Below are 475,289 nucleotides of genomic sequence, written 5' to 3' on the forward strand. Positions count from 1 at the left end.
ACCTGAAAGGGGGTTCCAAAGAGGATGGATCTAGACTGTTCTCAGTGGTAGCAGATGACAGAACGAGGAGTAATGGTCTCAAGTTGCAGTGGGGGAGGTTTAGGTTGGATATTAGGAACAACTTTTTCACTAGGAGGGTGGTGAAATGCTGGAATGCGTTACCTAGGGAGGTGGTGAAATCTTCTTCCTTAGAAGTTTTTAAGGTCAGGCTTGACAAAGCCCTGCCTGGGATGATTTAATTGGGGATTGGTCCTGCTTTGAGCAGGGGGTTGGACTAGATGACCTCCTGAGGTCCCTTCCAACCCTGATATTCTATGATTCTATGATTCTCTTTGCTAAGCTAAATAGACTGAGCTCTTTGTGTCTGTCACTATAAGACATTTTAAATTACTTAATCATTCTCATGGCTCTTCTCTGAACTCTCTCCAATTAATCAACATCCTTTTTGAATTATGGACACCAGAACTGGACACAGTATTCCAGCAGTGATTGCACTAGTGCCAAATACAGAGGTAAAATAACCTCTCTATTCCTACTCAAGATTCCCCTGTTTCTACATCCCACAATTGCATAAGTCCTATTTGGCCACACTGTTGCACTGAGAGCTTGTGTTTAGCTGATTATCCACCATGACCTCCAAATCTTTTTCAGAGTCATGACTTCCCAGGATAGACCCACATCCTGTAAGTTTTTGGCTTACATTCTTTGTTCCTAGGTATATACACTTACATTTTAGCCATATTGAAATGCATATTATTTGATTGTTCCCCATTTCCCAAACAATCCAGATAGCACTGTATCAATGACATGTCCTCTTCATTATTTACCACATACCCCCAATTTTTGTGCCATCTGCAAATTTTATCACTGATTTTATGTTTTCTTCCAGGTCTTTTGATAAATATGTTAAATATGGTAGGGCCAAGAACCAATCCCTAGGGGACCCTACTTAGAAACACACCTCTTAGATGATGATTTCCTGAGTACAATTATATTTTGAGACCTATCAGTTAACCATCTTTTAATCCATTTAATGTGTACCATGTTAATTTCATATCTTTCTAGATTAAAGTGCCATGCAGTACCAAGTCAAATCTCTTAGGAAGTCTAAGTATATTACATCAACACTATTACCTTTATCAACTAAAATTTGTAATAGGTTAGTTTTACAGGTTCTATTTTCCATAAGCCCCTGTTGATTTGCATTAATTATATTACCTTCCTTTATTTCTTAATCAAATCCTGTATAGGTGGCTCCAGTATCTTGCCCAGGATTAATGTCAGATTGACAGGCCTATAATTACCCAAGTCATCCCATTTACCTTTATAAATATTGGCATTACATTAGCTTTCTTCCACTCTTCTGCAACTTCCCTAGCATTCTAAGTCTTATTGAAAATCAACATTAACGGTCCAAAGCAAGCTCGTGATTCAACTCTTTTAAAACTCTTGTATGCACATTATCCAGACCTGCTGATTTTAAAATGTCTAACTTTAGTAATTGCTGTTTAACACCCTTCTGATGTACTAGTGGAATGGAAAGAGTGTTATCATATGATATGACTACACATCTGTTTTTTTCCCTAAATAGAAAACACAAATGTGTATTGAATACTTCTGTCTTTTCTGCATTATTATTGGTAATTCTACCATTTTCATCTAGTGCTGGACCAATACTATCTTTAGGAGCAGGATTGCTCTAAGTTACATCACCATTATCCAGCCTCCTGCCCTGGAGTGACCTATTCACGCCCACTTTATCAAGGCTCTGCACCATGCAAGGATTTGCATGCAACAAGGGGAAACCTTGGTTCCCCTTTAAGGCCACTTTCCAGCTGCTTTGTGCTGTAGCAGGCTAGAACACAACCTGCTAGAATGGAGCTAAAGGTGTTAACTATATATATATATATATATATATATATATATATATATATATATATATATATATATATATATATATTTTCTTCTAGTATAGCTATATATATATATATATATATAGCTATACTAGAAGAAAAGTTTAATTAATTTATGTCACGCTATAAAACACCTTGTTGTAGCCATGATGCTCTCCCTGTGATTCTCCCACTAAAAATAATCTATTAAAAAGTTTGTGGATCCTCTGTGTCCAAAGCAAGCTCTGAAAAAAATCATTTCAAGCCAGTTTATGATAATGTCACTGTGTATTGGATTGATCCTTTTGATGAAAAAGATAAACACATCATAATTAGTGGGTAGCTAGGGATCTGCGATCCTTTGGGATTAGTCAGCTATTAGTGTCTGGTCCAGCATGATGGGTAGAAACCTTTTAAATACAGTCAAGCCCTGGAGTAGCAGCTGTTCTCCAAGATTCGAATGCTGCATCATTTCATGTGCAGAATGTCCACTGACACCCATGAGAGTTTCATGAACAGACCAAGGATACTGATTTTTATTAGGGTCTTGGGATAACATCAAAACCCTGCATAAAATTTGGAATCTGTAGAAATAAGGTTCTGTTGCAGTTGTGTCCTAGGACCTGTTCCTATGGCCCTTATGTGTGTGAAATCTGTGTGCATTGGAAAGAGCTGCTTTATAATTCATATGGAAAGTCCTTGCCATGTGCCAAGTAGAAATTATTACTCACATTCTTTAAGGGCTGTGCAGGACATCATGCAAACTATATTCATTATTTCTCAGGAAATGTCAGCTTATTAAAGAAAGGAATGCAGCTGGGTTGCAAGAATTAAATCATCTACATTTGTTCCGTTCTGCCTGCCTTTGTTACATGTCAAAATGGAAAAGAGGCACATGATTTGTTGCCCTGTTCAATGTGTGAATAGACAAGCTGGTCAAATGGTGACAATCCTCCGTTCTTTGTGCGCTTTAAAAGGGCTGAAACATGAATCCAGGACCATTCCCACCCAAATGGGCACATCATGAGGCTCGTTATGTTGTTGCACAAGGCTCATGATCAAAGAAACAGGGCATAATCTGCACTGGATTGAATGGGCATACGTAAGGGCAGACTTGGCTCAGAGCATTTTCATTGTGCTGGGGGCCAGTCCATGGACTCCACACACTTCTGCTCGCCCCAAATGCCATTTCCATCATACATGCTCTCCGCATGGGACTGCAGAACAAGCCCAAATGGGCAACCTGTGTACAACTGGGGTGTAGCAAAGGTGTCCATACCTGCTATGAATTAATCTGTGGGGGAATGGGAACAGGCCACATTATCTACTTCCTCCTTCTGTAGACAGCTATAGCTAGCCACAGGCTATATATTGGTGTATATATAGGTGACCATTGTAGGGTGACCAGACAGCAAGTATGAAAAATTGGGACAGGGGGTGGGGGAGTAATAGGTGCCTATATAACACTAAACCCCAAATATCAGGACTGTCCCTATAAAATTGGGACATCTGGTCACCCTAATACATTGGTACCTTGGTTCTTTAATATGTATTGGAGCTGGAGATTTCTCCCTTCACCCCTAGTGTGCTGCAGCACAGTGTCAAGCAAGCAAAGCTTTTTTATTCAGGATCCACTTGTTGGTTCAGGATTGGGCTCAAAGTGACCGAGGGCTATTTTTAGCACAGTGCATGAAGAACCCAGCCTAGCAACTCCAATCTCCACTGATTTTAACCATCCGTCGTTAGGAAAGCATGCAGGCTATATGTTTCTGGGCTAGACACGCGCACTGCTAGCCTGTCACTCAAATCACACACACAAAGGTCACAGAATCAGTTATAGGAAATGAACCAGAATAAGCAGCCTCTTTATCAGGCATTTATTCCCTAACAGACTCAGTCACAGGATGCTTTAGCTTCAGTCGCGGAGGGAAGTTGTCTGGAACGAGGGAGTTGGCTGGTTTTGGCTCAGATGATTCCCAAGCTCAGTCTCCTCGCTCACATCTGCTTCCCTTCCCACTAGTGGTTGGCACCTTCACCTTCTAGTTGGTCTGAAAGGGCCAGACAGCTGTTCTCTAGCTGCAGTTGCCTGTTCCTACAGTCTGCAGTCTTCTCACCTCTCATTCCTCCCAGCTCTTCCCTCAAGATATTGGGGAAGTGTCTGGCTCAGGCAGCTCGCACTTTAACGGGCCAACGAAACGCATGCCCAAGACACGGTGCTTCATGTTGTCCAATGGATCTCAGCTGATTTGCTTAGCCAGAACTGGGCCTTCTTAAGCTATGCTCTGTTTGAGAGGTTGGTAATTGTAATGCTTTCTCTATCTCCCCCTTCTCACCCCCTCCCAAAAAAGGCAAGTCGTATTATCCACCTTTTGTCAGCTTATCTAAAGGGTAGAGAGAAAAATAAGCCAGGATTTTACCTCCTCCCGCGTACTGGACCAATGACCCCTTCACAAGTCCTCATGATTTTATCTAAACAAAACAGTGAGGTCTTTTGGGTTTATGTATCACTGCCCTCCGCTTATCCTTCAGTTCACATGTCTAGAACCTGGCTGGGACTGTCTTACATGTTCCAACGAGTGAGATGACGTTCTTGACATCTCACATCACAGAGTGGTCTCCTGAGAGTCTTTTCCAGCCTTAGTAACTAACAACCATAACTCTCGGTGTTCTGAGCCACCACCGTGCTTTATTGTATCCCTTCAGCCTGCCAGAGCCTGCAGTGTTATTTACATACTATTTACAATCAGTGGCCAGCGTCTCCCACTTGCTTCTGGGGAAAGGTACAGTATTAGCATCCTGCCTCCCTTTAGGCTCCCCGCTGTCCTTCCTAGCACTTCCTTCCTATCTACATATTTAGTCCCAGCCGCTGAGGGTTAATTCCATCCAATTAGCCCCTCTGCTGAGTAATTGACACCCTCTGCCAAGTGCCTGTCTTTTGGTCAGGTCCCAATTCATGTGTACTGGTGGGGATGTCAGAGACTGGGTGTTGAGTCAGCACCTCCTGCAGCACACCCCATTATAGGGCTGTTGAGTATAAGTGTGCACATGCCCTCGTGGATGTATACCTACACAAGGAGCTTGGAGTAACACTGGCACTTCCCTAGAGGAAGCTCACCTGTTCTCCTGCCCCAAAGAAACACATAGCAGTTGCAGGTCTCTGAAAAGAAATGGGCATTTAGAGAGGGTAACACAATGGATATCATCGGGACCCTCTGCAAGTGTGATCCTCCAACCCTTGCAAGAGGTGGCAAAAATATGTAATAGGTAAACAGAGCCAAGTTCTGATGGTTTTAAGCTATTCATGACATCAGGTTGCATCAAATCACACACTGAATGTTTGTCTCTTACAGCTTTCTGCTTTAGTTTCATAGGTCTTAAGAATAACCACTGTGCCTGACGGTCTGTTGGGTAAACATCCTTGTGTGCTTTTCTGCTGGAGCCATTAGACAAGAATTGCCATTGCCATCATGCTCAGTACAGTAGTATCATTCATGCCTGTATACATAATTACAGTAACTCTGGGCATTATCCTTCCCCCTGATCCACACACAGATGGGAGTCTGCTCTAATCTCTTCTCCCGTAAAGGGCTGGCCCAACGTCCGTCGCAGCATCCCACTTTTCTGGGACTCTGCAGAGGGGAACAGTAGTTGAGATCAGTAGTTGGGGACCTTTTCTAACAAGCCCTAGGTTTAACTTCCTGGGAGCGGCTGGTAGGGCGTTCTCAGCAGTACACCCTCAGCTTTGGAATTCACTTCATTTCCCCATTCTTTGACAGAGCCTTCAGGGGATGATGTAAGTTTCTTCTATTTATTCAGATTTTTGTCTTTACTGTGATTGTGGGGAATGTATTCAGATTGATTTCAGGAGAGTCTGTCTATGAGATCTGTATTTTGGTGTTTTTAAGCTGCATATGCATGCCTGAGAGATTGTCTAACAGGCACATCTTATAAACCTCAACATTAATGTGAAGCTCAGTCAAGACCTACTATAAACAGAGCATTCCCCAGACTGGGTGATGGCTTAGGAGCCATCACTGACCCCTAGCTGGGCTGCACTAGTTGAAATAGTTGGGTCAAATGGGGGATGGATTGAGTCAATGTATCCCCATAGCAGCCTCTGTTGTTGGGTCTCCTGGGGTGCCCCAACTACAAACTAAACTTTCTCTGGGAGAGAACCAGAGTATAGTGTTACGTTGGTCTGCCCTCCTGAGGCTGGTGTACCTTATACCTCCCAGCAGCAGCAATAGTGAATCCCAACCTCCACTGACCACCTTCTTTTCCCCTCTGACCATTTGCATTTGGACCAGGTTAAATATTATGCAAGTAAAGAGACAAGGTGGGTGAGGTAACATCTTTTATTAGAGCAATTTCTGTTGGTGAGAGCGACAAGCTTTTGAGTTTACACAGAGCTCTTCTTCTGGTAAGTAAACAGTCATGGAACTCAGGGAGCCAAGAAAACTGGCTGGTGCAATACAAGGAGTGGCCAGTAGAGAGCAATAGAATGCTAAATGAGAGAAATGGTTTACAAAGTATCTTTCATTCCACAGGTTTATTCCTTAATAAGCTATTGAATTCAGTGGCAATATTTCTGCACACAAAATCATATAGTAGAAAACAGACTTGCAAATTGGACTTTTTCAAAAGTTTGGAGCTTAGTTCCTCTCCCGCTCTATTCCAATTTGGCATAAACTGTTTAAACATCATTAACAACAACTTTGTATTTAATAACATTTAAGTCTTAGCCAAAGGTGCACTAAACTAGTCAAATCACAGTGAAAAAACATAGCACAAATACCTCAGGAGAGTTACTTGGTATGAAAGGGACATCCCTGTTGTGACAGGGTATTTCTGGACTAAGGCCTTGACTCAGGAAAGCATCCCTATTCAGCAAAGCACTTAAGCACTCAGTTGAATAGGTTTGATTTATGCATGCACTTCAGTGCCTTCCTGAGTTGGGGCTTTAGAGAATATCCTTGCTTTCGTCAGTTTGGGCCAGAACCTTGTAATTATTTTTAAAGGTGTTTTGATGTGAATATTGATGCTTCTGTTACTGTTTCTAAAGGTGTTTGCTGCTAGGACAGAAGTATGGTCTTCTGGATCAAGCAATGGGAGCCAGGAGACACAGGTTCTAATCTCTCAGCTCTGCCTTTCATTGCACAACCTTGGGCAAGTCATTTAATTGCACTCTGGCTATGTCTACACTTAAACAACTACAGTGGAACAGCTGCAGGGCTTCAGTGTAGCCCAGGGGTTGGCAACCTGTGGCATGCGTGCCGATTTTTACTGGCACGCTGCTGCTAGCCAGGGTCCTGGCTGCTGCCCCTGCTCAGCCCACTGCCGGCCTGGGTGAACGGAACCCCCGGCCGGCAGCAGGCTGAGCGGAGCCGGCGGCCGGGACCCCGGCTGGCAGGAGCCAGTGGATGGAACCCCAGACCGGCGGTGGGCTGAGCTGCTCAGCCTGCCACCAATCTGGGGTTCTGTCTGCTGGTGTAGTGTATTAAATTTTTCCCCATAGGAATGTGCTACTTATGGAGCACCAGGACTGGCAGCCGTAAGTAGTACACCATAAGTAGCGCATTCCTATGGGGAGAAATTTTAATACACTACACCAGGGTAGGGAAGGCTGTGCCTCCCCAAACAGCCAGTCCACTTCCTGCCCCCCTCATAACTCCTGACCCATCCAACCCTCCCCCGCTTCTTGTCCCCTGATCACCCCCTCCCAGGACCCCCTGTCCCCTGATCACCCCCTCCCAGGACCCTCCGCCCATCCAATCCCCCCCCCCGGCTCCTTGTCTTCTGACCGCCCCCTACCAGGACCCCCACCCCTATCCGCCCCCCCCGGATCCCACCATCCTATCCAAGCCCCCCTGCTCCCTGTCCCCAACTGCCCCAACCCCTACCCGCAACCCCCAACAGGCTCCCCGGGACTCCGACACCTATCCAACCACCCCTGTTCCCCATCCCCTTACCATGCCGCTCAGAGCATCAGACTGGCAGCCCTAAGTAGTATACCATAAGTAGCATATTCCTATGGGGAGCAATTTAATACACTACACCTGGCCGCACTCAGCCTGCTGATGGTCTGGAGTTCTCAAAATATCTTCTCTCACTCCTTATCAAAAATTACACTACAATTAGCTTAAAAACTTGAAAACTTAAAAACTTTGTATATTACAGTAATGGTTAAAAAAATGTACAATGTTAATGAAACAAAGTAGTTGTACTTATGTGCCTGTTCTTAATTTGTGTTTTCGATGATTTACCTTCTAAAAAAAATCTCACATGTCTCGCACCCCCAGAAAGGGCATCTCGCACCCTCAGGGGGTGCGTGCACCCCAGGTTAAGAACCACTGCACTGAACTGATAAGATCTGCATTTTAATTTAATTTTAAATGAAGCTTCTTAAACATTTTAAAAACCTTGTTTACTTTACATACAACAGTAGTTTAGTTACATAATATAGACATAGAGAGACCTTCTAAAAACATTAAAATGTATTACTGGCACGCGAAACCTTAAATTAGAGTGAATAAATGAAGACTCGGTACTCCACTTCTGAAAGGTTGCCAACCCCTGGTGTAGCCACTCATTTACAGTGACAGGAAAGATTCTCTCATTGCTGAAGTTAATCCACTTCCCTGAGAGACGAAAGCTTGATCAACAGAATTGTTCTATCGACCCAGTGCTGTCTAAACCAGGGACAGTTCAGTTTACCTACATCATTCGGGGGTGTGTGTGTGTGTGTGTGTGTGTGTGTGTGTGTGTGTGTGTGAATTTTTCACATCTCTGAGCAACATATATGGATTAATTTAACATATTAGTGTAGACCTGGCTTATGATTCAGTTTTACCATCTGTGAAATGGGGATAACACAACCTACCTCATAGGGGGGTCAGGAGGCTTAATAGTGAAGGGCCAGATTCTGCTACTTTTAGGGCTGGTCTACACTGGAAATTTACATCAGAATAGCTACATCTCTTAGGGGTGTGAAAAATCCACACCCCTGAGAGTTGTAGCTATGCCAACCTAACTCCTGGGGTAGACAACACTAGGGTGACAGAAGAATTCTAGCTACCGCCTTTCAAGGAGGTGGATTACCTACGCTGATGTAGGTGGAGTCTGCACTGAAGCGTTACAATGGCAGTGCTGTAGTGGTTTAAGTGTAGATATGCCATCATTCACATTGAGTAATATCTTACTCAGTGAGAAGTCCCATGGATTTCAGTGAGGCTAGTCAACAAATGTGCTACTCGTTGTACATAAGTGTAGCAGAATCTGGCTCTAAATGACTGTAAAGCACATTGAGATCTTTGGGTGAAAGTTGTGACAGAAACGCAAATGACTAATTACAGTATTATTATTTTATTATTCCCCACTGTAATGAATAGGATTCTGTAGCATTCTCACAGAAATCAATGGGATGCAGTAACTAATGCATTTGTAATGATTTCTCTGAGGAACCAACAGATACTGAATGAGAAGGTGAATCTCATAAAATGTTATTAAAAAGTAGTTACCACTCATGTACAGTAACAAGTTCTGAAATATTAATGCATTGGCTTCAGTGTAAGACATACTTGGCTAAATCTTGCTGACTCTGTTCACGTATTGGGACCATTTTCAGGAGTACATCAAGCACCATTTGGCCTATTATGTCTAGATTACCCAGGGCAATAAAAGGGATTTTATAAAAAGAACCCAAAGTATCCGGGAAATCTGGTGTCTTAAACATCAGTTGTTTTTTTTCTCTCTAGATGAACAAAAAAGCTTCATAAACTATTATTTTTTGCTTACAGCCACTCTTCAAATGGCTTAATTGCGCTTGTGTTGTACCTCTGTGTGAACTGCTATTTGTTTTCTCATCAAGCTGCAATGTGCATTATTCCCATCTGTATTCTCTCTCCCTCCGTGTCTCTCTTGGAAAAATCTGCAGTTTTAAAGAACATAACAGTCTGCACAGATTTTGTTTTGACATTTTATTTATTAATATGCTCTGGATACAGATTAACATTTTGGTTATGCATCGAAGATGGTTCTAGTATTGAATATTTATTCATGTTTCATCCGCTTTGGAATAGGAACGGCAAGTTCTCTGATAAATAGAAGGAAATGCCGTCCGTAAATGCCTGTGTACACTCTGCCCCTGATCCTGTTCTATAGTTTATTGTAAAAGATCCCTCTATAGCTCAACTAACAATTTAGGATAACCCTGTAACAAGATCAAAAATCATGAGACAGACCCCAACAATCATGAGATTGGCCAAAAACAATTTTTTTTTTAAACAAAGCTATATTGTGGGTTTTTTTTTTCTTTCTTTGGTCTGTCTTTTGATTCTTGAACTCCCTGTGCCCATCTCCAGTGTGTGTAACTTCTATCAGAACAGAATGCACACGGGACTATTTTTCTTCCTTCTCTGGAAGTGGAAGAAAACCATCATGAATACTTTGAAAAACCAAAGCAATGGTGCTTTCTATTCTATAACTAATGGGCATATGTTCTAAGTAGACAGAGCTCAGTCCTGCAGTGAGTTGGAGTCCTCTGCCAATATGGCTTTCAATGGGACATTGCTGATGTGCTGCCCTCGTGATTACTGTTGCAGAGGTGGGATCCAAAATGACTCTTTTTTATATTTATTTTCCTTTTAGCTTTCTTCCCCTTTTTAAAATTTTATAAACCAAATTTCAGCCTTAGAGGCAGAGTTTTAAAATAATGAAATTACAAATGCCTGAAAAGCAACACTGACAGAACCTTAACTGTAGCAGCCTGAATGACATGTTGTAATGAATAAACAGCACATATAATAGAAAATCAGTGAAAAATGTGCCTGAATACAAATGGGCAACAAACTCTATAAGACTGAGTTCAAATCTCAAACAGTCTAGAAGAGCTCTACAATTTAAATGTCAAACCACAACTTGAGCAAATGAAATAGATCTGGAGTGCTGGGGACAGTATGCAATTTCTTGGTTGGGAAGAATAGCCACAGTCAAAATGAACATTTTGCCAAGGATACCTTTCTTGTTTCAAAATCTTTCCATGATCATTCCAGATAACACACTAGCAGGAATACAGAGAATGTGGTTAGAATTTAGATGGAATGAGAAAAGATCGAGTGCAGATACTTTGTACAAACCCATTGAACAGGGTGCACTAGCTGGTACAAATATTCTATGGTACTATCAAGCCAGCCTGCTCCAAGCAGTAGGGGTCTCGGGGCGCTCTAACCCAGCCAAACACTGGGTCTTTATTGAACAAGAAAATTGTGGCAGTGTAAACATCGCTAGAATACAATGGATTAATAGAAAAAAATCACACCCTCCAGATACTGATATGCCTCCTTTAGCAAAGGCTACTGCATGGGTTTGAGTTAATACTGGAGATAAGATCTTTTCCCTCACCAATAATACCCATTGCAAATAATTCAGATCTTAACCCAAATCAGGAACCACAGAGTTTTAAAGATAGGGTGAGTCATGGAACACACACGGTTGGCCAGCTATTAGGTAAAGAAACTTTTTTAATTTATATAGACATCAAAGCTAACTTTAATTGGCCCGCTCTCTCACGGTACAATTACTTTCAAGTTAGGCATGATGATTCTTAACTTCCAAAAAAAACCCCTGTTTTATACAGAACTCTAACTTTAATAGACACGATGGTGTCTGATCAATTAGAAACAAAATAATTATAACTAATTTATATCAATCTTTGCAGAAAACGTTCCTAGCAAAAAACTGTCCACTTGGGTGTGACTCTCAAAGAAGTACTAAGTGTACCAATTCACGTGTATGTTAGAATAGTTCAAAGTAATGTATGTAATGGTATTGTTCTGCCTGTTTCCTGTGACTGCTATCTTTGTACTTAGTTAGCCTTAGATAAAAAGCATGGATTAGTGCTAAAATGAGGTGTTTGATGTGTAAACTGCATGAAAATTAATGAAGGATTGTTTCTGGCTATCACATTATCCATGAAAACTAATGAACAATTGTCTGGATGGCTGTAACTAAATGCAATATGTATAATTCCCCATCAAATGCAATCGGAGCCTTGGAACTGTAAATGAGGGACCATATTAACTTCAAAGCATTGGTCGTGTTCAACAATGGAAAATCCACACAGTTTGTCTGCATCTAGTCAACAAAGGGAGGGCTTATGCTGTGACTGGAACACTTGTCAGATTTCCTTCCGGGCAAAACAGCTATAGGAGTCAGAGTAGCAGCTATGTTAGTCTCTATCTGCAAAAAGAACAGGAGTACTTGTGGCACCTTAGAGACTAACAAATTTATTTGAGCATAAGCTTTCATGAGCTACGGTTCACTTCATCGGATGAATGCAGTGGAAAATACATTGGGGAGATTTTATATACACAGAGAACATGAATCAATGGGTGTTACCATACACACTGTAACGAGAGTGATCAGGTAAGGTGAGCTATTACCAGCAGGAGAGGGAAAAAAACCTTTCGTAGTGATAACCAGGATGGCCTATTTCCGGCAGTTGACAAGAACGTCTGAGGAACGAGGTGCGGGGGGGAATAAACATGGTGAAATAGTTTTACTTTGTGTAATGACACATCCATTCCCAGTCTTTATTCAAGCCTAAGTTAATTGTATCCAGTTTGCAAATTAATTCCAATTCAGCAGTCTCTCGTTGGAGTCTGTTTTTGAAGTTTTTTTGTTGAAGAATTGCCACTTTTAGGTCTGTAATCGAGTGACCAGAGAGACTGAAGTGTTCTCCAAATGGTTTTTGAATGTTATAATTCTTGACCTCTGATTTTGTGTCCATTTATTCTTTTACGTAGAGACTGTCCAGTTTGGCCAATGTACATGGCAGAGGGGCATTGCTAGCACATGATGGCATATATCACATTGGTAGATGTGCAGGTGAACTAGCCTCTGATAGTGTGGCTGATGTGTTTAGGCCCTATGATGGTGACCCCTGAATAGATATGTGGACACAGTTGGCAACGGGCTTTGTTGCAAGGATAGGTTCCTGGGTTAGTGTTTTTGTTGTGTGGTTGCTGGTATTTGCTTCAGTTGGGGGGCTGTCTGTAAGCAAGGACTGGCCTGTGTCCCAAGATCTGTGAGAGTGATGGGTCGTCCTTCAGGATAGGTTGTAGATCCTTGATGATGCGTTGGAGAGGTTTTAGTTGGAGGCTGAAGGTGATGGCTAGTGGCATTCTGTTGTTTTCTTTGTTGGGCCTGTCCTGTAGTAGGTAACTTCTCGGTACTCTTCTGGAAGCGATCTGGTACCTCTGGACTGATGGATTCTGACAGAGAGAATCCTGAGCAACTGGATGCAAAGCCATTGTGGGTGACCCTGAGAGACTTATGGAAAACCAGCAGATTACTACACCTCTGCTAATCATTTGGACTTACAAACTCTGATTCACCTGTAATGTATTTTACCTGCTTTAACCTCTTAATAACTCTCATTTCTTTTTCTTAGCTAATAAATCTCTAGTTAGTTTACTAGAGAAATTGGCTACAGCGTTGTCTTTGGTGTGAGATCCAGAGTATCCATTGACCTGGGATAAGTGAATGGCCCTTTGGGGCTGGGAGTAAACTAGTGTGAGGTGATTTTTGGTTTTAATAATCTTTCAACTTAGTCCAGTTTGTCTCATGGCAAGATGCGTGGAGAGCCTAAGGAGGACTGTTTGTGACTGCATGGTAAAACTAATATAGTAATCCAGGTGCGTGCAATTGTTACTGGCTTGGTTAAATCTAATTATAGAATATGCCACCGGTCTGAGGTGTCTTCCCTGTTTTCTGACAGTCTGACCTGAGATTGGCACTCTCAGTTGGGAGCTACTTCAGACATCTTGACAATGTGATTGGGATTTGTTCCTTTCTAATTGCTGGGAGAAATCCAACTGATGTCAGTAAGCCTGATCACATAAGTTAGCAGAGCAGGATACGGCCATAAATATATACATATGGGTGAGTGTACATGTGCACACGTGTGTATATTGTTGTTGGCGTGCAGAACTGTTTTGGTACTGTAGGGGCACCGAGAGGGTTATACTGGCATCCTTTTTTGTTTTGTCACACATACACCCGCTGTTTTTTAATCGAGGCCTCCTCATGCTACAGAAAGAATGATGAGTAATTATAAGATGCTGCTGGGGACACCCAGAGCTGTGAGCCACTGTTACCTCTCTGCCTCAGAAACAGTGAGTTTTCCTTGCAATTAGACTGGTCAGATCCCTGCCACACCAGTCTGTCTTCCTCGCCAGCAAACTCCACATGGCTCTCCCAGCCCAAAGCTCACCTAGCAGGGAACAATCAGTGAACTCCAGCCCCTGAACTCCTCTGAGATGTTTCTGTGCATAGCCCTTACCACTGTGCATTCACAGACACTATTAAGTTCACTGCTCTGTTAAAGAGTCAGTATATCACATCTTATTAAATTAAATGTGTAAATACATCTTTCCATTCAAACACAGCACTGAACTGGTTTACAGTAAAAGTAAAACAAGTATATTAACAGAAGAGCATGGATTAAATGATATCAAGTAAAAGAGATAAAGGCAGAGGTGCTTACAAACAAATAAAAGTGAAAATATACATCTGAAGTCTAAAATGTAATCTAACAAGATACAGTCTTTGCTGAAGATGGTTTCTCTCAGCCCCAAACTCCCTTTCAGCTTTTTACAGGCCTGCCTGGCCAAGACCTATCATGGAGATCAAATCATTTGGTTTCGTTGTCTCCTTGAGGTGAAGAATAAAGATGGAGTCTCTCTGTGTTCCTTATATCCCCAAAGGAATGTTTTTGTCTTACCATTCAGGAAGATTTTCTGTGTCTCTCTGGGGTGTAGGAGCCATGTTAATTCTTTGTCTTTTGAGTTCAAGAACAAGATAACCCACACTTGTTTAGCTCAATAGCTTTGATAACAGCTAATGTATATATTGAAGTAAACCCACACTCTTTTGTCTAGAACAGACCTGTTCATCATTTTACTGAGGCTAGGCTTCTGGTCTTAAACCTGTTCTAGTAACAACATACAGAGGGAATTCATAACTTCACATATAATATTATCACATGAATTTTACACTGGTATCAATAACCATTAGCTTTCATATGATACCTCACAGGGTATACTTTGTACAAATATTATTGCAGTAGTGTGTAAAGCATGAACACAGGGGTGTCTAGGGTCCGAGTAACATAACCAATGTATTCAGTGTTATGGCTAATTAATACAAAATAGTTAATTGTCCCAACAATACAATTAATTAAAGTCATCAGGGAAAGAACAACCTTTAGAACCTTTGTTCGGGGAAAGAACAACCTTGCAAACCTTACTCACACAAGCAGTCCCACTGAAGTCAATGGGACTACTCATGTGCCTAAGGGCTGAAGGATCTGGTGCTTTATAATCAATAGTAATGTTGTAGCTATGATTGTTAGGATAAAGGTAGGCAAAACTCATGCTTCAGGGAGTAAGATGATCTCTAAAGGGGTCAGGAAGGAAATTTTCCCTTGGAATCTTTAAAGCACTGCTCAATGTGATAGGGACATGTGACATAATGGATGAGGCCCAGAGGCCTCCTTCTTAGCCCTCAGGGTCCTGCCAATCTTGTTCCAGGAAGGGAGCAGTGGAGAGGTGCTCCAAGCAGGCTCGAATGGCTGAAGAGGAGGCAGTCAATCAGCGAGCCTGCAGGGAGCAGCCAATCAGGGCCCAGGAGTGCTCTATAAAAAAGAGCTACAGTGCCAGAATCAGGCAGTTCTGTGCTGGAGCTAGAGGAGTGCAGATGATGTTCTTGGCTGGTGAAAGGGAACTGCAGCATAACAGACAGCTCAGTGCTAGTAGGGCCTGGGAGAGCAAGGAAGAGCTCCTGGCCGGGCCTGAAATTAGAAGGGCCCTGAGCTAAGGGTAAGACATCGGTGAAGGCTGGGGTCCTGGGGAAGTGGACCAGGGAACTGAAGGCAGTTTTGCTCAAGGAACATGGTGGCATGTGGCTGTTATTCTTAGGGTCCCTGGGCTGGGACCCTGAGTAGTGACCAGGTCTGGGTCCCACCCGATAGGCCATTGTGGGGGCTACAATTGGACAGTGGTAAACCCCCAAAAGGGAACTGTCAGGAGGCCCAGCTGGAGAGCTAGGGTGGCCAGAACAGACTAAGAGGGTGAAACCACTGTCCCCAGGGAAGAAGCCCTGCAGGGTGCAGCCCCATACCAGGGCTGGGACTGGTTTAAAGACTGCAGACACAGCTGGCCAGAAGGGGGTGCTCGTGAGAGGTAGGTGTCATGCTGTTGCAGCGCATTATGCAGGTTTTCACCCTCCTCTGAAGCAGCAGGTGTTGGCTGGTGCCAAGGGAGAGGATATCAGATGGAGCAATGATCTAATGTAGTATGGCAATTCTATGTCTCTTCGCATAATGTTTAAAACAAAACATCTTTTCTGAGGCCTAGCTACCGCAGGGGTGGGCAATAATTTTCACGGGGAGGGGGGACTCCACAAATTTTGGCAAATTGTCACGGGCCGCACATTTCTACTATATTAATGGAGGGGGTCTGGGAAGGAGTTTGGGTGCAAGAGGGAGCTCCAAGCTGGTGCAGAGTGTTGGGGTGCAGGTGAGGGGTGTGGGCTCTGGGAGGGAGTTTGGTGCAGGAGGAGGCTCTGGGCTGGGGCAGGGGATTGGGGTGCAGAAGGGGGTTCAGGGTCTAGGAGGAAGTTTGGGTGCAGGAAGGGATTCTGACCTGGGGCAGCGGGTTGGAGTGTAGGAGAGGGTATGAGGTGCAGGCTCTGGCCAGGAGGTGCTTACCACACCGCTCCCAGAAGCAGCTAGCTGCTGCTGGCACGTCTGTGCGTGCCCCTTGGGCAGAGGAGGGCACCAGGTCTCCATGTGCTGCTTGCGCCTGCAAGCACCGCCCCTGCAGCTCCCATTGGACAGTTCCCGACCAGTGGGAGCTGTGAGGATGGTGTTCGGGATGGGGGCAGTAGGCGGAGCCATTTCTCTCCCCCCCCCGCATCCCCACCAGGGGCGCACAGAGACATACCAGCAGCAGCTGCCCTCTTCTGGGAGCAGCTTGGGGCCACAGCATGTAGGCAGCCTGCCTGAGCGCCCCGCTGCACTGCTGGAGTCATGGTGGACCGGACAGAAATGTTAGATGGGCTGGATCTGGCCTGCGGGCTGTATTTTACCCACCCCTTAGCTACAGTATGCTATTTTGGTAATATGAGCGCAAGATGACATGTACTTAGCACTGAGTTGTCTAACAAGACAAGAAGAAGGCTAAATTTGACTGCTGTCTTGCTTCTGAATCTTTCAGTGCAAAACATGACCAATATTAAACATGATCAGTCTTGTTTTTGTGCTTTTCCATATAGTTAAGTTTCTCCAGCGCCAGAGTGTCCCAGATCCTCCCAAACCACCATGGTAATCATTAGTGGTATACAGTATATGGATTTGGACAAGCGTCTGCAGTAGTAACTTGGGCTGCATTTAATAAGAAGACAGGGAGTGGAGTCATTTTATTTCTAAGGTCTTTTTGTTCCCACCAGTAAATCTTAGGAACACAAGCTGTGTTACTGTTCAACTCTCAGCAAGCAGTGCCTGGTTCTCAGATACTAAAGTAATACTAGAAATACTGCAGAAAATACTGCAGACAGATATATAACCTTCTAAGCATATATGTACACCAGTGTCTTGCACCCCAAACCGTGTACAATGGTGCGCTCCTACCACCTGTGCTTGAAATGAAACCTGCTATTTTATTATATTTTCTAGACCAGAAATCATTCTGATCTCCTCAGGGTCAAACAGGGAACCAATGGAGAATATGACATTGATTACTCAAGTGAGATCTAGAAATGGACTTTTTAGAAGTGAGTTTCTTTCTGGTCCACTTTCCAGAATAATTTCAGGTAAGTAATGGGAAAAACCTTTACTTTATGGTGTTGATACACTATGTGCATCTGAATGTGTTTTCCTCATCAAGCTAAAATGAGAATAGGAAGGAAATACAACCTTGCAGGATTGGGCATTGTCTACACATACACCAGTTTCACATTACGCTTAGTCTGAGAACGAGACACATTTGCAACACTCCCTTTAACGAAGTCCTTTTTCCAGTCCCAGAACAACTTTGCTGGAAAATAGAGGTTTGCTAGAACCAGAATTACAATCTCCTGACTGTGATACATGAGAAATAATTTGACTTTCACTTCCACAATAAAATAGCATTTCACTCCAGGACAAATCCTGCTGGGTGCTCTGCAGCCAGAGAGGGGCATCAATGCAACTGTTTTGTTATGCAGGAGCAGGATCTGAGGAGCCTACACAAGTGACGTTCCTCTCCTGACTACCTACTGTGGGAGCTGTTCTGAGTAGGCTTCCTGCTTACTAGTGGCCAGATAGGGATGTAGAGACAAGACAGGAGCTGGGGATCCATGTTCTCTGGACCAGTGGTTTTCAACCTCTTCATTTGCAGGCCCCTAAAAAAATTTCAAACAGAGGCGCGCACCCCTTTGGAAATCTTAAACATACCCTATGGACTCCCAAGGGTCCACAGACCACAGGCTGAAAACTACTGCTCTGTACCCATCACCATTCACCCCTGTGTGGGCATCCAGTGACAATGAGGGTATTTCAAGCTGTGAGACTTCAGTAATGACAGAAGAGCAGCTTATAGAGAGGATTCTACCTTCCTCGTATCTGAAATAATCCCTCAGTGAACATCCCTGAGGTTAAGTGTGTGCACTTGAGCTAGGAGTTTGGCCTGTCCTTGGGTCTGTTTGGTTTTTTTTCTCTGAGTAAATTAAGGCCTTTGGCTTGATGCCCACATAGAGTAAATTCCTCATAACTTCCATTCAGGACAAGCCTTCTGCTTGATGGCCATAAACCTATTGTTCTAACAGGATTATTATTATGCTAGTTGTTCAGTGAAAGACATCAGGAAAACAAGAGTTGACCAGGAACGATATGTTGTGCTGGAACAAATATAAAAGAAGCACTGACATCAGGTTATGCAACTAGTGCTCTGTCATATCCTGTGCCCTCGTCCAAGCGGTTTTTAAAAAAATCCCAGCGCCCTCAACTCAGTAATGGTAGAGCTTGGATCAACAATATAAGAATGCTGAGATGAACTCTGCCATCCCTTAAAACAGCTCAAATCCAGAAAAACTCCATTTTACTCAGTGGAGTGACTCCGGATATACGTTAGTGTAAATAAGAGTAGCATTCAGCCCATTGTGTTTAGTTCTGTTCCTGTTTATTACACTTTAAGAGCCTGATTCTGTTGTCATTTAGGCCCAATCCATATAGCACAAAAACAGGGATTTTATAACAGGCTATGTACCTTTAAAGTATCTCATGTCGGGCACCTAAAATAGCTCACAGATTTTTGAAAATGTAGGCCTCCAAATCCCATTACCAATCTTCTGGGCCCTGCTCTTGTTAGAATATCAACTAGCAAAACAGGCAGTAGGGGGACATTCTGGTCCCAGTGAAGTAATGGCAAAACTCCCACTGCCTTCAACAGAGCCACGATTTCAGCTTGGGCGTTTTACAGGCTTCATAGCATGTTCCTTGGGGAGAAAGAAATTGGCTTCAAGCGTACGTGTGTGTTTTCTGAAACTTCATACAATTATGACTTTGAAGAGCGCTTCATCTGTGAAGGCTCTAGAAGTAGAAATCCAGGCTATTTGAGGTGGGGAAAAAAAAGAAAAGCTTCTCTTTCCAAGCAAATCTTAGCATTCCATGGCTTGCATAAGATCTGACTGGAGACTCTCTCATGTGTGATGTGTATTTATCTAAAGGGCGCTTAGGGGAATCCTTTCCACTATTTAATATGCAGTTATGTTTCCAGGGACTGTGAATCCAGTCATCCTAATTGAATGAATGTTTTCCCCTTCACCCTCCATCCTTGAGCTTCGGCAAATTAATTACTCATTGTTTTCAACTGCACCCATCTGTAACAATCCTCATGATTAGGAGCTGGATTCAATTAAGATATCATTTGAATTTTATACAGAATGAAGCAACAGGTTAGGGAAAGGCTCACCTTTACTGTGTTTTCTGTTTTATTTTAATTCTACGAGAGGTATCTTTAAAAAGTCTGCAGGAAAGAGTGTGAATCCTTTCACAGTTTGCTGTAAATCACATTGTGCTAACCAATTGTGACTTCCCTGGCAGCATAAATTCAGCCCACTCACTCCTTTTGTCCTCAGTGGCCTTCTTATACTATATAACATCATCTGTTCCAGCTCCTAGTTATCCTCTTTTCATGTTCTCTTCTTCCCTCCTCTTTCCAGACGTTTAAGACCCTGTTCGCTAACACTCTATTTCCTTAAGGAATTTTCAGTGCTCTACATTGTTCTTTCCACCTTGCAGGAGAATACCGATTTAAATGTAAAGCCTCAAAATGAATTTGTTCTGAATGGCTATCACTCTGTAAAAATATACAAAAATGCTCCTGAGAATGAATTTGAGAGAGAAAATTGGCAGGTGTAGAACAGATGCAGCAGTGCGGGTATCATTAAGATAGCAGCTTCTGGAAAAAGCACTGTGCGCCATTTAAAAAACTGTGGCAAAACTGAGATTTTTTTTTTTGGCTGCATATTGTGCATTAGGTCACAGGAGATCTCTGAAATTCTTTCACCCTGAGAAAGGAACAGGAGGTTGTTCAGTCAATAGTCTTGATTTGGAATAACGAAACAGATTCTCTGATCATGTGAAAATACATTTGTTTTGTTTCCCTTTCCTTGTATGCATGTATGATTGATATAGACTATCAAGTATTTTTAAGGATAGCACCAAGAGTTATCAAGGGCCAGACGCTGGTGTAAATCGATATAGACTTAAATGGACTTGTGCTGATTTATATCACCTGAGAATCTGGCCTCCTATTTTTGAGATGGAGGCCATTACTGCAAATACTATTGTAATCCTTTCCTGATCAGTTTTTAAATGTACTCTTTGTATAGAACGGTGGACGATCTTCATCCTCAGAAATTAATGAGAAACCACTTCACCATCACATTTTTATTAAGTAATGGCTATTCCTTTTTCCAATCTCACAGTTGGTTTAAAAAATCCCAAGAGTTTCAATTTGTAAATAGTTTAGAGGGGTGCAAATAAATCTCTCTCTTTCTCCCAAATATAAAGATGTTGAGAGAGACTGAAGGCTCTCTTTCTTTATTAAGGTCGCTTTGAAATGGTTAGAAAACCTGTAACAAAGCAGCCTAATAATGGGACTTTACAAAAGAACAAAAGTCCTCCAGTAACTGTTAGCCTATTCCATCTCTGGGGGACAAAAGCAACAATTTCCAAGAACAAGCAACCACATTCTCTGTGCCAAGCACTCTATGTTAATTACAACACAGCTGGCATTCAGGTTCACAAGCAATCTGCAGTATGCATTGCATCAAACCACTTAATAGGAACCATTATAAACATTTTCCTCCTACCTTCCTTGAAATGCTAGTGTCTTAATATGCAGCACACGCTCCTAGTTATTTTTTTGTTTTAAACATTATAGCAGAAAAGCCTACACCATAAAAATGTTTTTCAAGCTACTATTTTCCAAGCCTAATTTGAAATGTACTGTAGTGACCAAAAGGACCGTTTTGAATGCATTTAATTCATTGTTGAACTTCTTAATTTCTGTTGGTGCTGGGGAACAAAGACACAAATCTCTCTGGTGAGATTAAGCACAAAAGAGATCCTGGGGAAAAATGGGGTTGAAATATAAAGTCTCTGCCATTTGATTTCTGTGGATTTATTTCCGCTTTCTCCCCTGCATGTGTCTGGACTCTAATTCTGAATCACAGGTGGAGTGGATGCCCAAGAGCTACTAATGCTTCCTGGAACCAAACTGATTTTTTATTTCCTGTTAAGAATTTTGAGTGTGTGATTTCAAAGATGTTCCAGGGCAAGCTTCCTTTTTTTATTGGATCAGAGGATTCTTATAGAGAAGCATCATGGGCAAGATGTCAAGCTGTGGCACTGAGGAGTTTCCATTCCAACAGCAATTCTAGCAAATTGTTGAAACATAAGAATAATGGGTTGGTGGTGGAGTGTAATAGGCTGAATCCTTCACTGTAGCCAGTAAGTGTTGATTGTAGTTCCCTTGCTCAGCTACTAAGAAGCCATTTGAAGATCATCAATCCTGGGGCTAGTTCTGCATCATCCTCTTGGGACTGTTATGCTGGCTGGGGAGTGCTGGAGGGCAGTGTGCTCCAGCCATGACCACAGCACGCTGCCTACATGTAGGAAGCCAAGATGGGGTGGCACAGAGCTGGCTGTATGCCAGCCAAGGATTCATCACACTTAGGGCAGTTTTAAATCATCTTTGCATTCCTGGAACAGCACAATGGAGACTTAGTATGGGCTAGGATCTGACCCTGTTACGTGCACAATTTAGAGCTCCCACTCTCTACCCCCACTGGGCCCGGGGTGCCAATGACCCTCTATGGGTTAGTGGGGCCTTTGCCCAGTGGAAGAGCCTTCACATAATGAATATCTTTAAACATGTAGTTGTATTTATTAGCAATAAACAATTAATCAGTAGAAAACACATGCCAAGTGTCTAATTCTCACCACTTCCAATAAAGAAACAGATGTCTCCCACTGGCCAGTCAAGAGCAGATCTTGGCCAGGGCTCTGGCTTCTGCAGAGTAGGGCTATGCAGAGGTTTAAAAATTCTAGCAGCTTTGGTTTTGAGCTGTATCTGAAAGTTAAGTTCCAACAAGCTTGTCTTTTGACCCTCATTATGTAGTTAAGAGGATTTCTCTTATATATGCCATAACCAATTATTTTACTTAAATTGTAGCTATGCAAAAACAGTAACCATTCTTGGACATCATATCACTATAGAGGAGTTCACATACCTAAGACTACCGTGCCTTCTCATTAGCTTTTGTGTTTTTCAAAGTTAGTAAAAACGTCTCAAGGTCTACTTATCTTTATGCTTTGTTAGTGGAATATACTGTCAGGATAACATTGCTTAATCAGCGGTAGTCTGTGACTCTTTGCCTCTTTAAAATACAATAACTATTTAAAATAACTCCTAATTGGCTACAACAATATTTCTAGCAAGAGCAGATGCTTTTTATTATCAGAAAGAAACTTAAGATGAGCTTTTCTATTCTCTCCCCATTCTCATGACTTTGTGAATAAATTCACAATCTCCTGTTAGTTGGGCTGCAGCTGGTACTTTTCTATCTGTCTGCCTACACCAAGGCCAAATTCTACTGACACTCTAGTTTTGTGTCCAGCTTATGGTGTTTGAGCCTACAAGATGGCTGTGGGTTATGCTAAGTCTATACACAAGATAGCTGTGAGTCATGTCAAGTCCAGGTCTCTAATTACAACCCAGTGGTTCTCGTTCTCCTCTCATACCAGCAAAACCAGGAGTAACTCCACTTGAGGCACTGGTGTATGAGAAAGCAGAATTAGACCCAATATGTAAAGCAGTGAAGTACTTTTCAGGTTGCCTGATTGGTGTCTGTAGGATTTCAGTACTGTCTGTCTGTGTAAGGTGGTGCTCAGCTGCTTTCAGAAAGGCATTACCAAGAGAACTCTGAATGGATACACCAGCCCCACAGAGAATCCAGGCTGTCCCAGCTGACCAGTAGAGATTTACATTTTTCATAAGAGAGTCCAGAGAAGCAGTGCTGAATGAGGTAACTGTAGTATATGCTCATCCATTCAAGCATTGTCCAGATAATCAGATAACCAAGCAGCTGCTAGAGGGATTGGCTGAAATCCCATCCTGAAAAATCCAAATGGCAACAGAGGGTGATGCTCCTACCCATGCGGAGGATGAGCACAAAGATGCATATTTTTAATGAGCAGTTGTAGAAAGGACTCAGTTGGATCTCATGTTGTGATGCTTCCTTCTCGCTGTTTACTGGTGAGTGTAAGTATCAGAATCTGAAGCTGATGTAATGGGATGAAAACAACTCATGGGAATTGGGGGTTTAGGAGGATAGAAGCAACAATGATGGGAAATTAAATCACCTGGTTCTTGTCAAAGCAGCTGACTATGAGATAAGGGACCAAAGATTCCAAGAGGAGAATGTGCGCCACAGAGCTGCTGCCTTTAGGAAACAATAATTACCTTTTAGTCCCACCAAAAAGCTTGAGGGTTCATACAAATATGCTTATCAGATGAGAGCAAGGGTGATGGCTGATAAAGCACCAAGGTAAACAGTCCAGATAAACCTGGGCAGGAAAACTTTGAGGGGAAAACTATATTTAGAGGCACTCCCTGGAGAATCTAGCATAATTATAAGGGGACTGATTTCACCCTCATGTACGCTGGTGTTAATTAGGATTGACTCCACTGAAGTGAGGGTAGTTAGCCTAATGAAAGAGAAAATGAGGCCCAGTGTGTATTTCCTATGTTACATCCATTTTTGGGACTCCCCCAGGAGGTTCCGGTTTCTATTATTTAGAAGGATGTGATACTCCTATTGCACAGTTCTCTCCTCATTTTGCTTGTAGTCAGAAGCACAAAGCTACTTTATAGCAGAGAAAATAGGTATGAAATGAAAAGCTAATGAACGTGAATGAAGAAAAGGATCAGTAGGCCATTTGGAAACTAGGCAGAGAAACCTAAGAGCTGTACACAATGGGCCTGATTCATCCCTGGGTTAGTGTAGTTTTACACAGCTTTAATCTATTGAAGTTACACTAGCAAAAAAAAAAAAAAAGGGAATAGAGCAGTGGTGATTCAGGGCCAATATGTATGTACAACATGAAGTCAGCTAACAAGATAGTGGGTGGAAGATGACATGGATGGTAAAAGCTACCTTGTGAAGAATAAGAGAGCCTGGGGAAAGAAGCTTGTAAGAGGGCTGAAGTCCATTTAAAAACCACAAGTGAATTGCGTTTTCTTTGCGAACGTCAGTGATTTTCAAACAAACAACTGACCGACCTCCCAGTAGGAGCAGCTGTGAAGTGACAGGGAGAGGAAGGATGCTCAAGTAGTAGCAATATCCCTTGATGGGGGGGAAAAATATTTTTCCCCAGCCCAAAGTAAGAAGCATAGGGTCTGCAGTATGGCCAGATATTAAGGTGAGGGGATCAACTGCTCTATATAACCTTTTTTACAGTGGCACAGTAACAAATATGTTGCTGGCACAGCATCAAGGAGCTACTGATCAGGAAGGTGGCCATTAGCCCCACCATCATCAGGGAGAAAAGGGGAAGCCAGCAAGCATCAGCTCCAGGCAGAGAAGAATGTGGGAAACAGCAGCTTCCAGCTGGTATCTCTTGCTATCTCTGCTTACAATGCTTCCTACCCTTTTTCCTGACAGATCCAATATCCCAAGCATTTCTTCAGGCACTGCTTCTGTTTAAGCGAACCAATCAAAAAACAGAATTCATAGAATGAGACTTAAGTATACATCTAGGAATACAAAATGTAGGCCATACTTACAGGATGAGGGACTCCATTCTGGGAAGCCGTGACCCGGAAAAAGATTTGGGGGTCGTGGTGGATAATCAGCTGAACATGAGCTCCCAATGTGAGGCTGTGGCTAAAAAGCCTAACGTGATCTTGGGAGGCATAAACGGGGATTTCAAGGAGGAGCAGAGAGGTTATTTCATCTCCATATTTGGCACTGGTGTGACCACTGTTGGAATACTGTGTCTAGTTCTGGTGCTAACAATTCAAGCAGGACGTTGATAAATCAGAGAGGATTCAGAGAAGAGCCATAGAATGATTAAAGGATTCGGAATCATGCCATGTAGCGATAGACTCAAGAATGTCAATCTATTTAGCTTAACAAAGAGAAGGTTAAGGGGTGACTTGATTTACCTATATGGGGGACAAATATTTAACAGTGGGTTTGTCAATCTAGAAGAGAAAGGTATAGCACAATCCAGTGGCTGGAAGTTGAAGCTAGACAAATTCAGACTGGAAATAAGGTGTACATTTTTAACAATGAGAGTAATTAACCATTGAACAATTTACCAAGAGTTGTGGTTGATTTTTTATCACTGACCATTCTAAAACCAAGATTGGATGTTTTCTAAAAGATCTGCCCAAAGAATTATTTTGGGGAAGTTCAGTGGCCTATTCCTCCTCCTGGATTTTTGAATGGGGTTTGATCCATTAGGCATGCTCTGAGCATGCCAACCAAATTTGGCCCTGGAGGGAAAATAGGCGGACAAACACCCCTCTTCCCCCAGTTCGTGGATTGTGCTGGGGCTTCGGCTGGAGATGGGTGTGTGGATTTCTAAAGCGAGGCAGCAGTGTGCATGCCCAGAGGTAGAAACTTAGATGCCTAGGGAACTTTTGCAGTCGAAACATAAGTACTGACTGAGTTTAGGCACCCACAGGGTTAGACAGCAGCTGAACAGGAGTTTTGTGGATCACAGTGGAACCTAAAACGGGAACTTAGGCACCTAAGTATCGTTGTGTATCTGGGCTCCTATGTCAGAACCTGTCCAGACCATTGGCGTTCTCTTTGCCAAGCCTTGTGCACAACTAAACTATGACCCTCTTCAGAGACGACAGGCCTGGAATTTATGACAACTGCAAACAGAAGATGTGATGTATTGAACAGATTATGTGGGAAAATTGGGATTCAGATGGCGACAGAATGTTATCAATAAAAAAAATATGAAGGAGTAGCTTTTTGAGGACAATCATTTAGAAGCACAAAGGTACTTTGAGGTTTGTGAGGCAACTTTCAGATTCATTTCAGACATGGCACATGGAAAGAAATGGAGGGCATGGGCAAAAGGTAGCTAAAGGGATGGTAGTGGGGTAAGAGGAACACATTAGGTGCCAAACAGGATAATAAGGAAACAGTGAGTCACCTCATTCATGTCAAAACATAGGAAGATGTAATCTAAATTATACATGTCTCAACCTTGAACTTTACCCTCTAGTGACAAACAGTTCAGCAAAAGATGTCAACACATAGCATTTATTGTTTAAAGTCCTTCTAATAGCAACACTGCAGGGTCATTTATCTTGAAGTGTAGCATTTAAATAAAGCATTAGACTCTTTGCTGCCTAACCAGTTTTTTTGTTCTGTGTCAGTGTTGTAGCTTAATGTGTGTGTCAGGGTTAAGACATTCTGGATACTCCTTACATGATAACTAACTCTGTAGCCTTGAAAATTTCTCTGGCATGGACAGTAGTTTTCAGTCATGAATGTTATCTCCTTTAAGAAATGTATAAAATAAAATGTGGCAGCAGGGCAAAATATTTTACAGGCAAAGGGGCATTTCATAATAATAGAATAATAACTGCAAAAGGGAGAATGGATAAGTAAAAATGCAGAAATGCATTTGCAAAAAAATACATAATGATTCTGCCACTGTTACTCATGTTGAGTAGCACTTACTCATGTGAATTAATTCCACTAACCATTAACTTCAATCAACTAATTATTAGAGCAGCAAGAATACAACTTCTGGCAGGTAGCTTATCCTCCTCATGGTATGTTGCCACCAGCAATTACTGCTTATCAACTAAAATTATGAAAAGAGCAGAATGGGTGGTAGAAAGAAATGTATGCTTCAGCAGCAAGGAAATCATGAATCTGTCAAAAGAGCTGTAAGACTTCTATGGGACTACTAGTGGAGAAAAGTACTACTCACTTTAAGTGAGGGTGGCAAAACTGGGCCTTGGTAGGTGATTACTGTTACTGATTAGCTGCATATAGTTATGCAAAAACCTCCCTATTATTGCTGTTACTCCATCCTCTTTCTCCATGCCTCTTTGTTTGTTTCACAAATCTGTTAGACTGGAAGCCCTTTGAGGCAATGTTTGTAATTTACCATATATTTGTCCAGGGCCTCCCACAAGCAGGCCCATACTGAGCTGGGGACTCCAAGCTCTACTACAATATAAATAAGAAATACTACTACTAAAGACAGAAGCAGTGTTAAATATTGTGACGATCCCCAGTAATATTTGATTACATAGTGCTTCAAATCTCAACTACATCCATCATACGGTATACAGATTTGATAAAAATGTCAAGCATTTGTCAAATCCTAAACTACATGCAACACGAGTGACTGAAAAATTGGAGCGCTTTTAAGAAGGTTTTCGATCTGGGAAAGAAGTAGGAAATGCACATCAGTCTTATCAAAATAACTAACCAGAAATTAAAAACTAATTACAAACTGGGCTAACGAGTAGAAATATCTGTCAAAATAAAATCTGTTTCTTCACAAGGTAGGATTATTATTAGTTTGTGTTACAGTAGCAGCTAGGGACCCTGTACAAACACATACTGATAGACAATCCTTGTTTCAGACAGCTTTCAATCTAAATGGCCATAACTAACAAAAGGTGGAAGGACCAGAGGCACAGGAAAGTGAAGTGACTGGCACAAGATAGCACAACAAGTTAGTGACAAAGGCAGGATTAAAACTCGGGTCTCCTGACTCTCAGAACCTATATCCTATTTACTAGACGGCATTCCCTCAAAACAACACACTATAAGCTTCCAATTATCCTTCCACCAGATATGACAAAAGAAAAAATGAAGTAAAAATGCACCGATGCTCAAATGTGGCTAAGAACAAGAAGTGAGCTTTATCTTGAAGTTTTACTACATGGCAAATGGATGAAATGCTGTGGCTTGATGGAGACCTAACAAAGCAAATCAAGCAAATAACTTCATTCACTTTGAGAGGGTGATTTGAAGAGTTTTTGTCTCTCCTCAGTCCTCTTCTCTTGCTGCTCTTTTCCAAGCCCCCACATTCATAGCTGTTGAAGGATTACATTTCTTTTGTCCTCCATAGTACACATTTCAAAATATTAGGTGATAAACAGTAATGACTGATGGCAACATAGCATGAAGAAGATAAGCTAAGCTACTTGCCAGCTGTTCTGTATATGCAGTGAAGAATTGTTAACAGATATTAGAGATGATAAAATCCCTACATTGTTTTGTATCTGTTGGACAACTGCCATGTTAGATATATCGTATAGGAATAATCATTGTTGCTCTCATCGGTAGGTGCAATGGAAAGTTGCCAGCCTGATAACCATCTGTAATCTAAAATCAGTAATCACCTGCCTCCCTCCAGCCCAACTACTCACTTGGGCTCTGAATCAATGACAGTGGAGTCAATAGATGACTCTCTTTGACTTCAGTGGGCACTGGATTGAGCCCTTGGAATGGAAAAGAAAACAAACCAACCCCAACACATTATCTATGAACTATCCCTCATTTTCCATCTGTGGTATAGATGCTGCTACTAGGATAAATGCTAAACTCAGTTATACCTGTGCAGACCCATGTTGTTTGGCCAAATCAAAAGGTGAAGATAGTGAAGGCTGGGTCAGTAATGTGTCTTTGAATTGGCATTAGAGAGTCTAAGGGGTCTAAATTGGTGTGATTCATAGATTTTTAAGACCAAAACGATCATCTACTCTGACTTCCTGCATATCACAGGCCACGGGACTTTCCTGAATTACTTCTTCAAATCCAATAGCTTTTGCTGAATTAGAGCCTGCGTTTTAGAAAAACATCCAGTCTTGATGGGGGTGGAGGCGGGGGACGGGGTTCCAGTGCTGGAGAATCCACCAGAATCTTTAGTAAGTTGTTACAGTGGTTAACTGACCTCACTTAACCTCTCCTTATTTGTAGTCTGCTTCAACCTCCAGCCATTGGATTTTGTTAAACCTTTGTCTGCTAGATTGAAGAGCCCGCTGCTATTAAATTTCAGTTTTCCATGTAAGTATTTATAGATGTGATCAAGTCACTTCTTGACCTCCTCTTTGGTAAGCAAAATAGACCGAAGCTCCTTGAGTCTTTCACTTGCCTGGAAGACATGGAAGCAGGTACAAGAGAAGACTGGGTGGGACCTACTTAACTTATAACTTCCCGACAGCTGCATTGTCACTTAATGAATACGTAAGAGTAAAAGCAGTTCATAGAGTTGTCTTTCTACTTGATAGGAGTAATGTATGTTTATGATGCGGGCACTGTAAAAGTTATGATTTAACTATTTGTTTCCTTGTGTTTATGTGCTTGGATTTGGTAAATGTGATGGGTATGAATACAGTTGTCACCTAGCAATGTTGTTGTTTTTAAGCAATTATCTTTTGCTTTTGGAATTTTACTGTATTCTATGCCTAGATAGTATGGGAACAACACTATAAAATAACTGAGGTAAATGGAGACTGGGCTTTTCTTTGTTTTAGTTTAAAAAAATCTATTATGTGTTTAAAAAGTGGCTGCTCTGCACATCCCATAACTTGTTCCCTAATACTTATTATGCATAAGCATATCTCTGTCAACACTGTGGCAGAGTTAAAATGGGAGTACATATAATTTTGAAATTGATTTACTCAGAATAGGCTTCAGAGTATATTGATTGATTTAAAAAGTCCTTAATTTAACATGCATTTGTATAACTGAACCAACAACATTCATTTAGGGACGTTTCAGCATGTATGGAGATTTGTAAGCAAACAACGACGTAGGAACTGAGGTTCAAGTTCCATAAGCAGCTTTTTTGGAATTATTGCCATCACGGTCAAGAAATTTAGGCCCTAAAATTTTGTCTATCTTAAAATCTGTTAAGCTGTGTGCAAAAATATTTTTCTTAGACAAACCAACAAGCATGGTCAAAGCACTAAAAGATAATCATTTATTTGTGATTTTTAAAAAAAGAGTAATAAAATGATACCATTTTACATAGCAGCTTGCACCCCAACGTGCATTAAAAATTGTGGTTGTAATCCTGCAAATCCTTACTTTATGCAGACAATGAAATTTCTCATGTGAATAAGGACTATTCATGGGAGTAAGAATTTACAGGACAATATCCATATACATACAGAACCACTGAAATTCATCCATCTCTGGAACTGAAAGGCAGCAAGCTGGATGTTGGATCACAGTGATTACAAGTAAAACTGTATGGGTTTTGTGACCACCCCTATCTTTATACAAATTGTGATGAGATCTTTAAAATTGATACAGACATTCAAGGACTAGGGCAGGAGTGGGAAAACTACTGTCTGGGGGCAACATCCGGCCCTTCAGACGTTTTAATCTGGCCCTTGAGCTTCCGCTGAGGAGCGGGGTCCAGGGCTTGCCCTGCTCCACGCGGCTCCAGAAAGCAGCAGCATGTCCTCTCTCTGGCTCCTAAGCATGGGGCAGCCAAGGGGCTCTGCACACTTCCCCCACCCCAACCACCACCCCCGCAGCTCCCATTGGCTGGGAACCACAGCCAATGGGAGCTGCAGGGGAGGCACCTGCAGACAGGGCAACATGTAGAGCTGCCTGGCTGCACAGGAGCCAGAAGGGGGACAGGCTGTTGCTTCCGGGAGCTGCTTGAGGTAAAGTCTGCACCCCTGACTCCCTCCCCTAGCCCTGATCCCCCTCCTGCCCTCTGAGCCCCTCAGTCCCAGCCCAGAGCACCCTCCTGCACCCCCAACCCCTCATCCACAGAACCCTTACCCCCTTCCACACCCCAACCCCCAATTTCGTGATCATTCATGGCCCGCCATACAATTTCCATACCCAGATGTGGCCCTCAGGCCAAAAAGTTTGCCCACCCCTGAGCTAGGGCACTGATTTTCAAAAGTAACTATAGATTTTTGGATTCCTCAGTATTCAGGAGACCATCTTGAGATGGTTTTCAGAAACTGCTTAGAACCTGCCCTCTGTCCCTCTACGGTGTCTGAAGCTGGGCACCAAATATCATAAGTCACTTGAAAATCTTTGCCTTTATTTTTAGGATTGTAGCAGAAATATCCACATAAAATAAAATGCACAGTATTCAAAATCCTGTGCTCCCTTTCTCCCTCTTCTGGTTCTTCAGAAATATTTAACAAACATATAAAGTCCCATCCTTAGGAGCTGATTCAAAGCCCACTGAAGTCAACGGGAGTCACTTTACAGTACAAAAGCCACTATCACCACTAGTGCTGATATGAACTTTTGGTGGCAGACACAGCAAAGAGACCAGCGATTAAATAAGCATTGGAAGGGAAGCTCTCCTGCCCCTCAAAAGCATTCCTTCCAAGTCAGAGTTGAGGTATACTTGCTGACCTTTAGGAAAACTATATTATATAAATAACAGTATAAATGGTGATGAGTACATAGCATTTTATTAAAAAATAATTTTTTTAATAGTCTAAAAGTGAGTAGTGAAATTAAGTGTGTATATATATATATATATTTGCAGGATCTGGGCCTGAATTGATACTTGTAAAATAGGTAAACAAACATGTTTGTTTACAAAATATTTTGTAAATTTACACCACCCTGTATATTTATTTAAAACTAGAAAGCCCTCCTTCCTACAAAAAATAAAAAACACAATTAAACACCCTCCCTCCCACAAATGCCGGTATAACAAAACATCTTTCAACTGCAACAGTGAATTCCTGTTTAGCTAGCGTTGACTGTTCTCTCTTCTTGGATAAACTTGAGAGCAGCAGTAAGAGGCTCTTGGGGTGGTTTTATAATTCCCTTTTCTCTTCTCTACATCCCTTCCACCATCTCTTTTCTTTCTGGTTATGTCATTACATGACTTAAATATGAATCGAACATATACGTCTGGGGCTTTATATTTGCATTTTTCACATCTGGTTTGTATCTTTATAGTTTTAAAACATTATCCTAATTTAATAAAAAAATAATAAAACCTTAAAACTAAAGTTAATCTAAAATTTGTACTAAACAGCTATCATCACACTCAGGTTACAAACATCAGGCCAGAGCACCCAACACCCCCCATCCACAGTAACAAACCATGGGAGAGGCCAAGAGGAAAGAAGTCTGTGAGGATACTGAAGTATCATGGCTTTACTGGTGTCAAGTATCAGGGAGTAGCCATGTTAGCCTGTAGCCACAAAAACAACAAGGAGTCCAGTGGCACCTTAAAGACTAACAGATTTATTTGGGTTTTTAGCTTTCATGCATCTGAAGAAGTGGTTTTTTTACCAATGAAAGCTTATGCCCAAATAAATCTTTAAGGTGCCTCCGGACTCCTTGCTGTTTTTATGGCTTTACTGGGACTCTCTTTGGCTGTGGGGTATTCCCACCATGCAGGCAGGGGGAAAGACAATATAGCCACAGGCTTTCCTGCCCCTCCTAATGCTGTGCTCTCCATTCCCTGCTCTCAGCTTGCTCAACATGATCATCTCAAACCCCACAGATCCCAACCTTGCAAAACACTTTCTTTCTATGGGGTCTTGACTTGGGGAAAGGATGGACAATGCTGTGGAAGCAGATGAGTCATTCCCTTCCACATAGGAAGGGTGGGGTTCACATGTGGAGGGGAACTTCCATGTGCTGATCTTGGAGGCATGGTCTGGCCAGTGATATCACTGTCATTCACAATACAGTTTATGGCCCTAGACCTGCAATTTAGCATTTTAAGGTGGTTAGTAATTTTTACTCAATACCATGAACTAAGTCACCCTGAATTATTTAATCCGCTCGAGCACACCATTATCACTAGAGCCCTACCAAATTCATGGCCATGAAAAATTCATAACGGACTGTGAAATCTGGTCTCCCCACGTGAAATCAGGTCTTTTGTGTGCTTTTACCATATACTGTACTGATTTCACAGTGAGACCAGCATTTCTCAAATTGGGTATTCTGACCCAAAAGGGTGTTGCGGGGGGATGTTGCAAGGTTATTTTAGGTGGTCATGGTATTGCCACCCTTACTTCTCTGCTGCCTTGAGAGCCGGGCAGCTGGAGAGTGGTGGCTTTTGGCCAGGCACTCAGCTCTGAAGGCAGTGCCCCACCAGCAACAGTGCAGAAGTAAGCGTGGCAATACCACACCATGCCACCCTTACTTCTGTGCTGCTGTCTTCAGAACTAGGTGGCCGGAAAGTGGCGGTGGCTGACCGAGGGCCCAGCTTTGCAGACAACAGTGCAGAAGTAAGGGTAGCAGTACAGCAACCCTCCCTACAATAACCTTGCGACTCCCCCCTCACAATTCCTTTTTGAGTCAGGACCCCTACAATTACAACACTGTGACACTTCAGCTGAAATCATGACATTTACAAATTTAAAAATCCTATGACTGTGAAATTGACCAAAATGAACTGTGAATTTGGTAGGGCCCTAATTATCACCAAGAACTTCATAGTAACTGAGCGTAAAACTTCCTACTCCAAAGGACAGGCTGCCATCTTCTCTACCTGATGTAGAGGGCCTAAAATGCTAAGTAGCAGGATGATCTGAATCCTGCTTATCCTTTTTTGAGTGGAAATTGTGTTCCACATAGAGACATGAGAGGTTTCTAGGTGGTCATGGATCAACTTTTATGCTCACTGTTACTATGAAGTTCTGAGCAGGGCCATGCCTAGAGGGTTGCAGGGCCTGGGACATAGGCATTGAGTTTCTATCTGCAGCCCAGGCCCCAGCCCCACTCCACCCCTTCCCCCAAGGCCCTGCCCCACCTCTTCCCCTCCCAGTTCCGCCCTACCCCTGAGCATGCTGTGCCCTTGCTACTTCCCCCTCCCCCCAGCGCCTTCAGACACTGTGAAACAGCTGATTGGCAATAGGTGGTGGTGCTCATCCACAGGTAGGAGGCACTGGGGGGAGGGGGAGGTTCGTAGGGGGGCTCCTCCTCGCCTCCCCTCACCTCCCTGTCTGCCTTCTCATGAAGTGCTGGGCTCCCCAAAGCGCAGGGCCCCGGGGCAGTTGTCCCGATTTGCCATACCCTAGAAATGGCTCTGGTTCTGAGTTACAATTAGGGCTCTACCAAATTCACAGTCCATTTTGGTCAATTTCACTGTCATAGGATTTTGAAATTTTGTAAATTTCATCTATTTAAATCTGAAGTGTTACAGTATTGTAATTGTAGGGGTCCTGACCCAAAAAGGAATCATGAAGGGGGGGGGGGAGGGGTCGCAAGATTATTGTAGGTTTCAGAGTAGCAGCTGTGTTAGTCTGTATCTGCAAAAAGGAAAGGAGTACTTGTGGCACCTTAGAGACTAACAAATTTATTTGAGCATAAACTTTTGTGAGCTACAGCTCACTTCACTGGATGCATACCTCTGATGAAGTGAGCTGTAGCTCATGAAAGCGTATGCTCAAATAAATTTGTTAGTCTCTAAGGTGCCACAAGTACTCCTTTCCTTTTAAAGGTTATTGTAGGGAGGGTTGCAGTATTGCTACCCTTACTGCTGCCTGCAGAGCATGGATCTGTTGCAAAATCATTCATCACAGACAGAGACAATGAAAAGCTTCTTAAAAATTACGCTAGAGGAAAAGTACTGAGTTTCTCTCTTTTATTCTGTATGTTTTTAGTGATTTTTTTTTAAATACACAAAATGGAGATAGTAGGAAGAGACATATAATCATAGCGTGGGAAAATGTAGACTGTAAAACCCAAAGGATTAAATGAATAAAGTAAAAGAATTGCTTGTCCCCTATTTCGCAGGTGCTGGTAAATACTCACCATTCCTTCAGCGATACTTTGCAGATTATCTTGGGGCTTCTTGCAGATGCAAATTGGGTGTGTGGCCAGCAGGAGGAAGGAAGAGGAAGTGAGAGCTGCAGCAGCAGAATGTGTGTTTCAGTCTGATGATGGGATAGAGTCAGAAACACCAAAACAGCAGCGGTAAAAAGCCCAACTTCAATGGTGGGAGAGGCGCGGGCCGGGGAAAGGAAACGGCGGAGCTGCCAGGCGCTCGCTGCCGCAGGGCAGCAAACTTCACCCCGGCTCCACTCTGCACTTGGCTGCTGGGGGTGAAGGTGGTGCCTGGGTTTTTAAGGTACTTTCGTTTCCGTTTGGGCAGGTCTGCGGGGGGATGCAGGGTGGGCTGAGAAGGCTCTCGGGGAGAGGGGTGCGGGGTGGGGGGAGGCGCCGCGGTAGGGGGTGCCCCTGGCAGTGCAATGGGGGGAGAGGGGAGCACGTTGCTGTGGACGCTGGAGGGGCCGGGGGGGGGGCCGCCGTGGGAGGAGGAGGAGGAGGGGGGTAGGATGCTGGCTGTGGGGGGGTGGCAGGCGGCTGCAGGAGGAGAGCCCGCACCTGGCTGAGGCTGCGGGGGAGGGCTGGTGGGAGACGTGCCCGCCTGGGGGGTGGGGGGGAGCGTGGCCCCGGCTGTGCTGGGGAAGGGGGAAGCGGCTGACATCGCGCTGAGGAAGAGGAAACGCAGCCGCCCTCCCTCGTGCTTGTCAGCGCGCCCGCCCGCCCCGTGTCGCGGCCGGGGCAGCCTGGGGGGCAGGCGGGGCGGGGGCGCAGCCTCCCTGCCCTTTGCGGCGCGCTGCTTTGCCTCCACGGCCCCGGGCGCTGGGAGCAGCGCTTCGCTCCTTGCCCTCAGCCGCTAGCCCGGCCCCCTTTTCCCAAACTGCTCTTCCACTCGCGCCCCCCCGCTCCCGTGACACTACCTGCCCCCGCGCGTCCCCCCCTTCTGCCCCCCGCCTCTCATCCCTGCCCTGTCCTCCTCAGACCCAGTCACTCTCCAGAAACAGGAGGTTTTGGTGCGTGTGTGCTGTTTTTGTCTTTTTTTTTTTTTGCGGGGGGGGGAGGGGGTTGTTGGTTGATGTGTCCCCAGCCACCCGCAGATCCCTCTCTGCTGGTCCTGTTGTTGCAAAGTGCTGGGCCGTGGCAACTTGGTCTTACAGACAGTTGACCTCATAAAGTGGGTTGGGAACATCTGTGTTAGCAATTGCGTGTACTCTGCAAATGCACTCAGGCAAACACAAGGCTGTCTGCAGAGCAGTCACTTGTGTATGTAGGTCTAATGCATAGAGGGGATCATTCTGAAGGTTTGATGTGCTCTTTAATATGTTGGTGGAAGAGGATGGTTGAGCTAAGATTCTTTTCTTGCTCTGCTTTTTCCCCCCACCCCATCATATATTTGAAGCTTGAAGATTAAGGGTTCCCAGCACACAATCTTGTACTGGTTTAGTAAAGCTGATGCAAGAATGGATGCTCTTTTTTCTTCTTCTGTTTAAGAATGGCTTATTTTGGTTTAGTTTATATCCGTTCCCAATCTGTACAAGATAAAATAAAATAAACTTGGTTTAAACCGAACCAAGAGTTGCTGGTGCCAAATGAGTTTAAAAAGAAACCTTAAGTTTAAGCAGTGCAACTCTGCATGTAGTCCAGCCCTTAGTTCATTGTTGTTAATTAGTCACCTTCTTCTGAGTTCATGCCTCTTCCCTTTGCCAAGAACTTTTACTCAGTATTCAAGAGCTCTCAGTAGGGGTTGCCTTTTCTAAGATCTGTCCGCATAGCAATAAATATGATCTGACTGAGGATGCATTTCATATAAAATTATTGTACTGGAATGTGGCTGGGAATTATGCATAGCCATGGCATACAACCGCTTAAACCAAGTGGGTATGAAATCCAAGAAGTGGATTGTTCAGTTTTTTGGCTTCAAGTCCATACAAAGTTTATTTTTGAATATATTTCCCTTGCAGAACTAACACAACTATCCAGCTCTCCCCTGAGAATGTATAAGAAATTTCAAAGTTCCTGAAAAATAACTGAGTGCATTTTGCAAAAAGAAAAGGAGTACTTGTGGCACCTTAGAGACTAACCAGTTTATTTGAGCATAAGCTTTCGTGAGCTACAGCTCACTTCAATGAGCTGTAGTTCACGAAAGCTTATGCTCAAATAAATTGGCTAGTCTCTAAGGTGCCACAAGTACTCCTTTTCTTTTTGCGAATACAGACTAACACGGCTGTTACTCTGAAACCTGTCATTATGCAAGAATACATTTCAGAAGAACCATATTTTATTATTACTTTTATAAGCCTGTCTTTTAACCTGCCAAGGGTGAAATGTGGGACAAACACCCTGAAGAGAGAGCCAAAGATGATAATAGTGCCAGAAGTGTGTAATGTGTTAACTTTAGTGCAGACAATATTGTCTATAATCTGAGCTTCATGATATAGCATTTTGATGTAAATACATATACTCGAAATATGTTCATAAATATCTCATTTTTCTTTAGATTTTGAGCCTAGGTTGTCGGAGTGTCCCTTATTAAGATCCTTATCAAGGGAAAAGTTGAGAAAGAACTAGAACTAAATCCTTTATTATTCACAACTGGGATGTGGGGTAGACAATTGGATTATCTATCTCATCAATGGGTACCAAACCATGCTCTTTCTAGATGTTAGAAATCATTCAGTGTTCATGCAAATTGGCTTCTTTGCAGTTACATACCTACTAGATCACTCAACCCATGTTGAATATTTCTCAATGCAGAAAAATACCTGCTTTTTTCATAAGACTCATTTCACTCTGTCTTGAGTTCAGAAGATCAGAAGTGTTGTGTTTTCCAAGCCACCCAGTTCCATGGTGGAAAATCTGTTTAATTCTAGTGGTATACCTAACAGCTGTAATCTGGCTGTGTAATAGTAATTAGGTAGGGAGGAGAAAGAGAACTAGTGGTAATTTACTGGTAAACCTCCCTGTGGTATAGCATTAAGGAAGCATGTGTGACAACACACATTTTAGGGAGTGATTAAATCATCTTGCAGCAACTTTTAAAATTCACTTGGGTTAGTTGGGTAATAAAGGTTAGTATCATGTTGCTGCATTAACTGTATTAAACAGGTACTGTTGGCAGATACTGCAGTTAGTGTAACCCTTTGATCATTTCATCTGATGTAGTAAACTAGAGATATACCTAATTATCAGTTTCTCCAGGCAGTGAAGCTGTGCATTTAAATGGGTTAATAATTTTTTGTAATCCTATTGAGAATCACAGTGCAGCATCATACAATTTGTGTCTTCTCTGTAGGTTGCAGTTTAGGTAAGAGTGTGGCTGTCTGAGTTTCCTTTGTGAGCAGCAGAAAAGAAATTGAGGATTTCTACCCTTTTGATCTTGAATTTTCCAGAAGTTGTTGAATTATGTTAGGAAAAATATGATAGAATTAAAGCTGAATGGATTTTGATGGCTGACTAGGTGGACTATTTTACTGATTAATGCTAGAACAATTGTATTTTTATCAATGAAAGTACCTACGGTTTAACAATATATTTTATAGATTATATATGTAGAATATTTTTAGAAATGCAGTAGATTAATGCAAAACAATACTTCAACAATGATCTACTCCGTTCCATCTCTCAGCATTTAAGTGGATTGCATTGTGTTCATTGTACTGACAGAGGTGATTTGATTTTTTTTCCTTATTGTTAACTTGTCACATGCTCTCTACCGGTGTATAACCGAAAAAGTAAGTACTACCGGAGGTTTAACTGTTACTGAAATACTGCTGCATGTATGACACTTCCTTATAGCAATGCCCTTCTGTGGCAAATTGCAGATCTACAGTGCTGATGCTCCACCCTTCCTTCCGCTCTTTGTTTACTCTCCTAATAGAAATCTCTTTGATTATAAGGTTTGAGTTCACATATTTTCTTTGCCATGAAGTTCAGACTTTTGAAAGGTGTTTGGGTGTGATCTCATGTTTTCCATGCTGACACAGGCAATGCCTGGACATTTAAATATTGTTTCTTTCGTTAAATTTAGTAGATGTATTTAGTGCATGTGAAAGTGAGAGACTTGATATCCTTGGGTATAACTGACTAGTGCAAGCTTTCCCAAACAGCTCTTCCAGTCCACCTCCACACTGAGATGCAGTATGTACCTCCTGTTACTCCAGAATTGGGTCTCACCTCTGTTGAGTAGATTGTCAATCATAGCACTAAAGTCTTTTGTGGTTCTGTGACTTTGATAAGGATCTATTTGAGATAATCATGAGGCCATCAAACACAATTTCCTTCCCAAGTTGTGACCCTTTTATCACTTGAATTCAGGTCTCCAGAAGTAAGTGATGCATTTTGCTGTTGATAAATAGGATAGGGTTTAGAGAAGAGCCACAAATATGATTAAGGATTGGAAAATATGGTTTATAGACTCAATCTGTTTAGTTTGTCAAAGAGAAGGTTAAGGGGTGACTTGATCACGGTCTATAAGTACCTATATGCGGAACAGATATTTGACAATAATCAAATTTGATAATAGAGGGCATTTCACTCTAGCAGACCAAGGTACAGTAAGATCCTGAAGTTAGACAAAGTCAGACTAGAAATAGGGCACATTTTTTTTTAACCAATGAGGGCAATTAAACATTGGAACTATGGTGATGGTAGATTCACCATCACTGGCCGTTTTAAAATCAAGATTGGATGTTTTTAAAAGATATGCTCTAGTTCAGACAGAAATTAATTCAGGGAAGTTCTATGGCTTGTATTATACAGGAGGTTGGACCTGATAATCACAATTGTCTCTTTGGGCCTTATAAATCTCTGAATTATAGTCAATGAATCTTTTTGTCTGGCTTAGGTTCATGTGTGCTATATGTCCTTATCAAAGTATTTTAAAAAATACTCTCGTAAAATGGATTTTAAGAATCCTGGAGACTGAAGTCTGCCATTCATCCACAGAAAAGGCAGTGGCAATGCAAACTTCTCCACATTGCCTTGCCAATGTACATCAGCACTGTTCTGAAGGGACCACTTGTAGGGGGGAGAGAGTAGTTCAAGTCTCCATGCCTGTGTCAAGCTATTGCATGGGTCTTTGCTGTACGTGATCTTTTTATCACAAGTTTTGCAAGACACAAGTGGGTGATTTATGGATAGGTTGGCAGCCCTAATATTAAATTTCCTTGTTGTTATCCAGTTGCTGTTAGAACAGAATCGGAAACCGAACGCTACAAGGAATTGGTAATGTGTTTTACCTCTCTCGCTCATTCAGGTCTAGTACTAAGGCATTGATTTCTGAAACTGTGGTCTGTATATCACCGTTAGTTTGTGGAACACTTGCTGATGGGCCAAGGAGAAGTGGTGGTTACATGCCGTTTGCTCCTTCTCCTTGCTTCTGTCTGCCAAACAGCATTAAAAGTCAGCTAAAAATTTATTAAATATTTTCTGGTATCAATTTTCCATGTAAACAACTGCTGTAGTGGCAATAGGGATGTTATTGATGGACAGTGGAAAGAAAATAGATCTGTGGAATTAATTGTGAATGAGAGTGGAGGGGTCCCTTTCTGCTAAGATATAGCCCATACTGTGAAGAAGTTTGGGAGCCTCTGCTCTTAGCCATTACCTTAGAATGGTCATTTGGCCTATGTACAGTGAGTTAGTTTCAGTCCAGTTCTAGTGGACAAGATAAACTGTGGTGGTGTGAGTTTTCCTTTGGAGTTGTCTAGTTGGCAATGGAGAATATTTGGTGTGTGTTACACATACTAGTGTACACTCCTTGTCAGTATAGATGCAGCCTAAGGGTACATCTACACAGCCCATGGCAGTAAGCCTCCCAGCCTGGGTCAACAAGACTCAGACTTGTGGGGTTCCCATTAGTGCTCTAAAAATAGCTATGTAGACAGCATCTTGAAGTTGCAGCTCGAGCTGGAGTGTGGGCTTTGAAGCCCACCTCCTCTCCCTTAGTGTGGTATGAGATGGGAGAAGGTAAAGCAGGAAAGAGCATATGCGGAGATCCATATTGCTCTAACAAGGACACTGGGGACTCCTTTCTAATCCAGGGGAAAAGTGTGTGTGTGTACCTTTTGTACAGCGTCTGGTACACAGTGGTTAAAAAGCTTCTGATCTTGCCAAATTATTTTTGTATTTGGTGTGACACAAAAAGTGTGTGTGAAATCACTACCTTACCTCTCACTCCAAACTCACAATCATTTCTTACCACTCTTTTCCAACCCTGCAGTGCGAATAGGAAAAAGGTATTAGGGTACAGACATTGTATCAAGTTTCATGCTTGTGTGCATTAAAATAGGCTGACTATAAATTCCTGGAAAACATTTTTTTTTTAAAAATCACATATTAAATCTGAATTGTAATTAAGGGGGTATTCAATTTACTAAATTTTGGTAAACATTGCTTTTTCGTCCTCATTTCCCTACCCGTCCCTTTATTATTTATGTTACCATAGTGCTTAGGAGCCCCAGTCATGGATCAGGAGGATCCCATTGTGCTAAGTGCTGTACAAACACAAACCAAAGAGAGAGCGAGCCCCTGTTCCAAATCTAAGGAGTGGTCTACACTAGAAAATTAGATCGACCCAGCTACATTGCTCAGGGGTGTGAAAAATCCATACCCCAGAATGACATAGTTAAGATGACCTAAATTCCCATGTAGACAGTGCAAGATCAATGGATCTTCCGTCAACCTAACTATTGCCTCTTCGGAAGGTGGATTAACTACCTTGATGGGAGAACTCCTCCCGTTGCTGTCTAAGTGTCTACACTGAAACGCTACAGTGGTGCAATTACAACGCTGCAGCTGTGTTGCTGTAGCTTTTTAAGTGTAGACATAAAGTAAGTATAAGACCAGAGACGACAGATGGATACAGACAGATGGGGGAATACAGCAAAGCAATGAGACAGTACAGGTCAGTATGATAGGCAGTGGTATCAGCACACCAGTGGCCTAGCTGCTGTCAAGTTTATTGTAGGCATCACAGGAAAGGAGTGTTTTGAAGGAGGAGATGTGAAAAAATGAAAGCAAAAGCAAGCCCGTATCTCCCTATATCATTTTCTCCCCCACCATGCCTGCATCACTGGATACAGACTTTTGTGTTACCTTCTACAATGAAGATGTTCATTTATCCAGTATTTTGTTTGTGTTTCCCCCTCCACACACGCATAATAAAACAATCTATGATCCTCGCCCGTGGATTTTCAGCAAGGGTGGTTCAAAAATGGTTTCCAAATCCTGTCAGATTCTTCTAATTTATTTTATATAGTTTACCTGTTCACATGCAGCTGTTTCTACCAGATTGACAATCTGCTCCATTTTGGATATCCTTGATATATCTTTCAAAATTGCATTTTTGCCATCATTTAAATTTTATTGGAATTAATCCACTTGCATTTTTCTAGAAGATATTTTTGTTTTGAGTAGTTCCCCAATTAGGTAATTTTATTAAGTATTTGCCAGAGATTCTCTCATATGGTTCTTGCATTCTCTGCAGACTCCTCACAAATAAGTTGCCTATGTACTTTCAGGATCTACAGCTCAAATTATTATTACACAGACATTAGGAGTACAGAACAGTCTGTGAAATGATACATCATCCCATTTTTAGCTGTCACTTTAATACAGACATGTTAAACCATATTTTTTCTTCTCATGCTTGTTTTAATTAAAAGTGAGACACGGTCAGTGTTTAAGAGGAAACTTTAGATTCCTCAAGCATGATGGTTTCTAGCCCCCCCCCTTTTTTTTTAAAAACCCCACATATCAATGGGTGCCTGTTTTGGGCAGATGATCTCATTTCCTAGAGTCTTTTGCATATATTGTTGAAGTTGCAAATATTGACAAAAAAAAATTCTCTCTAGAGCTATTTTTAAATCTCTGAAATTTACAAAATGTCCTTTTTATGAAATAAATCTAACATTTTAAAGTTAGATAAAAACAAAACAATGCAAAAGATGCCAACAGGCCAATAAAGCAACGCTGTCCACATGAAAATCTCATGCCAGCCTTAATTTTTTTAGTTAGTTTTGCAAGTAATGCCCAAGATTACCATAACTGAAAGTGTTGAGGTGTTTTTTTTAATTGTACATTTGACAGTGCTTGGTCTGTTTCACTCTTCCCAGGTATAATCAGTTAGACCCTGATTCTGCCATCACTTACAAACATGCTTAATGTTAAGCATGTGAGTAGTTCCATTCATCTTATTCACATGCTGAAAGTTAAATGCATATGTAAAATGTTTGCTGGTTTGGGGCCATAAGTCAGTTTCCCTGATGTTGCCTTGAGCTTTCACACAAACATTTTGAAATAAGCAAACCTAACTGTAAAAACCTCCACGAAAATTGGTAGGGAGATATTGTGTGTGTGTGTACGTATGTATAAAGGGGTGGGGAGAGAAGAGATGTGTTTACCAGAAAGGATGACTGAATTTGTTTTAAGAAACTGATTAGATTTCAAGTTGGCAGTGTCCCTTTACCTATTGTTGGACACTGCTTTGATGATGAAGATTCCAGTCTAGATATTTTGGTATTGATTTTGTATCTAATGTGAAAAATGTTATTCCCTCTCCAATTATTCTTCATTTATAATTCACACAAGCAAAAATGTGCAGGGTTTGTGGGGTTCTGGATTCCTCTTAGGATCATAAAAATAACCCAAGTAGGTCCTACGAGTGTTGTTATAATGCCCATATTGAGGATAATTCTTTAAAATAATATTCCATGTGTTGAGGTATACATAAATATGTTGCTCTTAAATGCCATAGAAATAAGGAATTCATAAATACTAAAATCATCTGTCTTATGGTTAGGCAGTGCTGTATTAAGGTGGTGGGTTGCCGTGTATGTGTCTTCACTTACAGAAAGAAAGAGACATGGTTATGATACAGGCTAATATATTGCCATTTTTACTCCTAGCACTGTTGCATATATTTGTTACATTCCAATGGCATCTTTTCCATCACTTTATTTTTTGGAATATAGTCACACATTAGTTTTCATAGCAACAATCGTAGCTTCAGCTGGAAATTGAAACCTGATAAGTATTGGCTCATAACTACAAAAGCAGTTTATCCAAAATGTCCAAGCACTGAGCCAAACCAAGGTTTCTTTAAAACCTCTCTTTACCCCGAAATATAAGTATTAGTCTCTTCATTCTGGAAATGAAATTCAATATGTCATTCGGCTAGTAGGCATTCAAAATGCTGGACTCTCCCCCCTCCCCCCTCAGTTTTCTATTTTTGCTTTTCCCTTCGCCAAGTGCCAGGTCGCACAACTATTGTCTAACTCTACCCCCTGTGATACAAGTGCACCTTCCCCCCTAGGAATAGCCAGACACAGGTCCCTCCTTACTTCCTAGGCTCACAAAATTCAGGATCTAGATGTGGGGTCTAGGTTTGATCTGTGCCATTTATCTGAATCTTCTTTGGTAATCCCCTCTTGCATGTACACCTCTCTCGTTGCTGTAAATCTCCCCTCCCTGGAAAGTATGAAGATTGAAACAGACTGCTTCTTATTAGTCAGCAAAGGGCAGAGTGGCCATTACTAACAACAGTAGTTACAGCATAGCAGAAGTTTGTGGAAAAATTACAAAACCCTCAAAATCTTTCCCCACTTTCCTTCAAATTCGCAAAAATGACCTATGCTTGTGGCAAAACCTGCAAAATCCTGTGGTTCTTCTCTTTTGTGTGTGTGTGTGTGTGTGTGTGTGTGTGTGTGTGTGTAAAGAGCCAAGTAAAAAGATTTCTGAGTGAATTGGGCCCCTTTTCACTGAAAGATTGTTCTAGTTTAGAGCAAAGAGGTCAAATTTCTTTTAAGAAGTACAGGAAATTTAGAATTTTACTTGTTTTTATGTGAAAATCATCATTTTTGTGGGAATTTCACTAGAAACTAAAATTTGAGTCACAAAATAATGAAACTTAACGTGTGAAACTTTGAAAGAACAAAATGTATCATTTTCACATAGCTGTGGTGCAGAATAGTATAAACAGTATAAGAACATAAGAATGGCTGTACTGGATCAGATCAGTGGTCAGTTTAGCCCAGTATCCTGTCTAGGGTGACCAGATGTCCCGATTTTAGAGGGACTGTCCCGATTTTTGTGTCTTTTTCTTGGCTCCTATTACTCCCCACTCCTTGTCCCGATTTTTCACACTTGTTCTCTGGTCACCCTAATCCTGTCTTCTGAAAGCGGCTGGTACCAGATGCTTCAGAGGGAATGAACAGAGCAGGACAATTATTGAGTGATCCTTCCCTGTTGTACACGCCCAGCTTCTGACAGTCGGAGGTTTAGGGATACCCAGAACATAGGGTTGTGTGTCGGACCATCTTGGCTAATAGCCATTGATAGACCTGTCCTCCATGAACTTATCTAATTATGTTTTGAACCCAGTTATACTTTTTGCCTTTACAATTTCCCTGGGCAACAAGTCGCACAGGTTGATTGTACTTTGTATGAAGAAGTACTTCCTTTCGTTTGTGTTAAACCTGCTGCCTATTAATTTAATTGGGTGACCCCCTGGTTCTTGTATGCTGTGAAGGACTCAATAACACTTCGATATTTGATTTCTCCAAACCATTTATGATTTTATAAACAACTATAATATCCCCCGTTAGTTGTCTCTTTTCTAAGATGAAAAGTTCCAGTCTTTTTAATCTCTCCTTGTATGGAAGTTTTTCCATAACCATAGTCATTTCTGTTGTGCCTCTCTGTACTTTTACCAATTCTAATATATCTTTTTTGAGATGGGGTGACCAGAACTGCATGCAGTATTCCACATGTTGGTGTACCATGGATTTATATTGTAGCATTATATTATCCGTCTTATTATCTATCCCTTTCCTAATGGTTCCTAATATTGCTTTTTTGACTGCTGCTGCACATTGAACAGATATTTTCAGAGAACTGGCCACAATGACTCCATGATATTTAAGTCGTAACAGCTAATTTAGACCCCATCATTTTTTATGTATAGTGGGGATTATGTTTTCCAATATGCCTTATTTTTGCACTTATCAACATTAAATTTCATCTGGTATTTTGTTACTCAGTCACCTAGTTTTGTCAGATCCCTTCGTAACTCTTTGCAGTCAACTTTGGATTTAACTATTTTGAGTAATTTTGTATCATCTGCAAAGTTTGCCATCTCACTGTTCACCTCTTTTACAGATCATTTATGAACAAGTTGAACAATACTTGTTCCAGTACAGATCCTTGGGGGACCCTGCCATTTGCCTCTCTCCAGTGTGAAAATTGACCATTTATTCCTACCCTTTGTTTCCTGTCTTTTAACCAGTTGTTAATCCATGAGAGGACCTTCAGTCTTATCCCATGACTGCATGGTTTGCTTAAGACCTGCGGTGAGGGACTTCATCAAAGGCTTTCTAAAAATCCAAGTACACTATATATCCACTGGATCACCCTTGTCCACATGCCTGAGAGTTCTAATAGATTGGTGAAGCATGATTTCCCTTTAAAAAAGCCATGTTGATTCTTCCCCAACACATCATGTTCATCTATGTGTCTGATAATTCTGGGTTTGTTTTTTTTTACTAGAGTTTCAACCAGTTTACCTGGTACTGAAGTTAGGCTTACCAGCCATTAATTGCAAGGATCGCCCCTGGAGACTTTTTTTTTAAATTGGCATTATTTTAGCTATCCTTCAGTCATTTGGTACAGAGCCTGATTTAAGTGATAGGTTACATACCCAAGTTAAAAGAAATGGAGTACTTGTGGCACCTTAGAGACTAACCAATTTATTTGAGCATGAGCTAGTGATTTCATGGTTGAGTCCCTTCAGAACTCTTGGGTGAATACCGTCTGGTCTTGGTGACTTATTACTTTTTAATTTATCCCAAAACCTCCTTTACTGACACCTCAGTTGTGGACAGGTCCTCAGATTTGTTACCTAAAAAGGAAGATTCAGGTGTGGGAATCTCCCTCACATCCTTTGCAGTGAAGATAATGAGAATTATTTATTTAGCTTCTCCATAACGGCTTGTCTTCCTTGAGTGCTCCTTTAGCATCTCAATCATCCAGTGGGCCCACTGATTGTTTGTCAGGCTTCCTGCTTCTGATGTAGTTTAAAACATTTTTGCTGTTAGTTTTTGTGTCTTCTGTTAATTACTCTTCAAATTCTGTTTTGACCTGACTAATTATATTTTTACACTGGACTTGCCAGAGTTTGTGCTCCTTTCTATTTTCCTCTGTAGGTTTGACTTTCAATATTTAAAGGATGACCAACTCTTTTACTCTGTTTAGGCAGGGTGGCTTTTTTTGTTTTTGTTTTTTAATTTGCGGTATGCATTTAGTTTGAGCCTCTATTATAGTGTTGTTGGTGTTCCCCTGAGACCTCTTCCACTAGATTCCCCAAGAACTCAGTTTGACTCCAGTCTCGTAACTCAGGTTCCTTTATTTGGCATGCAGCAAAGCTGCACTGAGTTGATCAGACTCAAGTGTAGGGGATGGTACAGGACGTGCCATACATCCAAAGTTACACAGCAAACCTCTTCCTTCATATACGTTTACACATTACATTGCATCACACGTTTGGGAATGACTCATTCACTTTGAAGCAATCTACGTACAGCATGCACTGTCAGTGCATGACTTATTCTTTCCTTCATCTTACATTTCAGGCTTATATCGTCCATTGTAAATGGTTCTTTGGGTGTTACTTATCTTAGCTAGTTACAGACAGTCTGTTTCCAGACTGTGCACCCATTTACCTCCTCCCTAATCCTGTCTCCCAAGAAATGAGGTCTCAGCCACATCCAATTATTCATGTCAAGCCAGGCCTATATTCTACGGCTCTTGTTTTTCTTTTTTATATTTGCGATATTTTTATTTTCATTATATTCCAGTCTTTTTGTGCTTTTTTAAAGTTTATTTTAATTGTTATTTATACAATTTTATGATACAACTTATTTTTATTTTTTGGTAATATTTATTTTACATTATAGTTAAATAGAACACTTGTATACAATTTTAATGGTTGGATGTTTTATTATGTTTTTGGGTGTTATTGCACTATTTAAAGTAGCTTTATTAATGATGATTAATCAGTTCTGGGTCCGGTTCTGTTCAATATCTTCATCAGTGATTTAGATAATAGCATAGAGAGTACACTTATAAAGTTTGAGGATGATATCAAGCTTGGAGGAGTTGCAAGTGCTTTGGAGGATAGGATTATAATTCAAAATGATCTGGACAAACTGGAGAAATGGTCTGGAGTAAAAAGGATGAAATTCAATAAGGACAAATGCAAAGTACTCCACTTAGGAAGGAACAATCAGTTGCACACATACAAAATGGGAAATGACTGCTGAGGAAGGAATACCGCAGAAAAGGGATCTGGGGGTCATAGTGGACCACAAGCTAACTATGAGTCAACAGTGTAACGCTGTTGCAAAAAAAGCGAACATCATTCCGGGCTCTATTAGCAGGAGTGTTGTAAGCAAGACACGAGAAGTACTGGTAATTCTTCTGCTCTACTCTGCGCTGATTAGGCCTCAACTGGAGTATTGTGTCCAGTTCTGGGTGTCACATTTCAGGAAGGATGTGGACAAATTGGAGAGAGTCCAGAGAAGAGCAACAAAAATGATAAAAGGTCTGGAAAACATGACCTATGAGGGAAGATTGAAAACACTGGGTTTGTTTAGTCTGGAAAATAGAAGATTGAGGGAGGACATAACAGTTTTCAAGTACCTAAAAGGTTGTTACAAGGAGGAGGGAGAAAAATTGTTTTTCTTAACCTCTGAGGACAGGACAAGAAGCAATGGGCTTAAATTGCAGCAAGGGAGGTTTAGGTTGGACATTAGGAAAACATTCCTAACTGTCAGGGTGGTTAAGCACTGGAATAAATTCCCTAGGGAGGTTGTGGAATCCCCATCATTGGAGATTTTTAAGAGCAGATTAGACAAACACCTGTTAGGAATGGTCTGATAATACTTAGTCCTGCAATGAGTGTGGGGGACTGAACTAGATGACTTCTCAAGGTCCCTTCCAGTCCTATGTTTAAAAGAAAATAGAATCTGGATGGCACTTTTGAATAGGAGTTTAGTAGTTGGGCTTTATTTTTTTTATATTTACTGATTTGTATGTGTGCATATGCTAGGTTGGTTTTTGCTTTTAAAGCACACAGCTCTTATGGCCTTTTTTGAGCTTTTAAAGGATTTAAATTTAGTATTATATGTTTTAATTTTTATTTACTTTAAAAAAGATATATATAATTTTTATTGTTTTAGTTGCTTTATTATTGACAAAGGGATTTAGGTTTTTTATTATTTGGTTTTGTCTTTGTTTTTACTTATTTTATGTTTAATATTTATCGTTTAATTTAAAAAAAGGTTAAACGTTGTGAAAGCATCAAGACACTTGAAGGGTTAACTAACAAAATTAAGGCTGCTGAATAAAGAGTGTCTGTCAGCTTTGCAAGCTTGAATAAACGATTTGGATGAATTTTGTGTGGAATTTTTTAAAAGCTAATTTATTTTAAATATATATTTTACATTTTTTTAAATAAGCGTTTTTTGAAATTGTTGTCCCTTTCTCTGTTATAAGCAGTTTATTATGAGAGACTAAATAAATATTTTAAACTTGCGTGGCTTACCATTTGCTAGCTGAAGTTTTGAACTTTTTTGGGTTTTTTTTAAAGATGGTTTTACACTTTCAAAGGTTTTTTTTTTTTTTTTTTGGTGTAAGTTGCAAGTTATGAAGGGATGACTCATTTTAAGTTGCTTACAACTTAAACTGCAATTTTTATGTTTATATCTAAGCTTTGAACAATTTTTTTTTTTTACAGCTGAGAACTTTTTTGGCCTGGGCTTTGATCATTGCTGCATTTTAGCAACGTTTAGTTTTATTGCTGTTTTCAGTTCTGTCTTTTCCTTCTGTGTCTCAGCTATCTGATTTTAGGTAAATTGCTTATAGTTAAACAATTTAAATCAGATTGTTTTATCTGAAGCAGCCAGCACAATTCATTATATATAGACGCATTTGTTAGGAAGGCCCATCTCCTTCAGAGTGACTTGAAGGGCTTCTAGGTTATGTATGTGGGGATGAATGACATAGTGCAGGGGTAGTCAATAGGCAGACTGCGGGCCAAATCTGCACTCCTGGACACTTCTGAATTGACCCTGAAATGTTTTTTATTTTAGTTATTGTAATAATTATTTTTATTATTTTCTCTGAAGTCTGGACCTTGACTATACCTTGACCAAGAAATTTAAACCTTGACCAAAAAATTGATTATGCCTGACATAGTGGTGGTAGTTGTAACCACCTAACCTCCCCTTTGCATAATTTGTTGATTACTAATGATGTTACCAGGTATGACTCCACTGAGTTATACTACTTGTAACTGGGTATTAAACCAAGCATTTTTTTAACATTTCAATGTCTTTTTAAAACAGTTCATTATTTTCACTATCCTTGACTATTTATTTAGTCCCCTCTGAGCTCTTCAGTGTTAATTTGGGCAAAAGCTACTTCTATCTGCACATACTTTTTTCTTAAATCACGTCCTTCAGTTTTTTATTGTTTGCTTAATAAGAGCCTTCCTAAGACCCCATTAAATTCTGGGGCTATAACTTTTCTATTTTATTTCCCAGAGTAACACGTTTCTCAGCCAACTTTTTTCTCAGCAGCTCTAAGCTTATCTTTTATGTATTTTGCACTTATTTCTTAACTTCGTGCACTTTGCCTGCGAAGTACTCGCTAAATACAGTCCTTGAAGGAAGGCTACTTTTTACTTTGGATTTATGCAAATAGGTAACAGACATTGTGTTCTCCATTCAGGAATCTTTTCCGTTTAGTTTGTTTTCTCCTCTACAGCCTTGATTTCCTCTTTGTATTCATTCCTTAAGGTGGAAATTTTCTTTGTAAAATTGTAGTCAGCAGAAATCATCCTTGTGAAAGTGCTGCCTTGGTTGGGGCTTTTTCCTCCCTTCGGATTTAAAAAAAAGCCTCCCAAAACTCACCCTGGATGCTATTTTTTAATGACTGCCAATGGGCCCTATTTTTTTTGGAACATAAGAATGGCCATAGTGGATCAAACCAATGGTTCAGTTAGCTCAGTATCCTGTCTTCAAGCAGTGGCCAGAGAAAATTTTAGTGGCATTCAATAGACCTTTGCTGTGTTCTGCCATTGATTGATTGCATTTAATGAACCTCTGCTGTGCTCTGCCAAGCAATTTTTTTTCATCTAATACCACTCTCTGGAGCTCCTTTTTTTCCTCAGTCTCCCCCTAATACTTCTCTGGGGACTCTATATGGTCCGTCCTTTGATATAACCCACTCCTCCAGCGTGGTACTGACTTCCTCATATTTAAACCCTTCCAGTGCCTTTGCTAAATGGCTGGGTTGTAATCCTAGACAGTGAAGCTACACCTATAATAAACTATATGTTACCTGCTCCAGATAAATGGAATCTGAGTCACAGCACGCTGTGTTGGTGTTCCCCTGAAAATTCTTCCACTCTGTTCCCCAAGAACTCAGTTTGACTCCAGTCTCATCAGTCATGTTCTTTTATCTGACATACAGCAAAACTACGCTGAGTTGATCAGACCCAAAGGTATAGGATGTACAACATATCCAGAGTTACGAAGCAAACATCTTTTTTTAATATACATTTACACATTACATTACATTTACTATACATTGCATCACGTTTTAGGATTGGATTGGCCACTTTGTAGGAACCAATCCCTGTATAGTATACACTGTCCATGCGCAACTTACTCTTTACCTCATCTTAAGTTCCAGACTTATTTTCTCCATTGTTATCATGTCCATTGTAAATGGTTTCTTGGGTGTTGCCTCTTATCTTAGCTGGTACAGACATTCTGTTTCCAGCCTGCTGATCAATGTCAGTCTTTTTTTCTTTTTGTGTCTTCAGATGTATTGTGCATGGTTCCTCTCATAAACATTTCTGATTTGTGACTTCTTATGTTATTAGTGTCCAGCTTGCTAAAACCAACTTTTTCTTCAGCTTCGTTAGGAGTTTAGCTTGTTGGGAAACTATTTTGTAGCATCAAGAATAGCTCAATTGGTTATATGGTGGTAAGGCACCTGGAAAGTAGAGGTTTCAATGACTCCATCCATCCTGCAGTCTAGAATGAGCCAGAAAACACATGTATGGAAAGGGGGGAAGTATTAAAAAAAAACAAACCTATATTCAGAGGGAGAGGGGAAAAAACACAGCTCTGGATAATTTTAAATCCAAGTGTGCTATAGTTGGAACTTCAAGTTCTATTATTTAAAAATAAATATATAAATAAAATGATCCTGGGTTATTTTATGGTAGAATCCTACAAAATTTTAAAAAGAAAAGGAGTACTTGTGGCACCTTAGAGACTAACCAATTTATTTGAGCATAAGCTTTCGTGAGCTACAGCTCACGGCTGTTACTCTGAAACCTGACAAAATTTTAAGTTGATTTCCTGGACCATATGCCATAGGGATCAAAACAGCAGCATCCCACATTTCTCTTTCTGCATCATTTGAATTACAAATTCTGACAAGGTAAAATTTTCAATTAAAATATATTTTTATGGTGAGTAAAGAAATTTCAAGAAGGGAAAAAATAGAGCTTCATGATAAAAGATTTATCTGTATTATGCGTCCTCAGTTTTCATGCTCTCAAATTAAGGCAAAATGTTAATGAAACAAATACTTCCTGAGACCCATTGTGATTTTTCAGTTTGTTTCAGTTTGTAGTATATCTTCGTCACTTTAGAGATAGCATGGTTTGCTAGCTTGTTAGTTTATTTCAGTGCACAGTTAATATACAGGAAAAGTTTTTGTTTGTTCTGGCCTCTAGGCACCTTAGTAATTAAAAATACAGTGGCATAAAGGATAAAACCAGCAGCTCTGTCTCGCCTCAAACCCAGAAAATAAGGAACTAACTAACATACCAGAGATGAATGTCAAGTCTGAACAGTACCCATCATCCTTCATTGACCTTATCATGTACCTCCATCCTCAAAAGCTTAGCTTAAGAGATGGGCTTTACAGCGATGCCCTGAAGGTCGCCGTACTTGGGCTATTGCCAGCTATGGTCTGTGAAAGAGGGTGAAATCCAAAGTCGAGGGCCTCTTAGGGAGAATGCTTTTTCAGTAGCTGCCTCTCTTTTATATCAAAGGGGCTCCAGCCATGGCAGGATAGCATAAAGAGAGAGTCTGTTTATGAGACAGGCAGGTCTCAAGCTATCTAGTGCTTCATAGATCAAAACCAGCACCTTTAACTTTCCCTGGAAACTGGATAATAGCCAGTGCAGACTGCAGAGTACTGGCTTCATGTGCTCCAGGTTTAAGTTCTGGTTAATTTAAAGTGTAACCTGCACTGCAGTAGTGTAATCTTTGTGACAAAGACATGGATTATTAGTAGAAAGGTCAACATCTGAAAGACCGTTGCAGTCTCTGGGATGGATAGAGATGGAGCAGGGAAAAGAATCATCCTCCCCAGTGCTACTGTATAATGCTTCAACATTAGTGGGCTGGGGAAAAGGGAGAGGAATCCAGCAGTTTCCCAGATTAGGAATTCTAGTAACGAATGGTAGGCACAAATCCTCAATTAAAGGGGTATATATAATCATTGCTGCATTTTCCAGTTGCTTCCCCCTATCTGCTATAGTTCTGATTGCTTCCACTAGTCTTATTTGGAGGGAACCACTAATCCTGATTTATGTATGAATATCTATCCAGCACTGGGTAAAGGCATTAAACGGCACTGACCAAATCTGATGAGAGAGAAATAGAGCTGTCTCATTAGCACATTGAAAACACTGTAGCCCATGTCTCCTACCTGAGCATCTCAGCAACTCCAAATACACTCTGGACAAGAGTGGAGACAACATTTAGAGAATGCTCCTCAACCCCACATGAGAGAGATCTTGGAACTAAAGAGTTCTCTGGTAGGTCCCAGGCTACACAGAGATAAGATAAGATCAGAAAGATAAGAACAAAGCCACTGAAGGTCTGTCTGTCGAGTTCAAGATCACCAGTGAGTCAACACCTCATGAACCATGGGAGTGAAAGCAGCTGATAGACTTAACCGTATCAGCATGGACGCTTGATCTTGATCTGTTGTCTGGAGAAGATCTTCAAAATGACCCAAGGCAGCCAGAAACTTAGACTTACCACATCCTCCTAAATAATCTTAAACCAGAAATGGAAGATTAAATATTAGCAGTTAGTTGGCCAGATTGCAAACATTGAGTGATATTTTTGCAAGCAATTGTACAGCAGCTTTCTTAAGAGAAGCTCCCTAAGGCAATCTGCCCTCCCTAATGCACCAACAGTGGATCCAGATCTTCTCTGCCGAAAGGGAGAAGGGACATGGGTCCAAAGTACATGTTGTAGCTTGAAGTTCCCCTAATACCTACAGCGCTTCATGAGCAAAACTGGCCTAATCTCAAGCAGATTCTGACCTATATCCACAAAAGCAGATGGCTGAGTCTGAAGCTGCTTGACTTTATGTACAAAAGAATATGAAATTTCCTCACAATGGAATGGACTCTCATGTACTGCTGAATGATGGCTTAGATCAACCTGGTGGTTCAGTACTCAGAATAAACAAATCCCTTGATTGTGAGTTGGGGAAAACCATGGTGGAGGCCTCCAGCAGAACTACAGTGTAAGATTTCAAAAATTATTTTGACACAATCTATTATGTTCAGCACGTGATATCTGACACCAAAGCGTCTAACAATCTTCCCTTCTCCTTCAGTTATCACAGATCGTACAAGCTACAGTGATGTACAGTGGTGAAAGCAGGTAAGAGGAGGACAGCTCAGAGACCTTTCATCAATAGCTGAAAGCGAAAGGTCATTATAAAGTTTTCACTGACCCGTTGATGGAATGGCCTATCAGAGGAATTATATTTAGCCCCAGCACCCGTTGGAAACACTCAGATTCCATTAACTTCCAAGGGCAGGCATCAAAATTTGTCTGTCACACTGACAGGAAAGGTTCTAAAACAATAAGTTGACAATCCATTATACAAACTAATAACTTTGTATCTAACTCTGCTGTATCTTAGACTATAGCATTTCATTTTATAACCAAAGGTTGTATTTAGTTGAATATGAAACAGCAACATGATATAATCCATGAACATTAGTGCTTCAGGTTCTCCATGCTTTTGGTAGTCTATAAAACTTAATATTTGAGGGCAAACAGCTGTACCCTGAGCTCAAAAAGGTGGCCTCATTTTTTAAAAATGAGACAGTGTTCATCTCTGATCTTTTTCCTGTTGTGTTTATAGTTCATTTTGTTTCATGACATATATTGGATGTGTGTTTATATTGATTTCTACAATGGAAGTCTATAATATTTTTATATGGTGCTTTTTGCCCCAAAGGATTCCAAAATATTTCACACACTAAATATTGTGTGTTATACTGTCAAGAGTGGCTCATGATCATGACCGCCAACTTCAGGACAGATTGGTAAGAAACAGGACACCAACACCAAACTGGTTGTGTGTTCTATTCTTAGATTTCATCAACCAAATATCAAATGCTATCTCCTCAAATACTACAGCAGCCTTAACATGGAGTCACAGATAGTCCCCATGGATACTGTGGTCTAGGCAAGTCGGCCTTTGTGACAGATGGTCCCTTACATGAAAAATCACAACAATATTCAGGTTTCAGAGTAGCAGCCGTGTAAGTCTGTATTCGCAAAATGAAGTGAGCTGTAGCTCACGAAAGCTTATGCTCAAATAAATTGGATAGTCTCTAAGGTGCCACAAGTACTCCTTTTCTTTTAACAATATTCAGGTTAGTCCCAGTCACTTACCCCAGGTCAGCTGTATGTTAGATCTCTCAATAAAGACAACATTTGTAGCCAATTCTATTATACTAACGAAAGATTTACTAACAAAGAAAAAGAATGCATTATTTACAGGGTTAAAGCAAGTAAGCATACCAACACACACATGAGTTAGTCTTAGTTTTCAAAAAGTGATAGTATTTGCTATATTTGTATGCCCTATATGTCCTTTAGGGCTACCCCAAACCAAGCAGCTTGGGGATCCCTTGCATATGCTTAGAAATACTGCCTCCTTCAAATTCTAAGTAGCATAGCGATACAGTTTCTTCTCATCAGACATTTTTATTCCCTTCCGCCAGAGTTCAAACTAATGGAACAAGTATCTGCGCCTGTCTCCTCTTCCAGTGTGTGGGAAGTCAACAAAGTCTCTGTCCTTTGATGTTTCACAATGGCTCATTTGATTTCAGTGGGCTGTCTTGTGTGCAGGATGAGCACTTTATGGTAATTAATGCTTCTTTCCTGTTTGGTGGGTTACATAATTACAGTGGTTTACAACGCAAACCCAATATAACTTTATACCATGCGCTACAGATGTTATACGTGAGATCAATACATGCAGCAACCTACAAACATTTCATCAAGTCTAAACACTAAATGCATTCTTATCAACTTAACATCTTTTTTAACAATGCTAACAGGTGAGCCAGACTGGCTTCCAGCTATGCATTTTTCAGTGTTCAGGAAGGCCTAGGGGCTTTGGCAGGAGCTGGCACGTGGTCTGCCAGCATCACAGTGTGATCACTATTAAACAAAACAAATGTTAATCCTGAGTTACAATAGAGTGGGATCTGGGACATCATAGTCTTTTCTTACTCTTAGGACCAAATTCTCTATTCAGTCCAATGGAGTTACATCAGTAGGAAGTAACCGGATTCTCAGATACATTGCGCAGTAAATGTTTTTTTAATTGGTGTCACACCTGTAGTGGTCACTAAGCGGAATACAGACTCCTGTTTAGGCAGAGAAGTAAGGCTAGGTGATTGTATTGTGCTTAAGAGTGTTGACTGGGAAAATTATGATGCAAGACATGAGAGTAAACCCCAAAATCTTGTGAAAAGTGTCCTGGGTTCTTTAATAACCGCAGAGAAAAGAGGTACCGTAGTCTTATGGAAGAATACAAGCAATCAATGAAAGCTGAGGAGACATACATGGGAGGAGACCTACATGGGACAGAACTTTTACTATGTGCAGAACAATATAGATACCATAAGGAAACAAGCTATCTGCTTGAACATCGTTAACATGCCTCTAAAATGGAATAATTTTGTTCATTAAGGGGCGTTGAGTGTCTTTTTGATTCTTTGCTTTTAGCATAACTGTGTATTCATTTTCAGAAAGGCAGTTTCCTTATAATTATCATTGTGCCCAATGAGCTTGGTTGCTGAAATGTTTGCAGAAAGACTTCTTCTATTATGCAGTCATTTTTACTTCACAAAAATATTCATTATCTTTTTGCAACTGACAATGGCATTTGTTGTACTGCTGTCAAAAGGAGAGCAAGATTACGTTGGGATGAATTACCACAAGAGATCACAAGCATTTGCCCCCAGGCATTTGTTTCTGCAGGAATAAGGTAGAGTTGCTGGAGGATTATTTGAGATCTGTAGGTTCCACAACATCATAATTCGCCCCTTTCTTCTCTGCAGTGCACTTCTAGGTATGTAGGAGGAGCAGGTGCTCATTGCTGGCTGATTGCCACTCAGTCTGTTACCTGCTTTTTTGTAGGGGGATTTCTCTTCATTTCAAAAGGGCTGATGCCAAGTTTTTTGTCTATCCCCTTCATAAAACTGTCCTCTTGGCCTTCCTACCTCCTCAGACAACAAAGGGGATCATTGAAATGCTGCTTTTGAAAGGGCTGATTGGTTTATGGTGGATGTGGGGTATGCAGCCAAGGACAAATTGGCAGGATAATGGAGGATTTGGAAAACTGTAAATGCTTTTTAAAACCACAACAGAGGTGAAGGGGGTTGAGGGAGGAGGGAAAACAGAAAGAAGAGTGAAAGGGGAGAGAGGAGAATTAGTACGTTTAGTATAGGTCCACTCTGCAGAGCATGCCTGGAAGAATGAAATCATGGGGTTTTATGTTTTTACTTAAGGACTTTCACATTGTATTTGTTCCGTGGACAAGTAAAAAGATGTTTTCCCTAACAGCCAGTTGTGCAATCTGAGGCCAGCACCTGAAAGTCAAGATAGAGCCCTTCTGGCTCAAATAGCCTATCTAATAACTGACCTAATTGAGCTGTATGATACATGACGTAAACAGTTATACTCCTCAAGGTAAAGATTCTTTACATATATGGGTTGTCCCATTGGGTGCAGCACAGAACTTGTAGCTGGGGGCGCTAAGGGTGTTTTGAGACACCTTTGCACCCTCCCGATCTCAGGCTGTTTTGGAAGGTGGAGAGGCCTCTGGTGTAACTTAATGCCAGGAGCATGCGTAAGTGTAAGGTAGGCTGACCTGCCAGCTACAGCACTTCCCAGAATCTCCACAATGGAGGGTACTGTCACTGTAACTCCATCCCTGATATTCCCTTGCTGCCTCCTAATCCAGGGTTTGGACTGAGAGGGTCCTCAAAAGACAGCATTATGCCTGTCCTTTATGGTGCCTGGATTGGGGGAATCTTCCACAGTCAGCTTCTGAGCTTTTAGAGCCCCTTTTACGTCACTCTGGACCTTTTGCCCATTGTGGCTGAAGTGAGGGGTGAGGATTTTGCCCATTGGATTAAAGTTAAGCATACACTTGAGTCTTGGCAGGAATAGAGTTTTTGTTAGTAATTCTGTTGATGTTGTGCAAGCCAACACCCCCCCCCCCCCCCCTTCCCGGAAAAAAAACAAAACCAAAAACCTATGTTCATTGCAGTACAAACTGTTTGCTCTTTGCAGCAAGAATAAATAGTGCAGAAAACTATATGCCTTGAATACATACAGGGATTAGATCTGCTAAGTGTGAAGGTGCCATTTTACAGTTACTGATCATAAATACTCTTTTTGGTATGTGGGAGACTGAACATGTCTCAATTGTAATTTGGCTAAAATCAGTGGGTCTGTTCTTGTTTTTCTTTTTATAGTTGTAATGCAAGGGGTGACCGTTCAATTTGAGCTTGAAACGGAGCATCTTCAACAACTGTGGGAGTTGAGTTGTAGGTACTCATTACACCTGTAGACCAGGTTCTTTAGCATGAGGTTCTGAAGACTTCAGGACTGAGGATTTTAATCCAAGCATTTGAGAAAATAAAGGTAACTTATCTTCTCACCGGACATTGTAGGTATCTAATAACATGTGGGTTACTACAAGGTTGTGTTGGATTACCACCTATTTATTTAAACAATTTACTGGACTACTATGCCATAGTAGTAGTAAACTCCCAAAGGGGCATGCATTATATGGCAATAATTGTGTGTCTCAGGTGTGTTTTGAGGCATGTAACCAAAGTCTGACTACTCACAAATGCTAAGGGGTGTGCTGGATGGTGTCCCCAAGCTAGAGAGAAAGGACTGCTGGGGGAGGTCTGAAGGCAGGAGGAGCAGCAGCAAAGGTAGATGGCAGCTGGCTCTCAGCTAGAGCCAAGGACCACAGAGGGCTGAAGGAAGTGGTAGCGGTGGAGGTGCTTATCCACTGATGTCTCCTTGCTGGAGAGCTGAATCCCCAAAAACAGCGAGAGGGCCAGAGGTAGAGAAGGATGCTCCCCTGGCAGGGATGGTCCCACCAGAGAGACTTGTAGGGGTTCCCACTGGGAAGTGTGAGGTTGCCCTTCACAAGAAAGGGCTGGGATGGCTATCCTGGCAGAGGGACAGAAGAGGATGGACAAGGAACCTAGCTGTGATGGAAGACACTGGGGTATGGTAAGAACAAGAGCTACATGCCTTGGGTGGATATAGACTGTTTTGGGATTTTTGTAATGGACTGTTTGGAGTATGTTGTTCTAATACAATACCCCTCCTGGGGGCCAGTTTTTAAGTAAGAGCCTGAAGTGGAGTCCTTTGGGTTAGCCCAGGGGGAAACTGAGGCGAGGGGTCACTTGTGGGGTTGCCCTGAGGGGCCACCCAGAGGAAGCCACCTCTTTACAGTGTGAATGTATATGGAGAAAAGGGGAGTCAGAGCAGTGAGGTAGAAAGCAAGGGAAGTTAGAGAAGTATAAGAAAATAGTCATAAGAACTGTGTCATCTAGAGCAGTGCTACTCAAAGTGGTGGTCCGCGGACCGGTGCCGGTCCGCAAGCCATCCGCTGCCGGTCTGCACACACATTGGAAAAATTAATTGCCGGTCCCCCACATCAGATAGCTTGAGAAGCACTGATCTAGAGGAAACTTTCAGTGCTGGTTCTCTGTCTTCTTTTTCAGTGTTTGCTAGTTTAACAGGAAAGTTCCTTCTGGCCTGAGTCCATTTCAGTGTTGCTCATTAGATCAGATGGTAGGAACTGAAACAGTGTAATATAAAACACACAAACTCCTGGAACCCTCTTACATAGAACTACGCCAGTGCTATTCCAAGAGCCAAGTGTTGCACATTCACCACTACAATGTCTGCCAGCTGGTCAGTTTGATTTATTGTTCTCTTTTAATATAACACATCTGTAATTATGAAAAGAAAGATTACAAGGACAGAGTGAAATTAACTATGATGAACACACACTACCATGAGAACAGCCACAGCTGTAAAGTTATTTAGATTTAGTTATTTAGATATTTATCTGAAGAATCTGGTATATAAATATTGACCAAAAATGCTGTTTTACTCTCACTGAATGGAAACATTTTGGCAACAAAACTGTGAAATATAGTTGATACCAAGTAAAAAAGAGAACCACAGGTATATATTTTCCTGTTCCTTGATGTTTAAAGTGCTAGTCTGCCAGAGCTTTAAAAAGAGCATCAGTTAGCAACATGCTAAATTGGGGAGAGGAAAGGAGAGCGATAAACACTTCGAATTTGAATCTTCCCCATGTTTTTTGACTGACACACACACGCTCACGCTCCTGCAAGTGTATGAGAGAGGGAGATTTCCAGTATTCTCCAAAGAAAAATGAAGTGGGAGGTCTGGCAGCTGGGGAGGAGTTTGTGCTAAAAACGGGTGCCATATCCTTCCACATACCTCTGCACTGCCAGAATGGTATAAAGGGGCCGTGGTGTAAATGAGAAATTGGGGCCCATAATTTTCTCCTGCTCAGCTTTATAAAAAAGTGTTTTTGGCATTTGCTTGTTAAAAGCGCTGGAACCAAAACTGTTAAACATATTTTACTGATCCGTAGGTATTCCTTTGGTACTCATACTGAAATGGTGAATTTAAATACTTAATCTGTACCCACTTGTGTTCAGTCTGGCATAACTGAATATAATGTAGGTACATGATAAAAGAAGAAAGTCCTGGGTAATCTGGAATAATATCACTGACGCTTTTAATGTGGGAGATTTAAGAAAGTCGTGGAAGGACCTTGCTGTGCGTCCGGTGGGGGTTCTAAAATGAGGCTTGTAGAAACATTAGAAAGATTCAAATAACCCTTTATTGGGGGGAAGCTTCACCAAAGAGATTTTAGAAGTAAAGCTGGAATCTGTCATATTCATTTAATAAAGTAGTTTTAATTAGTGTTTTTCATTGGTATTTAAAAAAATAAATAAAACAAAGCTAACTGGCGTGCGTGCGCGCTCTCTTTCTGGTTTTAAAGCTCCTCTTACCCTCCCTCCTTCCGAAAAAAAAAAAAAAAAGAATTGGGCCATGGTTTAATGAGACTTCCCTGAGAGCTATTGTTAAAGAAAATCAGATATTAAAGATCTCAGATGGCAATGATTTATTCCTGTCTGTAAGAACTGACACCATAGACGTCCATGTGCTCAGGGCTTGAAACATTTACCAGATGCTACTAGCCAGAGGGAGATATGAAAGCTGACTTTATTGGGGGAACCACCTACCTCTTACGGCAACATGCTAATGAGACATCCAGCTCTCTCTCTGTCCTTGCTATCCCGGGCTTTTGAGAATGGGGGATAGTTTGATGGGATTTATTCTGAGGTGCTGCCCCTGGGCTGTACTTTGAGGTTCCATCTTTCATATGAGCCCCTGGCTAGCAGGCGTCTGATAAATTTGGAGTGTTATTCCCTTCAGCTGCTGGATAAGAAAAGGAGATTTTTGAGCTTTCTCCCACATCATTATTATTTTATTTTGTATTCTAGTACTGCCCACAATGTGCTAGGCACTCCTCGCACACACAGGAAGACAACAATCTCTTCTCTGAAATATTTACAATCTAAACTAGAGCTTTCTGCCCAGTACAATGGGGAGTTTCTCTTTCTGGAGCCTTCTGGCTGCTGGAGAGAGTGAGAGGAGAGGTCTCTGCTACTTTCACTGGGAGAGAGGGGAAATGAGTGGATGGGAGGGGTAGGGTAGACTTTTCACTTTCCCCAGCCTCAGTTGGGTGGTGGTGGTTTGTTTTTAGAATTTTCCTCACCTATGAATAACTGTAGTACCTGACTGTGCTGCTTCAGCATTCAGGAAAAGAACATGTACTGTAGTTCAGACTTCTCCTTTTGTGGGGTTCCCTCCTCTTTCCAAGCTTTCACATTAATTCTCTCTTCAGTCTGGCATATGTGTTTTCATTCTGGCTGTCTCCATGAATACCTTTTATTGATGTTGCTTCACAGCAACCAAGGTATGATTGCTGTAAGTGTTTGTGGGACTGTCACCAAAGTTTAGCAGTGACTTGTTTAGATAGCAAATCCACTAACTAAATTCTGCATGGTAACTTGAGGCATCACTAATAAAACAAAAGTAACAAACCAAAGCTACAGTAGATTGCCCAGTGTGGTTTTTTCCATTCCAAACATGGAATTATAGGCTGTACACACCTGTTACTGCTAAAACTTCTTGAAGTTTTGGTCTTCATTGTCCTCAGTATTAAATTCACACACACTTGTTTAATTTGATTTCAAGGATTGTAATCCGGTTTTTAAATCTGTTAGAGAGAGAGTTTGTATATATATGATTTTTTTTCAAATTAATTTGTAATGTTAGTCCTGTAGGTATACTGACTGTTAAGTGATGTGGTTCCTATCTACTGATATCTGTAAATAGCCCATGAATTTGTTTCTCTCCAAGGGAAAAGTATTTGAGGTGATCTCTCTTCCTCTTTCAAGTGATGCTGTACACTTATATTAAACCGCCGTCTTGTATAGCAGGATTATTTATCTTTCATAGACAATAATTCTGAATTACTACTTCTGTGGCTGTCTGAATATTATACCCCTTTTCTGGGTTTGTGGGTTAGCATTCATTTAATGCAGTTATTTTAGGCTGCTGTCTTTCCCATTTAAACCCTGTCCTTTGCTACTCCCAGCTAATGAAACACAGCAATATTTGTGGTCTGTCCTGGAGCTCTTACTAGAAGGTAGTGGGCTGACTGAAGTAGACTTTCCACTGCCAGCAGTATGCAGCACCTCTGCATGGAAAGATTTGAATGATTGTTTTTCATTCTCCTGAATTTTCTTTTTAATATCCCTTTGTCTCTCCTTTTGATTTTAACTTTGCTGTCCCCAGTATGCCGTTCTGTCATGCACTGCTCATACACAGAGAAGTGAAATTTAGCAGAATTTAGAAGCTCAGATAGACATGGAGAGAGAGGCGTTTTATCTGTAATCGCTTTGTTGGGGTGACAGGGAGAACAAAACTCATTGGGAATCTGCGATATCGCAGTTTACTCTGTCTGCTATGGTGGCTGTGTCCTTTGTGTCCTTAGTGTCCCTAAGGTCTTGTGATACCTGGATCTTGGGTTAGTGGAAGCTGTTCCAGTGCTTTAATATGTGTCACTCTGATTCTTTCAGAATACTGAATTATTAGAGCATGTTTAAAGAAGGCAGACGTGGCAAAAGAACATTCATACAAAATGCAGTTTACTTTGTTGAAAACTTTAATCTCCCTTTCTGTTTTTTTTTGACAGCTCTCATTTAAATACAAATATTTCTCACTACTACAGCAGTCACTGAGTTGTCAGTCTGATCGCAGTACCCTTGAATTCAATGGCAAAACACCCATTGACTTCAGAGCGTGCAGGATAGGGCCTAAAGTCAGCACAGTGACTTCACTGCAGCACCTCGTAGGAGGAAAGGATTCACTGCAAGGGAGACAACATATGTTTAAACCTAAATATTGGATAATTAGTAAAATTGGCAAGGGAAACTGTGAAAAACATGATCTTGGTGTGTGTGTGTGTGTATATATATATATTTATTTAAGCCTGTTGAATGGGTAGGGTGACAATCCCTATTTAACTACTATGCTTTTAAAAAACATTTCTAAACTATTAGTATATTGAACATTTTCTGTGTAGATGTTGATGCAAAACACTCATAAAGTAGAGATTGTGATCTTCTACTCTTCCAGGTTAGTGTATTTAAAGATTATTAACTAATTAAACCTTGTTAATATTTCTCACTATTTAGATGAACGTTTTTGTTTATATTATGGTCGAACCTAGAGGCTCCAAGCAAGATTGAGGCCCTGTTGTGCTAGGGGCTGCACAAACACCTAGTGAAAGACAGGTTTCAGAGTAACAGCCGTGTTAGTCTGTATTCGCAAAAAGAAAAGGAGTACTTGTGGCACCTTAGAGACTAACCAATTTATTTGAGCATGGGCTTTCGTGAGCTACAGCTCACTTCATCGGATGCATACCGTGGAAACTGCAGCAGACTTTATATACACACAGAGATCATGAAACAATACCTCCTCCCACCCCACTGTCCTGCTGGTAATAGCTTATCTAAAGTGATCATCAAGTTGGGCCATTTCCAGCACAAATCCAGGCTTTCTCACCCTCCACCCCCCCCACACACAAACTCACTCTCCTGCTGGTAATAGCCCATCCAAAGTGACAACTCTCTACACAATGTGCATGATAATCAAGGTGGGCCATTTCCTGCACAAATCCAGGTTCTCTCACCCCCCTCCAAAAGACACACACACACAAACTCACTATCCTGCTGGTAATAGCTCATCCAAAGTGACCACTCTCCCTACAATAAATTGGTTAGTCTCTAAGGTGCCACAAGTACTCCTTTTCTTTCTAGTGAAAGACAGTGCCCCAAAGAGTTTACACACTCTCTCTAAATACACAAGACATACAAAGGGGCTGGAGGGGAAGCAGAGTGGTGAAGTGAGTTGGCCACGGTGTCACAGCAGGCCAGTGGCTGAGTGAGGATGAGAACCCAGGTCTCTGGGGTCCTAGTCCATTTTCCTGTTCACCAGACAATGCCATCTTCTTTTTATTTTTCTCTTAGCATCCCTATCGCTCTCCAGAGCCAGCCCAGTGAGCGTATTGTATCCACTGCTTGATGGGAGAGAAGGGAGAAAGAACAATACATTTATTAACTGATCTTTGTATAGGGTATTACTCCTCCAGTTGACTTAATCTGGATTTGACCTCTTTCCATTGGTTTTGTAAATCATGGGAATTTGTGTGCTCTTGCTTGTGGAACTAGCAATAGTTACTAATGTTGAGGGAGTGCGAGGTCACAAACCGAAAACCCTCTTGCACAGAGAGTGGGCTTTTACTGTATATTGACTAGGGTTGCTTCTGTTGCCTGATTTAAGAAACCTCTGGTGCATTACTGTTTTGAACAGGACCAGCTGTCAGATCCCTCTGTCTGTGGAACAAACTGTGCTTCTGTAGTGTGTGTTGTCAACTTTCTGTGCTGCAGACTCCAGACGTGCCAGGAAAATTAACTTCCAGAATTTGTGGCGATAGCATTGCAAATTGACCACTTCATTTTTATTTTCATTTCCAGGCATTTCTCTCTTTTAAAAAAAAAAATCAATATTCAACTTTAAAAATTTTTAAATTGTCCCACTTGGGTGGCTTTGATTAAAACCATCTGATGACCATACTTTTTCCTTCTCTAAAATATTGCTGGGGAAATTCTGTCATATTGTTTTCATATACCATACTGGAGTTTTATGCTTACTGGTAAATAGGATTATTTCATGGCTAGAACAGATTTGAATAACACTTTCATATTAAAGAGCCACAAAAGGGCTTGGCAATTTAATGAGGATAGTGAGGTGACTGCTTAGTAGCTATTATGGTCTCAATAATAGCACACTCACAACCTTGGACACTTGAACCTCTTATATTGCAAAGAGAAGTGCTGGCCATGATACTGGGGTTAACTTCTCTTTTCTAAATTGCCATGAGCCTTTACTTTTACATAGACAGAAAGGACTTTTAATTTAACGTCTCATGAGAATGATGACCTCTTTAATTGTCTGGCACCTCTCCATTACTTCTCTGCAGTAACAATATTGAGTATAGATCATGTTCTTACATAGGTCTAACATTCTTGATTAATAAACTTCTCTGTCATATGTAGCAAGAAGAAAATGCACTGCTTCTGAGGATACTCACAAAAAGCTGGCATGATAAACTGTGTTGTGGAAAACTGTTTTGTTGCCAGTAGTATGTTTTAATATCTTTTCTTATTTGGAGTACCACCAACTAAGAGGAAAAACTAGTGTCTTAACAGACCAAACAAATGTTTTTGTTATTTATTTAAACTTTTAATTCAAGGTCTAAGATATGGTGAGGATGCTGGAAAACAATGGTCATTTTTTTTTAAGTCCATCTGTAACAGCATTGTTTTAATATTGCCAATGTGGCACATGGCTGAGATATGTATAAACTGCATAAAGAACTGCAACATGTTAAACTCTTGCTGGGGAGGGCAGTTGAATAATTTTAGAAACCAATCTTGCCTTTTTTTTTTAAACTACATAAAATTTCAACTCCTTTTCTCAGTCTTAACTAAAAGTTTGCCCATTTGTTACTTTCCATCATTACTTTGGCCTCGTGCATACCTACATTGCCTGCCCTTGAACTTCTACACTGTCATAAATATAAAGGGAAGGGTAACCACCTTTCTTTATACAGTGCTATAAAATCCTTCCTGACCTGAGGCAAAGCCCTTTCACCTGTAAAGAGTTAAGAAGCTCGGGTAACCTGGCTGGCACCTGACCCAAAATGACCAATGAGGGGATGAGATACTTTCAAATCTGGATAGGGGGGAAAGGCTTTTTTCTGTCTGTGTGATACCTTTGCCGGGAACAGATCAAGGATGCAAGCCCTCCAACTCCTGTAAAGTAATCTAGCTAGAAAATGCATTAGGTTTTCTTTGTTTTGGCTTGTGAAATTTGCTGTGCTGGAGGAAATGTGTATTCCTGTTTTTGTGTCTTTTTGTAATTTAAGGTTCTGTGTAGAGGGATTCTCTATGTTTTGAATCTGACTGCCTGTAAGATTATCTTCCATTCTGATCTTACAGAGTTGTTCTCTTATCTTTTTTTTGTTCTTCTAATAAAGTTCTGTTTTTTAAGAATCTGATTGGGTTTTTTGGGTCTTAAAAATCCAAGGCTGGTCTGTGCTCATCTTGTTTGTTCTCAAGCCTCTCCAGGAAAGGGGGTGTAAGGCGTGGGGGGATATTTTGGGGAAATAGGAACTCCAAGTGGTCCTTTCCCTGATTGATTGATTGTTAAATCACTTGGTGGTGACAGTGTTTACCTAATCCAAGGGCAAAGACTTTGTGCCTTGGGGAAGTTTTAACCTAAGGTGGTAGAAATAAGATTAGGGGGTCTTTCATGTGGGTCCCCACATCTGTACCCGAGAGTTCAGAGTGGGGAAGGAACCCTGACATATACAATATGGCTTTTAAGATTATTTTTCTCCCTTGATGTCAGCCTCTATCTTCTTATTCCTAGTTTTAAGTTTCAGCTCCCTGCCCTTACCTTAGAAGCTTTTTAGAGGTGTGGTCCAATCTGCCTCTCTGATCACATTGCTTATTTACATACCTTCCTGCTCTGCCAGTAATACCAACGTAGAAGTCCAATTTGTCTTCTCTGGCTCCTGGCTTTGTGTCTCTTTTTTTTGTGTGTGCTGCTCCTAAGCCTGGAATGTTCAACCAGTACTGATCTACCATGCTACCTTAATGCCCCCCTGTTAAAGTTCTTAAGAGTCACTTGTTCCAGGATGCCCATGAGCGCCAGTTACTCAGAGCTGGGGATATCTTTCTTTGTGTCTTGTAGAGTGCCTTGCACATTGTGTTGGCACTTAAATAACATAGTAATATGAGACAAAAATTGGTTGATTTTATACCATTCATGTACACTAGTATTTCTTATACTGTATCATCATCATCTACATCTATCACCCACATAGAAAAGTAAAGTTTACACAGTTTTGTCTTGCTACAAGTCTGGTGCCTAAATACTAGTCGCTGGATTATAAACCAAGGACATTCACGAGTTTTCCCACAATCCTGTGATATTTTGACATAGCAGTTTGCTTAGGCTGGTCATTTTACTGAGCTGTAATATATAACATTATTGATCCATCATTGTAGGGTTGGCAATATTCCTTTCAGCTATTAAAGGCCACCATCTGTCCTATGTGGATAAATTCACTACAGGCCTGTTGCTACAAGGGGAATTTGGGGGCACTCTTTCTGCATTCTTCCTTGCTGCTCTGTCTACACACACTGATAGTGCTAGGGCTTCTGCTTTGACTGACTGGTTATCTCCAACTCCGCTTATTGGAGCTGTTTAATCTCAGGTACAGAGGTCTGAGAATGCTAGTTTGGAGCCTATTTTGTGTGTGTGTGTGGGGCGGGGAGCGCGGGGGAACATAAATAGGCACTGGATTGGCAGCCTACCACAGTAAGATGTGCTGATGCTGATTCTACTCCAAAAGAGTAGTATTATCAGGCAGCAGGTGACTGGGATTAGGGGCCTGGTGAAAGACGCTCCCTTGTTCATTCCTACCTCTCTCTTACATGGAGGGGAGCGGAGAAATCTCTCATTTCACTCTGGCCTTTGTGGTGAATGAAGTTCCTTACTCTGCTTCCCTACCTCTCTGCCTCACAGGGACAGGAACTATTCAGCCCATGTGAATGGTAAAGAGGAATGACAGAACTGATTTTTCCTGGTCATGGAGACTGACAGGGACGGATGATGATCTGTGAGCAGAAAAGAAGAGACGCAGCTCCATTGTGACCTGTATTCTGTTAGTCGGTGGACGGAGTAAGCATGGAAATTGGCTTGAGAGGGAAAGGAAGAGGGAATGAGATACTCGAGGTGGAAGGAATGATGGTGAGGTAGCAAAGGAAATAGAAAAGGGAGGAAACTGACTCTGTGGATATGGAGAAAGCGGTGGACGTGATATATCTTGACTTTAGCAACGCTTTTGATGTAGTCTTCCATGGTATTCTTGCCAGCAAGTTAAAAAAAACATGGATTGGATGAAGGAACTATAAGTGATAGAAAGCTGGCTAGATTGTCAGGCTCAACGGGTAGTGATCAACGGCTCGATGTCCAGTTGGCAGCCAGTATCAAGCGGAGTGCCCAGGGGTCTGTCCTGGGGCTGGTTTTGTTCAACATCTTCATTAATGATCTGGATGATGGGCTGGATTGCAGCCTCGGTAAGTTTGCAGATGACACTAAGCTGTGGGAAGAGGTAGATATGCTGGAGGGTAGGGATAGGGTCCAGAGTGACCTAGACAAATTGGAGGATTGGGCCAAAAGAAACCTGATTAGGTTCAACAAGGACAAGTGCAGTGTCCTGCACTTAGGACGGAAGAATCGCGTGCACTGCTACAGGCTGGGGACCAACTGGTTTAGCGGCAGTTCTGCAGAAAAGGCCCTGGGGATTACAATGAACAATAAGCTGGATACGAGTCAACAGTGTGTCCTTGTTGCCAAGAAGGCTAACGGTGTATTGGGCTGCATTAATAGGAGCATTGCCAGCAGATTGAGGAAGTGATTATTCCCCTCTATTTGCCACTGGTGAGGCCACATCTGGAGTACTGTGTCCAGTTTTGAGGCCCTCCCTTCCCCCCCCCCCCCCGAAAGGATGTGGAAAAATTGGAAAGAGTCCAGCAGAGGGCAACAAAAATGGTTGGGGGCTGGGGCACATGCCTTATGAGGAGAGTCTGAGAGAACTGGGCTTATTTAGTCTTCAGAAGAGAAGAGTGAGGGGGGATTTCAACTACCTGAAGTGGGGTTCCAAAGAGGATGGAGCTAGGCTGTTCTCAGTGGTGGCAGATGACCGAACAAGAAGCAATGGTCTCAAGTTGCAGCGGGGGAGGTCTAGGTTGGATATTAGGAGAAAAACTATTTCACTAGGAGGGTGGTGAAGCATTGGAATGGATTACCTAGGGAGGTGGTGGAATCTCCATCCTTAGAGGATTTTAAGGCCTGGCTTGACAAAGCCCTGGCTGGGATGATTTAGTTGGTGTTGGTCCTGCTTTGAGTAGGCGGTTGGACTAGATGACCTCCCGAGGTCCCTTCCAACCCTGATATTCTATGATTCTATGGAAGCTGGGAAAGGATAGATGTGGAAGGAGGAAAAGAAGGAACGTGGAAAGTTTGATTAAAAATATTATAGTAAAATACTTAAAACTGAGCAAATATTAGAGCTGGTGGGAGAATCTCTGCATCAAAACTAAATTTCAGTGTATAGCAGAATAAAATTGATATCTACACCCTCACCTCCATTTTCCAACTGTACAAAGCCTAGACATACGTTACAATCCTACCTCTGTCTTGTGGACATTTGCACATGTACTTTATGCACACAAGTAGCCCCACAGAATTCAATGAGGCTAGTCACAGACTTAAAGTTAAGCACCCTGTTTGAGCCCTAAGTGCGGGAAATCCATCTCTGTGCAAAGAGCTAGTAGAAAGGCTCGAGAGGTGCATAGGCCTTGTGCTGGTCATCTGCACATTGGGACAACTTGTGAAATTTTGCTTCCCCAACAAACTCCAATGCCCCTATCGTGTTGGTTTGGTTTATAGGCTTGCATGTGTTCTAGGCTCATTTCATAGTATGATGACAGCAGATACGGTTTTGATGTTGGCTGTATTGAAGCTTTTAATGTTACATGCAGTATTTTAAGGTTCCACGGTCAGTCCCATACCTGATTTGGGGGGTGAAGGGAGGAAGTGCCTAGCAATATTTTGATATTTTTGCATATGGAGCAATTCTGGGAGTGTCTAGTGCTAGTACCTTATAGTTTGCAGTGGAGTGATATAAACGCTGCATACACATTTCGAATGTATGCATCAGATTCTGATCTGTTACACCAGTGTATGTTGAGCTACTCAACTAACTTCAGGAAAGTTGTTCCCGTGTAAGTGTGGAGTAACTGAGGTCAGGCTCTGTCCTTTTAAATTGACACCTATGAATGCCAAGCATATCTTCTGATAATTTACATATATTTATCTGATTTACAACTTCATTTTCAGCCTCAGGTCTGCTTCCCCTTATATTCAATCGTCAGCGGGTGTCTGCTCTTTACAAAATATACTTGCATATATTTTGGAAATTCTACCTTTCCAGCTTCTCTCTGAACCAGAATTATGCCCAGAATGATCAAGGTGGGACTGTTGGGAAGTCAGTATGGCCTCTGTGTGATTGATCCTAGCTGTAGACAGTGGAAGATCTGATTCATATCTGTATGCTTTCTCTGAAGCTGAGGAAATTTATATAGACTTTTCCATTCAAATACTGATCATGCATATTGTTTCCTACGTTCACAGCTTTTCATACACTTGGGAAGCCTTCTGGTGTTTTACGATGACCTACTGTACTTGGTTTTATTAGTGATTTAATAGCAAATACTTCCTAGTACTTAACATAAGAATGGCCATAATGGGTCAGGCCAAAGATCCATCTAGCCCAGTATCCTGTCTTCTGACAGTGGCCAATGCCAGGTACCGCGGAGGTGCCCCTAGCGCACAGGGATATTGTGATGATAAATATTGTGAGGCACTTAGTACTGTGTGGTAAATGGGGGGCAATACAAGTGTGCAAGAAAGTTTTACTCGCATATAGTTAATGATGGATGTTTCAACTTTGATTCGGAGGCAGCAGAGCATACTTTGACGTGGCTGCAACTAAAAAGCCAGTGTAGAGCTGCATGTATTTTTCAATATTTGCAATGGTAAATATCTAAGAATGAAGAATATATGAGGTATCTGTGATTACCATTTGGTGTTTAGAGTCAGTATACTAATGTTTGGGAGATGTATTGTGAATGAGCAAGTTAACAAAAGAGCAGTGATGGTGCATTACAAAATGAATTTTGTTTGGTTATTTGACAAGCAGATTTTTGTTTTAATTATGGTGATGATTCTAAAAACTTAGTAAACATTCTTTTACAATATACTACATTAATAAAATTTTAATAAGAGACCTCATTTAGATCTCTCTGTGATTAAATCTTTGCTGGGAAGAGGAAGGACATTGCTGGTTGTCTTGGCTTCGCTATAATGGGAAAAAAAGGGTATGTTCTTAACTGTCATTAAAATCCTAGTGGAGACAAGGCACTAAGGGAAGTCTAGGGTTTACTTTTATTTCTAACTCAAATGTCTTGATTTCGCTATTGTATGCAGTGTTATTGAAGCCATGTTGGTCCCAGAATATTGGAGAAACTTCTGTTCTCCAGTAAAAGATATTACCTCCTCAACCTTGTTTCTCTGATTTCACTAAGATTTTAACTCAAGTTATTTAACTCAAGTTAAGAACACACCTTTTTTTTCCTGCAGTAAATACAGGGTGTCAGGGTTCCCTCCCCACTCTGAACTCTAGAGTACAGATGTGGGGACCCGCATGAAAGACCCCCTAAGCTTATTTCTACCAGCTTAGGTTAAAAGCTCCCCAAGGCACAAATTCTCCCTTGTGCCTTGGATTAGGTAACGCTGCCACCACCAAGTGATTTAGACAAACTCAGGGAAAGGACCACTTGGAGTTCCTACTTCCCCCTAATATCTCTCCAAGCCCCCACACCCCCTTTCCTGGGGAGGCTTGAGAATAAACAAGCTGAGCACAGACCAAGCTTGGGTTTTTTTTAGGACACTAAAAAAAATCCCAATCAGATTCTAAAAGAAACAGAACTTTATAGAAAGAAAAAAGGTAAAAGAAGCCCCTCTGTAAAATTAGAATGGAAGATAATCTTACAGGGCAATCAGATTCAAAACCACAGAGGATTTCCCTCTGGGCCAAACTTTAAAGTTACAAAAAGAAAACAAGGAATACACCTTCCTCTCAGCACAGAGAAAATCACAAGCCAAAACAAAAATAAGCTAACACATTCCCTTGCTAGTACTTACTAATTCTAATGGAGTTCGATTGCTTGCTTCCTGGATCTGTGTCCAGCAAGACAGACCAAAACCTTTCTTCCCCCCCTCCCCACCCCGCAGATTTGAAAGTATCTTGTCCCCTTATGGGTCCTTTTGGTCAATTGCCAGCCAGGTTACCTGAGCTTCTTAACCTTTTACAGGTAAAAGGATTTTGTGCCTCTGGCCAGGAGGGATTTTATAGTACTGTATACCGGAAGGTGGTTACTCTTCCCTTTATATTTATGACACAGGGCCTTTAGAGGCATGGCTACACAGCCTACAGCAGCGAGCCTTCCAGGCTGGGCCAACAGACTTGGGCTAGCAGGGCTCACATTGCAACTTCAAAGTGCTGTCTGTACAGCTATTTTTAGAGGGCTAGCACAAGCCCTGTTAGCCCAAGTGTATCACGCTGGGCTGGGAGGCATACCCTAAGAGTAGGCTCTTCTATAGTAGGCCTATGTACACCCAGTGTGCATGTTATGGGGTTTGAAGTTAAGAAAGAGCTAAATTAGCATGGTTCTACCCTATGTATGTTGTCTTGTTACTACCTCTCCAAACCCCCAAGAAAGACAGCACCTGAGCATCTGCTTGAGTTGGGGGGATGCCACAGGAAGATTTGGAGAATTCAGCTTCTCCACTATGATTCTGTGGTTGGCTAATTTAATTTGAAAACAGACAAAAAGACAAACTAAAACTGGCTTTTACGCAGGGAACTATCAGTGTAGGCAATGGCAGATAAATAAGAGTAAAGCCTTACACGGAATCCTTCCACTGGTTTTCCGAGATGAAAATGGGGAAACTGAGCCTCAAAGAAATCAAATTGTGAAATTGAATGTAAAAATCACAATTTTTGTTACTAGCACAAAGTGAAGATGCTCTGTGGTCGAAAGGACTGGTACTTACGAGACCTGTGTTCTATTCCTGGCTCCACTGCTGGCCTGCTGGGTGACCTTGGGCAAGTGGCTTTACTGCTCTATGCCTTGGGAAATGATGGGTATTTTCTTTGTAAGGTGCTTTGAGATCTACTTATGAAAGCACTATGTAACAGCTGGGTATAGATTATTATTTATTTGTAACCAAAATTAGAGGTCGAAAATCTTCTTAGACTTTGTCTTAACTACTATAAAGGTATTTTTTATGGTGAGATAACTAACGTGTGATAGTTCTCCTAGTGAAGACAAGGGACCTGTAGATTTTACCACAAAAGGTAGCTAGGCAAGGACGTCATTATACCACTTTCCCATGGTTGATTTCATGGTAAAACCACCCTGCAATAAGAACAGATTTAACTGTGAAGACAAGGCCTTAGGGAGCTTGTATTGACTAAACCAACCAATGTTCCCTCTAATTTTTGACAGGCGATGTGTGCAAAAAATTTCTTCTGTGCAAATTGTTGTGCTTCTGTGCAAATTTTTGTGCGCATGGTGTTTCGCCGTGTGTGTGCGGGGTTTAGGATCTGTGTGTGTGCGCACATGTGCACAGTTTAGAGGGAACAGCGAACCTAACCTTTTAATATGGTAAGAGTTGCAGGGACTCTGACCCTTTGGTATAAACTGAGTGTAGTGCCTGATATAAATTCAGTAAAACTGTTGCGCTACTTGGGAATAGTAAACGTTATGTATGAATGATTTGAAAGCATTCCAAAAGAAATTATGCCTTTAATTTCCAGAGTGTGAGGCATTCAGAGCCATTAACATTGCTAGATGAGTAGACAGACAATGTCTGTAAGTGTTCCTTTTGAATATGGAGAATGGTGATTTCTGGTACATCTTTCCTTGTAGGTGATAGAACAGTAGTGGGCAGATTTGCCATATAAGGATGTGAATGGTGGAATTATGCCTTTATAAATAAATCCATAATAAACCAATCCCATACCTCTCACCCACATCCAGCTGAAACATACCAAGTTGCACAAAGTATGTCAAGCATGCATTTTAAATGCCTTGCCTTTCTGACCAGTTTGATTTTATGTGAGTTACATGTGACTTCAAACAGTTTCTAATTATCAGTTTTGGACAATGTGCTATTCTGTTTCATGTCTTAAACTGAACAAATATATTATTTTAATGCTAAGTAAAACATTTTAAGTTAGAGAATTGTTTTCATACATTAAAAAAGAAATTGGGGTATACATGTAGTTTCCTTTTCCTTTTGGGTTTACAGGGGAATGAAAAAGATAAGTAAAATCCCTCAAGGCTGGGACTGAATACATAAAAGATAGTAAATTCTGTGGTGAATTTAGCCCTTAAAACAACTGTTTTCTTAAATACCCAGTGCACGTAATTATTGTTAATGCATAGAAAATAAACTTTAAAAAGAACTTTTTTTTATTAAATTTTTAATTTTGAGTCAAAAAAAATCTGGGATTAGCAGCTATAGAGACTGAAGTGTTTTTTGTTTACTTTTTTTAAACCATATAATTGGAAGAGTGGCATTGATGTTCACAGACAAATCTGCCAGTGTGTACAGGGTGAATGAGATCATGATCTTGCTTAACAAAATATTTATTTCCATGAAGGTAGAGGGAGTTTGTGTGTGTCTATAAATGTGTGTAGATACAAACATACATACACCATATATGTGTACTTTGCAGAAATATATGCATTTAACCTATCATATTGCCATGTTATATGTTAAAAATGAAAATACTTGCTCGCAGCATCTTTTCTGTGGCAAACATTTTCTATTTTATGTATGTCCAAGGGCTACATTTTTGAGATACCAGCTCTTAAATTTTGAATCACTAGAAGCTTACTTAACTTTGGTTTTCTGCTCTCTCTCTGAGTTGGCCTATGCTAGGAAAATTACCTATTGCTGATAATGAACATCTGCAGGAGGTGTAGGTGAATCGGTGCTGAACATAGCTTAACTACAAATACAGCCAAGTGTACTTAGCACCATTTCAGAAAACCATGTTAAAATATGCTCTGAGCAGATTTCCAATTGATGTCAATTGAAGTTGAGATCTGTCAGGCATCTTTGAGAGGAGAATTTTGCCCTGAAGTTGTTTAAATTATCTTTCCTTTTCCCTATTTTTTTAATATAGAATTTAAGGATAACAAGCTGGCCAATATTCCTTTGGTCATGCTGTAATGTGAACAATGAGGTGAAAATCTAGCAAAATGTAAATACTAGGATTATTGGACACAATGTATGATTTCACCACAACCCATAGTTAGTCTGTTTAGAAGAGCCTTCCATACTGAATGCTCTTTGAGATGTTTTAGTGGGGGCTGATTTTATGAATAAAATTCTTAGTCATTTTCAGAATCTGTTATATCTTAAACAGAAAATCAGGAGTGCAAACACTTTCATTGGTGTATGTGTGTTTTACCCTTTTCTCTCCCACACTCTTTTTGCACTATTTGTAAGTAGCAGGGTCTTATGGCCCTAGCAAAAGTCTGGGGCTCAGGGGATATGAAATTCTCATCCCACGGAAGCCAAAATCAAAAGTCTCATTGACTTCAGTGTGGCTAGGAGTTCATCCATGGTTTGTATTCCAGGCTCTGCCAACAACTTGCTGTGTGATTTTTAGGATATGTCCTCAGTGCATAGTTAGTTTGAGTGATTCGCACTCAGGTCTAAGTAAGCACCCAGTTTAGCCTAGCCTGAGCGTGAGCAGGCACACTTCAAACCCATACCCAAGTTACTGTATCCTCACTAAAAGAAAAGGAGGACTTGTGGCACCTTAGAGACTAGCCAATTTATTTGAGCATGAGCTTTCATGAGCTACAGCTCACTTCATCGGATGCATTCAGTGGAAAATGTATCCTCACTGGTACTGCAATCACTCATATGTGTCATTAGGACTTCTGGGGCCATTTCCCTGATTTTTTTTTGTGCTGCAGTGAGTAAAGCTGCATTGTGATTCTTTTTTCCAGTGAATTGTGGAAGAACTTGTTTGTCTCTAGGCACACAAAGGTATTGGGGAAGGTTAGTAGAGAACTGTCATCATTCAAGTGATTTAGCTTTCAGCCTTTCTGCAAAGCGTAGGTGGGTTACCCACGCAAGTTAAAGCGGCACCCTTGTGTTTCTCAATGACTGGTCCGTGGACTGGTGTCGGTCCCTGAGATTTCCCTGAGACAGTTTAGGAAGGCAGGAAGCCGGTCCTTGGTATCAAAAAGGTTGAGAAACATGATTTAGCCTATACCCCCAACCAAGCCATCTAGCCTGGGTTTAAAGCAGCACCAAACTCAGGTTAGAAGTTTTTGTATGAAGACAAGAGGTGGTTTGGGGCAACATCCTGATAAGAGACTGAATTAACTCTGCAGTGAACACATATCCTTGGTCAAGTCATGGAACTGCTCTCTGAATTGGCTTACCTGTCTGTAAAAGGGAATAATACAGTATTTACCTACATAGCTCAGGAGGTTGTTGCACATTTTTAAAAAGGACTTTGAGGTTTCTGAATGGAAGCAGAGTTGCCAACTCTTATGACTTTATTGCAAACATCACCATATTTGGTATTTTTCTTAAAGGCCCAGCTCCTGGAGAAAGTGACTTGATCAGAATCTCAGCTTTCATTTTTCAAAAAGGAAGCTTCTAGGCCTCATGTTTGCAGATAAATTCTTGAAAATGTGACCTGAGGGTTCCTTAGAGACTCAGAAACCACGAGACAAATAAAAAGAACACAGTTTGGCTTAAAAATCCTGACTCAAGATTTTTTGAATGTTTGTGGATGGCAATACTGTGCAAGGTACTGCCAATATTAGGGTTTTTTTTCAGTAGAAAGTTATGTGCCTCTTATATCTGTGAATCTTACCACAGAGAAGGGAAAGTTTTGAGCATCTGTGGCTGGGAAGAATACATTTTGTCACAGCAGAATCAAGCAGGAAAAATGTTGAAATTATCTGAGACAGGGTATACCTGCCCCACGCTGGACAGGAAGGGGTTAACGCCATACTGGGGGCTGAGGAAGCCATGCCCCCTCACCCCGGCTGGGCATTCCCAACTGGAATCTCAGTATAAAAGGGAGCAGCCAAGCTTAGTCTGCTCTGATCGCAGTAGAGAGGATGTTTGTTGTAGGCTCTTGGCCAGGAGCGATCGGAGCCGCAGACCATGGAAGCCTGTCGCACCGAGACCCAGGCAAATACCCGGCTGGCTGTGGAAGCCCATGAGGAGAAGTTGTCATCAGGAGCTTTGCCTGCTGACGACCCTGAAGACCCAAAGGGCCTGCAGACTACAGAGGAGGAAGGTAGGGTAGGAAGTAGCTTAGGGGAACCAGACATAAATCCAGTTGTGAAGCCGGGAACCAAGTCAGCATGTTTTGGATGGATGCCCACTGATCCAGTGGCAGAGACATGTGCCGCTGAAAGGGCCGCATCACCCTGCATATAAGGGCTGCCCTGAAGCCAAGGGCAGTCCCACTGACTCTGGCCACCGGGCCATACTGTCCTGCATTCAGGGATGGTCCTACTGATTCTAGCCGTTGGGCCATAATGCCCTGGAACTAAGAGAAGTCCTATTAACTCTGACCATTAAGTCATACTGCCCTGGGGAAAAGGGCAGTTATCTGAACTCAGCTGCAGGGCTATAACTTCCCCCCTCCAACACATCTGAAGTGATGATGGGATATACCTGCCTCGTGACATTATCCTGGGGCCCAATCCTTCAAACTGCTACTCATCTGAGTAGCCCTGTCTGATAGTCCCAATGAAATCAGTGGAACCGTTCATGTGAGTAAGGACTCAGTGTTTGCAGGATTGATCTCTCAAAAATGACTAATTTCATATCCACGTTATTGGCCTGAATCATGATCTAGTGGTTTATTTTAAAGAGCATATTCACTTCTTATAGTTAAGACAAAGCATTTTGAGTCATAATAACTTTCAGGAAAGTGACCTCCTTTTAGAATTTTTTTCCATGGAAAGAAGGATTACCAATTAGCCTAATATAACAGATAAAAAGGGCCCTCTGAGACTGAAACTAGCTTTTCAAAAGTGACTTTGGGACAACAGGACATGAAATAGTTGAAACAGAACTGAACACTGGTTACTGGTAAAAACACAAAGCAATTTAATTTCTCAGCTATCATATTTGGGAAGGAGGAGGCATCAGGTTTATGAATAAAACAAGATTCTGGAACAGCTACCTCAGTAAGCTAATTGAATAGCATACACTTCGTACAGAAAGAATTTAACAATGAAGGTTAGCTTGGTGACCTATTTAAGCGTGCCTCAACAATTTTGTGATATTAGAGTTGTTGTTTTATGTGTTTTTTTTTTTTTTTTTTTTGAGAAAGGCACCATACCAAATATTTAGCAAAACACAAAATAATTGCTCTGTATTTTTTGTTAAATAATGAGAGCATTGGGCAGTCCTCTTTAATGGAAAAAGACTGCCTGCCAATTCAGAAGGCAGTTCTGACTCATAGTTTAAAATGCTAAAGGGTTGTTACTAGCTATCTGACTTTCTAATTTTTTTATATGTCTCAATATAACTAGCAGGATAGAGATGGTGTAGAAAGCACTCTCCTGAATACCAACCATTACAGAGGCACAAAGTCTTAATCTGAAATGGGACTCTGGAAAATTTGCAAGAGTAAACCCAAACTGTTTTGCAGATTGCTGAATAACTGAAGTGCTCACTCTTTATCTTTCCAGCTGTGATTTGGCTTAGTTTGTCAATTGAGGTTGAAGCAAGATTCTGACTGGTCTATATCCACCAAATCTAGGGTTTTGCCCCAAGCCCTCATCAGCCACTGATGTGTGCTATGTGAGTCAGTCTTGATGCCTCCTTTCTTTACCTAGGTCACATTGTGACATGACTTGGAGATGAGAGGGTAATCATTTCTCCTCCCTGGGTCCCCTGCCAATAGCAGTCAGCTGGTTGGCCACAATCAGCATTTTCCCATGAGAGCAGCTGCTCAAAAGCAAGATGTTGCATTCAAGCCCCTCCCTGTTTTAGGCTCCAGATTGCAAGGACCCTCCTCACTTATTCTGCTTCTTGCATCCCCCTCTTACCCATGCGTATGTTGTTGTTTTATCATCCATCTAAACAGAACTTTTTCTTTAGAAGAGTAAAGTTTTTCAGAAAACTATATGCCAGCATGTTAAGCTTATTGTTAAGGGAAAATCTAAGTGGTTTTACAAATATGCTACATGTGAAACTTAAGTTCAACTAATGCAATCTCTGAATACTCCCAAGGAAAGAGAATAAAGCTGAAGGGCTGGCAAAATGTAAAGAATAAAAGTACAAATAAAGCTGGAGATAGTTTTATTGTGTTTTTTTTTCTTTTGCATCAGAAACTATTTATTTAGAAAGTCCAAAATGGTGTTCACTATGAAGTGATGTGAAGTTTTTGTTTGTGTTACAGCTAGAGGCGCTATTTCTGCGGCAGAATGGTTTGCTTGGTGGGTGAAGTTGTAAAAGGAGCTGTCTTTTCCTTGTGAGTGTAAGAGTCTTTTATTCTTAACAAGAAAAGAAAATACTTCAAAAGGAGGGGAAATGTTTTAACTTCAAAACATTCAGGTCCTCTATTCAGGAAAGGATTTAAGCATGTGCTTACATCCCATTGTCTTCAATGGGAGGCAAGCAGCAGCAATCCATGAAAACTCTTGATTGACCTCAGTGGGGCTGTTCCTGGTCGTAAAATTATACACTTGGTTAAGTATCCAACTGAATCGGGGCCTTTATCAATATAAAAGAACAGATTTATGGGACAATATTTCTTCAATGTGATTATCTTTAAAACTTTAATAATCTTTAAATTCTCTCTCTCTCTCTCTCTCTCTAATGAATTATTTCTGGGTTTTGCCTTGTGATGCAAATTAAAAAAAATCATCTGTAGTAGTTTTAAATCTGTTTAAATATGACTTGAGAAGTAACTATATTTGGATAAATGAAAACAAATAGTACAATAAAGAGTCAGTATGTTTTCCCATGTGGTTAATATAACGTAATTTTTTTTTTTGCTAATGTAACATTATGGTTGAGGTGTCTAGAACATAAAATAGCCAATTTATTTAAAAATCTTATTTATATAAATCTAAATGCATGAATAAAAATAAAATACTCTCTGGCGTGAACTTCTACCCTTAATGTGGAAAAGTCAGAAAATTCAAAGCTGTGATTCCCACAGCAACCATAATGGCCCCATGTGTGTATGTAGTATTTTGCATTCTTTATAAGCCCTTTAGAATTCATTCATTGGGTCTCTAGGAAAGAATGTAAAATACTACGTACCCCCATGGGACCATTATGGTTGCTGTGGGAATCATAGCTTTGAATTTTCTGACTTGCACATTAAGGATTGATATTCACCCCAGAGACTGTTTGTTTTTTATTTTTATTCATGGATTTCGATTTATAACATACACAACTTAGTTCTCTTTGAGAATTAAGGGCCTGGTCCTGCAACCCATACTCTCACATGTAGACCTATTGGCCTCAATCGAACTACTTGTATAAATAAGGACTGCTATTATTATTTATATTATTGTAGTGCCTAGGAGTTCCAGTCATGGACCAGGACCCCTTGTGCTAGGTGGGGTAGAAACACAGACAAAAATAAAGACAGTCCTCCCCCAATGAACTTAGTTCAATTATACACCTATGAGTAAGGATTTGCATGATCCTTAAGTGCTTAATAAGTCTGTAGTGTTAAAATAAAGCTGTTTTGAGTATATTAAGCACAAGTTGCCTGAAAGATATCCAAAAACTTAGTTTTTTACACTTAGGCGATCTCTACACTAGAGAGCTGACAGCGAGCAGGACAGCCATACTGATGCAGCTGCGCCACTGTAAGATCTCTCATATAGCCGCTGTATGCTGATGGGAGAACTGTGCATACTACCATTTATGCTGGCGAACTTTTTTTTTCATACCCCTGAGTGACATAAGTGGTAGTGTAGACATGGCCTTAGATATCTCAACAGTGGCCAACCTGAATTTTACTAAAATGTCCAAAAAGTTTCACTTTTTCACTGAGATCCTCAAACTTCAGCCCAAAGGCAACTAGTTTGAAAATGATAAAATCTTTAAACCTTTAAACAAAGGAAACAAATAAATCCAATATAAAATCCGTCTCTGAATATTTTACCATGGTGAGGCTTGATTCAATGTCTACTGAAGTCTTTCCATTGCCTTCAGTAGGTGTTTGATTGAGCCCATGTGATGCTGCAATATTTAAAAACAACTGGACTCATTGATTACTTGAATGGCAGCCGTAAATCTCATTTGCCATGTTTTGGTTGTAGCTCAGGGCAAACCTGTAACATAATTTTAACATACATACATTTTAAAAATTTCATTACACTTTTGGCTCATTCTATCATTAAAATCCAAAGTCCTAAAACCAATGTGGTATGGATCTGTGATATAGGTCCTGATTTCACAAACATATGTGTGAGTAACTTTACATGTGGGGAATATACCTATTGAGTTTTAGATTACTCATATGTATAAAAAATGTTCATATATACAATCATATTCACATGTTTGTGAGATCAAAGCCACCTTAATATCCATTTATTATAAACAGTTAGGATGTCTCTATCTGTACCTATCTTTGGAATGCAACTCTTATGTAGGAAACAACAGGTGCTGCAGCTAAGAAATAAATTGTAGGTAATGGAATCTTGCATAACTCCTGACTACATCATTGCTGTCTTTGTTCACTGCAAATACTACAGTCCCTTGCTTTCATGAAAACCCAAATGGACTCTTGACTAGTGCTGGGTGAAAGTTTTTAGGTTAAACATTTTTTTCACCAAAAAATGCAGATTCGGGTTGACCAAAACTATTGGTGAATTTGCGTCTATTTCAGCTAATTGTTTTGGTTGAAACAAAAATAGAAAAATATTCGGCAATGTTGAAACAAACGATTTCAATGCTATAAAAATGAAACATTTCAATTTTCAGGATAGATTGACAAGGAGATTTAGGAACCATGTGAGCAGGTGGCGGGGGTACCCCTGTTAGACCCAATATTCCAGTGGTTAGGGCACTCACTTGGAATGTGAGAGATCCACATTTGAATCTCCCCTCTAAAGCAGGGACTTTAATCTAGGTCTCTCCTGTACTAGATAAGTGCCCTATCAACAAGGCTATAGGCTGTTCTGGGGTGGATCTCTGTGCATCTCCTGTCTGAAGCAGTTCTACTTTGTTATAAACACTTACTTATTCATTGGAGCAGGGACTGGAACATCCCTCACCCCCACCCCAGGTGAGTGCCCTAACCATCAGGCTGTAAACCAATGAAGTGAGCTGTAGCTCACGAAAGCTTATGCTCAAATAAATTTGTTAGTCTCTAAGGTGCCACAAGTCCTCCTTTTTTTTTTGCCAATACAGACTAACACGGCTGCTACTCTGAAACCTGTCATCAGGCTATAGAGTCTATCTCACTCCCTCTCGCCCAGTCAGTAGTGGGGTATTGTGAATTAAGTGACATTTTTCAGTTCACTAAATTAACCTCAAATTTTCAGTTTAGATTCAGCCCAAACTGAAAGTTTTTTTTTTCCCGAGCTGCTCCCAAACTGACATATCAGTTATTTGCCGAGCTCTATTCTGGACTCAAAAATAAAAATAAAAATGAAAAAAATAAAGGGGGCAAAAATATTGTTTACCTGTCTGTCAATTGCCAGTTTCAGGAATTTATTCCTTATTCCAACTTTTTTTTTTTTTTAAAGCGTTTGTAGGTAATTTCAGTAGGTATGTTGCAAACTATTGACTAATGGCTTGAAAAATCGGAATGCGGGGAAGGGAAGAAACACAAAGCTATTTTTCTGGCACAAAGGAGTTTAAATGTGTGTTAAAATCAATAAATTAGTTTTTGTTTGCTTTGCACTAATTTAAGGCCTTATCCTGCAAAACCTTTGCACATAGGTCATCCCACTGAATTGATGGGATTACTTCTCTAAACAGAGCTTCATGGGCTTAGAATCCATTTTCAAACTTGATTTTTGTAATCACTCCTGTGATCAGCTTTGCTGCTTTTTTTGAGTTTTCTGTGAAGATTTTAAAATGTCCTTCTCTTTATGTTTTTGTTTTTGTTTTTTTTAAAGTAAAATAAAAGGTTGGGTGCAGCTGGCTTTGTTTTACTTTGCAGTGTTGTGGGGATTTTTAAAATGGTACAGCCTGGCAGAGGCAAATTAATTGCTGTTGTGGTTTACAGGCATGTAACAATTTAAAGAATTATGGCGTTTGTGTTCTGAATTAAAGTGACACAGTACAGATAACAGGGCACAGCTGTGGCCATGAGTTAGGCCTCTTTAATTTACTGCTCTAAAAGTATTGCTTGGTAGTGCACTATAATTGCTCTTCCAGGATTAAGATGTGGAAAGCCTGATGTACAAAAACAGATCTAAAATATAAAACTCAAAGTTCCTAAAAATGTAGTCTGCTGTAAATGTTTATTGGGGGAAAATACTTTTGAATACCGTTACTTTTTTAATGGTTGGATATATTTTTATATGATTAAATATTGCCATGCATTTAAGTTTATACCCTTGAAGTTTCCTTTTCAACCTCATTGGAACTTGGGAGCATTGTTCATGGTGGTTGTCAGGCCTGCAGCCTGTGTGTATGTCAAGTCTCATATGCTTACTTTAGTGACGCAACTTAAGTCGCTTTTTCCATGTGTGCCGTGGAACCAACATGGCTACTGTTATGGGAGAGTGAGATGGATTCTGTTCTTGCTCCCATATCAGTAACAGAGTACATGGCTAAGATACAGATGCTGAATTTTTACCTTGAGTTGTACACTTCGGTTGCACCTTAAGTCATGTCTACACTGAAGCTCTTTACAAAGCGCTGGTATAGTTTTGCTGGCATAGGAGCATCTTAACTAAGAGTGCTTTTTCTGGTATACTATACCGGCATTCCTTTACCAGTAAAGTACTGCTAGTATAGACATGGCCTCAGTTACACCTGTGATATTCTAGAATCAGAGGACTGGAAGGGACCTCGAGAGGTCATCTAGTCCAGTCCCCTGCACTCATGGCAGGACTAAGTATTATCTAGACCAGTGCTACTCACGGTGCCGGTCCGTGAGCTATTGGCTGCTGGTCTGCGTGCACATTGGGGAAAAAAAAATTGCCGGTCCCCCACATCAGATAGCTTGAGAAGCACTGATCTAGACCATGCCTGACAGGTGTTTGTCTAACCTGCTCTTCAAAACCTCTTTAGGCAATTTATTCCTGTGCTTAACCACCCTGACAGTTAAGAAGTTTTTCCTAATGTCCAATCTAAACCTCCCTTGCTGCAATTTAAGTTGCTTCTTGTCCTAGCGTCAGCAGTTAAGCAGAACATTTTTTCTACCTCTTCCTTGTAACAACCTTTTATGTACTTGAAAACTGTTATCATGTCCCCAATCATGTCTTTCAATCTTCCCTCACAGGTCATGTTTTGTAGACCTTTCATCATTTTTGTTGCTCTTCTCTGGACTTTCTCCAATCTGTCCACTTCCTTCCTGAAACGTGGCACCCAGAACTGGACACAGTAATCCCGTTGAGGCCTGATCAGTGTGGAGTAGAGCCGAAGAATTACTTCTAGTGTCTTGCTTACAACAATCCTGCTAATGCATCCTGGAATGATGTTCGCTTTTTTTGCAACAGCGTTACATTGTTGACTCAAATTTAACTTGTGGTCCACTATGACCCCAGATCCCTTTCTGCAGTACTCCTTCCTAGGCAGTCATTTTTCATTTTGTGTGTGTGCAACTGATTGTTCCTTACGAAGCGGAGTACTTTGCATTTGTCCTTATTGAATTTGGTCCAATTTACTTCAGACCATTTCTTCAGTTTGTCCAAATCATTTTGAATTATAATCCTATCCTCCAAAGCACTTGCAACCCCTCCCAACTTGGTATCATCCACAAACTTTATAAGTGTTCTCTCTATGCCATTATCTAAATCATTAATGAAAATGTTGAACAGAATTGGACCCAGAACTAATCTCTGTGGGATGCAGCTTATTATGCCCTTCCAGCATGACTGTGAACCATTGATAACTACTCTCTGGGAATGGTTTTCCAACTAGTTATGCATCCACCTATAGTAGCTCCACCTAGTTTGCATTTCCCTAGTTTGTTTATGAGAAGGTCATGCAAGACAGTATCAGAAGCTTTACTAAAGTCAAGATATACCACATCTACCACTTTCCTCCTATCCATAAGGCTTTTTACCCTGTCAAAGAAAGCTATCAGGTTGTTTGACATGATTTGTTCTTGACAAATCCATGCTGACTGTTACTTATCCCTTATTATCTTCTAGATGTTTGCAAATTGATTGCTTCATTATTTGCTCCATTATCTTTCCGGGTATAGAAGTTAAGCTGACAGGTCTGTAATTCCCTGGGTTGTCCTTATTTCCCTTTTTATAGATTGGCACTATATTTGCCCTTTTCCAGTCTTCTGGAATCTCTCCCGTCTTCCATGACTTTTCGAAGATAATCACTAATGGCTCAGATATCTCCTCAATTAGCTCCTTGAGTATTCTAGGATGCATTTAATCAGGCCCTGGTGTCTTGAAGACATCTAACTTGTCTAAGTAATTTTTAACTTGTTCTTTCCCTATTTTAGCCTCTGATCCTACCTCATTTTCATGGGCATTCACTATGTTTGACATCCAATCGCCACCAACCTTCTTGGTGAAAACCGAAAGAAAGAAGTCATTAAGTACCTCTGCTATTTCCAGGTTTTCTGTTATTGTTCCCCCCTCCCCCCATTGAGTAATGAACTTACCCTGTCCTTGGTCTTCCTCTTGCTTCCTCTAACATTTCTAGAATGTTTTCTTGTTACCCTTTATGTCTCTAGACAGTTTGATCTCGTTTTGTGCTTTGGCCTTTCTAATTTTGTCCCTACATACTTTTGTTATTTGTTTATTTTTATCCTTTGTAATTTGACCGAGTTTCCACTTTTTGTAGGACTCTCTCTTTTAATTTTTAGATCATTTAAGATCTCTTGGTTAAGCCAGGGTGGTTTCTTGCCATACTTCCTATCTTTCCTACTCAGTGGGAGGCAGATATACCTCATTTGGGTCAAGATGATGGTGATAATAATACATATCTGAAAAGAATATAAGCTTGATTTTCTACCTCCTCGTGAACTGTTAGCAAAATAATCTTTTTGCTTTAAAACTGAACAAGTTGTAAAGCCACTGTTGAGAGATTATGGGCCAGATCGTGAGCTGGTGTAAATGGGTAGGTGTGACCCTGTTTAAGTTAATGGAGCCATGCCAATTGACAACAGTGGAGGATCAGGCCCCTTATCTTTGGAAACCAAAAATGCTATTTTTAGAGCAACCGTTGAAAGTGTAAGGGGAGTACATGTGGCACCTTAGAGATGAACAAATTTATTTGAGCATAGGCTTTCATGGGCTAAAACCCACTTTATTGGATGCATGCAGTGGAAAATATGGTAGGTAGATAGACAGAGAACATGAAAAAATGGGTGTTGCCATACGCACTATGACAAGAGTGATCAATTAAGGTGAGCTATTATCAGCAGGAGAAAAAAACCTTTTGTAGTGATAATCAGAATGGCCCATTTCCAACAGTTGACACGAAGGTGTGAGTAACAGTAGGGGGAAAAATAAGCATGGGGCAATAGTTTGACTTTGTGTAATGGCACATCCACTCCCAGGCTTTATTCAAGCCTCATTTAATGTGTCCAGTTTGCAAATTAATTCCAGTTCTGCAGTTTCTCGTTGGAGTCTGTTTTTGAAGTTTTTTTGTTGTTGTATTGCGATTTTTAGGTCTGTAATCGAGTGACCAGGGAGATTGAAGTGTTCTCCGACTGGTTTTTGAATGTTATAATTCTTGACGTCTGATTTGTGTCCATTTATTCTTTTACATAGAGACTGTTCGGTTTGGCCAATGTACATGGCAGAGGGGCATTGCTGGCACATGGTGGCATATATCACATTTGTAGATGTGCAGGTGAACGAGCCTCTGATAGTGTGGCTGATGTGATTAGGCCCTATGACGGTGTCCCCTGAATAGATATGTGGACACAGTTGGCAACGGGCTTTGTGGCAAGGATAGGTTCCTGGGTTAGTGCTTTTGTTGTGTTGTGTGTGGTTGCTGGTGAGTATTTGCTTCAGGTTGGGGGGCTGTCTGTAAGCAAGGACTGGCCTGTCTCCCAAGATCTGTGAGAGTGATGGGTCGTCCTTCAGGATAGGTTGTAGATCCTTGATGATGCGTTGGAGAGGTTTTAGTTGGGGGCTGAAGGTGATGGCTAGTGGCGTTCTGTTATTTTCTTTGTTGGGCCTGTCCTGTAGTAGGTGACTTCTGGTACTCTTCTGGCTCTGTCAATCTGTTTCATCACTTCAGCAGGTGGGTATTGTAGTTGTAAGAACGCTTGATAGAGATCTTGTAGGTGTTTGTCTCTGTCTGAGGGGTTGGAGCAAATGCGGTTGTATCGTAGAGCTTGGCTGTAGACTATGGATCATGTGGTGTGTTCTGGATGAAAGCTGGAGGCATGTAAGTAAGTATAGTGGTCAGTAGGTTTCTGGTATAGGGTGGTGTTTATGTGACCATCGCTTATTAGTACTGTAGTGTCCAGGAAGTGGATCTCTTGTGTGGACTGGTCCAGGCTGAGGTTGATGGTGGGATGGAAATTGTTGAAATCATGGTGGAATTCCTCAAGGGTTTCTTTTCCTCAACACTACAACAATTTCTATCCCACCATCCACATGCGGCTCTTCAGAAGTTAATATGTGGCTCCTTATATAGGCACCGACTCCGGGGCTGGAGCTATAGGTGCCAACTTTCCACTGTGCCGGGGGGTGCTCACTGCTCAACCCCCTGGCTCTGCCACAGGCCCTACCCCCACTCCACCCCTTCCTGCACCCTACCTTGAGCCTGCCATAGAATCATAGAATATCAGGGTTGGAAGGGACCTCAGGAGGTCATCTAGTCCAACCCCCTACTCAAAGCAGGACCAATCCCCAACTAAATCATCCCAGCCAGGGCTTTGTCAAGCCTGACCTTGAAAACCTCAAAGGAGATTCCACCACCTCCCGAGGTAACCCATTCCACCACCCTCCTAGTGAAAAAGATTTTCCTAACATCTAACCTAAACCTCCCCCACTGCAACTTGAGACCATTACTCCTTGTTCTGTCATCTACTGCCACTGAGAACAGTCTAGATTCATCCTCTTTGGAACCCTCTTTCGGGTAGTTGAAAGCAGCTATCAAATCCCCCCTCATTCTTCTCTTCCGCAGACTAAACAATCCCAGTTCCCTCAGCCTCTCCTCATAAGTCATGTGCTCCAGCCCTCCAGTCATTTTTGTTGCCCTCCGCTGGACGCTTTCCAATTTTTCCACATCCTCCTTGTAGTGTAGGGCCCAAAACTGGACACAGTACTCCAGATGAGGCCTCACCAATGTTGAATAGAGGGGAATGATCATGTCCCTCGATCTGCTGGCAATACTCCTACTTATACAGCCCAAAATGCTGTTAACCTTCTTGGCAACAAGGACACACTGTTGACTCATATCCAGCTTCTCGTCCACTGTAACCCCTAGGTCCTTTTCTGCAGAATTGCTGCATACACATTCAGTCCCTAGTCTGTAGCGGTGCATGGGATTCTTCCGTCTTAAGTGCAGGACTCTGCACTTGTTCTTGTTGAACCTCATCAGATTTCTTTTGATCCAATCCTCTAATTTGTCTAGGTCCCTCTGTATCCTATCCCTACCCTCCAGCATATCTACCTCTCCTCCCAGTTTAGTGTCACCTGCAAACTTGCTGAGAGTGCAATCCACACCATCCTCCAGATCATTTATGAAGATATTGAACAAAACCAGCCCCAGGACAGACCCCTGGTGCACTCCGCTTGATACCGGCTGCCAGCTAGACACGGAGCCATTGATCACTACCCTTTGAGCCTGACAATCTAGCCAGCTTTCTTTCTACCTTATAGTCCATTCATCCAGCCCATACTTCTTTAACTTGCTGGCAAGAATAGGTTTGTCAGGCATGACTTGCCCTTGGTGAATCCATGCTGACTGTTCCTGATCACTTTCCTCTCCTCTAAGTGCTTCAAAATTGATTCCTTGAGGACCTGTTCCATGATCTTTCCAGGGACTGAGGTGAGGCTGACTGGCCTGTAGTTCCCAGGATCCTCTTCCTTCCCTTTTTTTTAAAGTTGGGCACTACATTAGCCTTTTTCCAGTCTTCCAGGACCTTCCATGATCGCCAGGAGTTTTCAAAGATAATGGTCAATGATTCTGCAATCACATCTGCCAACTTCTTTAGCACCCTTGGATGCAGCGCATCTGGTCCCATGGACTTGTGCTCGTCCAGCTTTTCTAAATCATCCCAAACCACTACTTTCTCCACAGAGAAAGAAGTGCCCTCGCTCCGCCCCCTCTCCCCCACACCTGAGCCTCCTCCACACCATGAAACAGCTGATTGGGAGGTGTGGGGAGGGAGGGGGAGGCGCTGATCGGCAGGTCCGCCACTGGGCGGCAGGTGCTGGGAGCGGGGTGTGGGAGCTGCTGACATATTACTGTGGCTCTTTGGCAATGTACATTGGTAAATTCTGGCTCCTTCTCAGGCTCAGGTTGGCCACCCCTGCTCTAATATCTTGGGACCAAGAGAGCTACAACAGTGCGGCAATCTTAATTCGTTGGACAGGTAGTGTTGTCCTTTTATAATGCAGCTGCCCCTCCAGAGTTAACAGTAACTTTTTATGTCATTTTTGTATTTGATGCAAAGAAAGTTGGACGAGGTTGAAACTTTGTTGCTTCCATCCTCTCACCCCTCCGCCCCGCAAATACTGATTCACTGACACAAAACAAGCTCCTTGGCACTTCAAAAGATGCACATTTGGTTACTAAAAATGATATTTTTTCCCAAATTTAAGCTGTTTCAGAAAAGCTACTTTGAGATATGTGACTGGGGGGGGGGGGAGTGTTAATTATATTTTTGAAAATTCTCTTAGCCTTCCCCCCATCTTTATTTTGCCAAGTTATCTGATGAATAACTCATCAGAGAAACTTCAAATGAAATTTATTTGAAAGTTCTTGATGAAGTTTAGTCCACAGGGGCAATTTGGTGATGGGCTGCTTTTCCTATGGCAAATTAGGATGTTGGAAAGGTCTGTGGACTCCAGAAGTCATTTAATTGGTGCCCGAAGATTGCTGGTGTCCTAATATTTTACTTTACTATTTTAAGCACATATGATTTTACTTTAACTCTCTAAATCTGTTCCTTGCAGAGAGCTTTTTAAATATAAATCAGACACTAGGAAGGTGTGTCACAGAGAATGTAAATTAAAATCTCAATCCCTCTCCTTTTTACCCTCACGAGCTGTTCTATTGCCCACCTTAAGCACCCCAGCAGAACTAGGCAAATATTACAAAACATTTTTCTACCTGTGTTCAGTCAGATTTGTAAATGAATTTACTTTGGTAATGCTCCCACCCTTTTTGGTTTCCCTGTCTGTTCAAATGATTGAGTTTTACTGGCACAAGTGTTCAGAGGAACAGCCTGCTCTGGGTGTTGGGGGAGGTCTGGAGGAGATGGCGGGTGGGTGTTGGGGGGTCCGAAACCCTCCCTCACCTCTGGTCCAAACTCCTTTGAGTACTCCCCTTTCTCTTCATTTAAACAACTAACCTTCCCTTGTTGCAGCCCTCAGTCCTCCCTTGCTCATGTTGACCGGCAGATTGATCATTGCCATGTGGACAAGTAGGAAGTAGGCAGTGCACTAAGCAAGCACATGTACCGTGAACTAGTCCAGGCCTTGGGTATAGCTGCCTGCCAATTGCCATGGTCCTGTGACCTTGTCTGAGACAGTTCTCACACAGGTTTCATAAAATCTGGAACAGTCCCAGCCAAGCAAGGTCCATTGGCAGTTGCTGTATGTCAATTTTAAGAATTGTGAAAGGGCTATAAGCAATAGAGAGCATGGGCTAGATCCAGGACTCTATTGCATAGCTAGGATTGGCAGAATTCAAATGTTTAAAAAACATATTTGATAGATAATATCAAGGTTTATTTTTAAGCTTCTTTTCCATTTTTATTGATTTAAATTTTCACAGTTTTGGGAAATTATGGAGGGGCCGACAGTTGTTTTTTTTGTTATTTTTTTAAGGACAGTAAATGTTGAAATTCAAAAAGTTAGAGCTTTATAACCATTAACACAAGTTGTCAACATCACATGTTAACTGTGCCTATCTGTAAATTTTGATTGTTGAGGGAAGTATTTTTTTGTTGGTCTGCGGGTGTCTGGTGATGTTTACGGATTAAAAATCCAATACTTCCAAGCCTATCTACAGTGAAGGGAGAAGGTGTGCAGACAACTCCCCTAACACATCCTTTCCGAGCTCTTGTTAATGCATTTCAATTTGGACCTGAAATATTCCCCCTCACCCACCCCCAGGCCCCTCGCTGCCACCCTTCCTCCTATTGTTCAAGTGCTAGGAGTTTCCTGAGCAGAGAATGGAAATTGTGACAAATTTTGTTATGTAGAACAAATGTTTGCAGGGATGGAATTCAACTGAGAAGATAAGACTCCATTCTAGTTGTGACCTTAATCCAGACTGAATTGTGTTAAAGGCTCAGGCGTAGGGAAACAATTTATAACGTAAGAGATCACACTTTAAAGTTCATGGTTGTTCCTCGGCTTTAGTCCTGTGTGTATAGACCCTTAAGAATTGCTAATCTCTGACCTTTTAAGAGAAAATGTTCCTGTTTGTTTGTTTGTTATATCTTTCAGACAATTGGAATTTTGGTAGATTGACATGTCAGGTGTCAATCAATCTGTATAGTAGCAGCGATTGTGCTTCACATTTTGGAGGTTGTATTTTATTTTCTACCGCGGCATAATTTTGCTTTCAACCTTCAAAATATAATTCCTGTTGATCCTCCAAAAATATAGTTATATTTTGTGGACAGAGAGGGTGATGGATATTTTAATATGTGGAACATAGGACTTGGATGATAAATTGTCCTCTAAAGCCTTCTGTTCCACATTACTTTTGTAATCTTGAAAAACAAAAACATTAATAAAGCAAAGAGGGTTAGAGATCAGGCATGTGGTTTTATTTTAATAAGGGATAAAGCCTAAATCTTACTGAGCATGCATTGTTCACCACTTTTTCTCTGGGGTGTATGAATCAGTCCCTTTATTGCTGGTACTTAAGCATTTCCATTTGGGGTTATATTTTCATTGAAAAGCTCGTGCACGATAATACTGTGGTGTGTGTAATGTAAATCTCAATTTGTAGCCATTTAAAAAAGTGAAGTTTTGCTCTGGCAGCCTGCATATTATTCTGCTCACCTGCAGCAGGTCTGGGTATAGGAAAGGGGTTTGGCAGGAGGGGGCCGTTCTCTGTATGCAGTCTGGGGAGGTAAATGTAGTGTTTTTTCTAAGAACCCAGAGTAAGGGCATAGAAGTTTGCCTGTGGGACAGTCCCACTGTGTGTGTGTGGGGGGGAGGGGGTGGCAGAGGGAGGGGAAGGGAGGGAATCGTGAATGCTGCTTGATTGTTCTTCGTTGCAAGCAGCAATAACATAAAATTGCCTGCTCAGAGGAGAACACCAGGAAACACCCTGGTGTGATCCTGCAAGGAAAGGAAGTTGCAAACAAAAATTAAAAATAAAACAATTAAGACCTTTTGCCTTCCTTTTATCACAATTGCTGAAAGAAGCTGTTGGATTAAGAAATCAGCTTCCCTTTTGAACTCTTCACCTTTTTGGAATCCGTCTAAGAGATAACATGTTCAACTTCTGCAATGTCCCAACTGCTTATGAATTTTCAGTTGCTGATGCCAGTTTCACTAGTGTTTGTTAGGATCTGAGAATCACATAGTGAACTGCTGATTTCTTCAATCACATTCTGCTTCTCACACAGGGCCAGGCTCTGACTCGGGTGGGCAAGGATAGGGGTTTTAGGAGAAAAGGAAGAGGGAGAGTTATTTTGTAAAGTGGGACAATGGAAAAATTATGGAGATGGAGAAAGATTGCTGGGAGACTGGGTGTTGACAAGGAGCACAAAACAGTAGGAGAGAAAAATGGTGGAGGAGAGATGAATAAAAATCAGAGGACAGAATCGTATTACTTGGATTTAAGGTCAATATTTTATTAGGATTTATTTTTCTGGATTGTTAGCTAAAAGGAACTCCAGTAAAAAAAAAAAATCTGACTGTTCCCTCCTCAACTCCCTGCCCATTGTTTGAAAGCAGGAGGGAAGGAAGAAAAGTAATAAAATTCAATGAAACTCTCTACAGTTGCTGATCTTTCTAAGGATTTGGTCATATAAAACCTTTATGTTAAATACAAAAAGCAATGAAAGCACATTAAGGACTAATCCCTTCTCAAAGCCATAGTCATTTTAAAGGTATACTAGCAGAAAAAAATAGCATCTTAAGCACAAGTGACGAACTTCCCCCCCCACCACACCATTTTTCTTTAAATGTACACATTGCAGGTTAAATACTTAAAATAAATAAATCAATCAATCTGGGTCAAATCAAGTTTTATATAAGATTTAATTTAAAAAGTTTGAAAGCAGCTTTTATTAGTATCGTTACTGGCTTTTATATTTCATTTTTGCAGCTTAAAATGAAAATGTAGAGTTACCCAACCTGATAGCAGAGCCTTGTGATTTTCTCTCCCTCCCCAACCCGCGCCATTTAAGTTAATAGCCATGCTGCATGCATCATCACACAGTCATTCAAAGAGACAACGTGCTCATCAAGGGTTTATGGTTTTCTGCTGAGAGCTGGAAGTAACCTCCAATCTTCGGCATGGTGGGTTTTCATTTTAATAGATAGTACAAAGATTTAAAACCATTGACTAAGCCTGTGGTATGAACAGTGGCTGGCTTGGCTAGAGGTGTGTGTTTCTTTTTAAACAACTTAAAATAGGTTAGCTATTGAACCAAGGAAATTATCGGCATCTTTTAACGAAAGGAGTAATCTAGCAGGAATGATTGTGATTTTATTGAGTACAGTTCACTTCAGTTTGTCATGAACAGATGCGTCCTCTTGCAAGAAGCATGGATCAGTTTTCTCCCTAACCTTATATAAGAAAATGTTGCTGTCATTTTTTTTTTGCTGTTCCATCTTGGTCTTTGCTGTCATATTTCTATTTTCAAAGCAGCAGACAACGTTTTCTGTCTGTTCCAATGTCTGTGTTTCCACTACAGTGTGTTTAAAAAAACTGAAAGCAAGAGGTTGGGGATAGGCAGTAGCATTCACTAATTTCAGTCTAGAATTAAGAGATCACTTAGTGAGGGAAAGAGGTACCGTCACAAAATAATGGTCTGCTGTTAAATATGCTGTGCTGAAGATGAGATAGTTGCCAATGATGACCGCCGAGTTGAAGAGCCAGGTTTTGGGAGACATTCAGCCTATGACAATGTTCAGTAACCAAGACATAAATTGTAAGGCCAGCCATACCAAATGATTAAAGCCTAAATTAAAGTAGATCAAAGAACATGGCTAATAGGCAAGTGACAGTTGCTTGCCTGGGCCATGACAGAATATTTGCATTTTAATTGGCTCAGATTCATCTTCCTGTGCTTCAGATACCCTGAAGGTGGGGGAGAAACAGCTTATTTCAAGAACCATTGAAATCAGAGAGTCTAGACTTGTTCCCTGCAGTGCATTCTCAGTGCTCTTTCAGTCTAGTCTTAAACAACTCCACTGATGGGGCTTCCTCCACTTTGCTTGGGAGATTAGTCCCTTTATTTGTTATGATTTCGAGTTTAAAAAATCACCTAGACATGTTTCTCAGGTGTCCTGATGCCAATTAAACTTCCAGCCCAGAGGAACATCACTCAACGTGGTAATAATACAATTGGAAATATTAAAATATCCATAAATTCAGCAACAAAATACTGTTATAGCTGCTCCTCACTCCACCCAAAATCCTGCTTCCTGATCACGCCTCAGAAGCCTCCCTAATACATGACTAGTGTGGCATAGTCTTCTGGTCAAAAAATGCAGACTATTTTGATTAGCTAGAGAGCTCCTCATGAAGAAAACTCTAGTTGCTACCCTGGCTTTCTTTTAATGATATGTATCAAACTTGAGCATTTGTTCATCTCACTCATGATAGTGAGATGTAGGGAGACAGGCACTTTCTCAGCTGGGCAGGCCATTTAGGGTACATCTACACAGGAAGACCCCCTCCCCCCCCACAATGTGAGATTCAGAGCCTGGGTCAACTGACTCGGGCTTCTGCTGTGTAGACATACCCTTAGGGCTTTATAGAGCAAAATTAATACACTAAGCTCTATCCAGAAACCAGAAGGCAGCCAGTGTGGCATCCCATAGTGCCAATGTCGTGTGTTCCTAGCAAGGTGCACCACTGAATATGTGGGCTGCCATCTCGTGAATAATCTAATTTAGGTTCTTATTTGGCCCCCATGATCGTTGTATCTGAGCACCACACAATCTTTAATGTGTTTACCCTCACAACACGCCTGTGAGGTTGGCCGGTGCTGCTATTCCCATTTTACAGATGGGGATTGAGGCACAGAGAGGCTATGTGATTTGTCCCGGGTCATGCAAGAAGCCTGTGGCAGGTTAGGAAATAGAATGCAAAACTCCCCAGATCCCAGGCTAAAGTTCTAAGCACTGGCCCAATGTCCTATCCATTTAGATAGAGTCCAGCCATGTATAATTACTGAGGATGCTTTGTATTTGTTCTCGGTATCGGTGTTGTGGAGGAAAGGAAGCTTGGAGGCTTATGGGCATAACGTCTGTTTTCAGTTGGTTTTCGCCTTATCACTTTGTGAGCAAACGTTGTTGTCTGTTCTTAGCAATCTGCTGGTAAGGTGATGAATAACTATATGAGACACGTGAAAATAAGAAACCACATAAGGTCCGATAGAAGGAATACACCGATGACTTTGTTACAGTGAGGAAAGTGATTGATCTATCACTTACCAACATGTAACTTGTCACTGTTCCTCAGTTTATCCTACACTTGGCATTAAATGCATTTGCATGATTGTATTTGTTCAGAGTAAGTGAAATTGTACAGGCAATGCGCTATTTATGTGCTTCAAGATGTTCATATGTTTTACAAATACAGTATTGCACACTTTAAAAATTTGTTTTTAAAATGTAGGACCAGATTCTGTCCTACATTGCCCCAGTTCTGGTGTTGCACAGGGCCCACAAACACAGTGGGAGCTGCCTGGGCAGAAATCGCCGGTCATAGGGTGGATTTTGTGGCTGGCATAGAGTTCATGTAATAACCCTCTGGTGGGCTTCCTCACAGCGCCTCCTCCCCCACCCAGTAATGGGCAGGACCAGCATGGAAGGAAGTCTGCCTGCCGTATGTTGCACTCTGGTTGCTCTTTACCAGCTGTGGACTGACTTAGAGCAGCCTAGAGGTTCACTGCCCAGTCCAGAATTTGGGAGATGCAAAGGTGGCTTGAAACTACCTTTTTATACCCCTTACTTTACCACCACCCGTTTCCTATGCCCAGTGCAGGAAAGAGCAATGGAAAATCTGGCCTGTAGGGTGACTATCATGAAAAATGTCTTAAGTGAGCACTATTGGACTGGAATAGTCTTCCAAGCAATCATTTAAAACTAGACTAGACAAAGCACTGGAGAATATACGGTGACGAATAATTTTACACTAGCAGGAAGATGCACTAAGGCCCTAATTTTCAGAGGTGCTAAGTCTAGTGACTTGGATGGGAGTTGTGGGTATTTGGCACCCAAAAATACTGTTGATATCTCATTTCCATGGTTCTATGAGCATGGCATGTGATTTGCCTTTAAGGTCAATGTGATGCTGAAAAAGAAAGTGGAGTATTGTTCTAGTAGAGATGTCCACTGCAGCTTTGTGAAAACTCTTGTGCATCCCATTTGCAAACTGAATAGTATTTAAGTGTTTTGGGTATTTAAAAAAAAAAAAATTAAAGGAGACTGAAGCTTGTGTGCTACCATTTTGCTGCAAGGTGATTTCATTTATCTTAAAGGGAGCCCACTAAGTATTCCTTTTCTTTTTGCGATTACAGACTAACACGGCTGCTACTCTGAAACCTGTCACTACTGGAGGTTGCAAAGAGTTTTCTATCCTGCTCCAAATAAGTTCTTTAATAGCTAAACAATATATTTATTGTTTGACCAGTAGAGATCTTCTGATGTTAAACCAGTACTGAAATCAGAGGGAGACTGGTTCACAATTTGTCATATTGCACCTTTCATCCATTTTCACACAATTACACCATTTTTCAACAAGCTGCTACTATCCCCTATGAAACTCAGAAATTCCCACTTCAGCTGAAAACTTCATTTTGAAACTCAGTTGCTCACTGTGTGGACCTTCTGAGAGTGGTGTTGAGCAAACAGTGATTTTCTTTACATGCAATAGCAAGACTTAAATGGGGAAAGCTAAACTCAGAAAACAAGAATTATAAACAGTGGTTTCACTCCCAAGTGACTTCACAAAATGATGTTACCTTTCTCAAAATACTAACCCCAGCAATCATCAGAGCATTAAAAATATCCAAAGATTTTGTCCAAATACTCTTGTCTTTACTGCTGGATCTAATTATAAGTAAAGCACTGAATTAATTAAATATATTATAATAAGCTGGTGAGAGGACGTGGGTGCATGTGCACCATTTCCCTCATCTGAATGGAATCCACAAAGCGCAATGTATCATAAACCCTACTACAACTTATGGAGATTCTCCTGTAGATAAAATGGCCGAGTCCTGTGCTGTTGGAGCAGAAGGGTTTCGGTTTGGTAGACCGCATTGTGCAAAGGGTGAAATTCTAGGCAGTCATGTATGTTAAAATATTGTTAACATTCAATGATCATGGGGCTAGATTTTTACTATTTTTATAATAATTTCAAAACACATACTTACCATTGTAAATCAAGGGCACTGCCACTCTTATCCGCTCTTGTAGAGGGCTTCGTGTCCTGTACAGTGCGTTTTTAGGTTCTAAACAGGTAAAATATTTGCTCGTAACGCTACTTGAAATCAAGAGAATAATAGACTAAATCACTGACACATTGTTTGTTTGTTTTTTTATTATATGCAAAGGTATCATAAGGAGAGCTGGTTTGTATTAATTTATTCTTTTGATCCACATTGAATTGTACTAGCAATCAATGATTAATGTTCTGGCTTCTGAGCTGGAAATTGCCACAAGTAACTCTGCAGAATAATGTGCTGGCACAGTCTAGTCCTCAATGTTCTGACTGTACTTTTGAGTGGTGGAGGAGGGGTTCCTTGATCAGCCAGTTTGGAAACTTTGAGTGTTTTGTGCACTCTTGGCAAAACTAATCATATTTCCTGAGACACTACAGCAGAAACCTCAGCCAGTTTTGGAGACAGGGAAGCATAGCTATGCCCTCATCAGTTGCTCTCTATTAGGTATCGTGGTTGTTGGGGCATGGGGGACGTTTGTAATTATAACTTTTAAAAAGGCAGATACTAGATAGCCTGCCAAACAGAAATTGTTTGCTAACAACTTCTGTTCTTTCATTAAAAAATAGTCATTGAGGAAACAGAAGTTATCATAATAATACCTAGCTATCATATCATGCTTTTCATCCATAGATCTTAAAATGCTTCACCAAGGAGGTCAGGATCATTATCTCCATTGTGTGGAGGGGGAAACTGAGGCACAAAGTGGTGAAGTGACTCTATCAGTTTTCCCCTATAGCCAATCAAGATTTGTAATATTGAGGTTAGTTTAAAAGAAAAATGAGGAGACCACGCAGTGAACTATTGACCTACTATCTTGGCTTGTGTGATCATACAGAATTTTATCACAGAAGAGAAGGGTTTGATTCTAACCTCTGAAGTCTCACAGTCTGAGCTGTTGTTAAAGGCGGCAGCATTCTTGAGTGGATACTCCTTGATGTCACTCGGGAAGGGTATAGGCTATGTTGTTCTTGAGCTGCCTCCAGCAGCCACATTACTGTTTTGGAGAGGGCTGTTCGCTTTGCTGTACAGCTTCTCACCCGTAGAGGTTTGTGGGTTTGGAAAGGAATAGTATTCTACAATTTAAGACTTTGGGACCTGACTTTGTTTAGAGTCATTGCCTCAGGATAAGGAGGTTCTCTCATTTGGGATGTGGTCAAGGGAGAGTCCCACACTAAAATGCTTGGATCTGCTGCTACAAAAAGATGTAGCCTTAATCCATGTTAACTTTTTACTTAGTATTGACTGTGTCAGGTTGTTTTCTGTGCTGTGGTTGCTATGCTTCCCACTGATAGTTCCTTTTTTTGTTTTGTAGAAGCTCTTTCACTCAGGACCTCCAAAGTCGCCAAGTGCTAGGAGTAGGTTGTCCTATCTGAACACAGCAGCATTATTGCATGGTTATTGACATTGTCCTGCATTAGTATAGCAGCCAAGCTTTTTACTAAGTGATTAGGAAGGCTACGTATATGTCACAGAGGTCATGGAATCCATGACTCCTAGAGACCTCCGTGACATTCTCTGCTTCAGCCCCAGGGGCTGCGGGACTCAGGAGCTGGCAGCCAGCTGGCCCCTGGCAGAGTTCCAGCAACAGGTGACAGCAGCGATAGGGGGCCCCCTGCAGGGTTCCAGTGACTGGTGACAGGCTCCTGAGGGGGCCTTCCTCAGGGTTCCAGCAACGGGTGACAGCCTTGCACATGGGTGGAGGGGAAGAGAACGGGACACCTCGGGCGAGCGGCTGGGGTGTCCCGTTTTCTCTTTGGGAAATATGGTCACCTTGCAGCTTCTAGCTGCTTTGGGTAGAGGGGGAACCCCACAGCTCCCAGCCATGGTGGTGGGGAAACCATGGAGCTGCAGCAGCAAAAGTCACAGCAAAATATCTTCTCACGGCTTCTGTGAATTTTTGTTTATTGCCCGTGACCTGTCTGTGACTTTTACTGAAAATAACTATGACAAAATCTTAGCCTTAGTGATTAGGATCAGAAATTATGTCGTTTGCTCTACTAGCTGCAAAGGCGTACATTCCACTGCAGCTGGGGATGTGCCTCCTGGTCTGGCTAGGCAGGTTTAAGCTAGCAGGGTTTGAGCTAGCATGCTAAAAATAGCTGTGTGGACATTGCGGCTTGGGCTGGAGCTCAAGCTTCAAGCCACAATGTCCACACAGCTATTTTTAACACTGTAGCTCAAGCCCCGCTAGCATAAGTCTGTCTAGCCGGCCTGGGAGTTGCACTCTCAACTGCCCTGAAGACATACCCAAAATGACCAAGCTCATCTCAGAGGAGTCAGGAACACACATCTAGGTATACTTGGTCCTGCCTCAGCATAGGGGACTGGGCTAGATGACCTCTTGAGATCCCTTTGAGCCCTATATTTCTATGATCCTATGGTTTTGTGAGTGTTGGCTGCTGTTTTGGTGAACTGATTTCAATAGCCATAAGAGAGAAATGGATATTAACCTACAGGGCAGGCAAGTACACCTCCAGAAACATAACCTTCCTGATGTCAGGAGTCAGCTATTTTGCAATACTGCGAGATAGCTGTTGACATTATCATACGGTAGGTCACAGAAACCTTTTTTTTCCTCTTGGCACTTGATTCCAGAGTGACTTTTAATACGTATGATCAATCTCTCTCCTCCTTGAGTGCCTGAAGCAAGAGGGTGGTGTCTCCTAGTAAGGATTCTAACTTTAACCAATTTCTCTTTTCTTTTGTTTCTGGTGAGCAATGTGGATCTGCCCCTCCTATCATTCATTATAGAGTGCCTCTGCTTCTGTACTTCTCTCTCTCTCTCCTCCCTATAACCTTTTCCCTGCAGGCAGGTGATTGCTTTTTTCCAGCCTTAGACATTATGTCCCTGTCATGCTGTCTCCTAACTCTGATACCTTCTTCGACCCCCACACTCTGTGATCTCTGTTTCCCATCTATCTCTCTGTTCTGATGGGCAGCTCCTGCCTCCATTATAACTTCTATTGAATGCTTCAGAGACTTCACCAGGGTAAAGAACCCTCTTTGTACTACATCTCTGACATCACTCCTTAACTTTGCTTCTGGCAAGAAATTTTGGAATCGTAGCTGACCTTTATCTTATTCTTTTCCATCTCAAGTGTCTTATCATTTCTGGAATGCAGCCAAAATTCATCCTTAACTGCCTCTGCCAGAGTGAACTAATTCAGTTTAAACAGTTAGCATCTTGACTGTAATAGCTTCTCCTTTTTATATACTCTTCCTAAATCCCTAGTTGCTCGAAACTTCAGGGAGTCCCATGTGCTACAGCTAGACACATTTGTGTCAGAAAGTGGGACTGTATATAAATACTCCCACCCTTTTATTGTTTCCACTGACTTCTGACTCATGTTTGAATCCCATTCAAAATTGCCTTCCTGATTTGCAAAGCTCCCTATGGACTTGCTCCACCCTACCTCTCTGATATAGTATACAGTGTATGCCCCAACCTACTTACTCTGTGCAGTTGGCTTGATTCTTTGTTATACTAAAGCTTCTTTTGTCTGCCTGAATAGTGTAAAGAAGCTCTTAGTGTAAGTGAGAATCAGGCCTGTACCATGATCAAGTCACCCCTTAACCTTCTCTTTAAAATAAACAGATCAAGCTTTTTGAGTTGATCACTGTGAAACGTATTTTCTAATTCTTTAATCATTCTCGTGGCATCTCTCTGACCCTTCTCCAGTTTCCTGACATCCTTGTTGAATTGTGAACACTAGAACTAGACACCGTACTCCAGTAATGGTTGCACTGGTGCCGGATACAGAGGTAATGTAGCCTTTTTACCCCTATTTGAGATTTGGTAGTTTATGCATAGTCGTGCTGGAAACACTGGGTAGAAAGGACATGAATTTCAATGTTTAAAAAAAAAAAAAAGTGGGGGTGGGGTGTTAACATTTTTTTCTTTCAAGTCCTCAGTCTGTCAGGCCTTCTTTATACATAACATCTAAACAAAAACAGCATCCCCCACCCCCAAAAGTATATGCCCATCTGTTATCTCGTCATCTTTAAATCACAGGTCATCTTTAATTCACACTTTGAAACCTTCCTTTGTCTCTAGTTTAGGACTGAATGTCTTTTAAAGGCATGCCTGTAAAACATATTGATGATTGTAATGGCTCTCTCATGGCTGGGGATCAGCTCTTGTCTGGCATAGCGCCGCCTCCCATTGCTCACTCACTCCATAGCCTCTCTTACTCTCCAGGACTCTGGGTACTCTTTCTTTGTGACACAGCCTTCTGGCTAGGTCAGTATATAGTCCATCCTTCCAGGGTATCAACATCCCTCCAGATCTGCTAGTTGGTTGACCTTTCGAACAATTTTGTGCCACTTCCCAGTAGGTGGTACTGGAATTCAGGCTTGTCCGCTACTCCAGGTTGCAACCCAGGGACCCTACAATCAGCAGCCAAGGTCTGACCATCTCTAATCTTGCTGCTGTTTCCCTGGGTATACTTTTTACTTTGCCTCCTATAGGCTTTCTTCTCCACTTTTCCGGGTAAACCCTTTCCTCAGGGCCAGGATCCCAGGACTTCTTTCTCCCTGGGTTTCCTCTCTTTACTTTTCCAAGCCCAGAGGGTGGCTGCTGGTTTCCTCCTCTGCCCTCACTGCTTGACCACATACCAGCCCCTCTTGCTCAGCGGGGCTCTATCCTCGATCAGGGATTGCTTATAAAGCCTAATCCTCCCTTAGGTGTGGCCTATCAGGTTATTTTGCCCCTTCTGTGCCTCATTAACCCTTTCCAGGCTAGTGTGGTGTGAACACCCCATCACATCCATATATCCTCCACGGAATGGATCTATGTAGTAGTGTTGGAAAGTCAGAGTGCTGTGGGTATGTGTGTGGGAACAAGGAATACAACTATCTGGACAGCAGCCCAGTGATATCGAACTCCTCATCCTCAATCTCTCCAAAACAGTCTCATTGACTACCGAAAGTCTCCCCCCTGCCATTGTACTTAAGTCACCTTCCTTTCATGCAAGTCCCTCCTGAAACACAGATTATGGAAGAAGTGGTGTTTTTAAACACACAGAGGACTGCAGGTTCCTCTTGTTATGATTAATAGTATGCTTCTAGGCTGTGGATTATTGATATGGATCTGTCAGTGTGATGTCAAAGAAATGGCTATTCTGGAAATCACAGGTCTGATCCAACTCCCTTTGAAGACGATGGGAATCTTTTCACTGAAGTCAGTGGAAGCTGGATCCGACCTTATGAGATGGTATGTTAGAATGCCAGTGGTCAGGGTGAAGGCAGAGAAGGGTTAAAAGGCTCCTGAACGGGCATTCCCACAGAGGTAAATTTCCTGCCCCCTCAGCTGCTACAACCCTGATCCTCAACTGGTTTTGTCTTGCACTGTGTCAAAGCATCTGTGAGTGTTATGGACTTGGGTCTCTTGGGACTGTGTGTGTTGTCAGGTTCAGAGGTGAATAGCACTGAGAGTATAACCAAAGCAAAGGGAACAACAGGAAAGCATCTCTATGTATATAAAGTTTACATCCAATGCTCTGGCTTCAGTGCACTATTTTGCCTTCTGTCAGAGGCAGCAGAGAATATTACACTCCTCACAGTTGGCTGTTCAGACTTGCAGTTTAAATCCAGAAATAACTCTCTTGGGGGTATTCATCTTGTGTTGGATTATCTTTCTAAAATTGTTAATCAGACTTGGTCTCTGGGGGGACCTTTCAGCGAAACTTGCCACTTAGTTTTTGTTTGCCTGGGCCTCTTGAGGTCAGCTGACGAAACTGATTAGATTTGACAAGATGTGGTTATGTAAGATCCCAAGAGCAGGTCATGCTTCCTTTTTATAAATGGCAGATTTGTATACAGTTTTTGGTGTGAGTCCACTTTGCGCTATCTTACCCCTTATTGGAGAGAGATGTGAAGAGTCATATTTTCTTATTCACATTTCTTCAGCTGGTTGCATCAGGGCATTCTCTGAGCAAGGCCGAGGAAAAACTTTTTCTGGGATTGATTCCAAAGTGGTCACCTGGCCCAGCTCCATGTGATTCTTGAATATTTTATACATCAAAAATATAGAAGGCAGTTTGACTTTGTCTACGCTAGAATTTACTTCGTTTTAATTTATGTCGCTCAGGGGAATGAATAATCCACGCCTTGGAGAGACGTAAATGATACTAACTCAAGCGCTGGTGTAGACAGCGCTATGCTGGTGCGAAAGCTTCTCCCGCTGACATAGGTACCGCCTCTCATGGGAGGTGGAGTAATTATGCTGAAGGGAGAGCTCTCTCCTGTCAGCTTAGAGCATCTTCACCAGAAGCGCTACCCTGGAGCAACTGCTGCTGTCGCGCTTCTAGTGCAGATGTAGTCTTTGTGACACAGAGGAGGCCAGTTGGTCCCAGCTGATGAAGGGTTCCCTACTCTGTGTCAGCAACTTCTCTCAGGCCTGACAAACTTGCTACACCTGGCACATTGTTGTCATAGTATCTGTAAAGTGTGTCATGTGGAATCTTCAGTGGGAGGCTGGGATCACGCTAGTCACGGATGTATGTACTGATGATATTTTTAAAATTTTTAAGTCTGTGTGCTTAAAATGTGTTCTTATAATTTGTATCTAGTGTGACAGGGTCAGGCCAGATGGCTACAAGAGAGTGGTCGAAGGTAGATACATTAGTTCCAGGTTAAGCAAGTCCCTTTTCCCTGGGTAAGAGAACAGGGACTATTCCAGAACACTCAGGAACTTTCTAGAGCTAATTAAGGCAGGCAGGCTAATTAGGACACCTGTAGCCAATTGGGAAGCTACTAGAATTAATTAAGGCTAATCAGGACACCTGGTTTAAAGACTCTCATTCCAGTTAGTGAGGTGTGTGTGTAAGGAGCGAGAGGATGTGCTGCTGGAGGACAGAGGAGTACAAGCGTTAACAGACATCAGGAGGAAGGTCCTGTGGTGAGGACAAAGAAGGTGTTGGGAGGAGGCCAAGGGGAAGTAGCTCAGGGAATTGTAGCTGTTGCACAGCTGTTCCAGAAGGCAGTCTAGACAGCTGCAGTTCACAGGGCCCTGGGCTGGAGGTAGAGGGCGGGCCCGGGTTCCCCCTAAACCTCCCAGCTCCTGACACAACACAGGAGCTTCCACCAGAGGTGAAGGTCTCTGAGCTGGTCCCCGACCCACATGGTGGATCAGCAGAAACTGCGGGGATTGTTCTTACTCTTTTTTCCCCATGCTGGCCAGTGATGAGGTTATCTGAGTGAATGGCAGATTTGAGCCACGAAAGTGGCCAAACTGAGGGCTACTGTGAATCTCTGAGGCGAGCAAAATCCACCAATAAGCGCAGGACCCATCAAGGTAGAGGAGGAACTTTGTCACACAAGGTGTTACTCCCCAGCAGAGCTGAGAAGCGGGTTTCCTCCCAGACCAGAGATATTTATTCATCCATCTGTTGAAATGTAAATTGAACATTGTCTCATTCACAAGCACCAGTGTGGCTAAATGCAGATTTAACAGGAAGAGGAGAACAAGCAGGGGGGAAAGAGTCTTGTTTGGGAGTGCATTGTAGATGTATATTTGGACTATAACTGGGGGACAGGAACAGCACAGTGCGATTATATTCATGAAAATGGAATCCCAGCCTGTCCTGGGTGAGAAACTGCTTTAGACATGGATTTTAGCCTGTTAAGTGTAGACTCCAAGAAGCGTGCTATACTTGTTTTTTATACATGATCATTTCTGTTTCCATTATCCTTTCTCGGTATCTTAAATCTTTGAAAATAAATTTGATTCTTTCACTATAACTATATCTCTGTGGTGTGATAAAGGACCTGATCCTGAGTTGTGCCAGTGAAACTGTGTGTATGCTGTTCCCTTGAGAACAGCAAACCTGGGAGTTACTACACACATACTTGATCTTCGCCATAAGGTCGAGTTATTGGGAGTGTCCAGTGACTGGGGCTGGACGCTCCATGGTGACACATCAGAGGAGCTCGGATTCTGGGGTACACCAACTGTTAACTTGCAAGGCGAAGTAAGGGCTACCAGAGCTCAGAGGAGATTGAGTGTCTAACAGATTGGGGGTGTAAGGGAGCTGACACCCAGTTTAGCACCAGCAAATCAATCAATCAATCTCTCTCTCTCTCTCACACTCACACACACTGGAGTGTGGAGGAGGGGGGAACATGGTGCCTCACAGTTCTGGACATCCTTAGAAAGCGTCAAACACTTTATTAAACTCTCAAATGCAAGTTGGTTTTGAATCCTTAACTCCTTTAATTTTCTTGCTGATGAAATGAGCCTGCACTAATATTTTACAGCTAGTTTTCTCATGTGAAAGACAGGAAATGTGTGTGTGTGGGGGGGGGGGGGGAGTGTGTGTGTGTGTGTGTGTGTGTGTGTGTGTGGGGATGTGGATGAAACCCAGGACTGGGAGTCAGGAGACTAGAGTTCTGTCCTCAGCCATTTGTAGACTTTGTGTAGGTATTAAGTCACATAACCTCTTGGAGTCTCTTTTTCCCCATTTGCAACATAAGGATAATACTTCCTACTAGTGTGATAATTATAAATATTTAAAGTGTATTGGGATTTTTTGCATAGAAGGCACAATAGAAGTGCAAAATATTATTTATTTTACATTCTCCCATGGCACTCGTCTCTTAGAAATTCAAAATCCTGTGTTTCATGTGCAATCTGCTTATGTGTGGTTTAAAATAAATAAGTAAGGACAATTCATAAGTCAACTGGCACAGTCATGGAGTTTATGCTGTACTGGCTCACATATTGAGTTAATATCTCAGAGCCAGGTAGGTAAACTGGGCTTATGTGTCTGATCTAATGCATTTTTCAGCACTACATTACATGAGGGATATTCCGATTTCCAGCTTCAGAGTTCATTGCTATAACATAGCAGACTATCCAAAGGACAACATACATTGCTTGAAATGCACCACACTTTCTTCAAGGAATATACAGTGTACGGTATAGCTTTAACTTTTAGAATTTGCCCTTTAATGAGCTAATTTGTCTTTTGTTTTTCAAACATTAGTTTACACCAGCTGAAGATCTTCCCCTTTGTCTTTATGAACTGATTTGAGTCCAACATTTGGGTTGTGCAAGGGATTGTTTTATACCAACTTTTATTAGGAATCAGTCAAGATAAGGTGTTTTCTAAAAATCACTTTTCTTTTATACCATAAATGGGACACAGGGCCTTGTTTTTTTCCTAAGCTAAATTTGGTTTAAGAAAGAACTGCTTCAGGGAAAACTGTTGCTAAGGTGAACTATGAGTTTTACTTTCACACCTCGGCAGGATTGTTTAAGATGGACCAGGATTCAGTAAAGTAAAATCAGGGGTTAATTTCCCTATTTGTACATAAGTGGATGTTATCTGTAGATTTACAGCTGGATGGTGATGTTTTGCTTAGAAGTAACCATGAATCAAAAATCCCCCAACTTTCATGGCTGGCCTTACAATTAGCTGACCCCCAAGGCGATTATCAGACTGTGCGTTGCCTTCCCTTTAAATCCTATAGGCAGAGAGGAGGAGATTGTACCATGAGTTGCTCCCACATCTCATCCTGTTACAAAGTGTGTGCATGTGTAAGTATGGTGTGGGGAGTGTGCTTTGTATGCCAACGCTGCCTTCTCCTTGTAGGTTTGTTTCTTTAAATCTGTAACAGGAAGTCAGGGAGAAGAGGGAGGCTGGGGAAAGTCTTAGGCAGAAGTTTGACAGTGAAGTAGGGAGCAGGAGAAAAGGGTTCAGTATATAACTGTTGTCTGTACTCTTCTAATTCCTTGTGTGGTGTTAGAAGAAAGTGGATCTTTCTGTCTCTTGTTACCATTGTTGCATGGCAGGATTGCTTGTGCTTAATCCTCGTCCCCCTAAACTCCCCAGCGGGTTTCGGTATGTTCCTAGATAGAAATACCACCAAACTTCTCCATTTTTTTCCCCAAGAAGCCTCATGATTTCCCACCCCACCCCACCCATTGTCTCTTTTGCCTTGCTTTAGGTTCTGTTTTTGCCATGGTGCTTGTCCCTGCCAATGCAGTGATAGTTACACTGTTGATATTGATGTTGTTGTCACTGGCAACAACGAAATGTTAACCCTCATGAAATGTTCCATTAGTACCTTTTAGGGTATGTAATAGAATGTCCAGGATTTGAAAAACTTACCAGACACTAGCCTGAGGACTAAACCTTCTCAAGAAAGACAAGTGAAAAAGAGTGGGGGCAGGGCAGGTGTACAGCACCCCCAAAGAGGTGTGGAGCAGTGCTCTGGTGAGAAGCTTGTCCACCCATTCACAGCAGATCGGTATGGGGTGCAGGAGTTCTTCCTGGGGTGTTCAGGGACTCCATTTTTGTACTTGCTTGTTACTATGAGGTGTCTAAAATTCTCCCAACTTCCACCGTCTTCTTGCTGCTGGAAGAAGAAATATATTTTCTTCTCAACCCTCATGGCTACTGCACGGTGTGTGGGTGTCTATATATGTATGCACCTCTCCTTTCTATTGTAAAGGAGGGTGGGACAGTGCTGTCCTTCCAGAGGACCGCACTCCATTTTTGGGTCCTTTTTGGCAAGTGTATTGTTTATAATGTATCTTAGAGCAGCAACAAGAGTGTAAGGCTCTTCACTGAGTACATATAAAAGGCTTGGAGATTACAATCTGAATGATATACTTGACAGACAAGTGTGAATGTCACATACAATGGGACGGGGTGAAAGGATGCAGGTTATGGAAAAAAGATTACTTGGTTACTGCTGGTCCCTGATCTGCGACCACTAAGTTGTGGTAGAGGCATTGACGCTTGTCTTCAGCAAACTCAAATTGCTTAGTCTCTAAGGTGCCACAAGTCCTCCTTTTCATTTTGCGAATTCTGTATCAGTTCACTTTCTTGAAGATGATCTTTGCTACTACATACATCTAAGGAAAAAATTAAAACATAAATAAAGCGTAGAGTCTATATCAACTGATAGCTGAGTTCTCCTCCCCTCAAAACTCACGTCTCATGCCATTAGCTGTGAAGCCCTATTGATATTAATTCTTTTGCACAGCGGCAACACCATATGTAACTGTGTGATTACATGTGCTATCAATGTATGCTATATATATATATATATTCATACATGCTAGCAAATTCAAGCTCTGAGTCTGTATTGTAGAAAGGAGTTTCTGTGCACATATTTGTGTGTGTGTGTAAAACGCTGTGCATTCTGCCTTCCTCCTGACATCCTGGTTGCTATAGTGCAGTGATCTATTTGTGAACACGTAGAAGATCATTGCTATAGTTAAGAGAAACAGTGTTTCCTGGCCATAACTTCCTGGGCAATCTCTCTTTCTGGAGAGCTGAGTACAAGCTCTAACAGAAATTTAATCAGGCTCCTTGAGTCTCCAGAAGTGAAATGTAATGTTCAGCCTTTTGTAGTTTGTAGCTTTTCACTAACCGTATTTAATAACATTTAAAAATAGTTTCTCTATTTAAAACTGTCCAATGCATGACTATTATTCACAGTACATTCCAGTGCTTCAGCCATCTTTCTAATAGGCTGGCTAGCTGTACAGTGTGCAGTGGCATTGTTCTATGTTTATGCTTTTGGTATATGTATATTCACACTCTCTCTCACACAGACACATTTTTCATTCACCTGCAATACATAGCAAATGAAAGCAGCGTTAGAATTCTGGCTGAACTGTGCTGTATTTTTCTTTCCCTCCCTGCAGGTGTGAATGAAAGAGACTCTCTGCAATATTTAGTGTCCAGTTTTACTGGCTTTGAAGAACAGCGGCATCTACAATGCCGCCTCCTGCTGATATAGTGAAGGTGGCTATAGAATGGCCAGGTGCCTTCCCCAAGTTGATGGAAATTGATCAAGTAAGTGCCTATTTCTGTGTACTAATATATATCTATATGTTTGTTTACTTAGATGCATCTGTATGTTTAACAGCATGGATTCATGTAAATAGTGCGTATAGAATGTGTGTAACCTTCTCACTGTATTGCTCGGTTTGGTGTTTTGATACATTTGGCTGTTGGTTTTTTACCAGGTGTTTGAAAGAGGCATTCTTTCTCATTGTGTGACCCATTTCACTTCTCTGTGCCTCAGTTTTTCTATCTGTAAAATTATAATAATGATGCTTAAATCCTGATGCAAAATGCTTTGAGATCTACAGATGGAAAACATGAGGAAAATGCAAAATATTTCCATCATAAATAGCTGCAGTGAGCTTTGAGGTCTGGATACCTGAATGGTAATATACTGTGCAAACAGAAGAATTTTGTGGTTCTACGCAGATGCCACATAGGCAGTGTCATGTTCAACCAGGGGGCTTTCTGAGTAAATATCTCAAATACATATCATACTGGCAGGAAAATACTTCATACATTTGGCGGTGACTTATTTAGAGAGAGACTTATTAAACTTAACGTTGGGAAACCTTTTGTGGAAATCTATGTGGAACAAAACTTAAGTAACTTTTATGTAAATGTTACACAAGTGGCATTGTTTATGGATTGGACTTACCTGAGGTCATATATTGGCATATATATTAGTAATATTAAAAGTGGCTTTTTTCATAATATTTTAGATGTAGGCCATAATAGATGAATCATACAGGTTGTTATCTGTATAGAATATCACAAGGTGAAAAGCAGATACTATTTACTGAAATAATAATAATAATTTCATACAAAAGAAAACCCTTGAAAGTTTTCCTCAGTGCACCTAGGTCCTGATTAGAGTGACCAGATGTCCTGATTTTATAGGGACAATCCCAATTTTTCACATTTCCAGTCTACTCCTGATGCGTCCAAACACTTCAGTATCTTCTTTGTTGTTCTGAAATGAAGGAAATGTGAGTACATGCTGAAAATATTCTGCTGAACAGGGGTCCTAACTTCTGCCCTCCCTGTGATCTGTTTCACACTATTTTTAGTCCCATTGTAGTATAGGGCTAGCAAGCAAGTGTCTGTTGGCATTTGCAACAAACAAGGTACCAGGGAATTGGTCAAACCAATAGCAGCCTGATTTTTAGAGGTTCTGTGCACCCACAGTTCTCATTAAATCAGTGGGAGTTGCTGATGCTCAGTACTTTGTCATGTCTGTAAATCAGACCATAAGCTTTTTAATCTTTATTTCCTGGAAAACATGAGTTTTTTTTTAAAAAGAAGAGCTAGAAGAAGAGTAAACCAAAAGCCCTTGCCATGCCCTCTGAAATGAAGAGACCTCCTTCTTTCTTTCATTAGGCATTGTGCATATCGTTTGTAATGTGGTTTCCAGAGAAACATAGGTGGTGAATTCCAGGGTGAGTTCCAGTGTGTGTGTGTGTGTGTGTGAGTGTGTGAGAGAGTGAAAGGTAGGGGTGTGTCAGGATGGTGCAGGTATGCCGACAGGAACTGTCAGGCCAAAATTTGACAAACTTACCACCCTTGAAATAATCAATCAAACAAAAAAAGTCCTGATTCCAAATAAAGTTTAAAGTGACACCATCAACTGAAAATTGCATCCTAAAATCTTTACCTCCAGCCATGGTGCTTTTCTGTAATGATTATTGTATTCTAGTAATGTTTAGCGGCCCAAAGTGAGATCAGGGCTGCAGTGCGCTCAGTGCTGTGTAGAATGCTTCCTGCCCCAAAGTGCTTGCAACGTAAATAGATAAGACAGACAAAGGGTGGGAAAGGAAAGAAGCACAGAGAAGTGAAATGACTTGCCTAAGGTAACACAGTGACCAAGACAGGAATAGAAATTAGTTCTCCTGAATTACCATCCATTTTCTGATCCACTTGACCACACTGCCTCCGAAAGCCTAAAAACTCCACCTGCCTGACAGGGTGAGTTCCAGTGAATAACCCTGAGGGTTCTATAAACAAAACAAGAAGAAAAATCCCAGCAAACACACTTCTTTCTTGCAAGACAAGGTAGTATTTTAAAAGTACAAGATTGTCTTGTTGCCAGGAATGCAGCTGACTTGATCTTAAACTATTTGTTGCAGGGACTGTGCTGCCTTCTGTGTTTAGAAAACACCTAGCAAATTTTGAGTGCGATTGATATCAATCAATCAATGACTGACAAAGATTAGAGAAAAAATTCTCTGTAGTTTTTTTCAGATTTGTGCACTTGACCATTTTTGGTGTCTGTTAAATTTATACTTTCCTTGGAAGAGTTAGATGACCCTTCCATGAAAGCATCCCACAATGCACAATCAAATGTAGGGCTGATCCTGCAAGTCCTCTACATACAAAACTCCCACTGAAATCAGTGGGAGTTTCTGGCCAGTTAGGGTTTGCGAATTTGGACTCTCAAGTTTTCAAGCCCTGTTGGGTTTTACTGGGTTTTAACTTGCTTCACTCTTCTCTAAAACATAGGAACAGGAAATATCTGATTTCTCACATTTTTGGTATGAGTGAGTCTTAAACTAAGCAATTGTGGGCAGCACCGGGAATGTGCACAGGTGATGGGTACAATGTGTGAAATAGCATTTTGATAATATAATTTGTATTACACTCAAATAAAAGAGGGAATGTGTATCACTGGCTAGATTCATCAAAGCGGATCTGCAACGCCACTGAACACATCAGAATATGGCCCAAAATATGGAAAAAAGGACAGAAAATTGTTTAAATGCATTTGCTTAGCAGATGTTTCCTCTCTCTCATTGTCATGTGTGAAGGTTTTTTTTTTTTTAAATACTTCACTGTAGAAGATAAGTGAAATCTTCCTTCCTAACTTGGTAAACCACTGGCATTACAAAACTCTCCAAAACTGTCATTGACAAGCTACCAGTGTGTGTTTGTATTATTACTAAGCAGATTGATAAATAGATTATTTTGTTTTAAATAGTGAGACAAATTCAGCTCTTGGTTACACTGGTATAAATTTGGAGAATCCTTTTCTTCTACTTGAAGTTAATCCAGATATAAAATATTTTACATCTGTAATCACATGAGTAGGAAACCTGAGTAAAAATATTTAGTTTCACGTATTTCAAAAATTGGCAAAAGTGACAAGAACACTGTCAAGTGCGGTTTTCTTACTGACACAATGTAATGAAGCACATTACAGGAACCATATGTATTGCTTTATATTAATGCCTTCTCTAAACCTTGACTTCCTAGTCAATGAACTAAATTTTTCACAGTGGTTTCCTGAGTTTTGGGAGTGTGCTACTTCTTTATTTTTTGGCTAGCATTACTGATAAATGTGGTAGAATATAACTTCAATAGATTTTCTTTCTTTCTGAGATGTCTGGAGTTGCTGTATTGTACTTCTTCACAATCAAAGTACAACTGAGATATTTTTCTAAGGGGACTCTCAAGTAATTTTAGGCCACCAATTTAGGGTCAAATCCTTAGTCGGTATAAATTGGCACAGGTCCATTAAAACCAATTCACTGAAGCCATTGGCACTATTTCAATTTACACCATCCCAAGTCTGGCCCTTAGATATTAAACACAGAGTATAAGTGTTTTTAATGATTTTAGTGATTATTTTTTTCAATTCAGTGAAGTTTTTTTTTATTTTATACAACAGAAAATGAAACTGATGATAAAATGGAAACTGACCAATGTAGTTTCATTGTCCAACCTTGATGAAATGCAATAAACAGCATATATACGGAAAATAAACACTTGTAAAATCTTGTAGTTTAAATATGAGAAGGGATTGTTAGTGGCACTCATAAGGAAATTATATATCTTTCACTTAATGCAACAATTATTTTCGTAAGTAAGAATAATGGAAAGCCTTTTTCTTTTTTCTTTTCTTTTTTTCTGGAACACAGCCATGGTACAACAAAACTTTTTGGAAAGGGTGGTCCAGATATAATTCAGTGTATTAATGTACAGTATAGTTAACATCAGGAATCAATCAATGTTCAATTACAATAAGTGATGAAAAATATTATTTCCTTTCTTCTAGTGGGGCTGTAGTGGTCAGAGCGAGAAGAGTTGTGGTGGCAGAGAGCCATTCTTGATAAGAGTAGCGTTACAGACAAGTATTAAATTTTATTAGGGTCTGGCTGCAGATTTTCCAACCACATTCTGATTGGCTGTGAACTAACTTCCAGTGGTGCATGGCTGGAACCTCTTCACTGACAAATAAAAATAATCCCCTTTTGTTTACTATGTTAAATGGGGGTGGGGTGGGGGACGGCAGAAGTTAATGGAGTAGGGGGCAACAGTAATAGAGGTGGGCTGCAGTAAGACAGCATGGCATTTAAAATTAATGAGCTATAATCAAACACTGTAATCATTAACTTAGCAGGATGTGCAGTAATAGGATACTTCTGCTATTAAATAGTACTTAACAGTGTACTTGGTGCAGTGCTGAAGGCTCTTGTCCTTCAGCCTTATATCCTAGAAAGAACCATATGTATGCAAACCTTGTTGTGCTATTACAATAGTGGGCCTGGGAGGGGGCCCTCTCTCGTAAAAGTGTCCCTTTCTGTCCCTGTTAGAGCATTGCTTCCATCCTAAAGCCCTTCCTTCACAATCAGCAGCATAGACAATACCCAGTGGTGCTTTCTAAGGCCATGTATACCCTAGCACTTATGTTGGCAAAATTTTTGTCGCTCGGGGTGTGAAAAAACACACACACGTGCGTGCGCACAATATAAGTTTTGCCAGCATAAGCACTTGTGTGCACAGTGCCATCTCATGCCAACGTAGCTACTGCCGCTTGTTGAGCTGGTTTTATTATGTTGATGGGAGAGCTTTCTCCCGTCGGCATAATGCTGCTACACAAGCAATCTTACAGTGGCAGTGATTAATTTTTCAGAAGAATGAAGGCAGAATGATGGCCGTGAGTTTGTTGGCACCACAATTTCCACTGAAAACTTGCGGCATGACCCTTGCATTTGCAACATATCAGGTGATGACACTGCATTTTAAGATAAGGGATGGACATAACTAAAAGCTGCTGGACACAGATACACTGGAACGGTTCTCTTTTAGAAGCAGCAGGAGCCGCCTTTAAAAGTTAAGCATCTACTATATTTAAGAGAAGTGTTTTTTGCAGAGTGATGAGATTCCTGGGGATATATGTGTGGCTGAATTAACTACAAGGTGTCTCATTCACATTCTGGTCAGCTGGAACATTCACCTGCACATTATAATTCAATTACAACCACCCTCCTCCTCTCATGGACTTCTGGAATCATATTACTAAAGAGAATAACAATTGTTTTTTTAAAATTAGTGTATTTAATCCCTTACACTGTCATACATAGACCTTTTCCCATTGTAAGTTACCATAATTTCAGCCGCACAGTCCTCAGTCGCATATGGCATCTTTGTTTCATACAATTTTCAGAGGCATGTTGCCCTGTAGAGTGGAGATGTGAAGAGCTGAATTTTTCCTCACCACTTTGAAATTATTAAAGCAGGATTTGTCACTACAGTATAATTCTGTAGTGCATACTTATGTAATAGGGAGATTAGTGCTATAACTCACTCAGCTATGCCTTACTTGGATTTTATAAATGTTCTTTTCCCTGTGATCCCTTATGTACTTGGGAGTTCATGGCAGCAAGGTGCTGGAGGAGCCAGTGAGGGCATTTTCTGGCCTGATAGGAGATCAAGATTTGGAACAAGGAGTTCATCCTTCTGTGTTTGAATGTTTTGTTTTGATAATATGTTTGGCTTCTGGAGAGAGGGATGAGATTTGGTTTCTTCATCACCGTGATGCAGATGATCTGGGGGTGATGCTTCATTTCTAATGAAGCAGAAATAAAGAAGTAGAGTGTGCATTTTTCAGCGGGGTATCGGAAGCTGGCTGAATTGCAGCTCAGAATGAAAGGCAAGAGCAGTGGTTCTCAAACTTTTGTACTGGTGATCCCTTTCACATAGCAAGTCTCTGAGTGCGACACCCTCCCCCCCCCATAAATTAAAAACACTTTTAAATATTTAGTTGGGGATTGGTCCTGCTTTGAGCAGGGGGTTGGACTAGATGACCTCCTGAGGTCCCTTCCAACCCTGATAGTCTATGATTCTATATGTAGCACCATTATAAATGCTGGAGGCAAAGTGGAGTTTGAGGTGGATGCTGACTGCTCATGACCCGCCATGAAATAACCTCGTGAACCCCTCAGGGTTCCCGACCCACAGTTTGAGAACCCCTGGGCAAGAGGAAATGTACTCTGTTCCTTCAAATATCTGTCTGTGGTACGCATATTGCCTCCATTACCGTAGTATCTGAGTGCCTCCCCTAATGTGAGACCCCTGTGAGGTAGCAATGTACTTCTTGTCTCCATTTTATGTATGGGGCGCTGAAGTACAGACTTGCTCAGTGTCTCGTAGGAAGTTTGTAGCAAAGCAGAGGATTGAAGACCCAGGTCCCCTGAGTCCCAGTCACTAAAGTACTATAGCTCTATATCTATAGTCCCAGTTATGTGACAGAGATGTGTGAAGCTTGTATTAATGGGAATGAGGGAGAATAAACCTTTTCTGCATTACAGTAATCAAAAATATCTTAAGCACCAAAAGATTTGTTAGCAGTAGCAGTGTTCATAATTAACAGAATGCTGTATTCACCATCTTAGAGATTTTATTTTCTGACAGATGTACAGATCAACAGTGAACTATGTTTTCGTGATGTCTTCTCTTAACCAGATGTGTGGCATCTGCTGTTTCCCTGGGATAGGCTTCAATATTACTTAACGGGAGAGTGGTGTTTAGGCTTTCCTTTGCTTTCTGTGCTGAATGGTGTCAGCCAGGGAAACCGAAGGCCCTAATCTATCCCAAGAACAAAGACAACAAGGGCAAAAGTGATACAAACGAGCTCATGCTGAACTGTAGAAGAGAGATGTACTTCAACGTTGGCCTGAGGGTAAACCCATTTGTGGATGCTTTATCTATCCAATCAAAGGGTATGTCTTCACTGCATAATTAACCCAGGCTCTTATCTGGGTTTGAACCTTTAACCCCCCTACTGTCCAAACAGAAAAACCTCTGAGCCATGTTTTGGAGTTGCTTTAAGCCCTGCAGGGAGTGTGGGTTAGAGCCTAGAGTTTGTTTTAACTGTGGCTGGAACCTGCCCTCTTTGTAATGAGGTGCAGGCGAAATCATTCAAGAGCTGATAGTCCTTACATGCCTTCTCACACTTCCTCCTGAAGGACAGACAGGTTCTCCTGCAATTGACCAAATTGACTGAGAGAGAATCTTAGAGCTTCTCAATTACAAAGGACCATGGGATATCTGCCCCTCCCCCTCCCCATGCATGAGCAAGTGCAGAAACAGTGAGGGCACAGTGTGGGTTTTTCTGTAGGAATGCCCATACCTTGGTTTGGCAAACTCGGGTGCTCAGACACAGGTAGCAATCACCTGGGGCAACTGTGCATTGAAGACAAAGCCTTAGATTCCATGCTGAGAGTGTGCAAAAAATGGCAGTTATGGTGGTGGTTTTGTTTGGTGTTTCTTTAGTGACTAGATTCTGGTCTAATAATACATAGATCACCAAACAGCCATTAGAGACTAACTTCCAATCACTGCCATGTATTGGATTTGAACCAGCAATGTAGGCTGTGTGGATGTTTAAAAGACATCTTTTTCCTAACATGTCAACCAAGGTGTTAAAATTATAGCATATACAAAACAGTTGCAGTTTTCATATGTGAGCTGGTTGTTATAGACTCTTGGGGAGGGGGAATGAAAGTTGACCGTGACAAGTTAAAACATGTTAAAACTACAACTTGCCTTGTTTATATTAGGTTTGTTAGATGTGTGAGGTCTATAAAACATGTCTAAAGACACCAGTGAAGACAAGGTCAGAGAGGCCAAAAGCTAAAATGAACCAAACAGTGATACAAAATGTTGCTCCTGCTACAGAAAAGTCAGATTTTGGGCAATGTCCTTGTAAGCAGTGGTTAAACCCGCCCCCATTCCCGCAATGGGTTTGGTTTTCAGAACCGTAAGTCCAATAAAAGTTATATTTGAATGCAGTAAAACTGATACTGGAATTGGGTTGGGATAAAAATAATCGGGGGAAAGAACCCAATGATCCCCTTCTTGACACCAGGCAAATATTTGCAGCTGGACTAGCAAACTGTTACACTAGAAAAGCTTGGGGAATAGATTGATTCTGGAGAGAGGAGAAGAGCCTTTTATCTCCTCTTTCATGGTTAAAAATAAATAAATAAATAAATAAAAGATAGCTTCTACTTGTTGTCTATCCCAAAGTACTCTACATACATTAAATAATACTGTCCTGTAAATGTTGGTCTAAGCATAGAGATTCTTCATACAGTACTTAATAGCAAGGCGCCAGAGGAATCTTGACGTTAAGGGATTCTTGGGAGAGAACAGTGAAGTTAATCTCTAACCCATCTGTCATTTCAAAGAAAATAACTCTTTTGTTGGTAGAGGAATGTCTTCTGTGCAGTGTGCGTTGTAGTATTTGCATGACACTTTTGATGTGTTGTCTGCCAAAGTCTTCTCTGCAGCCATGAATTATGTAACTCTACTGAAGCGATTTCACAGAGGGAGTTGTGGCAGCCATCACATGTTTTTAAACAACCTATTGCTTACAGCTGTGAACATTTGCACTGGTCACTGTGTATAGTATGAAACGGGGAAAGGAATTTTCTCCACAGAGTTATTCAAACGGAAGGCACCTCAGGGGAAGGATGTAAGGATAATTAGGGTCTCAATAGTTTTTATTGTAAAGATGTTAATTTGTAAAGCCCCTTTTACTAGTATCAAATTACTGTATATGCTAGATAGTGGCTAAAGCATAAGATTAAATATGTGTCCCTGAAGGGTCCCATTTATTGATTCATTACGGTTAACTAAGTTCCACTGAGTGATTTCAGTGCTATAGTAATGCTCCTTCCCCCGCATGGCAGAAGCCTGAAAGGCAGTTTGTGTCACTTTCTTTTTTTAATTTTAGACTTTTGTGCCTTCCTTTTTAATAGTTACTTAAAGTTCTTGTTACCCCTTTATTTTCTTAAGTTTTGAGTTTCAAGTATCCAACTATTTCATACAACCAAGTGACCATGGCACAATATAGAAAAATTAATAGATATTCTAGATTATATTATAGAAATTATAGATTAATAAAACTGGGACTTTTCAGCTTGGAAAAGAGAAGACTAAGGGGGGATATGATTGAGGTCTATAAAATCATGACTGGTGTGGAGAAAGTAAATAAGGAAGTGCTATTTTCTCCTTCTCATAATACAAGAATTAGGGATCACCAAATGAAATTAATAGGCAACAGGTTTAAAACAAACAAAAGGAAGTATTTCTTCAGACAATGCACAGTCAACCTGTGGAACTCTTTGCCAGAGGATGTTGTGAGGGTCAAGACTATAACAGGGTTCAAAAAAGAACTAGATAAATTAATGAGCGTAGGTATCGCATATGTAAAGTCCTGTGCCCTTAGTTGACTGTTTGAGATGGTGGGAAGGGCAGGTGAAACCTGGTATGGTAAAACTTTTTCAAAGGCAAAAGCCCCATTTTCAAAAGTGACTTTGGCCTGGTCCACAGATGTTATGTGTACTGGTATAACTATTTCATTTATAGGTCTTTAAAAAAAACAAAACTGAAATAGCTATCTGACTGCAGCTCCTAGTGTGAACGCAGCTGTACTGATATAAAGGAACCTTAGGCTGGTGTAGCTTATTTCTCTTCCCAGACAGGCAAAACTATGGGCATGACTACAGAGACTATTCCAACATAGCTACGAAGGCATAACCCTGTGTTGTAGACACAGCCTATGCCAACAAAAAGGGTTTTTCTGTTGGTGTGGGAACACCACCTCTCTGAGTGACAGTAGTGAGGCAGATGGAAGCATTTTTCCATTGACCTAGCTCCGTCAGCATAGCTGCGGTACTCAAGGGTGTGGATTTTTCACACCCCTGATTGACCGAGCTATGTCGACCTAAATGTTAAGGTTGACATTATACCAATATATAACCACACTATGGGGCTGTACTGCTTCAACTATACTGATACAACTTTTGGGTGTAGACAAGCTTTTAGACGTATAGGTGTTGGATCATATTAAAGAAGTTCTGTATTAAAATCACAAATGAGTTTGATCCCCCATAGTTTAAATTCCAGGATATTACTAATTAAGAGGTCTCTTGGGTTTTGGTACTGTTTCTCTCCCTCTATGTGTGAAACTTGCAAGCTGCTAATTGCGTTAGTACATTGTAAGACAGAGTCTGTTCTCAAAGCAATTCACACAGAGAGAGACTCAAAGCAATACTCTGTAGCAACAGAAACAGCACCCAGAGACTCCCCGCCCTTTTGTTGTATTAACAATTGTGATTAAAATAGAGATAGAGGATGTATGTGGATGGATGCTTGGTGTGGATAATAACTGAATGATCAGAGAGGTGCCAGCCTAAGAATCCAGTGTCCATCGGCTGAAGAAGGAGTCAAGTGGAAATAACCAGAAGACCCCCGGAGGGCAGACTGGAATCCACGCAACAGCCTCAAGAATGGGAGAACCAAAGAACAAGATAACATCTGGCAGCACGGAGCCGTCAGGAATGTGACAACTGCTGATTGATTCAGCAACAGCATGATGAATCAATTCCCATAGACTGGCATAGGAAGAAATTCCTATAAAAATGGACTCTGGAAAGTGAGAACTTTGGGGTCTGATTCTGCAAACCAACTTCCAGGAGCATCAGATGTGCATCTGACGAGGCCCTGCTCCCTCCTCATGTCCAGGCCACTTGGCCAGTGGCTTGGCATGGGCAACTCTAAGGTTGGTAACTATGATAACAACCTTGCAGAACCTGTGTGCGTGTGTGTATGAATAAATGAATGTATGAATAAATATGAGATTGAATGGAATGTTATAGCTATAACTAACTGCTTACTATGATTCTCTCTGTATTCACAATAAATGTGGTATTTTGCCTTTTCGTCTTTAATAAGATCCTTCTGGTTTTTATTTTATTGGTATAACATAGGAGCCTAAGGCCTGGTCTGCACTACAAAATTAGGTTTCAGAGTAGCAGCCATGTTCGTCTGTATTCACAAAAAGAAAAGGAGTACTTGTGGCACCTTAGAGACTAACAAATTTATTTGAGCATAAGCTTTCGTGAGCTACAGCTCACTTCATCGGATGCATGAAGTGTGTAAATTTATTTCCCGTTGCAGTGATGTTTGATTGCATGCCAAACTTAACAGGTCACATATGGATGCATCCGATGAAGTGAGCTGTAGCTCACGAAAGCTTATGCTCAACTTAATTTGTTAGTCTCTAAGGTGCCTCAAGTACTCCTTTTCTTTTTGCAACTACAAATTTAGTTCGACATAAACCACCTTGTGTCAACTTAGTTGAGCATGTGTCTACACTTTAAATTTGTCTCCCACTGATATCAAGTCTGCATTACGCTGAGGTACTAACACCAGCTCCTCAAGTGGTGTTGAGCCATGGTCAATGAATTGAGGTCAACATAGTGTGGATGTGGACACTGCGGTACCGATGTCAACCCTAACACTCCTAGAGAAACTGTCCCCCAGTGCCCAACAGTGACCTCTCTGGTCACACCTGTGAACTCCACTGCCCAGGGGTCATGGAGCCTGGAAGCTTCCCTTCCTGCCCCGCCATTTAAAACCATACGAATTTTTGAAATGACTTTTCCTGATTATCTAGCTTGGTGAGCACACCTAGCTGGTCTCCATTGTTGTGTGCAACTGCCCAGCTGACCATGTCAACTTCAGACGTGCTCCAGCCTGGAATAGACAGGAGATATTGGATCTCCTGGGCCTGTGAGGAGAAGAGGCTGTACAAGCACAGCAGTGGACCAGTCATAGAAATGTGGAAATCTGCGAGCAGATTGCACAGGGGACGCAGGAGAAGGGGTACAACAGGGGATGCAGGAGAAGGACCAGCAGCATGCCACATGAAAATGAAGGCCAGGAAGGTGAACAGTTGCTCCAGTGTCGAGCCACAGAGCTGCCTCTTGTACAAAGAGCTGCATGCCATACTTGGCGGAGAACCTATCACCATGCCACTGCATCTATCACTCTGGATACCTCTGAGGAGCCCAAGTCACAGGCCCCTGGCTTAAACAGTGAGGAGAAAGAAGAGGAGTAGGATAGAGGACGTGTGACCAGGGTGTCCAGCTATGCCGCAAGCCAGGACCTGTTTGAGATTCCACCACAGTCCAGTCAGTCCCAGCATTCAGGCATGGATGAGCCTGGTGCAGGGGAAGGAACCTTGGGTAAGTGTGTAAATGTATTTCCCGTTGCAGTGATGTTTGATTGCATGCCAAACTTAATGGGACACATCTAGCGACTTTTCATTCATTTACTTGTACTAGAAGAGGTAGTGGTACAACAAAGAAAGGTAGAGTTACTTGCTTTTCATTCCCTGAAGAGTTAGGTAGGAGGGCCATGTGGAGAAGATTGTTTACATACACAGGGACGTCCCTTGAGTCTTCCTGAGAGATATTGATGCAACTTTTATGGAGGTGCTCTGCAATCATCTCCCGAAGGATCCTAGGGACAGCAGCCTTATTTCTTCCTCTGCGGCAGGACACTTTCCCATGCCAATCAGTGATAACTTCAGCTAGCAACATTGCAATAAATAGGCTAATGGCACATGGGTCCCGGTTGCTTTGGGACACCAGCAGCAGTTGTGCTTTCTGCACCTTTCTTACCCTCAGGAGTGAGATACCAACTAAAATCACCATTGCTTGTGGAAGATGGTGCCGGTATTCAGTGCCATTGCCCTATACTCATGCAATTGACCAACTCCCTCCTCATTTCCCCCAACCCTGGCAGGCCATACTCACCATGGCTGGTGCTGTGAGTGGTGCTATGCAGAAGCAGTCTGAAGCAGAAGTGTCAATAAGCATGTTTTGTTGAAAACTTTAGGGGAGCAAGGGAAGGGAGTTCTGAATCTTAACTTTCCCTTTCCATTGGGATTATACTGACAGTGTTAGCTCTGTGTGCTTTATCTGTAGCTATTGCCATTGTGGCCTTGAGAGGTTTCCCCTCCACACCCGTAGAACGCCTGAGCTGGATAAGGAGGAGAAAAAAGAGGGCTTGAGATGACATGCTCAATGAGATCCTGCCAGTCAGTGCTGCATCAGACCATGAACATAGGGCCTGGAGAGTGAATATTGAAGAATGTATGGAGAAAGGCCCAGGAGTCCCAGCAAGAAGAGGAGAGGAAGATGCACCAAGACATAATGGGGGCTTCTCCAGCAGCAGATACGGATGCTGCAGACTCTTGTGAACCTAGAGGCTCAACCGTCACAGGCTTGCCTCCCTTTGCAGTTCATGGAGAACTACAGTATAGCATCTCCTTACAACCCCACCCCAACCTGCAACTTTGTACATAGCATCCACCGCTACATTCCTACCTCTACCACTGCACGCTGGCGAACATTAAAGACAACCACATCTTCACATACATTGACTGGGGGAGCCACATATGATGTATGTGTAGTTAAAAATGGACATGAATGTTCCTTCCCCTTCTTTAAGCTCTGTTCTATAAATTTATTAAGATTTTAATGTATTTGCTTCTAACTTGTGTAACCCACACACCTTCTGGGTGTGGTGTTCTGTCCCATCTAGTGGCACCGAGACCACTTAGACAGACAAATAAAATAAGTCTGCTCTACAACCTTAGCTAATAGCCAGCTGGCTTTTAGTTCATGCGGTAGAGGCTCATGCACTAAGCTCCAGAGGTCCCAGGTTTGATCCAGCCCGCCGACGATCAGGGTCTGTTGGTGTTACACTTGTACAGAATTTTTTTAAATGTTTTTGTTACTCAATAAAACTGTTGCTTGGAAAATAATTCATCTTTATTAGTTTACAACATATGCTGCTGAATGACTGGCAGTAGTGAAAGCATCGCTGACTTGTTACTGTACAATGTGCAAGCACCACCGAATTAATAGATGCGTTCCCAGTGTTCTATTCATAGATGTACACCAAGCACCACACAATTCCTAAGAGCCCCCCATGCTGCAGGTGGAGCACAATACTCCACATTATTGTGGCTCGCTGTTAAAGTGCTCTTTCAAAGCCTCCCTGAGCTGTACTGCTCCATGTTGAGCTTTTCTGATAGCCCTTGTGTGTGGCTGCTAAAAGTCAGCAGAGAGCTGCTCCACCTCTGCCCTCCACCCCAGCGGCAAAGGTTCCCCTTTCGCTTCACAGATACTATGCAGGACGCAAAAGGCAGCTATAACCACTGGGATATTTTCCTAACTGAGATCCAATCTTGTGAGTAAACAATGCCAACATCCCTTCAGTCTACCAACAGCACATTCAACTGTCATTCTGCACCTTCTGAGCCAGTAGATGAATCTTTCGTTGGTGCTATCGAGGTGGCTGGTGCACAGCTTCGTGAACTAGGGGAGTAAGGGGTAGGCTGGGTCCCCTGTGATCACTATTGGCATTTTAACATTGCCAATGGTAACCCACTGGTTTGGACAGAAAGTCCCTGCTTGCAGCTTTCTGAACAGTCCTGTATTCTTAAATGTGAGGGGATCATGCACCTTCCCTGACCAGCCAATGTTTTTGATAGTGAAGCATACCCAGTTATCCACCAACGTTTGCATAACCATAGAAAAATAGCCCTTTCTGTTGATGTACTCTGTGGCTAGGTGGCCTGGTGCCAAAATAGGGATATGCATGACATCTATTCCTCCACTGCAGTTCAGGAGTCCCATAGCTGCAGATCCATCCACTATGTCCTGCATGTTGCTGAGAGTCACAATCCTTTGTAGCAGGAGACGGTTAATGGTCCTGTATACTTGCATGACAACGGCCTCCACCATGGATTTTCCAATTCCAAAGCCGGAAGTCAGTGGGAAATCATTTTGGAAGTTTCCACGGTGCAATCACCACTCGCTTCTCTGCTATCAGGGCAGCTCTCATTCTCACTCAGATTCAGGAATGTTGCCTTGCACATCCAAATGTTCTGCAAACATGCTCGTCATCTCAAACCGGCATTATGATGCAATTCCACCAGTCAGTGCTCGTTTCTCGGGCCTAGAAGCAGCAGTCCACCATTTGCAACTGCTCTGTGAATGTCACCAACCACTTTGAATTGTCCTCCATCAATCTGCCCTTCAGGAAATGGTCACATTCCTCGCGGCTCTTCTTGTGGCTCTGCAAGTACTGGAGAACTGTGCGTCCTGTGCTCGCAATATTCAGAACAATAGTGCAGGCTCCATGATTCTATTAAAGATGATGGAAAGTGACAAGTTCCACGTGGGTTTGAGGGATTTTCAAATTAAGTATGAAAATTCTGGGATAAAGATGGCATTATGGGATGGAGAAAGTGGTATGTTGGTAACTGGGCCCTGCAGTCTCAGTCACCCCTGCACAACTCATTTCTTCCCAGTGAGTTGCACTGCACTGTCCGTCAACACAAGCGCTCCTGGTGAGCGTGTGCAGTGCTGGTGCAGGGAGTGAAGTATGCTTGCGCACAAGCAATATATGAACTGCAGTGGCTTTATGCTGGTGTAAGTTGTGTCGGAAAATAATTGGTATTGCAGACGTACGTTAAGTCACTGAAAGTAAGTGGGACTTACGCTGCTAAGTCTCTTGGGTGCTTTTGAAAATTTTACCCAGCCTTTTTATCAGAAGCAGCAGCTGATGCTGTACTCTATGCACCAACCAGTAATGAGGAGCTGAGGAATGGTAGTGTTCTAGAAGTGAGTTGTGTCCCCTTTCTCCAAGTGACAGACTTACTTTCTTTCAGATAATGCTGTTTCCTCTAGGGACACACATGTGCTATGTTTATAACAGTGTTCAGGGGGTTGCAACATCTCCATACTAGACAGTGTTCCTTCTATTTTGGGATTTGAAGGAACAATACCCACTGTAATCAACTATGTGGCAACACGCAGAATGGTTGTGTTGCATATTTACGACAAAGCAGAGTTCACACAACTGGAATCTTACTGCTTTTCAGTGGATGTTTATTGGAGGAAAGCAATGTGTATTTAGGAGGGAGCATTGCAGAATACATTATGTTCTGTTCTCTGAATTTCCTAATCAAAATGTAGTTTTGTGATCACACATGGCTGATCTCTGGAAGCAACAAACGCAGCTTAAAAATATCAAACTGTTTACTGCTTGCTTCATGTGTCATTCCTGAAAAATGCTCATGCTGAAATCTGAACTTTCTGCTTTTGCTGGGCCATGAGATGCAGTGTCCATAGAAGACCTCTTCATTTTCCCCAGGCCCCCACAAGCCTGGCTGGTGATGTAGGAGTAAAGGTGGCAAAAATGAATCTTGACAGCTAATGCTAAACAGTCATGACAAAAAGATCATCATGCTAATGTGTGTAGCAATAATGTTTTTGTGAATTTGCTGCCCAGAACACCCAAAAAATTCTTAATGTTATCAAGCTAAATATTAAAAAGTAAGCAAAACTGAGTACTACTAATTTGCATTATTGAACTGAACCAGTGAAATAATTAAAATGTTTATTTAATTGCTGTGATATGGTGTTCTAACAGTGAATTTTTCTTCTTTTTTAATCAGAAAAAACCATTGTCTGCAATAATAAAAGAAGTTTGCGATGGGTAAGTTCTGATACTATACTTCCTTTTGATTCTTAAAAATAAATAACAGAGAGAAATGGTGAGTGAGGTAATGTCTTTTAGTGAACCAACTTCTGCTGGTGAGAGACCAAGCTTTGGGAACCTTGGTTTCCAGACCTGAAGAAGAGCTCTGTGTAAACTCAGAAGCTTGTCTCTCTCACCAATAGAAGTTGGTCCAATAAAACATCACCACTTTGTGTCTCTAATATCCTGGGATCGACACAGCTACAACACTGCATAAAATAAATAACAGACACGCAGATTTTCTGCAAGATAAATAAAATATCCCTAGTGATGACCTTCCTAAATTCTGAAGTTGATTTTCAAAAAGGTTTTATCTTCAGGTTTAGAATTTGCAAAATCTACTGGCTGGCTGAATTCAATTTGAAAACTGTGTACTGGGAAAATTAAAAAGTGCTTTTACTTGGCCCTCTGTTTTTATTAAGGGGTAAAACTCATTTCCGTGCAGAAGGCTATCACAAACCCTACACATCCCTTATATGTGGGTTTTAGAGATGAATTTTAATTGTAGAGTGCAACCACTTTACCGAGCACATATCTCAGTTCACAAGTCAAGAAACATAAACTGTGAATTGTATTTCTAAGCCTGATGGACACCAAATCCATGGAACAAGCAGCATGGACGTGAAATGTGAAACATAACCTGGTATGATAATTGCTTAACAATCAGAAGAAACTCTGTCGTATTGTAATATTTAAACAGCATATTTAATGTTTTCAAAAAAATGCTCTTTTAATGAATTTTAACTAGTGATACAGAAGGACAGAAACTAGTTCACAGTTCATTAAACTACAGCTAAAATATAGTAAAAGGCATGTAGATTTTTGTATTACTGTTTTTTTAAATTTGTTAAGGACCATCTGTGTGCCTAGTGCTGTAGGAGTCACCAAGACAAGCTCCCTGCCCAGAGAGTTTTCCAGCATAATGGTCTGATGTTATAGGCACACATCTGTTGTAATGAGTTCAGTGCATCCTACTCGTTATAGTGAAAACTACACTTAGTAGTGTTGACAGGATGGGGCTGTTCTGGAATGTTTGTTTGTTTGTTTTTTTGAATAAGATGTAACTACCATTTAGGATTTATCTGTAATGAAGAAATTTTGTTTTAATAAAATGCTTTATATTGAATGTTAATGTAATGGAAGGTGATCAAATTATTGATTTTTGTGTTTTAAACCTTGGCATTTGAAGGGAATATATTATTGCATTGTTTCTATCACTCAGTGGTCAAGCTGAGGGCTCTCCATTTCAAATTGTCAGGGGTGGGAGGAGGAGAGGAGAAAGGGAACAATATTCCATTAGATGAGTTGTGGGGTTTTTTGTACTCTTCTCTCTTCTCCTTGGATGTATGATTGTTTTTTCTCATTGTTGAGTGGACGTGTTGAAATCTATAGATAGGACAGTATGTGAGACAGATGGACACTTGATTGTTGATAATGTTAAACACCAATAACGAGGCTTCTTTTTTTCTTTTTCACTTTCTTATTTATATATTTTCATATTTTTAAGGTGGTCTCTTGTGAACCATGAATGTTATGCACTGCAACATGCTGATAGTTCCAATTTCTATATCACAGAAAAGGTAGGTAAACCACTTGACATGATTTTTTTTGCATATTCTATTTCAAATGTTATTGCACTAACAAGCTGGTTTTCAAGCTAATTTAAAGGAAAATTTTAATTTTAAATTTTAATTTTAGAGTACTTGGATCAACCAGGTTGTAATGGATCAGGCTTGCATCATCTAAACTCTTTCTGGAAACACTGTCATAACATAATTTTACATACAAGAGTGTAATTGAAATATGTGAGTGCTTTTTTTAGTGAAGCTTCCCATTAGGCAAGGATGGTCAATGTACTGAACTGATTTCTTGTTAATTAAATAATATTTCTGAGAATGATTAAATGCAGCAAATTCTGTTCAAATTTAGAGCTACTTCACTGCCACTAAAATCAGTGAAAAATAAAGATTATAGCGCATCAAATTTAGAGGCAAAGTACAGCCATGTTATTTACCATCAGTGGTGCAGTTGAATCAATGGTAGCATCAGTGGCATTTTTACCATTGTGCCATCTAACCCTGGTTAGACTTGAGCAGATGATTACACATTGTTACCTCTTTTTGACTTGAGTGATTAGCTAAAATTCAGGGTCCTGCGTGGTGGTTCCATTAGGAGGTGAAATTGATGATAGCCAGTTCTATCTTTGATATAATCCTCCTTGTTTATGTACAAAATCCTATCTGCTAGGACACAGGAGAATTCAAACAGAAGACAGTTTCTTTTTGACTGCCCACAGTTGCTACATTCTTTCAGGATTTTAGTTTTTTTCAGGTGCTTTCATGTCTGGTGCTTCCTTGCTGTCTGCCTTCTCCTTTGGTCTTTTTCCTGCTTTTCTCAGCACAGAGCACACCCTTCTGCTAAAACAATACTCAGTGAAGCCCCGCTGCCCGCATAGTTGAAATTCCTGAGCAGCCTCACCAGTGCCTTTGTTTTGGGTGATGACATATGCCAGTGTTTTGGTTGGAGGTCCCTTTTGTTTCTGCTATCTGATTCCATAAAGGAGCTTAATGGCTTCTTATAACTGTCCTAAATGAGGGACTTTGTTTTCGAGAGCAGTTTCAATGAGGTGTAGGCCAACCCATGACAATATAAAATCAGTGGAGACAAAAAAAAATTGCTGCACAATATGACTCACCTTTTTTTTTTCTTTTTTTTTTTTGGCAAGGAATTCACAGTTCAGGTGGAAATTATCATAAACTAAGTATTATAATACATGTGGTGCACAGCCTCACACACTGATCTTACATATTTGTGTTTTCTGGAGCCAGTTCAATTGAGGATACAGTTAGTCTTATCTCTGAATTTTGTTGTCTTATATTGGTTTGTGTGCAAACCTTTCAATTATTTAAACACTTTTCACTGTGGGGTGTTTTTGGGGGGGACGGGGGGAGAGAGAAAGAGAAGAGACGGGCAGGGTGAATTGGCTGGGGCTAGAGGTGCTGTCATATCTTGAACCTGAAAGTATACTGCATGACTACATGGAAGATTCCAAGTTTCAAAGGGAGAGCAAGGGTGCAAAATATAAATGTTAACTGACTGCATAAGCTAACTATCAACATAAGTTAGGGAGAAACTAGCATTAAAATTTGTTTCCTTGTTTTCAGAATTACAGTGGTAAATGGTTTTAAAATGTAAAATAAGAGTTCTGATGGTGCCCACAGTCTTAATGTTTATGAAGCTCATTTAATCTTCAGACATTCAGTCCCTCTGCTGCTGATGTTTGTGCATGTACACATTTACTGGGAAGCAGCATAGAGGAAATTAAAACATGTAAGATATACAGTATTTGTTGAATGCTAAAGAAAGCTTCAGTACACCACTTCCCTTTTTTCTAAGTGGCTGATTTGATCTAGTAGAAATTAGCTGCAAGGACTGTGTAACACTTGCCAGCTCCCTGTTACATGCTGAACTTCTACTCCAGCTTTGTATGTGTGATGTTGGTTTAAGTCGTTTTGGGGCCCAGATGCCATGGCAATGGGCAGTTCACAAAAACATGTAATTGCATGAGCTTCGATCGTAATTAATTGTAACTATAATAAAAATGGGAAACTTACTAATTAAGCGGGATATACTCATTTAAACAATTCAAAGGTTTGCATTCCTGTCTAGTGTAATTCTGCTGAGCTCACTGAAATGACAACAGAGATGAATTTGGCCAAAAGAATGCAGTTGGTATGTTGCTACAAAGGCAGTACTCTTGACCTGTGCAGTAAGGGCCTGATCCAAAATTTAATGAAATCAGTGGGAAGACTCCATTTAATTTCACTGGGCTTTGGAATGGGCCCTAACTGGGCTGCACACAGGAAAATAATATAACTAAATTCCCAAGTGATAAATATCTCTTGATACCATCTTAATCAATGTCAGTGGTAAACTGATCATTATAAAGAATGAATTTTTATTTAGTGAAAATGGTTTGGCTGCGTTTTATGTATGGCAGTTAAAATTTTCTGTCAATATTGTTTTTGTAAAATATTGTGGTTTTGACCAAATGAAAGCATCTGCTTTCCACAGAAAATTTCAATTTTTCATTGAAAAATGGAATACTTGAGAATCAGAAAAGTTTCTGGAATATTTTGATTCAGATATGTGACATGGTGGCTTGTGTCCCCTCTCTCTTCTATGGGCTGGGCTTACTGGCTGGACTACATCTCCCATGATGCACTTCCTATTCCCTAGGAAGACTACGGTGCATCATGGAAGAAGTAGTCTAACCAGGGAACCTGGCCGATAGAGGAGAATGGAAGCACGAGGCACCTGAATGACGACTTGCATGAGGCAGCACAGTGGCATTTCCAAATCAAAATATTTTTGGTTTTGGCTGACATATTGAGGTTTTGGGTTTTTTTCTGAAAAGTAAAAATTTTCTGGGTGAGTAGGTAGAACCTATTTTCTGACCAGTTCTAATTTTATGCCAGGTTTATAAACAAAAAGATGTCTGACTGGGATATAGACATACTGCAAGAGATTTATGTGGATATTTTTGAAATTTGATTTTCCACTGTGTACATGCTGACTGACTCTCTTGGTGTTAGTGTTTGTTTTAATTTGAAACACCATTCTCTGTGTCTGTGTCCTGGCAATGACGATGGCCAAACTGAAGGTGTTAACATAAGCACAAAGGATTTTCCTCATAGTCAGTAATTGTGGGGGCAGAGTTTAGTAGCATGTGCATTTACTTATGAGGCTATCCATGCTAGTGAGCAGTGTTTGTGAGATCAAGTGTACCAGGCATTGTGCAGTGTACAAAGCGATTTGGTTTTATGTTGGGAAGACACTTTTTTACTGTTGTCATAGAGCTGTTTCGTGTATTTCCAGTTGGGACTTAAGCTTATTTTTCTTGTTTAATACCCTACCCTTTCCCTCCCTGCAAAAAACTGAAAAAATGGAAGGGGACTTTGATGACACAGTAAAGTGTTTAGAAAGACTAAATTTAGCAATTCTCAAGGGACTGCTCATAATTTTAAAATAAATATATATATATATATATACACAGACCATATATACGGTTTTTCATTTAACTGTTTAAGTCATACCAGATAACCTTCAGTGCATGCCTTAGTTCATTTCAGGACCTTCCTCTTGTTTCTTTTTCTTTTTAAAATTCAAATGGATAGACACTTCAAAGGATTCCAGGGGGGAAACTATTGAATGAACTAATTTAGGAAATAGCTGATATTTTTCCTCCCCTCCTGAATTATATAATGGGAATACTTTGCCCATCACATTTAATTGTGACACATGTTTTTGCAGAGAATGAGGCATGACTGAGTTTGACTGTTTACACATAAGTACTGTATGTGCAGAGAAGGTTTCTAAGAAGCAAAGTTTGAGAAATACACAGGCTGTTTGAAGAAAAGAATCGGGGTACATTTCCACAGGCCACTCAGCTCTAACCTCTATCCTTGGTGGGTTTCATGTTTCTGTTTTGGAAAAGATTTGCTCTGGGTTTTTTCTGTTTGGTTCAGAAGAAAGTTTGCTAGCTTTTCGTTGTTTTTAATTCATGGTTTGGGTGGGAAGAGACTGTCATTTAGAACGTTTTGGGATGTGCTATAAGGAAGATTTTGATGAGTTTGTTTATTCCATGCTGAAAAAATGTGTGTCTGACTCTGAGTCATGTAAATAAGTGAGAAGAGCATTAAATGCCACCAGTATTACTCACACGTCTGTGACTTTTATTAATGTTGTTCACTGTTTACCACTGCTGGCTGGATGCATGCTATAAAGAGATGATTATACAGGCCACTTCTACATGGTCTCCCCATCTTTTGCTTAATAAGATGCTGCTTCCAAAGTGAATGCAGGGGAAACGCCACAGCTCATGATAACCTTGTGTTCTTCAGTGAAGCTAGTACACTAATGAATAGATGGATAACAGCAGTGAGCAGTTTAACTCCGCCATGCTGGGTGACCCACAGACCTCTTATGAGGGGCCGTCCCTAAAGCACAAGTTCAATGTTTTGCACTGTTGGCAAAGATTAACTGTCCCTGTATAGATATTCAAAAGTCTATGTGCAGGTCATATCTTTTGATGAGCTGGTCACTTGTTAATTTATGGCCTTTCAGTTAGATGCCGGTTACAAACCTTATGATGTCTAAAGTTTTATTTGTAAGAAATAAATGAAACCAAATGAAAATAATTTTGGTTGGTAGGAAATTTTGATGTGAAAAAGTTATGAACATGGAACTGTTAACTCATGGCTCTCAATTGTATTTTCATTTTCATGTGGTGAACAGCACATCTGTGTCTTGGTTGTCCCATGGGGAGCTCCTAGCTTTGAAACTGTTCTTTATTTCCTCATGTCACCTTAAAACCACACACATGCCAACCAGCTCTTTGTTCGCATGGTTTTTCTAACTTAATAACAAAATGAAATAGTCGCTGGAGAAATAAGTGTAAAAGATTAACAATAACCTTCTCAATCAGTGTAAGGGCAAAGTTTTAGCAGGTCAGCCAGGGTTTCTGCTAGAGATGGGTCAAATGAAGAAAGAGAGGCTTTGGATCCAGACTACCCTATATCCAGAAGTGTTTGGGTCCCAGGTTTTGGTGTGGCCTATAATATATCTGTGCCACAAAAAAGCATAATAGCTTCCTTTTCTTTCCCTCCCTGCTCATTCCTTTTTGTTTATTTGTTGCTTTCTTTTCTATTATTTTTTGGGAAAAAATTAAATAAAATGAAAATGTTTATATAAAAACAAACAAACATGTTATAGCAGTTTTTATTAAAATGTAGGAAGTTATCAAAGACAGTAAGAAGAAAGTAAGTTACCTATACATAGTGCCAGAATTTAACCACAAACCTAACCAGTATTTTAAGGTACCTCTTCATTGGTTTTATTCAGCTATTTGCTATTCTTTTATCCCAGGATAGTAACTGGGAGGTACTTAAAATAGTTCAGACTTATTATTTATTTGTATTATAGTACTGACTAAGAGCCCTACTCATGCATCATGATCCTATAGTACTGGGCGTTGTACAAACAACAACAAAAAAAGGCCCCTATAAACTGTGGGAGAGCAAGGGGGGAGGGGTGGTGGTGGTGGTGGTGGCTGTAATTCTTATTAGGGTGGATTGATTGAAATCAAAGTAATTAAAATGATCAGTTTTAATCATGATTTAACTGAGCATGCCGGAAACTTTGATTTAAATCATAGATATTAATCAAGTTTTGTATTTCTAATTTTTTAATTATGTTCCTAAAGAAAGGTTGATTGTCATTGTTTGGTAGCCATTAAAACGGATGATTTGCAATTAAATGTAGCCTTTACGCTAAATATGGTGCTTCTTTTTGCTAACCAGGAGGACACACTATAGCCATACACATTTATTTAAGCAATCATATAGCTTTTATTCAGATTACTAATTTTTACATTTTTTGATCGTCAGAAAATGATGAATGATGCATTAGTTGTATACTACATGATTAATTTTTACTTGAATTTTTGTCAATCTCTCATTTGGACAGTAATTCAAAATCAATCAGTTAAAAATGTATAAAACCAGAATTTTAATTTTTTATCAGTTAAATACAATTACCTTAAATGTGCTGGATACATAAGAGAAAAAGTTTATCACATGCTTTTGTTTTTAATTTTAAACTAATTTATTAAACAAAGGAAGTATTCTCTGTAGTTAGTGAATTGAACTCCTGGTTTCTGGTGAGGGTTGCCAGGCATCCAGTTTTTGACCAGAAAGCCCGATCGAAAAGGGACCCTGGAGTATCCGGTCAGCACCGCTGACTGTGCTGTTAAAAAAGTCTAGTCAGTGGTGCGGCAGGGCTAAGGCAGGCTACCGGAAGTGGACGGCATGTCCCTGTGGCCCCGAGGCACAGGGGCGGCCACGAAAGCTCTGTGTGCTACCCCCCCACACACCTCGAGTGCTGGCTCCACAGCTCCCATTGGCTGGGAACCACAGCCAATGAGAGCTGTGGAGGCAGCACCTGCAGGCGAGGGCAGTGCACAGAGTTGCCTGGCCGTGCCTCCGCCTAGGGGCTGGAGGGACATACTGGCCATTTCCAGGAGCCGCCTGACATAAGCGCCACTCAGAGCCCAAACCCCTTCCCCAGCCCAGAGACCTCTCCCGCACCCAAACTCCCTCTCAGAGCCTGCATCCCCTCCATGCTCCCCAGGGCCGGCTCCAGGCACCAGCGTTCCAAGCAGGTGCTTGGGGCAGCAGTTAGAAAGGGGTGGCAGAGTTTCCGCGGTGGCGGCAATTCGGCAGCAGCTTCTCTCTCTCTCCTGCCGTCCGCAGCGGCAATTCGGCGGTGTCAGGTTTTTTTCACTGCTTGGGGCGGCAAAAATGGTAGAGCTGGCCCTGATGCTCCAACCCCCTGCCCAGCTCTGAGCCCCCTCCCGCACCCAAACTCCCTCCTGGAGCCCGCACCCTGAACCCCCTCCATGCTCCAACCCCCCCCCCCCCCACCCCAGCCCTGAGCCCCCTCCTCCACTCCAAACCCCTCCTCCCTGGCCCCATACCCCCACCTCACCTCCCCTGCACCCCAATCACCTGTCCCAGCCTGGAGCTCCCTCCCACACCCTGAACCCCTCATTGCTTGCCCCACCCTGGAGCCCACACTGCAAGTTGGAGCCCTCATCCCCTCCAACACTCTGCCCCAGCCCAGAGCTCCCTCCTACACTCTGAACCCCTCGGCCCCATCTTGGAGCCCCCTCCTGCACCCCAAACTCCTCATCCCCAGCTCAGACCCCACACCCCCTACCGGAGCTCTCACCCCCTCCCACGCCCCAATCCCCGCCACACCCCAGTGAAAGTGAGCAAGGGTGGGGGAGAGTGAGCGATGGAGGGAGAGGGGAATGGAGTTAATGTGGTGGGGGGCTTGGATAAGGAGTGGGGCAGGGGTGGGGCCTGGGGCAGGGCAAGGGTGTTTGATTTTCTAAAATCAAAAAGTTGGCATCCCTATTTCTGGTCCCCATGACCTTCAAGATTTTAGAACCTATAGATTTTAGAACCTATAGAACCTTTCTCAACTAGTTTTTATTCATATGTTGGAGGAGGAAAACAAGCTTTCCTGCTTTTCCAGCTCCCAGTTGGTTTTTAACTTTGAATGAACTAGTCATTGAACTGAACTAGTTGCATAAACTGAAATAAAAAATATTCTTTCTGCACCTGCAGAGGAGGCTATTGTTGTCAAAAGCTTGTTTAGCACTTCAACAACTGATCTTCCAGGTGCTAGCCATTGACTTCAAATGTTTAACTTCCTTTAAAACTTGGCAGCAAATGTGTACTGATTAACATTATTTTTGGTATTTAAGTCATTTGATTTTAATAGATTATATGTAGTTTAGGTCTTAACATAGCTCTCAATTTCAAATTTAATTTTAAATAGGTTTATTTTGAAAGAAAATCAGTTAAAGTTAAATTTAATTGAAATTTAAAAGCATGTGATTTAAATTAAAAAAAAAAAAAACATAGGTGTTTATCCACCCTGGTTCTTAGAAGTGCAATTTACATAGTGATACAAGGCTAGGTTGGAACTTTACCATCTGCCCTGCGTAAGGAATAGAGAGGGTTAAAACAGTGGATCTGTTGTTGAAGATCATTGAGGATCAGTCACAAATTTCTCCTGCTCCTTTATCCTGGTGCAGCTTACTCCTTGCAGTCTGCCCCGGTCAGATACTCTGGCTGGCAAGTGGTGAAGGGCCAGAGAGGGTGAAAGCTCTTTTCACTTTCTGCCCCCTCACCACGCACTTACTTAAAATAGGGAATGTTAGTCAAGTAGCCGCTTTGTCTTCCTTTCCTTCCCCTGTGGCCAGAGTTACAATCTTGAGCAGGAGAGTAAGGCGGGGGGTGGATATACTATAGAGGGATGCTATATTCTGCTTTACTACTCTACATGTCAGAGCAAGAGCTGTGACAATCAAGCCAATAACGATGCGTCATTTGTATTATATAATTCCTGCATATGATGGTATTGAGGTATAGGGCCTGATTCTGCTTGCGTCCTTGTGGGCCAGACCCATGTTCACTTGGTGTTTAGCAGTTGTGATGTTCCACAATAAAGCATCAGAACCTAGTGGAGCACCTTAGGACACCAAGGCTTGTCTACACACGCAATGTTGAACCAGTTTCATTTAAAGAGGAGCTTTGAAATTGATTTAGGGTATGTCTTCTCTGCAGTTAGCCTGGGCTCTTAGCCAGATATTGCTCCTAACCCTCCTCTGATCCACACACAGACCTCTCAGCTGAGTTTGGTGGTGCTTTAACCCAGCCTTGTTGGATGGCTGGGGGTGTGGGTTAGGGCTGGGGTCCTCTTTTGTTTGGGCTGGTAACCTGCCCGCTTTGCAGAAAGGATGCAGGCTGAATCACTCACATTCTTATAGTCCTCCAGTGCCTTCCCACAGTTCCCCCTCTGTGCTCAGGACAAACAAGTTTTCCCACAATTCACTGGGAATGAATCCTAGAGTACATCTACACTGCAGCTGTGAGCATACCTCCTAGCCTGGGTAGACACATGTGCTAGCCCTGCTCGAACTAGCATGCTAAAAATAATAGTGTGGACATTGCAACATGGGCAGCAGCAAGGGCTAGCCCACTGTGTATGGACCTAAGGGGTCAGGCAGGTTTATACTCAGGTAGCTAGCCCATTCCACCTGCCGTACCACAGTGTTCACCAGGCTACTGTACTGGGACTTGTGTTGTTCAGTGTGTTATTGATTAATGATCTGCAAAAGGGAGTGAACAGTGAAGTGGCAAAGTTTGCAGATGATAAAAAATTAATCAAGATAATTCAGTCCAAAGCTGACTGCGAAGATTTACAGGGGAATGTCACAAAACAGGGTGACTGCGCAACAAAATGGGAGATGAAATTCAACATTGATAAGGGCAAAGTAAAGCACGTTGGAAAAAAAAAAGTCCCACTTACTGATATGTAATGATGGATTCTAAATTAGCTGTTACCACACAAGAAAGATGTTGGGGGTCAGCGTGGATAGTTCTCTGAAAACTTCAGCTCAATGCGCATTAGTAGTCAAAAAGGCAAACAGAATGATAGTTTCTATCCCTTTCCTAATCTATTCTAAGTCACAAAATTTTGTAATACCATTGTATAAATTCATGGTACACCCCATTTTGAATACAGTGTCCAGTTCTGGTCATCCCATCTCCAAAAGGATATTCGTGGAACTGGAAAAGGTTCAGAGAAGGGCGACAAAGATGATCCAGGGTATGGAAGAGCATCAGTATGAGGAGAGATTAAAAAGATGAGGGCTGTTCAATATAGAAAGGAGATGACTAAGGGGGGGATATGATAGAGGTTAATAAAATCATGACTGGTGTGGAGAAAGTGAACAGAGATGTGTTGTTTACCCTTTCCCACAATAATCATAGAATAACAGGGTTGGAAGGGACCTCAGGAGATCATCTAGTCCAACCCCCTGGTCAAAGCAGGACCAATCCCCTAAATGGCCCCCTCAGGGATTGAACTCCCAACCCTGGGTTTAGCAGGCCAATGCTCAAACTACTGAGCTATGCTTCCCCCCTGCCATGGGTCACCTGATGATGAAATTTAAACAGGTTAAATACAAACAAGAGGTAGGACTTCTGTTTTTGCACAACTCACAGTTAACCTGTGGAACTTATTGCCATGGAATTTTCTGAAGGCCAAAATTATAACTGGTTTAAAAAAATACAAACCTGGATAAGTTTCTGGAGGATAGGTCCATCAATGGCTACTAGCCAAGATGGTCAAGAACATAACTCTGTGCTCAGGTGACCCTAAACCTCTGACTGCCAGAAACCAGGAAGGGAAGATGAGGATGGATCACTCCAACTGCCCTGTTCTGTATGCTTCCCTGAAGCTCTGGTACCTGGCCACTGGACTAGATGGACCATTGGTCTGACCCAGCATGGTACTTTTGTTCTTTATTTTTAGCTTGGTAGGTTGAGCAGAGCTAGTGCATTTGTCTGCCCGGGCCTGGTGGCATGCTCCCAGTTGCAGGGCCAACATACCCATAGAGTGGTCCAGCTTAATGCAGCACAAAAAACCACGGGATATGCTCCCAAAGTCCTAGCAACATACACAGCTGAGTACAGCATCAATGAGAACACAATGAGTTGAGTTGGGCTTTGCATTGTGGCTGCTCACATCTGGACTAGGTTATCTTGGGTGTTCAGACCTGGTTACCTATTCTCTGGGCTAACGATGCACTGAAGATATACCTTTAGTTAAACTTGTGCAATAAGGCTGTGAAAATACATTCTGAGTTTGATGATTTTATTCTGGTTTAGCTTAAATTGATTTGGTTTAGTTTATACCTGCTACTAAACAGGTCATTCTTCAAATGACTTTTTTTATGATTGTCTACACACAAGTTTGCACCAGTGTAACTCAATTGGTGCAAACTTGTGTGTGTAGACAATCATAAAAGTGGAGGGAAAAGTGGTTAATCTGCAGTCATTAATGTGCTGCATGCCCTTTTGGCCAGTGACTACAACTCAGCGCTTACTGATGAAGCTGATGTAACTTTCATATTGTCTTTAAATGCAGGGAACTTTCATTCATTCATGTTGAGTACAGTCAATTCTTATTCAGTCATATTTTCATTGCTTTTAAACTTTTATATCTGACACTTGTGAAGACGTCCCACTTTTTTTTTTTTCCTTTCATGCCTCCTACAGTTTCATGTTCATTTGAAAATGGAGCAGGCATTGCTTCTCACCATTTATTTTGAGAACATTTTACTTCTGTATTGTTTTGCAAATGGTGCAGTCCTCACCTGGCTTTTCATCCTCCCCCACCCAGCCCCTTGCTCCATTTACAGATGGAATCTTCTTGTTGTTTGCGAACCAGAGTATAGTTAAGTAACTAGTATTCGGTCTGTCTGAAAGGTGCCTTTGCTCCTGACCTATTTTTCTCTGAATAGGACCTGTAATTGTATATTCTGGTGAAATTCCACCATACCATTGTAAGCGCTGTGTGTGGGAGGTTATGTAAAAGATAGAACAAGAAACGAACCTTTTGTAGCTTTTAGTCTTTCATTTCAGTATTAACCTCTTTCTTCTGGGTTGTAAGCAAACATGCTGAATAGCAGGGGTTTCTGATTTAGTGCTTAGCTTGGCACTTCCTTAGCATCTGTAGATAATATGAAAGTGGGAGACAGCATGGAACTTAGAGATGGAAGTAACTTGGTAGGTTATCTAGTTGTTTCCCCTGCCATTTCAGCATTATTCCCTGTAATATACTCCCTGGCGTATACTGTCTAGTGCTTTGTCCGGTCTATGACTCAAGCAGTGGGGTTTCCACTACTTCCTTTGCCAGACTATTCTGCAGTCTGAGAGATCGCTTCTTAGGGCTTGGCTACACTTGCAAGTCAGAGCATGTTAAATCAGCCCTGGGTGCCCTAACTCCTGAGGTGTCCACACTGGCAAGGCACTTAGAGTGCCTGGACTCTGCAGCTGGAGCGCTTCTGGTAATCCACCTCCATGAGAAGCATAAAGCTTGCTGCGCCCCGGCTGAAATGCCCAGGTGTCAGTGTGGACGACGTGTTGCATTACTGTGCTGTGATTGGCCTCCGGAAACGTCCCATAATCCCCTGAAGTCAAGTGGCCACTCTTGTCATTGTTTTGAACTTAGCTGCAGGTATGCAGATATCCCCTTTCAAAGCTCCGTTTCTGACAGACGGCATGCTTATCTGCTCCGGGACAAAGCAAACCATTGCTATGGAATGCTGCTATTGTGAGTGGGTGTGTGTGAGAGAGAGAGAGGCGGGGGGGGGGGTCTGCTGCTGTCTGGACTTATAAGACAGCATGCTGACACACTCTCTGCCCCCCAAAACACACGGTCTCCGTCCCATGCACACAACACACTCCCTGTCACACTCCCCCCGCCCCCATTTGAAAAGCACGCTGCAGCCACTTGTACACTGGGATAGCTACCACAATGCACTGCTCTGTGTGGCATTGCAAGAGCTGCTGCTGGGGCCACAGCACTGCACTTGCAGCTGACAGTGTAAACACACAGCAGTGTCTTCCCTGCTGCGGTCTCTGAAGGCTGGTTTAACTCACATGCCACGAAACAGCTGATTGGGAGGTGTGGGGAAGGCTGCCGGTGAGTGGGAGGTGCTGGGAGCGGGGGTGGGGTGGGGCGCGAGGTGATGGGGGGGCTGCTGATGTATTACTGTGGCTCTTTGGCAATGTACATTGGTAAATTCTGGCTCCTTCTCAGGCTCAGGTTGGCCACCCCTCGTGTAAGTGCTTCTCTGAAGAGTCTGGGAGAGTGGATTCTTCTTGATGGGCCATCAACTCTCCTCTGACCCATGTTAGTTGCTCATTTGTTACCACTGAAAGACTAGCACAGTTGCCAACTTTCACGTGGTAAATAAGCACCCCGACTTTCACAATAAGACAAAAATCAAGCTAATCCCATTTTAAAACAAGCCAATCCCTAAGAATCCAACACTCAGTGCGACTAGATCCCCCTGGCATGCAGTCTGGGACTGTAGTGGGCCCTCTGTGAACCTCTGACTCCCCCTCCCCCCCCGGCCATAAATATAAAGGGGAGGGTAAACACCTTTAAAATCCCTCCAGGCCGGAGGAAAAACCATTTCACCTGTAAAGGGTTAAGAAGCTAGGATAACTTCGCTGGCACCTGACCAAAATGACCAATGAGGAGACAAGATACTTTCAAAGCTGGAGTGGGCGAGAAACAAAGGATCTCTCTGTCTGTGTGATGCTTTTGCCAGGAACAAAAAAGGAATGGAGTCTTAGAACTTAGTAAGTAATCTAGCTAGATATGCGTTAGATTCTGTTGTGTTTAAATGGCTGATAAAATAAGCTGTGCTGAATGGAATGTATATTCCTGTTTTTGTGTCTTTTTGTAACTTAAGGTTTTGGCTAGAGGGATTCTTTATGTTTTGAATCTGATTACCCTGGAAGGTATTTGCCATCCTGATTTTACAGAGGTGATTCTTTTAGTTTTTTTCTTCAATTAAAATTCTTCTTTTAAGAACCTGATTGCTTTTTCATTGTTCTTAAGATCCAAGGGTTTGGGTCTGTGTTCATCTATGCAAATTGGTGAAGATTTTTATCAAGCCTTCCCCAGGAAAGGGAGTGTAGTGTTTGGGGAGGATTTTGGGGGGAAAGACATTTCCAAGCGGGCTCTTTCCCTGTTATATATTTGTTAGATGCTTGGTGGTGGCAGCAATAAAGTCCAAGGACAAAAGGTAAAATAGTTTGTACCTTGGGGAAGTTTTAACCTAAGCTGGTAAAAATAAGCTTAGGGGGTTTTCATGCAGGTCCCCACATCTGTACCCTAGAGTTCAGAGTGGGGAAGGAACCTTGACACCCCACCTTACCCCTGGTTGCTGGGAGCCAATCAAAAAGTGAAGCTACAAGCAAAACAAGCCAAAAACTAGCCAACAAGCAACTTACAAGCCAATTAAGCCAAAAACAAGCCCAATTTCTGCGTTTTTTTTTCCATGGGTTTGGCATGTCTGAAGGCTAGTTGTGGGTTCTCTCAACCCCACAACATATTTCAGTGACATGCACATAGCAAAACTTCATAACTTCAGATACAATGGTAGCACACACAATTCAACAAGATAGTAATGTTCAACAGATCATGACTTCTCAAATGATACCTCAGAAGGCATACTTTGTACCGAACATATCATCATCATATCACAATGGTGAATACGGGGGTTCCAGGGTTCTACTTGAGGTACAGAGTCAACTTCTTTAATTTTTTTAATTCTTCCTCATAAGTCATTCTCTGCAGCTGCTTGATCGTTTTTGCCTCTCTGAATTTGTGTACATTTTTCTGTTACTTTCTGGGCCAATACTGAATGCAGGTATAGTCTGGCCAGAGTCATTTAGAGACTGGCTCAGTTCAAGTGATCCGTAGGGATTTCAATATATTGGCCAAAGCATTAAATGTAATACTCTAAATTTAAATGTCTGTAAATTCAGTCTGCTAGAATGATTTTCCCCCTAGACACCCTAGTCCTGTAGCGTTTTAGGAGAGTCTTGTCTAGGCTGATGTGGAACTAAGTTATTGGCAAATCCTGCGTTCTCACAAATGGAACATTGTATCATATGTGTGTGTAATACCTCAATGACCTATCTTGGGAGAATAAGTGGACACTGTATATGACCTGAACTCTATGGAGCTTACCTGAATCAAATCTCTGAATTAACAAGACTGTAGAGGAGACAATGTTTTTAAATGATAAAAATTCTTTTCCAATAATAGAATAGACTATTACTTCTATATCTACTAAAGAAATTCTAAATATAACAATTTTGCTGTACATAGCACACCCGCGCTCTTATTAGAGATCTGTCAGAAATAACTGCTTTTGGTATCTTTAAAAATACGTGTTTAAAAATGTACTTCTATTACTATTAATATTGTCACCTCTCTGCTGAGCGAGCAATATCAAATGTCAGGGACTTCCTATTGGAGGATAAATCAATGATGGAAAGTTTTGATATTTTCTTACTCTGTGTATATACACCAGCCTTTGAACAGAGGTGGTTAAACAGGACACAGACAATCCCCTCTTTTAGGAATCCAGTATTGCCAACCCCAAACGTTCAAAAATCACGAGTCAGGCTCACCAAAAATCATGAGATTATGTAAAAACAATAGATTTGGTGTTCTTTTTATTTGCCTTCTGTGTTATGAACCTTTAGGGTGCCCTGGGGCCACATTTTGAAGCTTTCTCCACAGCCACGAGTGCTGAGACTTACTTTTTCTTTAAGAATGAAGGGTGAAATCATCACATATCCACATGATTCCAGGAGCTGTGGTTTTAACGAAAACAATAATTATTGTGAGACTCATGACAAAATCATGAATTAGCAACACTGGAATCTCAGCCAAACTGTTAATGCCTGGTTTCCAGGGGGCAACAAAAATTTCTCTCTGGTTAGATTAATACAGAGAGCAAATTCTCCTATTGCTTACAACAGCTCTCCCTCCACCACACCCAAAAAGAAACTTAATTACAAAATTAACAGAACCATGCAAGTGTTGTTTCAAAGACTGAACAGTGGTCAGATGCCAAGAAAAAGAACCTTTGAAACTATGTATAGCTTCACCACCTGGTGACTCCTGTCAAACAATATCCTAGGTTATTAAAAATGAATTTAAAAAAATTAAATCGAACATTTTTGAATGTATACATTTGTTTACTACTTGCAATGCTCTCAGATTGGACAAAGAAAATGTTACAGAGATGGAACTAAAGTATATCGCATAAATCCTAAAAATGAAAACTCTTTTGTGGCATTTAAGGAGAGAAGAAGTTTAGTAAATTTTTAAAAAACTGCAAAAATGAAGAAGCAATAATTATTTTGGATGTAAATGTGTGATTAAAGTACTTTTGGATTGCTTAACTATTGTTTAAGAAAGAGCCCTCTTAGACAGACCCATGTCTAATTTGTACAAATCTAAAAATTAATGAAATATTGAGCCCAAGAACCAAAGCTCCCAGACCTTCCCAAAATGTTTTTTGGTTTTGTTTTTTAAAAATGAACCACCACCGCCAGCACATTCCGTTCCAACCAATTGCAGCAAGCCAAGTCACGATGCATTTCAGTGGATATAATCATTATAAAAGTGAGAGGACCCACTACATGACTCATTTAACTTTTGACTTGCTTGGTAGGTTTTCTCAAGTGCTCTTCCCGCAAGCTTCTGCTTACTTGGCTGACTTGGCTGTTTTGATGGCATCTTGGAATTGAAATGAATATATCTTCATCCCTATCCATGGTTAGGGGACTCTTTTAATGACCCTGGGCCCACTTTTTAAATGCTATTACTTCATTAGAAGTCTGATGTGCCCATGATGCCTGTGATTTGGGCAGAGTAGGAAGAAGAAAAATAAACCACTTTTAGAATTGCTACTGTTAGGTCTGTTATTGACTGATCGGGGAGACTGAAGTGTTCTCCTACTGGTTTTTGAATGTTATGATTCCTGATGTCAGATTTGTGTCCGTTTATTCTTTTGCTTAAAGACTGTCCGGTTTGGCCAATGTACATGGCAGAGGAGCATTGCTGGCACATGATGGTATATATCACATTGGTAGATGTGCAGGTGAACGAGCCCATGATGGTGTGACTGATGTGGTTAGGTCCTATGATGGTGTCCCTTGAATAGATATGTGAACAGAGTTGGCACCAGGGTTTGGTTCCTGGGTTGGTGTTTTTGTTGTATGGTGTGTAGTTGCTGTTGAGTATTTGCTTCAGGTTGGGGGGCTGTCTGTAAGCGAGGACTGGCCTGTCCCCCAAGGTCTGTGAGAGTGAGGGATCGTCCTTAAGGATCGGTTGTAGATCCTTGATGATGCGCTGGAGAGGTTTTATTTGGGGGCTGTAGGTGACGGCTAGTGGCATTCAACAAAAAAATTTCAAAAACAGACTCCAGCGTGAAACTGCAGAACTGGAATTACTTTGCAAACTGGATACCATCAGATTAGGCCTGAATAAAGACTGGGAGTGGCTGGGTCATTATAAAACCTAAACCTAATTTTCCCAATACTAATTTCCCCCTACTGTTACTCACACCTTGTCAAATGTCTGAAATGGGCCACTCTCATTACCACTTAAAAAGTTATTTTTCCTCCTTTGGTATCCTGCTGTCAATTGAATTGTCTCGTTAGACTAACCTCACACTTGGTAAGCCAATTCACATCTTTTCATGTATTTATACCTGCTCCTGTATTTTCCACTCCATGCATCTGATGAAGTGGGTTCTAGCCCACGAAAGCTTATGCCCAAATAAATTTGTTAGTCTCTAAGGTGCCACAAGGACTCCTCGTTGTTTTTGCTGATACAGACTAACACAGCTACCACTCTGAAACCTGTCATCTTGATGATGTTGTTTATGAATCTGCTGTGTCTGTGTGAAACAGAGATTGGTAGGAGGTTTCTCCAAATACCTTGGAAAACAAATGCACTTTTTACATCCTAGATAATAATGGCATATCCTACCCTAAATAACACTGACCCTTGTGTTCTGAACATGAATGCCAGAATCCAAGATGTTGTGTTTAAATGACATTCAGGTATCCTGAGTAAGAACTCCAGATACAGTCTCTCTACCACTAAGCAGATTAGATGTGTATAAACGTTGTTGTTGAAATTTAACTGGCATACTGAATACTGCACCATGCAGTTAATGTAAAAAATCCTCTTGGTCTAATTGTGTGCTTACAGATTGTTTCCTTGCAGGCTCTTAAGTCATTATTTAGAATGGATAAACGAAATTGGATTTTTGATTGGGGAGAAGCTAACCCCTTTTTAAGTGTCGCTAGCCTACTGTGTTAGAAAACTGATGCTTTGGATGCATTCAGATAAAAGGGAATATATTTTTTTCCTTAAACCTTTGTCTACAGTAGGTTTTATAGACTGCTAATTCTCAATGAGAGCTGCTCACAGTGATAGCACTGATGGAAGTTGTAGTGTAGGAAAGTGTTACTGTACTCTACTCTGAGCGAGGTGTGATGGCTTGGTGATTTAAAAAAAAAATGTCTGAGCCTTGTCTACGTTACAACTTCCACCGCCCATTGAGAATTTGGGGTCTGAAAATCTTGGTATAGACCCAGCCAGAGAAATGAACATGGCAGGAAGGTCAAAACAAAATCTCTCCCAGCACTACTTACGCACTGTGGTTCATTTTTTCTGTACAACTCTATATAATGTGGGCTGGCATTTATTTAGGCAAATATTTACCTACTCTGTCTATTTAGAATCATAGAATATCAGGGTTGGCAGGGACCTCAGGAGGTCATCTAGTCCAACCCCCTGGTCAAAGCAGGACCAATCCCCAATTTTTGCCCCAGATCCCTAAATGGCCCCCTCAAGGATTGAACTCACAACCCTGGGTTTAGCAGGCCAATGCTCAAACCACTGAGCTATCCGTCCCCCCCATGTAGCCCCCAATGCCAGAATATCTGAGTAGTTTTCAAGTACCTAGCCTGGAATTAGAAATAACATGAATTCCCTCTCCCCCCCCCCCCCATTCCAAGACTGCTGAAGAAACAGAGATCTTTATTTACTTGTGGGCGGGGGTGGGGTGGGGTGGGGTGATGACAGAGAGAAAGAAAATATTATTGTGGGGAAAGCAAAATTGAAGAAATTAGTTTTGCATTTATGTTGTGGATGGAGACGTGATCTCTCTGAAGTAGCTAGAGCCAGTCTCATGAATTGCTCTGAATACCAGGAGAGAGACCATGTACTGGACCTTATTTAGTGACCCGTTTAATCACCTTGGTTTCAAGCAGGATACATCTTATTTATATTATTTTGTTGTTGAGCTGCATAGGGTTAAGGAGAGTTGGGGAAAATCGCTTTTAAAAAAAAAAAAAAAAAAAGTCCCCCCTCCCCAAACATCAACCTATGGAACACTCTACGCTGCAGTCATTTGAAATGTTTTTGCTCTCTTCTACATTTTGGTGCTCTGTATTCTCATAAAAGAAATAGATAAAACGATAATATAATTATCTTCAATCAAACTGTTGCATTTTGCAGTTATAGGAACTCAGGATCACTGTTTTACCTCTTACCTCAGATTGGTTAATCACACGTTGCTGGATTTTTTTTTTTAAACTAATATAACATTTTAAAAAGTTAAAACAGTGTCTCAAAGTAAGAGATTAACAGATTCTGAAGTCAGAAGTGACCGTTGTGATTATTTAGGCCATAGAATTTACCAAAAAAAATTTCCGGTTTGAACTAGAGCATATCTTTTAGAAAAACATAAATGTGTCAACAGAATTTGGGTTTGCACTAGAGGCATCCCCAAGCTTGTTACAAAATACCAGGGTAAATACTGGTAGTACTGAGACTTTGGGACTCATCCAAAGGCCACTGAAGCTCAGTGGGAGTTTGACATCAATTTAGCTTTTGGTGAGGTGCAACATAGGCAAATGTGCTATTATATGTTTGGTAGTACTTCACAGGCTGTCTTGGGCTATAGAATCTCTCTTAGAATCTCTTTTTTTTTTTAAAGAGGCTTATTGGACAGAAGATTGGCTTATCCCATACTCTTTCAAAAACTGTTACGAGATTCTTAGCTTCCTGCAGGCACCTTAGTTTAATTTAACATTTTATATGAGCTTAGCCAAAAGAAAATATCTTATCCCGTCTCTTTCTGCCAACTATGTGAGAAATGACTTGTGGTATAAATGAATTTGCAGACATCAGTGATGTAGTTTGACTTATTAACCCTTCAGCATCTTTGTTGGAGGGTGGGTGCAAAACAGTGGTGGCAGAGCTCAGTGGCTGGTTCCAGTGGTTTGTCAGCATGTTCTTGTTCTAGAAAATGAAGAGCCTGTGGGATAACATTTAAATGCTGCAGATGTTTAATGATAGGTTTCAGCAATCTTACAAACTCCTCAGCTATGCAGCACAAGATTAGAGCCAGACATTACTGGCAGTTATTTATGTCTATTATGGTATATTTCAAAGAAATATTTAGAAATTGTCAATGGTAGCTAAATTCTGCAATACATGAAGTCATTCTTAAAATGGTTTAAGTCTGTTTAAAACTTCATATGAAGAACATATATATTTCTATTTCTTGCTTTAACAATGGGTAGCTTGCATAATAAGGGGGAAATTGTGTATCTTAGCGTACATATGCACTGGGGAGGCATTCACACACTTACACAGACAAAGCATTGTTGCTGGTTTAATGTTGTATTCTATCCCGTGCATGTTGCACCTTTTGTATGAGCTGATTGTAATTAGAGGGAATAAAACCTTTTGGATTTTCTCTTTCAGAATCGCAATGAAATTAAAAATGGAGCGATCCTTCGATTAACAACATCTCCAGTAAGTTACCATTCTGTTCGTTCTCCTTAAACTTTTTCAGTCTCCCATAATGATGGTTTGGTTGAGGTGATTACTATGAATTTTTTTCTTGTACTGAATTCAGAAGCTCATGGAAGGGACTGAGAATTAGTGGTTCTCTATGTTTTTGGGGTCTGTGATGCTCAAAATGGTGTAAAATGTTGCCCCAATGATCTACTGTATCCCACAGTCCAACTGCAATGGATTGTGGGATTTAGAGGGTTTTCACTCAGCTGGAAGAGGGACAGTATTGCTGGGTGTGGGGCTTGTGGATTAGGGTTGGTGCTGCTGGGTACTTCTGTCTAACCTCTCTTCCCACCCCATTTGCACAGCACTCATCTCCAAGGTGGCACAGCTTCCAGTCTGTGAAGATGGCACCAACGCCTCCATCGGAGAAACTGTGTCTGCTGCAGAGTTCAGAGTGGGGAGGGAGGATGGAGGACAGGATGGGGAGAGGTCTACTATGTTTGGGTTAAAGGCACGTAGTAGGGTCGGGATGACAGAAGGGGGAGAGAGAGGATGACTGAGTGAACTGCTCTTCCTTATCTCCTCCTCAGGTTCCTAGTGACGGTGAGATTTTGCATTTTTTATGCCACTCCCTCTCAGCTGGTGGGTGGGACTCACCAGATTCCTATCATGGCCCATTTCTGGGCTCTCAGCTATACTGCCACATATTGAAAGCCTCTGTTTATCCGCAGCATGGGTGTCAGCAATACAGCTCTCTCCATCTTCCCTCACCAATGCACTATCTTGCTAAAACAGCTTACCTGAGTTTGTCTGGTCATGGTAGCCACGGCAGATTCAATGCAGTGTTCTGAAAATTTCAGTCCCCAAGCAAAGCAACTCCTTTAAACAATCTCAACTCTATTCTGGCGGGATCAAATCTAGGGATGAAAAAGGTCCTGCCCATTCAATCCTTGGCTTCAGATGAGGCTGCCAAAAGGGGTGCCAGTTACAAAGGAAGCTTTGTGATGTGAAGACCTGTCTATTAGGACTTGGACTGAGACCATTAATTCATTTCACATAGGCCATTGAACCGCTTAGCAACTTTCAGGTAAGGGAAATCTAGTCTGGATTCTAACCTGTAGTAAAGAAATGAAAAACTCTGTATCTTACTGATAATTCACCAAGTCATGCAGACCTCTCTGTTCACACCCACCCCACCCAACTTGATGTTTGCAGTCACCAGACACTGGGCATGCAAATAGCAAAGTTGAAGATATGTTGGAGTAGAAATAGGGAATGGAAGGGCACAGTAAGGACACAGTTAGACATCTGGAATTTTTGGGCAAGCGAATGGAACTTTATTCATTCCATGAGAGCATAACCTCTCATAAGGTGACCTGTCCAGCAGCAGTAAAAAGAGAGAAGGCAATAGGTGGTACTCTCTGTCACATGCCTTCTTTTTTTCATGCTCAATTCCAGAGTACCACATTCCCAAAGCTTAACAGCAGTTTAAGAGCAAGGCCCTCTCAGAACCTGGCTTACTTCCAAGCTGTATCATGGCCTGCAACCCAGGACAACCTAATACCTAGGAAGCTACCTGGCCTCATAGGATGGCTCAGGCTTCCTGTGAATCTAACCCCCTTTCCTGGGATGCCTCAGGAAGAGGTGAGGTGGGGACTTATAGACTCATAGACTTTAAGGTCAGAAGGGACCATTATGATCATCTAGTCTGACCTCCTGCACAACGCAGGCCATGGAATCTCACCCACCAAGACTTCCTCAGTACCTCCCAATCTCTGTGGTTTTCAGGGAATCAAGCACCAATCCATATCTATCCCACTGAAAAGGGGGACCTGACATCCCTGTTGCCTAAAATTGTAATCCTATAAAACCAAGCAAAATCTGTGTTGATGTGTCAGCAAAGAGTACCACACAAACCCTCTGCATAATTCCACAAAAAGTACCCGTGCCATCTACTCCATGTTGGAGCCATGGTACCTTCTAATTTTCAGCATTGATTTATTTATTTTTTACCTAATTCCAGTGTTTTATTCTCAAATGTTTACATTTTTTTAAAACTGTGGCTGTGGTTTGGGGGACCTTTTCAAAGGGTTGGGTGTTGCTAGTAAATGGCATTTTTGTGCTCTTTAAAATTTACAGATTAATGGTGCTTTCCATGTACGTATGCTAGAAGAAAATCTTTGTTCTCTAGGTACTACAATAATGGGCACTATATAAGTACCTAAGGTAGATAGAGCAGGAGTTTTCAATCTGTGGGCTTGGGACCTACACTGAGCCCCCGTTGTTTGCCCTGGGAAGCTGGATGGCCACATGTCTGTCCTTCCTCCTTGTTTCCAGCCGAGAACAACAGAACATGTGGAGGAGACACTGAAAAGCAAATATAAACTGTGTAATTCTGCAGAATGGACAAAACCCTTATGCTACATACAGCTAAAAATACACTAATGCTTTCAGAAACTTGCTTTAACATAACAGAATTATTAGCTGTCACCAGGATGGTGTGCTATTGTAAATGGAAAGAGTAGTCAGTCATTTAATAGAGGATGGGAAGGGTGAGATGCAAGTCCACAAGACTCAATTAGGATGTGGACATTCCATGAAAACATTTAAGAAGCCCCTATTTTAGAGAACATTCATCAAATATGTTTGACCTTGGGGCAAGTGAACTGGCCAAGAAGCTGTTACTCAGCTAAATGGAAGCATTTCTCCACTTGTGTTCATCAACACAATTTGTCTCTGAACTCCATTGGAATCCCTGATATCTTAGAGTATCTAGTTACCTGTAAGTCTTTGGATCTTGCGTTCAGTTCCCTGCAGGTTCATTTAGCAGCAATTAACACTTTCCATCCTCCAGTGGATAACTGTATGATTTGACACACCCTGTCACAACTATATTTTTGAAGGGGATTCTCAGAACCTTTCCACCAGTGGTGAAGTTTGTATCTCAGTGGGATCTCAGTTTTGTTCTGTCATCTTTCACTAAGACTCCCTTTGAGTCTCAGACTACATGCTCTATGACCTGTCTGTGCATGGAGGTGGCCTTTCTGATAGCTATAACATCGGCAACAAGAGTCAGTGAACTGGGAGTACTTATGGTTGGCCCACCTTCTATAAAGAAAAGGTATCGCTACACCTCCACACCAGAGCCATACCCAGGGTAGTTTTTATATTTCATGAGAGTCAAGTCATCCAATTACTTGTATTTTTTTCCTAAACCACATGCCTTGGAAGAAGAGAGAAGACTGCATTCTCTGGACTTCCAGAGGGCTTTGGCCTTTTATCTGCAAAGAACAAAGAAGATTAGAAGACACCTAAACTATTTGTTTCCACAGCAGAATGATCAAGAGGTCAATATATATTCACACAGAGATTTTCTAAATGGATCTTGGGTTGGATCACCTTTTGTTACCAACTAGTTGGCATCTTCCCAACCATCCCCAAAGGGATAAAGGCTCATTCCACTGAGGGGTCAAGCTACTTCAGCTGCATCTCTGAGAGACATACTCAGACTAGAATATGTAGGGCAGCTACTTGGTGCTCTTTGCATACTTTCATAAAACATTATACCATGGTACAGTCTCAACTGTGGATACAGCTGTGGGGACAGCAGTGCCACATTCAGCTATCACTTCTGTTTCCCTGCACCCACCCCCAGTTTGTCTACTCCTTGTTAATTTCTCACATCCAGAATACACATTACAACCATCACTCAAAGAAGAAATGGAGGTTACTTAACTGTAAGTGGAAGTTCTTTGAGATGTGTGGTCCCTATCTATATTCCACTACCCTCCCTCTGTCCCCTCTGCTGTGGATTGGGTATGCTGCAGTAAGAATGGGAAACTGGAGAGATGTTGGCCAGCACCAGCCTTTATGCCCTCAGTTTGGAGCATGAGGAGAGCTACGACATGTTGTACATACCAATGGATATTGCTTGAAAGAAATTCTGGACTCAGGCACGTGGTGCTCATGCGTATCCATGTGTGGAATACTGATACGGACCACACATCTTGAAGAACCTCCAGTTACAGGTAAGTAATCTCCATTTCCATGGGCAAATGCCCACCCTTACACAATGCTTTCACTTCCAGGTGTGAGTTTCTGGTTTTTATCCCCTACAGCCAGAAAGACTTGAAAGTGAGACAGTGAGGGTTCTTCCACCCGCCCCCCCCCCCCAATTAAATCTGAAACCCTAAGTATAAGTACAGTGTTTTTTCTTTTAATTATCACCAATTTAGATTACTTGTTCTTTTTTAGACTTTGGCTTCTTTTTGCTAAATCATTATAGCATCACTTTTGTAATGCAGTAATTACTGGCACATTGCTAAATCCATTATATACCGTCTCCTTTAGAGATTTATGACTTGCCTATTTGAAATTTCACTGAGTTGGAACTTTGAATGTGAATTGTCAGACCTGTTGGGAATTTGACCTGTCTCTTTGTTTCTTCAGATCTGTTTGCAAAGTTCATGTTTCATGTGATTCTCTGAGGACTGTTTTTTCCCTAAACAATGCTTCCCCTTGCCGCCTCTTTAAAAGACTCGCACACTCTGTCTCCTAGGTTACTTGAGTATAGATTGAATTTCTCTCAGATTATCTTGGCTCTCATCTTTCTTTCTTTCCTATTTATCTTTACTCTCATATTATCTTCCTCAATATCTCGGTATGCACTGTATAGTATTTTTGCCATTTTCCATGACACATTTTCCCCCTGTGCCCAGTTATGTTTCTGTGGAATTATCTTATGTATCTTATCCAGCATTTATCTTTTTATATGGATTTATATGAGAGTGAAACATCAGTTTGTCTGGGATTGCCCATTCTGGGATTTTTCTGTTCTAGTGATGGGTGTGTAGATGGATAAGGGAGTTGTTATTATTGTACAGTGTGAAAGTGTTCATAAAGCACAGTTGTCTGTCCTCCAATGCAGTAAGCAGAATGGCATCTGCTACTGTTTGTGAACATTCATGCGTATATTTTATACACCAGATCCTGTAAACCCTTATTCTAGTGACTGTTCTTTACTAGAGGTAGGTAAAATATTAGCAGCAGACAAATTAAGTGGCTTGTCCCTGCATCAGTTAGTTAATTATTCACAAACAGCATTGGACGTCTGTGTATAATCTTGTTCAAAATGATTCAACTAATGGCTTATACAAACGTATGGGTTGTTTGTGAACTGTACCATAATTATTGATTCGTGTATTAGCTTTAATAATATGCCAGTATTAGCCACCTTTGTCACATGAGGTTTTTTTTTGTGGCTCTCTGACTGGATGACTCCTGAACCCGCAAATAGCTTTCAGGATGCCTACATTAAGATTTCCAGCATGAATACTCATGCAAATACACTTTTTCACAAGTATCATTGTGCAAATACATGTGCCCACAAGTACTTACAATAATTATCAAAAAAAGAAAAGGAGTACTTGTGGCACCTTAGAGACTAACAAATTTATTTGAGCATAAGCTTTCGTGAGCTACAGCTCAGTTATCCTTTTCTGTGAACATTTCAGCAAATGCAAACACCATTTTTTCATGAATGTCCTTGAAAATCATGTTGTCATGTTTTGGGGATCACCCAGATGATCACCTGCCCTGTAACTTTGGGTGCCTTAATGCTATGCAACTATGGCTCAGAGCTCTCATATGGGTAGCCAACCTACAGACATAAAGGTCTCCCCATGGCTTCCACCCACTTAGTTACTCCTTTCAAGATGACCTCAATAGCCCTTCTGGTCCTGAGTCTTCCCAGATCTTTCCCTTAAATTCTTAACTACCAGTCACTCTGACTTTTCCCTTCTGGTTCATCACCTAAAGGAGTAAAACTTGCCCCCAGTTATCAGTCCACTTGGGGCTTCACACTCCACCAAGACTGCACAACAGAGACCTGTTTGGAGTAAAAATAAACAAAAAGTTTATGTAATAGAAAGATCACAGATTCAAAGATGAAATAGTAAGAAAAAGCAGGTTTCAGAGTAGCAGCCGTGTTAGTCCGTATTCGCTAAAAGAAAAGGAGTACTTGTGGCACCTTAGAGACTAACCAATTTATTTGAGCATGAGCTTTCGTGAGCTACAGCTCACTTCATCGGATGCAACTGTACTTTCCACTTTATGCATCTGATGAAGTGAGTTGTAGCTCATGAAAGCTTATGCTCAAATAAATTGGTTAGTCTCTAAGGTGCCACAAGTACTCCTTTTCTTTTTAAGAAAAAGCAAACACTTACAAGTTACACAGACTGTAACCATAAAGACGCAATCTCAGTCTTCACACTTCTATATAAGCTAAATTCCCTTCTCTAATACAAGTTACCCATTGCCTCTTAATAGTTTTCCGGTGTGCCCTCTGTCGTAGTGGTATCCAGTGTTTCATGGACAGTACCCCACTTAGATGCTGGCCCTCTGTTTCTGGGTAACCTTCTCACGTAATAAACCCCTTCTCTTTTAACAGGATTTGCAATTTTTTTTTTTCTTTCTCTGGGACTGTGGTTACACAGAGAGGGGGAAACTGCCTCTTTCCTTAGTTTTCCAAGACTGGGTTTTTCTTTTCAGTTTCTATGTCTTTCCATTAACGTTAATGGTCCATCATTGCCTTTCCCTTAGTTGTACAATGCTATGTGCTTGGAGTTATTTTCATGTAAACAGTTAGCCTGGCAGGTGCCCTTCCCTGCCTGATTGCTTCCCCAGGCTGGTGTGAGGTGGAGCTGTAGTTGCACCATGATTACAATTACAGTTTTCTACACATATGTACATGCATATGTTTATAAGCATAAACCATATACCCATCTCCTGGTGACCATCAAGGTCAGAACATCACAAGTTTTCATGAAAGACCTTACTTGATATATGTTTATACACAATAACATGGTATACAACCAGTTGACCCAGACGCACATTCTTTGGGGTTCAGACCCCCTGTTTTCCCCTCGGGGTGTCTGGACCATGATTATCATACACACAAAAAGGAGATTGGCAATCGGTTTTTGACCATCTCTTGTCCTTGCTTATGCATATAGGCCCAATGTTTTCAATGATTAAAGGGCTGGGGATCAGACCCTGAGGCCCTGATCTTGCAACCACTAAACTTAACTTTACTGGGACTACTCATTAGGGCGCAAGTTTGTAATCATTGGTATCTTTTAATTATGAATTAAATATTAAAAAAAAAAAACAACCTAATCAGCAGTCCTGTATAACCCTGTAATAGTAAATAATGAGCCACTTTGATGTGTCTTTCTGCATGCGATGAAGGGAGAAGCTATTTTTAGGGTAAGAGTAAAACTTCAATTTTTCAAGTTTCCAAGGTGATGTTATAAATAGTAAGTACAACCAAAACACCCAAAACCAAACCCTTGGATTGTGTGCTTTTCTAAATTTTTAATAGGTAGCTACTGAATGTGCACAAACGTCTTTTAAAATATTTTTTTCCATGCCTACGCGCTACATCTATAATACTTTTACCACTGACTCACTTTGTAGCCCTGGACCAGTATCTTCTCTTGTCATGGGTTTGTTATCTTTAAATGACTATCACTGATCCTAACATACTTCACAGAGCTCTTTTGTGGATTGTTTGTGCAGGGCTTAAGTTTTAATTGCTAAGTATTATTATAAAAATTGTAACCAGTTGCCCATGCAGCCTTCAATTGAATTTCGTTGCTTAGTTGGAGTAAAATGCCAATTGGTCTTAAGTGGTTTGTTGGATTTAGTTTGCATATAATGCAGATTATATAGCATGTCCAATCATCCACTGTTTTCTGGAGTATGATTGTGGATGAAATTGCAGCCTAAACACAGAATTTCCTTGCTTTGATTGGTTTAAATACTCTAGATTAACCCTTAATGGTCTGTACCCATTGTTATTCTAGGGGGATTAGACATTCTGATTTTGTTTACACCAGTGGGAATGATGTGATTAATTTTTCTGCATAGCAAGCTGAAATGTGTACACTATCTTGTATTTTATGATATGTTTCTTAAATTATGTTGTAAAGGACAAAGAGTAAAATCCTGTCCCTATTGAAGTCAATTGGTGTTTTGCCATTATTATTTGTATTACTTTAGTGCTTAGGAGTCCCAGTCATGGACCAGGATCCCATTGTACTAGGCACTGTACAGAACAAAGAGTCCCTGCCCTGAAGAACTTAATCATTGAGAGTTTTGCTGTTGAAGCCGGTAGGGTCAGGATTTCACCCAGAGTGCATCAATGTTTGAGAATGTCTGGATTCAGAATTTCCGCAACCTCCTTCCCAGGCTGACGCTCTTCCTCTTCCCTAAGTTTGTGTGTTAATTGTTTGCAAAGTTTAAAGATACGAGGGCTGAAGTATTCTCCTATGCCAGGAGTACTTAGGCAGTGTACAGTGATGGGTTTATCTATAGCAGTCAGTGGAACCCTTCCTAGGAGTTCCTAACCTTCAAAGGGTTGAGGAGTTTTCTATGCAAATTCCTACCTTGGACTTAGATCATTTCTTTTTTATTGTAAAGCTGACAGTCCTGTCAAGCTGTCTCTACTTCAGACAGTGCAGCCTATCCTGGCTGTCCTTTCAACAAGACTAGACAGATATTTTAGGTTTCTTGGAGGCCTTTTGAAATACTCCAGCTTTGACAGAGTGCATTTCACAAGCTTCCTGTTCTCCTCCTCTGCCTCTTCCTCTTCTAAGCTGGAGAGCTTTTAATACAACCCTTACTTTATTGGAACAGCAGTGTTCTGGCTAATTCCCCTCATCATATTTCTCAAAAGGGGTTTATTTTTTATTCCTACCTGGATCATATTTTAATAAGAACAGACATGTGGCAGCCAGCTCTACTGTTCTTTAATGAGCGATGCTCTCTACTGTCCATCCACTGATGAATTATAAATCATTAAAAGAGCACCCTGGTAACCACTCAGCATGCATCATCTGGGTGTCATTTTAATACGTTGTTCAGCAAGACTGTACATGCTGTAAGAGCACATATGAGCACTATGGCAACAAGAATTGGAGATTTTTGAGGGCTTCGTGTTGTTCAGTGCAACAATATTTTCATCCATGTGGCACATAATGCCAATAGCCAACATTACATATTTGGCCAGGTGCCACATGAGACAATTACCAATATTTCTGTTAAGAAAAATATTTCTTTACTCTCTAAACAAGATCTGATCTGCCAATACCAGTTCTTCTCTCTTCTGATGGCAGAAAGAATGCAGGTTTCTGGATGCACAGACCTGCAGGGGGTTGCTTTACATACCATAGGCGCCACTGCCTAGAAACTTTGACCTTTGGCCTGTTAAGCTTTGTCCACATTCATTGTTCAGGAAATCTTTTGCTGTTGCACTACAGTTAGTGTAGCGTTAACATTGGTGTAGGCAAATGTAGTTGAGGATATGACTAAGTTCCCATCTACACAGCCAAAAGTGAGTTTAACTACTATTATATCATAGCTAGGTTACATCATGGTTTGGCTAGCCTGTGTAGAATGGACCAAACTATATTGCAACCATGTTATAGAACTGTTACAGCCATGGGTGAAATCTTTACCCCACTGTAGTCAGTGGCAAAACTTGGCCTTTACAAGGCTGCAGCAAATTTCTGTAACTGTTTTAGGTCCTATCCACACAGGCAAGATCAAACTGCCATAAAAAAACATGGTCAGGACATTATCAAGTTACCATGTGATCCCCCAACACAGCAGTTTTGCAGTGTAGATGGACTATTAGCCTAGATCTCCACTCTTACTAAAGCATAGTTACGACAACATCTAGCCCCATTCACGCAACCAACCATCCTGTTTTGTAACTGTCTTTAATGATCATTGTCAAATTTGTTGGTTATATCTCTGTAGATGGGACCCTAACATTCTAGTTTGTGACTTTTCTTCGCGCAGCAGTAGTGAAGGTCTTCTAAATAGATTTTGAGTGTGGTTTGTTTCAGTAACATGTTTAATGATGTCTTTGAAACCATTTTCAAAGTGAGTTCAGCTGAGCTGATGTAGTACTTTTGAAGACCCTCCAAAATGTCCAGTCTAGAGTGGGTAACAACTCATAGAAGTTAAATTTGTTCTGAGAAATAATATTTTACAAAATCTCCATGCCGGCAGCTAGCCATCCTTCCCAGATGTAACAGTCATGGAGACTGAGGGCTTACCTACATTATGGGAGTTACTGTGGTATAGCTCGACACAGCGTGGTGTAGATATCATAATAAGTCAATCTAAGCTACGTTGACTCCAGCTACATTATTCACGTAGCTGGAGTTACGTAACTTAGGTCGAGTTAAACCCATAGTGTAGACCTGCCCTAAGTTGACGTAAGTTTTAGGTGTAGACCTGGCCTGGGGAGAGAGGGAAAATCTCAATGAAAGATTGTTTGGGGAGGTAGGAGATGACTGTTGAATTTTTGTTTGAAATAATAATGGCTTTTCAATAGATGCTGTAGGATAATGTGTCCTCCCTTTAGAAAGAAAATTGTGCTCCTATTGGCAAAACTTATTTTCTTTTGTAGAGGCCTTACGAGTGTGTGTGGGTGTGTGTGTGTGTGAGAAAAACATTGTTGTGACTAATGTGGAAGTTGGGAGAGCTGGGGTCTGTACTTGTCTCTGTCATAGGCTTCATGCATGGCTTTCAGCAAATCACTTAACCTCTGTATGCCTTAATTTATTCATCTGTAAAATGGAGGAAAATGATCCTTTCTTACCTCCTGGGAGGGTGGGAAGGGGATGTTGGGAGGCTTAATTTATTAATGTTTATCAAGCATTCTGAAATCGATAAATAGAGGGTTATATATAAAGTACATATTGGTTTTCATTATTTCCGATCTCTCCTGTTCAAAAATATTCACTTATACATTCAATTCTGGATATTCACAGCACCTACTGAAAAGCCATTGTCCTTGCAGGTGTAGAATAATTATTATATAGCAAAGAAATTGTCATCCAGAACAAATTCAGCTTTCCCTAGTGCAAATATAATATCAGAGTGTGACTGTGCCAGGCCTTACCATTAATTCAGTTTCCTAATGGTCTGCTGCTTCAGATTCACACTTAATTCAATGCACATAAGAGTGTTGTAGGAACTGAATTTTACAAGCATCTGAGTACAGCAGGAAAGGCTGTATCAATAACAGAAAGATTGGTTAGCTGTTAGCTGAAGATTTTGGACATTGTATCCTGGTAATTGTTATTCTGGGAGCATTGACTGAAAATGTGAAATTAATGTATTTTAAAGTATTTGCTTAACTATGCAAAACAGATTTACATGGCTTCTGGACAATTTAATTTAAAAAAATCCCTTTAGCTCTTTACTTTTTCTGTTCCTGTCAGATTTCACATTATTTCTCATCAGAGAGCTAAACATTGATGGGTAGGATATTTTTAATATGTGATTCAGTTGAGTGAATAAGATGATGTATGTGTGATAACATCATATAGTTTAGGAGGAAATCATTCCCATGTTCTTTGGAAATACAAATACTATGGATATAAAACTGAGAAAAAGAAAAAGAAAAAAGGGTAGGGAAAGGAGCGGAAGAAACAGAAATCAGTACCATGTGCGCTCTGCATAGGATCTGGAGTAAGATAATATATTTTTGTTTAAGGGTGATGGAATAGTGCGTTGAATGGAATAAATGTAGATTTGAAAAATACTGTCATTGTCCTAATTATAAAGAAACTACATTTATGTACTTGGCTTTTGGGGGTAGTTTTATTGTTTGGGTCACGCTTCATATTAAGGGTACATAAGCTTTTTGGGCCATGGACTGTCTTTTTTTATTTTGTTTTGTGGTGGTTTTTTTTTTTTTACAGTGCCCAGTATAAAGGGATACCGGTCCAGGACTGGGCTCTTGGGTGCTACCGCGATACAAATAATAATCCTTTCCGTTCAGAGAAATTTGGGGCCCCAGTACATCATTTGCACATTTCATTTATAACTAAGGGTTTGAGGAGGTTTTTTTAATGTGTTTTTTTTTTTTCTCTTTTGTCTCTGGTGAGGCTCAAAATGCACAGCAGCTTCATGAGAGGATCCAGTCTTCTAGTATGGACGCCAAGTTAGAAGCACTGAAAGACTTAGCCAGTTACTCACGGGATGTTACGTTTGCCCAGGAATTTATAAATCTAGATGGTATCTCTCTCCTAACGCAGATGGTTGAAAGTGGCACAGAGTAAGTATTTTACTTGAACTGTAACATTTGTTTTCACCACTTTTGTGTGTGTCTCTCTCTCTCTCGTACACACTATTTTAGCTTGAAATATTGGTAAACACTTCTCACTTTCTAAAACTAAATGAACATAAGAAAATGAAAAGCAGTATCTGAACAGTCCTCTGCTACTAAAACAATATCTGTGCAATCACATGAAACCTTGTAAAAATATGTTGTTTTCCCAGAGGGAAAAAGAAATCTTAGGAAGTCACAAGTCACTTCTGTGCCACAAAGCCCAGGAATCAACATGGTCTTCATTGCCCCGAAATAACAAGCTTCATTTGTTAAACTTTTGATCCCAAGGTTCCTGTTAAATAGTGACAACTAATAACTGTTTTTTTAAATTTATACTTTTTGATACAATGTAAAAAAAATCCACTTCCTTTTGTTTTCTTTAATTTTATGTTTTTAATTTTAGTTTCATTTTTGATGGGATTTTCAAAGATTTTTACAAGTCAATAGGATTTAGGTACCTGACGCCCTTTCACTCTTTTTGAAAATGTCAGCCATTTTTACCAGTGTGAAGTGGCCTTATCCTGTTCCATTAAAGTAACCGAGAGTTCTGTTGTTCACTTCAATGGGCATAGGATTGAGGCAGTTATTGGAAGTTTGTGCAAAATAGACCCCTCCCCCACCAGTTGGTGAATCACACTATTAAGTAGTACTTTAATAGTTTCTGTTTGCAACGGCTTTTGAGATCCTTGGATGAAAGGTGCTGTTTACAGATAGTGATTTGCTATCACTCTATCAGATACCATGAAGGGCACCTATGTGGATATTTTAGATTACTGCTTGCAATCCAGCTAGTGATACAAAGGGTTTGATTCTGCACTCCCTCACAACACTTTTACACTGGCATAAGAACTTGTCTATATTAGAGATTTAGGCACTGATGCACATGCAGTAGAACAAAACCAAGGCTGATCTAGACACACAAGTTGTACTGGCTTAATTAAAATAACTTTTCAATAATTTTTTGTTAAATTGGCTAATATTGCTTCAGCATTTGTTGGTTAAAGACCAAATTAAGGTAAATCAATATAAGCCAGGTTTAAATTAATTTGTGTCCTCACATACTCCTAGTTAAATAAGTTCAAGTGTGTGTATATGCAGCCTCTAAGGTGCCACAAGTACTCCTGTTCTATATGCAGGCTGTATGCAATGTTGTTGCAGCTGTGCTGGTCCCAGGATATTAGAGAGAAAAGGTGGGTGAGGTAATATCTTTTATTGGACCAAGTTCTGTTGGTGAGAGAGTCAAGCTTTCAAGCTTACACAGAGCTCTGTGTAATCTTGAAAGCTTGTCTCTCTCACCAGCAGAAGTTGGCCCAGTTAAAGATATTACCTCATCCACCTTGCCTCTGTATGTAGGCTGGGCATTTGTGTAGATCTACTACACCGATATAAAAAGTGTCTTCCATTGACAGGGCTTTCAAACAGGGATAAGCTGCGCTAGTACAAGCTGCTCTTTTGCTGGTGCATCATGTCTGCACTAGAGGTTTGCAACAGGGTAGCTATATCAGGGCATGTACACTGGTGCAAAAATATCCAGTGTAGGCAAACCCTAAAACTGGTGTGCCAGAGCAGAGCATCAGGACCAAAGACTTTCCAATGGATTCACATGTTGATGGCTTATAACTGCTCACTATATTCTTCCTCCTTGTTTAGCTCATCAGAGCCTCTGCAATTTGCAGTGGTGACTGGAGTGATTGCAGTCTGATTTTGTTTTTAAAGTTTGGTTAGGTGAGAGTAATTATGGAGCAAGGACATCTGCACTGCACAGTGCATCTTGTTCAAGTTTTATACTGTGTCCTTTTATTCAGTAAATCCTCGGTAAGCTCATGCCTAATAGCCAGAAGGATAGAAAACTTAATTTAGAGTTTTGGTGAAAATGGAAAGGGCAAATTCTGAACCTAACACACACACGCACTCTTTCTCCTGGGCTCTCTTACGCTCTGCTGTTCTGCTTTAATCTTGACTGTCTTGATCTTCATTGTGAGTCTGATGATCGGTCTTCACTGCAGAGTTAACTTGAGTTACATGTTCCTGAGTCAGCCTAGCTTGAGTGAGAGCAGCCTCAAGTCAAAATCACACTTCAGGTGCCATGTCCATGCTAGTGCAGCACTCACTTGCGTGTGGCGCTAAGGCTTCTCGGAATACGCTCCCAGTGAATTGTGGGAGACCTTGTTTGGGGGAAGTATGGGAAGGCATTGGAGGACTGGGGTTGCTCAAGTAAAGCTCGTTTGCGTCCACACTAGAGCATGGTTGTGCTAGCAGCTGATGAGTTATGCTAACTTGAGCTTTAGACTATATCCCCTGGTGTATCAGCCAGCTCTAGTTTAAAGCACCACCATATTAGAGTTAGTGTTTTGTGTGTGGATGAGACTCAAGTTAGAGGCAACGCTCAAGTTATACCTCTAGGTAGCTTTGGGCTAGTCTACACTGGCAACGTTAAAGCGCTGCAGCGCTTTAACGTGGCTTGTGTGGTCACGGCAGAGAGAAGAGCAGAGCTCTCCCAGTGCTCTAAAAACCCCCACCTCCAGAAGTGATGTAGCGGCTCCTACCGCTGGTGCGCTGTCTACACTGGCACTTTACAGCGCTGAAACTTGCTGCGCTCAGGGGGGTGTTTTTTCACACCCCTAAGCGAGAAAGTTGCAGCGCTGTAAATTGCCAGTATAGACAAGCCCATCTGTGGTGAAGAAAAAGCCCTTGTTAACCTTCAGCGGACAGGCACAGTGAAGCTCTGAAGTTTATGCCACATTTGCCAGTGAGGAATCCAGCTCCATATTTACAGCTGGCTTGTTTGTCCCTCATTCCATTCCTTCAGTGGTAGTTATGATTCCCCGTTTTACACTAGGACAGTGTTTCCCAAACTTTTCTGGCCACGGAACACCTGGTATATATTTATGGAACACTTATTATTTTGTAGTTGTTTGGTTTTCAATAAAAAATGTGCCGTTTATACTCAAATATATTTTATTTTATAAAACAAAGCAAAAATACAAATTTTAAAATAACTTGAACTAACAATTTCTAACTGGAAAGCGCATATAAAGTAGTAGAAAAATCAAGGGCAAACCCCCTTTTTTTTAATTACGATTCTTTCACGGAACACCTATTCACATCATGCGGAACATTAGTGTTCCACGGAACACAGTTTGGAAAACGCTGGACTAGGATATCCCTGGATTTTCCAGGTAGCTGTACGTGTCTTGCTACTAATCTGGTGTAATTAAAATAAAAATCATTGACAGGAGTTATAAGTGTCTCCCACTTACATCCCAGCTTGTTATTTACACTGCATGTATACAGTGCATTGGTTCAAGAAAATTAAAATGACCATTTTGCTACATACTCTCTAGTGAATGGAGACTGGATAGTAAACATTCAGGAGAGTTTTGTAAATTCCTGGTTTTTTTTTTTTTTTTTTTTTTTAATTTCATACTGTATAGTTACGTATTTCTGCCAAGATCTCCTACCTGACCACTACACCATTTGGAATAAAAGGGCCATAGGAACTGTGTGCGCTGAGATTAAAATATTGTAGCTAGCAGCGGTCTGATCATAGTGTGGACAGGGCCCTAATGAAGCTGCAAGTGTGTCTGGTCAATACCAATATTTTTCTTAGTAGCTGTGGAGTGGTAGCAAGTCTAGAAACTGCTTGCGTCCATCTCACTCAGGTTGATTGATGCAGCTGGCACAATGCTTATGCTCCAGTAAGAATGCTCAGCTTGCTTCTCTTCAGGCTTTCTGAGTATGCTGTATGTTTATTTTTACTAACCAAAATCAAGAAATTGGAAAGCGTTCTTGTATTTGCTTTGAGATGCAGATGGACTATAAAAGTGGGTACTTCAGAGCCCCCAAAACAAGTAAATGCTGATTACCAACACTAGGCATCCTGGTGTCGAGTCATCTCTGGGACTTCGGGTCTTTATACACAAAAAGGACTGCACACATGCATGCACAAGAAGTGACTTCAGACTCTTCATACGCTAGAGAAAGTTATTGGGGTTTTTTAAAATGAGCTGTTTCCATCTAGTACATAGCATTTCTTGATAGGTTTATTACTATATTATCTTGCACAAGAAACCCAGGTTGTGCTTGGCCACAGAGGTATGTGCAGGTAGTTTTCCTGATCCTGATGCACAGGAATTGCCATACAGGGTCAAGAGACTACTTGTTACTGTTCGCCCTCAGGGAAAAGAACACTGAAAAGAGGGAAGGGAGGAAGCAAGACGTTCAACAATTTCCTGCCCCCGCCCGGCTCTGAGCTGCCCTAATGGCTGGTGCAAAATGTGCACCCCTATACTTGGGAAACAGAAGCAGAATTGTCTGAAAGAGATTGTGCCTTAGTCAGGCACAGTCTTCTTGCTGTGCCTCCTGGGGTGTGGTCTCCTCACCACAACCTCCCCCGCCCCGGGCTATTATAGCCCATAATCTAGCCCAGAATCAGTATTTTAGCAAATAACATTGGTGTTGCCAGTTCTCCTGCTCTATAATAAGTCTCATGATATTTAGTGTTTTTTTTCTTAAAGCCCCAGCTCCTGGAATCAGCTTTCCTATTTTAAAAAAAAGTTTTTAGCTCTTATAGATGCTGAGAAAAACTTTGAAAACATGAAGCCTAAAGGCTGAAAAGTCACAAGGCAAATAAAAAGAACACTGCTTTTAATATGGCTTTTAAATACTGAGATTTTAAAATAAATCTCATGATTTTGGGGGCCAGATGTATGATTTTTGAATGCTCGCTGTTGGCAGTCCTGCCTTTGTGCTAGAAACAACTGTGTTAACAGCATAGTTCTAAAGCATTTTCCATTGCTATTGAGAACAGGGAGTGTTTCTGAATTGTACATAATAAAAATGACTATGCCAGGGAACATGCTCACAACATAGCTGTGTGGTAGGATAAGGGTGACAGCAACTAAGTTCAATTTATTGTTGCATCTAGGACCAGGTCTACTCTAGCAGCGCTTTGCTAATGTAGTTTACTAGCATATTATACTGGCAAAGAGCTCCTAGTGTGGATGTGGCTTGCTTGTGCTTTTGCCACTATAGCTTATTCCAGCCAGCAACCCCGCCCCCACCCCCTGCAAGTGAAATAAGCTCTATCAGCAAAAACTTTTATCATGATATCATTGCATCTGCACTAGGGGCTCTTGCCAGCACAGCTATGCTGGTCAAAGATCACACCCCTGACTGACATAGCTATGCCAGCAATACTTTGTCATGTAGACCTGGCCTGCATGAATAGGGATGTAACTGGTTTGTGGGAAGGAAGAGGAGGAAAGTTGCTTCAATTTCTGTATTAAAGGAATTATGCCTTTTTGCTGTTGGAAATCACAAATGCAGCCAGAGCAGATTAATCTGAATTGATTTCTAAATTGTTATTCATGTTGTTGTTGTTGTTTTTTTTTTTTTTAAGAGAGAGAAATCTTCCAATGAGCAAGTCAGACATACTCTTCATGCAGCTACAGCACTGGCAGCTATGTCACAAGCATGCATGCATTAAGCACAAATTAAACAGATCATGTTGTTCAAGACCTGATTTAGGGGAAGACCGTGCTAAATTCTACCTCTTAGCTCACTTTTCACATGGTATTCTGTACAAGGCCAATGGAAAACTATAAAAATTATCAGTATGGAATTTTTCATGTTCTTATCCTCGTTGGTGAATGATCATCCAGAATGTGCCACAAAAGACACCTGAGCCAAAGCAGCAAGTAAAAGTCTTACATTCTTTATAGAATCTGTCAGGTGACACACTTACAACATAGGAATCTCCAAACACGGTTAAAACACGTCTTGCAGTATAAATGGGACCAAATCTTGTTTTAATCCTTAAAGCCCTCCAAAGACCAAGTGAGAGCATGATTTGGTAACACATGGTTCAATCCCATCTAAACTGCCAGACGGAATCATGATTTGATTATGTTGTTTGACAACACTGGGAAAAAAAGTGCTTTCTACACTGCTGGTCCATTATGCTCACAAAGGAAACCACAGCATCCCCCCCGCCCCCGATGATAGGGATGTAGTAGTGGAAGAAAAGAAAATTAAAAAGAGCCAGGTGCCCATTTTCCATTTACAATTGCTACAAATCAGGAAAGTGTGTTTGTCTGGATTGTTTTTTTTTTCTTCCCAGGTGCTTCATGCTTGGAATTTTTCCTTTTTATTTCCTGGTGTCTTTCCAACCTAGGCATTGTATGCAACAGGAAAAGCCCACTTTAAAGAATGAGTCAGCAAAGAGCACGTCCTTAAAAATGGGGCGGAAGGAAGAGCACTGAAGATCGTGTTTTTCGATTCAATGCCTTGACTTCAGTGTAATTGTGTGCAGTGTAGTTGTAGCCATGTGGATCCCAAGATAGACTTCAGTGTTGTTTTTCTTACCTTGCCCATACTTAAAAACATTAGCATTTAAATAGCCCTAGCTAAGTGTTGATATTCACACCTCGCTGAGGTGAACTGGAGGGGGAAGGTAGACGCTTTGTACTTTTGCATAATGACAGGTTTCAGAGTAACAGCCGTGTTAGTCTGTATTCGCAAAAAGAAAAGGAGTCCTTGTGGCACCTTAGAGACTAACCAATTTATTTGAGCATGAGCTTTCGTGAGCTACAGCTCACTTCATCAGATGCATACCGTGGAAACTGCAGCAGACTTTATATATACACAGAGAATATGAAACAATACCTCCTCCCACCCCACTGTCCTGCTGGTAATAGCTTATCTAAAGTGAGCATCAGGTTAGGCCATTTCCAGCACAAATCCAGGTTTTCTCACCCTCCACCCCCCCACACAAATTCACTCTCCTGCTGGTGATAGCCCATCCAAAGTGACAACTCTTTACACAATGTGCATGATAATGAAGTTAGGCCATTTCCTGCACAAATCCAGGTTCTCTCACTCCCTCACCCCGCTCCAAAAACCCACCCCCATACACACACAGACTCACTCTCCTGCTGGTAATAGCTCATCCAAACTGACCACTCTCCAAGTTTAAAACCAAGTTAAACCAGAACATCTGGGGGGGGGGGGTAGGAAAAAACAAGAGGAAATAGGCTACCTTGCATAATGACTTAGCCACTCCCAGTCTCTATTTAAGCCTAAATTAATAGTATCCAATTTGCAAATGAATTCCAATTCAGCAGTTTCTCGCTGGAGTCTGGATTTGAAGTTTCTTTGTTTTAAGATAGCGACCTTCATGTCTGTGATTGCGTGACCAGAGAGATTGAAGTGTTCTCCGACTGGTTTATGAATGTTATAATTCTTGACATCTGATTTAGATCCTTAATAATGCGTTGGAGGGGTGAAGCCGTCACCTTCAGCCCCCAACTAAAACCCCTCCAACGCATTATTAAGGATCTACAACCTATCCTGAAGGATGACCCAACGCTCTCACAAATCTTGAGAGACAGGCCAGTCCTTTCCTACAGACAGCCCCCCAACCTGAAGCAAATACTCACCAGCAACCACATACCACACAACAGAACCACTAACCCAGGAACCTATCCTTGCAACAAAGCCTGTTGCCAAGTGTGCCCACATATCTATTCAGGGGACACCATCACAGGGCCTAATAACATCAGCCACACTATCAGAGGCTCGTTCACCTGCACATCCACCAATGTGATTTATGCCATCATGTGCCAGCAATGCCCCTCTGCCATGTACATTGGTCAAACTGGACAGTCTCTACGTAAAAGAATAAATGGACACAAATCAGATGTCAAGAATTATAACATTCATAAACCAGTCGGAGAACACTTCAATCTCTCTGGTCACGCAATCACAGACAAGAAGGTCGCTATCTTAAAACAAAGAAACTTCAAATCCAGACTCCAGCGAGAAACTGCTGAATTGGAATTCATTTGCAAATTGGATACTATTAATTTAGGCTTAAATAGAGACTGGGAGTGGCTAAGTCATTATGCAAGGTAGCCTATTTCCTCTTGTTTTTTCCTACCCCCCCCCCCCAGATGTTCTGGTTTAACTTGGTTTTAAACTTGGAGAGTGGTCAGTTTGGATGAGCTATTACCAGCAGGAGAGTGAGTCTGTGTGTGTATGGGGGTGGGTTTTTGGAGGGGGGTGAGGGAGTGAGAGAACCTGGATTTGTGCAGGAAATGGCCTAACTTCATTATCATGCACATTGTGTAAAGAGTTGTCACTTTGGATGGGCTATCACCAGCAGGAGAGTGAATTTGTGTGGGGGGGTGGAGGGTGAGAAAACCTGGATTTGTGCTGGAAATGGCCTAACCTGATGCTCACTTTAGATAAGCTATTACCAGCAGGACAGTGGGGTGGGAGGAGGTATTGTTTCATATTCTCTGTGTATATATAAAGTCTGCTGCAGTTTCCACGGTATGCATCTGATGAAGTGAGCTGTAGCTCACGAAAGCTCATGCTCAAATAAATTGGTTAGTCTCTAAGGTGCCACAAGGACTCCTTTTCTTTTTGTACTTTTGCTTTTTTTTTTTTTTTTTTTTTTTTTGGCAAGAGAGAGATTTCTGTAAAACGGGGTGAAAAGGGAAACAGTGCAGTGGCTTTAAATTTCTGAACACTCCTCACAATGAAAATAGAAAAATAGGCTGTTTCTTAGCATGAAAACTTAAAATTTGAGGAAAACGATGAGACCAGTTTAAAATCACAGGATTTGCAGTTTTCCAGAGGCGTGGCTGGTTGGCGTCTGTCTTTCTTTCTGTGATGCATGAAGACATTTGGCTTCTATGAGTGGAAGTGCTGCTGCTATAGTAGTAAATTTTTATTTTTTTTTTTGCAAACATCAAATTATTACTTAGTTTGACCCCTGATCAGAGTGTAATCAAATTGTGAGTACGATATTAAACAGGAATTGGTACAAACAAACCCCCCTACTTACTTAAATATTTTTCATTGGTTCTGGGGCTGCTAGGCAACAGTATTTCATGTTGCATAGGTTTCTTGAGTATCATTTGTTTTGTATGTGGTTGAAGCTTTTTCCGGGAGCTGGGATGTTGTGGCCACTAAAAAAATCCTACCATATGTTTAAAAAAATGGTAAGAGTTAGCCGAGCGAGAAACATTTCTGAAATGCAGTTAATTATCCCCTTGATTTTAAATGGTGTGTGATGTCCAAAATGCAGATATCGTAATGTTATGCCTGAAAATCCAGCTAGAGACTAAATATGGTTTAGCAGATCCTTCATCTGTCCAGTAGCTGAACTTGCTGTATTGCCTACATGAGGGAACATTTGTGAAAAATTTCCATTTTCCCTAACATTGTCTTTCCACAAAGTTGGAGCCATACTGTAGATGAAGCTCCTAGACTTGTGTCCCCTGCCTGGTGTGATTAACACAGTGTTGTTTAAACCTACTCTGAGGCGAGTATGCTTAGATACATGGTGTTTAAAAACACTTAGGGCTAGTGTATACTAGAAGCAGCTGTGCTGCTGTAGCATGTCTGGTGAAGATGCTCTATGCCGACGGGAGAGGTCCCCCGTTGGCACAATAAAACCACCTCTGCGAGAAGTGGTGGCAATGTTAGCAGCAGAAGCTCTCCTGCCGACATGGCACTGTCCACACTAGTGCTTAGGTTGGTGTAACTTACGTCGCACAGAGGTGTGGCTCATTCACATCCCTAAGCAACATAAATTGTACTGACACAAATGGTAGTGTGTGCAAGCCCTGTCAGCCATGGGCGACGTGTCTGTTTTAGCCCTCTTGATATTGCTAACACCAATAGAGTTGCAGTGGCATTACCCATGGTGTGAAATTTTCACAAAAACACCTTAGCGTAGATAAAGTATGTGTGTGTCTTGTAGATTACCTTGGCTGAGGCCTGATCTACACTAAAGAGTTAGGTCGACCCAGCTGTGCTGTTCAGGGGTGTGAATTCACACCCCCTGAGCGACATAGTTAAACTCCCCTAACCCCTGTGTAGACAGAGCCGACAGGAGAACCTCTCCCGTTGGTGTAGGTAGTGTCTACACTGAAGTTCTACAGCAGCAGAGCTGCAGTGTTTCAAGTGTAGAAAAGCACCCAGACTAGGACTCTCTTTTGATTCATAGGCAACAATCTTACCACATGAGCCAAAAGGCAGTTGACCCAGTAGGAGCTGTGCTAAGTTTGTCTCAGCTGGAAGCTGCTCTTGGCATATATTACAATGCACTTTCAGCAAGAATTAAATTTGTGTGGGTTGAGGAATTCCAAATGGAACTGCTGTTTTTTTGGGATTCAGCCAGAAAATTATCACAAAGTTCCTTCGAGGCCAAACACTGAACATATTGTGGTAGCAGAATGTCTAAACCAGTAACCTTTCATTATTCGCTCTTTTACATTATGTTAGCATTCACTTTGAATTTTTTTTTCCTTTATGGAAACTGGTATGGTAGATAGATTTATCTGCTCATCAGTATACTATGAGTCCTTCACAAATTAATTAATTTACCCTCACAACTTTCCGGTGAGGTATGAAGACAGTATTATTCCCATCCATTCCAGTGCAAGCAGCAAACAGTACATTCCCAGAAAAGGCAAATATCAGGACCTCATCCCCTTCCTGATCAATAAGATCTTTGCCATATGTGACCTTATCAGTGATGACTCATTTGACCTGGTCTGCATTACAGAAACCTGGCTGACTGACAGTGTTGGCTCACCTCAATTCTCCAGGATCCTCTGTACACCACAGGGCCATATCTAGGGAGGACAAACTTCTGAGTGCAGTAGACATTCTCTTCCCTTCCTGGCTGAAAAGCAGGAAGATTTCCCTCAAACAGGAATCCTACACTATGATGCTGTAGGTATGTCATAGTAGTGCCATAGTGTAGATGCTTCCTACACCAACAGAAGGGTTTTCCAACACCACAGGAATGCCGCTTGCCCCGGCAATGGTAGCTAGGTCAATGGAAGCATTCTTTCTCAGTGTACCCACAGATTGTTAGGAAGTCCAAATTCAGAATTCTCTACAAACACTGAAAAATGAAAGCCTTCCCAGAGGAATTGATAGAGATGCTGTCTGACATGGTGATGAAGTTCACAAAACTAATTATTATGGTAGACTTCCAACATCCACATGGATGACACCTTCGATACAATAATCCAGAATCTTCTTTCTGACTCCTCCACATTAGGCCAACCCACTCTCCACAACCATGAGTTGCCACCAGAGATGCATTCCATTAGAATGATGAAATTGGCGAGCAGTAGGTGGAATCGTGTTGGGGAGAGAACTTTAATAGGAACAGCTTCTCAATGATGGCACTCACTCACTCAACAGATGAGAATGACCCCTCACCACTTTCAGAATTAAATGCAAAACACATTTGTCTTAAAATCCATCCCCCCAAACACACAAACAAAACCCCTATATTTCAAGAAGGACCAGAAGGAAGAAAATCAAGAGACACACTTGTTGTTTTTAAACAGTTGGAAGGTGCTCAGACACTGATGAGTCATATGAGTACCTAGAGAGATCTTATAAATGGAGAAGTGATACTCTGGGACGTTTATGTCCCTTGCCCCAAGTCACAGAGGAAGTCTGTAAAGTTCGTATCGGAATCTAAATGCACTGCCTTAGCCACAAGACCATGCTTCCTCTAGAACAGCAATTCCCAAACCTTTTACTAAGGTGACACACCAACTGCATTTTGTCTTTTTTGGGGACTGATTGTTGCCCCTGATTCCCTCTCTCCCTTCCCCACCCCTCGCTTCCACCTCCCCAGCCCCCTCCTGCGGCCCCAGCCAGCCACTCTCTCCCTGCAGCCAGGCCATAATCCCGGTTGACCTCCGTTTGCTGGCTCCAGCTGCTTCCTCCAGGTTGCTGCTGCCCAAGGGAAATGAGAGTGGGATCTGGAGGCACTTCCTTTGTGCTGCTGCTGCCTGGATCCCACTCCCTATGTGACTGCCCAGGGGAAGTAAGAGTGCAGGTGGAGGGGAGTGCTGCTGGGACACATGACCTACCTAGACCCTTCCCGTGGCCAACCAGTGGAGCAGGACCAACTGTGTGGGAAACACTGCTCTAGGATGTAACTCTTTAATAAGAGTGTCTCAAAGTATTTCTCCGCAGTGCCCTGCTTTGGGCAGAGCGTGTGCTATCTCAAGAAGGCACTCAATTTTCACTCTTCTCCCAAGGCCCCTTTCCTGAGTGACTGAAATGGGGAAACCGCATAGAAGAAAAGTTGTACATGAATGTTATGTAAATATCATGTTTTATATGTTGGACTTGTGAGATATACCGTATATACTCGTTCATAAGCCTAATATTTTTGGTAAAAAAGTGACGCATCAAAGAGTAGGGGTCAGCTTGTAAACGGGTCCACACCAAAATCTGATGATTTTAAACTCTATGAAATCATTGAATTAAATATCTAATACATTGGTTTTGTTTACCTGGAGCATCTGCAGGCATGGAGCTCCTCAGTTCCATGTGGCCGCAGTTCGCCATTCCCAGCCAATGGGAGCTGTGGAAAGTGTAGCGCCACTTCCCGCAGTGCCCATTGGCTGGGAATGGCAAACTGCGGCCACAGGGAGCTGAGGGGCTATGTGCCTGAGAACGCTCCAGGTAAACAAAAAGTCCCGACCCCCCAGCGGCTTACTCTGACGGGCCGAGAGCCAAAGTTTGCCAACCCCTGAAATATAGGGTCGGCTTATGAAAGAGTCATACAGTTTTTACTATTTTTACCTATCCATCTTGGGGGGTCGGCTTATAAACAAACACGCTAATGAATGAGTATATACGGTAATATAAAAATTGAATATGACAATCAACACACTGATGCACTATGTGTAGAACATATAGCATACTGTTTATGTAGAGGAAGCATTCACTTCCAAATTAGGATGTAGAAGGAGAGGTACTCCTGCATTATTGCTGCGTATATCATCAAAGCTCCCCTTACTGAAGTTCCAAATATTGCGGCAGACACGGAACTGGATAGTGTTTGGTTGAAGCAGTTAGGATGTTAGCATTCATCAGAAGAAGTGGCAAAGTAGCAGATGACCGTGGTCCCAATCCTGACCCAACTAACACCCCTTGCAACATAAATTTGACTTCACTGTATTTTTCTTTTTAATCAATAGTCTACAGAGTGTTAGTTTGGCACCATGTGAATAACTACTCCATTTCATCATAGAAAATTGCCTTCCTTATCCTAAAGGATGACTAGAATAAGTTGTGAATGCACTGTAAGGACAACAGAACTGCGTGACCAAGTACCTTGGACTAATTCAGACCTTGTGATATGGTATATCCCTATACAAATGCTGGAGAACATTCTTATATCAACTCAAAGTTGCCCCCAAAGAAAGGGTAGAAAGGATTAAAAAGGCAGGGTAGTGAGAACTGCAAAAATCAAGAGTTTTCTATAACAATTGGCATACAGGATTTGGGAATATAGCTGGGGTGAAGAAGGCGAATTTGCTCTTTGGATTCAGTGAGGATTTTTTTTTTTTTTTTTTTTTTTTTTGGAATGCCAATCTCACCATTCATAGCTTCTTTACGTTAGCTTGCTTAGTGGCATAATCAGCACTTCTGGAGCTGGTTATTACTGGGATGATGATTTGCAAATCATGATTAGTGGACCGTGACTTTGAAATGTTCCTTATTATCTTTTCCCTCTTCCCTCCACTTAATATTCAGCTTTCAGTTTCCTAAATATAGTAATATGATGCCATAATTTCTGGTTCACTAACGCTGCACAGCATTGCACGTCTCCGAAAAAACAGGAAATGTCTAAACAAAACCCTCTTGGCTGTGGTACATAAAGCACCCTCCACAAATAGGCACCAAGTGTTTTGGAAGTTGTTGCAGGGATGGTGTTATCATGAAGGTTAGAAACCCCCTGATTCCAGACTTTTGGAATCTGAACCCATATGTACATGTTTCGCAGCTATGGCCCCCTTTCCTCAAATGGGTTAGTCCAGCACCCAGGATCTGGATACCCATAAATTTAGGTGTGTGAAATTTGAACCTACATTTGAAGCACAGACCCACTTTTAGTCTCTGCCTGCATACTACAGCTATAACTCAGGGAAGCTGATTCTCATGTGACTTAAAGCTGTTGTATAGACATGACCTCACCATGTCCTTGTAGCCATGTTTAAAAGCCTGGGATGAAATCCTTGCCCCATTGACGTCACTGGTAGTTTTGCTAATTACTTCAGCAGGGCCAGGATTTTGTCCTGGGCTGTTCAGGATGACAGCCCATCTACACCAAAATTTTTAGCCATGTCTTCTCCTCAGATTGAGTTTTTTTTTAATGTAGACAGGGAGTAAAAAAATGAGTTTTCTGAGAACTAACTTCATGTTATAGCAACCTTAGGGGATGTTTAAGTGTACACTTTTATTTTCATGAACTCTTTTTGAATCAAAGAAACAGTAATTTAGGCTGCCCAGGCACTCCTAATGAAAAGATAAATAGGATCAAAAGGATCTATGCTCAACTTATCCAAGGGAAGCAGTGGGGGTAAAAGACCTATCTGGCTTTAAGATTAAACTCGATAAGTTTATGGAGGAGATGGTAGGATGGGATAATATGATTTTGGCAATTAATTGATCTTTAAATATTCATGGTAAATAGGCCCAATGGCCTGTGATGGGATGTTAGATGGGGTGGGATCTGAGTTACTACAGAGAATTCTTTCCTAGGTATCTGGCTGGTGAATCTTGCCCATATGCTCAAGGTTCAGCTGATTGCCATATTTGGGGTCGGGAAGGAATTTTCCTCCAGGGCAGATTGGAAGAGGCCCTGGAGGTTTTTCACCTTCCTCTGTAGCATGGGGCACGGGTCACTTGCTGGAGGATTCTCTGCTCCTTGAAGTCTTTAAACCATGGTTTGAGGACTTCAGTAGCTTAGACATAGGTGAGGCGTTTATCGCAGGAGTGGGTGGGTGGGATTCTGTGGCTTGTATTGTGCAGGGGGTCAGATTAGATGATCATAATGGTCCCTTCTGACCTTAATATCTATGAATCTATGAAAAACTTATTTTTTCATTGGAAACTTTTCTGTCTTTCTTTCTGTTTTTCAACAAGTATTCAGGCCAGATAGTTAAAAGATATTCTGAATTAACCAAAGCCCTTTCCATCACCAAATATTGAACTATTTCCTTTCTGAATAAGTGCCAGTAATTTATTGCCCTTTATACTATGTGTCAATCCCTGAATGTTATTAAACTTGTACTTTTTTTGTATTAAAATGTGTCTCCTCACGTGGAAGTTTTTAAATTTTACAGACGCTATCAGAAATTGCAGAAGATAATGAAGCCCTGGTAAGAACCTGATCGGATCATCATCTTGCACACTTCCTCTTCTTTTTGCATGATTGATTCCAGGCCTTCCTGCTAATTTTATATTTAAATACATCTGCATTTATTGATTCAACAGCTCTTCAACCTCTATTTTCTGCTCTTTGATGTTACCTGTCAAAGATTCTTATGGTGTGTTTTTGCTTTGCTTGTGCAATGGATGCTTCTTTTCTATAACTACTAAATCTGTGGCGAGGGGGCTCTCACAGTTTCCTACAGCAAGACTGGTTTAATTTGAGCAAGCAACTTCCTTTTTGTTCTTTTTAAGTCTGTGGCTTGTGTGATTATTAATAGTCAGTGAGTGCTTTTGCTTTTTCATGTCGGTGGAAATTAAGATTGATAATCATACCAATTTGAATTTCTGGTCGTCTCAAGTCTTGATAAAACCAGTGGGATTTTGATAACAGCTTAAAGGAAAACTGTAACATAATATAGGCTCTGGTTAAATGCTTATCGTAATCACATGTGTTGTCCCAGTACTTCAAATGGGACTGTTTGTTTTTAAAGTAGGGCTGTCAATTAATCGCAGTTAACTCACGCAATTAACTCAAAAAAAATTAATCATGATTAAAAAAATTAATCGTGATTAATCGCACTGTTAAACAATAGAATGCCAATTGAAAACTATCAAATATTTTGGATGTTTTTTCTGCATTTTCAAATATATTGATTTTTATTACAACACAGAATACAAAAGTGTACAGTGCTCACTTTATATTATTATTTTGATTACAAATATTTGCACTGTAAAAAACAAAAGAAATAGTATTTTTCAATTCACCTCATATAAGTACTGTAGTGCAATCTCTTTATCATGAAAGTGTAACTTACAAATGTAGATTTTTTTTTGTTACATAACTGCACTCAAAAACAAAACAATGTAAAACTTTAGCGCCTACAAGTCCACTCTGTCCTACTTCTTGTTCAGCCAATTGCTAAGAGAAACAAGTTTGTTTAAATTCACAGGAAATAATGCTGCCTGCTTCTTATTTACAATGTCACCAGAAAGTGAGAACAGGCATTTGTATGGCACTTTTGTAGCCAGTGTTGCAAGGTATTTACGTGCCAGATATGCTAAACATTCGTATGCCCCTTCATGCTTCAGCCACCATTCCGGAGGACATGCTTCCATGCTGATGATGCTCATTGAAAAAATAACGTGTTGGATTTGTGCTGGAAATGGCCCAACTTGATTATCATACACATTGTAAGGAGAGTGATCACTTTAGATAAGCTATTACCAGCAGGAGAGTGGGGTGGGAGGAGGTGTTGTTTCATGGTCTCTGTGTATATAATGTCTTCTGCAGTTTCCACAGTATGCATCCGATGAAGTGAGCTGTAGCTCACGAAAGCTTATGCTCAAATAAATTAGTTAGTCTCTAAGGTGCCACAAGTACTCCTTTTCTTTTTGCGAATACAGACTAACACGGCTGTTACTCTGAAACCTTAATTAAATTTGTGACTCAACTCCTTGGGGGAGAATTGTATGTTCCCTGCTCTGTTTTACCCACATTCTGCCATATATTTCATGTTATAGCAGTCTCGGATGACGAGCCAGCACGTTTGTTTTAAGAACAGTTTCACTGCAGATTTGACAAAACACAAAGAAGGTACCAATGTGAGATTTCTAAAAAATAGCTACAGCACTCCACCCAAGGTTTAAGAATCTGAAGTGCCTTCCAAAATCTGAGAGAGACGAGGTGTGGAGCATGCTTTCAGAAGTCTTAAAAGAGCAACACTCCGATACGGAAACTACAGAACCCAAACCACCAAAAAAGAAAATCAACCTTCTGCTGGTGGCATCTGACTCAGATGTTGAAAATGAACATGCATTGGTCTGCACTGCTTTGAATCGTTATCAAGTAGAACCCGTCATCCTCATGGACACACGTCCTCTGGAATGGTGGTGAAGCATGAAGGGACATACGATTCTTTAGTGCATCTGGCATGTAAACATCTTGCGACGCCAGCTACAACAATGCCATGCAAACGCCTTTTCTCACTTTCAGGTGACATTGTAAACAAAAGCAGGCAGCATTATCTCCTGCAAATTGTAACCAAACTTGTTTGTCCTGAGTGATTGGCTGAACAAGAAGTAGGACTGAATGGACTTGTAGGCTCTAAAGTTTTACATTATTTTATTTTTGAATGCAGTTATTTTTTGTACATAATTCAACATTTGTATTTTCAACTTTTATGATAAAGAGATTGCACTACAGTACTTGTATTAGGTGAATTGAAAAATACTATTTCTTTTGTTTTTTACATTGCAAATATTTGTAATCAAAAATAAATATTAAGTGAGCACTTTAGACTTTGTATTCTGTATTGTAGTTGAAATCAATATATTTGAAAATGTAGAAAACATCAAAAAATATTTAAATAAATGGTTTAACAGCTTGATTAATCGTGATTAATTTTTTTAAATCGCACAATTAGTAGCAATCACTTTTTAAATCACTTGACAGCTCTAGTTTAAAGTTAAGCACGTGCTTACATACTTTGCTGAATCGTGGCCATAAAATGTATTGTAATCATTATATTGGGCTACAAAATTAAAAATGTTAAATATAGTTAAACAACCAAACAAAAGTCTAATCAATCACTTAGTCATGGATGTGCCACCTTGACAGTTTGGTGTAGTTTATCAGACAGGAAATGCAGCTTACCATTGGAATGATGGTAAATCATGGCGTCAAAGCTGCTGTAAAGAAACTTCTAATACATCCATGGGTGAATCATTGCTAATTAAAACATTTTAAAGAACATAAACCATGTAACAATGTAAAGATCTTATGTCTCATTCTAGTACAAAATGCCTTGATTCTTAACATGAAAACTAGATTCTAGAATGAAGCAGATGAAATGTGAGAAGGCCTTAAAATTCCATGAGCCACAACCATACTGAGGCATGATGTGTCTCATGCAGGGGGATGTTTTGTGGCTCTCACTTGTATGAGAGTAAATGCTGCTGCTGCATTCATAAAGGAGTAGTTCCACTCCCTGTGCCTCATTCTATTTCCCAGCAGGTCGTCTATTTTGATGAAAAAAGAAAAGGAGTACTTGTGGCACCTTAGAGACTAACCAAATTTATTTGAGCATGAGCTTTCGTGAGCATCTGATGAAGCTCACAAAAGCTCATGCTCAAATAAATTGGTTAGTCTCTAAGGTGCCACAAGTACTCCTTTTCTTTTTGCAAAGACAGACTAACACGGCTGTTACTCTGAAACCTTATTTTGATGAAGTATTGGTAAAGGTCTAAATTTTGTTCACCACTGGGCTTCTCTGCATTAGCTTATGTGATTGTCCCAGCTTCTAAACATGTCCCTCTAGCAGGGCTAAAGCACTGCCCTGGACTTTTAACTATATTGCAACCTGGTCTGCTGACTCGTTATATCTGTAATGTAGATGAGCTTTACTCATCTAGTAGTCCCATTAATGCGTGGAAGGAAAGTCTTGGCTACACTGGAGAAATTCATACAGGTGTAACTGCATTGAGTTTGACATCAGTGCAAATCTCTAATGTAGATATGCTGCACCAGTGCAAAGAGGGGCCTACGCCAGTGTGGCTTACTCAGATAATTTACATATTTAAGTCACACCAGCATAAGCCCCACCTTATATCAGCACAGTGTATCTACATGAGCTTGCATCGGTGTAAAATACGTTGATACAGTTATCCTAGGGAACATTTTTCTAATTCCAATAAAGAACAGGATTTGTCTCTGTATGTCAGCTCTTAAGCACCAGAACCATTCACTATAAGAGGGATAGATATTTCTGGGACTTGTTTTCCTATTTCATTTTTAATGTACAATATATATATAATCTTAATGAGTAAATATTTGTGTAGTTGTCTGAAGTATTCCTTGCTGCAGTTTTCATTTAGGTGGCAGACTGATATGGAAAGATCCAATGGATCATGAGTTAAAAATCCTAGAGCCCAAAGTTTTGAAAAGAATGAGTCTCCTTGTGTCACACGCAGCCTCCCCTTCCTGTTTCTGTGACTAGTTACTTCAGAGAAGCAAAAACTAATATTAAAAAAGGGTGAGTCATTTTTGCTGAACAAGTTGAGTTGCTATTTCAGAAAGTGCTGCTACCTCATTTTGTTGCCGACAGTCACTTGTACACGCCATTGTAGGAAAGGTGACACTATTAAACCTTGATCTGTTGCCCTGTGAGGTTTGTATAACAATTTTATGCTCTGAAGGAGAATCTATGTCCCTTTTGTCCTATTGACTGCCTTTATTTTATTTTCAAAACCTGTTTACCAATGCTTTTGAGTAAAATATTGGATTGCACTCAAATTGCTGGCCCTAGAGCAATGGGGTGAGGGCTTGTCTACCCATGAAGTTATTCCTGTTCCTGAATAGCTCCTGAATCGCATCCACAAAGCAGATTATGCTAAACCAGAACAAGGAACTCTTAGCCCTGGTCTACACTGGGGAGGGGAATCGATCTATGTTACGCAACTTCAGCTACGTGGATAATGTAGCTGAAGTTGCCATACTTAGATCGACTTACTGTGGTGCCTTCACTGTGGTGAGTCGACTGCTGCCTGCGCCTCTCGCAGTGGTGGAGTACAGGAGTCAACAGGAGAGCACTCGGGGATTGATTTATCGCGTCTAGACTAGACGCGATAAATCAACCCCCCAGCTGGATCAATTGCTGCCTGCCGATCCAGAAGGTAGTGTAGACATACCTTTAGGCTAGATCTACATGACAAAGTTTTGTTGTCCTGTGTTGCTATGTTGGTCAGGGTTGTCACCTAAGTGATAGCTACGCTGACAAAACCTCCAGCAGAGATCCAGCTGTGCCGACAGAGGAGGGCTTCTGTCGGCATAACTGAATATCACTTGTACAAGTGGTTTAGCTATGCTGGTAGTACAACTCCTTCGCTTGGTGTAAGCTGTGTCTACGGCTATGGCTACACTTGCAGATGTAGAGCTCCAGGAGTTAAACCAGCCCTCGGAGACAGCAGAAGGGAAAGTGCTGCCATGTGTTCACACAGTGGCATGGCCACATTAATAGCTCTTGCAACGCCACAGAGAGCAGTGCATTGTGGTAGCTATCCCAGTGTGCAAGTGGCTGCAGCGTGCTTTTCGAATATGGGGGAGGGGGGTGGAGTGTGACAGGGAGTGTGTTTGTGTGTAGGTGTTGGGAGAAACCGTGTGTTTTGGGGGGCAGAGAGTGTGTCAGCATGCTGTCTTGTAAGTTCTGACAATGGCAGGGGGTAGGGGGAAACCCTGACATCAGCCCCTGCCCCTTGTGCATATGCGCACACACATACACACCCACACATACACACGCCTGCCTTTGCAGCAGGAGCATTCCACAGTAAAGGTTTGCTTTGTGTCCCGGAGCAGATAAGCCTGCCGCCTGTCAGAAATGGAGCTTTGAAAGGGAATATCCGCATGCCTGCAGCTGAGTTCAAAACAATGACCAGAGTGGGCACTTGACTTCAAGGGATTATGGGATGTTTCTGGAGGCCAATCACAGCACAGTAATGTAACACGTTGTCCACACTGACACATTTCAGCCAGGGCGCAGCAAGCTCTATGCTTCTCATGGAGGTGGATTACCAGGAGCGCTCCAGCTGCAGAGTCTAGGCGCTCTACGTGCCCTGCCAGTGTGGACACCTCAGGAGTTAGGGTGCCCAGGGCTGATTTAATGCACTCTGACTTGCAAGTGTAGCCATGCCCTACATTAGGAGGCTCCACTGGTATAGCTATCGCAGCAATGCATTGGTAGTCTAGACAATGTCTTATTCCAGAATGACAGGTTTCAGAGTAACAGCCGTGTTAGTCTGTATTCGCAAAAAGAAAAGGAGTACTTGTGGCACCTTAGAGACTAACCAATTTATTTGAGCATGAGCTTTCGTGAGCTACAGCTCACTTCATCGGATGCATACCATGGAAACTGCAGAAGACAGTATATACACACAGAGACCATGAAACAATACCTCCTCCCACCCCACTGTCCTGCTGGTAATAGCTTATCTAAAGTGATCATCAAGTTGGGCCATTTCCAGCACAAATCCAGGTTTTCTAACCCTCCGCCCCCCCCCCCCCCCACAAACTTGGAAATGGCCCAACTTGATGATCACTTTAGATAAGCTATTACCAGCAGGACAGTGGGGTGGGAGGAGGTATTGTTTCATGGTCTCTGTGTGTATATACTGTCTTCTGCAGTTTCCACGGTATGCATCCGATGAAGTGAGCTGTAGCTCACGAAAGCTCATGCTCAAATAAATTGGTTAGTCTCTAAGGTGCCACAAGTACTCCTTTTCTTTTATTCCAGAATGAGTGTCTACACATTGAGTTGTTCAGGAATAGCTATTGTGCTTTACATTCACTCTTCCTTAATCTACATTAACTTCCAAGTATAGACAAGCCCTCAGGCTATAATGGAGAGGTAAGACGCAAGCCTAGCTGAGTTAACAAGTAATACTTTTTTCGAAGATGCAGGTGGGTTAACGTTGGTAGAATAATGGCTAATCCTTTGTACTGAAAGCTTGAGAAGTTGGACCCAAAGTACTGTTACACTGGTACTTGGTGGCACAAAAATATGATTTGTGATAACTGCAGCATTGTTATTACACAATTAGATATACTGTTATATTACACGAGTGGCCAAACTTACCGAACCTCCAAGCCGTATACAGTAATCTTCAGAAGTTTGATTCCCGTGACATGCACAACCTGCCCCGCGGAAGGGGCCTGCCAGAGTGCGGGGCTTCTGCCCCAATGCCCATCCACAGGGCTAAAGCCATTAAGCCCCTAGTCCCACCACTCCACCGCAGGTCAGAAGCTCTGAGCCTCAGTTTTGTAGGCAGAGAATGGGGTGTGTATGGGTGGCTCCAGGAGCTGCATTTTAACTGTAAAAGATCTGCATGCAGCTCATGAGCCACAGTTTGGCAACGCCTGTTATATTACCTAGAAAACGCGTGGCAACTGCCTCACACCTTGTTTAGTAGTTCTCACCTGCGCAATGTGGCAGTGCAAAAGGCTATCAGTCTCATTTGGTAGCAGTTTATGTTCACTTTGAGAATGATTTACACAAGGTGCAAGGCAGCACAGAATCAGGCTCATGATCTGTGCAGATAAGACTGACACTTCCTGAGCTGCTCAGTACTCCACTGTAAGCACAAGTACTTTATACAGGGCTTGAAATTAGCACCTTTCTTCCCTTGGCTTTTGAGTCATGGATTTGCTTCCCTCCCCTGGCCTCCTCTTGAGTTACAGCAATTATTGTCCCTGCAGCCTTCCATCCTTCCCAGGTGCCTTTGTGCTTCTATCCACCCCTTCTAGAATTGAAGTGAATTTCCCCCAGCCACTAAATTTGGCGAGTTGATATACTAGCCACTAGTGACAATTAACAGTTATTGTCCAATCCTGTCCATGTATCTTTTACTCTTACCACATATCATATGACTCTTGATACATCCCCACCCGGGAATTATAATCCTATCTTTGTGTCCACATGATAGCAAAAACACTTTGAGTCACAAGGCCTGGTCTATGCTAAACAGTTAGGTTGACTCATCTACATCGCTCGGGGCTGTGAAAAAATTCACACCCGAGTGATGTAGTTAAGCCAACCTAACCCCCAATGTAGACAGCGCTATGGTGACTGAACAATTCTTCTGTCAATTTAGCTACCACCTCCCAGGGAGGTGGATTACTTACACCATTGGCAGAATCCCTCCCATTGACGTAGGTGGCTGCAGCTGTGATGCTGTAGTGTTTGAAGTATAGGCAAGTCCTTAGTTTAAAGAGTCATCAAAAGATCTCAGTAGCTTTCCATCACAGCATTATCATGCCTGGTGGGAATATGTTGTTCCAGTGTGTATGTATGTGAATGTAGAGCTGCTTGGGGGTGGGGGTTGGGGTGAAGGGGGTTAGATGTCCAATTCCCATTAATTTTAATTTATTTTAATTGGAAATCCAAATTCCTTAGACAGCTTTAAGAATCTCAGGCACATCATGTATACATGTGTGAAGAGTGATACATTGTAACTAATGTTTTTGCCCAGAGTTGTTTCTCTAATGTAGACATAATAGTAACATGAGCGTGTGGAGAAAAACGAGGAAAACATTCCTTTCATTTTCTTGCAGGAAAAACCAAGTACCTCCTATTGTTTCGTCAGTTTCATAAGCATGAGAATGCAGTAAATTTTCAGGAAAGTGAAGTGATTCACAGATTTTGGTCTGATATGCACACAAAAAAAGTCTCAAATAATATAGTTTTGAAGAGATGAGTGACTGACTTTTCAGTAAGGGACCTATAGGTGCATCACATGCTGGGACTTAGGTGGCGAAGATCAAAGTTCAGAATGGATATAGAATAAATACAAAATAAATCAGCAGAGTGGTTTAATTTTGTTGATCTCAGTCTTCATTAAAATCTCAGTGTTAGCAGGATAGGAGATTACATTTACCTTTGTCTTTGATCGTTAAACAAAATGTGTGTCATCCTTATTGTGGTGGTATACGCTAACAGCATCTTCATCAGGAATTAACACCAGATTTTTAAATCATTTTGCAAAGGCTGAAAGGGTCTGGTGTTTATGGGTTGGTTGTGCCTGATGAGATGTAAAATGAAAGATCTTGGTACAAATGTGTATAGAAAAAGATCCTTCTTCCTACTGATTCAATATGAATGAAACACTGGTGGGATGAGATTTTGTATTAGATGGCATATGCTATTTATTTTCTTGGATTACTGATATGGACAAACCTGGATTTCCATGAAGTTTCTTGCAGCCATTATACTATCTGCCTCTCTTAATGGTATGAGTGTGTATGTCTATGTGAAAGTATTAGTATAAAGTAACAAAACTACGTTTATATTTTGCTTGGGAGTTTGTTAATTCCACCTACAAAGGTTAACCATTTTTTGTAAATGAAAAAAAAAATAAAGTGAATCTTGATCCAGGCTTTAATACACTGCTCAAATCTTAACTTGCCAATTAATTATTCTTGGGATGGCTTTCATTGCTTGGCTGTGCTATTTCTGATGTTCCTCTGTTAAGCTTACCAGTGGCTGTTCGATATTTCAATAATATTATGCTCCTACTGATGTATGTTTATGTGGACATGGATTTTATTTTTAATTTCTGCTTGCTTAGTCCCAACATTATAGCTCATTTTGCTCTCTCTACTAATTATTTGAAGTGCTATAGTGACACCTGGTGGGTCAAGATGAGAATTTTGTAGTTAACAAGTGTTAGCTTTAACTTACAAAGTATCAGAGGAATGCAGACTCATTACATGAAGCACTGTTTGTTTTTCATTTTGGAGGCCAAATCTTGTCCCTTCCACCGCTCACGCAGGTGCAGCTGGCATTGGATTCGGCAGAACTAGTATGGTTTTGTGATCATGCAGGATTCTTAGAGCCTATGTTGGAAGAATGCTCCCTCTATTTGTGCCACACAGCAGTGGTTTCTCTCTCTTCTGTGGGTCCTTGCAATCCAGCAGACAGGTTTTTTGGAGGTAGGGGCTGGTAGATTCCACCTACCACTGGGGATATTGCAACTGTAAGGCTGAATTCTTTCCTTTAACCCCGGCAGGGTCTCTCCTGTACACACAACTTGGCTACTCAAGCTAGAGGGTTTCCCTCTTAGGGTATGTGAGTACTACAGCTGGGAGGCGTGCTTCCCAGCTCAGGTAGACAGACTTGCACAAGCTCAGCTTGAGCTAGCATGCTAAAAATAGCAATGTAGATGTTGCAGTACAGGCGGTGGCTTGGGGTAACCACCTGAGCTTGGACTCAGGAAAGCTAACCCAAATTAACTAAAGGTGTGAATTTAAAGTGGATTAGTTAAATTATATTAAACCCCTGTGCAAACACTCATTCAGAATTAGGGTGTCATTAAATTGGTTTAGTTTTAAGCTAAATGAAGCTATTATGCTTAATATGAACTTTGCTTGCTTTTTTTAACTCAGAAATGTCAAATCTGATCTGTGATTTAGTGGAGGACTTGGAGCTCTTGGAGATGTGTATTACAAGAGCTCACACCTTAATTGGAGAGGCAGGTGTAGTGAATCTTTAACAACGGTATCTTTCTCCCAAGTACCATTTAGGCATTGGCATTGAGTAAGTGTTACCAAAAGCAAGCAAGCAAACAAACAAACCAAAACCAAACCAAACCCCAAAGACTTTAAACAGAGTGACCTAAAAATCCCTTCTCAATTGTTCATCTTCCACTTTTTTGTGATGTTTAAATTTCACTAGCTCTCCAACTGCTATAGAGTCTCCCAGGGTAGGTAAGATGTGGATTTCTGCAATAAAAAGGAATCAGAAAATTGCCTATATGTTTTTCTGTGTCAAAAATCTATCAGAATTTATTTATACAACAAAAAGAAGCAACAGAAGGATACAATCTTCTTTTATGTTTTCTTATGGCAAAGGCCTTTACATTTAATGTAGCCTAGATTTACTAATCACTTATAGTAGATTGCTGTAGCTATGCCAGCATAACCTTCTAGTCTAAACACAGCCTATACTGATGGAAGGGGTTTTCCATCAGTGTAAGAACACCACCTACCCCGAGCAGCAGTAGCTAGGTTGATGGAAGAATGTGTCTACGCTGCGTGTTAAGTCAGCATAATTACATTGGGCACTGCTGACTGACTCAGCTATGTCAACCTAAATTTTAAGTGTAGACCAGGCCTTGGGAATGTAAGGGATTCCAAAATACTTCCCTTCACAGATGATTACCTGAACTCTGCATTGGTTTCCACCTTTAAATAGTATTTACAATATTGCTTGTTCACAAAACTAAGAAGTTGTAAGATATTTCTTTAATTTTACAATGTCACTGCAATAGGATGGAGCCATTTATGTTTAGACCAATGGAGCTATGCTCTTCCTCTAATTGTGTAGGTGAAGTCCCCCAGCTCTGAAAAAGCACTTAATATTTAACAGGACAAAAAGTTGTCCAAAGCAAGCGCATCTAAGAGATGCAAGATGGACCTAAAAACTAGTATCCTTCAAATATTTCAACCAAAGGCTGTAATAAAGATAGAAGTTTTATATTTTTGGATAAGTTAAAATACCACTTAATGCTAGATTAACAAGGAAGTCCCCAATTTTTCCCGTAAACAATGAGTGCAAGTTGCAACAGTGATCCTTCCTATAGACTTTGTCTCATTCCTCTGTATCGAGTTAATCCTCCCTTTTGAGCAGATGTTAACCAATTTGTCTTTGTTGGTGCAGGATTTGTAAAACAAAACAAATATACCAGTAAGGATTATGAATCAAAGTTTCCTTAACTGCCACCAGGACACTGGGCTCATTTCTGAATGGTGCTGACCATGTTGGCCTGATCCAGCAAAGTACTTAGGTATGTGCTTAACTTTTAGGGCTTGAGAAGTCGCACTGAAGTCAATGGGAATGCTCTTGTGCTTTAAGTTAATCACATGCTTCAGTATGTTGCTGGATCAGTGGCAGAGTGCTCAGTACCTTGAAGGATCATGTCACCTCCTGTAGGACCTAGTTCTGTCACTACCACTCATGCTGAGTAGTCCCTTACTCTCTGAATGGCCCCTCTCAAACCAGTAGGGCTGCTGATGCACCAAGGCCTTGACTGCACACAAGTTAACTGGCTTAACTTATATTATTTAAATTGAAAGTTAAATGGGACAAAATTCTGTGTAGATACTCTTATTTTAGTCTGAGTCTGGTATTTGGGTTAAGTTTAACCCTGTTCCTAATTGACTTACACTGAATTGATATAAATTAGATTGATATTAATGCAGTTTACAAATGTCCACATAGCCTTTTGCTCTGGTTTCATTAAACCTGTTTTAAATTGCATCTTCAGTTAAATTGGTGCAACTTTTCAGTGGACAACTCTTGAGGTGCTACTCAGCAGGAGTAAGGGTGGTAGAATTTTGCCTATAAGCAACTTAAATAGTGACTTCCTTCTGTAAACAGATTTTAAACATTAATTATTGGAAAAGTTGTTGCACAACACAGGTAGTCTCTCTCTAAATACTTCCTCTATTTATCTCTTGTGAAGAGAAGGAATTAACAATTCACTAACTTTCTGTGAACACACCTGACACATTGGGAAAAAAAGCAAGATGACATTCAAATCGGAGTGTCCACTTCATTTGCTAAAGGAGGACTCAGCTTGATTTCCTCCCTCAGCTCTAAAAATGTGAACTAAAAGAGAGGTTTAATCTGCACTGGGTGATTTTCTTGGGCTTTGCATGAAGTTTTCTCACAAATGCGAGTTGGTCTCTTCCAGGAGATAGTCTTTGATGCCAATGCTAACGTGTTTTGGAGTATCTTTGTTGCACGGCCTCTCTTGCTCTGCTTTTGCCTCTTAACAGGTCTCTGGCTTTGTTGTCTTGCCTTTCTAAGAGCTTCCTGCCACTATTCCCTTTATCATTGCCCTGCTGTATTACTGGTAACTGTTGTTATGACTCCTGTCTCTTCCAGCTTTGGAGATATGTTGTCCTTTACACTGACTGCGTTTGTTGAACTGATGGATCATGGGATTGTATCATGGGATACATTCTCTGTGGCATTCATTAAAAAGGTAAATTTCTACTCTGCAGTATATGTTCTTAATGTCAGTTTGTGTGTCTAGGTTTTAAGCATTTGGAGAGAAATGTTCTTATTCAGGTAGGTAGTAATTAACTCAGCAAAATATGTATCTGAAAGTGTGTGTGTGGGGGGGGCGGTGGATGAGGGCTGTTTCAGACTAATTTTTTTGTTGTTGTGAAGTCTGAATCTACTTCTACTGAAATCTCACTGTTGTTGACTTCAGTGGAACAGGATCAAGTCTGTGGTGCATTTCTTAAGCACATGACAAAATTCTATTGGTTTAGAAACTGATTTTAGTTAAATTTGTCCCTTATGTGGACACTCACTCTGGCTTAATTGTACCTTATGTCAACTTAGTGTAAGCTAAAATTTAAACTTAAGCCAGGGCCTTGCTTTGGCTTGAACCAAGAGCAATGACAGAATGTTTCCTTTTTTGTTTGGTTGTATTGTACACTGAAATGAAGGGACTCTGAAGAACGCTTTGTAACTGGAAAGCTTGGCTTTTTCTCCAACAGCATTTATACAATAAAAGATATTACCTCATCCACCTTATCTCTCTAAAGTGAGTTAAAAGTAGTTTTGGGACCTACACCTGCTCTTGTGTCACCCTGCTAATTTCTCTTGTTTTCTAATCAAATTTTCTTGTTTTAAATGGTTTTTCTCTCCCCACACAAACCGGAAAACCTGCTGATATAATAGAAACAGTGACACTGATTATACAAAAGTACTGCTAAATGCACAAATTAAACAAACTGAAAAAAGAGTGTTTTTCCCCTCTAATCTTTTTCATTTATAGTAATTGTATGTGTTACTTAAAATAGTAACACCTTAAAAAAACCAGAGAATAGAGCTGTTTTTATTAAGATGACATTGTCTCATGAAAAAGACACTACTGGGACAAACTTGATGCAAAATAATCTTATAAGAAGTCTAAAAATGAATAGTAATATTTTCACAAAATAATAACTGTAGCAATAATATTAAAATATCTCATGGAAACTTTTCTTTCTTTCTTAAAGACATTTTCCTGCAGTGTCTGCTATCTAAATTTGGTTAGAAAATGACTATTGCTGAAGTGAAACTGACCAATTTAGTTTCACTGTCCAAGCTGAAAGAATCAAAAATAGGAAATAAGCAGAACAGTGAAAAGAGAGCTAGATTTTAAAAAATCAATTTTCATAATCAAAGCTGTTGTTTGTGAGCAGTCAAGACATTTGATTTTTAAAAATATGGGCTCCAGCGTCTGCTCTTTTGCACTCATGTAACTTCATTAAAGTCAGTTGGCTTACATGGTTAACCCAAAACAGAATTACTGTCACTCATCACCTGATAGTGTCACTTCTGAGCAGGGGTGGAGTGTCCTATTTAAGTGTCTGGGATGTAGATATTTACAGACAGATTTCCAAACTGATCAGAACAGTTATTGAATATGTCTTACTACATATCTTTTTCGTTTTTAAAAATATCTTACAGGTTTGGTAGTTTTATTTTACATTTTTCTACTATGGAGAATAGAATGCAACTGTTTTGTAACAGACTTCTATAAGACATGATCAAGTACAGCACGGCTGTGTGTTCAGAAGAGCCCACTAACAAATGAGTACAAAGCCCACAAATGCTTCCTTGTCAACCAAATAAAATTAATATCTTATCCAACCTCTTCCTTTGCCCTGCAGGATGCAAAGTAATTGCAGGAAAAGCTAGCAAGTGCACTGCCTGATATTGGTATGTCTGCCGTGTGTTCTGGGCCTAACATTCCTAATCGGTAAATGCCCTTGGGCAACCTATTAAAAATGAGTTCCTTCCTAGTGAGGCACCTAACTCAGCCATCCTGGGAAGGAGAAGGAAGAAAAGAGTGAACAGAGAAGGGATCAATAGAAAGAATAAGAAAGAATGGCAGAAGGGAGAAAATAGAAAAGAAGGAGAAAGGCAGAGATGCAGGAAAGGTGCATAGTTATGCCCCAACCGTGCAATGTATTATATGCATATGGACCTCTGCACTCACGTGGAGCCCCGTGACCTTCAGTGCATGCCAGGGATCAGGGCTAGGGCCTTCCTTCTCTGTCATGGGCATCCGTTGCTCCGTTACCCCCAGCCAGACCCTTTGAAGTTGCTGGTGGGCTTGTGTGACCACTGACAGTGCGGATATGGGGGTTGAAGAGCTACTGCTAAACTAGGGGGCATGTCCGCCCTGCCCCTGTGAAGGGCTTTTCTCTACTAGATGGAGGCAAAGCTGGAAGGGGAAAATTAAAGTGAAAAAACATCTAACTGCAAAGGCAGAAGCCTCAAGAGAACTTAGAGGAACCTCTGCATTGTCTTAGTCGTGTCTAATGAACAACAAGCGGCATGATGCTAAATGCAGCGCAAGTTCCAACATCCGAATGCATACGGTTGCATTGAAATAGATGTCATTCAAACTGGTATTAAAACAAAAATTCAAATCTTCTGAAAAATGTTTTCAAAGAAATGAATTTCAGTGGGAGGGGAAAATGTCTTTCTCTTATATTTCTGATGTGTAAATTTTTATACCAAGATAAAAAATAGCCTATGTAATATAATTTTTCACCCATCTTTTATACTTTGCATATGGCTTTCTTCCAGTACTGGGTGTCAGCAACAGTCGTTTCCCTCCTGCCTGCTATCTTCTCTCACACTACTGACACTGCAGTTCTTTTAGGCTGAGGTTTTCAAAGCCACCTAAAGGATTTGGATGTACAGTTCTCATGATGACCAATGGTATTTGTGTGTCAAAATCCTCTTGACATCTTGGAAAAAATCTCAGCCTACTCAAGACATTTTAAGCAACTTTTAAGCTACAAGTATCATGCCTGTTTCATAACTCTTTGTAATGTGGATGCCCTTGATTCCGTTGAATTGTTTACTCTCCTTTTTCTAAAATGTGCTGCATGGGAAGGGGACGGCACCAGGAAAAATAGCTGTCTTTTTTACGACATACAGTTTGTTGTTCGTTAGTCAAATGCAATAATAATAGTCCTTTATTTGAAAATAAGATAATCACTTGAAAAACTTATTCTGCAGGAGGACTGGCATGTGAACCACACCATATCAGCTCCTTCACCACCTATACTGACATCAAAACGTTCCAGGCAGTAACTAATGAGCAGATTGCTGTTTAAAGGACCTGATGCTTTTTGCCTTCGGTCACAGTTCTGTGGCAAAGTTGCAATTAGTTTTTCCCCCCTCTATTTGGTGATGGGACGAAAGCACAGATTTCCTGTGTCCCCTTAAGCAAGACATTTAGGACCTGATTCAGCAAGGCACTTCAATACCCCAGTGGGGCTACTCAAATGCTTAAAGTTATGCATGTTTTTAAATGCTTTGATTAAGTGGGACTTCAGTCTCCATGCCTCAGTTTCCCTTAATTCACCCATGAGCTAGGCAGAGCTGCGAAACCTTTATGGAAAATGTAAAACCAGTTGAATTGTGTGTGTGTGCGCGCGTGCGTGTGTCTGGAGTTTCCATGAACATTCACTGCTTTGTACAAAATGTTTCATTTCAGCAAAATTTTTGATGACTGCAGTATATTACTGGTCTGTAAGGGTATGTGGTATGTGGGAGCAGTTGCAGTGTGCTTCTTACACTGCACCCTTCTTTGGGCGGCATGTAGTACACCTACGCGCTTAGTGCACCAAGCATGGGTATAAATAGCAGTGTAGATGGTGAAGCATGGCTTAAGCAAGTTGAGTAAAGATACGCGTGAAGGGTGTGCGTATGTGCTCGAGTACATACCCACACAGTTCTCTGTTCCCCCAAGCAGAGCCTTCCCATGTACGCTGCTAATTTTAGTGTCCTGCTACTAGAACCCTTCCTCTGCCCCAGGGAAAAACTCCAGCAACCTTTCCCAGCTGTCTCTCCCCTGGCAGAGCTTTTCCTCACTGCAGTGAAAGGCTCTGGGAGTTGGGAGCTACTGAAGCCTTTCTCTGCTGCTAGAGCCTTTCGCTGACACCTGTAGCTGTACATCACAGTGTACTTTTCACTGCCAGTGGTGTGTAATGTAGATGCAGTCTCTGTGTGCAAGCCATTTTGTTATACTCTGGCTGCACATTTGCAACAATGAAAAAAGGTTCTGGCTGGGGAGCAGATGAGTAGATTTGGTTAAGGCATTGTCTACAATGGGATTTCAGCCACCAGTGTAGCTGCACCAGTGAAAAGCCCTAATATAGATGTGATTTACACCAGTGAAGCACGATTTCCATTGGCACATTTTATCCAGTTTGAAACCGTGCATGGCAAGCTGGACCTGTGAAAATCGTAATATACCAGTGTAAATCATATCTACACTAGGGGTTTGCACTGATGCAGCTGCACTGATGGCTGAAATCTCAGTATAGACAAAGGCTAGCTCTTCTGTTGCTCGATTATACTTTCCACAACTTACTTCTGTGTTCCCTTCCCTGCAATGTTGATCTTTGTGTCCTGGCTGCCTGACTTAAAATCCATCATGCACACCCCTTGTTCCTTTTGCTTTAAGGCAGAGCAGGTAAAAATACGGGCATTCTGCTTCCTGCCTTTCAATAAGAGAACTGTGTGGATATTTAACTTGACAACAGACATTTGGACCAGTGGTCACCCCACTGACTACCAATTGAGGAACGCCCACTGTATCATCTGTAGGAGCAAAAACTCATGCAGAGTGCGGAATGGGGTAGAGGGTGGAGGTGGGAGACTGTAGCGGAAGGAGCAGCAGTATCATAATAGATTTTGTTTCTTCTTTGTTTCGATGCCTACAATACACACAATAAACATCTACAAACATAGCTGCTTTTCCCCCTTCTGCTTCCACTCAGAATTTCACAAGCGCAGAACTTAAAGCTGTGTCAGCACTATAGCTTTTAACCATGATTTTGTAACTGGTTAGAGACACAGTCACTGAAACCAGTTACTAGTTGTAAGGTTCAGTTTGTCCCCATGGAGCAGCTTTTTGGCCATCGAAACAACTTTTGTGCATCTTCACGTATCATTCTGCTTAATCATGCTTATGTCCATGCATTCTGGGAAAATCTGGGCTGTTCTCCCATAGGTCCTCAGCAGAAGGCAGAGTTCCTAGAGGACATGTACACAGAGTGGCATCAGCAGCATGCAGGACGATGCAGTCTAACACCTTCTGCTGCACAGCCAAACTGGTTACATAGGTATGGGGAGGGGTGTGTTAGCTGCTCTGCAAAAACAGTGTGCTGAGCTGGTTACAAGAAGACAACTGTGTGTTGACCTACCCCTGCAGTAGGGATGAAATGCTTATTAGCTGGCCGTAGTTACTAGGAGTTTTTACCATCATGCGTGTAGAAGCAAACCACATTTAGAGCCAGCTGTGCCGGCTCAATTAAAAATTGTAAGATGGAGATAGGTTTTGAGTGAGGTTGATTTTCTTTCACACTGGAAGTTATGTGGTGATAGAGGGAAAACACATGTAGATTATGCTAGAAGAAGGCAGCTTTCACTGGGAAGGTTGCTGCTGCTTTAGTCACTTCTGCCCGACTGTTTTACCACTGAGCCAAAGGAGAGCTCTGTGTAAGCTCGAAAGCTTGTCTCTCTCACCAACAGAAAGTGGTCCAATAAAAGATATTACCAGGTTGTTTTTAACAGTGACAGTTTGAGAAAAATGCCCAAGCTGGATTATTACATTACGGAGGATAAAATATTCCTCCCCCGCTCTTTCCAAAACATCCTCTGGCAAAAAAAAAGGCTTACAATTTTTCAGTGGTGATTTCATACAGTGTGTGATGTTTGAACATTGGCCAGATACTTAGCTGGGGTAAATTGGTATAGCTCCATTGATTTAAACAAATCTATACCAGTTCCCACCAGCTGAGAATCTGTCTCATTATTTGCTTCAATGTATTCTGATTTTAATAAACACAACTGGTTAATACTTTCCTAGTATTCATTTATGCACATCTAACAACTAGCATCTACATAAATTGCCCTTCTGCTTTTGAATCCTGCCTTTCCCCCCTTCCCTTTTCCTGTGCATGTAAGCAAGATATGAATTATTCAAATGTTTAAATTTGTAGATAGCAAGTTATGTGAACAAATTTGCTGCCGACATCTCTATCTTGCAACGGTCATTAGCAATCCTGGAGTCTATGGTGCTCAATAGCCATGAGCTGTACCAGAAGGTAGCCCAGGAGATCACAATTGGCCAGTTAATCCCACATCTTCAGGGGTGAGTATCCTAGATAATGACTTTTGAACAAGCAATGTGTTTAAAATCAGAGTTGTAAAGAGAACAGCTATTACATATAGTCTCTGAGAGAGATTAAATGCAGCCTCAGTTGACAATGGCTGAACAATTTGTAATGAACGTTGTAGTACTGTCCATTGTCTATCACCAGTTCTGGCTAAACTGGTTGTGTAGTGGCTTCTTTCGGGCTGAATGGAAGGGGGGAAATGGAGCTGAGACACCATTAATTGTGAGATGGTGAGTAATGTTAGGGTGCAGATGGATCCATTTGTGTACCATTGTCTGGAAAGCTAGTAGGGTAGAACAGCATCCCTTGCTGAGGGTGAGGTTGGGAAGGAAAGATATCTTAAACTGAATGTGTTTTGGATAAATAATGGTCAGATGGCTAGGTAAACACTGTCTACAGTAATACTGGGTGTTAGATAAACTGCAGTTTTTCTTGCATCGTATTTCAGGAGCTTTCTATGCAATTAAAGTGTGCAATTTTAATTTCTGTGCAATTAAAATTAAATAAAAATACTTTAATCCTTGATTAGCAGGCATATTTACAGAATATTTTGTGTCTTCAGCTTAATTTTCTGTTCTCAGATAACACAATAAGAAAAAATAATTTCTAAAGCTCGTCTCCATATACCATCTGCCATAATTATTACAATCATGTTCCACACAGGACAGATCAAGAAATCCAAACGTACACCATTGCAGTAATAAATGCACTTTTCCTTAAAGCACCTGATGACAAGAGGCAGGTGAGTTGTTGGTTTTTGTTGTTTGTCTGCAGACCTATAGGAGAGTCTGATTACTTCTGGCAGCTTATCTACATCTCTGCTATGGTCTCCCTTCACCCTTTTGTTACCATTGACTAGAGCTGATATGGGTCCTGCTTATTGTATGCTGGTGTACCTCCATACAGTTTAGTGGAGTCACTTCTGCCTTGCACTGGTGTAAGTGAGAGGTGAATCAGGACTGTTGAGTTTTTCTGATCTAATATAGCTTCAGATAAACTGTATTGATTGTGTTAGGAAACTGCATTCTTTGCTGTCTGCATTTACTGCTATGGTTATTTAGTGCACTGAAATTTTTGCCAACGCACTCTGTAACATCATACTCTTTTTTTTTTTTGGTAAACTGTTTTTTTCAGATTGTTGTTTAAAAGGGAGATTCCTTTTTTATGTCATAACTCGAAAACAAAATGTCTATGTGTGAGTTGCCTAACTGTAATAATGTTCCACTTAGCTAACTCAGTGCTAAAATTCACAAGCCTCCAATGGAAATATTTTAAGACGGCTGCTCCATGTAAAACGAGGCTGGAGTATAAAGTCTGGTATGTGGGAGCAGTTGCAGTGTGTTTATTAAGATATTAGCCTGCGAGATACTTTGCTTAGAATTTCCCCACAGTGGTAGCAATGGCGGGAACTCTAGTGGAGACACATCACTGGTATCTGATGGGAAGGTGCTGCTTGTTCAACACTGTTGAAACTCAGGCCGATTATTTAAGTGCCAAAATACCAGAAAGAGTCAAAAAAATATTTATTTTTTTTTATAAGAAGTGGATTTTTTGATGTAACTTTCATGGAAAGTTTTTTGTTTCCTTCATTTTTTAACTTAATTTAATGTTTCCGTTAAGTCAAAAGAAAAGTTGCTGTGTGCTTCTGAAATCAGCTCTCCCATAGGTGAAGGGCACTGAGTATCTCAAAGTGCTTTGCAGATGCTAATTACAACGCTCCTTTGAGGGTGGTAAGGGATACCTACAAATCATTTCACCCACCATAATTGCTGCCACCCTTTGTAGTGGATCCTTGCTCTCTTTAATATTACATAATGGAGAGAGAAGAACACCACTGCAACCTAATGAAACTGCAGAGGGTAGGTAGGTAGGTAGATTCTGGTAGGTAGAATATAATACCTGACTAGGCATTTGGCCAGGAGTCTGGGGTTAACACCCCCACTTGGAGAAAATTTCCTGGGGTCTTTAAAGGGTTTAAGTGGTCAGAACCTTGACTCTTTATATGTTATGGTTAAATATTAGTCCATATATCCAAGAAAGGGAAAGTTTCTATGAACTGTAACATAGGTTTAAAGGCTAACCTTGATTGCATTCTCCATCTCTGAGGCAAAATAACGAGGTGATGCAATCATAGTTCATTTAATTGTTTTGCTGCTTGGACTTGGATTTTCAGGTCCAGTTGCCATTGCTGATAGTTGCTGTATGTGAAGTAGTGAACTGAAAAATCATATTGTCAGAACCAGACCACACTGGGCATAATACTACAAGGAATTTCACTAACAATTGTGAAGATTGTGGCTTGAAATTTACACCTGTGTTCACGTGTGATGCTATATTTCTTTATATCAATAACACAACAGGTGTAGTGCTGTGAACTGGAAAGTGTGGAAAACTTATGATTGCTTGAATTTGCACTGCAAACTCCTCAAAGGGACCATACAGTTTTATATAAAAATCCTGCACAATGCCCGAGGCTTTGGCAAACTCCCATAAACTGCAGTATGAGGATCCAACTCTGTTTAACTACACTGTAATAAAAAATATAGCTAACTTTCTAGTAGTGACTTGTGACTATCCTTTTTTTCTCTTTTGTCTGGCTCTGTAATGTAAAGAAACAAAGTTTTTGAAAGGAAAACTCCTTGCTACCTTACTCATATCAAGGATAATGCTGGACCATAGTTATTTAAAAAAAACAAACAACTTTGTCGCAATAGCAGAAGAAGACCAAAAGTGCTTGAGGCACAAAATGACACATTAAAAAAAACTCTTTTGAAAGATATAGTTTTATTGTTTGTTAGTTGCATTTTATTAAGAAGTGATGCTGAAAATTACTAAATGGAGAGCTTTGTCTGAGCTTGTATTAATGAAAGACCTCAAGAATTTATTTCTAAAATGTAGGCTACTCTGTTGGTGTAGATCTGTGCAGCTCCGCTGGATTCAGAGAGTGATTGTCTTCAGTAACAATCATAATCCATTGTAGGAGGGACAGGCAATGACCCTAAAGGAGGTCCCAATAAGAGTAATGCCTCAGTTGTGTCACATCAGGAAACTAAAAGATTCCAAGGGCAAAGTGGACATGCTGCTATCCCACTTTTTTAAACCATTCCATGATTTTTCCTTTGGATGGAGAAGGGATTCTTCCATGTATTCCTCATGGAAAGAGTAATTGTTTAGTCTTCTTAATTATAATAGATATTTATTTTTAAGCAAACTGCTTTTCTTTCCTGTTCATTCCCCACACTGTGAAGCATATTGTGTCTGTAGCACTCCCCCTGCTGTACTGTTCTGAATTTTCCAAGGGGATAATAGCATTGTTATAATTCATACCCTTACTCTATTAACAGTCTACAGCTGCTCTATCCCCTGAGGCTTGAAAATAAAAATAAAGCTCTAACAAAGATTCTCTGGTCTTCAATCACTTTTTTTTCCCCTTCTCACCTCTGCACTCTGACCCAATACCATTAGCTTGATGTAGCGAACACTGTTAACATCCTTGATTGTCCTTTGACTGTAAGTCAACACTTTCTTTCTGTGTTAGAGCAAGTAGAGTCTCTTCTAATATTGCCAGAGCCAGCCTTTGTTTATGCTGCTTCTGCCTTGCTTACGTATCCTTTCTGCAGTTATCCATTTCTGCTCATGTTTTATTTCAGTCATAGTTTTCCTGTTTTCTGTGTTCTTGCATAGATTTTTAATATAAATATACAACTTGGTTAGCTTTTATTAATATTTATTCTTGCAAACCCATTTGCAAAAACTTTTTTTTAGGTTTCTGAATATGAGCAGTATTTTCACTCCGTTATAACGGCACAGAATCACAATGGATTATGATTAAGATAGTTTCTTTGAACTATAAAACATTAGAACTGATGTGACGTTGTGCTATATTGTGTAAGACAGTGTCGGATGAGCTAATGATAGCAAAAGACACAATTTACAGCAGTGGCCCAAAATGTCCAAATGCTAATACCAGTGCGTAGGTAGCTATGCACAAGATTTTACTCAGGTAATTTAATAGTATATTTTTGAACGAAATTTTAGTGTGTGTGTGTGTGTGTGTGCGCGCGTGTGTGTGCAAAGATCAAACGGATGCAAATGTATATAATCTACAGCAAACAAGAATAAAGGGAAAATAAAAGTTTTACAGTTCTGTTGTCTAGATACTTCTGCAATGGCAACTTTATAAATACTGAGACCATTGCAACACATACAAGGTCTGACAGTATGATACGAAGCTAGATAGCTGAGATTGGGTGCTTAAGATGGATGTTGAATCAAAGGTGTGCGTTTGGTGGTTACTGAATGGTTAAAGAGAAAAATAGAAGTTAAATTAAAACATAAAGTAGAAGGATGAGAGTATAGATTTTAATGGAGGACCCCGTCTAAGAACCCAACCAACTCTGAACAGTTTTTAGTGGGGAGAAGTTTGATTTGCAGTGATGATACAGTAACTCAGGCTAATTGTTGATTTTAAGGTAAAGCGTTAGTTTTCAACTGTTTTAAAGTCTAATACACATATTCACATCTTGATTCACTACAACTTATTTTCAAAGTCCCAGTTGGCAGGTAGAAACATATGCGACTTCCTCCTGTCTTTCTCTGCTAGAATACTTGTATGTTAAATACTTTCCTCATATTCTATATATTGGGTCTCAATTACTGTTCCATCCTTTCATGGCTGTTTTTGGATAGCCCAAATGTTCTGCTCCCTGGTATAAACTGTATGGCCTCCAGTCCCTTCATTTTCTTTGTCCCTCTTTGTCATTGTTAGAGTGGTCTGAATTTAAACAAAAATAAAAGATCAGCTGAGGCAGTCACTGTGAGGCCTCTCATTTCATTTCTTGATGAGAAATACTGCTGATATTCAGTACTAAAACACACCCAGGAATGACTGTAGAGTTCTTCTCACTGCTGCACTGAAATACATGCTTTTAGCTAAATCTTTGTGTTTTACCAAAACAGGAAATGGCAAACATTTTGTCACAAAAACAGCTTCGGGCGATCATCTTAACAGTAAGTATTAGTATAAAGTTCCCAAGGATTTTATTTACTAGCACAGGGAAACAAAACATGTTGCCATTTTGGTGGGTGTATGTTGTATATTATTCATGTTTATGCTCTTTTAGTTGTTTTTGTATTTCCATATGTTTTTTGGCTTGCTAGATAAGGTAGTTCTGCTGCTGAATGAGCTCAGAATTGACCGTCCAAAAGGGAAAGGAGGTTATTTTGCCAATGCATAAATTGTCATTTCTCTACCAAGATATAATAATGAATACATGCAGTATTTGGGGCGCCTTTCCTTTGGCGTTTCCATTAGCTTGCCGACTAGGCGGGATTTGAAAAATCTGCATTGGCCTTGATTAGTAATGCATCCCAGACTTTAGGGTTTGAACTGTCTGTCAAACAATGTACACAGTGCTGCATGACTCAAAATCAGCCCCTGTGCTTGTTTGTCCATCATGTGTGCAGATGATTTTACAATATGAAAACTCTTGTGTTTGCACATATCTTGAGATCTTAAATGGGACACAGTTTGCCAGAGTTAGATTATTTGCTGGTAATAAATAATTGCCCAGAAGATGCACAAGACACGTTTCAAAGTGTACTTAATAAACATAATAAATAGCCTTCTCCTTCTCCCATTGAGGACCAGGGGAATTTTTTCACTGACCATAGTTAGAGCCAGATCAGGGCTCTTCTAAACTGTACTAGTCATCTATGTCATCTGACATGACATAGATATGGGCATTAGGCAGATTTGGCAGAAGAGGCAGTCTAGAGACCCCGTCCTCTTCTCCCCCCTCTTTTTCTTTAGATGATCAGTGTGAAAAAAACAGACAGTTTCAGTTTCAAAGGCTATATTTTCCTTCCTAAGTGGCTGTAGTAGTAGGCTAGATTTTGACCTCTGCTATGAAATTTACATGAGTAGCACTCCCAGGTGCTCATTCTCTGGCATAAATGTTCCAATGCCATATAGCAGAGGGCAGCAAACATCCTATTTAGAGCTGCCACTGAGTAGCACTGTCTTGGTGGTCATGCCCATTTCTCTCCTTACACAGTACTGGGCTAGTGACCTCTGGTTACACCCTTTACAGAAACCCTTGGGATGAAGATTGTATCAATCTAGTTAGCTTCCCCTAACGTTTTTGTGTACCTTAGTGGCTTTAAAATTATCCATGATTTTGGCATCTGCATTGTAACTTTGGTGACTTCGCTATTGCTTATGGGCATTTCATTCTAATTTTCATTAATTTTAAACCATTTTCCTCATATAGAATGAGATCATCTGGTAGAGGTAGGAGTGTGGTTCATTTGTAATTGATTCCCTTGCAGCAATTGGCTTACTATGATAGCTGTATCAGCAGCATGAATACTCTTATGCTTAGAAATGTTGTTCTCTTCACTTTTTGTTTAAATGCACTCTTTGCATGTGCCCTTCTGAAGAGGGTGCTTTTCAAAAGGATGACCTGGCTGCTAATTTCTGTTCTCTGTATGCACATGCTCTAGCTAGAGGGTAGGAGGAGAGGACTCTGTGCACTGCTTTCAGGAACCTTACTAAGGGATAGGATTTAATATCACAGCCCATGGAACACCTGTGTACCTAGCCACCTTACTAGTATCGGGCTTGCCTTTTCCCCTTCAACAGTATGCATACACCACTGCTCGTCAAACACGTACAGGAATGGAAACACCTGAGCCCACCTCATGGGAATCAGCGGTAGGAAAAGAGTAGGTGACATTCACTTGAATATCTTCCTTTCACAGCATGTTATCAGGGCACAGAGGGCCATCAATAACGAAATGGCGCACCAGCTTTATGTTCTGCAAGTGCTCACCTTTAACCTTCTGGAGGACAGAATGATGACCAAAATGGATCCACAGGACCAGGTAAGCATCTCTCACAACCCAGTCCAAACAGTAAGGGGACAGATGTAGTGCCAAGCTTAGCCGTTAGAGCCAGGAAAGGCAGATTAATGAAAGTGGCACTTCCTAGCAGTCATGGATATTCCATGTGTTTTTATAAAAACCCATTTTCCAGGGAGTCTGAAATTAAGGCCAGATTTTTTGTTTGAAAAACAAACTGGTTTCTGTTATGCAAAAATGAGACAACAAACTGTCACGTTTACCACATTTCAGACCTCGACTACCTCTTGAGCTTGAGGTTCATCAATTGAATTTGGCATCATCCTGAGCTAAATCTGTACAGCATCCAGATCAGTGTCAGTCTATTTTTTTTCTTATAAAGTTTATCAGAACCACCTGAAATGTGTAGTCATCCTGGTTGGCTTTATTCGTGTAGAACTAGAGCAAAAGTTCAAATTAAAAGTATCTGATGCAGACGGAATATGGTTAAATAACCCTGTAACTCTAGTTCATTTTTTATTTGGGTTGTTGTGGCTAAACAATAATTGTTTTTAATATTACTTAGCTCCAACAGTGTGTTTGGTGCTGTGCAGTAAACAAAAATAGATGGTCCCTGCCCCAAACCGCTTTCAGTTTAAAAAAAGAGACTTGAAGTCAGGATGCCATGGGAAAGATTTTCAGGTCTTGTTTCTTTAATTTTAAAGGAGCTTCATGCAGGCTATATAAAGGAAGTGGATTCTTAAGAGGCACTTGAATGAAGATAGCATGGTGATTTGGGAAATTGGGATAGGTAGGGTTTTTCACAGATAAGAGACAGCATTATACATGGTTACATCAGAGCAATCGTGCACTCTCTTTTCTTCCAAATTATAGCAGCAGGATAGTTTCTGCAACTCTTCACTCAGAAGGGAAAAGGATACACACAATTACCTGGTACACATCACCTCATCAACCAAAGTAGCACTCTAGCTGTAAATGGCAAAACAGTTATTACTGCCACAAGATATTCGTGATGAGCTGCAGATGTGCAGTGTTGATAACGATTTGAAACTACTGCAATTTGTTAGTCTCTAAGGTGCCACAAGTCCTCCTTTTCTTTTTACTGCAACACCGTCATCCACTTAGTAACAAATATCTGCTGTTACTGAGAGGGATGCTTAGGGCTCAGTCCTTCAAGGTGCTGAGTACGCTCTGACCTGGATCCAGCAAAATACTGAGTACAAACTTAAACTTGAAGCACGTGAGTTATCCCATTGACTTCAGTGGTGTCATACACACATGGTTAAAGTGAGGTGCGGGCTGGAGTGCTCATCACCTTGCAAGATTGAGTCATTAAGTGTCTGTCAGGACACTAGTACTTCATGTGAGTCTTCTGAGGAATGAAATCCCTAAACTGTGAGGACTTGGGGAAATAGGGAGACACAAAGTCACTCCATATGTACGTCTGTCTAATTGCTTAAAATTATATTCTGATAAAGAAAGACTGGGGGTTGGAGAGCATGCAGCTTTTTGAGACATTCTTTTGTAGTTCCTTGCTGTGACTCCAAACAGGAGACATTTCTCTGGTTTTTTTAAAACTGACCTTTCTCTTTTTTGAACACCCTCAGGCTCAGAGGGATATTATATTTGAACTCCGAAGAATTGCTTTTGATGCGGAGTCTGAACCCAACAACAGTGGCAGTATTGAGAAACGCAAATCTATGTATACCCGAGACTATAAAAAACTTGGATTTATTGTGAGTATTTTTGCTGAAACCCAGGTGTTGTTCTAACCTGTTGAATCCTGATTGTACCATAACAGAGATACAGTCTGAAATCAGGGACCTCCAGCATAGCCTGACATTCCTGCTACTTCCTTCCCTTTAGTTTAAATGGAAAGCTAGTCAACACAACATGCTTTAATTACTGTTTGTTCCCTGCAAATTCTATTATCATATGAGCCATATTATTGCTTTAGCAGATGTGAATCCAGTGTGAATTAGTGAATGTAAAAATTATAGCAAGACAAAACGTACTGTTGACTATTAATTCCAAAATCTATATTATGATGATCTTACTCTTAATGGTATTTTAAATAAATAGACACTATCAAAGGGGTCAATGGCATGCTTTAGTATCCATATATTCAGTTGCTAGTTATGTCAAATGATGAACACAGTAAATGGGGCAGAATGTTTTATTTAAATATAGGCTCCTGTGTTTTGGTTCTTAAAGCGTTTTGGACATTTTCTTTTATGCAGCAAAAGGGTATAGAGTATCTGACCCATTCAAATCAACAGGAGTTTTGCTGTTGACCTCAAGGGGACCAGGATTAGGTCCAGATTACAGTTTGATTAAACTGCTGTATAAATGTATATGTATGTATAAGGCCTTTCCTCATTCCAGAAACAGAGGACTGCCATGTAATGTAGTTAGTATTTTAATTTGCTAGTCACTGCAGGTATTTGGGTTATTACTCCTCTCTTTGTATAAAGACAAAGCAAAATACTACACTTTAGGAAGGAAAAATCAAACGCACAAATAAAAAACTGGGTATAGCTGGCAAGGCAGTAAAACTGCTAGAAGGGATTGGGGTGATAGTGGATCACAAATTGAATATGCATCTGCAGTGTGAGAAAGGTTAAGTTTTGTGATATTTAGCATTTTTCTTAGTCATAAAATCTGAAGTCAAGTGAATTCACCATAATCTTAGTTTTTTTTATTTATTGTTTTAAATTGTGTCAAGGCCTCATGGTTGTGGGAAAACATGAACCCTAAATATTCAAAAGCCAGAATGCAAATAAAAAGAACTTCAAGTGTTGGGGTTTTTTTAATCTCAGGATTTTAAAGAAAATCCCATGATTTTGGGGGTCTAACTCATTAATTCTGAACACTCAAGGTTGGTAATTGGCTGAGCGAAGTCAGGTCTAATACTCAACTTGATGACATTTGTTTGTCTAGCTTTTGAACACCATATCTGATCAATTCCAAAATTTCAGGAAATATTCTAGGCATCAGTGGAAACATCTGTACTGGTTTTGGTGCAAATCAGAGCACTCAAAAAGCCTGATTCAGAGGAAATTCAGGGCCCCCAGACTGCCTGGTGCCGCAAGCTGAGCAATTTATATGCTGCCCTCTGCTGCTACGTACCGTTATCAAAGGCCGCTGCATGGGGAAATTGTAGTTGTGTATGATCCTCATGGGAGTATAGGCCAGCTAGGGATTGCTGGAGTGCATAGTGGTCGGGCTTCTTTCACTTTATCTCACCCCCACTGCCAAGCCACCCTCTCTGTTTTCTGAAGCACTAGGGGAGGGAGATGCAGTAGGAAAATCCATCAGCTCTGTGCCTACAGGGGAGTTGTGGGAGGTTTCTGCTCCCTGTACACTGCCTGTCTGGCACAAAGGGAGCAGATTGTTGGCAGAGATTCTACCTCAGGATTCTTTGCCCCTGCCCCCTGGTGTAGGTCCTGGGAGCATTCATCTGTATACCAAGGAAGGTCTGGCTTCTTCTGTTTCAAAAACTGACCAAACTGTCTTTTAGATGGGGAGAGCAAAAGCTTGTCTCATCACTGACTGGGTGTCTCCTGTACAGCTTGTTCTCTTTCTGTATTTAGAGTGCAGACATTCTATCGTTTCGTGTCTCTGCCATGTCAAAAAGCTTTACCACATTATTGTGAAGGCACTGCAAATAGAAGGTACAGCATAGACATGGCTTCAGAGGTTTACTATAACATTTGTAAAACTGTATAGTTAGAAACCCACATTCCAGATGTTCATGTTGGTCTGAAGGGAGGCTTGTTATTAGTAAAGGTAGGTTTAAAATAATATAAGCTTGATTAAGTTTAACAGAACAGTGAACAGTAAAACAAAAGAACGTGATCCAATCAGAAGATATAAGATGCAGTACATCCTAGAGATTTGTTCTGTTAGCCTACTGCATTAAGTACTCAGCAATGGTCTGAATTCTATTTCTGTCCTTCCTTATCTGTTTTTGGCAGTAAAATTGCAAACAAGATTTACTTCTGGCAGCAAAATATTTGATAGCAATAATTATTTTTCCACAGTTTCAAAATAATAATGCAAAATAAAAAGATGGGAAAAATACTGTTAAATGTCAGATATTTATAAAAGCCCAAGTCACATATATGGGTAATGATAAAATAGGTCCTAATTTCACAAGCCATTGACATGATTCCTCAAACTTGAAGAAGTTATTATATATTGACATCCAACACCCGCATTTCCACCCTCATGCATATGAGTCCGTTTAATCCCTGTAATCCAGACTGGGCAATAAATACTGCTAAAAAAGCTGGTATCTTTCAAACTCATTCATACTCTCTCTCTGTCTTTTTAAAGCATGCCCAATCTCAGGTCCATCCACGAGAGATTGTAATACATTTGTTTGCTTAAAGAGGTGGATCTGGCTAGTTTCCAAGCCATTTAAATTGGCCACGATTCTTAAGGATACTACCAGCTTCTGATTTAGGGTCAGATTTTCAGAAGTGTTCATCATGCAGCAGCTGCCATTGTCTTTATATATGCCATTGATTATATATAATGTGTGCACCCATATACCCATATATAAAATATTATGCACAAAAAACCTATGTGGATGGTGCTGACTTAATGAGTCTTCATTGTTCAATGTGTGGCCCAATCTGTTATTTACTGCACACTATTCAAACCCTGCTCTGAAGATGCAATTACTAATTTCCTCACTGGCTCCTAGTTCCAATCTCCTTGTCAAACCAATTTCCCCCTTATTCCCCTTCATCTGATCTCACTGGGTATGTCTACACTGTCATAAAACACCCACCCGCTGGCCTGTGTCAGCTGACTTAGGCTCTCGGGGCTCAGGATGCAGGGCTATAAAATTGAGGTGTAGCTACTCAGGCTGGCGCCCAGAGTCTGGCACCCTCCAACCTAGCAGGGGCTCAGAGCCCAGGCTCCAGCCTGAGCCTGAACAACTACACTGCAGCTTTATAGCCCCACAGCCTGAGCCCCGTGAGCCTGAGTCAGCTGATATGGGCTAGCCGCAAGTGTTTTCTTGCAGTGTAGACATACCTAGTGTTCCTAATTCCATTCTCTGTATACCCTTCTTCTCCCTTGGATCCCAGGCCCAGCCTGCCCACCCCACCAGTCCCTGCTCCAAAGCATGGGAGTGCTAGAACTAGTAAAGAAAAGGTTGCCAGAATTTTTTAACATGGGGAGAAGCAACTTATTTCCCCCCAGCCTTGCTCTCAGAAATGGTTAACTGCTTTGGCTGAAATTTTCCAGAAACATCCAACCTGAGGCAGACCCCCAGAATGGAAAGTTTCAGTGCAAATGATTAAAGTTTGGCCAAGTTAAAAGCACTGAAAACAAGATCTTATAATAGGAAATGTTAGACAACGTTAATAATGGGCAGCTCTACTAGCCCCACCTGTAAAACACCATCACTTTGCTAAATGTTTTCTTTTTCTGTATATAACATAAATGAATGAGGATTAAACAACTGTTTTATTGAACTTGAATTCTTCAACTAGAGTTATATATATTCATTTCTCTTACTTCTACAGTGTTGTTACCTGTAGGTTGCCATTTCGGACTGAGAAATAGCTATGTATGCTTTGTTTCAGAGTAACAGCGTGTTAGTCTGTATTCGCAAAAAGAAAAGGAGGACTTGTGGCACCTTAGAGATTAACCAATTTATTTGAGCATAAGCTTTCGTGAGCTACAGTTATGCATCCGATGAAGTGAGCTGTAGCTCACGAAAGCTTATGCTCAAATAAATTGGTTAGTCTCTAAGGTGCCACAAGTACTCCTTTTCTTTTTATGTATGCTTTATCAGTTTAAACAGCTCCTAAGATAATACTATTTATTTGCTGCAACCTAAAATTAATGGAAATAAATATGGTCACAAATTCAGTGTTGCACATTATTTGTTGTACAATAAAATTCTTCTTTGATATCTTCTGATTAAAAATGTAGTGTTGCTCTAGTTGAACAATTCAGGATCCCTACATCATAGTTGTTGGCCTTTGCTAATTCATTTAATGTGAAGAAAGAAAAAAAAAACTCAAGGAAAACATTTAGTTAAAGGACAGTGCAGAAAACTGGACAATTTGTGTGGAGCAGATTAACTGCAGTCAATTAAGCAGTAAATTGGGGAAGGGCTCAAGAGAGGAAAAATTTTGAGCAAGACTTTGGGGGCAGATGCCATGCCTTGTGGGAGTATTTAACATTAAGCTGAATTCCCGATCCTACAGCTGTCTCAAGTTAATAATGTCAATCAGATAGCATCACCCTTACTGGGTATTTGGAGTAGCTAATGGCAGCTGTTATTAAACAAAATGCTGTGCTTTTCTGGCCAACGGGAGTAAGAAAACAGCAGGGGCAAGGAGAGAGAACTTGGTGGGGGTTTAGTAGTAGTTATTGCTGGGTAGTGGAAGATGACCATTCATTTTCTTGCCAAACATGTGAGGGTTGGCATTTGAGGTATCAGTCTTTTATGGGCTATAGTACTGGGGAAGCTGAGAACAGGAGTTCGGGGATTTGTGGTTTGGGGAGTGAAATCTGGAGCTGGTGTAAAATCAAATTTATGGAGGTGAGACTAGATGGTTTCAGTGGTCTTTTCTGGCTGTCTTGTTTATGGTTCTGTGACATTTCCTTCTGGCAATAACATCCTGCCATGCTGGGGAGTGCTACATTATTTATCCCCTGGGAATACTTACAAATCTCATATTATAATAGAAAAGATGCCTTATTTAAATCCCTTTCTTGGGTTAGGCAATGGGAGAGAAATGGGTGAATGACATCACATTAGACTCAGTCTTACTCTCAGTGAAGTCCATAAGAATTCAGTGGCAGGAAAATAAGGAACACACTGTCTGATGATTAATGTACACTCTCCACTGCTGATTTGTTTGTTTGTTTCCAGTCTTAATTATAGCTGTTATTTGAATACTTCTACTATTGCAGGGAAAAAACCTAGCCAAACTCTTACATATTCGTAAGAGAGAGGTTCATTTGTTCTAAACCTGGGCAAAGAGTATCTAAACCAGGTAGATATTACATGTTCTTGTTGGTGTTTTTCAATTTAAAAATACTTCAACTACATTTTTGACACTGAATTGTGTGTCTGAGCTGAACTTTTCTGTACTCTGCTTCGTTCCAATGTGATTTGAAATATTCAAACTTGAGAACTGGGCTTTGTAAATAGATGCATAGGGAAAAGTAAAGATATAATCTATAAAACATAGAAGGCCATACTTTTTGGATCTTATTTTGGGTCTTGAGACCTGCAGAATTTGAGGGAGTCCTGGTTAAAAAGCCCATGCTTTTTCTTTAAGACCTGTTTATGCCCGTAGGCCTCAATTCCCTAAAATACATAAGCACGTGCTTGCGTGTTTTGCTGAACAGGAGCCTTAGTCCCTTACTCTCCCTTCTATTCTCTGGGAGGCTGTTTCCAAATTGGGTGACAACTCTGTCAGGCTTTCTCAGGAGTGGTTCAAGTTGGGATCCAGTCTTTTCTGTGGGATGCAATTTGAAGCCACATCACTTTATGGAATTAAAAGGCCTTTTCACCTTCCCTGTTGGGATTCAAGAGTCCTCCTTTTGCTTTATCTTTCAGGGCTGCTTTATAATCAACTTCCGCCTTTGAATAATTCATCTTCCTCTTTAGCTATCACTTGTTCTTTAAGTAGCTCATTCCAATTCTTTCTTCAACCCAGTCTTTTCAGGGACTAAGCTAAGGCCTTCTCTACAATAGGAAATAAAGTCCTCACTGACAGCTGTTGTCAGGAGCACTTGGTAACTGACCTAGTTTAATAATGAGTGTAGGTGAAAACAAGCCATTTGAGCTAACTCTGAGAGCGGAAGAGACTTGCATTTCCAAGGACTTACATGAAAATGCTGAACAGTCAGTAATCTGTAAAACTTGCCATCATCACACTTTCTATATTTTTTTTCTGTTAACTACAGTTTGACAGGGAATGAGTTTTCCACAAAGAGTTTTATATATCTTAACTAGCAGTATTCCCCGCAACCCTTGCCCCCACCCCCCAAAACCTTATGAGTGAATTTTGCTCTTATGTGCCATGAAAGGCTTATTGCTGCTATATTTCCCCTTCCAGCCGCCCCCACCAAGAAACCCAATAAACATCCAGAATCACAGGCTCTCACCAGCACAAAACATTGGTGTGCCAGAACTGGCTCTGACGTGTAGCATCATTGTGCTTGGTGGTTAGAAGCTCTTCCAAGTAGACATTTTCTAGGCACGTATATTATAGATGTAGGTTGTCTGATTTTGACCTTGGTAAATCAATGCATTTTACTCTGGATTTACACTGGGGTAACTGAGATTAGGGTCTGGTCTGGAGCCTGCTGACTGGGAGTTTGTCAGTGGCATAGGATAAACTGCCAAAAAACTTTGTTTTATGTTATCACTGGCAATCAGTGAGGTTTCTGTTTACACTGGTCTGTGTAAGGAGCTGTTTGCTCATGTTATGCAATCAAGCAGGGAAAGCAGTGCATTTCTGGAAGATTAGATCATGAGTTGGGTGCTTTGTGAGGCCTAATGCCAAAGACCAAGCGGTTTCAGCCACTCTGGAGAGAAGTGTGTTAATCCCCAGAATTGCCCTGGCTACAGTATTACTATTATCAAAAGCAAACTGAGAAGTAGAAAGAAAAAGTCAGCATCTAACCAAGCCTATTCTGGAGCTAATAACCACAGCAGTTCTGATTTACTTTCCCACTTTTCCTACTAGTAAGCGAGGTCAAATATCCCATTGTGACTTTAATTATAGAGCCTTCATGTTGCGTGGCTAGAGCTAGACAGGGATGCAGTGTCATCAGTTCAGCCTTTCAAATCTCTTGCAGCCAGGAATTTAAAAAGTTAGTCACAAAGCAGCTGGAAGGATTTTCTTTTACCACATCCACAACTTGCTGGTCCTGGGTTGCATAAACAGCAGCCAAAGGCTCAGCTCTGGACTTCATTGGAAACAGACCAGGAAAAAACAGCTGCTCATAGCAGAAATGGGTGACCAAAAAATACTACTTGTTCTTTTTTAATGTTTCAGACAAACGTTTAGTTGCAAAGAGTAATGCCCGGTCAGTCTCAGTGCTGCCTGGGTGTACGGTTACAGGCCTGCTCTTTTTTGCATAGGCTTTTCTGCTTGGAGAAACAGCATTTGTCACTGTCACAGAACATGGCTGCTCCCCATTTGTCATGCCGATCTCCTACTGCCTGACCTCGGCTGTTCCCTTCATTTTTCTTACTTGGATAGCTTTAACACACAGCATTTCCCTACCTGCTTTCTTATTCCGGATGAAAAGAAATAGGGGAAAGAAACACTTACTGGTAGGGTTTAACACACTGAAGGATTGAAAGCTTTCTTTAATTATCTTTTGTTGTGTTTATCCTGTCTCATTCTTTCCTAGGTGGCGTTGTGCTTTTTTGTTGTTGTCGTTTTTGGACTGGGTTGGGGGACAGTTCCTCCTCTCCCTCCCATGCCTCTGCACACAGTCAGCCATTTGTTACTACATGATGGGCCTGGTGTGTACTTACTGCTACTCTTTTTATTTAAAAAAATCATTGTGTTGCCCTTTTACATATCATTAATACTTTCCACTTCCATGGTGCCATCTGGGGATGTCAGAGCACTTCACAAGACCCTGGTGAAATAGATTAAATTAACCCCATCTTATTGGTGGGGTAAATGAAGTGCAGAGAGATCAAGTGACAGATCTGGGACTCGATCCCAGGCCTCATGACTCCCAGTTCTCTGTGCTAACCGTTGTATCATACTTTAATTGGCTCAAAAGCTGAGTATTTACAATACAACCATTTAGCTCAATGTGTTTTAACTGAATTAGTTTTAGAAGACCCCCCCCATTCCTTGACCTATCTAGATATGTAATGGGTGAATTCTAGTCCAGGATGCTCTGTCACAAGGTGAACATGTGTCAACCCCTCATTCAGTTTCCTAATTTTGTCATTACCTGTATTTATAAATGGCTTTTTGCTTTCTGGGCACAGTTACAAAATATGTGCAGTTAGGCAGAAATACAAGCTGTTTACCAGACAGGCTGAGGTAGTTTCAGTATCCCAAATGCACGGATCCCTTCTGCCTATCCCATCAAACAGCATACTATCGGGGAGCTTCCATGGAAAATGGGTGCTTTATCTATATATATCAACACACTGGACTGCTAATAAAACAATAAAAAGACTGAAGTAAGGAAATCAACATAAACTGTACTGATTTGCCCACCTTATATAAATGTAACTTTAACCCACTTGTGGCCAAGATGGAGTCTGCTCTGCAGACAGCTCTGGCCAAGAGAAGGCACGTGCATGAATGCAGCAGGGAAAGTCCCTTCCACCCCTGGGGCACCTGTTCCAAATCCCACAGAATGAACACACACACACCGGAAGAGTACAATGAATATAGGAAAGGGAAATATTTATTTACAGAGGGATGAAAGGAGAAAAACAACAGGGGGAAATATAGGGGGAGCAGTAAAGCAGGGTTGCATTCAACACAAGACCTCACAGGCCCAGTGGTAGCACAGTCTGAAAGGGCAGACACTGAGCAATATGTCTGCATACACAGTCCAGGAGTCCTGGGCAAAGTTCCAGTCCAGTGCTGAGTCTTGGGTGCTCCTGGTCGTCTTTGGCACCATGAACTTTCGCCAACAAACCCCTCTGGGGCCTTCTTCTGCCACTCTCTGCAAAGCCACCCATAGCGACAACCTCCCCACTTAACTAGCTAACAGCCTCTTTCCTTATCCCAGTGCAAAGTCACAAGCCCCAGTGCTCATGGCCCCATGCAGCTCTGGGCAGCAGTAATACTAGGTCCGGCTCTGGTTTGTCCTTCTCAGGCGATTCCTCCCTGGCACAGTGCTCCTCCTGACTCCAGTCCTGGGGTGTCCCCGATCAGCTGCTCTGTCCCTCCTAGGCTTCAGGCAGGTTCTCGGCTGCTTCACTTTCTGAGGGCCTGCTTGTTCCAGCCCTTCTGTCTGGCGCTATGGACACATGCACCCGGGCCTCTCCCTCTGCTCCCTTCCCCCTAACAGCAGTTCCTTCTTCTGGAGCAATCAGTGCTTCCCACACAGGAAAAAGATTTAAAGGGGTCATGGTCTCTAAATCCCAAGGGGGTTACATAAAGAAAAAAGTTGAACGGTTTGGTTGCCTGAGGCAGATTACTCAGCAAAACTTAACGTCTTTTGAAACAGAAGACAAACACATACCATGTTTACAGCACAAAGTTGTAAGAAAAGTAGGCTTTGTCTTCTCTAAGATCAGCATATCTTTAAAATTATTTATTAATCACTAATAATGTGCTGGGCATTGTACAATATAGAGGAAGTCACAGAGACTGCCCAAAGTGACTTTGTTTTAAAGGTTTCAGAATAATAGCCGTGTTAGTCTGTATTCGCAAAAAGAGAAGGAGGACTTGTGGCACCTTAGAGACTAACCAATTTATTTGAGCATAAGCTTTCGTGAGCTACAGCTCACTTCGTCGGATGCATACTGTGGAAAGTTTAGAAGATCTTATTATATAACACAAAGCATGGGAGGAGGTATTTTTTCATGCTTTGTGTGTATATAATAATATCTTCTAAACTTTCCACAGTATGCATCCGACGAAGTGAGCTGTAGCTCACGAAAGCTTATGCTCAAATAAATTGGGTAGTCTCTAAGGTGCCACAAGTACTCCTTTTCTTTTTGTTTTAAAGGACTTTCATCTCATGCCTCTTTATAGCAAGTGGCTTGCAGATATAAGTGTTCCTTATTTTACATAGGCTTTATTTTGCAAATAATATGATGTCTGGCCAGAAAAAACAGACCACCTTCTTCTCTCCTGTCACTGAAGTTCCCTTTAACAGCCAGTATTGCTCTTATCTTATTCAGCGCAACGGAACTAAGATAGGACTAAAAAAGTGCTCATAGTTTGGTTTCTACCTTTCTGACCACTAGAGGTTGCTCCTCTAAACGCTATATGGCAAGTTTTAAATTTGCATATGTACAGTGGTATGTCTTAAACTTGTATCCATTTTGTTAGATAACTAATTAACTGTACCTCAAGATTTTGCACTATTCTAGGTATTCCTTGTAGTAAATTTAGGAAATTCAGCAAAGACTGAGATTAAAGTTGCTTTATTTAAGGAAACTGACAGTATTTTTAAGGTGACCATTGTTTTCAGTATATTATATCCTTTATAAACGAATACACAGAGTTTTGGGTGCACAGTATTGTGTTTTGCTTTCTTGTGCATGTTTAGATGATGAATAAAAATTAGGGGCTCAATTCTGCAATTCGTAGGCACACCAAGTAACATATCTCACTGATTGATTTAAGTGACAAGACTCATGTGAGCAAGTGCTACTCAACATGAGTAAAGATTGAAGTGTAGAGCCCTGAGTAGTTCTGACTGAGACATCGAATACTATGAGATAATGTCTTACGCCTTTCAAAAGGCACAGCCTCTATCATTAACATATGTTACATTTTAATAAACAAACCCTGCATTAAAAACATTTTGTTTGCAAAGTCAAGTATTCAAACATTAGGAAATGCCAGGATTAAGGCTGCCTGCCAGTGCAACCTTAATTCACCTCCCTTGTGCATATGCATTATGATGTATATTTTAATTACATGATCACAGTATTTTTTTACCTGTCCCTCTGTGTTCTTTGCCCCCTCACCCTGGCTCCTGTCCATCTCCTGCTATCCAACCTTCCTATTCCTCTGTTCTTAGTCCCCCTCTGCTCCTATCTGTCTGTGGGGATGGTGCATACACATTCTGGTCCACACTAGGAGCTGGGAGAAGCTGGAGTATGCTCAGTGCAGAGAGAAGCTCTGGAGAATTTAGCTGCCAAACTCTAACAAGTCTCTACAGTCCCTGCAGCCCGCTGCTTCCTGCAGCTCCCATTGGCCGGGAGCAGAGAACCACTGGGAGCTGCAGGGAGCCATGCCTGTGGAGGGTGAACGTCAGCAAAATGTATCGCGGCCCGCAATCAGATTATCCCGATGGGCCGCATGCAGGCCATGGTTGCCCACCACCGCTCTACAGAGTAAGTATAAACTGAAAAATTATCCAAACACTTACAACTTGGCCAAATTTGATTAAGTTTTCATGGGAACACCCAAAGGCATCCGTGACCTCTGATGACCCCTTGCCAAGTCCCTACTCCCAAGTATGTGGGCAATGGAGCTTCTTAATAAAACAGTTGTAAAAATTCTTTAAATATGAGCAAAATAACATTTTTCTGTAATCTTCCTCTCTGAAATGGCTGAACAGTTTTAGCTGAAACAGTCCTCAAAATTTGGCTATGGAAGACCCCTGAACAGTGTCTTACAATGGAAGGTGCCAGTGACCTTTACTTTTGGCAGCGCTCCCAGTTCCATCCATAATTTTATACATTTTCTCCTGGTTTTCATTTGCTTTCAGTAGCTAGTTCACATCTCTGCATGAAGTGATGAAACATGCTAATTTTGTGCTGTTCATTTGGTGTTGTGGGAGGGTAAAGAGCTTTTTGTTTTCACAAATTAAGTGTTTCCCACTTAGCATTCCTTTTCCACACATTCTAAAAGACCCCTCCAGCAGGTAACTTCCCCCAGAGCCCAGCTTATTTGGAGAATATTAAGGAGAATTGGTGGTGATGCTGCCTTAGGTCAAGCTGGTGACTGCTTCCCTTCTCCTATCCCTGTCTCTGTGTCACTCTCTACTCTGTACTCAGACCCAGTGGCAACAGAAATAAACTTCTGCAGCAGGAAGAAGGGACTTGGGGTGCATTTGTAAAGCCCTCGCAAGTTTCAGCCAAATCATGCATGTGTTACACTATGATTACATTAGACTATCCGACTGCTGAATAAGGTTGGCAAAGGGCACACGTTTATTCAATACAAACTGGTGCTCTCTCTCGGGTGTAGAGAAGGTATTGAGTAGGGTGCTGTCCATTGTTTTACCCCATTTACTGCAGTAACATATTTTTGGAGATAGTTTACTCAATGGCCAAGGTTTCAAAAGTAGCCAGTGTTTTTGGGTGCCACATTTTTTGGGTGTCCAATCTGAGTCACTTTAAAGGGGTCTAATTTTCTGAAATTGTTAAGCCACCTGCCTTCAGGCTATTTGGGCTTTTTATTGCATCTCCAATTGGGCAACCAGAATCAATGGTGACAAAATCAAAAACAAGTGAGAAAATGAAAGTTGGAATGGCGGGGAGGTGGGGAAGAAAAGAATATATAGATTAGATGATACCCAGAATGATGTCACTCATTCAGATTCATTTCAGGGCAACTGAACTGTGCCCTGACCAGATGCATGAAGGTGCATGATCTATACCTGATTTGATAACCTCAGTACTGGATTCTGTAATCTCACATTCTAGATCCATATTGCAACTAGACCTTAAAGGGCTTTTTGTTTCCTAATTAAAAATGTGTGTCCATTTTATAATCTACAAAAAAAGATGAGTATTTTAGCATCACTGAGCTATTTTTTTTCCAGATGAGAAATATGGTGTACAATGCCATCCCATTGTGTGTCACATTCCCTTCATCACGGTGTAATGGGAAGTTGAATGCTACTGATTTTACTGCTGATATTATTCCATTACAGGAGGTAATAGTGTAGAGAATATTTTGGGATTGTTTTCCATTCGTGCCTTAGAATTTCAGCTTCAATATAGCTTCTAATATAAATAATGGATATCGCTGTATTTGTATTGCACACATTACTAGCAAATTTGCAGAATCCCATTTTAAAAGCAAGTATTAAACTTATTCTTTGGTAGCTAGCACTAGAGGGCAGTAACTCCATAATAGATTCATGTTCTGCATGGACATCGTTGAACAATTCACTTACCATTTGTTATACAGAATCATTTCAAGCATAGTAGGAATAAGAACCACTGTTGTTTGCTGTAAATTGCCACTTCTCAGTTGAACACTAACAGGGATCATGTTGCCAGTTGTCTCATCAAAATGATATGTTTTTAAAAATAAAGGTGAACGATAGCAAAATTCTCCTGTTTGCTAAGTACGGCTTGTTAGACAGTAAAGTAGCCTGGTACAATTTATTTTAGTCCTATCAATGAATTTTTTTCTTGTGAAACACTGAATGTGAAGCACTTTTGCATCTCTCTCATGTAGGTGCAAGTTCCTTCTACAGCAAATTGACTTTTCTCTAGCTGCTGCATAGCATTAAGGGAACTGTAATATTATTTTGGTTAGTCAGGGGGATCCTTGTACAGAATTGGGGCCTTTGCAGTTGAAGAATCAGCCGAGCACAGAGGATACTTAAATGTGTGTTTTCCCATGAAAGCAAAACCTGTACACTTTTTTTTTTTTAAAGGTTTCTCAACAGTGAATCCAAGATGGCAGATGCAATTTAGTATATGTGATTTGTTAGATCCTGAAATTTAGGATCCTAAATGTTCACCATGTTTTATAGTGATCATATTTAAATAAGGGGAAGCTTTTGGATCAGTGGGAGCTGCAATCATGGCTATTAGTAAATGATCTCCAGAATCTGCTTGTTGTGATGCCTTTTAAAAGAATTGTGTTGTGGGTTTTGGATTTAGCTTTGCATTGATGTTGGGTTTCTGTTTTATTTTTTAATTGTTTTGATTTCATAGAATCATAGAATATCAGAGTTGGAAGGGACCTCGGGAGGTCATCTAGTCCAACCCTCTGCTCAAAGCAGGGCCAATCCCCAATTTTTGCCCCAGATCCCTAAATGGTCCCCTCAAGGATTGAACTCACAACCCTGGGTTTAGTAGGCCAATGCTTTTTGTCTGTCTGATTTAACAACATAATGTAGACATATAAAACACCAAATATTGTGAGACTTGTGATAAAATCATTAGTGGACTAGTAAATCCATACAAACAATGTGCCTTCCTGTGAACACAGACCTAACCAGCGGTAAAGGAACACATGGGAACTGGTGCTCTTTGTAAGTTGAAAGAAAGTCTCTTAGAAAAAAATTCACAAACAGGAAATCTGACACAGTCTTCTGGTAGATGATGCCTGTCTTCTGAATGACTCTCCAACAATAGAGCTTTGTGGTGGTGTTTTTGAGCCAATAATTATTTAACAAGAGCATTATGGCTCTGATAATATTATCACTATGACCAGTAATCATGGTCAGCAAATTCATATGTTAAAACCATTGTTCTTGTTTACCATACAGCTGCATCCGATGAAGTGAACTGTAGCTCACGAAAGCTTATGCTCAAATAAATTGGTTAGTCTCTAAGGTGCCACAAGTCCTCCTTTTCCAAATACAGACTAACATGGCTGCTACTCTGAAACACAGCTGTGTGCAATTTACCAGATTTGTCTGTCAGATGGAAATGAACAACTAACAATTTGTAATGTAAATTGTTAATATGAATCAACCAGTCTTTCATCAAATGTTGATGAATCCTTGGTAGATGAGCCTTCTATAGAGGGATGGACTATTTCATTTTAGCATCAGTTTAATGTCCCTTCAGTTGAGAAGAAACACAAAAGAGAATTGACAGTATGAAACTTGGATGTGCTGCCAATCTTCTGTGACCTTCTTATTGTTATTTGAAAGATGAAGTTTAAAATAATCAGAATGAAGTATTTCTGGTTGTGTCATTATGAGAATGAACTGGATCTGATTAAGCCATTTTTTTAGCTCTTTGAATTCTTTTAAATCCTTTATTTGATCATTTTAGGGCTGTTTATGAAAATTAGGGGAAAAAAGTATGTAAAATTAAGTCAAAATTATTGTGTGTTTTTTAATGGAAGGGAAAAACCATCTCTTGATCGGGGTTAAAAATACCATTATTTTTTATGAATCTTTCATTTCTTTTCCCATCATGGATTATGAGAAAAACATTAAAAACTTTAAAATCCCCTTTGATGTAAACAAATATTTGGTAACAAAAATAAATAAATACATATAAAATTAGAGCTATTAGGATATTTCTTTTGCTACATATGAGCCATGTACCTTTTTATGCAATTTCAAATGCATCTCTTTTTTGTTTGTTTACCACACAGTTCTTATCTACATTGCAGTTACAATCTCACTGGGGAAGACAGGGTTTTATTACCTTGGTCATAGCATAGTTTAGTGTAGTACAGATGAGAGACTGAAGGCTACTTAGTTTTCCAATGCATCAATAATAGACATGTTAGTTGTTGTGCTGCAGCAGAGGACCTCCGTAAGCACCTAATAACATGCTACCGTCTAGAATTAGGCCTGTATCTTGGGAAATCTTTCCAGATATGATATACTGCCTCCTCCAGAAATGGCAGAAGGAACAGCTAAGAGGATGAAACTGGTCCCAAAAAGCCAGTTGCACCTAATTTCATCTCTTTTGTTTTCATTGGAGTGTCAACCTGGTTTGTCTTGCAAGACTTACTTTTCATAACCGTTTCCATACTAAACTCTAATGCAGCTTAATAGTTTCTAAATATTTGATTCCTGTAATGAATGTAAATTTAACCTATATTGAAATATTGCAACAATCCAAATCTTCTCTAGGCCTATGTAATTCCCTGTGTGTGTGTGCGTGCGTGCACTTGTGGTTTAATGCACACACCTGAAAATTAGAGGAATGTGAAGAACTCAACCATGTATAGTTTGGACAATGTTTACTTTTGAAGAGTTCCAATCAGGAGGAGATGGTGCCCCCCACCCGAATCTGTTCCACAAACTTTCCACACTTTATGGCTTGTACAATAGTTAATAGAATGGGAAGAGTGAGAGGTGCATTAAGTGCTGAAACAGCCTTTCCCAAAGAGAAGAATGACATCAGGGCCAGTTTCTGAATGCTGTAGTTTTAAAATGTGCTTAGTTAAATATCTTCCAGGTCAGATGATGAAAATCTACTCCTCTGAAAGGTGTTTCACCCACTATCTGTTAGCATCCTAAATTTAAGAACAAATCTTGCCCTCTTTGTGTCTGGAGAGGGCTGCGTGTATAGGAGAAATGGTGTGGTTCCCATTTCCCAAAGTGGGAAGTCCACATACAGAGGGCACACTCACCTGTGGAGTGCCCTCTTGCATCCGTGTGCAATGTTGCTGGTGTCCATGGCTCCAGTACTTCCTGCAGGCCATCTGCCTTTCACTGAGTCTCCTGGGGCTCAGCCCGTCAGCCAAGTCATGGAAAGTTCAGTCTCTTTTTGGGTTAAGCAGAAGGTCCAGATGAAAATCGAAACACATCTGGATAATTCTTCTGCCTCCCTGACACTACTGAAGTCTTCTCCTTCCAATTACAAACCCTGTCTCAAGCCACCCTCCAGAAGAGCTTGCTCTGCTCCCTGTGGGTCTCTTCCACCTGTTGTAGACCCTAACTCCGCCTCCTGTGGGTTTCTCTCCAAGGAGAGTCCTGCCTCCTCTGCAGTCTCTCCCTGGGTCTTGTCTCCTTTCCATTGCCTACCACAAGGGTCAGTTCTGTCCCTGTGGCCTTTCTCAGTGTGTCTACCCCAGACCCCTCCCAGAATGAGGGGCAGCTCCCTAACTCCTTTCTCCCAGGTCGTCTCCCCTCAGCTGAGCTCCACTCTGTTTAAGTTGTCCCCTGAAGGTGAGGTCACTCACTCTAACTCCATTACAATGAGCTGGGATCAATTATTGCCTCTACAGTCTAAATCAAGGGGCAGGACTGATGGGTATCTGCTAGGCCGTGGGCTAGGCTGAGCCTATCTTGCCTTAAAGGGCCAGCTAGTCTGTGACTCCATGCAAAAGGTTTATTGCAGAGCCAAGCTCTGCGTGGGGGGCTTTCTGCATTCTTGTATAGTAGGCCAGGAGAGAACTGGAGGTAAGGCTAATTGAATCCAGTAATAAATGGATCCACCAGCCTTTACCCCCTGACTATGTATGTGCACTGCGGGGTGGGCATAGGCTATTGCCACCTCAGGACTATAGTAGTGGCTGCTCCTAGACTTTGTGAGTAGGGACTGTATTCTTTCCTCCAACCCCCATGCAACCCCTTGCTGTGCTGAGCTTGGCTGCTTGTACTTAGGTAGGAGACAAGGATTTGATTGTAGAACTATTAACTTCATATAGTGACTTAAGACCACAGATAGGATATCAGAGTTGTTTACAGTTACTTTGCTGTGGAATAGTTTTCGGTCTGTCTGTCTTGGTTAGTGGAAGCTTGACCTGGTCACAGATAATAAAACAAATGGCTCTGTGTAAATCGCAGTTCTGTGGTGCCAGTACAGCCTTGTTAGCCTTGGGATCTTGGGTCTATATGTCTAGCCAAGGATAATATTTTAACTTCTCGGCTGGTGCCGAGTTTTGACAGCTACTATGTGTGTCTCCTAGGCACCTGGTAAATTCACGTGGCCAATCCATTTTGAAATGGAGTATTTGCACGCACGATGCTGACACATCTCTGAACTTTCGTTTGAATGAAATACAATGTGACCCATTCCTTTTGCACACAGCTGCAGTGTCAGCTTGCTGACAAAGAAAAGCCAAATTAAAATCTATCATTTATTTTGAAGAGGTCTCTGAAGGGAGCTGGGAATAAGATTTCTGCCAATTTTTTAATTAACTGGTTTTTGGATGTGTTTCTCAAATCTCATTGTTCTCTAGTAGCTTAGAACATCTGCATCAAGCACCCCCACCTTTCTACCCACTCTCATCACAATCATCAGAGTCCATTCAGTTCTATGAAAAGAATAACTCTCTACATTAATGGCTACTGTCTTTTTTTTATGTTCTGTTTCTACAGTGCCTAGTACAGTAGGGCCCTAGTCCATCACTTGGGCTCCTTGGTGCTACCACAATACAAATGGAGGGGGAGAGAGAGAGGATTAATCCATTCAAAATTGTATCCAGAATCGTCTGAGTGATGAAGTGCAGCAATATCCTGTATATTTCCCTTGTGAGTTCCTGATAGAATCATACCCACAGGCAAATTCTAATTATTATTATTTTATGTTCATTTTGTTGCAGTAGTTTCTCATACATTCATTTAATGATTTTCTTCCTCCTCTTTAAAGGAAAACACCAGTGTTATCATAAAAGGTACTCTAATCATTGCATTTTAATTACAAAGATGAACACTGAGGTCCCTTCTGGATTTCACCTGAATCAGACCGTTCATCTGCCCATCTCCTAACCAAAGCCTCACAATAATAGAGAGGATGGGAGGCTCCACTCCCTAGAGCAGGGGTGGGCAAACTTTTTGGGCCGAAGGCCACATATGGGTGGGGAAATTGTATGCAGGGCCAGGGCAGGGGGTTGGGGTACAGGAGGGACTGCGGGTTGTGGTGTGCAGGAACAGGCTCAGGACAAAGGAATGGGGCAGAGGAGGGGTGCGGGATGTATGAGGGGGCTTAGGGAAGGGGGTTGGAGTGCAGGAGGGGTGAGCTCAAGGCAGGGGTTTGGGGTGCAGGAGGGGTTTGGGCTCCGGCCTGGCACCGCTTACCTAAAGTGGCTCCAGGGTGGCAGCGGCGCACATCGGGGCCAGGGCAGGCTCTGAGGTGGCCCCACGCTGCTCCGGAAAGCAGCCAGCACCACAACCCTGCGCGGCCCCTGGGGGTGGGGGGTGGGGGCAGAGGGCTCCGTGCGCTGCCCTTGCCATGCCTCCAGGTACCTCCCCCGAAGCTCCCATTGGCCGCAGTTCCCTGTTCCTGGCCAATGGAAGCTGCAGGGGGTGGTGCCTGGAGGCAAGGGCAATGCACGGAGCCCTCTGTGCCCCCCTTCTCCCCCCCTCCCCGGTCAGGCCGCATGGACGTGGTGCTGGCCGATTATGAGAGCCGCGCAGGGCCTGTGGCACCATGGGGGGCAATCCCGCGGGCCGGATCCAAAGCCCTGAGGGGCCGGATCCAGCCCGCGGGCCGTAGTTTGCCCACTCCTGCCCTAGAGTATGCAGGAGTCTAACCTTTTATCTGTACAAGACAAAGCCTTTTTGAACGTCTCCAAAATTATTCGTCACCATCACTGAAAGAATGAAAGGGGAAACAATCTCTTCCCAAAGACTGTTTACTTGGCTTTCCACCTGTACATGCTGTTATGAATTTATGGGACCACCTTCTCCACAGTCTGTCAGCTAGAGCTCCGGTTGCTTAGGTAGCTTCCTTGCAAGGAATTCCAGCTATGGGATGGGGTTCCATTCAGACATTAACTAGGCATTGTCCCTCATTCAGGCTTCTGCCAAGGATGCGTCCTTTGGTTCAGCCATCCTACAATACATAGTTCAGAGCACTTCCTTGCACCCTTCTCCTCAATGAGCATTACTTGGGAATCCGCCACAATGAATACTTATAGGGACCAGCACTCGAAGAAGGAAGGAGGGTTACTTACTTTATCGTAACCCGAGTTCTTGGAGATGTATGGTCCCTATGGGTATTCACCATCCACCCCCTTCCCTTTTGCTCAGATCCTCTCTTGATTTGTGGAAGAGCAGGAAATGGAGAGACCCTCCCCTCCATCCCACCTTTTAGACCCTTGATTCGAAGCACAAGGAAGTGAAGGGAGCTGGCACAGACCGATGTATGCTGCTATTGAAGAGTTTCTGGTGTCAGGCGCATGGAATGTGTGCTCATCTCACAGTAAATACCATTAGGGACCATGCATCTCCAAGAGCTCGTTACCATAAGTTAAGTAACCTTCCTTTTTTTGGTTGTGCCCAGGTTTAGTTCTTGTTCATTATGATCACTTAAATATTGCAAATATAGTTTAAAACAAAATAATTTTGCCTCATTTCTTTCCTTTCTGTTTCCTCTGCTACTGCTGATGGTGGATACTCTCACCTGCAGTGAGTGCAGCTATTTACTATTGCACGTTTTTGATAGCATCAGCTGTAGTAAGTGAAACAGAATGCCAGATTGGGACCAGAGCAAAGAATCTTTCAATGTGCCTTTAAGATAGGGAGGCCAAATACATTTTATTATTCAAAATATTTGTATATGTTTTCCGTCCTTGGTTCAGCTCAGATTATGCATAGTAGCTGATGTGATTTTGGTGGTCGTTTGAGTTATGCTTATGAGCTGAAGCTCTGTAGCATAAATTTTCTTGGATGGGAGCATGAGGAATGATTTATCATTTGGATTGTTTTGTTTATATTTTTAAAGTGCACTAATCAATAATCTCTTACGGCACATTCAAAATTCAGAATACTGAAACACAACATTTTACAAATTGCTTTTGATGTCCACGAAAAACTCTTGCCCAGCCCATCCATTCCAACCTCTACTTGACCCCATTCTCTTCTCTTGGAAAAGCTTGCAAAAACAGATAGGCCTTGCATTATACACAAATAGTGCTAGGGGCCAAAGTAAATTCCAGAGCTGAGGACTCCTGCCAAACAGCCATTTAAACGAGGTGGGTGGTGTTAGGAACTACATTGTAATGCATCACAATGCATAACTACAACTTTACTGAACCACATATGCTGACATATCTCTTTTGTAGAGGGCTTGTGTTATACTTGTATAAGCTGTATACTTGAAGAACTTGCCTCAGACATGCACCGGGAGAGAGGCAGTCTCTAAGGTAGGCAGGGCTCAAGTTGCATAGAATTCCGCTCAGTTGCAATCTTTCTGGATAGCTGTGTGACGCCCTGTATATTATTGTTGTTTTCCTTATACCCTATTGGCTTCAAGTTTGTGGGATCACAATCAAAGCTTAGAGGAAACCCTGAGTGTTTTTGTACAGATGGGAAGAATAGGGAATCCATTTCCCTGTGTCGGAGTTCATCCCCCACACTCCCAATCCCTCCTGTAAACAGGCACAATTCTCTTTGTCATTGGCTTATAAACATATCTCTGAGGAACAAATTTTTCTCAGGGATGTGCCAGATTAAAGCAAATAGAATGTAGTTTAAGACACACATGGAGGATAATCCCCCTGGGTCCAACTAATTTATGCCCCCTTCCCCACCCTCCTCTGCTAATTATTCGGTTCAAACAGTAGAGGGATTGATATGTTAAGCCTTGTCTGCACACAAAAGCTGTACTACTTTATATCAGTATAGTTGAAGCAGTACAACCTCCTAGTGTGGACACAGCTATATTGGTCAAAATGGGCTTATATCAGTATAGCTATTCCCATATAGGAAGGGGAATAAACTATTCTGGTATAAAGTGCCTTTATACTGGAATAAATGCATCCACATGAGGGGGTTGTATTAGTGTCACCACATGCCTAACCAAAGTAGTTACATGTACACAATAACTGTGTGTAGGCCAGGTCTTAGCTACTCTGCTGAGTTTGGTGGAGTCTGAGATGTTTAGTGATGCTTCTTGAAGCCAAAGAGAGGACAAGTAATTGTAATGGAGATGAACCCTTGATTTGTTTGAAACATCATGAAACTACATGAGCTGTATCCACTTCTTAAATGTTAATCTCACTTGTTTTGAAACCTGTTCTGTTTTAAATATCAAAAAGCCACCTGTTCAGATGGAGTGCTTAGTGCCTGTCAGATTTTAAAAGTCAGTCAGCTGCTTTCTAAAAGAAAGCCAAAGGGGCGATTAGGAGTTATATCATATATCGTGAGACGACATGGCAGTGCAATGGCACAAAGTCCATTTTCTGTTCCTTTTCTTTTAAAAAGTTCTGTTACAGCCAGTAGGCTTAGAAATCAAGACCCAGTGTAACGAGGTCCCTGGGGTGCAATCTGGGTTGTTGGTCTGCTGAGCCCTCCTTATCCACCAGCCTGTGCTACCTATCACACTGTGATGCTGATGTCAAGCTACAAGCCTCTGACAGGCACTGCATGCAGACAGCCATCCATAGGTAGGGGGACACTCAACTGAGTTGCATAAATCATCTCCCAGCCACTCATGAACCATCGGTAGGGAGGCTCCAGCCAATACCACCTAGTTCCCAGTCTTGCATCCAAGAACTGTACCGTCTTGCACTGGTCAGAAGCCTGGCCAGTGTAAGTTTATTATCTAGTTTGCCACTTCATCAAAAGAAAGTGGATATGCACCAGCCTTTGTAACCTGAGCAGACTTCCCAAGCACTTTAGACAAACTCACTGGTAAGGATAAAATATTAAAATAAGTTTATTAACTACAGAAAGATAGATTTAAGGTGATTATAAGTGGTATGCATACTGGTCAGAAATTTATCATCTTAAGAAAATTAAAAAGTAAACATGCCTTCATAATCCTAAACTTTTAGACTAAGCAAGAGCTGAATCTAACAGCTTTTCTTACCCCAGCAGATGGTACAGGCAGCTTACAGTTCTTCAGTACACGGACTGGACCCTTTTCCAGCCTGAGACTAAATTCCGTCAGTTCAAAGTCCTTTTCTTCCAGACATTCCTCCAGGTGTTGAGGTGGGGTAGCGGGAGGGGAGGGGATGTGGAAGAGGCCAAGTGATGATGTCACTGTCTCTCTTTTTATACCTTTTTTCAGCTCTTAGAAAGATCCTGGCTGTGACATGGGGGTGTCAGTTCGTCCCCATTGGTCAAGCAGTTTCCATTGCATAAGTCCCTTCTCCAAGAAGTCTCTGGGAAAGTACATTGGGTGTTGATGAGCCTTTAACAACTCCTTTATTGTAACTGAAAGGCTGGTTGTGGGTGTTCCCATCTCACAACATATTTCAATAATGTATCTATATCTATCTATATCTCAATACCTCATAACTTCACATACAATGATAGTACATACAATCCAACAGGATATTTTTGTTCAGCAAATCAATACTTAAAAATGATATCTCACAAGGCATATTTTGTAATCATACTATGTCATAATCCTCTGACAGTGTTGAATATGGTGGTTCCAGGGTGCTACTTTTAGGTACAGAGTGTCACATCCAGAGAGCTAACTCAGTGGAACAGTAAAACTATTGTATAAATTGTATGTACAGCTGAACTGGAGCCACATGGGAGTTTTAAAACATGCTGATAAAATGTAATTAGCTAAACTCAGAAACCCATGCAATACTGCACGTTGCATTGCACTGGTATGCTTAATCTGATGCCTTTATGTAGGTCACGTAAGCTTAACCTTCACATTTTTGAAATGTTGATCATAAACTTGTCTCTTTTCTTAAAAAAATAACATAAAGGGACAGATTCTCCACAGATGTCAGTGGAGCTATGCTGATTTGTATCAGCTGAGAATCTGACCCAATGATTTTGGAGTCTATCGGGGTCAGATTTCAAACAATACTTTTTGTTTTGTTTTGGGTGTGGAGGGGGGTTGTTTTGTTTTGAGAGGGAGATGCTGAGGGGAGGTCATAATTTCTTTGCAGATTGACAGGTCTGTTGAGTTGATGAGTCCAAAATCTGTCAAGAAAGACAGTTACATGCATTAGATCTATTCAAGTAAGTTTTATTTTTAGACAATAGCATACGCATGTTATTAATAAGCCTTACAAATCCATCATAAAAATTTACCAGCCCAGGTACACCCTTTGCCTGCATGATGATACTGAAAAAACGAACAATGTTTTACATGCTAGCAAACCACTGCCAGCCCTCTATCTCCCCTGAAAACCTGGTGCAAGTGGGCAAACAATTTTGCAAGTCTATGTTAAAATTTTAGCTAATAGAAACATAGGGGAGTTCATTAGATTGTTTGTGTATCACATAATGACTCATGCTAAAAGTATTTTAACTATTATAAATATATACAATTTTCATTGGTAAACGATCCTCTTGAATTTTGAGTTTAGAGACATCTGACTCAAGATATGCTGTCTTTTTATTCAACAGTCCTCCAGGTAAATGTTCCCTTTGTCTACAATGTCACTGTGGGAGAATGAAAAAATCAGAGAAAGCTTGGTAATATCAAAATACACATTTTGAGAGATATCAAGGAGAATATTCTCTTTATTATTTCTCAGTTTCTTTTTTCTAGAATGTCGGCTGTTAAAAACCCTGATACCACTGTCCCATCTCATTAAATTGTATTGTGAAACTTGTGCCTAACCTTTTACGATACGGTACAGTTAAATTAAAAGTCTCGGTTGCTCCTCCTTAAGAACTTTAATCTAATACCTCCTCACAAATGTATTTTCTGTGTAGTACTTTCTGTGTACACACATTTGTTGGTTAAAATAATTACTCTGTTAAAGTGAAGATGTGGAAATGCTTTGTTCTGAAGAGGTGGGAAGTAATTAGGAAAAGGCTCAGGTATGGGGTTTGGTATTCACTGATGTTTTTAGAATGAGTCAGTCACTGTGAAATGTTCCCTACTCAATTATGTCAATGTACCATATACCTAATTTGCAACATTCATGCCATCTCTGTTCAGAATTCTTCCTGAGCAAAGGTCAAGTACCGGCCATGTATATGCCAATCTAATTTTCACATTTGACCTAAGGAAGATTTTAATTTAGGTGCACCAGCAATTCAGAGCTAATTGATTATCCTGTTTTTTCTTTCTATGCCTTGAGAATTGGTTTGGGTACAACAGAAAAAGGGAACATATAGTGGAAGCTGTTCAGGGTTGGGGGAGATGACCAGTTCTTTCTCACAAAAATAACACCAAGTGCTAGCCAGAAAATGGGTATTTTTCACCAACATTTTTGAGAAAATACTGTTCTTTTCTCCGTGGAAAACTTTCAGCCACTTCCAGTCATAACTAATAACATTCAACTTTAAAAGTTTAGTGGTTTCATTCAGGTAAGCACTCACCAGATTGGACTCTTATATAAAAGCTATACAAACTTTGTGAGACTGACTATATAATGACTTTCCCAAGAGGTTCCAGCTTCTTTCCTGGGCACAACCCTATTGCTGGTCTTTAAGGGGAAGACTCAAGGTCCTCCGTCTCTCCCTGTGTTCCCACCAAATAACTTCTCTTCTTTGAGCTGCAGAAAACTCAAGTATGGTCTTCATGTGGAGAATAGTGGTAATGGGGTCCAGCACCTCTCACAGCCAATTTGCAAGGCTCCACCACCCCCCGCCCCGGATTCAAATTTAACATTGCTTATACACTACAGAGTGAAGAAATGTAAGATAATGTGGTTAGGAGTAAAATAAGGAAATAGTGGTTGCCATTCAAAAGTCAACAATTTCCAATAGACAGTACACCATTGTTACGCTGTACCATAGACACTATTATGCCATGTATGAGGATACTTCTGACACTGAAATATATCCACCCCTTGGGTGGAAGGTGGATGCTTTTAAAAAGCAACCAGTAGCACAATACAACAGTTTAGGATGGAAAACAAATAATGTTTTATCCAACTGTCATTCTAGTTGGATAAAACATTATTTGTTTTCCATCCTAAACTGTTGTACTGTGCTACTGGTTGCTTTTTAAAAGCATCCACCTTCCACCCAAGGGGTGGACATATTTCAGTGTCAGGAGTATCCTCATACATGGCATAATAGTGTCTATGGTACAGTGTAATAATGGTGTACTGTCTATTGGAAATTGGTTGGTTGAATGTAATTACTCAAATTGGAGTTTATCCAGAATAACTCTAATCTTGTGAAACATGCTGTGGGGTTTTTAATGGCCACAAGAAGCCAGAAGAAGATCTTCCCCCAAGCGACTTGCCTGAGGTCATTCAGGGAGCCTGAGATAGAGGAGGAAACAGACCCCACATCTCCTGAATCCAAGGCCAGTACCCCAGGCCCCTCCTCCTTGAATCCTAAGAGTTTGGTGACCACCACAGGAAAAAGTAGAAATTAGGCATTTCATATACACGAGCAGGCTTCATCTCTCCCATCGTCTCCTTTGTCTTTTTAGAATAATAGGAATTAATGTGGAAATTTCCCATTAGTTCATCTAGGCTACATTGCCCCCACCCACTGCAGGATTGTTTGCTATGGTATATTCTTGAGCCGTTTTAGTGAAAGGAATGCCATTGCTATCTTATGGTGTGAGAGGCCACGAAAATGTCAACTGTTGAGCTTTGCCCATGACTTCTATACAGGAAAAAGAGCCATATGTCCACACCATGGCTGATTCAAAACAGCCTTGAGAAGCTGGAGAATAGGTCTGAAATCAACAAGATGAAATTCAGTAAAGATAACTGCAAAGTACTTAACTTAGACAGGAAAAATCAAATGCACAAGTACAAAATGGAGAATAACTAGCTAGGTGGTAGTACTGCTGGAAAGGATTGAGGGGTTATAGTGGCTCACAAATTGAATATTAGTCAACAAAGCGATGCAGTTGCAAAAAAAAGGCTAATATCATTCTATGGTATATTAACAGGAGTGTTGCATGTAAGATAGGGGAGGTAATTGTCCTGCTTTACTTAGCACTGGTGAGGCCTCAGCTGGAGTATTGTCTCCAATTCTGGCTGCCACACTTGAGGAAAGATGTGGACAAATTGTGAGACAATCCAGAGGAATGAAACAAAAATTATAAAATGTTTAGAAAAACTAGACCTATGAGGAAAGGTTAAAAAACCTGGGCATCTTTAATCTTAAAAAAAGAAGATGGCGGGGGTACCTGATAAGTCTTCAAATATGTTAAGGGCTGTTATCAAGAGAATGGGGATCAGTTGTTCTCCATGTCCACTGAAGGTAGGAATAGAAGTAATTGTCTTAATATGCAGAAAGGGAGATTTAGTTTAGATATTAGGAAAAACTTTCTAATAAGGGCAGTTAAGTTCTGGAATAGACTTCCGAGAAAGGTTATAGAATCCTTGTCACAAAAGTTTTTTAAGAACCAGTTAGACAAACACCTGTCAGGGATGGTCTAGGAATACTTGGTCCTGCCTCAGTGCTGGCAGCTAGACTAGATGACCCCCCCCAAGGTCTTTTCCAGCCCCACATTTCTATTTTGGATTTACATCCCCTCCAAAAGGTAGCATATCCAGAGAGCATTGTGCCCAAATCTGTCGCTGTGTAGCAAATTCTCAATGATTCTGACTTTTTAGCATATATAGTACAGTAACTGTAGTTGGCACACACTGGTGAGATACTGAAAGATATGTAACTGTTCTTCAGTCTGTTACAAAAAAGTTACAAATGAACTAAACTTCTTTAGGCTACAAAGCAAATCGGTTCCCTATGCATTTCCCATTCTTGATTCTCTACAATGAGTGAAATTCACCAGACTTTTTTAAACAGATGCAGTTCATTTTCCCTTGGGCATCGTGTCTCATGTTTTTATTAAATTATGTCCTAGATTGAGGGCTTGCATACTTTTTAAATTATTCACAACAATATTTTAGATAGTTTAGTTTGGTATCTTTGTCTTAAACCCTCTTTATTTTCAACCATAAACACTCAACACATGTTCAGAGAAGGAGATCATTATGTTTTAATAAAATGTCAGTTATTTTGTTTCCTGATTTGCTGAAGAATTGAAAATAAAATGTATTGTTTCATACACGTCATACATTCCATCAGCTGTTGTCAGTTGGTATTGCTCCACTGATCTGTGATTTACAGCAGCTGAGGATCCTAGTGTCATAGCAGGAAATAACTTAAAAATTAGGATCCACAGTTTAGGTAGGCAGATGGGCTTGACTCAAACAAAAGAGAAATGATGAGTGATGGAGGTCTGGCTTTCTGACTGAACAAGCAGTGCCAAGAGACACTGTCTGGAGAAATGAGCCGTGGTGAGATTTCTCTTGCTTATAATTTCTTTGCTGTGGTCTCCGTGTCACTTAAGATCACAGAACCAGGCTAGAAATTTGATATATATAAGCTATTTGTATTTAACTTATGTTTATTTGACTGTCTTATTAGTTGGTTTTAACATTGTATATACCAACAAAAGAAATGCTAAGAGCTAAAGAAATTGGACTGGATCTAGTGTTGATACTGTATGCTTACCAAGAAAGGGTATTTTATCCACATACATTTTGTCTACCCTAGAGCTGAAGACAAAGAGAAGAGAATTGTGTGTAGCATTTAACCTAAAATGCAGTTATACTCCAAAAAGTGATTGTCAGAATGGCATTGTGCAGTTCCCTTTCCTATTAAATGTGCTTAGTTTATCAGTGCAAAGATGTCCCCTTCCCCCAACTATCAGTTTTGCAAACTCAGCCAGGGATCTGAAGGTCAAATTGTGTTCCCTATGGCATGCACATCAGTCTGCTCCACTTGTAGAATGTTGTAAGTGTAGAGAAGGTGCCGCTGAGATGTACGCTGTTATATTTTTGTCCCTTAAACTTAGTTATTGTGCAGGGTACATAGGTGTTTCCTGTGTGTCTGCCCAACCCAGCCTTGCAAGGGACATACCTTCCAGGAGAGGACTCCCTAATGCACGTCCCAGGCAGGGTAGGCTCCAGACGCTCTGTTTTCATTACTTCTTCTCACAGGCGGAAGGCTGTTTTGCCTTCCCATTGCAGTCTGTGTGAAATTGCCAAACAGCAGGGCAGGTCTATATGCAGTTCTTGTACCAGTTTTAATTCTGTTGATTTACACACTGATATAGTTAAAGTGGCACAATCCCTCTTCAGTTATACCTGCATAAAGGAGCTTATGTCAATATAGCTTAATTCCATAAATGTACCAAAATAAGCTATTGTGCTATAAGCTCCTTTATACTGGTATTACTGTGCCCATTGGAGGGGAGTTGTGCTACTTTAACTAATTGGTTAAAAAAAGAGTGTGTAAATGAACCCTGAGATTCAAGAGGTCTGAATCAAAACAAAATGTATTAAAAAAAAAACAGAGACAGATCAGATTTAAACATAGGAATCAGTCTACAGAACACATCTCGGGTATGTCTACACTGCAGTAAAACACCCAGGGCTGGCCTGTGTCCACTGACTTGAGCTCAGGCTGTGGGACTATAAATCTGCAGTGTAGATATCTGGGCTCAGGCTGGACATCTATACTGCAGTTTTAAAGCCCCACAGTTTAAGCCCAAGTCAGCTGATATGAGCCAGCCGCGGGTGTTTTATTGTAATCTAGGCATACCGCTATTCTGGAATTCTGCAGAGCCCATCTAGATATGTTCCCTTTAGATTTAGCCAATATCACTATCTGGGCAATGAGTGTTACACATCCCTGTCTTTCCCCTATCTGGCCCTTTCAACCACCCTAAGTCATGTTGCCTGGTTTTCTCTCCCCTGTCCTCAGCTTCCGCGGTCCTTCATAGTATGTGACTATTTTTGACGTTAAGGGTGAGACAGAATTCGCTACCATAGCAGGAATGCTAGTTGAGATTATTTATACCAGCATTTCAACAATATAATATTTGTTCAGATGTATCACTTGAGGGAAAGTGTAATAGTTGGAGCTGGTGAAAAGCAGGACTTAATTGTCCTGAGAATTTTGTCCCAATTTTTAATCAAATTCTAAAATTCTAATTTTTTCAACAAATTTTTCTTTGAATTTTGAAAAATTTCAGACACCTCTTGTAATAGCCTGAGTTCTCCATACAAAGGCTATTGTCCCTTTTATCTTGTAACCTTTCCTCCTTCACATCTAGTTCCAGAGGAATTTCCCAGATACCTCTTTAAAATCTAGCATTTCAAATGTCCCCTTGATCAACTGCCCCTTACTCAACATAAAATAATGAAATGTTTGAATCTAGGTTTGTATGTCAATTGTCCCTGGCTAGAGGTGTGAGCCTGACTCAAGTTCAATCTGTCTCTTAAAGCAACAGGATAACTATTTTTGTGTAGTTTCCTCTTGATAGCGTTTCTACTCACATATCAAATATGAATTATTGACAGATCACAGCCAACTTGTCACATACATCTACAAGTAAGGGGTTTTCCAGATGGAAATGGGTTAACAATTCTGTTGATGTGAGAAAAGGAGTAGAGTCCCATCTCAATCTCTTATAGCTTTATTGGATGTTCTGGCCAACAGAAGTAAAGTTAGTGAAGTGAGTGGATGAGACTGAATAAACACAGAGAGTTGATTGATGGACTAGGAATGCTGTGTCATTGTTAGTCACTTTTGTGATCATAAATGCACTTTTAAAACCTCTTTCGGTTGGGTCGTGTAAAATGGAAATGCTGTTTCTGAGTGTCTGGGGACATTTCTGTATGTTAGAATGTTGGAAATGAAGGCCTGGTCTGCACCAGGAAATTAGGTTGGCATAACTATGTTACGCAGGATGTGAAAAATCTACAACCCTGAGTGATGCAGTTAAACCAACTTAACCCCTGGCGTAGACTCAGGCCACTGATCAGATCGGAGGGTAGTGATCGATCTATCAGGGATCAATTTATCGCGTCTCGGGTAGATGTGATAAATGGATCCCTGATCACTCTGTTGTCCACTCCGTAACTCCACCACGGTGAGAGGCGGAAGCGGAGTCGACGGGGGAGTGGTGGCTGTCGATCCCGCGCTGTGTGGACGCGAAGTAAGTGATTCTAAGTTGATCTAAGATACGTCGACTTCAGCTATGCTATTCTCGTAGCTGAAGTTGCATATCTTAGATTGATCCCCCACCCCAGTGTAGACCAGGCCTCAGGGATTTGGAGAACCTACGCCAACAGGAGAACCGCACTAGTGAAGGTAACATCTTCACTTAAGTGCTACAGCAGCACAGATGCATTGTTTTAAGCGCAGACAAGCCCAAAGACACTGAAAAGGAGGTCCTGATGAGACTCTGTAATGAAAAATAAGAATTTCAGATGGTTTTATACCCTTGGGTCTTCTCCGTTGTGAGAAGCTTCTAAAAGTTACTTTTAAGAGCTGTGAAGTACTGTTGTCTAGAACTCTGCAAAAGTTCACATTTACATAAGCCTTGTATTCCATGGAACTTATTTAAAACATACATTTCATATCTCCTTAATCAAAAGATTCACTAGCAAACCTGCATAGATATGTGGTTTTGCTTCCAAAGCATGTGAAATTAAAGGTTTTTGCAGCTTGGTCTGGAAGTTGCCAAGTTTGACCTGGTTTCGACTGTGTTTTGCTGCGAGTTTTTGGATTCATTCAACCTCTAAGCACAGATTTGAAATTCAGATGTGCAGAAATTCAGAAACCTGAGAGAATGCTTACAAGAACCCCTGCAAAGTGAGGCTGCTAAAATTTGCACAGCTCTCCTCATGACCCTTTATGTGCAGGTCATGAGAGCCAACTCAGTCTATTTTAAGCATTACCTACTGAACTAAGTAACTTTCACTCATCTTCATTACATCTTTGATATGGTCCCATAGGTCAGTGGTTCTCAACCAGGGGTCCGAGGCCCCTTGGGGGGCCACGAGCAGGTTTCGGGGAGGCTGCCAAGCAGGGCTAGCATTAGACTCGCTGGGGCCCAAGGCAGAAAGCCTGCCGCATGAGGTTGGAGCCTGAGCCCCACCTCCTGAGGCTGAAAGTAAAGCCTGAGCAATGTAGCTCTACGGGGTCTCCTGTGGCATGAGGCCCCCTGGGAAATTGGCCTGCTTGCTACCCCTAACACCGGCCCTGGGCCTTTATATGCAGAAAACCCATTATTGTGACGCAGGAGGGCTGTGGAGTTTTTATAGCATGTTGGATGGGCCTCAGAAGGGAAAAGGTTGAGAACCCCTGCCATAGGTACTGTATTGTTGGACATACAGGTATATGTCAGTTTATACCCATATGTATTTATCCACATATGTTTATTAAATGTAAGAAATAATGCTGTGGGTGGGATTTTCAGAACCACCTGAATGACTTAGGAACACAAGTCCCATTGACTTTCTGTGGGATTTGTGCTCCTAAGTCATTTCTGCGTTTGAAAAGTCAACCTTGTATAATTATAGAACTACGAGATTAACATGCCAGTGTGATAATAACTGTCTTTAGACTGTGAGCTCTTTAGGCCATGGACCATCTCCTTGGTCTGTATTTATGCAGTGCTCAGTACAGTGGGGTGCTGGTCCATGATTGGGGCTTCTAGGCAGTATGGTAATGCGAATGAATAATAATAATGAGGTTGATGGCTTTTGTGTAGATATTTATAGTGTAAACTCTTTATCTTTTTCACAGAATCATGTAAACCCAGCAATGGATTTTACACAAACTCCTCCAGGAATGCTAGCCCTTGACAACATGCTGTACTTTGCCAAACACCACCAGGATGCATATATCCGGGTAAGGGTTCTTTCCCACTTCACACATTTTAGTTTCACAGCTCTCACAGATTATTTCATATTTTTAAATCATAATCCCAGGAAAACAGATGGGATCCTGACATCACAAAGAGTAATTAACAACTGAACAGAAAGCCACAGGGCACAGAACACCACCGCTTTCTGTGAAAGCTTTACGTGAATGCGCCACTATTGTATGTCTGATTCAACTAGTATTAATGGCCTTTGTTTTGTAGAGTGACCTGCAAAGGAAGGGGGAAAATAAGTTTATGCCTTGTGTTATGTATGAAGTAAAATCTGAAAGATTCTGTAAAAAATATGCAGATTTTCTTTGTTTTTTTTCCTCAAGAAGCAGAATTCTCTGTCCTGCTCCAGACAATTAACCCTGCCAAAAACTGACCTTAGCTCCCCAGGTAAAGATTCCTCTAGTGTCTGTCTAATACGCCTTGTCAACTGACCTTATCAACAGTGTCCTAGGGATTAAGGCACTCCTGCTAGGAAGCTATTGGAAATGATATATTTCATCTGGACACAGGGAGAGCCGAAGCATGATTCACTCTGCACGCTCCGCTCCCGCCCCCCCAGTTCCTGCCCACTCCTACTCTTAATTAGTTATTCTAAAGACAGTTTGATAGCAATGAGTTATATGTTGTTTCCTTATATATAGAGGCGTTGAACAGACAATAATCTCAGCATGTGGACGTTCTGCTCTTTATATTCCTGAAACTGAATATTTTCCCCTCTATAAGCCTACCTACTATAAGTGAGTGGAGGATGAGAAAATCAATACAGCGGAAGTCCAGAAAGTCATTAAGTATTCCTGAGATAGTTGGCACAGCTAAATGGCATAATTGCAGAGAAGAAGAGACCTATTTAAAGAGGACTAAATACAAGAAGAAAAATAGGCATATATATCATTGTTAGTTTAAAAAAAATTCTAAGAGGAATATGAAATATGTTACGTGGAAAGCTCCATTTAAAAGTGAATTTTAAAGTGTATTCATTAACCTACAGCTTTGCATAAAAGAGAATAATACCAAAGCCTTGAGAGGTTTGCAAAGGGCATGCTGACATCTAGTCCAATGATGACCCATAAGCAGAATGTCACCATAATAGGAGACAATAAGAGCTGCCCTTTAAAGACCTCTCTCTATCACCCTACATCTAATGTGGCCATTAAAGAATGCAGCAGTAACATGGAGTGCAATGAATATTAAACTCAGTACAAAAAAAAAACTGAAACATTATTACATATTAGAAAGTCAGTTTTGAAAGAAACAGAACTAAGACTATATGTTGAAATCTATTTTATTTTTTAAAGAGAATTAGGCAACCGACTCCCATTGAAATTCATATACCCCTTTGAAAATCTGAGCCCTAGAGTAGAATACTCTTTACTGGGGCACTCCAATGGACAGCCTATGATCCCAATTAAGAGAGTATGCCATAATTTTTAAGCAACCTAAATAGAGTTTAAAATTGGGGAGAAATTTTCTACTTAATAAATATAGTCACAACATTTCATTTATTTTTCTTATATTCATCTTTATTTTGCAAGTACTATATTAAGAATGGGATTTAGCATTTCACGCATAATTAACCTCTGTTTAAATACGCTACTCTTAGGGTATTTCTACAATGCAATTAAAAACCTGGGCAGGCTTGGGCTGCAGGGCCGTTTAATTGCAGTGTAGATGTCTGGGCTTGTGCTGGAGCCCAGGCTCTAGGACCCTGCGAGGTGGGAGGGTCCCAGAGCTTGGGCTGCATCCCGAGCCGGAACAGCTACCCCACAATTAAACACCCCTGCAGCCTGAGCCCCATCAGGTGGCAGGAGCCAGCTGTGGGTGTCTAGCTGCAGTGCAGACACACCCTTCGTTGTGACAAACTGCATGAGAGCTATGGACAAAGACACCATGGGTAAGGGAGGCAGGGCTGCTCTGATAAGAACATGTGACTGCTGAAGCTATTGATGCACACATCTTGAGGGTGAGTCTGGATTTCTTTTTCCCATTACTGTCCTTCTGTCTTTCTTCATACCCTTAAGGCAGCTTATGTTGACCTAACTATGTAAGCAATCTACACTTCAATTTCACTCCCGGCAACGTAACTGCCCTGCTACATCTACTTAATAACTCCACCTCCACGAGCGGTGTAGAGTCAAAGTCAGTGTAGTTTGGTTGACAATGCACGTAGACACTGCATTGCTTATGTCGACTGTTTCTGGCTTTTTAGGAACTATCCCACCATGCCCCACACTGACAGTACAATCAATAGAAGCGCTCCTGGTGAGGATGTGCACCGCTGACACAAGGAGCAAAGTGTAGACACGCACAAGTGATGTAATTACTGTGTCAGCGGTATCCTGATGTAAATTAGATCGACTTAATTTTGTAGTGTAGACATGGCCTAAGAGGGAACAATTAAGATTTGTAGGTATTGCAGAAGGTTTTGGTGTAGATACTTGAAGGAGATAAAAGGGTGGAGGCCTAGTGAGCTTAATAAAAAATGGCCTTCAAAGTTTAGGGGATTACGTGGCAAAAGACCTGGTGACAAGGCTGTTAGAAGGAGATTGCGGGGGTGGTTAACTCTGTATCTTAAAAGAAGAAAGAAAACAGTGTTGTGGAAATTCTGAAATAGAAATAATTAAAAACAAATAAAGCTGAACAACCTTCCCCTCCTGCCTTTTGATTCCTTTCCTCCTTCTTCTCTTTTTCTGCTGGCTACAGTTCAGCAAGACACTTTTCTCTATAATAGAATGTGTTCTTTTGTTTATACAACTCTGTTCCTCCTCTACCCCAGTCAGTTTTTCAACTAGTTGTGGGTTTTTCATTTGGACATTTACGTTAATGTCATTGAATTTCACTGCCTGTTTACCATTTAATGTGATTGGGGGGCCTCTTTAGAAAAATGTTGTTTAGTATAAAGAAAGCACAGTTGTCTCTAATTATATGGTTTCCTTGCTACCTTCTGTATGTTTAAAAAAAAAAAAGTTTGTTACGGAATTAGCATTTCTCCTTTTTTTTTTTTTTTTTCTTTTGGTTAACTAATGGCTTTGGTGATATCAGTGACTTCAGTAAAGTACACAGCAGTTTTTCATGTTCCACTTACAAAATCCATTGCAATTCTTAGAGGCTCTGCTTTTAAAAGGTGCAGTCATGTAATATATGGTATTCACTGATGGAAGTAATATTGAATCTTTGAAAGAAATTAAAGAACTTTTTACATTCAAAAGGAAAAATTGGCAGTTTCCCAAGTTGCATAATTACAGGACAGTTCATAGTGTGTAATTAAAGTTAACAGTGAAGCAAGTGATTGGAATAAAGCTTTGTGACAGATAATCTTTTTTTCCTGTTCTTATGGAGCAGACAAGTTCCTCCCCACCCAACCCAAAACACCTCAGCAGCAATTTCTAATAATTTTTTACAATAAAATTAAGTTACCATTTAAATGTATACTATGCAGTACAGGGATTTTCCATTAGAATGACATTTTCCTGTAACTAACTTGCAGTACTATGGAGCTGAAACTTTCCTTACTGTAAAAAGTGGCCCCCGAAAAAGCCTTTTTTTTTGTGGTTATAATCTCTTGTACTTCCTCATTGCTTTGTCTGGGATCTGTTGAAACAGATCTTTAATGGCCCACAGCTAGGCAGATACTACCAGTACCAGTGAGAGACTCGGGTACAGTATGCTTAATGCACAGTAATTTATTTGACAAAGAATCACACAAGCAGTTAAGATTACATAGCAAACATCTTCCCCCCAGTAAGCCTCAGCGCCTACAAGCATAAACCCTCAGTAACTATGTTGGCCTTACACAGTATCCTGACTGGCAAACAAAGCAGGTAGGTATATCTACCAATTCTAGATGGAGACTTTTTCTCTTCTCTTCTGTCCCCTTTCAGGTACTTGATCTGTCAAGGGTCCCCCGAAGCATGTATTGGTTACCCTGACGACCTCTGGTTCTGAAGTCCCACAAATGTCCCTCGAGGTGGGGTCTCGGTTACCCCAATGACTTCTGTCCCACAGTCTCAAACCTCTTCAGATGTTAATTGGGGAACACTAACTTAGCTAATTTACTGTGCTTAGCATATATACCCTTTTGTTCTCAAAGGAGTCTCATGCTCCAAAAATATGCTGTGTGGGCGTTTATTACTGGTATATTCTAATTAATATTTTGGAAGGAGGGGCTGCAGAACAGACCCAAACCAAAGCTCAATCAACACTTACCCTCTCATCAATCATTCACTTAGGCTCTTAGCATGATGTCATCCAGAAAGGGTCATTTTGACCCACGTCAGCTCGCACCAAGCCCACTGATCGCATGATTTTATGTCTTCTTTACTTTGTGAGCTGGTCCCCCTTGGCTGATATTCCAAAGTTCAGTGTTGAAACATACACGCAGCTTGAGCCGTTATTAACCTTTCAAATGCAGTTTCAGCAATTCCAGTAATTTTTCACATCGCTCATCTAATGCTAAGAGAATTCGGCTCTCAGAATCCTCTAGCAAGTTCAGATGTACCAAGTCATACCAAACTCATGTTTACCACATTCATTCACATCAGTTACAGAAATTCATAATAATTTGGCCCAACAGGATCTATAGCGCAAGGCTTTTTTATTTGAAATCCATGATTTTTTTTTTTTTTTTACAAGATACAATTAGGAGTGAACTATATAGCTTTGTATCTGACTTACTTTGTTTTTGTGTATGTGCATGCTTGGATACTTATATTGATGTAACAAATGGAGTGTCCATTTCACTTGTCTATCCCTGGAGATTAATGGAACCAGAATGGTTCTAGATGTTTATAGGCGATTCTAGTCTCCTGTATTTGTGAGCTAGTAGAATATGAAGGTTGTTGTTGTTCATCACTGATACGTTGGTTTCTAAATGACTCATTCCCATAGATCACCTTCACAGATCACCTTGGTATACTGATGACCTGCAACAGATGCAAACGTGGGGGGAGCATAGAGTGTTGCTGCTGGTCTTTGTTCTCCCAAGCCAAGTTAAATGAAACATGTTGTGGCTGTTATGCAGGCAAAGAAGGGTTCTCATCTCTATGATTCTCATCTAGTGCTTCTGTTCTGGGCGATGTATAACTCAATGAATTCTTTGTATTTTTTCTTGGCTGTGCTCAGTCAGATTCTGATGGGTCTTGCTGTTTTCCTGGGGTCAGATTGTGTCTGGTGGAGACAAATATATCTCCATTGACCTTGAGTTTCAACTAGTTTTTGCTAGTGGTGGGACCTTAGTGGTGCTATTTGTGAGTTGGAACCATGTTTCTCCTGTTTAGTAAAATCAAATGAGGAGGTATTGAGTCCATTATTGTTTGAAATCATGAATGTGTTCTTGAGTAAAGGCAAAATACCAGGTAACTCTGGCATCACTGAATTTCCCAGATTCTTATCAATCAGATTTTTAGCCTATGTATCATATAAATACTGCACTGGTCAAATTAGCTGATGATCTCCAATTTGGGATGGACAAAGGAAAGCTGTCCACACTGATTCATTTAGGTCTCTTGCCATCCTTTGATGCCATTGACCACAAGGTGGTATTGATTTGACTAGCAGATCTGGCTGGAGAGACTCTCAGTAGACTGAGATCACAGTGGATTTCATTTCCTATCTTTTAGATAGTCTGTGATGTTATTCTGTCTTGTTTTCAATAATATATGTCTTGTTCTCAGACTCTCATGATGGCTTATGTCTGAAAGTAAAATAAATATTGTAAATATCATATTGGCAACTTTTTCAAATTTGTCACGTGGATCCATTTATAGATGAAGGATGAGATTGTCAGCTGTTGTAAATGGCTAAGCTGCCATTGAGGTCACTGGACCTGAGCCAATTCACAGCAGCTGAGAGTTTGATCACATGTGTATAATCAAAATGCTGCTGGGTGCACTTTCCTCCCCTGAGACTATTTGGTGATTATTATTACTTACTTTAGTTGTGACTTCTTTACTGCTCTGCCAAGAGTGAAAAACAACAGAAGAGCAAGGGAACATGCCTCATGTGTGGAATAGTTCAAATACTCCAAATTCTCCAGGTATTTTTTTCAGCTATCCCTCTGCATTAGAATTAACCTCAATAAGTTTTCTATATGAGGGGTTCTCAGCCTTTCCTTTCCTGAGCCCCCCATAACGTGCTATAAAAATTCCATGGCCCACCTGTGCCACAAAACTGTTTTTCTGCATATAAAAGCTGGGTCCAGTATCAGGGGATAGCAAGCAGGGCAATTGCCTGGGGCCCCACTATGGTTGCTAACTTTCTAATCACACAAAACAGAACATCCTTGCCCTGCTCCTGCTCTTCCCCTTCTTTGAGGCTCTGCCCATGCCCCGCCCCTTTTCCAATCTCCGTCCCCGCTCCATTTCCCCTCCCTCTGTTGCTCACTCTTCCACACCCTCACTCACTTTCACCGGCCTGGGGCAGAGGGTTGGGGTGTGGAAGGGGGTATGAGCTCTGGGCTGGGGGTGCAGACTCTGTGGTGGGGCTGGGGATGAGGGGTTTGAGATGCAGGAGAGGGTTCTGGGCTGGGGAAGGGTTGTGGTGGTGGGGGGATGAGGGCTCTGGCTGGAGGTGGAGCCAGGGATGAGGGGGTTGCAGTGTAGGAGTGGGCTTTGGGCTGGGCCAGGGGTTTGGGGTGGGGATGGGGTGCAGGGTCCTGGCGGCATTTACCACGGCTCCGAGGAAGCATCTGCCAGGTCCCTCCAACCTCTAGGCACATTGGTGACCAGGCGTTCCGGTGGAAAACTGGATGCCTGGCAACTCTAGGTCCCATACCACATGGGGCGCCATGAAGCTAAGGTTCTCTGACTTGAGCTTGAGGCCCAGGTGATGGGGCTTGGGGCGATGGGGCTTTGGCTTTCTGCCCTGAGCCCCAGTGAGTCTAATGCCAGCCCTGCTTGGTGGATCCCCTGAAACCTGCTCGCAGCCCCGCAGAGGGCCTCAGACCCCTGGTTGAGAACTGCTGTTCTATATGTTAGTTCACAGGGCCAATCTGACCATGTCTCTGAGAATTGCTAGCCAGTCACCATTGGTAGTTTAAGAACTACTGACCATGTGGGAAAGCAATAGTGCAAACCATTTTTAGTCCCTGTGACTGTTAGTCAGTAGGATTATGTCCGGTAATCCAAAGGCGTAATATACTGCTATACACTTACATATGTATACAGGTATAAACTTTACTGGCAGGCAGTTTCTTCAGCTACTACCTTTCTTTTTTCCTCTTTGAGCCTTCAAAAATTTTGGAGGAGGAGGAGGTGTCGTTTCTGAGCCACAAGATGCAGATGAACATTGCTGGCATTCTGTGAAGATCATTCATAACTCTAATGGGTTGAGTCACAGTCAGACTGTGTATTTTATAACCCATACATTTGTTGTATAGGAGGCTTCCTACACACCCTTCCACCAATTCACAAAAGCCTCCTTGTGCCTACTCATTCTATCCTGATCAGAACGAGTTGTCCACCATATAGTTTGAGCATTTTTGAAATAAAATTTAGTTTGATTCCTGTAATCCTATTTCCCCCCCCCCCAAAAAATGATTGGAAAAGGATATAATTTATTTCCATTTTGTTAAAGCTGGTAAGAAAAGTGAGCTTTGTTGCATTTGTTTTTCTAATATGTACAGCCTATTATCCAGGTCATTGGTTCCCAACCATTTTTATTTTATTGTTGCCTTCTCTCATTATTTTATTTCTCCATTTTCTTTTGCCTGTTCTCCCTCTCCCCCACCCCTTGTCTTTATTTTATTTTCTGTTCCTTTTTATTTCTTACTCTTTTTTCTGTTCTTTCACATATCTTACTCTTTTCACATCTTACACTCCTCCCCCTCAGTAGCTCTGTTACCCCTCCTTGTTCCCTCACTTACCAGAAGGCTGCATATTTCTGAGGGTTGGGAACAGCCATTTGTGTCTGCAAGATTGAGTTGAGTTCTGTGGGAGCTGAGAACAGCTTGGGCTGCTGATTAAACTTGTGGCCCAGTACATGGGAGCTGCCAGCTAAATTAAGTCCTGGTCCACAGCTTGCTGAAGTTGATGGGAGTCTTTGGATCAGGTCCTTCGGGTGCCATAATGGGAGCATGGAAAGAAGATAGGTGGCTTTTTTGGAGCCACCTACTACTGTTTCTGCAGAGGTTTGTGGTGTGTATGTGTAGGATATGGGGTCGTGTAGCTTTTATCACTCACTCTGACCCTCTCCTCTGCCCTGTGCACCATCTTATCCTCTGACCTAGTCTGGTGCTATATTGCAGCCCACCCCACAGGTGTGAAACACTGATTTAGGCCAGCAGTTCTCAAACTTCATTGCACCATGACCTCCTTCTGACAACAAAAATTATGACATGACCCTGGGTGGGGGGAGAGGGTGTGTGGAGCCAGAGTTGCAGCCCTGTTGCCCCAGGCAGATGGGGGCAGGGGCATGGCAGAGCCTGAGCCCTGCTGCCCTTGACAGAAATCCTTGGGCTTCGGCCTGGGCAGCAGGGCTCAGGCTTTGGCTTCAGCCCTGGGGCCCAGTGAGTCTAATGCTGGTTCTGGCAACCCCATTAAAATGGTGTCATGACCCACTTTGGGGTCCTTACCCACAGTTTGAGAAGCGCTGATTTAGACATTTCTAATGTCCGTATCACAGTGTTGGGGTGCAGAGGCTTGGAGTGTGGGAGGGGGCGGGGTGCAGACTTTGGGAGGGAGTTTGGGTGCTGGGAGGGGGCTCTGGGCTGGGGCAGGGAGTTGGGGTGCAGGAGTGAGTGCAGGCTCTGGGCGGCACTTACCTCAGGCAGCCTTTGGGAAGCTGCTGGCACGTCCGGCTTCTAGGTGGAGGGGCAGCCAGGGGGCTCTGCATGGTGCCAAGTCTGCAGGTGTCATCCTCACAGCTCCCATTGGCCACGGTTCCTGGCCAATGGGAACTGCAGAGCCAGTGCTCAGTGTGAGGGTGGCATGCGGAGCCCCCTTGGCTTCCCCTACACCTAGGAGCTGAACATGCCAGCAGCTTCCAAGGAGCCGCGCAGAGCCAGGTAGGGAGCCTGCCTGTGCCACCAACTGGACTTTTAGCTGCCCAGTCAGTGGTGCTGACCAGAGCCGCCAGAGTCCCTTTTCAACTGGGCATTCTGGTCAAAAAACAGACACCTGGCAACCCTATCTTCAGTACTGGGAGAAGGAGGAATCTCTGGCTCCAGCTATTGCTTCAGTGGCTCCGGGGGGAAGAGGAGACACTGCATGGTGTTGCAAAGGCCCTCCTCCAACCACCATTACCCTCAGCACCTGCAGGAAGCAAAGAGAGGCTCTGATCCTATTTCCCAAGGTGAAGTGGTGGATGGACCTACTGTTTATTGTGAAACTTTCATTAGAGTGATTTGGTTTGGTTGGAAGAGGTCAAAGGGAGGCGCAAAAGCAGGGCCACCACACCAGATGGGCAGCAGGGGCAGGAGTCGAACTTGCAATCTCCTGATCCGTAGTCAGTCGCGTTATCCATTGTGCTTCACTACAAAAGGAATTTACTGTTCATGTACATTTGGCAGGAATAATGTCAAGGCAGCATCAAAGGCTCTGAAATTGGACTGCATGCCATGCTGTTGGCACTACAGTCCGACAAGCAGAAAGGTTCTTTCAGTCTGGAATTATTCATTGTGCAGCACTGTCCATGAGGAACAATTGCAGGTACATCCCAGAGTAGCATCTAATATTGCAGTATTTGATTTTATTATACTGCGTATCCATTGCTCAGTACAAAACAATACGAAGAACTTCATAATTTTCAGGTGCCAAACTAAACATTCCATACAAAACACAAGTATGGGGAAAACCCCCACTAAGTTACTAAGGTTGCAAGGTCAAACACTCAAAAGGAAGGAAATACCAGATTTAAGGTATTCAGATATGTTCAACTTTAATTTTGACCCCTGGTGCACATGCATTATGGTACAGTCCTCAGTTATATGATCACATATTTTATTTTTTCCACAGGACTGCTTCACATTGTTTCATGGCTGGCTAACCATATTGGTGGTCCATGCCTCCTGTTTGACAGCTCTTCCTGTGAGCAGCAGACTACAGGACACCCCTCACGCCTCAGTTGGATATTCTGCATCCAACTTCCCTATGTGGTGATCCATCACAGACTTATCACCCATGGCCCTTAACTTGATCCAGTAGTTAAACCTTAGCTTCCTTTCAGTAAAGGCAAGGTTTTTCAGCTGAGTTCCTTATATCAGAGAGATTATTTCCCTTAGGGCTGATCAGCCTTTCTCTGATACTGCCATTTGAATAAGATGTCCAAACTCCTCTGGCCTACCACTCCAAGCTCCTCCTTCCCTGGATGATAGGCAGTGATCCAAATCCCTTTGCCTGGGAGTAGTAATTTTTTTGTTTTGTCCTGCAAAGCTGTAGTTGTTCCACATGAATACACAGTAGAAGGCTGGAGAAGAAAGATGGGGGGCTGAGGAACGGGGAGGCAAAAGGAGCAACATGGGAAGATGGAAGGAAAACAAATAGATAACAGAGGTAGGAGGAGAGGTTACAGAGACAACACAAGAGGAAGATGGTTAGAAGGACAGTGGGATGTATGTAAAGGAAAATGACGATAAAAGCTTTGGGAGCAAAGGCAGAGTGGAGAAAGGGAAAGACAGAAATCCTATCTTCCCATAATAGGGCCTCTTATCCAGCACAAGCAGGAAAAGCTACTTCCAGACAAGGCAATTAAGGCATCTGGACATGGCAGGAATGATAGAGAAGTTCATTGTACATAACCAATGGTAAGAAAATGCAAAGGAGAAGAAAAGATAGAACATCATGTTTCTTTTAGCATTCAAATACTTCCAGATTGCTTCTATGGGATCTGGTGAGGGTTATTATCTTAGCCAACATCTCCTTTTGATGTTTGCCTGTCACACACTGCAAGAAAAGTAGGGCTTGGCTATATTATTGTACAACAAGTGTAGAGAAATACTGATAGTTAATAGTGCCATGATGCCTGTCAAAGCATCTGTGTTGGGATTTATTGTATTACTGTAGCTGTAGTGAATCTTTTAGTCCTTCACTCTGTATCTCATTCCCAGTCATAATGAATCTCTGTGGTATTAGCAAACCTATAGCTCAGTGCAGGAATCTAAGAAATACCACCAACAATTTGCTTTGGAGCAATATTCTTTGAGCCAGTGTCATCCTTAATGTGTGAACTAGGGGACTGGCTAAATTTATTTCTTAACATTGAAGGAAAATATTTGGCTGCCAGTTTCTTCCTTCTATATTTTGATGGTGGAAATCATGAAGGCAATACCCATCTTTATAACTTTGTTCTCAGTTATTAATAAAAAGTCAATTGAAAACATATAAGCTGCTTGCCTTGTCTAGGTCAACGTTATGTTATGATCAGATATGAAAAATATGTCTCTGCCCAATATTGAGGGACCGCATCATGCTCCAATGGCGTGATAGTCAATGAAGGATCACCAAGGAATGATGTAAAGTTTCCAGCAACAGTTAAGTAAATCTTCTGTTTCCTGTTTGTTGCTGGAAACTTTACATTGTATCTCTGTGATTCTGGCATGAGACTTGAGATTTTGCTATGCTATCCTCTGTAGTTTTGGACTTTTTTCCTGCAGTTACCAGTTTATTGTAAGAGTTTTGGGTGATGGTTCCTATTGATTATAACCAACATACTGTAAAGTATATAGAGTAGTCGGTATAAAAAAAGTCACATGTACCAAGAAAGAAATTTCCTCCTCTATATCTTTCTTGATGCCTAGTTGGGTTCGTGGCTGTTGGATGTCTAGCATTCTTGTTTACTGGAGAAGGTGCCTGACTCCCTCCAGGACAACTGCTGGATAAATGTCTATCATTTCCAGCTTTGATGCTGTAGAAAGAAGCATCATTTAAACAATCAGTTTAGTTGACCCTTTGCTGTCTAAGGTTTAGCTGTAGGTGTAGACAAGGTCAAACCATGGTCAGCACCAGGTTAGCTATATCAATTGCTGACAATCAATGACTGAAATGGTACCATTTCCAAATGTAAACAAAGGCCTTCGTTTCTCTCTCTGACCCACCTTGATTTTGTTTAGTAAGTATTTGGAAACTTTCCCCTCCACTCCACAGTAAAGATTGAAATTTAGGGGGCGAAAGCAGTATTTGCTGTGGAACAAATTAAATAATTTGGAAAAATACATTATAAAACAGTAAGACAACATTTGCAGCAACAATATTCTCCAATTCCTGCCCCTTAATTAGCTATAGAATATTACTGGTGGGAATGGTAAAAAAAAAAAAAAAAAAAAGGGGGGGGGGGGGAAATAACATTTACTTTCTTAAAAATTGTCTCCTCTTGCCCTTTCACATTTCTTTAACCCATTCTTATTTTCTTATTTTTCAGTAACATCTTCAACTTGTTCCTCTTAGGATTTATTTTGTCTTCCTTTTTAGCTTTACTCTCTTCTGTATTGTACACATATTCTGTATTCTAGCTATACTTTCCCCCTTTATTTATTGTTTTATTTATTTATTTATTTATTATTTTATTTATTGTATTCTAGCTATACTTTCCCCCTTTATTTGTTGTTTCTTCGTTCTCTTTTCTTTCCTTTGAGCTCTCCCTAGCCTCTTCTCTCGTATTGTTTCTTCTGCTTGCTCTCCCCTGTAGTTTTTCTTCCTTTTCCTTGGTCTCTTTCCCTTTATATCTTTTTACCTTTTTCTCCATCCTGGATCCTTTTTAAATTGTGAGCACGGCACATAGCAGTTGTCTTAACTTTCCTCACAGTGCCTCAGTGTAGGGGTAGTGGTCTCTGAACAAGAACTGAGCTTATTTCCCAGTTATGGTTTAAATACTTAAAACGGTTGTGGGTTAGGTTTGGAGTTCCAGCCTGTGCTCTAAATTTCATAACTTGTGTTTAGTTAAACCAGATAATGTTGTACACAATAGCTTTGTGGTAATTATGAGGCTGTAAACAAATTCTGTCAGTTGGAGCAGTTAAAAGACTTTTCAGAAAACTACCGAGGTCCAGTGAAAAATTTTCAGAACTTTACTCAAATGGTCATATCCAAGAAAAGATTAAGCCATTATGTGTATACCATACAGTGTTATCAGAATGGTACAATTTCCCCAAATTGTACCATTCTGATAACACTGTATGGTATACGCATAATGTATGTATGGGGGAGGGAATCACAGTTGCACACCTGTCAGTTTCTTTGTTGGATCATTGAGAGGGCTGGCAATAGAAGGAAATGAAGGAGAGAACTGGATGAGCAGCATGCAGCACTCCCACAATTTGGAGTAAGGATTGTCTTTTCTTTAAATGTGTATACAGCACTTAGAATCGTGGAGGACCAAATCCCTGACTGGGGCCTCTAGATGCTACCACGTGCAAATAATAAACATCTGAAAACACTGAGGGAGGTAGTACCGTACCAGGAAAGGAGAGAGCGGCCAGGTAATTCAAGGCTGAGATGAGGTCAAGAGGAGTTGCATCTTAACTGTGGATTTCCATTTGAATAAGGATTATGTGGGTTTAGTGATACCTTGGCTGTTAATTTTTCTTAGAGGAATAAATAAACAGATAGAATCATGCATCAAGCTAAGTTATAAAATCTAATACAAAAGTGCATGAGTATTTTTGGTCTAGATCCGTATATTACTTCATAGATATATTTCTTTCCCTGCTAGTGTTTTTGAGCAATTTGCTAAAGAAACCTGTTTGCCCGCTGACTATTTCTGTCCCCTTCACAACCAGAGAGCTCAGGGAAACAAAGATAAAACAAAGATACTGCCTTTGTCAGCAGTATTTTATTAATATTTTATTTTGCATCAGGATATGGTATTCCTAAATTATGAAAAAAGTGTATTACAGATAAACTAATGAATGTTTTAAATCTATTGCCAAGATTAGGAATTATTTCTTCTGGGCTGTTTATAAGAGCTGTTTTTTACAGTAATTGTGGCTTATTAAAGATCAGTATCTGTAACTGTAGAATTTACATCCACATATTTAACGGCAGCTATGCCTTTTCCATCTTCCTTGCTTGAAAATTCTTTACTATGTGTCATGTCTTCTTTGTTCTACACAGAAAATGTGAAAAGATGGATGCTTGAATGGAAGGAGAAAGGAGCATTCTGCAGTTGCTTTACATATTGATTACTCAAATTGCCATTTAATTTGGTGTTTAGTAGTACACAGTGCCTCAACTATTTCTCAGCCATTCTTATTGATTGCAGTAATTCTGCTTTAACATTATATGAAGATACAGTTTTACCATTAAATATTTATGCACTCATGAAATGTTAACACGTTGGGTTAATGTGAAATTCAACAAAATGCATTTGCCAGGAGCAGTGATATTGCTAAGACTGGTGCCTTTTTTCCCTCCGCTTTCATTTTCTCTCCGCATTGATTTTATTACTCACTTTCCTTAGCTGTCTCTAAATCTGTGTCAAAACAGCCCCTCGGTCCAGTATGCAGATTTTATTTTTTATTATGAGAGAGAAAAATAAAACAAGTGATTTCAATAACGTGAGATGAAGCATTGCATTTTGCTTGTATCATTCTATCCTATCTCCAGCACTTGGGTCTGGGAGCAGATCACTTTTTCCTATGAGAAGGACTCTAAAACAGAATGACTAATCCAGAATGCATAGTGGAGAGATGTTCACTTGTTTCTGAAGGGTGGCTGCAGGAATGTAAAACAAAAATTGCAGAGGTGTTTCTTTGTTTTGGTACAGCTGTTATCCAGGTACTGCGCTGAATAATTAGGCATAGTTTAATCCTAAACTTCTAGCAGAAAAAAGAACTCCTCTAGCAGAGCATTGAACTACTCAGAGGCCAAGAGACTGACTGCCTTTCTCCTCCTGTACCACTGATGCTGTTCGAGATCAGTTGGGGCACATCCGCTAAGAGACTAAATATCTGGAGGCAGGTGGCAGGACATACTCACTGGTGATTCTTTAACCCATCTATTAAATACCACCTTTGTGGAAGAATCCTATAGGATTTAATAAAGATAAAACAATTAGGATTCTACAGGAATTATTGTAAGAACCTATAGAATGAAATCTTTTCTGTAGGGTGTGGGTTGATTGGTTTTAAGCGATGTGACAGGGTCGGGCAAGATGGCTACAGGAGAGTGACAGAAGGCAGATATATTAGCCCCAGATTAAACAGATCCCTTTTCCCTGGGTAAGGTAACACAGGCAGATCCAAAACAATCAGGGACTTGCTGGAATCAATTAAGGCAGGCAGGCTAATTAGGACATCTGGAGTCAATTAAGAAGCTGCTAGAATCAATTAAGACAGGCAGGCTAATCAGGACATCTGGTTTAAAAAGGACCTCACTTCAGTCAGTGAGGGGTGTGCAAAGAGCTGAGAGTGAGAGGGTGTGCTGCTGGAGGACTGAGGAGTACAAATGCTGTCTGGCATCAAGAGGAAGGTCCTGTGGTGAGGATAGAGAAGGTGTTGGGAGGAGGCCATGGGGAAGTAGCCCAGGGAGTTGTAGCTGTCACACAGGTGTTACATGAAACACTGTAGACAGCTGTGATCCACAGGGCCCTGGGCTGGAACCCGGAGCAGAGGGCAGGCCCAGGTTCTCCACATCTTCCTATTGGGTACAGGAGGAGTTGACCTGGCCAGTGATGATGTTACCTGAGTGAAGGGCAGGTTTGAGCCACTAGCAAAAAGTGGCCAAACTGAGGGCTGCCATGAATCTTTGAGACGAGCAAATCCGCCAATAAACGCAGGACCCACCAAGGCAGTGGAGGAACTTTGTCACAGCGATCATATAGATTTCTATGGCAGGGGCTGTTATTCTCTATTAAATTCTACAGCATTTGGGTGTTTTTATTTTGTTTTTAACTCATCATCATATAAAACATTTGTTACATTCTATAAGACTTTCCAGTAAGGGCAAGGTGATAGGTGCTTCAGAAATGCCTAAGATAGCAAGGTGAAATCCTGGTTCCATTCAGGTCAATGGGACTTTTACCATTAACTTTAATGGGGCCAAGATTTCATCCCTTGAGAGCTGAATGTGTTTCCCTCCACTTATCTGACAAAGCCTGAGTCTGTTGATCTTTGGAGGACAGTTCAGAACCCATTTTCCCCTCTCTTCTTGTGGGAAGGTTTCTGAGGTGAAGGGATTGCTTTTGTATTTAATTCTTTGTGGAATGTCTTTTCCTGGTTAATATACATTGACTGATTTGCTGATTAGGCACATCTTATTGCAGAGGCTCTTTGCAATTAAGGTTGCAGTCTGAAATGTCCTTAAAATGGAGCATAACTTTTTTCCTCCTGTGTATATAGGTAGACTTTTGTTCTTCTTTGGATGGTCCCTACTGTATTCCACTGTGGGTTTACGCACATACGCCATGCATCCAGAGCCAGAGAATTTGAAAGTAGTAGCGTCTGTTGATCTGTGCATGCACCCTTGCTTCACCTCATGGTTTTGTCCAAGGTGATAAAGGGCAGGGCAGTCCAACTGCGTCTCCTGTTCCTTCTCACCGCTGTATGGTGTTCAAGGAGGTAGTGTGGAGAAAGCGTTTTTGAAAGCTTGGCATAATACCCTGTACATTACATCTGATGGTGACATGTGAGGGATGAATTAAGGTTGTGGTCTATGGTGTATGTTTTTTGTGATAGTGGTAAGGTATGTGTCTATAGATAGATGTTGTGTTCTGTGCGGTGGTTTAACTTTTCATTTCTTGCTTTTGTGATTGTTATGTGTCTGGCAACCTTAACTGCTTCACAGTGATTTTTTTTTTAAATGTACGAATTAATATTGTATCTAAGATTTATTTCTTAATTAGCTGTTTTAACAGGGCTCAGTGCAGCCCCCAATCTTGGTCCTCCACCTCAAAATCCCCAGTTGTTCCATGTCTGAAAAATAAGATTGTGTTAGGCTTGTTATTTTGTCCTAAGCTTCCGTCTTTAAGGCTTTTTAAAAATATGGATTTGGTTTGCCTCACAGTGATGGGATTAAGCCATTTTGAATTCTCCTATGCCAGGGGTGGCCAACCTGTGGCTCCGGAGCCACATGCGGCTCTTCAGAAGTTAACGTGCGGCTCCTGGTACAGGCACCGACTCCGGGGCTGGAGCTGCAGGCGCCAGCTTTCCAATGTGCCGGAGGCGGGGCTCACTGCTCAACCCCTGGCTCTGCCCCAGGCCCTGCCCCGACTCCACCCCCTCCCCAAGCCTGCTATGTCCTCATTCCTCCCCCTCCAAGCCTCCTGCACACCGCGAAACAGCTGATCGGGAGGTGCGGGGAGGAAGGGGGAGGTGCTGATCAGCGAGGCTTCTGGTGGGTGGGAGGTGCTGGGAGCGGGGGGCAGCTGATGGGGGGGTTGCTGACTTATTACTGTAGCTCTTTGGCAATGTACATTGGTAAATTTTGGCTCCTTCTCAGGCTCAGGTTGGCCACCCCTGTTCTATGCCATGTTAAAAAAAAGTTTTTCCAGGCAAGGGTATGGTTGGGAAGCAAGCTGAGAGAAAGAAATCACACCAAGTAGAGAGTAGTGTCTGAACACCTTCTTTCTCAAGTAAATTGAGAGAGCATCTGAGGTACTATGGTACTTAGGAAACATCTGCTTTGGTGTATATTTTTCCTCTGGCCAGGCAGTAGCTGTTTAGGACACTTGCGTTGTTTCTTTTCTAAAAGCTGGTATGAGAGTTTATCACAAGCCCAGTTTTTAGTAGAAACCTATTTTGAATTAATTTTTGTTTTCAGGCCCTATTTGTCCTGCTTTTCTTGCGTTCAAAATGAGAAATGAGTCGCTCCCAGTTTATGCAAAATCTGTAGTATTCTCATAAACAATATTCTCTCCTCTCTATAATGATATTTTAGACCATCTGTAATGGTTGGGATGGCTCTGTCCAAAATAAGAGTTACATCACTTCATAAAGTGCAGAATTTTTTTTTTCTTTTTAAATCTGTGTTCCACTGCGTTTGCACTGTCATGTAGCAGATGGCCAAAAGACTTGTAGAGCCTGGCTGTGCTACATTGGTAGCCTTTATAGTGAACTGTTCCTGAATAATTTACTAAAATCTTTTCCATGCACAAACCTGCATTAGAGATGCAATAAGCACAACTTCATACCTTATTATTATTTTCATATGGCTTAAATAGGCTTTATTAGTATAGGCCTTTATGGACCCAGAACCAAAGTTGTTATTATTATTATTAAGATTATTCTTGTACTTATTATTCTTTTTAATAGTTCTATTTATTTTTTAAAAAAATCTAATTTTCTTTCATGGCACACACAAAATTAAATGTAAAAATGATCAGCTCCTTTGCCGCTGGTTTCCATTCCGATTTTTGCATGCAGAGTTGGAACCAGAGCAGCAATGTTCTATTAGAATGACAGTGCTTCAGAAATGGGCATATTTGAACATGGGGGACCATTGGCTGTGTTTAGCTCAGCAGCAGTAAAATGGATCGGAACATATCTTCCTTTCTTTCCACAGATTCCTCAAAAATAATCTTGATATTTATTTTTCTAATATCTAGGATGAAAATCCTGAGTTTATGAGAACAAGGTTACTTTGTGATTTAAATTACTAAGGCAATCAGACGTTCACTGTATATGCTGAGCATAGGGGACATTTCTTCAACACACATGTTGTTCAAATAAATCAACTTCCATTTTGATTTCCACTTCAGATTGTCTTGGAAAACAGCAGCCGAGAAGACAAACATGAATGTCCCTTTGGCCGCAGTAGCATCGAGCTGACAAAGATGCTGTGTGAAATCCTGAAAGTCGGAGAACTACGTAAGTCTAACATGTTTATTTAATCAAACATTTCAGTTTAAGATGAAGATCTGTGTGATTCTTTTCATTGTTGTCACAAAACTATTATTCTGGTGGTGATGCATGGGTCCCAAGTAGTCTGAGTGGATTGAATGCTACATAAATTCGATTCAATAGAAGCGTTTGCTATTTTTGTACAAAACAGTGTGATCCTGTTTTGTATATGCTTATACATGGGTATTGTACCAGTTGCAACTTGCTGTATTAATTCCCGTGTTTTCTGGCAAAGTGTGCATTACCAAGTGTGGGTGTAATACGGGAAACGGGCATCCTGACTGTAAATCCTTTCAGACACTTAACAAGGCTGTTGTTAGTACATTAGGGTTATTATACTAGCTATCTATTGGTGTTATGATTCAGTAGGTGGCATACTTCCCTCAAAGTCCAGACTGAACTGGTGTCCCAGCAAGATACTTCCAGAACACTGTTCCAGTACTTCCACTGGAGGGTACTGTCTTTTGGTTGAGAGATAATAACAAGGTCCCGGCTACTTGTGGTCACTGAAAGATCCTCTGACTTTTGCATGATTATGATGGTAACTCCAGTGTTCTAGGGCAATTCTAACTTGGGTAATTACAGTCTTCCTATTTACATTTTCTTGTCAGTTGAATAAAATATTATATTCTTGATGTGCTGTTGTAAATTGTGCAGGATTGCTATGTCCTGCTGGACTGTTGTCAGCTTTTATCCAGAGATAAGTACATTTTGGGGGTGATGTTCAGGTTCCCCACATAAAAGATTCAATACTGCAGCCCTTACTTAGGTTGCTGAATGCTTTCTCATGTAAGCAGTCCCATTGATTTAATGAGGCTACACATGTACATTTGCACAAGTAAGCAGGGCCAGATTTCCAATTAGGCACAGTAGGCATGTGCCTAGGGGTGCCGGCATTCTAGGGGCAACTAAAAGTTAAAAGTGGGTTAAAAGTTTCATTTTTTTATGGAAAACACGAAGGGCAGCTGTGGGCGGGGGGGGATGTGCACGTGCGCGCTGAAGATGCTGTGCCTCAGGGCTCGTAAGGTGTAAATCCGACCCTGCAAGTAAACCCATAGTTTGTAAATACATTACAGTATTTAAAGCTCTGCATAAATGTCAGCTATTACATATATGATTTACTATAATAGTGAACTGTAGAACAACAAAATTACAATACAAAATTAATGATATAATTTCAAGAAGTTTACAATTAGTTGTGAGTACTATACATATATAGTTTTTCTCTGTGTATAGGTTTATCATTTTCATTTCTTAATTAGCATAGTGTAGCAATGTATGACTCAGTGTATTATGTATCATTTTGGTTACAGATCAGTATTATTATCGTTCCTGTCTTTGCCAACAGACATTGCCACAAGTTTCATTTCCATACAGCCCATGTTGGCAGCACAACTTTGCCATTTAATTTCTACCGCACGCATTTTTTCTACATTCTCTATGCTAATGAAGTCTTTCCTTTCCTCTTGCCCCCAAGCCCACTACAGCCATGTGCAACAAAACTGAGGAAGTCAGAAAAGCGAGAGCTAATGGCTGAAAGTGTTACTTTGGCAGTTATTCCCACAGGCTCGGCAACATAAATCAGAAGTTCAATTTAGAAAGTATGACTTGGCTGATACTTCATCTAATGCTTTTAAGTGCAGCATGCCAAGAGAACAGTACACCAAAGGCGAAATTCTTCCCTGTGCAGAGAATAGCCTTGTGCTGGCCCATCACTTAAAGCCTTCAAAATAGCTGCTCAGACTGTGATGCATCCAAGATAATAACATAATATCAGCTTTTAATTCCAGCATAAAAAAACCTCACTGAACAGTATAAACGGATCAGTAAATGAATAGTTCAGACTACTGACTGTTACAGAACTACTGAAATAGGACTGAAGAGAATGAGAATTGTAGTTGGATATGCTGTCATGGGTGTCTCCCCCTGAATAATCGTACTGCCACTGGCTAAGATATAAGACTGAAGAGTTTCATATGTGCAACAGTTGACTTGTATGAAGTCTCTGCTGGTAAATTTTTTTGGGGGGAAATAATACGTTTTGCTGATTTTCCATGATTTATAGCCTGGTTTCTCCCCACTCCGTGGTTTGCCAGTGCACAATAACGTCAGTAATCATTAGTACTAGAATAGCTCCTTCAAATGGTGATGCCACCATTCCATGTCAATCTTTTTAGTACCCTGTTTGAAGAGGTGCATTACAACAGAAAGATTGTGAGGTTGGTTGGTTTGTTTCCATTCACTTAAAAGTATTTAATAAAAATGAATAAAGAATTGTGTGTTAATTCTGTGGGGTTTTTAAAAAACCCTAACACATATCTGATAGAGAGTTTTGGAGGAAGGATTCAAGGAAGGCAGGAAAAGAGAGCAGTAAGAGATTGTAATAGAGTCGGACTCACCCCGCGACACCTCCTGCTGGTTGTCCTTGGAATTTAGCTAGTCAGCCTCCGGAGCGCCCTCTGCCGTCTGGTGATCCGCCTGTCACTGGCCCCCGTGTCCCTCCCAGACCCGGTACCCTTTTGTCTGGGTTGCTGCTGCAGTCTCCCCACCCAGGGGAACCCCCCACCCACTATCACCACTTCACCTCAGTCTTGGCTACTGCCAATCCTCACTTAGCCCCGCTCCCTGGGCAGACTGCAGTGTATCAGCCACTCATCACAGGCGAAGGGGTTTGGACCTGCTGTTTCTGTCTATCCGTGGGCTGCCCCCTTGCAACCTCAGAACCTAATAGGCCCTAATCTGGGCCTCGCAGTCTGGGGGTTTCCAGGCCGGAGCTCCCCTGACCTTTCCCCCTCAGCCCTGCTCCACTGTAGGTACTCCCTCAGGTCCCTGCAGCCAGGCCCCTTCCCTCTCTGAACACAGACAGAGACTGGCTAAGCTTCAGCCTAGCAGCCCCTTTACAGGCCCATCTGCGGCCTGATTGGGGCATGGTCCAGCTGCGGGCATTTCCGCAATCAGCCTAGCTTTTCTTGCCCTTAGCTCTGGCTCTCTCCCAGGGCTGGCTTTTAAGCCGCACTGGGCAGGAGCGGGTAACCATCCCGCTACAGAGATCCAAAGCTGGGAAAAGTGGGCAATAAGAGGTATCGGGGATAGAATGTTTGGTGCAGAGAAGTAAAGGTTAAGAGAGACAGGGTGGGCAGCAGGGAGTTGGTTTCTAATGAGAATGGCCATCATCTTGTATGGTACTGTTCATTTCAGGAACTTGTAACTTCCGGAGGCTTTCACCTTTTGGGTTTTTTCAATGTCTGGTCTTTGCGGGGTGAGGTTGAATTAAGCTCTTGTGTTTTTCTTTGTTTTTTTTTTAAGTTTATTGTCAGTCCTGTTTGAGCATAGAGATAAAGCAGGGGAAAATATATTTTTGGCATCTTAAAAAAAATCCTATCACCTTTGTGGAGGAGTTGAACCATTAGAGACAGAAAGTTAATGTTTACCTAGGGTTGGGGGTTGGGGTCAGGCTATTGGGCAAGGGGAGAGGGGAGGGGGAAAAGGATGGCCAGGTGATGGGGGAGGGGGAAATCTATGGCCCCTTACATTAAATGGCACTCTGCAGTGCCTGCTTATCTATCTGTCTATCCTGTTGGTCACATGAGCATATCTAGTACCTCCCAGTAATAACAATTAAACAGGAAATCCTATCCCCTTTTTTGAGGAGCGGTACAGCTTAAGTGTGTGTTTATCTAGAAATAGCTCTTGCTGACGGGGTAGTGAAATTTGGTTTTGCTTTGATCAAGTTACAACTTGTTGAAACTATATTCTGCACGTGCAGAGTGTATTTTGCATGGGGTTCTTCTGTAAGTGTGTACAGTATGTAGCCAAGGTTCAGTATTAAAAAGCATTGGGCCGGTTCTTCAGTTGGTATGTATTGCTTCAATGAAGCTACACTCATTCACACCAGCTGTGGATCTGGCCCATTGTGTGGTTAAATACTGCCTCGTAATGCATGCACCCGGGTAAGGATGAACATGCTGTGACAGTTCATGACTCGTGAGTATCTAACTGTGCAGTCTTAGTGTTTTTAATATAGTTGTTTCCGTGGAATTACAATTATACGGTCATTTACGAAGCCATAATGAAATATAGTGTCTTATAGCATTTACTAAAATTAAAAAAAAACAAAAAACCCTCCTCTAAAACAACATATGCAGTTGTATATGGCAGATCCTCTGTGGTTAGCAGCCAAGTACCACTTTTAGTTTATTATGTTGAGAAGTACAAACTAGAACTGACATTTAGGTGACCATGTACAGAAAATTTCCTTTTCAATTGAAAATAAAGGCTGTGTTGCTGATCTGCAGTCTTAAAATCAGCAGTTACCATCTAGGGCAAGGGTTATCTCACAGTTAACGTTTTGTGTTTCAAAATGTCCATTCAGGCTGCAACTCTTTCTTCTTTAGAAATTCATAGCTACCCATTATTGTACTGGAACGTAGGATATTTTTTTTACAGTTTCTAAAGTGTATAATTTAAAAGCCACAAAGAATTACTTTCTGCTCCTGAAATATTAAATGGTAGAAACTTTCTTTAAAGTGCAAAGTTGATAAATCGTTCTTCATAAATAATGGACAGTCTAGCATCTTTTGACTCTGATTGTTTTCTGTTTGCTCCACTGTATTAAATACCATAAGATAATAAAAAGATAAACCCTGCATATCCCATGGACTTTTTTAAAGCACCCCACTCTTCCAAGCAAAGTTTTGAGGAGAAGGATAAGTGCATACATTGTGTCTGGCTTTTGCAGTTCTCCAAATTCATGGATCTGAATTTTCATTTGGTCTCATTCTCAAAGTGACTGACAATTTGGAGAATTAGATTCCAATTCAGCAAAGCTTTTAAGCATATGCTTAAATCAAAATCCCAAATCAATGAAGCATAAGAACATGCTTTAAGTTCTGCGTATGCTAAGTGCCTTGCTAAATCAGGTCCTCCAAAACAGGGCAGCTGAAACATTAAGAGAACGAGATTGGTGTCGCTGTCCCTCTCATCCATTGGCCTCAATGGGTTCTGAATAGGGATTGGGGCTGTGATAGGGGAGGATATTTCATGTTAGTTGTTAGTCTTATATTACAGCTGTTTTGGGAAAGTTTAGGTTAAGAGAGAGGTTTTGCAGTTGGAGTTGCACCTGATAAGGCCTGCAGTAACTTTGATTTCCTCAGTATGGGAGTTTCGCACTTTGGGATAGCTCTGTCTCATGGTACGATGTGTGTTCTACCAACTTACCCTGGAAAGAGAGAAATGAGGTGGGCAAATCAATTGAAGATCTTATCTAACCAAGATTGGTTCTTCCCCCCTCCCCCAATTCTGTGCATTGTGGGGTGCCATCATACAGTAGCACCCCTAAATCTGCTGTGATAATCCTGCTCACATTCCATGAGTCACTAATGACACATCCACAGTAGTACATTGAAGTCTCAGTGAAGTCTGTTGGGGTGGTGCATGCCGACATTGTTGTGGTGCATGCATCATCCCAATAGACTTCACTGAGAAGGCAGGAAGGACACACAGAACACTGCAATTCCCACTTCCTCCCCACAGGCCGTGGGGTCTTGCGGCACCCTCTCTCACCCCCTTTCCTTCCATCTTAGATACCAGTAACATGGGACCAAATGTGAATTGAACCTGAAATGTCTTTTGCTGCATTCTGATTCCCCATGCCATAGCATAGGCCAGTAACCCTGCAAGCCCTGTCCTGCTTTGTGTTTGTTCAGCACCTTGCACAATGGGTTCCAATCCTGAGTAAGCCTTTTGGGTACTACTACAATACATAGTATAACATGGAAGGCCCAGAAGTGTTGCAGGGCACATCATAGACTTTAAGGCCAGAAGGGACCATCGTGACAATGTAGTCACATTCTGCACATTGCAGGCCACAGAACTTCACCTGCCCATTCCTGTAATAGACCCCCTAACTTCTGGATGAGTTACTGAAGTCCTGAAATCATGATTTAAAGACTTTAAATTACAGAGAATCCACCACTTATTCTAGTGACCCAGGCCCCATGCTGCAGAGGAAAACGAACCCTCCCTCCTCCCCCCTGCCCCCCGGGACTCTGCCAATTTGACCTGGGGGAAGCATGCTTACAAATTACCGTGATAACGCAAGCACAAGTGTCATTGCCATCTCACTAATCTTGCATGGATTCTTGTGGTAGAGATCCTGTGATTTTAGTTACTTGCTTCTTCTATTGAAGGACCCAACCTCTGAGATATAAACTGCATATAGTTAAAACCCTGTTTTATGAAGGCTTTGGGGGATCCTACAAAAATGTGTAAAACTGAGGTTGAGATAAGTGGGAGTCCTGAAGAAAGCTTAACTTTCAGTAATGAAGCTTCATGGGGGAGACTGTTGGGCACTTCATATAGAAAAACAGATCTGGATGTAGTGAAATTTGTTAGAGATAAGGGGTTTGCAAAATTCTGTAACAAGAATGTTATGTTAAGCATTTTGTACAACATGTCTCTGCTTTGATCCGCTTTACAAACATTTGATAAGTTTTTCATCACCAAACCCAATTTTAGCAGGTAGTTGGTAGTATCCCCAACTTTATTGGGGCAGTCAGGTTAAATGTCTTGCTTATTGCCATGGAGGAAATTGATGTCAGAGTTGGGATGAAAACTGAGCAATTCTTTGTTTGCTATCCTGTGCTCAGACCACGGCCCCTTCTCTTGCATCATTAATTATTACTAGTATTTATTTTTTACACAAACTTGTTTCACAGTTTTCAATGGTTGTTGCTGGTTTTCCACATTGCACTGTGTTTAATACCAAGTTTCAACTGAAACTGCCATGTTGAAACTAACTAGAAGACACCAGACTTGTAGATGAGTCTTTGTACAAATGAAAACTAAAGATTGCAGTGGTCTATATTATGAAGGCAGCTTTTGTGCGACTTTTCTCATTATTGGTCCCAGATTTACACTCGAATGCCATTTATAAGCCTACATTCTATGTCTGAGTAATTCTGTAGTAAATCATGCCAGGCTTAGAGTAGTTTTTGAGTATGTTGCAATAAGAGACAGATGTTGAACTCAATGTTTCCATTTGATTGTTTTGATGGGTGGCAGTTAGGGTCTGCTGCACAGATCTGTCCTTAAATTTTACTACAAACCACCTGGGTTTATATCACTCATGCTGTATATGATCCTAGAGTTAGTGTTAAATATACAACTTTTTCATTTGTATGATTTTTGTGTGTTTTTGTTTTTTGTTTTAGTTGCAGTAAATTCCATTTAGTCGTGCATTAGTGTTAATCTTGATCATTTTACAGGATTGTTTTTTCTTGACACTTTTTAAAGTGTCAATATATTATTGTGACATTACTCAGTGTACATTCTGGACTGATGAACAGCTCTGTGCTCTGAGTTCTCCAACCTGGAGTGCTTTTTACACTGCTTTGCTTTCAGCTCACATACAGCTCCCAACATACTCCCAGTTATACTGCAACAGTGCTACAGCCAGCCACCTATGAATTACACTGCAGGAGCCACACCAGCAAATTCCCAGTCTCAGACTTTCCCCCAGAAATGTGCATCTTGTACTGCCCAGCTCTCTCCTGGATGATACAAGCTCTCATAAAGTCTGTCATTTTATTAATACAAAATGATATGCACAAATCCTGTTATCCCAAATGGAGCTTCCCAAACACTTCAATCCAGACAAACTGTCTAGATAAAAACCATAAAACATATTTGTTAACAACAAAGGTAGATTTTAAGTGATTACAAGTAATGAGGCATAAAAGTCGGAATTGGTTACAAGAAAATAAAAGTAAATTGCGACTAACGCCTAATTTAACAAGCTGGAGTGAATTCAAAGCAAAGGTCTCTCTCACTACATGTTTTTTAGCAGTCTTACTGGCTGAATCTTTCAGTCAGGATCCCTTCCCCAGTCCACAGCTGTTGTCTTTCTTCTTCAGGTGTTGTGGATGCCGTGGGTAGAGAGAGAGGAGGAATCCTGAGGGTGTCTCCTCTCTCCTCTTTACAGCTCTTTCTCTTCTTTGAGAACCATCTCAAATTGAAGTTTAGGAGACAGAAAGTCTGTGTGGACGGGAACTCCTGACTGTTTTTGTCAAGATGTAGATTTTTCACCCACATCCTCTTTCCTGCCAAAGAATGGCCACTTAACCAGGTGATGCTCTATTTGATTTTTCTAACACCTGGCTGAGGCATTGGCTAGCTTTTTGTTCCTGGGGAACTGGTTTGTGGCTGCACACCCCAGACTCAGAATATGTCTAGTAATACCATACAGAGGAATCCTACAGCTTTACTTGCAGTGTTGCCATACACATTTTACCTGGGAAATAATTATCAGCAAATTGCGTTTTCAAATGGTCCCTCACAAGGCATACTGTGTACAAAATTTATCATATCATAGTCTTATAAAAGGGGTGAACATTGGGGTACAGACTGTCACAATTTTAATACCCCTTTGATGTGGAATTGATACTGTTAGTACACAGACTTTTGGCTTTCTCCCTGTAGTTGTTATCCAATCTAACAGATTTCCATGCTGCAGAACTGAAAGATTTTAGAAATTCTTACAGATGCAGTGTAATTTTATCAAATAAAATGTGTAGGGGGTTTAGGAGGTGTAGAGTAGTCTACATGGTTGTGCCTACTGAGATGAATGTAATCAAATCTCATGCTTCAGGGAGTAAGCTGATTGCTTCAGGGGTCAGGAAGCAATTTTTTCTTTATGCACAATCAACAACATGTATTACGGTTTTATATTTTTCTTTTAAGTCTTTCTCTGATATAGAAAGTATTGGCCACTGCAGGAATCAGCATATGAGACTTGATGGGCCATTTGGTCTCACCAGATACCGCAAATGCTGTAATTTTAATGATTTTATAGCTAAATTTTAAACTTTTTTCTTGCTTGTAACTTTTTTCTTCCAAACATGAACAACATAAAGTCCCAGAAATATTGCAGAGAAACATGAAAAAAATGGAGTTGTTCTCATGTTCCCTCCCTCAGTTACATTTTCACAAGGCTATGAAACTTGTATGTGAGCCAATACAAAGTATGACAGTCAGATGGCGAATTTCTTATATAGATAAAAAGAAAAGGAGTACTTGTGGCACCTTAGAGACTAACCAATTTATTTGCTGTTTGATATGCCAGAGACTTTTATATTGATAATGAGTAAGAATTTTCCTTTTACAGCTGGGTAAAAGACAGTTGGGGCTTTCGGCAGCTGTGGAGGTCTGGGAGACAGTATGGGATTTTGGGCTAAACACATCAACGGATGTTTCTGCTAAAATGATCAGCAGTTGAATAATTAACAATACGTGGATTCTGGGGCACAGTTCTGAGGCTGAGGGATGGATTCCACAGCAAATTCTGCAGAATTCACAAGTCCTGCTCAAATAAATTGGCTAGTCTCTAAGGTGCCACAAGTACTTCTTTTCTTTTTGCGAATACAGACTAACACGGCTGTTACTCTGAAACCTTATATAGATAAGGGAAGGTGAGGGAAAATAGAGCAGGTGCCTATGTCATCTTGGATGTGTTAGTTATGTCACTCTAACCTGGTAAATTAGTTAAACCCTTCAGCATCCTACTTCTTGCTTTATGTTGCATTCATTCTGTTCATCCATCCCATAGGTCGTGGAGCCCAGGGAGGTACTTGTGCCGTGGCTTGATCACTTTTGGGCCAGATCAAACCTGAGTGGGTTGCAACCCTGTGTGCCAAGTTCCGCTCACTGAAATTTGGAGGGGGTAGGTGTAGAAGCTCATGGGCTGGTGAATGTGGGTAGGGTCAGACTTCTGGGGTGGGCACCTGAGAGGGGAAAAGGATGGTCAGGTGATGCGGGGAGGGTGGGGATCTATGTCCCCTCACTTTAACTGGCACTCTGCAGTGTCTGCTGATCCATCCATCTATCGGTCTATCCTATTGCCCCCATTACCATGATATCCAACACCTTCCACTAATAACAATTCAACAGTAATTCAGTAATTCAAACAAAATGTTTCCTGCCATTACAATGGTCAGGAGAAGGGACAAAGCATTCTAGGTCATCATGATTCTTAAGGGACTTTTGGACATTTATTACTAGCTGTTGATTATAGGGACAATAAATATGTTTATACCTTTTAAGGTAAGCTGAGAGTTGATTCAGTAAAATCTGAGCTGAATCTTGGCAAAAATTTTTTTTTCTTTTTTCTTTAAGCAAACAGCCCTCTCGTCCCGTGCATTCAGTAGAGCTGTTCAAGCTGCCATGAGGCTTTATCTGTGAGAGGCCCTTGACTTTGGAACTTGCTCCTCTCCTTGTTCTAACCTTTAGGGTACACTGCAAAGCCCTCCTGTGATGCAGTATTGTGATGCATGGCTGTATAAATTGGGCGAGGATGAATAGGGAGGTGATTTTACCTCTCTATAATGACACTGGTGAGGTGTATACGAATACTTCACATAGTTCTGGTGTCTACATTTTTTAAAAGGATGTGGAAAAATTGGAGAGGATGCAGAGAAGAGCCACATAAATGATTTGAGGGTTGGAAAAATTTGGCTTACAGTGAGGACCTTAAGGAATTCAGTCTTATTAAAGATGAAGATCAAGAGGTGACTTGTTTACAGGATACAAGTACCTTCCTGGGGAGTAAATACCAGGTGCTAAAGGGGTCTTTAATCTTGCGGTGAAAGGCACAGCAGAACCAACTGCTGGAAGTTAAAGCCAGACAAATTCAAATTAGAAGAAAGGCACACATTTTTAACCACGCAGGTGACTAACCACTGGAACAAATTACCAAAAGAAGTGGTGGATTTGCCATCTTTCGTATCTTCAAATCAAGATTAGATGCATTTCTGGGAGATATGGTTAGTCAAGCACAATTTACTGGGGTCAATGCTGGGATAACAGCCTGAAATTTAAAGGCCTGTATGATGCAAGAGATAAGACTAAATGATGGCCCCTTCTGGCCTTAAACATCTATGAATCTATTCTGCTTCGATTTTGGAGAAAGGAGAGACGTGAGGAATATTGGGATGGAAGAGTTTGTCAGTGTTTATTTTCTACCAATCCACTGGCGAAACTGATGGCATGGTAAATAGTAACAATTGTATTTTTAAATATTATCATAAGTGCCTGGAGCAGTAGTTTAGACCCCTCTTATCTTTTATTAAAAACAATAGATCAGGAGAAATAAAGAAATAAATGTCAACACAGATAGTCCAACAAATGGAAAGATTCAGCTGAAAGAAGTCTGATTATTGCCATGGATACAGGTTTGACTGGAATAAGATCCCCAAATGTCACCCATCTTGCAGACTGAACCTGTTCTGAGCATCAGGTCAATTAACTTTTTTTATTTTATCTCTTGTGCACCTCTGCGCTTCTTGGTTCCTGTGGGGATAGAAAAAAGAGATAATGCAAGTATGGCAAGAAAAGATCTTCTCACGATATTTCTGGCCTGCCGAGAACAAGGAAGCAACAAAAATCTTAAAGTAACATCTAGGCTTGTGAAGTGAGTACTGCGGTTCTGCAGATTAAAGTGATCCAGATAGCTGAGACATGCAGCCAGACTTTTTGGTGTTTAACAGAACCAATCTTTGAACATTTTAAGTTTTGCCCATTGCTCACTGCTGCCTGCCTGTAGAAAGATTAATGCTATGCAAGTTGGACTTAAAAGCAAAATTGTCTTGAAATTCATTCTGGACCTTCTTTCCTTACTTACGTGATTAATTTCTGAGTACAGCATTAATAAAAATAGTCAGGGCTCCATGTATTCTGTAGCAAGTTGAGCCTAAAATTTACAGTAAGATTCTTGGATTTGACAACACTTTTTCGTGGCAAATTGGAAGGGCTGCACCAGCTTAATTTAAAATAAATATAGCTTGTTAATGAATTAAATGTCATATTGAACAACACACTCAGTACAGTAGCCCTGTGTTGTTTTAATGATTCCATTAAATTTATTGTAATGCTGTGTTTGATATGCCAGAGACTTTTATATTGACAATGAGTAAGAATTTTCCTTTTACAGCTGGGTAAAAGACAGTTGGGGCTTTTGGCAGCTGTGGAGGTCTGGGAGACAGTATGGGATTTTAGGCTAAACACATCAACGGATGTTTCTGCTAAAATGATCAGCAGTTGAATAATTAACAATACGTGGATTCTGGGGCACAGTTCTGAGGCTGAGGGATGGATTCCACAGCAAATTCTGCAGAATTCACAAGTCCTGAAAATAATATCCTGTCCCCTGTAGGTTGATTTCCCTACCAAAAAAACCAGCAGCACAACTGGGACTAACTGGCATCCTTATTATTAGTCTCAAGGACTCACTGGACATTAAATATACATTTACCACTTACCATTAGATGCAGTCTTCACAAGGCAAGTTTCAGACACATTTGCAGGATGCTACAGGAAAGCTTGCACTTCTAATGCCTATGCAGTACCTATTCTGTGCATTAATAGAGGGATTCCCTCTCAGGGGTGGTTTGGCTGACCAGATTGCGTTAATAAGAGTCTTCAATATGATGGTATGAATTTATTCAACAAGTATCTTTGGATATTTTTTTTAAGGACACAGGATGGGTGAAGTAATATCTTTTACTGAACCAACTTCTATTGGTGAAAGAGACAACCTTTTGAGCTTACACAGAACTCTGGAAAAGGGACTCAGAGTGTCACAGCGAGATACAAGGTGGAACAGATAAGAAATTAATACATGTTGCAAGAGATCATTTAAGGTGAAGTGGGCAGTTAACACCTCTACAGTCATAGGACAGAGGAGGTTTAGTGGGTTACAGATTGTTGTAATGAACGATAAATCCAGTGTCTTTGTTAAAACCATGATTTTTGCTATCTAGCATAGTTACGTATTTAAGTTCTCAGGCTTGTTTTTTGAAGATATTGTGCAGGTTTCCTTTGAGGATGGGGAATGAGAGATCAGACATGGAGTGCTCATGGATGACGTGCTGTTTTTGTCTTTTATCATTTTTCTGTGCAAGTTCACTAGAGAGGATGGTAATTGTCTCATTTCACCCACATAAGTCTTGTTGGGGTAGTTAGTGCACTGGGTGAGGTATACCACCTTTTGTGACAAGCATGTGAAGGACCCATGGATCTTGAAAGGTATATTATGGGGTGTATTGATCACTGTAGCAGTGGAGATGTATCTGCAGGTTTGACATCTGTCGTTATGGCAAAGTCTGGTGCCTCTTTGAGTTGGTGTCTCCTGGACTTTGGGGACCTTGAGACTGAGGATGAGGCTGGGAGGTTATTTGAAGGCAAGAAGAGGTGGTTCAGAAACGATTCATTTCATGATGTGGTCCCCATCGAGAATGGGTCATAATTGTTTAATGATATCTCATATGGGTTCCAATGTGGAGTGGTGGGTGACAACTAGTGGATTTTTCCCCTATATTGAAGCAGGTTCTCTTGGGGTATTTGGGTGGCCTGTTCCATGATGTGATCTACTTCTCTGGTGGAATGTCCTTATTTCGTGAAGGTGGTTTTAAGAGTGTATCCCGGACTTTCTCCTTGGAGCATCTTCTACGGTATCTGAGTGCCTGGCTATAGATAACAGATTTCTTGGCGTGTTTGGGGTGTGTACTAGATGTGTGAAGGTTAGCATGGTGATCCAGGAGTTCCTTGTATATAGTTGTCTGTAGGGTTCTTTTGTTTAAGCTGGCCAGGGTGTCGAGGAAGTTAACATTGGTGTGGGAGTGTTCTAGAGAGAGTATGATGGATGGATGGTGGTTAGTGAAGTTGTGGTGGAAATCTATGAGGGAGATTAGGTCATCTGTCCAGAGAATGGAAAATATCATCCCTGTATCTCAGATATATCATTGGTGCATTTGTCCAAAAATTCTTCAAGGTGGCCCATGAAGAGATTGGCATAGTGGGGAGCCATCCTAGTACCTATCACTGTTCCCATGGTTTGGACAAAGTGTTTGTTGTTTAATGTAAAATTGTTATGAGTGAGGATGAAATAGATGAATTTGCCAATGTGTTCGGGTGGATATCTGAGTGTTGTCCATTGTCTTGAAGATAATTGAGGCAGGCAGCAATGACATCATTGTGAGGGATGTTGGTGTACCAGGAGGTGACATCCATGGTGGTAAGGAGCGTCTGCTGAGGGAGGTTGTTAATGTTGCACAGTTTTTGAAGGATGTTGATGGCGTCCTGGAAGAAACTGGCCCTTTGTGTGATGAGTAGTCTGAGGATGATTTCTATGAGTCCTGCTGTTCCTTCAGTAAGAATGCCATGGGCCAGATATGATGGGTTCCCGTGTTTGTATCTTGTGAAGCATGTAGGTGGTTCCTTGGGTCTGTTATGAATATTTAAAATTCACACTATTGTGCCTATTTGTGGTTGATCAAAGGAGTCACATGGTATTGTTTGTTACTTGAGCAGATGACTGAGACTGCTTTTGCATCAATATTTTTGTGTGTGTGCTTGTGTGTGTGTGTGTATGTATGTATGTATGTATGTATGTATGTATACACACACACACTTTGAGTCAATACTAATATATTCAATTCCTGCCACAGACTCCCTGTGTGACCTTGTGCAAGTCACTTGCAGCCTGGTCTAACACCCATTGACACTGATGGAAAGACTCATTGATTTCAATGGGCATTGGATTTGACTCTTAATCTCTGTGTCCCCCATCTGTACAAGGGAGATCATAATCTGTTCTTTCTTCCACTCATTGCCTGTCTTGTCTATTTAGGCTTTTGGGTGGGTGGTTGGCAGAGGCTGTCTTTTATTCTGCCTTTGTAAAGTGCCTAGAAGAATGGGACCTAGATATCCATTAGTGTCCAGGTGTTACTGTAATCCATTAAATAATAATAATGTATGCATCTTCTGAAATTTGCTTTATGTGACCACTTTTACGGGGAAAAAGTGATCACTCATTGTTCCCAGAAAGCTAATGCAATACAAGTGTCAATGTGACCAAAGTATAAGCCTCTGAAGGTTTTTAACAAAATCTTAATTTGTTCTCCTTGAATTCTCTTTTCTTTTGTGGCATCATTTGGTTCTGAAGTATCCAACTTAACTGTACAAATATTGTTATAATTCTTTGCCAATAAATCTTTTTGGTTTTGCAAGTAAAGCTCATATAGATGAGGAATCTGAAAATCTGGAGCTATACTCTGAGACTGGTACAACAATTAGGACAGATACTTAAACTCTGGGACATTGATGTTGCAGTACATTTTGAAGTATCATCTATCACTTTAATTTCTGTTCAGACATTCTTGCTAATGAAAAGCTTAAGAAAAATTAGCTTCTAACAATTAAACTTCACTTGCCCTTCTCAAGGATCAATAGATCAGCTTTAGCCATGACAAGAGAAAGCTACAGACCCTCAGGCTTTTACAGATCTTAAAGATGTTCATGTTCATCTTAAGTTTCAGCGTTGCTGGATCAGTAAAATAAAAGCAGGGCCATGTGGCTTTTTAATTTACTTTGGTTCATAGTAAACAGTATCAAAGGAGAGAGCACATTGGACATCCATAAAAAGTGGCACTTTATAGCTTTTATTGTTTGCAGTATATATGGCAGTGGTAGGCAACCTGCAGCCCATCAGGGCAATCTGATTGCAGGCCGCAAGACATTTTGCTGACGTTGACCATCAGCAGGCATGGCCCCCCGCAGCTCCCAGTGGCCGCGGTTCGCCTTTCCCAGCCAATGGGAGCTGCGGGAAGCAGGTTGCCCACCACTGATATACGGTGTTCTCTGTGCATAGGTGGGAATGATCACAAATGTTGCAGTAACTGTTTAAATGTTTAAAATGTGCATTTTTAAGGACACTCACTGTATATGTGGCAAGAAATATATCCTACTGTTGGACACTTTTATCCCCTTGCACTGAAGTTGGATCATAAACGTCTCCCATGATACTATGCACTCAAATTCAACAAATACTTTTAATGTGATCTTTTTAACAAGTAACTCCAGTATTGCTACTGAAAAAAGAAGAAATATTAATTTTACTGCCACATAACAAAAAGTCTGTTTTCTTTAAGTAGTCACATGTGCAATTAGAAAATATAAATATGACATTATATGTCAAACCTGAGATTTTAGGTGAAATCATGTTCTCGTTGAAGTTAATGGGAGTTTCGCCATTGACTTCAGTGGATTCAGGATTTCACTCCATGTTTTTGAGGATGGGAGTCAGATTACAAAACTTGTATAAAGAAAAGGAGTACTTGTGGCACCTTAGAGACTAACCAATTTATTTGAGCATAAGCTTTTGTGAGCTACAGCTCACTTCATCGGATGCGTCCGATGAAGTGAGCTGTAGCTCACGAAAGCTTATGCTCAAATAAATTGGTTAGTCTCTAAGGTGCCACAAATACTCCTTTTCTTTTTGCAAATACAGACTAACATGGCTGTTACTCTAAAACTTGTATAGTTTTCCAGTTTATTATAAACCTGTTTTTCTTTTTTTTTCGCATTCCCCATCAGTCTTTGTTTTTCACAGACTAAGATTAAGCTGCTCCAAATGCATTAATTGGTGCACACACACACTGGGGACAGGCTGTCAAACCCAGAGGAGCCATAATTCTTTCTTGCAAGCTGTTGGGCCTGAGAACAAAACACACCTGCACCCTAGATAAATATTAGATGTCTGACTCGCTATGCTGATAAGTTATTTGAGGGATATAATTATCCTCTACCTACTGCAGCAGCCTCTCACAGTAAGAAGTTGAGTAGATCAATTGATGTGCACATGCAAACACATACACACGCACTTTCTATCTGAAGATGGGCTGTGAGATGGAATTCCGGCTCCCGTGTGAGCTTTGGGATATGAGAAGAAAATAAAACTGTTATTTGGAAAGTTGTTAGAAGTGTGTTTTCAAGTTTTTGTTCCCCACAGCTTGAGGCTTTCCCTCAAGCCCTTACCTGCCACCAAGGCACAGAGCAAGAGATGGGAGAGATCTTGCATTTTTGAGATCCTTTGCCCTTCTCCTCCTCTCTCTCTTTAACCAACCTCAGCTGACAAGCTGAACCTGCTTGTTGCTTGATTAATCACCTGGTACTTACTCAATTGTCTCATTTATAAAAAAGATTAATTGACTTGTAACCATATAAGGCGCATATGTTCATCTTTTAATGCAAAAAGTATGCTCCAACTTTCATCTGTTGAGCCTTCAGCAAGCTTTCTATATCAGCTGTGGAATACACTTTGTCCTCATCCACACAAGTGGCTACACTTTGTTCAGCTGTAGTTTAGGGTGGGGAAGAAGGAACCGTGTTTGATAGCATAAATCCAACATGGCAGGATTTCTAGAGTAGGTATAACTTTTCAGTTCAGGCTGAATTAGAACTTTAAGAAAAGAGGAGGTATGCTACTAGCCTTCCCTAGAGGGGAAATTCTGCCTTCGAAAAAAAAATCTAACCAAGAGGTTGGATCATAGCATGGGAGAGTTGCTGTTAGGAGAGTCGGGGTAATGAAGGGATTTTTCACAGGCTAGATGGCAAAGTTTTTTTTAAAGGAAAAAGCCCCGTGATTTGGGGCAGTAGTAAAGACGAGAGCTGGTTGTAAAATGCGTGTCTTTCCACTGCAAATGTTGATGGTTTTTCACCTGAAAACCAAACATTTTCAGCTGAAAACTGGTTTTGTTTAAAATGTTTTGATTTTCAGGTTTTTGGTTTTCCAATAAAAAGATGAAAATTTCTGAGAAAAGTAGACACTTTCTGCCAGAATTTTTGTACGTTCAAAAACCCAATTTTCCATCAAATCAAAATTTTGATGAACATTTTTCAACCAATCCTAGTAAGGGCTTAAAAAGCGAGTTGGCTACTTATTTTTTGTTTATAAAATAGAGAAGCCGGTCATGCTTGGGTGCTCAAAGAGATGATTATCGCTAGTGTGAAAGAAAGCATGTCTGTGTGTACTCAGCTGGCCGAGCAAAGTGACTGTTCTTGTTTGTGAGGAATAATTAATATACACTTAAAGAGAGAGATTAAATTTGAAACACAATTTACCCCTATGTCTTTTGGTTTCATCTCCCTCAATCACCTTTATTCACTAAGATACATGGTATAAGCTGATTCTGTGAATACATCTACTGCAGTTGCCAGCTGAAAATGCTGATAGAATTCAGCTTCATTCATAAGTAGCAAAGAGGGTAGGCAGTGACTGGCTGTGCGTGAATTGTTGCAGTGAGGGCCCATCTGCTTGCAGGGCTGGAAACGCCATTTAATTTTTATATATGAGCCAGTGATAAGGGAAGCACGTGGTCTGGAGAGGCCAGGTGAATTGATACCTCATGGGCACATGTTGATATTTCATTTGCTGGGCTCTTATTAGCATTATTCAAAAATCTCGGAGGGTAGTCTGGGAGGAATACTTCAGAGAAGTGCTATTCAGAGATGAGTATCTGCAGCAAGTTTTCCCTGTTACAGTCAGGAATTTTAACTCTTGAAGAGTTTGTCCACCTATTTTCTTTAGCATTTTTAAAATATATATTTGTCTTCTTTTTGAAAATAGAAAATTTAATTTTTAAATACACATCCAAAAATACATGACTTGTAGTGTGGCTGCTGTAGATGCTTTCAACATTTTGCATTTCCAGACTCTCTCTCTTAACTGTGCCGTCATAATGTTGTGTTAAAGTAATTTTTTCTATGTTTAAATAGCATCTGATAGTTTTTAGGAGCACTGAAGTTGCATTTCCCATCTTTAGCCTAATATTTGCATAGTAAGAGGTAATTGAAAAACATTATGTAAATGTTACGTAGTGGTGAATATATTATCAAATCAAATGGCCTTTAGGGGTAATTATAGCAAGCTGCTATGACAACTAGGGAGCTGAACCTTGACTGTGTTTAAAATTTCACAGAGTTAAATATTAAGGGCTTGGTTTTATTTTGGCGCTTCCAACATTGCCAATGGAATGTTTTAATTTTATAGCGGTGGGAGGGAATGAGTTAATTCAATTAAGAAAGGACTTTTTTAATGTTTTGCCTTAGCATATTTTTAATTGAAGGTTTCATATTACTTCAGTCTGACAGTAATTTGTACTGTAATTGCGGCTAGGAAAGGTTTTTAAAATGTACATATTGTACTTTTCTAAAGAGCAGAACTTTCAGTCTTCTCTGACTGACTTTTAGATTGGAAACCAATAGGTTGGAGACCAGATTAGAGGCAGACAATACTGCCACACCGCAAGCATTCAAAAATTATGAGTCAAACATCCACAAATCATGAGATTATTTTTTTAAATGGGGGATTTTTGTCGTCTGGTTTTTGAATACACCTGAGTCACATTTTCCAGACGTCCCCTGCAATTCTGAGTGCCAGAAATTTACTTATTTTTTTAAGTGGAATAATTCACTTGATTCCAGGAGCAGTGGCTTTAAGAAAAACGCCAAATATTATGAAACTTGCAGTAGAAGTATAGAACCCAGCAGTGTACTGTCTTACTGTCAGAAAGGTGGGGAGAGATTTTCAAACACACCTAAGAGATTTAGAAGCACAAGACTCACAGAATGTATATTCCTTGGTCTTCCAAGAGTACTATAGTTACAGCATTGCTTTGCATTGTTCAACAGCTATCAGAAATCAACTGGTCCTCAAATAGGAACTTACAGATCATCTCAAACATACTGGAAGTTTTATTTTTATTGCTAACAATGAATAAATAACTAAGCAGCTCCATCATCAGTGTTCTCTTTCCACCTCCTTCCCACCCCCAGATTCCAGAGGTGGGTGGTGACAGCTTGAAGAGATTGGGAGTATTTTCAGCTACCAGTCACTTCGAAGATTAAAACAAAATTTGAACGGCTTCTACTTGTCAGTTCTAAATGATGGGTTTTTTAGATGCTTTGGTAAAACTGCAACCGTTACTATTGACTAAATCTGAGCAAGTACTGCAAAAAATGTTTTCCTCTTAATTATTCTCTCTAGTTTAAAAAAATAAATTGTGCTTCAGATGTGCTCATGTCCCTCCTATTTTCCCATTATGTGAACTTTTGAGTGATTGAATGTTACTTGCACCAGTACTAATGAAAAAACAAAATTTAGGTGCTTGGGCAGGCACATCGCAAGTGATCTATTTCTATAGAGGATGGGACACTGCTTGACATGGCAGTGGGATAGTGTTCCCCAAATACCTCATCAGTGTCTTGGCATAGAAGCAATTAACCAGACTAGACAAGGGTCTGACTTTACATTTAGCAACCAGGGCTGAAGTGTGTACGTACACCCACACACACAACCACCCTTGCTTTTGTGGGGGAAAATAAAAAGTAAACCTTACACTAATCTCATTTGTCTGGGCCTCAGGCAATAGCTTTGTTGCTCAGTTAATAAATTATTACAATTTATCCTCATCTGACTTATCTCTGTCTGGGAGCTGTAAAGTCCCAGAGGCTTTATCAAGATCCTCTTTCTGATAGTAAAATCTACATACTCATCCAGTCAGGCAAGAAAAACAATATCATATGACTTTCCTGACCTATCGCAACTTGCCATCACATTGTGCATGCTTGCTGCAACCTGTTTGTGCTCGTACAATAGGAAAACAAACTTGTCAAGTAAATTTGAATAACAAGCTCAAGGCAAATATGAACTGCTCATGAATACAAAGACAATAAAGTTGCTGAATAAATTTTTTTTCTGGGGTGAAGGGGGGTTTGAGTTTTATTAAGGGATAAAAAGATTAAAGAATCTAAAACTCTATCGGCTTGTCTACAAACAAATTGTACTATTTATATTTATACCAGTATAGCCCTGGGGAAGCCACATTCTGATATAGTTAAAGAGGCACGACTGCCCTAATGTGGATAATGTTATACTAGTATAAAAGTGTTTATACCTGTGTAGCTTATTTCCACAAAAGAACAGGAATAAGCTATATTGGTATAAGGCACCTTTATGCTGGTAGAACTGCATCCACAGTAAAGTTGTACTGCTATAACAATTTCAGTAAAAATTAAAATCCTAATCAACATAGTTACACCCGTATAAAATCTGTGGGACCCCAGATTTATTTTATATACCTCTTACCAAGTGCTTATTTCAAAGACCATGATTCTGTAAATCAACTCAATAGCATGGATGCATTTGCTCACACTACTTTCAAGATAATATTTCCTAACTACTCCAGAGTACTTGCTCCAAAGGGCATGCATGGCAAAAAAAAATTTTTTTTTTAATATAGATTTCCAACTCTGTCCAGTCTTGACTCCAATTACAATTTAAGTAAGAAAAAAGGAGTCCAAAAATAGAGTAATCAGCAGGGAAGAGAAAATAACAGTTAAGGTGATGTCACCGCCTTTGCATAACTTTTCTAAAGTAAGCGGCTCTCCCTCAAATGCGTCTTGCTTACATGGTAGCACTTTGAGCCTGAGAGGGAATGAAGAGTGTATTCTTTGCTATGTTCTCTGCTCCAAACAGGAAAGTAAACTTTTATTTAAAGTGATACCCTTCTGAATATGATCTTCAATATTAGGGGATTCTCACTGACGTCTACAATGAAATATTTCGAGTCTTTTAGGACGTTCATAGAAGCAGGCAGTGTTAAAGAACCTGGGTTGGTGTCATCCATTTTATTGCAGAAGAAGGTTCTCCAAAAACAATTTGGGGAAGTAAATGTTTTTCTCTCTCCCGCTCATTCATATCTGTCTGTTTGCAGAATAAGTTAAATAAAAAAAGTAATAGAGCCTTTGTTTGTTTTATGACTGGCATTTCACAGCACTGACTCTGGCTGTGGTATGAGAATTCCCAGTAGTAAGTCTGCAGCATTTTTCCCTTTACCACCTGTGCTCCTAATGTTCTATTGAATTTCATTACGGTCCCATCCGAGGTCTCATGAGCTCCATTCACTTTGAGCAGATTGATTACTGTCTGCACTCTGGATTATGTGGTCTAAAGAACATGTATTTAATGTTTTGCTGGTGCATGAACAAAAACTGTTGCGGCTTCAGATAGGGGAGAATCTATTCAGTGACAATAAATTAATGTTGATGAATAACCTACCTACCATTCTCACAGATATGGTATCTTTTAATTACTGTGTCTTTGCCTGGTCAGTTACAGAACCTTGTCCTCCTAAAGTCAGATTGAGGACATGGGCAGTTAATCTTCATTGGTATGATTGGGTTAGTCCGTGTGTATAAATCATATCCCATCTTTTGGGACCTCCTGCTAGAAAAACAGAAGTTAGATTACCCATCTCTGTCAGATGTGCAGCGGCTCTCAACCAGGAATTGGGGGCTGTGAGCAGGGCCAATGTTAGGTTTGCTGGGGCCCAGAGCAGAAAGCCGAAGCCCCACCCTGCGGGGCCAAAGACCGGGGCTCTGAGCCGTTCCACGTGGGGCTAAAGCTGAAGCCTGAGCAACTTAGCTTTGTGGGGCCACCTATGGCATGGGGCCTCGGGCAATTGCCCTGCTTGCTACCCCCTACCGCCGGCTCTGTATTTTATATGAGGAAAAAGAGAGAGAAAAAGGTTGAGAACCCCTACATTAGAGCATAATAGTTTGCTCCGAATCCAGCTCCCAGTGAAGAAAGGTTCATATCACATAAACAAATTTCTATAATCAGTTCTTTCTTTTACAGTCTCAGCAGAGAAGCCAAAGACTGAAACTGCCCTTTCACCCCACAAGCCATACTGGTAGGGCAGAATTGGGAATCTTGCACTGCTTTGTCCTATGCAGTAAATACTGTTCCCAGTGGATAAACATAGAGGGCTCCCATCTTCATCTCTGTTAGTGTGGCACCGGAATTTTCACACACAACTGAAAAAAGTAAAATAAAGCCTTTTAGGAACATGTAAAGCCAGTCCTGTCCTTCTACTTTAGTTGTTGGTTGCTGATCATCATCCAATCTTGCCGCCTCTGTGGGCGCCCCCCTTCCCCCCGCTGTGTGTCACAGTCCTTTCTTTTCCTTTGAATACATGGTTAGCATATTTACTTTTAAATGCCTTGCAAAATGACACCTAAAAGATACATCTTAGGATACCCTAGGAGCGCTCTGTGTATATAAAATTGAGTTTATAATATATATTGCTTAAGAGGATTGGGGGAAGCTCTTCATTAAGAGAATATTAAGGTTACATGGTTCAGTACTCAAAAATGCCAAAGTTTCATGTGAGACCAGGTGGGTAATATCTTTTATTGGGCCAACTTCTGTTGGTGAGAGAGACGAGCTTTTGAGCTTACACAAAGCTCTTCTCGTCTATAAAACGGTTGTTTGTGCTGAAGTTAATTGTTACACTTTATGACTTGACTTCTAAAAATGTATTAAATAGAAACGTCATATCTCTTGCTTGTGTTTAATCTTATTTTCTTTCTTGGCCTCACTGGACTTTTCTCTCCTGTAACACACCATGTTTTATCTTTTACTGCATGGTTTTCAGTGTCTGTTTCTTCTTTATCCTTCTGTTTTTTTCCTCCTCACCTTTTTCTCTTCTCTTCTCTCCTTGTATTATGTTCTCTACCTCCTCTCTCTTTTTTCTCTCTCTCCCATTCCTCCCCAATCCCTTCTCAAAATCTCTCTCAGTACTTTCTTTTTTCTAACTGTCCCAACGCTGTCAACCCCAGGTATTCAAAAATCATGAGTCAGATCAAAAAACCCAAGAGATTGGTATAAAATGATGAGATTTAAAAATTATCAGTTTTGATTTCTTTTTATCTGCCTTTAGGAGCTTGTGCCTTTAGGACTAACATTTTTTAGTTCTTCTCTGCAACTGTGAGGGCTAGAAACTGCCTTTTTATTAAGCTGAGTCACACATAATCACATAGCTCCAGGAGTTGGAGCTTTCAGAAAAAAACACGAAATATCTTGCCTACATCCTCTTCCTCACTTCCCTTCCTTTATAGGGCTTGAAAAAACTACCAAGAACCTAATAGCCAAAGGACTAAACTAAGCTGAGTCCCCACCATCCAGGAACAATGTCTATGTGAGATGCTAAGCTTCAACTCCCTGATGCTGGGGAAAGGACGGTGCTGGTCTTTGCTTAGGGGCTTCATTTTTTTCAGAGCCACTGGCTAGTAAGTATCTTTATTTGAAACTCTTACCCACACACCCTGAAAGGGAGATGAGGGAAGAGATTGCCCTAACATTCTCCTCTTCCTCCCACACCAAAGCCTTCTGGCTGATGTGAGGGAGGTTGTAGTGAGGGGTCTTTTCTATTTTACTCCTTCCAGCTTTGGTTTTTGAGTTCTTCTCTCCCCCTGAATACTCCCTGCCTCTGCTGATGCTGGTGGAAAAGGAAACAGACCAGAATCTTGTCACTTTCACTGCTATCCACAAGATCCTAGATTCACAATGGGAAGGTGACCCATGCAACCATAATGCTAGAAACTTTTTTCTAAATAAAAAATTAGAATCTGCAGACAATAATGGCTCTCACTGTGGGGCAAGTGGGTTTCCCACACGTGTATAATGCTTGTAGTGGAAACCTGCCGCAATGATATCATTCTGAGTGCCTCAATTCTGGGTACTTTGACATACCTTAAAAAGGGGTCTGATTTTCAGAAAGTGCCAAACACTCACCCTCTGAAAATCAGGCCCCGTTGAGGTGTCTCAAGATGAGCACCCACAATTTGAAGCCCTCCTCCTCCACCAAATCACTAGTCACTTTTGAAAATTTAGGTCAATATGTTTAGCAATTTTTTTTTAAACTTCTCACTCTCCTTATAATACATTTGCTTTAAGTGCAATTTTTTCATATAGGAAGAATTTAACACTGCAGCTATTAAAGATGACGGAGCCACTTCTTTTGGAGGTGAAAGACCATCATTGTACTAAATTGGAATCTTACTGCTGAGACATCACTTTCAGGGAAGATGCATGGGCCTGTCAATATCTCATTTAATCTTGACTAGTGAGAGAGTAATCTTGTCACTTCAACAAGCAGCCCTGGTATAAAATAACCCTATATATACAAACAGCAGTGCTGTGAATATATTTTGAGAGGAGGGACTGGGGAGGGACAAGGGTGCTAATCATACGATGTAATACCTATTGACGATGCATAGAACAACACAAGGAGGCTGCTTATCTGTTCAGTTTTATTTTTTCTCTCTTCCCCAACCTCCCACTTGCAAAGTGGTTCTGTTTGGAAATCTTAGTTGATCTGTTGGCTTGGGATATTGATTTCTGCAAGCTGACATAGCTTTTGTGTAGAATGAAAGTGGAATTGAGTAGATATTATACAGGTTTTTGATGGTGGGAGTAGAAATCTGATTAACCTGTGCTAGTTGGAATAGGATGCCAAGATCAGCAGGTGTGGGAGAGGCACAGCAGGACCAGTAAATAATGTAAGCATAGCCACTGAGATGGTGAAAGAGAAGAATCATTTCACGCGAAAAGGTTGTTTTCCTAATGTCAGATGCTTTCGTGTTCTAGCTGATTTATTGGACAATGTAATTTGCCAGCTTGATCTGGTGAATTCTAGCCAACTAATGAAACTTTTTAAAATGTTGCAGTGTGTGGCTTTTAAATGGTGAATTTATAGCATTTTTGGAACTGGCAGTTGATGGCAGAGGCCAGGTGTTTTCGAGGCAAGTGCTGTGAAAGAATCTCTAAATTGAACCTCAGCTGTTGGGGGCCTGCTTCTGCTCCAGTTTTCGTTGAAATGGTGCTCATAACAAAAAGGTTTTTACTCACTCACTGACCACCCCCATAGCAATCATATCACATGATTAGAGGTATGAAAAAACTTCCATATGATGACAGATTTAAAAGGATTGGGAGGGTTCAGCTGGGAAAGGGGGATATGACAGAGGTCTGTAAAATGGTGACTGGTGTGGAGAAAGTGAATGAGGACGTGTTGTTTACCCCTTCACATAAAACAAGCACCAGGGGTCCCCTGATATGAATAGGCAGCAGGTTTAAAACAAAAGAAAGTACTTCTTCATACAACGCACAGTCAGCCTGTGGCACTTGTTGCCGGAGGATGTTTTGAAGGTCAAAAGTATAACTGGGTTCATTAGATAAGTTCATGGAGGATAGGTCCATCAATGGCTATTAGCCAGGAGGGGCAGGGAAGCAACCCCATGCTCTGGGTGCCCCTAAAGCTCTCCAGAGCTCTGCCAAAAGCTGGGACTGTACAATGGGATGGATCACTCAATAATTGCCCTGTTCTGTTCATTCCCTCTGAAGCATCTGGCACCAGCCACTGTCAGAAGACAGGATACTGGGCAAGATGGACTATTGGTCTAACCCAGTATGGCCTTTGTTATCTTATGTGCTTACAGATGTAATGACTATTATAGTTAAGGTTGTGTGTTTCTTTTCTGACGCCTCTGCCACTAAGACCTTTCTAAAACTTTTAACTTTTGGTCTGAAATCTTCCAAGTGGTTCACCTGAAGATGAATTTTGTTGTGAAAGTTTGTGCTAAAACATGTCTTTTTAATGTCATGTAACCCAACTAACCCTGTCCACAGTGCTGGGCTATTCCTGAGAGGTATAACTTAGCCCATTGGCTGTAGAGGAAGGTAATATAGACTTGAAAAGTAATACTGACAGAAAAAAATATTCAATAACTTGAGCTAGAAGCAACACTCAGAAAACAGAATTCCTTGGTTCCCCAAAGGGATCTAAGCAAATACAATGAGAATGAGAATGAAGGAGCTTTGCACAAGGTTCATAAAGAACTGTATATTAGGGATCTCGCCTGAGATTATGCTTTTGGATTTTGGAGGTCCCACCAACACCGACTTTAAGAACATTAAAGGAAATGGAAAATTGAGGTGAATGAACAACTTATGTAATGATTAAATGATGATTTTACAGGCAAGCTCATAAACTGACAGTGAATCTGTTTCTAAAAACGTCGGCCTACTAAATATTCAAAAATGGAGATCTATTAATTAGAGAAGCTGGAACCCAGGAAAAATAAATTCTCTCATCCAAGCAAATCCATGAAACCAAGGAGAGCTGGTTTGGTTCCCTAGCTTGTGTAAGGTTCTGTCTACACTGTGCCACAATGCAGAGTACAGGGAGATGAACTGTAGAGCACACCAAAGTGTTGTGTGTGGAATGCCCTGTGTGAATGCTGCTGGTGCAAACTAAAAGGTACCTATTTTGTAAGACTACTATGTGAACCCGAACAAGATACCTTTTAAAAAGAAAAGGAGTACTTGTGGCACCTTAGAGACTAGCAAATTTATTAGAGCATAAGCTTTCTTGAGCTACAGCTCACTTCATGCATCTGATGAAGTGAGCTGTAGCTCATGAAAGCTTATGCTCTAATAAATTGGTTAGTCTCTAAGGTGCCACAAGTACTCCTTTTCTTTTTACGGATACAGACTAACATGGCTGCTACTCTGAAACCTGTCTAGGTACCTTTTAGTTCACACCAGCAGCATCCACATGGAGCAGTTAGATCGCAACACTCTGACGTGCTCTTCAATTTGCACCCCTGTGGTCTGTGGTGTAGACTAGCCCAAAGAAACTGATGTTTTCCTGCTTGAATTATTTTTGACTGGAGAGCCAAAAAAGCTGGGTATTGACTGTGCTCAAATCAATAAACATGTTGCTTGGATGTTTTCCTTTTGTCTCCATTGACTGAGGTAATATGTCCAGGAGTAATTTTGTCCTAGAGCAATGGGAATTACAACATTGCATGTTTCTCTTCCTTGCAGCCTCTTTAAAAGGGACTGTGGAGAAGTGTACCATAACACTTTTGGAAATGCCCACCACTGTGAGGAAACCAGTACAAGGGCCCCTATCACTAGTTGAACTCCACCAGAGGACTAATTTATATATACTGTGGATGTGAATATGTTTTGCGCGGGTATGGATTGCTAAATGCAGTAAAGGGAAATCGTATTTGTGGATTCTTCCTCCCCTAGGGTTATGAAGTTCACTGGTGAGGAAAGATGTGGAGATGGGAGTAAAATTATGGAGCAAGTGTTATGAAAATGATTCACCCACCTATGTTTTATAAACAGGTTTTGAATACCTTCTCTGACTTCTGAAATGTCCCTTGAGGAAAAAAAAGTGAATAATGGATTTCTCACTCAAATGATACTGCTCTAAATAATGCAATTGAGTCTGCAGCCATGGCAGAGACAAAACAAATACAGCATTTAATAACTATTATTGGTGCACCAGTCAGAGAAAAGGAATTTTTCAAGGTATTCAGAGAAGACCATTTAATAACAGTCATAATGAGTGGAAAGTTAACCCTGTCTCGTATAGATTGCCTTTTTAAACTCCAAGTTATTCTCATGAATGTTTCCTGAAATAACCGTATCCTTTTTGTTTACTGTTCTATACTAACTTTAAAAACCTTCCTCAGTCAATACTCCTACATTTATTACTAAAACTTGATATCACTGTGACCATGATCCTGCAAAGCCTCCTCCATTTAATCATATGAGTTGTCCCATTGATTTCAGTGGATCTACTCACACGAGAAGAGTTAAGTACATATCTGTTTGTAGGGTCAGGGTCTATGTTTTTAACTATATATGAGTTTCTATTCTGGAAAGCTGCAGGGTTTGAAAACATGTTTTTCAGTCTCTAACCAGAAAAGTGGTTCCATAAGTTCCACTAATAAGCTGCTTCTTCAGTGTTTTTAAGTAAAACTATACTGCTCAAATTTTCAGGGTTACTGGGAGATATATGATTGCACACTTCCCATTACAGTCAGTGGTTCAGAGATCAGCATTTGGTCCACTGGGTCTGATCTCTTTTTCTTTCTTTCTTGTGCCATTACACATCTCTAACAATCTCAGGTATGCAAAATTGTTCCTGTATCCATAATTAAGAGAGGGGGAAAAAAAACTTGTTAAAACCCTAATGGAACTTCAAATACACTGTATAAAACATAAAGGAAAGCGGTGACTAATGTAACTCTTGAGTTCTGATGAAATCACGAACCTCTTGAGTTTTGCCCTCATGGCTACGTATTAGAAGTCGTGTTAAGAGCAGTATATCACTACTTCAATGATAACGACTTTTTATTGGATAGAACTTATTGAACAGCAAATATAGGATGTGCTCTGTGTAGGATCCATTGATGGAATACTTTTAATATATTACTGTAAACTGAATATCATGGCATGATTGTTTATTATGTGCTACAATGTGCCCTATGAAAGACAGTACATTTTAAAAATCAGCTATTTTGTTAACATGCATTTTGCACAGGTCTGAGATGGGTGCTCAGAGTGTCACAGTGAAATACAAGGTGGAGCAGATTGTTCAGTATAAGTAGTTAAGATATGTTGCAAGAGATCATTCAAGGTGAAGTGGTCCATTAACTCCTCTGCAGTCATAGGACAAAAAAGGGGGTTCGTCGGTTACAGTTTGTTGTAATAAACAATAAATCTAGTGTCTTTATTAAGATCATGATTTTTAATGTCCAGCAAAATTATGAATTTAAGCTTTCAGGCTCATCTTTTGAAGGTGTTGTGCAGTCTTCCTTTGAGGATGAGGACTGAGAGGTCAGATATGAAGTTATCATTTTATGAAAAGTGTTTTTTCCTGGCTGTTATGTTGTTGTTGTCTTTTATCATTTTCTGGCTGACGCTGTTACAGATGGGTCTGTCTGGGTTCCCTTGCTTGTGTATCTTGGGAAACATGTAGAAGGTCTCTGGGGTGGACCTTTCAGACTGCCACCTGCCATCAGCACAATTCTTGTTTGTTAACAAACGAAACTCAAAAAGCCACAACACTATGGGCCACACCTTATCTTCCTTATTCCACTGAGTAGCACCTTACTCACAACAGTCCCTTGAAGTCAGGCAGGGCTTTCACAGAGCGCCAAATTATGTTCTAATCTAGACTATACAGTGGCAAGGAGGCATAATGGGGCTCAACACCCTCTTACATCCATCTACCGGTTACCCACATCATGAGTAGCAGCACAGGAGGGGATGCAGGCTCCACAAAGCTGATATGCCCCTTCCAAGTGCAAGAGGACAGTGAGTAGGTGGAGCCTTGACTCTATCCCCCACTATGCATCAGCCGTGCAGGTATGCGGCCATCTTAGGGAGAGTACACTGTTCCAGGCATCCACCCAGTACACCATACTCACTCCCCAGAGCAGCTAGGAGACCAGGAAAGAGTTTGGGACTACTTTAAGGAGGGTGCAGCTTGGGCTGCTTTCAGGACAGTGCAGCAACATGTTGCCTCTAACACAGAGCTCATGGCAAAGCCATGACTTAACCCAGAATAAGGTACTATTCAGTATATGGGTATCAGAATCTGGTCCTATTTAATTTATTCATATATAAATGACCTATGGTTGTCAAAACCTGATACCTTTACTGGGAAACTGATCTGTACTTATGTGCTTGGAAATGGATGTGTGTGTTGGTGACTTATTGCTACCCATTGTTTGCATGCAACAGAATAATGAAACGTTACTTTTTTGTGCACTTTGCTCTGTTCAGCCCTAGTTCATGCAAATCCCATGAGAGTTACATCAGACTAGTGCAGAGACTTGGATGCCATCTCTAAACAGTGTAGCAGAACAGGATTTGAAAATGGAGCATAGGCATGGACAGAACAGTACACTAGAGAAGCATATTAGTGCATTGAACCTCTCTCTTGGCTGCATTAAAATTGTAATTCATTGGTCTGTACTTCTAACATTAAAAGTGCATGAACATTTTTGGCAAACATTTCATTCATCACTCAATGCCAAATGTTTTAAAAGTATTTATAAAGCAATTCATATATTTTCAGGCTTGTTACAATGAGTCAGTTCAGTCCCTTTTATAACTTCTCTCAAATTAGCTTGCGGTTTGAATTGGCTGCATATGAGTTGAAATGAAAAGCAAATAAACAACTGAATTGTTTACATTTTGCAGTGGGAGGGGAATGTAAATATGGAAGGTCTGGGTTGCACATTAATAATTTATTCAGAATTCAATGAGACTTCTATGTCTTTTAATTAATTCATATTTTTCCCTTCTGGGCTGGTGGGGAGGGGTTGGCGGAGTACAAAGGGCAAACATGTGTCTAGAGGCCCATTGAGTTTCAGGGAAAAGATGGATTCATCCTATATCCCAGAGTGCAGAAAAGGGTTCATCTGAAATTTTGGAGAACTGAATGATTATAAACCAAGGCTTTTTTTTTTTCCTTTCTTTTTTTAAAGATAACCCCTCTTCATACATAGACAAGCGGCTTTTATATCCATTCAGTGATATTTGGAACACTGATTTGGATACAATAACAGTTATATTGTCCCTTGCAGTATGAAATGAAAGAAAATGCCATAGAAACTGCAGGCATCCATTGCTGACTTGTACTTTACAAGCTTGAGCAGACACTACCATGCAAAAACATTTGCTTGTTGCTAGTCTCCAAGATTTAAGGGCTATCTCTCTGTGTTACAGTTTGACTATGTTGGAAACCTGTGAATTAAACAGGAGAAGTCAGCAATGTTTAATAGTGCTAAATATATTTTTCCTGTTTGGGTTTACACATCATGTTCTCTAATTATCTCTTTTGGGATTAAAAACTGCTTGCTCTTGCATTTGCTGGATGCATCTTATTATATTTGAAGGAACAAGAGACATGCAGGGAGTCTCTTGTTGACCTATTAAAAGAGTGGTCTGGAGTTACTAAACTGGGTCAGTCTTAAAATATACAGCATTTTTTTTACCTATTCTTTAGATGGGTTTAATTCATGATTTAAGGCTTAAACCAACGTTTATATTGTAATGTTAATGGTTTTTGACTTACTCTGTGATCTACATTTTTTTAGATGGCGTTTGAAATAACAAAAATGAACTATATAGATTATTATTTTTCCAGTGGTACCTCAAGGTCTAGCCAAAACCAGGATCTCCGTTGTGCTAAACCAGGATATCTGTTGTGCTAGATGCTTTACAAAAGCATAATAAGCAACAGTCCCTGCCCTGAAATACATACAATCCATACAGATTAAGGACCTGATCCAAAGCCCATTGAGGTCAATGGAAAACTTCCAGTCACTTCTATGGGCTTTGGCTCAGGTCAGCTCAGAACTTGACATACGTTTTGCAGAATCTTGTGTGTCTTAAGAGATGTGTCCTATGGCAGACTTCCAAAACACACCCTCATCTAGAGCAGTAATTCTCAACCTTTCCAAACTACTGTACCCCTTTCAGGAGTTGATTTATCTGTGTACCCCAAGTTTCACCTCACTTAAAATCTACTTGCTTACAAAGTCAGTCAAAAAATAAAAAAGCGTGTCATCAAACCATTACTGAAAAATTGCTTACTTTCTCACTTTTATCATATAATTATAAAATAAATCGATTGAAATATAAATATTGTACTTACATTTCAATGCATACTATATAGAACAGAATAAGCAAGTTGTATGAAATTTTAGTTTGTACTGACTTCACTAGTGCTTTTTATGTAGCCTGTTGTAAAACTAGGCAAATATCTAGATGAGTTGATGTAACCCCTGGAAGACCTCAGGGGAATTCCCAGGGGTATGTATAGCCCTGGTTGAGAACCACTGATCTAGAGGATCTGGGCAAGTCAGGGATGTAACCACTTGCCAATAGGATGCAAAAGGTTCCTTGTAGCTGCTAGGGAAGGCTGCCCCAGGGAGTTTGTCAGATCAGAAGGCTTCTGTGCATTCAAGAATTGAAGGGGGAAAAGGGTGTGGGTTATTCGAAGTTTCAGCACAGAGGTAGCTGAGCCCTTCTTAGTCAATTTTTCAAGTTGGGAATTGCAGAAGACCAGTGGGCTGCTGGGAGGGGTTAAGAGCAGACAGAGTGCAGACCCAAAAAATGCAGGGCATTTTTTAATGACATGTTGGGCACATGCCTAGGATCAACTCTGGATTCATGTGTTTGGGGCAGGGAAGAGGCCTTGCTCTCCAAAAAACAATCTGGGTAAATCTGAGATTATGCTATCAGGGTGGAGGAAGCAACGGAAAGATGGGGCAAGAAATTATACCTGCCCCCATGATTGAGGATATGTGCCTACCATTTGTTTGCAATCTGGGGGTGGTGTTGGATTCCCCACCTGTTGTTAGACAATCCGTAGCAGCAGTGACCAGAACAGCATTTATTCATCATCATCTGGCCCTGAGAGTAAGACAGTTTCTCTTAAAGAAACTACTGCTCTGCTACTCCGAAAACAGTTTCTCTTAGATTCAGACCTTGCTGCTGTGATCCATTCATCTGTCATGTCGGAATTAGACTCATTCTGTGTAGTACTCCTCAAAGATTGAACCCAGAACCTGAATGTGGTGAAGTTTTTTGGGGAGAGGGGCAATGAGATAAGGGTCAGTTGTTTGTGAGGGCGTTCAGAGAATATTTGGGTTTGATTGTTATTTATGGTGCATTTTCTTTGTTTTTAGAGAGGCTGCTGGGTTTTTTGTCACTGTTCTTTTAATTATGTCAAAAGCATGCAACACTCAAGATAGGTGCAGTATTGCCAGTTTTAAGCACGCAAAAATCATGAGATTGACTTAGAAATCATGAGATTTTTAAACTAATAAATGTGTGGGGTTCTTTTTAATTTGCCTGCTGCTTTAGGGTTCTGTTTTCCAAGCCTTTCTCTGCATTCATGAGAACTAGGAGTTGTTTGTTGTTTTTTTTTTTTTTAAATGCTGAAATCCTCACATAATTACATGAATTTATCAGCTGGGGATTTAACTAAAACATCAAATATTGCAACACTCATAATAAAACCAAGGGAGTTGGCAATTTTTGCTACTTATCCATTGCAATAACTAAATCAAACAAACAAACAAAAAAGTACACTTTCATATAATGTCTTTTCAATCAAATAATGTCTCTTAGCATTTATTAACGGTTTAAATGTCTAATCTGCAAAAATATTTACTTTTGGGATAATGACAGTTTCAGCAATCTTTATATTCTTGTTGGGTCATTGCTAATTAATTGCAAGGCCACTGCCAAGCATTCCAGATATCTAGAGGGAAAACCCACTGGCTGCTCAGTCTGGATTTTTCAAATACATACTCAGTATAGTAAAGCAGGGGTGATGCACGATCACCAGCATACCTCTCCTCCTTCCAAGGAACACAATGTATGGGACATGCCCAAAATGAGGAAGATAAAATAATCATTTATGCTGAAAACTTAAAATACCCAAGGAATTCCATCCTTTAATGTAAATAATGTCCTCAGCTTCATGATTCTCCATTTCTGATAAAAAAAAAAAAAACAGTTCTCAGCAGTAAAACTGAAGGGCGATACAGCTCCGTGAGGAAAACAGTGAAGGCCATATCTGCACTACAAACACTGGTCAACACAAATTACATCTGCATAAAACTATGGTAGTTAGCATATTGTTTGCACGATGCATACTTAGCTCCTTGTGTCGGCACAGGACTTAAGCACCAGGAGCACTTGTGTTGTTGCACAGTGCAGTGTACAGTGGATAGGTAGTCCAGTGTGCAACTGTCTCCATCCCATAATTTCATCTATATCCCATAATTGTTGTGCCTTTTTAAAAAATCCCACACAGCCCTCCTCAGACAGAAAGATGGAACCTGCACAGCTCTGAACTACGATCATAAGTGTTGCAAACACAGGACACATGATCCTCTGGTACTTGCAGAGCCGTGAAAAGAACCAAATTAGCGCTGTACGGTAACAAATAAGTGGGTGCGTTCAGAACTGCTAAGCATTCTGCAGCATATATTGTGAACTAATAAAGATTAATTTTTTTCCACATAATAGAATTTTATTCAGTAGCAAAATTAGTGCAAAAGAAAATCTCTGCAAGTTAAAAGCAAATACATTAAAAACTGAATAAATTAATGGAATACAAGAAAAAAGAACATGTCCATTTTACCTACACTTACAGCAACTGTGGCTCTCAAAAGTCAGTGTATATGAAGATGTGGTTGTCATTAATATTCCTCCCCTCCCCAGTGTGGAGTGGTAGGGATAAAGGTGTGGCACCTGATGCCATGTTGAATGTTTAGGGGGGCATAGGGAGGTGCTGTATTGGAGTTTTCCATAGCTTGCAAAGGGAGGTGAGCCCATGATTGTTGAACCTGTAGGTCCACAAAAGTCTAGAGTATCTGTTTGCTGCCAGAGAAGCCCAATTATGTCCTGGTGAAACTCCCTTTCCTTTTGCTGCTGGGACTCCTGGGTCTTTTTCCTGTCTGCTCTTTCCTCTTCCAGGTTCTCTGCAATTTTCGCCCTCCAGACCCTTTGCTTGTGGTCTAGTGCACCACTTGCTTGCAAGATCTCAATGAACATGTCATCCGAGCTCTCTTCTTTCTCCTCCTTACCTGGCTTAGGCATTCTATGGGTTAGGCGGGGGAACCCCTTAAGGGCTTAGCAGCAGCAGCTGCAGATAAAACATGCAGGGCATTTTTTAATGATGTTTTGGGCACATGCCTAGGATCAACTCTGGATTCATGTGTTTGAGGCACTGTGGAACAGCTATTGGAGGGCTCTTAGGGTTGACATAAGTAATGTAGTGTCTACACTCATGCTGAATTGGCCTCCGTACGTCGACTATGGCTCAGCGCCACTCAGGGAGGTGGTGCATCGCTGTAGCAGGGCATTACATCAGTATGAGACAAACTGAAGTATAAACACATGCACAAGTAGGTCAAAGCACAAGGCTACTTACATCCACCTAACTTTGGAGTGTAGATCAGACCTAACTTTGGGGAGAGGTATGGTCAGCAGTATAAGGATTAAAAGCGAATGCCAATGATACAAAAATCCTGTCACAGGATAATGGTCTCTTGCTAATACATCAATGCTGAGACATTTATGGGTAATTAATGTCAGAGCCAGGCAGAGATGTTCGTGTTTGAAACAGGAGGTATTGATCCAGTGGTTCTGTACTAACAATGACTCTGTTTCCCTTTCATCAATTGACTGATGTACAATTAAGTGTTTTATCTGATGGATGTTGGTGCAACAGAGTGACAGTTACTCGCTGTAGCATTATTGATTTGCCTTGTCCCAATTGGTTTAGACCTATTTTGAGCTGTAGCCAATTACAGCATCATATCTACAAAGGTACAATTATTATTACAGTTTTTAAAATAATCTGGTGCAAAGGACTACACAGCTGAAGATTTAACCTTCAGAAAATGTCCATGGTTATGAAATAATTCCATTTTGGTTGTAGTTTCTGTCTAGTTGAATATAAGATGGTCGGTTTCACCCTTGCATTTGGTAGTAATCAGTAAGAAAAGAGAACGTTTTGTATTCCATTGGATCTGAAAAATGTAGAGATCCAAATTCACTTACACCCGCAGAAAGCTTACCAAGTTAGGGACAGAGTGATGCAAGCCACCTGTAATCCTGATATATCAAGAGGCTTGGTAACAGCTCCTGCAGATCCAAAAGTAGAAAGAGCCGACTCAGCAGGTGTTGAGGGTTGGTCAGCTTGAAAAAATCATCTTATCCAGGCACCTTCCAGTGGTGCCGTGTTTGGATTTTAAAGCTGCCCCCTCAGGCAGAATACCCAAGGGAGGATGACAGTTGTACTGACATCTGCCCTTTCCGGGGTGAAAGCCACATCCAGTGAAGGTTGGCCCAGGGGATGAACCTGGCCCCCGTGCGCTTTAGGGAACTGGTAGATACTAAAATCAACCAAGTAAAGACATTTTAATGCAGAAGGCATACCTTTCAGAGCCCTATTGGCTATGTGTACTCATGATGAATATGGTCTTCCTACAGCTCAAGCTGATGGCTGCATATTGACAAATTACCTCCATTAGCTTTTGTATTTTTCTCTTTCTCTCAGGACACCACAGGTAGAGCCAAGGTCAGTTGTACAGCAGTCAGAGACCTCTTCCTTCCTCTCCTGCTTTGCTAAGTGCTTCTGGTACCTTTCAGGCATTTCCTCCCATCACACAAACTTCCACTTCTGAGAGAGATTCTCTGGCACAGGCCTGTCAAAACATAAGTGAAATCTGTGGTGTTACAGTTTATAATAATTGCAAGAGTGGTGGTTTAAAATGCTTTTGCAGTCTACCTCCCTCCCCCATTTAAGACTTTTCCTTTAAAAACCACCTGTAAACAAGACTTACTATTGACTAAATCAGCAAATATGTATATTGTTTCCAAGCAATCAGTGTTACATAAGTGATTTTAAAAATAACATGGAAGCCACTGAACACTCCTCATCATAAAGAACAATCAGTTTTTCTGATGGAAAATGGGATTTTTTTTTCAAACAACTTTGTGTGCGAAATATTTTAACATTGCTGAAATTTGTTTCTCACAAATTTGTGCTTTTTAGATTTTATCGAAGACACTGGAAAAAGTATCAGTGGTTTTCATTTACTGAAGTCCTAAGTTTTCAATAAACACACAATTTTGATTGTTTGGGATAGATGGGGGGGAATCCCCCAAATTTGCCAAAAAGTCTTTAAAAATGAAAAATTTCAAACACTTTGAAAGGAAAGCAACTTCAAAAAATTGAACTGTTTCAAACGCCCCCTTCTATATTGGAGGGGAAACATAATGATTCAAGGTTTGGTTTGAGTCTTTGTGCCTGTGCTGAGAGCACTTACTGTTTCAGTAGGCTTGGCACCTGGGGAGGAAAAATCCCTGTGTTCATCTGTAGCAGCTTTCGTTTTGGAAATGGTATTGACTGACCCCCGAGGTTGAAGTCGTCCCTCCTTGGATACGGGGAATGGTCACTGTGACATAAACGTGAGGGATGCAGAAGTTTCTCTGGATGACACTGGCACTCCCTTGAGAGAAACGGGAAAAGAATACAAAAATGAAGCACAGAAAAATTCTAACGTAGACTCACAGCTGGATCTGGAAGACAGATGATAAAGATCTTTGACAGAAGAGGCTCACCTAAACCCAATCCCAAAACTAGACTCTTGCCTGATAGGACAAATTATGCCCAGGAGCATGAGTTATAAAGGGCATCCTGACAAAAAAGAAATCTGTCTCTCACACAGACACATGGTACTGCCCTCAAAATAGCAGGTACCTTATGAAAGTTGATGAAAAATATTATTTATATTATTGTAGTACCTAGAGGTTCTAACTAAGATCAGGTCCCACTTATTTTGCAATGCATTGTACAAACGCAAGAGACATTCCCTGCCCCAACAAGCTTACAGTCCAAATAAAGAAGAACAACAAAGGGTGTGAAGGGAAACAGAGACTTGCCTGAGATACAACAGACTGACCTGAGATCAGGTCAGTGGAAGAGCTGGGAATAGAATCCAGTTTTCCTGATTCCCTATCCAATGTCATATCTTATAACTAAACCACACTGTTTTCCTAGATTACATTCCCTTTCTTCTGTAAGTATTTCTACATTACTAGTATCTGCTTATTCTGGAATTTTCATAACTTTACTGGAAGTGGACAGATAAATAGATGCCTTTATACTGGTCTTAATTGTCAGTTATTTGTCGTCTTGATTCCTGGTAGCTGGAGCTGTAATACTTAGTGTAAGGATTATGTTGTGGGGGGAAATACTACCACAAACAAATTACTTTTAAATCACTCCCCTCCGCGGTCCTTCCTCTTCTCCCCTCTCCCCGCCTGCTGTTGCCATTTGGCTGGAGGCAGTTTTCTTAGCACAGTTGTTTACATTGTGATGTCTGTAACTTCGCAACATTAAAAGACCATTTTCAAAAAAATGAAAACTTAGCATGTTTAGAATATTGCAGAGAGATCATAAATTCATGGGATCCTTGTTTAAAAAAGAATCCTCACATGCTCAGTCTCAGATTGTAAGGTAGTTATTGGAGGGTTTTGCTCTGTATGGTAAAGAATCATTTTTAAATCTTCTTCATACAGTTGTGAAATTAACAGCTCTGTGCTTCTTGGGTGTGCGGGAAAAATACTTAGTGGTTTCATAACAATAGGCTATATAGAAATTAGTATAATAGTGTCATAAAGGACTCCTAAATAGAGCTGGTCATAATTTTACCATTAATTATTTTCTGATGGAAATGTCATTATTTTTAAGACAAAAATGTTTACAGAACATTTTTGTTCATTTGAAATATTTAGGTTTCCCAAAGAAAATTTGGGTTTTTTGAGGGGGGATCCATCCTCTCCTTTTCTCCCCCCCCCATTCCGTTCGCTGGTAAAAATGGAAAAAACAAAAATATTTTCTTTTCAGTTTTTTGCCAATAAACCTCAAACATTTCACAGGGAAACTTTGAAAAACCAGAAATGTTTAAAAAATAGTCAACAAAAACAACTAATATTTTTTGACCAGTTCTTCTAAGAAGATCCCCGTGGAGCATGCTTAGAAATTATTCTTTAAATTTGTTTCAGATCTTAGCTGAAAAATCTCTCCTGCCCTGTAGTGTTTTGGTTTATGGTGTATTTGAAAGATGTTCTATCTAAAAGTTTTCATCTGCCCTCTATGAGCCAGACTGCAATGTCTTTATTTACATTGATTTCAGTGAGACTGTATAAGGAATAAGGTATTACTCCAATGTGAATAAAAGGTGTCACAGTCTGGGCCTGTGTAGTTTGGCTCCTGTTGATATGATTAGCTCCTCACTTTCATGAGAGTTAAACTTAAAAGGGACTTATAGAAGTACTGCACTAAATACAGTAGCTTTTAAAATATCAGACCATGTCATGTTTGCAAGAATTCAGCATCTCCTCTAGGCTTAACAGCACACTGAATCAGAAGGAAATATGCAGATAGGAAAATTCCAGTACATAAAGCAGCACATTAATGCAACCCTTCACACACAGTTGCCAAAGGACTACTTGTCTTTTCTAATTCAGAGTTTTTATCTGAATCATCTCCCTGCCTCTTAGTATCAGCTCTTTGAATTAATTAGGAAAAGCGTCCTCTAGAAATGTTTTGCAGGATTCACTGTACCATGGTAGCAGTGACAAGTGGGGTCAGTGAAAATCTCTTACCTTCCCTTTGTCTTACCTAGTTTCTTCATTAAAATGTCTTGATTTTTCAGGTCTGTATCCACAGGTGCCCACTAATGCCATATGCTGTTTCCTTCTGCTAAATCTGTATCAGATCCTCTTCTACCTTTTGCCTTGACTAATGGTTTATTGTGTCTGCTAGAAGAGCAGTGTAATAATTTTTCGGTTTCTCAAGCACACGGGTCTGAATCATAGAAATGGCTTGTATCCAGTAAATAACCAACAGATTGCTTTATTTTCGAAAGAGGATGGATGCATTAAAAATCACACACAGCATCTAGATGTAAATGAAGGATTGAAAATTACCTGGGAAAAAATGAGGCACTTCTCACCTTTTACATATAATTGGCTGGTTTTAAGCTTACTATTAATGTATTCCAGATGCTTCATACAGCATGAATAAAGTAGAATTTAGCCTTAGCTACCATAATTAAACACAGAAGATGAAATCCTGGTGCCATTGAACTCTATGGAGTTTTGCCATTGTGTTAAGTGGGGCCAGGATTTCACCAAAAGTTCTCCATGCCACATTAATATGAAGCACACTCTCTATATTTTTTATCTCTAACCTGGATCCTTCTTTTTCCTATCCTAACATATTACTTATTTTAAACACTGGCCAGTTCCCAAGGGTTGGATGGGGGATCTGTGCCAAGAGAATGCTGGGTTTCTGACCCCCGGAAGTAATACCAGGTCAGGATCTAACCTAAACATGTGTCCACTGGCCCTAACTCCTCCCAGCTGGGAATTTATCTTCCTTTTATGAGCCTTATTGCTGGTCCTTGCAGTTTTCTCTGGCTGGTCAGGAATCAACATTGGCGAGACAGTGTGCAAAAGGATGAGCAGGACAGGGTCAAGGACTCATGCAGTGACCTAGAGTGGCTGTGTTCTCTGATTTAGGCATAGGACCGTGGGTGAAGAGTTTGGGCTTCTTACATGCTAGAAGAGCAAGGTATGCCACTCATGTTGAGGGACAGGAGAAAGAAGGAGGAAGGCAGGAGCACTGGAAGGGAAGAGATGGGAGGTGAGCTGGCTCTGCAATCATCCCGTATCACAGAATCCTAAAAATGGAATGCTTCTCCTTATTCATGATCACATGTTGTGTATATAAAGCCAATGATGTTATAAATTCTAGCATTCTCCTTTAGATAACGTCGTCGTCTTTTGCTCATCTCTTCTCCAGGCTAAACAGTGTGTAATTACAAAGGGGCAAATTTAAATAAAAGAATAAATAGCCTCCATTTGTACATGCAAATTTTGAAAGTATTGCCCAGTTCATGCCAGTAATAATTTCTAGGACATTTAATTGTGACTGTGTAATTCTGGTAAAGCACCTAGACAGAAACATTTTCCACAGATTGATTGTTAGGTTTTGGTGATGTTTATATATTAGGTTTTTATTACTAAAGACAGTTATAGCCAATTAATTATACATATCCATAGAGAAGAGCATGGGATAACAGCTTGTGTAACTACATGGGTGCACCTAACTGAAGGAAATAATGTGAACAATAGCTACAATATATACACCCATAGAGTACAAAGGTATCTTACATTCACAGTAAGAGACATTCTTCTTTGAATGCGTGCTCATGTCGATTCCATTCTAGGTGTGTGCCCACCCACATGCACCGTTGTCAGAATTTTTTCCCTTAACGGTATCCGTAGGGCTGGTTCTGGCACCCTCTGGAGCTCTGCCCTCATGCACCGGTACCTGAGGCACCACCGGCCCCATGCCCTCTTAGTTCCTTCTTGCCTCCCGTGACAGTCGGAGCGCCTTCCGCAAACAAGGGAACTCTTGGCTTCAGACTATGATAATCCTAAATCAGAGAGGCAGCTCTAGAAAGTTATCAGTAAAAGGGGGTGAGCGAGAGAAAGAAAACACTTTTTTTTTTGGTTATAATAGGGAAGTCTGAGTCAAAAATACCTGAGTCGTCGTCATCACACATAGAACCCTCAGTGGTAAGCACACTAATAGAATGTTTCTGCAGTGACTCATGCAAAACTGGGATCAGAACATATACAATCAAGTGGTTAATAGGATATTTGAAAAGAACATAGGTTTTCTTCAATGACAGTCTTTGTTATAGTGATATGCCTATCATATCCCATATACTCTTGTAGTGTGTGCATTGTGTATGGTATATAATATAAAATGGAGAGATTTCATCATATAAATGTATGGGTACATTGGGCTGTTGCTCTCAGTTCAGGAGCAAGTTAAGAATTAGTGTGTCCTCCTTATAGCTATTTGTTCTGGAAATGTTTATGTCAAGCAGATTTTCTTTTGTGTTGTCTCAAAGTGAGCTGGCTATTTGTGGTTTTATACTGCTGCTTTCCACATTAGTTAATTCCAGAACCAACTCAGACTATTAACCCTGTAAATGAAGCTGTTTTTGTTCTTCCTTATTCTCTTGAAGCCACTATAGTTAGTCTTGCTTGACAGGCAAAACACAGAGATTAGGTTTATTTGTGTAACACAGCTCTTGTAAAAGTCATGAACGGAGACAGGACAGTTTACAACTTGCAATGGCCCTCTGCAGCAGCACTGTTTAAGGGCACAAAAAAGGACAATTGTACTGCATGTCATGGAATGGCACAATATTTTGAAGCTGGCATATGCATATCTAGCTATGGAGGCTTCCATTACTATGGCAAGTGTTCCCTTTCCCTCCTTTTAGTCTAGTCTTGAGGTTTATTACCATAAATATAACACCTTGAGAATTAAGTATTTAATAGACTCAGGTATGTCTAAGTGACCAACATTAAAAGACTGGCCACCATGTACTATAGTTCTTTGAGAATGGTCTTAGTGAGCAGTCCATTTACATATAGAAGTGACCTTTTTTAGTCAACTATTTTTACCAGTGAGGGGTAAGGCTTAAGGATGTCGTTGATTTTTCTCATCTTCTTGCTGGGGCCAACTGCTCATTTGGAGCCTGCTTTTCAGATTTGCTGAGCTCTCCAACACCACTTGAAGTTGATGGGAGCTGAGGGTGCTCAGCACCTCTGAAAATCAAGGCACAATTGTTTTAACACGCCAGTAAATGAATTTGTCATTACAAATAATCTCCATGGAAGTACTGCATATTTCTAGCCAAGCACCTCAAAGCGCTCTACAAATCGTGAGCTATGCCTTGCAAGACTTCAGCGAAATAGGGAGGGAAAACCCGTACTGTACTGTTGGGGAAATGGATGTGCTCAGAGCCTGTGACGAGCACAAGATCATCCAGAAAATCTGAGAGTGAGCCAAGCATAGAATCCAGCTGTCCTGAGCCCCAGTTCTGTGCATCAGCTACAGGCCCTCATTCTCATGTGATGAACAAGAAATGCTCCGTTCTATCAGTTCCTACATTAGTTGCACTGGAGAGTGATAGCGGGTTTGTTGCAATACTGATTAATTTTTACATTCATTTAATTAATTAATATTATGCACCTTGCATGAGCATAGTTCTCATTTGCTGGGAAGAGTATATTATGATCATAGACACCGACTCCATGAGTGTTCTGGGGCTGGAGCACCCACCAGCAGCCCCCCTCATCAGCTCCTCCCCGTTCCCCTCAGTGCCTCCCGCCCACTGGCAGCCCCACCAATCATCACCTCCCTTTCCCTCCCAGCATCTCCTGCCTGCTGCGAATCAGCTGTTCTGCATGCAGAACATGCAGGAGGCACTGGGGGAGGGGGGCGGGAGAGGGATGCTTGGGGGAGGGGGCAGAAGAGATGGGGGTGGGAAGGGGTGGAGTGGGGGCGGAGCTTGGGGCAGAACCAGGGGGTCAAGTACCCCCTGACACATTAGAAAGTCAGTGTCTCTGATTATGTTCACTATATACATATGTTTAATAACTCCCTACCCCTACTTGATCTTTCTGACCAGTGATGCAGCATCCTGAGCAGTGCTTGTTGTTGTTTTAAGTAGCAGAAATGTCAGGTTATAATTAACAAGGGTTGCTGGGGTGCACTGAATGAGGAGCTCCTCTTATCTGAAAGATAACATTACCTACATCTGCCCGCCCACCAGCATTACCAATAAAATTAGTCTGAAATAAATGAGTGGAGCATGTCCACAACAGCAATCACCAACGGCTAGCTAGCGAAAGTTTAATATTGTCCTGCATGTTTATCTTATTATGGAGCTTGAAATCTTTCTTCCTTAATTAGAGAATACACCATTGTTCTACTGCTGAAAAAAGGCCTCTTGCAATTGCTAGCCTGTCCCTCTCCCTTTTGATGATATGTGTTGTAAATTTCTCTGATAGATAAGAAGCAGCAGAAAGGAGGTCATCTCAGTGGCACTGAGGTAAACGAGATGAGGCGCTAGGTGGCAACTCAGTTCTGAAACCCACACTCTGTCTTCTGCTGCTCAAGGCATCAGGAGTTGAGAAGGTTATGGAGATGTGGTGATGCAAAGGGAGTAGTTTGAGCACCATTTAACTCCACAGTGACTCTTGATGGCAAAGCAGGAGCCATGCTAGCTGGGCTCTGTGAAAGGGAGACGCATTCATGCTCCTGTGGGAGGATAATTGCTCCAATATGAGACCTGTGTGCAGATGTGGGAGAAGTTATATAAGGGTGAAAATAAGGTGTAACATTTTCATATGCGGGTGCCTAAAATAAACCACTTAAATCCCCGTTCAAGTGCCTAAATAAAAGTGACCTGATTCTCAAAGTAGCTGAGCACTTGCAGCTCCTATTGAAATCAATAACAGACTGCTGTTGTGATGCATATTTGGGGACATACTTGTGAATCCATATGGAAATTCAAACATTTTGACCTAAAGTCTTTCTCCAAATGTAAATTAATTGTGGCCCCTTTACTATGGACACCATGAGATGGGGTGCTGCATAGTCACTGAGGTCAGCCACTAGATGGTGTTAGGAACTTATGCACTAGGCCAATGTGTTACAAAGACATATGTTCAGCTAGACCGTTTTATGTTCCAGATTGGATAGCTGGGCTAATATTTCTGAGAGATCATGGAAATCTGGCATCAGCTCAAATCACAGCGCTACTTATTTTGAATATGTGTTGGGACAAAGGACAGGAGTGAGTTTGAGCTGTACTCTCACTTGGGCTACAGATAAAAGCTTTCTGTCAGAAACTTTTGTTAGTTTGAACTTGTGGGCCACCAACGCTATGTGTAGCTACATGTGTCAGTGAAAGGCTCTGGCAGGGGAAGGCAGTGGGATACTCCACTACTAAAAATAGCAGTGTAGTCGGGGGAAGCAATGCTTGGGTGTGTAGAGAGCCATGTAGACTATATACCCTAAGGGTTCAGCCATGCTTTACTCGCCTAAGCAGTGCCTCACCACCTCCACTGCTATTTGTACCCATGGAAGGGGTGTGTGCCGTGTGTGTACTCTACGTGTCGCTGTAAGGAGTGCGCAGTGTAGCGGTACCCTTAGGAACCTGGGCTTAGAGCCAGGTTTAGTTTAAAAAAACCTTCTCTCGTATCTTCCAGGCATGAGAAAAAAAATAGTAGTATATTGGGTTAACTTTTTGATTAAATCCACTGAAGATGCCTTAATGCTGTGTTAATGGGAACTTGACTTCTCTGGCAAAATCGTGGCTTAAGTCTGCTAGTAGAGGAGTCTCCGCTATGTTTTTTTCAACTCTAGAGGTATCGTTGCTGGAACTAGGGGTGCTGGAAGTGCTGCTGCTCCCTCTGGCTTGAAGAGATTTCCATCCAGGGCTGGCTCCAGGCACCAGCCTTCCAAGCAGGTGCTTGGGGCGGCAGTCTGTGTCCCGCGGCAGCAATTCGTCGGCAGCTCCACGGCTCTTCCAGGCGCAGCGGCAATTCGGCGGCAGCTCTGGCACTGTTGCGGCGGTGGCAATTCGGCGGTGGCTGCTTGGGGCAGCAAAATTGGTAGAGCCTCCCCTGTATCCATCATATACAAGGGTTACAGTTTGGTTCAATGGCTCCCAGCACCCCTGCCATACAGATTGTTCCAGCATCCCTGTCTGGAGGGGAATTGAACCTTATTTTTTTTGTTATGGGGTTGATCTAACCAGGGCTTTCTTCTCCCAGACATGACACATTGGCCATTTTGAAACCATCTTTTCTAACTTCTCCATCTAGTGATGAAGGATATTGCAGTTCTTCTCAATGAGGCATTTAACACCTATTTTATTTTGTTTTGAAATATTGTCGTTTTAAGTTGTCACAGCAGTCTCGGAGGCAGGTTTTTCTTTCTTCTAAATCTTTTTTTTTTTTTAAAGGTTTTGGTAGTTGCAAATTGCATATACAGGTTACTCATACAGCTGATTAGTTTCAGTCAAGAGAGCTTTGAAGAACTCCTTGCAGACGGAATAGTGATTTTCTCCTTTTTCCAGGATGTGATTAAATGTGGTAAACTAGCACTTTAGATTTTTAAAAAAAACAACCACGAATAACCCAGGGCTAATATACAATAACTTCCTTACAACATTTCTTTCAAGGCATGTCTGGGATAACACTTTTTACATACACAAGATATCCTGTGCTGAATTTTGAGAACTAATTTGAATTGAAATCCAGGGGCAATGAAAACTCTGGTCTGAGATGAGTTTGATTTTCCATGTTTGAGATTGCCAAATGTCTGCTCAGCAAGGGGAGAGAATTTCTAAGCAGCTTAACTCTCATTTCAAATAAAGCTAAAATCTGATAAAAAGAATTTTCAACTGAAGGCTCCTGACTTGTATTTCATTTAGGTTTTGAGGACACCTTATTTTTTCTCCTCTGTTTGCCATTATTTTGTGATTCTCATAAATGCAGTTGTTTTGCTGGAGTGAGTGATAAAAAGTTTGGAAAATAAGACCCACAAGGAAAAATTAAGAAAACTTGGCATAACCAGGGTGGAGCAAAGAACATAACATAAGAACGGCCATACTAGGTCAGACCAAAGGTCCATCTAGCCCAGTATCCTGTCTTCCAACATTGGCCAATGTCAGGTGCCCCACAGGGAATGAACAGAACAGGCAATCATGAAGTGATCCATCTCCTCTCCCCCATTCCCAACTTCTGGCAAACAGAAGCTAGGAACACCATCCCTGCCCATCCTGGCTAATACCCATTGATGGACCTAGCCTTCATCAATGTATCTAGTTCTTTTTTGAACCCTATTCTAGTCTTAGTCTTCACAATATTCTCTGGCAAAGAGCTGCATGGGTTGACTGCGCGTTGTGTGAAGAAATACTTCCTTTTGTTTGTTTTAAACCTGCTGCCTATTAATTTCATTTGGTGACCCCTAGTTCTTGTGTTATGAGAAGTAAATAATTTACTTTCTCCACACCAGTCATGATTTTATAGACCTCTATCATATCCCCCCTTAGTCATCTCTTTTCTAAGCTGGAAAGTCCCAATTTTATTAATCTTTCCTCATACACAAGCTATTCTATACGCCTGATCATTTTTGTTGCCCTTTTCTGAATCTTTTCCAATTCTAATATATCTTTTTTGAGATGGGGGACCATGTCTGCATGCAGTATTCAAGGAGTGGGCATACCATGGATTTATATAGTGGCACTATATTTTCTGTCTTGTTATCTATCCCTTTCTTAATGATTCCCAACATTCTGTTCGGTTTTTTTTTTTTTTTACTGCTTCTGCACATTGAGTGCATGTTTTCAGAGAACTATCCACATTTACTTCAAGATCTCTTTCTTGAATGGTAACAGCTAATTTAGACCCCATCACTTTATATGTATAGTTGGGATTATGACAGGTTTCAGAGTAGCAGCCATGTTAGTCTGTATCCACAAAAAGAACAGAAGTACTTGTGGCACCTTAGAGACTAACAAATTTATTAGAGCATAAGCTTTCATGGGCTAAGTTTTCGTGGGCTACAGCCCACTTCATAGGATGAAGCCTATAGCCCACGAAAGGTTATGCTCTAATAAATTTGTTAGTTTCTAAAGTGCCACAAGTACTCCTGTTCTTTTAGTTGGGATTATGTTTTCCAATGTGCATTACTTTGCATTTATCAACACTGAATTTCATCTGCCATTTTGTTGCCCAGTTACCCAGTTTTTTGAGATCCTTTTGTAGCTCTTCGCAGTCTGTTTTGGACTTAACTATCTTGAGTAGTTTTGTATCATCTGCAAATTTTGCGACCTCGCTGTTGACCCCTTTTTCCAGATCATTTATGAATATGTTGAATAGTACTGGTCCCGTATAGACGTAAGTGTCTACAGACCCATAAAGGAATGATATAACAATGACTGGGAACAGTTAGTTCTTCTAGTCAACAAAGACAAAACAAATAATGCACTTAAGGTGCAACAGAGAAAGTATAAGTCAGATGTCAGAAGAAAACTTTGAGACTAGTTAAACAATGGAACAAGCTGATGGGATATTGTAGAAATGCCATAACTGTAGTTATTGTAGGATAGACTAGTCACCTGTATGTTAGGAATGACTTTAGAATAATGAAATTGATCCTGCTGCGTTGCAAAGACATGAACCAGATCTGTGGTTCTCCAGTTCTTTCATTCTCTGGAATTCTCTTTTCACTCTCCTCTCCCAACTTCCCAAACATTCACTGGATTGTTCTCCAAGATGTTTAATTCTTCTCACCACTAGGAGAGAGACCTGTGCTCCAGAGACTGTGAACAATGGAACTAGATGATTCACTCAGCTTCCATACAAGCAAAATGCTTCTGCAATTGTAATGAATTACATACGCTAATATTCACCAGTATATGAAACAGGACTCATTTAGAAATGCTTGCGCTCTCTCTAAAATGCTTCTGAAGCAATAGATATATATTTCTCAGATTAAAATATAATTTTTGTTTAAATTGTTGCAGTAAAATGATTGAAATGTTGCTTTAATGTTGTAACCTATAAAGGGGAATACAATGAAGTAGAGGAATATTGCAGCCTAATTAAACGTTTCTATAGTATCAACTTTGACTACAGTAGCTTTACCGATCCCACACATCCACAGGCAGCAAGGTATCAAGAGGCTGAGTTTGCTCTAATGAATGAAGTTAAAGACACTGGCAAAGGAGTTTGTGAACTAAATATGCCTTTTGGAAATATTATGCAGGAGGTTTGATCTCTACTCCATCACCATTCTCCTGCTTTGTGAGTAGACATTTTAAATCAGATATATGTTCACATGTCTGCTTTAGCAGTGTGTATTTTGTTCTGCCAGTCTGGCTTGTAACTAAAAATGCGATCTACAAATTAAGACAATTTGTGGCAAAATTCAGTTTAGGCTTTTATAATTTTCTAAAGTATACTGAGCAAATTATAACTGAGAGGCAGTTGTGGACTCTGGATTAGGGCTTTTCATGTCCGGGAGACATGGGTTCTAATTCTGGCAGGGTTCACAAGCAAATGTAAGGTTTGACCTTCCAGCCTAATCACTAGTTCACAAAGGTCATCATCTCATAAGTTAGCCTCGCAGTGGCCCTGGAACGTACTCCAGGGTAGACTTTTTAGTCTGTTGACAGCCGAATGGGGAATCTTACAAATTATCTGCCCATGTCATTCCAACATCTAATCAGTCACAAGAGGTTTTCCTTAACAAGAGTATACGGGGGGGGAATCCATTTAGAAAAAAGGCATTTTCAAGGTAACACTTCTTGTGGTGAAGGGTAAGAAGGAGGAAAAGAAAAATGAAGATGCTGCTAAATTTTGCTCTCGAGCGGAGTGTCTATTATCTGGCAATGGTACTACACACATTTTCAGAGAGGTATGGTGTAGTGAGTGGAAGCAGATTTTCTGCTTGTTGAGCAAGCACTGTTATTTAAGCACAGCTCGGAACCATATTTGACATTAGACGTTGGGAATCCACATATGCTTTAGGATGAGACTGATTGGAGATTTCCCCAAACTAAACATTATAGTTATGTTAGCACTCTAGTAATATTAATTTTCTTTTCTCTACTTCACATTCTACTATCCTGTTGATACTTTGACACTAAATGGAGGGTGATTCAATCCAATGAGGGCATCTGTGCTTGGGCAGCTTTAAACTACCCTAGGAGCCTTTCTGGTGGGAGCTACTTTAGGTTTATACTGAATCATCTCCAATATGTTCTGGCCATGTGTCCTCCCCAGCTGTTCCCATACATTTGTGGAGCTTCTCTGGCCAACTCTAAGCAGACACGTTGTTATCATCCCCAGACTGGGGGCCTTACCCCTGCTGGCCTATCACATGGCTTAATCGAGGGACATGCCAACACCAGTACTGTAGCAATATGGAGGATTTATGGCTGTGGGTTCCATGTAGTAGGAGAGTTTGTATCTAATTCACTGTAACTGTTTTAGAGAGGTGACTGAATAATTTTAGGGAAAGGATGTACCTTGTGTTCTTCTCCTTCCTGGCTTGATGGCTTGTTTCATTCCTTCTCCATCTGCTCATTTGTTTTTCCTGCTTGTGATTCTCCTGCAGTTGCTCGCTTGTAAAATGACTTTTTTGTTATCAGTTTGTTGTTTTCACTGGTTATTTTATGCAATGACCTTTTCTGTTTTTACACTGTCTTTTTTTTTAGTGTGTTCATTTTAGCTGGGACTTTGGATAGAGGGTGGAAGGTATTGGTTAACTACACTTAAACATCTCTGCAGAATTCCCATCTAATTCTGTGCAGCATTTGCGAGAGCAATTCTTGTTGGTGCTGGTATCTACAGGTTCCTTTAGGGTTCACCCACAGATGGCGTCTTAGCCAGCCTATTTACTGCAGAATTCATTACTGTCCCTGTCTCTGGGGTCAAAACATGATTTGAAATGGTAATCAGAATATCTTCATGGTGAAGTGTCTTACAGAAGAACTTTGGAGAGTCATGGTCTGTGACCTGTGGTGGAATCTAAATAATGTAATCAGAAAGAAAATCGGTAATTACACATAACTAGATAAGCTTTTCAATAAGAGTGCCTTCAAAAGGAGAAGCAGCAGGCTGGTGCTATCTAGGGTGATCAGATTTTCAAAGTGAAAAATCAGCACTCCTATCCTGGGATGAGGTGGTGTTGGGGGCACGTAGGGGACAGCTTTGGTGTCCATCAAGAAGGTTTACAAGGAAGGTGAGAAAGAAAAAGGTTACCCACTGCTTACTGTTCTTGTTCATGCAGTCCACCCACTCCCAGTCTTACAAGAGTGCTCTGTGTCTGTTTATATATAAATAGTAAATAGAAAATGCGCTAGCAGATAGCACTTAAAAATAGATAGCAGTGTTGATGGATTTTGTAGGACTTGAAAGGTGGTGATGGTTTACTGAAAATGGCTTCCTTTGTGCAACTCTTTATGAAAGCTCGTAACACCCACTTGCTTCCCTCACTTTCACAGTCATTCAGTGGATTTGTCTCTACATCTGGTAGAGGGCTTGTTCCCTTAAAGGATGTGGAAAGAGGAGAGGTTGCTAGCAAGAGGGTAGGGTATCAACATGTGATAAATCTGTTAAGGAGATTTCCTTGGTGTATGCATGATCAGTCAGCCCTTTGTCAATTCTGCCCCCTATTCTGGCAAGCAGCAATTTCAGGTGGCCAGTCCATGGGTGCAGTTTGTGGGAACTGAATAGTATCCCCTTAAATAATTTTTAAGCCCTCTATTAGCCACTAGAATCCTGCCAAGAGTAGCAGTGTTTCTGTATTAGCTAGGCCTTGCATGTTGTATGTGCTTGTTAAACATAGCTAGGTGGACCCCATGGCAATTCCTTCATATTATGTATGTTATGAAAAGAACAAAAGACACAAAAATGAGGTTCACACAAACTGTAGAAAGAAAACTATAATTTGTAAAACTGACAGTGGGACATGTCTCGAAAACAAGGAATGTTCCTGATTTGCAGGCACACAGGTGCTATCAAAATAAATACAACCCATCCCCACCTTAATCCATATTTATACTTTAACCCTAATTTGGGCATTGTTGTCATCAGTCCTTCAGTCTCCCTCTAAAATCCATTGCAAAGTAGCCTAGTGACAAAGTCACCACCAGAACTCATCCAGCCAATCTTTTTCCTGAAATGTTGGTCATCCTAACTTTTAATCTCCTTCTGCTTAAGTGTACAAAACTTGTCAAGTTACCTTGTACATTAATAGTCAGACCCTGCCCCCACCTCCCAATATCCGCATTTCTGCAGAGAGCATGGTTGGCAGGCAGTTTCCCCTGGAGGAGGCTAGCTCCCTGTCCCGTCTCTTCCACCCATGGCTCCGCCCACACTCCACTTCCACTCTGCCCCAGGCCCCGCCCCTGCTCAGCCTCCCCTCCTGCCACTCACTGTGTCCCTCCTCTCCTCCACCCCCATCCCCTGCAGGGGTTGGGGTGTGAGGAGGGATACAGTGAGTGGCAGGTGTGGGGAAGGGTCTCGGGGCAGGGGATGAGGAGAGGAGGGACATGGGCGGTGGGGATCTCGCGAAGGAGGGGGGTGGAGTAGAGGAGAGGAGGAACTCACCACGCAGAGGTGGATGGTGGGGACCTTGGGAAAGGGGCGGAGCAGGGATGGTAAGAGGCGGAGTGCAGACGGGGCTACCATAGCCCAGGCATCTGGAAACAGCCTCCCCAGCCTATTATACCTGCGGCCCATGGCAGAGAGTATGTCTGACAATAATTTTTTCATCATTGTATTCAGTGTGGAGCCATGCTAGTCCTTGGATATTAGGGACACAAGGTGAGTGAGGTAATATCTTCTATTGGACCAACTTCTGCTGGTTGGAGAGACAAGCTTTCGAGCTCACACAGAGCTCTTCACAGCCAGGGTAATTGCAAACAAGAATTGCAGTATAAAGACATGGGGCCATATTCTGAGCAGGTGTAAATCTGCATAATTATTGACTTCAGTTAAGCTGCACCAATTTACACCAGCTGAGGAACTGGCACAGGGGACTAAGTGTCACACAAACACTTTGCTCCAAGCCAGTAACTTTTTGCAAAGGGAAAAAGAGCAAATCGAACTCCTCAGGTGGTTTCTTCCACTTATTGGTTGTGGTCATTCCATGTTTTTATTCAGGGGTACTGTAAATTATGTTAGGACAGAAGTTATTTGTAGGTTTTAACGTTCTTCACGACAGACTTTCAACTTGACAGGACAAAGCAACTCCTTAGTTGTCATTCTTATTTCCAGACTCTTAAAAGTCTCTCCATTTCATGGAAGAGTGTGACTAATCTGAATGAAGTACTCCCTCATCCCTGAAAACAAAACTTGGTTTCCCACATTGGATTTTAAAACTGCATTTGTTATTTATAAGTGTTTTTCATTCCAGGAGTGCTGTGGGGATTGAGAGGGGTACTGAGTACTTTCCTGGTTGATCTCTATGGTGTATCGTGACACAATACAGAGGCACATACAGCATTATTTGTTTCCAGCACCTCTTATTTCATCACGAACAAAACTATAAATGTTTCTTCTGAAGGTAAGGGGAAGCCCTTATCAACATGACATTGGTTCTGTGTGTCATCAGTTTGATTTTTCTGATCAAATGTGAGGTTTTAGTATTCTCAGTGATCTTAATTTCTTTGCTCTTAGGATTTCTCTTTGCTGCCTGCAATTTTGAACTAGAACTTTCAGTTTTCAATTCCATTGCAAATATGATTGATTCAGCTAGTTCTCAACATTTACTGATCTCTGTAAAGTGAGTTCTTCTTACCAAGCAAGCTTAATCTTATGGATTCATCTGGTTCCTTTGATTTCTTTCAGTTCTGTTTTGGACCTGGGAAAGCAGGGAGTCTGCAGGGATTTCATCCTTTGATCTCCTAGTAACACAGATATGACAGATGTCAGTGCTAATTGTTTTAAGTCTATCAGCAGTCTTGATACTGTTGATCACAAGGTTATGTTGACTGGATTTTGACCTTTGCTGGTCCTGTCACCTTCATTTTGGTGGGGTAGATGGGCTTACTCTTGTGATGGTTTCTTTCTGAGCTATCAGAGAGGGAGATTTTGAACGATAACTCACCTGTCTTAAATCCTTCGGGGGCAGGGTTCTAGTTTGCCACCACCCATCCTCAAGGTGCATGTTAAACTGTTTGGGAAAGCTAGTGAGGTGATTTGGAATATGGTGTCATGATACAGACAACACACAGCTCAGTGTCTCACGTATGACAAAATGAGGGTGCACAGCATCTTTGTTTTCCATTGACTGGATGAAATTGAATCCTAACCCAGACAAAATGAAGGTGATGTTTACACCTGCAGAAGGGCTACATGCTGGAAGGGACATATACTGTCCCTTCATTTTCTCTGTAACTCCTCTAATCAGAAATACCATTGGTTCAAATAAATGTCTGTCTGAAATGTTTGGGGAGGAATGTGAGTTTACCATTTTGCTGCATGCTAGTTATTTTAGACCCATTCTAGTACAGTTAAACATTTTTTAGCCAACGCAAACTAGTAGTTGGACATCCATTGTACCCCAGGTTTTTCTGAGTAATTTTGGTACAGATTGTGGTGCAAATATTATGTATACTGTTGGAAAGAAGGCTCAGTTTATCGCATGGAGTGTCTTCTGTTTAACCATTTCCAAAATAGGTGTGTAGGTAACTTTGGTGCTAATAGAAATGAGTGACCACTAGCACTGTCTTAAGCCAACCGTAGTGCAAGCTGGCACAAGCTTCTGCACGCAGATCTGTGTACTAATCTCCTAGCTAATCTGGTTCTAAGCCTCTTTTGGGCAGGGACTTACAGTGATAGCCAGGAGTGCAGTGCTTTTTTGATGAGAAATGGAGACTAGAATCAATTGACTTTCATACTTTTTTGGTGTTTTTTGGGGGTCCACCCAGACTAATAAAGGGTTCTGTCACTGCCTGCCCTGTTACCCTGTGGGCCATTGTGCGGTGGAGCTTTTGTTCAGATCTCTGACACCACTTAGCCTGTCCACAAGCTCAAGGACTCACCCTGTCTCTCGCCAGCCGAGTTACTCTTTGCAGGGTGACACCAACTGCCTTTCAGTCCTGAGTCTCCCTAGACATGTCCTCCCCAAGTTGTTAATTATCAGACACCCAGGCCATTCTCCTCTAGATCATTAATCTCCGAAGGCATGAAACCAGCCCCCCAGATACCAGCTTACATGTTTTACATGGCTTGCACACAAAGACCTTCTTGGGGTGAAAATAAACAAAAAACTTATTTAATAGAAAAAACTCAGATCATAGATGAAACTGTCAGGGAAAGCAACTGTATACAAGTTACACAGAAAATAATTATGGTTAGTTACCTACTGCCTTAAAATAGTTTCCCATCATACCTCGTAGCTATGGGAGGGATCCAGCATTCATGGACAGCCTTTTGCCCCAACTCTGGGCTCTGAGTTCTGAATAAAAAAATCATCAGTTACAAGCCTGCTTTTGGGCCACCCTCTGTTGTTTACCCTTAGTCCATGGTGACTCATGGTTATTCAGAATGGGGAAATTCTCTCTTGACTTGACAGCCCAGATGTTCTTTTCCATTTCAGTTGTCTCAATGTCTTCCCAGTTGTCTGTAATGGTCCATCATCGTCTTTTCCTGGGCTGGACAATGGATAGTTATTTGAACCTGATTTTGTGTAAACACCTGGCTTGGGAGGTGCCCCCTACCCCTGCCACCTGCTTGACTGCTCACTGCCCTGCTGAGAACAGTTTTCTACATGCTGGAATATATAAATTCATAACCACGGGCTATATACATCTCTCATAATGATCATCAAATTCAGAATATTACAAGCTTTCAAAAAGGATCATACTCGATATATTTTTATAGTACAATGACATAATAGCAATAAGTTGGTTTCACTACTTGTTTGGGGTGGTGTTCTGTTCTCCCCTGGTGGTGTCTGAACCCTGATTGTTTCAAATTCTTAGATGCAAAGTGTGACAATGGGCCAGATTCATTGCTGATTTAAAACAGTGCATCTCCGCTTTCACCAATGGAATGGTATCTTCTTACATCAGCTTGTCCCCAGGTCTGCAGCGCTGGAAGCTAGTTCCTTGAGCAATCTTATCCTTTTTTGCTTTGTACCACACAGGAAAAAACCTCAGCAAATTATTTCTTGACTTGGACTTAACAAAAGCAGCTGATTTGTCTATAATATTTTATGCTCCGTGTTTTGCGGCTGAAGTGTTGTTATATTATGCTGTACGTTTCTAAGAAAAGGTTCAGTAGCTTCTGTTCTAATAGTCCTTGAGTCTTCTAAGCAGTATTGTTCCAATGGAAAGAAAATTACTCAATTGGCAGCAATGTTACAACTTCATGATTGCATTGCTCTTGTAGCCCTGTCACAATGACCTTTCCTTGTCTTAAATTACATTGTTTTCCTATCCTCTGGTAGAAATGTACCAAAAGATTTACTTCAGAATTACTGCTTGTAGACTGTGGGGAGCAGCAGTGTAGTTATCGTGACAAATGGCAATATTTCTGCAGTATTAGGCACACTTCTTCTTACATTCTGTGTCTATTGAGAGAATTTTCAATATTGTGAGTAAAAATGGTCATGGCAGTAGTTATTTTTGATATATCTCATCTTCAAGGAGAAGCAAAAGCTACAATACTCCCCCTTCTCTTGAGAGAACTAATGAGACTTAGTTGCTCTTCATGTTGTCTTTTATTATTGGAAAATATTATTTAGAAAACCATGCGGAGTGTATGTTGTATATGTTGCCCACACTACAACTCTCACCCGTGGATCTTGCAGCACTTGACAAACATCAATTAAGCCTCACAACACCCTTGTGCAGTTAAAATATTATCTCCATTTTATTAATTGGGAAACTAGGAGAAGACAGTAAGGAGTTGGCTACATTTGGAGTAATGTGCTATATGGAGTATGATTTCTAAAGCACACTAACGTGTTGCACATTAATTGATCCATGAAGACCATGCTAATGCACAGTAAAGGTTCCCTAGTGCACGTTAACATAATGCCATTTTAGACAACACTACATTAAAGTAATTTACACAGACCAATTAATGAGCAGCACATTAGTACCCTTTAGAAGTCACACCCCTCTAAAGCACATTATCTCACCATGAAGACAAGCCCTGAAAGAGGTTAAATGTCATACCCAAGATGAGGCAGTATCGTGGTAGGTACAGTTGGACTAGATTCTCTAGGTCCTCGTCATTTTCTAACCACTGTACAAATCTGTAACATGGGGATAATGATACTTATCTCCTCTATAAACATTTTGAGATCTATGGATGAAAAACACATTATAAGAGTTAAGTATTAATTGATTTGTTGAGACTTTCCTTAAACAAATTATCTAGCTCTTCAATCATTTCAATATCTTGGAGGAAAGTTCAATGTATTTTTCTGATAAACCTAATGAGTTCTTTGGAATGAGCAGAGAATGATTTGTTATAAAAGATATCTCTCTCTCCCCGTTTAAGTGAGATAACATTAATGTCAAGTGATCCTATTTATGTGGTTGAGTGAATCATTTATTTGATTAATTTAGCCTCTCTTCCTCTGCTCTTGGAATATCTGCAATCATATAGCAGTTTTATCAAATTTATTCATTACCCAGATTTACTCAATAAAATCTTCAGGTTTTATTTTGTGGACTGATTGTGCATATTGCCATCCAAGTTGAGTTTTTACATGTGATTAATCACGTTGTTTTATTTTCCATTCCTTATACAGTGACTTTATAATCCTTAACATCAAGAGAAGAGCTTGAAGAAGTTCTCTGGCTTTGAATCTTTCAGGGGGCTAGCTGTGCAGGGAGAGGTTGCAGTTAAATTGGAGTATGACATTTTTCAACCTTTTCCTTTTTGGCTCTCACATATTTTGTCTAAAGTACTGTGACATTACCGAGGGTACAGTCTGGACTGATGAACAGCTGTGTTCCCTCAGTTCTTCAGCCTGGTGTGCCTTTTACGCTACTTTGCTGTGAGAGCTACCACTCCTGGTCTGCTCTCACACAGCCTTCCAGTTATATTGTACGAATGCTGTAACCAACCACTCGTAAATTACATTGTTGAACAACACCAACAAATTCCCAGTCCCAGACTTTCCCCCAGAAATGTGCATTTTGTACTGCCCAGCTCTCTCCTTTACAAGCTCAAATAAAGTCTGTCATTGTATTAATACAAAATGATATGCACAAATCCTGTTGTCGCAAATGGAGCTTCACAAACACTTCAATCCAAACAAACTGTCTAGATAAAAACCATAAAACAAGTTTGTTAACTACAAAATGTAGATTAAGTGATGAGGCACAAAAGTCAGAATTGGTTACAAGAAAATAAAAGTAAAACACAACTAATGCCAAGTTAACAAGCTAGAGTGAATTCAAAGCTAAGTGTCTCTCATCACATGTTTCAGCAGGCTTACTGGCTGAATCTCTTTCAGTTAGGATCCCTCCTCCAGTCCAATGCTGCTTCCTTTGTTCTTTAAGTGTTGTCGATGCACTGGTTTATGGCTGCTCCCCCAGACTTGGAACATGTCTTAGTAATACCATACAGAGGAATCTTATAACTTTACATGTAATATTGCCACACTTATTTTACCAGGACAACAATAATTAGAAAATTACGAATTTTCAAATGATACCTCACAAGGCATACTTTGTACAAAATGTATCATGGTCCTGTAAAAGAGGTGAACATAGGGATACAGACTGTCACAAATTCCTAGTAAAATTAGACATGAACAATTTATTGCTTTTATGCAGAATTTATATTTAATTCTCACCCTCCCTACATTTACAATAGCAATGGGGTGTGAATGTGGTCCTAGCTGTTACGAGTGAAGTCAACTCCTTCTCTAGCTTGCTTAATTGTCTCTGTACAAGGACTTTGTAAGTGGTTTTGAGACATCTATTCCCATGCTGTGTGCTGAATGTGTAAATTTAAGATTAGTTTATGGCAAATGTTTGTGGTGAAGTAAATCTACCACTGAAATTTTCACAGAAATCAAGCACAGAAGGTGTAGGAGCACAACTGAAGTGCAATAGTGTTTAATTTTTAACAAATATTCATGGACCTTCCCCCCCACCCTGCAACTTTCACTCTACTCTACTACTTATTACACTAAAGGAATACTGTATGCTTCATGGTTATTCATTGTCTTTGGTCTTGTTGATTTTTATAGCTCCGCTAGAAGATGGACTCTCTTACTTATTTAGACTATAGTACGTACAATATGGTCAAAATTTTCATAAGTAAGTAGCAGTTTTGGGCTTTCCTACTTGAGCTGTCTCAAAGTGTGGTTGCTAAGATCTTTCAGATAATTTGGCCCCTTTTGAAAGTGCTAACAACTGCCTTCTGGAAAACAGGCCCCATAAAGATGTCCCAAATTGGGCACCCAAAATCATGAGCTGATTTTGAAAGTAATGGCCTATATGTTTCTCATTTTTAAAGCTCATTTTTCATGATGTAGTAGTAGTAATATTAATATCTAGCTTTTATATAGAATTTTTCATTTGTAGATCTCAAAAGTACTTTACAGAGGAGGTAACTATCATTATCCCCATTTTACAATGGAGAAGCTGAGGCATGGGGGTGTGGAGGGTGAGTGACTTGCCCACAGTCCATCAACAGGCCAGCAGCAGCACCAGGAATAGAACCTAAGTCTTCTGAGTGTGAATCCAGTGCCCTAGCATTAGGCTCTGCTGCTCTGTCAGTGCCAGCTTCTTTCTTTGTTTTTCTTTCTATTACTTTTCCAGTATTGCTAAAAACAATAATAATTAAAAACTTCTGGTGGTTTGTTTTTTCAAGGGGGAGGACTACTGGGAATTTTTTGAAGAGAGGGGAAGAGGTTCGGTCAGATTTTTTTTTCCCAAAACCTGTATGTTGAATTGGTAACCATATAACTTACATATATCAGTGCAATAGCATATCACCTTCTGCTCAACTAGCAGCCTTAGATTCACGCTTGTGAGTTGTGAAAAGCTGACACTCCAGCCAGTTGGACTGGCTCATTCATCCTTTACAGGAACTGTCTTGAATGGAGAACTTCTTGTAATCTGTACCCACTTTGAAATTTAAATCTGTATTGGTCTCCATGTCAGTCACTAATCAGAACATACTGTACACACTGTCGTTCCAAGTTTAAGCTGATGTGAACATGCAGAGATCAACCTGTTCTTAGTGCCATGAGGAAGAACCCTGCCATGATTTTGTTTCTTTCTCTGATGAGAAAAGGGGTTCCAGAAATAGGGAGGGGAAGGGAGGCGAGGGACAAGTTTGTTTTTTTTTCATTTTTCCTGTTATTTTCTTCCCAGAGAGGGGAAACAAAAGGTAACATAACAAATCTATTTAAAATATGAGTAATCTGGGGAGCCTAAAAGTCTCTTAGAATAGCCAACATGTACTTGGGTAAATCTCTGAAAAAAGCATGCATTAAAATATTGCCTTCCAGAAATTAGCTATGTTTTGTCAGGTGCCATTTCTGATCAGTAAATTAGCTTCACTTCCTTTCCTGAAGTCATGCTCAGAGAGGAACTAAAAGTTTGAAGGATTACTTGAATCCCATTAGGTGGCACACAAAGCTCCAGTTCAGAGAAGTAGGTATAAGAATTTTGCTAGGAAAGGAGAATTAGCAAATTCTCAGCCTGATTTATACAGACCAGATATTTCTTCTGATTTGTCTTTCAAAGGAGGTCTCAGACAAACATTATTATAAGGCATAATATTAACATTCAACAAGGATAAGTAACCATGATGATTTAAGTCCCTGAGCTGTAGCCTTATGTTTGTGTGTTTTTATTTAGTAATAAATTTGGCTAGTTCCTGCAAATGGAAATATGTTTGATAGTGCTGTGCCTAACGTCAGGAATATTACAAGTAGGCTCCATACAATGTTTCCCAAATTGGTCTGACAGTGAACCTCAGTTTTAACTTGCCACTTAGAGCTGTGCACAATATTACATAGTAATATTGACCACTCTCTAAATTTGACCACTCCTCAGAGAGAAAAGATGGCCTTGTGGTGAAAACATTCAGCCGGGGATTCAAGATATGGGTAGAGTTTCTGCTTCTGCTGCAAACACCCTGTTCTGTGACTGACCAGCTCACATAATCTCTCTGTGCCTCAGTTCTCGATCTGTGCAGTGGGGATAATAATGTTGCCTTTCTCTCATCCGTTGTCTGTCTTGTCCATTTAGGTTTAAAGCTCTTTGGAGTATGGATTCTCTTTTATTATGCACTTATACAGCATTTAGTAAAATGGGCTGTGATTTTGGTTGGAGCTTTTAGACACTACAATAATAATAATAATAATTGATTCAAGAATGTAAAATTATCAAGTTTCATGGAAGAGTCGTTTTCCAGACAAACAAAAGTGTTACTGAAGTTCAGCATGGAATTTTTTCTACCATCTGGATGTCTATGGAAATTTTGAGGTACCTCTTTATGATGCAGTTCTGAATTTTGAGTCTGGTTAGTTGGGATTAGCATGGTTTAAGACATATTGGCTCTGGTCTTCTAATTGAGTTGAGTTGCCCCATTTGGATTGAGAGGAATTATTTTTACTCTTTCTCTGAGTTGAACAGATGCAGGAAAGTTGCAGTCTGTTGACTAGTTAGAAAAGCATTGGCCTCCCCCAATTTTTATTTTTATTTTTTTTTAAACAATCAAAATAAGAATACAGCTTGGTACTTATTATGAAGAGCATGCCTGGAATTGATGATCAAGTTTCTGAGGATCCATAAATTTCACATTAATTTTGATTTATTGATGTATTTATTTTTAAACAAGAAGGAACTGTGATTAGGATTAATCTGAGAAGGATTAGAGAGGCCAGCATACCTCATAGTTACTGCCTTGTTTCATGGTCTGATTTACACAGCCACTGCACTGACTGCATTCTTCTGCCTGACATTATTTTATTTCTCCTCATCGTTATAATATTTTATGATTTAAGGACAAGCACGCTCTGAGAAACCTGTTCTTTTGTGCCACTGCCGTTATTACAGGCTGAAGGCCTGATAATTGGAAATTCTGGGCACTCATGACTCCAATTGAAATGGAGGGAAGCTGAAGGTGCTCTGAAAACCAGGCCGCTGGCATTTTATTTTTTTAAGGGAAGGAGGCCTTACTCATAAACTGAGCTGCTGCCTTGACCAATTTGCCCTTGACTACACAGCCTTGGAAGTGAATGGATTTCATTTGATTAGAATGAGACCTGAACTCCTAAATTAACTCCGTCCCTAGCTCTATAGCCAAGAAATTGATTATATTTTGATCTGACATTACAATTAAACCTCATGTGTGCGATTAAGCTTCAGAGTTTTGCCTCCATAATTGGAATGTTGTACCTCAGGAAAGATCAGAGACCCTTTTTCTTTGAGGCACTAAGTAATTCCATGCACAATGTGCTCCTATAGCAGCAGCAACTGCTATGGCAAAGGTAATTATACATACCAAACAGAAAGACAGGTTTCAAAAAGAGGCATCACTCCCATGGGGCTGTAGCAGGCGAGGAGCCAGGCTCAGGAAAAGAGGCATGTGTTCCTCATCACTGGGGATCTCTCAGTCAGGTAGTTCTGTCTGGATACCCCCAAAGAGTTTTCATGTCTAATCTGGCAAATTTAATCTGGAGGAAGAGGTTACTAAGGATAGTGAGGCATGTGTGAGAGCGCAGGTTGGGAAGCAGTTTGCCCAAAGGGTACGTGATGTTACTGTTTTAGTAATATGTCACAAAGGCTGCTTGTGACTACTCCTTTGTTCCTGACGGTAGGTGAGGTTGCTGCTATAAAAGTCTGTGAGTTGCTAATGAGGAAGATTAGGAGGCTGTTGATGTGGAGGAAAGCTAAGGTTAATTAGCTGATGTGGAGGAGAGCTAAGGTTAATTGAGATGAAGGATGGATGTATCAAGGATAGGCTCAGACTACCCGATAGTCTTTGTGATGCTGGCAAGCAGCCTGGTGATGGAAACTGCATCAATTGCAGCAGCATAGGTGGTAAAATGTCCTTTGGGGCAATTGGTCACCAGTGGCCAGATTTTCAAAAGTGCTCCACTCCCAGCAGCTGCCATTGCCCTAAGATTCTGAAAATCTGGCCATAACTCAGTAAGTCCTACAGGAGAGGACAACCTCTTTGGGCAGAATATCTTCTTCCTTTTTGTGTCTCACAGGCCTTCTCTTCTCTCTTTTTTTCTTTTGTTTTTAAATGTATGCTTGACATTAGGGTTGAAGAGAATTGCACAGAGAGAGTTTGTATTCAGTCTCTCCTTTAGAAAAAACTTTGTCGATATGTGGAACAGGACTCTGTTTAGCTGTTTGTTAACATTTATTTTAGCTGTATATATTTAAACATCTCTACACTTTCACATAGAAAATCACTTTCTCTGATACCTCTGTGGCATACCGCCACAGAAAACGGGAACTCATCAGCTACTGCTAGCAGAGCTTGTTCTTTGATCAGACGATGGTTTTGTATCCTCTTACTGCTTAGGTTCAGTGTCCGCTTCTCAGTCAGCATAGCTTTGGTGTACATACTGCTAACAGAGGGGTAGGTTCTTCTTTTGATGACTAGGCTTGGAGTTTTGTCTATGCCTTTCTTCATCCTAGCCTGGACGGTAAAGCTCTGCACAAACAACTTGCTGTCACCTCTGAGAGACCATCCAGGCAAGCATCTAGTTGCCCTTTTCTGCAAAGAGGTTCTATACTGTGTCTCATTCACTTTTACATTGCAGACCAGGGGTGGCTTTCCAAAGTGGTGTGTTTACACCTCTATCCTGGTTAGAAATACAGTTCCTAGGAATTACCGTATTTTCCAGATGTGGGTGTTTTTTTTCCAGTTTGGGTCCTGCCTGTTAATATTTTATTTTCCCCTTCTCTTACGTCTTTAGCCAGTGAGACCTGCAATGATTTCCACCCCATGTTCTTCACGCACGACAGATCATTTGAGGAGTTTTTCTGCATCTGCATCCAGCTGTTGAATAAGACGTGGAAGGAAATGAGGGCAACCTCTGAAGACTTCAACAAGGCAAGAGAGGGGAAATTAGTTGACAGTAGTTCTAAGACATGATGTGTGCTCTTAACTGAGGCCCAAGGGATTTATACATTCCTCTCCCACTTACTTCTCTCCTGGGTTTCTTCTATGTAAATTCCTTACATGTCAACATTGAGAAACCAAAGAGCAGTGGATGGGAGGGTCTGTGGAGGCTTTCTGACCTTTTAAAGTTGTGTTACACTGCAGACTCTGAAGATAAATGCAAAAAACCTGGCTTGAGGGGAAACTTTGCCTTTTTATATTGTTAATACCATTCTGAAATGCTGCAGCCTTCAAGGTTGTAAATAATGCAGGGAGAGTACAACAGTGATAATTTTGTGCATCCTTTAATTTCATTTGGATGACCTGAGTGCTGAAGTGGTAAAATATTCAAGAGTGGACATGATCCTGCTGCAACTTTAATGTTATGCATGTCAGCTGCTGGAGTTTGAAGTAACAAAGCTTGCAGTGCTAAGACTTATTAGAAGAGATTTGAACACTGATGTCTGGAATTCTATATTCCAGCCAGACTTGCCAGCAAGTACCCTCATCCTTGCTGGCCCGTTTGACAGGCTCTTGATACCCTTGCCCAAGGCTGGGAATAGAGAAGTTGATGCAGCTCCAACAGCTCCAGTGTTCAATACACAGAGTCTTATTGGCATTAGACTTGGATGCTTCATGCCTAATGCCAAACTGAAATGTAGCTGAAAGAGGGTTGGCTGCTTAAGTGAGGAAAAACAGTATTCCCTAGATGAAGTAGTGGTGGATCTTCAAGACACAGTGTGGACTGGCCATCTTTTAGATACAGATAGCTGCCAATGAGGACATACACTCTGGCAAAAGGAGGAAGGGATGCCCATAAAAAAGCACACTAGTGTTGTGTGTAGTTTACTGGCCAAGAGGTACAGTTATTTACTACCCAAAAATGCATTGGCAAGACAATTCGCTGGATAGTTTGAAAATTTAACTCACATGTATAAAGATGCCAACACCTATAAAGAGGTCATCAAAATAAGTGACTGTATTTAACAAGTGCATGAATGGATGTTGGTCACTGAAGCTATATTATCATCCCAGCCCAATAAGGATTTGGTATATAATTGCCTTCACACCGAACTGAGAATATGCAACTAGTTATCCTAGTGGATTAGTGTAATAGGGCAGGTTTCAGAGTAACAGCCGTGTTAGTCTGTATTCGCAAAAAGAAAAGGAGTACTTGTAGCACCTTAGAGACTAACCAATTTATTTGAGCATGAGCTTTCGTGAGCTACAGCTCACTTCATAGGGCAGTCCCATTTCTGACGACAGTCTCCAAAAAGATTCAGTGGAGGATGAAACTTAATAGATTTATTTTTCAGTATTATACATTGCTCTAGGGTTCTTTGGAAGGCCAAGCGCAGTTGCCTTTCTGTTCTAATGTACTATTTAAACTTTTAAAGGATAGGATCTTTTAGCCCTTTTTTTTACAGATGAGTGCCTCTTTGGAGACAGCACAAAAGATGCAGTTTGTTGTCATATATGACAAATTGCTTCTCCTCACTTTCTATCTTCATAAGTCTTAAGATCAGTTTTTAGTTAGAATAACTTTTCTCGTCCTGGTAATATCGGAAAGTACCACTTTCATACTGTTCGTTAATCACTTGAGATGTGGAATTCTTTTTCCCCGAAGCTCAGTTGGAAACTCAGTATACTGGAGTAAGGCTCTTGGAACCTAACATTTCTGCTTGAGAGCTACTCTGTGATCTTTAATCATAATGAAGAAGGGATAGCTCTATTAATTTAAATTTTGATTAATCAAAGTAAATTGGACATTCTATAGGTATTAAGAGGTTTTACAACCAGCTTGTGTGCACATTTGGAGACTTATTCTCCACCTCTCACACCATAGAAGGGTTAGATTGCTAAAAGTTGAATAGTTGGGAACTCCCCACTACTTTCCCATTGGTTCCTTAGTCTATTCTTAAGGTCTCAGTAAACCATAGATAAAGACTTTTCAGTGGTGAAATCCAGCCACTGTACTCAATGCTGGGGAGATTCCACCACTGTTCATTAATTTTAAAGCTTTTTAACAGCAGCATACTGTTTGAAGAATTCTGTTGTGTGTTTTCAAAGACACATGTAAGATCTCATGCTTTTTCTTTTAAACGCTCCCTCATTAAACTTCTTGTCAGCCCTGGCTATTACACTTGCATGCATTAGAAAGAAACTGTAATGTTCCTCATATCTTAAAGAAGAGGGATGTTGCTGTTATAACTGTAACCTTTTTTCAGAGTCTTAATATAAAGGTAGAAGTCTGTATAGAATAATTCAGTCAGGCAGCTAAACTTATATTGTACCTTTATGACATACTTTAGGGCTTACATTATTCATATCTGGTGGGTATTGTAGAAAAATTAAGATGTAGTTAGACATGCAAATGGAAACAACTCCACTTTATTTGAAACATGTCTGGTTTTGGAGTGCACAGGTGATCAAAGAGCCTTTAGCATGCTATGTCATCAGCTGTTGTTTGTAAAAGTACGATATGGTTTGTGCCTTTGTAAATATAATAATCTTTCCTAGCTGTATGTAATCATACATGTTGTATATTGGTACAAGGAAAGGTTGTGTCTCAGTTTTACTGACGGGTCTGAGATTAATGTGGGTGAACTAGGGGGCACTGAGTTAGTCCAGGGGATTGGTAATGGAATACAGAACCTTTCATCAGCAGGGTGCAGGTTTACATCTAGCTTAATAGGGACTAAATGAGAGATGGCTGTTTAGTGTCCTATGTAAAAGATGTTTGGTGATCACATAAACCTACCACACCACAACAGCTTGTGTTTATTGGCCCTTTGTTGCCCATTTCATCAGAGACTGTGTCTTCGCTGCAAAAACTAGTAACTGGAGTCCAGAGAGAGAGAGAGAGAGAGACACACTCTCTCTCTCTCCGGGGCAAGCAACCAAAGAAGGGGGTGTCAAACCAGTTGAGAGCTAATTCCCAGATAAGCCACAAGGAGGCACTCCAGCAGTGAGTAGTAAACAGGGTCACACCATCCTGGTTTTTGTAAACCCCCTGCATTCACTGGTCATCTGAAGGAGCAGTTGGCCATGTGAGCGGGTGAATATGACAGCAGAATAGGTGAGTGCATATGCACCTCATGGATCACCCCCATGTCTGTCATATGATAATGTCACCATTGCAGCCTCCATGAAGTCTCCCTGTGAGCAGCCCCTTGAGGCCAGTCCTCCTCCACACACAGAGTCACATCCATGTTGAGTATGAGATTCTAGGGACTTCTGAGAGCGGCGAGCCTAAATGTAAGTCGGTGGCTCCTGACTCAACTGTGACTAGCATGTCAAAATCTCCTGTTCAAATCTCTGTCATCCCCAATAAAACCATAGAATGTGAACTTTTCTCCCTCAGGACAAGAATCCTGGTTTTCACCCTGAAAATCTGGTGAGGCTATAAATCAACTATTTTTATTCTTAAATATAAACACTTTCTCAAAGTATTAAACTACTGTAACCATTTGCAGTGACTCAAACTCAGACTGTTCAGCATTTCAGACGGACCTGTCTGGTTGTCTTGCATGAACATTCATCCATCAGACTGCTCTACTTAAGGCTTCTTGGCAGCTTCTTGTTCAATTGGAATTGTAAATCCTGAGTCTTCCTGGACTTACTGTTGACCTCAAATGGTTCTCAATCAATAAATATACAAAAGTCTCTGTCTTGCAGAAACCACAGCACCCAGGTAGTCAAGAAAATTCATAGTACAGCTCTAAGGAGTAAATCTATTGTAGTGTATTCACATTTAAGATTTTCTAGTGGTGATGAAGGTGTAGACTGTATCATTTCAAGAAGGCTGACAGAATGACCTTCCCAAGATAAAGCCATGGACCACCAAAATCCAAAGCTTTTAAAGTCCTTACGGCTCCTGCTTTGATTGAAGCAACTGCTGCAGGAGGAAATCTAATAAATTACTAAACCTATAGCTTTTTTAAAAAAAAACTAGAGAGTTAAGATGTCTTATTGTCAAGATTTTCCCTCATTGCGGAAATATAATTCATACATTTTACCATGTAGTCATTTGAGGTCATCCTTCTCAGATACTGAAGATATATTTTTATTGCCAATTAATGCTATATGCTATAAACTTTGCAAAGTTCAATTAAAACTGTAATTTCAAATTACTGTACAAGACAGATACATCTTCCTAGCTATTTCTTGTAGGCGAACCACAATAAGGCCCTAGACCTGTGTATCCATGAGGAGTCCCAGTGACTTTATTGGAATGTCTCACTGGCAACGGCAGTCCATGGTACTAGATCCCAGTGCAGGAATGGGGCATAAATTGATAATTTATGAGATTATATTAAGAACATACATAAATTATATGAGACATATTGTAGGCATACATTTAACAAACAGTGCTCTGTGTTGGTCAGTAGTAAATTTAATAGGTAACATTCACACTGGCAGCAGATAAAAGCAATACATATCTTTTGTGAATCCTGTAATTAAATACCAAAGCAAGTGCTGAGGCATTTGATGACCACAAAAGACATTTATTGGTGATACACTCCAACACTCTGAACATTTTTCCTTGTTCTATGACAAGATAACAGAAAAGACAATGAGCATAATATAAAAAATGAAAAATATTGTTTCTCTGCTTGGTGAGGATTTGAAAGGACTATGCTGTTCTTTCTCAGATTCTCTAGTGACTTCATGTTGTAGGCATAGTTAGAATGTATAATTACTCAAGGGCAGGTTTAGAATATGACTAATTGTTCAAGAGCAGGATTTAAAACTGAATAATTATGTAAGCAATGTACTGAGGGAGGCAAGTGTTTTTTGGTCCAGCATTACTTGTGATGAATAGAGAACACTTGGGAAAAGAGTATTTTCAAATACCGTTTGAAAGTAGGGACTATGGGGGCTGTCCAGGGAGAGTGAAGTCGTCAGCCTGGAGCCACTGCAGCAAGCACTCAGTCACCTGCCTTGAGGCATCCTCTGGCAAGAAGGTGGTACAGTGTGTGGTTGGAATGATGACAAACTGTGTGGAGCTCACAGACTTTGTCTGAAATCTGGGCTTTATTTTGGACTTTTTGGTGAATTCCAGTTTCATGAGTATAACAACAAGAACTGACCACGCCTTCTAAATGCCACTTAACATTAAGTCCAAATTCACATTCACTCTGTTCCCACGGGGCAGCACAAAACACTGAAAAAAGAGGAGAAAGTGTCCTGTATCACTCTCAAGTGATTCCCTCTACTGGTAGAAATAATACTTAGCATGTTTTGTTCAGAGTTAGCTAAGTATTATCCCCATTTTATATATAGGGAACACAGGCACAAGGATATTAGTGACTTGCCCAAGAGAGACAAGATGGGTGAGGTAATATCTTTTACTGGAGCTCTTCTTTAGGTCTGAGTTGCCCAAGATCACACAGGAAGCCAATAGCAGAATGAGGTATAGATCTAGGTCTCTAGACCATCTCCTTGCTCACCCGTTGCCCAATCCACTGCATCACACTGCCGCTAGATTTATGGAGCAGCCTCAACTGGTTGCAAAAGTCTTTCATCTATTTAGCAGGACCCTCAAAGGTCCTGAATCACAGAAACTGCTTATATCCTTTGCTGAGGGAAACCAGTCGCTTAATGGACAGCCAGAAAGAGGTACCGTGATGAGGGTTGGGGAGACAGGTAAAGGAGAAAGGGAACGTTAAAGGACCTGCAGTGCCACCTGAAAGGGAAAAAATAGGTAATGGAAAAATAAAAGTGAAAAGTAAAATCCAGTGTGCAGACCATGCTTTTCTTTTTAATAGCTCTGTGCTAAGTAGCTCTTCACAGATGTTCACAAAAGTGTTAATTGTTTTCTTATGGGCACTTCAACATTTGTGAAGCAGTGAATGTAATTTCTTCTGGGTTGACTTTAGAAATGAAATGTTTGCATCTAACTAGGGAAAATGTTGGGATAGCTGAATGATTATACCCTTCTGTTAGCCTTATTAGAATTTCATTTGGTAATTTTTTGTTTATATTGGTCGGAGATATTGCAAAATGAATAATTCTCCTGTAGAATAAATGTTGTATATCTCAGTCTCCAGCAGATTGGTGCAAATTAAATTAACCACCTGAGGCTATTAGCACTCTATTCATTTTTATTGGAAACAGATAATTGCTATGAATATATTGTTATTAATTGTGCAGTGCATGAAGTTAGCGAAACACTTGGCAATTATAACTCATTTTACAAGTCTACTGTATGGCATATATAGAAAAATGAGTTTTTTAATTGAAAACTACTATTCAAGAATAGTAGAAACCTGTTGGGTGCAGTGAGGTTATCAGGTCTATTCCATTAGCACCCATTTGTTTAAAAGAGCTTTGCTGTTTTAAACTATGCACTTTGGTATGTTATGTGGTAAATCTATTCATTTAAGAAATTTCTTCTTGCATCTGGTCAATATTCTATTAAATCTGCCCTTTTAGTGCACTGGAAATTTATCCATTTAGCAAATGTATTCTTCATCAGCTATTAATTTTAAAATGGCTTTGGTATATAACTTCATCTGTGTTTATCTATATCTTTCTGATCTACATCAGTATCCCACTATATTGCCAAACCAAGACAATTACTGCAAGAGGCACCAGGAGGTTAAGTAGAGAAGATGCAGTCTTGTATCTGCAGATGGGTCAGAATGCAAAAATCAGATTAAAATTTCAACATTCTTACCTGAAAATTTGGGGTTGTTCAGATCAAAGGCACTTGTCCTGTAGATAACATTTTTCATCTCTTCAACCTAACTCCTTTAGGCCCTTTTGAAAACCCCAGCCTCAACTAATATTGTAAAGAATGCATTCCTGTTTTTAAAAAAAGTTAATTTAGTTGGGTTTTATGAGATTGTAAGCATTTAAATTGAACTTTGAAGTAGGGCTGTTGATTAATCGCAGTTAACTCACACGATTAACTCAAAAAATTAATTGTGATTAAAAAAATTAATCGCAATTAATTGCAGTTTTAATCACACTGTTAAAAATAGAATATGAATTGAAATTTATTAAATATTTTGGATGTTTTTCTACATTTTCATATATATTGTATTCTGTGTTGTAATTGAAATCAAAGTGTATATTATTTTTTATTACAAATATTTGCACTGTAAAAATGATAAAAGAAATAGTATATTTCAATTCACCTTATACAAGTACTGTAGTGAAATCTTTGTTGTGAAAGTGCAACTTACAAATGTAGATTTTTTTTTTTTGGTTACATAACTGCACTCAAAAACAAAATAATGTAAAACTTCACAGCCTACAAGTCCACTCAGTCCTACTTCTTCTTCAACCAATCGGTAAGACAAACAAGTTTGTTTGCATTTACAGGAGATAATGCTGCCCTCTTCTTATTTACGAAGTCACCAGAAAGCGAGAACAGGCATTTGCATGTCACTTTTGTAGCTGGCATTGCAAGGTATTTACATGCTAGGTAATGCTAAACATTCATATGCCCCTTCATGCTTCGGCCACCATTCCAAGGACATGCTTCCACACTGATGACGCTCTTTAAAAAAATAATGCATTAATTAAATTTGTGATTGAACTCCTTGGAGGAGAAATGTATGTCCCCTGCTCTGTTTTACCTGCATTCTGCCATATATTTCACGTTCTAGCAGTCTCCAGATGATGACCCAGCACATGTTGTCGTTCATTTTAAGAACACTTTTTCTGCAGATTTGACAAAATGCAAAGAAGGTACAAATGGGAGATTTCTAAAGATAGCTACAGCACTTGACACAAGGTTTAAGACTCTGAAGTGCCTTCCAAAATCTGAGAGGGATGAGGTGTGGAGCATGCTTTCAGAAGTCTAAAGAGCAACACTCTGATGCGAAAATTACAGAACCCGAATAACCAAAAAAGAAAATCAACCTTCTGCTGGTGGCATCTGACTCAGATAATGAAAATGAACATGCATCGGTCCGTACTGCTTTGGATTGTTAGTGAGCAGAACCCGTCATCAGCATGTCCCCTGGAATGGTGGTGAAGCATGAAGGGACATATGAATCTTTAGCGCATCTGGCAAGTAAATATCTTGCGATGCCAGCTACAACAGTGCCATGAGAACATGTGTTATCACTTTCAGGTGATATCGTAAACAAGAAGTGGACAGGATTATCTCCTGCTAATGCAAACAAACTATTTGTCTGAGTGACTGGCTGAACAAGAAGTAGGACTGAGTGGACTTGCAGGTTCTAAAATTTTACAATGTTTTATTTTTGAATGCAGTTTTTTTTGTAAGTTCAACTTTCATGATAAAGAGATTGCACTACAGTACATATTAGGTTAATTGAAAATACTATTTCTTTTGGTTTTTTTACAGTGCAAATACTTGGAATAAAAAAGTAAATATAAAGTGAGCATTGTACACTTTGTACTCTGTGTTGTAATTGAAGTTAATATATTTGAAAATGTAGAAAACATCCAAAATATTTAAATAAATGGTATTGTATTATTGTTTAACAGTGTGATTAATCGTGATTAATTTTTTTAATCACTTGACAGCCCTCCTTTGAAGCAATAAGAAAAAAAACTGCTGGCTCTTTTCTGCCCTCTATAATATGCAAAGGCAAGCTCATAACTTTTTTTTTTTTTTTTTTAAATCTAGCTTTTACACTGAAAATATCATGTTGTCGCTTCCTTGTCTTTGCCAGGTGGCTCTGTAATCTTTGGAAGACCTTCCTAAAATAGTGGTGTCACATCAGGCTATAACTGGAGCTGTGCAGTAAGTGGGATGCTGATCAATGCAGTAATCCTGTAAAATTATCATGGAGGCAGAAAGTTATGTGACCTCTGTATGGAGTTCCATTGAATTCATGGGAGCTCTGTGCAGTTGTAAGGTACAGCCATGTGAATCATTTTATCAGGGTAAGGAGCTAAGAATAAAGCTCAGGCTACAGATTTGTGTGGCCCCTCATTTTATGTAATCCAAAGGCCTTGCCAAGGTCCTCCAGTGGTAAGAGAGGGCTTTATATTTCTAATGTGATTGTAGCAGGGTGGGAGAGGATACACTGAAATAATCACGTAGGTCTTTATCAGGAAGGAATTGTTACGGGGAAAACATTTTAAGGGTGAAATCCTGCCCCATTGAAATCAATGGCAGTTTTGCTATTGACTTCAATGCGGCCAGTTTTTCACTTTTATTTTGCTTTCCAGTTCACCTTTCAATTACGTGGCAAATAGGAAGTGCAGAGAGAGAACAAGGTAATACTTGGGTTATTACATATTGTTGTTTTTTAAAAATCAAAAATTGTATTCCACCAAAAAGGTGATTTTGCATGAGGAGAAGACTGAGCTCTGGTCTACACTACAAACTTACGTTGGTATACCTTCGTCGCTCAGGGTGTGGAAGTGGATTACCTATGCTCTCCTGTCGGAGTAGATAGCGTCTTCACTAAACACTACAGCAGCACAGCTGCACCAGTGTAGCGCTGAAGTGTAGACAGGCCCTCAGGCATAGACGGCTGGTGCCTCCCCATGCTGTGGGGGGAGGCACCAGTTAAAGGGGAGGACATGTGACGTTCCCACATGTCTCCTCCTCCCACCCAGCCTGGGGCTCCCAGGCTGTTGCTGCCCCCTCCCCACCCTACGTTACCTGTGCGGGGGGAGTGGGAGTGTTCTGTCCTCCGGCTGTGCCGGCTCTCCCTCAGCACGTTTGGCTGCCCTCCCTGGCAGCCAGGCCTGGGCAGGGAGTGGGACGGACCCACTCCCGTTCTCTGCTCCATGCAGCATAGCCAGCTACCTTGGAGAGAGTCTGGTGGGGAGGGGCGGCAGTGGCTGTCCGCTTCCTGCCCGGTCTCAGCTTCCGGGGACAGGGGCTCATTGCAAGCGTGCCAGGGAGGAGGGAGGGCTCCATGTCGCTCGGCCACTGGCCCCAGAAGTCGAGCCTGTGCAGGGGGCAGCCAGGCACTCTCCCAGGCAGCTGCTGCGCTGCAGTGGGCAGCGTCCCAGTGTGGCCAGAAGAGGCTCTGGTCCTGCCCCTTCTGCTCCAGCTCTGGCCATGCCCCTTCTTCCCACCCCGGCAGCGGCTGTGGTGGAACTTGACCCGGCATCCCCCCCTCCTGCCCCCTCACCCCCCGGCTCCCGATGTATCACCTCTGCCCTCTGAGGTGGATGAATGCCCTCTAGGGAGGGAACAAAAGGGTGTGGGTCGACAAAACATTCATTACAATCAAAGCATCTAGGTAAATAAAATAAAATCTTTGCTCTTGATATGCAGTGTCTTAGGTTTATTTCATCCTGCTGCTTAGTTTCTTATTTTATTTTACAGTGGTGGTTTATTATTCATTTTCAAATAAGAATTACAGTGGTCTAGCCTTAGCTTCCCCCTTCTCTCTATCATGCAACACAGCTCAGACTAAACATAAGAGTTCTGTTGAATATTTGCAAACTTCTGATGGGTCTCCTTTTCTAAAAGCCTGGATTCCCCTGACTGAATGGATTCCGCTCTTTCATTCCCTAATTAAGACCATTTATTACTGTAGATCTCATACAGGTCTGCTTTAACACCCTGTAGGTGGCCATTTAAAAACCTGTTGGCTCTTCATGTTTTCAAAGCACTCTTCATTTTCATCACTGTGGGTGCAAATAGGGCCAATAAACCACCCTTAGCTTTCAATAGGGTGATTGTACTGTGAACTACTAACTGTGCTTTTTTGTACTCTCTGTACAAATGTTTGGCACTGGAAGAAGTTCTGTTACTTTCATGCAGGCTGTCCCAGTCAGTCAGTGAAATGATATAACCTGTCACCCAAACAAAATATGTTGTGATATTGCCCCTGTCATTCTCTGTTTAAACTGCTGATAAAAATCAAACCCTGAGAACCCCTCTCATCTTTGAATTTGTATTTCTTCTTTCTAATGTATGTTTCCATAATTTGGTTAAATCAGAGGTGCATGGCATATGGCTTTTTGCTGCATGAATTGCTACTGATGTAAATGTCAGTGAGCGTATAATTCCAGATTTTCATTTTGTAAATGACAATGCATTGTTCAGCCTGAAAGCTCCCTAGACTGTAGACCTTATTATAGGCGAATAAAAAAAGGGGGGAGGGAATGACGTCTGAGATTTTGTTTCAGTTGAAATGAGGTTATCGTGATGAATGATGTAGCTGACAATGAGATTTTTATAGCCTGTCTTAGAGTAGCAGAGGAACTCAAATTATTATTGGCTCACTTTAAGTAATTGTAATCTAAATAGCACTGTGGTTGAAGAGAGGGAGTGAAAATCATTCAGATGGCTTTTTCTTTTAAACAAAGCAAGATTTTCTTTTTGTCCTTACACAAGTGTCTTTGTTTGTCGTCTGAAATTTACATGTCGTATGTTGTCTTGATCAAATACAGCGGTTGCCATTAAAAAGCCAACCTTTACCAATTAGAAATACTGCCGTTTCCCACTGTTATTAGAACAGGAGATAACAGCCCTGTGTTTGACAAAATGTGCATCAGGTCACCAGTCAGATGATCTAGACTACTCGCTGCACCAGGGTAAGCAGAGTTGGTGAGCCTTCAAAGTGATAAAGACAAATGAGTGTAGCCTGCTGGAGGATAGAGACATGGTGAGTGAGAGATGAGTTAACCCAGTGAGAAAAATGGGAGTTGTTCACATCTCCTCACTGATTCAGTCTAATTACCTACAGTGTCAGAAAGCCAGTACTGCATGAGTTCACATTCAGAAAGCTTTTTTCACAACTAGAATGCTAGACTTTTTTTTTTTAATTAAACCTTAAATTCAGCAGAAGCTGATGGGTAAGCCCCCTATTCACTAGGGGAAGTTCCCTGCTCACCACTGATGAGAGAACAAGGGGAAGCCTGGGTATGCTGTTGCTCAGATGTGTCAGTGGTAACAGCTAGTGAATGGTGACTTTCTTAAAATGGTAATCACAGTAAGTTAAAACCAGCTTGAATGTTTTGCCAGAATCATCCTCCGCTCCGCCCCAATTCCCTCCTTCCCCCCCAAAACAGCTTCTTCTGATTGGGGGGGGGGGGCAATCAGTGTGTACTTACTGCAGGAAGCTTAATTTTTGTACTGTTGAAAACGTGAGCTAATGAACATTTTAGGGCTAGGCATTGTTAAGGGTGGCAAAGCTGATGTGCAATTGTAAAAGAGTTCAGCTCTGAAGCTTTATCACTGAAGAGAAAAACCATATATTGAGGGCTGTGGGATGTCATGTGTCCCCTTCTATCTCTCCTTTCCCACAAAACTTAAAAGCCTTCTTAAAAATGCCAACAATAGAGAGATTATCAATGGGATTTCTTTGCAGTCAAAATTCCTTGAGGTCTTCAGAGTTGCAACCATGTCCTGGCACGAAGCTGAAATAGGCCTGTCAGTGGGAAATACCTGATAAATGTAACATTGTGCAAGTCGTGACTGCAGCATTGGACAAATAATTTGAGGTCACATGAGCAAATTGCCTTGGAGTCTGAAGGCAGTACAGAAATGAATATCAATCCCATTGTTAATATCACTGGAATAGAAACCAGAATCTCTGATTAAAGAACTTTCTGCATCATTTGAGGACAGTAACAACATGACTATGAAAACTGAAATGCTCATGGTCTCTACTTGCATCAAGGATTTTAGGCTGGTAGGCTACTACTGGAAGGAACTGAAGTGTTGTGACACTTCCTAGGGTACACAGTATTGTACACCCTCCACTCCACTTGTAGCTGTCCCTAGAGTGCTTTAATCTTCAGGTCCCAACAGGACTAACTCAGCACTCCTTCCTTTGCCCTGCTGTTAACATGGGTACTTGTGGTAGGGCCTTATAAACCAGGACTATGCCTGCTCTGTATGGATATTCAAAATCCCCTGGCACGTTTTATAAGAATAAGTGTTTGTCCTGTTGTGCTTGACGAAATGTCCTAGGGAAATTGGAAAGCCAGTTTACCCTGTATGGTGTGAGCATATTAGTTACCATCTAAAACTTATTTTAGGACAGCCTACTTCATAGTTAGAAGAGTGTCTGAAAAACACCAAATGGGATTCTGGAACATCATAATTTTTGCAAACACAGAAGTATGCAATAAAGAGGGCAATTTCATAGTTGCCAACATTTTAAAATTCTTTTACAAGGATTCTTCTCCAGCTAAGCCAGCGTATGGAAGCTGCCAAAGAGCTGTGCACCCATTCTGGTGGATTTTAGGTTACTTTTCATCTGAATGCTCAGACTCATAACTCCTCCTCCCTATTGAACTCCATTTTGTAATTTTATAAAAAATACACATAAACTAGTGATTGAGGAACTTCCAAAATGGGATTCAGAACAAACACTCAGATATTCAGATGCTTTTCTGTTCCATTAGAGACTCCCTTTATCCTTTCTCTCCCCGTGACCCCTTGCCTCCAACAGACTTATCCCTGTCTGTGGCTGCCATCTTGAGGGGCTAAGAGAGGTCCTTTTGCAGCTACTGCTCTTTCAGGTGGCGGGGGCAGGGGGAGGGAGGAATGGTAGGACTTTTCTCACAACCTGTGGCTTTTTCCTCAATTTCTCTGCTGAGGAGGGCCAAGTCCCATATTCCCGCTATCCCTGCCAAACTGATTCTTTCCACCACCACCCAATAGGTACTCTCATTCTGTCTATTTGCTACTCTGCTCAATGGCCTCTTGTGATAGGAGGCAAAACTATCCCTCAGGCTGTAGCGATGGCCACAGTCCCTGGGTTCTGAACAACTGGGACTGCTGGCAGCTATGTATTTTCATTACTGAAAGGAAACTGAAGGGCATTATTTAAGTTAAAAGACATGCACAAGATCAAGCAAACATTACAATTTCCTCTTCCTAACTATGAAACGGGGCACTTGACCAAGTAAAGTGTCCTTTACATGTACGAATAAAAACAATACCTTTTAATAATGAAGAAATCACGTTTTTTTCCCACCCAAATCCACATGCACTGTACTAGCCAACTATGTTTGTTTGAGGACAAGAATTTTGCTACTGAGCGAGTGGATAAACGTCAGACGCACGCAACATGCGCGCAGTGTGAATGGGTACCAGCTAGAGAAAACCTGTTGGGAGTAGTTTACTGTGTTTTTAAAAATGAAAATCTCTGTACAAAACTTTGTTGCACTCGTATGCTTTTCTTTGCCTTGTTGCCTTTAATCTATAAAGAACAGAATGTTTTGTAGCTGCTCAATTTGCTTTAGTTATTACCATGTGAAAGAATTTGGTGATTCTAATTTCCTTCTCTACGCTTCTTGATTTTTAGTACTATAGTAACATTTCCATATCTGTTGTTGATTTTACGATAGCCAGGACTTTCTCATTAGTTTTCTGCTACGCCACCATCCTGAGGACATACAATAACCAAATTCAAATTGGGGGACTGGCAGTAGTTTAATTTAATTTTTGCTTAGTTAATTATACAATTTGCATGCTGGCTATGCTTAGAAGTGGCTTCCTCTTTTGGAGATAGACACATTTACAAGCCACATGTTTCATTGTCCAATATGAAATATACATAAATAATCACTGTTTATTTAAAACCAAGTATGAGGCAGAAAAAAATAGAATGACCCAATACCATGTAATTTGTCAAACGTTAAAGAAGATAAGAAGAGTAGAGCTGGCCAGATAACAAGAATTATAGGTTGTGAAAAGTGTCAAGGTTTCAGAATTTTTCATTCCTCATGTGATGGGGGGAGGGAAGAGAGCAAGACCCCCACTCCAGAATAGCTCGGTGGTTAGGGCACTCACATGGAAGACCCGGGTTCAAGGGCTTGCTCTGCCTGATCCAGTGTGTGCCCTTACTACTGGCCTCTTCTTCTGGGGTCTTTGTCTGGCTTTGATGAGAAATTCTATCAAGGACCTGAGAAACCTTCCTAATGAAGGTTTTGACAAAACTGATAAATGTTCACAAAAAGTTTTTCACAAATCAGCATTTTCCAACAACAAGAAAAGTTCTGTCCAAAAATTCCTGGTCAGGCTCTAGAGAAGATTCTACCTGATACAGTAGTCACCATTAGAATATCAGCATATCCAAGTTACTGTATGGTGATATCTGAGATCAGTTTTCACTTACACTTAAAACAGGAGACTTATATAGCACATTTATGGTAAAAGTTGGTGTGACATTACCCAGGGTATAATCTGGACCAATGGATAGCTGTGTGCCCTCAGTTCTCCAACAGAGGGTGCCTCTTACACTACTTTGCTGTGAGAGCTACCACGCCTGGTCTGCTCACAGTCTGCAGCAAGTAAGTTCCTCCCAATTATATTGTATGAGTGCTATAGTACTCCATGAATTACATTGCAGAGCAACACCAGCAAATTCCCAGTCTCAGACTTCCCCCCAGAAATGTACATCTTGTACTTCCCAGCTCTCTCCTGGACAATACAAGGCTCATATAAAGTCTGTCATTTTATTAATAGAAAATGACATGCTCAAATCCTATTATCCCAAATGGAATTTCCCAAACACTTCAATCGAAACACATTGGTTTAGATAAAACAATAAAACAAGTTTATTACCTACAAAAGAGAGATTTTAAGTGACTACAAGTAATGAGGCATAAAAGTCAAAATTGATTACAGGAAAATAAAAGTAAAAACACAACAAATTCCTACTTAACAAGCTAAAGTGAATTCAAAGCAAAGTGTGTCTCACCATGTTTCACCAGTCTTACTGGCTGAATTTCTTTGAGTCAGGATCCTTCCCCCAGTTCAGTTCTGCTTCCTTGTTCTTCAGGTGTTGTCGATGCTGTGGATCGAGACAAGGAGAGATAATTTGGGGCATCTGCTCTTCCTTCTTATAGTTCTTTCTCGTCTTCAAGAATCATCTCCATCTGAGGTTCAGAAGACAGAAAGTCTGGCATACATATTGGTTTTTCCCCTTTGCTTTTAAATGATAGGTAAATAATGAAGTTGAGAGATGCAGAGTCAGACGGATTTTTGTTATAAACTGGCAAAGTGATAATATGTTGGGATTTGGAGAGCAAAGAGGAGGATGAGGAGAAAGCTAAGAGATGGCAGTCATATAATCTTTCACTACATTATCCTTCATGCATAGCAGCCACAAGCAGGAAAGATTAGAGAAGTTGAGCTGTCAAATGAAAAATTAAGTTAAAATGTTTTTCTCTATTTTTAAATGACTGTGAAGATTATAGTTGTACATGACAAATCTAATATTTATGAGTATTTACACACGTGTGTAAGTGCAGTATATGCAATTCTTGCTGTTACCACCAAGACATGCTGGGGTCAGTTACACTCACAACTACCCCAATCCTGCAACTTGATCCTGCAAATGCCGTAAACAGCCCCATTGTTCTCAATGGGACTCGACGTGGGCACAAATTTTGGTTGCAGGATTGGGGCCTTGAAATCTGAGCACTTCCATCTCTTGGTGACCCGACTGTGGGTGCAAATAAGGTATTGCAAATGCAAAGGGAGACAGGGACTCGATCTAGCTGAACCTCACTTTGTTAATGCATTGTGAAGCCTGATGCCTGCAGACTGTGAACACACCTGGCCTGAGTAGGTGGGACTACTCAAGTGAGCAAGGGCTGCAGGAGCAGACCCTAGAGGCTAGCTTGGATCAGTGAGGGTGGCAGGATCAACCAGTTGTTACTATTTCAGAGAGGGGTGGTTTTGGAAGCTATACATTTTAAAAGCAAATACTGTACCTATTAAACTGACCATTAGAATAACGGGGCTGCTCAGGTGTCAGAGCAGCAGCACATAATTTTTCAAAACGGTGCAAAGTATTATCAGGGAGAAAATTAAGAGCTGCTAAAAATATATTCATGGGTTGGAGAAAGAAAAACAGGCAGAAGAAAATGTGCAGGTTCCATTAAGCTGCAGAAATTTTCTGTGGACACACCAAGGTACATTTTCAAAGCAGCATATGGGGTTTATTCTGGTGGCTCTAATTTTAACATGAATGGGAGTCACGTGGCATACTCCCTGCATATGGCTTTGAAAATATCCCCCTGAGCAGTTAAGGAAGACTGAAATCTCTTCAAAATCATTTTTCTCCCAATTCTAAAACATTTAGAAATGAAGGCACTGATGGATTTAAAGCAGCCCTACACAACATAAAGTGGAAATATAACAGATAAAAAGATATTGACCAAGTGCTGTAAATACGCTTGGGTTCTAATCTACAGGGAACTGAACCTGGAGGAAGAAAACCTGGGTCTGCTCCCACTTTGGCCACTGATTCTGTGTGGCCTTGACCTTTTTGTGTCTGTTTCACTAAGATCATCATGCCAGCCGACAGCTGCATTTTCGCAATCATACGCCAGCACAGTTCCATTATGTTGTTTTTTAGGGTAACAAAATATTCAAATTCTCTGCATTTTAGTTGCTTTCGTTGATTTGCTGCATCTGAGTTGGAAAGACTCTACTTAGAGCAAAGAATAGTTTTTTTAAAAGAGCTGAGTGTTCTCTCTCTCTCTCTCTCTCACTCTGACTTTCCTCCTCTCTATGGTTCTGGTGACTGTACAGATGATCACAGAGGGCCAGAGTAACTGTCAGGTGTCCACCTTCTCTCTCCTCTGTTATCTCTCTGAAGTACCAGAAAGAGGGTTTTGACTGACTAGGCTCAGGTCATTGAGTCATCAGACCTATGTAGCAGTGTCATTGCCTGGCTCATTTATTGCAAGCTTTTGCTTTGAACAGTCGTGCCATAAATACTTTCCACCTGATGAGAGTGAAAAGGGTATACAGTACATTTGATAGTGGTGCAGCAAATGTGTCTTGAACGTACATTTTGTGGTTATACAGTTCCCAGATAGGCTGATCGATGAAGATGTCCCAATGAAAATTCCTGGGACACTGTGACGTCATTTGGAGAACCAAGACTTTCCAGGTAAAATTGGGGTGTTTGGTCTCTTTATTGGGTCTTGAATATCTAGCACTGTTATGGAAAATCTAGAGAGTACCGTTCTTTTAAAAAAGTCAATTGAAATCAACCTTAGGAGGCCCAACAGTTTTGGTATTTTTCCTTCTGAGATGAGATATCTTTGATATAGTGTTTAGGTGAAATTTATTGGTTAACAAACCTTGATTTTACAGTGCCTCTCAAAGAGCTGTTCTGGCATGCATACGCTACTATGTACATAGGAAAGGATGAAAAAAGTTGTAACAACAAAACACCCACAGAGCGGTGAGCACAATCTTCCTAGAAAACAGATGATATTAAATTAGATCCCTGCAAGTGCTCTTCTAATTTTTGATGCCTGCGTTTGCAGTCAGGAACAGCAACTGAAGGCAGGGTGGTTGTAATGGGCTCCTTGCTGCTTTGCCAACAGAACCATTATCATCTGAATTAAAATAAAAATTCTCTCTGAGGAAGCTCATATCGGCAAATAGTCACATGACAGGCAATGCCTGGGGCTGCAAATACAGTGTGCATCTTCTAAAGAGCCACATTCTTTATGCTTTGAGGGAAAGCTTGATTTAAGAGGAGTGAATTGCAGAGTGGGGTTTGCCTCTGTGATGGCAGGCATGGTGATGCTGCAGTGTTGATGGCATGTTTAGTATGTGGATGATTAAGAGAGAAGTAAAATGCATTCGGAAGATCAATTAGAGGAAGACTCATTAACTAGAAGGAAGTTCAGAGCAGATGGGATAGCCTTGACAAAATGAGCCAGAACACACACACACAGTTGGGCTTGGTGCGTGGGCTGAATGGTGAGACATGTTTGTTGGAGAGGAGGTTCAGTGAGTGCTTTCCAACAGCTGGTCCTTCCTATTAGTCTTAAGAGAGGGAACAGTTTCGGTAGTCACTTGAAATGTTTTGAAGCAGGTGGAATACTATACCCATAAAAACTTTAGTCCTGAATAAAAATGGAGTATAGTTAGTCTGCTCAGTCAACGGTTGTATTTGCAAGGCAAAATGGAAGGTGGGAAGTTGCTTACTCTTTCCCTAAAACAAAGGGAATAGGGCATTTTTCATTTTTTTGCTAAGGGTATGTCGGGAAGGCGGGTATTATGTAGGTTGCCACTGTCAGAGCTTTAGAATCTCCTCTGGGTCTTCAGAGATTGTCATTCATTATTTTTATAATATACATTTAAATTCTGTGAAATCAAATTAGGTTGTTAAGTTTTTCCCTTCACAGGTGTCTTTGTTGTTGATTTGTTAATGAGGACAGTGCCCCTCCATTTCTCTTGGTTTCCAAAGTGGAGAGTCTGAAGCTTTTCCTCCTGATGTTCCCCCAATCCATCTAGCTTGGTTGGAACTTCCATTTAAAACACTGGATACAACAAGCAATGTAAAAAAGAAGCTACCGTGTGAGTGCAGAGAGCAACACTCATGTATATGTATGTGCAATGTGTTGCATTCATGTGTGTACACAACACATGTGTGCATATATGTGTATGTGTGCAAGCATGCACATTTACACATACATATACATGAATGTTGCTATGCTGGGGGTAGTCTGAAAAATAGAGCATATTTGCTTATTAGGTAATTAGGTATTGCCCTGTCTGACCATTTTTTATTCATATTGTCAGTGAAAAACTTTTCCCTCAATATTGTCAATTTAAGGAAGCAAGCAAGTAATAAACAGTGAATTGCATTATTTTCTTTTCAGCCTATGTTTGCGTACATTTTGTTCCCAAGGTTGGGGGAAGGCAGATAGATTTGTAGGGTAGTTTGAGCTGTTCTAGACAGCCACTGTTATTTAATGGTTGAACAAGATACTAGTCATCAAGACTTCTGGGTTCTATTCCCAGCTCTGCCAGTAAGTTTAGTCTTGGAAAAGCCCCATCACCTTTCTGTGCCTCAGTTTACCCCTCTTCTACATGTATGTTCTGATATTTATCTACCTTGTAAGGGTCTGATGAGGCTTCATTGATGGTAAATCCTCTGATGAAAGGCACTATGGAAGGATATAAATTTATTAATGAAATGTTAATAATCATACTAATATAATTTCTCCAACGCCTGCTGTACATGTGATTGTTGCTTTTAAATGCAGAGGATAGAAAATGTTCAAATTTTAACAAAAAGTAAATCAAAAGGCTATTTTTTCCAAAGCTGCTCATATAAATACATACAAGGCCTGTAGAAGTTATAAGGTGTTCAGTGGTGTTCTCTGGCCCACTGTTCTTAATGTTGTATCAGGTTAATACTTAAGACTGCGTTTTCAGGGTAATAAAAATTCTCACACTAGTAACTTTTTTCCCCTTTCAACAAAAAAAGTGAGACTTTTGAATGAACGGATTTAATGTGCCTGCACGGCAGATGCACTGACACACAAACTGCTGCAGTCTCTGGGGTGAATAATCTCCTCTTTAGATCGTTCCAAAGTACCTATTTATATAATTAACGTATTAAAAACACATACATGATTATTTACACAATGAAGCATGGCAGCTCCAGAGTCATTAGTTTAGCACAGACACTTCTGGGAGCATTTTATTAAATTATTTTCTCCTTTTGTTTTCATACCTACTCTTAAAAATATAAAAAGCAAATGACCCAAATAAATCATCCTTTTATTATTTTATGTGATCAAGTAGAGATCACATCAACATGTTCCAATAGAAGATGAGCATAACAAAATACTGAGCAGTTGATATTTCTGCTAGCATTTACCCTTATACACACTTCCTGCCAAGCATTCAGTTTTATACATGTGTGAGGGAGAGAGTGAGTAGTAGGAAGCAAAGATCTATTTTATTCCCCTGGGTTGCAACACCATCAATAGCACCCTTGTATGCTGCTCACTACTCCTCATGCTAACAGAGAACCTTAAAGGGTGCTCTTGGAGTTGGACTCTCTGCATCAGAGGTAAATTCAGTCTTTGTCATTAGCGAAGTGAGTGTTAGGGGAGCAGCTAAAGCCAGATGCCCCGTAGACCATTGTTGGCATCAGGGTACAGCAGTATAAGATTACTTCTGTGCTGGCCAAATGTGTTCAAAGCAGAGAGTGTAAAAGAAGGAAAAATTTAACTTGATTAACATATATGGAAGTCCTTCTCGACAAGGTGGTTAAGTATTTTGGCATTGGACAAAATTTATATAGTTGGTTGAATCCAAAAACCCAAGTGTAGAAGTTTGGCTTGTAACACCCAGAGAGGCGAAGTTTCAGATTTTGTAACACCGCAAATTGGTGTTACAAATTGGCATTGTAATTTTATGCTTAGAATATTACCTGTAGAAATGCTGGAGCTGATGGTCTGAATTCTTCAGCTATTTGTTATGCAATGGCTTGATGTATAATTGATCTGTAGTTCTGGAATCACCATTATATATGGTATATATTTGAGATGACTAGATTTAAAGGTTGCAGAGAGCTGCAGGGCTGGTTTGTGGGTTTTGTTTTGTTTTTTAGTGATGGATAAAAAACTGCCCTTGTGTATGGCCTTTACAAACCTAAATCACATTCTAGAGTTGCTTTTTAAGATAAACATTTGATATTTCAAGTCCTAAGGTCAAGTGTCATTATCACCAGACTATGCCCAATACTTTATATCAAAATTCACTGACCTTAAAATCTAACCACTGTGAAGAGGAATATTCACCATTTTATGGATTTTGGTTGCTCTGTTCTTTAAACCCAATGTTCTCATTTTTGTTTTCCCATGTACATATTTTGGTTCAGCTTGATAGCTGGTGTATTTATTTCTTCAAGTCTGTTCATTTCCTACTCCTGTTACATAGGAATCATCTTGCAAAAGAGATCCTAAGTAGTGAAACCACATGTTTGTAGAGGAATGTGACGTCAACAAATCATAAAAGTTGAAGGGTATATTTGCTGCTTATTGCATTGGCCAAGCATAATTGAAAACTTCCACTATTATTTTAATTGTTGTTATGCATATTAATATCTGTAGTTTATTATTTTTCATTTTTTATTTTTATTAATAGATATCTGAACTTTGCAGACATTAATAAATCCACACAAGCCCTTTTTTAGTGAGTCAAGTAGTAGTAGTCCATTTTACAGAGGTGTTGAGGTGAAGTGACTTGCCCTCAGTGTCTCAATGAGTTAGCATTGGAATTGGAACTGGAACCCCAAAGTCATGACTCTTCAGCCCACCTGCTGCCGACATCCCAGCTTTCATATAAACCATAGACATTAGAGGTGGAAAAGACTTAACAGATGATCTTGCCAGTTCCGCCAGCCACTGCATAATTGATTTCTGTGCTATGTTCTGCTGAGTTGAAGGACCTCAGTTGTCAGAGAAGATGAAAGAGCATTGCAATCCTAGCGTTACTAGACAGACCAAGTGTGTATTTCTCCAGATATTGCCCAACGTCTCAGGAGCCCAAAGGTCAAGCTTTATTTGTATAAAACTAGTGGAATCTTGTTTAATATGGAGGTGCACCACATGGAGGCTAGAAGCCCCTGCATCTCAAAGGAAGGCAGCTCTGATAAAGATGAAGTACCACATGCTGAAAAAATAGTCTCTTTGGCTCACATCTCAATATGGGGGTTAGGGCTGCATTGTAGAACTCTGTAGGCTACATTTGACCCACAGGCTGCACTTTAAGCAAGATAGAGATATATAAGATGCAACAACTGAGCAAACTGGAGGAAGGGGTGTGTAGCCCAGTGATGCAGGAGCAGTCTTACATACTCCTCAAATTATAAATACATTAATCTCCAGGAGACGTACATTTGAGCAAGAGGATACCACATAAGGGTGATTCTATCTCAATAGGGAAAGTGCTGTGTGCTCCAAACAGCAAATCATATCTCCTTACAATAGGCTTGAGTATTAAATGCTCTGTGCCTCTGCATTTCCCTCCGACTTCACTGGGCGCTATGGTTTTAGACCTGGCTAATTTGATTTACCAAGGGGTGTGTGTACACACGCGCACACACACACACAATGTGCATCTTATTTTTTTCTCAGTCCTACTACAGATCACACTGTACCTCTGTCTAGAGGCAATGTATGTGATATATAACCTAAAATACTATCCTATCTATCCATCCATCCATCCAATCTATCTATCCATCTAATTAGGGTGACCAGATAGCAACTGTGAAAAAACAGGACAGGGGTTGGGGGGGTAATAGGCGCCTATATAAGAAAGAGTCCCAAAAAACGGGACTGTCCCTTTAAAAACGGGACATCTGGTCACCCTATATCTAATCTATGTTGTGTGTGTAAAACTTCCCATATTGGCTTTTTGTGGGATAGCTCACATATTTCTATGTAAAAAACAGTATCAAAAGTGTGGAAAAAAATTTTAGTAAAAAGAAATTGGCCCATTTTCAAGAGAGAAAAATTCATTTTTTTTATGAATTTGGAGAAAAAGTCATTAAATCAAACTGAATGAAAAATCATCAGACTTGAAGGTTTTTTATATGTTTTTAAATATTTTCTGTGGCCCTAGTTATTACTGCTTGCCTGAGGGAGTAGAGACTCAAAAGAAAGATATGGGTTTGCCTCTAGAAAGAATACTTCACCCTTGCAAATAGTCTATCGGGTGGGCAAAACATTCACCCAGTATTTGCAGAGTTATCAGCTAATCGTCCCAATGAAAAGAAGGAGCTTTTGTCACCACAGAGAACCAATAGCTGCTGTGACTCTGTTGGAAGTCTGTGCAGACACCATCTCAGTAGTGTCTATCTTCTTTGTGAGGCCATATAGGCTCCAAACATCTTCTAGCACCAACTGGAGATGTAATGCCCTTGATTGTACTGACCTGCTCTTGTAACGTGGTAAGACAATACTAATGATAATTACTGCTGAGTCAACATGCAGTGACTTCCATGTGAATTTTCCCTTGGAAATCCACAATCTTGTGGGGAGAATGCCAAGAGTAGCTGTTCTCGAATTGCACTCCTTCCTACCTACAAAACATCTTTCCCAGCTTCCGTTTGCTGTGTCTGCTTGACTTGATGAATTCACCTTGATTTTTGTGTGGGCCTGTTCTGCATAGGTTCAAGGGTCTGGTCTTGCATCCCTGGAGCCCTCATAGTTCATCTGTCACCAGTGCTTATATGGCTTCCCTTTACTATAGTATCTGAGCACATCATAATCTTATGTATTTATCCTTAAAACATGCTTGTAAGGAAGGGAAGTGCTATTATCCTCATTTTACAGAGAAGGAAGCTGAGATGCCAGACAGTCAAAGTGACTTACACAAGCTCACAGAGGAAATCTGTAGCGCAGAAGGGCTTGAACATGGATCTCCTGAGTTCCAGTCTAGCACCTTAATCAGTGATGCTCTTTCTTCTCATTACCCTGAAATCAGTTGGACTGGGGAGACGACCAAGGAGTATGGAAACTAAGGCTAAAGGAGGGTTCACCCTATACTTCAAAACAATATTGATCATTATATTTGCCTGTGATGGTGGTTTGTTAAGAAAACTGAGCATGAATGAATGGTCTTGTACTCTGTATATCATACCACAGTACTGGTAAAAAGAACTATTCATCTGATTAGAAAATTCTCCAATTTAATATTGCCTTAAAAGCAAAATACTGTGCAGAGGCTCACTGGGACTGTGACAGATGATCCTTCTGTGTCCAATTGCATTTTATTTTATGTTTATTTGTTTGTTTGTTTGCTTCTATTCTGTGTAGCTATCCTAAGCTCTTAGTGGTAACAAAGCTTTAAATCCACATAGTCCATAAAGCACAACAACAAATAACAAAATAAACAATTGCAATGCTTGTGTACATTTGCTTGCATATAAATAAGATAAACCTTTCACATTATTTCCCTTGCCCTCAAACTAACCTCTTTCCAAATGCCTGGAGAAATAAAGATGGCTTTTTCAGCACACCCTGTTGGTTAGCAAATCTGGCTATAAATTAGCCCTTCCCTCCCCCAAAATGCAAATTGGCTGCCTTCTGCAATTTAATGTTTCAAAACTAAAAGAGCGACCATAAATGACAAGAGTGCTGGATAATGATTTATAAAGATATTCACTCTCAAGAAAGTGGCTGACAGCATTATTTTAAATATCTAGTAAAACAAAAGCTGGGAAAAGGTAATGAAATGTGAAAAGTTGCTCCTAATCCATAGGAAATCCCGTTTGTTGTGCATGATTAAAAAAGCATTTGTTTTCTCTAAAATGAATGCTTAGTGCCAGCATTGCAGCTTAGTGACGTGAGCACGGATGATTCTTAAACATGGCCATTTATAATACTTAATAGAGTGGTTCTGTAGAATACTTGAGTATTTTTTTTTCCAAATAACAGGCCACTTCCTTCTTGTTCTCTATTTAGTAAGTTCAAACACATTCACGTAGATATTTTGGCAGAGAGGTGTATCCCTTTCTGTGTAGCTGAGGTATTTATATGGTCCCCATTACCATAGTGTCTAGGCACTTTACAATATTTAATCCTTGCAACACCCCTCTAAGGTATAGCAGGGCTGCTATTCCCATTTCACAGACTCAGTAACTCAGCACGTAAAGGCTAAGTGTCTTGCCTAAGGTCACGCAGAAGTTAGTGGTTAGAACATTGAATCCAAGCCTCCTGAGTCTCAGGCTAGTGACCACTGGACCATTATTCCTCTTTTTTTTTCCCCATTGCATCTCCCACTTTACTTCCCCAAATCAGGCAATGCTTACTCCTTCTGCTGTCAGGGCTGGATAGGAGTGACCCACATTTCTGAATTGCAATCCACGTGGCAGATGAAGGTTTTTCCTGTTGACAGTTGAACATGAACCCTATTTAGTTGTAGTTGGTAGGTGAGTATGAACCTGCAGTCAAGACTTGGGGACTAAGGTAGGGGATGTTAAAGACCATTTGGGGAGCAGATCATTAAAAGAGGCATACAGGTACCTATAAACCACAAATAAAATAATGTTATTTCAGAAAGTTGTGCAGTAGAAATAAATTGCCCAGGATCAGGTTGTAGATCTTCTTGGTTTGGGTTTGCATGTGAGTTTCACAGTAATGTATTTCCTGGGGTCCACAGAAGAGCTGGGAAGCTAAATCTAACATTTTCATAGCCTGTACATCTATTTTTGTCCTGTGATTGATAGAATGAATAATCAAACCCAAAATACCATTAAGATCAGCAATCTGTGTATACATATTTAAGCAATACTGTCTGGCTAGAGATGTGTCTATCCCTCAGTGTATATGTACATGATGGCATGCCAGTACACATCACATACATATATGTATGTGTGCACATCCATATATGTATGTGCATGTTCTCATGGTATGTTAGTAGAAGCGAAGCAAATATATGTCTGTGTCTGTATATGCATGTATGCGTTAACATTGTGTGTATGCAAAGAGAAAGCAACTATGTGTATGTGTTTTCCCAGCATATATGTAAGGAGAAAGCAAACTCTCAATCAAATAAATAGTGAGAGTGGAAAAAAGATGAGATTGCATTTGATTATGAGTCTGGCAGCAGATGTTCTACACAAATCTAGCTCGCTGCATCCAGTCTGTTTCCATGGTGATGGAATCAGTAATTGTTAAGCTCAGGCGCTCTCCCCTCCTCTTCTCCCAGCAAGGTGGAAGCTGGATATGAGTCTGAACTCTCCCTAGATAATTGCCAGGCCCTAAAAAATAGCAGGAGGGCTGACGGAGTAGGAGATACAGAGACAGGGAGCTATTATTTTTCTCTCTATGATACTAGAAGTGAGGCGCTCTTCCTAGAAAATATAGTGTCTGAAGATGCTAAATAAATGGGCAGGAGTTTCCCTGAAATGGAGGTTTGCTGTGATTGGCTGCTGTTTCCTATGTTCTTGCCAATTGGAGCACAATTCGTTTCCAGCACTCTAAACATAAGCAAAGCTACATGCTTATTCTTTTGGACTTGACGTATACACCAGGCAAAGGTGTGCAAAGGAGGGGGTCTCCTGTCACATAGCTAAACTGAAAACGGATCTCATTAAAGAGCTTCATCGGAGACCATCTGCTATTGAAGCACGTTGTTCCTTCCATAGAAAGCATTAAGTCATTTCCTTGCTGTAGTATAGGAGGCAAATTTGTCATCGGGAACGATGGAACTACAGGATCTCTGTAAGTAAATCTCTGTGTATACTTATCCTGCTATTTCAGTCTGAGAACAGATCAATAAATAGTTTATCCGCCAAGAAAGAGGAAGGCAGATTAGCAACAACTGTAAATAGCACAAAGAGGGGCTTTTTGTGTGTTCGTTTCACATCTAGATAGATATGGTTTTATTAATGTCTCTAGACATCAGACGTACAGTAGTTACCTATTAGCTGTTTGTATTGCCTTGGGTTATCGGTTAGCGTAATTAGGATTAGTATATGGAAGGGTTTTATATTTTGCTAGGTAATTCAGACTGTTTCTCTATTTTAATAAAGAGAGTGAGTCTCTTATACCAAACTACAGAAAACTGCAGGCGCAAAAGTAGGAGCTGCACCTGTGTGGTCACCAATGTTGTATTGTCGGCAGGCACATTATTATAATAATAATTTGTAAGGCACTAGTTCAGACATCCAGCCAAAAACAACCATTAGTTGTTGATCATCCATCACTGTTCTCAACATAGTGAATCATGCCTTCACTGCCCTTTATTTCAGTTATTTTTAAAAATTAATTTCAGCAGCAAGCTCTCTTCTATTTTTAAGCTCTGAGACAGGAAGGAGCCCTTTGTTTCTTCACTAAGCAGGTGAGTGCAGGGCAAGCACAGAGAGTTCCCTCCTTTCCTCAGGAGGGGGCATACATTGGAACTTGATTCTCCTGTCTCTTGTGACTCGTCAGTTTAGCTCCTGTTAAGTAGATGCTGCACAGTTAGAGTCAGTGGGGGAAATTCATCAGTCAGTTGAAGTCAGTGGAGTTACACCAGCCATGAATTTGACCCATCCTTATTTTTATTTGATCAGGTACTTCTCATTGGACTGAGAGCTTTGCTGCTCAAAGCTCTTGGGTGTCTCTCACAGTGCGCAGTTCATTTATCTGGGTCACATTGGAGAATTTTCCTTTGTGGCTATATCTGGCCATGCTCTTTGGGAGTTATCATAACCAACCCTAATGTAAATGCAGAATGAAGTTGCTTCTAGGTCCATTTTCAGCATGGTGTGTGCACGTGGGGAGTTAAGCACACAATTTCCTTTCCCGATGCTAAGAACTAAGATCTAACGTGCTACACTGCTGCCTGAAAATTTCATCCCAAGAGTCTCCTTTTCAGACACTGCTAAACTGAACAGTTTTTCTCTCTAGATATTTCCTCACATATTGTGGCAGGCAGAGGTACTGTACAAGACTCATTCCTTCCGTGCAAGGAATAGAGCAGGAGTGACCAAACTTACTGGCCCTCTGAGACACATACGACAATCTTCAGAAGTTTGAGAGGCACAAGGCACACCTGTTGGGAGCCGGGGGTTGAAACGTCAGCCCTGCTCCTGCTGAAGCCCGAGCCCTGGCAGATGCACGACGCAGGGCTGAAGCCCCAAGACCCCCTCCTCGCTGGGCAGAAGCCCTGAGACACACCTCCCCACTGGGCAGAAGCCCCTACTGCACCATCCCACTGCAAAGCAGAGGTCCTGAGCTTCCCCTGCCCCCCACAGTCTGGTAGGTGGAGAATGAGGGGAGTGGGGGGGAATGGGGGGCTCAACGAGCCGCATTTTAATGGTAAAAGATCCACAGTTTGTCCGCTCCTGAAATAGAGCCTGGTTAGGATGTTATGGCTGGAAAAGGAATTTGTGTGTGTGATTTTTCAAGAACTCTCTGATTAAAAATGATTTTTTTTTAAATATAGAATGCAGGATTCCGTTATATTACTACAGTCAAAATGTCTCTTAATGAAAGGTGGAGTTGGCTCTTCTAATTGTTTGTGAACATTTAACACAATTCATTGCTAATTCCAGAAGACCATAGGTTAAGTTTGAATTCTTGCTGTTTGTGATCACTACAGTATTGGTCACTGCTTTCTACATTTACCAGTGATCCTTGGGGCATCTTTTATTAAAATAGTGTCCCCAGATATTCTGTGACAGTTTCACTACAAAGTCACTTTCCTGGTCTTTGCAAAGAAGAGAGATGATATGTTTGCAACCATTGTCTATTACTGGGAAATTTCCCCTCAGTGCTAAATGGCACGAAGTGATGAAAACTAAATCCTGGAAAGGAGATAATAGTGTATCTGCTATGCTACTAGGCAGCTTATTCATCACTAAAAACATCACCACAGATGACAGCCTAAGCAGAGAGAGGTGCCCACTCGCAATCTTAGAGGTGGTCCCTCTGTGTCAGGGCTGAGACACATTGGAAGCACAGTTGCCAACTTTCACGTGGTAAATAAGCACCCCGACTTTAACAATAAGCCAAAAATCAAGCTAGTCCCATTTAAAAACAAGGCCAAAACAAGCCAATCCCTAAGAACCCCAATACTCTACGTGACTAGATTCCCCTGGCATGCAGTCTGGGATGTGGTGGGCCAGCTGTGCACCCCGACTCTCTCTCCTGCTTGCTCCCCCTCCCCCCTTGCCCCGCTTGCTGGGAGTCGGTCAAAAAAAAGAATGAACAAGCTACAAGCCAAAAACTAGCCAACAAGCAACTCTCAAGCCAATTAAGCCAAAAACAAGCCCAATTTCTGCGTTTTTTTTCACAGGTTTGGCATGTCTGATTGGAAGGACAGCTGGGTGTAGTGCCCAGAGTTTACCTCTCTGTGCTGTAATTTCCAGAGCTGTCTTTCTGACCACCTTTCACAGGCACTGAAATACACACTTAAATTCCATAAAACAAAGCTTTCTACTTTCTGCTGTCTTAAGACTGATAATATTTGTGTTAGAGAGAAATATATTGTAAGGTTATTATAATGCTAAGACGTTATCTGAATTCTTGCTAATGCTTCACAAATGTAGTTCAAACAGAATATAAATGTGTCTAGTTCAGTCACTATCATTAACCAAATACTATTTGACTGACAGAATTCCTATATCTCCTATAACCTTGTTTGAAGGGATTTGTTTACTTGTCTATCCCGATACATTAGCAGATAAAAGGAAGGGGTGGGGAGAGAGAGCCTTTAATTGCTAAGCTTTGGGTAGTGGATCATAACAGTCTATCTTATGACTTCAACCCACTGTGGTGGCTGAGTTAGAAAAATCAGTGCTGCAATTTAAGACACATTTTGAAGTAGATTTTTGGCCTTATGGTATACAGAACAGTTGTTTACAGTCAGTAGAGGCATGCTGCATATTAGACTCTAAGCAAACAATGTCAGTCACAGACAATAAGGATTCCAGCAACAGAAGAGCAGGTGGACTTCACTAAGGATTGTGGCATGTTGGCAGCAATCAGGACATATAGTGCTGAAGGATGCCATCTTGGGGTAGCTTTAATTTCCTGGGTAGACTTGGAAAACACTGTTCAGTGGGCTCCCGTGTCTTTTAAAAAATGCTTTCAGTGGAGCTAGACCAGTTTCCACCAGCTGTGAATCTGGCCCACATTTTTTGCTTACATTTTTCTTGGGAGATAAGCTGTAAGACCTTATTGCAAAGACCTTTAATTGTTTCCCCTTTCCTGCAGCAAGAAGAACACAGTAAAATACATACAAAACCAAATGGAGTAGACGTACAGTAAATTGCTCCTAGCTGTTGACTTGACACAACTTGCTTTCAGATATGTGCATTTACTGTGTTAACTATTTCTCTGTGGTTCGTAGTACACTTGGAGAGCCTCATTTACATAACATTAATCTTTACTGGGCAAATACAGCGAAGGCTAGAAGGGATGCTTCCTTTAACAGAGAAACAGTAGAGCAGATGGCTGCAGGTTTTACACAGTTTCTGTATATTTTTACACAGTTAAAGATATTTAATTGGAGTATTTCATTTTTCCCTGGAACATAACCCTCATTTCACTTCAGTGGAAACACTGTAGCCATTGCCAACCCAGGTGAACTGTTCACTGCATTGATGCTAAAACCACCAGTGTCATCCTTTTGCCTACCTCATGTTTATTTTCACCCTATTAATCAAATAAATTGACACAGCTTGTTTGTAAAGCCAAATTCCATTTGCCAGGTAGTAGTGGGAAAGATAAAATCACAGATTACCTTGAATAAAACTGCCATGGATGATAACCTCAAATCAAAGCAGGTTCTATTTTTGTTTACTGTTGTGGTAAAAATTAAGTTTTTAAGGAAAAGTTAATTTAAGTTAAAAAAAAAGAGAGAGAGAGAGGACCTTAGAAGACCTGTCCAAATTCAAATACTGCCCAATAACAGAGAGATTCCTCTTCTCCTTTCTTTCCAAACACGCAAGTACACCTTGTATAGTGTTTGCACACAGGTGCAAGTGTACACACGCACACACAGAGAAGTAGTCAGCACAGAATGAAAATGGAACAGCAAGAAAACAAAAGACTGAATCACCAAAGCCCATTGATTAGCTTGACGCCCATTTTGTTCAGCATTTTGCAGCATTAATCTAGAAAACGTCTATGCTTCACAAAAGTTTTCTGAACAATAGGAACTGTCAACTCTGGCAGATTTTACAGAGCTGCCATTGTTCCTGCATTGTCTTAAAGCTCTAGGTGACATGCAAAAAGATTTTTGGCAGTTGTTCAGGAATGGTCTAGTCACGTGTTCCTTACCTCACATATGTCATTTGCAATTAGAGTGCAGCTTAGCATAGAACTTTAGAAGCACGCTTAACCATCCCAGTGTTTTAATTTTATTGTATCCACTTAATTTTTTTTCTGAAAAGATCACTTTTGACTGTTCTCAATTACAAAGATCTTAAACCCTGACGGTTTAAAAGCAAGCCTGACAATACAAACCGGAATGATTTGGAATTGTGTAGTATAAACATACATGTTCGAGTTCTAGTCGGGTCACCCACTTTCTCTCTTACAGCTAGGGCCTGATTCCCATCTGACACAGGTTTTACAGTGGTGTAAATTCATCAATTTCAGTTGAACCACTTCTCATTTATACCACCATGAGAACAGAAGTGGGTTCTTTGAGGGTTTGGGAAGGTTAGGGAGGCTGCAAAAACAATTCATCTATCTCCTCCTTGTAAGACTCATCCAGAATGACCCCAATAACCACTACCAGCTCTGTTTGATTATGCCCATATCTAGTGGACAGTCAACTTGGTACCTTCTTTTCGATCAACATAAAAATGCCTTCAGTGCTGTGTGGTGGCCTAACTGATCCATGGTCATCTTAGAAGAGTGCAGAGACTTCCCTGGGCCACCTTCCTCAATAAGCATACCATGCATCTGATCCTTTAAAAAATGTACTTACGATGGGAAGGCAAAGAATATCTCCACAGAGTCAGCCCCACTCCCTTTGGCATCCCACTAATTCACAAAGAGATTTGGCCAGTTAATCCCAGCTGCTGACACATCAAACACCAACATTTAAAAAAAATCACCCAAAAGCCCATCCCAAACCCCATTCACATGAGAGAGAGAGAGAGAGAGAGAATGTATGGAGTCAGATTCTTGGTACAAAAAGAAAAACGCTATTTTCCCCTCACCTCCTGCAATGATCCAGAAACACCAAAAACCAAACCACAGCCCCTTCTAAATAATAATAAGAATCAATAAATTAATAATATACGAAATAATAAAATAAAGCCACTGCCATCCACAAAATGCATCTTCCAACATATAACATTCTCCTCTTCCCGTCCTCACAACCAGCACTGGCATTCTTGAAGGGACTGTGATGGACAGCAGCAGGCATCACTAGCATACAGCGGAGCCTTAAATGTTAGAGCTTCCCTATCCTGTCCTGAGGTTCCCAGAGGCTACGATGGATGGCAGCAAAGAGAAGGTGTCAGTGTATAGAACAGTCTTAGTGTAATAGGTACCCCCCGTCAACTGGAAATGCTGCTCTTTGGTGGGGAGGGGACAACAGTAGTAACAGCATCAAGCAGAGTAGCCATCTTTATATTAGTTCCCCCTCTCCCGGAAGTGATGTCAGGACATTGGGTAACTGTCTGGGAGCTTCCATCTGCTTTCCTTGCTGATGTGGCAGCATGTTTGCAGTGTCTGTAGGGGAGGGGGGTGATTCTGGGGACCTACAGCTTTCCTCACCAATATCAATCCTCTTCTCTGCTCTACTTTCCACCATCTAGTGCCCTCCCTCCTTTCCCGGAGGGGCTATGCCTACAGTTGGCAAATACTGCCATAGCTGGCAAAGCAGCAGCAATCGTCCCTTTGTATGAGAGGAAATGTGATTTATCAGTGAGGACAGTAGCCTAAAATACAGGAGACCTAGGCTGAAGAACCTTTTCTAGTAATGGGGGTCATATAAGTATATAGTAAGTATAAGTATAAGTCATATAAGTACCTGAGATAGACTGATAGCATTATTTCCCTTTTTACAACACTTCCGAGTGCAGTATATACATCACTTATAATAAAGATTCAGTTATCCCCCCCAAATAATGAGGCCCATGACGTTCATTTAGAAAAGCAAAGTGGCAGATAAGCAGTAGTCCTGGGTGCCAGTAACCTGCAGAGTTTATAAGCTCAGTGGGAGAGCTTGTAAACTGTGCAAGAGAAAGCCCTTTTCCTGCAGACTTTACAGTATGAACTCTGGCAGACTCATCCATTTTATGAATTCAGTGCATAAAGTGTAATACCTATAAAAACATGCCAAAGTCAACCATACGGTGGACACAACATATGTGACTTTCAGATAATCAAGAACTTTGGTTAGCTTGGATTTGGAAAGTCAAGGCTCTACTGTACTGTGCTAATTCAATCTTGTACTGTGATAAAAAGAAGATTAATATTAGTTCAGTGTCAAATTAATGTGTCAAACAATGTACTTTGAATCTGAATTGGTGGACTGCATTTGTCAGTGCTATTGTTGTAGTGAAGAAAGTGCTCATTGTATAGCTAGGAACCACAGTCTAGTCGTCTTCATTTCTTTTTGTACTTTAGTTGCCTCATAATGTGAAACATCACGCTGAGAAAAGCTTTTACAGGTATATGTTTCAAGATCCACCTCCTAAAGCACGTTTGATGCCGCACAAAAGGTTTTTCAAGGGAGGTTTTCGAATATAAATAACCTTGCAGCCTGACCTATGGATCCACTTCCAATTTGCACTTCAGAAAAGGTTTCTACCCAGACACCATTACGACTGATAAAGAGAAAATTAGAAACCATGTCTGTAGCAGTGCCATTTTATCCTGGCACCCACGGTAATGAATGGCTAAAAGTGGGGGAGATGGTGAAAAGATTTGAATGGATTCACACTTATAAAAAGAATACATCCACGGATGCTAAGAATTAATGGAGTAGCTTCAGGGTAAGATACAGCTGACGTGACAGTGTTTCTTTCTTAGCCTCACCAAGGTAATTTTGCAGAATTGAAAAAAAAAAAAAACAATGAAAGGTTTTAGATATTCTTCGAAATTTTACTGTGATAACACTCTGATGCTATCTTTGGGCTGGATCATTGATTTGTGATCTAACCTACAGTAAAGAGAGTCACAGTCTTCCCCCCACCTCCCACCCCCACCTCCCACAGTTTCCCTGCTGCTCTGGGGAGGTAGTGACCTGTGATGGGTCTATACCAGTCACAGCGCATGCTTCCTAAAGCACCGATGTAACTAAACCACTGCACGCATTTGAGGATGGAGTCGAGGCTCCATCCGCTCCCAACCTTTCTTGCCCACCTGTGTGAGAGGGGGACAAAGCAACACTGCAGAGCTTGCTTATCCCAATGTGTAGGAAGTTAAGTTTATACTCAAGGGAGTATAAACTGGGTGACTGGTGCAACAAAATGGCAGATTAAATTCAATGCGGATAAATGCAAAGTAATGCTGTCAAGGTTCCTCCCCCACTCTGAACTCTAGGGTACAGATGTGGGGACCTGCATGAAAAACCTCCTAAGCTTATCTTTACCAGCTTAGGTCAAAACTTCCCCAAGGTACAAAATATTCCACCCGTTGTCCTTGGACTGGCCGCTACCACCACCAAACTAATACTGGTTACTGGGGAAGACCTGTTTGGACGCGTCCTTCCCCCCAAAATACTTCCCAAAACCTTGCACCCCACTTCCTGGACAAGGTTTGGTAAAAAGCCTCACCAATTTGCCTAGGTGACTACAGACCCAGACCCTTGGATCTTAAGAACAATGAACAATCCTCCCAACACAACACTTGCGCCCCCTCTTTCCTGGGAAATGTTGGATAAAAAGCCTCACCAATTTGCATAGGTGACCACAGACCCAAACCCTTGGATCTGAGAACAATGAAAAAAGCATTCAGTTTCTTACAAGAAGACTTTTAATAAAAATAGAAGTAAATAGAAATGAAGAAATCCCCCCTGTAAAATCAGGATGGTAGATATCTTACAGGGTAATTAGATTCAAAAACATAGAGAACCCCTCTAGGCAAAACCTTAAGTTACAAAAAAGATACACAGACAGAAATAGTTATTCTATTCAGCACAATTCTTTTCTCAGCCATTTAAAGAAATCATAATCTAACACATACCTAGCTAGATTACTTACTAAAAGTTCTAAGACTCCATTCCTGGTCTATCCCCGACAAAGACCAGCATATAGACAGACACAGACCCTTTGTTTCTCTCCCTCCTCCCAGCTTTTGAAAGTATCTTGTCTCCTCATTGGTCATTTTGGTCAGGTGCCAGCGAGGTTATCTTTAGCTTCTTAACCCTTTACAGGTGAGAGGAGCTTTCCCCTGGCCAGGAGGGATTTCAAAGGGGTTTACCCTTCCCTTTATATTTATGACAAATGCACATTGGAAAACATAATCCCAACTATACATATAAAATGATGGGGTCTAAATTAGCTGTTACCATTTAAGAAAGAGATCTTGGAGTCGTGGATTGTTCTCTGAAAACATCCACTCAATGTGCAGTGGCAGTCAAAAAAGCTAACAGAATGTTGGGAATCATTAAGAAAGGGATAGATAATAAGACGGAAAATATCATATTGCCTCTATATAAATCCATGGTATGTCCACATCTTGAATACTGTGTGCAGAAGTGGTTCCCCCGTCGTAAAAAAGATATCATGGAATTTGAAAAGGTACAGAAAAGGGAAACAAAAATAATTAGGGATATGTAATGGCTTCTGTATGAGGAGAGATTAATAAGACTGGGACTTTTCATCCTGGAAAAGGGATGACTAAAGGGCGGGGGGGGGGGGGAGGGATATGATAGAGGTCTATAAAATCATGAGTGGTGTGTAGAAAGTAAATAAGGAAGTGTTATTTACTCCTCTTCATAACAGAAGAACTAGGGGGTCACCAAATGAAATTAATAGGCAGTAGGTTTAAAATGCACAAAAGGAAGTGTTTCTTCACACACTGCACAGTCAACCTATGGAACTCTTTGCCAGAGGATGTTGTCAAGGCCAAGATTATAACAGGGTTCAAAAAAGAACTAGATACATTGATAAAGGATAGGTCCATCAATGACTATTTGCCAGGATGGGCAAGGATGGTGTCCCTAGCTTCTGTTTGCCAGAACCTGGAATGGGCGACAGAGGATGGATCACTTGATGGTTATCTGTTCTGTTCATTCCCTCTGAAGCACTTGGCATCGGCCACTGTTGGAAGACAGGATACTGGGCTAGAAGGACCTTTGTCTGACCCAGTATGGCCATTCTTCTGTTCTTCTATAAATGTGTGTAATATGCCCCCCTTACACCCACACCACAATCTAGCTCTTTGGTTTTGGTTTCAGTATCCTTTAGCAGGCAGTGAGATAGTATGAAGGAGGAAGCAATGTGCGCTATAGATACTGTCCCAAATATTTTCAGAGGGGAACGTACTGCAATTTTAGTCATCTAGGGCAAAATTCTCTCCCCAGCATATAGCTTGAGTTAACTTGGGGAACACAGTGGGTGAAAGAATCTTCTCCCACTGGCCACAGGGCACAAGCAAAGCTACTCCTTGGCCAGTCCTCCAATTTAATGAGTAGGGTAGCCTCTGTGGCACTCACTTTGCCCTCTGGCAGGGAAGAAAGAGATTTACTGACCTCACCTCTGGCTCTGCCCCTTTACATGAGAGTCTCCTTTCCCCTATTATCAGTGAAGTGGATTGGCTACAAAAAAGGTTCTCCACATCCACAGAGAAGAGACCAACATTTTCCCCTTAGTTTTTGCTACTTCATTGTCTGGTCAAACTGCCAGTGATGCACCCAACTAAGGTAGCCAACAGTCCTGGAGTCTCCAGGAATTAAAGATTAATTTTAAATTAAAGATTATGTCATGTGATGAAACTTCCAGGAATATGACCAAACAAACTTGGCAGCCCTACACGATGTATGTTATGCCCATAAACTCCCACCCTTCTACGCAAATGGCTGTTCTTTCACACAGATAAGGTAAGCAGACATGCACAAACACAGTTTGAGCCAGAAGTTCCAATTTGCATGCATAGGTACAGTGATTTTTGGTACAGTGAGAGGCTCTGTCATATGTAGAAGTTTGGCCCAGGATTTTTCTGTCTTTAAATGCCATAGTAAACCATTTTTAGATAGCTATTTAGTAGAACTTTGCAAAACTCTCTGGATTCCATTCATAGTAGTTGTGCAAATGTTTTCTTCTGTTTTGATTCTTATTGGCTGTCACTCTCTGAGTCTTCCTTTTGAGTTCCAGGTTTGATTTAACCTAAAAACCCAAAGGGCAACAACATGGTGTGAGATAAGTGTGTTCTTAATGTAGGTCCCCTCTACAGCTGAAACCAGTGGAATTGTGCTGGTTTCTAATTGAATAGCCTGGTCATAGGTGGAACTTAAGGTTGATGAAATAATTGATTCTCACATGTTGCACAAACGTATAAATCACCCCAAATTTGCTTGCAAGATTACCATTATTTGAGAGCCGTGGGCCTGATCTGTAGTATTACTCAGACAAAATTCTCACTGATGCTAGTAACAGTTTTGCCTGAATAAGGATCAGGCCCCGTGAATTTAATGACTATGATTTTTTAATATATTTATGCAATAAGCCAAAGACTTTTAAATAGAAATTTCTTCACTGGAGCAAATATCAGGCAGTGTAGTGGTACAAACCTGAGCACCAGCACTTTGTCACTGATTTTGTAAGACAAACAAATTGCTGGTTGTATGGCAGCTTTTAGGATTACAGAGCATGTGCTGTGAGGCCTGACCCCAGGAGGAAATATTCACTTTTTTAAATACTGTTTGGCAATATAGAGTATTGGCTAGTAGATAAGACTCATTTTTCTCAGTAGGAGAAATGTATGATGATTTGCATCCTGAAAAATATAAGAAAGCACCAGAGTTATTTATATACTTTTAAATTTAAACACTAAGGATTTGCTGCTATGTGTCCCAGAAGTTAGTCTGAGCTGTGATTTAGAAGGATTATTGAACTAAAGATTCCAGAGGTGGTTGTTCTTTGTTGTAGGGTTGAGCTGTATAATTCTTGTGATTGTAGAATTGCATACATTTCATCATGACCTTCTCTTGCATATGCAGACACCTGGAGCTGAATTCTGACCCTTTTTGATCATGTACTTGTATTCTAGCCACCACAAGTGCCTGTATAACTTCAGCGCAAATTACTTGTGTCCAAGGCACAGGTACTCTGGTAAGGGGAGAGTGTGTAGGGGATCAGGGTGTATACTGTGTCTCCTGATAGTAAAGATCCAAGTGGAACATTTCTGTGCAGCTGGTGCTGCAGCGGATCAGTGAAGGGTGAGTGCTGTAGGTTTTCTGGGAGCTAGGCCCAGATCACAACATTTGAGCTTTGCAGCACAATCTTTGTAGCAGACTTCGGTGCTTACACACATCAGAGTCGGATTATGGATTCTGGAGTTGCCTAAACAAAACAAAAATCCCAGAAAGAAATGCTGGCCCCGTTGAAGTCAATAGCAAAGCTCCCATTGACGTCAGTGGAGACTGGATTTCACCCACAATCTTTAGCGAAGGCATTTTGTCCTGTGGAGGAAAACAGACAGCTGGGTGCCGAATGTCAAACTGCACTTTCTGTTAAAGCAAAAGGAAAACTCTGAGGCGCTCACCGTGAGTCAGTGGTTAAAAAAAGCAATAATTCTGGTATATAATGAATGAGCAGAGCTCTTGCTGAAAGCCTGCACCTGAACTCCTCTGATCTCCAGCCTGTACTAGTAGAGTAGTTTGAGGTTTTTGTTCTTTGAATCAACTGGTACAAATAATGATCACTAAAGTAAAGCCTCAAAGGCCTAGGGACATTTTTTTAAAAAATCTTTCCGCCATTTTTAACACCACTCTGACTGAACCAGTGGTCGTGTAACCGCCTGATAAGTGTGTGTTCCAGGTGCCCCATCTGTGCCCACTTGTATAGCAGATCATGAGGCTGTTATGAGCCCAGTTATGGAGCACTGGCTTTTGAGCTCCAGGAACAGGCAGTTCATGCTTTTAGCTCTGGAGATCACCAGTTCTAACTGAACTCTGGTGTGTAGGCCGAGATGACAGCCATCACATTAACAACGTTAATAGCTTTTGTGTGACCATTTTTAGTCAATGGTTTCACTGTGCAGTGTTTAATGGATTAGAGAATACCACAGAAGAGACACAGATGTGTCAAAATAAAGTTAATATTGGATAAATCAGCTTTCATTTTTATCTAGGAACTGCTTACTTAGTGCCAGATTCTATGATCTCTACTTGTGCTAAGTAGTATTTACTCACACGAACAGTCTTATTGATCTCAAGGGGATTCCCCCCATGGGGAAGTGCTAGCCCAGGGGTCGGCAACCTTTCAGAAGTGGTGCGCCGAGTCTTCATTTATTCACTCTAATTTAAGATTTCGCGTTCCAGTAATACATTTTAACATTTTTAGAAGGTCTCTTTCTATAAGTCTATAATATATAACTAAATTATTGTTGTATGTAAAGTAAATAAGGTTTTTAAAATGTTTAAGAAGCTTCATTTAAAATTAAATTAAAATGCAGAGCCCCCCAGACCGGTGGCCAGGACCCGGGCAGTGTGGGTGCCACTGAAAATCAGCTCGTGTGCCGCCTTTGGCACGCGTGCCATAGGTTGCCTATCCCTGTGCTAGCCAATGTGAAAAAGGGTTGCGGAACCAAGCCTTTAAGCAAAGTAGGTAAGGTACCTTTGAAAGGAAGAGCAGCACATGGGACAGAAGCTGCTTTTACTGTAGCTTTAAAATGTCCAACTCTATTGTAGAAGTCTGTGAAAATGATCTATCATGCTTCACAAGGGGGAAGAGGGCAATCAGGGTATTTGGATTTGTAAGTCTAGATAAGGAAAAAAGGGCATTTATTAAATGCAATCTAAATTGTATAAATAATCTGTTAATACTGTACATTTTATTTTGCCCTACAAATGCATGGTTATCATTGGAAATGCAAACTTCTCCAAAATGTATATATCTCTATCTTTACAGGTTATTTTTTTATCAAACCTTGCCTTTGCAAACTTAAACAAGGCGGTCATTTTTCTAATCTACAGTATCTTTTTTTAAAAGCATCTTTTGAAAAGAACTCAGTTAAAATGAGCATAAAATACAGCCAAAAATATAAATAAAATGATAAAAAATACAGTTTCCACACAGGACCTTTTACCAGCCATTCAACTCATTTTATTTCCCTGCTAAAAATAGTACAGAGTTCTGAAGATTTTTTCTTATACAAAGTTTGTTGTACGTTTAAAAAGAAAAGAAGAAGGAACAGAACACATTTCTGCTACTTGATGTACATTTTTCAGGGTAGATAGACATGGTGAGCAAAGTGTGTTTGACTGTCTGACAACAGCACTTCAGCCCTTGTAGTAATTCAGAACACTTAACCACCGATTTACAAGCACAATAATCCAAACCCCCTGTGGTCAGTGGTGTATGTCTCATCAAGAGCCAACACTGTTCTTCATGGTCTTTAAATAGAGAGTAGTTTAACCTGGCACCTAGTAGAGTGTTGGGCTTTTGAAATGACTAGTACCTAGGCTGGTGGTAAAGCGAATGTGTAGCACCGTGTATAATAGACTGCAGTTTGGAAGTAATCATAGGGATTTGCTCTTGAAGGTTTTCCACTGACTTCCAGTAGGCACTGCATCTCAGGTTGTAGTTTTGTTTTTTGTTTTTGCTTTTTGGTGAAATAACGGTGCTTAAGAAAGAAGAGGATGGAAATATAACAGGGAAGAAGAGATCTGTCAGCATGAAAAATTGTAGACCTTTGAGGTTTCTGCACTTCCAACCTTTTTTTCCTACCTAATGGTAGTAGCTGATGTAGTAATGCATGCTGTTCATTGGTAAGCCTGAAGTACACCGTTACATTTAGAACCTGACAGCTTTATCTTTCTGGAACATGCACATTGCTTGCCAATCTACAACTGAAACAATTAGCTAGAAAACATAAAGCAGCTTCATAAAAATGTAATTATTCTCCAGCTAAAAGATACATTTATAGAATTTGTTTAAAGAGAAAAAAAGGGTGAACAAATCTCCAAGTACTTAGTTGCTTAACCAGATCTTTTGGGCTATATTTTAAGGTCTTAAAACATTGACTTATATAACATTAAACTCATTTAAGAATGTAAAATAAAAGATTAGCTCCTGCTTTGATGAACCAGACTGCTGCTGTATAGGAGAAGGAAAAGCAGAGGGAGGCTGTTACTGCAGGCACCCACTGATTCTATTAAAGACAGCTACTGAAGGGAGACATTCAAGCTAATCTAAGCTTACATAGGTCTTTGGTTATTCTTAGTTATGAGCCATTCTACTGTTCTCATATGCTCCCTTGACCCTTTTGCGGCTGTTTCTCAGGGCCAAATTCATCCCTGGTGCAACTCCAACTCCACTGAAGAGAATGAAGTTACCCCAGATAAAAATTTAGCCCTCAGAGCCTGATCCCGAGATGTGCTGAGCTTCCACAATTCCTTTTGTCTTTCCACATATGTGTCTAATAAAAATGTACTGCTTCCATAGTGTGGACCCACAATCTGCTTGTCTCAGAACAGTGGAGTTTCAGGTGCTCTGCACTTCTTAGCTTCTCCACACTGGAGCACAGGTATGTCAGAAATGGCTGCAAATGAGCACTGAGCCCCTTATTACCCCCTTTGCCTCTGCCAGTGGACAGCACATTGCTCTGGTGGATCTTGCCCGGGGATGAGAATCTCAGTTTCCTACCCATATGATCAGCTGGATTGTTTTGGCTTCTTTGAGGGTTTTTCATTGCTCATTGTTTAGTCCCTTTGAAGTTACGTTTTTTGCCAACGTTTAGACTTCGCCAGGGAGAAGAATGTTGTCTGATGTAGGGGTGGAGCTGAGGAGGCATTAAACTATGTGATTTAGAAGTCTCCCTTGTAGGAAATGTTGAAATGCCACATGCAGTTTTCTGCATTTTAGATTTCAAAGCATTCAGAACAAAAGGGCCTAGGTTCTGATACATTTACTTACACCTAGTAGTAGCACCTTTGTCCACAAGTAATGCCATTGACTTCTCGGTAGCTGTTTGTGGAATAAGGTACTATTTATTCAACATGAGTAAGGATGTCAGAATCTGGCCCAGAGTAACCCTAGTTCTCTGAAAATCTCTACTAAAATAACCTCCTTCATCAAACTTTCCATAAAACAATGCACACCCTTATTATATCTCCCTTGGATTTCTTCCTCCTCATATTACCCTTTCCTCTTCTTTCTCTTTCCTTTTCCTGCACCTCCTTTATCTGTTTGTTGGTGTAACCGTTTGATTATTCGGCCAACCTATAGTATCCATGTCTTTAAAAAGCGGTAGACTATGAAATGTGCTGTCAAAGGCTTTATTAATGTTTAATATGTTTTCCATGGATTCAGGAGAATCTTGATTTATTTAAAAAATTGTCTTTTCTTTTGTATTGGAACACTTGGCCAAGTCTGTAATCATTCAACATTCTGTTTCTGATTTAGAGGTAAACAGATGAGTAGCATATTTGGGGTGTTGAACCCTCTCTTGCCAATCTGCAGGTCTAAACCAGCTTCATTCTAGAAAAGAAAAAAAATGATCTGGGAAGTGTTTTGTTAAGTGGACTTCTCATTATTACTCATCTTATAGTAACCAAGCAAGTAATAGTAGAGGCTGCAACTGAGATCAGAGACTCATTTTGCCAGGCACTGTGCAAACACATAATTCCTGCCGCAAAGAGCTCACCATCTAAATAAGTCCAATCGATAAAGGGTGGAAGAAAGGAAGTATTATTCCCATCTGTAAAAATGGGGACCTGAGGCAAAGAAGGATTCAGTGACTTGCCACAAGTTAATCCAAGAAGAATGTGGCAGAGCCAGAATTTTGGACCCACACTCGCTAAGCCTCAATGCAGTGAATTAACCACAGGACCATCCTTCCTCCCAATTGCTTTTGGCATCTTGAGAGAGAGCCGCTCGGGCCACATCTGGAATAAGGTCCTTGCTCAGATTTTAACTCGACCCTTATTGAAACAATGAACGTTGGCCATATTGTGCCATCTGTTTTTAAGCAGGATTTTGATGGGAATTTGGTTTTCAAATGTATGGCTTGATATGGTCCTTGAGTATGAACTTTGGAACTTGGCCTCTGGTTTTGAATTAATCCAGATATTAGAGCATTAAGCCATACCTCTGTGGTGTCTCAGTCACCCCAGTACTGTAGGACGTGGTTTCAAATTGTTACCACTCTGGCCCAAATATTACTCAGCAGCATTCAGATTGTTCTAAGCCCCCATTTTAGCAGAAAAAAATAATTCACAGTATGCAAACTGAAAATGCTAGGAAAGGTTAAAATGTGCCAGGCCCACATGAGCATCTCTTGTCCCAGTAAAGTGGGTCATTTGCTACTGAACAATTTTGAGAGGAGTCCAGTAACAAAAATGTTCAAATCCTTAAGGTCTAGATTCACGCCAGATAACTTGGGCTCTAGTCCAGGACTGTCTTTTACTCACCGTCAGTGCGTAGTGTAGCTCCTCATTACCATCACTATGACTTTATCCAGGGGTGAAAGTAGGTTAGAAGACTGACCCATACGCCGTAGTCCTGAGCAGGGGGGCCTGGCCTCAACCGGAAGAGGTGTGACCTTAACCGGAAGAGGCATGGCCTTAAACCCCAGGGCTTCGGCAGCAGGGCTCTGGTGGGGATTTAAAGGCCCAGGGCAGTAGCGGGGGCTGGAGCTCTGGGGCCCTTTAAATCCCCGCCAGAGCCCCACCACCGCTACCCCAGGGCTAGGGCAGCAGGTCTCAGGCGAGCATTTAAAGGGCTTGGGGCTCTGGCAGCCGCTGCCGCCCCAGCCCTTTAAATCCCCTCCAGAGCCCCGCCGCCGCTACCCCAGGGCTTCAGCAGCAGGGCTCCAGCGGGGATTTAAAGACCCGGGGCAGTAGCAGCAGCTGGAGCTCCGGGGCCCTTTAAATCCCCGCCAGAGCCCCACCGCTGCTACCCCAGAGCTTCGGCAGCAGGGCTCAGGCGGAGATTTAAAGGGCTTGGGGCTCTGGCAGCCACACTGCCCTGGCCCTTTAAATCCCCTCTGGAGCCCTGCCGCCGCTACCCCAGGGCTTCGGCAGCAGGGCTCCGGTGGGATTTAAAGGCCCGGGGCAGTAGTGGCAACGGCGGCTGCAGTTCCGGGGCCCTTTAAATCCCTGCCGGAGCCCCGCCGCCACTACCCAGGGCTTTAAATTGCCGTCTGGGAAAGCCGGTCCTGGTACAGCGCACCGGCTCTTACCAGTATCCATACTGGGGCTACCGGCTTACTTTCACCTCTGACTTTATCTCTTCGCTTCGGGGATTGTACTTCCTGCCACCATCTCTGACATCATTAGCTGTCTTAATGTCTGTGATCCTGTTTCACCAGCAAAGTCTGCTCGGAATGGTGCTTGATTTTGTTTTCTGAGGCAGCAGGGGCAAACATCGGCTGTGCCCTCCTAGCACAGAAAGGGACCAATTCTATCCACCTGGCATGAGAGTGGAATCCACTAATAGTGAATTCAAATGCAGCAAAATTCTGTTAAGTGGTGTGAAAGTCCCAGTTCTGCTTACAGAGATCCTTCTGATTAGAAAGAAATTCTTCTGTTATTAAAAGAAAGTTTGATTGTACTCTCTAAAGAGAGTGAGTGAGTTAAGAAACCTAGGAAGGTAGAAACTGGGAAGCTATGTGGGTGAATTGAGGGCATCTTCTTTCATAAACACTCATTGGTCCACATAACGGGCTCTGCAGCAGATCTGCAGATAGTAAGAACTGATTCATCCACAGATGCCTAGAACAGGAGACTAGAGAGATGGCAGGGAGGAAAAGGGTTTCGTGTGCTCTATAATTTTTGTGCTAGAAACACCATCGTTCATAATTCGACATCTATTCTTTGTTACGAGAGGCATGTACTGACATGCCACATCCCCACTTCACACACAGATAAAAGTCATGTACACAGTTCCATTAATTTGAAAAGTGGCTTTCTTGTGAGCTCTCTAACATCTATCCTGGGGCAATTTATAGAGACCTTTTGTAAGAGCAGAAAATACTCTGTTGTGGCTTTGACGTGCTTTTTAAACAATATTCAATAGCAATCCAAAACCATTCCACAGGAGTGGGTCCCTTCTGAGGAGAAAATTATGTAGTGTGGGAGAGATGTATCCTTGTTCCACCTCGCCTTCTTTCCCTCCCCACTAAGCATTGGTCTAAGTAAAATAATTTATTATGATTAATATTAAAACAAAAACAAAGAACTCTCCTGAAAGACCTGATTGTGGTTTTCTATTGTCCCTGTTTACTGGTTACCTCCTGTCATTTACATAAATCTTACACTGCAATATTTATAATGTCCTACTTACATTAGTATTTGCTCCAGAGGTCACTGACTTGACAGTCACTTCATCTTTTATTCTTTGAACTGTTTATGGAAAAATGCTGCTTTTGCTCCTTAATGCTTCATTGATCTTAAACCCTCCCTGTCTTAATCTAGCCATAGTCTGTGAGCTCACTGTAATATGTGAAGACTGTGAACAGGTGATCCTGCAGAATGCTTACCTTCAGGCATTTGATAGCTCCTTTGAATTTGAAAGTGAAATCGTTTCTCAAAAAGAAAAGGGGGACTTGTGGCACCTTAGAGACTAACCAATTTATTTGAGCATAAGCTTTCATGAGCTACAGCTCACTTCATCGGATGCATTCAGTGGAAAATACAGTGGGGAGATTTATAGACACAGAGAACATGAAACAATGGGTGTTACCATACACGCTGTAACAAGAGTGATCACTTAAGGTGAGCTATTACCAGCAGAAGAGCGGGGGGAAGGAACCTTTTGTAGTGATAATCAAGGTGGGCCATTTCCAGTATTTGACAAGAACGTCTGAGGAATAGTGGGGAGTGAACGGGGGGAATAAACATAGGGAAATAGTTTACTTTGTGTAATGACCCATCCACTCCCCGTCTCTATTCAAGCCTAAGTTAATTGTATCCAGTTTGCAAATTAATTCAGCAGTCTCTCGTTGGAGTCTGTTTTTGAAGTTTTTTTGTTGAAGAATTGCAACTTTTAGGTCTGTAATCGAGTGACCAAAGAGATTGAAGAGTTCTCCAACTGGTTTTTGAATGTTATAATTCTTGATGTCTGATTTTTGACGTCTGATTTGTGTCCATTTATTCTTTTACGTAGAGACTGTCCTGTTTGACCAATGTACATGGCAGAGGGGCATTGCTGGCACATGTTGGCATATATCACATTGGTAGATGTGTAGGTGAACGAGCCTCTGATAGTGTGGCTGATGTGATTAGGCCCTATGATGGTCCCCTGAATAGAAACGTGGGCACAGTTGGCAACGGGCTTTGTTGCAAGGATAGGTTCCTGGGTTAGTGGTTCTGTTGTGTGGTGTGTGGTTGCTGGTGAGTATTTGCTTCAGGTTGGGGGGCTGTCTGTAAGCAAGGACTGGCCTGTCTCCCAAGATCTGTGAGAGTGATGGGTTGTCCTTCAGGATAGGTTGTAGATCCTTGATGATGCGCTGGAGAGGTTTTAGTTGGGGGCTGAAGGTAACGGCTAGTGGCGTTCTGTTATTTTCTTTGTTGGGCCTGTCCTGTAGTAGGTGACTTCTGGGTACTCTTCTGGCTCTGTCAATCTGTTTCTTCACTTCAGCAGGTGGCTATTGTAATTGTAAGAATGCTGATAGAGATCTTGTAGGTGTTTGTCTCTGTCTGAGGGGTTGAAGCAAATGCGGTTGTATCATAGAGCTTGGCTGTAGACAATGGATTGTGTGGTGTGGTCTGGATGAAAGCTGGAGGCATGTAGGTAGGAATAGCGGTCAGTAGGTTTCCAGTATAGGGTGGTGTTTGTGTGACCATAGCTTATTAGCACCATAGTGTCCACGAAGTGGTTCTCTTGTGTGGACTGGTCCAGGCTGAGGTTGATGGTGGGATGGAAATTGTTCAAATCATGGTGGAATTCCTCAAGGGCTTCTTTTCCATGGGTCCAGATGATGAAGATGTCATCAATGTAGCGCAAGTAGAGTAGGGGCATTAGGGGACGAGAGCTAAGGAAGCGTTGTTCTAAGTCAGCCATAAAAATGTTGGCATACTGTGGGGCCATGCGGGTACCCATAACAGTGCTGCTGATTTGAAGGTATACATTGTCCCCAAGTGTGAAATAGTTATGGGTGAGGATAAAGTCACAAAGTTCAGCCACCAGGTTTGCCATGACATTATCAGGGGTACCGTTCCTGACTGCTTGTAGTCCATCTTTGTGTGGAATGTTGGTGTAGAGGGCTTCTACATTCATAGTGGCCAGAATGATGTTTTCTAGAAGATCACCGGTGGATGTAGTTTACTCAGGAAGTCAGTGGTGTCTCAAAGATAGCTGGGAGTGCTGGTAGCATTGGGCCTGAGGAGGGAGTCTACATAGCCAGACAATCCTGCTGTCAGGGTGCCAATGCCTGAGATGATGGGGCGTCCAGGATTTCCAGGTTTATGGATCTTGGGTAGCAGATAGAATACCCCAGGTCGGGGTTCCAGGGGTGTGTCTGTGCGGATTTGTTCTTGTGCTTTTTCAGGGAGTTTCTTGAGCAAATGGTGTAGTTTCTTTTGGTAACCCTCAGTGGGATCAGAAGGTAATGGCTTGTAGAAAGTGGTGTTGGAGAGTTGCCTAGCAGCCTCTTGTTCATATTCCAACCTATTCATGATGACGACAGCACCTCCTTTGTCAGCCTTTTTGATGTCAGAGTTGTTTCTGAGGCTGTGGATGGCATTGTGTTCCACATGGCTGAGGTTATGGGGCAAGTGATGCTGCTTTTCCACAATTTCAGCCCGTGCACGTCAGCAGAAGCACTCTATGTAGAAGTCCAGTCTGTTTTTTCGACCTTCAGGAGGAATCCACCCAGAATCCTTCTTTTTGTAGTCTTGGTAGGAAGGTCTCTGTGGGTTAGTATGTTGTTCAGAGGTTTGTTGGAAATATACCTTGAGTCGGAGACGTCGAAAATAGGATTCTAGGTCACCACAGAACTGTATCATGTTCGTGGGGGTGGAGGGGCAGAAGGAGAGGCCCCGAGATAGGACAGATTCTTCTGCTGGGCTAAGAGTAACGTTGGATAAATTAACAATATTGCTGGGTGGGTTTAGGGAACCACTGTTGTGGCCCCTTGTGGCATGTAGTAGTTTAGATAGTTTAGTGTCCTTTTTCTTTTGTAGAGAACTGGAACTGATTTTAAAACCTTAGCTACTACAGCACTGACGACAGCATTTATGCTGTATATAAGTGGAAACATAACATAATCAAAAGTAAACTGTTGCATACTGTTTGCCATTTATAATCTTCATCTCTGATTTACAAAAAAAAGGGGAAAAAAATTAAGGGAATTCAGAGAGCACAAAAGGCTCTGGGAAATGAAGTCCTTTGGATATCCACGGAGCAGACAGTACAGGCAACATCCAAGCAAGCTTCGCTGCCCCATCAGTTTGTCTCAATCCTGACCTTAATGGGCTACTTACAGGGATGAGATATTAGTTCCTTCTCCATGTCCACCTAGTCCTAGGTCTTGTTGCTGGAGCTGCTTGCTCAGGGGACAGTTGTGTGGTTTTGTGATGTAGACCCTATATGCTAGGAACTGGACTGAGATCACCAATTCATTTCACTCCTGCAACTTAACAACTGTAGATTTTGCTTAAGGGCAAATGTGAAATAGTTTCCCAAGAAAGTTTCCCGTCTGCTTATGCAGAAGATAATGGCTGTATCCATGGCAGTAACAGTACCAGCCAGATTTTCAGCAGAGCAACCTCTCCTGGTTTTCACATAAAATCTCAGCCTGGCCTTGGCAGGGGAATGCCATGGAACTGCTGCTGCAGAAACAAGAAGACTGAATTAGACTCTTCAACTTTGACAGCTCTTTAACTTCACAGCAATGTTGGAGGATCCCAAAGGCCCCATGGAAGGCAGATGCACTCGTACTGTACAATTAATATAACCAGCCCTTATGGGGAGGGGACATATTTTAAAAATGCAACAGTATTTTCTTTAGAAAAAAGTCTACTATTGACATATAAAGCAGCAAGGTAAATGGCAAGGATGGATTGCAAAATTTGACAGTTCCGACAGGTAAATATTGGCTTTGCGCAAACAAGTTTCTATAAATAACCCGTCTGCTCCAGAAACTCCACAGATGGCAGCAGGGCTGCTGGGGGTGTTGATTTACCCAGTGTGCTCAGTGTAGAAAAGCACAGCTGTCAGCTTTGCTGTTCTTCTTGTTCTGAACGTTGCTGCAGCTCCTGCTGAGAGCTATGTGCCTGTTCACCATTTTTCTTTGGCAAGTAGCGATGGAGATTAAGAACATGAAAGATGAAATTGGAAGGGGAAAAAAAAGTCAAAAAGACTAATAATAAATGAGCATGTGCAACTCTGGTTTCTTTAGGCCAGGAGCCTGGAAGAGCCTATCTATTCTACCTAATCTATATTGGGTAATTTGAAGGAGCCTATCCCTGTGGTACACAAGAGTCCAGGCCACTGAGACATGAAGGGGGCAAGAAAAAAAGCATGAGGAAATCCAAAGGCTTTTGTAAAATAATAGGGAGAGGCTGGATTTTGGGGGTAGGGAAACTTAGTTTTCCACATAGTCCTTGCCCACACATGCAAACTCTGTCCACAATCCCACAGTAGCTGGATATGACCTAGAAAAGAACAGCAGTAAAATAGGCCTAACATTTAAACTGTCAGCATTAGGTTTAATGCAGTGTAGTTGTAGCCATGTCAATCGCAGGATATTAGAGAGACAAGGTGGGTGAGATAATATCTTCTATTGGAACAATTTCTGTAGGTGAGAGACACGAGCTCTGTGTGGCTTGAAAGCTTTATCAGAAGTTGGTCTGATAAAAGATCATTAGGATTTTGCAGGACAGTCTGAATTTCTTGTTCAGCTGTGACTTCAAGGTCAGACATTCTACCACCAGACTATCAAAGTAAGCTTTTCTTTGCAAACGTAACAATCGGAAACATTTTTTTAAAGGGACCATAAAGTTAAAAATCTCATCTCCCTGAATGTGTTTTAGTAACTGACACCCAATATTACTCTCATTGAAAGATTTGTTTGAAATCATTTTTCAAGTTTGTTTACTTTGTGCATTTCAGCAATTTGTGTATACTCAGTTTCACAATTTCTCCTGCAGTCAGTTAAGCTTCAGTACAGTAAAACACATAAGCACTAGCTAAAGTTTAAACATGTGAGTAGTTCTATTGTCTTCAGTCAGACTACTTACTGTATTTTAAATTAAGCACATGTTTAAATGCTTTGCTGGATGGAGACTTATATTAGTTTCTCCTGTTGTTTTAGTGGGTCTTTCATACACAGAGAAAAATAGTTTTAACATAGAAAAAGATAAATCAATGGTACATCCTTACTTTAAATCTTGAGTTTGCTTTTCATCCCTCTATCTGAAATAGTCCTAGTAAAAATAGAAATGGTAAAATCAGAAAGAATTAGTCATCTGGGGAATTGGAGAGAGCTTTCTATATGAGGAGAGACTGAAAAGACTGGACTATGGAAATAGCTTAGTATGCAAAGAGATTAGTAAGATATTTAAAAGTAGTTGACATTTCTATGAGTAAGGATAGCATCTGCGGTTAAACTAGTTAATCCTCCTGTGCCAAGACACAATTTCATTAAGAGATATCAAGAAGAAATTTCTATGCAATCTATGATAACAAGCTACTGGACTAAAGGACCATTGCTATTCATTTCCTGGCAGACTTTTCCTATGTTCTACTGATTTTCAGTTTTCTGTTCAGTAAATAGGTAACAGGAATTCTTACATTTATCTTTTAAGAAAAAGTTATTTTTATTTCATCCAAAGCTGCTCTTTCTCATCATGGTATGTCAGACTGCCCAACAATAAAATAACATTCATCTGTCTTTATACCCAAGCAATCCCTTCTTTCTAGCCCACTTCCTGTTGGTTTGCTCATGCTTGTTAAAACATCATGTCTTCCAAAGTTTCCTCAGCTCAGACAGCACATCTGACAGCTTCTGTGGCTAGTTAGATGCTGTGATGGCCATAAACTTTGAAATGACTCAAATATGATGAACCGAAGATAAAAATAAATATTTATTTTTAGTCTAGATGTATCATATTGTTCCTGAAAACATCTCAATTGGTTTCTTCAAATATTTCTCTCACACTGTATAAATATGTTATTTTAACGTAACCTAGATAATCACGAGCCATCCTGGAAGTCAAACTCTCCTCTCTCTCCCTCTCTAAATCTCACTTCTTCTGTAACAAGCTTCTTCAGAGGGATAAAATACCAGCCTGTGTCTCCTCAGAGACAAAAGAAAAATGCATCTTGTGAAAATATAACGCAATGTGATGCCATTAATAATGGTTTCTTTCTAACTAGGGGCTTATTGACTGAAGTTCCAGCGAACTAATATTTTCCTCCCAATCTAGTTTCAAGTAGCATTCACAGTATTTAATTTTAAAACAGGGTGGAAGATGATTTTACATAGTGACATAAGATTGAGCGAGATTTCTACCCTTGCTTGGTATTTTTACTGTATTGGTTACTCTGTTTTTGTTTTTGTTTTTGAATCTAAATTGGAGGTGGGAGGGACACATTTTCAAAGAAAGCAAGCTCAAACTCCTCACAACAATGGGTTAAATCTTCAGGCTTCTGTAAATAGTAATAGCTCCATTGTTGGATCTGTTAAGGATCTGCCTTAATGAATGTATGCATGGATAAAATGTGGGGTTGGACATCATCTTCTGTTTAGGAAATAAGAGAAAATGAGTTTGTGATACTTACTAGATATTCGTCCGCAATACAAAACCATTGCAGTTGGACACAACATGATTAGCACTCTCAGGAGAAATTTGGGATTGCAACAGTAGACCTGATACAGGCTAGTACTGAGGTGCCTTGGCAACACTGTGCAGGAAAAAATCAGAGGGTAAGATGGGAAATTGTTCTTCTGTCTCGTGAATACTTGCCTGTGGAAGCTTAAGAGAACTGTCTCCTATCCATTTCAACATGTATGTTAAACCCCCAATGTGAGATCATGAATCATCATAGACTTCAGTGCCAACAGGATACAGATTAGTCACCTTTCCTCCTTCATCTTCATGCCAAAAAACCATTACCCAGCTTTCTCAGTGCCTGAGTGAATTTAAGCACACAGATGAAGAATAGTTTGTTGAAACTTAATCCAGATAAATCAGAGGCAGTGATTGTGGGAAGAGGTAATTGTTGTGAAGAACTAGCCAAACCCTGGCATTGTTCTGAGTTGAGACCATCTATTTTACCGTCATCAAAGCAGTCCTCCTGGATTATTTGAGGATCTGGACACCCAAATGTTATCAGTAGGTAGAAGTGACTTCTGCCATCCAAAGTGTTTGGTGTAGTCCTGACCACTGTGATCTGTATGTGTGTTACTTCCAAACCTGACTACTGCAAAATATTGTGGCTGGGGATAAAAGTGAATGACACAAATAATCTCCAGATGGTACAGGATGCAGCAGCCATCTTCCAGCTAACACAGGATTGTGAGAACTCATAACCCTGTTGCTCAACTCACTGAACTGTAACTTCCTGTCTATCGCTAAATCCAGTTTATGGTCCTTGTCCTGATCTTTAAGACCATTGATGGGGCTGGGGCTCCAGCTTTCCCAGGGACTGGATGCTTTTCATGATCCTCTCCATAAACTTATCAATCTCATTCTTGAAGCTGGTCAGGTTTTTTTGTCCTCATTGTTCCCCTTGGAGGGCTGTTCCAGAATTTCAGTCATCTGATGGTTAGAAACTGTTGTCTAATTTCCAGCCTAAACTTATTGAAGGTCAGTTTATACCACTTTGTTCTTGTGTCCACATTGGCACTTAACTTAAATAACTCCTCTCCCTGCCTGGTATTTATCCCTCTGATGTATTTATAGAGAGAAATAATATCTCCCCTCAGCCTTCTTTTGGTTAGGTTAAACAAGCCAAGCTCTTTGAGTCTCTACTCATAAAGTATGTTTTCTACTCCTCTGATCATCCTAGTAGCCCTTCTCTGCACATGTTCTAGTCTGAATCCATCTTTCTTAAACACAGGGAACCAGAATTGCACACAGTATTCAAGATGAGGTCTCACCAGTGCCTTGTATAATGGTACTAACACTTCCCAGTCTATACTGGAAATACTTCACCTGATGCATCCTAGGACTGCATTACCCTTTTTCATGGGCACATCACACTGGCAGCTCATAGTCATCCTGTGATCAACCAATGCTCCCAAGTCTTTCTCCTCCCGTGACTTCCATCACTTCCATCCAACTTATAAGTCCCCATCTTATAGCAGAGATTCTTGTTGCTAGTCCCTAAGTGCACTTTTAATTTTCATCCCATTTCTATTACTCCAGTTTTCAAGGTCATCCAGATCTTCTTGTATGATATTCTGGTCCTCTTCCATATTGGCAATTCCTCCCAACTTTGTGTCATCTGCAAATTTTATTAGCACACTCCCACTTTTTGTGCCAAGGTCATAGAATCATAGAGTATCAGACCTGGAAGGGACCTCTGGAGGTCATCTAGTCCAACCCCCTGCCCAGAGCAGGACCAATCCCCAACTAAATCATCCCAGCCATGGCTTTGTCAAGCCTGACCTTAAAAACTTCAAAGGAAGGGGATTCCACCGCCTCCCTAGGTAACGCATTCCAGTCATTAATAAAAATGTTAAATAAAATAGGTCCCAAGACCAATCCCTGAGAAACTCTACTAGTAACCTCCCTCCAGCTTGACAGTTCATCTTTCGGCATGACCCACTGTAATCTTCCCTTTAACCAGGTCTTTATCTACCTTTCAGTTCTGATATTAATCCCCATCTTCTCCAATTTAACTAATAATTTCCCATGTGGAACGGTATTAAATGCCTTACTGAAATCCCGGTAGATTAGAGCTGCTGCATTTCCTTTGTCTAAAAAAATCAGTTATCTCCTCAAACCTTTTGTAAAACCATGTTGTATTTTATCCCAAACTCTACAATTAATTCACATATAGCAATAAAGTAAACTGTATACATATGACTGTGTTTCTGCAATGAAATTCTAGAAGAGATAGAAGACACTATGTTTCTTTATCCTTCTAGCCTCATTTGCATTGGACAAGTGTATGCCAAATAAAAGATATTACTTCACCCACCTTGTTTCTGAAACATAAAAAAATCATTTTCCAGCTCCAGAGAAGTGAGAGCTCATCTCCCAATTCTGCAGTTACAGTGCCCATGGCAACATATTTAATAAGTACACAGGCTGAATAGTGATTAACCTAGGAAGACATTAACTTACTGTAACACACAGCTAGTTTAGAACAAACATTTCTAATGTTAGGACAAACATTATACACTCAACTTCCCAAGGAAATAATGTGAAGAATACACAGGACAGTTGGTAGTACATACATATTTGGAACCAGCAATGCCCTGTTTCCATTGGGGTAATAAGCTACTTTCATTACCAAACAATGGCTCAAATTTGTATTTTGTAAAAATGGTGAGTTTGACATTCTTCTAAATTTATAAAAGGTAATGAGAATTAACATGCAATTATTGCACTGTTCAAATATTAAATGAATTCCTTTCTATTTTTTTTAATTCTGTTTTCACATCAGTCTGAATTCGGAGTAACTCTGATAAGTAAAATCACTGTAAATAAGGGATGAAGAAACTTTGTCTCTTGGAAAAAAGAAAAGGAGTACTTGTGGCACCTTAGAGACTAACCAATTTATTTGAGCATAAGCTTTCGTGAGCTACAGCTCACTTCATTGGATGCATACGATGAAGTGAGCTGTAGCTCATGAAAGCTTATGCTCAGATAAATTGGTTAGTCTCTAAGGTGCCACAAGTACTCCTTTTCTTTTTGCGGATACAGAGTAACATGGCCGCTACTCTGAAATTTGTCTCTTGGGGGACTGTACTTTTTATAGATTCATAGATTCCAAGGCCAAAAGGGACCATTGTGATCTTCTAGTCTGACCTCTTATATAACACAAGCCATAGAACTTCCCCATTCCTATGGCAGTAAGCCAACTTCTGAGGAAAACCCATAGCCTAAATGAATTCTGGGTGAATATCGATGTTGCGATAGGATGGTATGATGAAACTGCCTATAATGGTATGTACCTGATTTGCAACTGCTAGCAGCAAATATTTCCAGTGGTTGGTGATGGGACACTAGATGGGGAGGGCTCTGAGTTACTACAGAGAATTCTTTCCAGGTGTCTGGCTGATGCCTCTTGCCCACATGCTCATGGTTTAACTAATCACCATATTTGGGATTGAGAAGGAATTTTGCCCCGGGTCAGATTGGCAGAGATGCTGCGGGTTTTTCATCTTCCTCTGCAGCATGGAGCATGGGTCACTTGCAACTTTAAATTAGTGTCAATTGTGGATTCTCTGTAACTTGAAGTCTTTAAATCATGATTTGAGGACTTCAGTAACTCATCCAGAAATTATGGTGTAGGTGTACAGGAGTAGGTGGTTTAGGTTCTGTGCAGGAAGTCAGCCTAGATGATCATGATATGGTCCCTTCTGGCCTTAAAGTCTATGAGCCTATGAGGTTGGTGGTGATTGCGTGATAATGGACAAAGCTTTGCTTACTGGCTTTCTTAGCATTGTCTCACAAGATTGTTTCACAAAGCTTACTTTCTTATGTATAATTAAAAAATAGAATACATACCTTTTCTTTACCCCAAAGTGAGTAAAAATCATTTTGCTCCTCCCCCCCACCCCGCCACCCAATGTTTTATTCACAGATCCACCCCCAACCTTTTGAACCATTTCTAAAAGCACACTGCCTCCCAAGCACTGCATAATAAATCAAGTTGCTCTGGTTCAAATCCAGGGTTGATTTTTGCCCTTTATTTCTTTTTTTTTTAAAGAAGGAGGAAGTCATGTTAAGATTAAACTGTGCAAATGGAACATCATTGTGGTTCCTTAGCTAAGATGTTTTGTGATGAGCCTTTGACCTACATGTCTGATATGTAGCCTACTCCCTTGCCCTAAAACTGGATTATAAATGTCATGGAGACAGGATGGCCATTTTTCTGAGGTTTCTGAAACTTCTTGTATGTAAGAGAAATTTTGACTTAAGTATCTTCATTAAATCACCTTGAATTTGTAAGACCCAGATGAAAAGGGCTGAGATTTAGGCAAGTTAATTATCTATTCATCAAGTTATTTGAAAAGTATTTACATAATAATAAATAGCTTCTAGACTCTGCTGTTTACAAGCGTTTGTATGCTTTGAATGTCTACATTATGTATGCACCTGGCATGATTATAACCCATGAGAAGATCTATCCTGGAGACTGTTTCCCCTTTTGAAATGACCAAAGGTGTTTTCCATGTATCTGAACCATATTGCTGAATTGAAAAATCAACTTCAGTAGTTAACTTTGCCCAGAAACTGGACAAAGTGAATGCAGACCCAAAGCCTTTATGTTTGAGCCTTTTGTGCATTAATGTTCTGGAAAAGTTATTCACATCCAAGAAGTGCAAGCAAATCTGAGGAGCTGCATTTCTTAGTCGTGTACTTTGTCCTGTGATGAGTGTGTTATATTGATGAGTATGGAGAAGTTGACTTATGTAATTCCATTAAAGCTAATGGTTTTTATGGCTCAATAGGAGAATGGAACCCCTTAGGTCTTTATGCCATGGTTAGCCTTTCTAATATTGTTCAAAGCTACACATTTTTCCCATTTAAAATTCTCTATGGGAACAGATTTATGAGATTGGTTTTTCTTTTACTAATTTCCGCAAGTTGCTTACTTATAGTTATTAAGGGGTATGTCTAGACACCTTCGACAACAGATGCAGAAAAATCTTTTTCATTTAATTGAATGTATTTATTATTTGAGCCAGTGTGACATTTGCACTTTAATTGCCGTTATTTATTTAAATTTCAAATGATAACATAAAACTTTTTTAAATGAATGTAAATTTGATGGAGCCAATATTTGGGAGGACTAAATGATGATGTCCCTGTTTTTGGCCCCCAGCAAGCTATTTTCAAACTGCTTGTCGATGACAAGGTCTGAAGTTTAATATTTCCAAAAACACATACTGGTCGTAACCTGCTGCACAGTGGTGCCTGTATCTGTAGCAGAGAAAATGTTCACAGCTCCGGAAAATCTCTAGCAAAAAAAGGTAATTTTCTCAACAAATGAATGAACTGGCAAAAAAAGAATCTGGCTTTTCATCTGAATTTTTAATAGCATTTAAGGTTAAAAAGAGTGACTGTGCCATCACTTCTCCTTGTAATGACCAGGGACTATCCTCTCTGTCCTCACTTGGGAAGCAGACACAGCCCCAAAGGGTCCAGCCCATATTTTACACAGAGATGGCTCGTCGGAACTGTAACATAACTAGAGCTGCTCAAAAAATAAGAAATTTTCCCTAAACTTTTCATGACAATGTTGCCGCTTTTCTCATTGACAAATTTTGAAATTCAAATTTTTTCGACCAGCTCTAAATGTAAATTTACAAAGCTCATTGGTGATAAAAAGTACTATATAAATGCTAAAGATTTGCCCTATATCCTGTGATGCAGACAGGTAAACAACTTGTCAATTGTGTCTCTTTTTACCCTCCCTCTCTCCATGTATTTCTAGTGCACCATTTATCCTGGTTGTGATGGGGTCCCCTAGGCTGTGAGACTGCTGAGCCCTTCAAATGTACCAACCTGGGCTGCCTCTGACACTGTAATGCTGATGTCAAGCTACAAGCCTCTGACAGCGTTTACATAGCCATCCACAGGCAGGGACACACCCAACTGAGTTACATGAATGATTTCCCAGTCATTCATGAACCATCAATAGAGAGGCTCCAGCCCAATTCCCCCCAGCTCCCCAGTCTTGCACCACAGAACTGTACCATCTTGCACTGGTCAGAAGCCTGGCCAGTGTAAACACATTACCTAGTTCACCACTCCAACAAAAGGACAGTAGATGTGCAACAGCCCTTGTTACCCTGAGCTGAGATTTCCCAAGCACTTCAACCGAAACATACTGTTTTAGGTAAACTGTAAAACAGATTTATTAACTACAGAAAGATAGATTTTTAAGTGAATATAAGTGGTAGGCATAAAGGTCAGAGATGGTTACCTCAAGAAAATGAAAAGTAAACATGCTTTCTAAATCCTAAACTTTTAGTCTAAGCAAGAGTTGAATCAAACAGCTTTTTTCACCCTGACAGATTATACAAGCAGGTTACAGTTCTTCAGTACACAGGCTGGACTCTCTTTACAACCAGGGACCACTCTTACCCAGTTCAGTCTTTTTCTTCCAGACATTCCTCCAGGTGCTGAGATGTGGGTGCGGGGGAGAGAGGCCAAGTGATGATGTAATTTCCCCTATTTTATACTTTCTCCTAGCTGCTAGAAAGATCCTTGCTATGACATGGAAGTCAGGCAGCTCCCATTGGTCAGGCAGTCTCTATTGCCAACATGCTTTCTCTGTGAAGTCTCTGGGACGGCCATTGGGAGAGTGGATTCCCTTTTAATGGGACATCAGGACACGTCTGGCTGGTCCTTTGCTGCCACTAAAAGGTTGGCTGTGGGCATCTCCCTGCCTCACAACATATTTCCGTAATACATATTCCAATACTTCTTAACTACACATACAATGGTAGTACATACAATTCAACAGGATATTACTGTTCAACCGATCAAGACTTCTCAAATGATACCTCACAAGGCATGCATTGTACAAAACATATCATATCACAGTGATGAATATGGGGGTTTCAAGGTGCTACTTTGAGGTACAGAGTGTCACATTGGTAGCTAGATGCCAAATGCCAGAACTTTAATGTCATCCTGAAAAAAATATATTCTCTCCACACTCACTGGGGTTGATTTCTGTAAGTGGTTTTTCTTCAGGGCAGATACTTAGGAAGAGAGCTCACTGCTCAGAATAGTGCTGCCTTTATTGTGGAAAAGTTTGCTTGTTCAATCAGATGTGTCTTGCAGTGTGCTCTAAAGGAGGCAACACACATAAATGGGATAAATCCCAATTTTCTGTGGGAGAGAGTTCCATGGCTGGTTGCCCTTTATCAAAAATAGCTTTGACTCCTGCAAGTGTTCTTCTGCCTATCATCAGCTGCGTTACATCTTCTAATCATAGTATTCTTTAAATGGTGCAGAAGAAGAGATTGTCCTTTAAAGTAGTTGGGCCTCACTTGTTGAAGGCTTTGAAGTTGTGGACCAGGACTTTGGATGGATCCAGTACTGAATGGGGAGCCAGAGCAGGGTGACGTGTTCCCATCTACCTGTTCATCTTAGAAAAGAGGGTGGAAGGTTCCAATCTGGGACATACATGTTGTTAGATCCCAGGTTAGTAGAATTCTATGGCTACAGAGCTCAAATTGGGTGGACAGTACGGCTGGTGACTTTTCTTCACATTTCTCCCATTTGAAAAATACGTGTGTAATTGTCAGCCATGAAGTCAGTGGTTTTTATAACGTTCTAGTTTGAGCCTAACATGCAAGAATGACAAGGCAGCCGAGAGTTGGTTATTTATGGAGACTGGGGGAGAGCTGGATGGTGGTGACAGCATAAATTTAACTTGACAAGTTTTTGAAAGGAAATAAAACGCAGTGCTTTGCTGTTGAAATTCTATAAAGGGAAAAAACAGAACAAGAAATACCAGCAGGTGGATTTAATTGTTTTCTTTCACATACTCATCCCAAGTACTCTTCCCATTTCTAATTCACTCATTTAAATTACTCACATTCAGGACAACGGCAGTCCCATGTGTTAGCTTGTATAATGGAAACAAAAAATTGAGAGTGTTTACCTTTTTAGTATATCTCACAGCTCATTCTCTTCTGAATGGTTTTAATTATAGTGATCTGTAAGGAAGTGCATTTGATAAGTTGGGAGTGAGTAAGCATGTTGAGGCTAGGGTGGCCACTTTTGGTTGGACATATTCCTGGAGGTTTCATCACATCATAATATTAAATTAAAGATTAATCTTAAATTCCTGGAGACTCCAGGACAATTCTGGTGGGTTGGCAACCCTTCAGGCTATCAGGGCGGGTCATTTCTACTTATTGGTAGATCATTCTACATTTCTATCAGGGTGGGTCATTTCTACTTACAATGAATATGTAAGAAATACACTGTCTCTCCTCCTCTTTCTTTCTTACATATTCATTATAAAATTGTTTTTATGGCTCACTTGTAATTTTAAAGGCAATCATGTAGGATATTTTTAATGTGGATGAAAAACTGATTTTGTAGCCATGGTATTTAATTACATTTTAATATGTGTTGAGACATGTTAACAATGAAATGTCTATCATAATTTATTTTGTTAACCACACAAGCACCAAGTATCAGAAATACATATTTACATTAATGTATAATTAACTATGTCATTAAAAATTGAAAGTAATTTGCTTTGGAAAGTGTGTATGAAAATGAGATACTTAAATAATAATGGAAACCAGACAGAAGGAAAACCGTTAACAGGTAAAGAAAGAAAGAGAGAATAGGATATCAGAAGATAGATGAGGGAAGAACTGACAGCTAAGAAGATCTGGTATTTCCAAGATTTTATATATACTCATGTATACTTAAAGCTATGCAGCAGCGATCAAATTTTGAAACCTGGGAGTCTGAAGTTTAGGCTTCTACATACAAATGTAGGCACTTAAATAAAAGTGCTTTGTTTGAAGCCAAGGGACCTGACTTGTAGTCAGTTAGCTATTGGCTGTTCAGTACCTTGGAAAATTAAGCCACTTTTGTTTAGATGCCCAAGTGGATTTGGGAGCATAGGATTTTCAATACCCAGGTTTGAAAATTTTGGTTTGTTTTTATATACTCTGTAGATATAAATGCAGCAACTGATTATTATGCTTGAAAAGAAAGGAACAAATCCTGTGTTCCTTACTTGGTCAAAACTCCCATTGGTCAAAACTCCTGATTTAACTATTTCAGTTAATGTATGATTTTCTGCCACAGTAGTATAGCTTCTTACCCTTCTCTTATGGGATAGGATTTAATTTATGGGAATAAGTCATACCAGTATAAGCACTTTTATATGAGTATAACTGTATCCACCCTCTAATGGTGTGCACGCCGCGCCCCGTAGGATTCGGCCCCTTGGCCCCACTCCTTAAAGACTCAAGGACGCTCCAAGCTGGTGCAACACCTGTGCTCTTTATTTTGTGTCCTTCCTGTAAGTATTGGACATTGGAGACAGGACAGTGTACTACATGGAATTCATGGCACGTGGTCTGCTTATATGGCTATCCCTATGAGGGGAGGAAAGTTTGTTTTGAAGTACTTCCATGTTATTTATGCAATGTCACCTAGCTGTTACCAGGGCGGGTGTCTTAGAAAGGCTTATAATAACAACATTCTTATGTAGGCTCTAGATCCAGCTGCACTTAGCAGGTTGCAGCCAGAGCCTGCTGTCATTTTTGCAACTGCACAAAATAGCAAGAGTTGTCCATGTCTCCAGGCTAAATGAATCGAGGGTGGTTTTTTCCTTTTGTTGGAAGAATTCTTCCTGCTGAGGAGCAAGAGACTGTAGAAGGTATGATTAATGCGATCATTTTACATAGTTCAGCTAATGTTACTGGAAGCTACTGCATTGGAATCTAAATGTATCTCTCAAGATGTCACAGTGAGGCAGCCACTCCACCCCTCCCACTCCATACAGAGATTATAATGTGGCAAGGCTCAGAAAATAGGTCAGGAATGCTTCTTGCAGGATGAAGTATTGTCTTCTAAATTGGACTGCACCAGTGGACGGTTTATCATCCTGGTTAAGCAACTGCCCCAGTAAAGTGGAGAGGCCCTTAAAAATAAGGTTTAAAAAGACCTCAGGTGATGACAAAACTATAGCCATTTGCTGAATAAAAACCAAAATTCAAGAAATCATTGTATTATCTTTATTTTACCTTTATTTTTCCTGTACTCTGTATTTGGGAGATTCTGTTATAAAAATCCAGACTGTAGATTTTTGTGCCATTTTTATACAATTAATTGCATTGGCTGAATGCGTGCCCATTAAGTGGAATTTATGCTAAATCTGTCCCAATTAAACAATAGATGTTGCTATTGGCTGTGCTACAAAATTGGTTCCCTGGGTGTGCATCCAAAGAGGAATATAATGCATTACATTTTTTACTAAGTTTCATATTTTTTACATCTCCTATGGGGTAGAATTACATGAATTGTAAATCAGAAAGGTCTTGTTGTCCAACCCTCTGTGAGACTAGGATTGTTCTTTATAGTGCAATTGACAGCAATTTGCCAAGTCCATTTTTAAATGACCCAGGCCATGTGACCTTTTCCATGTGCCTTAGGACATGATTGCGCAGTCTAAAATTCTTTTCTTGGTATTCAGCCGTAAACATTCCTTTCTTCACTTTCATTCCATTACTCGTAGTTATTGCCCCCTTGAACCATCCTGTAACTTAAGTCTAATTCTGCCCTAGGATGTGTGCTGTTAGGCCCTGGTACAGCAAAACATTTAAGTATGTGAGGAGCTCCACTTAAACTCCCACTCAAATCATGGTTAGCTGGATGTATCTGAGCACAAAATTTGGCCCTTAGTATCTACAGACTTCAAATACTTGTTCACGGTTATCATACAATCCCTACTTCTCAAGCAACACTTACGATTAGCTCAAGGCATTGCACAGACTAGATCCAGAAGATCTTCTCAGTATAGAGACTGTCAAGGCTATATGTGTGGGAGGTAGGCAGGGGATTGTGGGGAGAGAACAAAAAGTAGCTTCAGGGCTTTGAACAAGAGAAGGTTGCTCTCCAGCATTAGGTATATTAATAGCATCTACAATGACATTTGCTCTATGTATCAGCATAGATGTGGTCAACAACTCCTTTTCCAAACTTACTTTGCCAGACATTGTACTGATTATAATGCAGACCTCTACATTTTCCAAGCACACTGCACAGTCATTTAACAATATGACTCTTATCTAAACAGAGTCTTATTTTAAGGCACTGGTGCTAGGAGTGTTGAATAGAATAGCCAAAAACCCATCTTACATGTGACCACGGAAGACAACTGTAGAAATTTCCAGGCATTTGCTTTCCAACTGCACAGTCCTTTTTCTGCCATCTAGATTGATTATATGAGCATGAGAGGGACTCCCTGATGCTTTCCCATTATGATTTATATGATGGTGGTATCTAGAGGTCCCAGCTGCTATTGGGGCTCCATTGTGCTGATCACTGTAAGAACACATAAGAGACTGTGTCCCAAAGTGCTTGCAATGTAAATAGACCAGGATGCAAGAAGACAGAGGTGAAGCACTTGCCCAATGTCACACAGCAGGTCAGTGGCAAAGCCAGGAATAGAACTATCCCTTACCTATATTGAACATTATTTTAAGACATTAGTCTCCTGAATGAAATCTTTCTGTTTCATTCTTATATCCATACTGCGTCACTGCACAGCAGGTGATTTTTGATATTTTATTTTTTCAGCAAGATTATATTTATGAATGTATTTACTTTATTACTGCTGGGTTGCCTAGTCTTATTATTGCATCTGTTTACACTGGCTCTTGGGAGATTTAGAGACTTATAGAATCAGATCACAAAGTAGATCATTATTTAAGAAAGATGTGGACAAATCTGCGAGATACCAGAGGAGAGCCACAAAAATGGTTTCGAAAACCTGACCTAGGTGTAAAGGTTTAAAAAAGCTGGGCATGTTTAGTCTTGAGAAAGGAAGAGTGAAGAGGGATCTAATAACAGTCTTCAAATATGTTAAGGGCTGTTATAAAGAGGACAGTGATCAATTTTTCTCCAGGTCCACTGAAGTTAGAACAAGAAATAATTGGCTTCATCTGCAGCAAGAGAGAAAGGTTAGTGTTGGAAAAACTTTCTAACCATATAAAGATAGTTAAGCACTGGAATAGACTTCCAAGCGAGGTTGTGGGATCCCCGTCAATGGATGGATTTAAGAACAGGTTGGACAAACACCTGTCAGGGATGGTCTAGGTTTACTTGTTCCTGCCTCAGCACCGGTGGCAGGACTAGATGACCTCTCAAGGTCCCATCCAGCCCTACATTTCTTTGATTCTGTGAAGGCACAAGCGCAGCACCATGCAGTCATGGGAAACTCCTCAGGGTAGAGACCACGTCTTCCTATGTATTTGTGCAGTGCCTAAACAATGAGGTTCTGATCCTGATTGGGCCACGAAGGGCTACTGCACATATAAGTAATGAATGATTGTAGATTAATTTTTTTGTGGATTTAGATTCGTTCAGAAATGGCTCTGGAAACTGAAATGAGTTTATTTCTGAGCTTTGGGGGAGCCTATGATAAAGCATAAGTCATGGCAGGAATTCTTGAGTATATTTTCATTTTTTCTTCTTTATGTTGTTTGTGAGAGAGGGAGGTCAGTTCATTCATGCTTCTTCCAGATGTACAGCATAGCTCAGACATACTATTACACTGCCAGACTAAAGACTGGTACTACTTTTCCACCGATAAGTTACAAAGAATCTGATATCAGTTACACTGTCCATATATCTTTGGCCAATTTCACGCCACCTCTTGTGTGTGTGTGCAGATGTGATGGGAAAAGTTGCAGCTGAGTGGGTCACAACTCTTGAGGAGCAATCTGGATTCCTCCAAACCCGCAGTGAGTTAACATTCTAAAAGTCCTCTGTGAGCAAGACTGTGGAAGGGGGAAGTTCAGGGCAGGCCAGAGGCAGACATAAGCAGCATGTTTTAGCATGAACACTCCATGTTGGATGCCCTACATTTTATGCAGATTGCTCAGAGTCCTGGTAAGACGAATTTGTTTGGGATGGAAGGCGCTACATAGGGCAGCATCTGCATCTGAATAGGTTCCCACTTTTACAGCATTCATACATGCCCATTGGTGGTTAAAATTTGAAGAGCACCTGAATTTGGCCTTCCATGTGGTATGTGTGTACATGTACCAAGTATGAACTTTTTTCTTCATAGTCATATGTATTGAAAATTATACTATGGAAAGTTATCATCACGTCTAGGTGTATACAATTCAGTCAGGCTAAAAATCTCAATGAATTTCAATAGTCTACAGTAGTGTGGCATTAGGTGTCTTCTTTCTCTTCTTAGCAATCCCTGTTATGGTTATTCTAGCCTAATAGTACTACTGCATATGTGGTACAGAAAATAATAATAATATAACTCAGGCTTTTTGCAATTACATAGCCATATAATTAGGCTCCGATCACGAAATGTGTGGGACCTTGTAGATAATCAGCTGCGTGCTTCCCAGAGGGCCTGTGAGCATCATTGTAGATTTCTTCAGCCATAATAGCTATCAGGATCAAGAAGCCTGGTCACTGATATCCTTCCAGTTACCTCGCATCCTAGCATATCATAGTCTAATTTCTCTGAGCTCTTCAAACAGATGTAGCCCAACAGGGGGACTGCAATGTTTGACCACAGTTAGCATTTGCAGTCTGGGTTTGGCAAGAGGTGTACATTTCTGCTAGGAAAATCTTCACAGATGAGACAACAACCTAAAACTGACACTGATGTTCTCTCATGGTTTCAGGGCATCTTCTTCCTGCTGTTTGCTCAGCAGAGTATTATGAATGGATTGTAAATATGGTGCAATATAATATGCTGCTTTTATCTGAATTCTGGTTGTCCAACTAGAGAATATAGTTCATGATATGCATAGACAATACATGCATTATAATTGTCTTTTATCTGTCTCATTATAATCTGTTCATTTTGTCTGACCTTGCAAAATGATTGGCCTACAGCTTTATAGGTTTGCTTTTCTTATTATATCCCATTTTAGGGTGTTTTGCTGCATAATGTAACATACTCCATAAGTTTCTAATGCAAACCTATGTCCAAAAGAATTTGTAGTGGATGCACTTTAACATCAGTGTATTGTTATCATCACTGTTGAAGGCCCTACAGGTAAGCTTGCTGTTACTGCAAGTTTCTAGGGAAGTGGTGGATTCTCCAATTCTTGATGTCTTCAGATCAAGACTGGATGCCTTTCTGGAGGAAATGCTTTAGTCACACACAAGTTACTGGGCTCAGTACTGGGGTAACTAGGCAGAATTGTACAGAAGGTCAGACTAACTGATCTAATGGTCTTCTGTGGCCTTAAAATCTAGGAATCGTGCCAAATTACTGAGAAAACTGAAGATTGTGAAGTCATGCTAATTTGGTTGATAGACCTAATAACTGTGGACACAGTACTCCCTTCTACTTCCTCAAGCAGTTAGGCAGACTATGGACTTGAGATTATACAAAGAATGTCTTTCCTATACCAAAGAGGAAGGTGATCAGGAACAGTCAACATGGATTCACCAAGGGCAAATCATGCCTGACCAACCTGATTGCCTTCTATGATGAGATAACTGGCTCTGTGGATGAGGGGAAAGCAGTGGATGTGATATATCTTGACTTTAGCAAAGGTTTTGATACGGTCTCCCACAGTATTCTTGCCAGCATGTTAAAAAAGTATGGATTGGGTGAATGGACTATAAGGTGGATAGAAAGCTGGCTAGATTGTCGGGCTCAACAGGTAGTGATCAACGGCTCAATGTCTAGTTGGCAGCCAGTATCAAGCGGAGTGCCCCAGTGGTCGGTCCTGAGGCCAGTTCTGTTCAACATCTGTATTAATGATCTGGATGGATGGATTGCACCCTCAGCAAGTTCGCAGATGACACTAAGGTGAAGGGAGAGGTAGATAGGCTGGAAGGTAGGGATAGGGTCCAGAGTGACCTAGACAAATTGGAGGATTGGGCCAAAAGAAATCTGATGAGGTTCAACAAGGACAAGTACAGAGACCTGCACTTAGGACGGAAGAATCCCATGCACTGCTACAGGCTGTGGACCGACTGGCTAAGCAGCAGTTCTGCAGAAAAGGACCTGGAGATTACAGTGGATGAGAAGCTGGATATGAGTCAGCAGTGTGCCCTTGTTGCCAGGAAGGCTAATGGCATATTGGGCTGCATTAGTAGGAGCATTGCCAACAGATTGATGGAAGTGATTATTCTCTATTCGGCACTGGTGAGGCCACATCTGGAGTATTGCGTCCAGTTTTGGGCCCCCCACTACAGAAAGGCTGCAGACAAACTGGAGAGAGTCCAGCGGAGGGCAACAAAAATGATCAGGGAGCTGGGACTCATGACTTATGAGGAGAGGCTGAGGGAACTGGGCTTGTTTAGTCTGCAGAAGAGAAGAGTGAGGGGGGATTTAATAGCAGCCTTCAACTACCTGAAGTGGGGTTCCAAAGAGGATGGAGCTCGGCTGTTCTCCGTGGCGGCAGATGACAGAACAAGGAGCAATGGTCTCAAGTTGCAGTGTGGGAGGTCTAGGTTGGATATCGGGAAACAGTATTTCACACGGGGGGTGTTGAAGCACTGGGATGGGTTACCTAGGGAGGTGGTGGAAGCTCCATCCTTATAGGTTCTTAAGGTCCAGCTTGACAAAGCCCTGGCTGGGATGATTTAGTTGATGTTGGTCCTGCTTTGAGCAGGGGGTTGGACTAGATGACCTCCTGAGGTCTCTTCCAACCCTAATCTTCTATGATTCTAAGTCTCATACCATTATTCTTTTAACGCAGCCTCACAGAAGACTGTCCAATAGCAGTAACAACAGCAAAGGGATAAAGTCAGCCTTCCCTACCTCATTCATCTCAATGAGAAGCAAACATCAAAATATAGAGGGTTCAGTGAAAACAACTTTGCTTACAACAAGCTATGCTTCATGCAACATTCAAATTCAGTGTAAAGAGGTGGGATAATTTTCTGCCCATTTTATAGAATTTCCCCGCAGTAGTTGCACAAAGTGGAACTGAGGCTTCTGACAGCAATGCAAACTATAAGATTCTCATTGCAACATTTAACTCACCCACATAAAGCAATCTGGACAAAATTCTCTGCTGGGGTAAATTAGTGTAGCTCCACTGTATTCAATGTGCTAATTTACGCCAGCAGAAAACGTAGCCTTCTTATTATAATATTCACAGTAGAAAATGCTAGAGCTAATCCAGTTCTACTCTGAAAAGTGAGTATTTAAAAATAGCACCACATTACTGAATGGGCCTACATCTCTGTATTTAGTGTCATAGCTTCTTATTTATTAATGTTATTTTCTAGTACTCCTTTTTCTATTTACTCCTCTTAGCAATACAGAGCTCATATAATTATGGGAGCATGAGACAGACTCTATTCATGCTTGCACATCATCAACAGAGTGGACAACAATATTCAGATTGCAGAACATTAGTTACTGGCTGTGAATAACTCAGAAACAGCTCAGTTTGATTTGCATATTCCAGGTGGAGTTTGCAGGACTGCAATTAAGAGAATCAATAGGAGTGAGGTACCTAACTTAAGTGCTTTTGTAAATATTGTATGCATCTTTAGGTGCCTAAATATCTTCGTAATCCTAGTCCCTAGGAACAATAAATATGGAATCCTAGGGCCTCAATGCCATTTTTGCAAAGTCACTTTTCTGAATAAGTTACAAATTCACTTCTACTTGAATAGAAATGTTTTCCTATTGCAAGTATCTCAGATGATACCAGCAGAATAAATATGCATCCACAAAACATTTGAAATAAAAAAAATATATATCTGTCATTGTTAAGATCCATAAGTGCCAATGGTTAAATGTAAGTAGTATGTTCTTAACTCAGGTTAGCTAACTCGGGTTAAAATAGCAGTGAAGACATGGCAGTTCGGGTTACTAGCTCAAGTTAAATCCCATAGGGGAGCCTGGAGCTGAATTTGAGTTGCTAGGCCAAGTTAAAAGCTGAGTTGCCATGTCTGTCTTCACTGTTATTTTAATCTGAGTTAGCTAAAGCAAGTTAGCTAACCTGAGTGAAGAACGGGCTCTTTTTTTCTGCAGTGTAGACATACCCATAGTATAGCATCCTGTGATATATGTGGAAACGTGGTTAATGCCAAATGTTTCCTGTTCTCATGACACTCCTAGTAGTTACCAAAATAATGGGGCAGTGTGAAGGAGTGTTTCACCCCTTTAAGGGACAGGCCAGAGCCTTCAGCTGGGACAGCCTGTTATGTAAACAAAGTGGCCAGTTCTGCCCTAGAGATGAGCTATATAAACAAGAGGAGGAAGCTGAGTGAGGGCTTATCTGCACAGACAGCGCTGGAGCAGCTCCGTTGCATCAGTGCAGCTGCGCCACTGCAGTGCTTAGTGAAGATGATACCTACTGCTGACTGGAGAGCTTCTCCTGTCTGCATAGGTACTCCTCCTCCTTGAGAAGCAGTAGCTATGTCAACAGGAGAAGCCCTCTCTGCCCTAGGAGTTAGATCAGTGTAACTGCGTCACTCAGGGGCATGGATTTTCCACACCTCTGAGCAATGTAGTTATCCTGACATAAGTTGGTAGTGCAGACCAAGCCTCAGAGAGAGGGGAGTAGAAACCATGTGGGCTGTGGTGGGTGGTGGTGGTGTTTTCTCCAGCTGTAGGACACCATCCTAACCAAAGGCTTTGTTTTGTGAACTTTGTTTGGGAGTTGAACCAGGGTTCTGACGTGAGGACCTTATGAACTGTTTATCGTAATTACTCCCTTTCCGCAAGCAACCATGCAGCATTATTGAAGCCTTATTAAAAAAATACATGTTACTTTGCTAATGTGTGTTGGTTTCTCCTTTCCCCTGGACTTTCCCCTGTTAGCCAGTAGTCATACTTCGTAGGTCTCTGTCATTGGAATGCATCCTACGAGTAGGGAGAGCTCGCTAATTAGGTGTTTCCTGATTAGTCTCTGCTGAAGGTTGTTTTTGTTTTGCTTATTTGGGGGTGGGAAGGAATATGTTGTACAATTAATAACCATCCACTGTACCCAAGTGGGAACTGAATTCATGAGAGGCGCCAGTATGAAGGCTGATGATGTAGTAGTACCCAGAGTGCATAAGGTAACTGTGGGAAGCTTCATATTGATGAGGTTCATTTGTTTTGTTTTGTACTAATGGAGGAAGGAGACAACATTCTGGCCAAGCCAAAGCAATATTTGTATGTGTGTGTGTGCACGCGTGCGATGGGGACAGTAGGGGGATGAAAGCTCTAAGAGAAAGTAGCAGAGGAAGCGAGAGTGAATAAAACAAGATTGATTTATCGAGTCTAAAACATTCATTTGTATTCCATTCTTCACTGTGCTGCAGAGGAGGAAAGCTGCTCTGGCACAGTGGTTGGGGAAGAGAGCAAGGGACAGAGAGGAGGGGGAGATCTATCACAGGCACCAAGAGTGTTTAATTTTCCAGAGACTATGATTAAACAAATGTTGCTGCTGCCTGGCAGCCCTTGCATCCATTTGTTGGGACAAAATTATGAGTAGGTAATTTTTCTGTAGTAACAGGCAGAATGGCCTGGCTGCATATTCTTGACAGTGCCCTTTTCCCCCAAGTTGTGTGGTAATGAATACATTTCCCAGCTTTCCTTCCGTGTCTGGAGTTGAACCTGCCCATTTTCTGAGAGCTAAGAATGAGAGATTTCCCTACTGATGCTATAATTGGGATGGATAGCGAAATCACCGTGGGGCTTCAGAAGTTGGTTTTGGAGTTTCATTAATGAAACGGAAGCTACTTACCCCTATAAAACACTGTGAAAAGGGGTTAGCATAGCTCACTTGTGATCGGGAGAGCTATTTTCTACAGAACTGAACTGTGTGCAAGGTTCTATACCATCATCTACCAGGAAATGGGTTAAGCAGTTAACCTTGATGAAAGGAGATGGATTTTTCACTGTTGTCATCCTTGCACTGATATTATTGCATCTCCTACGTGGGAGCTGATGTGATAGAAAGAAAAGTGCCAGATATATGCAAGCAATACACTACCTATAGATTCTACCACCTTGCCTGCATTCAGTAATAACCCCACTTCAGCCAGTGCTGCAGCTGCCTTAGCAATGACCCCCATGGTACATCTACACAGCAAAAAAAAAAAAAAAAAACCATGGCAGCGAGTCTTGAGAGCCCAAGTCAGTCAACCCGTGTGGGTTTGTTTTTGTTTTTGTTTTTTGCTGTGTAGACATACCCTTTAATGTAGACAAGGCCACATCAGGGGTTTGCACCAGCTGAACTAACTGAGATTTACTAAAAGAAAAGGAGTACTTGTGGCACCTTAGAGACTAACCAATTTATTTGAGCATGAGCTTTCGTGAGCTACAGCTCACTTCATCAGATGCATACCGTGGAAACTGTAGCAGACTTTATATATACACAGAGAATATGAAACAATACCTCCTCCCACCCCACTGTCCTGCTGGTAATAGCTTATCTAAAGTGATCATCAGGTTAGGCCATTTCCAGCACAAATCCAGGTTTTCTCACCCTCCACCCCCCCCACACAAATTCACTCTCCTGCTGGTGATAGCCCATCCAAAGTGACAACTTGTCACTTTGGATGGGCTATCACCAGCAGGAGAGTGAATTTGTGTGGGGGGGGTGGAGGGTGAGAAAACCTGGATTTGTGCTGGAAATGGCCTAACCTGATGATCACTTTAGATAAGCTATTACCAGCAGGACAGTGGGGTGGGAGGAGGTATTGTTTCATATTCTCTGTGTGTATATATAAAGTCTGCTACAGTTTCCACGGTATGCATCCGATGAAGTGAGCTGTAGCTCACGAAAGCTCATGCTCAAATAAATTGGTTAGTCTCTAAGGTGCCACAAGTACTCCTTTTCTTTTTGCGAATACAGACTAACACGGCTGTTACTCTGAAACCTGAGATTTACTGTTACTTGTAATCAATGTTAAACCCCACTTAGCTCAGTTGGGGCAAACTTCAGCTTCCCCTTGTGTACACTTAGCAGCCAGAAGCACCAATTGACTCCTAAGCATAGATTACACCGATTACTGGGCACCAATGGCTTAATTGGGCCTATTCCTGACTGTAGATGAGGCCAAAAACTTCTCTGCTGCACTAAATTTTCAGAAATGTTCAAGCACACTGAGAGAGTTATGAAATATGCTTGCCGTGCTCCCGAAAGTATAAAAATGGTTTTATCCACTGACTTTAGTCTTCATTATATGACACTAAGGATGTGCCCCCGGGAATGGTAAAGCCATGAATGAACAGATAAGCTTATTCCTTCTTTCTTTCTTTCTTTCTCTTTCCCTCTACCTGTGTGTTTTATATAGGGAATACTAGATGGTGTGAAATAAAAGTGTTGTCAGCGTGAGTTTGGAAGAGTCCCACTACTAGTGGCAAAGCCACAAGTGAATTACGCAGGTTGTTCCCAAGTGAGTGACTATAACAGAGCATGTATGTTAGAGAAAAACTATTTCAGGAATGAACTAGAGTTTATTGGGACTGAAAAGCTAGGATTCCTTAGTTACTTTGAATCCAATTGACCAGGGCTCAGAGGGAAAGAGAAATTAAAACAAATAAACGTAAAACAACTCCAAGAATGACCTAACATTCTGTACATGAAAAATGTTCCCATTTTAAATGTCAGCATCTCATGATGCTGCATAGTTTGAAGTGAGTACAGTGTGGGTTCTGGAGCTGGTGGGAAACTCCCTTTTCCAATGGCATTGACCTTCCTGTTTCCAGCCTTTCAGAACTGTGAGATAAGGAGCTTTAAAGCTGTGATACTTTTTATCTAGACAACCTGAGACTAGCCCAGGACTGAATTTTACCCATCTTGGGACTTGGGCATGTTTCGTAAATGTTTTTTTTTTTTAAGTTGTTATGTATGGGAGTGAAGAAGGAGTCTGCTGTATTTGAGACGAGAAGGCAGAAACATTTCTCTGTCAGCTTGACTTTATAGAAGAAAATAGAGGCTGTTGGTAGCTGTTTGTGGATTTGGGATTTTAGAATAAGCCCAAAGGGAAGTGGATTACAGGGCAAAGAGCAGGTGATACTGTCAAAGGTGAGTGGTAAATTGTGAATGTGATACATTTATCACATGGATTTCTTCTCTGTGGTGCTGTGTTTAGATATACATAGCTATATAGAAAGCTTCAGGGAGCTAGCTATCTACTCACACACAATAGATTTTTCTCCCATGTGTACATGTCCACACTTCCACTGAATTATAATCACTAAACTAACCTAATCACCAAAGTGTCTTTGGCAAGATGGAAACCTGACATCTGCACTCTTTGAGGCTTCCAGTCACTATATTTAGATTGTCTTAGAGCCACATCCTCCAGCATGCAGGTTTCCCAGCGGGCTTTTTCAGCAGGTAGCTGTCTGTCCTATCTAGTGTTCTGTTTGCTGTCCAGTGGAACCTAGACTGATTTCACTCATGCAGCACAAAGGAAATGAAAGAGAGAAGCTGCAGTGCAGTTTGCGAACTTCTTTGCTAGGAAGAGATTTTTTTGCAAGAACCTTGAATGAAATATTGTTTGCATGATAAACACAAGAAGGCCAATTTTCAAATGCAGGAACCTTAATAGAACATCCACTTTGAATATCACACATTTGAGCTCTGCAATCACCATGTAAAATGTGTATAAATGCCAATTGGTATATCCAAATACAGGATTTGAATGTCCTGTTAAGACACCCACAATCCTCATGTTTAAGGGGGAAAAAACCACACATCTGTAACCCCCATGTTTATAGTTCTATAATTCAAAATATTAATGTACATTAAAAGGGGGGGTGCAGGTCAGGAGGAGGAAGAGTTAAATGGCAACATTATTACACACGTAACTCTTCAAGGTAGGTAATGTCTTAGCAATTGGCAGTTTCCCAAATTCTGAATTGAAGCTTATTTGGACAGATAGGTTGTACCAAATAGTTTGTAAAGGAGGGGCAAACAGTATGGATCAGTTCTATTCCTGTAGCTTTAGGAGAACAGAAATAACTGTAAAGCTCAGGGGCAGCAGAAGATTGCAGTTCACTTAAATATTTCCATAATGTACTTTTTTTGACAAGAGCAGCTACAGCCGTGAGTGAGCAGAAATAGGGTAGTCCCTAGGAATTGCAATCGTAGGTGGCCTGTTTTTTCCAGTATCTTTGCTAGTACCAGATGCCTCAGTGGGAGGTGCAAGAAATCCTAAGACAGGCAGTTATGGCACAATTACTTCAGGGAAAATTCTTCCTCACAGGGGGTTGGGGGGTGAGTTTGTTAAAAAGGTCTTTGTCTTTGCTCCGCTTGATCTCTCATTAAGTTTGCTCCCCCTGCTACTTTTCACATGGAGGAGAAGGGAGAAGAGGATCAAATAAGAGGGGAGCAGCAGGGGAGGGGGTTTAGTGTCAGAGCACACTGGCAGAAAGGAACAGCAAGAGTCATTGAAAGCTTCACTCCCTCCCAAGCCATGCTGGTGCCCGAGTGGGTAAAGCAGCCACAGACTTTGAAGGCATCTCTGCAGTTGTGGTTTCACCACTTGGGAGGAAGGAGTGCCTGTGGATGCACCTGTCTGTCCTGTCCCAACTGAGAGCAGGCTGTGATGGTGTCCCTAAAAGGGGACTCTCCCACCCCAGGTCACATTCGCTTTATCCCTGGGGCCGTTCCTTATAGGAAGGTGGAGGGGGAAGTGGGGAGAGCTGCCAGGAGGGTTTAGAATATGAAGAAGGGGACATCTAGTAAGCTCTGGGGAGGTTCAAGTCATGTGCCTGCTGCAGTTTGTTAGAATGTAAGTGTGTGTGAGGTGATGGGTGAGAGGGATTGGCACTAGGGTGGAAATGAGAGGTACTGGGGGCTAGATTGACATTATAACTTGGATCAGGAGGAACTGGTTTCCAGATTGCATCTCAGACAATGAGATGCTTGTCAGAGCTTCCTTGGAGAGCAACGCTGGCATCACATCACTGCTTAGGAAGCTATCAAGAGTGTCAGATATAGCTGCAGCTTGCTGGCCACATTCTGATGTAAGTGATTTGTGGACTGATTTGCCTCGTGTATGCAATGTTACAGCTGTTATAGCAGCTAACCCTGTTACTTCATTAACTCAGCTGCCTACTGAAGTTGGAGGGGATCTGCTTTCTGAACATGCCCTAATAATAATTTCCTCCGGGATGTAAATTGTTTAGGTAAAATTTTCATAGACTGACATTAGTCTGTTCAAGTAATATCTTTCACTCACTCACCAGAGGGCTTGTTAAATCAGACACAAGGTACACTGGTGATGAAATGAAGCCATTTACAGCATTGACCCCTCTATATCCCCCACATCACACACACCCCCCAAAACAGAGAATGCTGCCTCCATTCCCCGCCCCCTGAGCACAGGGAGGGTCCTCCCAGCTGCCTATGAGTCCTCAGTGAACACCGGAGTAACTCCCCTCAGCCTCGCTGCCAAACTCATGTCTCTCTGCCTGACTGCCTCCTTTCAGCTTCTGACACCACTTCCATGGACGGAGCAGCTCTGGGCTCTATGCCATTTTGTTTTCCTCTTCCTAGCCTTAACTGATGATGTGTCCCACCTCCTCACTAGCATGTTCTCAACTTGGGGTGGAGGTGGCGGGGGTGACAACCAACAGCAAAGGGAAGCTGGTCACATAGAAGTCTGGAGGAGGAGGAGTTCCTCTCGCAGGTAGAGATGTGTGATGGAGCAAGACGTTGCACCACTTCAGGCCTGTTACCCAACGAAAAACCCCTCTGCATTTGTAACGCCGACAGACCCTGGTCGTCGTCAGGCAGGATCAAACCTGGGGCCTCTGGAGCTTAGTGCATGAGCCTCTACCGCATGAGCTAAAAGCCAACTGCCTGTTAGTTAAGGCTGTAGAGCAAACTCATTTTATCTCTCTTCTGAGGCATCAGGAATGACAATGACACTGAGGTGGCACCACGCATTTTCTGTCTCAGGTGATTGGCTGGCTGGTTCTTGCTCACATCTCAGGGTCTAAGTAATCACTATATATGGAGAGAGGAAGGAATTTTCTCCAGGTCAGATTGGCAGTGACCTTGGGGTTTTTTTCCCCTTGCTCTATAGCAAGTGTGTGGGTAACTTGCCAGGATTAACTGGGTATATCTCAATCATTTTCATGTCTCAATCCCTATTCTCTGCCCATGCACAGAGTAGTCTAGTCTGCAGTGAGCTATAATACTTTGGTCTCATTTTGGTTGTTTGGTTTAGTGTGCGGGTGCTGGGTAGTGCTGGTGCCTGTGATATACAGGAGGTCAGACAGGATGATCTGGTAGATCCTTCTGGCCTTAAACTCTGACTCTTTGTTGACAAATATATAAAAGTCAAGAGAAATAAATCTGAAATGGGGATTTTAAAAAAAAATTCTCAGCCTTCCCAGAACTGCTCCAACTGTGAGAATACAATGGCTTGATATTCTGCTGTTGTTACTCTTTTTCTCTCTAAATAACTCACAATGTTAAAATGATTGAATATTCTTGACATTTTTTTTACTAGTTATTCTTTGTTCATGTTTTGTTTTATTTTATTTTATTTTGAGGAGAAGTGGGTCTGGAGGGAAAAAAAGATTAAAATGACAAATTGACCAAAAAGGAAGAACATGACAAATAATAGGTGGGCTGAAATCTGCCAAAACCCCAGGAATAAATAAATCTTCTGCTAAAGTGTGTTGAGGAGGAGGCTGATAATTGTTCTTTATCTATGTGGGGTTTTTTAAGTGTGAAATCTTTCTTTTTAAAAAAGTGAGCTTTCTAAAAGCTATATCACTTTTACAAAGGAGCGTTTAAATAGATGTTACCAGATTGGTGTGGGCTTTTTTTGTTGTTTTTTTAAGTACTTTAAACCAGTACTTTAGTTTAAGTTAAAAAAAAAATCACACCTGGTTCACTGGTTTATGGTAGTTGTTGTTGTTTATTATTGTACTGCAGTAGCACCTCGTGATGCCAATCAGAAATCAGGGCCCCAGTGTACTATGCACTGTGTGCGCATACAACAGAAATATGGTCTCGGCCCAAAGAGCTGATAATCGAAGTACGCTAATGCAAAAGTAGCTCCGCCGGAGACATGGGCAGTTAATTCACTGCTAATCAGGGTCTGTTGATTCCATTTCAGAGAAGTGACAGAGTTCCTTTGTGACTTTTTCCCCTAAATATCAGTAAATGGAGTCAAGATAAATGTGGCCAAATATGATCAGAAATGCTGGGCATCAGTGCCACTTTCAGGGGAACGGAGGAGGGTTCTGCTGGAAAACAGGATCCACACGTGAGAGGGAGGAGTTTTGGGTTCCCTGTTTTAGAGCTCAAGTTCTATATTGATCCTGCCTTTGTATCAGACCCAACTCACACTGAATCAATGGGAGTTTTTCCCTGTCAGCCTGATTCCCTTTTCACTTACAGCAGTTTTACACTGTTGGCTTATGTGAAGTTTCCTCCTGAATTGCACTGGTACTAGTGAAATAAGATTCAGGCCTTATATTCACAACTGTGTTGGGACTGTTTATTTATAGCTTGAGAACCAGAACTATTGGTGACGAAGAGAGAGACCAGGCCCTGACATTGAATCTATGGCTACTCTGTTAGCATCCCACCCTATGCATTCCAGATTTTAAAATATTTTCCAAATGTTCAGTTTTCCTTGTCTTTGAAAGGGAGATTGTAAATGGAAATGGCTCATACAGAGGGGGTTCCGTTTTAATAACACATTGTACTCTGTGTGTGTGTGTGTGTTTGATGAACACAAACTATTTCTAAGGTAGAAGCAGCTTATTTTCCAAAACTAGTAGATTTGCTTCTGAAGAAGTTCTCTTGTTTTTGTTTTCCTGAAACATTTCACTTCCTTAACCTGCCAGTGAGAATGATGGACGATCTAGGAATGTACAGCAGAGAGAATACCAGTAATCAGCTTGAATCCCTTCTGCACAAATTGTTTGTGGGTCCTTATTACAGTGAACCAGATGTGTAGCCCAATTGACTGATCATTGTCGTTCATCTTGATCAGGATATGGAGATTCTTGAACTGTGGAGTGACTAGGATCCTGATTCAGCACAGTACCTACGCATATGCCTAACTGTAACATTGACTTCAGTGGGACTGCTCACATGCTTACAGTTAGCCATGTGCATTGCTGAGTTGGGTTCTTCCTCTTTTTCTCTCCTCAGGTTTTTTTTTTTCTTCTTCTTTTTTTTTTTGAGTGGTGGACGTTGGGAAGAAGTCTTCCTTAAATTCTGAAGATTAGATCGAGTTATTCCCCAGTGTGACTCAGTTGACTTAGTGGAATTGTGCCAGGGATGAATTTGCCCCATGGTTTTCTCTAATTATTTGGCCCTGAAAAGTGACATTGAGTTACACTAAGGCTGCTTGGCCCTTATACCAATCGGGCCCGCACTGTCAAGGAGGCCTTGATGTGGGTGTCAATGAAAACTTGAGAATTCTGCCCTTGCTGTATGTATGCTTCATGTTAATACATGTAATACAGAGAAAATGTGGACTGTGTGTAACTTAAACAGCACCAGAGCAAAGCTGCTTGCAGGCAAGTCAAGCAGTGCTGTTCCTCATTCTGTCCATGAAGGTTGTGCTCACATTGCTCTGTAAGTGAAGTCTGTTGCGATGGAGCTTTTCTTATCTCTGTTTGAGCAATATCTTAAATCTGCCCTTTTTGTTTGCAACCATCGGAAACTATTCTGCCCATAATGAAGAGTTGGCCTTATTAATGCAATAGTTTTCTTTTCATCATTCCTCTTTCTCAGCATAGCTATCTGTGACTAAGATTTAATGCTTTCAAGGGCTAGTTTCCATATGGCAGCTGGGCTGTTTAACTCATAGGAGTTGATAGGACAATGTGTTATTAAAGTCTAAGTATTCACTGGCTTGCTTTCCTTTTAGTAATCGCCTTTCAGAAGAAAGCAATATGTGTGTTTCTGAGCCAGGAAAGTTTTCCTAATTAATCATAACATTTTGCACATCCCACCGTACGTGTTAAAATATTGTACTTTAAAGAAATAATAATGGAGCTCTTTCTAAATTCCAAACTCGTGCTGCCCACTCTACCAGTGTTTGAAGATGATATTATTGGGAGGGATATAGTTATACTGTTTCCTACATTTTAAAAAGTGACTAGTTATTTTGGGTACCTGTGTTTTGGAATAGTTAACTTGAGACACGTAGAAGGAGCCAGATTTTAAGAGGGTGGGAACTTTGCACTTTCAGAAAACTAAACTCGTTTAAGAGGTGTCCAGTTGGAAACCCAAAAATGAAAGAACCCCAAATCAACGGTCACTTCTGAAAATCTGGGCCCATATCTTTTTCTAGATATGTATAGTTATACTTCTCTATTTGATTTAAACAGTCAATAGACAGATTTTAATGACCAGGCGTCTATCTTTGGGTTTTACATTGCCTCCTATTTCTTTAATGTCTGAGTTCCTTCCACATGCGATCAACAGCAATAGCGAAGTCCCTTCTGTTGTCGCTTTTATGTGGAAAGTTTCAAACTGCGAACTATCTTTGTGACCTTTGTAATTTCATAACAGGATTTCTATACCTTTAAGAAGGATACTGTGTTTCCCGTGGATTTTCATTAGCTCAGTTTGTTGATTTCCTGAAGGGCTTTTCTTTTCCTGGAGCCCAATCTGACAGCTTCTGAAATTGAAACAAAAGCAAATTTGCATATTTCAAATCTACATAGTCCTTTGCATCTGATGATCTCAAAGTGCTTTTTGAACACTGAGTGAGTCTTACAGTACTACTGTGAGTTAGACATGATAAATATTATTATACACATTCTACAGATGGGTAAAGTGTAGCAGAGAGTTGCTGCAAGTGACTTTCCCAAGGTCACAAAGTAAGGCAGGGCAGAACTATGAGTAGTAGCCATTTTGTTATTACCAGACCTCTGACTCAGAAGCTCACAATATGTTGCCTTTTTGTTAAAATTATGTCCACAATTGAGCCACATTTACCCCAGTCAACCATACCAAGTTCACTAAGGGAAAAAGTCAGTTCACTCTATGGAGCCCAGATAATTGGGCTTTATGCTGATGAATACATAGTAGCTGTAATGAAGAAATACCCCCTCAATCCTAGGACCAGAAAGCAACACAGCTTCTCTCTCAACAATTTGGGTGGAGAGTTAGGACCGTTATATTATATTGTCCTGAATCCCATGGCCCCTCACCCTAGTCCCATGATCTTCACTGTCGTATGCACAGCTGGCATGGAGATCTCCTCAGTGACTATTTATTATAGTGTATTATTTGTATTATTGTACATCTTAGAGGCTGCAATCAAGATCAAGGCCCCATTGTGCTAGTCATTGTACATACACGTAATGAAATACAGTCCCAGCCTTGAAAAGGTGACAGCCTAAATAGGCATGACAGACAAGGGTGGGAGAAAGGAAGGATGATTGTTCCCAGTATACAGATGAGGACCTAAGGCATCTGAGTTGGTGACTTAAGTTTAAGAGCCTTGCCCAGCATCGAAGAGGGAGTCTGTGGCAGAGGCAGGAATTGAACTCAGTTCTCCTGATTCCCAGTCTAGTACATTAACCTTGAGATCATACTTACTCTGAGGAGTACAGAGGATGCTGAGAGACCCCCTTGTGGGTCTGCTCTGCCCATGGCTTCCACCAGCAGTGCCCTATTACAGGATTTACATGTGGGACACCAAGATGAATTTCACCCTGGTTAAATAAAAATCCCTGTGTCTAACAAGTGCAAAAAACACTCAAGTCTTTTATTTTTCATGTAGGATCTAGAAATTGATGTCAGCTGTATTGCCTTAAACAGCAGCAGCCTTTCACCTTCCATCAAAGTAAAAATGTAATCCCGAATTCACCATCTACCCTTCTCTACATGCTGTGTTTCCGACAGCCATCATTCTTGTTTGTTTATTAGGTTATGGCAGTGAGCTGCACCACCAACCGTGCTGAGATCATGTTTAGTTTGGCAATGATTAATGATGTGCCACAGGAGAAGGAAATTTTGTTAAGCCTCCTTGCAGAACTGATAAACCAAAAGCTGTGGATTAATTTGTTTTGGGTTCTCTCTGTCTCTAAAATAATTAATCCTATTTTTATTGTCTTTCTTAAAGTACTGAAACCCATCACATCAGTCAGAGTGCACATGCATACTGAGCCCTTTTCTCCCAAAATACTTGATTCCCTGGGGAGTAGACAGTTGATAGGCAAACTAGAATCAGTCTTCAGCAGACTGGGCTCCTTGACATGGATGCTGATGGCAGGTGAAATGACATGAGGTTTTGCTCTTCCCCATAACAGCTGCTGGCAACTCTTCCTTAAAGCAGAGCAGGTGGAGCTGTGAGATCTGGTTCCCAGTGCTCTTCAGACAGCTGTGTTTCCCAGCTTCCCTTCTCTTCCGGCTTCGTATCTCACTCTTCTATGAAACAACCAATGCGGCTCTGCCTCGCCTTCTCTGCTGTGTTCTTTGGCTTTTTTCCCAGTTCACAGCTGCCACACGGTGTATTGCAATGCTCTTTTATATTTTTTCCCAGTACTATAACACCATACTTATAAAGGTTCCCTTGCCTGTCTCTTCCTTGAAATATAAAGTGATGTGTCTCCATGCATGGTTTGTGTTGTGATATTTGGTATTACCCAGTATGCTCATGGGAACACTTCATAATTCCAAAAAGAGAAAGCAGAGAAAGCCCAATATGCAATGGAAGAAACAGAAGGTGATAAAAAGTACAGTGTGTTACTTACTCACCATAAAATGACTACCATAGTAAATATGAACTGGTGTGTCCATCCATGTCCACATTCACACACGTGTGCATTGGGCTGGGGGAGGGACACTCAGATGCAAATCTGTGCCACTCCAATTTTCTGGACGGAATCAGAACTACAAATGGTTAAAAAAATCTGCGTTTTTCAATGAAGAGCAGAGATACAAAAACAGATGGAATTTGTTGTCTGCCACGATCTCAGTTTTTGGTTTGATGGTTGTGTTTTGATTAGGGCTGTTGATTAACTGCAGTTAACTCACAAAAATTAGCTGCGATTAAAAAAATTAATTTTGATTAATCGCACTGTTAAACAACAGAATACCAATTGAAATTTATTAAATATTTTGGATGTTTTTCTACATTTTCATATTTATTGATTTTTATTACAAAACAGAATACAAAGTGCACCGTGCTCACTTTATATTATTATTTTTGATTACAAATATTTGCACCGTAAAAAGGATAAACAAAAGAAATAGTATTTTTCAATTCATCTCATACAAGTACTGAAGTGCAGTCTGTTTATTGTAAAAGTGTAACTTACAAATGTAGATTTTTTTTTGTTACATAACTGCACTCAAAACCAAAACACTGTAAAACTTTAGAGCCTACAAGACCACTCAGTCCTGCTTCTTGTTCAGCCAATCGCTAAGACAAACAAGTTTGTTTACATTTACGGGAGATACTGCTGCCTGCTTCTTATTTACAATATCACCTGGAAATGAGAACAGGCGTTCGCATGGCACTTTTGTAGCTGGCGTTGCAAGATATTTACGTGCCAGATATGCTAAACGTTCACATGCCCCTTCATGCTTCAGCCACCATTCCAGAGGACATGCGTCCATGCTGATGATGCTTGTTAAAAAAATCATGCGTTAATTAAATTTGTGACTGAACTCTGTGGGGGAGAATTGTAAGTCCCCTGCTCTGTGTTTTACCCACATTCTGCCATATATTTCCTGTTATAGCAGTCTCGGATGATGACCCAGCACATGTTGTTCGTTTTAAGAACACTTTCACAGCAGATTTGACAAAACGCAAAAAAGGTACCGATCTGAGATTTCTAAGGATAGCTACAGCACTCAACCCAAGATTTAAGAATCTGAAGTGCCTTCCAAAATCTGAGAGGGACGAGGTGTGGAGCATGCTTTCGGAAGTCTTAGAAGAGCAACACTCCAATGCAGAAACTACAGAACCTGAATCACCAAAAAAGAGGATCAGCCTTCTGCTGGTGGCATCTGACTCAGATGATGAAAATGAACATGTGTCAGTTGGCACTGCTTTGGATTGTTATCGAGCAGAACCCATCATCAGCATGGACGCATGTCTTCCTCAAGTATGGAAGCTGAAGCATGAAGGGACATATGAATCTTTAGCACATCTGGCACATAAATATCTTGTGATGCCGGCTACAACAGTGCCATGCGAACGCCTGTTCTCACTTGCAGGTGACATTGTAAACAAGACATGGACAGCATTATCTCCTGCAAATTGTAACCAAACTTGTTTGTCTGAGCGATTGGCTGAAGTAGGACTGAGTGTACTTGTAGGTTCTAAAGTTTTACGTTGTTTTATTTTTGAATGCAGTTATTTTTTGTACATAGTTCTACATTTGTACGTTCAACTTGCATGATAAAGAGATTGCACTATCGTACTTGTATTAGGTGAATTGAAATATACTATTTGTTTTGTTTTTTACAGTGCAAATATTTGTAATAAAAAATATAAAGTGAGCACTTTACACTTTGTATTTTGTGTTGTACTTGAAATCAATATATTTGAAAATGTAGAAAACATCCAAAATATTTAAATAAATGGTATTCTATTATTGTTTAACAGTGATTCATTTTTTTAATCGCTTGACAGCCCTAGTTTTGATGCAGGGTGAGGTATTAAAAAACCTGGTATTCGTAAAAATGTCTGTCATCTCGCATTCTGATATATTGTGTGGTCAAATGTACAGAACACACACACTTTCTGCAGGCTCCAGCTCCAGTGCACTCCAAGCAGCATTGCTTGCCCCAATCCCATCCCATATAAATTCCCCTACCCCTTCTCCTTAACACTCAGACAGTAGAACTGCTCTGTGTAGCCCATTGGCTCCACTACATCCCATGTTCTCAATTGCACTTGGGTTTCACAGTACAGTTAAGAATCTGCAGGAAGAGGAATAGCCATTTCAGTTCATTTGACCCCACTTGCACACCGCCCCATACAGAAATACTGAACTATGTATGTGCACATGGGACATGTTCACTGTAGCACAACATGTGCTGTTTGAATCGTTGTGAACCCAAGACAGTTAATAAAAGAAAATCCTGATACACCGTACCCTCGCTAGGACACGCGAATTCGCATATAATGCAGTCTCGGCCATGGATCCCAAATTTAATTACTTTAATTGGAATTAATTTTAACGCAGTCCCCGTTATAATGCAGTCCCCGCGTTAACGCGGTATCGTGCATGGATCCCAAATCCCGCGTTCTAGCGGCAGTCCTGTGTGTATAACTTTGCTTAATTACATCTGAGGCATTAGGGGAACTTCCGAATGAGACTGATTGATTATTTTTAATTTGCTACATTTTAGAGCCTACAGAGGTTGACATTATCCTTTTAAAGGAAAACAAATGGCTTGTAATGAATTCTGAAAAGATTTTTCCTGTCCCAAGACACGCAGCAAGTAGCCACAAGTTATTGGAATGAAAGAGACTGCAGACTTATTAGGTGTCAAGATTTACAACATGGAATAGGTACAGTGATTTTGTTACAGTGATGCCATTCCTGTTATCATAGCTAAAGATCTTTCATCACTGAGATTATAAACTCCTCTGTCCAGCTGTTTAGAACTCATTGATAACTGGTTCCAGGATGTAACTGCATTTGAAGAAGTTGTCAATCCAGAATGGAATGCTGGGGATGAGAGCGGGGGTTAAATCATTTATGGAAAATGAATTCATTTGAGTCCAAATCCTGAAGTTTTTCCTCAGTAGTTCTTTGGTAAAATTCCCATTGACTTCAGCAGGAGTTTTGTGTGAGTGAGAGTTTCTAAAAAAAAAAAAAACACCTCAGGATCTGGCCTTGGATTGTAGAAGTAGGGGCTGAGGGGAAGTACCAGTTTCAGATACTTCCATTCAAGTGGAGTGTAAGCCAGTGAGGGGGCTTGCCAGGGGGAGGCAGGGACCAGATGAAAAATTATTGCTGCTTCTTGGCCTTTTGGTCAAAATTGCTTGTAACGTCAGATTTATTATCTGATATGCTCTCTTCTGGGGTAAATGTATCCATCCTTGAAGGCAGTAGACTTAGTGATCTAACAGATCTGTTCCATCCCTAACTGTTATGACAGATTATTTTGGCAGTCAAACTAGAGCACTTGCATTCCCTTGAGTATTGATGCCAGGCAATTACACCAGCATTAACTGTATGATAAATCAATGGTACTTACTACTGGGGGTACTTAATTCTCCTATGCCATCTGGGCTTCAAGGGACTTCTCTTTGATCTGAGAAAAGTCCCCCACCTCTTCCCAACAATCAAAAATTCACAGGTCTCACAGCTTAAACCATGAAAGTTCATGCAGTTTTTGTAGCAGAGTATGGCAACTTTGTTACCATATTTCTCCTTGTAAGAATAGCCTGACGGGCTTTGCTTTCTGTATTCCTGTTGTGACGGGGCAAGGCCAGATGGCTATGGAAAAGCAGTGGGAGATAGATATATTAGCTCCAGGCTAAACAAATCCCTGGTACCAGGATAAGTGAAATGGCAGCTGCTCCTGGTCAATTAAGACACCTGGGGCCAATTAAGAACTTTCCAGAAGGGAGGGAGAAGGCTAGGTTGATTGGGACACCTGAAGCCAATCAGGAGCTGGCTGAAACTAGTTAAAAGCCTCCCAGTCAGTCAGGTGGGTGTGCATGTCAGGAGCTGTGGGAGGAAGTTGCGCTGTTGGAGAGGCTGAGTAGTACACACCATATCAGGCACAAGGAAGGAGGCCCTGAGGTAAGGGTGAAGTGGAGCTTGAGGAAGTGAGGGCTGCTGCTGGGGAAGTAGCCCAGGGAATTGTACATGTTATGTTTCTAAAAGGTCAGCTACCATAGCTGATACTATTAGGGTCCCTGGGCTGGAGCCCGGAGTAGAGGGTGGGCCCAGGCTCCCCCCCCACCTTTGCCTCCTGATTAATCACTGAGACTGGGAGACAACAGAGACTCTGCAAGGAAGGATAACTTCTCCTCACCTCCCTCGCTGGCTTATGATGAAAATGGCTCAGTAGACTGTGACCCTTGTCTCTAGAGAGAGAAGGGTTACGTGGAGGGTCACAGTGAACCTCTGAGGCTAGCAAAGTCCGCCAGGAAACACGGGACCCATGGAGGCAAGGACAGAGATTTGTCACACTGTTTAAGTTCTTTAATACAAAGGGGCAAATTAATTAATGTGCATTGTTGTCATTTATTATTTGTGTTACACAATAGTGCTTGAACACTCCAGTTGTGGGACAGGAACCTCATTGTGCTAGACACTGTACAGATACAAATTAAAAAAAGATGGTCCCTACCCCAGAGAGAATTGTTATCATTATTTGTTAGAATTTTTTCTTAATTAAAATAATTTCCTAAAGATTTTTAGCATATAGGCTTATTTGCACATGTGCAACAACTGAAATCAGAGTTTGGGCTCTACCAGCCTTGAAGACACTTATTATGATGTGCCAGGTCAGTAATTTATGAACTCGGAAGGATTTATACAATACATAATAATAACTTTTTCTATACAGAGTTAAGATCTGACTAGTCAGAATGGGTTTGCTCTATTCACTGCTTCATGTATTTTACAAATGATTTAATTAATTCTTATGACAATTTTTTTATTCTTCCAGCACTGAATGGACCTTTTGATATCATTGATGCACCTATCACTTAAAACACTCAACTGTTAAGTGGAAGAGTGCTAAGGAATTGATACTCTGTAGACAGAGGTGAAAGTAACTGATGACACTTACTGGTATGGGGCCGGGGCAGCGCCGGCCCCTCAGAAGGGTGGGGTCTCAGGCAGAAGGGGCCGGGCTGGGGGGCGGTCGTCAGCATCCCCCAGCCAGCCCTTCCAGGCCATCTGGTCCGGGCTGCTGTGCTGATTTAAAGGGCCCGGGGCCCTGGATGCCACTGCTGCAGTAGTGGCAGCGGCGTCCAGAGCCCCGGGCCCTTTTAAATCGCCAACCCCAGGGCAACTGCTCCCTTTGCCCCCACCACCTGTCTGTGGCGGGGGGGGGGAGGGCAAAAGGGGCAGGGACCTCAAAGCGCTGCAGGGTCCTTTGCTGTGGCAGCACTTTAACATTGCTGTTCCCTCCCCTCCCCTCTCCTCCCCTCGGTGGCCCCGCCGACAGGGGGGCCCGGCAACATTAAAGTGCTGCCGCGGCAAAGGACCATCCTTAAAGCGCTGCTGTAGCAGCTCTTAATGCCCCCGCCCCTTTTGCCTCCCCTGTCGGCGGCCCTGCCAGTATGGACCCTACCAACAGGGCCGCCCACAGGGGAGGCAAAAGGGGCAGGGACGCAGCAGCGCTTTAACGTGGGCTGGGTATGGGCTGGTGCCGCCCTTACCGGCTCACTTTCACCCCTGTCTGTAGACAGGTTTTTTAGCTCATTGCTTTTTTCAGTGATATGAATATTGAAATAGGTGTTTAGTTAAGAATAATTATCGCTTACTCATTAAAAAAAAGATGCATAATAAAATGTACTATTATTCTGCATAAATTTATATCTTTGCAAATGCCTGACTCCGTAGTTTGCAAACCCTGGGCAGATCCTCAGCTGATGGAAACTGCCATCACATCATTGAATTCAACAGAGCTATTCCAAATTACAGCAGCTCATGATTTCACCTACTGTGTTTCTTCACAAAAGCTTATACGTGTGTAGACTCAATCCAAACGCACAATTCCATTCTCTCTAGTAAAGTATGCAAGGGACACTTTATTATGTGCTGTAAAGGTTTCCTCTTTTTAATATAAGAATTTTTTTAAAAAAATGTTAAAGCCACGATGCATATTAACAAAGGTCAGGAAATTTAAAAAGAGGGCTGCCAGCTCATCCTTGAGCCATATCATTGTCATTTTCCCTTGTTCATGTAAATTAAAGCTGAAATGTGAGCATTTAATTTGAAATTCCTACTTTGGTACTGCTCTCAGTTATGCCAATGTTAAACCCAGAGTATCTACATTTCATTAGCAGAGCTGGTCAAAATTATTTTACCAGAAATCTTTCCTGATGAAATATGGAGTTTTGTAATAGTGTGGAAAATGTCCATTTTCATTATGTTTTCTAATTTTTCTAATGAGAAAATTTGAAATGAAATGTTTTGTTTCTAATCATAATTTAGACATCTGGAAATGTCTAAAATGCTGTCCATTTGGAATGAAACTTTTCATTTCAATTGAAACTTTTGAAATTTTTCATTTTGACATTCCTGAATCAAATTTTTATTGGATCTTTTCATTCCATGAGAATGTTCAGTATTTCAACTTTGCATCCCATTTCAGGACAAAAACAAAAGTCAAAATATCAGATTTTCCCATGGGATGGAAGTTCTGTTTTCTAAACAGTTGTATTCAGTAGTTGCTTGGGGTATAAACTAGTGTAATTTAGAGCAGTACCATGTGCTGTAATTTTAATTGAACTTGGTTTGGTATCTGTTTTTGATATTAAGTTAATACAGGATATTGTGGATTTAAAAGTTTGCCTATCCCTCCCTAATACTAGCAGTCTATGGGTACACAAATCTATAGCTGAACTTTTAGTCCTGTTTGAACATATATTGATTAACATGTTACTAAGACAGTAGTAAATTGTGATGGAGGCACCACACAAATATTTGTTCTAGGACATAAATATTTGTTTCTAGTCATGTTAAACCTAAATATTTGTTTCCTGTCTCCATTAGAATTTACAGTTGTCAATTAGCATGTTAATTATCATGTTAAAATGTGTAGACATTCTCTCTCCCTTCTCCCCCCTTCTCCCACGCTCTCTCTCTTTTCTATCTCCTCTCCCTCCTTGAAAACTTGTTTGAGGAGCTAAGCACATTTTGTTAGTAAAAGCCTTGGATTAAATGCCACCCACAAATGATTTGTGCATGTTTTATTTTGCCAAGGGGCTTTGTCAGATACTGAGAGAAATAATGTAATCTTGGTTGAACTATGATTTCAATTAACTAACAAGTGAGTTTAGAGACCGTCTTATTAACTTTGCACATCATTTTACTTAGGCAGAAAAGCTTTCTCATTCAGGAGTCATCTCTTGCCTCATTTGCTCCAGGGGCATGATGAACAGAAAGGAGACTGATTTAAGTCTCATTTTTGGTGCAAATATTCATCTCCCTCTGTACATACTAAATGTAAAGAAAGATGCTTCTCATCCCTCAGTAGTTCCTATTTAAATCAGAGATGGACTCAGGAAGTGCTGTTCGGATTATTCGGATTGTGATTAGTTCTTGCAAGATTCTTGCTTATGACTTTCTTCTCAAGTACTTTTCCTAGTCTCATTCGTCCTGCATTTCACACATTCTTAAACACCTCTTTTCATTTCTCCCTCCTCCAACATTAGTTCCACTCTCTCCTTCTTCATCCCAGTCTCTGTTGATATTTCCCTTCTATTGGCTGTCTCCAGACCCTCACACTTTACCCCTTCCTTTACTCCTCCTTTTGTCCCTTCTGTTTCCTTTCATTCGATCTTCTTCCAGGATCTCTTCTCCAGATCCTTCTCCTCTGCTTTCCTGCTCTGTCACTATTGAAACTCCATTGTAGTACTGTCTCTCATATCTTTGACCCTTCTCCCACCCTATCTGATCTTTCATTGGTGCTTTTGCTTCTTTCTCTTTTAATATAAACCATCCTTATCTTGCTAATCCATACTGCTAAAACTCCTCGTAGTAAAGAGAGAGCCTGGAGCACTCGGCCTGGTGCAAAACCTTAGTCCTGAACCAGAGGCTGTGAATGAAAGTCAGGCCATGTATTAAAGCAGATTCTTACAAGTTCACTGTCCAATACATAAACTTGGCAAAGTTGCTGCTAGCGTTGCTAAAACATAAGTACTCCTAGAAAGTACTAGCCACTAAATAGTTGTGTAAATACTTTCCAGAATGCCAATACAAATATACTCCAATCTAGCACAAGATAAGAGGGTTTGACAAAATAATGAATAGGGATGTTTTGTCTGAAATGCCAGGAAAAAGTTACAAGGGGAAGTAATAAACAGATGTCATAAAACACGTAAGGTGTATGTAAATTGTTTATTCCAGTTGTTTCTCTTAATCTATAAATGTCAGGAGACCTTGCCTTAACCCTTTGTGTGGCTGAGGGGACAGCAAAGACTCCTGCTGCTGGCTCCGTGCCATGTTGTTAATGTACTTGTGCAAGTTGTGCAAGTCATTAGGACTGTTCCTTGAGGGCAATAAACCTGGCCAAGTGCCTTTATCACCAAACCATGCCTCTGGTCTTTCCTTATAAATAATATCAAGGTCTGCTGAATTAGCAGGTTGCACTCTCTGCAAGTGCTGATAACACCAGAGCTCCAAGGACCAAAGCCCTGAGCAGCTATAACAGCTTTGCCGTAACAATAACATTCCACCCTTCTACACCCCTGTCCCTGCCCTGGCCATCCTTCTTCTTCATATCTGTACCCTTCTTTCCAGCCTTCTTTCTTCTTATCTTGCCCCCTCCAATCTATTCAATGAGCCACTACTGAAGTCATCTTCCTTCCTTATCTCTCCAGCCACATTACTTCATTCCTAGAAATCCTTTGCCGTATTTTTGTCATTTGTCATTTCTGTGCATCAGATTCAAGCTGCTATTTGCATAGAAATAAATCCCAATGTCAAGAGATAAGAGAATAAAAAGAAAGTGAAAGAGAGAACAAAAGAGAAAAAGATAGGAGTGGTGGGAAGATAGAATTAATCAAAATGTGACTTGACAGAGATGAGGTCAAACAAGGATATGTTGAGAGCTATCTAAAAAGTTGTATATGAAGTTAGATAACATAGTAATGGCCAACTTAGAAATCCAGTAGATAGGTAAGATTCGATAGACATGAAAGGTACCGCCATCTCATTCCAGACAAGTAAATTGGGCTTAAGTCAGTGTGCTCCACAACATAAAAAATATATTTAATTTTTTACCGCTCCAACTCTTTGAATATTCTCAGTTAAGTTGCCCACCTTTAGCAAACTGCCCAAATCATAGTTCTGCCTTACCACATAACAGGGCATCAGTCTAGAAAAAAAATTTTAAAAAAGGATACAAAATGGAGAAAATGTTCCCCCTCAAAATCTAATCCTGCATATGTCCTATGGGGGGAAAAAAAACTATATATATATATATATATAAAATGCATTTGCAATGACCATATACAATGTTTATGTTTAACAACATGGAGGCCTGGTGTATGCTTAAAACGTAGGTCGGCCTGGCTATGTTGCCCAGAGGTGTGAAAAATTCACACACAAGGGACGTAGGTAAACTAATTTAAGCCCCAGTGTGGACGTTGCTAGGTCAATGGAAGAATTCTTCCATCAGCCTAACTACTCCCCTTAAGGGGGTGGATTTACTACAGCAATGAAAAAACCCCTTCCATCATTGTAGTAAGTGTCTGTACCACAGTGCTACAGCAGTGTAGCTGCAGTTGTGTCTCTATAGGTCTAGTAGTGTAGATATATCCTAAGAAATACTGAGGAAAAGAGTTCCTTTAATTACACCTGTAAGGTCAAATTTTTAAATGTGTTGATCCTAAGCTTAGAGCAGTTAATCTCCCAAGCAGCAGTAATCAAGAGCTTGCAACTCAGCTTGAGAGATTTTGAGCAGATAAGAAGTTCTTGGCAGTGGTTCCCAATGCTAGAGAGATGACTCAACTAGCAGCTATGGCACTTAGGTTGACTTGTTAAATACCATTCCACTACTAACACTAAAAAGAAGATGATCACCCCGATCGCTTAGCTCTTGTGTGCACCAGGTTTTAAGTATCAGGGGGTAGTTGTGTTAGTCTGTATCCACAAAAACAACAAGGAGTCCAGTGGCACCTTAAAGACTAACAGATTTATTTGAGCATAAGCTTTCATGGTAAAAATCTCACTTCTTCAGATGCATGGCGTGAAAGTTACAGATGCAGACATAAATAGGTTTTAAGGCATGCCTGTTGACTCTGCCATCTTGTGCTGTTGGGGGGGAAAGGTGTCACAGAGAGGACTGGGTCGTTCTTTAACAATTCTCCTCTGGTTAGCTTTCAAGACTATAGCACTGGAAAACACACACATTATTTGCATTACAACAGCTACTGCAAATACCGGAGCAGGAGTGTTCAACGGGATCACTCGTAATCTTAAAGTTAAGCATGTGTTTGCAACATTAGCATCTAAATTAATGGTTTGATTTTCTGAGGTGCTGAACACTCCACTTCAGTGTAAGCTGGGAGTGCTCTGCATCTTTGAGAATCAGGCCACTTATTTAGGTGACTAACTTTAAGTATCACATTTGAAAATGTACTTTAAAGTTAGCTACTGCATAGCATGAGGTGCAGAAATCATGGCTGTTGGTTGGATGTAAAACTTATTGCAGTGAACAGTCCAGCATTGGGCCTATAAGAGCTGGGCTAACTACAGTATTTTAAACCGTGTTCTATCTGAGGTCTTAATGTTAAAGATGCTCAACTAGAACCTGTAACAATCTAGACAGAGAGGATACCCAGTGCCAAGTTCATGCTCATTAGAAAAACTGAACTGGGGTGGCATGTTTTCCTTCACTGGTGCTATAATTGCTGCCAAGAAAACAGAAAAAGAAAGATGGAACCAGAAACCAGATGGAACCTGGTCTCTCTAATATGGGTTTATGAATAAGCAGCATACCTGTTCCTTATGTTAGGAGCATCCATTTCTGACTATTCTTTTGTGGACGTTTCTTTCATTAGACTCCAGAAACTCCTTTAGGGCCTGATCCAAAGCCCATTGAAGTCACCTCGAGGATTCCCATCAACTTTGGATCAGTCCCTTCGTGTTCAAACATCGTGATAGTGTGCTCATTTACATTTAATATCTGGGGTAATATAAAATCAGTAGCCAGGGATGGCATATTTAGTACTTGGACTTGTGTAATCTGTTTGCTATATTGTGAAAGTAGCCAATAAGAAAAGTTGTTCCTCTTAAATGATCAATTTAAAAGTATGCAGAAATCCTCTTTGAAATAGGCAACCGAGTCAATCACTGACCCCATGCCAATAAAAACACCACTTTTAACTAGTTAATCTGGTGGACTGCAGACAGCATCCACCTGAAAGCAAACATCCCTGTAAGTGGTGAAAGGAACAGCAGCTGAAACATGGAATAAAGAATCCTAGATATTTTTTACTGATGAGTTATCCTTAAAAAAATCTTATAGATATAGCCCAATGATAGGGATATTAAAATGTGTGGATTGATTGATAGGACCCTCTACTTTGTTTGGGCCAGTCTACCAAACTTATGAAGAGTAGTATCTTACTCTGCAAGTACATACTCAAAGTAAAGGGCTCCTCTGAGTAAGGGCAGCAGAAAATGAGCCTTTGAAAGGCGGTGCGGAAATGTAAACTTGTACCTGATTGAAGAGACAGAACTATGAGGGGAAAAAACTGCATCATCTTTTGGAAATGGATTGTTGCAAACAGCTCAGGAGTGTGTAGTTCATGCAATAGAGAGCTTTTCTTATCTCTTTTTAATTGCTTCGATTTGCTTACTGCACCTGGTAGCAAGACTAGAATGAGTGTATAGCTCATAGCTAAAAGGGATGTTGCATCTCAGGAAATTAATGTCAGAAACACAGCTCAGATGATGACAGTTTCAAGGTTGATGCAGTGAAACTAAAAGAGTTACGTACACACATTTGGGAAAAGAAAAGTTTTCAGAATGCGTAATCTTCTAAGGGATCAGGCTTCCATTTTTAGAAATATTAGTGAAGATGAAGGAATAAAAGAAAAGAAAAAAAAAGATGCAAGAATATTTTCTATCCTCTTTTCCCAGCTGTTAATTCCTATCACAGATCTGCTTTGATCTGGGCTGAATGTTACTATTTCCTCCTTCTTGTCAGCCTGGCTTGGCTGTGAGGGAGAAAAATCTTTTTAAGTCTGATAAACTGGGGGGTTTTTTTTCCCCCACTCCACCTAAAGACAGAATCAGATAAGCATTTCAAAGTATGTGATTTGTACCAGCAGTGAGGAAAGAAGCAAAGAGAGCGAGCGAGAGAGAGATCAATCTATGATATATATTTATGGGTACTGGTGCCAAACAAATCCCCTAAGTTAACTGTGTCTCAACAGTTTTCTCCTGGTAAAATAGTTAATATGCAGATATCTCTCTGTTGTGCAGACATCTTTCATTCTAATTCTTTCGTCTGCATTTTTTTTATGGCACTGCTTCAAAAGCAATCCTATAACAACCTTAGAAAATTGATCACCCTCTCCTGATGTTATATTCTTTTGTTACTACCTTCATTTCCTTCGCTATGTACTCTACACCTTTCCTGAAACAGTGACCCTCTAGGCCTAGGTTGAAACTCGAGTGGTTGAACCAAATAGTCTCAAGAAAGGCAAAGGGGGAGGAAACTGGAATGAAAAAGAAAAGCACATCATAATCACACAGTAGTTATACCTGCATATATATATCAGATGCTCCCCTCCCCATATGCAGTACAGAGTGGAGCAAACTACTGCAGTTATCGGACTTTGCTACTGCCCTCTGCTGGGGAGGGCAGCTTTAAACTCCACTGGGAGTGCTATAAAGCCCTTCTCATGGGTGCTCCCCAGCTTTGTGAGCTATCCACCCACGTCCAGACCCCCAACAGTTTGCACTGCTGCATTCTGTCTCAACATAGACTTTCTGAAGGGGGCCCACAGCCTGGGCTGGGTTGGCAGAAACGAGGGAGCGACTTCAGTCTCTGGACTCTTACAGACTATACAATTATCTACAATAACAACTATGTTGGGGCATTCCATTTGGTTGGTTTCCCTTACATGATTAACATGTAGTTCTATCTCATAGTGTAGAAGAGACACAACCCTCTGTTACTCCTGTGTCCCCAAACCTTGGACAAAGCAGGGCTATAGCATGGTACTGTAAGACGGTGACAGTTCCATTCACACTAGAAAACAGGAATCGCATTTTAACAGTATTAGAAGATAACTGTATTGTAAGTGAGTCCCCCAAGAGGATTATTTATTGTACTGTAGATGAGCCCTTGTTGTTAAATGTGGCATCCAGTTAGAGGTTAACTCCTTTGCACTCTGTGGTGCAAAATTTGCTTTGTGATCACTAATTGATAATTAATAAAATTCACCTGTTTTCCACACCACCTAATTGCAGCATATACTGGAATATTATTTGAAATCAAAACCAAAGAGTTAAAAAAATAATACTTTTTTGCTTTCATCCACAGGTAATGCAGGTGGTGAAAGAGCAAATAATGAGAGCACTCACTACCAAGCCTAGCTCTCTGGACCAATTCAAAAGTAAACTTCAGAATCTAAGTTACACAGAAATTTTGAAAATCCGTCAATCCGAGAGGATGAACCAGGAAGATTTCCAGTCTCGTCCAATTCTGTAAGTACTTTCCTCTTTCTAAGTCACTTATTGCATGGAAGGACTAAGAAATGTGAATGAAATTTGTGAACTGTTCAGGGGGAACCCAGGGGAAAAATTGCCCAGGGAGCACTGCTCAAAAGCAATGGAGTAGCATCTGATTGAAGTGCATATGTTTTCTTCTGCTGCAAATCTCAGCTGTTTCTTTGAGTTCAGTTCAAACAGATTTGGCTAATCCCTATAGGGCCTAGCGTGACTTATTTGCAGAAAATAATGCTTTGACATTTCCATGCTTTGTGTTGTTATGCGTGCACATTTTTTTTTTAACATGAGTTTTTGTCTTCTGTCCAATGCCCCATAAAGATTCAAAATATCACTTCTCTGAGCCAGGTAAATAGCCCAGAGCAATAGCACCAGTATAAAGTTGCTCCATAAAAGAGTGTTTGAGTGATAGTGTCATCTTTTCTTTTGCTTGTGTTATCTTTGATGTTAGTCAGGTACAGTTACTTATTTCTAGGTGATTTCTTGTTAACATATATGCAGTGTAATACCCATTTCATATGGTCTAATGCTACGTATCAATTGTGGTATCTCTATTATAGCTTGCGTCTGCTTCTCAAAATGTCTTCATCTCCATTATATGTGAAAATCCTAGAGATGAGCCATGGACATGACATTTGATCTGCACTGGGGTAGGGCTTGAAACCAAACTAGTGACTTGGGGCAGATTTATCTTCAGTGGTGCTCAAATCTCATGTCTTTTGATCCAGACTAGCAGAAACCTTTTGAGATAATCAGCTGAGAATCTGTGAGAGTTCCGTCATCTTAAACCAAAATTTCATGAAATGTTGGCCACGTTTGAAGTTGAATGGGACGAAACTGTAAAGATGGATTTGTATTTAGGTATTTCAGTTCCATCACTCCGGAGTTCAAGAGGATTCATGTATGAGACTCTGGGTTTGGTTTATCTGCAAAACTACATGTATGTGCAAACATAAAAATGTTATGTGAAAGCATAAACTAAGCAGAGTTACAAACTTTAATAATACTAACTGGAATCAAAGGGACAGTGATTCTTTTATGTCTTCACATTATTAGAATGATAGGACCTAGCACCCAGTTAGAATTGATATCACCTGTAGTCTTGTATCTGTTCAAAACTGGATTTGCATCTCTACACTTCAGAGCAGTTCTTTGCCAATCTTTTGTAACCCACAGAGATTCAAAGTAGTTTAGTGGTGCTACACCTGTCCCCAAAGCTTCTTGTTTTCCTCACTTTCCCAGTGAGTCAACTATTTATCAGCGATACAGGTCAACTATTTATACTATTTATATTCACTTTGAGCCTTGCCTACCATCATGAAATTAGCTAGTGCAGCACAAGCTTTCTGATTCCAAATATCAGGGTTGCTAATCATTGTCACAGTGTAAAGTCTGCATCCACAAAACGTAATGAATGCATTCCATGATCCAAATAAAAGCAGTGGAAATGTTAAAGAAACTCATTTCAGATCCAAGACAAATGTTAAGCTTAAGAAATGAATAACTAAGCTATTTAAACAATCATGACTGTATTCATGGTGATTTAAATTCTATGAATTTCCATTTTGATTGCATCTCTGATCACTTATTCTTGATTGTGAAGGGAAAGTGCTCTTTTAGTTTCCCCTGTGATTTGGCTCCATGTACTGAATTCTCACAAACTGTGTAGATGCTACTAATGATGCAAGTACAAAATCATGAATCCATTGTGTGTAAAAGAGAGAACGAGCCAGAGAAGGTAGTTTTGGTCTCCACAGAGACCTAAAGAATTGCAGGTACTTAGAAAGAAATTGTTCCCAACTGAATATAAAGTCAGTAGCCTTATTAAGAGCTGTATTACGATGTGGCTAATGGATGGTAACTATTCACGGACCCAGCATGACTGAGCCTTTTTGCTGGTGTTCCCACATATAAAATACAGAAGTTACAGCTCTTCAAACTTTTGGACTACAGTGCTCCGAATAAACTTTTGTTTGAGTTTGAACTGGGAATGGTTGCATTAATTATTAATTATTATGATTTTATTTATTAATTGCATTAGCTCAGTTTTGCAAGGAGGAATTTGTTTCCCTAAGGTCACAGTGTGGTTGGGACATCAGAGATCAAGTTTAATCTACTTCAAGTTCTGGAAAAACAGCAAATCCATAGGAAAACAGGGTGTGTTTGAATTTGATCAGTTTTGAATGGCTATGGAGGGGTGCACCCACAGTTAGAAGGCCAAATGGAGAAATAGAATAGTTACTAATAGGAATCAGAGCACATCAAGGCTCTGCCCTGAGCCCCTTTTTGTTCATGTTGGTGCTCAATGCACTTACGAAAGACATTCAGAGAGTGGCCCCCCCAGTGCATGTTTTTTGCAGATGATGTAGTGCTTGGGGGTGGGGGGGGGCAAAGAGGAAGTGGAAGAAGAGTTAGAAAAATAGAGGTGTATTTTTGAAAGAAATAGAATGAAAATCAGCAGAAATAAAACAGGTTATGTGGTCAGTAGATTCATTGATACCTTGCAGTAAAACAATGGAATTCTAAGTCTGGGAGCCCAACCATTACCAAAAGATACGGACAGTCAAGAACCTAGGTTCAACAGTGAAGGATAATGATGAACTCAATAAGGAACTTTTTAGCGGAACAGGAAAGGCATGGACTAAATGGAAAGAAGTGAGCGACATGATCTGTGATAGGAGAGTGCCTATCAAATTGAAAAATAAGATCTACAAAATCCATTTTGGTATGACTCTGAATGCTGGGCACTGAGGAGGAGGCAGGAGCAGATCTTGAACACAGTGGAAAAGTTAAAATGGATGCTTGGAGTTACCAGGCTGGATTATGTTTGAAATGACTGAATTAAGGGAAGTGTGATGGTGGAATTAATTATAGAAAAGCTGAGAGAAATTCAGGCTTAGATGGTTTGGGCATGTGAAAAGAAGATCGGAAGAATATATAGGAAACAGGGTGTTAAATTTAGAAGCAGAGGGTATGAGAAGGGTTAGGAAGATCCAGAATTAGATGGATGATTGTCATACAAAAGTATTTGATTAGCTGCGGAGTTTCTGAGGAACTGCTTCAAGACAGACTGGAATGGAGAAGGAGGACTAAAAGTGCCAACCCCATATAGATGGGATTAAGGCTAGCAGAAGAAGAAAAGAAGATGGAAGGGTGTATGCAGTTCTGCTGATCATGTAGCTATGCAAAGCACTAGGTCATTTCTTTGGCACACTAAATAACAGTAGAGCTGGGTGAATAAAAGGCAAAATTATGATGTTTAAGAGGAGGCTGGAGCGGCTTAGGGGGAGTTTGTTAATGAAGCTGTTTTTAGGGAAGGATTGTTTGTAAGTCAGCAACACAGAGGGGAACATTTGGAGGGATTTGGGTTTTTATACCTTTCTTTTATCTTTAATGATTTTCTGCTAGGCTGGAAAGTGTCAATAATAACTGTTCAGGAAGCATTAATGATAGGAGAGAATACAATATAACAGATGAAAGGTGCTTTGGGATTATTTTTCTATTGTAATTTAAATCATTATAACACTATAAAATACCCAATTCTAGAAAAAGTGACTGTTGCTGATTGGAAGGAATCTGAGCTGTGAGTATGAAAGGTACAGGGCTAGAGGCAGATGAAATTGGTACTAAAAAACACTCTGTTGTTTTTTTAAAAAATTAAAATAATTTCTAAAGATCTTGTGAGCCATGAGTTGCTTAGATGTGTGTTTTAAAAGCAAGTAGCTGATGGTGTGCTGAGACCAATGGGGAGAATCATAAAGTTAGTGACACCTTCTTATTTGGCTGTCTCAAGTGTTTGATCCCTTCCAACTTACTAACCCTTGTGATTATTAAATCATTAAATTAAATTATTTAGTGGAAACTAAAATGCAATCAGCTGTTTTATCCCTTCCTCATATTTTCCTTGCTATCTTGCCCTTTCCCCAGGCACAAACTGGATCTTATGCTATTCTGAAATCATGAGATAAAAATGTTGCAAAAATATATTTAAAATTGTGTTTCTCTATCTTACTGCTCTCCAGATTTGATTTTTAAATTAGGCAGAGTGAGATATTTCTGCCAGTAAGTGGAGTGGCTCTTCTGGTTTGGGGTCCAACCCTACAATGGTTGAACTTCCTCAACTCCCACTGACTTCAGTGGTTGAGGAAACTTAAATGCTTCAGAGGATAAGGTCCTTTATTTAGGTGCATGGATAGTAATTAGCAGGATTGCTCAGTGTACCCAACCCCGTTTTATATAATCTGAAAACAGTAAGAGTGAAAGCCTTCCTGACAGTGAGATGAATTAGGTTTTGGAATAGTCTTGCAAAGGAAGTACTTGGTGCCAAGTTGCTTAAGAAAATTAAATCAGGGTTGGACAAAGCACTGGAAAAAGTATGGTAGAGAGCAATTTTACACTGGTAGCAGCTGCTGACGACACTAGGGTGAAGGCTGACCAGGCAGAAGGGGAGATGGTCTCGTGCTAAAGGCACAGGACCTAGGCTTAAGTCACTAGAGGGAGATTTTCAAAGGCTCATTGAAAATCAGTGAGAATTGGTTATCTGTCTCTTCTTTGTGCATTTGAAAATCTTCCCAGTAATCTCCACATGCCAAATTTCCCCCTCTGTAATAACTAGGATAATAATACTTCTCACCATTACAGGGTATTTATATCTGTCAGGCACTCAGATACTGCGGTGTTGCAGGACATATCAGTAGAGAGAGAGAAGGCCCCCTCCTCCCTCTCTCTTATGGCAAGAAAGCCTTTAGATACTGAGCCACTTTTGAGGGGTTTTATTTATTTTTGGATTGGTTAGCATTCAAATTCACTCTCTGTCTCTGGTTTATGTTGGGCAACAGTGTTTTCCAGGGGGAGAGGAGGAAACATGGGAGTTAACGAAAGGGAAACTGCAATCTTGGAGGGGAGGAGACGGGAGTGGGATTTACCTCGCATCACTTCTGTCACCTTGTTAATTTGTAAGTCTACATTTCCCCTGTGACTTGCCTGCATGCTGTCTGTGTAGGTTGTGAGCTCTTCAGAGCAGAGACAATGTGCTCTCTATATTCAGTGAGCCACCTGGTAAACCTGTTTGGCAGTGGATAAATAAGAGTTATTTAATTTTTCTCAGGTATTATTATTTAGAGGACCCCCAATTTGTGTCAAGTCCTTGGGCCGAGGAAGAAACACAGAGCCTGACCAGTTGCATTAGGATGTACTAGATCAGTGGTTCTCAAACTAGGGCTGCCGCTTGTTCAGAGAAAGCCCCTGGTGGGCCGGGCCGGTTTGTTTACCTGCTCCGTCCACAGGTTCGGCCAATCGCAGCTCCCACTGGCCGTGGTTCGCCGCTTCAGGCCAATGGGGGCTGCAGGAAGGGCGGCCAGCACATCCCTCGGCCCATGCCGCTTCCTGCAGCCCCCATTGGCCTGGAGCGGCGAACCGCGACCAGTGGGAGCCGTGATCCGCCGAACCTGAGGACGCGGCAGGTAAACAAACCGGCCCGGCCCGCCAGGGGCTTTCCCTGAACAAGCGGCGGCCCTAGTTTGAGAACCACTGTACTAGATGACCTTTTTAGGTTTTCATGTCTAATTTCTATAGTGTTATGATTCTGTGTACTTTAGTGATAATTATCCAATTTCTGGATTGAACTGTGTAAATATCAAACTGTTCTTCATACTTATGCTTGAACACTTGAGGCCATTTCAGTGAGATGTACACTGTATTAAAGAATTGCTAAACCAATCCAGATTGTGTCTCATTGCTGTTGTATTTGGGGGTCTTTTCTCCATCTCTTTCCTAAAGAGCACGGAAAACCAAGAAACCTATTCAAGCACTATAGTCTTTTGACAGTATATAAATACCATGCAGAATATTCATACCATGGCTCTCAGTGGGAAAACTATGGTATTTGAAAATAATCATGAGTACTAATAAAACACTTTCTAGAGGTAGTTTGTTTCTATAGTTCTAGTCACTTGATATTTGAATGGATCAATTTTTCACAGCTCGTAAGTATACAGCAGATTGTGCATCAAGAACTCCTGTTCCGATATACATAAGCATTTAACTAGTACCTGGGAGGATTATGGCCTATCTGTTTAAGGACACAATCTTTATGCACAGAACTTGTTATGTTTTCAGTGGGGTTTCTGCATGCAGAGGGCGTGTGAGATGAAGTGATAAGTAAACATGGCAATCAGCATAGATGGAAAGTCTGATGTTTTCCAAAGGGGAGGAATTTTGGTTCACTTCTAAAACTGCACTCCTTTCCTGAGTCTTGACTGTGATTACTGCTATACAGAATGATGTCTGGTATTACTTTATTCACACAGCAACCCAAAATTATGGTCTTGACACCCTTCATATTTTATGAACCGTCTACACATTCAGTTACATCTTAGTCTTACTAGATTTGCTGTCAAGTTGATGTTTAAACCTCTCCTTTATATATTCTTAATGAATCTAAGTAAGGAGATAGCCAATGAATTCAGTCACTTGTGCATCTTTAGACACTGTCTGAAATCAACATTTAATGCTAGATACACATTAGTATCAAAATCTATGGAACTTTTCAACAAACTCCATATGGTAGTAAATTCATAGAGCGATATGGAAATAAAAACAATCCAGTATAATCAGTTATTATTTTGTCTGAGCTGGAATTGGGACTGCTCACTATTTTCTCTTGGTGTTTCAGACTGTATAGCTTGCATTATCTTTTCTCTCTTTTACTAAATAATAATGATAACAGGTGCACTTTCGTAGAACATTGCGTCTGATTATGCCAATTTATCAAGTAAGCATCACAATAATCCTGTGAGGTGCATCACATGCCTTTATGATGTATGATACTAAGTATTATTTTATAGATGGGTTCACTGAGGCACAAGTAGGTTAAATTGCTTCCCTTAGGCCACATACTGACTTACTGACCGTGATGTGAATAGGACCTCCCATTCCTGCACGCCAGCCATTAGACAAACTTCCCTCCTTGAAGCAGACTGGGTGCTGGAGTAAGACTACTATCCCCAAAATCAAGCTCAGTCTCTCATGAGGCTGTCTATCTCAGTGAGAAAACATGGTATGTGAATAAATCTAAAAAGTGCCTGGTTTTGCTTTGTTTGTTCCAGGGAGCTAAAAGAGAAGATTCAGCCTGAAATCTTAGAGCTCATCAAGCAACAACGTCTTAACCGACTTGTAGAAGGCACCTGCTTTAGGAAACTCAATAGTCGACGGCGACAAGGTACTGCTCAGACCTGGATAGTCTGGCATTTCACTGTTATTTCTCTATTCTAATTTAGCTCAGGAGCATAACTTATTGGCAGTATTTGTTTTTAGATCCAACTATTAAGACTTTTCTTTCAAGGAATTACCCAAGAAATCTTTTAGTTAATTTCGTTCTTGAGTGTCCTATGCTTCAGTGGGAATTTTTGAATTTTCCTCATATGAACTCTGACCTGTGGAATAGGTCCAGTCGTTTTAGGCCTAGCATTTGTCAAAAATCTGAAGCAATGGTTTTGCACCAAGAGCTAAATACCTTGCACGCTCTCTTGATCTTCTGGTACCCTGCTGATGACAAGGTCAAAAGCTCTACCTTTCTCTGGAAAATAAGGTTGTAAATTAATAACACACAGCGACTGTGGTATTCAGAACCTGAACGTTCTTTTTTAAAAGACTGCTTTTAAATTGTGCTACTAATTATTTATATACCTCATCAAAGGCCCATCACTTTTACTTGTGGTGAGCACAACTCACCACCCGTCTCTAGTCACTTCCTGTCCTTAATTTTCTTCTTTTATGATCATTTACATTAAACATAATGTGAGGCTTAAATATTTCAAAAGCTAGCAGATTTTAAAAAGTACTCAAATCCATAACCTGTGCCCCTTGGGATGAATAAATTATAGGCATAGAAAAACTATCTTCTCAGCTACGTGCACCATTGCTCAGATTTGGATTGTACAGTTCACTTTACCAAACCACACTCTACATGATTGTTTTCCCCTAACAGTAGCCCCCTTCTTCCCCAGGAGCAGAAGTTCAGATGAGAAACTGTGGATTCAACATGCTACCCAAAGTTGGTTCCAAACTTTGCCTCAATACACCCAGACACTCCCACCCGCATTTTCATGAGATTCACATTTCTATACTTTTATTTTTACTGTAAATGCAACATGAATTAGAAAACTCTAAAAGCTAGGAGTAGATTCTAGAGAGAGTAGATTCTAGAGAGATAAATATTTGAGAACTAGAGATTGATGTGAAAGTCAGCTTTCTGTGCATAAAATATAGTTCCTGCAATATTCTCATCCTAGAAGATAAGCAGTGCACCATCCTTAACCAAAGCTGATGGATGTTTTTGGAAAATTGCAAATTGGAAAATTTTCCAGGATGAAGATGAAGAAAAGATGGCCAAATCATTCAGCTTTAAATCGTTATAATCTTAATGTTTAATAATATGTAATGAACCAATTGCACAGGATTTTCAGAAAGGGAAAAAAAACATCAGTGTGCCATTATAAATGTTTACACAGATCCACAGAGACATGTAACATACATTGTCAGCAGCATCTTCTGCACAGTTGCTGAGTGGTCAAAGAGACTTGCTTTGGTTTGGCCATCATCACCTGGCTTTGGTTTTAACTAAACCAAACCACAATCCTGGGATTGTTTGGATCTGGGATCCGTTTTATTTGAACCACCAAAGTTCTACGGGGGGAGAGAGGAAAGAGGTTGGGTAAAACGTTTTTGGGAAAATCTCTACAGGAAAGATGGAATATTTTTGGTTCTTTAAGTAATGGATTGTTTTAAACTAGTGTCAGTTCAAAAAAACATGAGCCAGATTCTTAGCTGGTGTATATTGGTGTAGCTCCATTCACTTCAACAGAATTATACTAATTTACACAAGTTTAAAATCTGGCCCATGGTCAAAAAGTTCCTTGCACCATGCCTTGCAAAGAACTATATTGGACAATCAAATTAATTGCTTTAGTATCATATTTATGCAGCACCATAAGTGTGCATGCTGCTTTGCTGGCAAATAAAAGACATGATCCCTCCTGGTGACTGGGTGTACCAGGCCTTTGTGGCCCCCCCCGGAGGCCCCACTATTCTGCTGCACCCCACCTCAGAAAACAGTTCTCTGTGAAGAACAGAGCAACCCTTTGGAAACCAGCAAGATTTGGCCTCTGGCAGTCAGAAGGGCTAGGGACCAGCAACAGCCAATCAAAGCTCAGCAGGCTGAAATAAAAGGTAGCTGCCTGCTGTCAACGAGTCAGTTCCTACCTGGAGCCAGAGGAGCAAGGCAGGATGCTCCACAGGCTGCAGCCAGAGGAACCAGGCTGGGTCAGGGACTATTATTGGCCATAGTCAGTGGCTGAGAATAAGAAGGAACTCTGCTGATTCAATCCCTGGCAGGGAACTAAACCCAGAAAGAGTAAGAAACTAGTTTGTTTGTTATTGGCCCTGATGGGCAAAGACCTGTTTCTAATTTTTGAGTTTGTCGTACCCCTGAAGGGCCCAGCGACATAAGGCCCAAAAGAGGCCGTCTGACAGTCTGCAGGAGGACACTGGTAGCCGAAGAGAATGGCAGTACCATGACCAGACGGCAATGGGGTGCTCAAGGGATGAATGAAACCCACCACATTCGCCCAAAGAGCTGACTTATCTATGGGCTATAACTGTGTCCTTAGGATACTTCTGCACTTTGAAAGGGGTGCCCTCCACCGCGCCCCATCAGGAGCTCTAGCATACATTTTTACTGATTCAGGGACAGCTGCTGCACCACTTTTTGCAAAGGCGCTTGCATATGCTCCTCCTCCCACACGTTGGTATCAAGGAAGCTAGTGATGCTGTTGGTGCTAAACTCACAGAGACCTTGTGCCCAGTAAAAAGTAAGGACCGTGATGGGCTTACTTAGACTGTAAGCAATTTGAGACAGGGAGTGTCTTTTTTGTTACGTGTGTCTGTGGTGCCTAGTACAATGAGGCCTTGGTTCTTTGAATGGGGCTTTTAGGTGCTACTGCAATATAAATAGCTAATAATAATGGGTGCGAAGTGGGGAAGCCTCCATGAGTCTTCTTCTCACCTCTCTTCTGTGCACACAAGTTGAGCCAATCTCCTCAAATCTGAAAGTTTAGTCTTAACAAGATAAGTAACTGGAAAAAGAACAAAAACCCAGCAACAATGGGGGGCAGTAAGGAGAAAGGAAAATGGTTACAACAGTAAGGTCATGTAGTTGCTCTGATTTATTATGTCTGCATCTTGATCCATCCTTTTTATGATTTTTTTTTAATATAACACCTGGGGCAAATGTTCCAAGTCTGCAGAATGTGCAAAGCGGTATCTTAACACGGCCACCCATCAGAAACGAAAACCATTTAATTGCCCATTTAAAAAATAATTAACTGGCATTATTCTGTGATAAAGACTCCAGAGCAAACTTCTATTAAGACTGTTGTCTGAACAGGTGGTAGGATACACATGGGTAGTCACAGTGGGTTGAAGAATTGACTTAAGAAATAATGAGTAGAGAGCTTGCAAACTCTGTCACTCTCAGAGGGGTAAATCTTTTTCAAATTTGGATTTAGCTGGAAATCCTCCAAGCCAATGACTGCCTCAGTGGGGTGGTCTTGAAATGAAATATGGAATATCTGCAGTCATATCACTGCCTTTTGTACTTGAAAATGGGGTTATCATAACAGCATGAGCTCTCTCGCTATATCAAGAAGTCTTTGATTGTTGCCCTAGCAGAACTTCTGAAGAGCTTGTTGATTAAAATAGAGAGAGAGAGAGAGAGCAAGAGAGAGCGAGCGCTTCCCTATATATTACCCCCAAAAGCTTCCACAGAATATGAGAACTTTTTCCTGGTATAAAGAAAAGGAGTACTTGTGGCACCTTAGAAACTAACAAGTTTATTTGAGCATAAGCTTTCGTGAGCTACAGCCAAGTGAGCTGTAGCTCACGAAAGCTTATGCTCAAATAAATTTGTTAGTCTCTAAGGTGCTACAAGTACTCCTTTTCTTTTTGCGAATACAGACTAACACGGCTGCTACTCTGAAACCTTTCTGAATAAAGAAGAATGAAATGGAAAAACAGACTGTGCGCTCTTAGGCCATTGTGTAATGTCAGAGCATAATGCTTCATGAATCACCATTTTATTAAAATGGTGACTGTCGTCTGGCACTTAGCCAGTTCAGAACGTGGAGTGATCTGTCTGCTGCCATAGTTTAGCCTGGAAAGAAAGGGGAAGAGAGCCAAGCAAAAGCCCACAGAGCACTCAGAAACTCTCCAAGTTATTTCTGGTGGAGCTAAGTAGTAGAAAAGCCTTCCTGTAAGTGAGTTTTATTGGGCAAAATAGGTATATTGACATTGTCACCCAGCACACCCATGGTTTATGTTGCCGGGTGCATTATTTTGGAAGAAATGCCCTTTTGTCTTTAATAACATGCAATTTCTCTTTAATCTTCATAAAGTGGAAAACTATGTACTGCAGCTAAAGACTCTTGAGTAGTAATTTTTGCATGGAGGAGGAAGCCTGGTTATATAACCCTTGAAATTAACAACGCAGGGGCAGCATGTTTTTGAAGAGGACCTGCGATAGGAATTTAAAGGGGAAAAAAGTCCTTTGCAGTTTGTGCTAAATGCCTCCACTAACCAGGAGTAGAGATGAATCAGCTTTAATTGAAAATAGTTAATTCAAAACACATCCTTTCTCCTTTTAGTTTCTGCAGCATTTTCTTTTCTACAGGCAGCCTCCTCCACCTACTCTTGTTTTATAAAAATAAAAATGCAAAAATAGAAATCTGAGAGTTTGTTGAGGGGTAATTGGTTAGCCTAATACCTCAAGTAGCTCTGCAGATCAATTAATTAAGGCTCACATAGAAGTCTTATGTAGGCCACAATGATCTCTGTCTAAATATTCAGGTTAATTAAAATCATAAATAAAGACCATTTACAGAGGGAGAAAAAGTACTTGAATATAAATTCAAAACATTGAAAAGAAAAATATGAATCTACCCATAGCAATATTGAAATGTGCAAGGTCATTTAGTTACCTGTATTCTAATAGCACTACAAGACCACAGGCTGTACTTGGTGTGAATTTTTTGCCCAAGGATTCTTTAATTGCTTACAGTGTGGATTGTATTTCGGTATAAAACTTGGAACATGGGCCATCTCTTCTCCTGTTTGTGACCATGTGGACCACTTCCTTTCCTGGTCCTAATCATATAATACTGTTGTGGCACCCACAGCATACAGTTTACATGGAACAGTAATATTAGGAAACCGTTTAATGTATCTTAGCTGCCTTTAATGCAATTGGAAACAGCACCATGTGAAGAGCCAACACTAGGTAGACCATCAGCAAGTGCTCACCAATGGTCCCCAGACCACAATTTGAGAGCTGGAATCCTAAATTTAACAAAGTGTTAAGATGCCATTTAGCGAGACAAGGTGGATGAGGTAATATCTTTTATTGGACCGACTTCTGTTGGTGAGAAAAACAAGCTTTCAAGTTTACATAGAATTCGTCAGGTCTGGGAAATATACTCAGAGTGTTACAGCGAAATACAAGGGTGGAACAGATTGTTTAGCATAAGTAGTTAATGGCCATTCAAGGTGATGTGGCCCATTAACACCCCTCAAGTCAGAGGAGGGTGAGAAGAAAAAGAAGATGGCAAGGTGGGGGGTAAGGGTTAAGTGGGTTATAGACTTGTAATAAGCCATAAATCCAGTGTCTCTATTCAGTACATGATTTTTAGTATCTAGCAAAGTGATGAATTTAAGTTCCCAGGTTTGTCTTTAAAGGTGTGGTGCAGGTTTCTTTGAGGATGAGGACTAAGGTCAGATATTGAGTGAGTGCTTTGTGATATGATGTTTTTGTCTCTTATTTTTCTGTGTGTATTCATTCAAGAGCATAATGATTGTCACATTTCACACACATAGTTTTCTTGGGGCATTTAGTGCACTGGATGAGGTACACCACATTGTGACAGGCATGTGTAGGACCCAGGGATCTTGAAAGGTGTGTTGTGTGGGGTGTTGATCATCATAGAAGTGGAGATGTGTCTGCAGGTTGTATCTGTTGTTCTGGTGCCACTTTAAGTTGGTGTGTCTTGGTCTGTGGGAGCTTACTTCTGATGATGAGCATGGAGAGGTTGCGGGGTTGTTTGAAGGCCAGAAGTGGGGGTTGAGGAAAGATTTCTTTCAGGATGTGGCCCCCATTAAGTATGGGTTGTACTTGTTTGATGATACTCCGTATTGGTGCCAGTGTTGGATGGTAGGTGTTACAAGAGGTGTGCAGTTGGAAGGGGTTTATTTCTGTATTGAAGCAGATTTTCTCAGGGTATTTGAGTGACCCATTCCATGATGCGATCTACTTCTCTGGTGAAATGTTCTTGTTTGGTAAAGGCAGTTTTACGTGTGTTCAGGTGTATATCCCAAACTTTCTCCGCAGAGTATGTTCTGTGGTATCTGAGTGCCTAGCTATAGATAACAGATTTCTTCATGTGTTCGGGGCAATTACTGGATCTGTGAAGGTAGGTGTGGTGATCCAGGAGTTTCTTGTATATACTTGTCTGTAGAGTTCCATTGTTGAAGCTGGTTTCACAGTAGCAGCCGTGTTAGTCTGTATCCGTAAAAAGAAAAGGAGTACTTGTCGCACCTTAGAGACTAACAAATTTACTAGTCTTTATTGTTGAAGCTGATTGTGGTGTCCAGGAAGTTGATGTTAGTGTGGGAGTGTTCTAGAGAAAGAATAATGGGTGGGTTAGTGGTTGTTGAAGTTGTAGTGGAAAATCCATGAGGGAATTTAGGTTATCTAGCCAGAGGCTGAAAATATCAATGTATCTCAGGTATATCGTTGGTTTCTTGGGCATTTGTCCAGAAATTCTTTGTCAGTGTGGCCTGTGAAGAGGTTAGCATATTGGTGAGCCATCCTAGTACCCATGGCTGCCCCCATGGCTTGAACGAAGTGTTTTGTTGTTGAATGTAAAATTATTATGGGTGAGAATGAAATGGATGTGTTTGGCAATAACTTCAACAGAGAAAGCCCGGGAGCTTAAATTTGTAACTTTGCGAGACACTAAAAATCATGGACTGAATAGAGACATTGTTTTAATAAACTATAAATCCAATATATACCTACTTGAGGGGGAGGGATAGCTCAGTGGTTTGAGCATTGGCCTGCTAAACCCAGGGTTGTGAGTTCAATCCTTGAGGGGGCCATTTAGGGATCTGGAGCAAAAACTGGGGATTGGTCCTGTTTTGAGCAGGGGGTTGGACTAGATGACCTCCTGAGGTCCCTTCCAGCCCTGATATTCTATGAACACAGACCCCTTAACTTTTTTTTTACCTCCCTCTACCCATGAATGGAGAAGTGTTAACTGGCCACTTTACCTTTAATGGTCCCTTGAAATGTGTTAACTACTTATGCTAAACAGTCTGGTCCACCTTGCATTTAGCTGTGACACTCTGAGTACATTTCCCAGACCTGAAGAAGAGCTCTGTGTTTGAAAGCTTGTCTCTCTCATCAACACAGGTTGGTCCAATAAAAGCTATTACCTCACTCACCTTGTCTCTCCAATATCATGGGACCAGCATGGCTACAAAAACACTGCATTCAAGATGGCATTTAGTTAACAGGCTCCTGCAGCTCTAGTTTGAAGATCAAATATTTTAAGCAAAAAATTCTTTAGAAGGTTAAAAATCAGAGCATTTAAACTTGGTTTCTAAAAGAAGACTCTCTAGCAACTCTACTTAATTACACCAGCTGCCATATACTTGGAAGAGGGATGTTTAAATGTTCTGTTTTTTTCAGATTTTATAGAAAAAGTACAGTTAACTGGTCCAGTTTCCTCTAGTGGCAAGCTTTGAGTCCCCTGCAGAAAATATGCCCTGAAGAGGGTCACAGCAGTAGTTGGGAATCTGAAGCACTCGGTACAAACCACAAAGCGAGTGGGGCCAGCAAGACAGAAGATTCCATCAGCTATAAATACTGGTAGAGCACCCCGTAACATACTGATTGAGTATAAACCCAGTGAAACTAAACCTGGCCCAGCCAGGCAAGATGCCTGATGGATAGCTGCCTGTCCTTCCCCAAGGGATGAATTTTGGGATGGGACTGAAAATTCTACCCACTGACACACACAGGAGTGAGTTAAGCCTAGAGGATAGTTGGCATAGTGAAGTAAAGGGATGATAAAATGAGCCAATGGAAAATGAGTGAATTTAACCTTTTCCAGTGTACAGGTCTAGGGAGGAACAATAATTAGGGTTAGGGCAGAGGACTGGGAATCAGGTAACCTGTGTTCTATTCCAAGTTCAGCCTCACATTTTCTAAAATACTTTGGGCAAATCCATTTTAAGCCCTCTGTCCTCCAGGTTCCCCATCTGTAAACATGGGAAAAATAATACTTACTGTACTTGATTGCCAAGATCAGATCATTAGTGTTTATAAAGCTCTCTGAAGTCCTCAGATGGAAGGCACTGTGAGAACTGTATTATTATCTATCTAGTTGTAATCTTAGTAATCAAGCTGGTATCCCTAATAACATCAGTAATTCAACGAGAATGAGCAAACCAGACTTAAGAACTGGCTAGGTGGTTTTAATAGCATGGTAGTTGTGAGTACCAATAAATCATGGCCCTTCTTTGTCACTCAATATTGTTTCTTATAGCAACAAGTTATCCTCCCAGAAACTACTGTTGTATTAATTTAGATAAATTTATGGGCCTAAAGAGTTAAAGGTGTGAACATGACTCTGAAACTGTCCAATATTAAACAGTTTTAAATAAGGTTTGGGTTTGATATACAGACCTCAGCCTGCTTAATACAATGGGAATCACATTAGGCCATTCTTGCCAAAGGTTAGAAATGTATTGATTGGAACACATGAAAAGGGAAAAGAACAGAAAAAAATCAAAACAAGGCAAAAAGCATTGAAATTGACTGATTATGAAAAACAAACTTAATCAAAAACCTGTCAAAGTTCCTTTGCAGAGACGGTAAATACTGGTTAAAGTCTCTTTTCAGTCTAACAGTTCTCCGTGGAAGGAAGGAAAGCGTTATTTCTGTTAAATATTGAGTCTTTCCTGCTTTTAACAACATGGACAGACGCAGAAGGAAGAGAAGATATAGAACAGTAAAGATCGGGGAAATATGGCTTTTGTTGATGTTCTTAGGATAGAAGGTGACTGGTCAGACATGGATGGATGCTTTGGACTTGCAGGTTGGCTATGATAGCGGATGTTCTGGACTCTGGCTCACTTCCCTGTTCAGGGATGTCATCCGATTGGTCTGGTCAGGTTCCTATCCTTCACTGGTCCTTCTCAGGCTGAGCATTTCTGGATGGGCCATCTCATTTCACCATGCTGGTGCTGTGCAGTACAGTTAATCTCAGGATCAGATGAAAAGCTGAGAGAGAGAATAGGAGGAAGAGGGTTCGGGATGAAAAGGAACATGCAAGGAGGGGAAGACACAGCAAGATTTCACCTGTATCAGGCTGGTGACCTCACTGATGCAGCAATGATCATCAAGCATCCCCACTGGCATATCAAGGTCTGGTGTCACAGCAACAACCCTTCCCACAGTGATGGCACAAAGTTTTATTTTTCTCCCCAAAAGTCTCTCTTTTTTTTTTAAGGGCCCCGAAAAGGTGATGAGTAGAATAATCCATCCTCTGTTTATTTCACCCACCAATTAGGCCTAATATCCAAAGCGTCAATTTTAGTCCACTGATTTCTGATCCTCTATTCCTCTGGTTCACCAGTCACAATTTTAACACAGTCCTTCAGTGGCATCAGTAAACTATTTTTGTTTAAATTAGCTTAATCTTTCTGTCTTCTTCTCACATCTTTTCTTAAGTAGTTTTATGTAACAAGTCATGGTGATAATTCTTGAACCATTACCCACTTTTTACCAGTTAGGCTAACAATTAGGGTAAATTTCTACACCCAATTATCACAACACCACCCATTCTAAAGAAGAGTTTTATCAGTGCATGTATAACATTAGATGAAAAATTAAGGGTTTTGTGCCCAGCTCTCAGCAAAGGGCCCTAGACTATGGAGCATCTCTACCAAGGGAAATCAGGCTCAGCCTAAGACTAACAGTGTTGAGGGCAAAATGCAAGCTGCCCAATTTTGATCTGACCATTTCACTAAGGAAGAAAAAATTTCTCCACATATATGCACAGACCCACAACTCTACAGAGTGCAGAGTTAAAGTTAAAGGAATTTTGAAATTCCTTTCCAGTTTTTTAAGTCCCGGCTCAGTACCTCGATACCAAGATAATCATTTTTAAAGGCTCTACATGCCTTCCTAGCTGTGCTTTCTTGATTTAAAACTGCTTCTTCCTAAAAATGATTAAAAGGTGTAAGAACTTGCACTTATATTTTCTTTTCATTGGTTTATAGGTATTTGGAGCTGGAAGACAAAAAATGCCTTTTTATCAGCTTAACGTTTCTTGTGTCCTAACCATAAACATGGTGTCCTCTCTTTTTCTTATTACTTAGCACCATTTTGCATGGGTCCTGTTTTAGTTTATCCTTTAGTGTAAAAAAACAACTGAATCAAAACATTTACCAAACCCACCATGTAGTAAAATAGCAACATGCACCTGCACTGCTTCACACACCTCCTATAAACCAACATGATGCCTTGTAAAGCGGAGATCCCTAAAGATGGTGCATCAAGCTGAAAACTAGCTAGCTATGGCTGTGGCAAGACACAAAAGGAAAATGAGATCTGTTTTCAATTGTTAATATACTGGTTTCCCTTCTCTCAGCCTGGGTAGTATGGTCATTGGAACCATATAGCTGACGGAATATCATTAGTTCCTTTTGAAGGTCTCATTTAAATCATTTCCCCTGCCAGCAAAGTTTTACCATGGCGGCAGTTATGAATGGGACTCCTGGAGAGTTGCACTGGACACACGATGAGCTGCCGTCTATGATTATTAGTTCTTTAATTATCCTTTTGACATTAGGAATCATTTTACAGGCCTTCCTAGCTAGGCTTTCTTAGTTTAAAACCATTGCTTCCTAAAAATAATGTAAAGGAGTAAGTACTCGCATTTGTATTTTCTTTTTGTTTTTTAGAGATTTGGAGCTGGAAAAAGGTTATTAAAACACTCTGATCATTAGTATGTTAATGATCTGGTCCATTTTAGCTCCTTCAATAACTCCAGTGCATAGTCTTTGATGATTCTCTCCATGTTTCATATTAATTGTCCTTATTGACGCCATCCACTTACTCATTGCCCAAAGGTATTGAGACTATAGTAAGGGCATGCCAACTTTCAATAGGAAGAAAGGATATTTTTAATCATAAGAAATTGCTAGCTATGTTCTCGTGTACTGTCCAAAATTGTAAAACTGTCTCATGAATAGATGAGGTTGCTATTAGAGCTAGAGATTATATCCTGATACTGTATTTAATAGGAATGCCTCTTTTATGAACGAAAAGGACAAGTTGTTCCAGTGCTGGATGGGGGCAGGATATGTTTTTTTTAAGCATTAGGTTTGAAACATTTCTGGTAAAGCTACCTAGAACCAGAGGTTCAAATCCAGGGAGAATTAATTCAACCATACATTCTTCCAAGACTCATAAATTGAATGCCAAGCAGTTTTTTATGGGTCCTTCATATAAGACCATATAAACTGAGGGCCCTGTCTGCTCTCTTATGAAGCCCCTATAAAATTTTTGTAAGCACAGAGGCTTCTGGTTTCTCGACTACAACTTCCCTTCTCCCCAGTGCTGTGCAACACACTATGTGCTGGTTACCTGCAGCCCTCCATCCCAGGGATAGCTGTGTTTCAGTGGCACTTTATGTACATAGCACGAGACTCTAAACCCAGGCACACAAAAGTAAATCAATTAACTCTGGGGTTGCTCCAGATTAATTTTGTGTAACTGAAATTAGAGTCTCTCACCATAGTTCATAAAGTGCTCTGAGTTCTTTCAGGAGAAGGTGCCACATAAATAGAAAAATATTTGCATTTATTATTTTCCAAATATTTTTGCACATTTGCTGAGTGAAAAAAGCTAATACACAGTGAAAAATAGCTAAGAGAGGGGATCACATGCACAGTTTAAAAATCTATGATGTTCAATCATGTCTCTCCATTAGGTGATTGTTTAGTTTATTTTAAAGCAGGGACAGTGGGACTTATAGGATTCCTAAAAATGTCAGGCTCATGAAGCTAGTCTGGTACTCTGGGACTGTGTCTATACTAACCTTTCCCCTAAAATTTCTCACCATGGGTGCCACTCCACTGGTGATAGATATGTTGGGAGTGGTGATGTAGACAAGCCACTAGGCAGGCACTAGCATTTTAACCACCATTTTGTCCAACCTTGCTCAAAGTTTTAGGCGAGTCGTAGTTCAGGTGTAACAAAATTGCATTTTTGACAGCATACTGTGGAATGTTTATTAGAGGTGCTGTGGTACACTTGGTACCTGGCTGGGAGTCTGGAGTTATTCTTTCAAAAAGGGAATTGGCAGGCAGTGACCTTGTATGTTAGCTAGTATTTTAGTCTGGCTCTGCCAGGAAATATTAGTGGTAGCAGTTCTTGGCAAATATTAAGAGGAATAATAACTGAAGAAGCTGAAGATGGGAAGAAGTATAAATATACTTGGGCTCCGAGAGAACAATATGCATTTGTGGACGTACAAAGTAATGACTTATTTGTTATCTAGAGCAGGGATTGGTAAGCCCCTAGCTGGCAGGGCCAGTTTGTTTACCTGCCGTGTCTGCAGGTTCAGCCGATCACAGCTCCCACTGGCCATGGTTCACCACTCCAGGCCATCAGGGACTGCGGGAAGCAGCAACCAGCACATCCCTCGGCCCTCACCGCTTCCCGCAGCCCCCCATTGGCCTGGAGCGGCGAACCATGGCTACTGGGAGCTGCGATCGGCCAAACCTGCAGACATGGTAGGTAAACAAACCAGCCCAGCCCGCCAGGGTCTTACCCTGGTGGGCCGCTGCGAAAGGTTACCGATCCCTGATCTATAGAATAAGGCTCTTGTTGATGTAGTTATTGAAACCATAGGGAAATTATTATTATGTTCTGTAAAACAGTAAGTGTACATGGTGTTTTATAACGCATATCAGAAGGCAAGGGCCACAGTTTTCAAATGTAAATAGTCATTTTTGGGTGCTCCATTTGAGATGTCTTAAATGGGTATGGTTCTCAATTACTGAGCACTCTGCCCTTCTTCCAAACAGTCCCCTTAAAGGCATCTCAGGTTAGGCACCCAAAGTCACTAGTTTCTCTTGAAAACGTTAGCCTAAGTCTCTTCCCAGAAGGGTTCTTGTTTAACACTGGTTTTCGTAAATGGTGGCTGAATGAAAAAGAAATGCTGCAAGAGGACCAGTTCAAAGACTCTTCTTAATTATGTGAATTATTGTGAACAGGCAAAGTCCTTGCCCTCCTCAAAACACATCACACATTCTTTAACCATTACACAATACTACTTCCCTGCAGTTTACCATATGAAATGAATAACTTTTCTCCTAAACTATTGGTGGATGAAGACAAAAACAGATGTTAACCTTTTTTAATGTATTATTTTGTCAGACAAATTTTGGTATTGTCGATTATCGCCCAATCACAAGGTCTTGCACTACGGAGACTTGGAAGAAAGTCCACAGGGAGAAGTTCCTCATGATTCTTTGCAGGATAAATGTAAGTCATGTAAATGTGCTGGCTCTTCTATTAGTTAATTTTTAAGTTACTTATTTGCCTTTAAGACGATGCAATATAAATATCTCCATTAATGGGCCCAGTATGCCATGCCCCTCTGGTTAAGGTATATCTTGTCATAAGCATTATTCTCAAGTACAGACCTCTGGGCAGTCTATAAAGTTTGTCAGCCTGCAGTGATGGTAGAGCTTGAAAAGTGTGTATTTTTTCAAGGCTATCCAATTGCAACTCTACCCAGAAGGATGTGACCGATTCCAGTCAATTTATACCGACATTTGGATTGTTCACCTCAGTTCTCTTGTTTAGCTTCATTTTGAAACCCAAAATAAGCGACCAGATCTTGTCTTTGCGAATCCATGGGTGGCATAGATCTGCTCTTGTGGCCAGGGAACTTGTGAGATCTGGGTTCAATTCCAGACTCTGCTACAGCCTTCTTCTGTGTCCCTGAGAAAATTGTTTAATCTCTTATTGCTTCACTTCCTCATCTGTAAAACAGGGATAATAATTCTCCTCTACCTCATGGGGGTTGTAAGAACATACACATTAATGATTAAGCAATATTCCAGGACTCCATGATGGGGGCAGGACACAGAAATATTTAGATAGTAAGCATGGACATTTTTTGATGTGTTCATGTATCACTCTCAAGTTTTGGAAAGTGTGCATGAGGAATGCATACTCTGGTTTCAGATGAGTCCTCTTTTGAACTTTTAGTTTCGAAATGTTATGTTTCCTACATAGTAACACAATTCATTCTCACTGCCTCATCAGACTGCGGATGTCAAATAAAATCAATTTGGAATAGTAAACACCTTTTGTAAGTGAAGACAGCTGTTCCTGCTCCTGTAAATGGTCTAGTATCTGGGAGATAAATCCATGATGGAGAGCAGATGAAGGTCTTTTTCAAAAGTTGAGACAACTAGCTTGATTATAATGGTTGCATGCGCTTAAATGATACACTATTCTGAGAAATGGGGTAACTTCTCTCTTTTCAGTGTGGGTTATGTGTCCTCCTCTGTGCCCAATCAACAGAGCATGTCACTCTTTCACAGATCCCATCTAGGGAACGTAAAGAGAGATTTTCAAGAGCACCTAAGGAATTTAGGAGCCCAAGACCTATTGAAACTCATCCCCTTTTGAAAGTGTCCCCCTTAGCTTAAGACATAGAGGCTCAAACTGTAGCTCAGGAGGTCCTAGATTTGGTCTTTGATGATGACCAAGATAATAGTCATGACACATCACCCCAAAAAAATGAGACTAAAACTTAAAGAATGGGTAAGAAATCATTTCCTTGTATTTTGTCCTCATTAGTAATAAATGTCATTCTTGGCATTATCGTATCAGTCATCTGTGAGTAAAGTTCATACAAGTTTATTCTGCTTCCTTAGTGAAGTAAAAGAATAATTTTGCAGACTTTGGGAATTTCTCCAGCCTGAAAACTGAGAGAGAAGTAACTTAATAACCTAAACTTCTTAATTGATTAATAAAAATAAATCAGTGTAACACAAACCTTTGGGATAATGAAATCAAAATCTTTGTTCTGCCCCCATCCCATAAAAATGTCTGGGTGCTGCTTTGTGTTGGCCTGGGAAGATGACACACCTAACTGGAGTCACATCATAGTGGCATTTTACAGTCACTTTCACTTATTTTCATTGCTGTACAGAATTGCCTCAAGGTTGTTTCGTGCTTTTACTGGAGTCCTTTGTCAGAATCTAGGACAGGGTTTCTGATCGCTGCACAAAAGCATTGGTGCTGGGAAAAGCTATTTGTTTGCTCTGCAGTTAGAGAAATAGGGCAAAAATATTACAGTAGCTTTGGAGTGAAAGACAAGGCAGCAAACCCCACTCTTGAACTGTGGCTTTAGTGACTGGGCCCCAACCTCCATAAAATGTGTATGTCAGATGACCAAGTGAATTAGATAGTGACAGAATTTGAGGGAGGGCCACCATTTCTTGAGTGCCACAGACTTTTCAGGCTCAGGGGGACACATAGTTTATCACAGCAGCCATTACATTAGAAATTAATTTAAATGGAACATGAGAACCATCCAACTCATGTAAATAGAGCCCAATAATAAGGTGCTACTGTTCTACACATGCCATATAGAACTGGCTTTGGGAACCTACAAAACCTGTGTCTAAGTGCAGTTGCCCTAGTTTTCGAGTCACCCTATAATGTGGGACTACAGAGATTTGCTACCATCTGAATATACTGACCTACCCTCTCCTAGACATAAAGATTACTGTGCTCTCCACTGCCAGCTTTGGACAAGCCTTCTTGCTCCTCCTCCAGTGAGCAAAGCGGGACACACAGTGGTCCTTCTCTCTTCCCATTCCCCAGTGCAGAAGGGGGAGAACCAGAAAGGGGATGAGGGAAAGGAAAATGAGACTGAGGTGATTTGTAGAGAGGGGAGTCCTGTTTAGGTGAACTGGTACCATCAGTTCTCAAAAATGCCTTCTTTCATATCCAGCTTGCTAGGAAACTTGGTCCCTTCCTCCCAGATGAGGACCTGGCCACAATAATCCATGCATTGGTCATATCCAGGCTGGATTACTGTGACTCATTGTATCTGAAGGTGAATGTGAAGATTACACACAGGCTCTACCTGGTACAGAATGCAGCTGCCCACCTCTTCTATGGCTTAGACTATGTCAGACCCATGATCAAGATCTTCCACTGGCTCCCTGTCAGCTTTCAGTGCCAGTTTTAGGCCTTGGCTAATTTTCAAAGCGATTAATGGATCAAGCCCCAGCTACATCAAAGACCAAATTTTGACCTATGAATTACCATTACAGTTGTATGCTTCTGGGACAATACAGATCACAAAACCCAGGGCAAAGCATATGAGATCTGGGAACCATAATTCTTGGTACAGGGGATCCGGCTATGGAACAACCTTCCAGATGAGATCAGGTGAATTCAGTCTGACCATCTTTAGGAAATGTTACAAAGCCTTCAGTTTAGAGAAAGTCTTTTCACCATAAGTGATATTCACAACTCACACACCCCCTTTTATTCCCAAATTCCTCCCAGCCCCTCAAAAAACCTACCCTAAGCAGAGTGTTGACGCTAAAAAGAGAAAAGTGCCAATGACTCCATGGAGTCCACTAGGGACTTTGCTACGGGTATTGCTATCTTTGCTATGAGGAAGTTGCTTAGGTACACGAGTGATGGGTGGCACTATAAAACCCTAAAGTAGACAGAAGGAGGAGAGGTTGAATAGATAACCCCAGGAATAATTTATGCTTCTTGTGGTTTACTGTATGTAAAAAAAGATCCATTAAAAATTGCACTGTATTTTAATATTTTGTGTTGTCTTTTCAACCATAACACTGTGAGTGATACAACCATTTGTTGTCTTGACTAGAGAAGACACACATATAATACATAAAATACGTGTGGCTGCTGAGTCCGTCGGGGGAAAAATGCATTCTCTACTGTAGCATTTCCGTTAGAGACTCTAAAGACTCAAGCAATGACAGACTTTCATGTTATTATCCTGCTCCATATGATCCTTTTCCAAAGTCACAAGATAATGGGTTATTTATAGATTGTAGAAGCTTTCTGTCATTCACTGACTATATTATATTTAGAGTATATAGATTTTCCATAATGTAATTACTGCCGGAAAATTGACTTCCACTTGAAGCACAGTTGCATTTATCTCTGTGTTCTAGTGACCTCACCAAGTTTACTCCTGCAGAGACTGTGACAAGTGAAACTTTTCAAAACTTTTTTTAAATGAACTTACTTTAAAAATGATTTAAAAAAAAAAAAGCAGTGATGCTTGGTCATTCTAAGCTTTATATAGTTTCCCCATCAAAATCACGAGAGTGTGATTGAGCAACCAGTCATGGATGAAGTGTAAAACAACATGAAAAAATTATATCTAAATTAATAAGACAGACACCTGCTATGTGTTGTCTAGAGCAGTGGTTCTCAACCTTTTCATTGTGTGTGGACCACTTGAAAATTGCTGAGGGTCTTGGCAGACCGCTTAATGAGCTTTCCAAATGTTTGTGCCGTTAGCTAAATATTGTAAAATGCTTTGGATAAAAGCGCTATATAAAAAAAACTTAATAACCATTAACATTTTTTATTCTACAAATGAAAGCACACAACTCGTATTTTAAGATCAGTAGTCTTACCTTTCTAGTGCAATGGATGTGCCCTCTCTCCCCCGCCGCGGCAGCCCCCGAGCTGGGGCTGGGAAGGAGGAGATTCTCACCCCAGCCACAGAGCTGAGGCTGGGAAGGAGCACTGTCTCTCTCTGGCAGCCGCAGCCCTGGAACTGGGGAAAGTTGCCTTTTTCTCTGGCCACCGCAACCCTGCACGTCCCAAATTCCTCCCACCCCTCTTCTGACTCCACTGCCCCCTCCCACTTACCCCCTATTCCCCCCAAGGCCACCACCTCACCTTACATGTGTTTCTTCTCCAGGGTCCGGGCACCTAATTAGTGGAGCCATGCCTGCGCGGCTCCACTAATTAGGTGGGTGGCCCTTCATTCTTTTGTGTGTGGCCACCTAGGCGTGCATCTTAGAGGGTACTATCCACGGACCACCTGTATGGAGCTCGCGGATCACTGGTGGTCCACGGAGCACAGTTTGAGAACCTCTGGTGTAGAGGTGTGAGTGTACATAAAGCCTACACACATCTACACAAAATCCATTTTCCATCAAAAGTCTCAACAAGAGGGAGAAAGCAGAATCCTAGTTCACATTTCCATCTGGACCTGTGAAACTTGAATCCCTTATGTTAAGGCTCAGTGATGCCTGTTTCAGTTGTTTTGCTTAGTTTCCTTTTTCACAGCAGACTCTGGTAATGGCATCGTAGCTGGAATTTTTGACACATCAGTTTTGTCTCTTGTTTGACAGCACAGCTTTTACACATTTTAGTTACACTCATTTTCTTTTTTTTTAATGCAGTACCTGTGGCAGATATAAAGGCAGTTGTGACAGGGAAGGACTGCCCTCACATGAAGGAGAAAGGTGCTCTTAAACAAAATAAGGTATGACTTTCAAATTATTATAAATGTTCACTCTGCAGAGTACAAAGACTGTGAATTTGACCTTTCCTGAAATAACTGCATTCTGGCTTTTGCAAATCCATTTGTACGTGAACACACACACACGCACTCACACTCTATTTTTCTGTCTTTTTCTGTTTTGATCTAGGACCATGTGAGTCAAATTATTAGACAAGCATACTTGAGTGGGCTCAACCCTATGTTTAACTTTCATGGCATCTGTGCATTATGATAATTGTGGATAAACACAACACATACGGACAAGTGATCAGGTGGTGCTGGCTTCTGATGGGTTCCATTGAGTCTAACAGAGTAGCAATACCTATTGATGAGTGGCCTAGCAATGTTACCTGCTGAAAAATTATCCTCATTAAACAAATAAATTGTGCTTACCGTATTCTCTGATGAATCTGTCACTGCATCCCTGTCACACAGCAAAGATACAATTTATATCCAGTTTATAGTAATTTCAGATTGAGGTGTGCTAGAAAACCCAGGTGTGAAATGGATACTGATGAAAGGATGCAATGTGATATTTGAATTTTAAGGAGGCGATGATGCGTTGAGTGTTACAGTGGGATTGAGAAGAGGAGGCAGTGTTCAGATCCAGCTTAGGTTTAGGATATTTTTCAGAGTTTGAGGTCAAGAAGCTGAAACTAGCACTAGTGTTCAGGTTTCATAGTGCTAAAATCTTGAGCTTTTTTTTTCCTTTTTTTGCTGAGAAGTTAGTTCCCAATTATGAGAGCTTGGGAAATCCAATGATCTTGGGAAAATTCTGCCATTTTTAAAGGTGGAAATCCCTTACCAACAGGTATATTCATGAGACTTCCATCAACATGTGCTGCAGATGAATGTCAGTGGGGGAATCAGACCCTCACTGCTTTGGATTGACTTGAAACCACAGGGTTCTAGCCAGGGGATTTGAATCTGAATCTATCAATGCCTGACATTAGGAATATTTTGAAGTTCTGCTTTTGATCCACCTCTAGTTGTGATGCTTAGAAAGATTCTGAAGCATAAAATATTAAAAATAGGATTTCCTACCACAGTAGTGTTTAATTTTGAAAACAAAATGTGTGTGTTTAATGTTCATGAAAGCGTAGGACTAATGACAGATCTGGAGCCAGGCACAGTGAGGACGGGTGCAGTGAAAGCTTCCCCATGTAACCATTACAATGTACCTTTCTCTGTCCATCCCTACCTCTGGTCTTTTCCTACGATGAGGAGATGTGGACAGGTAGAGACAGCTGAAACTAGCTTTTCCCTCAGTAACTGATTCTAAGATACCACACTGATGAGGGCTGGAGGGACAGACCATCTCAGAAGCTCTGTTTGCGTATGTTTCCCACACAGGTAACTAATATCAGCTCTATTTGGCTTATAGAGCAAAATAGTCATTTTGAAATATAGAGTGTACCCTCATCTTCTTTCACTATAGAATATTCCTGATTGAAAATGAAAAGCCTTATCAAATGAAAATCAAAACCACGCAACAACAAAAAAAGCAAGGAAACATTTTCCTGGTTAATTTTCTGAATCAGTACACAAACACACACATACCCACAATAGATTTCACACAGCTCCTACTTATTGCTGCATCTGAGACATCAACAGCATTTGGCTGTGGCAACTATATGATATATATGAAGTATTTTTAGTGCTTCCTTATCTTGGCATTCATTTGTCCACAAAAACAAAGACAGAAACCAGACAGTGGGTGATGAAAATTTGTCATCTTTATAAACAGCAGTGTTTAAGTAGAGTTTAATGCTAAATAGCAGGGCTACAGATTTGTATGCCCTCAGCAGTCAGTAATGCTCCATTTCCTAGGGTAAAATTGCAATGGACTGGCATAAAGCTGCTAACCAAAGATGTGGAGATTGGGAATTGATAGGTAACATAATTACATCCATAGCTGTTGAATTCAGTTTTTGGTACAGACTGTAATAATCTTTGTCATTATTCCATTTATTATGTTGATTTTTCCATGGCCTCATTTTCTGCTTTAGGAATAACAGAATTTGGAAGATGAGTTCTTGTGTAATATAGACTGTATGAACAATGTCTGCAACATTTTAATAGTCTGTGCAGAATATTGCAGCACTGCTTACATAAATTTTAATTTAATTTAGTTTGACATCTGAGAATCATGTATCAAAATCTCACAAACCCTGTTTTCTTTGTATTTACAAAATGTGGAGCGTAGGTTGAAGTTTCACAATTGAAGAGAGGATTTAAAAGAACACCTTCATCAAGTTATGATATATATATATATATAAATAACAAGCACCTTCATGTGTATTCATTGGCAGAAAAGAAAATTAAATGAGAGAATGAGAATGTTACACACAGGAATAGAATTGGCAGAATGTTCTTAACAGTGGCTTCATCATTTCTCCATTGGCCAACATCAGCCCTTATTCTTCCAGTGGGATCATTTAGAAATAAACAGGAACAAAGCTGAACTGGAATTTTGATGCCATGTGAAACTGGAATGGCTTGATAGAAGCAGTCTTGAATCCATGGTTGTTTAGTCTTGCTCACATTTTAAATTGGGTTAAATTTTTAAGGCTCACTATTAGGCTCATTTGTGCTTCTCATATAATATTAATATATTTTATGCCAATGAATTGTATTTGATTTAGAAGGCATTTAACGAGGAAGTATGAGACACATGTTCATCTAGCTATGGGTATTCCCCAGCCATCCCTTCCATTTGCTGACTTGGCAAGTTTAAGAACTTAAGAACAGCCATACTGGGTCAGACCAAAGGTTCATGTAGCCCAGTATCCTGTCTTCCAACAGTGGCCAATGTCAGGTGCCCTAGAGGGAATGAACAGGACAGGTAATCATCAAATGATCCATCCCCTGTTGGCCATACCCAGCTTCTGGCAAACAGAGGCTAGAGACACCGTCCCTGCCCATCCAGGCTAATAACCATTGATGGACCTATTCTCCATGAACTTATCTAATTATTTTTGAACCCCATTGCAGTTTTGGCCTCCACAGGATCCCCTGGCAATGAGTTTCACAGGTTAATTGTGCATTGTGTGATGAAATACTTACTTTTGATTGTTTTAAACCTGCTGCCTATCAATTTCATTGGGTGACCCCTGGTTCTTGTGTTACGCGAAGGAGTAAATAACACTTATTTACTTTCTCCATCTGTGGTGAATTTTTAGTGAGCAGAAATTAATCTAACTTACATTGTTCAGAAACGTGTGTTCTCTTTAATTTCATCTTGGTTATCACAGAACAAGACCACCAGCACACATTCTAGGTAGTATACTGTGGGAACCATCCTGCCCTGGCATTGACTTAAGATGATTTAATAGGCCTGTGGTTCCCAACCTGTGATGTGGGCTGTAGGAACCATGAGACCACTCAGGATGAGGTGGAAGGATGCTCACATGGTGGTTTCAGCTGTATGTGACCGCTTGTGCTCCTCAGCCTTAGGCAGTGGCAACATAACAATTAACCAGTAGCAAAGTGATCTGAATTTTCAGATCAACCAGAAAGTATGTATAGGGTGTAATTTAAAGTTTGTAATCCAGATTCTGGTCTTGTTACACCATTGTAAATATGGAGTAACCCCACTGAAGTCAATGGAGCTACTCTGGCTCTGTGTACCTGTGATCAAATCTAGTCTGGTATATCTGCTATAGCCACCATAGATTTACAGTTGTTTCATTTTTGATCCTCAATATCACGAATGTAGGAAGCAGCGCTCCTGTAGCTTCTAGAAGTATAGGAACAACAGTTGTATGCCTCTCTTCTCTCCTTCTTCAAGAGAGCCAATAAAGACAATTAGTGTTATGAGACCACTGACCAGGAAGCAAGGGGGTAAAAAGAGCCTGCCCCATGATATGGAGGGGAATATTTCTGAATCCACCAAGTAGAGGCTACACTAGTCACTTCACTAATGACCGTTAGTATGCGGTAAAAACTAGTCAGAGTTGATACTGAGACATGCTACAATAACTGATATACCACATCTACTTGCTAGTCTCAGCATATGGAAATACCACAGTGCCTTAGATAGCAGTGTGGTCGCTGTTGATAAATGCTAACTATTTATTCACATAGGCTGGCATTTTCAAAGGAACTTGATTCCCATTAACTTTCAATAGGGGTTGCATGCTTCCCTGTCTCCCTTAGGCTCCTTTGAAAATTCCAAGTTCAGATACATAGAGGAGAAAACTGATCATCTCTTTCCAACTTCCCCCTCCCTCCCTCAAAAAAAATCTTATATGAGATATTTATAACTGAACAACAAAAACAGTAATATCTCAGATAGATGCAGCTACTGCATAGGAGGAGCTAACATTTTTTATTTGTAGCACTTTATGCTAAGACCATTTGAAAAGGAAAATAAGAATGTGAACCACATTGAGAAACTTACTAATTTATCCTTATTATTACAGTATTTCTTAGACACCAATTATGTACCCAGTGTTGTGTCAGAGTTTATAATATAGCTCTAGAGCTTACATGGACTTGAAACAGGTATGACCTGTACGTACGTACACACACACACACACACACAGAGAGCGACCGCCCAACCCAAAGATCTTACAATCTGAGTAGACACACAGATAATGGCATTTTTGAAGAGCAGAGCATGGAAGGTGGAAGTTATTGCCACTATGTTTTGTGGGACTCTTGAGTTCTCAGGAGGGGTTCAGAGGAGGAGAGGTAGGGAGTTAGCACCTGATTTGAGAGCCTGTACAATGCAGAGAGGACAGCATGGAATAAGGCACTGAATCTGCAATGGGAAAGAATTGAATGAGGCAGTGAGGAGAGAAGCTTGGGCTGGAACATGAGGAGTGGGGAAGTGAGAGTAGAAGGAATGAGGGTAGAGATGTAGGAAGGGGTGGAGTGGTGGAAAAGTTTGAAGGTGGTTATACTGTGGCCCAGATTCTTGGGGGCAACAGTGGAAGTGTAGGTGAGGAGAAACACACAGGTAGCTTTTTCACCATGTTTCTGCCTTCCTTATATTATTCAGGGAAACTCTGTGTAGCTACAGAGCTGCTTTATGTTACACCAGCTTGTAATGACTCTCTAAAGGGCGTTATGTTAGTGGGGATCATCAGAGTGCAGGTCTGTTTGAACGCTCACCCCTCTTATCCCTAAAATGCCCCCTACACTAGTGGGGGTGAGCCCTGAGAGGAGGGTGAAGAGTCAGCTATGGCAGCCTTCTGTGCTCCTTGGAGATTTTCCTCTGTGTGGTTGGATCCAAACCCACATGGGACACATTTGCCCATTCTGGTTCCCATGGCGACCAAAATGGCAGAAATCTCCTGAGAATGTATAATTTTGTAAGATATCCAGCATCAATGATAGCACAAATACCACAAAATGAACTGTCCTTGTGAGATATCTGTCTTATGGGGCTATGGCTATGCGAGGTTTTGATATCTCTGGTCTCAGACCCTAGCCATGGCATGGCTCAAACCAGAACCCAAACTCTAACCTAAGTTGGAACCCCACACTGTCACTGCTACTCATTTCAGATTTTTAGCCTTGCCTAAATCCCATTGACCCCAGTGTTGGTTCCGTTGTTGTCAGTGTCTCTTGTGATACGTTGGCACCATGGCAGTATTGGTTGGAAGTGAAGTAGAATTTCAGGTGAGTATCATTTTATTCTGGTGCGTACGGTAAAGTATTTCAGATTTCTTCAGAGTTGTTGGGAGGGAAGAGAGCAAGGTGTGAATGTATGACTCTTTCTTATGGACTTCTAATATGGGTTTCTTTGTGACTGTGTTCTTCCAGGAGGTGCTTGAGCTTGCTTTCTCTATATTGTATGACTCAAATGGCCAACTGAATTTCATCGCTCCTGATAAGCATGAGGTAAGTAGAGGTTAAAGTAAGGGGAAACTAGGGTGAGGTGGGGTGGGGAACACAGCTGTCCTGCGTCTCTAAAGATCATACGTTTTCAGAGACAGTCTTTTTGTTCTGTGTCTGTACAGTGCCTAGCACAATAGAGTCCTGGTCCAGGAGTGGAGCTCCTAGGTGATACAGTAATACAAATAATAATAAAACAGAGAGAGACCTCTCCCTCTTCTGTTCTGGGAGAGCTGTGCTCGCTCATAACTCCCCCTCCTCCTTTCCTGGTGTGGTAAGAGCTCCTCTTCTTAATTCAATCTACCTTAATCACTGGAAAGTAGGTAATTCTCCCAAGTGAATACAAATAAAACTTCAGTCTTCTCCTGTGTGATCAATAATCAATTCATACAAGATTACAGATTAATCAAATTAACCTCAGGATAACGTCCCTGGCCTGTACTATCAAGACTGGTAAACACCAACAGGCATCATCAGCTAGTCTTGACCGCACTCCCATACCATCAGTGGAGTTTATGGATATAAACACATTGGCCTTTTATGGTACTGAATGGCACAGCCCCCCATTCTCAGTTTAATGTTGTTAAGCATGCCCCAGCACACAACACTATACATTCTGCTGTATCCACAGTGTGGGATGGGACATAGCTCTGTGAGCTGGTGGGTGTTTGTGCAAATAAAAAAGCAAAACAAAACAGCCCACCCCCAAAGAAGCATACACCTTGGAAGATAATGGTCAATTTCCAAATTGACGGTGGAAGCATCACAAATGATTGTCTCAAAGAATTTGGGATTTCCAGATATAAACTTAGAAGGATGCTTAGCACAAGAAATGACAACTAAAGTGCATTAGGTATGCAGCTTTCACATTTGCAATTCTGGCTAAAATCCTTCAAACAGATGTTAATTCTAATAGAAGTAATGAGTTGTGCTCATTTGGCTTTTCCTGAGGATTAATTTTTCAATGTCACTTAGAAGCTTTTTCGTTCCAGGAAGTGATCTGATGGCAAATGTTCAGTTAAGAGAAGTTGACAATAAGGTTTCTAGAGCTCCCAAAGCTTCAGCTACTGTTAAGAGTTACTGTTTTAGACAAGACATAGTCCTCTTGAACCTCTAGACACATGTTGCGTTCTTTCTGCCATAAATTCTGCAACAATTTAATTATAGTCCATGTTGGCTCTTAGGGGCGAATTATCATGGAAATTAGTAAATATTTCAGTCACCTCCACTGGAAAATGCAGCCTCTGACTACTGCCATCTTCTAATGAACCAACACAGGCCTTGTAATCTTTTCCCAAATATCCTCCTCTGTTTTTACCTTCAACTTTGTCCAGCTTCTTTAAAACAAAATTGGCATGCCTGAAAAAGTCTGCGTTTGTGACCAGAAAGGCAAGGGCCAGTGTCAGGGCAGGGCAGTGGGCAGCCAGTGTGCATGGATCAGTTACCAAGTTGTGGTGAGGAGACGAGTAGCGGAGTGGGGGGTTGAGCCAGGTCGGGATGCTAGGAAGCAAGAGTGAGGCTCTGAATTGCAGACAGAAGGCAAGTAGCCGAGCCAGACATGAACCGGTGTCGGGTTCACAGCAAGGCAAGGTCTGGAGGCGGAGGAAGCAGGCAGTCAGTGTCATTGCTCAGACAGCTCCCTGTAAGGGCTTCCTGGTTTATATACAGGCATGGGCCAATCAGCTGGCTGCAAGGGGCTGCCACTCAGGCCTGCTGGGCAGTACTTCCTGCAGCAGGTTCCCCCACCAAAAACCCAGCCCGAGTTTCTGGTGGTGGTGCGGATATGTCATAATTGGTCTTAATTTTGCAGTGTTAACTTAACTTAGCAGTGTTCCCAACTTTTGAGATTTGTCTATCAATATTTAGTGTGTTTAAAGGCTTAAAAACCAGAAAGCAAATAAAATGAACCCAATTTTTTTAACTCATGATGTGTGAGCTACCATCACAGTTTTGGGGAGCCTGACTCATGATCTTTTAAACTTGGCAATCGAGCTTAGCCAGCTTTCAACGCTCATTGCTATCCAGAGGTGTGAACACTTTGCGATCACACTGTCATATTTGTTTTTCATTTGAATGCTGAGAGCTGGTTTTCACTGAATTCCCCCCCCCCCCCCCCCCCCCCCAAAAAAAAAGGTGGATTATTCCCTCCCTGCTTTTTGACAGAGAAGGTCATGAGACTGGTTATAATTAGGTTTCACTGCCACTTCATTAAAATTAGTCTGTATTAAATTGAGTTGATTCTTCAGTGGCTCTTAGTCTGTTTTGTATGTTGAAAGAAATACCACTGAATCAATGCTGTAATTTTTCTACCAACTCAGTAGGATTTCTAGCAGTTCCTAAATTATATGTGTCTGATTAGGTTCACTTGCCAAAGTGGAGATGAGACAAGGAGTCCCTTTCTCCATCCACTGCGCCCACATAATAGGTGGCCAGAAGAACGTTGCCAGGAGCTGGAAGGGGCTCCAAATCGGTACTATTTGAACCAAAGGAGGACTATGGCTGCTCTGCCCTCACCAGCGCACTGCGATGCTTGCACTGAGGGAGCGCTGGTTACATCAGATGATCAGATGTTACAGGGAGAGCTTTCCAGTATGCTTCCACATGTAAAAGCCCCTCCGTTTCTTTTGCAATTATTCCTTTACTTCTCCTGATAAAGTGAATCCTGGCAAAACTATTTTCAATAAATCTTTCTTATAGACATGTTTAAGGAAACTGTGTATTTGCAAAATACCATGGAGTTGTGTGTTCGGCATTGATCTTATTTTCAGGTCAGCTTTTTTTTCTTTCTTGGAGGCCTGTCTACTCTAGGGAAAAAATGTATATTTAAAACATGATAGCTTAGCATGATTTAAAATCCTATTGTAGACAGGGCAAGTTAGGGTTTGAAACCTTATTAGCTCGTCAGCATGAACCATAATTAGAGCCCTGCAAATGCGCAGATACCTGCAGACCATTTTTGCGGATAGTGGATCGGATGCAGATACAACCACACAGGGCTCTATTCCCCAGCGGCGCCTGGCTGGCGGCGTCTGGTTCAGACAGCCCAGGGGGGCGCAGCGTGCTCGGGACTGGTGGCCAGTAGCTGGGGCTAGGCAGCAGGTCGGACTCTGGGCTGTCCAGCATGTGCTTGCAGCACCACTTCCTATCCAGCAGCTCAGGCAGCTCCAACATTCCCACCATGGCCCGGCCCAGCAGCACTGGCCACGCTCCCAATCCCAGCCTGCCAGCTTCTGGGCAGCAGGTCCCACCGCCGACCATGGGGATTGGAGCAGGCGGGGCCCCAGCGCCCCACCCGTCCGCCCCACTGTGATGCAATACGCACTGCCATGTGCCGTAGCTCGTGAGCACCCAGGAGCAGCACACAATGCGGTGGCCCAGGCCCCAAGCCCCCACCCTCTGCATCGCCCATTCTCCTTGAGTCCCATCCCGTACTACCCATTACCCCAAGTCCTCACCCTTCTGCTGCCTCTTCCCTGCAAGACCCTGCATCCCCACTCGCTCCTTTTCCCCGTACTCCATCGCTAGCCCTTGTGAGGTGGCTTGCTGATGCGGATACAGGTAAAAGACGGCTAGCGGATCGCGGGTTGATCCTGGCGAATGCGGATCCACATTTTTGTATCCGCGCAGAGCTCTAACCATAAATTCCCCACTAAGCAGCTAACACATTAACACTACAACTTGCCTTGTCTACATTAAAGGTGAAATCCTGGCTCTGTTGAATGCAATGAGAATTTTGCCACTGACTTCAGTGGAGCAGGATTTTACTCAAGGATTTTGAAGTATGTTAACTCTCATATTTTAAAAACACATGCTTTTTCCTAGTGTAGACATACGCTGAGATTTTTTTTCTCTGATTCTTATCAGTATTCTTTTTCTTTTCTTGTGCAGCACACAATCAGCTGTAGCTATCTGTAAGTTTGGCTATAACTTACAGCACACGGTTGGCTAATTTTAAAGTCTATCCTTTGGCATGAAATCAAGCAGAAACATTTGTAAGATAAAAATTCAGCTATGGTTGATTTAATTTTTCCCTTGTAACTAGGACACATGAGTTCATGATTGAAATCTTTTTATTTTTAGATGATACCATTCAAGTACTTTTGTTCATAGTTGCGTAAATGGTTTGTAGTAATAAATGGAAGTGACTGATTAGAAGTTGACTCTTGTTCACCAACCTCCCCTGGGTTTGTTGCTTATTTAAAACAGTTATTCAACTTATGTTTATCTCAAGCTGTCAGCTTTGGAGGGAGATTGCATTTCCTATTAAAAAAAAGAGAGGGGGAGAGAGAGAGAGAGAGAGACAGCAAGAGAAGAGGTTCTTTACAGGCCAAACAAAGCTGTTTAGAATTATGCCAGGATAACCTGACATTTAGTTTTTATGAAGGACAGAACATTGATTAACTTCATACTACTACAAGTAATTTAGTTTCCTGCTTTGGAAAATAGATCCATACATATTTATTAACATAAAGAGGTGCTTATGTATAGGTTATATATGTGTGTGTGTGTGTGTTTGTGTATCCTTGTTCTTGTGTATGTGCGTTTGTATATACACATACTTAATATGTATTTGTACACAACCTCACCTACATACAGCATGTAGTTATATACTATATTACATATTTCTATACTAGATATATGATGTGAAATATATTCGATCAGATCAAATGTATTTTAAAATCAAATATATGATTGTGATAACACAAAAATTAGATATCTGAAAAGTCCTGGTAGGTTTTCTAATCCACCTCCCTGATAGTGCAGGATTCTTTCCATATAATACATATTTTAGTTTCCACAATATAATTAGCATTTGTGGCAAATATATTTTTCCATGTAGGTAAATACTACATCAGCATGGGTCCAATTTGACTCCCATTGAAGTCCATGAAAAGCTTCCCTTAGACTACATGAAACTTGGATCAGGCTCGTAATGGTTTATGATCAAAAATACATGCGTTGTTTGTTTGATTAGAGTGCGAAGGGAAGACAGAATATCACGCTACAAAGTGGCACTCTTGATATTGAAGGAGAAGTATCTTTTAGAAACTACTTGGTTTACTGTATACAGTTTTCTAGTTTATCAAATATTAGAGCTGGTTGCATTTTTTTAGTCAGCATTTTTTTGAATTTTTTAAATAAAGGCCTTTTTTCAAATTGAAATTTTCACAAAGAAAAATTTTCACTGTGTTTGAAATTTTCCAAATAAAAAACCACCCACACCGGAGCAATTCCCCCCAATTTTTTTTAAATGGAGTATTTTTCATTTCTTTCAATTTGTTTCCCAGAATTTTTGTTGCCATATTCTGACCAGTTGTTTGAAACGTTTACCTGTTTCACGTTAAATCACTAGCTAATCAATATGTTTAAAATTAAGCCAAAGAAGTGCTTAAGCACATCTGTCTAGTTTAATTTTAGAGGTGTTCTTCAGTCACTGGAGCATAAATGCACTGGAGAAGATGCAGTTGGCTGATTTGTTTGCATGGGAAAGCAGGTCTGGACTTAATGGAGGTTCTTGTCTTCCATGGCAGTACTGTATCTGGACCGATGGATTGAATGCCCTCCTTGGGAAGGATATGATGAGTGACCTGACACGAAATGACTTGGACACACTGCTCAGCATGGAGATAAAGCTGCGTCTCCTCGACTTGGAGAATATACAGATTCCTGATGCTCCCCCACCAATTCCAAAGGAGCCCAGCAACTATGATTTTGTTTATGACTGTAACTGAAACTGCCCATTGAAACTCCCATTTAAACTGGAAATATTATAACTGGAAAGATTAAACAAAGAGAGAGAGAAGTCCACATGTGCACACTTTGGATTATGGACTATGGTTAAAGCACTCACTTTTCTTTCCATTCCCTGCATCTTTTCCTTTCCCCTGATCCCAGCTCCCCCATTGCTAGTCAAAAACTACATTGCTTTAATTAACTTCTTATTGCAGTCCATTGGATGTGGCTAACGCGAAGACCACTAAGCAGCGTCCATCAGAGGAACTTTTACATTTTTAATGCTGGAATAGGCATTCTAAATAAAATACGATGCTTCCAAACTGCATGCCTACGAAACCAAACCTGGTGCTGCAGGTGCTTTATCTGGAAGTTGGGAGGTAGAGAGGAGAAGCAGCTACTGTAAGTGGAAGGTGGAGAGAGCGAGATTTTCCCAACCCATCCCAAGAGTCAGCTCACAACTGATTCCAAAAAAAGATGAAAAGTATTAACTGTTTAAACTTCTGCACCATCATCACTGTCATTATCCTTTACATTGGCAACAGTGTCTCCATCATCTGTGCTCTGCCAGAGTCATAGCTTCCTAGAATGAGTAGTTTGCAGGTTTTTGCTGTACTGTGCACTATAACACTGCAATGCTTCTAACTTCTTTTTTTGCCGTCTCTTAAATAGCCCTATATTTCTCCCGAATTACTAGCACAAATTGTGAATGAAGGCACTAGTTGTGTTCTCTCCCTGTAGCTATTCTAAGCCTCCGTTGCCTCTAAAATTGGCTTGATGCTATCCAAGGTTTTTTCTTTTTTGGTTCAAAGTGAAAAAATAGTTTCCACAGATTAATGAAAATGGTGAGACATCTAAATCAGCATCGTCATTGCTACAGTGTTACAAGTTTGCAAGGGATTTCTTTTTTTGTTTTTGTACAACGGGTTCTAACTTTTTGGTTTTGTTCTTTGGCCAAACAAATATATTTAATGAAAAAGAATTACATTGTGAGTTTATTTAGAGATGATGTTTTTATTTTTAATATCCATTGAAAACATTTGTCCGGGGAGGGTAAAATATCCAATATTTCCTTCAACTTTGCTGTTGAATAAAATCTGAGTTGTGATGATACTGGAACTTTGTTTTTTTTATTTTGAAGTTCTCTTTTACTCTCTGTCATTTCTAGCACGTCTGAGGCCTCTGCTACAAAGGGGAAAGGGAAAGCTTAACTTTAGGCTCTATGGTAGCAACATAAGCGTCTGATTATAATTACTATTTATTTATTTATTTGATGACAAAATTGCAATTGGCAAGTCTAAAAATCTGCATTGCAGTGGATAGGTGAGCCTTTCTGAAAGGCAGCCATTGACAAATCTAAATGCAAAGCAAACCAGTACAATTACAGTCAATTGTAGGCCATTATTTTTAGGTTCTCATTTGCTGAAATATCTGAGCCCCACATGCTTCCCTCCTCTTCCCTGAGTGGAGCGAACCAGAAACCAAGGCTGCAGATGCACAGTATGAGGGAGTGCTGGCTTTGTTTCACGTTTTTCCCTTCCTCCCTTCTCCAAATCCTTTGGCTGCCTACCTGTAGGTATTCCACTGGATCAGGCGCCAGGGATCTGGAGGTGCTGGGCCTGGGTGCTGGTGAATCAATCTCTAATGCAAAGATTCCACCACCTCCAAAATTCATGTCTTAGTCAATGTTAACTTGCATGGATTCCTCCTCTAATATGTGAACCCACGCACAGGGATTTTATCAGACCCTGTGGTGCCATGAAGCTAGATGGGTAAATTGAGAAACAGAACCTCCATGCAGATGGTCTGTGCCTCTGGTAGCTCCAACAACATCTGCAATTTTTGAGTAGGCCGAACACGTTGACAGCTTCACAGAATGGGTGGGGGGTGGATCACATCCTAGAGATGGAAGGAGGAAGAGGAAACTTCATGAATTCAGGTATGATGGTCCTAAATAAGATACCTTCATATGGTTGTAATTGCAATATGCCTACTGTACTTTGATCTAACAGGATAGAGATAAGATTGGTTTAGATGGTGAATGATGTTAGAAAAGAAAAGAGAATCTACAGATAAACACGAGAGCAAAACGTTACTGTGGGCCACAATCTGAGAAAAGATGAAGGGAAATTTCAAACTCATGGAGTAAAAGCTGGAGATGTTTAATGTAAGGAAGTGTTGCCAAGGCTGCATCATAGATAATCAGTGTTCACAAATGGTGGAAACCCAAGGCACATGACTGCTTTGCAGGATTGGTAATGTGATCTGGATTTTGAAATGGTACTTGGAGATTGGGCATGGAAGTAGGGATACACCTTTGTCCTGGACTGACAGTTACCTCTTTCTCTTTTTTTCAGTTGGCTAATGGAGATTGGCATTGTTTTTTATATATGTATGTATGTATGCTCCACAACAGTTTGAATGGTCTGCATTTTACAAAATCTAACAATTAAAAAAACATCATTTCTAGGTAACAGGATAAAAAAACCACCCATGTCAGTGGTGACTAAAAGGTCTGACTGCTGTTTGGTGATCTCAGGCCGCACCATAAAATATCCTAAGGATCAAATGGTCAAGGAGACAGAATATCCCCCTCCCACATTAAGATGATCCCTCCGGAATAAACTTGAGGCATATTGGGGAGGCAGGAGACACCTGAGCCAGATTCTCATTTACCCTGAGGCCCCTTTGTACCATTTAGTGTAAAAAGGCCTTCTTCTTATGTGGCATCTCCGTTACTGGAGATTTCCAACCATGGTTGCCCATTCTGAATGATCCTCTGTTAATCTCTTTGTGGATGAATAGTCCATTTGATTCACCCAGGATACCACATTGTCTATCCAAGATCTTTGTTTTCTTCCTCATGTTCTGCCATCAACTTTCCCTTACAGAGCTCATAAACATACATTGCCTACTGAACCTTTTAAAATGTGCCCTGCAAATAAAATCTTCATTTGGATAAGATTTCTGACTAGCATTTGCTAAGTTCCAGTACCTTTTTGTTGATTGCACAGTCTATCCATGACCTGAAGAAGAATTCTGTGGAGCTCAAAAGCTTGCCACTTTCACCAACAGAAGTTGGTCCAATCAACAATATTACCTCACGCACTTTGTCTCTCCTGTATCCTGGGATGAACACAGCTACAACAACACTGCAAACAGTCTGTCCATGATATTTTCAGAATTCTTGCATAACACCATAATTCAAAGGATTGTAGTTTCTGTATTATCAATTGTTTGAATGTCCATGTTTCACAGTTGTAATTTAACACAAACCAAATGTAAGTTTTGTAAAAGTCAGAATTTAGTATTCAGGTTTATATTCCTTCTCATCAGATGTTTATTCTTTCAGAATGCCTCTTTCACTCTGGCTAGTCTGGTGCTGACCTCAGTATCCAATATTCCATCTTCTGTAATGATACTTCATAAGTAGCAATAATTTCTCACTAGCTGTACGGATGTATCATTTACTGGAATCTTGCATATTTTCCCAGGATCCTTGCATTCCACCAAATTTTTTTTCTTTCCCTCATTCAACTTTAGACCATAGTATTTGTTATAAAAACAACGAGGAGTTCGATGGCACCTTAAAGACTAATAGATTTATTTGGGCATAAGCTTTCATGGGTGAAAATCCACTTCTTCAGATGCATAAAGTCTTTGTTATATTCATATATCATCTCCACTAACTTCATCAGACCTTCTTCTATCTCAGCCAACAGCACTGTCAAATACGTAGTGAATGTTATTGTCACGGAGTCACCGGGTGATGCTCTGGAACTACTCCCTACAAAACCAGTCAGGACTCTGGGGGAGCATGCCTCCTCTCTCTGAGCGTACTGTCTCCAAGGCAAGAAGCTTACACAGCTTCAACCTTCCTGGGTCTGACCTCAGAGCATTCAGCATCCCCTTCCACACCATGCGCTTCCCGCAGCGAGTCTGCCCAGGCGGGGCTCCTGGGGAGGCCTGAGGGCCCTGCCCCCCAACTCCACAGTCAGATGTGACTCTCAGCCAGTCAGTAAAACAGAAGATTTATTAGTCGACAGGAACACAGCATAGGACAGAACTTGTTAGCACAGAAATCAGTGACTTTCAGCCAAGTCCATCTTCGGGGGAGGGGAAACCAGAGCCAGGGCTCTGGTCCTCCCTCTGAGCCCCAAGCCAGCTGAGACTGACTCACTTCCAACTGCCTGGCCCCTGCCCTTCCCATTGCTCCTCCTCCGGCCTTTGTCTTGCTTCCTAGTCCAAGAGTCACATGGTCACATCCCCCTCCTGGGTCTCAAGTTACGAAGGGGCAGCCATAGCATCCATGCAGGCACCTGGAACAACCCTCGCAAAGGTCACACATGCTTATTCCCACCACCTAGACATTGGTGCAATACACACGGAAACGGAGGCACACACACAACATTTATGCAAAGCAGTAAGACTCACATAGGCTCACATACAACATAACAAGGGAAAATCCCCACTACATCAAAGTTATTCACCCATCTTTCCATTCGTCTTAATATCTTCTTCTGTTTCTTCAATTAATTTAATCACTCGCTATAAATGTTGAATAAAGTTGATGACACTATACACTCTTGTCTCAGTCCTCTCTTGATCTCTATAGATTTTCATTTTCATCTCCGTTATAATTGCCTTCTGATTCCAGTATAATTGTTTTATTTTTGGAGTTCATATCCAGCAATCCCTACAGGCCTCATTATGTTGAGCAATTTATAGTGGTAGATTCTGTCAAATGCTTTTTGGAAGTCAATAAAACACAAGTGTACTGTTTCCACCATTTCAGCTGATCTTTCTGGTATGAGCTTCAGGTTCATATTGGTGTTTATTTCCATATTTGAAGCCCTAAGGTTGTTCGCTTAATTCCTTCTCAGTCTTTCCTTGTATTGTATCTTAAACAACTCACCATGTCTTAAGAGGCATGTGATAGTAGGCTGATTGTTTTGTAGTCTTTACAACGAAACTGTGTATCTAAATCCCAAAAATGAACACTGCTATGGATTATAAAGTCTTCTGGAAATTCTCCTGTCCTCTTTAAGAAAGCTTTCAAGTTTTCATTGCTTATGCCTTTTAACAATTCAGCTGATATTCCATCACAACTCAGTGCTTTTCCATTCAGCAGTCTCTCTATTGCTGCCATGATTTCTTCATCCATTATTGGTGGGCTTACTTGATTAATATCTAGTTGAGATTTTTTAGGTCTATTATGACCATATAGTTCCTGGATCTATTTTCACCATCTCTTGTTCTTGTCTTTAGGGACTATGCATTGTCAGTTGTCAATTTTTGTCCTTAATCGTCATATTGGTCACCTTTCGTCTGTAATTGAAGACTATTGTCTTTTGATACATCTCACTTTGTTTTATTTATCCAATTGTTCAATTTCTTTGCATTTCTCATTCGGCCATTCAGACTTTTCTAATCTGCCTTTATTCTTTATTTTATTTAGTCTTCTTTTTCTGTTGTCAATCTTTGTGCTTTTGTAAGAAGTTAATAGCTAATAGAAGCTTGTGTAGAACAAATGAAATCATTGCTCTGATGGATGAAAGAAGGAAAGTAAAAGCACAGAGATCAACAACAGGAAAAAAAGGGGGCCTTAAAATGGGCGTAAATTACATTTAATATGATTTACTCCCACTTTAAAGGCGCTACCAGAGGAGTATAAAAAGGCCTTAGTGTCAATGAGAAAACATGTCCTTTCAGTCTCCAGAGCTATCAAGCCGATATCTTTCCCCATTATGTAATTCGCTAATATTTTAAAAAATAAACATTTAAAGATGAATAAATTACCTACTGCTTCACGTTCATTTAAAAATATGGGAATGAAAAGAAAGTCTTTGCATATGCTATTGTATGTTCAGGGAAAGCTTTCATATGTAGCATTCAAGAATCTTCAGCAGACAAAATACCATTAAAATCGCTTGTATAATTTCAAAGTTGGTCATGGATAATGCTTGAAAAAGCCATAAAAGTGAGAGAGAAGGTGGTAAAGGTAAGTCTAATTTTAGTTTCTGTTTTTAGAGTGATTTTTCTTTTGGAAAGCAAATCATCTTATTCAGAAAAACCTGAATTAATAAAAACATGTATCTTGGAATGTCTGAGGCCTCAAAATGAGTGTAAGGATAAGTAGAGAAACAAAAATACTAAATAACCTGGAGCAAAAGAAAGCAGCGTGTGTCACAGAGAGAGTCCTCTAGAGCCCTTGATTGTTCTTTTTAGCAGTAATTCCCTCTTTAATCTGGTGGCCTGTTTTATTAAACATTAGGATTTGTGGGGAAAGCATCCTCTTACCAGGCGACAGGTGATGAGTCTGTCTTTAGATTTCCTGTACAACTGCATAGGTTTTGACCCTTTCCCTCTTTGGAAGGGTCCTCTTTGTTGCTTTTTTGTCCATGACTGCATTTTATTTGAATAGTGTAATTTTTGTCACATAAATAGTCCAAGTACAAAATGTACTATTTACAGATGATTCATCTGTGTGTCCACAGCCTCATGCTGCAGTCGGGGCCCTGCATGGAGCTTTTGTGGAATCCACTGGTTGACCTCCGATCTCTTCTCACTGCTTTTTCTTAGGCAAAGCAAGTAGAGTGCTGATCCACAAGAGTGGTCATCATGCCACCTGCAACAAAACAGTGCTGGCCAAACAGACTAGGGCCACTGAGACCCCTACACAGTACTCCAAACAGAGAGGGAGAGAGGAGAAACACCACTCCCCCTTCCCACAAAATGCATCCCAGTGACATCCTGATGCTGCAGTTTGCTGTTAGTGACATGACGTTGCATCGACATGGGATGATGATGGGTGGCAATGATGCAGACATTAACTAATATGATGTCAGGATTCCACTCTGCAATCAGTTCGTAGCTCTCTCTGACTCCATTCAAGGGCAAAATGACTCTCTCTCTAGTTCTATAAGGTTGAGAACTGCTAATCTATGTTCATACCCAAGGGTCTGGGTAGTGGAAGAGCATTTTTTATACTATCATCTCCCTGCCTTTCTCTTTTGTTTCGGCTGCTCATTACTAGTTGATGAAAAAAGCATGGAAACTAATGTGTGAGGTGAAAGTTGTTCCTCTAATAAAACTCAGCAGCCTGAAAAGGATTTTCCTCTGATTTTTTTCCTCCTGTTATGGGAGGTTTCTAAAGATCAATCATTTAACCAACCTAGGACTAACTCAGCTGGCCAGAAGCAGGGGAGGAATGCTTAACATTTAACAAAAGAAAAGAACTGTTCTTCCTATAACACCATACATGAATATAAGCTGAAGGGAGAAGAATTTCCCTTGTTTAGTATACTAGTGCACCCCTATGCATAGCCATTAGCATATTGAAATGTATTGGGAGATACTTTTAGAAGGGAGTTTCCAACCATTAATGTTATCCAGGTACCCTCTTTTCCCACAGTGTTTTCTACATCAAGACAATAGTCACTCGGTGTCTCTTTTGGATTACAAGCAAATTTAAATAAGGGCTCACATCAGGTGTCATTTATTGACCTGATTAGCAAAGCACTTAAGCAGATGCTTGCATCTATCCCCATTCAGCAAAAGGGACTTGACTTCAGTGGGACTTAAGCACGGGCTTAAGTGCGTTGCTGAATCGGGGCTTATTACAAGTGCAGCTTTATCTATTGCTAGGCTCTCCTCGTTGAATTTGGGAAATTAAAAGTGAATACCTGCATCATTTTATTACATAAATTGTAATGGGACTTGTATGCTTTTTTGTTACTTTAAGAGATTAAACATAATAGGGCTTGATTTTCATTTACACTATGGCCCCTTTACTCTGCTCTGGCAGGGACCTTAACCTGGGCATAAATATAATGTTAAGTTTGAAATGACCGTTACCTTTGATATTTGAATTGAGGCAGAGCAATGAAACACTGCTAAAAGCACTGCTTGGTTGGTGTAGGACTCTGTACAGAATGGGTTTCAGAGTAACAGCCGTGTTAGTATGTCTTTGCAAAAAGAAAAGGAGTACTTGTGGCACCTTAGAGACTAACCAATTTATTTGAGCATGAGCTTTGGGTGTCAGCAGAATTCTGCACGTTTCCAATGAGGTGGCTTCAAAGTGATGGTTCAGGCAGGTCAAGTCTCTCAGGGGCCTGCTGAGGTCAAGGTTAAATGAATTGTTGACTCTTTCAGACTTGTAGCAATTTATATTATATTTTTCCCAAGAAGGTGAAGACTCCACAAAGGTCTCCTATCCAAGAACAGAATGGGTCTAATGCGGCTTAGTTTTTGGGATCACAGCCTGAGCTAATATGAGGGAAATAACTCTCAAACAAGTACACTCACAATATAAAGTTTTCTACTAAGGACAGTTTGTTTTTATAGGTGCTGGAGAGCATTTCAGCTTTTACTGTAGACATTGTTTCTCTTCATGTCTCATATTCTTTGGAAGTCAATTGTTATGCACTTTTAAAACATGCTAATAAAGGGCAGACCAGATGTTTTAAATGTGAGGAGCTTTATGTGTCTGTCCCTCTCAAGTCCAATCTACTGCCTGCTTGCAGTACATTTCAGGTGAGACATGGCACATCACGAGTTGTTACTCTTCTGGTCGCATTTCTGCTGTTAAAAAAATAAACATGAAGATGTCATGGAAATTGGGATTTGAGAGTATTACAATGAGAACACTAAATAATGGAACAGGAGAAAATAAGCTTTGTGGAGTACATCATCACCAAGTGATTCAGCCAAAGAAGAACTTTATCTTCTCTGACGTCTCAAGATTTGTTTTGAATTACTTTGTCTGCTTAAATTGTCATTGTAGGATTTTGTGGACTGATTGAACACTGCAATTAGCTTCTCCCTTGATGAAGACTTGTAAGTCTAATTTTAAATCTTGCCATCCGTGTGGCACTCAATCTAAACTGTTTTTCAAATAAGAAATGGCGCTTTTCCAAGAGATGTCGGTGTCATATCAGTTTGTCTCTAAATGTCATGTAGTCAGTCTCCTCCTCCCACTCTCCTCTCCAAATGTGCTCTTGATGCTGAGTTTGAACATTACAGATGATCTATTTACAAGCTATGCATTGTAGAGTGATTTCTCATGTTTTTTATATGTGCACCAAGGGTGGCGTTGAACTGAAAGTACATGTATTAGTGTGCTGGTGAGACTGGGTATCATCATGACAATGGACTTGGGGACCTGCATTATGTTAAGTGCGAGAGATGCCTTGAAGTATTATTTTCTTTTCAGTGTTTATAGTTCCATGAGAAAATGCACTGGAACAACGTTAACTCTGAATTAACAAAGATTATGTGTAGGAATTTCCTAGGTTTTTTTTAAATACATGTATGTAAATTATTAAATTTGGGAGCTAAGCACTCTGGGTTGGAGACAGAGGCTGCAAAGCTAGTCGCATATTTATATCTCCATTTAAAAGGTTGCATTCCCAGCAGTGAAAGTTTTCACCAGTGCTCCAGCTTCTTCCCTCAAGCTCCAGATTCATCCCCTTTTCATGAGAAGCAGCAGCAGCAGCCTGGCAATTTGTAAAGCTTTAAGCAATGATTAATAAAACATGAGTGTCAGTTAAAGCGCTCTCTGCTGAGAGCATAACATTTAAACAGAGCAGCTCTGATTGTTTCACTGGCTCCTTAATTTCCCCAGTCCTGTTACCCATACAGCTCTGATCCTGAGACCCTCAATCAATCCCTAGCCCAGGAAGGCACCTTCTGCACCCCATCCACTGTCTAACCTGGTGTCAGCACCTAAGTTCTATGTATATATTTTAATATGAATAACATTTTATACATGTAATTGTTATCTTTTCAAAAACTGTACATGCACAGATTGATGTGACTATGCTGGATAATGTATTAGTGGAAAAGAAGAGAGGACTGCAGGGGGGTGGAGGCAAAGGGAGGACAGGGAAGACAATGATCAAGAACAGTGGGCAAGGTCTGCCATAGGGCTGAGAGAGGAAGGCCTGTACTGTACACCTTAGAAAGCACTTCTCCACAGTCTTTCAGAAAAGGACAGGAGAGCCTCCTCCATTTTTGCAGGCTGTCTACGATCCGGGAGAAAAGTGAGAGTGAAGGTTCTTGCTCATCGCTCAGCCGGTGAAGAGCTGAATTATGTAACAAGGCACATGTAACTAAGGGCATGTGTGTATTAGAGCTTTGTGAGCCAGTGTAGCTATAGCATTATAACTGCACTTGTCCAATCCCCCAGCCTCACCCCCATTGCAGCTGTGCTGGGTAGTACCAATGAAATAAATTTGGGGCCTCGTAATAGGGCCCACCCCTCCCAAATCTCCCCATTTGCACCCCAGTAACAGATATTTAGGGGGCCTCTGGGCTCGTGTACCTGGTATAATTGTCCTTCCTTTCCATCCTCTCTTGTCAATCCCTTGTGCTGCATCAATGTAACTTACCCCAGTTTGAAACCAGGCTAAGCCACATTTCTGCAAGCCCTGCTGTACATGGGTAAAGCACATCCATACTGGGGGTTTACACTAGAGCTGGTCAGAAAAATTTCAGAAACTTGGAAAATGCAGTCTTGTCGACATTGAAATGCGTTGTTAAATCATACCAATTTTACCGCAATTTTGTTTCAGAAAGTTCCAACAATGTTGAAATCATAGAATCATAGAATATCAGGTTTGGAAGGGACCTCAGGAGGTCATCTAGTCCAACCCCCTGCTCAAAGCAGGACCAATTCCCAATTAAATCATCCCAGCCAGGGCTTTGTCAAGCCTGACCTTAAAAACTTCTAAGGAAGGAGATTCCACCACCTCCCTAGGTAACGCATTCCAGTGTTTCACCACCCTCCTAGTGAAATAGTTTTTCCTAATATCTAACCTAAACCTCCCCCACTGCAACTTGAGACCATTACTCCTTGTCCTGTCCTCCTCTACCACTGAGAACAGTCTAGAGCCATCCTCTTTGGAACCCCCTTTCAGGTAGTTGAAAGCAGCTATCCAATCCCCCCTCATTCTTCTCTTCCGTAGACTAAACATCCCCAGTTCCCTCAGCCTCTCCTCATAAGTCATGTGTTCCAGTCCCCTAATCATTTTTGTTGCCCTCCGCTGGACTCTTTCCAATTTTTCCACATCCTTTTTGTAGTGTGGGGCCCAAAACTGGACACGGTACTCCAGATGAGGCCTCACCAGTGTCAAATAGAGGGGAATGATCACGTCCCTCGATCTGCTGGCAATGCCCCTACTTATACATCCCAAAATGCCATTGGCCTTCTTGGCAACAAGGGCACACTGTTGACTCATATCCAGCTTCTCGTCCACTGTAACCCCTAGGTCCTTTTCTCCAGAACTGCTGCTGAGCCATTCAGTCCCTAGTCTATAGCGGTGCATTGGATTCTTCCATCCTAAGTGCAGGACTCTGCACTTGTCCTTGTTGAACCTCATCAGATTTCTTTTGGCCCAATCCTCCAATTTGTCTAGGTCCCTCTGTATCCTATCCCTACCCTCCAGCGTATCTACCACTCCTCCCAGTTTAGTGTCATCTGCAAACTTGCTGAGGGTGCAATCCACACCATCCTCCAGATCATTAATGAAGATATTGAACAAAACCGGCCCCAGGACCGACCCTTGGGGCACTCCAGTTGATACCGGCTGCCAATTAGACATGGAGCCATTGATCACTACCCGTTGAGCCCGACAATCTAGCCAGCTTTCTATCCACCTTATCGTCCATTCATCCAGCCCATACTTCTTTAACTTCCTGGCAAGAATACTGTGGGAGACAGTGTCAAAAGCTTTGCAAAAGTCAAGGAACAACACGTCCACTGCTTTCCCTTCATCCACAGAGACAGTTATCTCATCATAGAAAGCAATTAGATTAGTCAGGCATGACTTGCCCTTGGTGAATCCATGCTGACTGTTCCTGATCACTTTCCTCTCCTCTAAGTGCTTCAGGATTGATTCCTTGAGGACCTGCTCCATGATTTTTCCAGGGACTGAGGTGAGGCTGACTGGCCTGTAGTTCCCAGGATCCTCCTTCTTCCCTTTTTTAAAGATGGGCACTATATTAGCCTTTTTCCAGTCGTCCGGGACTTCCCCCGATCGCCATGAGTTTTCAAAGATAATGGCCAATGGCTCTGCAATCACAGCCGCCAGTTCCTTTAGCACTCTCGGATGCAGTACATCTGGCTCCATGGACTTGTGCTCATCCAGCTTTTCTAAATAGTCCCGAACCACTTCTTTCTCCACAGAGGGCTGGTCACCTCCTCCCCATACTGTGCTGCCCAGTGCAGTAGTCTGGGAGCTGACCTTGTTCGTGAAGACAGAGGCAAAAAAAGCACTGAGTACATTAGCTTTTTCCACATCCTCTGTCACTAGGTTGCCTCCCTCATTCAGTAAGGGGCCCACACTTTCCTTGACTTTCTTCTTGTTGCTAACATACCTGAAGAAACCCTTCTTGTTACTCTTAACATCTCTTGCTAGCTGCAACTCTAGGTGTGATTTGGCCTTCCTGATTTCATTCCTGCATGCCCGAGCAAAATTTTTATACTCATCACTGGTCATTTGTCCAATCTTCCACTTCTTGTAAGCTTTTTTTTTGTATTTAAGTTCAGCAAGGATTTCATTGTTAAGCCAAACTGCTCACCTGCCATATTTACTATTCTTTCTACACATCGGGATGGTTTGTCCCTATAACCTCAATAAGGATTCTTTAAAATACAGCCAGCTCTCCTGGACTCCTGTCCCCCTCATGTTATTCTCCCAGGGGATCTTGTCTGTCTGTTCCCTGAGGGAGTCAAAGTCTGCTTTTCTGAAGTCCAGGGTCCCATATTAACATTTTTCAGAACTAACTGTTTTTACTTTTTCAATTTGAAACAACTTTTTGTTTCAATTTTTTAACTTTCGTATTATAATATAAAACTTTTAAAAAGTCAAAACCAAAATGAAACATTTTGATTAGTTTGAAGTGAATTATTTTTGAAATTTTTGTTCGTAGAAAAATTTTGAAGCCAACTTTCAAAATCCTTTGTAAAATGGGATTTCTGTCCTCTGCACAGCTCTGGTGACTACATCAGTGAAGTGCACTCAGACCAAAACCTCAGCCCTCAGAATGCGTTCTCTAACAGCCTAGTTATAGGTGACTTACCCTACAAAAGTATGCTGCACAACTCCATCAAAAATAACTGGTGCAGGGTGAATTACATGCTACTATTGTCCCTGCAAAATGTTCTTGGAGAAATTAATAAGATGAAAATATACTAAGTAAGAAACGTTGCAATGTCAGTAGCAATGGTTATGTTGTTCATATATCAAAAAAACTGCACATCAAGGAAAACAGCCAATATCTTTGATTTTGGAATCATCCTTGAGTCAATTTTTTAATTCTCAGATTTCAGGGATATCTTTCCTAGAAGGATCAGAAGAAAGCTTTGGATTCATTCAAAAAAGGGGTAAGTTTTAAATGCTTATCAATTAAACGAGGCAAGTTACTAATAAATATCCATTCATAAAATTGATTCTGTGCTGAGAAATAAGTGCAATAAACTGAGGAAGCTAAATAATAATCTTCATACAGAGTAAAGACGTTTGATCCCTGATTTAAATGCAAATCTTAATGGAACTTTGGCTATAGAGTCACTTTGTCACTTCTGTAATAATATAATCTCTGCCTCAAATTTACACTTCTTCAATTTGATTCTCCACTGCCTTATATCTTGTGTAAAATGGACATGAAACGCTACCAGATCAAAATGGAACTGTTTTACACCCACTTTACACAGATGTAAATGACTGCACAAGGTGCAAGAGAGTGGAGAATCATGCCATTTGCCCTCACCTTATGGCCCTATGCAACTCTATGCCAGCCCTCATCTCTGATCTCATCTCCCTGTGCTCTGCCAACCATGCCCACCTCCCTGGCTCATTTGTTTGCTCCATTCCTTGGCTCCATGCCTTTTTCCACAGCCCACCTCTTTTGCAAGGAATGCTCTCTCAACTGTGATTCACCAAGCCACCCCCTTTCCTGTATTTAAGTCCCTCATTAAAATGATTCTTCCATGTGTCCACGAGAACTGAACGAATCCAAACATTACAGCTGGGATTTCCAAAGGGGCCTAAGGAATTGGGGAGCCCCTTGTGAAAACAAAGCAAACCCCTTCAAGGGCCGGATCCAAAGGTCACTGAAGTCATTGGCAGTCTGTCCATTGACTTCAATGGGCTTTGGATCAAGCCCCCAAGTTATTCCTTGCCCTGGGCTTCCAATGGTACCTGTCCCACTGTCCATGCAGCCACAGCTTCATTGCTATTTTTAGCAGGTTAGTTCAATCTGACCTGGAGTATGTATGTCTGTCCAAGATGGAAATTACACCTCCAGCTGGAGGGTAGATATACCCTTAGACTTTAAGCTCTCTGGGGCATAAAATCTCTTCATTTTGTATCTAGCTGAGTGCCTAAAGTTGCTGGAGTTTAAAAAATGAATAAGAAGAAAGACGCTGGAACACTCTGAAGTTGTTCAAGATGGTTGTCTGATCAAGATTGTACTTAAGGCTGACAGCCAAACATCTGGCATTTTAGTCCAGCTCTTGTCGGCAGAGAATTGTTGCCTGTGTTGTATTTTTTATTACTTTATTCAGTTTAGTTTTACGGAGGCTTGTACAGTGATCAATAAGCTTCTAAAGAAGGGGGGATATAACTTTCTCTCCCATTTTTGTGTGTGTGTGAAACCTTGACACTGTCTTACTGCAGAAAGGACTCTCTGAGGAAACAGGTGCTAACACAAACAGCAATGTTGGACCTTTTAAAATTGATCTCTCAAGAACAAAGACCCTGACGTTATTTAGAGCAGTGGGTTGGTTGAAGAGCCACCATCTTTGCCCTGAAGGGGAAGCTTGTTTGTGACTTTGCACCATCTGCCCAATGCACTAATTCTCCTGTACATGTCAGTGCTCCAGGGCTTTGCAATGCAAAAGCCTTCAGCAATCTGTCTGCTTGCTGCATGATCTAGTGCCACCCTTGCCTCTCGCTGTGGGTTGCATTGCTGAGAGACATTAAAGGAAGAGCTTGCCAGAATGAACGAAAGGCTCCTGGCACAGCCCACTTTCACCATATTTTTAATCTGATTTCTATGAACAGATCAGAGACATTCAATGCCTGCTGTGTAGAATCACCCTTCCTTGTCTAACCTAGTGGAGCTGGAAGAACAGTGGAGTGTTCCATAGGAGAGTGATGGGGGTATGCTTCCCACAATGATCAAGGAGTGTAAAGGAGTTTCTGTAGTTAGCTGACTGGCTGAGTTTCTGTTGGAAAGTACTTTTTGAATGGTGCTGGGATTTACTGTATTACTAATTACATTTTAGGGTGCTTAGAGGCTTACATAATCACCTTTTTATTTAAATCTAAATAAATAAAATATTGGGAGAACAGAATTCTTGTGAAATCATCATTAGATTAATAGAATATTAACCCTCTCCCTGTTGGTGACACCTTAACCAATTTAATGGATATTTTCTAGGCACCACTAAATGTCACTGATGCACCATTTCTTTCAGACCTCTTTCAAATTTACCAAACTCTGGAACACAAGACTGAAAACTCCTCCAGGCAAGCGACCCTGTCTTTTGCCCTGCTTTGTAATCCAGGGTGCTCTGTGACTAATAAAAATAAAGATAACACATTTTTGCTTGTGGTAAGTCATATCCCACCTAGTTAGAAATGACCTGGTGAGGTTTTAAGCTTTGCTGTAATTTATTTCTGATGGTTTCTGGGATGAGAACTAGAAGTTAGCCAATTTTTTCAATGGATAAGTTGCCTACATTAAAGGGAGAGTAGTAGTAAAATACCACAGATTTTGATTCTACTATTGTAATATAGATATTATATATTCATACCTAAAAGCTGTAGGATATATATATATATATATATATATATTCATACCTAAAAGCTGTAGGATATTATATATTCATACCTAAAAGCTGTGTATGATAGAATTATCCAACGGTTCTGCAAGACCCAAGTGATGGGCAACGGATTGATTTCTGATGTGATCCTGAATGGCGAATGAGTACTTTAGGAAATTTGATACCTTGCCTCGCACATCACCTGCATACTGAGAGTGTGAAGGCCTCTTTTGATGTTATAACTCACCACATTATAAGCAATCAGGATGTGTTGTGACCAATCTGTTGCACCTGAGACAAAGACGCAATTAACGGCATTATAAAGTTGGCGCAAATTATAACTTAGTGTTCTTGCTGTATACCTCTGGGGCAGGGGACACACTTATTAAATAATTCTCCTAGTTAAAGCATCTATAACTGATTTATGCACATTGGAGCATGAGCCTGTGTGATGCTAACCAGTTCCTGGGAGGTGTTGAGCCAGTGTATAGGACTTATTTCACCTCACACTCCAATATCTCCCAGACAGTAGTTGGGAAGCCTAAGCTGTTTTTGATCATGACAGTAAATGTATGTTTTTTTGTTAATCATTAGTGTAATTAGGCCCCACAAGTACTGTGTTCCTGTTATCATTATTTATATTACAATAGTGCCTAGAGGTGGCAATTGAGATCTGGACCCCAGGGTGCTAGGCACTGTACAAAGAGTTCCAAACAGTCCCTGACCCAAAGAGTTCACAATCCAAATTGTAAAGCCAGAGAAAGAGTGGGAAGGAAAACAGAGAGGTGAAATGACTCGTGCAAGGTCTGACCAACTGGTCGGTCGCAGAACCGGGACTCAAACCCAGGTCTCCTGAGTGCTGTGCCTATCCACCAGATCACACTGTGACTCTGGTTCTTAGTTGTTATATTTCCTTGTTATTTGCTATTAAATTCTGTAGAAGTTTTGGAATGTGTTTAATTTGATGTTGTCCCAAATGTTCAATGTACTTATAATATATAACTACCTTCTAGAAGATGTTGGGAGAAAACGAGGTATGGAGCAGCGGAGGCTTTTCTCCTTTAGGAAAAAATGAACTTGTTTTTAGCACTGGGATCTCTAGCACTAGCATCTTTTCTCCACTGAGGGCAGAGATAGAAGTGATTTAATATTTTAGTGAGTGCTTGAATTCCTAGTTCCCCTGTCTCAGCAACTCTTGATGGCAACTAGTTGTCATAAATCTCAAAGTTTACCACTGCCTTGATCAGCAGTGGATAACATTATCTGATTCTGTTGAAAGCATCAGCAGTGAAATAGCTAACAGTGTTAAGTTATTATTAGGTTTCAGAGTAAACGCCCAATTGATTGGGGACTTCTTATGGCTCTACTGAGCCACCATTTCAGGCTATATTGCAGATTCGAAAAGATGACACTTCATCAGGACGCAACAGGAAGTTTACATCTGTAACCAATAGGGATAACAAATATCATCATTATTATTATTTATAATTAAAGTTTAAATCCTGCAGCCAGGCTTCTGTCACTAGTTCCCTATCCACAGGATTGTGAAAATAGGGGATCCTGTGTATAGCCCAGCCAATTGGTATTAACTTTGCCTTTCTTGTCTACATCATAGTCATATATAACAAACCAAACGAACCCAAACAATAAGGTAATATTTTAAAATGAGAGGTTATAATAAAGATTTCAGAAATTCAATGCGTCCTGCCAGTATTGAAGCTGCTGTGGTCCATTCTGCCACTTGACCTCTCTTCTCCCTGCAGAGATTATCCCAGGACCTGGGGTGCTATTTCTGTACAAGTCCCCTGCCTGCTCTTGTTTACACTTGGATGGGTCTTCTCAGAAGCATTTACCCTGCCAGGGACAACAAAGTCATGCTCCAATTCACTGCCCAATTTGGCATAGGCAGTTAGAAAACAAGCTGAGCTCACTCTAAGGTAGATCTAGCAGGTAAGCTGAAAGGGACTCCTATATGACCTACTTTTAGCAGAGGAGCCCATGCCTCTCGAAGGCTGGAAAGAATGATCTGAACACAGGAATCCACTCATCTGTAGTCCCTCCAAGGTTTGTGAGCATGGAATTTGTCTTGCGACTTTGCACCCAGTATGGAAATTTGCTTTCTCAGTTATTCAGCTAAGAGACACATTTGTGGCTCCATTTCAGATGCTGGGAGAAATGTTTGCTCCACTGGAGCCAGAATGTCCATGGAGGGAGTGCTGCTTACTTTGCCTATGAAGGCAGAGAAAATGTAAACATTCCAGTCGGAAATTGTCGGGCAGGAGGACGACAAAACGATGATAATATCTATACTCCCCTCGCCCTGACACAATGAATATTCTACAGAAGGTAAAGAGGTTCAGTGCAAAATGTGGGTGTATGTCTGGGGATGGGGCAGAGAGGAGAACCTCATTGGGGAAGTATAGGAGGTTTGCCAGCCAAGCTGCTCCAGTCCTGACAGTCCTGTTGTTTCTGCCCAGTCCCTGCCCTGATCAGTGGACCTTTGCAGAGTGCATTGCAACGGAACCAGTTCAGGATACCATTAGTGTGGCCAGGGGGCTGCAGATCTAAGTTTCTGAAACCACATCGGTGTGGATATTGTGAATACACTGAACTGTGTGTACTTCAGTTACAGGTAACCAGTGAAAGTACAAATAGCTCCATTTGCAAGTTTAGTCTACCCCCAGTTTATTAAACTACCCAATGGACCATATGCCTTTCATTCAGAAGGCTTATAGCATGTTTTACGGATTGTAGGGATAGAGGATCACACCACTGAACTACAACCAGCTCTGGCGTGGAACCCAGCCGCCATCCTGCTCCAGCAAGATTGGGTGTTTGTAAAAGTGAAAGTGAAGAATAACTCATGTAGGTTAAACAGTAGGGAAGATAAATAATGAAGGTATGAACTGGAATTTTGTCCAGGACCATAATCCTGAAAAATCTGCCATAGGATGCAATCTTTCATGGCTACAGACAGTCAATTTCAAATCCTATGAGAAATATAATGAAAGGTAACAGTATATATGCTTGCTCATCTGTATCCGAACTAGTGATGGATGAACTGGTTCAGAGAAAATAACTAACCTGAACCACAAACTAACCTGAATTCTTAGGGTCTTCCCTATCCAAACTGTGTTCTGCCCCTACTTTCCCAGGTATCATACAAGAACTATGATGGTCTAGTACTCTCTTCTGGACCAGCTGCCATCTTTACATCTTGTATTCTATGCCTCAAAGGCTCACAATTAATTTGGGGCTGCATTTGATCTGGGGAAGTCCTGAACAGTGTGAGACTGGGAAGTCAGCTGCCTCAAGCTCACATAGAAACTGCCAGCTCTGCCCAGACCTCTGACCAACAACACTATCAAAAGAAAATGTGTGGGGGGGGTGGGGTGGGGTGGGGTGGGGGGGAAGGAATGGATAAAGATACAAAATGAAAGAAATCAGGGTGGGAAAAGAAGCATGTGTATCTAGATATCACATAGCAAGCAAAATCAATAGAAATTAACATTTGATTATTAGCACCAGAAGAAATTGCATGGGTCCAACCATGAGCAACTGCAATTCCCAGTGCAGTAGGGGTTTGGCTCTATTCCTTCTAATAAGGAATTTAAAAAATATTTCCCCTTTATATAAATACACTAGAATTCTTTCTGTTAACTTCTCTTCATGGTGCCTAGGTAACTATGACGCCAGATGGCCTAAAAATATCTAATAGATAAACTTCAGTACCAAATACTTATTGTTTACTGGTGGGGGGGGGGAATCAACTCTCCTACTCCAAATTTTTGTCCATTAATGTGACAAAAAAGTCACTCTGCACGTGAGCCTTCTCTACACCAGTGTGTGTGGTGTCTTCAGCTTGTTTCAGCCAAAGCAGACAGTAATTCCGCCTGTCTCGGTGCCCTTCGCTAAAACCACCAAAGGGTAGGGTTCATGTCATGCCAGTATGGTTCTGCAGCACGTCCCAAGTGCCATAAATAGAATACGCAGCTTTAAAGTGATGAGAAGCCTCAGTGTCTTACGTGCTCAAGAAGTTAATCATGAGGTCAACCACAAGAAGTGGGTTTTGTTGAGGGGGGTTGGAATCTCAGGAACAGCTTATGACAGAGGTGGTGGAGCTTGGTGTGGTGTCTGAAAACGGCAATGTGAAAAGTCAGTCAGCTCCACAGAAGAGGTTCAAGACTCTCAGGCAGTGCCATACAGAGAAAGTGTGACTGGTCTGAATGACCACACTGAACTAATATGAGCCAAGTTCAGAATAATGACCAGAATGGAAAGAGTGTAGAACTTATTTATTTTACAAGCTGTGGCAACTGCCATGAACCATTTTAGTGACAAAAGGTCTAGCGTCCTGGTATGGTAGCAATTTGGTGACAGCGTAAAATTTTACCCACTATCTCATTTGTCTGAATCCTAAGTAAGTCCTTACATTCTGTATTTGGAAAGTGTTTTAATATCTCACAAAGAGAAGGTAAATAATTCATTGACTTGGGAGCAATAAGCTTACAGCCTCCACATCTGACACGGAGCACCACAGAAGTTTTCAAAGAGGTAGCATGGTGGCAATTCCCTGCCCCTAATGTCCAAAAGGTATTTATGGACATTAAGGACACGGGAACTCCTATTCCATGCTGCAGAGATGGGCTATAACCATCAGTGAGGCTGGTCAAGAGGGAAGCACTTCAAATGGATGTCTTAGTTAATGTACCCACCAATTGGCAGGATGAATTCCATCCTCCTCCCAAATCGCTCTCAGTTCCTTGTACCAAGCTTGTTTGCTCAAGATCTATGTTGGAAAGGGTGAATTTCTTCCTGTATGCACAAGCGAGGTGATAGCTGAATGCTAGAGCTTAGTGTGGAGGAGAGTGCTCTAAGTATACTAACCCAAAAATGGCACTCTTTGGGCAAGAGCAGAGAATAATCATCACACTTAGCATATCTCAGATACCTTCTACCCAAACGCCTGAACATGCTTTCATAAGCATTAAGGACGAGGTTGTGGTTTCCCAGTTTGTGCAACATAAGGACTGGCATGTGCATGGCCTGTTCCGTAGCAGCTCAGGGAAAGAATCATACTGTCCTTGTTCCCCCTTTGCTCCAGAGGGCACTAAGCTGCCACCATCCTTTACCCGTAGTAGATCACTAACCTTTACACACATTGGCTCAGCTGAGCTGGATGGCACATTGCAGATGAAACCATGGCACCATCGACTCTCCTGCCTGCTCAGGATGGAGTAGCAGGTGCATAGCACCTTTTTACCCCTAGCAGTCCAAACCCAAAAGTTCTGGGAGGAACGTATTGGGGTTAGTCTTTTTCTTCCTTAGCCCACTGCACCACTGTGCAGTGTAGGCCCTAACTTGACCCTAACTGATTAATCCTCATTGAATTTTCACTAGGATGGGGGGAGCAGGCTGGCTGCAGTGGACCAGCATAGCCCCCAAAACTGAACAATGCTGGCCAGAGACCAGAGCATGTGGGTGGACACAGTATCTTCTCTCTTTCCTCCTTGGTGCAAATTAAAGCAATTCTCCCTCAGTGGAAATCCCAAGGGAAGAAGTCTGCAATACTGAAGTAATTAGGGTGAATCCTCTTAGCATGGTGCAGGGAAGCATAATGAGATGAACCTGGTTCCAAGGGAGCTGAGTTACTTGGAATTCCTTGAGCAAGTGTTGTATTTAATAAGGATAGGACAGATGGACACTGTTTGCTGGGGAAGAGTCAACATGTCTGGTGTAAAGAGAAATCATGTCTCACCAAGCTATTACAATTCTTTGAGGGGGGTCAACAAACATGTGGACAAGGGTGATCCAGTGGATATAGTATACCTGGAGTTTTAGAAAGCCTTTGACAAGGTCCCTTACCAAAGGCTCTTAAGCAAAGTAAGCTGTCATGGAATAAGAAGGAAGGTCCTCTCATGGATCAGTAACTGGTTAAAAGACAGGAAACAAAGGGTAGGAATAAATGGTCAATTTTGACAATGAAGAGAGGTAAATAGTGGGGTCCCCCAGAGATCTGTACTAGGACCAGTGCTGTTCAACGTATTCATAAATGATCTGGAAAAAGGGATAAACAGTGAGGTGACAAAATTTGCAGACAATACAAAATTAATTGAAATAGTTAAGTCTAAAGCAGACTGTGAAGTATTACAAAGGGATCTGTAAAACTGGATGACTGGGCAACAAAATGGCAGATGAAATACAATGTTGATAAATGCAAAGTAATGCACATTAAAAAACATAATCTCAACTATACAAACAAAATGATGGGATCTAAATTAGCCGTTACCACTCAAGAAAGAGATTATGAAGTCTTTGTGGATAGTTCTCTGAAAACATCCACTCAATGCACAGTCTAAAAAAGCTAACAGAATGTTAGGAACCATTAGGAAAGAGACAAATAATAAGACCGTGAATATCATAATGCCACTATATAAAGCCCTGGTATGCCCACACGTTGAATACTGCGTGCAGTTCTGGTTGCCCATCTCAAAAAAGATATATTAGAATTGGAAAAGGTATAGAGAAGGACAACAAAAATGATTAAGGGTATGGAACAGCTTCCATATGGGGAGAGATTAAAAAGACTGGCACTTTTCAGCTTGGAAAAGAGATGACTAAGGGGGGATATGAAGAGGTCTATAAAATCTTGAATGCTGTGGAGAAAAATGAATAAGGAAGTGTTGTTTTCTCCTTCACATAACACAAGAACCAGGAGTCCTTCAATGAAATCTCTAGGCAGCAGATTCAACACGAACAAGAGGAAGTACTTCTTCAACAACACACAGTCAACCTGTGGAACTTGTTGCCAGGGGATGTCGTGAAGGCCAAAACTAGAACAGGATTAAAAAAAGAGTTAGATAAATTAATGGAGGATAGTCTTCAGTGGCTATTAGCCAAGATGATCAGGGATGCAACCCCATGCTCTGGGTGTCCCTAGCCTCTGACTGCCAGAAGCTGGGATTAGCCAACAGGGGATGGATCACTCGATGATTGCCTGTTCTATTCATTCCCTCTGAAGCATCTGGCATTGGTGACTGTCTGAAGGCAGGATACTGGGCTAGATGGACCACTGGTCTGATGCGGTATGGCCATTCTTATGTGGGATTGTGCTGTGTCTCTGGGAAAAAAACAAACAAACAAAAGTTTGATAAAAATAGACACTGAATTTTGGATAGAAGTTACAGCTTTCTTTCATCTTCATTGACTATGTTCACTTCCTCTGGCCATCAGAAGAAACTGCTGTATCTAGGATTAAAGAAATGAAAGATGTAGACACATGAATAATTAATTTTACGTCACTGTACAGCATGACATTATTTTCTAGACTATTATGATGTGTCAATAGATTTAGAGCCTGCAAGTGTTTTGTACTCATGTAAAGAAGGAAGTGACATTGGTAATATGTTTTGGAAATATTTCCCGCTACTTATTCTACTGTCTTGTGTAAACTTCCTTTATTTTACTTTCAATTGTTTCTTAACTTCCTTGTGTAATCTTTAGAATTCTCAGTACATATATGGAGGAATGTGGGGGTTGAAATATTCAAAAGTGACCAGTGATTTTGAGTGCTTCAAATTTTGGGTACCCCACTTGAAATGCTTTAAAGGGATAGCGTGCAGCACTTTCTAAAAACCAAGCTCTTTAAAGTATCTCAAGTTGGACAACCAAAAATGGAACCACCCAAAATCACTCAGTCCCTTTTGAAAATGAATGTTAATGTTTAAATCTCCTTTGTTCTGTTGTACTTACCTTTGACTAATTTTTCTACCTTTGTCATGACTTTGTCAACTTTTTAAAATTTTAATGTAAAAGTTATTTAAGAAAGTAGCATCTATAGAACTTGCGTGGAAGAAGAAAGACTTTCTCAACAGAGGCCCCTTAACTGGAATTTTCTTCTACTGGAGATATGGTTAAACCCAATTCAACCACCATCTGAGCAAACAAGCCCCATCTCTTTGTGCAGCATGAGTTATGGAA

General features: G+C 41.0%; 1 protein-coding gene across 2 annotated transcripts; it reads left to right on the top strand.

Moving 5' to 3' along the window:
* Nucleotides 1-35,399: 35,399 nt before the first annotated feature.
* Nucleotides 35,400-452,590, top strand: ELMO1 (engulfment and cell motility 1). Of its 2 annotated transcripts, none has more exons than XM_077811025.1 (22): nt 35,400-35,571; nt 110,749-110,899; nt 127,494-127,534; nt 129,084-129,156; nt 149,378-149,428; nt 161,380-161,549; nt 176,786-176,821; nt 189,308-189,407; nt 195,448-195,599; nt 196,288-196,366; nt 200,584-200,634; nt 202,387-202,509; nt 204,093-204,221; nt 236,239-236,343; nt 254,990-255,098; nt 318,584-318,720; nt 414,001-414,164; nt 421,292-421,404; nt 434,746-434,853; nt 439,800-439,882; nt 445,673-445,750; nt 451,276-452,590. In XM_077811025.1, the coding sequence occupies exons 2-22, from the start codon at nt 110,822-110,824 to the stop codon at nt 451,474-451,476; spliced, it is 2,181 nt and encodes a 726-aa protein (XP_077667151.1). In that variant the 5' UTR covers nt 35,400-35,571; nt 110,749-110,821; the 3' UTR covers nt 451,477-452,590. The 2 variants fall into 2 exon arrangements, with proteins under 2 accessions (XP_077667151.1, XP_077667152.1); XM_077811026.1 differs by lacking the exon at nt 35,400-35,571 and adding an exon at nt 80,585-80,621.
* Nucleotides 452,591-475,289: the final 22,699 nt, after the last annotated feature.

Source organism: Eretmochelys imbricata, chromosome 2 (assembly GCF_965152235.1).
Source record: "Eretmochelys imbricata isolate rEreImb1 chromosome 2, rEreImb1.hap1, whole genome shotgun sequence".
Classification (NCBI taxonomy): Eukaryota; Metazoa; Chordata; order Testudines; family Cheloniidae; genus Eretmochelys; species Eretmochelys imbricata.

Bases quoted from the DNA above. Each gene is read 5' to 3' on its own strand.
- ELMO1 (XM_077811025.1), top strand. From the start codon at position 110,822: ATGCCGCCTCCTGCTGATATAGTGAAGGTGGCTATAGAATGGCCAGGT. The intron at 110,900-127,493 runs GTAAGTGCCTAT...TTTTTTAATCAG, and splicing joins AGTTGATGGAAATTGATCAA to AAAAAACCATTGTCTGCAAT. The intron at 318,721-414,000 runs GCAAGAGAGGGG...TTTCATCCACAG, and splicing joins CCTCTGAAGACTTCAACAAG to GTAATGCAGGTGGTGAAAGA.